The sequence below is a fragment of the Emydura macquarii genome, unplaced genomic scaffold, assembly GCF_026122565.2.
Source record: "Emydura macquarii macquarii isolate MOO-44397 ecotype Brisbane River unplaced genomic scaffold, CSIRO-AGI_Emac_v2 contig_1790, whole genome shotgun sequence".
Lineage (NCBI taxonomy): Eukaryota > Metazoa > Chordata > Testudines > Chelidae > Emydura > Emydura macquarii.
Window position 1 is genome coordinate 22,160,040 of NW_027131927.1, and position 534,139 is coordinate 22,694,178.

The 534,139-nt window shown below is 41.8% G+C and overlaps 2 protein-coding genes across 11 annotated transcripts; one reads left to right on the forward strand and one right to left on the reverse strand.

The window, feature by feature from the left end:
• Positions 1-84,484: 84,484 nt before the first annotated feature.
• Positions 84,485-158,538, forward strand: CDS1 (CDP-diacylglycerol synthase 1). Its single transcript, XM_067557108.1, has 13 exons — positions 84,485-84,787; positions 103,788-103,915; positions 106,664-106,760; positions 113,010-113,107; positions 116,145-116,284; positions 131,337-131,395; positions 133,774-133,856; positions 136,352-136,439; positions 140,758-140,826; positions 141,730-141,882; positions 152,068-152,187; positions 153,357-153,460; positions 155,503-158,538. Exons 1-13 carry the CDS (start codon positions 84,722-84,724, stop codon positions 155,630-155,632), a joined length of 1,335 nt encoding a protein of 444 aa, XP_067413209.1. The 5' UTR covers positions 84,485-84,721; the 3' UTR covers positions 155,633-158,538.
• Positions 158,539-161,928: 3,390 nt separating this feature from the next.
• WDFY3 (WD repeat and FYVE domain containing 3) lies at positions 161,929-487,308 on the reverse strand. 10 transcript variants are annotated; one of them, XM_067557105.1, is made up of 67 exons: positions 487,072-487,308; positions 436,317-436,408; positions 402,429-402,639; positions 389,715-389,838; positions 366,886-366,995; positions 358,191-358,352; positions 355,077-355,269; positions 352,743-352,929; positions 345,255-345,421; positions 344,363-344,830; positions 342,390-342,488; positions 329,536-329,729; positions 317,872-318,329; positions 316,488-316,571; positions 305,946-306,123; positions 304,099-304,313; positions 302,056-302,168; positions 299,732-299,963; positions 295,594-295,694; positions 293,634-293,852; positions 288,158-288,339; positions 285,300-285,531; positions 282,103-282,263; positions 279,287-279,398; positions 278,679-278,869; positions 276,386-276,538; positions 274,119-274,192; positions 273,854-274,015; positions 272,579-272,673; positions 266,223-266,343; positions 264,391-264,608; positions 257,871-258,106; positions 254,425-254,559; positions 250,948-251,127; positions 248,420-248,653; positions 247,094-247,193; positions 243,927-244,087; positions 242,143-242,372; positions 240,799-240,908; positions 234,414-234,596; positions 228,894-229,051; positions 227,400-227,477; positions 225,566-225,793; positions 220,819-220,872; positions 218,262-218,430; positions 217,355-217,518; positions 204,583-204,731; positions 203,975-204,095; positions 203,447-203,532; positions 198,616-198,696; positions 197,116-197,170; positions 196,647-196,766; positions 195,687-195,804; positions 190,772-190,878; positions 189,750-189,903; positions 187,172-187,263; positions 186,646-186,858; positions 175,532-175,679; positions 173,996-174,150; positions 172,555-172,713; positions 171,189-171,368; positions 169,836-170,018; positions 169,049-169,145; positions 167,125-167,457; positions 166,473-166,584; positions 165,926-166,123; positions 161,929-165,234 (listed from the first exon to the last, which is right to left on the reverse strand). In XM_067557105.1, the coding sequence occupies exons 3-67, from the start codon at positions 402,606-402,608 to the stop codon at positions 165,114-165,116; spliced, it is 10,587 nt and encodes a 3,528-aa protein (XP_067413206.1). In that variant the 5' UTR covers positions 402,609-402,639; positions 436,317-436,408; positions 487,072-487,308; the 3' UTR covers positions 161,929-165,113. The 10 variants fall into 10 exon arrangements, with proteins under 10 accessions (XP_067413206.1, XP_067413201.1, XP_067413200.1 ...); XM_067557100.1 differs by lacking the exon at positions 436,317-436,408 and having other exon boundaries at positions 257,916-258,106; positions 486,749-487,308; XM_067557099.1 differs by lacking the exon at positions 436,317-436,408 and having other exon boundaries at positions 240,799-240,905; positions 486,749-487,308.
• Between the last annotated feature and the right edge of the window lie 46,831 nt (positions 487,309-534,139).

The following is a 534,139-nucleotide window of genomic DNA, read 5'->3' on the forward strand; positions in this document are numbered from 1 at the left end:
TAGCCCAGTATCCTGTCTTCCAACAGTGACCAATGCCAGGTGCTTCAGAGGGAATGAACAGAACAGGCAATCAAGTGATCCATCCCGTCGGCCATTCCCAGCCTCTGGCAAAACAGCAATCCCTGCCTCTCCTGGCTAATAGCCATTGATGGACCTATCCTCCATGAATTTATCTAGTTCTTTTTTGAACCCCATTATAGTCTGGCCTTCATAACATCCTCTGGTAAGAAATTCCACAGGTTAATACTTCCTTTTGTTCCTTTTAAACCTGCTGCCTATTAATTTCATTTGGTGACCCCTTGTTTGTGTGTTATGAGAAAGAGTAAACACTATCACTTTCTCCACATCAGTCATGATTTTATAGACCTCTGTCACATTCCCCCTTAGTTGTCTTTTTTCCAAGCTGAAAAGCCCCAGTCTTATTAATATCTTCTCATATGGAAGCTTTTCCATATCCCTAATAATTTTTGTTGCCCTTTCCTGTATCTTTTCTAATTCCAGTATATCTTTTTTGAAATGGGGCAACCAGATCTGCATGCAGTATTCAAGATGCATGGATTTATAAAGAGGCAAGATGATATTTTCTGTTTTATATGCCTTTCTTAATGATTTCCAACTTTCTGCTGGCTTTTTTGACAGCTGCTGCACATTGAGTAGATGTTTTCAGAGAACTATCCACAATGATTCCAAGATCTCTTTCTTGTGTGGTAACAGCTACCCATCATATATGTATGTATGTATATCATAGATCCCATCATTTTATATGTATAGTTGGGATTATGTTTTCCAATGGGCATTACTTTGCATTTATCAACATTGAATTTCATCTGCCATTTTGTTGCCAGTCACCCAGTTTTGTGAGATCCTTTTGTAACTCTTTGCAGTCTGCTTTGGACTGAACTATCTTAAGTAGTTTTGTATCATCTGCAAATGTTGCCACCTCACTGTTTACCCCTTTTTCCAGATCATTATGATATGCTGAACAGTACTGGTCCCACAAGAGGGAATAAGAACCTCCTGAACTCCCTTACTCAAGCCACCTGAATCCTGAGTCCAAGCACATAGGAGTAAGTGAGGTTACTCACCCACTTCTTCCTGAAGCAGGTGGGCAAGGAGGGGTGCAAAAGGAGAGGGAACTTGGCTCTACTGTCCCTACTCACAAAGTGAGCACAAGGGAGATGTGATCTACTGCTAGTATGGGTCAGCAACAAATTACTACTCTCCAGGAGCAAGAAGGAAGCAAGGGAGGAAAAGCAGCACATAGGTGAGCAGGGAATAGGTGGGGCTTTGGTTACAACTCCCTACTCACTGTGCAGCACAGCTGGGCCAGGGCAGGAGTTTACTGCTAGTGTCGAAGGCTACTTTACTGCTGAAGAAGGGGAACGCAAAGGGAACTGTAACTGAGCCCTGATCTATGTTACAACTTATGACAGTATAACTACTCCAAGGTGTGGAAAAGCTATACCTGAGTGATGCAGTTATACCATCCCAACTCCCAGTGTAGACAGCACTATGACAATAGGAAGGCTTCACCTGTTAACATAACTACTGACTCTCGGAGAGGTGGAGTACCTGCATCAACAGAAGAAGCGTCTTCAATAAGCACTACAGTGCTGCTGCAGCAATAAGTGTAGACAAGCCCTCAATGTCACAATGCCTTAAGGAGTAGTGCCTCTCCTTCTCAGAGCTGGACCCAAAGTCAGACTCAAGCCCATAAGCAAGGTGGTATGTGCTTATTAACAAAGAAGCCCATTCCTGAAACCAAGAATATCACTGATCAGTTCAAAGACTGAGATTTACTTCTCTTTACATAAGATTTAAGTTCCTATACACTTTCCCCATCCACATTTTAGGTGTAGCTGAAATTTACAATGATTTGTGTTTTCAGCTCTCTCCAATGAAGCCATGTAAGACACAAAAAAGGGGTTACACCATATAGATGTTATCCCAGGGAGAAAATGGAAGAACATGGCATCAGTATGGGAAGCGGGAAACTCAGCATCTTTGCCCTGGAAGGGTCTCAATGTATTTCACAACCATGGATCCCATTGAAATCAAATGCATTCCTACAAGTGGGACACAGGACATGACTAACTCATAAATGCTTAAAATTCATTCCACAGGAGTCATCCAGTAGCCACATAATACAGATGGGAAGAACTGAGGCCCAGAAACATTAAGAGCAACTCCAAGTCAGAACCAGATTTATGGATCTCACTGCCCCTCCTCCCCACACAGCCTTTATTGCTTTGCTGTTACCACAAGACTGTACTCCCTCTTATACCCCGTAAAATAGAGCAGCTTACTCCCTTGAAAGATACTGTTCAGAACCATGCTTCCACCAAGTTTCTAGGCAGGAACTATGCTTGCTCTAAAATTTGCACCCACCAGGAGAATCTTGTTCACTTTTACTTAGATCCTAGGCTTCCCCGAGCCCCTTTTAAAACAAGTAAAAATGCTCCCAAATCCAACACCAATTAGAACAAGTACCAAATGTTTCAGGACCCTCAGCTCTGTGAAAAGCAGAGCAAGGAAGTGACAATCCACACTACTTTTCTCCAGAGATAATCTCATTAAAAGTCCCATTCCTGAGACTAATAAACTGAAGGAATGGTTCTAAGATTAACTAACAGATGTTGCAACAGGCAGCAATGTTAGGGAAAAACAAAACTAACCTGACATTAATAGCAAGTGCACAAAGTTAATCTTCTAAAACATGTGCATGCATGCACAGGGAAGAGAGAAAATACAGGCAGGATGACGGTTTTATTAGTATGAGTTCGGGATGGACACTTTACTTACAAGTGACAAGGCTGCGGGTTAATGGTGCTCAAACTCATGTAGGCAAAACCTTTATGCCAAACCATGTGTTCTCCACTGTGTGACAGGTTACAGAAAAATTAGGAACAATTTAGAGAGTTTTATATATTTTTTGTTTTGGAACTACATTCTTACCCTTCCCTCCTCCTCCCCCCCTCTGTAGATCCAGGTGGCTTAGTTAAGCTTGCATGCAGAGCTCAATGGAAGGCAGGAAAACCATCTTAAAAAGGATCTAAAAATCAATTTAAATTTAAAAACATCATTGCTTTAAAATTCACTCTCAGGCTCTTCCAGAGCTAAAAACACATTCTGGGCCCTGTTGAAGCTGGAAATCTCTCCTCTAAATGGTGATATGAAACACCCCTTCCTAGTCATGACAAATTGATGTCTAGAAAAGCTGCCATTGACCCAGGACTGCATCTTGCTAGCCCTTGGTCTCAGGCAGAAATGACATTGACTATCTTCCTGTGCCAGTTATTTGTGGGAAGGAGAAAAATATGATGCAGTTGTTTTTTTTAAAGTTAGTTATTTGAAAACGCTCAAATATTTGGAATATTGGAACAGGTCTTGGCGAAAATGGATTAGTGGGCAAAGCGCAAGTGAGAAAAATCAGAGGTGTATGATAAATGAATGTTACATGGTTCCAGGATTTGTCATATGGATATCACTTCCACTAGTATGGTTTATATATAGATGCAGATGCAAACAAAGCCAAAGCTTGATGCTCTTGAAGCATCCAAAAGGTCCACACCGCCCAGCTGGGTGGGACAGAATTATCAGGGCTCGTCTCAGGTTTCAGTTAAGTAAAGTAACTTTCTAGCCCTTTTGGAAGATATAAGTTGACCACTTGGGCTGCAAGTTTAATGACTGATCTTTCCTACATCTATAGGTTATTCAGAGTTCACCCTCCATGACCAGGGATGGCCTTTGGAGTCTATGCAAACCACACCCACGGGTTCCTTCCTTTTTGGAAGATACCAGATCCAGTGCTGCTACTGGTACTAAGGCCGCTGTGAGCTCCCTCTCATACGGCTACCTGCAGCTAAGCCAGCTGTTCTGCTGAACAGCCAGTATTCCCTCAGGCCTCCAAGGGGATCAGCATGGTAGGCAACATGGCCAGGAGAATAAGCACAGTACTGAGAACAAGGAACACTTGTATTCTAATCCCAGCTCTGATACAGCTCCCTCTGTAGACTTAGCCAGTCACCTAACTGTTCTGCCTTACTTTCCTAATAGGGACAATAAGACCTACAGAAGTGTTTTTATCTAGGTAGGTTTATGTAATGCTCCCAAGGTGGAGGTGGGAAGCGGAGTATACCTTACACTAGCCTTTACAAAGCAAAATAGGCAAGTCCCAATACGAGTCTAGAATACAGAGACTGCAAAGGTGCCTTAAAGCCACTTTTGTCCCCTCCCATCTATCCTCATCCCACCCATGGGAACAGACTGAGAATTAAGCTTCTTCCCACTGCTGTTTAACCTTGGGCAAATCACTTAATCTGAGCCTCTGTTCCCCATCTATGCAATGAGGACACTAGCATTTCCTTTTAGTTCCCAGAAGTGCTGCAAGGTTAAATATGTTAAAGCTTGTGAGGCTCTCAGACACTATGATAACGCTGGGCTATAGACATACCTAAAATAGATGCGCTTTGCAGAGCTATCTTATCTAGTACATGCTACTTTCACTATGAAAGCAATAATATGTTAATTCCTAAAGCTCCATAATTATTATGCAGGATCAACTGAGTAGCATTTTGTACATGGAAGAAAAATAGGAAAATAAATGTTTGCCAGACAGAAAAAGACAAGAGATTTAGGAAACTTAAAGCAAATGTTGCAAATAATGGTAAGTGGACAGAAATGTTACAATTTAAGCTATTAGGCAAATGCCACTTTAATTTAAAAATAAAACCAAACTGAAAACTCAAATGAAATAAAGATTTTCTAAAGAGCTCTCACCAAATGTTCTAGATATTTTTGTGGCACTATCATCTCTATGCTGTAGGAATCAGACTCTTCCAGGGGAGCTGGCTAAATTTAGCTCCAGCTGGGAGCCGATCTGCTATGTGTTTTTATGGCACTTTTTAACTCTTGAGTTTACAGGGCCTTGTAATGTCAGGGCAGCTTCTTGGGCTCTTAATTTCTCCCAACAGTCTATGGGTGAGATTTTCAAAAGAGAGTTTTATCATTGACTTCAACGGGAGAAAAGTTAAGCCAGTAATGAACATTTGAAAATTCCACTGTATGTTTTATTTGCCTTGGATCAGGGATTCCCACAGTGAGCAGTCTGGATGCAGAACGGTGCTAAGTGCAAAGACAGTGTATGAATATGAGACTTATGTATACCAGCTGGAGGCAGATTCTCATCTTGCCTGGGATAACTACATACCCTCTCACACAAATCCAGAGCATCTGCAGCATCCATTGTGAAGTGAATGGGAGAGAAGAGTGTAGTTCCCCCTCATGGAAGAGAAAAGCAAGACCAATTTGTTAATAGAAAAGGGATTCTTTACTGGGGCTGATGGACACAGACAGGCCCTGAGCTAAGCTCTCAAAGCCCCTAAATAGTGCAATGAGATCCACATGGGCAGATCCTTATGCCTATTCAGCATCCTGTTGACTCCAGTGAAACTCCACATGGGTTTAAAAATTCACCTAAGTGGATCCCTTTGCAGAATGAGAGCCAGAGAAGAAACTTTTGACTCCACTAAAGGATGTTTGGCATTTCTCAGTAACCTCACCAATATGTTCAGTGAATACTCTCTCTTGCTTGTGGTTACATTGTTTGTGGAAAGTACAGAGCACAAGTACTTCTTGAATTAACACTTATTAAGGTAAGGAGCCAAATCCTGAAGTCCTTACTAAAAGAATCTGATGCCCAGAGGGGGAATGGTAGATTCTGTTCTCAAGCACAGCTTCCAAATATGCTGTAAATGGTACTGCAGCCCTTAGAAGAGAAACCACTACATTTTTCCCAACAACTAAAGTCAGTCTCTTTGCCTGAGGGAAGGCAATGTCTACACTACACACAGTTTGTTATCTAGGGCAGGGTGAACAGTTGAAGATTTTCCTGTGAACTTTCATTCTAGTTCAAAAAAATAAAATAGATTGGACTGCTCATTCCCCTTTCACATTCCCTTTCTGCAAACATTCAAGTGGCAGAGCCTACTAGCACAGATATTTGCAAAGTTAAGTTTGAACGTCCACTGAAAATGAACTGCAGATTGTCTATTTGAAATTTGTACGGCAATGGTTGGTTACATCATCTAATCACAAGACTGAAAGTGCAATTTATGTAACACTAACACAGCATGAATTTTGAAATCCATGTATCGAATATTTGTGAGCTCTTTGTGGGTGAGAGGGAGAAGACTGCTAAGAAATTCATATATAAATCGCAAGATTCTCAGTGTATTTTGTCTGAAGTCTGCTTATATGCATTTGCTAAACTGAGCAAGATTAAGTTTGACAAATAGCAAATAATAATTTAAGCCATAGTTACACCCATGCCTTGTCCAATTTATCCTGATGACTGGTTATTAAATGATCTGAAAATAAATGGAAGAGATCCTTTTGGAAGAGATCCTGGGAGAATGACTACTGGAGTAGAGGACAACTACACCCAAAGGGTCACTTTAGGTTAAATATAGCACCCCAATAAAAAGTAAACAGTTAAAATCTTCCAGCTAATCACATTCAGATACCATTACTTCTGTCCTGTGCACTCTTCATTAAGGGCCTGATCCAAGGCCCATTGAAGTCAATGGAGAGACTCCCATTGACTATAGTGGGCTTTGGTCCGGGCCTTGAATTATAAGAATCCTGCTTTGCAGAGCAAGACCTTTCTTAGGCAAAACTGCCATTGAAAGCATGGGGAGTTTGTCTGTGTAGTGAGTGCGGAGGAAACATCTTTCTTATGCTCCAGTTCTGCTACAGTTGATTAAGCTTAATCTTCTGAACCTTATCTTTCCATTCCATGTTAAGATTGTGACTTTAGTTCAACTGATTGCTATTTTTCTTTACAAGAATGAAAAAGGATTCACTTCGAAATACTTGCCACTTCCTGTATTGTCACCAGGTAAATTGTCTGGTCTCCTTTTGTTATGGGATGCAGTTAACTAGAGAAGCAGGAGGAGGAATGTTCATTTTAGAAACCATTCGCTTCTTGGACAAGTGGGAAATGGCACTAGTGTGCAAATAAACTCCTGCTCACTGACAGCTAACACACTAATCTGTCAACTGGAAAGCAACCCTACTGAGGTTTGCCACAACACAAAAAGGGGAATGCAAACACCAGTTTCCTGCCACCCTGGTTCCCCACATGGCACTGCAAGGTGGGTAACAAACATAAGCTGAGATCAAACCTGCAGCATCTTTGAGACACCTTGGAAAAAAAGACAATCAAAGCAAGAGGTCAGACAGCACCTTTGCACATACAAGCACCTACCTCAAACATGGGAGAGGTGCCCTTGTCCGGCAACGTGCAGCCCAGGAGCTCTGCAAGAAACTTTGCCATATACAAGCAGGGAGAAAGGAGTCTAACAGATCTTGTCAGAGCACCAGGTAAGTATCCTTTGACAATAGGAGCTCATAGAAATTCTTCCCCCACAGCAAAGCCTTTGCCATTCTTTCCAGGTGTTATCCAAGCTGTTTACTTGCATCTTCCTGGTCCAGCATTTTGAAGATGCTGTATAGATTTGCCAGACTATAGCCTAGGTGCTTTAAAAAACAAATAGACAAATGGAATAAATAACCAGCACTGTGCCTGGGCTTTGATGTTTGCTTCTAGCCTTTCCCGCTGAATGTCACTATTACCATAGTAAAGGAAAGGGGCCCCAACAAGGGGGTGGCAAGAGGGACAACATTGCTGAAGTGAAGGCAGGCAGATGGAGAAAGGCAGAAAGCCTCTGTTTTCTTGTGACAGAGGATTTTACCCCACTCAGACAGATAGGAGCACAGCATCCCAATAAAGACAAATTCTTGCTTCTGCTACACCAGGGGATTTGCACGTTATTCTCCTTTTCTGTCGCAGACCTTGAATAAAGTTACCATTCCCCTCTTCTTCCCCTCCCCCCAGATATAATATCCCCTGGACAGTGCCTTTGGCTAAGCTCAGCTCAGTGTCACCAACTGGAGGGGCTTTCAGCACCTATCATGCACGAAACAGATAACCCTCAGTGGGGGCTACTTCAGGGAGTGTTTTTGAAAGGATGAGGATAGGGTGTGGTCACTCTTGGGCAGGGTTCAGAAGGGTGTCTCTGAATTTAGCTGAGTTGCTGCAATAGGGCCAGGAAGCTTCTGATCAGCTTGGAGGGTCTGAATGGGCATAAGGAAACTGAATTAAATGAATGTCCCACTAATGAAACAAAAGCTGCCCAGTCTTGCACAGTCACCCTGACCCACACATTTCTCAGCAGTTATAACAGTGGTTTTTCTTTTAGCAGAGAGAATAAGTTATCCTACAAACCTTCTCTTTCCAGAGAAGATTACATGCCATATCAAGTTACAGCTAATAGTTCAACGATATCAGCTTTTCATGCACCAAATGCTCACTGTTTTTGATGCACCAAATGGCTCAACCCAAGAGGGCCCGATCTTACTTCTAATGAAATCAATGACAACTCCCACCAATTTCACCAGGTGATGAGTCGTTAGCATGCTAACAGGAAACACACCATGGAACAAGAAGTTTGGTTTATGTTTGCAGTTAATTTACTATTTCAGAATAGTAATACCCGATTTTGTTTAAAATAAAGTAGCAAAGATTTTTGTTCTGTTTGTACAGCACCTATCACAATGGGGTACTGGTCCATAACTGGGGCTTCTAGGAACTACCACAATACAAATAAATAAAATAGTAGTCTCATAAGTAGTGAGGTTCCATTTGTATGGCAAAGATTTTCAAAGCTGCCTGAAGGAATTAAAGTTATTGTCAATTGGGCATGCAGCTCTTTGGCTGAAATTTCCCTAAACTGATTACTGATGGAATTTCATTGATTGGTCAAGACAGTTCATTACACTACACACCTGAAGGGAAAAAAGTAGCATCCATTGTCCAAACATCTGACCAACTCCCTTACTAGTAGGCTGCTAATTGATCTTGCAATTGGAGCCTCCTGGACTCTTGCACCCATGCAAGCCACCACAGACTTTAAGGGTTTCTCTGCACACATCCAACTGTAAAAACTGGGCATAAATTATTTGTTCAGTTTACTGTTGCACTAGAAAATGTTTAAAGTCCTTTCCTTAATATTATACATCTTGACACGTCAGCAGTTAAGAGATCAGTGCATTCTTTGGGTATTTAAATCCTGATAGATGCAGGGTAACCCAGGTAGGATTAGAAGCTGCTTTTTAAGCAATAAAGCCCTAGCAAAATACAATATACCAATGCTGTACTAAAGAGATGCAAACATATGCAGATTGACCTAACATGTGAATGAATGAAATAATGTCCACGGCACCTGGAATTTTACAAGTAACTTTTCTTCTTCCTCTGCATGGCAGGTTCAAGAGAAAGGCAAACATGATGATTGGCCTGAGCATCTTTTTTTCAGGGGGCACCGCTCTGATTGGTCAGCCATTTTAACTTAATTGATTGCAATGCGGGAGGTTGCATTCCACTGATTGGCCGGCTGTGGGATTTGGTTTTTTGGTGGTGAGTGGGGAGGGCACCAAAAACATTTGCCATTCTAGCTGGCAAAACTGCTAAGGCCAGTCCTGAGCAAAAATGCATTGTCGTCAATGAAGTTACGTCAGTTTAAACCAGTTGGTCTCACAGCTTTGAGCTTATAGCATATTTGACCTTAACTGGAAATAGAATCACTCAAATGCTCCCCTCTGCTTCATGATATGGTGTGAACATGTAAGTAAGGCAGCAAAATCCCAAATAAAGGGAGAAAGCGATGTAGATGACCACAAATGCCTTTGCATGCATGATTCTCATGTAGAATCACAACTCTACAGTTTTAGGACCAACAGGTCAGAGATGGTAGATGCCACAGGCAAGGAGCAGCCATTGTCTTTGGCATGGCCCCTTCTGTTCAGAATGGAAGTCCTCATGGACTGCTAGTTGCATGAACTCCAGGAGCAAATCCCCTCCAGGCCTGTAACTTCTCTGAAAAAGGGTAGGGTCTTATGCAAGTATGTGAGAGGAGAGATCACAAAGGTGGTGGGTGCTGCTGGGAGAAATATGCAGCTTCTGGTGGCAATATTTCAAGAGCCTGTAACAATACTGACATCTATATATTAAAAAAAAGAAAGAGTTTCCCAGAATCCCAATAGAAACTATAATGAACCAAGCCCAAAGAGTATTTTGAAAAACGTCCCTTCAGAAAAATCAAGTTAGACTCCCAGGGTAGTGGCTGAAATGGTGTATTAGATACCACTGCCCAAGCCCCAATCTTGTAAATGTTAAGCAGCTTTATATCACAGCAATTATAGCTCTCTTCCCTACCAATCTTCTAATGAAATCTGTATTTTCATCCAGTCTCATCCTGTTTCATTCAACAGGCCAGCTTGGCTGAAGTATCTAATCCGCTTTTACTGGTGAAGATAATGTTGCCACACAAAATGAAGTACTGTGCAATTATCATGAAGACAGAACCTCAAGTGGATTAAAAGGAGGAGGGAAGATGGAAGAGTGAACTAATCATGCTAATAAAACCTCTTATTTGTAAATAACAGAATTGTTTTTCTGCCCAATGCAAATTTGTTCTGCAATTAAGTAAATTAGAGCTTCACTTTATGCATATGAGTTTTAATAATAGTGATAGTTAACATTGCAAATCTTAGAATCTAGTAGGAAATGGCATACATTGCAAATATTGACGTATTTTCATATCAGCTTCTATGCAAACAACTGCAATATCAATAAAGCTATTTAAAATGATACATAAAAATCTTCTTAATTTCCTCTAACTTTATAATACTTAACATCTGTAGAGTGCTATATAAGTAACTAATTAATCAACACCTGTGAATAGAAAATGTGATTTATCTTGACACATTGATGGGTTCTAAATTAATAGCTACTCAGGAAAGAGACATAGGCATTATTGTGGACAGCTCAATGAAAACTTATGCTCAAAATCCAGCAGTGAGTGAAGAGGGGAAACAAAATATTAGGTATTAAGGAAGAGAGAGAGACACTGAAAATGTCAGGGTGCTATTATATAAAAATCAATGGTACTACCTCACCTCCAATATCCATCTCAGTTCCAGTCACCTCATACCAAAATACAGCAAAGTCAGGAGGGCCTGGAGAGTACAATCATGGAAAGACCTTCATAGAAGGAGAAATTAAAAAGATACAGAGAGAAGAGGGGAGAATAAGAGGCAACATGGGAAATAGGTATCAAATAATGATTGGTACAGAGAAGGTTAGTCAGGTGCTTCTATGTATGCTTTTTTTATACTAGAAGAGCAAGGGGATGCCCAATACAATTTTAGGTCAATTCATTTTGACTGATAAAAAATGATTTTTTAAAAACAGTGCATGTACCTGTGGAAATCCCTACTACAAAGCATCAGAGACAAAGAGCTTGGTTGGATACAAAAATTTCAAGACAAGATAGTCTGTCATTTATCTGCAGTTTCCTTAGATAGGATAAACCTTTAGAAAGGATGCAAATCCTTATGCTTCCAGGACATAAGCCAGCTGCATACTGCCTGAGGGTAGGAAGAATCTTCTGCTATGGATGAGCATGTTATGTCATCACTATCTATTCTGGAGGAAGGGAATTACACCTTCTTCTGAAGCTATCTGGTACCGGTCACTGTCAGAGACAACAAACAGGATCAGATGGACCATGGGCCTCCCTCAGTATGACTGTTCCTATGAGACCAACTGCACAGAGCAAATCAGGAAGAGAATCACAACTAGATCTCAGGCGTTCCTGGCTCCATCTCCCATACTCAGTATGGTAGAACAAATATTTTGTTGAAGCACTAGTACCACTGTAGTTAAGGTTCAGATTAGAAAAAAAATCTGCTATTAAAAAGGTAATGAAGTGCTATCATATACACATGCAGATCAGATTGTTCTGAAAACTGCTATGCCTCATGGGAATCTGGGGTTAATGGCTCAAATTTGAGGTTGTTTGAGCAACAGAGTCCTGAGATACAACCTGTTTGCACATATTATGGCTCTGATCCTCTGCAAACTGGTTATTGGGGGAAGTTCTACATCTTGTGTGTCGTATACAAGGTCAGACTAGACTAGGGTAGTCAATAGGTAGACTGTGGGCCAAATCTGAACCAGACACTTTTGAATAGACCACAAAATATTTTTGTTTATTTATCATCATTTTTATTATTTTCACTGGAGTCTGGACCTTGACTGTACCTTGACCAAAAAATGTGGACCTTAAAACAAAAATAATTGACAACCACAGGACTCAATGATTCTAGTAGTCCCTTCTGACATTGGAATTCATGAATCTCAACTAATGTCTTGCATCCAGGGCCCCTTTGGGGAAGCAATATTTTAGAAGTTATTCAGGATAAAAGTTGGATCCACAACATGATTTAAGACAAGTTAACATTAATTAATCCTCATAGTATCCCTTTGAAGTAGGTACTGCTATGTCCACTTCACAGGTGAGTAAGATGAAACACCCAGGATAAGTGACTTTTCCAAAGCTACAAAGCAAGTTCATCAGAGAGTTGGAAACAAAATCCAGGAGTCTGGTTTTCTAATTCTAATTTCTATACACTAGTTTAAATTCATCCCTGGTGTAATTACACTGAAGTCCTATCCTGAAATCTAGTTTTGAACCCTACACTTTCAGATGGTGAGAATCCAGAGGAGGGCAGCAAAAGTGATAAGAGGATGAAAGAACTAGGCGTGTTTAGTCTACGAAAGAGAAGACTGAGGGGGGAGGACATGATAAGTCAAAGACATAAAAAGGAGGATAGTGATTAATTGTTCTCCAGGTCCACCAAAGGGAAGACAAGTAATAAGTGGCTTAGTTTGCTTCCAGGAAGATTTAGTTTGAATATTAGGAAGACGTCTGAAATTTCACCTTCTGTAAATGGCAGTTTTAACCAGAGAAAGTAGTGGGGGAAAACCTCCCAACAAGATTTAACACTAAAAAGCAACGATTACAGTAAAATTTCTAAAATTCTAGAAAAAATGGGTGAGGTTTCTCATTGAAAGTTCTCCTGAAGTCAGTCATGTCCCTTATGGGAAAGTCTTGTGAAATTTAATAGGAACAGAACCAACAAGGTTCTGCAGAAATTTCTCAAAGGCATAGAGGATCAGATTGCGTCTGGACCTTACTAAGATGTTAAGGGGGCATTAAAAGGACTTTCTCTCCTTGCAGAACTTACATAAACATTAGGCAGAATTTCAGTCCCTATACTCATGGGAACATAAAGGGGGCTAGGCTCTGGAACTGCCCTGCTTCACCACATGCAAGGTGGAGCAGGCCATGGGACAAGATAATTCCTTTCCAGAGCTTCTGAAACTTCTTGGGGTAGTGTGGCTCTGCATTCCCCCTCATGACAAGCTGTGCCTAAATGGCACAATCTAGCTCACAGAATTTAAATAGAGAATGATCAACTTTCTATTGTTTTCCCCTTATTCTAATAAAAGGTACTTGTTCAGCATTAGAAGGAAGTGATATGGAGAAAACTGAAGTACTCAATGCCTTTTTTACTTCTGTCTTCACAGACAAGGTCAGCTCCCAGACTACTGCACTGGGCAGCACAGAATGGGGAGGAGGTGAACATCCCTCAGTGCTGAAGGAACAGGTTCAGGACTATTTAGAAAGATTGGACATATAAAAGTCCACGGGGCCAGATGCAATGCATCTGAAGGTGCTGAGGGAGTTGGCTGATGTAATTTCAGAGCCATTGGCTATTATCTTTGAAAGCGCGTGGCAGTTTGGAGAGGTCCCTGATGACTGGAAAAAAGGCAAGCATAGTGCCCATCTTCAAGAAAGGGAACAAAGAGGATCAAGGAAGCTACAGATCAGACAGCCTCACCTAAATCCTTGGAAAAATCATGGAGCGGGTCCTCAAGGATTCCATTTTAAGGCACTTGGAAGAGAGAAAGGTGATCAGGAACAGGCAACATGGATTCACCAAGGGCAAGTCATGCCTGACCAACCTGATTTCCTTCTATGAAGAGGTGACTGGCTCTGTGGATGTGGGGAAAGTGGTGGATGTGATATACCTTGACTTTAGCAAAGCTTTTGATACAGTATCCCACAGTATTCTTATCAGCAAGTTAAAGAAGCATGAGCTGGATGAATGGACTATAAAATGGATAGAGACCTGGCTAGATCAGGCTCAATGGGTAGTGATTAATGGCTCCATGTCTAGCTGGCAGCTGGTAACAAGCAGAGTGCTCCAGGGGTCAGTCCTTGGGCCAGTTTTGTTCAACATCTTCATTAATGATCTGAAGGATGGGGTAGATTGCACCTTCAGCAGTTTTGCAGATGACACTAAGCTAGAGGGAGTGGTAGATACCCTGGAAGGTAGGGATAGGATACAGAGTGACCTAGACAAATTCGAGGATGGGGCCAAAAGAAATCTGATGAGGTTCAACAACGATAAGTGCAGAGTCCTGCACTTAGGACGGAAGAATCCCATGTACAACTATAGGACTAGGCAGCTGTTCTGCAGAAAAGGACCTGGGGTAACAGTGGATAAGAAGCTGGATATGAGTCAGCAGTGTGCCCTGGTTGCCAAGAAGGCTAATAGCATATTGGGCTGCATTAGTAGGAGCATTGCCTGCAGATCGAGGGAAGTGATTATTCCCTTCTATTCGGCATTGGTGAGGCTGCATTTGGAGTATTGTGTCCAGTTTTGGGCCCCCCACTACAAAAAGGATGTGTAGAAGTTGGAGAGAGTCCAGTGGAGGGCAACAAAAATGATTAGGGGGCTGGAGCACAAGATTTATGAGGAGAGGCTGAGGGAACTAGGCTTGTTTAGTCTGCAAAAGAGAAGAATGGGGGGGGGGGGATTTGATAGCAGCCTTCAACTACCTGAAAGGGGGTTCCAGGAAGGATGGAACTAGGCTATTCTCAATGGTAGTAGATGGCAGAACAAGGAGCAATGGTCTCAAGTTGCAGTGGGGGAGGTCTAGGTTGGATATTAGGAAAAGGTTTTTCACTAGGAGGGTGGTGAAGCACTAGAATGGATTCCCTAGGGAGGTGGTGAAATCTTCATCCTTAGAGGTTTTTAAGCTGCAGCTTGACAAAGCCCTGGCCAAGATGATTTAGCTGAGGTTAGTCCTGCTTTGAGCAAGGGGTTGGACTAGATGACCTCCTCAGGTCCCTTCCAAAGCTAATCTATGATTCTATGTCTTGTGATGCTAAAGAATCACAGCAAATGACAAGGTGGCAGAAGCCAACTCATTTTGAAATGCTAACGTTCAACCCTTGACAAGTCTTTCAGTTTCATAAGTCCAGAGAATGGCCTGAGTGGAAGGAGACATGGAACAAGAGCAGCAGAACACAGGTCAACTAGTTAAGGGGCAGATCCATCTCTCGCTGAAGTCAATGGAAAGATTCCCATAAACCTCACTGGGGGTTGAATGAGGATCTCATGTTTGCAGTGAGGAGAGAAGCTGAATGGGTTTATAAATAATTTGGCTTTGCTGAGGAAGGAGATTATGGTCATTATAACACTAAAAAGATTGATGAATTTAAACCCCAGGGAAGCTTCTGGTAGTGGCTGATGCTTTACTGAGGAGTCCTGCTGACCACCCAAATTCCCCAATGGGGGCTGTTTTGCAGCTTGTCAGCCTCATACAGAAACCAGAGCAGATTAAAAGCAACTGCTGGGGTTGATACATAGCTGCAAAAGGGATCTAAATGTGCCAGGATGTACAAACACCACGCTCAGGTGCCCCACCCCAATGCACCTGAGAGACATGCCAGTCTTGGAGAAGGAGCCTTAAAGGGAGCAGCTGAGTTCAAGGTCCCAAGACCTCTTACCCTCAGCTCCCAGACAGGAGCAGCACAGAGTATCAAGCTACCTTTACCAGACTGAGCACACAGCAGTAGGGCAGATAACTGAAGTCACTCTTTACTTCTATTAATTTAGTTTGTTTTCATTTGCTATCTTGAGGGCAGAGACAAAGGCTGGGCTCTGGGGCTGACCCCGGTCTAATAGGAGTCCCCTGAGAAGTTGGATGAATTGTCCAGGAACTAAGCAAGAAGTCTGACCAGACAGACCTTCACTACTTGCTACAGGGTTCCTGGGCTGGAACCCAGGGTAGAGGGATGGACTTGGTTGCCATACAGCCTCACCTGGAGAATGAGCCAGAAGACCGCTGGGCCTGGGAATACTGGGTGAAAACCCTAGTTTACCCCAAAAGGGCATCCTGGCCAGAGATCAGGATCAAGCTCAGAACGGTTTTCAAGCAAAGCTTATGTTAAGGCAAATTAGCTGCACTAGACAGGTTGTGTTGTCAAAGATGGTTTGTCAATGATTATCAAAGATCATTGATGTTAATAATGGCAATTGTCTGCATGGATATAGGTCAATGTATGGCCTTACTTTGAGGAACTTTAGCATCAAGGTGCTTTGTACACTCCAATTCAATTGCAATTCAAAAACACCATTAAAAGTTGGATATCGTAAAACGAGAAAGCCATCTCAGAAAGACTGTATTGAAATAGCAAAGACACGTTAGAAAGTTCTCTTTGTGAGCTAAATGGAAGGTAAACTTTTCTAATTAGCATGCAAGAGAAAAGCACGTGCTCTGTCCAGAAGGCAATCAGAATAAGCAATTTGACATCTTAACATTTTTCCTTTGCCATCCTCTCCCCTCCAAAACATCGCAGGCTGTTTGAAAGCAAGCCTGTTCTAACTAGCACTGGAGAAATTAGTAATAGGCCCTGAGACCACAGAAAGCTAAAAAAGAATAGGGGAGAAAACCTATAGAATGCTTTGTACACTTAATTTATTGAAAATATTTCATTGGAGGGGAAATCAACCTGTTTGGATGACTTACCTTTACAAGGAGTGTCACAGAAGACAAAAATTATAGATGATACACTGTTATTCAATCTGATTGTCTTTGAAACCCCTTAAATAATGTAGCGGGAGATGGGGGGGGGGGGGGGGGCGCTTTGGTTTATAATCAAGTACAGGCAGCCTAACAAAGAAACCTTGACAAGCAGGCCCATAATAATAATAATAATCATAATCATATTGCCTTCCCAAATGATGAGAACATGTGGTCTAAACAGAGTGACCTTCCTGGACACTCAGATGAAACTAGAAATAGCATTTGCCCATGGTGGGGAAAACAGTCAGACGTCTTTGATATCAAGGTGTAAGAATACTCAAGTGAGTGTTTGATGCAAAATCCATGGGTATCACCCACCTGATCTAAAATTCTTTCAGATCTGATCCTTCTACATTTCTATGTGACTCAGATGTAGGATCGCCACATTATTTTTCATGAAACATTAAAAAAATGCCTAGATGGAAAATATTAGAAAAAGAAAAAAGCGGGGGAGGGAGAATATACCAAAAATAGACAATTTAAAGTTTTTAAAATAGGATCAGAGGTTCTTCCTTAAGCCTGTTGGAATATACATAGCTAGTGTCAAGAACCTCTTGAAGAAGACTTATGATTTATGGCAAGAGCTGTTAGACACTGTCATCTTTAGGAGATCACAGCATCACCTTTAGGAACTGTGCTGTTGACTGTACTCATTCACTCGGGGAAAAAAAGTAAGATATTAAATAGTTGTCTCCCCCTGCATTTCATGCAGAGGATATCAAATCACAGGCACTTGAATTTCATTTAATGCAAACTGCCATTTAGTAGGGGAAATAGTGAAGAGTCTTGTTACAAGTTCCTTTCCAACTGAAACCAGCAGAAACCCATGCCTGCCCTGTACACAACAAAAGGAGGCTATAAATGTAAACTGTTTGCGTAATGGATTGCTGCCAACAACAGCCCATGGGGAGGTAGCAAAGTTGGTGGGGACAAGAGGAAGGGTAAGAAATACCCATCCGATTACAAGCTCACTTGTGAAGGTCTAAGGTGAAGCTGTTTCTCTCGTGTGTGTGTGTGTGTGTGTGTGTGTGTGTGTGTGTGTGTGTGTGTGTGTGTGTGTGTGTGTGTGTGTGTGTGTGTGTGAGAGAGAGAGAGAGAGAGAGAGAGAGAGAGAGAGAGAGAGACACTGAGTGTATTTGGACTTTTCTGGATGGATACAGTTGACAATGCAAAAAACTCATAGGAATCAATTATCTTAAACCAGAGTGTAGGGTTATTAGGCAAAGTCACCAGGACCAAATTCAGGCCTAGATATCAGGGGATACTTGACCCAATGGTGCCAGGGCTAAATCTGGTCCTCCTATTCCAATTAGACAATGTCCTTTCCTTCTTGTTGCTTCCAATACTGTCAGTCATGAAGTGGAACAACCCAGAACCATCTATGCTGGGAAAATTTGTTTCACAGCAGTTTATATCTTCAGCTGGCATAAACTGGTGTAGCTCTACTAACTTTAGAGAAGCTAAACTGACGTACACCAGCTGAGAATCTGGTCCACAAAAAACTAGGAAGTATTGATCACCTGCCGTTGTGGATTCACTTAATCAGTTATGTAGAAAACAACATTCTGGCTCAACAAACTCCCTCACAAACTTTTCACCTGACTGATAAAGTCTTTATGTGGGAATAGCCATCATTTTTCATTTATTTGGCTTTGTTGGCGGGCCGCCCCAAATCGGCCCCGTTGCTGCGGCCCTTCCTCAGGTCCTGTCTCCGGAGGAGGCCACAACGCCGTAAAACAGAAGGGGAATAGTTCGCTCTCAAGCAGTCTCTCGCCCCGGCCTCAGCAGGGCAGGCGAGCGAGCGAGCAGCCTATCGCTCCGGCCCTTAGGCAGGGCGAGCGAGTAAACAGTTAAGGGCTCCGGCCCTTAGGCAGGACGAGCGAGTAAACAGTCTATCGCCCGGCCCTCAGCAGGGCAGGCGAGCAGCAGTTCCGTTCTTGGGAGCGGTGTGGAGGGTGAGGCTCTCCCAGGGGCTAGGGAAGCGGGGAGGGGGATGCAGGCCCACCCGTCTCCATGGTGTCCCAGCCCAGGGCCCTAGAAGTGGCAAAGGCGTTTGCCACTGTGTTGGCGGGGCTCCTGCCGCAACACGCCGACAGCGTTGCCCCAGACGCAGCCACTGCCTATGGCTGTCCCTGGGATACTTCCTCCCTGTACCCCCAGGTACCTGAGTCTCCATGGTCGCCGGGGTACTCCATCCAGATTAGGCCCGCCAGTCCCTCCTCGTCCACAGGTAGTAGGGCGGGTAGCTCCTCGGCGAGGGGCAGCTCCTCTAAGTCGCAGAGTTCCGGAAAGAGTGCAGCCTCTGGCAGCTCGTCCAGGTCTGGTCCTGACTCCGGGGGCTCGGCAGCTGGCAGTTCCTCCAGATCCCGTCCGGCCTCACGGGACATTACCCACCCGGGTTGTGTCGGGCCCTCGGTCCAGTCCCTCTGGCCCGGTTGTATGGTCCAGCTATGGGATGGCCCTACCCAGTCTCTAGGGCCGGCTTGGCCCGGTGTTGGCTGGAGTCTCAGCTCCGGCCTAGTCCTTGGCCCGCGGGGCAGCACATCTGCCTCCGGCGGCTGTCTGCCCCAGACTGAGCTCCTGGGCATGCCTCTTATACTGTGGGCTGCTTGGGAGGCTCCGCCCTGCCTTGTCTGATTGGGCAGCTCCGGCAGCCCGATCACGGCCCGGCTCTTGGGTTGCCGGGTAGATTGGCCTTCTGCGGGGTCCTGTCTTGTCCAACCCTGTCACTGCAGCCCTTCCTCGGGTCCTGTCCCTGGAGGAGGCCACAGTGCCTTCCTTCAGGCTTTTACATTTTCCTAACATTCTATCATTTAGATTGTCTGCTACCTGGCATCCTCTATTATGAATAGTTTGCCTTGGTACTATTTTCTGAAGATACTGCAAAAATAAAAATAATCCTATATTGTAGCTTCTAATGGATTATAATTCATGTCACTTGGATTGGGGAGGTTGCCAGATTCCATAAACAATCAATGTCAGTGCTGCATAGATTGAGGTAGCATTTAGTTACTGTTTCCAACTAAAATCTGATATACCTGCATAAATCTGGAGTCCCTCCACTGAAGACCTAAAAACAAACTACCTAATCCATTTATCTAGATATCTGTCTATCTCCCATCACCACAGTATCTTAACTCCTGTCTGTACAAGGGTCTAAGTCCTTCTATAGAAGTGTGTCCCTCAGCTGCCACTTGAAATATATAAGAAAACCTAAAAGGAGAAATAAAGACTTCCTGCCAAAGAAGGCAACAGTTTTTCTGGCAATATGCACAGATGTCTAATGAGAGGTAAAGAATGGTTCCAGGAAAAGGTTTTACTTTTAAACTCTCTTCCTAGAAGTAGAATCCTGGGGTCAAGTGAAATGCTGATGTGGAGAACATTTCAGATCTAAGTCTTGAGGTGTATAGTTATATTTTTTTTAAAAGCTGTAAAAGGCAGGAGGAATCACTCATAACACTTGAAGTGCATACCGAGAACAGAATGATACTAATAAAAGCATTCATTCTCAGCGCCTTCCTGGTCAGGCTCATTTTAGTGGCATGATCTAGGACATCACCCCCCTATTAATTTTTCATGAAATGAGCCACTCACTGGTTGCTGTAATCAGGATGCCAGAATTTGTCACCATGCCACTGACACTGACTGCACAACACTCATCTCTGCGTACCAAGCACTGGAAGGGGGAGCCGGGAGCAGCTATCAAACATTTCTGAAGCCCAGATGTACAGACCAAATTGCACAGCACATGCACACAGATGTCCTGGGTGCTCACTAGATGTTACATAAGGGATGACTTGGGTATATGGCCTGATGCAGTGAAGTCATGGGGAGTCTTTCCATTCATTTCAATAGACATTGACGCAGCCCAGAAAGAATGGCTATTTTTGTCAAGGCAGGGCCCAACAAACCTCTCTCTTCTCCTACCCAACACATAACAATGTCCTTCAGGATCCTGGGTACCATTTAAAGAGTCTCCCTTTACCTTTTTACTGGGAGGGGAGATATTTCCTATACTTCTAGATGCTTTAAGCTTCACTGTCCTTAGGCATAGGCTTAAGTGCTTTGCTGAACTGGAGTCATAAGAGAATAGCTAGAATCTCACTGTATCATTCTATCTATTGTAAAAAGGTACAAGGGGGGAAAATTTTTGAACTCTCTGGCATATAAGCCTGTCCCCATAGACCTACCACTCAGATTGTGTTTTATTTAAATCGTTCTACCTAAACTCTAAGCTGCGGACAGAAGGGTCAAGCTATCCCGATGCTCAATTGCACTCAGAAATGGTGCACTGACGTCTTTCCTTCTGCTCATGCTGGTTGAATTACAATAGCTGCTACTGTCTTCTTGGTCCCTTTTGAACTCCGTAATGTTCCAGGAACTGAGAGATGTTTTCTGTTCTGCCCTTGAAACATGCACACCCATCAATGCTTCCTGATGGCATTTACTTAGGAGCCAGGCAGGGCAGAGATGTCAGACAGAAAGATTAACTGTGAGGAGACAAATATAGTTCTAGTCATTTGACCACAGGCTCATGCTATCTGTGATGGTGTCAGTCCAAAATACAGATTTCCCCTCCTTCCACCATGACTCTTAAGGCACTTTGATTACCATAATGCAAAATTATACAGTTTAGAATTGCAAATTGTTATTAACAGGGAAAGCCTCGACCTCTGTTGTAAAAATAAGGGGGGGGGGCTTTCAGAAGTGCTTAACCCTCTGCTTCTAAAGTCAGCAGTAAAAGTCTTTGACTTCAGTGAGAGCAGAGTCAGTACATCACTGTGCATTCTGAAAATCCTACCTGGTCCCTAAGGCTACATCTACACTGCCCTGCAATTTGGACTGCAAGGGTGTGAAAAGCAATGGACAAAGTGCTGCACTGTAGCTCCCCTGCATGTATGCTGCGGGTGTGAATGAATAGGTTCCTAGTTCGCTGTTTGAAGAGAACTATGTTAATGTGAACTAAGAACCTTTTTGCTCGCACCCACAGTGGAAATTTAAAGTACAGCACTTTGTGCACTGTTATTCATACTCTCGTAGTCTGAACTGTGGGGCAGCATAGACAAGCTGTTAGCTCAAAATATTCAAGGTGATGAGCACGTTACACAGCCACTGGGTCTGACCCAAAAATACCCTGTAATGGCAGTAGGAGACTCCCTATTGTACTCTTTGACAAGGTGAGAGTTGCTGAAGCTTCCACCAGAGTGCAAAAGGCCAAGGGCATAGAGCTGGGCAGGAATGTTTCAGCACAATGCCCTTACCCTCAAAAAAATGCAGATACTTTGAAGCTGAAACTTTCACAGAAACATTTCTGTATTGACAAAATTTTCTTTAGGAAAGTTTCTCAAGTCCAAGATGGAATTTCTGGTCAGAGAGTGACCTCAGAATAGCCTATCACTCACTGGTTAGGGGATTTTTCTGTCATGTAGGAAATCTAAGTTCAAGTCCTTGCTCTACCTGACTCAGAGCAGGGACTTAACTGGGCATCCCACATCCCAGGTCAATATCCTTGCTTTTGGACATTCTGGGACAGTGAACTTTTTTAAGAGGTCTTAATTTTGTTCCTATATGGACTGAAACAAAATTTTAAACCTGGAAATTTCTACAGCATAATTCTTTGTCTTCCAGCCAGCCCTAAATGAGAGAGTCATTTAGGCACCTTTAGTACCTACCCTCAGGCACCATTTAATTAGCTGCTCTTCTCTCCCTGGCCTTCCAGTTGAAGTTGAATCTATTTTTGTCATGGGGTCAAGATGAAAGGTGGTTACATTTGGTCACTAGTGGGGGAGCATGTTGACTTAGGCACATGGACAGAGGATAGCTTGGACAATTAGGAGGATGGTTTGGGAAGTATCACAGGGCCCCACTCGTAAACAAGCCAGGGCCCTGATCCTCCATTCAGACGTGTAGGCAAGCCTCTGTGCCCATATGGAGCCCCACTGATGTCAATGCACCACTATGTGGGCAAAGAAGTCATGTGCGAATTTCATTGTGGTATCAGGGCTAAAATATTTTGTTTTCATGTTGTTTGTCTATCACTGATGGTAACTCCTGCCTAAATAGCTGGGCATGAATAAAACTGCTACATGACTACACCCATTAAAGTCAATGGGACTACTCACAAGCATAAAATTAAAACGTGCAAAAGTGCTTACACGATATGGCCCTTAAAGCGTAGGCTCTTTGGGGCAGGGACCATGGCTTCCTACAAGTTTACACAGCTCCTAACACAATGGGGTTCCAATCCCAACCGGGGTTTTTAGGAGCCATCCTACATTAATACAAATGGCAGTTTAGTCTTAGCTCTTGGTGATACTTGAATTAAACGCTATGGTCCAGAGAGCAGTGTGCTTGTATTCACTCATTTTGCTAATGGGAGAGGTGGAGGTGGGGGAGGTGGAGCTCAGTTTTAATTTCACTAAATTTTCAAATTGAAAAACTGGTCTCATTTAACTGTGATGTGCTTGATAAGAACATGTTAAATTTTTCCATGACAAAATGAAGTCACTAATACTATTAGCCTTTCTAGCTAATACTTAATACCCAGGGCACTTTGAGAATATGGCAATGAGCTTATTTTTGTTATTGTTTATTATTGCCTTGACAATTTGTTAAGGGTGCTTGTCAAATTTGTCAGTTGTTGCTTTACTGAGCTAAAATCTTGACCTACATTTTAAGAAGTTTAAAATCTCTTATCCAGCAATATTTCTAAGAGTGATTATAGAATTGTTTGCAGTGGTGGTATAGCCATGTTGGGCCCAGGATATTAGAGAGAAGGTGTGGGGAGGTAAGATCTCTTATTGGACCAACTACTGTTGTTTAAAGAGACAAGCTTTTGAGCCACAAGAAGAGCTCTGTGTAGCTCAAAACCTTGTCTTTTACTAACAGAAGTTGGTCTAGTAAAAGATATAACTTCCCCTGCATTGTCCCCCTTACAGAATTACTTAACATTTATAAGGCTTAATTCTGCAAGGTGCTAGGACTCTAGCCCCACTCCAACAAAGCACTTCAGCACATGCTTAAGTTGAAGTCAGCTGGAACCACTCAACTGCTTAAACTGGACTACCCATGGACTGAAATTTAAGCCTGCATTTAGGCAGTTTGCTAGATGAGATCCAAGAACACTCAGCACTTTGCAGGCTGCAGTCCAAACTGTAGTAGTATCCAAAGGCCCCATCACCTCATGAAACCAAGTGTCTAGGATGCTTCCAATTATAGAAGCAAAAAATATTTGGGCCCTGTCTACACTAGCAACCAAACAGCTTTCAAACCTGGTGGAGAGTAGGCTGGGGAACCCACCATTGACACGAGCTGCCAACAATAGATCATTTGCCTAGTGTAGGCAATACCTTATTTTCTAAACAACAGTCAAGCCAATTTCAGTAGCAGTGGAGGGAAGGCATGGCCAATGCTGAACACACCCATTGGCTGGGGTCATTTCCATTGCAGGGGTGGATGGCTTGGAAATGAAACATGCTGCTAGGTTGTTTCAAGGCTGTTCTTACGTTGGAGAGTACCTGGATAGAATCAGAGCAGGATGAAGGGAGGGAGCAGTAGGGGGGCATTACCACAAGAGATAGGTAAATTATGGGGTTTTCTGGCCTTCCTCCAAAGCCACTGTTGTAGGCAGGTTATAGATCAACGAGTGGTCTGAACTAGTTTGGCAAGTCTATGTGCCTGTTTCATTGTCATGACTGACTATTATTCTGGAGATTTAGCTAGGGTTTGATTTTTCACAGTGTTAAATACATAGTTCAGCAGTATTAACTATTTAAGTGGGGCCTCGATTGGCACACATCTCACTCTGTTCCTAGACTACCGGCTAGCAGCCATCACTGTCAGCCCTGCAAGTTTGTCCTTTCTGAAGCCACCTGTTGAATCTTATCTTCCATTTTCTTTTGAACCTGTGCACCTATTGTTCCAAGAGACAAATGGCCAATGGAGCATATTCATATCTGGCTCCCCTTTAAGCTCCTTTTCCTCCTCACTAGGTTCACAATATTGATTTAAAATGTTTGCAATTAATTTTGAGACAGACTATGTTAATTTCAGAGGCATCCTTATGGGATAGGAATGAATGAGACTTTACAAAACACTCAAAGATTTTGCACAAGTCAAATATTAGACAGGTGTTCCAGGAATCAATTTGACAGAGATTAGACATTTTTAGGAACCCTGTAGGGAATTATAATATTTGACTTTTGCTGTTTGAATGAAAATTAGTACAATGCAAACATGAAATAGCAACCAGGTGTTTAATCTCTCAATGATATTTCCCAGACTCCAAAACAAAGTCCAGCGGGTAAGAACATACAAACATGCAAGGTCCTTTGCAATATCTGTACATCAGAACCCGTTTAAAGCCTGAGGTAAAGAGGAGAAGTTGATGATTGAATTGCATATAATAATGCTTGGCATTTTACAGTCTCAATTTGCAAATATTGGCCAATCACTCACACCGACACTATTATAAATATTATCTCCATTTCACATAAGGAAATGGAGGCAAAAAAGTTAAGCAGCTTACCAGGATTTTAGAATTCAGGAGTTCCTAGCTCCTACTCTTGTGTCTAATTTATTAGATCATGCACTTTGTGGAAAATATACAAAACCTCAGTAATGGTCGACATCAAAGATGGATGTTTGGTATGACTAAGGTCTGAAAAGCTTAGATGGCCGGGGAAAAATTCTCATGAGAATGGGATTTCAGGCAATATTTCCAGGCTTTCCTGGTTTTAAATGATTCAGAAATAGTACAAGAATAGCCCCATCATGTCATTTCAACTTCCAGGCCTAGTCAAAATTAAGGAGCATAGACACAATTTTTCTTTGCTTGTTTATGTGTTTTGTTAAAATTTAAAAGACGACATTTTGATTAACAAATGGTTGGAATCAGCAATAGTTTGAACTGGTTTGTTTCATTTAAGCCAGTTCATCCATCTTTAATCATGATAAACTGTAGTAGGACACATTTGCAGAGGACTATTTTCAAACATTGCAAACATTCTGAAAATTTATCTGTAAGGTTTGGAGTGCATCTATTTACACATGGAAAGACCTGTCTTTGGAAACATAAAATAGGTAAATGCCCTCATAATTACCAATTGTACACATACAACCTATGTTTTTGTAGCTGCAAAGAGGGGCACCCCAAAATATTGTGCTTTTTCAGAGTCTTGCTTTGGGCCCTGAGTCAGTAAGATAAAGTTGCTTACATGGTAAAGTAAGCACCTAAACAATCCCAGTGAAGTCTAAGACACTACTTGGGTGCTTAACGTCTCCCCCACCACCACACACACATCCTATCCATTTACCTTAGGTACTTATACAGCCGCCATTAGTATAGTACTGTATCACAATCTAATGTATTTATCCTCACAACACACCTGTGAAGTAGGGAAATTATCCTCATTATATTATAAGTTATCTCTATATACATATAGGGAACTGAGGCAGAGGCTCAAAGAGGCTAAATGAGTTGCCCAAGGTCACAAAGGAAATCTATGGTAGAGCAGGGACTTGAATCCAGGTTTCCTCTGCACTCAGGTAATGTCCTCACCTTTGGAACAGCCTTCCTCTCTGTGCTTAAGTACCTTGCTGAGTCAGGGCCTTAAAGGTTAGTCCTATAATTATGGTGTGTATTGGAGTAACAGCAAGTGACTTCTCTGTTAAGATTATTCAAGACATGTATTGAATATGAATATGTATAGCTTGTTGAACAGATTAAGGCATTCTGGGGAATACTGTATGATAAGGATTAAAGACCCAGATAAATATTTAATTCTGTCTAAAAAGCACATACTCAGTATGTCATATGCATAGATCAGAATATGTCTGAAATGAAACAATACAAAACAATCACTGCAGAACAGATCATGAGAATGCAACATTACACAAAACTCAGAAGGCCTTTTTCTTTAAGAAACTGAATCTGCATTATCATAGAATCATAGAATCATAGAATATTAGAGTTGGAGTTGACCTCAGGAGGTCATCTAGTCCAACCCCATGCTCATAGCGCCATATGTTCAGGTAGCTTTCAATTGTACCTCATGCAGCTGTGTCATTGAATGCCCAAACATTAATGAATAAACTAATTATAGTCAGAGCTGAACTCTTCTAAACTAGCTACCTCCTACCGTAGACAACACTGAGCTTTATTCTCACAACTGTTTGTTAATTTATGTTAGCAATCGGGTGGAGAAAAAACACTTCCAGAACTATTTGACTGTATAGCAGATGTTACACTATTAGTGTAAAGCACCAGTAGTGTCTATGCAATCACTATTAGTAATTTACAATTAGAGATTAAATTTAAACTGTAGCAAATGTCATTGCCACAATAAGGGAAAGAGCCTCCATGGGGCTAGCCTTGTAATGGGGGCATCAACTGACCCCTCAGTCAGGTAGAGAGTTAGATGCAAATGGACCAAACCAATGGTTGTTGAGCTCTAGAATGGGAGCTGCCTTTGGTCAGCTACCACCACTAATTATGGGGAGGGTGAGAATCAGGCTCCTAGCCCCTGCATAATAGATGTAGCAAAATATGGCTGTATGTGGTGTTCCATTACTGATATCTGTCACAGTTTCAGGGAAACTGCACCTGTATTTCCCTCTCTGTGGTCCATTTCAGGAGTGCCCAGTCCAGTCTCAGGACTCCAGCTATCACCTGTCTCTGGGTCCTGTCCCACTCCCTTCTGACCATGGGTTTAAGGCTGCACAGCCTCCTGCCTAACACTGCAATATCCCCAGAAAGCTGGTCAGCCTAAAGGCCAGTGCCTGCACTTTGCTTTCTCTTTGAGGGCTATGAACAGTGTGGTGCCAGCAGTTACAAGTTACCACCCAGCTTTTTCTAAGCAAGCATCTATATTGTAAAGTAAAAGCATTACAGAGAAAACCAAACAATAAGCAGATTTACACACACACGAAACATAGCAGGAGTCACCCATCAGTTGTATGGGGCTTAATAGGCCAAAGTCTTTCCAACATTTCCACAAGTGTTGCACCCCTGCCCTTGGCCCTGTTCTTTAGTTGTATCAAAAAGAAGGCCTGTGTCTGTTTCAAAACAGCCTCTATACCAAAATCACTTTTCTTTGTTAGAAAACCAAGTTTGAACCAGTCTACACAAAACTCTCCAAGGGCTGACACCTGTCTAGATCGGGTTAGTCTCAGGTGACATGCCTTAATCACCCCCACCACAGTTTTTAGTTCCTGGAGGAGCAGAAGTAACCCTCCCCCATGAAGAAGAACACAATCATCCATAAACCATTCATAAGTTTAATGCAATAGTCCCTAAAAATACTGGCTGGGTTGCAATATCTGTCGTAGTATCTGTCCTAACTATTTCAATGGCAGCTGTCACCTCGATACCTAAGTACCCTGTGTTCATTCTCAATAAATTTACTTCTGGTTTGAAGTGTGAATTTAACAGACTGACAAACTATTTTTTCTGCAGACCTCACTCAAAGATATCAGGGCGCCAAAGAGCTCACTAAAACATTTTTAGGTTTAAAAAAAAAAATTACCTCACTCAAATGACCATCTACTCTGTCACTTCTATTAATCTTGCTTTGGAGAGTTATGGTTAAGAAGTCAAAGCCATCAAAGAAGGTCCATCCAGTCCAAGATAAAGATATAGCTATTTGTATCTGTTCTAGGAATATAGAGTAGTATAGGACCACGAGTGATCTGAGTTAATAATTTTTCTGAACACAAGTAAAACCCATATGATCAAAATCACCACTACTTTCTTTAAGAATAAGCAAGCATAAATCAACAGGGAACTGATGTAAAGCCCACTAAAGTGGAGTCTTACCATTAACTTCAATGGGCTTTGGATCAGGTCCTTAATGACCACCACCACAAGTGAGCAGAGATCTTAGCTACAATTAAAAATTAATTTTGGACCTTCAGCATTGGAAGGACTCCCCTAAATATATCACTGCTTTCTGAAAGCATATTGCATGATGTTGGGTGTCCTATTTCTAAATCCAGGGAAAAAATACATCAAATAACTATTTGAGCACAAGCCATTGGTTTCTTTTGGGGGTGGGGAACGATTTTCTCTTTGCTACTGATGAAAGTCCAGCTGGGCCACATCCCAAAGCATACAATGAATTATTTGCATTCCAGTAGGGCCTGGAAGCTCCAAACAAGATACATTGTGCTGGGCACTGTACAAACACACAACAAGAGACAAACCTAAACAAGCCAGGCAAAGGGTGGGATAGGATACAGAGGGGTGAACTGACATAGGAGACTTTAGTCTACCACTGCCATGCTGACTCCCAATCCAGGGCCCTATCCACTAGCTCATTTTGCCCTTCCTGTACAGAGTAGTTCTCCATAATGCTGCTTACATCCTTTATCCACATCTCAGCAGAATACTACTGTATTGGACAAGAGAACACTTGTCATATCCTGGGACCAACACAGCAATATGTATAGGACACTCACTATAGGACAACCTGAAAATACTACATCCTGGATTGAATTGAGATCACCATAGTAACATTTTCTCCTGCTTTCACTTGCCAGAATACAGCATGTTACACTAAAGGAGATAAATGGTTCCTAAGGGAACTAAGTCTAGCACAGAAGGAAAAACCCCAATCACCTATAAAGGTATACAAAGCTCCCTGAGCTGGATTCTCCTCTCTGTTACACTGCTGTAAGTGAGGAGTAATCCCACTGGAGTTGAGGAATTTACCACAGGAGTTCTCAAACCTTGCCATAACATGGGCCACAAGTTAATATAGCAAATGTCTTGGATCCCTCTCCTCCTATTTATGATTGTATAACAGCCTTGTGGCTGACAGGGGACAGTAATAGAGAAGTACTGTAGAACCTCGGGAATGGTTGTTCGTAACCGTACAAAATGTTAGGGTTGTTCTCAAAAGTTTACAACTGAACACTGACTTAATACAGATTTGAAAATACTATGAAGAAAAATGCTACTTTTAACCATCTTATTTTAAATGAAGCAAGCACAGAAAGTTTCCTTACCTTATTACTTCTTAAAAAAAAATTCCCCCTTTTTTTAAAAAAGTTTCTTTAACACACTACTGTACTTTACTTGCTTCTTTTATCTCTGCTGCTGTCTGAATGCATACTTCCGGTTCAAAATGAGGTGTGTGGTTGACTGGTCAGTTCATAACTCTGGTGTTCGTATCTGAGGTTCTATTGTACATGTGTATTTTAAGATCGCTGTAATGTTATTTAGCATCTATAAGTGAGGAGAGAGACCAACATGTGACCCATCAGTTCCCTACAGGCCACAGTTTGAGAATGACTGAATTACATCTTTGTAAGTGAGATCTGAAGCACGCCACCTAGTGGATTTCCACTGTTATTATGACTTTGTGACTGATTTCCTGATGCAAAAATCCAGAAGGCCAAATCTGGATTAGATGAGAAATAATCAGGATCCTATTTTAATAACGTGAGCCATGGCAGAGACAATGTGTAAAACTCATCACACAGTGCAAGACAGAAGCAGACAAGTCTCCCCCATTAGCTGTTCTAATCTGTTTTTACCAGCACAGAGTACAATGGGATGTCTTTCACAAGGAAGGGATGATATGTAGAAATACTACTGAGCATCTGAAAAACTTTCAGGATTCTTTGTGCGCTAGACTGTGGCTCTACTATGCTTTGTGAGGACAGCAACAGACTCCAGATTTAAAAACAAAAAAAAATTGAAACCCATAACAGGATAATTTCCTGAGTTTAAATCTTACAATGTAACAGTTTTCCTGGTTGAACTTCAAAGGCTGATAAAAATCTAATTAGACAACACTGATGTGAAGATGCTAAATTATTATCAGTAGGCAAGTGTCAAATTCCCTCATCACTGCAGCTAAATATTTTGGAACAATATTACTAATTAAAAGATGGCATTAATAGAGACAGTAAAAAAAGCCATTCAGCTCCATTTTAGTCATTGTTTTTTCCCCTAAATGATCTCATGTTTTTTCCCCCCACAGTGCAGGTTTCAACCTATTTGCTCTCTCTCATGTTCTTATGCCCATGCACAGAGGCAGGTTCTCCTTAAAAAGGACAAGAAAGGAAATATTTGACTGAAAACAAATTAAGTGCTTTGATGCCTTTGAATGGATGTAAGCATGTGGTTAACGTTAAGTACATGTTTAGTGCTGGGATTTTCAAAGTAGCCCAAACAAGATAGGTTCCCAAATCCCATTGTAGTTGGGCTCTAACTCCCTTAGAAATCCCAGCCAAAAGCCTTGACTCAGGACAGCACCTCTGTTCAGCATAGCACTTCAGTGCATGCTCAAAGTTAAACGTTTGCTGAAGTCAGTGTTTCATGCTTCGGTGGGATGAATTTAATCATGTGCTCATACGCTTTGCTGAATTAAGAACTCAGAAGATGGCTGCACACATCACAAGAGAAACAAAAAACAAGCTTTACAGATGCTTCCATACAGCTTTTTTTCCATTTGAAACACCCATTGAAATAGTGTTCAGGCTCTAGCAGCCAGTGCATATAGAACGTTATACCTCTCTCACCCACACATGCAATTTGGTTTAACAGGCACCAGTGATGAGCCCAAACTGAGTTCTGGATCCAGATTCCTTCTCAGATCTGTCGCTCAGCCTCCTACTTTGTTATCAGGGAAGGGAAAGTTAGCAACTGTACTGCCAAACACATGAGTGTTGTTTCCATACTGGAATTTACAGTGTCTAGGTAAAGATTGAATAGGGTTTGTGAGGGTCCAACCTAATCAGCAGTAAATGGTATTCAATGGTTTGGAAAACAAGATTTCAAATCACTTCCCGTAACCTAAGTAAGTAGGGTGGGATTTGCAAAAGCCCTCAGCCTCTTCTCCCTATGAGGCCAATGGGAATTTTACCACTGGCTGCACTGGGAGGAGATTTCAGCACCTTGGAAAACTCCACTCTGACTTGTTCAGTTTAATTAACTTACACTGCAATATAATCAACTCAGCTTTCATATCTTCACATATGGAGGGCCAAATTGTGCCTGGGCCTCACCTGTGAGTGGAAGATGCCTTTACTTTTTGAATGGCCTGTTTAAGATTCTGTCTCCCAAGCAGACACACAGAGCACTCCCAAGACTGTACCTGAAAGGCACAATTGTGCCCTGAGAAAGCCATGATTTGCTATATACTGATGGGCAGATCACACAGATTTAAAATGTAGTTCAGAAAATATTGTGGTATTTACTTTATAGTATGTGTATAGAGAAATGTGAATATATTGCCACGGGCAGGCATGCATAATGTAAACTTCACGTTTAACACAGTGAAATATTCAGTGATTCCTTTGTGGGGAGTACAAATTGGTAACCTCAATCTTTCCTTTTAATTGTACAGTTATTTTTCTTTCCCTTATAAAACAATCCATGCTGCTCCATGAATCACAAGGGACCTATTGCTTTAGGGGAGTTAAGTTTTAATTTCCATAGAAAAAATTCTGTGCCTGTGTGTATGCATGCCAAGAGTTCCTTTTACACACACACACACACACACACACACACACACACACACACACACACACACACACACACACACACACACACACACACACACACACACACACACACACACACAATTGGACTGTAGCTTTTAATCAAACATAGGGAACAGATCCAGCCACAGTTTAGTTCTCAAATCTGTTATTTGTTCATTATTTTCTTCAAGACAATGCCAGGTTCCAGTCTCGCAAAGTTTTGCACTATTTCCATTTAGAAGCAAGGATCAGTTGAGCAAATCAGTATGCACACAAGAAGGAATCATTCTTTGCACAAAGGAATATTTATCACTCTCCCCATGTAAGAGTTGTATTCTACTCCTAGAGCTGGTAGAAATTTTTAATACTGGGAAAAAACAGCAGTAAATACTGGAAATTTAAGTGTCAAGTCTCACTCTCAAATCAAATAATGGGTACCTCTATTCAAATTATTCAATGAAAAAAGTTCACACACTCCCAAAAAATCCCCATTGTTGACAAACCATTCTGCTACCCATTTTCATTGTGAATGTGGAAGGGCATGGGCATGGGCAATAGCATGGGACTGTTTCCAGTTCAGAATGGAGTAGGTATTAACCCATTTTATTTCATTTGGCATTTTCAACAGTAAATATGCAAATCCTTTTTATGTTTAATTTGGATCCCTATTAATCTTCCTGCAGACTTTGGATAAAAGAACTGTTTATTATTATTATCCTTGCAACATGGAAAAATAAAGTGAGTGGATTAAAAAAACCAAACATTTGTAATTCCTAACACTCAGTAATGTTCGAAGTGAAAGAAAGACTGCCTGGTTTAATGTTTTCTGACTTTCCTTTTTATAGGTGTTTCAAAGGAGAATGAAAAATGGATACACCAGTTGGATGGCAAGGCCCTAGATGGGGTCATATCCTGTTTTATCTCTTAACACATAATATAGCATCCAGCTGCTTTTAAATATATGGAGTCAGAGCCTCAGTTAGTGAGAGTCAGCACAGGCCCACTGACTTAGACCTACAACAGTTTACATAAGCTGAGGATCTGGCCTGTGATGCTTTAGATTACACACTCAGTTTTCTGATTTAGGTACATAAATGACTTTCCATACGGTCTCTCTCTCTCACTCTCTCTCTCTCTCTCTCTCTCACACACACACACACACACACACACACTTATTTTTAGTATTCATTTATCAGGGCCAAGTGTTTTAGTCAAATTTTTCCAGGCCTTCATCCCTTGAGACTGAACGGGGCCGTCTGCCATGGGAACCAGGACAAGCGCTGCAGGAGGTGTGGGTACGTCAACGAGACCCTGCCCACATCCTCTGTGGCTGCAAGCCCCACTCCCGAGCCTGGCAGCTGAGGCACAACGCCATCCAGGACCATCTGGTGAAGGCCATCCCGGCCCACCGAGGCACGGTGACCGTCAACTCCGCCATCCCCGGGACAGACAGCCAACTGAGGCCTGACGTCGTCATCAACGACGAGGACCACAAGAAGATCATCATGGTGCACGTCACGGTCCCCTTTGAGAACCGCAGCCCAGCCTTCCACACCGCCCGAGCCCGCAAGGAGGAGAAATACTCCCCCTTGGCTGACACCCTGAGGGCTCAGGGCTACGAGGTCCAGATCCACGCCTTGATCGTCGGGGCCCTGGGCGCCTGGGACCCCCACAACGAGCCCGTGCTCTGGGCCTGCGGTGTGGGTTGGCGCTACGCCAAGCTCATGCATCGCCTCATGGTCTCGGACTCCATCCAGTGGTCTCGGGACATCTACATCGAGCACATCACTGGCCACCGGTAGTACCACGAGGAGAGGGCCAGAGCGTCTCCACAGGACTCTTCTTCCGGACTCACCCCACCACCACGATGGACGCGATGGGGGACACACCAACGGACGCGACGGGGGACACACCACTTTGTATGGACCTATTTACTCTCTTTGTTAAACACCCCCAACATAACGCATACACATACTTAGTAACGTTCCCCCATTTCCATATATCCCCTGGTATCTCTTAGCATCTGCACCATCAACCCCCATGCAGGATCCCGCATCTTATCCCTTTGTTGTTCCCCCCTGACTTCCAATCACTCCCCTTGTCCCCCCATAATCTGCATATTATCCCTGGATGTTCTATAACTTTGCACCTTTAACTTTATGGGTTACCTGTTTGTTATTTTTTGAAACATTTACTTTAATAAAAAACTTTAATTCCTTATTGCCACATACCCATTGTGCACATCTTCCCTTTCCTCAGAGGACGGATCTGGCTGAATGATTTAGAAGTTGGTGATTTAAGAGCACAATCCTCCCTCAGCGCTACCAGGAGTATTTTCCACATATGGGGGAAAAAAGATCAAAGTGATTATTCCTGGGTGATAGGTCTTTCGTCACATGTGGCACAAAAGGCTGAATGATTTAATAAACCCATGTGACTAAATTAAAAAAATGCATTAGGAACTTTAGAATGCCTGAATGCCTGACAGATCCATCAAAAAGTTATTTTTCAACCACACTATGCAAATGTCAAAGAGGACATACAGCCACCAAGAAAAAAAAATGTAAAAACCTCATAGCTCATTCAGCATGTGGTGAAGGAAAATATGTTATAATTTATTTACCCTCAGCCTTCCTTTAAAAAACAAAAAGGTTTGGTCAATGAAGAAATTAGGCTGCTGATCAGAAGTCTCAGCAGGAGATGAGATTTAAGTACCACCAAAGAAATAGTTTACTCCTGACCTCTTTAGAACCCTCTCAGCATTAAGCACTATTGAGGATTGGAATTGATGCTTCCAGGGGTTTTTCTTTAAGTCCTGTCTCAGCTCCTTAAAGATTAATGTGATGAACATTGGGATAAGACCATGTTTTGCATGTTTAAAAAAAATGCAGATGTGTCAAGAATTTTTTTTTTTTTAAACAGTAAATGCTTCAAAATGGAAACCTGTTCACTGATAGGGCTCACAGAATCATTTAATCTAATTTATTCTTAATAAATGATTAATGATTATTTAATTAGGGAATAGATGGGGGGGGGGCGAATGCCCCAGTGGAAACCTTGGTGAGCTGAAATATAAACAGCAAAACAGTGGCCATGCTTAGGATCTTCAGTATCCTTCATCTGGCTGCAAGTGACATTTCCATTTTTATATTTAGATATAAACTTAAAAAACAGGTACAAAATTGCTGCCATTTAAGAAGATTTGTTAAAAGAATCTCTTGTGTGTTGCTGCATCTGGATACTTTATAAGGAGATTGATTGTAGAAAATGCAACTACTTCTGCATATTGTTCATAGTTTAAGCTGCAGGTTAGTAGGGGAATTACTAACACACACTAGCACAGCTATTTCAAATAGGCAATTCTCCCCCCTACCCCGTCCCTAAATAGATTGAGACAAATTCTGCCACCAGCTAAACCCAATGCAGTCCCAGGTTTAGGCATGAGAGCAGAATTTAACCCAATGTTTTAAGAAGCTAGAAATTAGTTGGATGTATTTCTCCTGATGACAAATGGCTCAAAATATTTTTATTCAGAATTCTACTTCAGCCATGGGCCTGAATATTACTGAACTTGTAAAATCACAATTACAGGAGAAGTACAATCTGAACAGGACAGAATACAGGAGAACACCAAAATTCTCCATAATTTTGCCCTAACCAGAGAGCTAGGTTAAAAAAAATCACAAAGAAGTTTCAAATATTGGTTCATTCCATTTCTGGTTTTTTTCTAAATTTTCCACGGTGATTTTTTTTCTTCTGAAAATCAACTCTGCTACAAAAAGCAACTCTGTATACTTTCAGTGAGAGTAGAGTTAGGATTTAGTGATTTTAGACTTAGGAAAACAACAAAGAATTAATTCAAGTAAAGTCTCCAGGGGAGAGCACAATGTGCATCTCTTCTGTAACAGGCTGCAGCAACTCAGAACAAAATGGCTGCTGCCCCCCATACACACTGTTTTAAGAAATGAGAAAATGGAAAGACATGACAGTTTCACCATTACATACACACCACCCATTCAAGAGGATGAAAAGAATCGATATTTAGACCATCCTCCCACCCAAGTAAAGTTAAACCCTGGATTGAGTTTAGCTTGTGTTTCAAATATTTGTCTCCAAAGACACTTGAAAAGAGAACACTATTACTACATAAGGTCTAAATTACCAGTTCTACCACTGGTCCACAAGTATAAAAGTAACTCTGATGCACCAGACCTAATACCTGGCCTTGCAGATGTGCTTCAAGGAGCCACACAAATTTGGGAAAGTTAAGCATCATGCATTACCACTCTCCTGAAAAGTGCTTGTAAACATTCTCCAGCATGGGTGGGGGTGGTGGCCCTCCCTTGCTGTCAATCTCTGAGGGAGGCCACACCGCCCAGCCCCTATGTCTTGTTGTGAGTTCAAGGGGGATGTTAGCAGTTCCAGGCCTCTTCAGCCCAGCTGGGCAATCCCACTGTCCTGCATCCCCCAACCCTCAGGCGGGGTGATCCAGTAGTTTGGGGCCCAGACTCACAGTTGGGCCCGAGCAGGCCAGGTAGGAGGCTTCTAGCCCCCACAGGGCAAGCACACAGCTCTCCACCCAGGCACTTAGGCAGGGTTGGCAGGCAAAGGGGGAGCAATCTCTAGCCCTTGGCAGAGCAAGCAAATTGTTCCTGACCCAGGCCCTCAGGTAGAGTGGGGCAGACAAAGGGAAGTAGTCTCTAGCCCTCTGCAGGGCAAGCAAACAGCTCTCCGCCCAAGCTCTCAGGTAGAGCAGGGCAGGCAAAGAGGAGTAGTATCTAACCCATGGCAGGGCAAGGCAGCAGTTCACAGCCCAGGCTCTCAGGTGGGTTGAGGTCTGACCGGGTAAATGAGCAGTAGCCCTAGGAAGGGCAAGCAAATAGTCTAAAGCACAAGCCCTTAGGCAGGGTGGGCAGACAAGGCCAGTAGTCTATAGCCCTTGTCAGAGCACACAAACAGTTTACAGCCCTGGCCCTCAGGAAGGGCAGGCAGTCATGAGTCTCCAGCACTAGGTGGGGTGATCACCCCAAGGTCAGTGTAGAAAGCATGGGAGAGGGGACACAGGCCCACCTGACTCCACTGCATCCCAGCCTAGGACCCTGGCAGTGACATCAGCAGGGCTCCAGCCAAAACGAACTGCAGGGTACTCTGCCAAGGGGAGGTTCCAGAACCCTTCAGCCTCATCAATCAGCAACAGGTCTAGCAGCTCCTTGGGGCCATCCACAGATAGCAGCTCCTCCAGGTCACAAGGGCCAGGTACCACCTCAGGTTGGCACAGGGTAGGCAGCTTGGGCAGCTCCTCTAGGTCACAAGGCCTAAGGGTCTCCTCTGACTCACAGGGCTCAGGTAGCACCAGCAGGGCCCCAGCCAGTTGGCAACCCTAGCAGCCTCCCACCAGCACCAAGAAAGAGACATCCTTCTCCCTAGTGACCTGGAAAGCCTGCCCTTTATATGTCCTCTTCCTGTCCCACCTCGCTGCTTCTGGTCAGGTGTGGGTGGACGTCTGGGTTCCGCCCCCTAGAAGAGGTTTGACTCTCCCTCACCGTCAATCTCCAAGGGAGGCCACACGTCCCAGCCTCTACAGTGTTATATCGGTGTTTTTGTGTTCTCAGATGCCTTTTTCTCCATATCTGATCAGCCCTTTCCAAAGTTACAGAAGCACATCATGCAATCCTTAGTGGATCAGCAGCAGTGGGAACTGAACGCTCTTGATTTTCAATCATGAGCTCTACTGCCTAAGTTAAAGACCTTGCTCCCTTAGCCTTGGGTATAACAGGCTCATCAACCTCTGTACATGTGGCCCAGCCACTACTAGAGAGGGGACAGAGGGCAACACTGAGTGAGTGTGTTACACGTGCCATATACTGGGATAGTTCCAGAGGGATGCTAGCCTTCCTAACAGATTGTTTACTTTTTACCATTAACTGCGAGAAGTCACACAACCTGTTTAGCCCCTGAGATACCTGGAGGCTATTAAAAGTCTCCGGACTCTTAGAAGTCCATCACTTGCTGAGTTAACAGAAAACGCTGGTGTAGTCTCCAATGAGCACTTGAAAGCAGCCAGTGATGATAGCTGGATCTTTTTACACTGGTACACAGAGAGTATGTTGGGAATCTATATAATAAGATTCCAGAATTGTCACTGTGTGTCTCTCTGTAGCCTAGTCTGTCTGTTAAGTCAGTGTGAAGTGATGGAAGCAGCTACGAGCATGGCTGATAGCTCTTTTTGTTCAGAACATCCCCAGGTTCACTGGGCCCTGTGAGAACCAGCTGGAATCCAAAGGTTTCATGGCAGTTGGAACATGACAGTTGATCAGGGACAGTGGGAGTAACAGCTATATGGTGTAACAGAGGTGGTTGTGCCTCCAGCCAGGGGGCATTGCTGGGCATAGACTTTGTTCATTACAATACAGCACCTGGAAACAGCATCTCCCATTTTTGTTTTTAAAAACAAAACAAACATAACTTCATGAATTGCATCCATGCAACAGCACAGGATTTCAGCCACTAGTTTAATATGGAAATGATACGTAAATTACAATTGGTGACTGGCATATTAGCATACATCACCATCCCACAGTGGTGACAGAGCGTGTTGGATGACCCAGGAGAAATGCTCAAAGGGTTGTTTAGAGATAACACAACTCAGTGTATTTTGTGTTGAGGGTAAAGTAAATAAAACTAGTCACAAGGAATAAAGATTCCAATCAGAAAGTTGAAAGTTTGGAGTTTGTTTGTTTTCTACAATTGGCGTTTGTACTACACATGGTACATAAATGGCCAGTCATGTAACACATTGTACTGCTGGTTTGTGTGCTTATCCAGCTGCACTGAAGTGTTTTGATTTAGAGGCAATTTTTAAATTTGCAGCAAGATAGCATATTTTCAGGGCTAGAAGTTCCTGTGTGCGTATTTCTAAAGCAGAACATGCATGGTCAGTATTGCCTCGGGGTCAGGCCAGGGTGTGGCAGGTTGTCCTCTTCCTAGACATTCCTTTTTTTTTTTTTTAAATCCACCATTTGGGGGTCTGTCCTTTTAGCAACTCAGTCTTCTGGCCATGTCACATGTTCAAGGCTGCCCCTTTCAGGGGTGCATAGAAAAAGGCCTAATGACATAAATCTTCAGATGTCAGCAAGGGGCTCCCCCCTTGGATTTGGGTTTTAGTGTCAGGACCTTTGTGTCTATAGGATTATCTCCTACTAGCTTCCCTCATGAGGGATAGACTTCTGTGGTTGTCCCTTCCTAAGGGACTGGTGGGGAACCAGGGCCCAATAATAGATAGCTAAAGCCTGCACCTTCAGGTGCTCCATAGCTGCCTCTTGGCTCACTTCCTACCAGCATCCCATCTTCCCCCAGGGAATAAATGAACACAACATTAATGTTCCTGACCATCAAAAGTCACCAGTCCCTCCTTTGCAGGCTTAGTCAGGTCAGGATCTCTAAACCACAGGCAACTCTCCTGGAGTGCTCTTGCCCAAGAGCATAAAGCTACTTCCTTCCCCTGCCTACTCACTTGCCTGTGAGCTGCTCTGCTTCCCTTTTAAGCTCCGTTTCCAGTCTGAACACGTTTTGCAGGTGTGGCTGGGTGAGGCCAGCTTGACACACAGCTGATTCTTAACCTATTCGTCTCCCATGTGGGGTTTGTGCACAGTATTCAAACCAGCTCTGTGGTTTCAGCATGGACGACTTAGACTTGAACAGGTCAATAGATTTTAAGGCCAGAAGGGACCTTTGTGATTATCTAGTCTGACCTCCTGTGTAACACAGGCCATAACACTTCCCTGAATTAATTCCTCTTTGAACTAGAGCAGATCTTTTAGAAAAACATCCAATCTTAATTTAAACATCTCCAGTGATGGAGAATCCACCTCAACCTTTAGCCAGTTGTTCAAATGATTAATTACCTTCAATGTTAAAAACTTGCACCAAGACCTTTTTCCTAAAAACACCACCTGCAACTGAGGTAAACTGTTATTGTATTAGAATAACCATCAATACTTGTAAAGTTTATATGCTCCAATGGTAGGAACTCACAGCCCGTTTCTATTGGCATCCTGGGGAATTTTAGGATTGCTTAAAGTGGGAAGACAGTGCCTGTATCTCAGAAAGTAGGGTGAGGAGTGCCTGCCTTATTTTCACTAGAGCTATATGCACATTGATTAAAGAAAGCCACTGGTTGGAATAAAGACAGAGCAATGGTTAGTGAGCTGGAATGTCAAGCATTGTCTCAATATTGCTAGATTAAACCTAAACTGTCTTTAATGATTTAGTGGGGAGGCAGTGTGGCCCAGTGCATGGCGTCCTAGACAAAGATTTAGGAGATGTGGGTTCTGTTCCTAGCTGTGACCTTAGGCAAATTACTTTGCCTCTGAGTCTCAGTTTCCCCACTTATAAAGTGGGGATAATCATGCTTACATTCTTTATAAGCATTTTGAAATCTACTGATGAAAAGTTAGGTATTATTGCAATCAGTTTGTTTTTGTTTTTTAATAAATATAGTTATTTAGGTTTATACATACTGAAAAAAGCACACAGAGGCTTAGCTACTGTGGGTGATTGTTGGGGGAGGGAGGGCGGTATGGTACATAGCTGAACTAGTGTTTGCTGAATTTGGATATTTTATCTAGTGCCCAAGTTGTTGCATGTGAACTGTCTATAAACCCTCAACAAGATGGGTCCATTATCCTTTAAGAGTGGGATTTTCAGAAGTGCTCAGTATTGGTCTAACTACTTCCTCTGAAGTCAACAGCAGAACTCCCTATTTGCATCACTGGGTGTGCAGAGTTAGGCCGGAGCTGAGAGTTTCTGAAAATCCCATGTTTAGTAATTTCTGTTCTTTTGATCCATTTATCATCTTTTTGAAGACTAGTGTCCCATTTGCCTTCATCCAATATTCCAGTAGCTCCCCAGTTCTCTCTGACTTAACAAATCATTTCCAATTATTTTTGAAAAGTTCATTAGCCACTTCCTTTAATACCTTAAGATTTCAGAATCTCTGCTTTGTATCTATCCATATTTTCCAAACATTTCCTTTCCGTGGGTAAGTGTGAATGCACATAATGTTTGACTTTAACCACATTTGAGAAACATTTTCTTATAAGGTAGAGTACATTTGAGATGACCTGTGCCTGAAAGGAACCAGTAACGTGGTTTCCAATTTGTGGATTAAGTTCTAGAGTTGCTTCCACAATTCCAGCTAAGGAGTTCACAGTGCAGCTCAGGTAGGGGAGGTGCAAAGGTGGTTTGAAACCATCTTTCCACTCCTTTGATCATGGGCCATCTTCACACCAGGCTGTTAAACCAGCTATCAATGCTCTCAAGGGGTCATTATGGCACTTATGCCCCCTCTACTTGCCACTGGGAGGTGGAGGCATGGAGAAACTATTATGTTCATTGACATTGGGGTGATCCTCCGCTAGCTGGCTACATTACAATTTTGCTGGCTGGGTGCCAGCACAACAGTGCAGAAGGTCCCCTAGGCAGGAGAGAATTGAGACATTACACTCTGGCCCTGGTTTTAGCTTTGCCAGGATAAAGCATATCTAAATTGGACAGTAAAAGCTGGAACAAGTGGAAGTATTGTGAGAAGGAATAGAACTGTTGGTGGGAGCCTTCTACGATGTGAGGATTGGGCCCATTCATAGCAGCAGTGATTTGAACTAGTCTGTGTGCTTAGTGGTAACTGCTCCCCCTTGCAAGATATAATGAGAACCTCTCTTATTGTAAATCAATTGTAGTTGCACCATTACGTTAGTGAAGAACAAACTTCAGAGGAATAAGCTTCATGTCATTCTAGACCACATTAAATCTGCCATGTTCTATATTCAATTCATTATGATGCCCTTCCCTGCACCAGCTGGCAAATGTGTTAAATGTTTATGGAAATCTGCATTAAACAAGAGCATTTATTAGGTAATCATGGCTTCCTCAGAGTTATGAAAGGCTGCTGCTGAAATAATTGTATTTCCCAGAACTGTGTTTGAAGACTGTCTTAATATACCTGAAGAACAAAAAGCCCTCTTTCCTAAGGAATATCATTTTTCCCAAATGGCAACACAATAAAGAGCAATACATATTTATAGATCATCTTTAATGACAGGCATTCTCATTGCACTTTGCAGAAAAGTCAGTAACAGATCCATTACATTGGCTTAAAAGACTTGGAGGACCACAGAAAACCTTCATCCTGCTTTATAAATAGAGTCAGGGACTCACTATTCTAAAGTCAGTAAGCCAAGATTGCTGTAAAGCTTAATGTACAATGCGATTGCTTTAGCTCCAGGTAGCGAAGCCGATGCACACCACCTGTTGGGCAGGCCCTGGTACCATCCCACTGACAAACCAGAAGTGCAGGGGCGGGACAGGAAGTATAAAAGACAGGACTTGCAGCTTAGTTAGAGGGAAACTGTGATGAGAAGAATGCTTTTCCTGCTGTGTTGGGATTTGCACCTGATTCAGGTCCCCTAAAGGTGTGACTGAGAAGCATTGCTGGTGGCCAATGACTGGGAAGGGCTACCTGCAGCCTGCCATTGAGCCTGCTGCCAATGATTTGGAGGAGGTGCCTACTGGCTGTGATTTGCTGGAGCTGCCAGTCAGCCAGCAATGAGTTGGTGGAGCTGCTGGACACTAGTGACCCTGAGGGCCTGCCTCTTGCACTTTACCTCCAGGATGTGGACCACGATGGGGGTTATAGGTACCTGGGTACAGGGATGGAGGAAGTGGCCTAGGGAGAGTTGACCTTAAACTGGCTGTACTCAAGCCTGGCCACTAGCCAGTGAGCTGTGGCTGATGCCCCACCACTGCTAGGGCCTTGGGCTGGGATGCAGTGGAGTTGAGTGGGCCTGTGTCCCCCTCCTCACCCTTTAGCCTGTGAAGTCTCCATAGGCTGTTGCTGGCTCACTCTGCTTCCCCTGCCCTAGTCAAGGGCTATTGACTTTTTACTGCTTTGCTTGCTCTGCCCTGTCTGAAGGGCCAGGGCCTACAGACTCTTTACGTGTTGGTAGTGAAGCAGTGTGGCCTCCCTCTGAGGCTAACACTCTGGGTCTCCCCAACCTGTTAAACTCCAGTTTTAAATTTAGGTAGAGGCAATAAACTAAGACCCAAAGGAGCACAATATTCAAGGTGGAAAACAGCTGGAGACAAATAAGGTTAAAAGTAGAATTTTAAAAGCTATATGATACTGTAAGGGAAGTTAAAGATGCAGAACTACTTCATGTGATCATAACATTTAGATACTATAGATACTCTTTAGAACCCATGCTGGAGTACCCAATAAGACTTTGTGATGGACTCCTATGGGGTATTAAGCTTCCCCAACACTCACTGGTGGTAGTATGGGCTTTCAGTCCCATGCTGAATCGAGACCTAAAGAAGTATAGCAAGCAGAGCAGTAGGTAAAGAAAGCATGAGTGTCTACTGGTAATGAGGGTTTCACTGTCACATTTGGTTGTCTGTGTCATCCAAGCAACAAATCCCTCTCACTCTCAATTAAGAGAGTCCCTTCTTTATTTCCGAGTTCTTACCACAGTAGGTTAATGCTTTACCGCAGGTCACATTCAGTAGCCAAAAAAACTCAAGTAATTGAACATCACATCCAAGCAAGTTCCTAAGAGTTCAAAAGGCCTTTCTGTGAATGAGTTTGGCTAACAATAAATCTCTCCTCTGAAGGAGAGCACCTGAGCTTTGCAGTGGCTCTCGGCACTAAGATTGTGTGTGGTTTTGTTTTTTTTTTTAAATCTAAATATCATTTAGATTAGGGCTCCCCAGGCAGGTGCTGCAGTTGCAACATCATCCTTGGAGACACTTGGGAACAGATATTGGGGAGTCATGGTGCCACAAGCAATCATCTTCATTATTAGTTATGTTTCTGACCTCTGCACAAAACAAAAGATCTCCTGGGTAACCTAGACATTAAAATTCTCAAATTATTGGATTGTGATTATAAAAGCTAAAGAGTTGTAGCAGGCAGAGAGTAGTGTTTGATATTAGACAGTCCTAGGGATGGGATTTTCATAAATCCTAAAGGAGTTAGGTGCCCAATTCCCTTAGGCCCCTTTAGAAGGGCTGCCATGGATGTCAGACAGCAGGGAAGTACAGATTTCACATTGGAACAATTTAACTTATGTGGTTGCCCGTCATCTAGATACAAAGTAAAATAAAAATGTGATAGATTGTACTCACTTGGCATCACACTTCCTGTTAGAAAAGTGTGCAAAATGAGAAAGGAGGAAGGTAGAGCTCTTTGGTGTTGGTTCTAGATGTCTTTATACTATATTGAAATCACAGCAGTTATCTAATTAGTAGTAGTATTACTGTAGTGCTTGGGAGCCCCAATCCTGGACCAGGACCCCACTGTGCTAGGCACTGTACAAAACACAGAACAAACAAGATAGTCCCTGCCCCCAAAGGGTTTACAATCTAATATAGTATCTGAGCACTTCTGATTTTTAATAGGTATTATCCTCACAATGCTACTGCAAGATACAGGACTAGTCATTTTACAGATGGGGAAGTGAGACATGCTAAAGGTGTACAAGAAATCGGTGGCTCAGCTGGGAATTGAACACAGGCTTCCTGAGTCCGAGTCAACTAGACTATCCTCCTTCCCTTGTAACTGTCTCCAGGCAATTCAGCCCCTTAATTCAGAAGTTATGACCTAATAATCTGCTGCAGAAAAATGTTTCCTTGAACAAATGTGGAGAGAGAGGGGAAAAATTGTCTTAATGCCATAAAAAGAAAATAAATCACAATAAATACAACCTTTTGGACATCCAATGGAATCAAAAACTGACACCAAGCTCAATCAGCCCACCTCAGTCCTTCAGAAGACTTTGCATCCCATCTGCTGATAAGGGGATGCTGCTGACATTTCTTTTATCCTTGGGTATTTATGTGGGGAAGGGCATGCTAAGACAGACAATTATATTCAATGCATCTCCTCCCTTCATTCTGATAAGCAGGTGGGCAACCTCAGCACTTTTGTTGTTGCCTTTTTGTTTTGTTTAAAGGCTTGTTTACTGTCTCCTGCTCATCTGGCAAGGAGAAAAGATAATGAGCTCATAGAATTCTGAGAGTGACCTCCCCCAGAGGAAGCCACAACAATCACCACATCAATCTGCAGATGTCACCAGCTGCGCAGTAATGACCATCAGCAAGTCAACAGAAATCAGGGGAGAAATTAATAAACATGCAACACAGGGATCAGTTTGTTTGCTGTCTCTGCCTCCCCATGAGCTATACCATAGGGTACCAATGCTATAGGGAACAGTCAAATCAAATTTATAATCTTTAAGGCTACATATGTTAATGTAATTTTTAATTAAGTTTCCTAAGAGCAGAAGAGAACACACAGTTGGCACAACCATTTGTGTAGGAGAGGCAGATATAGTTAGTAAATGGTGGATCAAACATCAAAGGAGAATAAAGGGAAGTGGTTGATTGGTTGTCTGCATATGCGCTCGTCAGCTTCATCCTACATCATTCATCCTTTTCCTACCTCTACAGAAGCATTACAATTCTACTTTCATCCTCACAGGCATCTCACACACTAAGGAAGCCGTATAGTTATTGTTCTTTTAAAAGACGAGAGGTTAAAATACATAAAACAAACGACAGGCCTCAGTTTGAGGCACAAACGTTGCCAAGTCACATAACACAAATGACTGTGAGGAGTCAGTATCATGCAGATACCCAGCTAGGAAGGATGGATCAAATAAGCTGCTAGTTCTTTGTCTGAATAAATATCAAAGTCAAAATTCATTACTGACATAAGCAAGCACAGCTCATGTGCAGTCAGGGAAGCTATGTCCAGAGCTGAATTTGGCCTCAAATCTTGGGCCCAGGTTTAATCCCCAATGATACCTACAGCTGAGATGCAGAGGCATAAATTACCTGCAATCCCTGCTCTTCCAGGAGTTCAGAACTAGCCAGCACAATCCAAAAGTGTGCAGGAACAGAGCAAGGACACCAAAGAGATGTACTGATTCAGTGCATCTCCCAAACAAACCATCTCTTTTGGAGCCTCCAAGTTTAAATCTGCCCTCCTTACATTTCCCAGGAGGGGGCATAGCTATGCACCACTTCCTATTCCTCCTCTTTCACTGGCAAATATGTCAACATACTGCTTGAGATGTAAAATACTAAACACACAGGATGGGTAATGCAGCCATGCCAAGTTAACAGTTTTGCTGACCTTTAACTACTGCATTTCCTGCCTCTGATTTTAACTATGCAAACTTAGCCCTGAATTTATAGCTTGCATTACTCACTCTGATTTAGGTATGCAAACTGCCAGGGAATTCAAACTATTAGTCACAAAGCAATGCATAGAGAAATTTTGCTGCAAGTCTCTTTGATGCAAAGGGGCCAGATCCCTTTGTAAATTGAACCTATAATTTTATTTTGGTAAACATGCAGAAGAAACAAACTGCCCCATTAATGTTCACCTTTATAGCCAGGGTCCTCTTCATCAACACCATCTTCTGATAAAAGAACAAGGATCGCTAGAGAACAGTGCTCAATAATTCATGACCTACCTCAGCTGGTCATGCTCCAAAAGAGCATCAGAATAGGCTGACTCCAATCATGCAGCAGTCTGTCATCATACCCACGCCTTTGCCCTGGTAAAAGAGGCTGCCTGTGGCATGAGTAGCACCTCCATGTGACTAGAGAGAATAATGACTCTGCACTTGGCAGAAGTCTCTTGCTGGTCAGTGTCCAGTGCTGAGACACTGACCTAGGAAGTCTGTGCCTAAGGTAAAACTGATCATCTGAAAAACAAGTTGCAGGGAAATAGCAATTTCTAGAACTACTGTACTTTCTAGTCTATTTAAGCAGACCAGTTTTAAGCAGTGGGATCTGCAATTTGTTTTGAGATACTCCTGGCAGAAGGGTGAAATAGAAATAGATTTTCAAGTACATTTGATGCATTTTTTCCCAAATAATACTCAAAGTCCTGTTCTCTGAACACAGGAGGAACCAAACAGGAGACAGTTTTCTTGCTCACTGCCTCTTTTAGCTCACACCATACCATGCTTGTTCTAGCTGTGTGTATAGCTTCCCTCTCTGTCTGTTCCTGTCTGTTTGTACTCCACACATACATACCCTTGTCCAAAATACCCATCTAGCAAAGCCCTCTGCCCACACAGTTCTAATTCCTGGGTGGACTCGCATATGCCTTTATTCTACATGAAGGCTGCTACTGTTTCTTACAGCTATCTTAAATAAAAAGCAGCAGTTATACCCACCAGCTTCAGTGACGTTTTGCTCTACCCACAACATTAGTTCAATTTAAGGCCCCACCTACACCAGTATTACCATGCAGGCGAAGAACCCATGACAACTTGGTTCCAACTGTTAAGGGTGAAGGTCCCATCTACAAACTGGAACCATGTTGTAACTGGGCCTCCTATGATTGTAGTGCAGATTTTTTTCCCCCTCTTTTGTGCCATGGATTTTCCCCATCCACATTAGCCAGACAAACTGAAGTGCTGAGTGCCCTCAATTCCCATTAAAGTCAATGTCAGATTAAGGAATAACCCTGTCAGATCCAGCCCAAGGGCCAAAAGTCAGCAGAGAAAAAAAAAATACAGAAGAGGGGAAATCCTTCATTTTAAAAGAGACGATTGGAAACAATTCAACTGAGGTCATAACTATGTAGCACCAGACTCCTTGTACATTTTCTTGTTGCCAGGAGGTAGTCGGGAAACAACAGGTCTCCAAAGTGGTGTCTATTTTAAGGTTTTTGTGACATTTCCCCACCATTGCTATAGCTTCCCAGGCAGTTCCACCAGTGCTAGTAACAGTGAGATCACTGGTGTAGATTGGCCACAGACATTTTTGCCCTGAGAAGGCTTAGACGCTATGAGAGCAGGTCTGGAAGTTTGGGAGCATCATGATAAAATGTGCAATATATGCTATATAAATACAGGAGGCAGAATAGTCAGGAAAAAAATTAGCACAGGGTAAGAAACCAGCCAGGAACTCCTGAGTTCTTATATTGGCTCTGACATTAACTCATCGTCCTAGCAGACATAGCTATGCTGGAAAACCCCCCAGTGTAGATGCAGGTAGGCTGACAAAAAGAGATCTTATGTCAGCACAGACAAAGTCACTCAGGGAGGTTGTGTTGTTATGCTGACAGAGAAACTCCTTCTGTCAACAAACTATGTCTATGTTAGGGGGCTCTGCTAATATAGCTATACTGGCAAAGCACTAGTAGCCTAGACAACTTCTCTGTCCTTCCATTTCCCCCTCTGTAGGACAATCCCACAGTGAAATCTTTCATATACAGTCTCCACGGTATGGACAAAAACTGGGTGCTTAGCAAAGGCATTCATCTGACTAAGATGGAGCAGAATTTTAGTTACAGGGCTTGAATTTTCCCTAGACAGCATCAGATGCACTAGAAGGGAGCAGGTGATCTCTGCAGCAGCTGGAGTTAGCAGGATGGATTCTGTTTGACTCAGCTGGAATCCCTCTTGGGGTTTCCAGGCAGTGTGCATTGGCACCACTATTGGAGAGAGCAGCCACCTCCTCCTCCACTCAGTTCTGGAGAAGGGGAGATCCTTGAACTCTTCTTACCCCTCCCTAAACCAGTCCTAGCACCCATACAAGTGGCGGAAGAAAAAAAGAAGGAAAAAAAAAAAAGGCCTGTGCACTCCTTCGGCATCATGGATATCTCCTGCGCAGGGACATGAGAGAGTGGGAGAAAGCTTTTTCCTATGTTCGCTTTATCCTATTACTCCTAATTCTAACCTAGGATAGAGGTGAGTCACCAAGAGAAGAAAGAAAGGTGGGTTCAGCAGCCAACATAGAGAGGCAGAAGGACTGGCTGGGATAGGCATATGTCAAATGCAGCAGGTGCAAAGTTTGTCATATTTTTACCTCATATCAACTACTGGAAGTACCAAGTAAATAAGATGGTGTTTTAGTCTCCCTGCTTCCTGTCAAAGCTGAAAATGGGGAGGAAAATCTGGGCCTTTTGAAATCCAGGAGAGATTTGCCACCAACTTCAGTGCAGCCAAGATTTCACCCAGAAAGTGCACAGGTGAGCAAAACATGGGGGAGAGAGATACTTAACCAAAACTGAGGGGAAAAATGCAGGCATCAGCTCTTGTTCTATTGGAACTGAGTGCCCCATCTCACTTCACAACATTAACCACAATGCCCCTTTAAAACACATCCTATGCAGTGAAGAACCAGGGACTCCAAAAAGTTCACTAAGGCCTGTGACAGTTTCCAAGCAATTAGTCTCGAAGGCTCACACATGCTATGGGGAGGGATGGGATCTCTTGAAAAGTGAACTGACACTTTACTGGTATGGTGAGAGGGGGGCTTCTGCATAGTCTGTGGTATCCGCAGTGTGAATACCTGCTATCTGCCTGAGCATGCCATGCATTGATGCTCATTCTATGTCACATACAGTAGCAGACATACTAATTTTCTAGATAAATAACATCATGACAGTTCAATTAAAGAGACCTTTCCCAGTGACTTTTTAAAAACCACTTATCACTTCAAATGTATTATAGATGTTGGCTATTACTAAGCTGCATTTCACTTATTAAATGGAATAGTGACCACTAACCCAGAGAAGAACATTAGTTTGACAGATGCTTGCTGCATGTTTTCATGTAGAATACATACAGTCTTATGAGACTATAAATTTAAATAAATCTGCATCTTAATATCTTTCACTTTACACAAACAATCAGTTCCAACTGGGTGCACTGGAATAAAAAGAAAAGGAGGCATGCACTGAAAAGGTTTGCATTGGAGGATTTATCAAGGATTGATCAGAAAAGTCAACATACTAGAAGTGGAATATTTCCCTCAATACCTACTGGCACAGTTTAGGTTGCTGTGTTTTATATTCAGGCTGATATATCAGTATGCTATGATAGTTTCAAAACGGTTTATTTAAAGAGGCATAATTTTAATTAGTTTTTAAAGATTAATATGCTACTTAACATTCCAAGATCTTAGCCATGCAAGCAGCTGGTTTGATATTTTATTGGATTATTTAATTTTTATATTACACTGGTGACAAGAGGGCATCCAGATCAGTGGCCCATCATGCTAGGTGCACAGGTACAAACAGTGTAAATCACCATCCATTCCCCAAGGAGCATACAACCTAAAAGACAAGACATAACAAGTGGATGAGACAAACAAGCAAGCTTGGGTGGGAGGCTGGGTGCATGGGGGTAAAACACACAACATGTGGGCAATTCTTAGCTAATCAAGAGCCACCATGAAATCACCACCCTCCTAACCATTATCAGACCTGCAGGCATGACGGCAGAAGTGAATTTTGAGACGTGTTTGGGAGGAGGATAAAGTTATGGCTTTATGGATTTTGACTGGGAGTCCCCCTCCACCCCATGCCCAAGAGGCAGTACGGGAGAGTACATTAAGTACTTGTGGGAGGAGCAGAGAATGATGTAATTGAGATTAGCATCACTGGCAGAGCATTAGAGTCTCATTTAGGAAAGGAGCAGTTTTGATTGAGGTTTCACATGCAACTTTCATTCCAGACTTTCCTAACTTTTGCGTTCTTGACTTTGAAACCTTCATGTTATTTGTTCCCTTATTGTTATTTTAATGTTGTGTGTGTAATGCCTTATATATGAATATCTGAAATGTCAAAGGAGATCTGAAAATGAGTCCATAAAATTTGTAGGTGCATGCACTTGCATTTTGGGGTGAGAGGAACCTCATTGGCACATAGAAATCTGCATCTGCATATGTAAAGGGAGGGGAGGAGAGGAAGGCTCACATGCTCACAAGGAGATATGCTCTCTTATTGTTCTGGCAGATTTTCTGCATGCATTTAGAGCTAAATCAATGAGTCAGGTTGGCTATTGGGCTGTCAGCCTAGGAGAGGTGAATGGGGGAAAAAATCCTCCATCCTAGGCCACAGTGGAGGCATTCTACAGAGCTTACTTTAACCCAGTGGGGGCAGTAGCCTCCATTTGCTCTTTTGCTGTCCACAGTGGTGGGGAAAAAAATAAAGAGGCTACCTACAAGTAGACCTTCCACCTCTGCCACAACATCACCTGACTTGTCCATGCTTTACCCCCTCAGAAACGTTAAATGCATAACATAGTCTACAAGGCACATATTAGACTGGGATTCAGACTATCTTACACAAGAATGATGCAAGTGACAAAACCAGCTTCCAGATAGTAGGTGATGGGAGCAGATCTATGGGATTCCTTAAAACAAATCTCCCGGTGCTCAGATAAAGGGGTTTTTTTAAATAAAAAAAATCCTACACATTCAAATCATACTACTCTGCCTGAGGGAATGGGAAAAGGAAAAATATTTTTTCAAGCTAGGCTTTTGTATCACTCATTTTGTACACTATTCGGATAGCATGGAGAAAGGAGATACATACAAACTTAAAATAAATTATACAGACATTGCTAGGTGGTTTTCAGCTTTAGCAATAATGCCCTCTATTTTCATTCTGTTGGAGCACAGTTGTAACAAACCTATCAGTGTGATTAAGCTAACTTTGAAAGACAGCACTGCATGTTATAGGTAGAAGCTATTACTATTTCCTCCAAAGCAGAGATTATTCCACTTTTTGGTGCTATCCCTACATGGAGCAGAAATCAGAATCAAGTCCTTTGTCCTGGCGGTAAATTCCTACCAAGAAGAAATGGTATGTCAAAACTGACAAACAAATGCAGCCCAGGTGGAAATGGAGTAAGTGTTGAGAACATTCAGCGAGGGGGAGACTGAGTTTAAATAGAGGTCGTTTCTCCTATAATTGGAAAAAGAAGAATTTTATAGATTTCACTGGAAAGAAGGCAAATGCCTCTGCCTTGCATTATTATTCAGGTGGCAGATTTACTGTCTGATCTGAAAGGAAGAGAGAAATAGAGTTACATGGTTTCCAAAGCTTGTTGACAAGCCTCTGTAACCTGATTTGATAATACTGACTATTACATTTAAAAAGGTATTGTGCGTGCATATGCAGGAGCTTTTTGTTTCTATCATATCCAAACTACATGATACTTTTGGCAAGTTAGGACAGTATGATAAATAAGAGGACAGATGTCTACCCAATCCTCTTCACATTGTAGCTTCATTTATTATATCTATATAGTGGTTGTGGAAAGTGTCCAATGGAAGAGGGTCTGCTGCTCTGTTTGTCTAAAGAACTGGTATAGCAAAGGCAGGGGCAATACCTTCTTCTTCTGACCATACCCACAAGCCAATGTGCTATCCTGGGGGGACCACCTCTATGCATGAGAGGGTAGAGGAGGGCTTTGCCGTGAGTCCAGAGTAAAAAGGAAGCATGTTGTTGTGCTGTTCCAGGAGTTTCCTAGGAGGGAGATTGAGATTGTCACAACTTCCCTCCTGGTTCCTTTACTGTGCCACAAAGGGAGTAAATTGCACCAGATCTGTAGCTGGGGCAGCATACAGTCCCCAGCACAGCAATGCTGACCAGTGGAGCCAGGCTCTGCCACTGTTCCTCCCTCTCCCACAACTTGAACAAAGCAGGGACTTGGTGGCTCTGCTGCCCTTTGCTGGTATCCTTGCAGATAACAAGCACAGAGGCATAAATCCTGCCCTGTCATGCTAGCCAGGCCAAAACCAGATCCTCATTCTTTATGTCCGTTCAGGATTCTACAGGCCTTCTATAGATTTTGTGCTCTCTTGTCTATCCTAGGTCATCTGCAAAGCCTGCTCCAAAACTTATGCCTTAACATGCATTTAATTGCTTATCTTTGTGGACTTTTATGTAAATAGGTTTATATGCTTGACTTCTATGGCCCATAACTTACCCTCCCTCTCATTCTCAGCTCTAAGGTGTGGAGTGGCCTCAGGGTCCTATAAATACAGGGATGTCTGTGTTAAAAACAAGCTCCTGTCCTACAAAGGTCAGCCCCTCCACATGATAGGCTGCAGATAAAGACAGGTGTGTCACTGGGATGGACTTGGAATGCTATTTATCTCCTGCTTGTAGTCACTAAATGCTTGGCACAATGTCAACCACCCCAGTTCATCAGACTCACTATGTTTATCAAGCTCTCTCTTAATTGGATTCTGCCACAGTTTTGATGACTGTGTCAGTAATTGTTAAGGCTTATACAAGAGATGCAAATTCTTGCATGGTTCCCAGTCCCAGCTATCACGGGTCTTGTTTTTGTTACTATTTCTTCATCAGGGAACTGAGTTCATTGCTATTTGTATCATTAGGAACAAAACTTCTTAGAGATAACAAGCAATTATAGGGTTTCTAATTTATCTTTTTGTAGGTATTGCAGCATATAAGGGTTGCCACATAATGATCAGAGGGGACCAGTTAACTGGATTCATCTGCATTGTTTTACATAATGAGCGGCAAGATATTGGAAAATTTTGTTAAGTCTAGAGCCATTTACTTATCTCAGTACCCAGAATGTTTGCTTTAGTGCAGCATCAATGCTTTAAAGATTAATCTTTTGGAATAGGACAATCAGAAGCTTTTGCCAAACTACAAGGAATAAGTTTATTTAAAACCATTTTTAGTGGAATAAGTGTTTACTTTTTATAACAAAATTTCATACCTGTAGGTTTTTTGGTTTTAAATTAGTTCAATAATTACAGCAGTTTTTTTTCAGTAAAGAAAGCCTATGCAAGCGAAAGTAGAAACTCTAATGAATTAAGATTTACTTAATAGCAAAGGGGGGAGGGAGAAGGTAATTAACACATGGAATACACTACCCAAAACAGCCACAAAAGCTGCCCTAGCAGGGTAAATTGCCCTGCACTGAACACCACTGTGTCTCACCTTGTTTTGGAAAGACCACCTTTTTAATCTGAGAGGGTAGTTCACTCTTCTTGGTCTATTGAACCCCTGGCCTCTTTCAGAGACCACCAGTTTTTCCGATGGGAACACCCGTCTCTGGGAACTGGATTAAGACCTTCAATCTTCTTTTATGTATGCCTGTAGCAAGGCGCTGTGGCCTTCTTTGAAGTCTGGGCCTGAGGAAGGGCCACGACGCCACTGCTGGACGGATCAGGACACTGCAGGCCACAGACCCCTGGAGCAGAGGGTCGGGGCCAGGACAGGAAGGGGAAGTAGAAAAGGCCGGCCTAGCAGCTTAGGCAGGAGGAAGCTGCTGCCACAGATGGATGTACCTTCCCCGAGGCTGCAGTATGAGCCTGACCCAGGCCCCGCAGTTGTGCACCGCAAGCCCTCCACTGACCGGAGCCTCAAAGGCCTGCTGGGCCCTAGTGACTGGGAGGGAACCCCTGAGGCCAGCCACGACCTGGAGGAGTTGCCTGGGACCCGCCGGAGCAGCCTGAGTCCTGTGTGCTGGAGAATCTACCGGGATCCTGTGACCTGGAGGAGCTGCCATCCACTGACAGCCCTGAGGAGTTTCTGGACCTGCCGCCAGCTGATTGCGAGGGACTGGTGGGACTCCCTCTACACTACCCTGGAAAATCTGAGGAAGACCCTTGGCTCCAGGTACCTGGGTTTAGGGTGGGAGGAAGTAGCTATGGGGCAGCTGACTACAGTCTGGCTGAGCTTGCACTCACACCAGTCTCAGCACACTGCAGCTGGAGCCCCGCTGACCCAGTGGCAGAACCCCTTGCCAATGGTAGGGCCCTGGGCTGGGATGCAGCGGAGTCAGCTGGGTCTGCATCCTTCCTCCCCCTTTCCCTAGCCACCCTGGGAGTGCTTGTCTCTTCTGGGCCTGCAGCCACAGAGGATACCAAGTGTCGTGACTACAGGCTCCTTGCCAGCCCCGCCCCGCCCGGGAGCCAGGGACTACAGGCTCCTTGCCAGCCCCGCCCCGCCCGGGAGCCAGGGACTACAGGCTCCTTGCCAGCCCCGCCCCGCCCGGGAGCCAAGGACTACAGCAGGGGTGGGGAACCTCCGGCCCGCGGGCTGGATCCGGCCCGCGAAAGAATTTGATCCGGCCCGCGAGAGAATTTGAAGTGCGCGCCGCCGAAAGCTTGCCGCCGAAACCCCGCCGCCATGTGCCCATTTTCGGCGGCGGGGGGAGTTCGGAGGCGGTTACTGGCCCACGGCACCCCGCGGACACTGTAAACCGTGCCGCCGAAAAGGCGGAAACGGCGGCGGCATTTCGGCGGCGGGGGTGGAGTCGGCGGCGGCGCGGTTTCACGGCGGCGGCGGGCAGTGCCCATTTTCGGCAGCGGCGGCGGGATTCGGCGGCATGGCCCGCGAATGACGGTAGGCATACCAAAATGGCCCTTGGCAGGGAAAAGGTTCCCCACCCCTGGACTACAGGCTCCTTGCCAGCCCCGCCCCGCCCGGGAGCAAAGCGCTGTGGCCTTCCTTGGAGCCTGGGCCCAAGGAAGGGTCGCAACACCCTTGCTGGGTGGATTTGCTAGCCTACAATACCATTAAACAGTCAGGATATGGCCAGATATCTTGGTTACAACTTATCTGGACTGGATTTCAGATGGCAAGTGAAAGTTGAAAGCTCTCTAATCCATTACAAATCTCCTGAGCATCCTAGTCTCCTTCTAGGCCAGTGTGTTCCAGAGCATTCCAGGGACATTCCTGATGATTTCTTCCAGGTGAGAACAGAACTTATCTTTTTGCTGTTTAGTCAAGCGTTGATCCGTAGATGGACAGAAAAGTCAGGGTTCCAGAGTTCATATTTACATCCAGCCACATGATCCTCTCATTAATAAATATTGGAGGGGTACATGCACTAAGGACAGAGTTCTTGACAGTAAATCTGACACTGTGTATCTTTGATTCATTTTCAGGTTTCCCAGTAGTAAAATCTACTACAATCTGAACTAAACATGAAGTTGTCAAAGAATAAGTGGAGACAGCTGAACCTAATTTGCTGCTGATGATAGCTGTTATAAAGAGCCTTAGTGCTGTTCCACATCACTGGGATTTAAATAGTCTGTTGCTGTGCGGTCGCATGGTTAAATCTGCATATGGAATCAGAAGATGGGGAAAGGAGTAAAAACCAGGCCCTGAAACAGGAAAGCAGCTACTTCCAATAACCAAATAGGAGTCCACATGAAACAGAATTATAAACACCTTGCACCTGTGCTCCGAGGTCTGTACTGGCTACCAACTGATTTCTACGTGCAATTTATAATATCAGTTTTAATATTTAAGCACAGGAACGGCAGCCAAGGGGTCACAGTCAACACCACAGCCCCATTGTGCTGGGCACAGTATACACTACAGTCCCCCCACTGAAGAGTTTACAACCTCAGAAATGCTAATTTTTTACCTTAAAAGCCCTAGAATGGTTTGGGGTCTGGCTAATTTAGGGCCTGACCCAGTGCCCACTGACTTCACCAGGCATTGGATCAGGTCTTTGAGACGCTGTCTTCTTGTGTAATACTGCTATAGCTTAGCCATTCAGCTAACAGCCCCCTGGCTTCATTGGAAAGAGATGGTGGCAGGGAGTATTTGGGGAAGGTTTTTTGGCTTCAGGATTTCCTCCCTGTCATGGGTCACCAGAATCTGGGTTGTGTGTCCTTGAATAAAAGCTATAAGATTCCCTGCTTCATGCAGCCTTATCCTCAGGGAATGGGGAAGCAGATAAAAGATCAGGGTAAAATGGCAATGGAAGCTGTGCTAACAGTCAGGTATGAAGTCTGGTTTTTTTCACTATCAGATGTGGTTTGTATTCTGATAGTCTGTATTTATCATATACATATGCCTGGAGCTGGAGACAGGCACAGTAAAAAATCTAAACAAAACACCAGTGGAAATGAAAACGGGGAGGCTGGGAGGAGAGTCACTCACATACATGAGGGGAAAAGCATTATTTAAAGACCCTATATCAGGTTAGGGCATAACATATAGCTCTCTTACATAGCCAAAACTCAGGATTCAAACCCCTCTGTCTATGAAGCCTGTTCCCTCCCTATTAGGATGGAGAAATTATCATGTTGCCCTATTGGATCATTCTTTATCTCCTAGTGAGAGCCCTCCCCCAAAAGAAGCTTAAGAAAACTTATTTATAGCTTTGCAGCCCGCCTTGATCATCATCAATTCTGAACTCTGGAAGACCAAGTACAGGAGAGAGAATTTGAGTGTGCAGGATCCCTCAGACAGTTTGCCCAGAACCTCCTCTTGCACAAGAACCTGCAACCTTGAGTACCTAGGCTGATCAGAATTGCCTTGGTAGTACATGAGGCAAAAGGCAATCTGCCCAGAAGCCAGGACCCAGATCTTAAGGCTTTGTACCTCAAAAGCCAAAAAGGCCTCAAACATCATTTGAAAAATCAACCCACAGCCATGGCAGATCACAGAGCATTGGTATAAAATTTCTCCTTGAGAGAAATACTATTTAAGTACAGTATACAGCTGCCTGCTCATTAGCTGAAAGTTCCTAATAAGGCCATGTAAACTGAACAGCAGTCATTCAACATTAAGGTTGGAAAGATATGGAAGACTGGGGTCATCTGCAAGAAAAGGATGCAGTCTTCTTGCTGAGCACAAATGACAGAGTACCCTTGTAAAAATACTCACTATCTCAAAGAGCCCCCGATGGCAAGACCCAGCAATGCAGCTCTCTGCCTCAGTTTCCCCACAATGATTCAGCCTAATCCAGCTACAGAGAAGACCTGTCCTTCTGGCCAAACACCTTAAAGCATCCAGCCCCTTCTGGGGGTAATGCAGTCCCTTAGTCCAACTCCAGTACAAAACAAGAGTCTTTGGCCCCACTGGGATCAGTCTTCAGCCCCCTTCCTTGCTAGCAAACTCCCAGTGGCAACAGCTTGTCTTACGATAAGCTCATGGGCTCCAATGCTTTCAACCATCCAGGTCAGGTCTATCTTCCTACCAACAGCCCCTGGCAATCCTCAGTCAGTTCCTAGTTTGAGTCCAACTTCTCTTCCTCAGCCACTGCTCAACTGCTGGGCTTTCCTCCCCAGCCAGCCTGTCTGCACTGTTCCCTAGCCAGTAGATTCTACCTCCTTCCACAGGGAACTCCTCTTCTTAAATTCAACATTGGGTGCAGGTGTAGAAAGGCAGGGCTGTCTAGCCCCAGGTTTGCTGCGCTTCAAAGGGGCAGGCTATCCTGTTACCTTCCTCTTTCCAGATCCATTTGGAGATCCAGAAGCAGCTGGTGGTTCAACAAGACCCAGAGGCTCAGAAACGGGTGGCCTCTAAGGAACCAATCACCCCTTTAGCCTCTGACAGCCGTCCCAATTTACCTCAACTGCACCTGAGTTGCCTGACAGTGAAGCACAGATTTGGCAGTTTAAAGAGAAGATTGGTCATGTTCACTCAGTCAGAGTTGCTTTAGCAACTGAGGAGAAAAGTGTGTTAGAAGCACAGGAATGGCAGCCAAGAGCTTCTGAGTTCTCATTTCAGCTATGTCACTGACTCTCTGTAGCCTTGGGAAAATCACTTTTTGGGCCTCAGTTGCTGCCTCTTTCAATACTCTTACTTGCCTCACAGCACCTATGTGAGGATTAAACATTTGTAGGGGAGGTTAAAATGGAAAGGACTATGCACAAGCATTTAGTGCTAGTGGTCAGAGTGCTCATCACTATGCTGCATGTGGAAGTGTTTGATAGCTGTGAAAGAGGAATAATGAGGCCAGTTTGGAGAGGCATCCAGGTCAGGAGACTTAAGGGGCTGGGTCCCCGAAATTGTGAGTTCAGGTTCAGCCAGACACAAAACAGCTTTTCAGTTTGGCAAACATGAATTATATTTCAGAAGGCGCAGACATGGCTGATTCATTCTGCTCCAGCATCTTCCTTCCATGTTTGGGGATTTCCCTTGTATGGGATAGATACAGCTACAGTTACAATTCATTTATAAGACTGCTTTCTAATAGTCATGTCAGTGAGATTCAGTCAGACTTTTCCCCAGACAGCCTTCAGCTTTTTTTTGAGCAACAGGATTCTAGCAAGAGTGTCATCTTGCTTGAAGTTCTTAACCAAAAGGTTAAGGTAGACATGGACACTTTGCCTTCAGGCAACCACAACTGCTTCCAGCAATGATCTGCTTCTCCTTCCCTCCTTCTCCCCCATCCCTAAACTCCAAAGTTGTCTGCATGGGATTCCATGATTGTGTTGAAAATGATTGATTGAGCTACAGTTCATTTCATGTGCTACCACTGGTGATATTGTTACAGTAAATTCATCATCCTGACATATTCATAATACTTAGACATGCTACTGTGGTTATTACACTCAATGCTGCTGGATTGTTGGCTTGATAAAGCTTGATATGAAAAACAAACAGTCTCACCTCTTACATCTCTAGCAACTGCCTTCTCTAACTCCAATGTGTTAGAGTGGTCAGACGTGGTGGGCAAGGAGTGGGAAGGTGCTGATATTTTATTTGAATTCAGATTACTAGTGTGAAGAAGGCAGTTTGGGATTTAAAGCCATGTGGACACAGCCTTCATATGCTTTAGCTCAGTGGTTCCCAACCTGTGGCCCATGGGGGCTTTCAAAGTGGCCTGCGACTCCTCTCCTGCTGGCTGCAGAAGAGAGCTGCTGCCTAAGGACCCAGGCGGAACATGTTTCCGCGGGGCTAAAAGACTGGTGCAGGCTCTTTGTTGCAGCTAAGGGGATGGGAGATCAGCACTCCTCTGGCTGTAGGAGGGAGCATGGGAAAGAGCTCTGCCTGGGGCCCTAGGTGTTGAGGTCCCTGCTGCAGCTAGAGGGAGGGGACCACTAATCTTCTGTCCCCCTGCCTGAAGAAGGGAGTCACTGCCTAGGGACCCAGTGGGAGTGCATGGAGCTACAGGACACATGCAGTTTCCCTGCTGCAGCCAGGAGGAGGGGAGACCAGTGAAGAGGCGGTAGCCTCACTGAACTCCTTCTGTCTGGCTGCAGTGGGGGAGGGGGCCTGCTGGTGGAGACTGGTGGCCCTTTATGGTTGTAAAAGTTATATCTTTGGCCCTCGAGCCAAAAAGGTTGGGAACCACTGCGCTAATTAGCTCCTCAATAGATGTCCCAGTCAAAGGATCCATAAATGACTTTGTAAATCTTCTTCCCACATATTATATGATACAAAAGTAAAAACAAGGATTTCCAAGGTGGTAGTTTTGCGTTCTTAATCACATACTAAAAATATACAGTTAATGCATTGAGAGCTAAACAATATTCAATGGTAAGGAATTGTTCTAGGCATAGGCTGTGAATCTGTTCCTTAATGATCACACCGCAAAACTGTGCCACATAAATTCAGTTCAAGCAAGAGGTGGAGACATAGTGAGCACCTCTCCCTTCTCTCCATCCTATGCCTCTTCACCATCCAAGTCATGTCAGCAGCACAGCTGCTCATCTGAAGCAAGGACAGCAGAAGCAGCTGGAAATGTTGGCATCTGGTATTAAAATCTTGTTGACATATTTTTTGTAATTTTTGTGTTCCCCAAAACCGTGTGTGTGCATTTTCAAGCCTTTTATTTCACATCTGTGACTTGTTGCACTTTATTTTAGACATTAGAGCACCCTAATATCTGCCCGGTGTCTGCCCAGCAGAATCTGGTTTAAAACATCTATCTTGCTCTGAGGTCACTGAGTAATCAATTGTGTGGAAAACGTTTTGAGAAAAAATGAAAAATTTTACAAAACATTTTAAGCACAGGCTGTTGGCTGGCAGCCAACGTCAGTGCCTTTCACCGAGGGAGACCTGGCTTCCAATCGAAGAAGTGTAAAATAAGTTGGTTGGTTTCACTTTAATCCTATTGCGGGCACATAGCCTATTCACAAACAATGTGATTGGTTAGGCTGTACTTTTGATGTTGCCATTATCAAAGTCTTGGATTCCAAAGCTTTCAGTTAGCTTTTAAAAAAGGTGCCAGTGACTATTCCTTCTTGCTTTTGCCTTGCCATCTCAGCATACTGAAGATTATACCAATTGGCAGGAATGGCACATGTAACAGTTCTTGTACCAACAACAAGATTGTGCGAAGAGACAGACTATGTGTACACTTGCCATGAAATTCAGCGGCAGTCAACGGGAGATATGGAATCTACGCAGAGTATGTTTGCAGTGTTGTTGTAGCAGTGTCAACAACCTTCTTTCTGCTTTCGCTAATGACAATGTGGCCAGATACTACAATGAACACCATAGAAATACCTATAAAAATAAACATGAAAGAGTGCACTCTGTCCTGCAGCCAGACTGACATCTAGATCAAGATCAAAATCAGCACAGATATCGCTTGTGCAAGTTGATCCAAAAGATGGCAGATTTCAAAGTATTTGTGTCTCTCTCAAGAAAACAAAAGCCTTATGTATTTCTGTAGCGTGTTGCTACTTTTCTATTGAATAACTATCTTGACTTCCAGTTGCAGGATATATCCACAGTACAGTATTTAGACTGTCGACCCCATTTTTGTCTCTGACCTTGAAAGCTAGAATAGCTGGGGTCCATTTGTAAAACTTTCCCATGATGATTAACACTAATGCAAACTGATGGTTCCATGGAATATACGGAGGCAGGCAACAGCCTTATAAAATTGAATTCACTATGAATTTTCCCATTTTTCTAGAGACTTTTCCTTAGAAGCATCTCCAGGAAGGAAATAGAATGATATACTTCAGCCTCCAGTTAATAGGATAGTGATGAAATTCTGCCTTGCTGACCAGAATGGATCTGACTTGCACTTTAGGGTTTAAAGACACCTATTGTGGACTACACAATGGCTCAAGATATTCCTGCCTGGCAATTAATTGTTAAATTATACGGTATCCCAGAGGGTCAAAATTAAAATGAATAAATCATTCGGGCTTCTACAGCGAATGTTTATTTTATAAGTGCTGCATTTGCACTTGGGATTACAAAACTTCCTTCGGGACTTCCAGTATTCTAGGAAATCTGTAATACATTGTGTCTAATTAAACTGAAATCACATATTAGGAATGTGTTAGCCACACCATATTAATCTATAATGGATTTCCTTCATCAACTAAACTTGACGAGTTATTCACTAGTCACTCTTTAGAGCTTTTCTTTCTGAGCAAGTAATGTTACAAACTGAACTGGCTAAGTGCATGCGATCACATGGATTTCTAGGGACTGGCCCAGCAACAGCAGACTGCTCACGTACTACTTGGGCTAAAGTGTTAGATGTCTGGCTTTTTCATGCTCGAGGTCCCAGATTCAATCCCCTTCGAAATCATAGTGCCACTGTAGGTGAGCACAGTTTTGTACATGTGGTAAAAGAACCACCCCCTACAAGCAACTGTACCTAGATGCAGCCATTTTATAGTTCTAGGTCCTTTGCACACCCTCACCAGCCAGCAGGACACATTTTGACATGACACGTGCCCTGTATAGAGAGTTCTGACTTCAGCAGGGGGAAAGCATACAGTGCAGGCCCCTCATTATGGGGAGCCAGTAAAGGACACCACTTCCCTCACCAGGGCTTCCAGGAAAGAACATACTTCATACCTCCTTTCAAAAGGGTGGCCCAGGTACTGATCTTTCTCCAGGGGTAGGGATGTGCACAAGGGGGGTAAGCAGGGGCACAGGCCCTCCCAATAATTAGCAGAAACACAAAACTCCTCCAGCCCCTCACTCGTTCCACAATGCATCTCTGGGGCTAGAGAAGCTCTGTGCCCCTCCAAAAGCAAATTTAAATTCCTGCACATGGCCTTGTGCAGAGGTGCAGCCAGCAGCAATCTCCACTGTCTCTGCTCTATGTAGCTGCCTCCTCCTCACCATTTTGCTGCAGAGGGGAGAGTGGATGAGGAAACATTAAGGAGCATGATCTTCCCCACCAGAAGACATAGCTATGTCATACTATGTGGTGGATGGGGAGGGAAGACACTCACCCTACAAGAGAAAGTCTGGGGTGGGAGCAGAAAGGAGTATGGTCAAGTCCCAAGTGATGGCACATAAAAACATGGGGCTTGAAAGCAGCAGAGATGTGCCCCTCTCTCACAGCTACCACATTGCTCATACGCTCATACTTCTTCCTGGCTGTCAAAGTCTTCTTTCAGATTCTCTTTCTTTCTTTCCTTTGTCAGTCCATACTGTTACCTACCCATCCTGAGGTGAAGATGTGGTCTTACATGGACTTGAGACCTACCACACTTGGTGAGCGTTCTCCCTTCTAATCCACCCTATTTTAATCACTGCTCCCTGTGGGCGTCAGTAGTTTCCGTGGGGGTGGGGGAAAGCATTGCAGTCATTCATGTGCAGAGGTGACATCAACCATCCATTGCATCAAAGAACGAGACCCTCTGGGTTCAGGGAATGCATCTCTTCTCAGCAAGGACCTTCCCCTGAGCCATGTCCTGAGGCTAGCCCAGCTTTACCATTCTGCTGGTGCACAGTATCACTTCTTTTATGGTTGCTTTTGTTTTTGCTATAAGCCTGTCCTAACCAACTAGTCTCTCACAACAAGTTTGTGATCTTGGGATTCTGGGACTTGTGCCAATTCAAGCTAAGTCAGTCTGCGAACTGTCTTCCATCTTACTAGAAGAAACAATAGCTTAGTAACACTTGTTGAGGGTTCCTATACGGGTCTAGGATGAAAGCTAACATCTTCATCCCAGCCCAGGGGCTCAGTGACTAGTGTGACCTGTCCGTGCCTAGGGTAGACCACCTGAAAATGCCAAGGTCAGGGTAAGCTGTAAAAGGAGAGCAGATTCTCCCAGCACTGGTGGATGACACTGAAGTCAGACTTCCCAACCAGCCACAAACAGTGCTTCTGATTCCCAAAACTGGTTATCAAGAAGCTAAAACAAAACATACACAGCCCCCTTTACTGCATTTCAGTCTCTGGCTCCCAATCAGCCACTAGGTCCACTAAAGAGATGTTATTTAAAACTCTATGCTCTTTATCAAAAATGTTCTCCTGACCCCAAAGTGTCAGCCATATTACCAGATAGATATAAGTTTGGATCTTACCCAAAATACTATGCTGCCAGCCAATCCTTTAGTAACTAAAGCTAAAGGTTTATTATAAAAGGAAAGAAACAAACTATCAGAGAAATGTTAAATGATTAAAGCAATCACATGCATACAAATGCTTGGAAAGGCCATATATATCAGGTTTCCACTAGAATTGGGGTATTTGCAGGCTGGTATAGTCCCTCTGGTGTACTTCCAGTACCTGGATAGGTCTCAGTCCTTTGATTCACAGCTTCAGTTGTAGATGAATTGATCCAGAGGAATGAAGACTAAATTGTCCATGTGCAGAGTTTGTTCAAATTCTCCCATGAGAATTAGCAGGGTGATTCCAGGTTGGTGCTAGGATCTCAATTTTGCAATCCAAACTTTCCCTGACAAGCTTAGACAGATTTGAGATAAAAAGGATCAGTCCACTCAAGTCTTATATAGGTCCATGCAGGCTGATCAATATTTTCTTGACAGCAGATATCTCCTTGAACAATTAATAGATGATTACCTGGGAATCTGAAGTACCATCTCCTATGTCCTGAGCCCACTGGTAACTAGTTACATTAGCACAAGATAATTGGCCATTTACAGCCATTCACAGGTATTTACTACTTAAACTTCAAAGATAAATATAAACAATTGTAATGTTACATTCAAAGTTCCATCTAAATGTTCATATGTTCCTTTTGAACTCTTAATCAATAGAACAGTGATAGACAAGAAGGCAGATTATCAGCATTGCTAACTTCTAACAAGAGCTATGTAAATAACATCAAAAAAACTACCAATAATATACTTGCATATCAAAGCTCTAGTCTACTTATTAGGAATGACCCTCACTACCATTGTATTTTCCTAGAATATATCTTGAAAAAGGTCAGAGTTGAGCCATGCAATTTGCAAAGTTGCTTGGCTTTTTCGGGACTGGTGTCACAACTAGCAGCTATGTGCTGCTGGTACCATATTCACAGCTGCAATAATTTTCACTTAAGCTAATTTCCCCCTCTGTCCTTTCTGCACCTCAGGCCCTGCTTCCTCGTTGCTTGGGCCAGACTTCCTTATTCAGGCCCCTGTGCCCAGGGAGTAATTCTGTCCTGCTTAAGCAAGCTTTCCCCCTCCTAGGCCCCGTACCTTCCTCCAAACTGCTCTGCCATACCACACTGCACTTTTTTACCTCTAGCTGGTGCCCTGTTTGGCTGGAGCAGAGGATTTTTAATCAGGCACCTGCTGGGCCTTAACTGGCTCCTAATTGCCCTCTAGTAACTCTGGCTAGTCTGCAGAGAACAGAGCCTTGAGCATTCTGGCCCTTTCCTCCTGTCCTTTGCTACTCTCTAACTGCTGTTGTGGGAGTTGCTGCTAGTGTGGAGGAGCTCCTGCTGCTTCTGGGCCCTGTAAGCCTACCTCCCTTCTTCCCTCCCAGCTGGCTAGGAAGGAGGAAAAGAAGGAAGGAAGGAGTGGCCGGCTGGCCCTACCACCACCTGTGGAGGGGCCTTTCCTGGCTAGCTTCTTGCTCCCACTGCTGCTGTTGAGCGCTCCTTCCCTGCTGCTTTTCCCCTTTGGCCCAAATGCTTGTGGGTATGCCCCCAACTTCCCCTTCTCTGGCCTTGCCCCCCCTTCCCTGTAGCTTTCCCTGTCTACCGGCCCCTCCCCTTTGCTGCCCCCCCCCATGGTTTGTTTGTTGATTTGTTTGCCCCACCCTCCTTGCTTTGGCTCCCTGGGGGATTTTCTGGTCCATTAGTTTGCCCTATCCTAGCCTCTGTGTTAGTTTGTTCCCTGTCCTGCCTGGCCCCAGCCTTAGCAGTTTGCCCTTGAGCTTTCCCAGCCCTGCTCCAGCCCCGCACCTATCCCCCACCCTTCCCTGGCCCACTGCTGCTTCCCCATTGCCTTGTCCCTGCTGAACCCTGTGCTTCTGTCCCCCCAGTGGTCATGGCCCCCCTTTAAGCTAACCCCCCTTTTTTTAGTTACCCCCCTGCACATTGCACTCCCCTACATTGGTTTAGTCCCTGCCTCCCATGCAGCCAGAGGAGTTGGTGTTCTACCTAGGGCTGGTGAGTGTATTGTCCCTGCTTCCCCTCCTAGTTCGGCATCCTCGTATTCCCTTGTGTCAGTGCCCTCCTCCCCTGCTTTCAGCCTAGTGGGGAGGAGCAGTTGCCCTTCCTACCCCTATCACTCTTCTCCCCTTTCCTCTCCATTCCCTCTCCCCATCCTCCTCTGTCCCTTACCCCCCCTCCCCGAACCTGCTCTTACCCTCTCCCAGGATGGCAGGTGTGCCTGGGGCTGGGACCCCCTCCTTCTATGCCCTCACCCCCCTTGAGCTGATCATCCATCCCCGCCCGTGGTGACCGGCTTTGTTGCCGCTGCTGGGCCACCTGGCATGGCTTCCAGGGTTCTGGTGGTGGCAAGCTTGAGTAGGGATTTGGGGGACTCTGCTGCTGCCACAGCTTCTGCTGCCACAGCTTCTGCCCCCCCCCCCCCCCCCCCGGGGGAGGGTGCACCCTCAGCTGGTAAGAAGGGCCGGGTGGGAAAAAAAGAGCAAGAGCTCTGTCCCAGAACCCAAGGCGGGGCCCCCTGTGGGTGGGGACCCCTCCCCTTCCCCACTTTCCCCTCCACCAGCTCTGGGGGTGGCCCTTTCCCACCCCCACCAGGAAGCATAGGGTCTGTTGTCTCCTGGTGCCTGCTATGTGGAAACCTACGTGCGGGTATTGGCGCCCATGGCCCTGATAGCAGCCTCAAAGATGAGGAAGGCTGAGGAAGCTGTGGTTGCAGATGAGGGCCACATCATCTCACTCCTGGAGTGCCTTCTTGAGGAGGCCCCACCGGGAAGCCCTCCCACCCCCCGTCATCTGACCCCCCCACCCCCACTGGTGCCAAAGCGACTGCTGCCTCGCCCACAGGCAGGCGGGACCTCGTGGTGGCGGGAAGGGAATTCTTGTCCATTTTCGACAAGATGGATGCCCTGGGTCTGACCCCAGCTTGCAAGGGGGAGGACGACCCTTGGCCCATGGAAGGCCTCAATCTGGGCAGCGCTCAGCTGCCCCTCCCTCTTCCTTCCCTTCCCAGGCCACTGCCCCTGCTCCCATCCATGGGGCGCCCCTGGGCTCCTCCGCTTGCCCAGCCAACAGCGAACCCCCATCGGGGCTGCTGCAGCCCTTGTGGCGATGGCCGGGGCCGAGTGGCCGGGCTCCGAGCCCCAAGCATTGCTTCCTCTGCTGTGGGGCAGCTGCCCCTCCTACTCCCCAAGGGTGCCGGTCCGGCTGCCCCTCCACCCCTCGCTGAAGCTGTGGGCGATGAGGCCACTGAGGTGCCCAAGCCCAGCCCCATGGAGGACGCCCTCCCTTATTCACCCATCTGGCTCCTGGCCCCGATCAGGAGGCACCACGCCCTGCCAGCCCAGTTGCTAGGGCTGTAGATCCCATCCCCAATCCTGGCCCTAACCCCTTTCCTGCTTCTTGCCCTAACCCTCTCCCTGCCCAAGCTCCCACCCCTCTCCTTGCTCCCGATCCTGCCCCCAGCTCCCCTCCCCATCCCTGACCCATCCCTTCCTCACCTCGCCACCTGTGCTTCTGCTGCCCCTGGTGTTGTCTCTTTTCCAATTGAGGGTTTCCAGGGAGTGATCTTTGTGTCCTCCCCAGCCTGCCTTGGGCTGCTCTCTTCCCTCCGCTGCTGCTCCCAGTGCCCATCCCAGCAGGCTGGGGGGTCGCTGCGGGGCCTGGGCCAGAGGAAACCCCCCCTGAAGTGCTGTGAGACGAGCTGCACTCCTTCCTCCTGGACACAGGTGGCTCCCAGAACCGGGTGCTACTCGCCCTGCAGTGCTGGGAGGACTTCCATCGCGTTCTCCGGGCCGTGAGGGCCACAATGAAGGAGGGAAAAGGGACCGGGCGGCAGGACTCTGCAACCTACCAGCAGGTCCGCGGCTTCCGTGATGCTCTGATGGCCTTCGGGATCGGCCCTGGGCTGCTGCGGTGCCCAAGGGGGACCACTAGCGCTCCTGCCCACAAGAATCCTCCCCACCCCTCCTCATAATGACTGTCACCTTTGCAACCTTAAACACCAGGGGCTATAGGACGGGTCTCCGCAGGAGTCAGGTGTTCTCCTTCCTTCGGGAGGGGGGGGTATTCCATGGTGTTCCTGCAGGAGACCCATACGGATCCAGCCGCCGAGGCCAGCTGGCAGCTGGAGTGGGGGGACAGGGTGTTCATTAGTCACCTCTCCACCCGCGTGGGTAGAGTGGCCACCCTGTTCTCCCCCGACCTGCAGCCTGAGGTGCTGGGGGTTGCCGAAATTGTGCTGGGTCACCTGCTGCACCTCCAGGTCCGCATGGAGGGGCTGAGTTGAACCTCGTCAACGTCTATGCCCCGACTGTGGGCCTGAAGCGGGTGCAGTTTTTCAGCGGGCGTCCGCCTTCCTTGGCACCTTGGATCCTCACGAATGCCTGGCCCTGGGCGGGGACTTTTAACACCACCCTGGAGGAATGAGACTGCACGGGGACCGAGCACTGCCAGGCCGCCACGGACATCCTCCGGCAGATAGTAGACCATCACTCCCTGGTGGACGTCTGGTGCGACCACCACCCAGACGACATCGTCACCTTCACCTTTGTCTGGGTGGGGAAAGACTGGTTGAGCCACTCCCGGTTGGACAGCATCTACCTCTCCCATCATCATCTCTCGAGGGCCCACTCCTCTGGCATACGGCTGCCCCCGTTCTTGGATCACCACCTGGTGACCGTGATGGCCTCTCTCACTGAGGAGAGCCGGGGCCGGCCTACTGGCACTTTAACAGCAGCATGCTGGAGGCCGTGGCTTTGTGGCGTCCTTCTGGGAGTTCTGGCAGGGGCAGAGGTGTGCCTTTCCCTCAGCGCAGCGCTGGTGGGATGTGGGGAAGGTGCGCGTCCGGCTCTTCTGCCGTGACTACACTCAGGGGGCCAGCCGGCGAAGGAATGCAGGGATAGAGTAGCTGGAGCGGGAGGTTTTAGAGCTGGAGAGGCATCTGGCCACCAGCCCCAAGGATCCATCCCTCTGTGGAGCATGCCGGGAGAAGCAGGAGTAGCTCCGGGTCCTCAAAGACCTTCGGGCTCAGGGCACCTTCATTCAATCCTGCATCTGTCTCCTTTGAGAGATGGATCATGGCTTATGCTTCTTCTACACCCTTGAGAAAAGGGGGGGAGGTGCCCAGAAGCACATCACCAGATTTCTGGCAGAGGATGGCGCCCCCCTCATGGATCCAGCAGAGATGTGTGGAAGGGCCAGGGCCTTCTACACTAACCTCTTCTCCCTGGATGTGACCAAAGCCGCCACCTTCAGGGTGCTCTGTAATGAACTTCCTATGGTCAGCGCGAGCGACTGGGACCGGCTGGAGCTACCTCTCACTCTGGCCGAGATCTCGGAAGCCCTCTGCCTCATGCCCATGAACAAATCCCCGGGCATGGACAGGCTGACCGTGGAGTTCTACCGCATGTTCTGGGACGTCCTCGGCCCAGACCTGGCCGCTGTCTGGGCCGACTCCAAGGGCTATGGACTGCTCCCCCTCTCATGCAAGCGAGTCTTGCTTGCCCTGCTGTCTAAGAACGGGGACCTTCACGACCTTTGGAAATGGCGTCCTGCTCCTCAGCATGGACTATAAAATTGTGGCCAAGGCCATTTCAGTAAAGCTGGGGTCCATGTTGCAGGACGTGGTCCATCTTGACCAGACTTATACCGTCCTGGGCCGCACCATCTTCAGTCATCCTTATCTGGTCCAGGACTTCCTGGAGCTCAGGTGTAGGGATGGTCTGTTGTTCACTCTCCTGTCCCTGGACCAGGAGAAGGTGTTTGACAGGATGGACTATGGGTATCTCCTGGGCACTGTGTGGGCGTTTGGCTTTGGGCCCCATTTTGTGGGCTTTCTCCAGGTGCTGTACACCTCCGCAGAGTGCCTGGTCAAGCTCAACTGGACTCTAACCAAACCGGTCAGCTTCAGTCGAGGAGTGCGTCAAGGCTGCCCACTGTCGGGCCGGCTGTATGCTCTGGCCATTGAGCCCTTCCTCTGTCTCCTCTGCCAGAGGCTGACAGGGTTGGTGCTCCATGAGCCAGAGCTGAGGCTGATCCTGTCAGTTTATGCTGATGACTTACTCCTCGCAGTCCAGGACCCAGACAACATGGTGCAGCTGGAGGCCTGCCTGGCAATCTACTCGGCAGCCTCCTCTGCCCGGTCAACTGGGTCAAAAGCTCTGGCCTGATGGTAGGGGCCGGGTGGCTGGCAAGCTCCCTCCCACTTGTGCTTCAAGCCATCCAGTGCAGCATGGGTCTGCTGCTCTATCTAGGCATTTACCTTTCCACCCCCCATCCTTCTGCACCGGAGAACTGACAAGATTTGGAGGGCAGGGTGTCTGAGCAGCTACGGAGATGAACAGGACTGCTCCGGTGCCTCTCCCTTTGGGAGAGGGCATTGGTGCTCAACCAGCTAATCCTGTCCATGCTCTGGCACCGGCTCAACACCCTGGTCCCACCCCCGAGACTCCTGGCCCATTCCTGTGGACAATTCTGAAGTTCTTTTGGCCAGGACTGCACTGGGTCTCTGCGGGGACCCCGAGTATCCCCCTGGAGGAAGGAGGGTAGGGCCTGTGCCAGAGACTCTTTTACAGTGCAGGTAGTCCGACATGGAGCACGCTGGCGCACACCTTCCTCCGCTGCCTCCAAGGGCTCCGATACGACTGGCAGCTCTTTTATCTCCATCCGAGAGGTCTTCCGCAAGGTTTCTCCGAGCTGCCGGTCTTCTTCCAGAACCTCCTCTGGGCCTGGAGGCTGGAAGGAATACCATCATTGCTGCTGCTGCTGGGAGAGCGCTCAGGACTGCACCAGGAATTATGGAGGGGGCTTGTTCATCGCTGGACTGAGTGACGGTGCCATCTCTGCTCTTGTGGTGGTGGGAGCAGGTACTTGTTGCGGTGAGGAGCAGGGGGAGTGGCGCAGAGCCACCCCCAGGTCCTTCCCTAGCTACATTTGGCTGGAGGGCTCCCCCTACCCTCCGCTTTGCCCGCTGGCTGTCCCGAGGCAGCCTGCCCCACCCGTCCCTTGCTGCCTATTTTTGTCCCCCCCCCCATTTTCCCTTGTATTCCCTTTAGTTTGTTTAGTTTCCCTGCCCTGTCCCCGCCCTTCGACATTTTGCTTGTCTCCCTATCCCCGCCCTCCAGTGTTTGCTGCTTTCTCTGTCCCACCACAGCCCCTGGAAGTTCTTTTGTCTTTCCTTGCCCCGCCCTTGCCTTATGTTTGACCCATCTCCCCCCCCTCCTTGCTAGTACCCTCCTCCCCTGCCTACAGCTTAGTGGGGAGGGGTGGTCAGCCCTGACTTACCCCTTTGCTTCCTGGTGGCTGCTTTGCCCCACTTGGAGACCTGTGTGTGGGGGGGGGGTGGCGTAGCGTGGGTGTTGGGGCCTTCAGCCATCATGGCGGCCTGCAAGATGTTCTGAAAGGTTGTCTTCTTCCTGGCACTGGAGGCCGCCACCCAGAAGGCACTAGAGAAGGGCCTGACGGTGGGGAGTGTCTACATCCCCTAAGAACCCCTGGAGGACCTGGGCGTACAGATGATGCTTACCTCCATCTCACCCTTTCTCTCTCATGCTGCTCTCCTCCCCTTCCTCTCCACCCTGGGGAAGCCCATCTCTGTCATCAGCCCTCTCCCCCTGGCCTGCAAGGACACCGCCCTCTGCCACACAGAAAAATCCACTAGCTCTTTCCCTCGAGTGACCTGGTAGCCGGGGAAACTTAACCAAACCTTTACTCCCACGTGATCAACTTGGGGGTAGAAATATTCTCCAGTACCTTTCCCTGCATTGGTCTGCTGGCCGGGGTGAGTTCAAAGTTTACAGTCCCTTTCCCTCAGTTGACCTGTTGGTCATGGGGCCTTAGGAAGCTTCTCAGCCCTTTCTCCAGGATCACCTGGTTGTAGGGGGGGACTGATGAAAATTCTTAGCCCCTTTCCCTGGGATTGAACTGGTGGCCTGTGGGACTCTAAAAAAAAAATTCTCCAGTCCCTTACCCCGCATTAGTCTGGTGGCCTGGGGAGAGTTAGACATTTCCAATCCTTTTCTCCCCATGTTGTCCTGATTGCCAGTGAGACTTAAAAAAGTGCTCCAACACTCTCCTCTGAGTGGCCAGGGGACTTAGAAAACATCTCAGTTCTTCTCCCCCGGGGTTGACCTAAGGACCTGTGGGACTTAGAACTTTTCCACCCATTCCACGGGGTAGACCTAGGAGCCAAGGGACTTAAAAAATTCTCCAGACTTTCCCTGGAGTGATCTGGTGACTGTTGAGACATAGAAAAATCCTCCAGCTCTTTCCAGTGGGTGACCTGGTAGTCGGGGAGACTTAGAATTAACCAAACTTTTCCCCCAAGTTGATCAGGTGGCATGTGGGAGTTAAATATTCTGCAGTCCCTTTCCCCATGTTGGTTTGATGGCTGCGGCCAGTTCGAAGCTTTCAGTCCCTTTCCCCCAGGTTGTTCTTGTTGCCAGTGGGACTTAGGAAAGTGCTCCAACACTTTCCTCCTAGTTACAAGGTGGCCGGAGGGACTTAGAAAACTTCTCAGCCCTTTCCCCTGGGGTTCACCTTCTTGAAGGGGATACTTATGAAACTTCTCTAGCCGTTTCCTGCCATTTGACTTGGTGGCTGGCGGGAGCTAGGACTTTTACTTGTGGGTAGTGGGATTTTTCCTAGAAAAATTTTCCAGCCTTTTCCCGTGGGCTCATCTGATGGCAGGAGACTAAGAAATTTTCCAGCACTTTCACATTGTGGCAGCTTGGTCTTAGGACATTTCCAGGACTTTCCCCTGAGTAGGTGTGTGGCTAGTAAGACTTAGACCGTAACCAGTCCTTTCCCCCAGGTTCACCAGGTTTCCCTGTGCATTTTTGATCTCTTCCCTCTTTACATAGAAGTTGCCTGGTTACCAGTGGGAATTAGAAAAATTATCTAGCCTTTTCTCATGGGGCCACCTGTTGGCAATTAAGTCTTAGAACTATTCCAGCAGTTTCCTAATGGATTCATCTTGTGGAACGTGCCTCTAAGAACTCTTCAACCGCTTTCCCCTGAGTTCACCTTCATACCAGGGTCACGTAGAAAAATTCTCAACCCTTATACCTTGGGTTGACCGGAGGACGTGTGGGATTTAGAAGTTTTCAACTCTGTCCACCCGGTAGACCTAGTGCCAGGGAACTTAAGAAAATTCTCCAGCCCATTCCCCAGGGCTCCTCTGATGGAAAGGTTCTTAGATTCACCAGCCAGCACTTTCTCCTGGATTCATCTGGTGGGAAGTGTGTCTTAGGACTTCTCCAGCACTTTCCTGGGTGTTGTGCTTGTGGCCAGTAGGACTTAGCACTTAACCATTCCTTTCCCCCAGTTTGACTGGGTACCACCAGGATTTTTGATCTCTTCCAACTTTTCTCACTGGTTGTCGTGGTTGCCAGTGGGAATTAGAAAAAGTCGTTAGCCAAACTGTTTGCAAGCAAGTGTTAAATCTAGTCCAGAAATTCCCATCCCTTTTATTGGGTGTCTAAGAACTTTTCCCAATGCTTTCTCCTGGCTTATCATTGTTCCTGGTGTGACAGTAAAATTCTCAGCCCCATTGCCCCAGTGTTGACCAGGGGACTTGTGGGCCTTTGAACCTTTCCACCCATTCCACCAGGAAGCCCTAGTGGCCAGGAGACATGTTCATGAAGGGTAAACAGACAAGCCTAGTCAAGCACAATATAACTGGAAAAAAATGCATGATCACTGTGGTAAAATGGTGATGCATGGAAATAATCAACCACAATCACTTGAGTGTTTTATGTAGGCCTAGTAAGGGATAGAAATAAACATTAAGTGACACATTACTGATTGTAAGTTGAATTTGTTCAGCTAAAGAACACTGAATCTTATTACATTTATTTTGATTTAAAAAATATTAAGACACTTACCTTGTGCCCTGACAAAACCCTAAAGTACAGCAAAACACAACAACCCATAGTCATCCAGCAAAAAGTACAACAAAAGCCCTTTAAACAGCTCCCCAGCATAACCTCCTTGAATACCTATTCAAAAGACTGGCTCCAATGAGTGTCTGCACACAGCTCATTCCAGGATGAAAGTTTTTATATATAGAGAGGACTCGAGCTCTTACTATGTTGGTTATATGATCAAAAACTTCTGAAGAGAAGGTATTCAATTCACAAGCTCTAGAAAGTCCTGAAACTGAACTTCCATGATACTTGTACATGGCACTTGTCTCCAGTACATCTTAGAGCTAGGGTGACCTGATGTCCTGATTTTTATAGGAACAGCACTGGTATTTGGGGCTTTTTCTTACATAGGTGCCCATTACCTGTCATCCCCAGCCTGATTTCACCTTCCGTGGAGCATTTAGTATGTTTTTAGATTGTCATGTAAATAATACATCTGTATCAACTGGTTGTATTGTGCCTAAACAAATACCCAAAATAGTCTGACAACCTTTTTCTGACTAATTTCTGATCCCAATTTTCCATCACCCCATTTTTTTAATATTTTCCTCTACAGACAAACTGATAGTCCAGAAAGAATCTGTATCTAGTGCAATGTTTTATAGCATTGGTCATCTTTAGTACTTTCCGAGAGTACATCAGTATGGTTTACCTTTGCTCAGATGCAGACAAAGCTACATCTCTGCATGTATGATACAGGTGTAATGTGCACTTCAGAAAAATTGTGCAAGGCAGATGAGATCTGCTATTTCCACTCTATGCCAGTAAAAGTCCAAGGACAGGACATGAGCTCAGCTGTTCTTCTAGTCAAGTCCCCTGCACTCAAGGCAGGACTAAGTATTATCTAGGCCATCCCTGACAGGTGATGGTCTAACTTGGTCTTAAAAATCCTCAATGATGGAGATTCCACAACCTCCCAGTTTCCTTTCTGCAGTATTCCTTAGTAGTCATTCCTCATTTTGTATGTATGAATGTTCCTTCCTAAGTGGAGTACTTTGTAGTTGTCCTTATTGCATTTTAGCCTATTTACTTCAGACCATTTCTCCAGATTTCGAATTTTAATCCCTATCCTCCAAAGCATTTTCAACTCTTCCCAGTTTGATATCATCCTCAACTTTATAAGTGTACTCTGCCATTCTCTTATTGATGATGGTATTGAACAGAACTGGGCCATAAGTGATCCCTGTGGGACCCCTCTTGATATGCCTTAAGAAGTTTGGATTTATTCTATATTTAGGTAGTACTTATTTTCAACCAGAGTATGGCCAGCATAGCTGAGACAGATGCCCATATATTATAATTCTGCTTACTAATGGACAGTTCTATCAACCTATAATTAGTTAGCCCAAGCCTTTCTTTGTATTGATTTTACATAATCACTTTGACATAAGGGCTTGAGTTTTGTTGTGCCTGCCTACAGAAAATTAAGGTTTTTTGTTTAGATTTGGGGAAAAGTTATTTTTTGATAGTTATGCTATGGAGCTAGTTTATTATGATGTTTACATACCTGCATTCTACTAAAAGTAGCTGCTTTTTCCAGGGGAGGGACATCACTTATTCAAACTTACCATTTGGGGGGGGGAAGAAATATGCAATTGCTCTATGGTGTTTTGAGCTAGGGGCAAGGGGTAAGGCTACTCCCCTGGATCAACTCACTTACTGCCGTGTGTTTCAGGACATGCACTGTTAAAAATCACGTGGGAATTTAAAGAGGGGGAAAGGCAAGATAGACTATAAAAGTTCTAGCATTCTGCTAGACAATAATGCTGACTTAGCAAGATGAGAGAGGCATGAGCAGTAGCTGAGCTTTTGAGACATTGACCTTACATTTTAAAACTGTCAGACATAATCAACCTGTCTAGGGCTAGATTGTAACTTTGTCATAAACCCTGAGTAAGCTGTTGTGTAACTTTGCCACACAGGAGTGGCACAGGGAAGGACTCCTGACTCTGCGTCACAATTCCCTGCAGCAAATTTTCTGCTGCTGTGTTGGCTCAGGTCTGCTGGCCAGTATATTGTGAGTTGGTAAAGTCAAGGTTCTACCCACTCCCCCCACACTTCTCGCCCTTCTGAAGAAAGGAACAGTAGGTGTGTAGTGCCTTCTTACTGCTTTAGACCAACAGACGAGGTCCAGGGAGATTGGGTAGGAGTGCAAGGGAGGGTTTTACTCTCCTCTATGTGCCTGATGGGTGTGTAGTCTAAGGCACAATCTAGCCCTTAATGTTACTGTAAATATGATCTTTGTACCTTCTGTCTTGTATTTAGCTGAACCTTAAAGCTCTCAGTTCTTTCAGAAGTTAATGGAATGCTAATTAACTTGATGGATAGTCTGCACAAGTGGAGTAACATAGGGTGTTGGCTTGGATTCCTGTCTGACCAGTCTTACAATATATGTTAAGGAAATATGTACAACTTCTGGGATGTACAGTGAGGTTTTCTAGTGCACAGGATGAGCTGCAAAAGCAGCACATCCTCATCTTACATTCTGGTTCACTTACTCTCCCCCTCCCTGCTACTTTACCTCTCAATGTCCTCTTTTCCAACCAACTTTTTTTAGATTTACTCATTGAAATTCCCTAACAAGTTCACTTTAGCTTTTGGTCATAAGTCATAATTTACCCAGTAGGATCACAGAAAGAGGCAGTATATAAACATGGAATGATTGAACTTGGGACAACAGCTACATGAAACAAGCAATAGAGTCTAGGCTGACCTCTCCATTATCTGCTATTCTGACTTGCTGAAGAAAAAACGTACACACAGCCCTTCTCTAGTTCCACCCAACTTTCTGACACACTTGTTCTTTGACTGGCTCTCTCTCTCAACCCCACCAACATTCCTTCACTCGTGTCCTTTCATTTGCCTCACCCTTCACTAGTTTTCCCACCCCCATTCACTTGTTTTTTGTCACACTTCTCATTTTTCTTTTCTCTCCCTTCCACCCACTCACTCACTTGGATTAGAAGCCTCTTTCTCAATGTAGCTTCCTAAGTTCTTTTCCTTGAGCTGAGGAGGACATGAGAGAAATAGGGATTTTTCTCCTTTCTGGAGGCTGTAGATAGCAATCTTCATGCAGGCTTGGAGAAGTGTAATTTCCATATCTTTCTGTACGTAAGCCAGGTCTGAGTGTCTCAGTGGCACTCTCCCTGCTCAAACAACGAGAGTTCTGTAGCACTTTAAAGACTAACAGAGTTAATATTTGCAGACATAAGCTTTCGAGAGACTTCAGCTCGAAAGGGGGGCACTTTATTTGCATCGGCTTTGTATCTGCATGAGTACAACTAAGTATTTAGCATAACTTACCTAGGTGCTGCGCATAATGGGAAATAGTTAGCACGGCTGGTTTTGGGCTACAAACCACTTTGGTGTTAACTGCTGGGGTAATAAAATGTTGTCCTTCAATTGTATGAACAGATGTCAGCAAAACTGTGCTTAGTCTGTTATGATAAAATCTGCACCCTAAACTAAACAAAGCTCCACAAGGGTGGCAGACAGATGTTTCAGCCTGGAAACGGGTTGGAGCAGTCTCCTATTGGGATTGCACTGGCCCTGGCAAAGTGCTGCCCCCAGGCATGGAGAGGCTCTCTCTCCTCCCATTGTTAAAAGGTAGAATTAACGACTCATCTTGGAGTCTTTTTTGTTTCTTGAAAGCAGGGACATTGCCTGTATGTCAACAGAAGGTTTACCTAAGAGATAAAATCACTAAGAGCTGAACCAGTAGAGGATCTGGGAAACCTTGTCTGACAACTAACAGAGCTGAGTGAGCACCAGGCAACTCTGGTGGGAGGCTGGCACAGTCGGTGCCAGTCTGCTGCGGTCAGCAGAGAGGCTGGCACAGTTGGTGCCGGTGCGGTCGGCGGAGAGGCCGGCACAGTTGGTGCCAGCCTGGTGCGGTCAGTGGGAGCCAGGTGTGCTCGGTGCCAGCGGTCTGTGGGAAACAGGCGTGGTTGCTGCCAGCGGTCGGGGACTCAGCGAGGCCCAAAGGTGGTAGGAGACCACAGCAGAGGGGGCCTGGTCAAGCCTGTGTTGGACAGGAGTGGCATAGGGGGTGGAGCCACACCCAAGAGGTGAACATTGCAACTACGATGGTCAGTACAGGGGAAAAAAGAAAGGGAGAGGCGAAGGACACGCCCTGTACTCTGGAATGGGTTGGGCTCATTGAGTTCATGAACTCTGTTTGCATTGTTTTCCCAAACCAGTGCTGTTACCTCTCTTTTGCTATTAAAAGGTTTCTTTCTACACTCAGACTCTGTGCTTGCAAGAGGGAAAGTATTGCCCTTTGGGGGGCGCCCAGGGGATAGTGTGTAATTTCCCAGGTGACTGGGTGGGGGCTCGAGCCAGTTTGATGTTGTATCATTGACAGGGACCCCTAGATATAGAACCCAGCCCTTGCTGCTGCCGACTCGGTCTGGCAGAAGGGTTACAAGTACACAAACAAAAATGTGTTCTTGAAGTTAAGGGGCGGCAGCAGTAGTGGCTAGTCAAACACCCGGTGTTCATGCTCCCTGGACCAAAGATGCCATAAAGGCAAAATTAAACGGTACAGGATAATGTAATTCCTTTGTGATCCAAGGGGATTCACCTGTACAGGAAGGCAAACACTCACCAAGAGATTGATTGAAGAAAGTTGTGCTGTAGAAAATGGCTTCCAGCTGGCCAGAGTCTTTTCTAGGACAAACACCAAGTGCTTGAGTAGATAGTGCATATCATCTTACATTTGGATTGTCATTAGGTGATGACAGTGGCTGAATCCACTGCTTAGGAGTTAATGCCTGCAGGTCCACTTGATTGCAGGCCTTTGGATTCCAACAGGTGGTCCAGAAAGGTCTCACTGAGCTGCGTTACACCAGAGCACCTCTCTGGGAAACAGAGGCAGGTCTTACTACAAAAGCCCAAGATGATAAAGACCAACAATAATGAAGCTTACATCCAAGAGAAAACATTATTTCTATGCACCAAAGTAGGGTTCAGTTTACCAAGCCTTGAGTTCTAGAATCAATCAATAAATGCATGCCAGAAATCTAAATCTAATCTAAAGTGTGAATGTAATTTAATTTATGAAAATGTTTTCAGTATTTTAGATGTTTAGACAAGCTCTATTCAGTTTGCTCTCTCAACAAAGTTCCTGAGTTCTTTGTTGCTGCTGACATGAGCACTTCACTTTCCATTTGCAAGAACCCGCTGAAAGTAATTGGAGAAAATATCTAACTTTTTGTAAGGAGTTGATCCTGTGCCCACGGTCAATTGAAATACAAGCCCTGACGGCGGTGGGAGAAAGGAAAGGTCCTTTGCCCAATGTTTCCTCCACTTAATTTCAATGTCTATTGTAGCATCTGTGCAGCTGCATTTTTAAGGAACTTCTAGCAACAGTCCCTCTAGAATGTTTTTTGCCCAGACCCTCTTAAGCGAAGCAACCAGAACTGCATTGATCTGTAGAATCTATTCCATCTCCTGCTAGTATCTCTTATCAGATACTAATCATACTGCATTTTGCTCCAGCTGCTGATGCTTGGATCCCCAACAGCTTTTAAGAAAGCTGTCACCTCTGTCCCTTGGACTACTTTCCTTTGGGACAGCTCTGTTAGTCACACCTACTTTTCATTACTGTTTTACTCATGTAGTTAAACAGCTGATCCTGCTAGACTGACCTCCCTTCCCTGACTCCTGTAGCTTCACTCTGACCTGGGCCAATTCACAGCCTCTTTTCTCCTGGCCCTGACACCTATGCAAGTGCTCTCTATGGTCTTGCTCAGGCCATCCCAGCTCTCACTGCTTTAGTCTTTGGCCACTTATCAGCCACCTTTGGGCCCCTATCACTTACCACCTACCTCCAGTTCACAATATGTCATCTTTCTTTCACTTCCTGGGAGGTGACACTGCTCTGTGTATCACAGCCACCCCATTGTTCAGAGTACTCACTGGGCTTCCTGTCCTCTTATTCAGTCATGGTCCACCCCTGGCCTTTGTGTTGGGAGAGCTCTGTAATCAGCTGAGCAACTGAGTGCCTAAGGTGGGCACATCTTCATAGGAAAAAAAATAAAAAAATCTGTATTCATGCTTCAGGAAAGTAAAGGACAGGAGGGGTAAGTGGTATCAGCTACTCTCTCCAACTCAAACCAGTTCAGCAGAGTTAGGAAGTGCTCTGAAGCAGTTTTACAAAATCCAGGAAAAATACCATTTTCTGTAAGCTTGACTAGACTGTTGCAGTGATCCTCAGCACAAGTTATTTCCAGTTCTCCAGGACAGCAGACCACCCGGTTTTGCACTCTTTAGAATTCACACACTAGTCCTTTTGCCTTTTTTGTTACAATATTTCTGACATTTAAATTATTTAATAATTTTACAATATACCTGATAATTCACTATACTTTCAGTGAGGGTTCTTTATCATTCTGCCTTTTTTAATGGCTGTAAAGGTCCCCTAGTGTGGGTGGGGGTGGTAGCCCTCCCTCACAGACAATTTCTGAGGGAGGCCATACCTCCCAGCACCTGTGCCCTGTGGGGAGTTCTAGCAAAAAGGTGGGGGGAGAGAGAGAGAGTTGGCCAGGCTGAAGAGACTCAGAACCACTAACTGTCAGGTGGGGTGCTCCAGTATCCTACCATGGAGGCAGGCAGGCCAGGTAGGAGGCTTTGCCCCCTCCTTATGTGAGCACACAGTTCACTGCCCAAGCCCTCAGGCAGGAGAGGCAAAATGGAACAGTGTCTACCCCTCAGTAGGGTGAGCAAACAGTTCCAAGCCCTGATCCTTAGGCAGGGTGGGCCAAGCAAACGGGAACAGTCTCTGGCATGTGGTGGGGTGATCACCCCACGTCAGGGTAGGAAAGGGGGAGGGGACACAGGCCCACCCAACTCCACTGCATCCCAGCCCATGGCCCCTGGCAGTGACAGGGTGTCCCATCACTGAGTCAGCAGGGCTCCAGCTGAAACACGCTGCCTCAATCAGCAGCCATGACACATCCGGACATGTTCTGGCTTCCCTGGGCTCCTTCCTTCTCCCCTGTCCCTTATGTACCTTATCCCCCAAATCACCCTCAGTTCCCCCAGGGTACTCTGCCAGAGGAAGGTTCCAGAACTCTTCAGACATATCAGTCAGGAGCATGTCTGGGAACTCCTCAGAGCCATCCACAGAGAGTAGCTCCTCCAGGTCACAAGATCCAGGAATCTCCTCTGACTTACAGGGCTCAGGTAGCTCCAGCAGGTCCTCAGGGCCCTAGGTAGTTAGTAGCTTTGGCGGTCTCTCCTCAGTGTCAGGGCCCAGCACCAAGGGAGAGATATTCAGTTGCCTTCCCCTCAGTGAGCTGGAAGGGCTGTCCTTTATACCTCCTGTCCCACCTTTCTGCTTCCAGTCAGGTGTGGGGATGCACTTTCAGGTTCTGCCCCCTCAGAGAGGGGTTTGGCTCACCCTCACCATCAATCGCAGAGGGAGGCCACACCTCCCGGCTACAATGGCAATCACATGGTTCAGTGATTCTTATAAAAGTTAACAGTATTCCCCAACTCCTCCAACCAAGAATCAAATGGAAAAGAATCTCCTTCTGTAACAAAAAATGATGTAGTTAAATTTGCTGATATATAGGCAGACTTTATAGGAATGAACTAAATTGGTGTGTTGAGTTTTGATCCTTCTGAAGCCCTCTCTTCCTTTCTTCTTTCCCTGACTCCTTTTTATTGCCTTATGTCACTCGTATTTCATTTGGTGTATAAGTTAATGATAGTTTTATCCTCTCATAACGTCTACTTTGATGGCTAGGTTTTTAATTGTATAATATAAAAGCAAAGATTTTTGCTTTGCAGATGTAGATAGAATGGTAAGAGGAAAGGCTGTGTATGGGAACTTAATGCCAGACTTCCTGATTTTCAAGTAGTTAGTTCTTTAAGTACAATGTTCTAATGAGTCTTCCTGTTTAAAGCTGGAAGTATACATATACTTTTTTTTTGCCTGGGAACATACTGTAAATGTACTGAATATAAGGCATGATTGCAAAACTCAAACATTCAGACCATTAGTTTGCACTATAAAAGGATTACAAAAATTTTGCTTAAGAGTTTCCTGTTAGCACATAAGCAATTGAAGTATTCTTTTCTCTTTTATGTATAAGATGGTTAAAGTAATCTCTCATTGAGGATTGAAAAGAGAGATTCCCCAGCTATTTAAGTACTCCCTCCTTTTTCTTTTTAAAAATATATGGCTGTTCTTTAGGTATAACTAAGATTTTTTTTTCTAGTGTTACATAAGTGTCTTTCCTTTTCTTTGTGTAGTGAAAGAACACATTTGTGTAACATGCTTGAGCAAACATGTGATACATAAAAATGTTTGCTTTCATTTATGCTTGGACACTGCCTTTGTTGTATTGGGTTTCATTAATGCTTCTCAGAGTTGTCTTTGCAGTAAGAAGGCAGGAGGAAAATTTTCTATTTGGCCAGGAAGTAGCAGATGAAAAATCAGATGATAAAACAGAATAGCTAAAGAACATGCATTTGGTTAGAAACAAAGTATTTCTTCCTTCTCCTCATTCCTGGCAAAGCTAGTGAAGTTGCAACAGCATATCAGCACTCCTGCTGTGAAGTAGCTTAGCTTCCTAGAGAGAGGCAAGTGTTCCTGTTTCTTCTGATAAAATTTGTACAATGCATTTTGAATGGGTAAGAGCTGAGTAGTGTTAACCATCTGGAGGGAACTCTATACAGAATGGGAATGGTAGGGTAAGAGTTACTCTTTCCACATTAGGTTTGTTTCACTACTGTAGCATTCCATGAGCCAATGCCAAATAGCTATGGGGGGAGGAATTCTGCTACTAGCTATCCTCTACAAAAGTTTCCATTAAAATTCCAGGGAATCATCAAGGGTTCTGAGCTCAAAACAATCCATTCTTTCAGATCCTCATGTGCTCTTGATTTTTTTTTTTTTTGGGGTAGTCTCTCTCTGGCTTCAGTGACCTCTCTCATATGCATGCACACACATCCATTCCATATAAAATGCAGCTAGTTAGATTATCTGTTTATTGCTCTGATCATATTACTTTCTTGCTCTTTGAATTCCTCTATTTGTCCTATTTCACTTCATCAAGTTTCTTGTCCTTCACCTTGAGGCCCTTCACAACTTTGCCCCTATGTGCCAATTGTCTCTTTGCCACATCCACCTGGGAAATCATGCTAGTCAAATGTCTTTTCTCATCATCACCCACAAAGGTGCTCCTTCTGTGCATACGGAATCAAATAGAACACTGTCCTTGTAGTAACCAAAAAGGCCAATTGCTTCTCCTGCAAGAGGAGAAGGCCAATTATGTCTCACTGTCATTAAGAGATCATCTAATTAACAAAGGCTAGGGTGGGGGCAGATAAGACTCAATGACACTTCAATTTTAAAAGCACCTGAATATTTGATTGAGAAAACAAGTGCCCTAGAACATAGACGGGATACAAAGTGTGAGTCCATTAGGGCATGAACTAGTCTTTGTCTGTATAGCACCTAGCACAAGGGGATGCTAGTGCGGTTAATTTTTTTTTAAAGGGTTAATCCCATCTCTCCTAGGGACAATAGGCAGAATTTCAGTACCCAGGATGGCAGCTCAAACAGAATTCAGCCCTGCAGTAGAAACTTCCATATGTGAATCCCCAACATCTGCATTAGAACACACAGTTGCAGGCAAGCATCCTGTACTTATAAGGTAGACAGAAACTGGAGGCTGAAATAATATTTCAGTCCAAATCTGTGTTTAGGGAATAGTTGCATCATTTTTGCTATGAAAAAGTTAACTATCCTTAACTAATGGGAGTTAAAATTGTAGCGAAGACAAGATAGGTTGTAATTTTCACATGAGCTGGCAGGGTGCATTAAAGACTAGATTTGTCCCCTGCCACAATGTGTTTATTTTATATGAAAACTACAACCTGTGTCCAAGTGAGTCAAGAGCACACTTTTTTGTGAGTGAAAACAGATTGTCATTCAGGGGCTGTTTCAGACACCTTCCATGCCAAGAAACTTACGTGGGGCTGCAGCTGAACAAGCCAGCACTTTCTGTGACTGACATGTGGCCGTGCAGGCATGAACTCTAAACGATGCAGCCCTCTTTCTCTTTGAGCCATGGTCTCTGCAGCTTTGTCCTCCCCACCCTCTGCGGTAGAGCAGGATGGGAATTGTGCCCTTGGATTGCCTGTGGGCGGAGAGCAGGGAAGTCTGCTAGCCCTCAGTTTGTAAGGGGAAGCAGGCGGTGGGTAGCTACCCACGGATGCAGCCTGGGCCCGGACGTGGCTAGCTGCCCCAGCCAGGGCGGAGCTCGGAGTTGGGCGTGACGTGTGACATCACACAAGGGGCGTGGCGGCTCGCGCTGGAAGCAGTCTCGGCTCCAGTAGCGGCAGGTTGGCGGCGCACGTACCGGTTCAGCACCTCGCTGACGGTGGCTCGTGCAGCTCTTGGCGCACCTGGCGTCGCCGCGCCCCTCCACTCCACCTACCTGCGGGAGGGAGGTCGGGCTGCCCCTCAGAATCCGGGACACCCCCCGGCGGCGCTGTCGCGGTCTGGTCTGGTCTGGGGGGCTGGCGGCCCGGCCGAGGAGGCGTGCGCGGGTCCCCGGCCGTTGGAGCTTTCAGCGGCATGGCGGGGCTGAGGAGGCGAGGGGCCGGGCCGGAGGAGGCGAGTGGCGGGGCTGCCGGCGACAAGGTGAGCGTGGGGGCGCGGCCCGGCGGGAAGTTCCCCTCGGCGTGGCCTCTGGCCGGCCAGCTCCGCCGCTCATCGTGCGCTGCTGCGCCGTCCTCGCAGCCACCTCGTCCCCTTCCCCGGCCCGCCCGCGCCTGCTCGCTGTACCGAGGGGTGAGGGGCGGTAGTGAAGGGGAGGTGTCAGGCTGGTGCAGAGAGTGATTCATACGCCCCCCCCCCATTTCCCCACCTCCCCCCATCATCATCTCCTTGTGTGTGCAGGAGGACGGCATTTATCTCCTCCCCCTAACGAAATTGCTGTTCAGTCATGACAGGGTCACTCTGGTTTGGGGAGAGGTGATGCACCTGACGACACTTTTAAGTACGTTCATTGCTGGTGGGGTGGGAAGGGTCCCCTGCTCTGCTCTAACACAGTCTCTGGCCTCTTCTCACACAGGCCTGAGAGGCTGAAATGAGAGAGACTAGATTTCAAATGAGAGCATTCAGCTCCTCTCTGGTTCTGCAGCAAGAGGCAGGTCAGTGGTGCCTCCTCCACCTGCAGTCTTCATTCAGCCTGGCGGATTGTTTCCTGCAGCTAATCACGCCTCCCCCCTCAGTGCATAAAGTAGTCGGAGACACTGCAAATTCAGGGAACTATTGACCTGGTATGTTGGGAAGGAAGCAAAACAGCTACTGGTGAACCTGCCCTAGCTAAAGGTTGTCAGCACTTCCATGGCAACTCTCTGTATTTTATCATTTTATGACTCTGATACACATTTACTTCTGGGCTGTAATGTGACTTACAGTATGACCTTTCTGTTGAGGGGAAAAGTTTTCAAAATAATGAGTGTACAATATCACTTTATTGGCAACTCCCCACCCCCCAATGATGCAGTTTTGTTCACTTCTTTAAAAACAATTCAGAAACAAAATTTTGATTTTTTTTCAATATGACTAAAATTAAAAGGACACTCATTTTGAAAAACAGATGTTATAATTGATAAAAAAATTTACACAGCTTTGGATTTAAACATTCAGTGTTTTCAACCCAAACATAATGGCTTTCATCTAATGCATGTGAACAAGACAGTGAACCTGACTAGCGTTCAAGGTGATTGAAGTGGAAATAAACACTATTAGCAAGCAAATCCTAAAAAAACCCAACTCATTCAAGAAGGGTCAGTGTCAGATAGCGTAAACTGAAGGTTTAGGCCAGGAAGAAAGCTAATTTAAGTAATGACTTTCTTGGGATCTCTAACAGTCTGCCCACAAGGTGCTCTCCTATTTTTCTAAACATGCCCAATTCTTTCAGCCTTTTCTCAAAGATAATTTTTTATAAACTTCTTATTTTTCTTGCTTTCATCTGGACTCCCTCCATTTTGTCCGCCTCTCCCTTAAAGTAAAATGCACAAAACTTGACGAAATATTCCAGGTGAGGCCTCACCAGTGCTAAGCAGAATGGAACAGTTTTACCTCCCATGTCCGACATACAACACTCCTGTTATTACGTCCCAGAAGCATATTTGTCTTTTGCAACAGCAACACTTTGACTCATTTAATTTGATCCACTGTGACCCGCAAATCCTTTTCTGCAGTATTGCTTTGTAGCCAATTATTTCCCATTTTGTATTTATGCATTTGATTTAACTTTGTAAGTGCAGTATTCTGTATTTTGTTCTTTGAATTTACTCTTATTGATTTCAGACCAATTTTCCAATTTTTGAATTCTAATCCTGTCCTCCAAAGTGCGTTCATCTCATTCCATACAGCAAAAGGTGCCGATCCTTGACATCCTGGCTTGTGGGAAGCAATGAAACTATTTATAGTAGTAATCCTAAATCATGCAAGTAAGGGTTTGCAGGCTCTAGAGCCTGTACTCATAATAGAGGAGGGCCTCTGCTGATGCTTTGGATTTGGTCTTTATATTTAAGCTATTAAAAACTTGAAAGAAATGGCAAGCTTTTATACTTTTTGTTTTGATAGTTTTAACATTTTTGAATTCAGAACAAGGTACTATGTATGTCTGGCCAAATGTGCCAGGATATGGCCTGATGTGACTTTTGTGGAATATTAGGAGAAAATAGAAGAGCTAAAGGACACTGGAGTGGAAGACAAGTATTGAAACACTTATGTCTTAATAGTGGTGGGATAGTAATACTTTAATTCCTTTGTCTGCTAAAATTTGTTTTAATCTAAGTAGCTGTAAAATGTCTTGACTTTTTTGGTTTGGTTGAATGATCCTCATTTTCCCTGAAATGATTTTTGTTGCCAGTTCAGGAGCACTTTATTATGCCCTTGAAACATTCCACAAACTTAGCAGAGTGTACAAAGACCATAGCGACTAGAGTAATTCATGTGTGCACTTCAGTTAGCTAAATGTTTAAAGTAGTAGGGAGGAAGCATGGTGTAATAGTTGCACTGCTAGAGTTGTAGGTTTTATCCCTGTATCTGCTACTGAATGTTACCTTGGGCAGGTAACTACCTAAGTATTCCTATTTTTGGAATGAGGACAATACTTAATGTTGAGATTTAAGTAAATGTTCATAAGGTGCTTGATGTCTGCATCTGTGGGCTTGTCTACACTTGAAATGCTACAGCAGCACTTCAGTGTAGACACTAACTATGCTGATGGGAGCATAGGTAATCCACCTCCCCGAGAGGTGGGAGCCAGGTACATGGAAGAACTTTTCTGTCAATCTAGTGCTGTCTACATGGGGACTGAGGTCGTCTTAACTGCATTGCTCACGGTTGTGGATTTTTCACATCCCTGAGTGATGTGGCTGGTCCGTCTCTAATTTTCTAATGTACAGCAGCCCTAAATAAGAGAATGCAGCCCCTAACTTCTGTACTGTTGAGAAGGAACTGAGGTGAACTACAAACCTTGCTGTACAGGCGTCTGCTTAGCAGACCAGTGTAACCCCCTAAATTTTGTTTAGTTTAGGGTTATAGTATTTTATAAAAACAAACTTAATCCATTTTGCCTCAGGACAGCCTAAGAAGAGCTTGAAGGGCTTTCTTCACTTCACAGTAAGCTCCAGTTACTACTCTGTAACTACACTAGCTCAAATAAGAGTGGTTACACTGCCAAACACCACCAAACTAGACAGAGTAACTGGGTTACCAGAGTGATTCAGTTAGCAACTTATGAGTTGTAACTCAAGCTGTTGCATCTTTGCATTACTAGCTCCCCCCTCAGCAGCACTCAGACTTCAATCCACCTACCCTGAGGGGACAGGCAGCTTAAATCAACACTTTATTTGAGCTAGAGATTGGGTGGATAGACGTCTGTGTAAGGGCAAAAGTAGTGCTGTAGTTCAATCTAACAATGCAGTAAAGACAAACATGTCTACTAATATGTGCTTCTGGTCTAGAGTCAGATGTGCAAGTTTGTTACCTGGTGTGCTTAGGTGAGGCTTGGACCCCATCACAACTGTTACTTTTGTCCTTCTGTTATCTGTTTGACCCTCACTTTTAGCGTCACGTCCTTCGCCTGTTCCTGGGGGGCAGGGACTCGGTTTTTTTTGGACTATGTCACACAAAGTCAAAGATTTCTGTTAAGTCTTTTAGAGAGTCAATGTGTTCCCTAATGCAGGTGACAGTGATGGAAGCAGAAGTATGCAATGAAATATATGGCAGCCTGGAGTGGGAAGCAGGAGAAAGAGGAAAGTAAACATCTTTCATGCATGACAGGCGCTATCACCTATCATTTCTGAAATATTCAGAAAAAACAAAGAAAATACTCAGTTAACTCCAGGTTAACATTTTACCTATCATTCACTTTGTTTTAACCCTCCTCCAAACTCTGAGACTGTTGCAATTTCCACATAATTTCTCTTTCTCCTCACCTCCAATAACAAAAAATTGGAAAGCTTGAAAATTCAAAGTTAAGAATCCATCTTAAAAAACATTTCAACCAAAACACTTGAACGTATGGAAATGTATAGGGTCATTCAAACATCCTTATTGTTACTATTCCATCACCATAGCAACATCCAGAAACGTAGACGGTATAAGCCACAAATGGCTGTTGGTCATCGCCTCAGATTAACACAATCTTGTTAGACTACATTATTGTTGATCTAAGAGTGTGTTCAAACTGTCATTGTTTACATTGCAATCTTGTGAGACTTCTGGCTTCTTGGGGCAATAAACAGAAACATTTGCACTTGGCCACACTGAATTTAAAAAAAAAAATCATATGTGGGGGAGGGCGGGAGAATCATTTGACCTGATCTCCTCCTCATTACCACCCTCAAAGATACACACAATTCCCCATCTAATAATTTAAATCAGGGGTTCTCAAACTTCCATAGTACAGATTCAAATTTAATAGAGTATCTAGTTGACTACCTCCTCTCCCACTTGACTGCCAACCAGATTTTCTCCCATTCATATTCATGAAACGTACCTGTAGAAACTATAGCAATCTAATCCTGAGAAAGTATTTAACATATCTTATCTTTTTAATGTAACTTATGAACTTGAATTGACAATACCCAGCACCATTTGACCAGGCAGCTTTCTGTGCATCTCTAGCAACTGCTCTGTGCACCACAGTGGAGAACTGCTGGTTTCAGTATATGGAAAACTGAAGTACTGAGCTTTGCTTCTTCATACTTCAACCATATTGAATAAAAACAAGGTTATTATAGTATAGTTGCTTGTACAAATTGCATCTGTAACTCAAAGGTCTATCTTAGAGACTGCTAGGCAACTACTCAAATAATTGTTGAGCCAGTCCTGCTACAGAATGCCATCACACTAGCAAAAAATACATCTACAAACAAAAGTTAAAACAGAGAACAGAAATCTTTGGAGCTTTTTGGACTCCTGTGGGAGTTTCACCTGAGAGGACGGTGGTGATTTTGTATTTTGAAGGTTGTCATTTCTTCTAGGGGCTTGCTGATATCCCTTAACATGCTGGTAGTGCTGGCCCAGTTTGGCTAGGTTTAAAAGCCAGTCTCTAGGAAACATTGGAGCAATTAACAGCAGAGTTTCTGTAGGGGTTAGGTTTTTTTTTTTCTTCCTCCTTTTTTATTTCTTTTTTTCTAGGAATAAGGTCTAAGAAAAGACAGTGGCTACTGAGGCAGCTCTAGAAGTGATCCAGAGAGGAGAGGCGACAAAGAGGATGGTTGGGTGCAGAAGTTGTGGGATGCATATCATCCTTGACTGACTATCTGATGGAAGCAACTTACACCTGGAAATGCTCATGGCAAAGAAGATCTAAGGATTAAAGCTGCAGTGGAGACGCTGATGGAATTCAGATGGGGAGTTGAAGGTATGACGCAGGAGAGGAGAGCAGAGGTGATACAGGTCTCTCAATATTTGTGGACACATGTCAAACAAAAGGAACTGGAGGGCATTCTGCTAGAAGAAGAGCGGGATCCATTGAAGAAAGACCATGAGGGCAAGGCAGAGGAAGAGATCAGCGAGTGGTCTTGAAATTCTGTTGAGTAACATTTGCTGAATTGAGGAATGAGGAGGAGAAACAGGCAAGGAAGAAAAGAAGGAAGACAGTCCCTGGAGAAGAGAGGAGACAATGGAGATAGCCAGGGACTGGAGTCTAAGGAAAAATTAGGATGATATACAGGGGACTGCAAGAGAGACCGTAAAACCAAAAAGAACTAGTTCTGTGTGATTGGGGACTCCATACTCAGAAGAATCAATAGTACTGCACAACATCCAGAGAACTGAAATGTGTGCTGTCTGGCAAGAGCAAGGATATTAGATGTGGATATGAGGCTGAAAATGATCCTGATGGGAGTGGGGAAAAAAAAATCCACTGATTGTGCTGCATGTCAGGCTGAATGATAGATTCCTACTTGCATAGGGAGATGTGTTTTGAAAACTGGTATTCTGCAAGAAAGACTGAAAGCTTTTGAAGGGGTGGGGGAGAAGAGAACATCCATTGAGATGAATACACAGTTACATCTCTCAGAGGTGTCTAATTTAACCTGAGAACATCCCATTGGGATGAATGAGCCCTCTGTGATTCTCTTAAGTTTTGAAGAGTTGCCTCCAGCTGTTAGATGGGTTCCTTACAACCCATGAATTAACACCTTCCTTTGTCCTCATGGTGATTTCAGCCTTACTGGTGGGCAGAGCTGGTAACATTGCAAGGAAGATACTTCGTTTTTTTTCCCCCCACACACCCCCCACCCCACAAGTGCCTGCTTACTAACACCATTTTCTCAAAAAACAAGGGAAATTCACTGCTTGAAAACTTGGTTAATGCAGCATTAAGGTTGACCAGCAATGCCTTGTACCTGTCCAGAATATCAAATGCACTTGTACTTAAATCTCTGAAAATCAGAAAATAAAGAGTTAAATTAAAACGAACATGCATCTGAAAATTAGGATATATTATATATATATATATAGAGTTAAGGTAATGTGTCTCCTGCCCTTATCAGTCCAGTTGTGACTGAAGATGACAGAAGGCACTGCAAACAAACCAAACCTGACACACTCCTAACAAAATATGCCATTTTCTCTGTGTTAGTATCCAACACAATGTTATACTATCGTTCATCGTCATACACTCTTACTGACCCTCGCTCTGCGTTAGAGATTTTTGGGCAGTGAATAGACTAGTGGAAGCAAAGTGCTGTCATGCTTCCAAATACTGCTGAGAGAAAGACATAGGACCAGGAGGCACAGAAGAGTAGGCTCATTTTAAGAGGATGAGAAGAAAAGGGGCTTTACGCGTCTTAGATTCTGAGATGCTCCAGAGGGTAAAGCATTTCCTAGAGTAAGACCCTGGGAGCTTTAATTTATGGCAGCCTTATCTGGCTCCTAGCATAGAGCTCTGGCCATTTCCTCAAACCCACCAGGCCCCTCTGCTGGGGGTTGTGAGGAAAGGCTGTGTGTGTGTGGGGAGGGGGGGCATGACAGGACCTCGAAATCAGAACTGGACTGGGAGTTAAAATTCCAGATTGCTAATTTAGATTCAGTATCTGCTTCTGGCTTTGAAAATAGAAGTAAAGTGATTTCTTCATTGGTAGAACTGATGTAATACTTATGAGGCTATTGAAGACTAATACTGGCAAATTATTTGAAAATAGAGCCTCATAAAGGGCTAGATAACAGTTTCTGAACTGTAGGTCTGACTCCTGGGAGTGGGGTTGGGGGGATGATGAGAGTTGCAAGAAAGGCGGTTGGAGAAGGAGTCATGAGGCATTGAAAATTGTAATTGTGTTGTAAAGGGCCTAGCAAAGTAGGCTCCTGATCCATGACTAGGAATACTAGATGGTATGATACTACTACTTATAAAAGCAAAGAAAATCTCATTCCCTCACTCCCTGCACCTCCTTACACTTCAAGCTCAAGTATTCTGTCACCTTCTTAAAATACTTATTGTATGGGTTTATCTATATCAGTGATATCACTGTTTTGTGGTTTTTTGTAGTAAATAACCCCCTTCTATCAGAATTTGACTTTGAATAAAATGTAGCCATGCTGAAAAAATTGACAAACACTATCCTACGATATTACAAAGTCACATCTTAGATCTACATCAAGTGGTATGTTCTTGTGACTATTCAGTACTGCTGAAGTTACTGATCTGATCATTACTATAGTCTCCTTCCTGAGAATGTGGAGGCCTTTTTTTTCCTCAATGCTGTTTTCTTGTAAACTATAGCTGAAATTCTAGTGACAGATTTCTTAAGGTTGCTTATTCATTTACCTTTCAATCCCTGTTTCCGTTGTAAATTTAATTTTTCAAGTTGAAACTTTCCAGCACCTGTCTGGTAGGGTTTTTGAAAGTTTGAATTATCTGTAGTTGTTCCCTTCTTGAAAATGAGTTGGAAATTTTTCTCCATTATATTAAAATAAAACAATCTTCCCCCAAACCCCCCCCCCAACAACCCTCAAATATGAGTTCTTGTAACTTTGTGAACAGCTGTTTTGCTGAAATGGCTGGGGCTAGAATTAAAGCAGTGATCAAGGTGAAAATGTTGGCTTTTTCTCATTGGAAAGTCATACTCTGCATGTGTAAAATGCTAGCATTAAGCTCATTCATAAATGAGCAGCCAAGAGTCATATGTGGTTAATTAGCTGTATACTGAAAAATGTACTCAAGGAATGTGTTAAATGAGGCCTGGTTACACAAGAGTCCTTTCGTCAGTCCTTTAAATTTTGTACTTAGATGACACAGTGGATCACTGTTTACCCTGTGTATATGCAGAATACTACACCACTATAAGATCGTACACATGAATCTACTTAAGATTTCTATACTAACCTGTAAACGAAATGCTTTGATTCAACTATTAAAGGAAAAACTAATTTTGAAAGAAAATTAAGGTAAGTCACCACTTATGTGTTTCTCCTAAAGAAGCTTCTACCTCTGTTCTGCAGCCTTTTTATGAAACCCTCATAAGCATGTATCCAAGTTCTATACCTTAGTCTTGAGATCTTTAGACTTCTTCTTAAATGCTTTCTATCTCATGTTGATTGCCCGTGAATATGCTTTTTGAAGCCTGTGTTTGTAACATTCACAAGTGAATGCAGTGCTTTTGCTACATATGCTTGCCTCTATTCAGTTTTGGGCAACGTGAATCCAGAGTTACATTTAAGAGGCTCTAAATGTGATCCCTCACTCATTGCCTTTGGAACTGCCATTATGTATACCACGCTTTTGATGTACCATGTCATACATTCCAAGTTTGTCCATCATACATTGAGATTTGATCCCTAGAACTATTTCCCTGGCTTTGACTTAAGAATGTACAACACTGTCTGCAAGGTTTAAAAAAAAAAAAAAAAAAAAAAAAAAAAAAAAAAAAATTCTAAATCTATTGAGAATAAAAGCCACATTAGAAGCAGCCATGTTCTAACCTACTAAAATCACATCAATTTAACACGGAAGAAGGCTTCTTTAAACATTGGGATGCATATATAAATATACTGGGACTTTAGAATCTAAAGTGGTAATGAATGTAGTTCTCATTTACTAGAGATACAGAATTATGTTTGGCTCAGAATTATGGTTGAGATTTTATTAGATGAATGTGGAGGAAGTTTATGTAAAATGTTTAGTTGCTATGTTGAATGTTTTCAAAAAGACCATAGTAAGCATTCATGTATTGAGTACCTTATAAATGTAGTGTTTTGTTATTTCAGATTCCCATCTACATTTTATTTTTTATTGTACTCTTGATAAGTAGTATGTGTGTGGGAAGGGTACATTAGGGTCTACTCCAGTAAAGAAGCTCTATCAGTCTTCTCCCAGATCATGGACTATTGAAGGGTATGTCAGCACTGCAGATGGGAGGTGTGAAGCTAGTACAATTATTCATATACATGATGCAGTCACACCTTTTGATTGTAGTGCAGACATACACTTAGAGGAGTCATTTTGTAGAGCTAGCAGACCTACTTTTAAGGAGGTCTGGATCCTATAACCGGAATCTACAACTAAAAATCACACACTCAAATGAGAGGAGTGGATAAAAAAATAGAAATAAATGGTCAGTTTTCAGAATGGAGAGAGGTAAATAGTGGTGTCCTGCAGGGGTCTGTACTGGGACCAGTGCTATTCAACATATTAATAAATGATCTGGAAAAAGGGGTAAACAGTGACGTAGCAATATTTGCAGATGATACAAAACTACTCAAGATAGTTAAGTCCAAAACAGACACTGAAGAGTTACAAAGGGATCTCACAAAACCAGGTGACTGGGCAACAAAATGGCAGATGAAATTCAATGTTGATATATGCAAAGTAATGCCCATTGGAAAACATAATCCCAACTATAAATATAAAACGATGGGATCTAAATTAGCTGTTACCAGTCAAGAAAGAGATCTTGATGTCATTATGGACAGTTCTCTGAAAACATCCATTCAATGTGCAGTGGCAGTCTAAAAAGCTAAAAATTTTGGAATCATTAGGAAAGGGATAGATAATAAGACAGAAAATGTCATATTGCCTCTAAATCCCTGGTACACCCACATCTTGAATACTGCATGCAGATCTGGTCGCTCCATCTCAAAAAAGATGTATTGGAATTGGAAAAGGTACAGAAGAGGGCAACAAATTATTAGGGGTATGGAAAAGCATATGAGAAGAGATTAATAAGACTGGGACTTGTCAGCTTGAAAGAGACAACTAAGGGGGAATATGGTAGAGGTCTATAAAATCATGACTGGTGTGGAGAAAGTGAATAAGGAAGTGTTGTTTACTCCATTTCATAACAGAAAAACTAGAGGTCATCAAATGAAATTAATAGGCAGCAGATTTAAAACGAACAAAACGAAGTATTTCTTCTCACAATGCATAGTCAACCTGTGTAACTCTTTGCCAGAGGATGGTATGAAGGCCAAAACTATAACATGGTTCAAAAAAGAACTAGATAAATTCATGGAGGATAGGTCCCTCAATGGCTGTTAGCAATCCCTGCCCATCATGGCTATTTGCCAGAGGCTGGGAATGGCCAACTGTATGGATCACTTGATTACCTATTCTGTTCATTCCCTCTAAAACACGTGGGATTGGCCACTGTTGGAAGACAGGATACTGGGCTAGTTGAACCATTGGGCTGATCCACTATGGCCATTCTTATGTTCTAAATAAAATATTTACAGTCTGTAATCCTGACCAATTCGGGTGACTTCAGACCCTGGTTCTTTTAACTAAAAACTGGCAAATGGCATACCTTACAAACTTAGTTTTTCTACAGCCTTCCTTACCAGGACCCCTTCAATTGCTCTGACTTTCACAAATTTTATTTTACAGCTTTGAACTGCAGTCTCAGCCTTTTAATACATGGATACTGTTAGGAAGTGGATTAACTTTCTATTCAAATCTCAAAGGACATTCTTGATTGTGATCCTTGATATACAAGAGTGTCTCATGGTTGTTCACTTGGTACATAGACCTATGCATAAATTAATTTTAAATGTCTGGAAACCTTCTAATAGCTTGTTAGTGATTATCTTAAGGAACAATGAGATTAGTGGGAGCTTGGGTCTTCAGTGCCTTTGAAAATCAGGTCACTTCTATTGAAGTACCCCTTTAAAAAAAAAAGTGTGTGGGGATGTGGACGTGTCCCTGGAATCGGGGAGCAGCGTCCGGGTCTGGCTCCCTCTCTGGGTCCTCCTCAGAGGGGGACCACCCCTCCTGGCTACCTCTGGTCAGGAGCAGTCTTGCGCCTTTCTCAAGGCAGGCAGTCTACAGCCAGGCCCTCAGGCAGGGCTGGCACGGCAGCAAGCCGCTCTCTGGAACGGCACGGCGGGGAAGGCTTCCTCTCAGAGGATAGGGAAGGGGGGAGGGGGACGCAGGCCCGCCCGTCTCCACTGAGTCCCAGCCCAGGGACCTGGCAGTGGCAACGGCGTTTGCCACCGGGTCGGCGGGGATCCGGCCTCAACACGCCGCCCGGGTTGCCCCTGACTCAGCCACCAACGTGCAGCTATCCCTGGGCTTCTTCCTCCCCGAAACCCCCGGTACCTGCCTCCTCTGGGTCGCTGAGGTTGGGTAGAGCGGCTAGGCCCTCGTCATCCATGGGCAGCAGCTCAGGGAGCTCCATGGGCTCATCCTCGAAGGGTAGCGCCTCCAGGTCCTGCGGTCCCCAGGCCTCGGGCAGGGCCGGTAGGTCCTCGGGGTCCCAGGCTCGGCACTGCTTTGGCAGATCCGCCTCCGGCTCCCAGGCCCCGGGTGTTTCCAGGGGGTTCTCCTCAGGCTCGTAGTCCTCGGGGAGCCCCGACGGGCCTTCTTCCGGCTCCCAGGCCATGGGGGGTCTCTGGTGATCCCTCCAACTCCCAGGCCATAGGGTACCTGGGGGAGGCCTTGGTCGATCCCCAGGCTGGGTTTAAGGCCAGCCACTCCCTCTCAGCCCGGCTCCCCGGCCCAGCCTTGGCTAGGCACTCCAGAGGAAACACATCCTTCCCCCTCAGCCACCTCTCACCAACTGAGCTCGCCGGCCTGGCTCTTAAAGGCCTAGCTCCGCCCCCCTGCTTCCGGCCAGGTGGGGCTACTGGGGCCTTTAAAGGCCTGGACCCGCCCCCTTGCCTCCGGTCAGGTGTTTCCCTGGGACAGGCTTCTGTCAGCCAGGGTGGGTCTGGCTCCCTCTCTGGGTCCTCCTCAGAGGGGGACCACCCCTCCCGGCTACAGGGGAAAATATGAGTAGAGTTCTAGACATGACACACAACTGTAGGCCTGTGAAGAGCATTTTGTTCAGGATGGAAACTCCTAACATCCATGTTGTCTATGAACTTTCCTGTAGAATTTCTAATTTTCATTGATGTGCCAGATGAGTGCCTCCATGTACCAAGTCCTCACTGTTAATAAAACTTTCTCATTCTATCAGAACAGCCATTTCCAGTACAAAATACTCGCTATTCTGCCTTTGTAAGTATCCATATTTTCAGTATCATTGGTCAGGGTATCATCCACTCTAGTTGGAATGCAACACGTGATCTCCAAACACATGGGTTTGTGATAAAGATAGAAAAAGCCTCATTTTCAGCAAGGCATTCCAGTTAACACAGAGCCATGCTTTCAGACATATTCTCAAAGATGCAGGTGACAGCTAGCAAGCTATTAAAGAAAAAATCCTCATATTTATCTCCTAAAATGACTGGGGGATAATAGATTTATGATTGAAGGTTATGCTGGAATAAATTATACATGGAGATATGCCAAAGGTTCTTTCTGCAAGTTTGGAACTGCTCTTGGAAATCTATAGCCAAAGAGTTGTGATCATCACTAAGATGGCTGCAAATGAGAATATTGGGCATGTCATGTAATGTGAAGGGTGCCAGGGCCTGTCTGAAATTACAAACTTGAGCAGATTTGTTTTATACATTTGTGGTCCCATTGTTGAATTGTTTCCAGCTATGAAGGACAGAAAGGCCTCTTTCTCCAAAAGCCTTCAGTTTCTACAAAATACACAATTGACATTAACAACTTTTTAAAAACAGTTGTTGTATGGTCATAGAAGCTATTCCTCCCTAGGAAACTTGTTGTAGAGAAGGTGTCATTTGGCTCAAAGTGCTATTATCATTGTTGATGGAGAAATGGACAGATTTAAGTTTTTGTTTTAAGTGTGCAACTGGGACAAAAGCAACTGATAGAAGGCTCTTCTTCCCCCCCCAAAAAAATTAATCCTTTCCCTGTCTGTTTCCTTAGCCTGAATAGTGAAATAAAAGCATATTATTAGATATCTGTAGTTGTTATACTACCCTAGATAACCTTGTCAGAATTTCCAATTTTGAAAAGCTAAGGAGCTAGATGGATCTATTAATTACTTTAGCATAATTAAATGGATTTGATTTAGGCTTTTTTTCACCATTTGTACTCTACACAATAAAAGTAGTACAGCTTTGAAAAAACTACTCAGAAATGTCGGAGTCAGATAAGCTACAGGCTTGGAATGCAAATTTGTAAACTGCTTGTGCAGCATTTTGACATCTATAGCAGGCTATTGTCACAACAAATATGAATTTGACTAAGATTTAAAAAAATACATCACAGCATTTATTACCTATAGCTAAGTAGCCTGCATCAGGCTTTCTGGAGTGGCTCACAAATGTGAGTGCCAGACACAGGGCAGACTGTCAAGAAGCAGAGCACAGACTTCAAACTAGTTGTGAGTTCTAGAAATAAATTTCACCAACCAAGTATCAAGTGTGAATTCCTCAAGCACTGTTTAGACTTAACATAGTCACAGACAGGCCCCTGGGGCACTTTGGTCTATCTTGCCACTCAGGCAAGCCTGCCTTTGTGATAGATAGTCTCTTACCCTAAAAATCACAATATTCAGGTTCCTCCCAGTCCCAAATGGCCAGTCACTTACCCCAGGTTAATTGTACCTTAGATCTCTCACCAAAGACAGTACTTGTAGCCAATCCTATATTAAACTACTATTAGGTTTATTAACCTAATATTAAACTAAATATTAGGTTAATATTTTACCTATTTAAACTAATATTAAACTATTAAAGGTTTATTAACTAGGAAAATGAAATGAGTTCTTTACAAAGTTAAAGCAGGTAAATTATACATACAGAAATGAACTGCAGTCTTAGCTTTCAAAAAGTAATAGAACAGGGGTGGCCAAACTTATTGACCCTCAGAGCCACATACAACAATTTTCAGAAGTTTGAGAGTCAGGGTGCACCTGCTGGGCCACGGGGCTTAAGCCCTGTGGGGTGGTGGTGGGGCTCAGGGCATGTCAGGCACACCCCCAGGGGCAGAAGCCCTGAGCCCCATCACCACCCTGCCACAGAGTGGAAACCCAAAGGCCCAGCAGGTGTCTCCCACGGGGCAAAAGCCCCTAGCCCCATCACCCCACCATGGGGCTGAAGCCCTGACAACTGTGCCCCCTGGGACTAAAGCCCTGAGACCCCCTTCCTGCTGGGCAGAAACCTCTAGCCTTCACTCCCCCACTGCATGATAGAAGTGTTGAACTCCCCACCCCAGTCTGGTAGGTGGAGAATTGGAGGGGGCATTGGGGCTCCGTGAGCTGCACTTTAACTATAAAAGCCACATGCGGCTCCCGAGCCACGGTTTGGCTACCCTGATAATAGAAGCTGCTGTAATGTGCAAGCTCTGTATGTTACCTAGGCCCAACCCAAGCTAAACAACTTGGGAATCCCTTGCTTATGCTTTGAAATATAGCCCTCTCCATATTCCAAGCTGCATGGTGATAAGTTTTTCTTTTTATCCCTTTCCCAAAGAGCTCGGGATGAGGGTTTGTGTACTCTCCACTTCATGGGTGTGTGTGTGTGTGTGGGGGGGGGGGGGGGGGGGTCAACAAAGTCTTTTGTCCACCAGTGTTCCACAATGGCTGATATCTATAGGCCTTCTTTTGTTGGGCAGATGACACCTTTTTTGGTAAACTAGTATTTCACACCTGGTGATGCTTCTGTCTTAACAGTGGGGATTTACAATTTTAGAACAAACACTTTTATAGTTACAAAGTAAATGCTTTAATATTATCTTATAACATAGGCTACAGAATTTAAAACTGAAAGTAATGCATACAGCAACTCACAAGCATTTCATAAAGTCTAAACACATTCTTATAGCTTAACATCTATTTTAACAATATGAAACACACTGGTAAGTCAGACTGGTTTCCAGTGAGGTGTTTGTCAACGTTCAGTGAGGTCTAGGGGCCTTTGAATGAGCCTCTATGCTTAATATTTCAGAAAACCGTGCTCGCTGTTTCAACTGAACTCAAAATATTGTCAGCTAAACAGTAGGTTTGAGTACTTTTGAAAGAAGAGGCAAGCTAGCGCAAGATCATATCCAAGTTTTGCTTTTAAACAATGGAGGTAAATTGCTACTTTTCTCCTAGTGGTTTCAAATACCTCTAATGCAAACAGACTTTACATTGGGGGAGGGGAAGACCTATATGGAGTTAAGAAACTTGAAGCAATAGAACCGCAGACTACCAGACTATTTCATCACAGTAGCCACTTTCTTGGCTGAACAAAACCCTAGCTACTAGATTTACCAAGAGTAGTGTAATTCTGTTTATAGAAACCTGTAATGTATTGGGTCCAGTATTTGGAAGCGAGTCCTCTAGTTTACTGCAAACAAGAGCATGTTTGATCTAGTAAACTAGGTGTAGGATGCACACTGTATGGTTGACGTTTACTTGTAAAACACAGTGGATACCTGTAGTGCTAGATAACATAGAAGAAATTAACTTTCTGGAAGAGTTAATCTTAGATAAGTTACAAATCTGATAAATGAAATCTAATTTTTATTTCATGCCTGTATTGAAAAATACCTCTTGCTTCCTTTTTATGATGCTGACGTTTCCATATGTTAATTTTATTAATCTTCTTAAATACTGTACTTCTCTCTTGAGGTCTTCATTCACCGTATTAATAGTGTCTTCAGGAGTTTTACTTTCCTCTTCTCATCATTGTGTTAACCTTTTAAAAAATGAATTGAAAAACTCTTTACTTATCAAATGTGAGTTTAGGCTTTTGTGTTTTTCCTGCGGCAGTTAATTGTCTTACTGACGCTTAAATGCTGCAGTGGCCTTAAGAAAACTGGGTCCTTGAAGATCCAGATTCCTTCACTTTTTCACTTAAAATGTTATGTTGCCTGGTTTAAGGAGCTGAAGATAGAGGACATCAAACTTATTAGGGAGACAAGGTGGGTGGGAGAATATCTTTTATTAGACCAACTTCTGTTGGTGAAAGAGACAAGCTTCCCAGCTACACAAAGCTCTTTTTCAGATCATGTAATTTTAGTCTTCACAAATTCTGGCAATACTTGCCTTTATTGGTATTTTGTTGTGAGGGATAGAGTTTGGACACAATTCACAGTCCAATATAGTAATAGGGGATTGTTCCACTGTCTGGTATCAGCACAGAAATCCTTTTACTATTCTTGCCTATTGCATATGGGCATAGCTGGAACATGTATATTAAAGACTAAAAACAGCACTCATGGTTCTATAGCTCATTTAGTGAGACTAAGGGCAAAAATTTTCAAATATGCATCAGACTTAGGCTTTTCACACTTGGAATGCTACAGAAACAGCTGCAGTGCTGCAGCTGGGCCAATGTAGCACTTCAGGGTAGACACTCACTACAGTGACGGGGGTTGTCTGTCGCTGTAGTTAATCCACTTCCTCAAGAGGCAGTATCTAGTTCAACAGAAGAATTTGTTGACCAAACGTTATTTACACAGGGGGTTGTTAGGTCAGCAGTTATCTCTTAAGGGGTGTGGATTTTCACACCCCTGAGGCATATACCTGTGCCAGAGTAAGGTCCCAGTGTAGACCACCCTCAGTCCCTTTTCCAAAAGTGATAGACACTTAGGAGCCTAAATTTAAGTGAAAGTCAGTAGGACTTAGGCTCTTACATGACTTTTGAAAACGAGACTTAGAAAAGTGCCATAGATCAAAGTGCACTACGAACTTCTAATGCATGGTAACAGGGTCCACAAGGATACAGTGTGCAGTGAGGTAGATTTACACCCCATCTTGCCCTGGATTAAGTTTGTTCATTACAAGCCCTATTCCACCTAGGTACTTCTGAAAATGTTAATCTGAGACTAAAACTTTTCCAGTTTTTAAATGCTAACCACGGTTAAAAGTGAACTGCCATGCTTTTGGAAGCTGTAGAGATAGATAACCAAATTGATATTTGATTAAATGCACACAAGCAGTGATCACTGCAGTTGGAATATTGCCTGAAGACAGGCAAGCCTGTTAACCTTCAACATAAATTTTAGGACTGACTTGCTGACCTATTATAGAATACTGTAAAGTGGAGTGCCCCTCAGATGATTTTGAAAGTGTAACCATTTATATATATGGGTTCTTTCTCAGCTACCAGAGAAGTCTTCTAGATTAAAGAGCTTGCTTTGATCAGACTCTTTTTCCACGATAAATCTAGTAACTCCCTATATAAGAACTAATGTTTTTGTATACTACAGGACACAGAAACCTTGTTGACAAACATGAAGTAAAACAAACCAAAACCCTTTCAATAATTATGTATTAGAAAAAGCAAAAAACCCTTAAACGCAACTTGAACAAACAGTTGTCAAACATCACTGTGTTATACTCTCATCTCACCCTTTGTCTAATCTACTTAGATTACTAACTGGTAGGCACTACCAAAGTATAAATAAGAAGCCTAGTGCAGACAAGATGGGTGAGGTAATAACTTTTATTGGACCAACTTGTGTTGGTGAGAGAGAGAAACTTTTGAACTTACACAGAGATCTTTTCCTGGGACTTACTCGGCTACAGTAACACTACATACACACCTAGTGAAGGTTTTAGCAGCTAGTTAGGGCAAATAATATATAATCATAGTTAATATAACATCACTGGTTAGAGTGGCCTGGTAAGAGTGGGCAACACCTACCGAGTTTGCAAAAGATGATGAGGACTGGTCCTTGAGCTAACTACCCCCTGTGTTTATTGGATGGGGAAGGAAAAGGATGGGAAGTTCCTAAACAAGACTGGAGTTAGAACTGAATGGGAAGACCAGATACGGCTTTGAACATCTGTGTAAACTATTCTCTCTCCCTGCAGCTCCTGTTTCTCATCTTTCCTTTTCTTCTGCACCACTGAAAAATCTGTTATTGCCAGTTTGGGATTTTTAAACCCCGTCACAAGTGGAAGAAAGGGATACAGCCTATAATTAAGTGGTCATGTCTTGTTAGTTCGAAGGTGTCTTTAAGAAATATTTTGGGGGAAGATGGGTGGATAGGAAGGTAATGGTACGAAAGGAGGAAGGAAGGTGGATAAGATTGGTGGAGTTATGAGGTGGGAGAGAGAAGGGAAAATGAAAGATGGGAAGGGGAAATGGGAAGGTTGTGACTAGAGTGGAGTTTTTAAAAAGTGTAGCTAAACTGAACTATGAGTATTTGATCCCTCTGTTTATGGCACTGGATGGCAAGATGGAATCAAAACTGTGTGTAGTTCTTGTAAGTAGCTGATGTGAGTGGATGAGGTCAGAAAGATAACAGGTCCTGAGTATGTTATAGGAGGAAATGCTGAGCTAGAGACTGACAGTGTGGCTCTGTTTCTGCTGTTGAAGTGGGACTTGCTCCAGGGAAGCAAGGCACCTTGATCCTCAGACCTTGGATAAACATGGTGTTTTTGTAGTACATAAATAAAAAATAATCAAGCCACTGCTAATACTGATATGTTTTGTGAAGAATATTGTTTGTGCTAGAAAGATACCCTGTCATCTTGTAAGAAACTGATTATTGATCACAGCTGGAAAGTTAGACTGCAAAGTTTGCTCTGTCGATGTGCCTGAGAAATTTATGGATACAGAGAATGAGCCTTGATGGTGAGACTGCTTGAAGGTAGCAGATACCATCACAGTAAGTGAATAATCTACCTTCTTATGAACTGTATAAACACATAGTGAGCTAAACTTCACTCTGCCTAAAAGTCTATAGTTTTACTGATCTGCCATTTACATTTTCTTAGAAGCAGATATTTCCATGTCACCAGCCAAACGAATCTTTGAGACTAAGCATATGCTATCTTCCAGAAGGTTAAACAATACTCTTTTATGTACTTTGTCATAGGATATGGATTTGGGTGATAGATGTGGAGATCTAGATCTCAGAAATAATTCAGATATTCCAGAAGTGCCCCCGTCAACAGACAGTACTCCAGAAATTCTCAAGAGAGCTCTGTCCGGCTTGTCTTCCAGGTATGGTAAAACAAGATTCTTAGTGCATTTAGAATAAGGGTGTTGAGAGAACTGCTGACTAAAAGTAATTACAGATAAAATTGAAACGTCAGTTTTTTGTTTGATGAGGAAACATCTGCCACAAAAATAAATAGTTATTTTTGGATTTAGTATCTTGGCATCTGGGCTATATTCATGCTTGTGTAACAATTTTCATACAGCTAGCGTGCTTTCAAAATATACTACCCAAAGTTCCTCAGCTGCATCCATTTCTAAATAACTAACATAGCTTTTAAATTACAATATTTAACAGTTCTCTCCTGTTGATCACTACCTCTTATCTTGGTACAGCACAAAAGTCAATAGTAATAGGGACTGATGTTGCAGGATCTTTTAATATTGAGAGAGAGAGGAAATTTTTGGTTTAATATGCTGACTTTCTCTCAGCTATTTGACATGCTGCTTACAATGGAAGATTCTAAATTCTGATTACAGGTCACCTTTACACTCAATTTTCTGTCAAGTTTTGCAGCTTTTATTAGGAAATAATACCAAATTTTAGTAAGAGTTGGAGACAGAGGTGCAGAGAGGCCTTCATTCCAAACCATGATGAAATTTCAAGGGTACTTATTCAAAAATTGAGTCCCCACCAGATTTATTGTTTGCCCTCTAACTGTAACTTCATTTTACATTAACCAATTGCCTGGTGTGTCACGTGCTCATACCTTGTTGGCTATTCTGGTAGTTAAGCAGAATTTATTGAAATCCTTCCCTCTGAAACATGGGCACAAACTGAGCACTTCCGAGAGCAGGATGCTAATTTCATTTTACTGCTTTCACAGAACGAACAGGACCAAAACACTATCATTTTCAGGTTCACCAAACTAGATTAAACATCTTGAGGAACAAAGGCCTTTGAATCAGACTTGCCCCATTATCTGAATACCATTTATGACATTAGGACTTCTAACTAATGCCTGGATATAAAATATCCCCTACTCTAGATTCTTGAATCTTTATTCTGAAGGGCATGTCCATCATGAGTACTCTTTGTAGGCAAAATGCAATTCTTGGTGCTTTATGAAGAATGTATTCAAGTTTATTTACTGGGATCATATCTACTCTGATTATTAAATATCTTGAGGCAGTGCCTCTTGTGTCGCATATCAGAACCAGCATTCCAATTGGAATTGGAATGTTTTTACAAACATCTAGATGAGCTATGATATAAGCCCCTAAAATATTTCCCCTATTTTTATATTTGGGCTTTAGAATCTTAGCTATCGGTGCTATCTCCTCTAGTAAAAGTTGATGAGGTAGCACACTTGTCATACGCTAAATGGTAGGCTAGGCTCTGTGCTGTCCCCACCTATTTATCAAAGCTGACTTTATAGCTCTACATTGGTCAAGAAGTACTTTTACTCAGGGTGTGGGGGTTTGTTTATTTTTGGTCTCATCCACTTTCAGAGGGAATTCTTAGGAAAGCCCTTATTTTTTTTTAAAAAGAGAGGCTTTTGGTGGTGATAATGACATACCACTAAGATGAGCAAAGAGTGCGGCATAGGGTACTGAAGTCTCTGTTGCAATGCAGTGGTTCTGCCTTTGTTGAAGTACCCAAGCAAATTCATTTTAGTGGCCTTAGTGGATACTCTTCACTTGCCAATAAATAAAGTTCTTTAAAAGTAAATTACACATGTCTAACAAACTTAAGTTCAAATTAGATTTTTAAAATTGACTAAGTTGCCAGTGTCCCTTTTAAGTTTACTCAGATTTGTCTAGCAATGTTGTTACTTGTGCTACATGGCACATGTAAGATTGTTATGAACAAGAGAGTAGAAAGATTTTTTTTTTTTTAATGTGCCTGCACTGTGTATATATAGTCAGTTTTATGATATAACTTGTGCAGCCAGTTTCCTGTTTTTCCTATGCGGTTTTCATATCATAATGCATTGGAAAATAGGACTATAAAACCACAGTTTTTTACAGGAAAACTTGGGAGTAAGTATAGTACGAGAGATACTTTAACTTACTGTTAAAAATAAACTGTATTTCAGGTTGACAATGGTCCTTTAAAAATTCACATTTTGTTTGTTCTTAAAATAGGCTGCAAATTATTTGTAATGTCCTACAACTAGAGTTAATTTAATGTAATTAATAATCCTACAACTAGAGTTTTAATTTATGTCCTACAACTGGAGTGTTTATTCCAGTTGCTGATCAATTGTATGAAAAGCAATCTTGATTTTTTTTTCTTAGACAAGTCCTTTTGAACCCCCTTTAAAAGAGGAATCTCATGTTTGGAAAAAAATGTTTACATGCTAACAGCAACTTTCCCCCTACGGACCAGATTGTGGCCAGATCCAGCATGGGTGTGCAATTGGAGAAGGGTACAAATAGCCTACCCCATCTCCTCCCACATGCATATATGTCACGGCTGATATTGCAGTTCTCGTGCTCATATGAGCACAGGATTGCTCCCTATGTGCCTCTATGTGTGGTGCTAGCCACTCCACAAAAGGGGCAGGGCTATTACCATGGGCCCGTTCAACATCACCCAGCAAGAGCTGCCTGTCTTCAAAGAGGAGCATATGCTGCACCACTTCAAATGTTGTAGCAGTAAGCATGCTACCCATGTTGCCACGATTTGTAAACTTCCTTATTAATTGTTCAGTTACTAAAGGAAATATTTACTGTAAATGATATCTATTACTATGAAGACACTGTAACTGTACTGTTTTCTTTAATTGTCCTAATGTGTTTTCTTTGTAGATGGAAAAACTGGTGGATTCGTGGAATTTTAACATTAGCTATGATTTCATTATTTTTCCTGATCATATATCTGGGATCATTTATGCTGATGCTTCTTGTAAGTTTGCTAAACACATTTTCCTGTGTCACTTATTTACTTTATATTCATTTTATATATTATGATGAATGAACAAACTATATAGAACGGGTGTCAAACATACGGCCCGCGGGCCGCATTTGGCCCGCGAACCTTTTTGATGTGGCCCGCATGAGTCGTGCTGCCGCCGAAATTTCATTTGTGTATGGCATTGCCTCTTTAAGAGAGGGCCCACTTTAGGCGCGTCTTAAAGCGGGAATACCATCCTCCGCAGAAGTCTCTTAAAGCGGCAACAGGGTCCACTGCGAAATCCCGCAGCCGAAAAGGGCCCATGCTGCGCCGCCGAAAATGGAAGATAGTGCAAATTTTTCGGTGGCGGGTATTGAACGGCCCCTGTGAAGGGCATGTTACGTGAATTTGGCACGCCACCATCAGCGAGTTTGACACCCCTGAATAGATCTTTCAAATTGATAAGCATTTTGTCTTGTATTTAAGTGAATTAGCACTTGTGAAAGCTACTGGATTGACATTCACAGATGGCTCTTGGGGACTGCTGACTTCATTGGTACTTTTATATACCGTAAATTTCAAGATTCCTTAGTTTTAATTTAAAATAAAATAATGAATCACTAGTCCTTTTTGTTATAGAGATCCTTGAATATGGGATTGAAACTTACGGTAGATTTCCACTTCTAAAAATCATAGATTATTCTCAGCCATCCTTTGGCATGACTTCCCATCTCCCCATACAGAGTGGCCTGATTTTCAGCAGTCATTGGATGTCCTATACTAAGCTTGCCAGAGTTGATGTCCCCAAAGAAAACACTAATTTTGAAATCTGACTTTAAACAACTGATTTTTGTTCCTTGACACTGTATTAGCTAGGGTAGTTCAATAAAATATTTATCTGGTTCATTTTTTTCTGTGAAGTGCTAAAATAATTATTTGTGGAAATGTGTTTAATATCTCTTTTTAGGGTATCATAATCAATAAACTGTTTGATTCACTTGAGATTTTCTAGAAAAAGTTCACCTTTGTCTCAGGCATAACATAATAGGTTAGAGGGAGATCAGTATCAGGATTATAACAAACTGACTTGCAACTTTTTACTTTATATTTATACAGAGACCATATTTTAAGGCATTATGTGCAAGCAGGCAGAATTAAGGATGGGTCTTCAACCTAAATCAGATATTTCTGACTTCCGAGTGTTTTGACTTTAACTCCATTACACATTTTTCCTCCTTTATAGAATATATACAATGAATGTAATCCATGGATTGTATTCTTGTGAAGTTTTTAAAATAATTTTATATAGAACCGTATTTTTGGCTTGAATTAAGGCTGAATTTTTGCTGCCTTAGCAGTCAAATGGTCATACAGCCATCCTAAAAGTTGCAGCTGTGGTTACTGTTTCTGGGCTGTGTAAGGGATGTACAGTTGGAGTGGTGGAATGCAAAGTGCTGATCCTGGGGTGTCACAGAAATCTCTGTGGGTAGCTGTGGCTGGTATTGTCTAGAGCAGCGGTTCTCTAAAAAAGTGGGGGGGTCTTGGTGGCAGCGGGGTTTCGTGGTGGGGGGTGGGGGGAATTTCGGCGGTGGCGGGGTTACATGCGGGGAACAATGCCTTCCACCGAAACCCTGCCGCCATTTGCCCCTTTTCGGCGGCAGGGTTTCGCGGGAGTGTGGGGGGGACTTGCGGCGGTGGGGTTTTGCGGCAGCGGCGGTGGGGACTTGCGGCGGCGGATTCGGCGGCGCGGTACGGCTTGCGTACCACCCAACCTTCTTCGAAGTACCACTGGTGGTACGCGTACCGCTGATCTAGAGGATTTAGGTTGTTCTAAATTATGCCAGGGGATATCTTGGCTCCAGGTCAGGGAAGTGGAAAGGTAGATTAAAACCACTTTTCATCTTTGCTCTCTCAACTGCACCAGGTTTGGATTTGGCTCAGTTGAGAGAGAATCCAGCTGATCATGTTTTTCTGGTCTCACATTGTATCATGTTCTCAGTCTGTTGCTCTGTTTTAACTATTCTTCTTGTATTTCTTCATGGCCTTCTTTTCTTTTATAGGCATACAGCTTCTTTTTAATTATTGTGCATAGTATATTTTTAGAGTAGAATTTACATAGTTTTTCATTTTAGAGTGTCTTCTACCCTCCACACCCTTTCATTTATTTTATGTCCGATATTCCAGAAATATACTATGGCTGCAAGAGCTACTGTAAATGCATGTGGATGATACCACTGGCACTTATAAACAGTTGTTACTTTTTGGGGAGGACCTTGCCTCAGCTGTGTATGAGAGGCTAGATATTCAAAGATGTCACCTAAAGCCAAGGTCTGGTTCACCAGCAAGTAATATTTCTTTAATGTTTGAAGTCTAATCTGTTGAGAATCTGGCTCACGGTTAAGTTCTCCTTTCAAAGCTGCCTTATTGTAAGGTCAAGTTCGTTAAGTATTCTTCAGGAAACACGTAACAATGTCCATGGGTCATCTTTGAAGATGTAACCCTGGACATTGGGGTCTAAAAGCCTGGACCTCTACAGCTTGAGCTAAAGGACCAGATCCATTAGCTTGCAGGCAATAGCAGTCTCAAACTTCTGTACATGGTATAGCTACTGGAGATCTGCTAACAGCACTAGCCTGCCAGACTGTTAGCATGGATTACACATATGTCAAGTAAATACCTTTAGAAACTGAAGGAAGCTCTGATATCTCAGTGCAATTTCCATTATTTTCATGTAGAAATTTCTTTTTTATACTCTGGCTTCTCAGGCCTGGTCTACACTAGCATTTTATGTCGGCAAAATTTATCGCTTGGGTGTGTTTTTTCACACCCCCGAGCAACAAAAGATTTGCTGACATAAGTACTAGTGTAGAGCAGGCCTTAGAGTTCTAAAGATTTTTGTATGTCAAGAGAGCATCTGAAACCTTTTTCATAATGAACTGTTTTAGACAAACATGGGATTTTCAGGCTCAGAGTTGGCTTAACTCAGCTTTTACTGAACATTCAGAAATTTACTTGGGATGTCATGTAGGTGACTGTGGTGTAGGGTTGACATACTAGGAGAATGTATAGTATGTATTTGGGCGTCTTTTTGAGGAAGTGTATGAGATGGTGGTGTATGTAGCTTCACATTGTATTTTGGTTTTGTGATTTTTTTAAATTATTGTCCCTTAGCAACCTTAACTGGTGTTCAGTATGTCTGAATATCATTTTACTTGGAAGCTTGCTTTTGTTGTAGTAACTTTTTTCAAACAACTGCTAGTTGCGAACTCTATAAGATGCTGAATACATTGAATGTTTTGAAGGCAAGGATGTTTTGCATACTTGTATGAATCTTTGTTTTCCCCCTTAAGCTAGTTTTTTCATTCATCTCTAACTTCCAGTATCTTTCACCTCTCCATTATCATTCTGGTAAAACTTTGCTCCATGTACTGTTCACATAAATAATTTTTGAAAATAGGTCCTAAAAGATGTACCTTTTTGTTTCATTACACTCTCACCCCTTGTCTATTGCTTCAGGTCATAGAGTTGTCCCTCAAGTAATTTTTTCTCCTTGTGCAGCACTGTACAATTGGTAAGGTGCATTATGGGTTTTAACTTCCTTTTGAAACATCAGGTGTGGCCTCCTGTGAAATTTCTGTATATAGGCATGGCAAACCTGTGTGCCCATTAAGGCAATCACACCTAAAATAAATAAATAAATTTTCACTCTTTATTATGTTCTAGCTCTGACACATGCCTAGTCTTACTCAAAGTTGCATCAATGTCCTATACAAGCTTGCAATAAAGCAGTAGACACTGAGCACTTCTTTCTGTCTTATCCAACTAAAATTTAGGTTGAGCAATCATGCCACCAAACTCTGTGGAAAATATCTTTTTTTTTTTTTTTTTTTTTTTTTAAAGGCTATAGTTTTCTTTTCAACACTTTTTAGAAAGCCTGGAACATAAAAAATAAAGGTTCCATGTATATCAGTAATGAACTGAAATATTCTAATATTTTTTATAAGAAATTTTCCTCTTTACAGCGGAAGAAAAAAAAGTAATGCTCAATGGTTATCTATTAGATTTTTTGAGTGGGTCCATGAAGGTGTTTTTTGGAATGTGTTATAAGGCAGCCTGGATATGCATGCACTCGAAATGTATAGCTATACCATAGACTTTTGAAAAAGTTTAACACGGGTGTTGTCATCATATAGACAATGTTCCAGCAGCTTATGCAGTTAAATCTGCTGCAGTTAAATCTGCTGAAAATCATGTTTAATTTACCTGATAGTAAAAATGGGTCTGGTGTACTGTTGAAGACAAATGTTTAAAAATGATATTTAATAGTTGTATTGACAACTTCCATGTGTAAATATTCAACTTTCAAATTAGCTAGTCTTTAACAGTATATATGTGTTTCAGTTTCTTGTTATGACTCAAGAATTATTCATTAGAAAATATTGGTAAATATAACTTTTCCAACCTTGACAAGTAGTAGACAGGTATGTCATTTTGAAGAATTGAAATGGGGGTAACAGTTGTGCCTGTTAATCCCTTTGAATTTATCCCTAAATAATGTCTCTAGCTGGCAGATACGTTTTTCCCCCCTTGACCTATTGAATGAATTGAATATTGAATTGAATATTGAATGAATTTTGAATTGAATATTGAATGAATTTTCCCCCCTTGACCTATAGAATGAATTTTTTCACACGTTATACCACGCAACTGAAGTTTCAAGGCTCAAATCTTTTGACAATATTATAAAGTATCTAGAGATACTACATTTGATTGGCCACATTCTAGCACCTGTTTTAAAAAGAAAAATGACTCATGTAGGGGAAAGACTGACAATTTTATATCCACTAGAGGAGGGAGAGAAATGTTTAAATTTTCACAGCAGTCATGAGGCAAAAGATTATTTTACCTGCTGTTAGGGCTTAAAATGCATGGTGGGTTTGGAGGAGTAGTATCTAGATATCTAAAAGTTTTTAGAGGGTAAACACTGAGATCCTGCTTATACTGTGAAAAGGCAACATATTAGTTAACATGTTTTAACTAATATGTTTAATATGACGACAAATGTTAGCCATGACCAGCTAATACACTCTTAAACAAGTATTGTCCACACTGAGGCATAACTGTTTAATGTTTGTGTTAGTTAAAATGTCATATTTGTGTTTTGAATTTTATGCTTTTGCCAAGTATTGTATAGACAGAGACTGTGTGAGTGTGTGTGAGTGAGAGTGTGTGAGAGTGTGTGTGAGTGAGAGACAGATGGGCTTCAGAGTTACACCTTAAACAATAACAAGGTGTTCTGTTTCCACATTCAGAAAGATATCTGTTCAGGCTTGTAATGTTCTCTTAGTAGCCTTAAAGTTCTAGAACTTTAGGGTATGTCTGCATTAGGCTCTTTCCCAGATTTTAGCCTTCACCTCTGTGCTGTCTACATAGAGAAAAAACCTCTGACCTGGGTTTGGAAGTGCCTTAAGCTCCGGCTAGCTTATCTAGCAGGGCATAAGGGTTTAACTCTGGTTGGAACTCTCCTATTTTGCAATGAGGATGTAGGCTAAATCACTCAAGTGCTGATAGTCCTCCAGTACCTTCCTATGATTCTTCCTGAAGGACAGAGAAAGTCTTCTGCAACTGATGCAATTGACTGGGGAAAATCAGTGACCCTAGAGTGTCTCTGCACAAAGAACCGTGGGATATGACCCCAGACACGAGTGCATATAGAAACGGTGAAGACACAGTAACACTGGTAGGGCTTTGCAGTGGGGATGTTAGCATTTGAGCTAGGTTAACCCATGTTAACATGGTAGTGTAGACATAAATGTCCAACTTCAGTGGGAAGTGGGCACCTAACTTCTTTTAGCCTTTGGAAAATCTCCATTTTAAGTGCAGAATTAAATTGGGTTTAAAAAAATGGTTGAAAACCCTATTTGTCAAGAAAGGCTTCTTACCTGCTATTTGTGAGTGCATTTGTCAAAACTTTTTCTAAAAAACCCTTTTTCCTAAATATTTTTTATAGCTTCAATAGATTTCATGATAAAACAACTAAAACCAGCCCCCAGTGTTTTATTTTATAGAATGCCTCATATTATGTATTTATTCAAAATAGAAAGTTTTAGTTTCACTCTGAAATACTTTTACCTTTTGAAATTATCCAAACTGCTTATGCAGTGATAGTACAACAGACATTTTTGGTGCAGGTATTAATATCTGTTAGTGATTTTAGAGCATTGTACATCCAGATAATGCTTCTTTCTATATTAATTTCAGGTCTTGAGCATTCAAGTAAAGTGTTTCCATGAAATCATTACTATAGGTTACAGAGTCTATCATTCCTATGAATTACCATGGTTTAGATCCCTAAGCTGGTAAGTAGCAAGCAAGAATTTCTGTCAGTGGAAATTGAGGTTTAGCCTTCCCTCTGTTTTTCCTTTCACATCCTATAACAGAGGAAGTATGGCTTTGTAGCTAAACAATGAGATTGTGTCTTAGGAGATGTAACTTCTGTCCATATCTCTTCTGTGGATTTTCGTTGTGACCTTGGGCAAGTCACTTGGCCTCTCAGTGCTTTGGTTTCTCCCATTTGTAAAACACATTTACTTTTGTTTGATATTTAAAATATCAGAATGAAGCACATGTTTAATAATCTAAAAACTTGCACATTAAATAACTTAACCAATGGACATGGTTGCTCAGCTACTTTGACAGGCACTGTACAAGAATTTGAATAGAACAATATCACTTAAAGGATTTACCATTACCCCCTCTTAAAGGATTTACCATTTACCCCCTCCCCTCCCCCCCACCAAAAAAAAAAAAACAACAACAAAAAAAACCCAACCTCAAAAAACCCCAACAACAAACCCTCAAAACTAAAAAAAAAAACCTGGAATCCTCACATCCACCCATTCAGCCGAAGGTCAGTGTAAATGAGGATGCCTTAAAGGATGTCCTGAAGGTCAGAAAACTTTGGGTTTAATGGACTAGCAGATTTCAGAGCCAAGAGCTTCATTAAAATGTCCTGATACTATTCCCTTCCTAACTAAAATTGGGGGAAATCAGCCCATCTGATAGCTTTCAGGGAAGAGATACAGGCCTTTAAGTGTGGTCTACACCATGGGTCATTTGCAGCCCTTGAGGGTGGTTATGTTAAACTTTGCATCTGATTTATAAGTATGTCCCCTGAGCTGCACCATATAGTTTTTTTAACTGAAGAAACTGAATAGTCCCCTCACTATGCGGAGGTGGATGGGAGGCATTCTTTTCCAGCTGTCACCCACTGCTTCCCCTGTGGCCTTAAAAGCAACTCTGGTATAAAGTACTCTGAGTTGCTGCAGTCTGTCCTCTGATGTAGCTGCTCATCTGCTCCCCAGTGGTTGCCTTATGCATCATAGTGAAGAGAGGGGGAGAGTAGGTCTGGTGGCTCCATTGCCTGCTTCCCTGCTGGGCTCTTGAATCTCCAAAGGGAGCAAAATAGGGACTTAAATAGCTCTGCTTGAGTGTAGAGAAACACTTAACAAAGGATAGCTCCCCTCCCCCGCACAGCTACCCAGAGCAGTCCATGAAAGGGGGGAAAGAGGAGAAACGGAGAACCAAAAATGATTTATGACTGCCCAGTTTTCCGCCCCAGTAAAGATTAGAACAGCCTCAGGGTACTCAGTGAGGAACTTGCAGGTGATTTCTGCTTCCTTTGGCCCAATTGGTGCAAATGGAGGACAGTGGACTGGAGAATCTTTCTAAAGATCAGACCTAAGGTCTGGCTTTTCTGGATCAGACCTAAGGTCTGGCTTGTCCAGTGTCTTGTCTGAGACAGTGGCCATTACCAGACGATTTAGAGGAAGGTACAAGAACCCTGCAGTTGGAAGATAGGGAATAATATTCCCCCCTTGCTCACATCTTGATTATAATTATAGATTGGCATAAATAATCCCTGAAGAATAAAGTTTTTAATGTCTCTTCCAGAATTTGTTATAATTAATTGTGTCTCTGAATTTTCTTGAGCTCATAAAATATCCAGTCCTTTTATGCATCTTGTTAAGTTCTTGACCTCAATGGCTTTCTGTGGCAACAAGTTCCACAGTTTAATTACATATTGTGTGAAAAAGTATTTCCTTTTATTGGTTTTGAATTCCCTACCTTTTAAATTTTAATTGAATACCCCTCTGTTTGCATGTGCATGTCCCAATTATGACTTGACATGGGGAAATGAGTAACTGCCCTCTGTTGGAGTAATGAGACTGATGTAGAGCAGAATATCAGTATACTTAAGATTTTGATTGCTGTGCCATTCTTCTGATGTCCCTACAAAAAAAAACAAAAAAACCAACACCACCCCCCCCGCCCCCCCAAAACTGGAGGAAGTTACAGAAAAGAGCTTTCTATCCCACAGTGGAATCCTAGGGGGAGAAGAGATTGGTTAAATGTTAAACTATTGTGTAGGTGGTATTTTCACAGACTCACATGTGTAGCAACATTCCATTGTCAGAGATGTTAGAGTAAAGTTAAGTTTACACTCCACCTTAACTAGTTTTCGTGAAGCTTCTTTTTCTGTCTGTGTCTCTGACTGGATTGGTTGCTGAGAAAAAAAGGGAAGAGAGGAGGATGACTTGTCTCTGTCATAGGATATGTTTACGTTTTGAGCTGGAAGTGTAAATTCCAGTTTGAAGAAACACAGTAGAGTTTAAGGCCAGAAGGAACCAAAGATCATGAGAGCTAGCCTGGGATGTCTCTTTGAGCTGGACATTGCTCCTCCAGTTCAAAATGTAGAAATACTCATAGTTCAGCTGCTCAGAAATTAACCTTTAATTTTTACATATGGGCAGATATCTCCAGCTTCACCAACCCACGGACTTTTTTTTCATATATTCAAATTGGTTTGTTTTATAGAACTGATCTTACGAGTAACTTCCTTTCTATTTGTCGGTCAGAGCTGACAGACTGTCTTTGTAAAGCTATTTGAAGAATGCTACCAAACTATATCTACTATATAGCATATGGGAGATTTTTTCTTTGCCTTAGTTGCTAAGGAAACAGTGCCAATTATGAATATGGCATTTCTTGACCACAAAATATCATAGTGAGATAGTGTGAGTATGGAGCACTCAGGACCGTACCATACCTCAAAATTAAAATACTTTACTTTTTAGTGTCCTACTCCAAATGCAGTTAAAATCTGTTTAATGACACTGAAGTAAAGGTGAAAAACTATGATGGTTTATTTTGTTTTTCGAATGCTTCCTTCAGGTATTGAAATTTTGTTTGCATTTAATTTGCCCAATAGTGTCCATTTTATTTGCCTTAGTTTACACTTTTTGATCATTTTTCTTTTGTTGAAAGAATCTAACACTACAAAATATATTTTAATAGTCCAGAAAAAATAACCAATACCTTTTGTATATGTTCTAGGTACTTTTTGTTGTGTGTGAACTATTTTTTCTATGGAGAGACAGTGGCAGATTACTTCGCTACATTTGTTCAGAGAAGAGAACAACTTCAATTCCTAATACGCTACCACAGGTTTATATCTTTTACACTCTACTTGACAGGTGAGTTTGGTAAACCATTCCTGATTCCATCAATGGTTAATGAATTCTTAATCAGTGTTGTTGTGCACATTTTTACGTATTTGTTTTCACTTTAAAAATTCACTTAATTTCCTGTAGCTTTCCCTCACCTTCCTTTACTTTCTTTCCCACTTGTTAAAGGAAATCAGGTGTCTGTTTTTGTGTTGCCAAAGAAACATTGAACATAAAGCTTTGCATTCCATCAGATTTCAGGTGGTGATTGCTGCTTAAAAGGGGGTTGCCTAAAAAGCAGAAGGTGGTGGGTGAAAGGGAATAAGGTTTGTCATGAATAAACATATGTTAATTCTCACAGTCAAAGGCTTCATTCCAGCAAAGCACTTACATGTGTACTTAACTGAGAGCATGTGAGTAATCTTTTTACAGTCAATGGGATTACTTACGTGCTCAAATGCTATGCCAGTTTGAGGCTTTACAGCATAAAAAGTGGTTGGAAAATCTACACAAACAGGTTTTACAGTTGCGCTTAAAACCTGTTATACAAGTTACTTGAAGGTTTTTTGGAAAGCACTAAAATAAATTAGAACTACTTCTTCGAGTGATTGCTCATGTCCGTTGCACTATAGGTGAGTGCATGCCTCTGTGCACAGTTCCCAGAACTTTTTTCCCCTTAGCAGACCCCGTAGGGCCGGCTCTGGTGCCCCCTGGAGTCCTGCACGCATTCTGTGGTATATGAGGCACTGCCAGCCCTACGTCCCCTCAGTCCCTTCTTTCCGCCCATGAGGGTTGCTGGAACTAACCTTGCTCTCTGCAAGTACTATTCCCCTTCTTTGAACTCTTTGTTATTCGAAGTGGTTTAGTTAGTGTTAAGTGTAGTTAGATTCTAAGTCCCTAAGGGACTTAGAGCGGCCGGGCCACGCCCCGGTCACCTGGATTTTAGCCGGACACTCCCCTGTGCCGTCGGTACTGGCAGGACGAGGAGTCGGGCACCATGGAGGGACCCTCTATGGGTGCATCCCTTCGGCAGGCAGGGGAGCACCCGCAGGAAGTGCCTCGGCACTCCTCTTCCTCCTCCCCGGACGAGGCAGTGTCCTTGGACCACATGGCGCCACTGGAGGATTTCAGGGTGTACTAGGAGCTGCTCAAGAGGGTGGCCTCTAACTTGGGGCTGGAGATCAAGGAGTTGGTGGAGGCCAATGATGCCCTCTTCAATGTGCTGGTGGCAGCTGCCCCAGCGAGAGTGGCCCTACCAGTCCACGAAGGGGTCCTCAAAATTTTTAAGGCCCTGTAGCAAACCTCTTCCTCGATTGCCCCTAGGTCGAAGGTGGCTGAGAAAAAGTATTATGTCCCGGCCGAAGGGTTTGAGTATCTGTTCACTCACCCGGCCCCGGGAATTCTGGTGGTGGACACAGCCAACCAGTGGGACAGGCAAAGTTAGCCTGGTTCCACTCCCAAGAACAAAGACAACAAAAAATTGAATTTGTTTGGGAGAAAAATGTATTCCACAGCAGCCTTGCAGTTCAGGATTGTCAACCATCTGGCCCTCCTGGGGAGAGAGAATTTTAATTTGTGGGACTCCCTCAGGCAGTTAGCTGAGGCTCTGCCCCAGGACCAGGCTGCAGACTTCACCACCATCCTGGATGAAGGAATCATGGTGGCTAGGGCAGTGCTCCAGACATCCAGTGATGCTGCTGACTCGGCGGGTAGGGCCATAACTCCCGCCATTTTCATGAGGAGGTGCTTGTGGCTGCAATCCTCAGGCCTGTCCCAGAAGGTGCAGCAATCAATCCAGGACCTCCCCTTCGATGGGTCGGCCTTCTTCTCCGATCAGGCCGATACGAAGCTGCACGGTCTGAAGAATTCCAGGGACATACTTTGCTCCCTGGGCCAGTACATGCCCCAGGCTTCTAGGCGGCAGTCACGGCCCCAGGCACAGCAGCAACCAAGGCCTCCGCCTAGGCCCTTTCAACCCTAAAGAAATAGGGACAGAAATAGGGGGTTTAGAAGACTAAATCAGCCCCCCAGCTCGTCCTCAGCCCCCCAGCAGGGGCCCCCCAGGGAGTCGGGCAATTGTAGGAAGCAGTTTTGATGGTGCACCCGAGGATGGTGCCCCTACTGCTCTCCTGGATACGCTCCGCCCCTTCCTAAACAGGTTAAGACACTTCTTCTGTCCTGAATGGGCAAAGATCACTTTGGACCATTGGGTCCTCGGGATAGTCTCTGTGGGCTACGCCATACAATTTACCTCTACACCCCCCCCCCCCCCCCACCAACCCTCTCCCCGTCCCTTCTCAGGGACCCCTCTCACGACCAACTCCTCTTGCAGGAGGTGGACACTCTCTTCAACATAAGAGCGGTGGTTATGGTTCCTCAAGGCAGAAGGATGGAGGGTTCTATTCGAGGTACTTCCTCATCCCCCTGGCGAAGGGGGGGTCCGAGACCCATATTAGACCTGCGTCGTCTAAACAAATATGTTAAACGACTCAGATTTCACATGGTTTCCCTAGCCTCCATAATCCCTTCCCTGGATCCAGGAGACTGGTATGCTGCCGTCGACCTCAAGGACGCATACTTTCACGTGTCCATCCTCCCCAGCTACAGGCGCTTCCTCCGCTTCACGGTGCCTGGCTCCCACTGCCAATTTACAGCCCTGTCCTTTGGCCTATCTTCGGCTCCAAGGGTGTTCACCAAATGCCTGGTGGTAGTGGTGGCCCACCTGATGCGAACAGGTGTGCAAATCTTCCCTTACCTAGACGATTGGCTGATCAGGGCAGGTCCAGTTCCCAAGTGCAGGAGAGAGTGACCCTCACTTGCTCCATTTGCAGCAGGCTGGGACTGCTCATAAATTAGCAGAAGTCCACACTAACCCCAGTGCAATGCATAGAATTCATTGGGGCCACCCTGGACGCTTCCCAGGCCAGAGCCTTCCTGCCTCAGCCATGTTTTAAGGCGATGGTCTCATCTCCCAGCTGTACCAATGCCGCACGACAGCAGCCAGACATTGCCTATAGCTGTTAGGCCACATGGTGGCCTGCATGTATGTAGTGAGACTAACTCGCCTGAGGCTCAGACTGCTTCAGGCATGGTTGTCCTCGGTGTACAGCTGAGCAGACACCTACTGAATTGGGTGGTCACAGTTCCCCTGCCTCTCCTAGTCTCCTTGGACTGGTGGAGGTTTCCTAGGGCAGTGTTGAAAGGCGTTCCGTTCAGGGAACTGGTCCTGTAGGTCACTCTAATCTCAGAAGCCTCGGATGTGGGATAGGGAGCCCACATCAGCGCCAATCTGAGCACTCAGGGGCTCTGGTCAGGGGAGGACAGGCACCTGCACATCAACGTGAAGGAGCTGAGGGCTATTCGCCTAGCCTGCAGGGTGTTCCTCCGATTCCTGACAAGCAGACTGGTGCAGGTGCTGACAGACAACACGGCAGCTATGTTTTATATAAACTGGCAGGGAGGGGCACGCTCATCGGCTCTCTGTGAGGAAGCTACCCTCTGTGGGACTTTGCCGTGAGGCATGACTGCCCTTCACCTCCCAGGAGTGAGGAACAACGAGGCGAATCGCCTCAGCAGGTCAATTCTACCCCGCCATGACTGGTCACTGCACCCGGAGGTAGTGACTACGATCTTCCAAAAGTAGGGTGATCCCCTACTGGACCTATTCGCTTTGGCCTGGAACGCGAAGTGCCAGAGGTTCTGCTTTCTCTGGGGTCATGAAACCAAGTCGATTTCGGACACGTTCTTCATCGACTGGACGGGGACCCTCATGTACACGTTCCCGCCTATTCCGCTCCTGCTCAAGGTCCTACTGAAAATAAAGAGGGACAGGGAGGATGTTATACTCATCTCTCCAGCCTGGCTGAGACAGCACTGGTTCAGCATGCTGCTGGACCTTTCGATTGCCCCGCCCCTGGAGCTCCCGAGATTGCACGACCTTCTCTCCTAGGACCATGGTCGCCTGTTGCACCTGGCTCTGGACTCCCTGCACCTCACGGCCTGGAGGCTTTGTGGCTGATGGAGGGGGAGAGAGCCTGCTCAGTGCAGGTCCAACAAGTCCTACTGGGCAGCAGGAAACCTACACAGGTTGTGTATCGGGCTAAGTGGAAACAGTTTACCTCTTAAGTGGAGTCCTGGAGCATTCCGCTCAGCCTCTCTCCTCTGCAGGTGATCCTGGAGTACCTGCTCCAGCTAAAGCTCCAGGGTCTAGCACTGGCCTCGTTGAAGGTTCACTTAGCAGCCATTTTGGCCTTCCATCAGATCCCTGTTCTCCCATCCTGTGTCAGTCAGGTTCCTCAAGGGGGTAGAGAGGCTGTATCCGCAGGTCCATGACCCAGTGTCTCCTGGGATCTCAACCTGGTTCTCTCAAGACTCACGGGGCCTTCCTTTGAACCAATGGCTTCATGCCCTCTGCTCATGCTTTCATGGAAGGTAGCCTTCCTGGTGTCCATTACTTCAGCTAGGAGGGTCTCAGAGATTAGGGCCTTGACCTCAGAGCCCCCTTATACAGTATTCTATAAGGATAAGGTGCAGTTGAGGCCGCACCCAGCCTTCCTGCCCAAGGTGGTTTCCCAATTTCATTGTAACAGAGATATTTTTCTCCCTGTGTTTTTTCCTAAACCGCACGGTTTGGAGGAGGAGTGGAGATGGCATTTGCTGGACATGAGATGAGCCCTGGCCTTCTACATTGAGCATACAAAGCCGTTCTGGAAATCGATGCAGCTCTTCGTTGCAGTGGCAGACCGGATGAAAGGCTCACCTGTCTCCACCCAGCACGTTGTCTTGTGGATTACATCATGCATCAAGTTCTGCTACGAGCAGGTGAGGGTGCTGCTTCTGAGAACCATCGCAGCGCACTCAACCAGAGCTCAAGCCTTGTCTACAGCCTTCCTGTAGAGAGTGCCCGTGCAGGACATCTGCAAAGCTCCCACCTGGTCGTCGATGCATTTTCACGTCCCACTACGCCATTGTCCAGCAGGCAAGAGAGGATGCGGGATTCGGCAGAGCCGTGCTGAGGGCAGCTCACCGGTAACTCCTACCCACCTCCAAGGTATTGCTTGTTAGTCACTTATAGTGGAAGGGACATGAGCAATCACTTGATGAAGAAAACAAGGTTACTTACCAGTAACTGATGTTCTTTGAGATGTGTTGCTCATGTCCATTCCACAACCCACCCCCCATCCCTGCTGCCAGAGTTGGCAGAAAGAAGGGACTGAAGGGGCGCAGGGCTTGTATTGCCTCATATACCGCGGCATGCACATGGGACTCCAGGGGGCACCAGAGCCAACCTTATGGGGTCTGCTAAGGGGAAAAAAGTTCCGGGAACCATGCACGGTGGTGTGCACTCACTTATTGTGGAAAGGACACGAGCAACACATCTCAAAGAACATCAGTTACTGGTAAGTAACCTTGTTTTTCCTGTTTGCAAGTAGTATATTTGCCTATATAATAAACCTTTTTAAAAACCATGCTGTTCTGGACACTGAAGAAAATGGATTCTCCATTCTCAGAAGAGGAAATTTAGCTAGTTTTGCTACTGGTAACTTTTTATTAACAGATGCTAAGAGCCCATAAAAATATGAAAATATAAAACATATTATTGTGTTTCTTCAACACAATTAAAAATACACTAACCAATGACTTGTTCAGAAAATAGGAGTTGAAGTGGAAGTTGAAGGAGTGAAGTCCATTTAAATAACTATTTCTTGGACGTTGCTGTGGTTTAGCTACTAGGGAGGAATCCCATTTTGGTTTCTCTTTCTTTATAGAACCTGTTTGTGAACTATTGGGGGCCTAAACTATTATTTTCAGAGTGCTTTTATGTATGCCACTGTAGAATAGGTGGCCATCCCTCCCTGTGAGTTTTGGAGGGAGGTCACACCCACTCTCTACCCTGCTCCAGCCGGGGTTGGCCCAGCTCGGGCCAGGGGAACAGTCTCCGGGCTCGGGCTGGGCAGCCCAAAGGCGACAGCCCAAGTTCCAACGGGCGACGAATAGTCCAGTGCCCCAATGGGCAGCAGATCGTTCAGAGGCCCCAGGCGTGGCAGCACACAGTCTAGCACCCCAGATGGGGCAGCACACAGTTCAGAGACCACCACGGCAGTCAAGGAAGGGGAAGGGGGATGCAGGCCCACCCGACTCCACTGCATCTCAGCCCAGGTCCCTAGCTGCCACGGAGTCAGTAGGGTTCCAACCGCAACATGCTGACTCACTGTCCGGTTCTCCAGTCCCTGGACCGGGTGGCCACTCCCCTGGGCTACTTCCTTCCCCCTTTCCCTTGGGTACCTAGTGTGCCACCGTCCAGTCGACCTCGTCGGGGTAGGCGCCCTGGGGCAGGTTGCAGAACCCCTCAATATCGTCGGTAGGGTGGTAAGTCGGGCAGCTCGTTAGGGAGGTCAGCGGGGGGAAGTTCCTCCAGGTCCGGTCCTGTCAGGGCCTGTGCCTCATTGTCTTCTGGCAATTCGAAGGGCAACTCCTCTAAGTCTAGCCCCGGTATGGCCACCTCCTCCTCGTCTGCGTCTGGCAGCTCCTCCAGGTCCTGGCCCCTCTGGATCACCGGGTCTGGTGGGGTGGTCAGATCCGGGGGTACCTCTGGGCCCCAGGCCGCGTGCTGCTCGTTTGCTGGCACCCGGAACCAGGCACTGGCCCGCTTGCCTGGGTACCAAGCCGCAGGCAGCTCTGGAGGGCGGGGAGGGACGTCTTTCCCCTCTGAGAGCTGGCTGCCAACTGAGCTCCTGGACCTCTCTCTTATACTTCCTGTCCCACCCCCTCGCTTCTGGGTGGGTGGACAGGCAGTCTCTGGCTCCGCCCCCACAGTCCTGGCCTGTTTCTCCCTGTCAGTTTCAGAGGGAGGCCACACCCACTCACTACAGCCATTTATTAGAATTGGCTAAATATTTAGAGAATATTTTTTGCTTTGGATGTTCTCTGTATGTTCAAATTATATAGGACTCATGTATTCGGGAACACATGTTTATCTCTGACAATATTATTTTGTTTTTAGTGGCAGGTAGGGGGAAGGCTTTCCTTGAGCTACTTTTTCTCCACACACTACCTTTAGAGAAGGGAAAGTTTACTGCCTGAAGGTATCCTAGGAACATGGGACTGAAAGGGACCTCAAGAGATCATCTAGTGCAGGTCCCCTTGCTGAGGCAGGACCATACCTAGACTATCCCTGACAGGTATTTGTCTAATCTGTTCTTCACATCATCCCTTGTTAACCTGTTCCAGTTAGAATGTTTTTCCTATTATCTAACCTAAATCTCCTTTGCTGCAAATTAAGCTGATTACTTTGTATCTTGCCTTCCCTGGACCTGTAGAACAATTGATCACTGTTGTCTTTATAATAGTCCTTAACATAACAGTCTTGAAAAAATGTTTTCTTTTCTTAAGACTAAGTATACTCACACTTTTTTAACCTTTTCTTGTAGGTCAAGTTTTATGAACTTTTTATCATTTTTGTTCCTCTCCTCTGTATTCTCTCCAATTTGTCCACATCTTTCTTTAAGCGGTACACAGTATTCCAGCTGAGGCCTCACCAATAGAGTAGAGTGGACAATTTCCTCCTGTGTCTTACACACGACACTCCTGTTAGTATACCCCAGAATGATACTAGCCTTTCACAACAGCATCACACTGACTCATTCAATTTGCAATCCACTATAATCCCCAAATCCTTTTCTTCAGTATTACTGCCTAGCCAGTTATTCCCATTTTGTGTTTGCAAATTTGATTTTTTCCCCCTTCCTAACTGTAGTACTTTGCACTGGTCTTTACTGCATTTTATTTTGTTTATTTTAGATCAATTCTCCAATTTGCCGAGGTCATTTGAATTAATCCTGTTCCTCAAAATGCATTCATCCATCCCAGCGTGGTGTCATACACCGATTTTATACTCATACGCTCCACTCCGTTATCCAAGTCATTTAATGGAAGTGTTGACTAGTACTAGCTATGGGACAGACCCCTGAGGGACAACGCTAGATAGGTCATTCCAGTTTGACAGTAAATCATTGATAACTACTTTTTGGTATGGTCTTTCAACTAGTTGTGTGGTCACCTATACTGGTATCATCTAGACCATATTTCCCTACTTTGCTTATGAGAATGTCATGTGGGACTGTGTCAAAAGCCTTACTAAAGTCCAGATCTTTCATGTGCTTTGCTTCCCTCATACCCACTGTGCCATTAACCTGTCAAAGAAGATTAGATTGTTTGGCATGATTTGTTCTTGACAGATCTATGTTGGCTATTACTTATTACCTTACTATCCTCCAGGTACTTACAAACTGATTGTTTAATAATTTGTTCTAATATCTTTGTAGTTAGGCTGACTGGCTATAATTCCCTGGGTCCTCTTTGTTCCCTGTGGCAGATTGCCACGGGCCCCCTGCCCTTCTGGGTCCTTTCGGCAGTCTCCCCCTCCGAAACAAATGGACTTGCAGGCTTCACTTGGTGCAATCACCCGTGCTCGTTTATTTAACAGTGTACAAATGCAAACCCCACTCCCAAACCAGGCCCACTTGGCTGCTCACCCTTCCTTGGCCAGGCAGCAAACTGAGTAGGAGGGTTTCTACCCTCTTCCCTGACCATGCCTCTCCGTTGTTTTCTCTTTACCTAGCTTATATACCCTTCTGGCTAGGGAAACAGCTGTTCCCCCTTGCCTCATTAGGCACGGATGTGGTGTGCTGTCATCAGCACCTTCAGATGTGGCTTCCTTGCTTGCAATCTGGGGCCCCGAAGACCCACCTTAGCCCAGCCCAGGCAGCTGGGGGTGGCAGAGGCACCGAGGGGCTAATCACCAGCTTCTCTGCCATCTTCCCCTTTTTAAAGGAACTATATTTACCCTTCTGCAGTCTTCTAGTACCTCACCTGTCCTCTGAGAGTTCTTGAAGATAGTCGCTAATGGTTCCAAGATTATTTTAGCTAGTTCCTTAAGTAACCTAGAGTGAATTTTGTCAGGAGCTGCTGGCTTACATCTATCGTATCTAAATATTTTTAACCTCTTCTTCCCCATTCTGGCTTGTGTTCCTTCTCTCCTATTAATATTGTGTTAAGCATCTGGTCACAATTAACCTTTTTAGTAAAGACTGAAGCAAAATAAGCATTAAATATCTCAACTTTCTTGATGCCATCTGTTGTTAACTCTCCTTTCATTCTAAGTAGTGGACATACACTTTCGTTCATCTTTCTCATACTTCTAATGTATTTGTAGAACTTCTTCTTACAGCCTTTTGTGTCTCTTGCTAGGTATAACTTATGTTGTGCCTTAGCCTTTTTGATATCCTTATGTTCTCAGTCACCAATCCAAATTACTATGGGAAGTAGGGTTTTGAGTATCCGCCCTAAGAGCAGTTACTTTGCCCATTTCTTCTTTGTATTTTTTTAAAAAATAATTAGAAGTTTAGGGGAGTTCTTGCTTCTCCCTCCTGAAGGGAACTGGCTGAAATATTCTGAGTCATGAGATTCAGCAATGAGAACCCTTCAAATTATTTTTAGAGAAGCAGAATTAAAAGGTAAATATTTTTCTTTACTACTTTTTACGGCATTTATATTACAGATCCAGGACAACTCATTGACTCATTTCTGGCTCAGATATAATCAACAGAACTCACTAATTTTCCCTTTTGAGTGGCAGAATCTTTTACTGATAACGGTACAAGAATGATAATACATCTTGACTTTTAGATTCTAGGTTGAGCTTGCAGAGCTGGCATATAGAAACAAACAGTTTTGCTTATAAATTGAGTAAATTTAATACGGAAATCATTGGTTACTCCTTGAGACAATTTTCAGGGTATAACAGCATTGCAGGCACAGAAGTTCACACAGGATAAAATCAATCTGAAACAGTAAAGTGAGTTTTACAAAAAATGTTTGCCCCAAACTATTGAAAACAAGAAGAACAGCAAACTGTTTCCAAAAAGACTGTTTTAATTCTTCCTCGTCTCTTCTGGATATTGGCAAATTTCTCACTGAAAGAGTGCAAACAACAAAAAGTTGCCAGATGTATATTAATGTAACAGATTTGATTTAAAGCACTGTTTTTAATGAGGAGCAAATCTTCTCTCTGTGGCTCCAGTGGCTTCCCTGGCAATGAAGTCTGTGTAGTTTGCTGCCAAAGGAAGGCAGGATTTGTGGGGAAGGGGCACTACTGTCCTTGAGTGTTCCAACTTTGAATGGCACAGAGCTTGTTTCCAAGTAGGTTAGGGGGCCTGCATTGTAGGGGACCAGGTTGGGGTTTTAGGATCTGCTCTTATGTTCTGCTGTCCCTAACCTACCTGTTCCCTTCTTACCTCACCAAACTCCTATACAGGGCTGGGAAAAAGAGGGGGTCTACAGGGAACAACTTCATTCTCCAGATCTCTGAGGAAGGCCAGGATGCAATATGGACTGAGACAGTAGAGGAGGAAGTTCTTCTCTTCTTAGGACTCCTCTATAGGCCTGGGTGGAAATGAGAAGTTGGAAGGCCTTTGTTATTAATGGTGTTGCTGAAGGGGCTGTAGGAGAAGCCGATAAACAGGGAAGGGTGGAGGTCTGAGCATATTTTATGGTAGTACTATTCATGGATGTTGCTGAAAGGCCCTTAGAAATATGAGCAGGATTTAAAAGCTTTAATAGTTTAATTAAAGCAACTGCAAATAATGGTTCCCAGAACTTTTATCAGATAAACTAATTTTAAAAAATTTAGTTAAATAGAGTTTCCTAGTGGGTAGAGCTCTGGACTGAGACTCAGAAGATCTGGGTTCTAATCTGACCTCTGACCTGTTGGGTGACCTTGGACAATTCACTTCACCTCTCTTCGCTTCAGTTTCCTCATCCATAAAGTGGGGATGATGAAATGACATTGACCTCCTTTGTGAAGTGCTCTGTGATCTATGTGATCTGTGATCTATGTGATCTAGTGCCATCAGCTGGGTTGGCTGTGGTGCCCCCTGGGGTGGCACCTCATGGCATGGTATGTTGACAAGTGCCACCACGCTCTCAGTTCTTTCTTTCCATCTGTGACAGTCGCTGAAACGCTGTGATTTTCCCTAGTGGCTTTTCTGTAAATACTGTTAATAATTGATTAGATCAAGTTAGTTAGAGTCGTTAGAATCCCAGCCCTGTGGGGTTACCTGCATGGCCTGGGGCATGCCTCGGTCCCAAGGCTTTAAACAGTGTGTGACTTGCCTGAGGAAGATACTGGTAAGCAACCTGCACAACTGTTGCCTGAAGTGCCTTGGTGAAGAACATGTGCCAGCGAAGTGCCAAATCTACAAAAACTTTAGACCGAGAAGGATAGTAGACTGATATTCCTCCTAATGGAGGCAGCACTTCGCCCCTCTTTGGAACAGCAACCGGATCTGGCACTGAGTACCTCCTCAGTCAGAAGCACCCTGGCCTCCCTCAGAGAATCTCAATGAAGGCAGGATCTCTGGCACCTCCTGGCATCGGCATGAAGGAAGTTGGCACCGGTGGCGTTGCATTGCTCCCCATCGCTGGTGCTCAAGAAGAAAATAAATAAGTCGGACAGGAGGCGCTGCCTGATGAAAAAGATGGCAGCAGAACTTGAGATCCATGCTGGACCACTCTGATGGTCATTTATTAGCTGACCCCGTTGGATCCGGCCCAAGATGAGGAACCGTTGAATCTGGTGTGCATGAACTCCCCATCAAGTGTGACCCAGGAGGAGACTCAATCCTGGCAGCCCCATCAATGCCAGAGGCATATGAAGCGGTGAGGAGTTTACTAACCATCCCAGTGCCTCCATCTTCCCTGTTTTGTGGCCTGTAGGGGATGACTCGGGTACCGCAGGACCCTTCCACACCGAGACAAGTCCTGATCCTGGGCAAGCCAGCAACAGTGGCGAAGCACTGACCCCCTTCTCACAGAACAAGGGGTTCAACACTATGACAGCAGTGGAGGTCACGGTCCCTGTGCCGCTCCCTTTTGCAGTGCCGAAGAGTACCGCACCCCTGTGGTTGCCCCGGAGTGAGTCTTTGGGCTCTGTTTCACAAGTGGAATCCTATGTGTCCCGAAGAAGTAGACGTTGAGCGGACCAGTTACATACACTTGGTATTCAAGGGGCCTTCCCAATGACAGATGCTACCTCAGTGGCTAGTATGGGCACCGTGGGCAGCTCACGCCCTCCAAAGCTCTTTTGCAGGATGCTCTCCTTCGGTGCCCCCAAAAGTGAGAGCACCACCATCCTCCCTGTCAGAGAGGGGTTTGGTTTTAGGGGCGGGAGACAACCATCAGGCCCTAAGCAAAACTTCTGAAGGCATGCCAGTCCACAGCCTGGATCCTATACCTATTCAATCCAAACCAGGGCCTCCCTTCTGGAGAGTCGTTTCAGAGCCATCAAAGTGCTTGTAAACAGTCTGAGCACCTTTCCTACCACCATAGCAAGAACTTGCCTGGAGTGTCTAAGTCTAATGGTCTCTTGTACGTATGTGGTGGAACATGCTCGTCTCAGAATGAGATCCCTTCAATCATGACTGGCATTGGTATGCATACCAAGCCGTCATACATTAGAAGGTAGTCATAATCCCGCCTACGGTGATTCATTCTTTCCAATGGTGGCTGGACCCAGTCACTGTATGTGTGTGAGACTCAGCCCGTTGATGTCACTGGTCACTGATGCCTCAGACATGTTTTGGGGAGCTCATTTGGGACCCCTCAAAACTCAGGGCCAGTGGTCAGCAGAGGAACTGACCCTACATATCAACGTCAAGGAGTTGAGTGGTATGCCTAGCTCGGCAGGTGTTTCGACCCAAACTCCTGGGAAAATGCATCTCCGTTGTCACTCTCATACAATACTATGGCAATGCCCTACACAAACAAACAAAGGGGGCTTGTTTCTCCCCTTTATGCCAGGAATGCCCAATCCATTCACCTGGAAGCTTTCTACCTACCAGGCGCTCAGAACCAACTGTTAGATCACCGGAGCAGATTCTTTGTCAGTCATTGAATGGTCCATTCACCTGGACGTCTTGAACGTTGTTTTCCAGAAGTGTGGGTTTCCCCAAGTGGACTTGTTTGTGACCAAGCTAACCAGGACATGTCCCCAGTTCTGCTCAGACCTGGGGTACAGCCAGGGCTCCCTCTTGGATGCCTTCCTCCTGTCCTGAGGGGAAGCGGGGGGACTCCTTTATGCCTTTCCCCCCATGGCACTTATTTACAAGTTATTGCTCAAGGTCAGGAAGAACAAAGGCCAGATGATTCTCCATAGCTCTAGCATAGCTGCTCCATCACTGGTTCATAATGCTGCTGAACCTCTCAATGGACAAACCAATCAGCCTCCCATTGCTCCCAGATCTGATCTCTCAGGAGCATGGCTGCTTGCTCCATCCAAACATCATGTCCCTCTATCTGACAGTGTGGAAGCTTCATGGCTGAGTGAGGTGGAGCATGGTTGTTCAGTGAGTGTACAGATTTGTCCTTATTAGTAGCAGGAAACAATCAACCAGAATGGTAGATTTGGTGAAGTGGAAGAGGTTCACGCTTTGGTCAGCATGGAAAGAACTCTCACTAAGTGAGACCTCATTGCCCTTCATTCTGGACTATCTATTCCACTTGAAGAATAAAGGCCTCACATTTGCGTCCATACAGGGTCACCTGATTGCAAGCTCAGCCTCCACCCTCTGGTGAATGGCTGCACAGTATTCTTGAATCTAATTTGCTCATGATTCTTGAAGGGATTTGAGCCAAAGGAAACATGCTCCTTGCTCTACCTATTTTGGAAAGAAGTCATCTTGGTGGCCATCACTTTGGCCAGAAGAGTCGAGATTTGGGCCCTCACCTCCAACCCACCATACACGGTCTTTTTTTAAGGATAAGGTACACCTTCAGCCACATCCATCCTTCCTCTCCAAGGCAGTCTTTCATTTTCACAGTAGCCAGGACATATTTCTCCTGGTTTTCCATCCAAAGCTGCATACTACCAGAAAGGAGCAGAGACTCCATTCTTGAGGTGTCAGACGTGCACTGGCCTTCTACATAGACAGTACCAGCCCTTTTCGGAAGACCACCCAACTTTTCATGGCTATTATGGGTAGAATGAAAGGAGACCCAGTCTCTACTCAGAGGATCTCCTCGTAGATCATACCCTGCATATGGACATAGTATCTTGCTAGCTCATAGCATCTCCTCGATTAACAGCGCACTTCACAAGGTCACAAGCTTCGGCAGTCCCAATTCTGGACATCTGTAAAGAGGCAACCTGGCATCCACCCATACATCTACTGCAGACTATGCCATCATGCAGCAAGTGAGAAATGATGCAGTGGTGCTCCAGTCAGTGTTGCAACAAAACTCTGATCCCACCACCTAACTATTGGCTTGGGAATCACCTGTATTGGAGTGGACGTGAGCGAACAATTTGAAGAAGAAAAGACTGTTGCTAACCTTTCCGAAACTGTTCTTCAAGATGTGTTGCTCATGTCCATTCTAAAACCTGCCCACCTACCCCTCTGTCAGAGTGGCAGCAAGAAGGAAATGGGGGCAGTTGCCTATATACCACGCCATGGGGGCGCCACTCCAGGGGGCACTAGAGCTGACCCTGTCATACCACTAGGGAAAAGACTCTGGCAATGATGCACGTGGCCTGTAGTGGACATATAATAGACATGAGCAACATGTCTCAAAGAACAACAGTTACAGAAAAGTTAGTAACCATTTTTTCATACAAATAGAACACTCAGTCCCTTGGGCAAGGGACCCCAAACTTGGCATTTTCCTTTAAATTAGCTCCAGTGACGCGAACATCAGAATAAGATAGCTAACTTTTTGTTTTGGAGGAGTAGATTTTAAAGATCGTGTGTTCATAATATAAAAATTAATGTATACAGTGACTTCGCTGATAACTGAGAAGGTAACAAAGTGGACATTAAATAACTAATTTTTTTTTATGCCAATGGAATTAAATAAATCTAAGTATATTATTTACTGGATATACTGAAATCCTTTAAACTAAGGACCTGATAGAAGAATAAGCCTCTTCAGAGGAAACTAATCGTTGCATTTCAAGATTCTGTTTATCCAGTGTAATTAGAATATACGATTATACAACATGCACATTTTTTTGTTCTTTGTTGTACAGGTTTCTGCATGTTTGTACTGAGCTTAGTGAAGAGACATTATCGTCTACAGTTTTACATGGTGTGTATTAATCACTTTTCTGTAGTCATTCTTTGTCATAGAAATCATCAGTGTTAAAATGGTTTTTGTTAATATTGCATGAAAGTTTAGAAATATTTTAAAAAAATCTTTGGCTAATACACTCAGAGTAATAGCGTGGAGCAACTATATTTGAGGTGTTGAGTTAAGGACATTCCATCTCTAACTTAATGTTGTATCACAATATATGGCCACAAAGTAATAGAGTGTAATTTCTAGTGCATTGTTGATATAATTAATTAATATAATTAAAAATGGGTTATTCAGTAAAATATGGAAATAGTACATGTTTATCCTTAGCTCCTAAGGCTGCGAGGTATTTGGATTATAATGGAAGGCAATTCCTGCAACTCCAGGAGCCTGTCTGTCCCCCTCTGGTATAGTCAAAGCGTAGTGGTGCAATGAGGGAAGCTTAGCTCAAGTCAGTAGCTAGAAGGTTCTTGCTGTGACAATTAAAGGTGGTAATATGCTCTGCCAGACTAGATTGTCAATCACTTTGAAAAAAAAAAAAATTGAACTAATGTTCTTACTTCCACTTCTGATTTGCCTAAACTGAAAGTGTCTGAGACCTGCACGCAATAAACAATGTAGAAGATAATCAGGAATGTGGATCTTCTATATATCCAAGAGGGTGGTTTTAAAAATAAAACCAAACAACCCCCACAGAGCTGTTAAAGCATTCTTATAAATAATCTGATTTCCTTCTGTCACACAGGGAAGCTTAGAAACAGCCTTTATTTAATTAAAAAAAAAAAAAAAAAAAAAAAAAAAAAAAAAAAAAAAAAAAAAAAGCAAGCCTGTCCTTATCTTCAAGGTGCTCAGTGGTTTGGGCCCAGACTCCCTATACAATTACAAAAAGCTCCAGGACCAGGACTGTGGTCAGCAACTCTGGTCCTCTGGCACAATAGAACTGTCTACTGCAAGGGTAAAGCTCATCTTTACAGGAAATAGAGCTTTCTCTGGAGGCGGTCCCAGAATGGGGAATATATTCCTATAGAATCAAAGAACCATCACAAACCTCATCACTTTTCATTCTAAGTGTACAATGCACTCTTTCAAGAATATATCTAATATATTAATTTCTCACTACTTTCCCCTAGGAAGAGGAAGTAAGAAAAAACTTGTGACAAATGGTAGTCATATCGCGTATGCCCTTCTGGCAAGTGTGCAGATGCTCTGGTGATTGAGGGCTGTATAAGAACCTGAATAGAAGGGAATGAGACATGTATGGAATGAAAGTGTAGCATTTGTCTGTAGGCTGGAGGAATGTTTGCTCTTGGGCTGTATTCTGATAACACAATAGCAGAGTAATAAACATTTTACTGGATACCAAAGGGGAAAGAGATTATAGTTCTTGGGTGTGTTGTTATGTGAGTTTTGTAATTTAGATGTGTGTCTGTCATGCCCACAGATTATATTTTCCAAAGCTTCAAGTCACTTTGAAAGATCCCACCATCATCCACCCCAGCACACACACACACTTGCTCAGTCACACAAAAAATACCTTGAATTTTGAGCCTTTTAAATGGAGGTACATGTTCACTCTCACAGGAAAATGGGAAATAGCATCTGGTAGGGAAACTGGAAAAAATCCCCACAAAAATACCTGTTTTTAAAAGTTAAATAGCTTGAGAGTCCCAGGCATCTATAGTTCGTAACCTTAAAAAGGCTTATTGGCCAACCCTGGCCAATGATCAACTCTGATTAAGTTTTTTCAATAAATTAGATTTTAAAGCAGCTGCTTTTGGTAAACTGTCTTGAAATCTGTGTGGTTAGAGCAAATGTACTGATGCTACAAAATACATGCTAATGTAATATACCAATGGAGATGAATTACAGTGTGCTTAAAAAAATTACATTATACACTAAAAAGTAACACATTTCTCATCCTTATTAGTCCTGTCATTAGAAACTTAGTCTCAATAATATGTAATAAGAAGGCTGACATTTTGTCATGAGACTTCCATATCTATGTAGCATGATACTTCCACTAATTCGTCATTGCCATTATAATGTTGTAATCCTTAATTGTCTATTACATGTATATACAGAATATCACAGGATCATATTCTTTGTTTCATTGATATTAAGATACGTTTTTATAAAAAGTGTTTAAACTACAGGATAGAAAAATTCTAGGTGCATGTTGTAGATAAATTTCAAGAGGTTTTCCATGTTTGTGATTGCTGTGTTGCAGAAATTAATGTAGTTGTGATACACTGTGTGCACGCATTTCTTGCATTGTCACTCAGTCTGGTCTTTTCTTTGTGCTCTTGTGCAGCTCCTTCATCTGAAATTCAGTATTTAACTATGTGTATTGATCTGTGTTCTCACTAACTGTGTTGTTGCACTGTTAACAGTTCGCATGGATTCATGTCACTTTGCTGATCACTGTAACTCAGTCTCATCTTGTCATCCAAAATCTGTTTGAAGGCATGATCTGGTAAGGGGACTGCAATAAACTGATTTGTAATTTTGTTGCATATATATGCATTTCAGTTTGTGTAACTTAGATCTTGTAAAAGCACTAGCAGATGTCTGCATCTACATGCTAGTAGCATTATTAAGTCCATTCTACAGTTTTTGTTGGCAGAAGTTTAGTTAGGACTACTTTTTATAGCATTTTAAAATATCAAAAATGAATAGAGGACCAGACTGTTAAGAATGTAAATTTTTCTTGCAAATCTGATGGCCTCTGTTACACTGTCCAGAAGTAACTCCAGTCAAATTAATAGGTTTTTACTCTGTTTTTACATTTGTGTAACATTGAGCAAATCTTGGTCCAGAGAAAAATATGTCTGCAAGAGGCCAAGGTAAAGATTTTTAAAAAGTGAATACCCTACCCTAATTTAGGTGCCTAAATCCACATTTTGGTGCCTTTGGCCCCATATCAGCAAGGTATTTAGGTACATGAGTAATCCCATATATATTCACCAATGTATTTAAGCATATGATCAAGTCCTATTGAAAACTTGTGCTTAAGCACATGCTTAAACAATTTGTTGACTAGGGATGAGATTATTTGCATGTTAGGCACATGCTTAAGTACCTTGCTGAACTGAGACCTAAAGTAAATACGTGTTCTGAGTTAATTGGAAGTTGCTGGTTGCTTAGTACTACTGTAAACAGGCCACTTATCTAGGAGCCTAACTTCAGGCACCAAATTTTGAAAGTCTTGATCCAAATAATGTGTATAATTCATTTAAATAGACAATCTTCCCAAAGCAATCCTTTATTCTTAATCTTCTTTGACAGTTGTGCCTGAATGATTTTCAATAAAGATACTGAATTCTTACGTGACCAGCAAGAATAACTTTAGCACACAAACCAGCTTATCCTGTATTGCTTGTCAGACTTTGTTTTGCTTGTACGTGAAGTTGAGCTAAAATAACCAAAAAGTAACAGTTAAGTATTTCCATTTTTTTTTTTGATACACAATGGTCATGTGAACAAATCCAAACTTTATAGTAAACGATGCTTTGTACTTTACCATGACAATATCAGTTCTTGTTCTGTTTTTAAATACTTAATTTCATATATAAACAGTACCAATTATCAAGAGTCAAAATACTTCTATTTAAATTTGAATTGAAACTGGTTGGGCCATCTTGATCAAATACATGCTTTTACTCACTTCTGGGCTGGTGTTCAACTATAATGGTGTACTTAACTTTACTACTGCAAAACTGCTTACTAAAGATAGGGAATATCCTTTCACTTTGCTGAACACAGAATTTTTGGCTACATCTTCGGTTATGAAACACTGAACTAGCACACAGGAGCTCATTTGTGGTCTTCAAAGTACACAGCTTTGCATGAATTGTGCTTTACTTTCACAATATACAATATTGCATTAATTGTGGGATTATTACAGATGAAAGATGCAGTTGGGGAAAAAAAACCGTTTTGAACTCACTTGCTTAACATATCCCTTGACAAGTTTTGAAAGTTCCTATATGAACCAATGTTTTGGGGGTATTCCACAGCCTGCCTTGGAAGCCTATTCTGATGATTAACTTCTAAGGGAGATTGTGAAATCCCCATCTTTGGAGGTTTTCAAGAACAGGTTAGACAGACACCTGTTAGAGATCATCTAGTTATACTTGGTCCTGCCTCAGTGCAGGGGACTGGAGTAGATGACCTCTTGAGGTCCCTTCTAGCCCTACATTTCTGTGATCTTTCAGGGTAAGCTTATTACTTTTAATTAAGTGATTGTGTCAGAGTTTAGCCTGATTCCTTCTCTACCGTATTACAGCTTTTGTTGTTGAGTTCCAGCTACTACTGAAATAGTCATGTTTTATGTGCATCTGCGGAAGTGCCCACTATTGTGTCAATGTGTATTTTAACTTTCAAATGGAGAAAAGGAAGACTAATAAAGAAAGCAGGGAGAGAACTCACTTGAGAATGTAGTATCTGCCATAACCCACTACAAGTATTGTATTGTTGTGGAGAGGGAAAGGAGACCTTTCCAAAAAAGAAAAAAAAATTATAGCTGTCCTTAGATTTTTAATCAGGCAGTTGCTTGGCTAGATGTGATCAAGTGTCATTATCTTGTGACTTTGTTCCTGTTTGTTTCTGTTCTTGTTACTTGTAATATTGATATTCAAATCTGTTATGATATAAAAAGTTCTCTTGCTGATGTGCAAATTCAGTGACCAAGTCAAAGGTGTTTAGGTAAAACACTTCGGTAGGTCTTGCTTGCTTTGTTGGATAGAAGCTAAAATCGGTGTAGTTAAACTTCTGGAATTTGCAAAACCAAGTAGGTTGGTTTAACTAGAAATTTACTACATGTTGTCAGTGCTTACTGAATAAAACAAGAGAGTGCTACCATTTTTGGCTTTTACAATGAGTATTTTAGTGGCTTTACACAATGAATATTCTAATGTTTCAGTTTTATGTCAATTTTCCTCCCTGAAATCTTCCTATTTTATTTCTTAGGTTTCTGGTTCCAATCTCAAGTGTTATCTGCAATGATATTACTGCTTACATTTTTGGATTCTTCTTTGGGAGAACTCCCTTAATTAAGGTATTAACATACACAATTCTCTACTGATTGTATCTTTTTCACTTATTGTAAATAAGTAGCTATTACAGTCCTGGAATTACTAGTATGGGAGATGTGCAATAATTTTACCTTGGTTTTCACACAAACATTCCAAGGTGTATTCAAAAACTTACTCATGGGGTACAATTCCTCTAATATTTTGCTGAACTGAATACTCATTTTAACTTACAGATGTTATGCTTTTTTGAAATGTGGTTCAGACTGTGGCCAGATGCAGGCTTTTTTCCATAGATCACAAATGGGAGATTCACGATTCTGTCCTGAATGAGATCTTCACCCTGTGGGGAGTGTCTTGGAACCTCATTATTTCACAGGCAAACAAGAAAACACACCTATACTGCTCCAGAGCAGCTCTGGGCCAGACTCAAAAAGTGATACCCTTCTGCTACCTTGGAGGACCATCTCAGATTTGCCTTTCCTCTCATCCCACTAATACCACAAGTTCTGTGAAAGACTTGCAGGCTTGGATCCTCCTCATTGTGCCCAACTGGCCAAGACTGTTCTGCTCTTTGGACATCTTGAAGATCTCAACCCTTCCTCCCATCAACATCTAACCTTTTCCAGATCTACTGATGCAACACAATGGTGTAACCAGTCATCCTGATCCGGACCCTCTGCTACTCATGGTCAGGTATTTGGATGGGCATCAGTTGTTGAGTGCTCATGTTCAGAGGTGGTCCAAATCATTCTCTCCGAAAGCAGGAAGGATTGTATCAGGAGATACTATTTGTCCAAGTGGAAATGTTTCTTCTCTTGGTCACAACAGCACCAGTTACCTCCAGAATCCGCTGGGATTCCTGTCATTTTAGACATCTACTCACCCTTATGGCATTGGGCTTATCCATCATCTACCTACAGGTCTATCTTGCAGAAATCAGTTGCTTTTATTCTCCAGTTGAGGGCCATACTATCTTCACTCATCCAACAGCAGAAAACCAAGACCACAATGGGATGTTAATCTTGTCCATTCATTCCTTACTAGACCTCCTTTTGAACCAATAGCCACCTGTTTCATGTCCCACCTCTCAATGAAAGCTGCCTTCTTAGTCATCATCACATCAGCCAGAAAGGTGAACAAGCTGGGAGGACTCATGGCAGATTTGCCACATATCACTTTTTATGAAGAGAGTCTCTTTGCCTCTACCTGAAATTCATCTCTAAAGTCATTTCTGAGTTTCACATAAATCAAATCATCCACTTACTGGTATTTTTTCCAAAACAACATTCTTCTGGTGAGGAGAGCAGGCTCCACTTACATGTCTGATGGGTACTGGTGTTCTATTTGGAAAGAATGAAAGCAATTAAGAAAATACCTAGGTTATATATCACTTTAGTAGAGAAATCAAAGGGTCAAGCATGATTCACACAGAGACTCTCTCTAAATGGATCTCAGGCCGCTTCATCCTTTGTTACCAATTAGCACATATCTCTCTCTCTCTGTGGCACCGCTCCCTTCCCAGGGATTCAGAACCTACTCCACTAGCGCACAAGCAGCCTTTACAGCATCGCTACAAAACTTCCCTCTACTAGATATGATTAGGGTGATTACCTGGAGATTTATCTATACCTTTGTAAAACTTCATGCATTGGTTCAGATCTCTACTGCAAATACAATCGTGGGAACAACAGTACAACAGACGTCCATACCATCTACATCCTCACATTTGCCTCTTGCTTGACTACTGTTTACTAATCTCTCATATTTGGAATGGGAATGGTCAAAGAACTGGATGTTATTTGTAACTGATGGTTCTTCAAGATATATGGTTCCTATCTGTATTCCCCTACCCATCCTTTGTCTCTTCTGCTGTGGATCATGACTGGATTTGTGGTAAAAGAAAAAAATGGAGAGGCATTGGTCCATACTGCTCCTTTTATCTTCAGTTTGGAGCATGTACAGACTAATGGCTGCTGCTTATTAAAAAAATCTCAATTCAGGTACACGGTACATATGGAATACAGATAGGGACTGTACTTCTTTAGGAACCGCCAATTACAGGTAAGTAACCTCCACTTTATTATTGGTTCTCATATTTGGTATGTTCCAAATATAGTTCTTTAAAGAAACTAAACTACAGTTTCATTGAATTTAAACTTGATTGCGTATATATACCTATTCTTCATATGGTTTCTGCTTTGTAGCATTAGGAGGGGTTCAGAGCCCTATTTCAAGGACCTCCTGCTTATGATGTTTCTTGCAAGATCCTAGAGGAAGTATTGATCTGTTTTTCATTGGTTGTAGTGATTGTGCAATGTTAACAGCTTGAAAAGCTACTGGGTCTATGCAGCTATCATGCCACTTCAGAATTATGAACATAATAAATTTTGTAAGCTACTTAGTACAGTAAGAAAGAAAGAAAGTTTATTCAAATTAATGGCAATGTGGGAAAAATCAAACTTCGTGCTTTGTGGAAAAGTTACTGCTTATTGAAGTCAGACAGGGATGGATGGGTTTCCCGGTACATTTTTGAAAAATAAGCTTTTATGACTCTTTGGACTTTCCTAAATCGTCAGATATAGGTCACTGACAAGGGCATTGTAGAGTATATTGGATAATTTGTCTACTTCAGCATGGTAAATCCTATGTCCCTACATTTCCATAGTCTGTGTTACAAGTAACATGATGAGAGATTTCTGCCATTAGCAGTCCAGAAAATCTTAATATTTATGCCTCCGAAACCAACTGAAGCCTTCACTGATGTTATTTCTAATCATATTACTTTCTTTTCCTGCAAGCCACTCATTACAACAGTTACTGGATAAAATTAAGCCATGCCATTTTTTTTCCCATGGTCCACTTCTCCAATATTTGGTAGCGGTGGAAAATAAATAGCAGTTTATTCAAGTCTTCACAAACATAACCACTTTTTTTTTCTCTTGGTTAATCTTTCCTTATTTCAGACATGTTGGTATTTTATTCATTTGTAAGAAAAGCTTTTGCTGTTATCTAATTCTTTATTCTTCGGGGTCGTTTTTTTAAAATGAATAGTGAGATTCCCCAAAATGTGCTTGGAGCTGAGTTTGCAGGAACTCTTTTATTTAGGGAAGCAGTGATTTAATTAGATTAAACCATTGCTTTTTTAATATAACATTTTTCATATAGCAATCTTAGCTAAACCTCAAGAGCTTCGGTTTTATAATTAAGCCTGTACAGTTAGAGCTTAGAGAAAGGAACTGATAGAAAATGACAGAGCTTATCAGCTGGCCTTCCTAAAGGTTTCTCCTTGTGTTAAGGAGCTGAGATGTTAAATCTCTATAGAGCTTTATGTAACTGTCTTGATGCTATGTATTTGAGGGATCGTGTATTTGAATCACATGACCAAATGTGTATTTTTAGGTCATAATTCTACAGGTGCAGGGCAGATAGATAGTTCCCTCATATTCCAGTTAGCGGGGATAGCAGTCAATGAGAAGCTTTCTGCTGTCTTTCCAGCTGATTTTTCTGCCCTTTGGGTAGCAGTTGTTTGAGGTTTTCTCTTGTTGGCCTTATTTTCTTTGGCTTGCACTCTAGTTTCATGGAAACAGTAACTGTTCACAGTGAAAAAGAAGGGGCAGAATGTGAACTGGTTGTGCCAGCACTGTTTAGCCTGTAGTGGCTGGTTTCCTTTGTGTAATGGCCACTGCTGCAGCCCCAATATGGGATCATGCTCAGTCAGTCTGTGAGGGGATGGTGTTACCCAGGGTTTTCAGCACCCAAAGCAGTGGTAAGTTAACTGTTTTACTCATGTCAGGAATAAATCAGTGGGAACACAAGGCTTCCAGCTGATGAAGATTAATGCAAGCGTACTCTTTTTTCTAAAACTGCTACTTACTACATTTTAAACACACACAGATATAAGCAATAGGCTTAGAACATCGCAAATAAGTATAGTGTCAGGAAAGGTCTTGGAAATAGCTGAACCATTTTAGCTGAAGCTTACCAAAAAAGAAGAAAATTCATCCTGAGGCAAATATCTGGCATGGAAAATTTCAGCCCAAATGGTTTAATTTTTGTCAAAATTGTATGTGACTGAAAACAGGGTCTTACAGTGCTGGTCAGCCTTACCTATAGGAGTCACTCTGTGATGTGCTTGTTCAAATCGGGCATTTGCATATATGCACTTGACTCTCTACATGGGCATACATATCAGGTATTTGCATGGAAATGTCTGTACTCAGTAATGCATGTATACATTGAAAACCAAACGCTGAGTGTTAATTCTCGCAGATGTGCAACAAAAGTAAATGATTTAATTGATTTTTCATTGATTATATCAACTCCTTCTCTTTTTGTGATTAGCTGTCTCCTAAAAAGACCTGGGAAGGGTTCATTGGAGGTTTCTTTTCCACGGTTGCATTTGGATTTATTGTAAGTAGCCGCAAGATTTTCCTTTTCTAGTTTCATCCTTTAACTTGTGATTCTTAAAATTTGACAGCAGCATTGTTTCAGTTGTCTGTCTGCTACTATGGTCTAAAAAGTGGTGATCTGTTATCATCTAGAGTATTCTTTCCACTGATAGCTAATCACAAAGCATATAACTTTTTCTAACTACAGTAAATGGTTGAGAAAAGCTAAAACTGTTTTGTATTAACCATATCTGTCACATTGCATATTGTTTCCTATTCTTTTTAGCAGTTGTATCCATATACATTTTATAGTTCAGTTGAGAATAAGTATACATTTATTTTGTGACTGAAACCTATTGATGGCCTTATTCACACTCAATAAAACTATAGTGATTTACATTTGTTTGATTTTAAAAATGCCATTTTCTTACAATACAATATCCATGAGTTTAGACAGCTAGCTTAAATGTATGGTATGCATGAAATAAAATAACTGTAGACTGCAGTTAATGTATGTAACTTATCACAGAGGCTTGTGAAGATCCAAAGCTCAAAAAATTGTAGATATTATGTGTTGTTTCTTCTTTAAAACTCAAAGATGAACTGTAAGGAAACCACAAGTAGTTATTAATCAGTGTTTCCTGATACATTCTTGGTTGTAGTAAGGAAACAATCAGCTGATGTCCTCTGGGGATATAAAAAGTATAACAAAAGTTAGTGATATTTTAATAATGTGCTGAGTGTCCATCTGAGCCTGGTTAGTAAGGAGTCATTTATCTTAGAGGGAATGTTCTGTCCGCCTTAGAACCATTTTGTAACAAAAACATTATTTTTGTCTACCATACAGCAACCTAATGAAAGCAATACTATCAAGTGTGACTTCAGCAAGAAATAAATGCATCATAACTCTTATTTTGCTTTTCAGTTTGCCTGCCTTTTGGCTCAACATCAGTATTTTGTATGTCCAGTGGAATACAATAGTGAAACAAATAGATTTGTTACAGAGTGTGAACCTTCAGAGCTCTTCCAGCTACAGAACTACTCCGTACCACCACTGCTGAAGGTTGTGTTGGGAAGGGTAAGGAAAAATAAAAGTTCAGTTGAAATTGAAAATTCGTTTGCCAACTTTTGTACATTAAATATTGTTGTTAAAGGTGACAGTTCATGCCTCAAAGGCCAGGGATTGAATGAATATGTAGGATGTTAGTGTTGCCCGTGGGTGGGTGGAGGGTATCACTCCAGAACAGAATTGAGGCTTATTTGGTGGAGTTGTGGGGGGAATCTTGCACTCACTTCCCTATGCTGTATGGAAATAGAAAAAACAGGGTTACTTACCAGTAACTGTTGTTCTTCGAGATGTGTTGCTCATATCCATTCCAGTATAGGTGAGTGTGCGCCTCGTGCACAAGTCCCCAGAACCTTTTTTGCCCCTAGAAACCCCTGTAGGGCCGGCCTCGGCGCCCCCAGGAGTGTCGCGCTCATGTCGCGGTACATAGGGCGCTGCCGACCCTGTGGGCCCTCAGTCCTGTCTTTCTGCCGACTCCAACAGCGGGGACGGAGGGCGGGTTTGGAATGGATATGAGCAACACATCTCGAAGAACAACAGTTACTGGTAAGTAACCCTGTTTTCTCTCTTCGAGTGATTTGCTCATATCCATTCCAGTATAGGTGATTAAATAGCCATACCTTGGAGGTGGGTAGGAGTCACTGGAGAGCAGCCCTTCTCAGCATGGCTCTGCCGACGCCTGCGTCCTCTCTCGCCTGCTGCACGATGGCATAGTGGGATGTAAAGGTGTGGACCGAAGACCAGATCGCTGCTCTGCAGATGTCCTGCAGGGGCACTCTTTCCAAGAAGGCCGCAGATGAGGCCTGGGCTCTGATCAAGTGCGCAGTCACAGGTCCTGGAAGCATCACCTTCGCCTGCTCGTAGCAGGTCTTGATGCAGGCTTTGATCCAGGTGGAGATGTGCTGGGTGGAGACAGGTGAGCCCTTCATCCAGTCCGCCACTGCCACGAACAGTTGTGTTGACTTCCGGAACGGTCTCGTGTGCTCGATGTAGTAGGCCAGGGCCTGTCTCACGTCCCGCGAGTGCCATCTCCGCTCCTCTGCCGAACCGTGTAGTTTAGGAAAGAACACGAGGAGAAGATGTCCTGGTTATAGTGGAACTGAGACACCACCTTTGGCAGGGAGGCCGGGTGGGGTCTCAGTCGGACCATATCTTTATAAAAGACCGTGTAGGGGGGCTCTGAGGTCAAAGCTCTTATCTTGGAGACCCTCCTAGCTGATGTAATGGCCACCAGGAAGGCTACCATCCACGAGAGGATGAGCAGCGGGCATGTAGCCATAGGCTCGAAGGGGGGTCCTGTCAGCATGGACCTGCGGATATAGCCTCTCCACCCCCTTGAGGAACCTAAGGGACATAGGGTGCGAAAAGAGCGACCTCCCTTCCATCAGCTGGTGGAAGGCCAAGATGGCCGCTAGGTGTTCCCTCAGGGAGGCCAATCCCAGGCCCTGCATCTTTAGGTGGAGTAGGTACTCCAGTATCGCCTGTATGGGCGAACAGCTCGGCAGGATACCCCGGGACTCCGCCCAACAAGTGAAGCGCTTCCATTTAACCCTGTACACCACCTGGGTGGACGGCTTCCTGATTCCCAGCAGGAGCTGCTGGACCTGCGCCGAACAGGCCCTCTCCCTCTCTGTCCACCGCAAAGCCTCCATGCTGTCAGGTGGAGGGAGTCCAGGTCCGGGTGCAGCAGGCGACCCTGGTCCTGGGAGAGCAGGTCATAGCGCTTTGGAAGCGGTATTGGCGTGGTTATGGACAGGTCCAGCAGCATACTGAACCAGTGCTGTCTCAGCCAGGCCGGTGCGATCAGGATGACGTCTGTTTGTCTCTCTCGATTTTCAAGAGTACTTTGGGCAGCATTGGAACAGGGGGAAACGCATACATTAGGGACCCCATACATTCTGTGAGGAACGCGTCGGAGAGGGAGCCCGGCTCGCGATCTCGGAGCGAGCAAAAACTCGGGCACTTCTTGTTCCAGGCCGATGCGAAGAGGTCCAGTTGGTGAATGCCCCACTTGCAGAAAAGAGAAGTTGCTACCTCCCAGTGTAGTGACCAGTCGTGGCGGGGTAAGAACGACCTGTTGAGGCGGTCCGCCTCGTCGTTCCTGACCCCAGGGAGGTGAGAGGCAGATAAGTGGAAGTCATGCCTCACCGCAAGGTCCCAAAGTTGTATCGCCTCCTGGCAAAGGGCCGAGGAGCGTGCTCCCCCTTGCCTGTTTATATAAAACTTGGCTGCCGTATTGTCCATCAGGACCTGAACCACCTTGCCCCTCAGGAACCTGAGGAACACCTTGCACGCCAGACGGACTGCCCGGAGCTCCCAAACATTGATATGGAGGCGTTGCTCCTGTGTCGACCACAGCCCTTGTGTGCTGAGGTTGCTGCTCATGTGGGCCCCCAACCCACATCTGAAGCGTCCATGATCAGGGTTATGGAGGGTGTCAAGTCTGCAAAGGGGACACCCTTCAGTATCTCCCTTGGGTCTGTCCACCAGTTCAGAGACTCTAGTACGTGGGCCGGGACAGTGACCATCCTGCTCAGCAAGTGCTTGGCCGGGGCATATACCGAGGCCAACCAACCTTGGAGGGGCCTGAGTTTGAGGCGAGCCAGCCTCATCACGTGTGTACATGCCGCCATGTGTCCCAACAGCTGAAGGAAATGCCTTGGCTGTCGTCGTGGGGGACCTTTGCAGATCGGCGATAATGGCGGCCATGGTCTTGAATCGGGGCTGTGGGAGGAAGGCTCTGGCCTGAACAGCATCCAGGGTGGCCCCGAAGAAGTCTATGCGCTGCACTGGTGTTAGGGTGGACTTCTGCTTGTCGATGAGTAGCCCCAGTCTGGTGCATGTTGCGCAAGTCAGGACCAGGCTGTTCCGAACACAATCCCTGGACCTGCCCCGGATTAGCCAGTCGTCCAGTTAGGGGAAGATCTGAACCCCTCTGCGGCGGAGGTGGGCAGCCACCACCGCCATGCATTTTGTGAAAACCCTGGGCACTGAGGAAAGGCCAAAGGGTAGGGCCGAAAACTGGCAGTGGCCACCAGCTACCATAAATCGTAGAAACCGTCTGTGGCCTGGGAGGATAGAAATGTGGAAATATGCGTCCTTGAGGTCGAGGGCGGTGTACCAATCCCCTGGATCCAGAGCGGGAATGATGGAGGCTAGGGAGACCATACGGAACTTGAGGCGCCTGATAAACTTGTTTATACGACAAAGGTCCACAATAGGCCTCAGGCCTCCCTTTGCCTTGGGGATAAGGAAGTACCGGGAATAGATCCCCTGGCCCTTTTCCAGAGTAGGAACCTCTTCCACTGCCCCGAGGAGGAGGAGGAGAGTTTGTACCTCCTGGACGAGGAGCAGCTCGTGAGACAGGTCCCTGAAGAGGGACGGGGTAGGGAGAGAGTCCGGTGGGAAGGCAGAGAGTTGCAGGGCATAACCTGTTTGCACTACACTCAGCACCCATCGGTCTGAGGTTATGCTCTGCCACTGCGGAAGGAACGGCCGCAGTCTGTGTGAGAAAGGTAAGGTGAGATCCAGGGGGATGGGGGAGGTGCCACCCTCGAGTGCACCATCAAAATGGCCGTTCGTTTTTCTGCAGCCCTTGTTGGGGGCCCCCGGCAGAGCCTTGGCAGTTCCGACGGTTGGATTGTCGGAACCTGTCCCGACCCCTCCTGGGCTGAGCGGGTTGGGTGGGTGGTCTGGGTGCTGGCTGCTGTTGCCTCTGGGTGCGCTGTCTGCTCTGTCGCCTTGTGGTGGCCCTGGAGTCCTTTAATGCATGTAACTTCTTGTCCGTTTTATTGGAGAAGAGGCCAACTCCGTTGAAGGGCAGATCTTGAATGGCCTGCTGAACCTCAGTTGACAGGCCGGACGATTGCAGCCAGGCAGACTGTCTCATTATTATGCCGGATGCCATGGCCCTTCCTGCTGCATCTGGTGCATCACTGGCCGATTGGAGAGCTGCCCCAGCCACCGTAGTGCCCTCCTGGACTATGGTGTTAAAGTCCGTTGCCAGGTCCTGGGGTAATGCCTGGGCAAACCTCTGGAGGGAGGACCACAGGTTCAAATTATAGCGACCGAGGAGCGCCTGGTGGTTGGCGATATGGAGCTGTAAAGTTGCGGTCGAATAGACCTTCCTCCCAAAAAGGTCGAGTCTTTTATGCTCCTTGGATTTGGGAGTATTGGCCTGGCCCCCCTGCCTGTCCCTCTGGTTGGCCACGTCCACCACCAATATTCCTGGGGCGGGATAATTATACAAATATTCAAACCCTTGAGGAGGGACATATTTGCGTTCCGCTGTCTTAGAGGTGGGGGCCACCGAGGCAGGGGCCTCCCAGAGAGGCTTAACCAATTTGAGGACCCTGTCATGTACCGGGAGAGCGACCCTGGACGGCCCCACGGATCCTGAAACGCTGAAGAGGGGGTCCTCCTCTTCCGAGAGCTCCTTAAGGTCTAGCTTGAGATTGTCCTCTAGTCTCTTTAGGAGCTCTTGATGGGCCTTAAAATCTGGGAGGGGGGTTCTCTGGTCCCTGGCAGTTGTCTCAGCAGGGGACGAGGAGGACGACTGTGGGAGGGGACCCGTAGAGGGGCCCTCCATGGGGTCAGAGTCTTCCTCAGAAGAGTGACCCTTGTCTAGCTGGCTTGGCGGGGGTGGCAGTGGACGGGCCCCCACAGAGGGCGCTGACCCCGTGTCCTGAGTCGTTTGCTGAGGCCAAGGTCCCCAATATGGCCATTGCCATGGCCCTTGCGGCCCTGTCGGTACTGGTCCCGGTGCCGAGTACTGGACACCTCCCTGGGGGGCAGTACTGCTGGATCTGTGACACCTGGCCTTGCGATCCCTCCCCCTCTCTGCTGGAGATCTGCTCCTAGGTGATGTGGAGCGATCTCAGTGATGTTTCCGGTGCCGGCGAGGGGGCGAGCGGCTGGAGGAGGTGGACGACCATCTCCTGGGTGCTGCGGACTTGTGGTGGCGTTTGTCTGCCGGAGATCTGGAATGGCGCCGCTCAAGACTATGCCCCCTACTAACGTCTCTGGAGCGGTCACAGTGGCGCGATGCTGAAGGCTCGCTCGGTGCCGAGCGCTTTGGTGCCGGAGCCGCACCGGGCTGCGCGTCGGGGACGTGGAGCGGTAACTATCCCGGCTATGTCCCCTGGGTGCCGAGGAGTGAGATTGGAGACGCAGTGCCGTGGCCTTTGGTGTCGTGGCTTGTACCCAGCTGGGCTTCCTTGAGCGAGACCAATGCCTGCGGCTCTCGGCACCATAGGATACATAATGGTGCCAGCGGTCCTCTGGCGCCGTGGCGGCTTCCTGGCGAGCCAGGGATTTGGGTCTCACAGTGCCCAGGTCCCTGGGGCATGGGATTGGGAGCGGTGCTGTGTCTGCAGGGAGTCATGCGGGGCTTGCGCCGGGCTATAGGTCGGGGATCTGGACCAGTGCCGAGAGGCCTGGGACTTCTCGGCCACTGGGATCCGCGCCGGGCTATGCACTGGGGACTGGGAGCGGCATTTGCGTCTCAGTGCCGGTTGCCGCGGCACCGGGGTCGAGAGTCGTGACTGGTGCTGGGTGTCGCCTTCCCCGGACAACGAGGGGGATCAGTGCCGGGAGTGGTAGTCTCGAGACTGTGCTGGACTGTGCACCGGTGATCGGGAGTGGCGCTGAGACTCTCCCGTCTGCATGGGTGCCGGGGTCTGCGCCGGTGAATGCCAGGAAGGCGAGCGGTGCCGGGATCCAGACGACCGGCCACCGTGTGAGGCGGAACTGCCGCGACTCCACCTGGGTTCTCGAGACCGCCCTCGGTGCTGCGGTGTTGAGGAGCTCTGACTCTTGGTCAGAGCTAGGAGGGGACCTCTCACTCTCCACCCTCCTCGACCCGTCTGGGGGGGAGACGTCGACTCCTGTCTCCTCCACCCAGCGTGGGCTTGCCCTGAGACACCGGTCCCAGGACCCTCAGCAGAGGGGGGTCGGAGGCAAGGGCATGCCCATCAGGTGTCAGAATGGACTCGACGGCACGTGGCTGGGACATCTCCTGTGTCACCCCCTGCTATACCAGTTGCAGGGGAGAGTCCATAGCTGCGGTCTCAGTGCCAATGGGGTCGCTTTCAGTGCCAATGGGGTGCTCCTCACCGAGGAGACGCTCGGTGCTGCTGGGGATCTGGAAGGCTTGGAGTCTGGCCAGAGCGCGGACTCCATTGCCATAGCCTTCAGCCGGGCGTCCCGCTCCTTCATCGTCCGCGGCTTGAAGGCCTTGCAAATTTTACATCGGTTCTTCCGATGTTCCTCCCCAAGGCATCGGAGGCAGCGGTCATGTGGGTCGCTGACCGGGAAAGCCTTTGAGCAGGCGGCACAGGATTTGAATCCGGTGGAGACAGGCCTGGCTCCAAGTGAGCCCCTAAAGGCTAACTATCTTACATAGAGTAGTACTCTAACTATCTACTACTTAACAACTATTAACTGTAAAAACAACAAAGAACTATTGAAATGGAGATTGCTACTTGCTCAAGCGAAGCAAGGGGCTAACGTTCCAGTACCATCACAGGCGGAAAGAAGGAACTGAGGGCCCGCAGGGTCGGCAGCGCCCTATGTACTGCGGCATGAGCGCGGCACTCCAGGGGGCGCCAAGGCCGGTCCTATGGGGTTGCTAGGGGCAAAAAAGGTTCCGGGGACTCGTGCACGAGGTGCACACTCACCTATACTGGAATGGATATGAGCAATCACTCGAAGAGAAAACTTTGATTTTATAACCAAAATATAATGTTTGAGAGCAATCTGCTATCATTAACAAAGTTTTTATTTCTGCAAATCAATTGTTTGGTCTTGTGATGAATTGTATACAAAGTTTTACTCAGAGTTAAGGCCTGATTCTTAAGCCCATTAGAACTTGAGATACAACTCCAAAAAGTTTGACATATTTTGTTGTGGAAAGAGATTGAAAAGGAAACAGTTACAACCGTTGTTCAACTGGGCTCTCCATGTGTTTGGTTGGATGTCTCCCTCTTCTCTAAGTCAAGCACACACAAGATATTTGAAATCCTTAATGGTATGTAGAATAAGGGAAAATTACTGTCTGGTAACTTTGTGTGACTTAGTGATCTCCTTCCCTCACACCCATCCTACAGATTCTTTGGAGTGAGCTTTTGTACCTACACCTATATGGAAACAGCAGATTATCAATGAATCCAGTATAAAAAACCCAGCTCCATTTCTTTCTCTTAAGTCAGAAAATTCCAGAGCAACCAAACAGGAACAAAATAGAACAGTCCCCTCCTTCGAGGGGAAGAGGAGAAGACTATGACAAACAGAATTACTGGTAAGTAATTTTCTCTTGTTGTACGTCACCTCCTCTTCCCCCTCCTCGAATTACTTATACTGAGCTGGTAAAACTCTAAAAGGCACTGAACTTAGCTATACGTTGTTGTATACACACTTACCTGTCAAATGGAGCATTATAAACAGAGAACAGGTTCAACGTATACTACAAGATGGAATGTGTGAAGAATAGCGAAGTTGCTGCCTTTAACACACATTTCTGCCAGGAAAGCAGTAGTTTTTCTCGTGGAATGTCCTTGCATTGGTAATAATCCCTCACCCTTGATATTTTCTTCTTTTGTACAGTCCTTGGAACATAAATCATACTCTTCAGGGTTTTTTTTAATGCAAATTGGACTTCTGTAATCCTGGCCTTGTAAGAATTTAAAAGTTCCTTAACATCTAACAAAGTAAAACACTGTGGCAACAAGATGGGATTTTACTATAAACCACAAGTTGTTTCAGATGAGAGTATTAACTTTTGGATGAATGTCCAATCACCTTCCAAAAACTGAAGACAGAGAGGAATTGATAGCTGAAGCTGCAATGGTAGTTCTCAGATCACTTAAACCGTGATTTTTAAAAAACAAAGCTTAAGGGAGTAAATGGCACCCATTTCAATAGACTCCAAAGTGGGGAAATCTATCATCACTTTGAGGACTAGAGTATATCTCCTTGCAGGACTACTGAATGAATCGCAAACCTTCATAAAATAAAAGTCTGGCTCTTTAGAACAATATAAGGGTGAAATTTAACCTTTGTGTGCAAGTTGAGGCCCTTGACCAGAGAGATGGCTAAGGGAATTTTTTTCAGTTTCTTGAGAAACCCTTAAAGGAAGAAGCCAGCTTCTGCACAGTGCCATCCATGGGAATCTGGCATGTCACAGAAGCACTTTGTTGAACAGTCTACCTCCAGAGAACATCACTTACATTAGCTAGTCTATTATACTCTGTCTAAAGAGTTACAGAATTCATAAAGGAGAATCTGCCCTCTATGAAGGGGTGTAGCCTTAGATTGCCTTTGCTGCCCAATTCTGTAAGTTCATGGAAGGAAGCCAGAATGGCTTCTGCCCAGTTCATTTTATCTTTCAGTAAAGGAAGAGGAAGGAATGTAACCCAACTCTCCAGTAGTCCAACAGGAAGGTATATGTTTGCATTGACAAGAGGCTATAGCTCCATACATGGTACTAAGTCAGTTTTGTCAAAGTTCTTGCAAGCCAGTTGATGAAGAGGGCTTTAACATATCACGTCTTGTTGAAAACAGTCATAAAGTCACAAACTCCATTTATCTGGTTTTAAAATTGTGTTTGTGCCCAATTGTCCTCTGCAGCCAGACTGCCAGTGTCAAAGCAGATGGCGTTTTGCTCAGAAACTAATCTGGATGTCCTCTCATCACTGTTGAGGTCTTCCTGGTTATTAATACTCAACACCAACACTAGCACAGTTGTTTATTGCATACTTCCCCAACAGAATGGACTTCCAAAAAATTCAAAATCCGGAGGAATTTCTATCATTCAGTCAGATTGGTGTTTAGATATTGTTTTGTCCTGACCAAAAACCTCCGCATTGAAGCAGTCTCCTGCGAGCCCCCAAACAAGGAAACTGGTGGCTGTGATGCAAACTGGGAATATGAAATTTAGAGTTTCTAGGCCATAAATCCATATTGACACAGATTAGGAGGTCAGGAATTCTCTGGTATTTGAAGGATCTCTTAATGACCTATTTAGAGAAGAGAGTTGGTGCCATGACTCAGTGTGTTCATAGAGGACTGCAGGAGGGAAACACATTTAGGATATTAAGTTGCTACGGAGCACCCCAGCAGTCTCTTAATCTTGAGGTCAGGGTGGAAGCAGGTAGAGTAGGAATCTGTGCTCCTTGCTGATAATAGGAAACCTTTCCTGTCTGACATATCTAACAGAGCAAGAGCTCAGTGAACAAAGTGCTCATGAAATCAATCAGATAATTGAGCACAATATAACGTGTTTGAGTGCAAAATATAAGAGGGAAGAATACATTTTTTTCCCCCTGATGGAATTCATGACTGATGAGGGTGGAAATCTCATCAGCTAGGAGAGCTCCTAAAGTAGCTGCTTTTGTAATTTTCTAGAGCTATCGAAAGACTAGGGGCTAAAGTACATGGCTGCTTTGGGGACCTGCAGATTAGGGAGGTAATCATTCCCGTCCTGCAGTGTTGAAATGCTGGAATGATTATTGCATGAATCTGCCATACTGTCACCATCAAGGCATTTGAGAGGCATAAATATGATAGTGAATTACCTGGAAGGGAGATTCTGGTTACTACTAGAGGGCTTCCAAACACTGGCCGGAGTTACTCTTTCCAAAAGTCTAAAGGCTAGTGGGCAAGATCTTTTTTTACTTTCCTGTAAGAGGAAGATAAATTAGGAAAAAAGGAAACTGGAAATAGCTGAGATTGAGAAGGTAGTGGAACTGCATCTTGTATACTAAGGTGAAAAACAGCACATTTCTTTCTTTCTGATAAATGGAGAGACAACTCAGTTTAAAGAATCTGTAGAATTGGGGCGAAAAGGGAAAAAGAAATGTTATATTTGACAAATCCCTTGTTATGTCTAAAATAAATATTAAAATACTTCAGTAATAGTGAATAGGGAATTCTCTTCACATTAAATAAAATATGTAGTGGTGTGTTCTATAACATGTCTATACTTTTTCCCTATATAATGAGGTAAGTACATTTTTATAATAGAGAAGGTGGAAATTTTCTGTGAATCATGTTTGCTTTGAAACAAAATGTATTTTCTCTCTTAGTAAAATAATGTTAAGGTTTTTATGTCAAAATGTATTGACTTTGGCCTTGTATCTGGAATAATTGTAAATAATTTTAAATCAATGTATAGTATTTCTAATGGTTATTTTCTTGCAGGAAACAGTGACTATGTACCCATTCCAGATGCACAGCATTGCTTTGTCAACATTTGCATCCTTAATTGGGCCATTTGGAGGCTTTTTTGCTAGTGGATTCAAAAGGGCTTTCAAAATCAAGGTGTGTTCAGATTTTTGTGGAATTTAAAAAAAAACAAAAAAAAAAACCTAAGAAGACTTTGAATAGAGCCACTTCCTAGAATTGTAATTAGCTGATTTCAGATTATAATAATCCAACCACACTTGTTTTCTACTAAACCAAGATGATGTGATCCTGAAGCATCTGAAGCAGTATTCTTCTTAATCAGAAATACAGAATGTGTTGGTAAATAATGTTCTTAAACTTTATATGTTATCAAGATGCATTGCAATTTCCATGCTGGCAAATCTTAGCATTTTCTGGTTTCATTGTACACATACTTTAGTAACTGTTTACCTTTTGCTAGTTACCTCTTTATACTTGTTTATATAATGAGGTAAGCAATTGTGTTATACATAATATCTATATGGATTGTAATATACATGAATACATGCTGACAATTTGCTAGAATATATCCTTTAGATTATATTTCCAGTACAGTTAGCATGCCCTTTTGAGCACTGCTTGCATTTCAGATTTTCTTTTATAAAACGAAAAACAGTGTTTGAATACAATACTTACACAGAGAGTGATTGCTTATACAACATGAATTTATAAAGAAAGACAGAACATTCTTTTTAATTAGGGACATTAGGAAGCCAATGAAACATATGGGGGATTTGTAAAGATGAAGCATAATAAACAGAAGTAGGGACCTTTAGGTCTCAGGATACTTTTTCCACTTTAACATTCAGGGAGCATCCTGTGCAAATGTTTTTATGCTAAATAAATGCTTCAGCAGCTGCCATTCTAAATGAAAAGGGGGATAAAAGTATCCAACTGCGGGAGGAATTTGAAGCTATAGAGAGAAGGTGCTAGAGGATGATACTTAGCGAGTAGAAGGCTTGACACAAAATAGAACGATGCCCACTGGGCTAGTAGTTCAGTGCCTAAACTATTCTCATTTCTGCCACTAACATCTTGTGTGAACTTGGACATGTCACTTCACCTCTTTATGCCCCTCCTTTTCCTCCTACTCTTTGTCTGTCTGACCTGTTTGAATGGTAAATTCTTAAGGACAGAGACTGTCGCAAGGTTTTGGTACAGTGCCTAGCCTATAATTTCGATTAGGCACTGCTTTAATACAAATAATAGATTAGTTGAGGTATTGTATGTGAATATTTACATTCCTGCATTTTTTTTCTTTAAAGGATTTTGCAGACACTATTCCTGGCCATGGTGGAATAATGGATCGTTTTGATTGTCAGTACTTGATGGCTACTTTTGTTCATGTCTATATCACCAGTTTCATAAGGTATTTTTTTGTATATATAAATATATATAGCCAGCATAGGGATCTAGTTTTGTTCTGCTGGTACAGTAAAGATTAGCTTTAAACTTAACTTATGCAATTACATTTGATAAGAAGGATCTCTTGAATACTGGAACCATTGTTAAATCTCATGGAATTTCTTCTGAGATCTTGTGACAGGCTATGTTGTGTCTGACTTTTACTACTAGTTATGGGAAAAATTATTAATTAGAACATTCTGCTTATTAGAAACCGTGCCAAATTATCTCTGAGCCATAGTCACTTTGAAGGAGATGCTTTTAGAATAACAACCGTATTACATGGTCAAAATGGTAGCTTCTTTCACTGTAGTTCTTAAAATGATTAGGGATAGACTTTCCAATTTATGGGCATTTAGTTGTATGCACCTCACTTATACTCACAATTAATTCCACACATTGGCCTATTCTTAATTTATAAACAAATGCCCAATGTACACTTGCATAATAGGTATTGTATGTGGCGGATACATGCATGCCACTCTTTGTAATAAATACATTTAAATATTTTAAATTACACTTGAAATTTCCTGAAAATAGTTATGGAATAGGGACTTGGAATAGTTATATCATTGCAAGAAGTAATTGTCACTGTTCACACATTCTCACCTTCTAATCAACGGTTGTGAATAGGCCTCATCTATTCTAACTGAATGGACTTTGCTAACACCTACCCTCCCCATTGTTGTTCCTTACCCTTGGATGTATATATATATACCCACTATCTGATTTCTATTTCTTGCATCTGATGAAGTGGGTTGCAGCCCACAAAAGCTTATGCCTGCAGAAATTAAATTTGTTAATCTTTAAAGTGCTACAGGACTCCCCCCCCCCCCCGTTATGGATTGATTGTCCATTTTAAATTCTAGAATTGAAAAGTGTCCTAATAAGCAAACTTTATGAATACCTAGCCTCGTGCCCATTTATTTGAGTAGTATATAGTTTATCCAACAACAAGTACAGAGCAGAAAATGGTTTTATCAAAACAGTCCACAAAAAGCAACCGCTCCCTAGCAAGAACTTAATGTTGGTAGCAAGTAATGAGAAGGTAGACGTCAGGTTTTGTTACAAAGGATTAGGCATTACACCATGACAAATGCTTTTTCTCTGCATGTTTTTCCTGTGCTGTTTGACTGCTAAGACTTATGCTTATGAAAAAGGAACATCTTACGAATCATGTCAACTATCAACAAGCACAGCCGACTATAATTGTGATTTGTTTCTTGAAGGTCACTGAAACATGACCTAACTGTATGTTTAGGAAAAAGTCACAAGAGACATGCCCTACCAAACACCTTTTAGGAGGGCCATAATCAGAAATGTCTGTTTTCCTGTAGTGGATGTACAAAAGCACCATTGAAAGCTTTTGTAACGTGTTTACGCTGAGACTTGCAGCAGAAAGTTCCTCTCGGCCCTTGGATTTCTTTTTGCAAGATTCTTTCACAGTGGTCAAAAGACATGCAACAGGATAACTCGGACACTCATTCTCGGACTTATTCTTTGGCGCACAGCTCGTTAGCATGAATATCTTGGGAGATGCATACTTAGGGTGAGGAAGTCAAAACAAGGAAGTATGTCAACGGTCATGTTCTCATTGTGACCAGCAGTAGCCTTGATTTGTGACTTGCCCAGTTAAAATATCTTAGAATCATCTTAGAATCATAGCAGATTAGGGTTGGAAGGGACCTCAGGTCCAACCCCCTGCTCAAAGCAGGACCAACTAAATCATCCCAGCCAGCGCTGTGTCAAGCCACACCTTTAAAACCTTTAAGAATTCCACTATTGTTACATCTTCTACAACAGCTGCAGTCAGAGAAAGCAGGCTTCTTAATTATGCTTACCAGACAACATGCAAGTTCTGGAGAGAGCGTTACACTAGAAAAATCTCTCTTAAAAAAAACACACTATATTTGTACAGTAGGGAGAAAAAGGAAAGATGTCACTTCTGTACGTTAGGCTTAGAGCTTTTATTGAATTAAAAACTTTTCCCTTAAATTTCATTGGCAGGGGTCCAAATCCCAGCAAATTACTGAAACAACTGTTGGTACTTCAGCCAGAACAGCAACTAAATGTGTACAAAACACTGAAATCTCATCTCATCGAAAAAGGGATCCTTCAGCCATCACTGAGGGGATAATTGGACTGACTGGTGGACTACAAAAAAAATAAAAAGCCAGAAAAGCACTGATAAAAACAACTGTGCACAATAATAGTGGTTGAACAAGAAGTAGATTGTAGCTATGAAGACATTAATATTTCTTTCCTGAAACTACTGTGAATATTTAATAGGACATATAAGATTTAAGTTACTTATTCCAGAACACTCAGATTGCTTGCAAAATAACTGTATATTGAATGTGTATTTTAGTTTCTGAAGTTGCTGATGTAAGGCTTCCTTCGGTATCCAGCCTGACAGGTTACATAGTTTTTAAAGTAACTATTCATTTTCAACAGTTATACATCACAATAACTAAACTGAGGAAATGATAAGGCTGTACTGGCACTTAAGCTACATTGAAAGTTGTTTTATAATCAGTGCAGCTCTTGCTTTTAATTCGGTTTTATAGTACTAAATATTTTAGCAATAATTCTGTCATACTTAGTCTCAAATGGTTACTGAAGAGCAACTAAACTTTTAGTAAGAGATGCTGTTTTATCCAGTGTGCAATTGATTATATCAGAAAATAGTCTGCCTTGAGAGTTGCTCAGAAAATTGGGACTGGAATTTAGAATCTAATGTATCAGGGTTACTGCTGGATTTGTACCATTACTGTTTTGCTGAAAGTGACTAAGATTAGCTCAGTTTCTAGTTAATTGCATTGAAAAAAAATTCTCTAATGAAATCAGTGAGTCCTTACAAGAGAAAAGCACCTTTACTGTTGAGCTACCTGGGCAGGTAACTTTTGGAAGAATCCTTCTGGATTATAAAAACAAATACATGCATTTAGTAGTAGAGTAGAGAGAAACCAACAAAACAGGGTTCTTCAGTCCAGCAAATGGATATCAAATAATTCTAGATTTTAGGCCTTCACATCCCAAGGATTGGTCACGTTCGGAAGTGAGTTCATTCTAGCCTTATTCCTTGTGCCTCGATTTCTTCATCTGCAAAATGAGAGTGATATATCCCTCCTTTTTATAAAGCGCTTTGAGATCCTTGGCTGATCCTTACTTATTAATATTTTTATTATTATTCTCCTGAAAACAGTCACTGTTATCTAACTGACCCGATGCACAAAGTTCCAGGTGGAGATAGTGTACATATCTTCTGCCATCTGTTATCAGTTGAATAAATCTAGCTTCTCAAGTAAGTTCGGGTAACAATGTAAGGATTCAGTTGAGAAATATATACTTAGTTGGTTTTCAGTAGACTTTACGTATGTGTGAAAACAGTTGACACTGTAAAATGGTTCTTAATATTAGCTATTTTCTATTCTCATTTTACATAATGCTCTTTTTATCATGTGATAAAAATTTTAGTGAAAATGAAAACATCTTTCTTTTCATTTGTTCACCAAAAAAAAAGAAAAGAGAACTATTCTCTTCCCATAATGTATAAAAGCACATGAATGCCAAAAAGTTTCTTTTGGTGTACTAGAGATTGTAACTGGATAAGATTTAATTTCCCCAATCCTAATGTAAATAAGCTTCTGCACTCTGGGTGCACTCTGATTATATTTATTTTTGTGAGAGGTTAAAGATGAAAATCTTAAAGTTGCTTGGTGCTACTTGAAAAAACAACATAGAAAGCAAATAGCGATTTTAACAAGCTTTATGCTTGTAGAGTTTTTGTTTACATCAGAATAGAATCTGAGACCACTGTACATTCTGTTTCAGGACTATATACTGATAGCATTTAGGCCAGGGTAAACTGTAAATAATCTGTAAATAGTAAAATAGTCATATATGCTGTTATAAAAAGGATATGTTTGTTCTAATTCCAAAATAGTTTCCATTCAGTGGTAAAGTCAACACTAAATAGCTGAGGGAACAAGTTAGTGTTGTATTTGTATATTCTACTGTAAAACTACAGTACTTGTCAAAAAAAAAATCTTCTATAGCAAGAAATGAGCTTTAAAACCACAGTGCTAGCAGGTTGTCTTCCAGTAGTGCTTCCTGATTCTCAACTTAATTATTATTAAAACAAACAAAATAATAATAATAGTGAAACCAAGCACATGTAGAGGACTCTTTAACTTGAAAACAAAATGCACACAACCTGACTGTTAAACGGTAGCACAGCCAGAATTATGAACCATGGAAAGATGCTAGTAAGCAATTCTAAAATTTATTGAAAGGAAGTAGCATTTGTTGAAGTTTGACAAAAAGTTGTTTGACAAAAAAATAATCCATAAACATTTAAATAAGGCTTTAGTTAGGTAATGGGATTTTGGTAGATTCTTCCGAAAAAAACAAACAAACCCAGCCTTACTAGAGTTGGGTGTAAATTTATCATATAGGTAAGAGATTTTAATTTTAACATAAACTGTTTGAACTCTTTTTAGTGTAATTTTTATAGGATGTATATTAAGTAGCATTGAATACAGCAGATCACCTGAAGTCAATGGATCTTTATTTGCACTGTAAAAAGGACAAAGTTAAAAAGTTACACAAGCTAAAGTTAGATCAAAAATCATTTTCAGATGCATAATAATAGTCGTAGTTAACCAACTACTGTTTTGAAATTGTTATAGCTTATTGGGATAGGCCCTGATGTAAGTATTTGCAGAACTGGGTCCTTAATTTTTAACTTGTGAAATGCCAGAAGTATTTCCTCTATGTCCCACCACCCACCCTCAGGTTTCTTATGTATTACTTCCATTAATATAGGCATACAGCTTGAATTGGAAAGTCCTAAGTTTTACACCAGTGATTTGTCTTCATTTTGCACTTCTGTTGGGCAAGCCTGCTGTAATTACCTTGTTGAGCAAAACAAATGTAGAAACAATGTATATACTGTAAATGATATCACATTATGTATATTTTAATTGGTTATGTCAATCTTTTCTTGAAGGTGGAACTGGGAAAATAAAACTGGGCCAGAAATCTTGTATGATCTGATGTTTGTCCTTCCCTCCCCCTCCTCTATAGCAAACATATTGTGTACTGACAGTCTTGGGGGGGAAAGCACCTTTCTATTAAAAGTTGATGTTGCAGTCTTCTCACTGAAGCAGCTATTAATTTGCTACCTATTTACTAAAATCTGAGCCTGTTATTTAGTGTCTTATTCATCCTGGACTGGGACTGCCAATAACGTATATAAATCTTTCACATCAAACAACTTTACAAACTGAAATACATATTATGCATAGAAATTCCACCAACCACTGCAGTGCAGCCACCTTGGTCATCATAGACCAGCATTGAACAGCAGCTTCAATGGCTTTCGTAATTGAAAGACAAATATATGCATTATTTCAAACTTGTGTTCAGGCCAATTAACCTGGTCCCTTGAATTTTTCTTTTTCTTTTTCTTTTTTTTTTTTGGGTGGAGGGGCCACAGGAGGGCATTCTTACAGTGGCAACTACTTTCTGGCCAGGCCAGTGAGGATGGAAGCATCTGCTGAAGTGCTGCCATGTGGTCTTCCCCACATCCACTCAAGCACTACCAGCTGAGCCATTTATCTGCACAGGCATCTTTTATGGGAGCCCTGTTAAGGTGAGCCTTCATTGATGGGCATTAGTTGCTACAACTGCCAGTTTTTTTCCCCCACAGTATAGGCGAAAAGTGCAAGTGCAGAATTACTTACCAGTAATTGTCTATTATAGTCTTCCATCTTACACAGCAGCTGAGGATGGGAGCCACTGTCTTGGAAATATTCAACTGAAAAGGGAAGGGAATGACTGGGCCTTATATAGGGAGCGTAATCTCAAATTCTTCGGCATCCTGGATCCCTCCTTTGTTGTAAGCAAGGAGACAGTTGTCCCTACTGTCTTATGGGGAGGTGGGAGAAGACAACGGGAACTACCACTGAGTCTTTGCGGCAGAGGGAGGTGTAATGATTTGGGCTGTAGCTTATTACAGACAGATTGTGTTTTAAAAGAAAAAAGCAAACACCCAAAGTGGATTTCTGCAGCAATGTAACGGGATTCAAAGTGGTTTAGTCAGTCACTCACGCTGTAGCTGTTGAAATTAGTGGTTGCGTAATAAGGAATATGTTTTCTACAAGGCTTACCTCTGTGCTCTTGAGCCAACCGGCTGACTCACTATTTAACATAGAAGTTGTGTACATTCTTAGTGATTGACAAGAGGAGTTGCTTTAAAAAATACTAGTTTAGTAGCAAGTTGGCCTGACAATGTAAGTAGTATATTTTGTGTGTGCAGTTCAAGTGGCATATTTACCAGTTGATTGAATTGCCGTAAACAACTATTAGATTAGATGTGCTCCAGCCAACAGTTACTGCCTATGGTGAAGGTAGAGTAGTTATGCCAATGGAAGAACGCACACCTGGTGGCATAGTGTCTTTACCTGATGTGCTACAGCAGCACAGCTGTGCTGAGGTAGTGCTGCTGGTGTAGACCTGCCCATGTAAAATTGATACTCTAAACCTACACGCTTGAGGCTAATCTCCCTCCTATGGCAGATGTGTCCTTCTGAATGTTAACTTCAGAACCTCATTGCAATTCACATGAGACTTAGGGATGCTGCACTGCTAAGCTTACGTTTAAAGTATATAGCTAGCAAACCATTGTGCAGTGCAGATCTTAGTTTTTCCCCATGGTAACACACCACACTATTCAATTAAAAACATGTGGTCTTACTAGCTCCTAACGCTTGGTTTTGGCTAGCTGCTAAAAAAGCCTTTTGAAAAGGTAACCATCTCCACCATAAACAGAATGTAGATGTGAAAGGAAAACCAACTTCAAAGCTAGTCATGTTAAAAGTGTCATGTGAAAAGCATCTCAAATATACCACCACCTGTCCTTGAGCCAGCTGTGAGAAATCAGTTTTATAATCACATTTTCTTTAATTGCAGCTTTCTACCCTGTGGATTTGTGCAAGACTTGAGGTAATCTCATTTATTAGAACGTTGTCTGTTGGTGAGGGAGACAAGCTTTTGAGTTTACACAGAGCGCTTCCTCAGGTCTGGGAATATAATCAAGTTAACATTGTCTCCATAATCCTAGTTTAATGTAAAAACCATCACAGGCAAAGCTATTAAAAGGTGTTTATGCCATTAAGGGACTACATGGTATTTACACCATTCACGAAGGGCAAAAGGAGCACCTCGGTCTGAAGGCCAATCTATGTTTGCACTTACTGGTGAAGGGTGAGCGTATCTGGATTTTGCAGCAACCTAATGGATGGAATGAGCACAGGCATCCCTGTGGAAAAGTTGCAAAGCTGCTACTCAGGCTCCAGTTAAACACCTTTATTATGCACAAGAAGCCTCCTTTGGCCAGGTACATACTGCCCCAGAAATAATCTAGCCTTTTGTGCAAGTGCATAAAGGGGGCTCTTCCCTACTACATTTTTTTCTTCATAATCCTCCACCTATTCAGTGGATGCTACTTTCCAGAGGTCCAGAAATGGGGGAGAGGCTGGGCTGCAAAATAGATAATTCCTACTGCTAACTTCCTTGCCCCCATGGCTCATGAGCCAAAGATCAGATATTGACATGGGATTGTTACTATCTAATATATATATATTTTTGTTTTCTCTGGAATGTTTGTTAATAATGTTACACGAGTTTTCTATCTTTGGAATAACTCATCTGGGGCAAGCAGGAGCAATGGCCACAGCATGTGGTGCCAGAACACAGATTCATTTCCAAAGCTGAGGCGAGCAGCCCGGAGTGCAGAACTGTGGGAAGAGAATTATTGGTAAACAATGTTCTGTTCTCTACAAGATTGATTATTCACTGACTAATGCTGGAAATGCAGTACCAGTCCTGGGGCTAGGGCACGTGTGTTGGAGTCAGCCAGCTCTTTGGCAATATTGGAACACGTCATCCTGCAAGCAAGTTTAGTGAGTCTTGAGGGATAGCATATGGCTAGAAATAAGTTGGTCATTTTCTTAAAAAATAAATTAAGGTTGGTGAAACAGGAGATCACTCTTCAGCAAAGTGTTACTGATAATTGTTGAGTGAGGGGGAAATGTTAGAATTCTAAGTCTCACAAGGTTGGATTTTGCAGAATATAGAACAAGGGGAAAATACTAAATTTTAACTTTATCAAATGACTAAGCCATGTTCCTTATGTAGGAAAAATGAGAAGAGAGATACTATTGTTCCTATGCTGATACTTATAAAACAAAATGCTAGAACATAAAATCCTTGTATTTGTGAATTACAGTACTCACCTTTGGGGGAAAAAATTCAAATAGGTAGTAGTAACTGCCTCCTCATTAGGAACACCAATTCCTATTTTTAAAAAATACTCAACTGCTGACATTGCTTCCTTATTCAATGCTTTTAAGAGAAATGCAAAACAGCTTTTTGGTGGTAAATAGCAGGTATTTATTTGAAATGAAAAAAATACTTAAGTACCTGAACTATTGCATTTAATCATGTATTGTAATGGTGTTACTCTACCTTTTTTTTGCATTGGAGACAAATATACAATGAACATTCAGATATCACCGATTGCACACTAGATAGTAATTCTTCAGGCCTTTTACATAACCACCAAAAAAACAGATACTGGATTCTGCAATATAGTACAAAATTCCACACTCCAGTCTTAGTCCGTTATCTTCAATTTACCCCTGTTGCTGTACAAATAAGTGGCCATTTACTAGGGCTTACAAGTTAATAACAGGACAAAAAAAATATACATTGCACTGACACAAAAAGTCAGCTGTGTTAAGTCATGCAACAAGTAACCAAACTTGCTGAAATTAAAAATACTTTCTAAAAACAGTTTAACTGCATAAATATTTTGTACACAGTTCATTTACTGAAACAAAGAGTCTTTAAATGATACAAAGCAAAAATAAGTTTCTACCAATTTTATACATAAGAAAGTGCAAAATAACTTATCTAAAGTGTTTTGCTATTGAATGTGGGCTGCAGGCAGTGAAACTCACCTTCATAAGCATGACATTACAGTTGCACACTACATACAAATGTTAGAGTACATGAATGAATAAGTACACTGAGAGTGTAAGACAGTGAACAAGGCCAGAGAAGACAATGTGAGGTACTTGCAGAGAATGTAGACTGCTAGGGTTAGTGTACTTCTGTGTTTTTGCTCCAATAAATTTTAATATGGAAAACAAAGCTGCTCGGAGAAACCGGAGGAAATTTGTGCATTAAAACCTAAAAAGAAGAGACTACCTCCATTGAACAAAACAGTTGCCCACAGCACCAGAAGAAATATGATGCAAGAACTTGTTTTGGAAGAGTTTCTATATGGTGCAGGAGAGGACTTAAGCCCAAGGAGCGGGTTTTATTGATTTACTAAATGCAAATTAATATTAATACTACAGGATGCATCAGGGGAGGAGGGTAAATGATCTTGCTTTTTAGTGCAGTGCCAACTGTAAAAAGTATAGAATAACACTGGTACAATATATCTACAGTTGAACACAGTTCACTGAAAGTCCTGCAATCTTCACCCAGCATTAGTTCTATATACATCTTTTATTTTAGTGGCAGTTAGTATTTTCATTTTCTAGGAGATGCCCTGTTTCTCCAAGTGTTTGTGTTGGCTATGAAAATTAATGAACTAAAATGGTGAGGTCTCAGCCCATATACAAATAAGTTTTGATAATGTGGCCTAGATTTGGAAGTTGGAAACAAGGGGAAAAGATTTCAGTTCCTCATGTGCATTTAATGGTTTTAAAACTGACACGGTACAGGTCATTAATCCATAATCTGGATTATAGCACCACAGCAGCAATAGAGATAAGTGTTTAAAAAAAAAAAACCCACTTGTTCGTATAGAGCCTACGTTTCTGTCAAGCTTGCCATGCAAGGCAGTGTCTAGCTCAACTAATCTAAATAAACCTGCTTTACTCAAGAATGTGGATGAGCTCGAAAAAAAGTCTTCTCTTAGGGACCTAGTCTACATACCAAAACAAGAATTTTATCTAATTGTTACAGTGCATCACATACCTAACAAACAAATATGTATCTCAATAGTTAGTGCATAAACGTGCTACCAGGGTAAATAGTAAAATAACACAAATGAACAAAAGGCAGGAGATTGAGTTAGCACTTGACTCTCTTTTGGAAAGTCATGACAGAGATTCTAATATTTTCAGTGATGCAATTGCAGGATTGCTTTTGCTTTAGCTATAAATAGTCTGGGCTGTCGCACTAAGTAATTCCAATGATGCACGTTTGGCCTGTTTCTTGTTGATTTGGGTCACATTCTCACCGTTATTTAAAAGTATTAGCTGCTTGGTCTTCAGTTATTCACAAATCAGTTTTGTCACCCATTTACAAAATATATATACACATTTAAAAACTGGGAAGTATGACCATGGGCCTGTCTTCTGCAACTGTTCTAGTCACTATATGCCAGTGTCTGTACGCTGTCCCATAAGTGGTGCAAACTAAATTACTGATTAAAAAATACTCTAATTAAATTCATATTAAAACTTCATGTTAATGGAAATCTATTAATCACTGTCTTGTCACTGAATGGTGAAAACAAATGCAGTTCTGATATTCTGATATTATCCAATTATTGACTAAGGATTATGTTCAGTAGAACAATGGTGCCAAAGACAGACACACAATAAGATTTATGCAAGATAAGTTAATTTTGAGTTACATGCAAGCCAATTTCAATTAATTTAAGAAGGTAAAAGCTGGTTCTTGCACTGCATGAATCAGCTGCTAACTACAGTAGGTACTGAACAAAGCAGCAGCTGTAATGTGTAAAAGAGGCCTTATTAATACGAACAATAGCGAAGTGATAAATAGCTAGGTATAAAATGCAACTATAGCGTGTGTAATTTAGGTCCTAGTTATTTTAAAATTATATTGCAAGTCCGATTCTCCCCAAAAGTTTTCCTTTGAAAAAATCCATGTCATTTCTATGAATAGCCTTGTTTAAATTACGATACTGTGGGCAACTGAAAACAACATGCACAGACTGAATTTTAAACAAAAATACATATAATGCCATTTGAGTTTCTTAAACATTCATATTTAAGTTGATAGATGAGATAGAGATGCCACACAAAGTATAGTGGTTAGTTTGAAGTCCCATGTAACAGGCAGTTAAGTTTATATTTAGATAAAAAGGCCATTATACCTATTTACACTATACACAGTTGCTTGCGAAGAAGGTAGATTTACAACTAGCTTCTAAAAAGCCTCTCCTCACCCCCTAAATAAGGATGTCTAGCGCTACAAAAACAAGACAAAAACAGAGGGTTAGTAAGTGAGGGTTTTCTCTCAATAGCCATGTTAATAGAGAGAATTGGGTACTGAAAGTTTTACTGTATTTCTGGTGCTTGCTATTCCTTTGAATGTTTGTTAGCCTTATAACTTCAATCAATACAAATGAAATCAATTATCCCTTTTACTCTCAGTGCTTAACAGTACAAAGATAAGTGTAAACGGACAATATTCTAATCCAAAATTCACTGCACGATTCTGTAATTAATCCAGTGAGTTACTGGGGGGCTGAATTGGGATCCTGCAGAGCTTGGTCTTTAGCCTCATTAATTTCTAGGTCCCTCCTCAGAACCTCTCTCATGTTGCAAGTTGTAGTAACAGTTCTGACAGACTCTCACTGGTGATGAGATTTTCAAACGCTTGATTTCAGACTGAAATCGACTGCATCTGAAAGAAAAACAAAGTGTTAATAGTGTTCTATGCCTAACCCCACCCTCTTATTTATAGTCCTACAATATCTTGCAGTTAGACTCAAAGATAAGCAGAGGGTAAGGGAACTAGCAAAAAAAATCTGAATGTGATGGGAAATATAGCACAATTGCATTGGGAATAGAACAGCTGGAACTTTATGTAGGGACTATACAAAACAACTGCAAAAATAATTTTAATAAGGACCAGCCCAAACAGTTTTTGAATAGATATAATCTGTGTCCACCTTAAAGGGTTGCATCACTTTGTGACTGTTTTATAAACATATTGTTAATCATATTCCAATGCCTTAAGTGCTCCATGTATGGCGTTAATATAGTAATTCTAGTTGAAGAAAATGTAGTTTGTTTGCTTTTTCATGAAACAAGCACAATGGTAGTGTATGGCTAGAAGCTCCTCACTTAAAGATTCTGCCACATCTGATGGATAAACATGCTAGTTCCATTTTTAATCAAGATGCTGCTGCTGTATTAATGGTTTTAAAAAGATGGATGGGCCCTGTTTTTTCCCAACTATTGCCTGTAAATTGTGACAGTGGTAGTGTTTTCATTAAAATTTTTATTAAGAAACCTACATTTTCACTTTTCTAAAACTCTCCTGCTAAGGTTCTTTGTACAAAGAAAAGCCCAAGGAAAACTGACTGCCTTACTTCTGACAGAAAAGTTGTCCACAATTCCTGCAATGGTGACGTCGTTCAGTGAGAGAAAATCGGACAGAACAGCCCGAACAGCTGTCTCCTCCCTCATCTTTCACCCAATGATCAGCTGCAGACCGGCCAGGTTGGTCACTAACAGACCAGCTGAACACTCTGCCTCGACCGTCACCTACTAGAATCCTGCTGTGATCCCTGCAAAGAAACATGAGCCAACATTCCAGCCACAGCCCACCACATTTGATCATCCCCAAATCAGCCAAACACTGGTGATGAGAATGTAAGGGTGAACAGCGTGTTGCATGTGTGCTGTACATGTCAATGACTTGTTCATACCAAACCAACTCCAAATGGAGATGGTAAACACAAATTAGCCTGGTCTTATTGCAGAATATAATTATGACAGTGCATAACTAAAAGCTGTAGTAGTTACAATTAACCAGGTTTTCAGCCATGTGCTTGTGATTCCAGTACTGGAATAAAAAGAGTAACAGAATGTAGTCTCTCCCCCATCCACCCAAACTCAAATATTTGGGCTACTCACTTTGAGATGCCTAGTGCTGTGATCTCTGCTGGATGTGCGTTGTCTTTGCGATCAAATGCTGTGTGCATAGTTAGTTTGCTTCTAAATACTAACTGACGTTCCCATCTGTATCCTAGAAATGGGCAGGAAAAAAGAAAGACTAAATCCTCTTGCTATTGCTTTGTCATCACACACCAGATTGTGTCCTATCCCCATGAGAGTTCATGGATAGGGAGAAGGAACTATTTTCCTGGAGTCCAGGGTTTCCCAAAGAGGGAGAGGAGAGATGCAAACATGTAGCCAAAGAAAGGACAGTGCCACAAAGGAGATATGAATTAAGGTACACAGGCATGCCTTTAGCTTCACATACAGGGCTGCAGAGCCATGACTAATTTCATTTTCTGTAAGAGGGACTCAGCCTTTAAAAATTAGGGAAACACTGCTTTGCATGAACAGCTGAGACAAGATGCACCTTAATATACTACAAGTGATGCCCTTTACTGTCAAATTTTGGATTATAACTAACTAACCAGAAAAGAAAATTAAGGGCATCTATCTGCAAAACTTTCATATTTTAATTCAACACAGTGCCTAACGCAACAGGACGAGTACGATTCTTAAGGCTCATTGTTTACAGTGCAGAGTTACTTAAGGGGGAGAAAATGTGCTGTACCTGGTTTAAGTTTGCTGTAGTGCCGTGCTTCTACATGGTTTGGATGTGGGTGGTTAACCTGAGCATGGGGATGCACTTTAGTTTGCCCCTCAGAATAGTTCACAAAGATAAAGCCATCTTTCTCATCCAAGCTGAGCTGGTCTGACCAACGTCTTGAGTCGTCGGAGCCACTGTCTGCTGACCATGCTGCTGCTGCTGCCCGGCTCGATGATGATACGGGCCTGTGGCTGGTACTGTCTGGTTGACCCTGACTCTCCTGCAGTTTAGTGTCCTGACTGATACACTGATCATCTGCTTCAGAGTCACTACTGTCCTCATCCTGGGCGTCCTGCCCTGTTTTATGTAGCACAAAAGAAATACTTTTATTTTGCTAACAATCTCATTCTCTTTCCTTTTACACAGTTGCACTGCTGCAGCATCTATGGAAGAACCTAGTTGGTGTAGCTGGAGTCATTCCTGTAACCATGGACAGGTATATTGTCAAAGCAGTGCCGGAATTAGCTATGTGACCCATATGAATATCACAGTGGCTATCACACAACTAATCTGTGTCCCACTGAATATTCACCCCATAACACTACTTACATTCTTAATTTCCTGGAAATACCACTTCTCATTCTGCTGGGGGCAGCTACTCTAGAAATACTGGGTAGGATTTTCAAAAATGCCTAATTGACTTCCATGGTATTTGTGCTCCTAATTTTGGGATTTTGAAAATCCCACTCATCTCTTTCCCTGGATATCTACAACAAGATCTGAAACTTTGTTACACTCTTGCAAACCTACTTCTCATTCCATTCCAAACTGCGACTACAATGCTGCAAGCTGTGTCAGGGAAGATGTTGCTCTTTCAGCATCTTCCTCCTTTTTTACATTTTTTGTGAGTTTCCTGTGTGAGAGACAGGAATTTATTTTCCCATCATATCATTGTAGCATAAAAGTAGCAACCACTTTGTACCAGAAAGTGCCACCCTAACTTGTAATTTTACATTGTTTTAAATCCTGTATTAAAAATAGTTCATTATTTTACATACAACATAATGCTTGATGGAAAAAGAAACAGGAGGAATAACTTCAGTAGTTTACATCTGGAGTGATACAGACCTACAGAGAGATTAGACTGACCATTACAGATGAACTAAAAAGTTTTAAAATCAGTATAAAAACCATGCCTAAGTTCTCAGCTGCCTACTCTTATTTCAATGGGCTATGTTTGTAGCATTTTTTAATAATCACAGTGAATGCTTTGCACTGTTCAATAGTTAGGGTGAGGTGTTAATGGAAAATATATGTGGATATGATAAAGTCCTGGCAGGTGAAAAGTTCAGTTTAATAAACAATTCTAATAATTACTTTAAATTTAAATTTATTCAGAAGTCCCTTAGATAACCTAGAGTTAGGCACAGGGGGGTATTTACCTTTGATCTCACAAGACATCTTAATCTAATATTTATTTTGCATATGGAGAGGAAAAGATAGTTACCAAGAAAATGGCCCTATTTAGTGTGTACTGAATTCTTCCTGAAAACAAGAACAGTCGTCTGTTCCCAAGGACATAAGTAATGCTGTTAGCAGTGTGACACTGCTTTCTTAAAAATCTTATTATGCTCTATGAATAGAGTTGGCTTGGGTATCTTTTCCTGTTTAAAAGGAAGGAAATGATTAACTATTTGATATTGGTTTGGTTTTTTTAAAATCTATTCACAATGGAAACTGCACAAAGGGATCAGATAATATGGACTGGATTTTTCATATTAACATGTATAAAATAGGAGTACCACTGAAGTCAATTGAATTAGACAGGTGTGAAAGGAGAATCAAGTCGTCTCTCAAAGTGTGTGCTGTGTCATGGTCTAAAATGGGTATCATTATTCCTGCATTTTACATAGGTACTGAGAAAATTAAATTAAACAAAGCAAAACACCTATTTGTGCTTCTGGACAATCCTCTTGCATTTCCAGGATCTCCACAGGCTCTGGAGCTGGTGTTTCTGGTACTTGCAAAAACTCCATCCGCCAGAACTTTGAGGGTGGGGTCGGGGGAGAGGGACAGAGGAAGAGAAGCAGAATATATACATTTATATCCATTAGATTTTTATAGGCTGCCTGTAAAATACTTTTATCAACTAAGCCAGGCTATTAGAGTAGTATATCCACACTTCCCACCACCATTTCCAGTATAAATCCCTTGAGGGGGTAGGTACCACAGTGGGTGAAAAATACTAGATTCTCGTCTCTGGAAATCAAACCCAGATCACAAATGAATGAATGTTCTGCAGTGTCAGCCCAGTCCTCCTGAGCCCTCACGAAAAGGCAACACACATACAGCAATTTGACATGAGCAGGTTTCTGCTTATGGCAGGGCCAGGATTGTAACAGAACAGGAATGTTGCAAGTGGAGAAACAGATATGCTACTAGCCCCTTCCTTGTCTTCTGCAAGAAAAACTAAGCCCACTAAAGGCTTGCAAATTAAAATTGGAATGAGCTCAACAGTGTTCAGGCAGAAAAGTAGTTCAGCAATAAAAGTAACCACATCACTACACATGTGCATCAAAAAGCAGAAGAAAAAAATCAGTCCTCTATAGACTCAGTCCGGAAAGGGCTATGTGTCTCTGCAGTTTACATCTACACGTTCTCTGCAACTTTGATGTTATTTTAATCCCTGGACAACCCCTACTGTGAGTACCTAAGTGGAGACTCCTGCTACTTACTCGGACCACTCCGTCTGAATGCCCTGTCACTATGACGTTCTGAGTATCCCACTCGTTCATCTCAGACACACAGCAGCAAAGAATTTGCTGGCTCCGTCCAGTGAAAGTGTTCACGCTCACTATCGGGTTTCCATTAATACTCCACACATGGATATAAGTGCCAGCGCATGACACAATATCGCCCTGACAAAGGAAACAAAACCCAAACCCTTTACATTTCAGTCTGGATCTTGGGTATTTACAAAAATACTTCATTGGAACAGAAACATAGGACAAGATTTTTTTTTTAAATGGGTGCTTAAAGTTTAGGCTCCTAAATCCATATTTAGACATCTAAAGAGGTACCCTGATTTTCAAAAGTGTTGAACACCTAGCAGGCCACTGATTTAGGTACTTAAATACAGGCTTAGGGAACCTACCTTTATGCACCCATTTTTGAAAACTTGGTCATAGAGGTACAAACTTAACAGAGACCTACGATATGTAGGTAATCTAGTGAGCAGATTCATGCTTGAGCCCATCCTCTTCCCTGGCGGAGTATCCAAAACAGTACATGTTCAGTACTTTTTCCTATCTAGTTTTACATTTCCCAAGCTTCCATTCCTGGCTCGCAGCTTTACACTACATTAGCCCTCACTTATTACCTTGCTTTAAAAGGAGTCCAGGCTTGTTTTTCACTGCAAGTTACCTTGCACTATTTAACTCGAACTGAAGATTTTTGTGTGTGGCAGGAATCAGGTTAGGAGCAACACCTGCGTTATACCCCACGCTAATGCTGCAGTGAAGACAGGCCCTTAGTATCACAGGGTTGATGCAACACAGAGCAATTCTTCACTACTATATCATGACCAGGGATCGGTCACGGTAGTTGCTATTTCAATAGCTATAGAATTTTATAATAGATTAACCTTTCTTTATGGTTGTATAGGCTCCCTTCGCTACATGTGAGTATTCCGTTTTGGATGACACTGCTCAACAGGCATGTCAGTGGGGTCCAAATTTCATGAGGCAGTTTGGAAGCAGCCAGTTGTTACATGGCTTTTGGGGATAAGTTGTACAAATATCCAAAAGCCACTGAAGAGTTTGAAGCTTTCCTTTTGTTTGAATAATATCTGGTTCTGCTTAAAATATAAAAAGTATAAAAAGGACTTAAATCAATAATGTTGTAGATATTTATGTGCTTTGGAACTCGTGTGCACATTTAAATAAAATCTATTAAAAAAAGAAATTGGATTGACTTTCATGAAAAAAGCCTTATCTTTTTAGAAAACTGTCTAGGAAAACCTCTGGAAAGTCTTATGTTATGAATGGTTAAGTTTCTGAACATAAATCATGCAGGATATTGGCTCTTACCGTTAATTCATTTATACAAAGTGCTGAAACTGGAGCCCTGTGACCTCGGAGCTGTGTTAGAAATGATAGTTTGTTCAAATCCCATATGATGCAGGTACGGTCACGTGATCCACTCACAATTATGTGATAAGCTAGTGATGCCGTTGAGCATGTGACAGTATCAGTATGACCAAGCAGTGCCTGAGAACAAACCAAACACAAAAATCACTGACCATTTTAAAATCAAGATTGGATGTTTTTCTATAAAAATATGCTCGAGGGATTATTTTGGGGAACTTCTATGGCCTGTGTTAAAAAGAAAGTAGATGATCGGTGTGGTCCTTCTTGACTTGGAATCTATGAGGAGGAGCACACCGTATTATTGCAAGTAGAGGAATTTATTACAGTACATCAATTTATCTAAATAGAATGGAGACAGAATTTATTTAAACTGGGACCTTCAAAATGAAAATGATATATGTCTAAGATATAAACAGATTTCAGATAACAGGAATATTTAAAAAAGAGGGGTTTGTATAAACAAGGTTTTACAGTAAACTGTCAACCATAACACAACCATCTTATTCAGTTTCTTGCATAACTGCCTTTAATACAGATTCATAACAAGACACATTATTAGGCTACTAGCACATACCTTGAGGGTAATCTAGTAAGACTCAACAGGGGGTGACTTATTGCACATACACAGTATGAGCTCATTCATTTAAAAAAAACAAACCAAAACCACCACCCTATTCAGTTTATAGAGATTTTGTAAAATAACCCTCCACAATGAAACAAAGTTCTGACAGACACAAGAGAAAACTTTAGGGAAAGGTTATAAACATCTTTCTCCTTTTATTTTATACTGCACTACAAGCACTGGCAGGTTTTTGGCCTGAAAACTCTTATTTTCAGTTAAAATGTCAACTTTTGAAGAGAAGGGGTGAAAGATCTCAGTAAAATTAAATTCAAATGGGAGTGGAGAGTCTGTGAATTTTGCAAGTTGGTGGATGCTATAGTATATGTGCAAGTAGATTAAAAAATTGGTGCTTACAAACTATGCAATATTTCAGAAAAGTGTGATTTTTTGTTCTCTCCCTGCCCCCAGGAACACGTTTCAGTGACAAAATACCTTCAGATATTCACACACCCCTTAAAAACACTTTGCTCTTTCGGTTCTTTTAAAAGCAAGTCACTGTTTCAGCTCCAGAGTAGTTCTGAGATGCTGTCAAAGGCAAAATCCTCCATCAGCTTTAATCAGTGCCTCTAGAATGGTAATCTGTTCAGTCACAAATTCTACTGCATTGTGAAGCCATTGAATCCCCTCCCTTCCTCCTCTCCCTTTGGAACATTATTTTCTGAATTATTTATTTATTTATTTTACCTGTTTCAGAGTGAGTGTTTTAGCCTTTTCTTTGGAGGTGCCCATCTCCCACACACATACCACTGTGCTTATTCCTCCAGTGATGACCAGTTTGGGATTTGGACATATTGCACATAAAATCTGTCCCCATTCTGACAAACATTCATAAACAATCACTGCCTACGAAATAAAAATTGAAGTCAGACAGTGAAGGCATACATCCTAGTCTTGCAAGTTTGTTGTTATAGCGTTCAAGAAAACTTCAGCACAGTCACCGTCAATTAACTGAACTGTTCTCCACTGATAAACGAACTCAAAAGTTGGCTCAGAACAAATATATGAAACTCACTTCAGTCAAAAAACCACATTTACATAATTTGAATGCAAAGAAACAAAAACAAAGGCACAATTTATAACTGTTTAGGATTTGAGATTAAATCCATACCAACTGTTCAGCATGTACTTAAACTGGAAACAATGCTAAAGCATGTAGTGAGAACATTACATATTTGTTCCCGATGGGCACTGGCACTTACAGTTAAAACAACTGTTTTCCTTCTCTGAAACTCCCCTCCTGCCCTGCAGCAATTCCCAGACTAGTAGCCACTACTAGGCAATATTGACCACTTGTCCAGTAGTACATGAAAGGGTTTGTTTAGTTGTTTTTGGCAGAAACAGGCCTGCACAAGTACCAATCAGACATGCCTGAAGGCTGGGAAATTTGGATCCTGACCTGGATTTTAGGGATCAGATTCCTTGCTAGGGCCAAATCCTGCATCTTTATTATTTAACAGGCCAGGCCACCAGGTTGAGCCTATTATGCTAGGTACTCACTAATTATAGGAAATAACAGTTCTTGCCCCAGTGAGCTAACAATTTAGAAGAAAAGATAAGACAAAACAGGTGTATGAAACAAACACGTGGACCAAGGAATAAACAAACAGGATGTGTGCAATTCTTAAGCCAATCAGGAACATCAGTTGCATCTCACCACCTGCCTACCCATTAACAGTTTGCAGTTTTCTCCAGAGAGTGCTACATTACTCTTCTTCAAGTAAATGGGAATTTGCCTGAGTAAGAATTTCATAAAAAGCAAGCATGATTTTCAATTTTTGGCCTCTAGTTTACTCAGGAAAAAGTGTTTATCACTTCTTTGGGTTTTAGCTTCTGCACCAATCTCTGCCACAAGATGGTGCCACACCAGAGACTGTAGATTCAGTGTAGAAACCCTGACGTTCATTCTTATTCATTATATTATGGAAATTAACTTTTTAGTAGCAATAGGTTAACTTGATTGATTCTGCTATCATTCATCAGGTGAAGACTTCAGCATAAATACTAATAAAGGAGACACAGTACAGACAAATTCTTTTCCTTGTATGCACAATATATTTTCAAAGTTAGGTTTCAGTAGAGAACACAAACCAGAACATCAGTAAAACTTAAAATTCAGATCACAAACCTTGTCCGACTCATACGTTCCCAGTCTACAGCTGAGGTCTGCGTAGCCCCAGGCAAAAGTTTTATTCCAGGTAGGTGGAATAAGAACCTTATTCTGTTCTACTGCCAGAATTCCTTTATCTGTGCACACTATCTGTCCCACAGGCTCCTTGAGTTCTGAACAAACAACAATGCGTTTATGTTACAGCAAACACACACAAGCACAACTATTGCATAAACCTTAATGTATAATATTGTTTGTGATTATGTGACAGCCCCCTCTGATGACAGTACAAATACCATAATGCACCACAGAAACTGAAATCGTACACTGCTTATACTACACAAATCTCAGTTTAAACTGTAATGTTGCCACCTTGTGTGGTAACCCTATCAGCTCTCACAGCTAAGCACTATCAGTATTTGGACAGGAGATCTCCTACGGATACCAAGGTACTGGCACTTCCATAGGTGGACATTTTCCCTCTGAAGCAGTAAGGGACACGGTGTTGCTGAACATGCTATCTTTCAGGCAAAACGTAGAAGATCCTGAACACTTGTGGTCATTAAAGATGACATGATGTTTTTGCTGTACAAAAACACAGGATTCCAAAATCCCAGCCAAATAATTTTATATGCCACATTTCCAATTTGATAATTATATTCAGCCTGCCTAGTTTGCCCTTGCATTTTCAAATAGAGATGGGTATTTTTCATTTCCTCTTTTAGGTGACAGTGTAGTATTGCTGTGCCCTGTTAAACAGCTGCTCCTTTCTACCCCAGATGCATTTCAAATGGATGCATTTCAATCGTGAATGAAGCAATCATTATAGTATCCCTTACTTAAGTCACAGGGAGTTAATGTTTCAGTTGGAAAATGTAAGTGCTAAATATTATTTATTAAATGAATATTTTAGAATGTGTTGTCAGTAGGAACCCACAAGTTTAAACATGAGCTATTAACTATTTTGATAATTTTACTATCTTCTTGTGTTTGAAAAAAATTGAAGCCAGACAAACTAGACATGACACTATTGCTTCTGTATGGCTATTGACTGTACCATTTCTTGCCCGTATTGGAAATGTTCTTTGGAGGTCTTTTCTCCCATAACAACACACAAAAACTGAGGTTACATGAGGTATTCAAACTAGATTTAAACATCTTAGGTTGGGGACAAGGCAGCCTCAGTAGGAGGTTCTCAGCTCTGGAATTTGCTGCTGGTTTCAAACAGAGTTTGTTGAAATTAAACACAAGGAGTTAAAGTTTAAGGAGTAGCTTAAGGCTCATTCTTCCCCTTCCCCCCCCCCCCCCCAGGCCTTGTCCATGAAACAGTTAAATTTAATTAAAATTGGTACAACTTTCTTGCAAAGACAAGGCATAACTCAACTGGAGTTCAGGGCTCTCAGAATCTTAGAGGATTGGGGTGTTAAATCTGGAGCTCTCTAGTGGAGTATAAAACTCAGCAGGTAAGAAAAATCAGAAAAAGAAACATCTATTCAGCTAGAACTATGAACACACTGGCAAAAGACCAGGAGTAAGTACTGTGATGAGTTTTACCTTTTACAGGTGCAAGGGATGGCCGCAAGTTGTCTAAATGATGGAAAAAAATCTTGTCACTTGTGGAACCTGGTGGGACAGACATTCCAGCTGCCTCTCCATTGATTCTGCTTCTAACTCTCTTTGGTGGATGTGGTTTTTTAAATAGCTGTAGTATGTGAGATAGGAAATCAAACATTATTTAGTGACATGATTATAGATTTCCAGCAGCAAAGACTTTTAAATCTGATACTGTTGGCAGATTTACTTACACAATTTTACGAATTTGCATATGTACATAAAGTTCCTCTTATATAAATGTTTTTGTTAAATTTTCAAGAAAAATACAAACCCAAACTAGAATGCAATGAGAGATGCATTTTTCATCTGGATTTTACTTTTTAGAAGACAATCAAAATAGCCAAGGATGCTATTTAAAGTGATTTTACCTTCTTATTTCAGACAAACAGAACATCTTTTGGCTTTGTAACAATCTGCTAATGTAGGAGTATCATATATCATATTATCACTATCTGTCTGATAAATATACAAGTAACAAATATTAAAGAACGCTTCTAATCTTCAGAAGTCTCTGTTGACAAATCCAGGGCAAAAAATAAGTTACTCTCCAACCTTTCACTTACTGCTATTATTGGATTTTTACATTTAAAAGTATGCAAAAGGAACAAGCAAAACTTCTCTGTTGTTGAGGTTATTAAAAACAGCTCCCTCTGTAGTGCAGTCTGCATTCTGGAACACATGAGCCTTCTCTGCAGGGCAGTTCCAAGTCTTACTAAAAAGATTGAGCTTTTGAACCCTGTTGGCCAAGGTCTATCCAGTTTACCAGCACGTTTCATGGGAGTAGGAAAAATGTAGTATTAGATTAAAAACAACGAGAGTCCTGTAGCACCTGAAAGACTAACAAATTTCTGCGGGCATAAGCTTTCGTGGGCTGCAACTGACATCTGATGCGTCTGACGAAGTGGGTTGCAGCCCACAAAAGCTTATGCCCACAGAAATTTGTTAGTCTTTAAGGTGCTACAGGACTCTCATTGTTTTTGCTGTATACCGACTAACACGGCTACCCCTCTAGAACTTTTCATTATTGGATTAAGGAGCTCTAAAATGCTAGCTGACAGCAGAGGGCAATTTTGTGAAGGAAAGACATTCAAAGATCAAAATTAATTTCTCTATTACTACATTTGTTATAATCTGAACTACAAACTGGTACAATTTCAAAGTTAAACTACATAAATATATCCCACAAACACCAGGCCACACTGCTGGAGTAAGACAGACAATCAAAGAGTAGAAAAAAGTCTTAGGGCAGGGAGGAGTGTGATTATACATGACAGTTACAGAGAAGAATCACATCCTGCCTCATGCTTGTTCTCAGCCAATCATGTGACAATGAGTCAGTAATTTTCCAGTGTTTACCATCTTCTGTGTCAACACTGATGTCTTGAGCAATGTTAAGCAATCAAACTGTGGTTGGAAATGGCCCCTCAGAGATGAAGACATAAATGCTCGTGTTCACCAAAATATAAAGTCAATATAAATATGCCATTTCTCTGATGGTAAGTACTATATATATGCTAAGTGTTGTATGTACTCTTACATAATGAACATTTTATTTAGAAACATCTTGTAATCTCCCTTATGGCCATAATTTATTAATTTCTTTAAAAATGATGCTGAAAAGGGAAGAGAAATTCAAACATTGAGAGTAAACTACCATTAATTTTCATACTGACTTCACTTCATTTCAGTCATTACATAACCACCACCAGTTCGGAAATACTTTCCAGGACAATTTCTGGGGGTTGTCAGACCTCGCAACACATTAGTGTGTGCTTTCTTGTAAATTTTATATATTGTTATATAAACATCTAACCATCAGGTCCTCAAACCCAATACAATGTTAAGGCTCTTCTTAAAGATCCTGAAAGATCTCTCCTTAAAGATCTAGACAAACTAAATCTATTATATCTTTCTTTTTCGTTCCCACATATTTTAAAGTACCTGACCAATACAGTCACTCCATTTTATTCCTCTACTGTGAATGAGGTCCCTGAACGCCTCCCCAAGACTATTCCTAGTCCTAGTACAGTTGCAATGGGCATTATGGGTTGGAATACCGGTTGCCCTATGTTTTCTGCCACTACAATTCATTCACGGTGTCCTCTAATCTGTTTTGCCCACCACCTACCAAACCGGTCTTTGGCATGTTACAGGGGATCCCTCTCCTTGCTCAAGTGTGGATTTTAGTGCTAATGAAGCCGTTCTATAACAGATGGAAGGGCCCCTTGCTTACCATGTCTGTAATGCCAGTCCGACCCTTTCAAGATGTACAGAATGGAATGCGGGTCTGGCTTAGCCTTGTGAACATGAAGGGGAGTACTTTTACATTGTAACATTTCCTTTACTACTTTGGATCAGCTAACAATGGCAACTTTGTGCTTTACCTAACTTACAGTAAACACCTCGGCCTTTGGCCCCCTTGCTGAACTCTAGCTGAAAGACTTTCCCAGATTAGGAAGTGGAAAAAAAAACATGGGATGACATGTTCAGTGAACTAATAAACGCTTCTGCGGCTGCTGACACAGAGCTCAGAGCCTGGAGGATGTCCTTGTCTGAAAAACTAGACCTGGACATGGAACACAGAAGATCTGCACAGGAGCGTGATACACAACAGGAGATGTTGCGTATTATGAGGGATCAGTTTGACATGCTGAGGTGTCTGGTAGAGCTCCAGGAGGAGCAGCAGCAGAACCACTGTCTACAGCTTTGTTATCAGCCCCCACCTCCAAGCTGTCTAGGAGGACACTGAGCAGGGTGCACCGGTGGAGGGAGCAGAAGGATGCAATGGCCCCTTTAAAAACTGCACGCAACCAAAGTCGCTTGCACAGTGATGTTTTACAATGTTAAGTTATCCTCCATTCCCCCCATTAAAATGGGTCACAAATAAAACTTTGTAGCATTAAAAAACATCTGTCTTTATTCATTCATTGCTTAGGTGGGGAGAGAAAGGAAGGGGGCCCCTGGAGTGAGGGTGAGGGATGGGAAATAAAGGCACAGCACAGACATACATTACTGCAGTTCATTGAAAAAAAGGTTTTTCAGTGCTTCCTGAAGTGCTCTGCGGTTGGCTCTGAGTATAGCGCTGCAATCTGGCTGCTCAAAATTTGCAGCCAGCCTATCAGCCTCCACAGCCCAACCCTGGGGGAACTTTTCCCCCTTCGTTTCATGCAAATTATGGAGCACACAGCACGCAGATATAGCTGATAGAATGTTCTCTTCACCGATGTCAAGCCTAGTAAACAGACATCTTCATCTGGCTTTTAAATGGCCACGTGCGCATTTCACCACCATTCTGCACTTGCTGAGCCTGTTATTGAAATGCTCCTTCTCACTGTCCAAGTGCCCGATGTAGGGCTTCATTAGCCAAGGGAACAAGGAATAGGCAGGATCCCCCAGGATAGCTATTGGCATTTCCACATCCCCAATGTTTATTTTTTGGTCAGGAAGAAAGTGCCCACCTGCATCTTATTGAACAGACCCTAATTCCTAAAGATGTGCACATCATCCACCTTTCCAGACCACCCCACACTGATGTCGGTAAAACGTCCCGTGATCCACAAGGGTCTGCAACACCATTGAGATGTATCCCTTATGGTCTATGTACTTTGTGGCAAGGTGGTCAGGTGCTAGGATAGAGATGTGTGTGTCAACTATTGCTCCACCACAGTTTGGGAACCCCACTGCGGCAAACCCATCCTCTATGTCCTGCATGTTTCCCAAAGTCACTACCCTTCTTAGCAGAAGCCTATTGATGGCCCTACACACTTGCATCACAGCAGCTCCAAGGGTGGATTTACCAACTTTGAATTGATTCCCAACTGACTGGTAGCAGTCTGGGGTTGCCAGCTTCCACAGAGCGATGGCCACTCGCTTCTCCACCGTCAGAGCTGTCAAGTGAGTATTCACGTGCTTCAGGGCTGGGGACAGCTCTGTGCAAAGTTAAAAGAAAGTGGTCTTTTGCATACGAAAGTTCTGCAACCACTGCTCATCATCCCACACCTTCATAACAATGCGATCCCACCAGTCACTGCTTTTTTCCTGGGACCAGAACTGGTGCTCCACAGACTGAAGATGATGTGTGAGCCAGCAGCAAATGGGAATTGTTCCACTCTATGGATTGTAGCAGGGTGGCCTCAGTAACATCGCTATTTTCTGTGCTGCGGCTCCTCTCTCTGCTTTGAAAATACTATGGGATAAGCCGTGAGATATTTGTGATGCTCACAATGATAATGCAGAGCTGAGCGGGCTCCGTGTCTCTCCGGCAACAATGCGTGCCCGGCATAGAAAAACGGCACGAAAAAGCGTTTGCAGTTTGTTTGGGACAAGAAGGGAGGGGGAGGGAGCACATTGCATCGTGGGAGCACGACAAACTTCCCAAAAGCCTCTGCAGCTAGTTGCACTGTGGGATAAGCTACCCATGGTGCACTGCTTTGAATGTTGACCCAAGCACGGTGTGTGGGGACGCAAGAGCCTGGCGCAAAGTGCATGGCGTGATCACTCTCCTGCGACTTCTGAAAGTTGGTGGGTGAAAGTTGATTTAAAGGAAATTCTCTTCTCCAGACTAAAAAACACTATTTTTTTCAATCTTCCTTCATAAGTCATGTTTTCTATATCTTTAATCATTTTTGTTGCTCTTCTCTGGATTTTCTCCAATTTGTTCCTGAAATGTGGCACCCAGAACTGGACACAATACTCCAGATGACACCTAACCAGCACAGAGTACAGCAGAAGAATTACTTCTCGTGTCTTGCTTACAACACTCCTGCTAATATATCTCTTTTCCTTTTTTTTTTTGCAACATTGTGACACTGTTGATTCATATTTAGGTTGTGATCCGCTCTGACCCCGAGATCCCTTTCTGCAGTACTCTTTCCTAGAAAGTCATTTCTCATTTTGTATGTGTGCAACTGATTGTTCCTTCTTATGTGGAGTACTTTGCATTTGTCCTTATTGATTTTCATCCTATTTGCTTCAGACCATTTCTCCAGTTTGTCCAGATATTTTCAATTTTAATCCTATCCTCCAAAGCACTTGCCACCCCCACCTAGCTTGGTATCAGCTGCAAACTCTTTAAGTGTATTCTCTATGTCATTATCTAAATCACTGATGAAGATACTGAACAGGACTGGACCAGAAATAATCCCTGCGGGACCCCACTTGTTATGCCCTACAACTTGACTGTGAACCACTGATAACTACTCTCTGGGAACTGTTTTCCAACCAGTTATGCACCTACCTTATAGTAGCTCCATCTAGATTGTACTTCCCTCATTTCTTTATGAGATGTTCATGCGAAACAGTATCAAAAACTTTACTAAATGATATACCACATTTACTGCTTCCCCCCACAAGGCTTGTTACCCTGTCAAAAAAGCTATCAGGTTGGTTTGATGTGATTTGTTCTTGACAAATCCATGCTGACTGTTACTTATTATCTTATTATCATCTACATGTTTGCAAATTGTTTGCTTAATTATTTGCTCTATTATTTTTCCAGGTACCAAAGTTAAGCTGACTGGTCTGTAATTACTGGGTTGTCCTTATTTCCTTTTTTATAGACTGGCACTATATTTGCCCTTTTCCAGTCCTCTGGAATCTCTCTTGTCTTCCATGACTTTTTGAAGATAATCACTAATGGCTCAGATATCTCCTCAATCAGCTCCTTGAGTATTCTAGGATGTGTTTCATCAGGCCCTGGTGACTTGAAGACATCTAACTTGTCTAAGTAATTTTTAATGGTTTTCCCCCCTATTTCAGCCTCATATCCAACGTCATTTTCACTGGCATTCACTACGTTAGATGTCCAATCGCTACTAATCTTTTCAGTGAAAACAAACAAAAAAGTCCTTTAGCACTTCTGCCACTTCCACATTTTCTGTTATTGTTCCCCCCGCCTTCATTGAGTAATGGGCCTACCCAGTCCTTGGTCTTCCTCTTGCTTTTAATGTATTTGTAGAATGTTTTCTTGTTACCCTTTATGTCTCTAGGTACTTTAAATCTCATTTTGTGCATTCGTCTTTTTAATTTTGTCCCCACATACTTGTGTTATTTCTTTATATTCATCCTTTGTATTTTGGCCTAGTTTCCACTTTTTATAGGACTCTTTTTTTTGAGTTTTAGATAATTGAAGATCTCCTGGCTAAGCCACGGTGGTCTTTTGCCATACTTCCTGTCTTTCTTATGCAGTGGGTTCTTATGATGGTAAACATAAGAGAAGAAAGCCCCACTGTCAGTACAGCAAAAATACATATAAAACCAACAAAGAGAGCTAGGTGAGGGAGAGATGTCCCAGGAAGATTCAAGAATAAAGCGTGGGTTAGCAGATCATTAGGCTTTTTTTGCAAGAAAAAAGAAGGTAGGGTAAAACTGGGTTACTTACCAGTAACTGTTGTTCTTCGAGATGTGTTGCTCATATCCATTCCAATATACGTGATTAAATAGCCATACCTTGGAGGTGGTTAGGAGTTACCGGTGAGCTGCCCTCAGCACGGCTCTGCCGAATCCCGCATCCTCTCTCGCCTGTTGAACGATGGCATAGTGGGACGTGAAGGTGTGGACAGACAACCAGGTGGCGGCTTTGCAGATGTCCTGCAGGGGCACTCTCTCCAGAAAAGCCGCAGGTGAGGCCTTAGCTCTGGTTGAATGTGCTGTGATGACACCCGGGAGCGGCACATTCGCCTGCTCATAGTAGCACTTGATGCAGGATGTGATCCACGTGGAGATGTGCTGGGTGGAGACCGGTGATCCGTTCATCCGGGTCCCCGCCCCGTGGCGAGGAGCTGCGCCGATTTCTGGAACAGCCATGTCTTCGATGTAGCAGGCCAGGGCCCGTCTTGCTGTTGTTGTGGGGCATCGGTGCAGCTGGGAGATGATAGAGACCATCATCTTAAAACGTGGCTGAGGCAGGAAGGCTCTGGCCTGGGAAGCGTCCTGGGTGGCTCCAATGAATTGTCTGTGTTGCACCGGGGTTAGTGTGGACTCCTGCTTGTTTATGAGCAGTCCCAGCCTGCTGCACGTGGAGCAAGTGAGAGTCACGCTCTCCTGCACTTGGAACCTGGACCTACCCTGTATCAGCCAATCGTTCAGGTAAGGGAAGATTTGCACACCCTTTCGCCTCAGGCGGGCCGCCATTACCGCCATGCATTTGGTGAACACCCTTGGAGCCGAAGATAGGCCAAAGGGCAGGCTGTAAATTGGTAGTGAGAGCCAGCCACCGTGAAGCAGAGGAAGCGCCTGTGGCTCCGGAGGCCCCATGAAAGTATGAGTCCATGTAGGACAAGGGCGGCATACTAGTCTACTGGATCTAGGCAGGGATTATGGAGGCTACGGAGACCATGTGAAACCTGAGTCTTCGATATATTTGTTCAAACGACGCAGGTCTAGTACGGGTCTCAGACCCTTGGGGGCGCCCCTTCAGGATAGAAGGGCCTTAACTTGTTCAGGACAGGGCGGGGCGGGTCAGGAGGGCAGTAGGGGCGCTACCCTTGGGCACACCATCGAACTGTCTCCTACGATTGCCCGACCCCCTCGGGGGTCCCTGCTGGGGCTGAGGACGAGTTGGGGGGGGGCTAAGTCCATCTTTTAAACCCCCTATTTCTGTCCCTATTTCTGTAGGGTTGAAAAGGGCCTATGCGGAGGGTTCTGGTCACCGCTGCACCTGGGCCGTGACTGCTGCCTGGAAGCCTGGGGCGTGTACAGGTCCAGGGAGCCAAGCGTGGCCCTGGAGTCCTTCGGGCCGTGCAGCTTCGCATCGGTCCGATTGGCGAAGAGGGCTGACCTATGAAAGGGAAGGTCCTGGATTGATTGCTGCACCTCCTGGACAGGCCTGAGGGTAACAGCCCTGAGTACTTCCTCATGGAACTGGCGGGGGCTATGGCCTTACCCCATGATTCCTCCATGCAGGATGGCGGAATCCAACCTCAAGGTAGGGGCCCCTCTCTTGAGCAGCTCCTGGTGCGCCCTGAAATCTTCCAGTGGCGCCATGTGATCCCCAGAGACTGCCTCGTCTGGGGAGGAGAAAGAGGACTGCCGAGGCAAGTCTTGCGGGTGCTCCCTTGCCGAAGGGATGCACCCGTAGAGAGTCCCTCCACAGGGTCCGACTCCTCAGCCGAGGAGTGGTGTTTATGGGCCTTAGACTGTGCCAGGGCACGAGCTGTACCCCTGCTAGCAGAATGGATTGGGGCCCTGGTCCCATCTGGGGTCCCATGGGGCCCAATAAGGCCCTTGACCCCAGGGCCCAACTGGGGCTGACTGTGCCACCTGCTTGGACACCTTGTGGGGGTGTTGGTTGTCCCGATGACTGCCCCCCCGTGGGACCCGAGCCGCTACACAGGTGGCCGTCCTTGGTCCCGGGTGCTGTGCCCACACTGGGGACCGTGTTTTTGCTGCCTCCGCCATGGAGGACAACGAGGACCACCTGTGTGGGGTGTGGGGGGCGAGGGGAACCGCTGAGGGGCAGCTCTGACGAGCCCTCGGACCGCATGGAGCTGCGGTGCTGCTGAGAAGTCCGGCACCATGCTGCGAGCTCCGGCACCGCGTGGAGCTGCGGCACCGTGAGAGCCCCGCTAATGCCGGGAGCCTCGGTACCACATGAAGCCCCGGCACCGCGTGGAGTCTCGGTACCGCCCTGGGGAAAGAGCCTCGGCACCCAGGACTTGCAGTGCTGCCGACCTGCTGGGGGAGCGTCCTCGCTCTACCCCTGGTGGCTGTCTGGCGGGAGATCTTCCTCCCCGTGCCAGGGATCTCCACCACCCTTCGGGGGGACCCACGCAGGCTTGCCCCAGGACCCCAGCCCCTTCTCCCTTGGCGGGGGCGGGGGGCGGAGGTAGAGTAGGCAAGCCAACAAGGCTCTTGCCGCCTGAAACCTCCGCGTTGGCAGGGGCACTCTCCCACTCCTAGGAGTTGGGGGTGGCTCCCTGCTCAGAGATGCAGACCTGGAGAGGACTCAACGGGCCGTGGCTGGTGCATCTCTGTACTCGACCCTGCCCATACCACGGCATAGGGGAGTGTCGACACTCCACGCGCTTTCCTCGTCGTCGGCACCGTGGATGCTGCTCCGTGCCGAGTCGAATCTGGTGCCAATGGTCCTGGGACCCTGGCCCCTTCTCCCTCGGCTGGGGGGGTGGCGGGGGGGTGGGAGGGCAGAGGTGGCATAGGCAAGCCAACAAGGCTCTTGCCACCAGAAACCTCCGCGTTGGCAGGGGCACTCTCCCACTCCCAGGAGTCAGGGGTGGCTCCCTGCTCAGAGATGCAGACCTGTAGAGGACTCGACCGGCCATGGCCAGTGCATCTCTGTACTTGAACCTGCCCGTACCCACGGCGCAGGGGAGCATCCACGCTCCACACGCTCTCCTCGTTGTCGGCACTGGGGATGTTGCTCCGTGCCGAGTCGAATCCGGTGTGGACAGTGCACTCCGCACAAAGGTGACATTCGGTGCCAAGGGGGAGCAGGACGGCCCAGACACAGAGCGGAGCGCTGCAATAAGAACAAGGCTTTAAGCCTGATCTCTCTGTCCCTCTGGGCTCACTGTTTAAAAGCTTTCCATATCTTACTCTTGTCTTTCCTGTTTGCTCTCCCCCCAGGCACTTAAGGTACTGAGCAGGGGAGGGGGGAAGGAGAAGGGCTTAAGACCAGGTGGCTGGGACATAGCCCGGCCACCTTAAGTCCGTCATGGACTTCTTACTAAACTACAGTACTTAACAACTACTTAAAACTAACTAGGTACTTCGACTAACAAAGAGTTCAAAGAAGGGGAATGGCACTTGCAGAGAGCAAGTGCTAATTCTTCGGGCGGAAAGAAGAGACTGAGGGGGCATGGGGCCGGCAGTGCCTCATGTGCTGTGACATGCGCAGGGCACTCCAGGCGGCACCAGAGCCGGCCCTACGGGGTCTGCTAAGGGGAAAAATGTTCCGGGAATCGTGCACTGTGGCGTGCACACACCTATATTGGAATGGACATGAGCAATCACTCGAAGTAGAACTAGGAGCTATCTGATGTGAGGCAATTATGTGAGGGATGGTCACAGGGTTTAGTTGCAGATTAGGATCCATATTTTAGGATGATTATCAAAAGTCTAAATATTTGGGAATTTCCCCTTATTGGTTTTCTATGTATTTTTGCTATACTGACAGTGGGGTTTGTTGAACTTCTGATTTTCAGATATCACAACCTACAGTATTCCTCTGCCACCTTTGGGAAGGTATTAAAAATACTTGTAGTATTCCCCAGTCCAAACAGGGGAAATAACTGCTCATACCAGTAATACCTCACCTAATGGTAAAAAGGCAAAAGGAAACTTTTTAGGAGGCACCTACTAAACATATGGCAAACCCAAACTCCTTTATGCAAGGGAAATATAATAAACTTTTCCTTAAGTATTTAATAATTTACAATGATCTTTCATAGAGATTGCCTCCAAATTCTACCAGTTCATTTCTAGCTAGTGACTTATGCCAGCCCTGCCAGAACCAATGTTTTTAAAGCAATTATTTAAGTTTAGAATTTTTTCAGCAGCTACAGTACAAATAAATGAGAAGGTGCCAAAGAAAACAAAGCAACCAGGTTAAAAGGAAAAAGGCAAATGATGTATCCCTAACTACTTTTGCTACAAGACAACTTGTAAAATTAACATCTTCTGCACTACCTTGCAACTGTATTGTATCACATAGCAAAAAGCCAGGGAAGAATTTATATAGCACTAACTTTTGCAGGAACACACTGGCTCTCTGATGATTTGTTTTTTTAAGTTCCACCGTAAGATCTCACCTCTACTTTTGGAGCATGAGGAGCAAGGGAGAAATCTCAAGAATTCTTACTGATAGAACCCAAAGTTTATGTTAAATGAACTCATGGCTTGAGAATGGATTCACTGCACTTCTGCAACTGTATTTACAATCGCAAAACTTGCACTCAAGTTCCAGACAAAGAACAGAAATGCATGTTAGAAACTTAAATACCATATAGGTTTTGACTGGAATTGCCTTTTTATATGAAAGCATTTGGATTTGAATTTTTTTTGGTATATAATTACAGTAGGTTAAAGAACATCTTTACCTGTTTGGGTATCTGCCCAAAGTTATTAATGAATCCTATGGTAGCTGTCTCTTTTAATGGGTCATTTATGTTGTATATATCCACTTGGCCCTCATAAAAGAGGTGATGGAAGACATTTACAGCTTCTACTGCAGCAGGGCCTTGCTGTTTATAGCCAAAGATTAAGTCAATCCATTCATGCAGATGTGCGCTCACAAAATCACATTCCAAAGCCTGTAATTCAAAATGTATGCATTAAACTGAGCAGATAGTCACTGACTAAGTCTATTATCTGACTGTGGTGGATGAAATTACACAAGTATTAGATGTGTTTAAATGAAAAACATTATAAATGCACCTTATTAGCTGCTTCAGCCAACACTGATACCAACAGCAAATGGAGGACCATTCTGTAGTCCATCAGCATAACAGAGTATCTCCCCAAAGATGCACATCAAATAGAAAAGTCACTAAAACTGAGCTCCCTAGATTGGGAATTAAGTCCAAATAAACTTTCTGTGTTTTTTATTATTAAAATGTCTATTACCTCCCGATGAACTCTGATAAATTCACGAGGATCTCCCTTTGCCCATAGGGGAAGTATAACATCTCCAAGCTTAGTGCCATTCTGTTTGCAACCTACAAAATAAATTGAAGTTTTAAAAGCAAAAGACAGTGATGCATCTCAATACCAGCAGCAACAAAAATTGTATCACAGTTACAATGGCACATGCTTTATAAGGTTAATGCTACAAGCAACTTCTAAGGGGCTATTAGAAACAACATTTTAAAAATGCAGAGAAGCCTGAAAGCTGTCTCCTTACTGAAAATATTTTTCTCTACCGTATATATTTGTTTATGTAGGGATGCTTCCCGTGAGAGTGCTGAACTATTTAATTTTTTTTTTTTTTTTTTTAATATAAAGAGAAAAGCAGTTGATGTTATTTCAGGGAACAGGGCGGAGAGTTCCATGCACATATATATATAAAAATAGATCATTTCAGTTTCCCATACTTAGAGTTCCTTTAAAGTAAATTTGTTTTTTTAAGCTATGGAGGATTTATATGATGGTTATCTAACCTTCTGAGACTTTTGAATAACAGTCCAGTTACCTTAATGATTTTCACTAAGGAGAAGCCAAACAAAACTAATAAAAGTCTTTAGCTTTGTATATTTTGTATTTAAATGGTTCTCTGCCACAGGGTAGATACTTTGTAGGGTATGATATCTTCGCAGAATAATGGAAACAGCCGATGCAACAGCCTGTTGCAGCCATACCACAACCAGGATCCTTTTTGCAGATTTAGCTTGTACTGAAATAATGACTGATTTTTTGAAAAACAACTTCAGAAAGCTCTACTCAGACTCACAAACTCTAAGGTCAGAAGGGACCAATATGATCATCTAATCTGACCTCCTGCACAACGCAGGCCACAGAACCTAATCCATCCATCCTGTAATAGACCCCTTAGCTGTGACTGAGTTATTAAAAGTCCTCAAATCATGGTTTAAAGCCTTTAAAGGTGCAGAGAATCAACTAGCAAGTGATTCTCCATCCTTCCAAAACCCCATACACAATTTTTAAAAATACAAAATGAGAAATAATAGAACATGAAGATAAATTCCTCAGTTGAGTCACATTTTGGATGTTCACGTCAGTAGAATTTTTCTTTAGGGTCACTTTTTGAAAGTTTTACATATTTCTGATTTTAAGTAAGAGAGGACTAGAAGGTGTCACATTACCAATTATTGAATTCAGTGCATTTTCAGTCATGAATATGCCCATAGGATGTATAATGGAGGAAAACAATCCTGAGATGAAATGGTATAACAACAAACAGTAAAAAGACATCCCACTGGTACAATCAGATCATGATTCATTTTCTCCATACAAGGAACACTTCTTAAACTACCAGAATATATTCATATAGTGTGTCCTCTGCTGTAAACCTTGAAGGACTGGTTCGTCAACTTTTATTCACATTAAGAAATACTACAAAAGTCCCACTCTGAGTTCAGAGGTTTATGTTTGAAAATACTGTTCAATATAAATAAGGCTTGCACAACTGGGCCCTGAATCTTTTCCTCACAGAATTTTCAATTTTGTTGAAAAACAAATTGAAAAGGGATAGAAATGCGAGTTTCAGAATATAAAATAGCCTATGATAGAGGTTAAGACGAAACTTTTCCTAGGATCATGTCTAAACAGATATAGTATAGTAACTGCTATGTTCCTGTGCATGAATGTGTCAAACTAGAGATCCGAGGTTCAGTCTTCTAAACTCTTAGGAAGTATTTTGCACCAATGATTTTGATTTTTAAAAAATACAGATGGTTAGTAATCCCTGCTATTGCTACTGAATTTGCAGCATAGAGCTCGGAAAAACTAAAGAGTTAATCTCATACAAAATATGCAGCTATTGCAACACTAATAGTTATCTCATATCAGTTTTTTATCTTCCAGTGGCATGATCTGCCAACAGTTCAGTGAAATTTCACTGCAGTTAAATAAATAAAAGAACAGGTGATGTGATCTATCAAACTTCAAACATGTTTCAGCTGCTTTTTCTTAAAGAACCTCCAAAAGTCTAAATATCATAATTGACAAACACATTATGTGAGCCTGATAAAAACAGGATGTTATGTCTGTCCTTTAGATACATTTGGCTTTAGTACTGAAAAACTACTTGGAGGCTGGTAGGTTATATGGAAGAAATATATAATCATCAGAAATTCTATCAAAGCAGGATTTGCTGAATGCATAAGTTCTAATAAAAATGCTTCCCTTGGAAATGTAAATTTATTATTCAATTTAATTTCTAAAATGTGGTTTTATGAGTTATTAAAAGGAATATTTCGTGTTTGAGAATATATCTTCACTCATCTAAAAGAAAAAGTCAAGAATTACAAATGAAAAGTCCAGATTTCCCTATATAATTACACATAAATACATAGCATTTGGAATACAGATTCCCAAAATCAAAAGATAATTAAGGAGCAGTACCAGTAAGCCATATGCTGTTTACTTATGCTGTTACATTCATTTTACTGAACTTGGTTTATGTCTGATCAGTTTGCACTGTTTTTACACCCCTAACATGATGCGATCATCAGCTTTTGCCTACCTAAATCAAAGTTATTGGAATTGAGCAGAAACTCCGGGAGGTAAAAGAATTCTGGGATGAGTTCCTTTACATCTGCCATGTTGTGCTTTGATGCTGAATACCAGGCTTCACGCACACTGTGAAACATTCTGTCAGCCAGGTCAAAGTGGCCACCCTGTAGAATAAAATGAGAAGCATCTTTATATCAGAACATTTCTCAGCACAGCAGACATAGCCAAGGTCTATAATACTGTAAAGTAAAACAGTTTGGTAAAGTTTTATCTTAGTCAAATAAATACAATAATGAAAAAAGAAAAAACCCACTAAAACTACGTTTTCCTTTATCAGTTGCTATAATTTTTCTTTGCAATTATGCTAAATATGAAGCATAAAAGTATAAATCTACACAATTTTTTTTAAAAAAAAGATCTAGTCCTATTCCAAATATTAGTCTTTTTGGCTAAAATGTTGGCCCAAAGAAAATAAATGTTCTTGCCTGATGGTTTCCAGCTAAGAAAATATTTAAAAGGTGATCCCAAATAATTCTTGCACTGTCAGAAAATTCTAATGCTAGTACTAATGTTTGGTTAATTCTAGTGCTAATGTTTGGTTACTTTTACTCTTAATACTAAATTAGCTCTTTATTAGACTGACACACCAGTTTAATAAATTAGTCTTTCTACACTTGAGAACAGAATGAGAGAAACTACTGCGTGAGTTCTTTTAACAATAGATGAACAAAGTAGGAACTGAAGTATTACTTTATTAAATAAAAAGCTGCTTTTCCTCTGAGTTTTGGTGCAGCGTACATTTTTCAATATGTTCACAGACTTCCATCTGAAGGATCATATACACTGCCCACAAAACCTCTTTTCTTTTCCAAAGAGATTAACAATCATCAAGAAGAAAACAGTGCAGTTATAGAACTTTCTTTCTTCTACCATGCTCAGTCAGAATCAAATTACTAGATTATTCACATTTTTACCCATTTTCAAATTTAAACACAGTAGAAACAGAGAAAAATGAAATCTCACACAATTTACCTGTAACCTTAAGAATATTTGGGTAAAGGGCTCCATTCGGACAAGATACGAGGCCACTATCATGGCAGATGAATAGTGAGTACCATAATGATAAGCTGGTGTTTCCCCTGATGAAGAACAATTAAAAGTCACAAATGAAGAGGAAATAAAGAGGAAATGTTCATGACAAAATCAGCAGTAAATTAAGAAATTAATAGGTTTAAGAAGTGCTAGACTGTGTGAACAGTATGGCCCCAAACACATTAAAAATTGGTATTTGCAGCTTTCATATTTGCAGAAATAAGACTCTTTAAACTTTATGATTTGACACTGAAACCACTTACTTGAATTTTGGCAGTAATCCACTAGCCATAATTCAACAGTTTTTGCCCAGCGACACTTCACATTTAGCAGTTTTATATTTTGAATAATTAAAACATTCCAAGACAGATACCCTAACTTCTTCTAAAGGAGAATTTTTACTTTTAGCCTTTTCTATGATGCAGAATTAAAGGCTCAGTGCTCAAATATTTCTCAAAATTGCTGATTACAGATTTTGTAGTTTTTTTTTAATTCATTTGCTGGCAACAAACAGCCATCTGTACAAATGTCTTCACACAATTCTGCCCATCTGCTGGTATTGGACAGCACAGTAACTTTAGAATAATGGTCCTCAAACTTCAAGTAATGACCTATTAAAGTTGCAATTAAACTAAGGGATGGGGGAAAGCCAACAGGTGTTGAGGGGCACAAGGTTTGGACGGAGGCATCCCTTAGAGGAGGATTTATTAATGGGAATTCTCTATATCCTCGTAAAGAAGAGATGATACAAGTTGATAAAGTACAGGTAGGAGCTGAAAAGAAATACAATAGTCAAAAGAAAGAATCCCATTCAATTACATCACATGAAGGCAGACAACTAAATATTGACAAATTTTGTAAATGCTTGTATACAAATTCTAGATGTCTAAATACTAAAATGGGTGAACTTGAGTGTAAAATGAGAATGTCAACTTAATAGGAATCACAGAAACCTGGCAGAACAATGATAATCAATGGACAAGGTAATATGAGGGTATAAAATATATAGGAATGACAGAGTATGTCGCACTGGTGTGGGACAGGCATTATATGTGACAGACAACGGTCAAATAGAGTAAAAATCTTAAATGAATCACGCTGTACCAAGCTAAATCTCTATGGATAGAAATTCCATGGTTTAATAAGAATATAGCAGTAGGAATATGCTACTGACCACCTGACCGTGATGGTGAAATGGTCTAGGAGATTAGAGTGACTACAAAAATTGAAAACTCAATAATAATGGGGGATTTCAACTATCCTCCTATTGACAGGGTACATGTCACTTTAGAATGGGATGAAGAAATAAAATTTCTAGACACCATGACAGATTCTTGGAGCAGTTAGTCCTGGAACCCACAAGGGGAGAGGCAATTCTTGATTTAGTACTAAAGTGGTGCACAGGATCTTGCCCAACAGATGAATATAGTTAAACCACTCAGAATAGAGACCATAATGTAATTCAATTTAAACATCCTTGTGAGTGGGAGAGGGGGATATGAAAGAAGCCCACCACAGTCACATTTAACTTCAAAAGGGGAACTACACAAAAATGAGGAAGCTAGTTAAATAGAAATTTATAGGAACAGTCACAAGAGTGAAATACCTGCAAGCTGCATGAAAACTTAAAAAAACCTACCATAATAGAAGCTCAAATTAAATGTATACCCCAAATAAAAAAAAGTAAGAGGACCCAACAAATGCCACTATCGCTAAATAACAGAGTAAAAGAGGCAAAAAGGCATCTTTTAAAAATTGGAAGTCAAATCCTACTGAAGAAAATAGAAAGGAATAAACTCTGGCAAGTCAAGTGTAAAAATATAATTAGGCAAGCTAAAAAAGAATTTGAAGAGCAACCAGCAAAAGATTTTAAAAAAAAATGCTGTTAGTTTTTGTAGCTACATCAGAAGCAGCAAGCCAGCCAAACAATCAATGGGGCCACTGGATGACAGATGCTAAAGGAGCACTCAAGGAAGATAAGGCCATTATGGAGAAGCTAAATGAATTCTTTGCATCGGTCTTCACTGTAGAGGATATGGTGTAGATTCTCACACCTGAGCCGTTCTTTTTAGGTAACAAATCTGAGGAACTGTCTCAGATTGAGGTGTCAATAGAGGCGGTTTTGGAACAAACTGAGAAATTAAACAGCAATAAGTCACCAGGACCAAGTTCACCCAATAGTTTTGAAGGAACTCAAATGTGAAATTGCCAAGCTACTAACTGGTATGTAACCTATTGCTTACATCATCCTCTGTACCAGATGACTGGAGGATAGCTAATGTAATGCCGATTTTTAAAAAAGGCTACAGGGATGATTCTGACTATTACAGACTGGTAAGCCTAACTTCAGTACCAGGCAAACTGGTTGAAACTATAGTAAAGAGGAGAATTATCAGATACATAGGTGAACACAGTATGTTGGGGAAGACTCAAAACAGTTTTGGTAGAGGGAAATCAAGCCTCAGCAATTTATTAGAATTCTTTGAGGGGGTCAGCAAACATGTGGACAAGAATGATCTAGTGGATATAGTGTACTTGGATTTTCAGAAAGCCTTTGACAAGGTCCCTCAACAAAGGCTTTTAAGCAAAGTAAGCAGTCATGGGATAAGAGAGAAGGTCCTTTCATACATCAGTAACTGCTTAAAAGATAGGAAACAAGGTAGGAATATATGGTCAGTTTTCACAGTGGAAAGAGGTAAATAGTGGGGTCCCCCAAGGATCTGTACTGAGACCAGTACTGTTCAACATATTCATAAATGATCTGGAAAAAGGGGCAAACAGTGAGGTGACAAAGTTTGTAGACAATCACTCAAGATAGCTAAGTCCAAAGCAGACTGCGAAGAGTTACAAAGGAATCTTACAAAACTGGGTGACTGAATAACAAAATGGCAGATGAAAGTCAATGTTGATAAATGCAAAGTAATGTATATTGGAAAACGCAATCCCAACTATACATACAAAATGATGGGGTCTAAATTAGCTGTTACTACTCAAGAAAGACATCTTGGAGTAATTACGGACAGTTCTCCGAAAATATCCACTCAATGTGTAGCAGCACTCAAAAAAAATTAACCAAATGTTAAGAGCTATTAAGAAAGGGATAGATAATAAAATAATAAATGCCATTGTAGAAATCCATGGTACGCCCACACCTTGAATCATGCATGCTGTTCTGGTTGCCCCATCTTACAAAATATATATTAGAATAGTTAAAGGTACAGAAAAGAGCAACAAAAATTATTAGGGGTTAGGAACAGCTTCCATATGAGGAGAGATACTGAGACTGTTCAGCTTGGAAAAGGGATGACTAAGGGGGGGATATGATAGAGGTCTATAAAATCATGAATGGTGTGGAGAAAGTGAATAAGAAAGTCTTATTTATCCCTTCACATAACACAAGAACCAGGGATCACCTGATGAAATGAATAGGCAGCAGGTTTAAAACAAACAAAAGTATTTCTTCACACAACGCACAGTCAACATGTAGAACTAGTTGCAAGGGGATGTTCGAAGACAAAAAGGTTAAAAAAAACCTATTAGATAAATTCATAGAGGATAGGTCTATCAATGGCTATTAGCCAACATGGTCAGAGATGCAACCACATGCTCTGGATGACTCTAAACCTCTGACTGCCAGAAGCTGGGACTGGTTGACGGGATGGATCACTGAAAAAATCACCCTGTTCTGTTAATTCCCTCTGAAGCATTTGGCTCTGGCCACTGCCAGAAGACAGTATACTGGGTTAGATAGACATTGGTCTGATCTAGTATGACCATTCTTATGCTCTTGAATCATCAAACTCTGATTATCTGAAAAAAAGAGTATAATAGAAGGGAGTGCAGTATAACAATAATGGTGTGGACACATTCACAGACCATATTTTATTATTTAAGGGAATTGTTTTAAAATGAAGAAGAAAGTAGATGAATGATTATTTAAGTAAATACAAGCACTGGGAACTGAATGAAAAAGCTGTAGAAAATCTATGCAAAAAGATTCCTATTTCTTTGCCTTGTTTATTTTACTTCAGCAGTTCTCAGGCTGTGATCTGTGAAGAGCTGCCTGATCGTATGATAGTAGTTTTATTTATTTCTAGCCGCTAGACTCATTAAAAACTGCTCAAAATATATTACGTTCCTCATATTACTTTTTCATGTAAACAACTAGCTCCTGTGGATTGCTACGTGATCATAATCAGGACGGTAAGCGGTCCATGAGATACTCTCAATATTAACGTGCTCTGTGGCATGAAAGAGTTTGAAAACTCTACCTCTATTTTATAATTTTTTCGGCAGCAATTAGGATTTCTTAATATAATATTCTGCATATCCTTAATGGACCAATTCATGTCTCTCCTTAAAAGTGCCACCTTTTTTGCACTGGCACAGGCAGAAACGCCATACAAACCTAATAATAGGGAATTCATCCCTGTGCTGGTGCTCAGCTTGGTCTAGCACCAAATGGTGAGGACACATACATTCCCTAGACCAGGTCAGAGCAGCTTTGAGGGCTGCCCTAACTTGGGCCATTGCAATTACCAGAGAATAGATGGGCATAGAAATAATCAAATCTTTAGCAGCTACCCACACCAGTGACACATGTGTGGGAAGAGTAGACCTCTATGTCAGGGGGTATTCCCAAGTGGGATCCTCGGAGTTGCTTTGTGGCCATGTTTAAAAAGGACACTGGCATAAAGTGGCCATACAACAACCCTTTGCGCCCTCCCACAATATCTGGTATGCACATAGACAAAAGGTTTTTAGGGGGTTTTTGGAGGAAGACAACAAGCACACTGATTAACTTAAAATCTGCCCATCTCTGCTCTTCAAAATCTGCATTTGCACAATCACTTACCATTAGGATCTTCCCAATCTTTGTATCGCTTTTTGTACTGAGCTAATCTTTCATCTGTCTGTGCTCCCATCGGTTTGGCCAGGTTTCTGAATGTCTTGGGATTGGTAAGATCCAGTTCCTTTTAAAATAAACAAATACTGCTAGATTCTTAAAAGCACTTTGCACTGGTTGATCAGTGTGAGCAGTCTTATGAGCTACATGATATTTATCTTTTGTTTCTAGAGCCTCATATTGTAAGCAGCAGCAATTATTTAGCTCATCTAGTTACTTCTGCTTTTCTAAAGAATTTTTCAGCCTAATTTAAGAAGATATCTTTACTACATTCTAGTAGTGGGTGTGCTTTTGTGTCCCGCTTTCCCCACTCCAAAAAGCTACACTCAGCAGCATGTCTTCATCACAGCACCTTATCTCCACTCATACTGTCCAAACTAACACTAATAAGCCTTTTCCCCTTTTCCAAAACTAGGTTCATCACTTTCATAAAGTTGGAACTAAACTTCTTACAAGCCTTTGCAATGTCTCCCAAACAGGAATGCTTCCTTTATGTCACAAAAGCCACTGGGGAAACAGCTGAGAGAACTACTGTAGAGATTTACAAGAAACAAATTTATGACACACAGCATCCCTGCATTTGTGTCCATGCCAATCACTAGGCCATCATGCAAAAAACAGGCCATGGTCCTGCAAAGAGCTCTTTTGTAGACAGTCCTCTGTCTGCGCAGAGCTGCATTAACTTCAACAGGACTCTGCACAGGTGCAGGGGTCACAGACTGCATGGAGCTCATTGTAGGACTGGGACCTTACTCTACAGATTGAATGTGTGTAGTGGCATAAGAAAGTAAACTGAAATTAAAGATTTGGAAAACCGGATAGGTCCCTGCTCCATTGAGGTAATGTGAACCAACTATAACATTATCAAATCTTAAAAATAGCATGACACAGATAAGTTTTCATATTTACCACCGAATCATAGTCTGCAAGGATCCAGGGAAAGACAGGGTACTGCATGAGATCATTATAGGATCTGCCAGCCAGAGTGTTCAAGTGCATCAGGTACTGGAAATTACTGATTTCTCCTCTCTTAAAAAGAATAAATAATAGCATTTTAGTTCATTTTAGAATAATCAAACACTTACATTGACGGATCTTCACTGTGGTCAGCTTTCTGACACGATGCAAACTATAGCATAAAAGATTTCTGGAAACACTCTCTAGTACTGCATTTGTGTTGTCTCACATTTCTAATGGTGCAACAGTCTTGTTTCTTCCAAAATATTGCAAAGCAATTTGCTGTGGAGATGAGTGTTCTAGGGTAGTATATTTTCCAATCTACTGAACATGAGCAAATTTTATTCAACTCTTTCATTGCACATGACTATAAATTTTGGTTCTTCCTATAATATACGTACAGCAGAATCCTCATACTTACCTCCCATCTTTGTGTCACAGATTTCTCTCCCACTAGAGTGCTAAGCAAGCCAGACCTAATCGGAATAAGGTTGCGTCAGTATTGTTCTATTTAGCAATGATATTTTGGCTGCATCTTTGTAACATGGTACAAAACTTAAAGCATTAGAATTTGAATAGCTACATTTTAACCTGTAGAATTATAACTTAAAGCACTAATGATTTGCTACTGCTATGCCTTGCCAATGTTGTACAATGCCTATCTAACTGACATCCACATAAATCAGTGCACAAGTGTTAACTGATCTCTGAACAAAGGTAATTAAAATATTTAACCATGCATTTCTGTACAAGCACAAATTAACTTTATAAGACCCATATTATGAACAGCTTTTTAATACCTTGTAGCAAGTTCTTTTCATTCTCTTTCACAGTAAATAAACTAATTTGTTAATAATGTTAATTCACATAGTATACATAATTTTTGTGGGAAAATACTGGTGCCAACAGGATTTGTAAGTTAAAGGCAACTGCAGTGTAAAATTAAAAATTTTATGTGAATTCCCCTTTTCTTCTTCTCACTAACAACTTTCTGATGATCAGCATTTTCACAGCTAGCATCTCCAATCATTCATGTCAGTCTGGCTCAAGAAAGTGCAGTTTAGCACTGAAGATATATATTTCTCCAGAAGATCCGTAACTTTAGATAATGTAAGTCTCTTTACGTAGAGAAGCAAAGTGGGTGACCTAATACCTTATACTGGAGCAGCTTCTGTTGGTGAAAAAGACAACCTTTTGAGCTACACAGAGCCCTTCTTCAGGGCTGGAAAGGTACTCAGAGTGTCACAGCTAAATACAAGCTGGAACAGATTGTTTAGCGTAAGGAGTTAAAATATTGTAAGAGACCATTCAAGGTGAAGTGACCAGTTAACACCTCTGCAGTCATAGGACAAAAGAGGGGGTCAGTGGGTTACAAATGGTTGTAACAAACCATAAATCCAGTGTCTTTATTAAGACCATGGTTTTTAGTGTCTAGCAAAGTTATGAATTTAAGCTCCCGGGTTTGTCTTTTGAAGCTGTGTAGATTTCCTCTGAGGACAAGAACTGATAAGTCAGATATAGACTGATCTCTCTGTGAAAAGCGTTCTCCCACAGGTGATGTGGTGTTTTTGTCTTTTATCATTTTTCTGTGTGAGTTCATTCAAGAGCATAGTGGTTGTCTGGTTTCACCCCCATAGTTATGTCAGACCCATGGGTATTGAAAGGTGTGTTGTGGGGGGTACTGATCATTATAGTTGAGGAGATATGTCTGCAGGCATCTGTGGTTACAGCAGGGTCTGGTGCTGCTTTGAGCTGGTGAGTCCTGGTCTATAGGGAGCTTGCTTCCGATGAAGAGCTTAGATTACTTCACCCATCTTGCCTCTCTCTAATACCCTGGAACCAACATGGCTAGAACACTGCAAACAATAGTCTATTCACTTGACATTCTAAGCAATGGATTTTTAGGAAGAGAACCACATACCCTTGTTCTACACTGGTGTTAGGTCTCTGTCCAGATACAGACTCTGAACTGTCAGTTAAAGATGGAACCACAGCCAAAAACCTGCATTAGTTAAAAGAATAATTATTAATTATATTTATGTTCCATGTGTATCTTTTATTTAAGAGAGTGCAACCACCAAAACTCAGTCCAAATGACTTGATTCCAAGCAGCCATGTACATTCTTTGAGAAAAATTAAACTACTTGCTCTCGCTCTCCCACCCTGAAAACGTGCTGGATATTTAAATCTCATATTTAACACATGTAGCAAATTTAGTCTACATGCAATAATATGTCTACATGCAGAACGGAAAGTTTGTTACTTGATTATTTCCTTTCTAAAACTAATCCAATCTGAGATTTAGGTTTATCTGTGTGTGCGCCTGAAGCATGGAGAGGGCCTTCTGGGTTGCTGCCTGCAAGATTCCTGGGGATGATGCTCTGATAAGCATATTACCTAGAGACTGGCAGAGATGAGTTCCCAGACCCCTCAACTGGACTACTATCACTATTAACATCTTTGTACTCCAGGGGAGGACAACAGGCTCAAGTGTAACATTTTGTGATTTCTATAGATCAACTGGAGAAATTGCCAACAGCAGCACTTCACTGGAACATACAGATAAATTTCTGCCATATCCGCCAACATCTGAAGGTCTTCTGGAGAGATCTCAGTGAATGGAAGCTGGATTTTCCACCCTTAATTTTTTTTTCACTGACCTGTAAAGCCCCTTGAGGTTAGCTCAGCCTCCTTCTGATCTTTTTTTTACTATGGGGTTGAGCTCTGAGCACTCATTGTCTTGAATGACAGGTTCTAATGACCTGAGCTCTAAATAGTATAAAAAAATCATTCAGATGTGGGTTTTTTTTTTGTTTTTAAACATCTCTTGCCATGGGAGAGAAGATTAAGATGTGAAGAAGCCTGAAATCCTCAAGTATCTTTGTTGCACTATTTCCAATACACATCTGCGTGAAGCTGGTTGGTGTGTTGATGGTCACAACCTTATCAAACTTTTCCTTAAATAGGAATACTCCTGAATATTTTTAGGCACAGAGGATTTACTTTGAATGTACTTTCCCAGAGATTAAATTAAGTTCATGCCAGGTCACTGAGTTTTCTGCCATGGTTCTCGCACCAACCTCCAAGGATCTTTCTGATAAGAATGCTATAGCCAGGGATAACTTCTTTAACACCTTGAACTGCTCATGGCTCAGGGATGGTCTAAGATTTTAGGCTCTCACTCCATGAAATTGTGGTCTTGGTGAAACAGCTGAAGAAGTCTCAAAGTCCCTTCTGAGGATGGCTGTTACTTCCTGTCTACTGGGCCTTTTGGGAAAATTCCCCTCAGTGTAAACTGCCAGGACCTTTGTCAGGGATTATACTGCTGCATCAACCACAGGAAGGATGAAGAGAGAAACTTTGGGTACTAGAATCTCAGTTTATCAACTGTGGATTATCAGGAGCTTCTCACTCTTCCAGAATTATTTCCTGAAAGCAAGGATGCAGGTGTATACTAAATTGTGCCTTGGTTTTGAATGGGAGATATTTGCTTCTTCTGTTTCTCTGGCTGGATCTCAATAGCAGAAACTACCTTCCTCCCTAGGGTCTCAATTATGTCAGGAGGAATTGTGTCTCTCTACTTTTGATTGAGATTAACATGATCCAAAGGAGAGAGTTTCCCTTCTTCACAAGAGAATCTGGAGCTCATGAAAGAGGACCATCTGGGGTTTTTTTTGGTGTTTTTGTTTTCAGGCATTCTGAGGGAGGATTCTCACCCTTGGTGATGCACCAGTCTCTTTTCTTATTTGGAGCTCATGTGTGTGTTCCCCTATGCTCTTTGGTCTCTACTATGTAACTGAAGAGATGATACAGGAGATCACCATCATTCTACACCAACAGGCAAGGCGCCAAGTAATGGTCATCCACTTAAATATGGACAGGAACTTTGAGCTTTAACCTTTGGATTGGACTGGGGTGGGAGGGGTGAGGGAATTTTTTAATTTAACCTCAAAGAATCTGTGATTGGTGAAGAGAGTCTGGCTTTCTGAGTCCCAGGCTGTTGTGCGGGGGAGGCAAAGGCCTCAGTATGACATTCAGACTCTGTGCTCCTTTCTCTGGCAGGCCTCAGGTTTGTGGCCTAGGAGCAGTTGAGCCAGAAGTCTCATTTTGTGGCTCCCATGATGGTTTCCTCACAGATGAAGCACCACTTGCCCTTCTACATGCCTCAAATGGCAGCTCCACAATAATCAGAAGACAGAGAAGTTCTGCAGGGGATCCTTTTCAGGGCATAACTAGCTGAACATCTGAAGGATTTTGCTTGCTGCTGCTCCAAAATATGCTTTTAAAAAGGGACTGCTGAACTGTTGCTCTGTTTGTGCTGCCAACAGGTAGAGAATACGACACAAGGGTGATGCAGTATGGTCAAGCCACAGGGCCCCACCCATAAGTCTGGACTGTCTCCTGTATTTGCATAAAGAGGAGCAGCTTAAATGCGTCAATTAGGGGAGTGGTCAAAACCCAGGAAAGAAAACTGGTAGTCCCTTAGTGTGGGAGAGCCATTCTACCCAACTCCTCTGTCAATTGCAACACAATGTCAAACTAATTACAATGTTACCCCTTAGCTGAATATCTGTTAGTACTGCAAAAAGCTGTGGGTTGGTCTGTGTGGAGAAAGGTAATCCATTTTGTGAAGAACTCAGATATTTCAAAATTTGATTCTGAACAAAACCCACAAAATTTCAAAAATCCCTGTGAATGGAAATGGAGCCCTGACGCTCCATTCAGGGTGTGCCGGGCAGGCTGCCCCAAAGCCATGGACCCCAGAAGCCCTGAGGTCCCTGACTCTGTGGCAATCCATACGGCACGCTGTTCTGGTGCTGCAGACCCTGGAAGCCCCAGGCTGCTGAAGATCCATGTACTCTGGAAGTCTTTGGGTCCCTGGCTCCAAGGCAATCAGTTAGGTGGGTTGCCACAAAGTGGCAGACCCTGGAAGCTTGAGCTGATGAGGAGTTGTGGACCCTGGAAGACCTGGGGTTCCTGCCACCTTAGCTGCCTCAGACTCGGGAAGGCTGGCAGGGTTCCACAGGGCCCTCATCAAAATCAAAGCATTTTGGTGGAAAGTTTCAATTTTGATGAAATGATAAGTTCTGATGAAAAAATGTTTTGTCAAAATTTTCTAACCATCTCTATTGTCTACACTAGAACAGAGGTTGAGGTAAGATTGGAGTGTGTTAGCTAACCACAAACCTTATCTCTAGAATAGACATGGATTAACCGTTTTAACCTTGATTCAGCTGGCTGAGTCTATAGGTCTACCCTCTGTCTGAAGAAGGATCTAATATCAACCTCTTTTCCAACATTCTTTTCTTTTTCAAACAGTGAGATTTTATAAGTATGAAGGGGGGGGGGGCGTGGCTCATTTTCTCATCCAATCTTGAACTTCATTCCCTCAGAAACAGATATAAGATGTCTAGTTATCCTAGTGGCTTTCATTTGTTCTTCAGATCTCACTGTTGTCTGAAATCCACAAGCAAACTTATTTTATTTGTACTGTGGCGAGGGAGGCCTGTTCTGCCCCTCCGCAGGTCCTGTACCCTTTTTGGCTACGCTGGTGGTATGGGCTGGGTTGGAGCGGGGTGTGTGGGGGGGTGGACCAGTCCCACTCTCTACCCGGGCCCCAACCCAGGGACCCTGTGAGGAGTAGCCTCAAACTGCTTAGTCTGTGAGCTACTACCTTCCCTGGGTCACCTGTCCTTGGCCCCACTGCTCAGGGTCCGCTTCCTGGAAGCGGGGCGAGGGTTTTTTCCCCCTCCCCTCCTTGCCATGGGTCTCTCTGTCCCTATGATCCCGCCATTTGGGTGAGGTCACCCCACCTCAACTCTGTTACTTAGTTGTCTGGGCGGCCGGGTCCTCCTTCAGGCCTCTGTGCCTATGACCCTTGACCCTGCTTGGACAGGCTTCTCCTGAACCTTGTGTTGCGGTAGCAACAGCAATCGCTCCAAGTTCTGTAGCTGCTCCATTCCTCCTCTCAACTCCCTTTCAGCTGCCCCTATCTGCCTGACAGGGAGGCTTTTAACTGCTGGGGGCAAGCCCCTTAATTGGTCTCAGCTGGCCTAATTGCCCTGGAGTAACCTCAGCTGAATCACCCAGGGAACAAGGATTTATTGATCCTGGGGCTAATATATATGCCCTCCAACACTCTCCTGTAGCCATCAGGTCTGGCCCTGTTACAGTACATACAACCCTCTCCTCCATGTGTCTGGAGGAGTTCTCTTGGGCAATAGCAAAATCTCTTTTCCCCATCCCAAAATTTTAAAATATGATTTATGCAATATACCTGGACCACCAGAGACTAATCCAAACCCAGGTTTTTCCAAGTATAAAGACAATATATTCAGCCAACACTCAGGGACAAGGCAGGTTAGTCATTACAGGTATATCTATGCTATATGCATCATGTATAAATGATGTAGAAAACTCAAATGTTTCTAGGTATTTCTAATGTGTCTTCCCTGTGGTACCTGGGTGTTCTATACAATACAGTATCTATAGATCATGGGTTAACTGACTGGTACAGTTTCTTTGCAATGCCTACAATATGGTGTTATATGGTATGATATATCTTGCAAAGAAATTGATTACATCTGTATGGTGGTGTGGTCTGCCTTTTCCTGGGGCTTATGCGCATTCTAATGTATCTATCAGAAAATAATTTCAAATAATTTCAAATTTCAGACCCTTTTTTTTTTAAACAGCAACACTACTACTAATGTTCAGTTTAAATCACTGTAATTTAACTCATTTTGGAATACCTTTGATAGACTTTATTTCTAACTCCTTTCTGGAAAGCTAGAAGATAGTTCCGTCCATCTCCCGAGAAAACTTCAACAGCAATTGGCTGGAAAGAAAGATAGAAGAAAAATATGGATATCAAAGGATGTTACAAACAACAGGACTAATGCACTACTGTGTCACCTCTTAGAATCAGCTGTCTTAGCTCACAAGTGAAATAAATTTGGTTAGCCATAGTAAATGATTGACAATGATGACACCAACTTAAAAACTGCCCTAGTCAGTGCTGTCAATCAGTCTATTTCCAGAACATTAAAACACACTCTGTCCTCTAGTAAAAAATATATGTGCCAACATTTTCAAACATGGATGCCTAATTTTAGGCACCTCAATCCATATTTTGGGACTCCAAATGGCCTCATTTTCAAGTTGCTGAACACGCCCAGAAATTAAAGTTTTTTGTTTTTTTTTAAATGACACTTTCAGTAAACTACAATGCTGGCTAATTTCTCTCCACCCCCATCCAACCCAAACAAAACAAGTGTCACCTGTAATAGATATCTCCTTTTATGTACTTCCTTGATATCTTCATATGCAAAAATACTGCATGTTCTTTTGAGCTGACTCGGACCTTGCCTTGCTCCTCTAGGTATAATTGGCTCGTGCATACTGTAGGTAACAAGAGGAAGGAAACATAAAAATAGTGACGACCAATATGTATAAAAAACTATTTTTCAATAGTATGGAGTTTATTAAGCAAGGCAGACTGCAACTATAAAACTTATTATTTTCAAAGTATTCACAGAGGAAAAACTACTATTGTAAATTAGTAAACAAAAGTTTAAAATGATTCCTCAATGGTTAACTTAATTATCTTTATTCTGAACTACAATTGTCTATGATATTTTATTAGTATAAGTAATAATTAAACCAATAATAATAGAGCCAAAATAACATCAATGATCTGAAAAAGTAAATTTCACAGCTAAATACATGATTTATACCTAATTCTCTGCATATTAATGATGATTGTGGAAGCACATGCAGTTCACATGACCTTCCTAAGTTTGATATTACAGACTTTTGGTCTTCAATCTTTCACAAAGTATTCTTGTCTATTTACTAAACAAGCTAAACTGACTATTAATCCACTCACTTTGGAGGCAGTGTCTCAATATCCCGTATTTCCCTGGTGACTGTCATTGTAAATCCATCGATTACATAGAAGTGTTCTTTACCAAACAGAAGAAGCCCCTCACTGGTGTCTAAACCTTGAACTCGAGCACAGCGGTACATGTGCTGAATCTGTAATGAAATCCATAGGATTAACAAAAGCAATTTTATTAATTTAGCTCAAGTTCAGTCTGTTACCTTGTTGGATGTCATGGCTTGTTCTACCAGACATTTTCTTATTTGTAGGCACAGCAATTTTGTGCTACTTATTTTATTAATTAAAAATACATGATAAAGATGCATCGGACAAATGAACTAAAAACGGACTGTAATAAAATTGTCGGTGTATAATTCAGAACAAACGATATATATACATCAACATCTACATACACTCAACCATTTTTTTTCTTTTCTTTTTACTGTATTCTGTATCCATAAAAAGGATAAAAGTAGGGATTCAATAAAAGAAGGAGAATTGACTACGGCCCAGAGTCTGTTAATAATATTACCTAAAACAGCTATATTTGCTTTGTTTAAAAGATAACCAAAAAATGTAGATTAAAATAGAAGACTATTTTTCTCTATTATCCCACAGAAGAAACACCTAAACAAATTGTGGTCATCTGTTAGAAGAACCAGCAGGCATGGAATTTAACTAGGAAATGGGAAGACAGACACTGACAAAGGATTAATAGAAACACAGCAAGGCACTGCAAGAGATCTTTTAAAAACATGTTTTAATCTGAGATTCAGACACTGTATATGAAAACTGAAGACTTTTCCCAGCTTAGTTAGATATACAAATTAATTTTAATTCTAACTTATCTACAAGCCAAGTGGTACTAGACTATGACCTTCAGTTGAGAGGTATTCTAACTATAATAATAATAATAGATTACATAGGATTATTGAAGAACTTCAATTATTTTCTGCTTGTTTTCTCATACACCTAAAAATGAACAATGTAGATTGGATAGCAGGTGTATCGAAATAGTGTAGATTGTTTTTCTGCAATACTTCAGGCTAAGATTTTTTTTCACTCGTTTAAGAAAGTTGTTTGCTCACATAGTGAGCAAGTCCGCTTCAACAGTGAGCGCAGCATTCCCGTAACTACACAATGAGGACTGGACACAATGCTTGTGTGGTAATGTAACCTCCTGCTCCAATTAGTTACAATTTTATAACCTAATTTTGTCAAACCACCAGATCTTCAGGAGATGGATCGCAGCTCCCGCTTCTTCTATGCCCTGGAGAAAAGGAGGGGGGCCAAGAAGCACGTCACCTGCCTTTTGGCAGATGACGACGCCCCCCTCGCGGAATCGGTGGAGATGCATGGAAAGGCCAGGGCCTTCTATGCTGACCTCTTCTCCCCGGATCCGACCGAAGCCACCGCCTGCAGGGTGCTCTGGAATGAACTCCCCATGGTCAGCGCAGGCAACCAGGACTGGCTGGAGCTACCTCTCACTCTGGCCAAGTTCTCAGAAGCCCTCCGTCTCATGCCCACCAATAAATCTCTGGGCATGGACGGGCTGACTGTGGAGTTCTACCATGCGTTCTGGGACATACTCGGCCCAGACCTTGCCACCGTCTCGGCTGGGTCTGAAGGCAGAGAAGTACGCCCCCTCTCGTGCAGGCGGGCGGTGCTTGCCTTGCTACCCAAGAAGGGGGACCTCAGTGACCTTTGGAATTGGCATCCTGTATTGCTCCTCAGCATGGACTATAAAATCATAGCCAAGGCCACCTCTCTGAGGCTGGGATCCGTGCTGCAGGACGTGGTCCATCCCGACCAGACCTACACCATCCCAGGCTGTACCATTTTTCATAACCTTTATCTAGTTCAGGACCTCCTGGAGCTTGTGTGTAGGGATGATCTGTCGTTTGCCTTCCTGTCCTTGGACCGGGAGAAGGAGTTCAACTGGATGGACCACGAGTATCTCCTGGGCACCCTGCAGGCGTTCGGCTTCGGGACCCATTTTGTGGGTTTTTTCCAGGTGCTGTATGCCTCCGCAGAGTGTCTGGTCAAGCTCAACTGGACCCTGACCGAACTGGTCAGCTTTGGGTGAGGAGTGCATGAAGGCTGTCTGCTGTCAGGCCAGCTGTACGCTCTGGCAATTGAGCCCTTCCTCTGTCTCCTCTGCTGGAGGTTGATGGGGTTGGTGCTCCGTGAGCCAGAGCTGAGGTTGGTCCTGTCAGCATACGCCAACGACGTACACCTTGCGGTCCAGGACCCGGGCGACCTGGCGCAGCTGGAGGCCTGCGGGACTGTCTACTCAGCAGCCTCCTCCGCCCAGGTCAACTGGGTCAAGAACTCTGGCCTGATGGTAAGAGCCTGGTGGCGGGCGAGCTCCCTCCCACCCGCGCTTCAAGCCATCTGGTGGAGCGTGTGTCTGTAGCTCTATCTGGGCATTTACCTTTCTGCCACCCATCCCTCACCAGTGGAGAACTGGCTAGATTTGGAGGGCAGGGTGTCTGAGCAGCTGCGGAGATGGACAGGACTGCCTCTCCTTTCAGGGGAGGGCACTGGTGCTCAATCAGCTAGTCCTGTCCATGCTCTGGCACCGGCTCAACACCCTGGTCCTGACCCCAAGCTTCCTGGCCCACCTCCAGAAGACTGTTCTGGAGTTCTTTTGGCCAGGACTGCACTAGATCTCTGCGGGGATCCTGAGTCTTCTCCTGGAGGAGGGAGGGCAGGGCCTGTGCTGTCTCCACAGCCAGGTCCACACCTTCCACCTCCAGGCCCTGCAGAGACTCCTTTATAGTGCAGGTAGTCCGGCGTGAAGCCACTTGGCGCATACCTTCCTCCGCTACCTCCAAGGGCTCCGATACGACCGGCAGCTCTTTTATCTCCATCCGAGAGGTCTTCCACGAGATCTCTCCAAGCTGCCGGTCTTCTACCAGGACCTCCCTCCAGGCCTGGAGGCCTGTCTTGGCCTTCAGGCACCTTGCAGCCACTAAGGGGGAGGACCTCCTTGCAGAGTCCCTGCTACACAACCCCAACTTTGTGTGCACGTGGTGGAGACCTCCTTGGTGTGACGGAGATTGGTCCTGGCAGGATCACCAAGATCGGAGACCTCCTGCACTACGACCGGGGAGACTGGGTGGATACCCAGGTGCTGTCTTGGTGCATGGGGCTCTCCACCCTTCAAACCCCCTGGCGCATAATCCAGGTGAGGGTAGCCTTGCCCCCCCCCCACTGCTCAGATTTATCTCGAGTGGGTCCTGCGAGAGAGCGCTCCCCGCTCCTCCTTCAGTCCTAGCCCTCCGGAGCATCTTATCGGGCTCTGGCCCTGTGAGGCCCCCCTGGTCAGTCCCTTCCCTCGCACCAAGCCGGCTGCACAATTTGCAGCCGGTCCATTTTCTAACTGTGCTGAGGGACCTTCTCTACACGCTCGTGCTCCACACCCTTCATTTCCTTGCCCTCGTGTCCCGCCCAGACACCAAATGGCGGGACCTACTACCACCTGTAGAGGGCAAGGACCCCCAGTGGGCCAGCCTCTATTCCACCCTGACCCCACAGCCCGCCAGGGACATCAGTTGGCAGCTCCTTCACAGAGCTGTGAGCACGGGTGTGTACTTGGCGCTGTTCACCCCCCACCCCGACACCTGCCCCTTCTGCGGCACGAGGGAGACTCTGGCGCATATTTATCTGGAGTGCGCCAGGTTGCAGCCCCTCTTCTGGCTCCTCCAGAACCTGCTGCTCTTTTCCCCACACTTGCTTTTATATACATACCCCATCCGAGGCCCCACAAAGTCGTGGGAACCTCCTCATCAACCTTCTCATAGCCCGGCCAAAGTGGCCATCTGTAACACCAGGGAGAGGAGGTTGGCTGAGGGGCTGTCTTGCGAGTGTGGGGCCTATTTCCGTTCCTCCATCTGTTCACACATCCAGGCAGAGTTCCTCTGGGTGGTGTCCGCTGGCTCCCTAGATACCTTTCGGGAGCAGTGGGCGCTGTCCGGGGTTCTCTTCTCGGTGTCCCTTTCCGGTACCCTCTGTTTCACCCTTTGACCCTCATGCCCCATCCTGTTTTTTCATTAGTTGTCCCCCCTAATCAGTTGTATCCTGGGTTCAGTGAATCCTCCCCTTAGGCTGGGGAGGGACCTTTAGCAGTGAGCACTCCATGGATTACAAATAGGATCACTCTCCTGCTGCCCTCTGACTCTACTGTATCATAAAATATATTAGGAACAATAAGAATCCTGACAATGGGATTGATCCATTAGATGGCAATGGAAAATTATCAGTAGTAACACAGAAAAAGTGGAAGTATTCAATAAATATTTCTGGTGTATATTTGGAGAAAAATCATGGTGTATTCTCATTGTATAGTGATAACATTTTTTCCATTCCATTAGTATCCCTGGAGAATGTTCAACAGCAGCTACTAATGTTAGACATTTTAAAATCAGAACGTCCAGAAAACTTTGCATCAAAGATTTTTAAAAGAACTGGCTGAGGAGCTCACTGAACTATTAACGATGATTTTCAATAAGTCTTTCTTGGAGTGTGGTGGAAGTTTCAGAAGAAAGCTAATGTTGCGCCAATTTCTAAAATGGGTAAATGGGATGACCTAGGTAATTATGGGCCTGTAAGTGTGATATTGATCCAAAGCAAGATAACGGAGTGGCTGATATGGGACTTCATTAATAGAGAATTAAAGGAGGGTAATGTAATTAATGCCATTCAACATGGGTTTATGGAAAACAGATCCTGTCCAATTAACTTGATTTTTTTTATGAGATTACAATAGTAGTCTGGGGGTCTTGGTACTGAGAGATGCTGTGTACCATTGAGGAGCAGGGACTCTGATTCATCCATTATTGAGAGGTCCTTAGTATATTGTGGTAGCAAACAGGGGATCAGTACCGATGCAGGGATGCAGTAGTTGAAGCCGAAAGTACCGTCAATGAGGGGCGCACCAAAGCAGAAACTAGTGGTGGTTGATGTCATTGCTTGCTCAGTGCCGAGGGTGCTGCATGCATGGGTACTGACAGCTGGGCTGAATGCACAGTTAAAGATGGCTGGGCTGAACTTGATGGTGCCAGTCCCAAGGCTCTATATTTACCCTCCTTGCCCCCCCAGTCTCTTCTTTCTGCCAACTCCGGCAGCATGGATGGGGGGTGGGTTGTGGAATGGACATGAGCAACACATCTTGAAGAACAGCAGTTAGTGGTAAGTAACCTTGTTTTCTTCTTTGAGTACTTGCTCATGTCCATTCCACTATAGGTGACTAACAAGCAATACCTTTGGAGGTGGGTTGAAGTTACTGGTGAACTGCCCTCAGCACTGCTCTGCCAAATCCCACGTCCTCTCTCACCTGCTGGACAATGGGGTAGTGGGACGTGAAGGTATGCACCGACGACCAGGTGGCAGCTTTGCAGATGTCCTGCACAGTCACTCTCTACAGAAAGGCTGTAGACGAGGCTTGAGCTCTGGTTGAGTGCACTGTGATGGTTCCCGGGAGTGGCACCTTCGCCTGCTCGTAGCAGAACTTGATGATGCATGATGTAATCCACGAGGAGATGTGCTGGGTGGAGACAGGTGAGCCTTTCATCCGGTCAGCAACTGTGACGAAGAGCTGTGTCGATTTCCGGAACAGCTTTGTATGCTTGATGTAAAAGGCCAGGACTCATCTAATGTCCAGCAAATGCCATCTTCTTTCCTCCTCCGAACCATGAGGTTTGGGAGAAAACACGGGGAGAAAAATATCCTGATTACAATTAAATTGGGAAATCATCTTGGTCAGGAATGCCGGACGCGGCCTCAATTGAACCTTGTCCTTATAGAATACTTTATGAGGGGACTCAGAGGTCAAGGCCCTAATCTTGGAGACCCTCCTGGCTGAGGTAATGGCCACCAGGAAGGCTACCTTCCATGAAAGCAGGAGCAGAGGGCATGAAGCCATGAGTTCGAAGGGGGGCCCCATGAGTCTCAAGAAGACCAGGTTGAGATCCCTGGGAGGCACCAAGTCACGGACCTGAGGATAAAGCCTCTCCACCTCCTTGAGGAACCTGACCGACATGGGATGGGAGGAACAGTGATCTCCCCTCTAGTGGCTGATGGAAGGCCAAAATGGCCGCCAGGTGAACCTTCAACGAGGCCAGCGCCAGACCCTGGAGCTTTAGCTGGAGCAGGTACTCCAGGATTGCCTGTATAAGCGAGAGGCTGGGCGGGATACCCTGGGACTCTGCCCAACAGGTAAACTGCCTCCACTTAACCCAATACACGACTTGTGTAGAAGGCTTCCTGCTGCCACGCAGGACTCGCTGGACCTGCACCGAGCAGGCTCTCTCTGCCTGTGTCAGCCACAGAGCCTCCAGGCCATGAGGTGCAGGGAGTCCAGGTCCGGGTGCAACAGGCAACCATGGTCCTGGGATAAAAGGTCGTGCCACCTTGAGAGCTCCAGGGGCTGGACGATCAAAAGGTCCAGCAGAATAATGAACCAGTGCTGCCTCGGCCAGGGTGGAGTGATCAGTATAATGTCTGCTCTGTCCCTTTTGATTTTCAGCAGGACCTAGAGCAGAAGCGGAATGGGTGAGAACGCGTACATGAAGTTCCCCATCCAGTCCATGAAGAATGTCGGAAATCGACCCAGACTCTCAACCCTGGAGAAAGCAGAACCTCGGACACTTCTTGTTCCAGGCCAACGCCAATAGGTCCACTTGGGGAACGCCCACTTCCAGAAGACCATAGACGCCCCCTCTGGGTGTAGCGACCTGTCGTGGCGGAGTAGAAACGACCTGTTGACGTGATCCGCCTTGTCGTTCTTCACTCTCGGAAGGTAAGAGACTGTCAAGTGGCAAACGTGCCTCATGGCAAAGTCCCACAGACGGAGAGCTTCCTCGCAGAGGGCTGAGACGCGTGCTTCCCTTGCCTGTTTATGTAGAACACGGCCGCGGTGCTGTCCGTCAGCACCTGCACCACCCTGCCTGTCAGGAATTGGAGGAACACCCTGAACGCTAGGCGGATGGCCCTCAGCTCCTTCACATTGATGTACAGGTGCCTCTTCTCCCTCGACCAGACCCCGAGTGCCTAGGTTGGTGCTGATGTGGAACCCCCCAACCTACGTCTGAAGCGTCGGAAATTAGGGTGACTGACGGGACCAGTTCCTCGAATGGAACGCCCTTCAGCACTGTCCTGGGAGTCCGCCAATAGTCTAGGGAGGCTAGGACAGGCGGGGGAACTGTGACCACCCAGTCCAGTGGGTGTCTGATCGGAGCATATACCGAGGCTAACCATGCCTGAAGAGGTCTGAGTTTCAGGTGAGCGAGTCTCACTACATATGTGCAGGCTGCCATGTGGCCTAACAGCTGCAGGCAGCACCTGGCTGTTGTCGTGGGGCATCAGTGCAGGTGGGAGATGATAGAGACCATCACCTCGAAACGTCACTGAGGCAGGAAGGCTCTGTCCTGGGAAGCGTCCAGGGTAGCCCCAATGAACTCTATTCGTTGCACTGGGGTTAATGTGGACTTTTGTTTGTTTATGAGTAGTCCCAGCCTGCGACACATGGAGCAAGTGAGGGTCATGCTGTCCTGCACTTGGGACCTGGACCTGCCCCATATCAACCAATCGTCCAGGTAAGGAAAAATCTGCACACCCTTCCGTCTCAGGTGGGCAGCCACTACCGCCATGCACTTGGTAAACACCCCTGGGGCCGAAGAGAGGCCAAAGGGCAAGGCTGTGAACTGGTAGTGGGAGCCAGCCCCCATGAAGCGAAGAAAGCGCCTGTGGCTGGGGAGGATAGCTATACGAAAGTATGCGTCCTTGAGATCGAGGAAGGCATACCAGTCTCCTGGATCCAGGGTAGAGATTGTGGAAGCTAGGGAGACTATGTGAAATATGAGTCTTTTGACATTTGTTTAGATGACACAGGTCTAATATGTATCTCAGAACTCTCTTCGCCTTGAAGATGAGGAAGTACCTCGAATAGAACCCTTTCCCCCTTCTGCATTGAGGGACCATTTCCACTGCTCCCAGGTTCAGGAGGGTGTTCACCTCCGCTCAGAGGAGCTGCTCGTGAGAGGGGTCTCTGAAGAGGGACGGAGGGGGAGGGTTGCTGGGGGGGTAGGTGTAAACTGCAGGGCATAGCCCCCCAACACTATCCCAAGGACCCAATGGTCCGAAGGGATTTTAGCCCATTCAGAGTAGAAGGGTCTTAGCCTGTTTAGGAAGGGGCAGGATGGATCCAGGAGAGCAGTCGGGGCACCACCCTTGGGCACACCATCAAAATTGCCTAATCTGGTTGCCCGACCCCCTAGGGGACCATTGTTGGGGAGCTAAGGATGATCTAAGGGGCTGATTCCTTCTTCTAAACCCCCTATTTCTATCCTGTTGTCTATAGAGTTGGAAAGGTTTGGGCTGGAAACTTGGCTGCTGCTGCGCCTGGGGGCGTGACTGACGCCTAGAAAACTGGGGCATGTAAAGGCCCAGGGAGCGAAACTTGGCCCTGGAGTCCTTCAGACCGTGCAACTTTGCATCACTCTGGTCTGAAAATAAGGCCGACCCATCGAAGAGGAGGTCCTAGATGGACTGCTGCACCTCTTGGGACAGCCCCGAGGACTGCAGCCACAAGCACCTTCGCATACAAATTGCGGAGGCTATAGCTCTGCCCGCCGAGTCAGCAGCATCCCAGAACATCTGGAGCGCTGCTCTAGCTACTGCAGTCCCCTCCTCCATGATAGTATTAAAGTCTGCAGCCTGGTCCTGGGGCAGGGCCTCAGAGAACCGTCTGAGGGAGTCCCACAGGTTGAAATTATACCTGCCCAGGAGAGCCTGCTGGTTGGCAATTCTAAACTGAAGTCTTGCCGTTGAATAAATCTTTCTCCCAAACAAGTCCAGCTTCTTATTGTCCTTGTCTTTGGGAATCGACCCTGCCTAGTCCGCTGGTTCGCAGTGTCTACTACCAGGGTTCCCGGGGTGGGGTGGGTAAACAAACACTTAAACCCCTTGGCTGGGACGTAATATTTCTTCTTGGCCACCTCTGACATTGGGGCAACCGAGGAAGGGGTTTGCCACAGGGCCTGCACAATCTTAAGGACCCCTTCGTGAACTGGGAGGGCCACTCGAGCTGGGGCAGCCGCCGCCAGCACATTAAAGAGGCTATCCACAGCCTCTTTTAGCTCCTCCACCTCCAGCCCCAAGTTGGAGGCAATCCTCTTGAGCAGCTCCTGGTGCACCCCGAAATTGTCCAGTGGCGCAGAGTGGTCCTTGGAGATTGCCTCATCAGGTGAGGAGGAGGAGGATTGCAGTGGTGCAGCCTGCGGGTGTGCCACCTCCTGGCGAAAGGTTGTACCTGCTAAGGTTCCCTCCTGGGGGTCCGACTCCTCATCCGAGGATGCCGATAGGCCTTCTCCTGTACAGGAGGCACAAACTGCACCCTGACGATTTAATGGATTGGGGCCCAAGTCCCACCTGGAGACCCCATGGGGCCCAATAAGGCCATTGGGGCAGCTACTGTCCTTGGGGCCAGCCTGGGACTAACTGCGCCATGGGCTTTGGCACTTTATGGTGGAATCCACTTGCCCGACAACTGCCCCCCTGGGAGACCTCAAGCATCATTGGAGTCAGCAGCCCTGGACCTGCAGTACCGTGTTCGTACCATGTCACGGGCACCCCTCCGTGCCGGGGAACACCCCCTTGATGCCTCTGACTTGGACGATGATAGGACTGCCTCCGTCACCAGGAGTGGTGCTGACAAGCGGGGGTCACGCTCCGAAGAGCTAGAAGTACCAGAGCATCATCTCGGTACCAACGATTTCCGCCGCCACTTGCCTTGCGGCTCTGCAGCAGCCTTCGGTGACCGAAGTCGGCACCGTTCCGAACTCCTCGGTACCGAGCCAGACTCCAACAACCGGGTTCTGCCCTGCCTCCACACGGATGAAGTCTGCGGTGCTAGATCTTCCTCCGACGACCGGGTTCTGCACCGCCTGGGTGCGGGCGAAGTCATCAGTGCTGGAGAGCAGGAACGGGAGCTGTCCGAACGCTGCCTGGCAGACTTTGACTGGTGCCGCCTCCTGGCTTGTGCTGCCTCTGGTGCCAGGGATCAACGTTGGCACCAAGAGGGAGACTCCACGTCCCGTGTTGGAGCGGGTCGGCTTGATGACACCGACCTGGAGCAACTACTAGGTGAGCGGTTCTGCTCTACCCTAGTGACTGTCAGGAAGATCTTCCTCCGCCATTCAGGGGGACACAACACGGGTTTCCCCCGTGACACTGGCCCCTTCTCCTTCGGCAGAGGTGGGGGGGCGTAGGTGGCGTAGCCAAGGCCAACAAGGCTCTTGCCATCTGAAAAGCCTCTGGTGTCGACAGTGTCAGCAGGGGCACTCTCCCACTCCCAGGAGTCGGGGGAGGCTCCCTAACCAGAGATGCAGGAACCGGAGAAAGTCTCGATGGGCCAAGTCCAGTGCATCTCCATACTCGACCCCACCCGTACCAATGGCGCAGGGGAGTTTCCTTGCTCTGCACACTGCTTCCTCTTTTTCTTTGGTACCGGTGATGTTGCATGGTGCTGAGTTGGGGGTGGTGCCAACGGCACGCTCGGTACCAAAGCCACACTCGGTACTGAGGCGGAGTGGGTCAGCTCGGACGCCGGGCAGAGTGCTGCCTCCATCATCAGGGCTTTCAACCGGATTTCTTGGTCCTTTTGAATCCTCGGTTTGAAAGCCCTGCAGATTTTGCACTTGTCCTTTCTGTGGGCTTTCCCCAGGCACTTAAGATAGCTGTCGTGGGGGTCGCTGAACAGGAAGGCCTTCCCGCAGGAGGCACATGGCTTGAAGCCTGGCAACCAGGGCATGGCCCAGCCGTGTGAAGTCCCAGCAGGGACTACCTTATCTCTAACTACGTTTAACAACTACTTAACTAACTAAAACTAAATACAGAATACAAAACAAGTCCAAACAAGGGGAATAGAACTTGCTGTGAGCACGGCTAGTTCCAGCAACTGTCACGGGCAGAAAGAAGGAACTGAGGGGGCATAGGGCCGGCAGCGCCTTATATACCGTGGCATGTCCACAGGGCTCCAGGGGTGCCAGAGCCAGCCCTATGGGATCTGCCTAAGGGGAAAAAAGTTCTGGGTAACCATGCACGGAGGCGTGCAGACACTTATAGTATAATGGACATGAGCAAGCACTCGAAGAAGAATGTGTTTTAGGAAAACTAATGCAATAAGTATGCTCCTTCTGTAGGGAATAAGGACAAATTGTCAGATTCCAGTATCCCTTTTTTATGGCACTCGTGATGGTTTGTTCATTCATATTTATAACAATCACTTGGATATAATGTCACAAAATTAAACAAGATTTATGCTACCAGACTGCTGTAACAGACAGATTCGAGAAGTCATTAGTGATTCTCCATATTTTGAAGGTAGGAGGAGCAGAGACAGTGTATATATTCATGTGTACTCTCACATATGCTGGGAGCCACTACAAAGATTCAATTCATCTCCCCCAAGCTCAGCAAGAGTACAGGAGGAAGGTTGCTGGAAGGCAGCTGATGGCACAACCTCATATAATCCCCAATACACACTAGTGAAGAGGCATAATGTAGCTTACATTTTGTTGCCCTGTTGGTACGCAGGTACGAGTCAAACATATTGTACAAGCACTATTTTCTTGCAAAGGTTTGCAGCTGGACAGCATAAAAACATCTCATGCTTTAAGTAACATTCAACAACAGACAAGAAAAATCCAACAGAACGCAAAGTGAAACAAGCCCAATGTCAGGCCTTGAATATATTTTTTCAGTATTAAAACAAATTAACCACTATGAAAAAAACACTAATGAAGTTTAAAGTGTTCACTTTATAGGAAAATATATTTCTGTGCAATCAAAAAAGATAAATTTGTACTTTCCCATTTTGAGTACCATAAATGAATTACTGCAATAAAACCGATTTAAACAAAATAACTAGATATTCTGTGATCACAGATTGCAAGCTAAAAATATTTTTGTTTTTAAAATATTGGGGGTATTTACACATGTCCGCAATGAACTAATCAGTTCTCATATTTCTTGGGTATCATTTTCAAGCTGTAGTCCATCAATGCATCACTCATCCTTGATTACATACTTATTCAGAGGTTCTCATCAGACAGACAAAGCTTAGAACCAAAAGCAATCATAGAACAGTCTTTTAATATTCTGAAGAATAAAATATATATGTTTTTAATGATTTAACATTTTAGGCTGGCAGAAGATGAAGGGAGATGAATCTGAGTGTAAATCAAGATTGTTATATTAATATTTTCATATATATTGTATGTAGTTTTCTGTGAGAAATATTTATTTGGCCCATTAATTGATATTTAAATATTCTAGTCATGAGATGGTTTACATTTTTGGTTCTCTGACAGGTACCTCTCCTTGTGTAATATGGCAGGTACAAACACCCGGGAGCCTTAAGCTAACAACTCCCTGGTTTAACAGGAAGGGGGCTGGTGGCAGAATTATCCATTCTCAGCTAAGAAGGTACTTTTCCTTTGCCCACCAGAGCTTATATTTGGTGATTGTCTGACACAGTATAGGACCTGCTTGTTCTCCAGGACTGACATTGGGAGGAGGGGTTTAATGGAGATATGTGGTGGATGAAAGGGTGGAAATAGGGAGGTCTTTTTAGGATTTTTTTTTTAATTCTTCTTTTGTTGACATGTATGATCAGTGCTTGTGTTTTTAAATATTCACATCTGGAGAAATCAGAGAAAGGCAAAAAATAGAAATTTAGATGAAGTAAATGATCAGTATTTCCGAAGAACTATACCTTCTCTCCTTCTTCGAGCAGTCGAAGCAAAGTTGTATTATCAGTCTTTTCTTCTTCATCCATAGAACTACCTTCAACTATTTGATCTTGCAGTTGCTCCTGATTTTCCTCATCTCCTCCATCAGGTGCAGAGCGAGACCGCTTCAGTGGAGGCTTTACCAAACCTGCATAGTAATCAGAGACGCACTCAACGTACTGACAACGCTGCAGGGTTTTGGGTTATATGTGTTGTCCAATAATTGGGAATGTGATCAGATTGGCATAAGCCAATAGCAATGGCTAGTCAATACAGTGAAAGTTTTCCCTTACCATTTGCCAATACACCTCAATCCTGATCACCAATACTACTGCCTTCCCACTCCTGGAGCATCTCCCGAACACACACTTCCCTTTTTATGCACTCTGTTCTAGCTTATTTTTAATTTTATTTATTTGATCCTGAACACACTGGCATCCCTGCTGTCTCAGATGACCATAGAGCTGTGTGTGTGCATGGAGAGGGGATGTTAAACCTTAAAATCCAGATTATTGAGCTTTCTGTGTCAACTGAAAGGAGTTTTTTTATTTTTTCATGTTTTTCTGTTCTGTTGTGGTTGTGTGCTCTCTTAACATCTCTAATTTTCTGTGATTTCAAACAAATTAGTCAGGAATTTTAGATCAAGAAGGGACATGACAGTGACAAACTAAAGTCTCCTACAACTCTTAACAATTTCTATGAATGTAAAGGAAAAGGATTTTGTTCTAAGAACAACTGTTTATCTAATTCTTCTCCAGACTTTTATATTTAATTTATACAGCACTGATAATCTGAAGAAATCCAGACTCTTTCAGGTAGAAGTAAACTTTAGAAAGTTTAACTTAACATCAAATAGGTTATTTCAAAACACAGACAGAATGATGAACTTACCTTTAACTCTTGCAATAGTGTCCTCGCCATGTTCTGGCTCCTGTTGAGTGGCTTCACCTTCTGAACTCTCTTCTATAGTATCTTGGAAAACAGCAGGATTTCCAGAAGCCAGGCGCATGTAATATTCTTTGCTGTCATAGCTTATAGCTCTTCGATAACGAGTAGGTTTCTTAGAAGTAAATGAATGAAATATTTAGTAAGCCAACTCTCTAATAATTTAAATGAAAAATTTCTAAGACTACTGCGTACACAGTACATACTCAACAATATCACGTACTTATCTGTGGTCAATCATAAGCCAGTTAAAACCTATATATAAAATGTAAGATTTAATTCCTAAATGAATTTACAAGGAAGCTATTCAGTCAGGGAAACGATGATCAAACTGGGAAATGACTACCAAACTTGAAATATAGTTTTTTTTAAATGTGGCCTGTGTGATGAATTGCCACAGAAGGACAAATTTGCATTTAAGATTTATCTATCTATTTCAATATTCCCTACAGTGTATGCATGTTATTCTCTAACAAGTTTATTTCTTCCCTAGGCATTAGTTTAAATAATATTCTACAGCAAACAGAGAAAGATGTGTACATATGGATGTGCATTAAACCACACAATAGCCAGGGAGCTGGTTTTAAGACTAGAAACCTTTAACTAAGGAAACTAAGGATTAACTAATATTCTGCAAACTTCTGGTGGCAGGAGAGTGGCCTAACTAATGGTTATTTACACTAGTGGTGTAACTAATTTGCAGCCTATGTCCTTAGGAGAACTATTGCAAGTTGTCTCCGTAACTTCAGCTCCTAAACAGAGATTCTGGCTACATATGTATGTTACACATGTTTCTTTTGGAAGTTAATTCTTCTGTTATACACAAACACACAACAAAATCAGGACAGTAAACATGCCAGGATGATCACAGAAGTAAAGTTGGAGACAAAAAGAGGTAAGGAAGAAATGATCGGTATGCCTCTTTCCCATGTGAAAAAATGAACCAATTTATGTGGATGGGGAAAAATTAAAAAAAAAAAAAAAAAAAAAAAAAAAAAAAAAAAAAAAAAAAAAAAAAAAAAAAAAAAAAAAGCTAGGAAGCCAAGCTCTTATGTGAGTTAAGCTCTGGAACTTTAAAAAAAATCTTCATTTGGTAGCACTTTTTCCATGAAAACAAATAATTGTTCCTGTCCATTCTAGAACTATTAGCATAAACCCAGTGTGGTGCCATGCATTACTATCTGCCAATCTAATGAGTGTAGATATTTCTTCAAGTGCTCTTGTAATAATTATTGGAAATACAAAAAATGTGGTTTTCAGTTAGTCTTCATGTAATTCACCTGTTGATACTAGGCAACACAACAACCCATGTCGACAAACTGGTACAGCTATGAATAGATGTGCTAAAATATTATAAGATGCAGACTACAGATATGATACTTCCCAATTAATACTATCTGCTCCAAAATAGAGAGATGTAAGTTATTTGTTAAGAGCTGCTGACTCATGTAGGAGAAGAGTGACAAATCATGTGTCATACTGTTTTAGCAACAGATGAATACTGTCATTGTTACAGCCATAATCCAGTTATTGTCCTAATATTTGTCAAAATAATCACTGAACAACCTACCAGGGGGAAACCCACCCCCAACTACCAAAACATTAAAATGACAGAAAAGACAATTGTAACTATATAAATTCATTACATTTAACATCTCAAATAACTGCTTTTATTTTATATATTTGAGTTTAACAACATGTCTAATTCAAAAGGAGTAAATGCATACCACATACCATACTTAGTGACGGGCAAGACTGAACACAGTTGCACAAGAAAGTTATAATTATATTTACACTTTCATGCAGAATGGCCAGTAATGTGTAAGTTTTTGGTATGTTGGATATTTTGAAACTACACCAATTCATTATATTATACACCTTATTTTCTAATGACAAAGCTACAGGAGAAGGAGAGGATTTGAGGAAAAAGGGGAAATCAAAATTATGATCTCGGTTCCAACAATAAAAAAAAAAAAAAAAGGTTACAGCTCCTCTCCTCAAAAAATATTATTTCTTTTCTGTGGGGAATACTTTCTAGACCCTGTACTAGCACAAGACACTATTGAAATACAGTTGGGAAAGGCATGCTTCAAATGTCAAATATAATCAATGTGCAAATAAAAAGAAAATATTTAATAGTAGTGTTAATTTTCTAAGGGACACAAAATTACCACATTGCCCATTACTAAACATGTTTCATAGTCCATTAGTTCAGATCCCAAGCCAATACACCTATATAAAGACAACGACAGTACAGCCCAACACAGCTTGTTAGTGTGCAACAAAGACAGTAAGAGCTACAGAATGTTATAAGAAGTGAAGACTGAAGAAAACACAGCAACATCTTCTAGGTGTGAATATTGGAAACCTTTAATCCTGAAAATATTTACTGAAAGAACAATGTTGAAAGCCAATCGTAGAAGCCTTGTTAAGTTTGCCTAGCATGCAGGAAAACATTTGTATTTGTTTGACATTCTTTCAGTGGGGAATTTTGTTTCTTTACCTTTTGAGGAATGGTATCATCAGGTGTCTCAGGAGGTTTACTTGAGAAGTCAGACTGAAAACAGGGCATTAAGTATAAACATATCAGAAAAAATCACTTTTGGGAAGAATGCATGATGGTATGTTATCCTCTTTGCGCAAATAGATATTAAAAAACTGAGTATGTGTAATTCCAACTAAGAGTGAAATATACTCAATATCTAAACTAGTCAAGTGTGGTCAGAACTTTGCATCATTAGGTTATTTAAAATCATTCATGATTCTTAAAAAAACCCTAAATACTCATTTCTATATGATTGGGATATTCTCAAGAAAATAAGAGACTTCCAAAATGAATATGGGGAACACATACCTTCTTTGGAACCAATTGTCAGTATTTCAGAAGGGCACATGTCCTTTTGCACATGGTCCTCATGTGGATACAAACACTCTGATGCATGTGTGCATGTCAGATGTGCACACTAATTTAGGTCAGTAGGCCTAGAGTTTGATCTATATTAATGGAATATGGTATCCATTTTGCTCAGAATTACTGAAGTGGATGAGATAAATGACACTCCTCACCAAAATCTCAATAATTGACAGTGGTATAACAAGGTACTAGGGGCCTGCTGCAATAAAAAATTAGGGATCCCCTTCCCAGATTCTGAAATCTAAAATTTTTATTACATCCAACATCATGGTCATCCCCACAAGTTCCCAGCACTCCCCACTCAGCCCATAGCCCACCAACAACTCAGTCTCCAGACACTCACCCACTGCCCTGGTACCTTCCTGGCCTCCCCAAACTCAGTGCTTTACTACCATCCTGGGCTAGAATGGCCCCTCCCAATCCGGCTGCCCAGCAACTCTCTTGCTCTCATCACCCATCCCACACACACACAGTGAGAGCCAAATTCGAGTGATGAGTGGCGTTGCAACCTGGGGCATGAGGTTGCAGTGCCACTCGGATTTGGCCTGGCCGTGTTGCAACACCACTAAAAAATTGGTTCAGCTGTCCCCCTGTCATGATGGAGAGGTGGTTGGGCGAAACCTGAATGGCATTGCAACCCTTGCAATGCCCTATCACAATACCACTCAAATTTGGCCTGACTGCCCCTTGGTCTTAAGGAGTAGTGGTGAGGCCAAATTTGAGTGAGTGGCACTGCGACCCCATGCACAGGTGAAGTGTTGGAGCGCTGCTCCATTTGTTGAGCCCCAGTGTGATCGCACCACTTGCACCTCTGCTGCTGTGCCATTGATACTTTAACATTCATGAAAACTGTAAGGGCTAATCCCTCATGAACTGCTTTGAAAATGTATCACTATATGAAATTAACACAGCAGTATGTCATACAGATGGCTTGGCCCCCGTCCGCACCCTCTCCCTCCCGTCCTCTCCAAAGAACATATTTTGTACAACTTTTACTCTGGCACAGTCTGCATCCTAGCAGAAAAAAGTGTCAGGTCTGGCTTTGGATAGACATTTCAGTCTTGCTCAGTAGTTCATTCCAATGCCTCAATGAGTTTAATGCTGTAATTTTTTTCCTAAATAGAATATTTAATTTAAGACTGTCTTACTGCATCTTAAACTCATTCTTATTCTGTCCTCATTGTTAAATGAAAACTATTGCTCTTCTCCCCTCTTTAAAACTTTCCTTTGTTTAGCAGATATTTATGTTCCCCCCACACTCTTCTTATTTGTCTTTTCCCAAGAGTGAACACGCCCACTTCTCAAATACATTAATAGTATTAGTCCTTTTTTTTTATTTTTATTTTTTTACTTTGCCCCATATAGTTTATCATTTTTAGTTTAAGTCAGTAAAACAAGTTTTTATGAATCTGCTGCCCTACAACCATTTGTATCATCTTGATACCAACTGATATATTTTCATTCAAATGAACAATAAGCCAAAAATGTTATAGAAAGGAGCAATTACATTGCACGTCCTTGGTAACTATGTATAACAATTTTATTGGATTTTTTTTCTCCACAGATCCATAGATTTTAAGGCCAGTAAGAATAATTGTGATAATTTAGTTTGACCTTTTGCATAATACAGGCCACAGGACATTTCTGAATTAATTCCTGCTTCAAGTCCAATAGTTGTGGTTGAACTAGAACAGTCTTTTTAGAAAAAACCTAAAATCTTGATTAAAACATTTCCTGTGATGGAAAATGCACCACAATCCTTGGTAAATAGTTAATTACTCTGCTAAAAATTTGCATCTTATTTCTAGTCTGAATTTGTCTAGCTTCAACTTCCAACCACTGGATCTTGTTATCCCCTTTGTCTGCTACATTGCTGAGCCCTTTATTACCAAATTTCTATTCCCTTTTCCAATACTTATAGACTAGGATCAAGTCACCTCTTAACTTTCTCTTGGATTAGTTAAATAGATGGAATTCCTTTAGTCTATCACTATAAGCCATGCTTTCCAATCCTTTAATCATTCTCACAGGTCTTTTCTGAACCCTCTCCAATTTTTTTTTTTTTTTAGCATCCTTCTGGAATTGTGGACACCAGAACGGTCACAGAATTCCAGTAGAAACTGTACCAGTACCAGACAGAGAGGTAAAATAACCTCCCTACTCCTGCTCAATAGTCCCGTTTATACATCCATGTATCATATTAGCTATTTTGGCCACAGAATCGCACTGGGAGCTCATACTCAACTCAATCATCCACCATGACCACCAAGTCTTTTCAGAGCCACTGCTTTCCAAGTTAGAGTTCCCCATCCTGTAAGCATGGCCCACATTCTTTGTTCCCAGATGAATGACCCTACATTTGTCCATACTGAAATGCATATTGTTTGACTGCATCCTTCTTACTAAGTGATTGATCTAAGTCACTCTGTAACAGTAACTTATTCTCTTCATTATTTACAACTCCCCCAATCATGTCATATGCAAACTTTCTCAGTGCTAATAATATGTTCTCTTTGAGGTCACTGAAAAATATTAAATAGTGTGGGGTCAAGAACACTAGAAACACACTAGCTCAAGAATGACTCCTCATTTACAATTACATTTTGAGACAATTACATTTTTAGCCAGTTTTTAATCCATTTAATGTGCGTCACGTTGAATCATTCTGGTTTGGATCATTCTGGTTTCTTAAGCAAAATGTCCCACAGGTACTAACAGCCAGTGTTGTTGTAGCCAAATTAATCCCAGAATATTAGACACACAATGTGGGTGAAGTAATATCTTTTATTGGACCAACTTCTGTTAGTGAGAGAGACAAGCTTTCAAGCTTATACTGAGCTCTTCTTCATGTGTACTAAGTCACATGCCTTGTATACTCCTTTTATCAACCAAACTTGTAATCATAAAAAATAGTTAGTTTGAGAGGATCTATATTTCATAAACCTATGCTTATTGGCATTAATTAAATTACTCTCCTTTCATTCTTTATTAATTGAGTTCTTCATCAGCAATTCCATTATTTTATCCAGGATCAACACCAGGCTGACAGGTCTATAATTATCTGGGTCGTCCCATTTATTCTTTACAATACTGGCACAACATTAGCTTTCTTCCAGTTTTCTGGAACTTCCCCACTTATTAAGACTTATTAAAAATCAACATTAATGGTCAAGAGTGCTCCTTGCCATCTCTTTTAAAAATCTTGGATGCAAGTTATCTGACCCGATTTTAAAATGCTCAACTTTAGTAGCTGCTTTTTATAATCCTCTTTATTAATTACTGTTGCAATGGAGAGGATTTCATCATCATATGCTGTGAAAACATCTGCCTTTTCTCAAATACCTTCCCTTATCAATTTTCCATAATTCTTAGCTTCTAATTTGTTTTCATTGCTATCAACTTCCCCTTTTTCCTACGTTTTGTATATTATTATTTAAAATTGATTCTTTCACTTACCCACTAAATCTTACTGGATTTTTAACAAGCATAGCCTTCTTTTTTAACTGTGAAATTGTGGCTTTTTAAGCATCTAATAAAATGTTTCTAAACAGGTTACAATTATAATTGACTTTTTTTGTTTACAGTCTTAACTAATTTGGTACAATTGCATTCAGTTTGTGAAACTGGCCCTTTTAAAGCACCAAGTGGGTATATATATTGCTGGTTGGGACTTTACATTTATGATGTGTAAACAGAATAATGAAGTCATGATGACTTGCCCCTAAGTAACCACCAATTTTTATTTCTGTTATCAATTCCTCTGTCTGTCAAGAGGTCTAATATAGAATTCGCCCATGGTGGGTGCAACATTTTTTGAGTTAGAAATTTGTCATCTTTAATTTTTAGAAATTCCAAAGATGTCTTAATACTGGCAGCATGAGACCGCCAGCATACATCACTCATATTGAAGTCCCTATGATAAAAACATTTTCCACTACACAATATAAACAGATGATTAATGAGCCTGTCATCCTGTTCTCTGCAATGATTGGTGGTCCGTAACAGACTCTTAATAGTACCCTCTCTTGTGCTTTATCTGTTCAAACATCAATCCATAAGCATTGAAGATCGTTTGCTTCTGAACTGTTAATAACCCTGATAAACAGCTAATATTTTTGACACAGAGTGCCCTTCCCCTCCATTTTTGTCCATTTGATCTCTCCCACAGATTATAGGCAGCATTTTTAACATTCCAATCATGCGACTCTTCCCACCAATTTCAGTCATACCAACTAGATTTAATTTATGCATTGTGATGAGTATTTTTTAAACAACAAACACTTCAGAATAATAAGGCTTAAAAACTATTACAAACACTCAAATACTGTACACTTACCAGCAGATTTGTCTCTTGTTCAGTTTCTGGCATGTAAGGATATTGAATATAAAACATGTCATTGCGCACCATCTTCTTCCTCATTCTACAGGGCCCCTCTGTCATCTCCAACATACATTTATCCAGATGAGAGCCAATGGGAGGACCCCACAAACCTCGCTCCCTTAATAGTTCATACTCAATTTGAGACCACTCTTCTGTCACATATTTTAATGCATTCTGCTGACGCTGTAAATACAAAGGTCTACGGTTTAACAGCCAAAGCAAAATAACATTTCAAAAGAGCCTCTGATTTCAAAGGAACAATGTAATTAAACTGCACTACACTATATAGTTAATAGAGTTTGATTTGAAGTTATAGTAGCATCTCAATGCTATATTAATTACATTTCCAGCAACAATTTATTATGGCCAAGGTTTATAGTGCAATTTTTATCAGTGACAAGTGGCCTTGCTTCTTTTTTTCTAAAATTAAAGCTCCCTGTAAATGACAAACACCCAAGATACATTAATGCAACTACTTTGGAAAAGACTTTGGTGAATGAAGAAATTAATTCTATTTTGGATACCTTCTCTCACTGTGCATACTTTAACATTACATACAGATATTACACACATAACATTAAATACAGATATTAAATAAACTACTAGTGCTATATTAGTAATTGGTTCTGAGTGGCTGTTCCTCTGGGAAGCTGATTTCTCAAATTTAAAGCATGCTGCTCAGCAAGTGAACTTAACCATCAACGTGATTTGCTGGATGCCTGGAAGAATTTGCTAGGTTCTTTGATTTCATTTCAGGAGGAACAGATCTGGCAAAGAACTCCTACTTTCTACTGATACCATTATTAGAAACAACTGCTTTAAAATCTTGTTTCTGTTATAAAAACGAGTACTGTACGTGTGGAATACAACTACTACTACAAGTTTGCAAGAATGTGAGGAAGGAATATTTTGTCCTTAGTGTCATAAGAATACTTCTAATATTGGGAAAAAAATATTTTGAAATCTTCTCTAAATCATGTATGATTTCCTCTGGATCACATTACTTTTCTGGTGGGACTGCCACACAGCAAATACTACAAAGATAATTAAAAGCAACCTTCTAGCTGTAGTATGATGGAATATTGCTTACACTTACCAATGAAGGAATTGTCTGGCTGGTTCACGGATGTTTAAGTACTGCAAACATTCTTACTATGGATTATTTCAATTTTTAAAGCATCTATATATAATTTATTATTTCAACTTCCCATCTTATGCTTTGAGTATTATTATAAATATGAAAGCAAAAACTGTTAAGCATTAATATAATCAATATGTAATAAACACCTTATCCATGACAGAAATATTAACCCTTAGCTACAATCACAAAAGCGGTCTCATGTCCAACTAATCACTCTTTACACATTGCCACGTTTGCCATACATAGGTAAGGTGGATTATATAAATAAGTCAATGGCTAAAAAACTATTTTCAAAATATGCCTTCTGTTTATTGAATTATGTGAAAAGGTCAGTGACTGCTACACCAAAGAGGTTTTCCTCATTTATGTACTGAAAGACTCATTCATCTTTTTTTAATCTGATGTACAAAACCAAACTAGTAAATGGCAGTGGTTCAGAGGATAGGACACCAGATTGGGAGTGAAGAGGCCTGGGTTCTAGTTTCAGCTCTGCCACTGACCCGTGGATGACATTGGGCAAGTTGGTTCAGCTCTCTGTGCCTCCATTCTCTCTCCTTCACATTGTCTGTCTTATCAGGGACTCTCTTACTATATGTTTTTGCAGTGTCTTAGGAAGATAGTACATGCAGTTTAATAAGCCCATCTTACCTCTTGATACTCTTTGTACTGCATGTCTACCAAGTCCCGAACCACTGCAATGTGAGTAAACATCCACTGGGAAATCTCCTAATACAAATATGAGACAAGACATATAGAAAGCAATTTTACAAAGGTAGGTTTTTATTAAAAAATATATGGATAAGATGCCTTATTAACTCATAAACAGAAACATTTCTTCTTAAAAATATATTAGATTGATTTCAAACCATTTAACACAACCATATTCTTTTAGTTTAGTTTAAAAAATGGATCATAAATACATACGCTAGTATCATTTAAAGGTGACCTGAAAATACTTTGAAAATATTCCCGATATACCCCAAATAGCAAAGGGCAGGGGGCATTCAAATAAGTGACTTAAAACTTCAATTAATTTAAAAAGAAAAAAAGTTCTCTCTTAGGATCGGTGCCTGGTTTGCAGACTGAAGACATCCATGCTCCATGGCTTCCTGCCAACGTATAACTCTTCACCGTCATTCAGTTCTTGGCCCCTCCTCTGATCTGGCAGTCAAGGATTCCAGTTAGAACAACTGTGATTTTTTTTCTGGAATAGACACCTGTCCACCAGAAAATGGACTAGACCACCAATTCTTTTCACACAGGCCACTAAATACTCATCAAATGATAACATGAACTGACAACCTAGGGTCCTATTCTTCCATCCCTACAGAACACTAAGGAAGTCAGTGGGAGTTACTTATATCCGAGGAAGAAAGAACCTATTATCAACCTGTTGAAACACCCAGACCCATTTTTCTTCTTTTCTAACATCCAGATTCATTCATGCTCATTGAAGAGATACCATAGCACACACTACATTGGTGATAGCACACAATCATAGAACAAAAATGGCACTTTTGGCTATCGTTGGGCTGAGTTGGGGGGGGGTTGGTTTGTTTTTTTAAGCCATGTTGTGCTGTTTTATAATTTTTTTTTTATATACATTCTATGATTGAGGTGCTTCAGAAGTCAACAATTTTACTGTGATGTATATCTTTTATTGAATTCTATTCTGCAGTAAAGCAAAAATACTGCACAACAATGTGAGGTTTTTAAAAGCAAACCTGTCTATAAGAATATTAAAGACTTTCTTAAACCATACAACACTGTTAAAAGCTCAAGCACCTATCTTGCTTCTATGGGTTGACTCCAATTTAGTAGCTGGATTTTGCAAATTGGGGTGACATAACATTACCAGTTTGGGACCCAATCTATCAAAGCACTCAAGCACAGGTGTAATTTAAAGAATGTAAGCAATCCCACTGACTACACTGGAATAATTTACTGTTTGAAGTACTTAGTAGCGTGCCTTATGGAGAAAGAGTGAACCAAGTCTGGACGTTAGGAAAGTGGAGGGAAGGTACTTTTTGCTCCCCTATGCCTCGCTATTTCAGGCATTCACCACATACAATAAACTGTGAAGTTGCTGGATTTTTCTCCCAAGTATTTGTAGGTCACCTTTAACAAAGCAATACAAATTACCTGTGTCGAGAGATTATGTTTGTTGAGCCCACTCTCCTTTCGGTTTCTCCTTGATCCAGTTAGCTTGGAAAGGCCAAACCCACTGCTGACTCGTGAAAGCTTCGACTGAGTAGTTGGAACTAAAGATTCCCCTCTACTGATGCATTTCTTCTCATGGGCTATAATATCAAAGAGAGTGCTAAGATTATTTTTCTGATAGTGCTTAGTTATATAAGATAATTCTATTTTTCCCCCCTTTTTTTTTTGATTAAAGAAAGGGCCAACAATTTTCATATACGATTAGAAAATACTAACCCTAAGTCAATGAGGTTCTTAAATGAGTGGAACTACAGGTTTAAAGCATGATGGATCCAGACAGCCTGCTGAACTTTTGGGTAGATATTGCTCTATGCATTTATGTTCACTGTACCTATGGACCTTTCCCAATTTGTGTTTGGTAAACATTTACACCATGACAGAAAAATTCGTATGACACTATTCTACCTCTCCCCCCACAAAAAAATCTGATAAAATCTGACTTTCCTGTTGCCATTCCATTCTGTCCTGAAACATGATATGAGTTCCCCAATACCTGTTTCTATTTAGGACAGATATGGTTATTTTTTCTCTTCTTTCAGAAATTTATCATTCAGGAGATGGCAAAAGTAGAATAATTAGTTGGGTATTCAGTACCCATTTGAAGACTTCTGGGTAAAAATAACGGAGGAGGTAGGACAAATTATTTTTCCACCACATTTTCCTTATGCTGATTTTCATCTCTCTCAAAGGAGCAAAGGGCCTTTCAAAGAAGGCTAACCTTGTCTGGGAGTCAGTAATCAAATATATAGATTTTTCCAAAATAAAGGATAGTTACAGAGCTGACAAGGTGCTTCCACATTATAAACAATAGAAATAAGTAATAAGGAATGCTTGTAATGGATTTTGGATAGGGTGGGGCTACCAGAATATAAACAATAGCATATATATTTATATTGTGGCAATCCCGATAAGGTGCTTTCCAGACACAGTAGAAAATGCACAACCACAAAAGAAAACGTACAGCCCCCTGCCCTGAAAAGCCTACATCTAAGACACACAGGTTTTGATTTTCAGAAAGGAAACTGACAGCTCAGCTGCAGTTTTCAAACATTTTCCTCATGCTTATCTTGTTATTTATTTATTTATTTATTTTAATATATGAAACCTAAATCAATTCACAATAATTTTCAATGTGTGTAGATCTGGTGTGATTGTTACACACATAACATACCTGACATACAACCACAAAAGCAAGGAAATGGAAGTTAAGTAATTTAACAGTACACAGTATTCTACCCACAGGCCCCTTACAGCTACCGTACAAAACAGTCCACACCTTTAACCATGCTCCCCTAAGAGTGCCAGCCATCCAACACCCCTTTTACCAAACTATCCCTCTGAACACACCAAGTAACGAGTTGTGATACAGTGGGGTAGCATGTTGGAGGGGATATATAGTAGAAGGTGGTAGTCTGATGCTGGAAGGTTGGTATCCACAGGGGCCAGGGTTGGACAATGGAAATCTGGTGCCTAGACATAACATGACACTGAAGCCGCACAACTGTACTATGGCTCCTGCTACGCCACACCTGAAATGGAGATGACAGTTACCTCCCTCTCTTCAGAGGGTCAGGGGCCAGCATCGGGCCACCTTATTCCTCCCGCTCAAAAGGAGCAACAGGGACCCTCTTCCCTTGGGAATAGCAGCAGGGATCCCCTCTATCTCCCCCGAAGAGGGAGGAGTGGCAGCAGGCTGGGTCCCAGTATTCACTTCAGCAGCCAAGGCACATTTGCTTGGATGGGTTGGCATTTGTAGAGTTCCCTAGACTAGTGGGTCTTGGTGTTAAAACCCCATTGAGATGCACACCTCTAAGAATCATTGTTCCAGGTTGTCTGCAGACTCAGGCAGACCACACTGTATCAGTTATGCTTGACTTGTGTTTTCAAGCTTTTCCTGAAACTAAAAACTTATTTTTATTTTATATAAATGAAAGCCTAGATTCTGGTGTAATTATGTCTGCAAGAGTTGGACCCTAGGTACAAGCCTATAGTGTCTGCGCCTTAACTGAGTCTTGCTATGCAGGTTGAGTTCAGGCTGTGGTATATCGTCTGTAGTGTATAGTAATTGTAATAGTGATGTCTATGCATGGGGGAACAGATAACAGACACTGTTAAGTAGCTTATATTTTAATTTCATGGTTTTGTATCAGATATGTTATGCGCATTGCAACCTGAACCATGGAAAGTCTGTCCTACCCAGGGCAGGCTCAGTAACAGAGCTTTGATTGCCTGTCCCCTTCTTACTGCTGTAGCTTTTAGGGGTTGGAACATGGTGGAAAAAACAGAAGTAGGGATTGTGGCAGGGGAACAAGGAAGAGTGAAAGAAGCAGTATTGCCAAATTCAAACATTAAAAAATCATGTATCAGATCCCCTGAGATCATGAGACTGGAAAAAAAAACCATCTTTAAAAATACTATTACTAATACCAATGTGCTTTTTTGTTTGCTGATTGATTTTTGAGCCACTGGGGGAAGCAACCCATATGTGATCATTTCAGATTCAATAGTCAACCTGAAATTCACAAACAAATATGTGATTCTTCCTGTAAGCTTCTTGAAGGGATCTCCACTTATCCTCTTCTGACACCGAGATTGGGGGAGCTGCCATTTTATTCCTCTCTACCACCTGCCTCCCTCCTAATCTTCCCTGCCCCTCCTTTGTACGTCCCATTCTTCCTGAAGGCTTCTACATGCAGCCTCTTGTCTACCCTGTTTTCTTTTAAAAAACTACCTTCTGTAGGAGACCTACTGAAGATTCACCTGACAATTTTTGTCTCAACACTCAATTTCCACAATGAGAGCCCAGACAGATGTAGAAAACCAAGAATTTTAAGCTTACTTCAGAATGCCACTTTAACTATGGAGTCACAATCAGCCACTCCATAACTAGTTTTTAACGCCTCCCATTTATCTTTTTAAAAATTAAAAAGATAGCATGGACTAATCAAGACAAAATATTAAAGTTTTGGCTTGTCTACAAAGCATTTGGGATGCAAGGTGTGACAGAAGTGTTAGGAAAAGAACCATTCAAATCGTTTTTACACCATGCCCATCGTCAAGGCCAGATTACACTATACTGTCTCACTAAATGAAGAACATTTCTCCATCTTAGCTGCTTTCGCAACCATATTTAATACTCCTTGTATCAAAAAGACCTAACTTAAATGTGGAAAACTTAGTACTGAAATGAATGAGTGGGAGCTCAGAATTCACACTGTCCTTTCTGCACAAAGCAATGCAAGCCTTTGATGCTGACAGGAAACTACTGTTAATGTGGATTGTTGCCCTGAAATTCTAAAATTCCACTGGTCGCTCATTTCTTTTCAAATGTGAGTAAACAATAGCCCACAGAGAGAGAGACTAATCTTGTCCAATAAAACAAGTATGTGAAACCAGCAAACAGCTCAGTGCTATGAACAGCAGATGCCTCTTTCAGTCTGTGGTTATAGCACCATGATACTTTGCTGAAGGTATTTTAAGTCCAATTAATACCCCATCCTTTGTTTAATTCCCCATCCTTATTTAGTGAACAGCCAACACAAGAACAATAATGTCAGAGCTACTGACAATATGATTTACTTGATGTTTAGGTCCGCAACTTGCATGGAATACTGTTTTTGCAACAAATTTAACAATTTGGGACAAATTTAACAAAAACAATTCTGAAGATAAGTTATAACTAATCAGACTGGCATGCACAGAATAATACCCATTGCTCTAGTTCTATGATGTGAATGACCTTATAAGATAAGTAGTGCTAAAAGATAGGAATATAATTAATACCAGTCAACATGGTTTAATGGAAAACAGGCCTTCTCAAACAGACTTGATTTCAGTATTTCAGGAGAACACAAGTTTTGTTGATAAAGGTAATTGTGTAAATGTAACATACTTAAGACTTGTATAGGCTGTTTGATTTAAAGCAAAGGCTAAGCGGATTAAGAACTTGCCAATTGCCAGATCTAAAAGCAGTCATCAATGCGAATCATCATCAAAAGGGGGTGTTTCTAATGGAGCTCTGCCGGGATCAGTATTAGGCTTGCACTTTTTAATATTTTCACCAATGATTTGGAAGTAGAAAATCACTGCTGATAAAATTTGAGGATGACAAATGTTGGCAGAAAATAACCACAAGGTCAGAGCACTCACACAAAGAGATCTGAATCACTTGGTAAGCTGGGCCCATTCGAACAAAATGTGTTTTAATACAGCTAAATGAAGTTATACATCAAGGAATGCAGTCCATGTCTACAGAATAGGGGACTTTTTCAGAGTCACTACTTTCCATGATACTGACTTAGGGGTCATAGCGGACAAGCAATTCAACATGAGTTCCCAGTGTGATGTTGTGACAAAAAGGGCAACTGCAATCCTTGGAAGCATAAACAGGGAAGTAATGAGTAGGAATGGGGAGGTGATTTTACCTCTGTATCTGGTATTGATGAGACTGATAATGGAATGTTACATATAGTTCTGATGTCCACATTTTAAGAAGGATGTTGAAAAATTGGAGAGAGTGCAGAAGAGAACTACAAAAATGATTCGAGGGCTGGAGAAAATGCCTTACTGTGAGATTTAAAGAGCTCAGAGTTTAGCTTATCAGAAGAAAGGTTGAGAGGTGACTTGATTAAAAGGGAAGAAAGTTTCCTTAAGGGGAGAAAATACTAGATACTAAAGGGCTCTAATCCAGTGGAGAAAGGCATAACAAAAACCAGTAGCTGAAAGCTGCACCCTGACATATTCAAACAGGAAATAAAGCATCACTTTTTAACAGTGAGGATGATTAATCATTGGAAGAAATTACCAAGGGAAGTGATGGATTCTTCATCTTTTGATGTTTTCAATGTGAGATCGGATGCCTTTATGGAAAATACACTTTAACTAAGCACAAGTTATGCACTGGTCAAACAAAAGTTATGGGGGTCAGTACAGGGATAAATTTAGGTGAAATGTAATGGCCTGTGGTCAGATTAGATAAACTCATGGTTCCTGCTGACTGTAAACTCCACAAATGTATGGATTTAGGATGTAACACAAGTTTTTGCTGCCATAAGTACAGAATGAGTGCATTATTCACAAGAAATAGAATCAGGAATGTGAGTCGTACAAGTCATCCCAAACAAGAGAGAATAATTTTTTTACCCCATGCCATCACATTTCATTTATGCCACACGTGCATCTTATTTTGTTTGTCTTTTATTGCTAAATACCTGTTTGTGTAATGGTTTGTATCCTGGTTTGAGAAACATATGCCAGTTTGTGAGGCAGAGGTTTTGGTGTGATTTATCTACCAATAAGTGCTATAAGTTTATATGCAGAATACACACATCTGAAGTTTGTTATTAAGGGTACAAAACACACAAGACTGAATAACTTGTGTAGAAGGTAACAGATCAATTTTTCCAATATTTTTTAATAATATATCTTCACATTTATTCTTACCCAAGTGATTTTGCCAGCATTTTAAACTTGCTTCTTCAATAAAAGGCCTTGCTACAACTATATCCACATGGCCACGGTCATTGACAGGTAGTGTCACTTTGAATACCTCTTCTAAAACCTGTTTCTTACTGTGAATCAGCTCTGTCCATACTCTGTTGATGGCTTTTAAAAGAAGCTGCCGACCTAAACAGATAAAAATATCATAAATAGTTAATTTTCCACTATATTTTGGCAGTAAGAATTAATGAACTGAGTGAATAATTCATACAAAAAATGTCTGACAAAGAAAGCTTTGTTTTCCCCAGATGTGGCATATCTGTGACCAGACAGCCTTTTCCTCAAATTCTTTGAAAGCATTTTTGACAAGTTTTCTCCTTCCATGGATTGATCATGTCCAAGTAGTATCATTCCAGTTGTGTTGATTTAGTTGTGTTTTTTCAGATAAATCACACGGCAATGCTTTTGTTTCCTTATTGAATGAGTGAGCCAACAAGTCCACTGCAAATACACTGACGTGTTTATTCAAAAATTGGTTCCCAAAAATTCTTGCACATGCAAATTTGACATTCACATTCATTTGCTAACCTTGAGCTCATAAATGTTTCTGAGAAGCATACACAAATAGAGCACAAACACAGCCAAAGAAAATTCATGTAAAAACTCAGAAAATTATTTACAATATTTGTTCAGAGCATTCAATGCCTATAATCAATCTGGGGTTAGTCTTGCTTTCTGAATTGTCTTCCTCACCACGGTAACTATTCTACTTAATTTTATACTTTTATCTACTCCTCAAACTGGCACCCAAGTAAGTGAGTTAGCTTATATTTTCAGACTGTAGCAGTAGAACCCCAGTTTTATTAGTAATGATACAATGTTCTAGCTGAAGGCCCCGTCTGTATTTTGCCTATGAAAGCTACCAATGAAGAATACTGAGCTGCTATATCAATAGTAGTGAGACTGGAATTAGATGAGCTCCCAGGCTTTCTTCATTGGTATTACATCTCACCACCATTATTCTGTGTTATTGAGCATTTTGTGCCCTGGAGATATTCCAGGGCATAAGAAAGATGAAAAAGAAGAATCATTAAGGACTTAAACGCCTCCCATTTTAAAATAATGCCTTGAGTGATATGGACCCAAGAATATCTGGAAAGGGTTTGGTTAACTGGGAAGAGACAGGACAGGGATGGGTTGGAGGGGACAGGGCAGAAGTGGTCACTCCCCTTTGGAATATGGAATGGAGCCCAAGATTCCAGAGTCTCACCATTCCTTTGCTGTCAGCAAAGAACTATGAAACCCACTGGCAAACCCATTACTGTTATCAGCTACTCCAATAGCTCAAGTGGCACAGGTCTATGTGGTGGATATAAATGTTCCAACACTGCTGAAGAAGCATGTGGATGTCATTGTGATGCCACTTGACTGAATTTGTATTTTCAGTTTTTGCTTTTTAAAAAAGATAGCAAATTACACAAAAAACCTCTAGATTAAAAGAACTTTATTAAGTTTGCAACACCAAGCACCCAAATGTTAGGAAATGCCATAATTAAAAGTGCCTGTGCAACCTTAATTCAACCCCTTTGTGCATAAGCACTTTGATATAGTCTTTGATTACATGATCATGTACTATTTTTTCCATAGAACCCCAGCCTCTTTCAATGCACAGTATGGACTTGCTCTAGAGAGGAATGAGGATTGTGTAGTAAAGGAGGATATTGTCTATAGGTCCCCTACCTCATTTGTTGCAGAAGTTGAAAGATGTGTAGAGGAGGCGGCAAGGGATTGCAGAAAGAAAAAGAATAACCTCCGGGGCAAGGCAGCTGAATACTGCTCTGGACAACTAGATTCTATCCCTGCTTCTGACACTGAGTTCCAATGTGATACTATACAAGCAACTTGCACCAAACTTTTCACAGATGATCACTAATTGTGTTTCTCATTTTCTCAATGCCTGACTTGAGACCTTGGGGTCTGATGTGCTGAGCACTCAAAACGGCAATGGAAGCTGTGTTTTGAACATATGGAAGTCAGGTTCTAGGTGTGTTAAAAGGAGCATCAAAATTAATGGCTACTTCTGACCTTTGTCTCTCTGTGCCTCAGCTCCCGATCCTGTAAAAGAGGGATAAAACCTCTTAGACTCATAAGGGTGTTGTGAAAAAGAAAGGTTACTTACCTTATGGTAACTGAAGTTCTTCGAGTTTTGTGATTCCTATGGGATTCAATGTGGGTGTGCATATGCTCCTGCACTCAGAATAGGAAACTCTTCAATATCAGCGCCCATTGATCCATACCTGTCGCTCCTCATGCTTTCAGCCGAGGACATAGAAAGTGGTGCAGACTGACCACCTTTCCAGTTCTGACTATACTGTGAATCATGTGATGACCTGAGCGGAGGGCAAGGAGCATGGGTCATGAATACTCATAGGGACCATAGCGCTTGAAGAATTCCAGTTACTGTAAGGTAAGCAACTTTTCTTTTTTTTGATTGCTGGTCCCACAGGGAGTCACTGTGGGTAACTCTCAAGCAGTAATTGTTGAGAAGCAAGGTGCAAGGAAGTATGCTGTACCACAGAATGGGGGCTCACTGTGATGAAGGAGACACCCCCAGCCAAAGCTTGGACTAGAGCATAATGTCTGGTGAAGGTGCATACGGAGCCCCAACTAGCTGCTCTGCATATCTCTGAGAGGGGGATTTCCTGTAAGGAGGCTATTGATGATGCTTTGTCTCTCACAGAATGGGCCTTTACAATTTGAGGAGGAAGGGCTTTCATAAGATCATAGCAAAGGATGATGCAGGAGCTAGTTCACTTAGATATCCTTTGGGAAGAGAGAGTTTTCAAACAGCAACAAACAAGCTTGGGGACTTCTGAAAGGGAGCCATTCTATGTAGTTAGAAGACTAGTGCCCTGAACACATTCAGGGAATGGAGCCTTGATTCTTCCATGTTGTGGTGATACAGTGAAACTCAGAAGCCACTTTAGGTAGGAACTTTGGATGTAGTAAGAAAGCAAGCTTGTCCTTATGAAAAACTGCAAAAGATAAGTCTACCATAAGGGTCCCAAGCTCTCCAACCTTTCTAGCAGAGGTAACTGCTGTCAAGAAGGCAATTTTCAAAGAAGGGTGAAGGAGGGAGCAGGAGTCCAAGGGTTCAAATGATGGTCTCATAAGAGCAGAGAGGATGCGATTCAGATCCCAGACAGGGACTGGTTTTGCAACTGGAGGGAATGTCCTTATGATGCCCTTCAGAAACTCTGCAGTAGTAGGGCAAGTAAAGACTGAGTAGCCCTCCACCGAGGGATGGGAAGTGCTGATGGCTGCCAAATGTATATGTGAGAAGCTGATTGATAAGCCGGTCATCTTGAGTGGGAGAAGACACTCCAGAATGACAGGAATGCCCAGTGCCGCTGCGTGAAAGCGATGCTACTCATCCCACTTTGCAGAGTAGCATTTCCACATAAAGGGTTTCCTGCTATTATTGAAGATGAACTGAATTCCCTGATAACATGCGCTCTCTATCTTGTAGTCCATCAACAATGATGCTGTCAGATGTAGGGATGTTCAGTTGTGACGTTCCCTCATTCTGGGAAAGCAGGCTCCAGAATGATGGTAGGTAGATACATAGGTGAGAGGCTAGCTATAATACAGTGGTGAACCAGATTTGCCTCAGCCACCACGACTCTATAAGGGTCACTGTCTAGTGTGCTCTTCCTGAGTACACAAGGAAGCGAAGGTATAGGAGGGAAGGCACACATCAGTGGTTCTGACCATTACACCAAGAAGGTATCCCCTCTGGAAATCAGGCTGTGGGTTTCCCAGAAGCAGTACACCAGGTGCCTTTTGTTGTCTTGGGTTGCAAGAAATCCCAAGATGGGACCATTCATTGCTGGAAGATGTTCTGTGCTATTGATGGATGATGTTCCCACTTGTGGTCTGTGTGTAAAAGCTGCTAAGGCTGTCTGCAAGTGAACTCATCATCCCTGAGATGTTTACTGCTTAGAGGGTGAGTTCATGCATGATGCAGCAATTCCAGAGGTGAACCACTTCTCTGCATGAAAGTGAAAAGGATGAGGCTGTTCCTCCTCTCCCTGGTACCAGCATTGCCAGGGTGAGGACCTTCTCCAGCAGGATTGATTCCAAGAGAATCAGAGATTCCAGGTGTACATATATAGGTAAGTCCTCCAGAAAAGAATAGCAAGGACTTCTCTTGGTGAGCTGCCTGTTGTCTGGACCTTTGATACCATCTTGGAGGTGGCAGATCTGTGTGTGGGCAGTACTGTCAGAACAGGAGGAGAATGATCCCTTCTGATCTTACCAGAGTTCTTAACAGTCCTTCACTATGTGGTTTCAGGGTATTAGAAGCTCTCAACACCATTGACACCACCTTTTGTCTACAAGAGCTGGACACGCCCATTCTAGGGCACAGAGTCTTGGGCAGTGTCAGAGAAAAGGGCGAGGCAGACCTCTTTTTCGAGGATCCATCAGTGGATTTGTCCCTCTTCTTGCATTTGGCCTTATACTCCACATGCTTCTGCACATCTTCTGCTGGAAACCTTATGCTTGGTGGAAGACCCCAAACTACTGGTACAGGACATTACTCAGAGGCTCCGGATTGGTGGAAGGGAAGAGGGAGGGCCCAGGATCCATGCAAGATCTTATGGAGAGCTCCATAAAGCATTTTCAAAGCTTAAGTTCACAAAACTGCTTGGTACGTGGAGAGAAGTGTGGTAGATGCCACCTCAAGAGGATGAGACACTCCCTGAGGCAATACAGGCCAGTACTGCATGGGTTCTCACTGGGAAGACCTGGGGGGTGGAGCAGGTGAGGCCAGGCTTAAAGCCTGGTACTTAGGGCACAATAGGTACCCAAAAACAAATGGGAGATAAGGGGAGGTAGCACTAGAACTAAACTAAACTAACAACCCAAGCTAAACTATTATTTATCATATTTACACATTCTCTGCAGGAGTAATGAAGAAGAAAAGAACAGACACAGGAGGTTCCAACCAGACCGTGAGCCATAGGAAAGGAAGTGGAGAGGTGGCTGGTCCATGCCATCCTTTATGCCTTGGGCTGAAAGCATGAGGAGGAGCAAAGTGTAGGCATAGACCAACGGACACTGCTTTTGAAGAGTTTCTGGTCCTAGGCACACACAAACCCACAGTGAATCCCATAGGGACCAGTACTTATACAAGAATTAATGTTTGTGAAACACTCAGATGCTATGCAATTAGCACCTTAGAAAAAAGCCCGTGAGGAAATCAATAATTTTGTCTTCTGAGAAAGGTTTGAATAATGTGCAGTAAATAAGGCCTAGGGCCGCACACTGAACAATGAGGAAAAACAAAATAGTGAATAGCTGCTCATTCACTGAGCACTGTCCATTCTGTTCACTGAATTAGGCTGGGGTCCTGTGGAAAAAGTAGTATGGGGTCATGTAATCAAAGGCTACCATAATGCATATGCAAAAGGGGACGGAATTTAGGTTGCACATGAAACTTTAAATTCTGGCATTTCCCAACGTTTAAGTGTTTGACTTTGAAATAATGTTCTTTTAACATAGTTTTTGTGTATCTTTATATAACCTTTGTGAAACTAGAAATGCTCACCTCACTGAATCTTTTCCTCTAAGGGTTGATTCTGACAAACTGATCCAGGTGAACACTAAGGAGGGTGCAGAACAAGAATGTGGTGGCCTCTCTCTGACTTAGCTAAGGATTGACTGTGAACTTAACTTTTATATTGATATTCTTGATTACTATAACTGCTACTTTCATATCTTCCTATTTTGCCTGTTTCTTTTCTTCATGCATCATTAGGGGCTTTTTATTCTTTTCTCCTTCATGCTTCTATTGCATCCTAGCTACTCTCTTTAGTGCTTTTCAATATCCATCAGTGATAGTCCCAGTTTCCCTCTCTAGACCAAGTTGGTAGCTAATTTCCAGTGAGTGACAGATCCTGCTGTTTTCATGAATTATATGCTTAATCCTAGTTATTTCTTACCTCTGTTTACCAAGAGCTATCTGACATACTCAAAACTATCTGTTCATATTGGACTCAGTGTATAGAAACAAATTATGCTTCGAATTAGTACTGTTAACATTTTTAACGCCCTTTATACCTGTATCAGAAAGGGACTGAAATGTTCTTACTGTTTTGATAAACAGATAACTGACCCTGGATGCTTCCCAATATTGTTGTGAAGTATGCTCTGTTTTTGATATATTTAGCATCTCAGATCACAACCTTCCCTTCCCACCAACATCCCCCACCAAAAAAGGGAAAAAGATTGGTGGTGAGAAAGGGAAGGAGAAAAATGAGAACATTTTAAGAAGCTAGTGATATTAACATAAATCTAAGATTTAGCTGCCTTTTTTTTTTATTACCTTCACTAGCATCTTGATTGTAGACTCCATCTGGTTCTATGTCAGAGGGGATCATAATGTGCCAAGTGGTCATCCTGGCTTCCGCTTCCAGTCCAAACCCATCAACACTGCTACAATGAATTTAGAATGAATAGAAGCAGACAGGGTTTAAGAACTGAAGTGGTTAATCTTTCTGTGGTATCATCAACCCAAATTAACGCGTACTGTTACAGGAGCAAAGACATGCTTTTGGTCCTTTTTGTTTTGGTGGTGTACAGCCTCACTTGGAGCTGCGATTTTGTGAAGAAGGGCAGGTATTTCTACTAAAGTTAATGGGTAAAAATAGGACAGAACTTGTACAATTCAAATTAACGACAGTGTCATAAATGGGAAGCATTAGATTTCCAATGGTATTAACACACAAGAGACTTTGGATAAAATACAAAGAACAAACCAGGGAAAAAAATTCACTGGAAGAATATGAAAATCCAGGAAATTCAGGTTGGTGCTCCTGACCTTTACAAGACAGTGCATGACACATTATTTGGTCAAGCATTTGCCAGACTATGGATCATCATTTATTTATGACTGTTTGGGGAGGAGGGGGAGAGAAGGTGATACAGGAAAGAGGCTATTTATGCTGCCTGGTCTAGAGAACTGATTTAATGCCTGATTATATTTAATTGACGTATACCCAGATGACTCCTCCGCAGTCATCATTGAGTACAACGGATAGCCAAATATGCCCAGATGCTAAGGCAATGAGTGCACAATAAATAATTAAATTACAAAATAATTCTAGTCCTTTTTTCCTTGTAACTCACATCCCGCTTTGATTATCAACCACACTTATTATTACAACTATTTCACTATTATTGTTTTCTGACATTTGCTAGCAATATCTTGCAGATATTTTACACTATTAAAGTGTAATAAAGCTGATGAACAAGGTATATTCATGTACCAATAGCTTAATATAGCTGTGCAAAAGGAGATAGGATTATACCCCTCAGATCCCCAAACCATGATTTGGGGACTTCACTAACTCAGTCATAGATTACGGGTCAATTACAGGAGTGGGTGGGTGAGGTTCTAAAGTCTCCATTGTGCAGGAGGTCAGACTAGATGATCATAATGGTCCCTTCTGACCTTAAAGTCTATAAGTCTACTACTCAACTGTAATTTTGTTTCAAGATGAACCATTTCAGTAAGCTTGCATTTTACTGGCATCAAACATGATATAAAGAGATCCACAATTTTGCCAACTGTTGGTGATTCATCAGACACAGCCATAGCTGAGAGAGGAAGAAGAAACACTGTTCAAGACTGACTCCAGTATGATGAATTTAAGTGTGAGGCACTTACTTTCCCATATGCAGATTAATCAAGCAGTGAGCTAGACAGCAGATGAACTCCTGATCATGGTTCCCGGGTCCCAGAATTAGGTTTCTGTTTATTGTAAGGACCCTTAGAGAATCAAGGAGAGCTACTTGCTGAGGGACAGTTTTCTGTGCCCTTGAGAACTGATACAAGATGGTCCTATTCAGGCAGTGATAAACAGCATCCAGTGATAATCCCTGAGATCGTCTTTTTGACTGATGGAAAGTACAAAACAATTAGTATCATATCAGACAGTGAAATCTCCACACAAACAAACTCACCTACGCTGATTTTTTTCAAAAAACTTTCATTTTACTAAAATACTCTTTGTACTGATTAATTCTCCTGCTCAACGCCAATATATATTAATATATTTCACCTGCCTTGAAATGAGAACTGAAATCATAAAGGTAAAGGGACTAATGAGAGTTTTGTTTTATGGTAACTTCTATAAATACTTTTCTCTTTTACTGAAATGCTGTCTTCTAATTTCCACAGCAAAGCTTTTCAACAAGATTCAGTGGAAGAGGAGGAATCTTTGAACTCATTTTACTATAGAAATCCTCCCGCAAATTCATACCAGTTTTAAATCTAGTTAATCTAAAAGCAGGTTTAATTAATCCAGTTATAAAAATGGTGCCTATCATAAGAGCGGTATTTATGCTACAGCAATGGTTTTAAGTTTGAATTACTGGGAAAATATCCCCAGAATAGACAAGATCACTCTTCATCAGGCACTCAGACACCAGACAGATGAGTACAGTATAAATACTTAGACAGATACATAAGTCAGCACCACTATCAAAATATTGTATCACATCAGAACACTGACCCATTTCATGCAAACACCAATAGGTCATGCTATGAAGGGGCAGACTCAAAAAGGAAAAAAAGAAAAAGGCTGAGGAAAAAAAGATCCCTATATATTTCTAAAGACAGAGTACTAACATGAAAACTTACAATGCACGTTTAGTCTTCTCTACTTATTTGGTGTGAAAATGTCTAAGTACTATGTACGCAAACCTGCAAATGCTTTGGTATGTCAAAGTCTAATACATTTCTCTGGAATTTTCACACACTAAGGGCTTGCAAAATGGCACTCTAAGATTGTGCAGTTCTTCAGTGATATGACTACACAGTCTGCTAAATAATCTGTGGAAGGCCCAAGCTGTTGGGGATGAAGGGGGAAATCTTGTCCTGGGTTGTTTCCATTCATTTAGGCATTTATAGCATAATCATGTTTATCATCATCACACTGCTAAAGAGAAAGATAAGGTGGACAGCTGTCTCTTTGTCCATGCTTGCTGGTAAACTACGCTAGTCTGTGAGTTGCAAGACTGAACGAGGCTCACTAAGAAGGAAAACTAAAAACTGGACCTTCCTGCTTATGTTATATTAGCTAAAAAAGCTCTGCAGGCTGAGGAACTTCAAGTTTCCTCCAAAATATTAATCTAACTTCCATTGTAAAATGTGCATACTATTTAAAAACAGCTCTCTTACAAAAAACACTACACCTTGGAATCTCCAGTAGATGAAATTATTAAAAAAACCCATGTAAAGGTAACGGTTTATTTAGATATTTACAAGCTATAATTGCATGTCCAGCCAATGCTCTGGGTGACCTCATTAATTAAACAAATATGCTATCTTTGGGGTTGGGACCACTCTTTTGTTCTGTGTTTGTACAGCACCTATCACAGTGGAGTCCTGGACTATGAATAGGGCTCCTAAGCCACGTAGTTATTCTACTACTACAAAAAACCTGTTACCTGTGCAATGAGCCGAATTATGAAGTCTACAAGAAGTTTGGATTCCTTGTTGAACATGCCCTGCCAAAGCTTATCCACCACACGCTGTGTGAAATAAAACACATTATTCACCAGCACCTGGTAACTGCCTCCACTTGTAATAGGCAGAGATGCATCTTCACCTAAATTATAAAAGAAAACAAAATTATTTAAACAGCAGAAACACCCTTGTCCAACCACCCACTTGTGTCCCACATGTCCAATAACTTTCTAAAGACTAATTTCTTTATTCAGCTACGTGGACAAAGTCTTACTGTCATCTGAATGAAACGTTATCTGAAATTGTTAGTCAAACAAAAGGAGCTAAATGAAAGGTATTTTATTAGCCTAAAATGAATTGTAACAGTTACAATTTGAAGTGGGCACCTAAGGTATATTTTTAATCACTGGCCAAAACAAGGAAGGAAAAAAACCAATGCCATATGCGCTTATTAAAAGATGTGTTAATATTTCTTAGGTAGCAAGACAGGCAAGGACATTTGATTTGTGTATATTTGAACGTATTTTCAGTGGCTTTAGTCCACGACTGGGATCTCTCTAAGAGGACAGAATAGAGCCACACAAATACAATTCCCCATGCTTGTGCCTCAGTTCATGAAGTAAGTCAATAGCATTATCTTTTGTATCAAAGTTATGCGTCAGATACAAGAGAACAGTCATGGACAGTTGGTTTTTGTTCACCTTCTGAAGCACATTGGCCAATGAGATCAGCACAGTATCCATGCCATACCCAAGTCTAAAACTAGACTAAAAAGAGTCAAGGAAATCTGAGGCCTCCAGACAATTGCCTCACCACAACCTCCCCAATAACATTTTTCCAGAGAAGGAAATTTAGGTAGGACAATAGTTGGTGAGATAGAAGGTCTCCATGCTTAAGGAACTATCTATCATTTGAGAATTCCTGCATATTCATCTCCCATGGGAAGGCACTAAATCTCCATGAATGATGCACCTCTATATTCCTCTGCTAATTTTCTCTCTCACACATACACAGCACCTAGCACTGGGGACCCATAATTAGTACTGTAATACTAACCACCACCAAGTTAATTTGATACATCAAGTTTGTAATAGGAAGATGTATCTATATTTTGTCTAATGCCCTATGGTGTGTATATTCATCTGTTAACATGAATCTCTGTACTGAGGCCACACTTCATTTGCACATAAACTAACAAACTGATAAAAAATAAAGAACATCTACATCCATAATACATGCTTGTATGAGTTTCTTCCTCAGGACAGGAATAGCAATTCCATGTCCGAGTTCATCAGCAACAAAAAGCTAGAGTGAATTAGCTTTCTCAGCAGGATGTACATCTGCTGACACAGTTTCTGACAAGGAATAAAATTCAGAGATGAATGTATGTAAGGAGCTGGGGACTTTCAGATGGAGTGTGCTATTTACTAGAAACTGTTGTAGATTATAATATAGGTATTGTTCATATTAAACCAGTGCTAAACAGAACCATTTCTAAACAAATAACAGATCTTAGTTTACAACAATGGTCCAAGTCCCCACTGTCTCTCATGCATTCAGATGCTAAGCATGGCCCTTGTCACAAGCTCTGCTAGCAGCCAGCCAAGATGGCAGATTCTTGTTTCCTTAGGACTAGTTAGAAGCTAGATCTTATGCTGCTGCTTAGTGGAGTAGAAGGAAACAAGGATTCCCCCCTGCTTCTGCAACTGCACGAGGCTGGCTGTAACTGCTGTTCTGACAAGTAGGGGAATATAGTGGCAGTGCCTCAAACTGTTTCCCCCCAGAAGCAACTGAGTGTGAAGTAGATGAAGCCATGGCTCTGATCTCCACCCCAATGGAGATGTTCAGGTACACTGGATGGGGAGAGGAGCATGCTACTCCCTTCAAATGGGTTTGGTAAATTACTTCCCCCGAAAAGCAAGTGTGAGCCCTGAAGGGATGGTGCTTGTCTGAGTCACAGTCCGTTCCAGTGCATGCCCACAGCAGCAGGTTTGTGCACTGTTCCTTACTGTGGGCTCTGTGCGCATAGCACAATCTAGTCCTTTGTAAATACACAGTGATTTTTAAAAACACAGATGGTATCTTGATCCCCACTGGCCCTCAAATGGTAAAAACTGAGGGTCAGTAGGAGTTTGATGCCAGTTGTCTTTATTTATTTTAATACAGAACTTATTCTGAGACGCTGTAACAAGCTGACAGTGTTTGCCTCCAACTCTCCACCACTAACAGGCATTGATCTTGCTGGGAAGCATTAAGTATGTTGTGTTCGCTCACTAGTGCAGTTGACTTGTTATCCTCCCATTTATAAAGGAAATGAGAATATTCCTCAAGCAGACAGCTAGAATTTAGAACAGACAAGTCTTGAAGAAAGGACTCTTGGGGCAACCAAGCCTGGGGAGAAGGTTTCAACTGAAGTAACAAAAATTCTGGCCATGGAGGAGGGACTGGGGAATAGGGCAAGGTGAGCATTCCTATGGAATTCAACTGACAAGCATGAAGCCAAACGTTCCCTCCTTGCAGAGCCATCTCACTGATCATCTGACATTCCTTGGTCAGCCCTTCATACTGCCATACAGATTACAAGCTTTTCAGAGAAAGAACAGTGTCTTATTGTGTTTGCTCAGCACCCTTCACAATAAGTCTCTAATCACAAAGGGTACTCTTGTCTGCTGCAGTAACAAACAAAATAATAATAGATGGGGAAGGAAAGAGGGCTTACTCTTAGGAATCCAAGCCCCATCCACCACTAAAACTGGGGAGGAAGGGCCAAGTCCTCTGTTGACGAGAAAAGGGGCATGAATGATGGTGCAGTACAGGGATGACAAAATTCAGTCCCATTTCCTCTAGCCTCCTTTCTCAGACAAATTTATTTTGGTTCATAATTGTAAAACATGCTTCACATGTATAACACTCCTTGAACTCCTAACGGTTCACAGATTGCGCATGATAGAGATTTGCTGTCACGAGTGTAGGGAAAATAATATATCCCCTTACACATCAAAGGATCAAAAGATACAGAAGAAGAACCTATCTTAAGGAAAGGGGGCAGAAGAAATTAAAAACAAAATCACCAAAAACTGACATAGGATCCTTTCTCTATTGCCAAAGCCTATGTGCATTAATAAGTTTAAATGAAATAATAAATTACCCAATAAAACATCAGCTGCAAGTAAGTGGTCCATCACACTGTCCAAAATGTAAGTCTGAAACTCTTTCTGCTGTGTCCTTGTTGATCTCTCAGGGGAAGCCTTCAAAACATAATCATCAGTCAGAGATAGTTGCTTTAAGAAAACAGCCATGGTACAGAAAGTGATCCCATATGCTGACAACTCTGGTTACTCCATGTGAATTTTCACCTTGTTATGTACATGAAATCTCAGCAAGTTATCCATTATTTATTTTGTTATAAATACAAACATCTAATGTTCTGGAACACATACGATTGGGACCAGTACTGCATTGGCTAGAGAGGGACTGGATGACCTTTCCCCCATTTTTGACTTCTTAGCCTCTTGGAGCACATTTAACCAACTGCAACCTTCCTTACAGCTACAGCAGTGGCTTTAATTTAATCTTAAGGTTGCAGTTCATTGCAGGGGTTGCACAGTATAATTTCATACTACAAACAGTAAGTGTTATTTTAATTTCCATAAGGCAGATTTCTGTTTTGCCAACTTATTTTTTCTGTAATAGAAAATACTAAAATATTAACAAATTTGTTAACATATTTTTAATGGAAAAAAACAGTTAGGCTATTATTTCCTTAGCTCACACTGGCACCCACTAATGTACATCACACTTAAAGTAACTATTTGAATGAATGTATAAATGCACAAGACTTTTTTTAAAATTTCAGTTAGCAGCTTTGGAATAGCTACACAAAGACAAACTTCTGAAGCCCACACAGAGATACCATGAAGGTTATGGAAAGTGATACTGTGTGCAAGGCATCCTTTTTCTATCTGCTCTTCAAGAAGAAACAGTTTTATTACAGTACATTGTTAATCCTACCTAGCTCAATGTTCTCTTCAGTGTTCTCTTCCTTCTCTCTCTGTTGGTGGACCCCAACAGGGGTAACATCAATACCCCTTCTTCTTCCCCTCCTCCCCCCACTCTGCACTTCTGAGTGAGCTCATCATCTTAAATAATCCATTAGCACCTACATATTGATGCCTTTTAAATATACCTCTCCATGCTTGACTGGGACTGTATCTCTCTCAAGTTCTTTCATGTTATTTTTAAGCTTCAAGGTATTAAACAATGGAAAGCCAAATTTTTTTTTAAAAAAAAATATGAGCACATAAGTGTCTCTAAACTCCATTCGTTGATGTTAAATGACAATTTAAAACCATGATAGAAATCAACAGTCGAAACATTTATACAACCTCCAAAAGCAGCCAGGTGACAGCATACAAAAAAAAAAAGTTTCATATGAAGTTTATACTGTAATAAGAGCAGGAAAAAAAAGTCCTACCTCTAGCAGAAGGTCTATTAGAGGAGTCTGCTTGCTAGCTGGTGTAAGACAGAGGTTATCGATTATCAGCACACGCATGAAGTCAAACACAAACTTCTTGGCAGGATGGTTGGTTAGGTAGGTCTTGGAGCCAACATTGCAGTACTCTGATTGGCTCCTGTTCATGCCAGTGTCAGCTGCAAACACTCTGAATTCTTCAGCTGGGGATCCAACTTCATCATCAAGATCGGTGACCTATGGAAAAAAAGAAATCAATGTGTTAAAACTCTATAGCTTTGCCATTATTTCCTTAACTGCTATTGGTTTTGTTCCATATTATTTTATGTTAGAGTTAATTATTTACTCTGTAATTCTGTTGCTCTGAAGATACCTTTTAGAAAGACAGCCATTCCTAGGTGTGAAACAGGATGAATTCCCTAGTTCTCATTTAAAAAATACACTGTTATGCACAATTATACCAAAACTATATGAGCAATATAAGGAGATTCCTAATAATTAATTTTAAATTCAATCTAAAAGAGGCATTACAGTTTAGAAGAATTTTTTCCCCCATCAAATTCATTAATGGATACAAAATTGTCTTCTTTTGACAACTGTTGAGATTTACCAAAAGTGAGCAAATTACAAACTCTTGCTAAGTATCATACACATATATAAAGTACAATACATTCCCTTTAAAGTAACAAATATGTAAGTTTTGAAAGACTGACAGGAACTGTTTCTCTACTATCCACACATAGTACTTAGGTTTCTCAAGTTATCTTAAGATGACAATGGAGTTGGGCAGAGATATTTTCCTAGTATCCCAACATTTCCCCACATTATACACCAAATCACTCCTCTTAACGTAAACAGCATTATAGATATTTAATTCCAATCATCCCTTCAGTGGGAAAAAAAGTAAGGGAGCTGTAATTTCATAATTAGCGCTCTGTCCTATACAATATATTTTCAGCTCATGTTAACTAAACAAATCAGTTGGAGTGAATGAATGATGAGTACACAGACTTCAAATGCAAGTTAAATTTAAAAATGAAAAAGAAAATCTGTACCAAAGACTCATTAGTATGTACATTTCCAACTCTGCGCCTATACATGGTATGGAGACATTATGTCAACAGCTGCATTTACTAGAAGTAGTTTGTGAAGGGATATTATTTTCCATTAAACTTCTTCACATCACTGGTTACAGTTTTGTCAATATTTAGCCTGACCATCCTCCATTTCAATTAATAAAACTGTGTTACAATGTCAGCTATGGATAATCACTCTTTTCCTTTCCCTTATCACTCTGCAAGTATGATGGTGTGATCTCTAACGTGACATTCAAAGTGAAGCAGCCAGCAAGAAGGAATTTCCAGCAAGAGGCATGTAAAGAAGGCAAAACAAACAACATAACCCCTGCCTCCTCTTTGGGTTTCAATGCAACATGTATGGGTACATCTACACTTCACACTCTTTATGGCAGCATGTAGAGTACATACACAGCACGTCCTCTTTGCATGGATATAAACAGTAGCATAGACAGTGAGGAACTGTTAGGGGAGAAATACGTGCCCAAACCCGTAAAGTATGTATCCTACACAGCTCTCTACACACCCAAGCAGTGCCTTACCTGTCCACATTGCCTTTTATAACAACATAGTGTCCCACTATCAGAGTCTTTCCTCATCAACTTGGAAGGGAGGAGGCAGCAGGGAAATGTTCTGGCAGCTCCCTCGTGTGGAGCCTTTTCCCATTGCCTCCCCACTCTCAGAGTCTTTCACAGACATGTGTAGCCATACACTGTATTTTCACTGCAGCATGGAGCTACATGTACCTTACTACCCGCCACCACCAGTGGAGTGCAGTGTAGTCATAGCCTTTGAGTAACTGAGGAAACTGTGGTTGTAGTTTCAGGCTTTACAACATGCTTCTTCTATGACCCTGGGCAAGTAAATTAAGCTATTTGTGTCAGTTTCCCTAATATTGCCCCCCACCTAACCCTGTAGGAGTGCTGAAAAGGGTACATTCATTAATATCTATGAGGTGCTCAGACACAATGCACCGAAGAAAAATTTTCAATAAATGTGTAAATCTCCCCCAAAGCAAGAGCTTAAAATTTCATATCGGATTGTACAGTCACTGATCTTCAGTTTAGCCTTAAGACTTTTTTAGACATGAGTTCATATTATAGATCAAGGCCTGATTAATTTCAGCATCTAATTAGACATCAAAATATTTTCTTTAAATGGTGAAATATAACACACTCTTGGTCTAAGAATCTGCATACAAAATTCCAGCTCAGATCTCAGATTGGCAACAATCCCTTTAAAAAATGGAATTTGTAAAAGAAATGCTGAGAGGACCTCAAAGAAGCATCATGTGACCCTGCTGTAACAACCACCACATGCCTACTTCTATTTTATGAAGAAGTCTTTAACTTATAGCCAATTCACTGTGTCTATGCTGTCAAGTGGCTAACATTTGAGGAAAGTGACCGGCAATCCTAGCCTAGCTAGAGTGTATTCTATTTTTTAATTACCTACCATCTCAGAGTAAGGTCGGATGTTGAAAGGAAACACGGTTGCTGCCAATGCACACAGGAACTCTGGGCTCATCCACATGGAAGTCAGGTCTGGAACATTGTGATACAAATATCGAAAGAACTGCATCAAGGTGACTGGATATTCTCGAAGCCAAGAGCCTTCTTCCTCTGACTGCCAAGGCTATGTTGAAAAGAAATTGCAAAAATTACTGTAGATGACAACAGTTAAAAAAGAATTCTCTTTCCAAAGTAGTGCACTTTCTTAATAGACATAGCAATAGCTGTGTCTCAGTGCAATCACAAATACCACTTGACAACTACTGGTATGCATAACCTATTTCATGTTATAAAAGAGAGCAAATAACTTTCCCCATATAAATGTAACAATTTTCTATCTTTTAATATTTAATGCCTATCAGTATGAAAAGCATATCATATGGATTTATATGTGACATTAGGATATTATATCAATCTATGCTGCCTACTCATACAATTATTCATAGTGGTTTTAGCATGCAATTTTGCAGCCTCAAAATTGTTCTCTGTTGGTGCTGTTGCACCACATTGAAAAGAATACCAATAAAAAGGGAGTAACATGAACACAGGCTGACAAACAAGAGAGAGAGTAGAAGTCTTAACATAACCCCTCCCAAATAATATTACACTTCTCAAGGCAACTCAAGATGAAACTCAGTCTCTTGGGTGGTGGTGGTGAGGGAAGTACATTTCTTACTGATGAAGAAATCAAAGACTTGGTCCAGGAAGTCTGCTGGGAGATGCTTTGTAAGGGGGAGAGAAAATAGCAAATGCAGATGGAAGCAGAATGCCATCACCCAAAAGGGATCCAGCTGCCAAAAGCCTCCCACGCTCTTGGAAGGGTACATTCTCTGCCAGCAGCAGCCCCATCCCACTCAGCTTTCTGTTGTCAGAAGGGTGAGTGGAAAGCTAATAACTTCCTTTACCCGCATCCAGCTAAGCAGAATCTGATGGCTCTCACACTACTTAATATGTGACTTGTTTCTTGAATATGAGGTTTTCAAGAGTACTCTACTGCACTGAAAAAAATAACATTTATTATCCAGATAGAGTAAGATATAAATTTAAGGGGGGGAGCATAATACATTTTATTCTGTTTTCAGAAAAGGATTATATTGTACACTGAAGGCACTGGAGTAATAAAAATATGCCCTTTATACTTATATATAGTCAATCAAAAGTCTTCAGGATAAACTGCAGTACAGCTGCCCTTTGGCTGTTAAGTAAATTAACTGCAAATTAAGGTCCAAGCCAATGCTGAAAGGATATTAGGTCTCTGCCTAAGAAACATCAACAGTAACAAATAACAAAGCTAAAACCTTCACTCATATTACTTCCTCTAACTTGCACAGCTTTTAATTTCTATTAATCAGAAACTAACTACAATAAGAAGGGTATTTCCAATTTACTAATTTCTTCTGTTCAATAACAACATTTGTAATGGATGGGTGAATTCTCCATACGCACTTTTTCCACATTCACACCTGGTTTATCATTAAGATTCAGACCCATAGGTAAACAAAAGCATACTAGGTATTTCACAGACATGAAATCCTGTACTGAGAACCACATGGACAGACCTCTGTGCTTGTGCAGAGCCGCACTCAAGTCTATGGGCTGCACATGGACAGAATATTGGGGCCTGAGTAGATATACAAAGGAGAAGATGGATGAAGAAGGAAAACTATTTCATTTTTGTAATGTTATTATAACCTTAGCTTATTTGCTCTTTTTTTGTGATGTTGATTCCTGTCTATTTCACCCCTTCTCCTCCTGTTTTATCTGTCTCTTCTGATGTAATTATGGCATCTTTACCTTCCATCAAGTACCGCCCCTTCATCTGCCCACCAACTTCCACTGACCTCTCCTTCTCATCCATCTGTGATTATGTCAAGAGGATCAAAATTAGATCAAAACATGTCAAAAGTTAGTAGACTACTGCTGGGCCTACAGAAGTGTGTTCTCCCAACCAGGGAGTCTCTCCTTGCAGCTCTTGCAACCAGAATCCCCTGGTGGAGTAGCAGAAGTAAGGTGTATCCATTTAAACAATTCTCTCTAAAATGCAGACTTGAATAATTTCTGCACAAGTGAAAGACTATTTCATGGGAGATCATTTGAACAGATAAACACACAAACTCCAAGTAAATACGGGAATGTCAAATTTTCTCTGCTGATGAGTTTAGAATCAGCATTTTTTTAAAAAAATGCAACACAGTGGATTTCTTCCAGCATGAAGCTATTAATAGTCAGTGGACTTGACTTGCCGGTATGTGGATGCTTCTTTAGGCACAAATCTTTAACTCACATAGCTCCCAGCAGATGGCATTGAAGTCTTAAAATATTTCCCAATGATACCAATCACAAAAGAAATTTACTAATCTTAGCCAAGAGCATTTTATCATCTCTACTTTTTTAAGTACAAAAAAAAAAAAAAAATCCAATGCCTAACATGCTTGATCAAAAGTACTATTAATCTTACAGCCACTAGCATAAATGAATGAACTGTAGGCCAAAGACAATTTAAGATGAGTAACAGAAGACTTGGCAGGATTCGATTTAAATAATAATTTCGATTTAAATAATAAGCAGACTTGGCAGGATTTGATTTAAATCTTTAGTCATCAGTACATGTCAATTTCTCATGACACGCAAATCAATGACTCTGCAGGAAACACAGCTGCTTCGCTCTGCTATCATGGCCCCTCTTGCTCATGGACGGGAGTTTGGGGGCCATCCTTGGGCAGGAGATGGTCAGCAGCAGGATGGTCTCCCTCGTAGCGAGGGACTCATCCCTCCTCCTTGAGGCCCTGGCTGAAGTTTTCTGCTCTGCCCCACCAGATCCACAGCTTCCCCCACACCTTGAGCTTGCAGAGATCCAGTGTCACTGGCCATGCTGCTGTGCAGGAAGCCCTCTGCAGCTCCAGAGTCATGACCTGCTCATTCACTCACCAGCTGGGAGCATAGCCATCTCTGGGCAGGAGTCCTTCAGCAGCAGAGTGGCCTCCCCTGCAGCAGGGAGCTCGTCCTCTTCCTCAAGGAGCCTGGGTGGGTAATTATGCCATTGGATCAGGACCATAGGCCCTCCCCACACCTTGTGCCTGGGTATTTCAGGCCCCTAGAGCTCCACTGTCAGTTTTGGGAGACCATTACAGCCACTGTCAGCACTGCCCTAAGCCCAACCCAAACACCCTTAATTTCCAACAACTGTGAAAATTAAAGTAGTTAAAAATTTTTTAAAAAATGCTTAAAATAAAAACTGATATTGTCAGATTACAAAAAATAATTGAATTCTGCCAAGTCAAACTATGAGACGGATTTCTAATTCTGGTTTGCACCATTGTTCAAAGAAAAACTGACCTTTCTAATCTGTCTTTTGTATTTAGAAGTTCAGTAGAGATGAAGAGATCTGTATAAATGGGCCCCAACAGGACTTTATACTTACTGAATTCAGCATACTCCTGAGCATTCCCAATAATAAAAAGGCAGCTTCTGTGCAAACATTGTGAATTGAAGACACCACAGTACCACTGGAAGCAGGAACTCCAAATATAAATGTCCAGATAGAATCTAAATCGAACTATTAGAGGGGTGGGAAAAGAAAGAAAAAACAAAATTAACCTTTGTTCCTATGCTTTGATTGATTTTCTGCTTTTCCCTATTACCAGTGATTTGTTCACTTATTTTGACATGATATATCTACTTAAGTACACTAAAACATGTTCCCTCCAAACTTCAGCCTCAAAGAACTGCATGAAAAGATCATGGATGTCACAAGGAATCATATGAAAATACCTCCTTTTCCCAATGACCTGACAGAACTAAACATGGTTTTTTTTGTTTTTGTTTTTTTAAGTCTTTCACAACACTGTTCCAAATCTCAAGCAAACCTATCAACAGAATGTTGCATTAATGTGGTCAACTCAACTTACTTGACCACAGTTTTCAAAACAAAATTCACAATTTAAAAAACAAAAACATGATTTCCATCAAGTTTCAGAGAATGCTATTACAGAAAAAGGAACAAAGAAAAAAATTAAACTGAAAACCCAAAACATAAGGTTGTTTATAAACACTGATCAACCTCTGATTTTAAATTAAAATGTAAAAAACGTGACTGTGCAACTTTCAATTTAACGCTGTTGTACTCCTTCAACTAAATTCAAATGAATATAAATTCATTGATATTTATGTAAATCCAGATGATCAAAAGAACATATTCATTTACAAATACTGCTCAAATTTTTTTCATGTTTTTCCTGCTTGTAAAAGGATTTAAGTGCTAAGAGTCCATTCTAAAGTGCAGTCTGTCAGTTGGGAGCAGGAATTTTCCCTCAGGAGCACAAACACTAGTCCTAGTTTTTATGGTTTTTAAAAAAAATATACATACATATACTGTAGCAACCGGCAATTGAAAAGCAACCGGCAAAAAACACAAAAAAATAAGTTTTTCCTAAGTACAACAGAACCAGGAAGCTTGCCACACCGTCAGTGGGGCCACTGAATGATAGAGGTGCTAAAGGAGCACTTAAGAAAGACAAGGAGAACCTAAATGAATTCTCTGCATCAGTCTTCACTGCAGAGGATGTGAGGGAGATTCTCACACCTGAGCCATTCTTTTTAGGTGACAAATCTGAGGAATTATTCCAGATTAAGGTGTCAATAGATGAAGCTTTGGAACAAACTGAGAAATTAAACAGTAATAAATCAGCAGGACCAGGTGATATTTACCCAAGAATTCTGAAGGAATTCAAACATGACATTGCGGAACTACTAACTGTGGTATATAACCTATCACTTAAATTAGCCTCTGTACCAGATGATTGGCGGATAGCAAATGCAATGCCAATTTTTAAAAAAGGCCCCAGAGGCAATCCCAGCAATTACAGGATGTTCAGCCTAACTTCAGTAGCAAGCAAATTGGCTGAAACTATAGTAAAGAACAGAATTAGAAGAAACATAGATGAACACAATATGTTGGAGAAGAATCAACACAACTTTTGTAAAGGGAAATCATGCCTCACCAATCTATTAGAACTCTTTGAGAGGGGGTGATCAACAAACACATGGATATAGGTGATCCAGTCGATATAATGTACTTGGACTTTCAAAAAGCCTTTGACAAGCCTCACTAAAGGCTCTAAAGAAAAGTAAGAAGTCATGGGATAAGAGGGAAGGTCCTCCTTATATCAGTAACACCATAAAAGATAGTGAACAAAGGAGGAACAAATGGTCAGTTTTCACAACAGAGAGAGGCAAGTAGCAGAGTGCCCCAAGGACCCACACTGAGATTAATGCTGTTCAACATATTCATAAATGATCTGGAAAAAGGAGTGAACAGTGAGATGACAAACTTTGCCAATGATACAAAATCACTCAAGACAGTTAAATCCACAGCTCACTGTGAACAGTTATAAAGGTATCTCACAAAACTGGGTGACTGAGTAACAAGATGGCAGATGAAATTCCAGGTTGATAAATGCAAAGTAATGCATATTGGAAAACAATCTCAACTATATACAAAATGATGGCGTCTAAATCAGCTGTTACATAATCCCCACTATACACAAAATGATGGGGTCTAAATTAGCTGTCAGGAAAGATCTTGGAGTCATAGTTCTCTGAAAAAAAACCTGCTCAACACGCAGCAGCAGTCAAAAAAGTTAACCAAATGTTAGGAACCATTAGGAATGGGATAGATAATAAAACAGTAAATATCATAATCCCACTATATAAATCCATGATATGCCCACACACTGAATACCACATGCAGTTCTAGTTCCCCCATCTCAAAAAAAGATACATTACAATTGGAAAAATATAGAGATGGGCAACAAATATGATTAGAGGGCATAGAATAATCAATCCTCATACAGAAGCTAAAGACTGGGACTGTTCAACTTGGAAAAGAGATGACTAAAGGGGGATTAGACAGAGGTCTATACAAACATGAATGGTGTGGAGAAAGTGAATAAGGAAGTATTATTTACCCCTTCACATAATACAAGAACCAGGGGTCATCTGATGAAATTAATAGGCAGTAGGTTTAAAACAAGCAAAAGGAAGTAGTTCTTCATACAGCACTCGTTGCCAGGGGATGTTGTGAAGCCAAAAGCAAACTTGGTTAAGAAGAGAATTAGATGAGTTCGTGGAGGATAAGTCTATCAATTGCTATTAGTCATGATGGTCAGGGACAGAATCTCAATCCCATGCTTCATATAAATGCACTTACATGTAATTTAAAAGAAGATCAAAATCATTCTGCTCACCAAAATGACATTGTTTTCTACATGAACTTAGATGCCCTTTTAGGAAAAAGATTTAAAAATTTTCTACCTTTTTCTAATAAAAACCCAACACTGTATGTAACCTAGGAGGCCACTGCCTCTCTTCCTCCTTCGGTAATGTACCCCCAGTAACATCTATTGCAAAAGAAAAAAAAACATTTTTCTAGAAAATAAAGCGATGATTTCTAACAGAGTTTCCAAAGCCATAGTCAAATGTCATCATCCCTTTGACTCCGTTCTTACAACTGCATCTTTGCAGGCATGCCCTTAGGACCAACATTAAGTCAACAGGACTAACAGGACTCAACACAGGCGCCAGGGTCAGTCCACATGGATCTGATCACAGAATCTGGGTCTCTGTTGCTATTTCTTATAAAATTCCCTCCCGATATTGTTTCTTTTATAAGAAATCTATTCAATATAGAATAGCAGCAGCTGTGATGAGTTTTTGTCATACGGCAGAGCATTTAATCACAAACTGAGTCCCAAACATCTAAATGTAAAGCTGATAACCTGATTACAGAATCAGTTTGTGGGTGATTAACCTATTACTCTCTTTGGTGTTATACAGAATTATATTGATATCTTTCTAGATAATCCCTACCTGGCAACCCTGATTACATCGGCTGCTGATGACAGGTGCACTGACCTGCAGGTTTTCAGGCAGCTCAGTGACTGGCTGCTGCAGGAAAAGTGCCATGAGGAGGAAATAGAGTGCAGGTACATTAGTATGCTTAGGGAGAAATGACTGAAGAACTGGAAAGCCCGGAAAATGACAAGCATCCCGGTTAATTTCCCTGACAGTTGATCTGCCACCAGCACTCCTGCCAACATTGAACCCTAAGAGAAAAGGAAATAAAAAAGAGCCAAAGTATTAACATGCAAATACTTGTTTATAACATCACTTTTTACTAAATTATTCAAGAATAGAAGGGAGCACTTTAGAAGTAAAAATGAATTTATACATATACATCACATTCATATTAATACCAACTTGTTGTGTTTTTCAATTGTTAAATCACTGTCAAAAACTTAGTCATAAAATCCTCCCAGTATCAGATGGATGTTATAATATGAATTTCTCAGTGAACACAGGAATCATAACACTACTTCAAATGAGCAGTCCACCTAGGCTCTAAGAACAGCCAGTAGTGACTCTTCAGAGGAAGGTTTAAAATCCCTATGAAGGACAACCATATAATTACGTTCCAGTGGTGAGAGAGGGGAAAGTTTCATTGTAACCATAAGTAGTAGGCTTATGTCACAAAGCATGAGTCTGACTGCCAATGTGAGTAGATGGAATTTAAAGCATTTTTCAAGATATATATGACTAGTATTAATTTTTACTAATTAAATCAATTTGGTATGAAGAAAATACTCTTAATTTACCTTTATTTCCTACCAGAAAATGGTGCCACAATTAAGTAAATGCTACCAAAAGACACAAGAGTGAATTAATATAGCTCCTTTAATACCAGTTCCTCCCAGTGCCAAAAACTGTTTAGTGATTAGGAAAAGTGCTGAATGGACAGCACTGGTAAATAACATACTCTGAAGGGTACAAGTATAGCAAACAACAGCGACATGCTAGTTCAGTCTCCATGACTACTCAGATACTTGGCCTTTCTGCCGACAGCGAGGCCAGTTAGATACAAATATAATGTTTTTGTGATGTAAACTATAGTTCACTAGAAACCAATTCGTTTTACTTAGCCTATCAAAGAGCCATCAAATGGTAATGAAATGTTCACTTCTAAATCGTGTGAAATTCACAAATGTGACCCTTAAAGTGAATGGTTTCATATCTTATTTCATTAGGAATCTTTGAACAAGCCATTTTAATTAAAAATATAAAAATTATAGACAGATTCAGACAAGATAATCAGATACATCACCACCACTAGTTTTAAAAGTTTTGGACGAGTGATAATCTTAAATATCTCTGTATCTATAGTCTGGTTGGGTACCAACTTTGATATAATTTCAAAAACAAAACAAAAAAAAACAACTTCTTTTTAAGTTTAGTCTCTATTTGTGATGTCCCCAGAACTTCTGATTAAATAAAAACGTTTTACTACAATAGTTGGCTTTCTATTATATTTAGAGTGAATACTAAATGAACAATTATCAGCACTCTAAAACATCAACAGTTCTCAAATCTTAAGAAAAGAAATGCAAATAGGAATGTTAGACATAATTTGTATCTTAGAAATACAACAAATTATTATTAAAGATTACCTAAACAAATGGTATGCATGAATACTAACAAAAATGCTCACTCTCACGATATAGGTTCAGATAAATTCTATTTTTCATAATTTTCTCCTACTTCATTAATCTTTTATTGATAAATGAAAATTTAGTTAGATTTTTCCAGTTTAATATCCTGAGGGAAATGTTATGGGAAATAACTGTAAACAAAAAGCCTTCCTAGTTTTATTTATGCAAGGAATAGCAATGTAACATAAAACAGTTAGAGCTTCTGAAGAGGAATGAACCTGGGTTTTAAATTTTGCTGTTAAAGTACAAAATTTATATTCCGTTTTGTAGCTATAAAAAAAAGCATTATAAAGAAAAATTAATAAACAAAGTATGCTTTCAATAAAACTTTATACCTTTCTTCATTAAAAAAATCATGAGAATAAGTGCAGAATGAGGTATTTTATTATATAGTGAAATGACTGCAAAATGTAGAAGTGGTTCCTTTAGCAGACAAACATAAAAGGTACTGCCTACAACTCTGTTAGGACTGACAAAGTAAGGACCTGATCCAAAACTCATTAAAGTTAGTGGAAAGAGTCCCATTTCACTTCAACGTGCTTTTGATCAGACCTTTAACTGACTTCATAATTATTTGCAGACATACATTACGGATACATACTCTATATCTCTACCAAAAGATGTGCATGTCTGCACTTCAAGCTGGAGGTGTGATTCTTAGTTTAAGGAAAAATACTTGTGGTATCTCTGATCAAGCTAGCGAACTAAATACAGAATGTAGCGGCAGCAGCATGAGCAGTGGGATGGTCTAGCTGCCCCAAGTATTTACATATCCAAGATCCTAGGTGTGTATTTGAGATGACTAGCCCCTCCCTCTGCATCTGTTGCTTCAATTACACTCCATTTATAGTGTGCTAGCTCGACCAGAGATACCATGAATATTTCTCCTCAAGCTGTGAGTCACATCTCCAGCTCGACGTGGAGAAATACCCGTAGACTTTCCTAAATTCCTAGTAACTATTTATTTATAATGCCTGGTATATAAAAAAATAAATATGAAATAACAGTGATTTCCCAATCCAAATTCTCAAAAGCACCTCTCCTCTCATTCAAATCTCTCCTAAACCCCGCATCTTTCCACAATGCTCATAAGTGAGTTTAGCATAGTTAAAATTATAAAAACAACTTTTCTCTTTCCTGTATTTCTCTGTGCATCCTGTCTTCTCTGTGTCTAAGATTTTAAGCTCTTTAGGGCAGATTTTGTCATCTCTGTATTGTTCAATTCCTAACATGTTGCCAGCATTAAACAAATAATATTAAAGCAGGAGGAAGCCATATTTTCAGAAAGAGACTACAAATCAAAGACAGAAAGACCAGAGCTGCAGACAGAGACATGTAGAACAGTTTAAATGGGACTGCAGGTTCTCAGCACCTATGGAAATCAGGTCACGATTATGAAGGTGCTAACTATGATCAATGAAGTTTGAAAATGTGAGCCAAAAATTATTTTTCATCTGTGTAATAGATCTTATTTTCTATTTTTGGTTGATACTTAATAAAAAATATAGAAATGGCTCTGAGACATGACATTCAGATCCAGATGCAATTTTTCCCCAAGTATGGAATTCCAATTTGAGGCTATCTAAAAATCACAGATGGAGTTTGCCATTTCTCATTCAATAGCAAAGTTCAGACCTCTGAGTTCACATTAGTATTATTAGGAAAGGCTGAGTACAGTTCAGCTCAAAATAAGAGAGGAAAGACTCAGATAATCTTTCATAAAATTCAAACACTTTAAAAGAGTTTTACTGGTCTGTCAAAGATGAACTTGGAAGCATGATTTAAAACAAAAAGCTTGTGTTCATATTCTCTGTGTCAACAGTGACTGCCTTTGTGAGACCTGTACACAACAATGAACTAGGGTTTAAAAAACTTTCAATGTTAGCATATCAGATGCAGTAAACCTAATGTACTCACATTACTTGAAACCCACTGTGTATTCCACCTAAATTTTAACTCATTCTCCAAATTATTCTTTGTAATAGGTTTTATTTTCATTGAATTTTTTCTTTATGCTTTTTTACATGCCATCATTGCTGAACAGAGGTTCACTTGAACCTTCACTTAGTTATGTTAAAGCTGATCTGCTGATAACCAGTCTTCAATGTCAACCATCTCTAAATCAAACTCAGGCTATGTCTACGCTACCACTTATGTTGGTATAACTTATGTTGCTCAGGGATATGAATAAGCCAGTCCCCCTAGACAACATAAGTTACACTGACCAAAGCACTAGTGTGGCTAGTAGTCATATTGGTGCAGCTGCGCCACTGTAAGCTCTCTAGTGTAGCCATAGCCTTAGTTTTCAAGGACAGTACTGAAGCTGTTAATGAGATATAAGTTTTAGCCCAGATTTTGCATAAATAATGGACCATGGACCAGCTGTGCAATGTTCTCTATGTTATACAGGCCACAGAAACAGTCTGAAAATGCAAGTCTGTCCACTAGGAATGAGTCAACTTGATAAGCAGGCAAGTCATCCTGTAGCTACCCAGTCATCTTGTGCTCTGCCTCTTACTTACAGAGTGCCATAGGTATACATAGCTTCCGTGCCTAAGGAAGAGCAGAAAGAGGCATCCCCAGCAACTTGGTGCTGAATACTTCCCTAACACTTTTGGTAGTGAGAAGTGAATTTTGTCATGATCTCCCTCTTCGATGGGAAGAAGAGAGGGGCAAAACTCTCACCTGAGTATCCAGGAAGGAAGTAAAGAAGGAAGAATACTAGCCTCTTAACTATAAAATAAACCGGAAAGTACAAGACATAATTCAGAACTGTAGGAGTCTTTCCTTACCATTCCTACAAGCGTGTCTGTATTGCAAAAGACTTGTTAACTCCAAAGCTTCCCATGTAAAATTCCATATTGCTTATCTGGGCAAATGTTACGGATACTACTAGATGTCTGTAAATAGACTGGGCTTTATGAAAACTCAGCCCTGGTCTACACTGACCTGGCGATTCGGAGACAGTCGACAGGAGTTACGCAAACTACACAGAGTAGCTTGGGTAACTCCCGTCGACTGCTGTGCTTCCTTTCTGCACAGTGTCTTCACTGCACTGCGCCACTTGAAGGGGTGGTTTACCAGCGTCGACTTCTGGATTGATTGAGCAGGTCTTCACTGACCGCTCAATCGATCCAGATAGGTCGATCTGACAGCGGCGACTTTGCCGCCTTCAGTGTAGACATACCCTCAGTGGACCAAATCTTAGAATAAAACTTACACAGTAAGTGACTCCACAACAATGGAAAAACCGTGACTGAGTCAGAGGATAGCACTAAATACTCATCAATTGTACTGCTTTTAATATTTTGAAATATCTGAGAATTAGTCACTTAAACTTATTACTAAAACTTCTCTCTGAAAACCAGGCTGATTAATTAAACATTTTTACGTATTTACTGGCATAGTATATAATAATCAGACACTTTAGAAGGATTATATAACAGTTGCTTTAAAAAAAAGGAGGAAAACAGAATGAATGTTCTTAATCTACTAAATGAAATTAAGAAATTATCTTTACTGTTTTTGATACAATACTTTTAATAATTATATCAGACAAAGACAGAGAAATTACATATTGCTTTTCATTTTTTGATTACCTAGTACTTTGTACAAGTCAGGTGAACTTTATCAAATATATTTTATGCATGAAGTAACAGACAGGTTTCAGTGACTTACTCATGGTCACACAGTGATTTAGTTACAGAGTCTGAAATCCAATTTCGGTTGTTTACCAGCCTCATAAATAGAACACTGCTATCCCTTGAAGGGATGCCACTAAAGATCCCATTGTAAAATGAGTTCAACTGCCATTGACTTCAAGAGGAGCAGTTACACCAACACTGACTGCTTTTGAAAATCCTACCCTTAAATTAAATTGTAAGACAACATTACTCTTAAAAAATCATAAGCAGTTAGTATTAGGCATGTAGCTTTCTCCTTTCATCTTGATTCAAAACCACTTTAACAAGTTAAAAGAGTTAGGCTTCTCAACACACAAAAGTTGCAAATTTAATTAAGTGATGCAAACCCCCATGTGGATACATTTGTCTGGTTTAAAAATGAGCTTCAGTTTAGTTTAAACTTGCTCTTAATTAACTAAACTAAACCAAAACAAGCCCCATTTGAACCAAAATATGACTGTCCATACAGCCTTTTGGTCTAGTTCTACTAAATCAGTTTAAAATCACACCTTAAGTTAAACCAGTGCAATTTTCTCATCCACACAAGCTTTAAGGTGGTCTTTGTCCTCCTCCTCCGCTGAGATGATTTACACTGCACAACTAGCACTCTTTATCTATAAAGAATCAAATTTGTAATGAAAGGAAATGCTATATGCTGGCATTTAGGTTGAAATTCCCCCAAAAGCTGAAAGCCTGCAAAACAACACAAACAGAGCAGTAACACTAGGGAGAGGGCAATAATCAGATTGAGTAATCAAACATCCTCTGCTGTAAACCACTGAAAGCAGGAGGTGTTCAAAATTGATCCAGTTGCCCACAAACCTTAGAAAAATCTAGTTATCTGGGCATTGTGCAGACTGGTGAGGGGGCAATTTCATCCTAAGAGAAAAAATTGTACTGAAACTTGCATCATGTGGTGGCCATACCACTTTAATAGTAGTTTGTAAAATATCTCCCTTTCACTTAAGAAAACCAAAATTCATTAGCCTGAACAAATTATGGGATGGAGCAACCAAGGAAAATCCAGAAGACAAACCTTGTAATACTGAAAACTAACACACTCTGTTTGCTATAACAAATTTTGTAATAGTAACATACAATTCTTAGAAGATAAAAATATCAAAAAGACATCCTTAAATCATCATCATTGGAAGTTCATACCTAGCACAGTGCCGATCTTATTGGTCAGCACAGAATCTGTCTGATCCAACCAGCCGCCACCACTGAGACCTTCTTTAAACTTGATGAGAACAGGCTGATTACTCAGCAGGACCACAAGAATTCTCATGGCTGCAGTGACCGTGGTAGAGTGCAGATGTTCTTCCATAAACATCATTATCCAATCAAAACCAAGGGTCCTGACAAGTTCTTCACATGCCCTAATTTAAAAAAAAAAAAAAAAAAAAGGGTAAAATATTTAAAGATTTCTTACAATGGATAGTCTGGTAAGAACCAAAAGTTCCAAAATCAGACAAATGCAGACAAGAACATCAGAGAAAATTCAAGTTTGTCAAAGCATGGACTGGTTTCTCAAATAAGTGCTATCTGCTACAGAAGAAGGAATTGTTAATCATATTTCTTTAGCAGTAACTACTACAGAGTTGTCAGTATTTGGTTCAGTGGGATGGGAGGAATGAGAATATAGTCATTGGAACTATTACAGTTGGCTTTAAGATTACTCTAAAATTTGTGTGATGTTAATTTGGGAAGTTAAACTTTCTTATGTGAGTCACTTACAGGTTATGAAGTTATACAGATATTATGCAAAAAGAAGTGGAAAGCACCAAATTTTTGTGCCATGCACAGGCAAAAGGAAAGTGTTAAGCAGAAACTTCTGGGGAAAAAATGTAGAATATATTATTTACGTATTTGGGACATACTTGAACAACCTAAATTGATGAATACCCAGATTATGTTTGGATTTTAAGATTTATTGTCTAAAAGCCATGGCAGAATTTAAATATGCTACATAATCCACAAAAATACATCAAGCTGGTTTGGTGCAGCCAGACAGTGATGGTTAGAATCCTCTAAAATAGAAGAGCCAAACTCGACCCAGGGTACAAGCCCCTTTCTGTCTCCTCTATGGCACTAATGTTTCATTAACTATAAATTAACAGGTCCTCATCTGAAATTTTAAGTATATTTTTATATTTTAGAATTAATGAAGTTACTGAGAACCTTTTTACACTAAGACTGGTATTTAAAATTGTATGTTTTTTTGGAACTTCATTGCCCTCTCACTCTGAATGTGGATGGCTTGTCTTTTTATATTTTTTATTTTCTTTATGATTGCATATGAAGTTGTTTTATAAAGTTTTAAATAAAGCATTAAAGAGAGCATTAGGAAAGCCCAAACCTGGTTTTGTCCAGATAAAAGGTTTATTTAAAAAATAAATCTATGTAGCCACATAGCTGAACACCTCCCTATCTCCTTCCCTACTACTTTTAAAAACGAACAGATGGAATCACTGCAATTGTTAATTGATGAAATAAAAATTAAAACTTTTGTTTCTCTTAGGCAGAGTCCACATAATTCTGCTCCAGTGCAGCTCCAACCTGTGGTAGCAATAATAGTGGACTTCACAGCTGAGGCAGGGTATGGGTGTTTTTACCACAATATTGTTTAAACATTGTTTAAAGATGATGTTTTTTGGAAGTCTCAGAGCAAAATTGGATAACACAATAGTAAATAATACCGGTATGCTGTGTCTACCACCATTTTTGTTACCACAGAGTGGAACACATGGCTGAAGAATTACAGATCTGAATTTTTCTAGTGTAGCCAAAGCCAAATCCAGCTTTCAGTGACACCAGTGTAAATTATGAATAATTTCACTCAGGTACATGGCGTTCCTCTGGATTTATACCAGTATAACTAGTGAGCAAAGTAGAGCTCAGCAGACTTTCTTCCTCTTTACCTGTTATCATAAATCAAACCCACTGTTACAGTCACTTTCTTCTTCTCCATCAGATGAGTTATTTGTACTTACTGCAAGTTAACACTTGTCTTTTCTTTAGATGTGTATACAAGTTTGAGAAGTATATCTAAAAGTCTGTTTCGCAGAAGAATAAGATTAGCAGAAACAAGGCCTCCAAAATCATCCTCTGTTCCTAAACATAAAAATACAGGAATGAAGTGAAATATGAAGCAGATAACTTTTAATATTTCTAAACAAGAGCAATAAATAAATAATGAAATCAGCCATTAGAACACGTTGAAGAAAAAAACAAAATATGGTCACATTTTGGATCTATGCTCCTTTTTATGCAACCTGGAAAACAAACTGCTATTGCAAAATAAGCAAGGGGTAAAATTAATTTTATTTTCCTTTAGGCACAGATTCCGAAGTATACCACCGTAACCACTTCCATATCACAGTTGCACACTGTAGATACGGGATGTATCAGAGTTGCAAAACGCCACCACTAAGAAAAAAAGTTCCATTATCGTGCATGGAGTAGACAGAGCTATTCCAAGTATAAAATTCTTAACTGATTACTAGTCCTACAGAGCCATAAACATGCATGGTGCTCTACAGACAAAATTAAGATCACCCAAGGACCTTACAATCTAAAGTGACAAGAACCCATATAAGGGAAGATGTAAGGATAGAAGGGCTAAAGTAATAAGTTGACAGATTAATCTTAAGGGTCACTTTTTTGTTAGTGTTTGTTACTTTTTTCTACTGTACCTTCCTTTATTCTAGCCTTTGTGCGTGCACACAGAGAAAATTGAGGTGTTTACATTCTGCAGAAAAACTTAACAGTAGGGAAGAAATTTTTTAAAATAGAGCATGGGTGCATAGATATCCAGAGATAGGTGTCTGCAGAGAATGAAGAGTGGGAGTGATCTACTGCAAACAGGAATTTCTCAAGCATTTTGTTTGCATGGACCAAACTTTAATAATGGACCTTAAGATCCACTTGCCCACCGATTCATGGTCTCCAAAATCACCTCCCTGACTCACTGAATTGTATAATATCCCTATGACAACTATAGCAAACACTTACTTTAAAAATAATGCTAGGAAGACATTTACTTATTTACTTCTCTTTTAATGCAATTTAGCAGCTGGAAATAAGGAAGAAAAACATGCCCAGCACCTTCTCACCCAACACATAAAACATTCTTGTAATGCTAAACAAAGGATTTCCATAAACACTAAAGGCAAATTCCTTTAAATAAGAGGAAAGAAAGAGGAAGTTACTCATCTTGTGCAGTAACAATGGGTCTTCGAGATGTGTCCCCCTATGGGTGCTCCACTCTAGGTGTGTCTGCACCCCCACGCTGCTGATTGGAGAATTTTGGTAAGCAGTCCGTCCCGCCTGCGCATGCACTGCTCCTAGCCTGCCAAGAGGCTAGCCATCATACATAGATATCCCTCCTCAGTTCCTCCTCTACCGCACAGTCAACTACTAAAACTCCAAAGTAGAGGGGAGAGGGCAGGTCATGGAGCCTCCATAGGGACGCACATCTTGAAGAACCATTGTTACTGCACAAGGTAACTTATTCTTCTTTGAATAGTGTCCCTTTTGGTGCTCCACTGTAGGTAACTCCTGAGTAGTACCCATCAATGAAGGCCAGGGCTTCGGAGTACAATTTGATACAGATGATAATACTGTGGCACCAAATTTGGTGTCTGTCGCCATATCCCCCAGGATGGCATAGTGTTCTGCAAAGGTATGTACAGATGCCCAGGTATCCGCTCTGCAGATTTCTTATATACGGATACCCTTGGAGAAGGTGGCGGACAAGGAATGCATAGATATTGAGGACGGGGGGGCTACCTTACATAATTGGTAACACAGCTTAATACAGCCAGAAACCCACTTAACAGAGTCTCTGATCTGAGATCTCTGTACCTTTTGACCTATCTGCAACAGAGAGGAAAAGTCTCGGTGATTTCTTGTCCTGTCCAAATAGAAGGCCAAGGTTCTTCTCACATCAAACATACAGAGGATTATCATGAGGTTTCGGATAAAAGACTGGAAGCTGAATAAGCTATTTCATGTGAAATGCAGAAGTCACCTTGGGAACAAACTTTGGATGTAGTCTAAGTGTGACCTTGTCTGGGAAGAACACAGTAAAAGGGGGATGCACCATCAAAGCCACTATCTCCCCTCTCTTTCTGGCAGAGGTGGTGGTGATGATGAGGAATGAAATCTCCATGGAAAGGTGAGTTAGTGAACAAGTGGCCATGGGTGCAAATGGTAGTCTAGTCAGTCCTTTTAACACTAAGTTGAGATCCCATTGGTGAGTGTGGAGCCTTGGTTGTGAGAAGACGTTTGCTATGCCCTTAAGAAACCTCTTCTTAGTTGGGTGGGAGAAGATTGAATATCCTTCTATCCGTTGGTGGAAGGTTGCAATTGCTGTCAGACGAACCTTCAGAGAACTAATAGAGTCCCAATTTCTTTAAAGTCAACGGCAGTCTCGGACAACTGGTGGGGGGGGGGGGGGGAGGCTGCATTAGGGGTGACACTCTTGGGGTGGCACCAGATCTGGAACCTCTTCTATTTCTGAAGGTAGGTATGATGAGTAGTTTCCTTTCTACTATGTAACAGCACCTTCTGTACCTCCACAGAGCAAGATGTCTCTATGTGCTGGAACCATGAAGGAGCCATGCTTTGAATCGCAGAATCTGGAAATTGGGATGGAGAGTGTGCCTCTCATTCTGACATAGAAGGTAAAGATTGATCGAGAGAGTCATCGTTGGACATAATGCCAGCTGTGATATTTGTCTCGGCCGGATGGGAGCAATCAGTATGATGTTTGCTTTCTTTTTTATTTTCAACAGGACCTTCTGTAATAGAGGGAGTGGGAGAAGGCCCTTGTCCCAAGGAAAGAGGCGAGCTTCTCCCATAGACTGCTGAGTGATCCCTGCTCTGGAGAAGTACAGTGAACATTCTTATTCTAGTAAATAGTGAACAGGTCTATTACTGGTGCCTCCCATTGTTGGAATATATCGTGTAGTATCACCAACTCTATTTCCCATTCATGGTCATGTGGGAAATTGCAGCTGAGACTGTTGGCCATCGTGTTGTATATTCCCAGTAGGTAGGCTGCTGATACTAGGACGTTGAGGGAGATGCACCAGTTCCATAATTTTAGTGACTCTACACAGAGGGGATGAGACCTGGCACCTCCCTGTTGGTTTATATAATACATGCAGGCCATGTTTTCTGTCATGACCCTGTGTCGTGTGACCACTGAGATACGCATCCCATCCTATGAGGGATGCATCAATGGTCAGGAGTAGAGATGGGGAAGACTGAGCAAATGGGAGTCCTGTACAGACATTTGCCAGGTCCTTCCACCAGTCCAAGGATTGCTTGTCCCTGCTGGGCATCGACAAAAGTTTGTTTACGTTGTCTCTGTTTGGCCTGCAAACCAAATTTAACCATCTTAAAGGCATCTCATGGGTAATCTGGCATGAGCAATAACTGATGTGCTGGAGGCAACATTTGGCCAAAATTTCTGGATTGGATTGTACTGTCTCTATCAATGAGGAGAGACTGAAAAATATGTGATGTGATAGGAGCACCTGTATGAATTCCAGTCTCTGTATCGGTGTTAAGCTCAATTTTTATTCATCAATCTGTAGGCCCAGATTGAGAAACAGGTTCCATGTGGCCTGAGTGACTTGTTGGGACTCTGTGAAGGACCATGCACTGAGAAAGCAAACATTCACGTAAGAATAAATCATAATGCTTTGAGAGCCTAAGTGAGCTGCCACTACTGAAAGGGGCTTGGAGAATACCCTGGGGGCCGATGAGAGGGCAAAAGGGAGTACTCTGTACTGGTAGTGGTCCTGGCCCAGCATGAATCTGAGGTAACACCTGTGACTCAGTATGATGGAAGTGTGGAATTCTGCATCTTGAAGGTCAAGTGCTGAGAACCAATCTCCTTCCTCTAATGCTTGAATGATCGCTGATAGGGTGACTATCTTGAATTTCTGCGCTCTGATGTATCTGTTGAGAGCTCTGAGGTCCGGTATGGATCTCCAATCTCCTTTTTTCTTTGGTATCAGGGAAGTAGTGAGAGTAGAAGTCTTTGCTTTTGAGATGTACAGCACAGGTTCTATAGCTCCTACGCTGATGAGATGGTTTCTCTCTTGAGGTAGCAGACTCTTGTGAGAAAGGTCCCTGAAGTGGGATGGGGAAAGGTGTTTGGGGGGTGGCGGGGGGAAGAGAGGAGAAATGGATGGCATATCCATTCTGAATAATTTTCAGTATCCACTTATCAGAGGTTCCCAGGTGCTGCAGAATGGGGTAAAGCAGTCTCTGAAAGGACAGGTGAGGTCTTCCAGTATGAGGATAAAAGGAGTGTTCTACTGTCACCTTGATCACGCTATTGAAACTATGCTTTGAGGTGGAGGATTGAGATGCAGTCGGTTGGGGTCCCAATTACTTTCGCCTAGAGAACCTCGGTTTCCTCCTCTTCAGCTTGTAAGCTCTTTGTGATGAGTAGTGAGATGTGTATTGTGATGACTGGGGCTTAAACAGTGACTGAGAACTATATTTTCTCTTGTAGGCCAGCGTGTATATCCCTATTGATTGAAGAGTCACCAGTAAATCCTTCAACATGTAAAGAGACGCATCAGTCTTCTCAGCAAATAACTTCATCCCTTCAAAAGGAACATCCTCCACTTGGCTTGGACCTCTTTAAGGAAGCCAGATGAATGCAGCCATGAAGCCTGTCTCATAACAGTTGCTGTGGAAATCGAGCATGTTGCCATGTCAGCCACATCTAATACAGACTGAAGAGATGTTTTAGCCACCAACTGGCCCTCATTAATTATGGCCTTGAATTGGTTTTTATGGGAGTCCAGAAGCTGTTCAATAAAGGAACCAAGTTTCATATAATTCTGGTAGTTGTATTTTGCTAGCAAGGTTTGGTAATTTGCTAGGTGGAACTGGAGGGCGGTTGATTAATATGCCTTTCTGCCAAACAGGTCCAGACCTTCCCCGTCTTGGTCATACGGGGTGGATTTAAACTGGTGTTGGCAGCCCCTAGAATTAACCACTTCCACAATGGTTTTATGAGGCAGGTGGGAAAATAGAAATTCCGCGCCCTTTACAGGCACATAATACTTTTTGTCCGCCCGCTTGCATGTTGATGGGATGGACACAGGAGTCTGCCATTTGACTTCGGTGCGGTCCAGGAGTGCCTCATTAACTGGGAGGGCCATTCTGACAGAGGTGGAAGAGTGTAAAATGTCCACCAATTTGTGGTGAGGCTCAGTCACTTCCTGCAACAGTATCTGCAGGGCTTTCTGCCACTCCCTGAGCTAGGACCTAGAATAATTTAAAATTATCAGCGATGGATGGTAGAGGGGGCATCACCACCTTGTCTGGTGAGGATGATGAGAAATGAGCTTGAGGAGTGTCTTCCTTCTCTGCCTCCACCTCCACGAATGGACAGCTCTTAGCTCTGTCTCCAGACAGGGGCAGTTGAGAAGGCATTGAGGAAGGAATGCCTTCACACACTGGCTAGCTTCATTGAAGGCAAGGAGCAGCGCGTGCACGGATGGGACATACTGCTACCAAAGTTCTTCGACCGGCAGCATGGGGGCGCAGACACACCTACAGTGGCGCACCTATAGGGACACTATTTGAAAAAGAAAAAGTTCAGAGGTGGAAGTATAATACATATTCTCTAATACCTTCTCAACTGAACCATCAATATTACTCCAACTGTACTGTTGTAATAGCACCTTTTAATTATAATTACTAATTATGTTTTGATAAGATCTTGGAAATTGCAGGACAGAAGGAAGTTTAAGATGCCAGGACTACACAGTGGCTTCATTTTCCTGCCTCAACCTGTTGACTGCAGTTTCACTGGAATTTCTTATGTCTGTAGCTTTAAATGAAAAATGTTTTAAAAGTACTTAAAGTGTTCATTTGCAGAGGAGACATAGGCAATTATTTTTTCTGCATGAAAAAATATCAGACCGTACTAACTGATGTTTTCACTTCCTTTTATTGAGTGAAAGAGATGCTACATTTGAAGGACAGATGAAACCAGTCATCTGTCTTTCATTTAAGATGTGGAGATGCCCAACTGTTTTGAAGAAATGAGTGGGAAGAAACAGAAAGAAAATATAGTGTTAAGTGAAGGAAAACAAAATGAGAGCCGATACAAACAGGTTTTATATTTGCACTGCTTGTTTTGCACACAACATTTAAAACTAAAGCACCATAGCTACTTAAGCTGGAGCCAGGTACACTGGAATTAAAATATAGAGAATACCAACAACAACAATTTAAGAGCATTTAAGCACACAAAATGTTCCCAGATGATTATTTCTCTTCAGCTATTTCTCGAGCACTGGAAGCTACTTACCACTGTCAAGCTTTTCTTCATTGTTTATCTCCATGACTACAAACTTCTCACATACTGCAAATGTAGGCAAAGTAGAAGAGATGACCTGTCCAAACCTTTATGGATAGAGAATTACAATGTGTACTTATGTGACAGATAAACTTAAATATGTCAATAATTTACATCCAATAGAGTAAAAATATTAGAAAGAGGAAAATATAACAAAAATGTTAATCCTATCACTTGTAAAGACTCACAAAGTTTGCCTCAATCTAACATTGTTGGACAATTGATATGCTAATCAGAATGCAGTCACTTTAACCCATTCAGTTTGCTAGCGTACTTGCTTACTTAACAGGTAAAAAAACATTTAAGATGCTAGGTTTTAAGAGAGGAAATTTGGAAATACCTCCAGATCCAAACCAAAGGAATGTTAGATAGTAATAGGGCACAATCATTGTTCAGAGACTATTATACATTCCTTGAGATGGTGTATCTGGATCTCTCAATTGTGACAACATTCTAGGAAATGCCACCCAGATTCTGGCTGCTGTCAGAGGTACAAAGAAAGTCGGAGGGCGATGAGGAGTGGTAGAAACAGGGAACCAAATATTACAACTTGTTCATTTAGTAGTAAAATTAAAACTATGCCCTATATTATCTGAATAAATTCTGTCCTGCATAGTAAAAATGGAGCCACGCAAGATGTTTGATCCTACTGACATCTTTGGTTTTACTGAGCAGAAGAAGCAAAATCAGCCTCCATGCCGCAAAATACTCAAAACACTGCAACTTTCTACCCATATGCAATATCATAACACACAAGTGGCAAACTTTATCTTATCACACAATTGATCTTGTTATCTAGAAGTACGTCTCTCAGATAAGAGTGAGAAATACTGGTAAATACTGCATTTTAATGGTGAGCAGTAGGACAACTCTATGGGTTGAAAAAACACCTCAATTTGAGTAGAAATGACACACAGACTAGATATCCAGGAAATTTTCATAATCTCTCATAGTAACTGTGGAATTAGAACACTGTGTTTCTCCATTACTACCCAATATAACACTTTAAGGCATATCAATATTTAGTCATTTCTGTTTTGACTTAGACTTAAGATGTAAGTCAATGCAGTGGCTTTAAACTATTTTCTATGTTTGGTGCTGCCATTTCTACTGGAACTCTTCCATTCATAAATTCTTTACTTTAGTCACCCTAAAAGAATTACTATCAGCAGGTTTATTGCAGAAGCACCAGCATCTTTAAAATAAGTTAGTAAACATTCATGCTACCTGAGCAGGTCATTGCTGCTGGGGAAGCCTTGAAGCAAAAAGCTCAGTACATTACTAATTGCAGCAATAGTGGGCTGGGACAAAGACATATCTCGAAGAGTCAGCAACAGTTTGGGGATTAGCTGGAACTCCCTCATTAATTTAGCATTCTTTGAGGCTTCACTGAAAGAGAGAAAAGATTTAATGAACAAAGAGAACATCTTCTGTCTATTTGTGTAATTTGTTATCCCGTAGGCCTTCCTACGACGCCAGTGTCAACTAATACCTGGACTCTGTGAGAAGTTCAATGAAGTGCTCAAATAATGAAAGATGCAGCTCATATGGTGCATGAAGCCAGACCTGAAATACAGAATACACAGGGTACATTTTGTATATAAATCTATTTTCTTGTTTAAGTTAAACAAAAAGTCAATATCCCACTAAATATACCAAGAGTTATACAAATCCTGGCTTACTGCTTTAGGGGGGAAAAAAATTAAGGCTGGCCTACCAATGAACAAAAAACAAGGATGCCCTTTTTGGCTTCCTTGTGATGAATTTAAAAAAAGTTTGAAAGGTTTTTTTCAGTTCTGGTATATGGGTTTTCTTGCCCTTTGCATTTTTTAACTTTGGAAGTATCGGGAAGAGAAAGTCTTCTTTTCCCTGTTTAGCTGGAGATCTCCCTTGGAGAACCTAAAGCAGACTATGTTTTTTCAATTCTAAATGAAGTAGTCAGGCTGTTAAATCTTAAAGACATTGTCTCCCTACTGCTTGTTCAATAGGGCTTAAAAACAAAAACAAGGCTGTATACAGTCTACAGTCTAATCAAAACTACTTCTCTTATTTAATTAGGTTTCCCTTTTTTTTTGGATCTTTAATATCAAACTTATTAGCTCTCAAGTGGTCCTCAGAGTCTTTCATGAAAAACAAAGCAGAGGTGACAAACTGAGCAGTTTCATGGAGCACAAAATCTTTGACACCATAGCTGTTACTTTGTTGAATATATTATTTCGGTGAAACTGTTTAGAGGGTTCTTTTTATGAACACAGCAGGATCTTCAAAAAATACTCATTATTTTGATGAAGATCTTATTCTTTGTGAAAGGAGACATTTCTCTGCTGAAGATTCTACTCTATGTTAATCTGTTCAACTGGTTCAATAAATCTACTATTGAAGCAGCAGAAGAATAACACTTGTTGAAATTTTTTTGAATAAACGCTTTTTTTTGGTTAAAAAATACTATTTTACAAAAACAATACAAAGTTGCAAAGAGCTCTATAAAATTTTTTCATTTTCTGGAAAATAAAGACAATTTGCCAAAAAAAATTTTGCACCAAAAATTTCAAACAGTTTTATTGTTTCTCTGATTCAGAAGTGGAGGCCTGTGGTAGGGGTATTTCAATCTGTTGATATCTTTGCTTTTTTTGGTTTAGGTTAGATATAATATAAAGAGCAACCTTAAAAGGTACACAATACTTGTATTACCATATTTTAAATGAGCAAAAATGGGGAACAAACTCATTTTTCCTTTTCTGTGGATCACCTGTGAAAGGTTGAAGTCAAAGCTTCTACTTTATATTTCCTGGTTACTTATTCATAATTTTAATATATTGATGCATGATAATATATCTTAATGGAATCTCAAAGCACCTCACTGGTACTAATGAGAGGGCGGTAAGAATTCCATGAAAGTTAATTAAAAGGAAATGCTACAGGAACAAATAAGCTTGATTTTCACACAGAGTCTCCTTAATATGTTTCCAAATGAGTATTTAAACACCTACATTGACACATACGGATGAAAAGTGGGCACTTCCATGCCTTAAGAGCTGATCTGATCAAGATAGAACATTCTATTAAGGAGCTAACATTTGAAAATTGGGCTTCCCAATTAAGATGAAAACAAAATGCTACAGAAATAAGATTTTTAGCTTAGCTCGTGTTTCGCATAGATAAAATGCAGAGAGGACTCAGTGCATGATCAAATTCCTATGTATTATCTTGCATAACTTGTGTTGCAATTCTTCTTACAATAGCATAAAATAAGGGTAGAATAATAGCATTTAACTCTGAATTACTTTACTTTTATTGGTTTAAAACTGCAAGCTTGGGGTTCTTTTTGTATGAAATGCATATGGAAGTTTAAGGGGGACCTGATACATAAATTCTGACAGCTGTGCTGGAATTTTACCCCTATTATTTTTAAAATATCTTTTGTGTCTCAATATATTTACTAAAGTAAAACATACAGGTGAGCAGAAACTGCTGTTCAACAGTTAACTGCAAACCTCATCCTCTTGTAAAATGAAAAAGAACACCTTTTGTATCCAGTAATAATTTTATTAGCAGTGAAGCAATTGCAGCAGGATGAGATATCATGAAACTCAAACTACTGGTAGATCAGAGGCTCTCCACAGTTTGTTTGCTGTACTGAACTATGTATGAAGTATAATGTTCTCAGGATAATCATCTTTCCTGTTGTGATTTAATGCTTCAGGTATTATATTAGCACCATCCAAATATGTCTCTAGTTTTCAGGGATGCTATACGTACTTCAAAATCACATAGCAGATCCTGGAAGGCAGTTGAATTTGGAATAATGGAGGTTTCATGCCCACTATCCACAGTTCCCACCAAGGAAAAGGTCAAATGTAGTATGTGGCTGTTCAAAAGGGAGCGTTTCTTCTTTAGCAACATTGCCAGCAACTAAAAAATAAATAAATAAATAAATACACACACACACACACACACACACGTACACACACACACACACACACAGAGCAGCAGCACATGAACTTTCATTCATTTAAGTCATTGTCCCTGTCAATAATCTGTACTTCAACATTTTACAGACAAAGAAAATATTAACTCTATTAAAGCACAATGGAACCACCAGAAGAATGTGGATACAGTTAAACCACTTTAAACAAAAGGAGGCTTTTATAAAACATAGGACCAGTAAACTTCCTTTAACCTTGTAAGCTTGAGGGGTGCAATGAAAACAAGGAAGATGGAATTAGGATCAACTGGAGAAAGGCAAGCATGTTGAACTGGAGAGATATTTTCCTGCTCCTAAAATATCTTATGTTCTTTGCCACTGGCTGGGGCACACATCTAGTGCTGCACTGAATTTGCACTGCTGTAAACAGTACCACCTCAAACAAAAGGTCTCCAAAAACACTGATTCAATATGGCAAGTGAAAAGCCACTTAATGGCAAAAGCTAGAAGAGCTTTTCAAATTTGGAGTGTGAGTATTAGGAAGGGAATATCAGGGGATTCAAAGACAGGTTGTAGAAGTGCTTTATATCCAAAATCAGAATGGTTCTGAATCCTAGATTTTAGTGGCCTAGTAATTCCATAAAATGGATAATATGCTTTTCTGGGGTCCTAGAATTGCCACTTAAAAAAACATGTATCTATGAATTATGGTTCTTTATTAATCTGCAGCAAAACACTAGGTCAGGACACCAGTAGAGTATTCATATTCTTGAAGTTTTTGAAAAAACAACAGCAGATTTGGTAATTAATATGCAACATACAGCTCTAAAATGCCAATATTCTGGTGTTATGCCCAGTGAGCAGAAATGGTCTACTGAGCTGAATCATATTAAATATGCAAGCCTATTACAACATTTCAAAGCAAACTAGAAAGTACAATACTGAAACAGCAGTCTTTTTTCAGGGTGGCATTTTCAAAGAGGCTGCCCCAAGAAAAAAAAAGTGTTAAAATAATGTTAAATGTCTTTTTTAATCCCATCAAAACTGAAGATAATTTGAATGAACATTCTCACTTTGCCCTCAGCTTACCAACTGAGGCTAAGTATTAGAAGGGTTTTGTATTATGTGATCAAATAGTTTCTATCAGAGCAACAGGACACCATGATTTAAAGATGGGGTGAATACCTTAATAAAATATCTGGGAATTATTTCTAATTCAACAACACCGAAGGACTTCAATGATGGCTTTGAAATGGGCTTGTACAAGGTACTATGATGTTCTACCACTAACACAAGCTGCCATCTTGTGCTCCAGAACTTCTAGTTACTATACAGTAAGCAACTCTCTCCTTCTTCAAGTGCTGGTCCCTTTGTATATTCCACTGTTGGTGACTGACAAGCAGTACTCAAATATGAGACGAGTGTGAGGTTGTATATGGCAGAGCTGAATGCTGTTTCAAAAGATGCACCAGTAGAGGAGTCCTGTACAAAGGCATAGTGTTTTGCAAATGCATAGACTGAGCTCCATGTAGCTGCCTTATAAATATCAAGTAAAGGCATCTCTCGAAGCAACATCACAGATGCTGCTTGCCCTCAAAATCCAGTCCAAGATCATTTTGAGATTCTTTGAGAGGATGCTTTGGACACTGGTGGTTCTGATTCATTCCATGTGGTGGTGGGAAGGAAATGGAGAGGTGGTCGGTCAGTCCTGCTCTTTATCCCCTCAGTCTGAGGCATGAAGTGAACCAGGACACATATGCAGACCAAAGGACACTGCTTTCAAAATTTTCCAGCTCCAAGCATAGAGCACATATGGACCCCACAGTGGAATACACAGAGGGACCAACACTGAAGAAGAAACTCATTTTTCTGTTTAATACATTCTCAGCTTCAACATAGCAGCTGAAATCACATAACTGATTTAAAACCATTTGCCCTTTCTCTTTCAAACCACAACATTCAAAGTAACTTATTTATATTATTCAACTGGTAGTAAGGCAAGCTTAAAACAGCTATTGACACTACATATAATAAATAAAAAGCAATTTTTAAGCACCTTGAAGTGTAAATGTTGAGTTGCACAGAAATTCAATCTACCAGATCTGCTATGTCTGACTTCTTACCTACCTGATAACCTTTGATTCTTTCCATTTCTTTGCTGGCTAGTGGGTTGCTCTTTACAACACATACCAAGGCCTTCACAGCTGCATATAGTCCTTCTACATCTGATGCCATGGCTACCAGACCCAGAATAGCAGCAGCTCCACCAATGTACTGTAATGTAGTGGCAACAGGCTTCGGAACAAATGTTCTTACTCCTGAGCGTAAGGTAGTAAAAATAAAACAATGAAAACCTACCTCACTTTTTGTGCAGGAACCATATAAATTACAAGTAAGCCATATTTTACTATTAGTTTAATTAAAACAAAAGCAAAGTTGATGAATTATATTAAGCTTATAAAAGGGAGGCAGAAGAATTGTGTTTAAGTTATTTAATAAGCTTGATGAAAGTATAGGTACTGTGGAAACTCATTGTGATGTCTATAATTTTTTTAATGGCAGACAAAGAAAACACGTTAATAATAGAAATGCCATGTATTAATACAATAAAAATGATAGACAATCTTTACTTGATGAATACTTAATCATATCTACCTTTTAGTTCTTTGTCGTTATATACTGTAAAACAAAAATATTTAATGTGGTAACCATAACTTAACGGTAAATTATCTCACCCAAATATCCTATCAGAGCTGCACCAATCATGCGTGCAGGTCCATTCAGATGTCCTGCTGAGTTGTGCAGCAGCTTCACTGGTGTGGCATTCTCATGGGAAGAAACAGCTAGCTGAATAAAATACCACAGAAAAGAGTGATTGAGTAAGAAGATTTTTGTTATTGTTGAAAATGATGTGCCACTACAACAGTATCCTGCAGAATCCTGGGCAAACCTTATGGAATTAAGTTAAACCTTATTGAATTATATTTAATATATCTGGGGATCCACTGTATTGAAAATGCAAATGTTTGCATACTATTGTGGATTGTATGGAATTTATTTAGGAGGAAGAAGGATTAATGTAATCCTCTGGGAGATATTAGGTATTTCAAAGGATTTTTGAGGACCCTATGCATTAACTGGATTTCCTAGGAAATGCTTAGGTGTGAGGGAATGCAACTAATTCACTTCAAACACATCCATTTGAAGCCATGACCTGGGGAGAAAAAAATACTGTCTACTGATTACCTGCTATTGGGAACTCCAGATTAAACACCTCTCAACTATATAAAGGTTGGACTACAAACTTTCCGTGTGTGCGAGTTCTCAGCTGAGGCTGTTCTGAACTTGTGAACACAAAACAGACCCCTTTGAGAGAGTCTGAAGGACTCATCTGCCAGAGACCACATTGGAGACCATGGAGCATCTCTGGTATACTCAGTAACATGTATGTAGGGTTTTTTTTATTGTTTTTAACAAGTTTTTTCAGTAATGTTTATACCCCAAGAATAAATGTGTACACAGGAAATGCTGTGTGATAACTTATAACTAGGATCAATTATATTCCATCCCCGAAGGTAGAGCAAGCAGGCCTGTTTAGACAGACGGTCTTTTGCTGTGAGTAACACAGTGAAGTCAGGGAACTGTGCAGCCTGGAAATATTCCAATCCGATTGGAGACACACAGAGATCTCTTTCCAAGAAAGGTAATGGGTGGGGACCTGGGAGCCTAAGAGTGGATGCCCTTTGCTGGACTACTGAGGGGCAATACAGATGCAGTTGCCCTGAACTGTGACAGATGTGACAATTTTTCTCTCTCTCTCTCTCTCTCATAGCTAAGAATAGATAAGGTTTAAAAATAAAATTAACTTTCAGATAGGGCTGTCTATTAATTGCAGTTAATGCATGAAATTAACACAAAACAAATGAAGTAGATTTTTAAAAAATCATCATGATTAATCGCAGATTTAATCTCACAATTTAACAATAACAGAATACCAATTTAAATGTATTATAAATAATTTGGATGTTTTTCCACATTTTCATATATATTGATTTTAATTACAACACAAAATACAAAGTGTATGGTGCTCACTTTGCATTATTTTTATTACAAATATTTGCATTTTAAAACCCCCCAGAAGAAACAGTATATCATACAAGTCCACTCAGTCCTACTTCTTGTTCAGCCAATCACTAAGACAAACAAGTTTATTTATATCTATGGGAGATAGTGCTGCCTGCTTCTTATTTACAATGTTACCTGAAAGTGAGAACAGGAGTTCTACTATTGTAGCCGGCATTTCAAGGTTTTACGTGTCAGATATGCTAAACATTCATATGCCCCTTCATGCTTCGACTTGTAGGCTCTAAAGTTTTACATTGTTTTGTTTTTGAGTGCAGTTACAATGTAAAATTTTTTTTAACATAAGTTGCACTTTCATGATAAAGAGATTGCACTACAGTACTTGTATTAGATGAATTGAAAAATACTATTTCTTTTGTTTGTCTTTTTACAGTGCAAATATTTGTAATAAAAATATAAAGTGAGCACTGTACACTTTGTATTCTGTAATGCAATCAAAATCAATACATTTGAAAATGTAAAAAAAGTATTTATAAAAACATTTAAATTGGTATTCTATTATTGTTTAACGACGCAATTAAAACTATGATTAATTGCAACTATTTTTTTAATTTCATGATTAATTATGATTTTTTTTAATCATTTGACAGCCCTACTTTCAAATAACCCAAACAGGCCACTGAGATAATTTCTAAGCACAAAAGTTGGATATGATCTAGGATTTCCACTCACCCTAATTTCTATTAAACAAATTACAACACTTAGAAATGGTGGTCCCATAAGTAAACAATTCAGTGACAGGTTAAAAAAAATTAAATTACCTGAGAACATTATTTGTTAGACTGATTTTCAGCTTTACAAATATTTTTGTAAAGCTTTCACAAGAGTAAAAATTAGATATATCATATTGCTCCAAGTAAAGGAAATCAGCCAAAACTGCAGCTGCCTCTAAAAAATTAAGTTAGAACCTGCAAACATTTATACATATGAGGGTTAGTGGAACAACACACAATTGCACACTCAGAAGACTGGGCCATTAGTAATGTTTACTTCCATTACAATCAACTTTGTTGTTCTACAGTATAGCCTTAAAACTTTTCATTGGGAATTACAATGAGCATCTGCAACGAAGAGCCAAAAAACTATATCAGAAGGGAAAAAAGAAATAATCCTAATGGAGAGGATCATCTCAGAGCATCATCCCATAAAATGGTTTAATGCAGTTTAAAGACTTACCAAAGTGGAAAATGAACACAAAAAATACTTTTAATAAGTAGGACCCAGATTCACAAAGGTATTTGTGAATCTGGACTTAGGTGATCACTATCACAACATACAGCATCTTAGAGTGCAAACGTCAGAAAGAATTCAAAAAGAAAATTAACTGTGAAAGTATATAGACTATAGGCCTGAGAGCATTTTTAATCTAGCAAATTTTTGAAGTTACTACATGTATATTTTAACGTACCTGTTTGGCAATAGCTTTACTATCCACTTTGTTGTAAACTTTCCTTATTCTTGCCACTGTAAGTAAAGAAACTGAAAGTGCATATAAACCAAAAGAGACTTTCTCCTCTGGTACCAAAGATACTGGAGATGAGCTGACTCCTTCTGATTTAGAATCTTTACCTTTAAGATAAGAAAAACTTATTTTAAAAGCAGAACTATTTTTCTTTAGAATAAATTTTAAAAGTAAAATTGTAGTACATTTTACACTGGAGAAAGGCCTAAAAATAAATTCAGTGGCTATGAATAACCCTGCTAAAGATATTGCTGTTTGGTGTTGCTTCTATGTATAGTATGAGCCTATATACCAGAAGGCATAGAACTTGTGTAACAGCAAGACGTTTATTTTCCTTTTTATTCAAAGGTAAATTGTATTGCTCCTTACAGTTTGTTTTTTGTGATCAAAGTGTAAATTTGCAGTTCCCCCTCCTCATTCATTCAAGATGGGTATCCAAGTCAGGTTGTTTTCCCCTGACCACTGTTAAGACCACTCCATTTCCCTTGTTAAGAAGGAGAGTTTGTTATCAAAGCCTGTCTTAGAAAACTTATTCGGATGGCATTATGCACTGCTGTGATCAAGCCATGGAAAGCAAATTAGCCACTAAACAGCAATATGGTTTGCTTATCTGTGGCTTGGTTTCTGATAATATGATAATAAGCTCTGCTAAGAGAAACACCCTAGGAAACGAGAATGGAATCAAATGCTGAATTAGAAGAGAGAGTCGAAGGAGAATGAGATGCAAGGCTGAATTAGAAAGAGAGAGCTGAAGGCCCGGGGAAAGAGAACCTATGACCCATTCATAGGTTTCTGCCCTGGAAGAGGGTGCTTTTCACAAAGCTCTGCTCCACTTGTGTGGTAGAGCTGCATCCACAGTGCCTAGTGAAAAGTGCAGCGCAAATCGTGTTCACTTAATGTCTCCTCTTTCTGGGTCAGCAAGTGTTTAGAGCTCCAGTGCAGCAGGTTCTAAAACTCACTTGACAGGGAACTTCTGTGGGCTCATAAGCCTCCTGGATACCAGATTTGATCCTTTGTTCATGACATATCTTGATGCCTTGAAGTCTTTCCTTTAACTTACCAAGGCAATGAATAGAAAAAACTCTATACCTTGAGGACCCTTCTGCGATCCAGAGTGCACTAGGCTTTTCTCTTTATGGCTTAAGATTGGGACAGAAACTTAGAAAGGAGGCATCCTGATTAACTGAAAGAGGGACAGGACTTTTGGCAAAATATATGACAGGGGCAAATGACCTAGACAGACCACTTTGTTGAAAAAAAAACAACACAGAGGATTGCAGGAAAGCACAGAAAAAACTCTCCTATCCTCACAGGTAAGGGATTGGTCTCCAAAACTACCCTCGGGGTGAGAAAATGCAAATCTGGCAGGGAGGCTCGAAGGCAGTTTCATACAGGTTTAGACTACCCTGAGGCACTGGGAAGCTAACTAGACCGAAGGCAGAAAAAGGCACCTACTTTCAGGAAATCTGACACCAAGGAAGAGGGCCCCAAAGTTGTGCCATCTACCAAATCCCTTAAAGTCCTTAGCACAGCACACAGTAGGGGAACAAGTGGCAAGGCCTTTGACAAAACCATTCTAGCCTGCCTACCTAGAAAGAAATTTTTTTTTTGCCTTCCATCACATGGGAAAAATCAGCTTATCTAGGAAGAAAATGAAAGTAGTAGCCACTTTTTCGTGGGAGAAGTATGACCTAAGACACCCTCATGGAGGAAGCTCAGCTTCTGTTGTGAATCAGGAGAAGAAACTCAGGAGTCCTGGGTCATCATTGGGCTCTACTGAAGAAAGTCTTTGCAAAAGGGCATGGAAATCTTCTTGCATCAACAGGTCTATGTACCAATCCTGCCTTGGCCACTTTTGGCAATTAGCTTTTAAGAAATCTTGTGATGAGAGTTTTCTTTAAGACCCACCACGTGAACAGGATAAGGACAGAATGTGTAATTTAGGGGAAAGATTAATGGAATAGCAAACAGGTCCAGAGCCAGAATTATTAGGTCTGGGTACCAGCTGCCAGAAAAGGGAGCACTTGACACTGAATTCTGCTGTGAACAAGTCTATAACAGGGATTCCTCAAATATTGGACGTCAGCTGGAAGGCCTCTAAGATGAGCTTCTTTCCTCTTTGTGAGTGATAGTTTTGTCTTTCACAGCCCCAGACACCACCTCAAATGCTGTCTCTTTCTGCTGCAGCTTTCAGGATAGTCTTTGACATCACGGGTGAAATTCTTTCATCCTTCAGGCAAGCTCTGTGGTTAGTTTTGTCTGTCACAGTTCATTTCACCCACTGCCTCATTCCTCTAAGGTAATGGAGGTTCTTCTCAGTGACAGCAGAAAAATGTTACAGTCTTTGTGGGAAAAAGCTACTGTAAGGAGCAATACACTTGATTTTTTTGCAGTTGTTGGTTTTTCTTTTTTTCTTTAGCCTTTTGTATTTGAGAGTTCTGTGACTATCAGATATAGCCATGGAAATTTCCTTCCTGCATGTTGCTTTCAGTGAGGTAGGAATCTAAATGCAGAAGCAAAAGAAGGAGCTCTGCAAAGTAGGAAAAATCTGGATGACTGTTCAGAATCCTGCCAGAGCAAATGAGGAGGAACCCACTGTCTGAAGCGTTCGAGACAGAGCTATTAAACATGTTTCTAAAATCAAGTGACCCTTTCTCCCAATCACACAAGTATCACCACATTCTATTTCCAAAAAAGAACTCTAAAAATAAATGACAGTACCAATGTAACCATTACTCTCCCTTGTTTGCAATATAGCTTTAATAAATTGTATGCACTACATTTTGACCTATGTCATTTTATTCTCAGTTGAGCTATGTTCAGGCAGCATAAACAATTTCATTTCAATATAGCTCTGTTTAAATCAGTGGATCAATGAAAAAAATTGCAATATTATACATTGATGCTGGAGATCAAGAATTTACTGACAGTCCATATGTTAACAGTAATTCTGAAGTAATTCTGTGCTCTTAAGGCTTTGATTCATAGTAACGTCTTTTCCTACAAGTTGCTGGGTTCTCACCTTTCTTAAACAGTAAATACATGGGGGTTTCCATTGTTTACAGGATACATTCATAATTATAAATGATCCAAAAAAGATAATCTTCCCTAAAATCATTTACAACGATTTTATTTGTACTTACATGGGATGTATACTGCTTGAAAGCTTCCAACATAATTTGGTCCCAGCTCATAAATGGTGCTAACACTTGAAAGAGGCAAGACTTCCTCTAAGAAATGTGTTGGTCCCAGACGCCACACCAATGAAGAGAGTTGGCGTTGGGCAGGCGGTGTGCCAATATAGGCATAAACTGTGCTGACTACTGGTGGATTAGCAGAACCGGACCCACCAGGACTACTGTGAACATAGTGAAGCTGTAAAAGAGAAATGTGTGATAAAGTTGTTGAGAGAAGTACCAAGCTATCATGAAAAGAAAGTAAATAATTTGGAATACTACATGTAGATCTGGTCGTCCCATCTCAAAAAATATATATTGGATTTGGAAAAGGTACAGAAAAGGGCAACAAAAATGATCCGGGGTATTGAAAAACTTCCATATGAGAAGAGATTAATAAGACTGGGACTTTTCAGCTTGGAAAAGAGACGACTAAGGGGGGATATGATAGAGGTCTATAAAATCATGACTGGTGTGGAGAAAGTAAATAAGGAAGTGTAATTTAGTCCTCATAACACAAAAACTAGGGGTCATCAAATGAAATTAATAGACAGCAGGTTTAAAACAAATAATAGGAAGTATTTCTTCACATAACGCATAGTCAACTGTGGAACTCCTCGACAGAGGATGTTGTGAAGGCCAAGACTATAAAGGTGTTTAAAAAAAAACAACTAGATAAGTTCATGGAGGATAGGTCCATCAATGGGTATGAGCCAGGATAGGCAGGGATTAAAAGTTTGTCAGAGGCTGGGAATGGCTGACGGGATGGATCATTTGATGATTAGCTTTCTATTCATTCCCTCTGAAGCACCTGGGATTGGCCACTGTTGGAAGACAGGATAATGGGCAAGATGGACCGTTGGTCTGACCCAGTATGGCCATTCTTCTGTAAATTTAGAAAGTACTTTACGTATTCAAAGTGATATATAAAACGTCAACGATTTAATCCTGGCAACATTCCAAGTGAGATAATTGTGCCTATTCTGCTGATAGGAAATTGAAACACAGAAGCTAAGTAACCTGCACAGGATTACAGAGCCATGCTGGGTCCCAAAACTAGGCTCATTCTTACAGAATTTTTAAGAACACAAATAACTTCTAAAATTTGGCTTATTTTGAAGTTGTTACAAACTGGTGCAGAAGGTACTCTAGATTCATTGTTTTATATAATGGCTTTTTTATAGTTCTCATTGCCATTTTATCTTTGTGCCTAAATTCTACAAAACAGAAAAACAACAACAAAAACACAACACAGCAGACTACAGCACTAGAACACAAAATTGCAAGCTACATTCAATATTGCTGAGACAGTCAAATTATTTTATAGTCTAGTGATCCCCCAGGTTCTGTAACAATTAAAGAGAACAGCAATGGTAGTTCACACCACTGATCATGTCGATGAACAAATAAGTAAGTTTATTTAATTCCACTGATAGGGAAACAGAACCAAGTTTTACCTTTCTGATCTGAGGAACAGAGTCTTATATACACCAAGTGAAACATCTAAATAGGTACTTCCCAATATATGGTGCAAAGTTGTTGGTTTTTTTAAATATATGGGATGAAATCTGAAGCAATGGCCGGCATACACAAACTTGTATACTAAATGAAATTTAACACTACAATTTGCTGTGGACTCTTGAAGTCTTTGCATTAAATTCTTAAAGTAAGGACTGCCACTATTAACCAATTTCCTGCTCAAATTCATCATTGCAACTTCATGCAAAAATCTGGCATTTACATTTAAGGAAAACAAAACAGCTTAGAAGATAAATAGATTCTGTGGCACACAAACATACATCTGGAAGTTCCAACAGACTTTGGGAAAGAAAAACATTTTTGGAAGACTGCCCTTTCACAGTGTTTCCAAAGCTTTTTTTGCACATTTGATTTTTTCAGTGACTTATATAGACTTTTTCAATTGCTGCTTCTTCCAAGTTTCATATCAGGAGTATTTTGCTTCACACCATTATAGTATTCATATATAAATGCAATCTGGAAGACTTAAAGAGGCTGAAATGTTGATCTCTCACTTTACAGAAGAATCCAAACAAGAAAGTTTGTTCTAGTGCTGTACAGCTAAGCTCTCCCTTACTAAAACAAAACACAAAAACAAAAACTGCAATCTTTTATTTTACATACTACATCCATACAGCTAGAAAAAAATATCCTAAAAGAGAAGGCATGCTCATTGCAATGCCTCTATTTAGGTTGCCTAATGCTTTCCATTATAAATGGGAGGAGAAACAGACCAGGCTCCACTTGACTACATCATACCCAGAACCCAACATATGGCCCCACTGGGTCATTCTCACCTCTGAAGATACCACATGGGCAAAATCTCCCAGAGGGAAGGGAGAGGGCCAAGTTCTCCAACTAAACTTCAGACCCAGCACACAACCTCATCAACCCACACCCTCCCTGGGTTAACAGCCTTCTGCTCTCTAATGTAGTTAGTCCAATAGTCCAATAAACTGTGCTGCAGTTCTGAAGGTTCAGGATTAAATCCTATCAATAATGCATGATGCCCCCTTGTTGTTTCAAAGCACATAACAGATTTTGTTTTTTTACCTCTTCCCTTTTAATAGTAGTTGGACTGAATCAAGGTTGTATAATGAATGAGGCTGTTTGTAGGACCCTGCCTCATTTGTTATCAGATGATGTGTGCAGAGAATGATGCAGGGAATTGAGAATTTAGAAAAAGTCTTCTCTGCTTGGAAGTCATGATGCTCCATCACCATGGGCTCAAGTAAAATACATCAGTATGATGTAAAAGAAAATATATTAAGCTCAATACAAATTAAAATTTAAAGTTTTTACTCCACCTTCACAGTATTAACAAGCTGTCCATCAATGTAAAGTGCAGCTGTACTGTTTTTCAGCATGCCTTTACTCATCACCAGAACGAGATGATGCCACTGGCCTTCCACTATGAGGTCACCACAGCGAAAGCGAGCACAACAAGGAAGAATTTCATAGAAGGATGATTCTTCACTGAAGTCATCAACTAAAAAGAAAGCCACCAGTTCTCATTAATGTTCCTATCATAGCAATCTACTACTCTGTTTCCTTAGTCTTTACATTAAAATACTATAAATCAATTAATTAAGATTTACATTTCAGAAAGCAAATACATTTCAGTAAATCGTCAAATATTGCTGTATTTTCAATTAAAATGGAAAGAGTCAACACAGAATTTTTCAAGTTTACTTTATCGAACTGTATCTTCAAAATCTGGTAGTATGAATTCCCTTACACAGCTGCAAAAAGAGAAAATGGTATAATATTAGTTTTAACAGTTTCTGCATTTATGTTTCTTTATTTTTTATCCAAGAAAATCCTAAGGACACTGATTAATTTTCTTGACTCCATTTCCTTTATTGTTCCCACCTGCTTTGACAAATAACTTGAAGCTCTTGAATAAATAGAATGACAGACTATATGGTTCACTATAGCTTTTAAAAATACCTCTGTTTCATCTGTAGAATTTTTTTGGGGGGTCTTTTCTACAGTAATATTCATCAGGGCATTACAAAAACATCTCTACACCTCCCTACAACAATATTTTTCTTCACTCTCATTGTGGAAGTACACAAGTGACATACTATGAAGACTCTAGTATTTCTGTATAGGTATTAAGGGTTGAGTTTTTAAAATTGCTCAGCGTTGTCCTGACTGAACTCCCAATGAAGTCAACGGGAGTTTTACCATTGACTTCAGTGGGAAGAGATGTAGGACAACAATTTTGAAAATCCGACTCGAAATAAGCTTACAAAACTTTATTAAGAATGCCCATCATTAAAATCTTTATAAGACATAGATTAACTAGTGATCAAGTTCACACAGAGGTGGGACACAGACAAGGAGTTTTCATAAAGTCTTAGGGGAACTTTGATCTGTGATATTGGCCCTTTCAGATACGTCCATAATGTTTTGGTGAGTTTTTTTCTTTTTCAACTACAATACAGAGGAAAAAGGAGCTGCCAAATTACAATAAATTTAATTTTGATATATCTTGAAATAATCACTTCATTAATCTTTCATGGGAGTAAGAAAGGAAATAATATAAATCCGAACAATATTAATCAGAACAATCAGAATAAGGCCACTGGAAAAGAACAGGAAATTATGCCAAATTTTGAAGGCAAAGTTTTTGCCTCAATCTGGAAATTGTCAGAAAATCTGAGACTTCTTTCAAAGCAAATTTACCAAGTATATATAAAAACAATGTTGTATAAGTTAGTCGTATCAATTTCATTTAAAACTGTTAAATAATGTCTTTTAAAACGCCATACAAATATTATGTAATCTATCTTCAAAATATCTGTGTAACATTGGTGAGACTTATTATCCCCAATTTATAGCTGGAGAGTCAGTGAGGTTAAAGTAATTTGCCAAAATTAACACTGCAATTTAGTTTTTTTAGCAAGACCAGAACTATACTGTGCTCTTTCCTAGTTCTTAACTCTGCAAAAAGAACTGCTGATTTCATTCTCAAAACATTTAATGTGCTTTATTTTAACTGAAACATTGCTCGTTTTGTGTAACAAGCATTAATTTAATTCAATTTTGGAAGGCCTGAACAATTCCCAAGACCCAATTACACTAGCTTCTTAGGCACTCCTTGCCTCAAGCTCTATTGGGGGGAAGGGAGAGAGGGAGAGGGGAAAAGAGACGACCTTGAAGATCCATCCACTAGGGAACAACCTAATAGAAACTGAATTCTCTCAGCCCTCCTTTCATATTTGTCTATTCAGGCAAAAGAACCCACTCACTTCCACCTTAGTGACAGCAACTGTGGAAAACTCTGATTTCCTTATAGATTTCAAGAAAAAGGAGGACAAAACCCAGGTGGATCCAGAACTAACTTATAAATACAAACCATCCTTTTCAGACTTGTTTCTCAGGAGCCAAACACTTCAGGGGTACAATTATTTATAACAAAAAGAATCTTCAAGCTAACAGTTTGATCCAACAATAGACCATTATCACTTTCAAAACTGGAACTGCTGGCAGGTTTGTTACATCAGTTCTTAGATACTTATTTCCTTCATACTTTATAACAAAAACTAGTCAGTCATCAGAAACTGGTCAGGTGGCACTTTATCAGAGCATATTTTCCAAGTCAATTCAGAAACAGTGTTTGTAAGCTGTCAGAAAGCTTCAGGTCTTTTCTGGTAACGCCTCTTCAAACCTAGTCCCTCTTTCAAGAGTTGGAAACTTGAAATGTTCATGTTTGGTTTACATGTAGGCAAAAGAAATTATTAAGACAAATTTATTAAGATATAATTCTCTTCCAAGAAGAAGAGTCTATGGTCTCACATACAGAGGTAAAGCAATTCTTGTGTGATTGACGAATTTAGAACTCACTGTGTTAGAATCATAGAATCACAGAGTTGGAAGGGACCTCAGGAGGTCATCTAGTCCAACCCCCTGTTCAAAGCAGGACTAACTAGGACTAACCTCAGATAAATAATCCCAGCCAGGGCTTTGTCAAGCTGCATCTTAAAAATCTCCGAAGATGGAGATTCCACCACCTCCCTAGGTAACCGATTCCAGTGCTTCACCACCCTCCTAGTGAAAAACTTTTTCCTAATGTCCAACCTAGACCTCCCCCACTGCAACTTGAGACCGTTGCTCCTTGTTCTGTCATCTGTCACCACTGAGAACAGCCTAGCTCTATTCTCCCTGGAAACCCCTTTCAGGTAGTTAAAGGCTGCTATCAAATTCCCCCTCATTCTTCTCTTCTGCAGACTAAACAAGCCTAGTTCCCTCAGTCTCTCCTCATAAGTCTTGTGCTCCAGCCCCCTAAACATTTTTGTTGCCCTCCGCTGGACTCTCTCCAACTTATCCACATCCTTTTTCTAGTGGGGGGACCAAAACTGGACACAATACTCCAAATGCGGCCTCACCAATGCCGAATAAAGGGAAATAATCACTTCCCGCGATCTGCCGGCAATGCTCCTATCAATGCAGCCCAATATGCTATTAGCCTTCTTGGTAACCAGGGCACACTGCTGACTCATATCCAGCTTCTTATCCACTGTTACCCCCAGGTCCTTTTCTGCAGAACTGCTGCCTAGCTCGTCGGTCCCCAGTCTGTGCATGGGATTCTTCCATCCTAAATGCAGGACTCTACACTTGTCCTTGTTGAACCTCATCAGATTTCTTTTGGCCCAATCCTCCAGTTTGTTTAGGTCCTTTTGTATCCTATCCCTACCTTCCAGGGTATCTACCACTCCCCTTAGCTTAATGTCATCTGCAAACTTGCTGAGGGTGTAATCTACCCCATCCTCCAGATTATTAATGAAGATGTTGAACAAAACTGGCCCCAGGACCGACCCCCCTGGGGCACTCCGCTTGTGACCGGCTGCCAGCTTGACATGGAGCCATTGATCACTACTATGTTCTAGCCAGTTTTCTATCCATTTTATAGTGTTATGGCTATTAAGTTTTTCATTTTTATTTCTTGAACTTCTGACACATTTGTAACAGGAACGATTGTACTTAACAATATGAATAGGAAATTAATGTAAAAAAGAGGAACACTATGAAGTACGATCTGCTCAACTTTCTGCAAATAATTCAGATCATAGAAGTTCTTAATGCATGCAGCTCAAAAGGGAATAATACAGGTTTTTAGTATCTAGCTGAATTTACTTTGTATCCAGTATCTGGATTAACTGTTCATATTGTTTCAAGCCCATTTAAAAGACAGTAACATTATTAGAACTACCTAAAAATAATCAACCCTTTCATAGCATCTGAGTTCAGTGCTAAAAGGGTACCTTTTAACCTACTTTTGGACCATTAGCCTCTACTACATATTTGCAACTTGAAAATTGTCCCTTTTTACTTTAATCACCTCTTCTAGAAGACTAGGAATTTACAAGCAAGAAATTAACTCTTTAAATTATTCAGAGAAAATAATTCTTGTTGCTCTTTCTCCTGTAACAGAGCTACAAGGAAAATTCTCATTACTTTCCCGGTATAACATGGCTTGCAAATTTGTATGCACCATTCCACCAGCCTGCATTAGCAAGAAGAAACCATTGTTTCCACTGGAAATCATGTCAACTGGTTTCTTTTTCCAGAAGAACCCCAATCAAATGGGCATGAGGCTCATTGTTGGCCCAGTGCCCAGATCAGACCCAGAGGCAGTTTTTTTGTCATGCTGATGAGGCAGGTCAAGAACAGGTCTTGTAGTAACATTCTTGACTCACCAGCAGCTAACACTCTCCTCTGCTGCTGTTCACCTGCAATGGTGGGAAGACAAAAGTGAGAGGCAGGGAGAAGGGAGAGTTTGAGCTGCAGGAGAATTAGGAACAGAGCTACAATAATCACTTTCGACCAGTATTTTCAGTCTGACAAAGCAGAAGCTCTGGGGTAGACAGGATGCAGCTCTGGCATAGAGTGTCACATCTGTCAGATCGCAACAGCTTCCTCTCAATGATGGCAGTATGAATGGGAATATTATGGGGGATCATGAAGATGATCATTCTATTTGGGGAACGTGATTTAGGACAATGTGGGAGAGAATACCACAACTAAGCTCTAGGGCAGGAGTAGTCAATTATTTTTGTCAAGGTTCAAATTTCTTAGTCGAGGTCCAGACTCCAGAGAAAATAATTTAAAAAATAATGATAATAATAAGTAAATAAAAAGATTTTGGGGTCTTTTCAAAAGCGTCTGGCGGTCTCGATTTGGTGTGCCTATTAACTATCCCTGCTTGAGAGCCCCTCCCCTGTCACTGAATACTGGCTCATTCCCCGAGCCTCAGCACTGTCCTCCTCCTCCCTCTCACATCCGTAATTATGGCAGCACTATTGTAACGTTGACTAGAAGTAAATAGTTGATCTCTTCTAAATGTCCAGCAAGCACTGGCATAGCCAGACTGAGCTAGATGAATAACTTATTTCTTATTTGTTAATTTTTTTTACAGTTATGGTAGTAAGGTTTGCATTTCTGACCCCAATCATGAAGTCTAAAGTGAACATGGCAGTGAATATAGGAGCAGAAAGACTATGAAAAATGGTGAGGTACACCTCCCTGAAATCTGTAGCACTCAGGTTGTGGTAATTTTATTTACATGCACCCACTAACTTCTCAAAGATACCCCTAAAAATTCACAGAGATACAAAAGTGTGCTTTGCATTTCATTTGTTGCAAAAGTCATTTAGAGCCAGAAATACTTCAGTGAAAATTCCATCAACTGCAATACCTAGACATCAACTTAACTATGAAGATATTCCCCAACCTCCATAATACTACCAAAATATGAGAATACAGCACACCTCTTACCATAGTTTTGAAGCAATTCTTCTTTAGTTGAAACAATTAGTGATCGGTCTTTTGCTGAAAGGATAATGGCAAGGCACACATAGTGCTGCTCAGAAGAGTTTGCTCGTCGCACTACAGTAAATAATCTGACTGTGTGGTTATTAGGAGGTGTACTAAAATGCTCAATGCAAAACCAAATTGAATAGCTTAAGCCAGATGGTGGAGGAAAAAACCTTTCCCCTAAAACAAAAAACAAAATGTTATTATAGTTGTAGCAGCAATAGTAAACGTTGTCTAAGCATTTCCATTCTGAAATTCCTTTTGGCAGTTGCTTATAGCTTTTGCTTTCTAGGCTGAAATTTTAGGAGTCTGCTCTGTGACTGAGGCTATGTCTACACTGACGGTGGCAAATTCACTACCGTCAGATTGACTTATCTGGATCAACTGAACGGTCAGTGAAGACCCGCTCAATCGATCCAGAAGTCGACGTACTAAAACCACCTCCTCAAGTGGTGTAGCGCTGCGTCGACGGGAACGCAGTTCCCATCAGCCCAGTGAAGTGGAGACGGTGTGCAGAAGAGAAGCACAGAAGTCTACGAGAGTTACGCAAGTTCTTTGCATACTTTGCATAACTTCCGTCGACTGCTGCCGAATCGCCAAGGTAAGAGTAGACCAAGCCTGAGTGTAATTAACACACACACACTTTGTAAAGACAACATAGCTGTTTTTGAGAACAAGGAAAGTGAAAATAGCCCACTTTTCCAATTTAGAAAAAAACCTTTTCACCTCAACACTCAGCATCAGTTCTTTGGAAAAGAAAATTGAAATTTGATAGGGTCATAGCCCTTAGGCGCCATTCATGAGATTGTTGTATAAAAACATTCTAAAAGGTAAAAGGCTGTAGTGTGCTTGAATGTGTGTGGAATTTGGTGACTCATGCCTCAAAGTGCCTACCTGTATGAGCTTTACCTCGTTTCATTTATCTCTTAAAGTTCAAAGCAAGTCCTTTAATCACAGAATTCAAGAGAATTTGAGTGCTGTGTGCTAAACAGTTCTATATTATATATGTGCATCCTTAACTTTGTCAGATATAGTTATCTCCACAGGATTCTTCACTCATTCAGGTTGGACAGTGTTTTGTCTGTGAATGTTAGGGGTACCTAATGACTGAGACAGGAGTCCTACAGATCTGTTTCCCATTCTGGGCTAATCCTGCTTGTAATTACAATAGTTGTACATTATAGTATATCTAGTGAAACTAAGTCAATGAACTAAGTGAATTTAAGAAATGCAGCACAGCAGAATTGAATTGTAAGTGTGCCGACTGTATGGTGTACAGTGAAGGCGTGCTAACTGCCACTGAAGTCAATTTGAGTCTTTCCACTGACTTTAATAAAAATTGGATCAAGGCTCACATGCGACAGAGGTCCACTCCTTAGAAACAGAAAATCAAAATAATATGTTTTAACATTGTTTCATGTGAGTATCATCCATTCTATACATTGAGTGAGGCTGAGATCCTGCATAAACAACAGTATGGTGACCATTCAACAATGACTATTATAGAAAACAATTAGATTGTATACATGGCGTAAATTATGGCACTTCCTGAGTTTTAGATGCTTAACACAGCAAACTCAATGTTCTATTAACATGTGTCTTCTGAAGGACTGAATTTTACTGTATCATGGACATATATACACCTAACAATATAAGTGCATCATACATTTCTTTCACAGTTCAACCTGAAGCTGAAAAATCTTAGATTGTAAAACATTTCTGCATTTTATATTTCTTTTAGCTGATGCAGTGAAAAGCAATAGAAAGGAATATACAAACATGTAAGAAGAACTCTAAACTATTTGAGAGGGGCACATACAATACTGCTATCCTTTTGCAGCTAACAGAATAATACAGCAGTACTAAATAGTAGAGTCATTAAATATATAATCACGTAAACAGCTGTACAAAAAGTACTTACCAGTTCCAATTCCACTGACTACAGCACCATCAACAAGGCCTGTTGTGACAGCATTGTTTGTAGGTGCATTGTGGGGAGCCAAACTTGGCAAGAACAGACAGCTGTTAAAACAAATAAAAGACCTTTATATTAGCATTGTGACAGCCAGATATCATCAATGCAACTTCCCAATTTCGATTTTATTAGTCAACAAAATCCAGCCTGGAAAAAGGTGCTGTAACATGCCCACACCTTACTTGAATTTACTTGCTTACACAGAGAATGAAAAAATGTATTACCAGGTAAATTTCTTTCCAGGACTGAACTCTCCTCATCCCCATCCAAGACATTTTGTCAGTGCCTGCCTTCTTATTAATACCAGAGGCAGTGGGACTTGTCCATGAGGCTCTAGGGGCTCTATTCAATGGCCCCTGGATGATGCCGCAGTCTAACTCACTGCAGCCTTTACAACTGGTGTAATTTGTGTTGGGGCTGTGTCAGCTAAAGAATCAGAGGTATTCAAGGTCTCACCCTAAATTCTTATCAAATTGAATATAAACATCTTCAATATCCTTATCTTATTTTGTTATATTCCACTATATCCTCCTAAACAACTTATAATGTGTGTGGCAGACACCTGGGGCAACTTTGTGCCAAAGCATACTTCTGCAGGGAAGTGAAAATCAAGTCTGTAGTGCTTTTAAAAAAATAAATCAAGTGTTAGTGGATGAAGAGATGGCAGCTTTCTGTGGTGGCTGTCGACAATTCTGCTCAGGATGCCACTGTGGAATGTGAGGAGTGGTCTCTGATCCTTTAAAGAAATCAGTTTATCTACAAATAAGTATGCTTTAGAGGTGCATCTATCTAACTAGCTGTGGAGGATTCAAATATTTATGATGGTAAGAAAGGAACTGGACTGACTAATTGTGCCAAGATGCATTTTCACTGCTCTTCCCACATCTAGCATGTGCTATGCTGCTTCTTTCAAGTGTTGAGGCATTGGACAAACCAAGGGAAAACTGAATTCCTGTGAAATAAGGAAGAGTTTACACTTTGGTGACAAATAACTCTGGAGTCCAAATAGCTACTGTGTCCCCATGTGAAACAGAGTAAGAGCATAAAGTTATGAAACTCTTCTTGCTGGTGTGATTATTACCAGGAAGCACATCTTTATGGAGAGGAAATCCAGGGAATTAGATGCCATTGGTTGAAAAGGATTGTATGTATGTGACAGCATGTGGGCAGATCCCAGGAAGGGAAGACAGAACTACCTGCTGGTTGGAATGGTTGTGTTGCCTTAAGAAACTCTCAATATAATGAGGTCACTTAGGATAGACACAGACATGCCTGCATTTATGACACTGCTTATCTTAAAGACCAGCAAGATGATGATAGGTGGGCGGCAGTCTTAAGCCAGGTCTAAGCAATCTGGTGAAGAATACAGAAAAGCTGGGATACTTGGTTGCTTGTGGTGGTGATCATTTTGATATTTGTAAGAGAATTGTAACAGAACAGTTGCATATGTTGAGACAATATAAAGTTTATGCAAGGCCAGGAAAGATGCTATGTAGTTTTGTTCAAAACTTGACATCCAGTAGCCAAGCTTTTCAGTTCACATAATCTATGTCTGGAGGCAAAAGCAAGGTCTGGGATAAGAGATCCTGCCTGCTGGGATGGTGAACAAAGACTTCTGCAATAGTTGCACTTGGTCTGAGTAGCATCGTCTCCTTGGCAAATTCTTGGTGGATGAGAATGACCAACAGACATTCCCCTCTTTTCTAACCTTCTGAATCACTCTTCCTAGTGGTGGGGAGTGAAAGTGCAGGCCATCTGTTCCCGGTAATCTCAATTCTGCTTCCCTGACCTGGGGAAAAGTAGCTTCATGTTTGGGTTTGGACTTGATGCAAATAGGTCTAACTGGGCTAGCTCTCTGGATATCCATTGGTTCAGAAACAAGTTTAAGTTATCCACCTGCTGATTACATAGCAAATCTGCTTTTGTGTTCTGGTTTCCTTTAATATGGATTGCCCTGGTGCAAATTAGGGGACCTTCTGCCTGCAAGAGAATCTTCATCATGCAGACATTTACACTTGAACCTCTGGTGACCCCTTGTTGGTTTACGTATGTTATGGTTGTATTTTCTGATTGAATCAGGATGTGCTTCCTTCTCAGGTGAGCCTGGAAACCCTGAAGAAGCAACCTGACCACTCATGTCTAAAATTCCAGTAATCAACATTTTCTTTGCATTGTGTTCCAAGAGGACTCCCCATATGAAAAATAGCCCTTGGGTCTGATGAGGCCCCTTCAGAAGACGAATGTCTAATGAATGTATTGTCTAGACTCCTTTACCTGGCTCTTATCAGTATTAACTTTATAAGCATTCTCAGATAGAGAGCAGACCAATAGTAATATTTTATACTGCTTGTGATTTCAAAGATGAACCAAAGAGACTGACGACAAGATGTGACTGGACTATGCAGACACCTCTTGACAGAACCACTGAAACCTGAAAGCGCTGCTGGAGAAATCACAGTGATAGTAAAAGCTAGTCTCCATCTTGATTTTGTCATCTTTTTTCATCTATGTAACCTCTTGAGGTCTAACATGACCTGGAACCCTCTTGATCTTTTTTCTTATTATGAAGAACATAGAGTAGGGCTTTGGGCCCCTTCATCTTGAAGGACAAGGTCTACTAGCTATAGAAACTGCAAGATTACATCCAGGATAGTTTCATTATGCTTCCCTTGTGAGGTTGGAGTGGGGATGTAAAAGGGAAGTGGAGCAGTCAGACTCCGGAATATTCATGATAGATGCTCAATCCAACCTGTCTTAAATAAATTGGAACCAGGCACTTGATAATATTAATGGGATATTCTGTCCTCTAGGCTTATTTCAAGATGAGACCTGGTTGCAGCAGTGATATAAATTATTAGGGCTAGAAGGAGGAATTGAACCCATTCCCCAATCTGAGCTTCCCTCTGGCTTTCTGGATTCAAATATTACCTCTAAAATAATAAGGCTCTCCTTCTTTAGTACTTTTTTTGTTTTGTTTTGTTTTTGTTTTAATAAAAAGAGCTTCTCCTCTTGTCTGAAAGCCTTTAGTCGTTTTTGAGAGTGGCTTGTCCATGAAACTAGAAACCTTCTTCGCAAGCTTCTGCCCAAACAGAATTCCACTTGAGAAATTTGAGACGATGGATTTGCTTTGAATAATTATCAAGACAGGGTTTCATTCAGAGTTGTCTGATTTGAGATTACCTGGCCAGTATTTTTAAGCCTGAGTTAGCTGACACGGATCTCACTGCCAGCAAAGTGGAGTATGCCACAAATGCAGAAGTAAGAGATATTTTCTTTACAAATTACTTGAATTCATTCATACTGGCTCTGGACAAATATGAAAAATGATTTTAAAAGTTTCTTCTATCTTTAAAAAAAAAAAAAAAAACAACCCAGGAGAAATGTTTTTATTAGAAAATTGCTGAGTATTATAGCAATCTTAATCTTAAAACTTAATCTTAATCTTAAAACACATCTTAATCTTCCAAGCACTTATATGAACATTAGCTGATTCTCACTAACAGCCCCATTACTAGGTGAGAAAACTGAGCCAAGGAGGTCAAGTGGCTCACCAAAGAGTACAGTGTTCCACTCGGATCACAGTTCTAATTACTGTGATTAAATTGTTCTACAATGATTTGCACTTATTCATTCAATTTCCTTTTAAAAGTTGTTGCTTCAAAACAATTTTAGTTCTATTTCTACTTTGCCTATAATTCTCTATTATACAACGCTCAATCAAATCTTTCTGGGTTTCAGGGTAGTTTACGATAATTTTAGGGACCCAATGCTTCATTTGAATCCTGGCAGCTGGTGTCTCTGTGCTAGTATATGCTTGTGTTTCTTCTTTATTTGAAAAGATCCCATCATGCACATGTAACTAAAAAGTGTTATCAATAGCATCCACACTTCTACAAATAACAAAAAGTGCTTCAAATTCATCAGTTGAATTCAATATCCTTTGTCTGAAGGCATTAAGTATGCAGTTCTTTCTGGAGATCAATTATTTGTTTTTGTTTTTTAAAGGGTTCATTAAAAATTACATAAAAAGGAATAAGATATTATTCTTTTCAATACACTATTTGAAAGCATGGCAAGACCGTACCCAAATCCTTCAAGAGATGTGTCAAATTCAATAAATGCTGGAGTAACTGATGATCCGTGAAGTCTGATATCATGTGGGGTTGTCATGGAAACCAAACACTTCACCCTTGTCAGGGGTACTGTGCTTCCTTCTGCTGGCTTTAGCAGGCTCCTGCTTATTCGGTAGTGGTTATCTTCATGCAGGCTGAATACACTGTCAGAGCCCAGACCCTCCACTGATGTGACCATACTACCTACAGTAGAAGCCAAGAAAAAACAAATATATTGGCAGAAGCAAGCATTTTTTCATTTATTTATACACCTTCCATGCTCCTTTAAATGTAGTATGGGTGTTTAATATTCATCAACACCTCTGTGAAGTGGGCTAATATTATCCTCATTTTAAAGATGATAAACTAAGACAAAGAGATTAAATATCTTGCCCAAGGTCACCAAAATGTTTGTGGCAGAGATGAGCACTGAACCCAGATCACACAAGGCCCTGTCCAGTGCTTCAGCCACAAGTGCACCTTTCTTCCTCTCAGATTTTCTGTTGAAACAGACTTCCTGACGCTTATGTTTTAATACACTCTGGTTTCTTTTGGGTACTGAAAACAAAATAAAATTGTATTTTAAGACAGAATGAATGAAAAAGATACTATTTTCAAAGCTTCTTGAAGTCTTTCCTGAATATATAAGTAACATACTGCTAAAGTAAGTCACAAATACATTTTCTCACTGTATATTGAACAATAATTACTACTGACCTGTAGTTTTTCAAATTATACCAAGATAACAAACTGTGATTCTTACTCCTACTCGTTACTTATTTTAGTCTCTTGAAAATGTTTAGATTATGTATGTGCCAGTCATCCAACAATGCCTAGCACATGCTACCCAAGATAAATTTAAAGCATACCAACGATGTAGACTACACTGAGAATGAATGATGCAGAATAACATTCTCTATTACTTGTCATGTATCATTTAGGATGTGTTGGATGAGTTATTTACAGAAGACATAAGAAAGTATTAATGCCATTGTACAAAACACGGTGAAACCTCATCTGGAATACAGTGTATAATTCTGGTCACCCATGTTCAAGAAAGATGAATTCAAACTGGAACCAGTACAGAGGAAGAACATTAGGATGACCAGGGGAATGGAAAGCTTCTCTTTTGAGAGAAGGATAAAAGAGTTTGGCTTGTTTTGCCTACCAAAATGAATGCTGGGAGGGGATATGTTGCTTCTTATAAATACAATAAAGAGCTATTTCAGATAAAGGACAATGTTGGCAGAAGAACAAATGGGTATAAATTGACCATGAATAAATTTAAACTGAAAATTAGAAGAAGGTCTCTAACCATCAGAAGAGTGGGCTCTGGAACAATTCCCTGAGGAAAATTGGGGGTAGACTACCTAACTAGATTTAAAATGGAGCTTTATATATTTATGAATGGGATTATATGACATGGTGACCTGAAATGGGGGAGAGGGAGTAGACTCGATGACCCAGAATGTTCCTCTAGTCCTATGCCAAAGACAATGAATTGTAAACAATTTATGTTCCTGCACTTCCAATCCATTAAAAAGATACACCACCAATCTTAAAACTGAATTGTAATTAATTTGAGGTACCCTGCCAATTTTTGTGGATTTTCAAATCACACTTTTTAAAAAACAAATTGTTCTTAATGTTGCCCCCCTCCCTTTTGCCATTTGAAAGACCTGCAAGCAGAGAGAAGCTGACAATGGCTTTTATCCTGCAGTTATACTAGTATACATCTTTATAATTGTACAGAGTCCCACTGAAGCAATGGGACCTGTTCCAGGGATCTGAGTTAGTGCACCAATTGTGTGGCTGGAGCCCAAGCAGTTAGGCAGCAGAAATGGTGAAAGGTGATGATACACATAGGTCTGTCACAAATGCACAAAGTATGCACTGATAATATCTTTCTCTTAACTTTGAGCTATTGTAATCTTACTCGCTATTTGTAAAGATAAAATTAAAAATTGGAGACAAGTGATCGTTAAGTAGATAGTGTCCCTTTAAAGTTATATAGTCCTTGCTAGGTTTATTTATTTATTTAGGTTAAGTGGCAACAGGCCACATTGTTGCTAAGAAATGTTGTGAAGATAATGCTTTTTTCTTACAACTGAATTGCTAGTTTTCCCTTTAGATTTTTTTTTTATTTACTAGCAAATCGTTTACATTATTTATTTCATTTTCTTTCAAAATATGTCTTAATGTCTCTCTGGAAGTATATCTAATCAAAATTTATAGGTAAAAATCAGATTTGCTGAGGTACACCCATTACATATATTTCTGATGTTTGAACACTTACTTCTCATCTCTGGTTCATAGCTTAATGAGCTGGGTTTGTGCACTCGATACTGTTTCAACAGCTTTTTGTCCCAAGCTCCACAATTCAAAGGATTTGCCAAACGTAAAAATTCCCTAGTTAAGAAAGACAAAGAAATTATACAAAGCAAGTTGCTTACTTGTTTTCATTTTAAAAGTCTGCAACCAAACACAAAACAGAAAACATTAAATTTTAATTTAAACATTTAAATAAAGTATGAATTTCAAAAGGATAGGAACCAAAAATATTTTGATTCAAAACTATTTTTATTTTTAATTAACTATTGCATACACAACATATATATACATATATGTGGTGGTAAATTCATTCATTAGCACAAAAAGTTATAATTTCTGGTTATCTGTGATACGGTATTTTGTCATAAGCCATTAAATATTGTTGGATAATCAGACTGCTAGAAAATACAGTAGTATATACATATATTGTAGTCTTTAAAGTAAGTAGACTAGGGAATATTTCCCTCTGATTTCTTTTTTTCTTTGTTTAGTGAAATTATAGCTCATTATACCCCGAAGATTGAAGTCACTTGTTCCTTTTCCAGAACAGTACAGTATGGACTGCACATTTTATCACCAATGTGCCTCAGTGTTGACAAAGGACCACCTCAAGCAGATGAGAGTGTAGTTCAGTTTGCAGGCCAATTTACATCCTCCGTCCCTCTGTTGAGGCTACCAACAAATGTACCAATTGAACTGATGGTTTCTTATGTAGATACGCATCACTAAAAACTGGACTGACATTACCTATCTCCTCTTACAGCCAATTAACTATCAGGTTGTAAACCAGTTAATCTGGGTGAGATCTGAATAGGCAATCCAGCAGGAAAAAGTTCCATATGTCATTTCGAGCAATCTAGTTAACTGTGTAATTTACTGTTTCAATACCGCAGGCACTACTCAATCTATCCAAGATACTGTTCATGCCCTGCTTCGTAATAAAAGTATCAAACTCTTTTCTATTGATGGTTTAGCCCTACTCCACACTACAAATTTATGCCTGTATAACTATGTCACTCAGGAATGTGGAAAATCCACACCCTGAGCAACACAGTTATATCAACCCAACTCCCAGTGTGGACAGTGCCATGGGAGGGCTTCTCCCGTCAACATAGCTATTTCTTCTCAGGGAGGTGGAATACTTACATGGTGACACTCTCCTGTCAGCACAGGCAGTGTCTTCACTAAGTGCTACTGCTCTGTAAGTGTAGACAAGCCCTAAGAAAGGTATACTAGTGCCCCTGCATTAATATGAAGGAGGAATAAAACTAACTTTAAATTGTAGCAATCAGAGTGCATTCTGTTAAAAACAAGAAATGTCAATGACCAAAGTGAGGTCATCAGCCTTTCAATGTGTTTTATTTTTCTCTCAGAAACTGTGTAATTACTGTATAGCAAATCTATTTTCACTAAGACCATAAAATGTCAATACACTATAGTAGTAAACCAGCATAAAAAAACCCACAGATGAGGTGTGTTTTCAACATTTCTCCTTTTAGGTGCCTTCCCCCCCCGTACATAAACTGAAATAAAGAGCTAAAGAAAAGGGAAGGTCTTAGTCTTGTCTAGCTTAAGTTACTTCTTATTATTTAGAAAGTCTATAAAGAATCTTCTGTAGCAGTGCTACTTCTTTTTGGTTCTTTTTACATTTTAACTGAGTTCCTCTTCCCTGCCAGCCAAACAAAAAGCTGCAGAGACATGTATTTTGATAGTATAATTTAAAAATATCAGGAAGGCAGCTTTAAGTCAAATCTGAACATAAAAAAAAATATTTCCAAGGTAACATTTTTATTAACAGCAGCAAGACAAACTATATTAAAAAATTGTTATGCAAAGTAAGACTATATCCAATAGGTCATCTAGATCAAACACAGTCAGCTATTTTTCTAAGACTTTACTAAGAAATAAAAGTTGTTGAAACTGACCAGCCAATTACACACCAAACTTTTTGATAGATCTGACCCACCCAATGTGAAAATCAGTGACCTGAAAAAAATCTCATTCTGACCTCAACACCATTGGCTCCAATGCCTGAGAGGCCAGTCTTTCAAACATTCTCTGGAGTGGGGGGTGCAATGAATGGTCCTCATCAGCAAGAGCTGCACTACATCTCTGTAGAAGTCGTGCATGGAGTCCAGCTTCACACATGACTTGCTGGTTTCTTTCTGTATGCACCAGAGATTGCAATATGTTGGCCACTGCAAGCTGAAGATCCAGTGCATGCTGCAAAATACAAATAAAGTAATAAATAAATGAAAATACACATACAACAGAAAGGAAATCATAAGTACAGGATGTTCTGTAATGAAGTTTTAAAAATGAGAAAAAAAAATAATCTAATTTAAGCATTGTTTGCTTTCTCTTTGAAACAGTACAAATAAATTGAACTGTGGATTCATTTGAACGCTGACAAGGAAATTTGGTAGGGTACACCTGATAAAAATAATCTCTACTTTAAATGGAAGTGAGCAGACTTGGAAATATGTTCAACTTGCTTAAAAGTTGCATCCTGATCAGCTCTAAGCTATTGCCAAAACCATCTTCCCCACATCATCCTCTGTAATAATCTTTGTGATGTATGCAGCACATATGTCACTACAACCATGAACAGAAAAAACTTCCAAGCTCATCATTTATAAAGAGAAAAAGCAGCAAAATGTTGTTATAGCTTTGTATGCCTGAAAGTTTTTGGAGCTTAATTTTGATAAACAAGGATCCACGGGGAAGATACCTGAACTGAAATCTGTTTCAAATAGTTAGCAAAAATATAAAATAAATCCTGTTTAGTCAGATGAGGAATATATACAAGTATAAAATATTTTGTTTTAATACTTTCCCTGCTAAACTTAAAGATACCCATAGCTGTTTCTAATGGAACATGACAAAAAAGTTGCCATACTGGCTTAGGTGACTAGTCTAGCCAGCCTAGAGTACCAGCCCTGCCTCCAGCAGTATACAGTATCTGATGCTTCAGAGAGGAAAGCAAAAAATTCATAACACTTGCCACACTTTTATTTTATGAGATTGAATAAAAAAGAAGTAAAAGAGGTCTAGAACCCAAAATGCTTTATCCTGGAGAGGGGCCTTTTTTATGTAAGCAATTATTTATGATGCTCCTTCTACTCCACTGTATTGATTACTTGAGTTTTATAAATGCAAGTATAATAAAAGGACAAATAAAACTCTTAAAATACCATAAGCTTTTGCTATATTAACAAAACAACATGTATTTGGTCTATTATCTGAATCGTACTACACCAAAAGCATGAGTAAAATAATCTTTCTAACAAACAGCCATATATTACTTTTACTAATAAGGATTTTTTTTCACCGTTTTTAGAAATAAAAAGCTTGAAAAAGTGCTAGGTTAACAGGTTTGGAGATAGAAGTCCTCTTACATAACCACTAGAATGTGGACAGCAATGGCAGCAGCTGTGCAAGCTTCCTCACACTGCCCTTCCAAAGTCCTTCATTCACCCTGACCTGAAGAAACCACTTCTAGGGATAAGTCAGAGAGGAGGAGGGTAAAAACATTGTACAGTGTCTATGCACATTTTCTTGAACTCTCTGCTAGTTCTTCCAGTAAGGATGACAATTAGTGTTACTTATGCTAGTCTAATTAGTTAGTCTAATGATGTAGTCACTACCCTTTGCAACCTACTCTACAACTAGCACATCTTATGGGGCACTAACCCACCTCCAGATATTAACTTAGATTTAACAATATCTTCCTTTAATTCACTAAAATCTAAAGTAGATTTCAGCTAGCAACATACAGATAGGAGACACTGTATACCTTTACTATCCATTCCCCTACTCAGATTCAATATTAAGGACTACAGCTTTTTTGCTTACTTCTGAGTGTGCAGTTGACCCAACAGAAGCTAGAAGATCGAGCATGGCAAGCATAGCCCCAGGGTGGATGATGACAGCATCAGAGCTTTGCAGCAACGTGGGTCCTGTGTGGAGCTTCAAATCAGCTATGTTTCTGGGAGGGTACACAGGAGGAGTTGAAACAGAATGATATACATGCCTACAGGGACAAGAGGAAACAGATCTTTGATTATATCCATTAACTATTAGCTCTGTACTTTTCTATGAACTATTATAACATTGAACTTGTACATAGAAAATTCCGATTAAGCATGCCAGATGCTTTCCTCTTCTCAAATCACAAGTACATATTCTTCCAGGACTAGTGGGGAGAATTGCACTTCCATAATATGCTCCAGCTCAGTAATGCCACTTCCCATTAAAAACGAGATAATACATCTCTGGGAAAATGTATTTCCTCAAAAAAAATTTGATTTCCTTTAACATATCAGAGTAGAATACAATGCACACAATAGTATAAACAATCCCTATATAGTGTTTAGACAAATGTTTGGGGAAAATTCAATTTTCATCATCCCTTGCCCAATTTCTCCTCTGTAATGGCTGCTTTGAAAACTCATTATTAAGAAATTGGAGGCTCTCTAAACAATTAACTGCCAAGATTAGGAAGTTTGTTCCACTGTATACTCAGACCAGTAACCCCTATGTTCTCACTCTCCCAATGAGTTCCTCTCAGCAACATTAACATTACATGGAGTTTTGTAATCCAAGAGTAGGTTCAGCATGTCAACAATAGAGAACAGATGCTTTGAAAGCACTGATTTAGAAGCAACTACTTGTATCTATAACCCCATACACACATTGCATTCCAATGAGATTCTCAGCAGTATCAGTCTGATGCCATACTTCTGTCGCCAAGACTATTGCAGATTCAGCAGTATGAGCACTAGGGCAGTTTAGAGAACAGATGCTCTGAACGCAATAATTTAGATACTAATATTGTTCATGTGGGGCTTGTTTTCTTGAAAAGACTGATATTAGAAAAAATATGCAGCATATTTGTAGTATATGTTCATCTTCAGGTAGAATGTGTGCACAAAGCATAAATATTAGGTAACAATCTCTTTGCAGGTCACATATTCCCTAGTGCTTTACAGATATCTAAGAAGCCCATGAAAAAAGGATTCTTAGATATTTTCAATACTACGTAACATTATCTGAGGAGATGTGTTCTTGCTCCCTCCTTTCTGGGAGACTATCTATATATGTTCTAAAAGCTTGATTCTTAATATGTAGACTTGAGCCAGCAACAAAGAAAACAAGGTTACTTACCAGTAAGTGCTGTTCTTCGAGATGTGTTGCTCATGTCCATTCCACTATAGGTGCACACCTCTGTGCATGATGACCCTGAACTTTTTTCCCCCTCAGCAGAGCCCGTAGGGCTGGCTCCAGCATCCCCTGGAGCCCCACGCATATGCTATGGTATATGAGGCGCTGCCGGCCCTACGCCCCCTCAGTCTCTTCTTTCTGCCAACTCCGGCAGCGGGGACGGGGGATGGGTTGTGGAATTGACCAGAGCAACACATCTCGAAGAACAGCAGTTACTGGTAAGTAACCTTGTTTTCTTCTTCGAGTGCTTGCTCATGTCCATTCCACTATAGGTGACTAACAAGCAATACCTTTGGAGGTGGGCCAGAGTTACCAGTGAGCTGCCCTCAGTACTGCTCTGCCAAATCCCGCGACCTCTCTCGCCTACTGGACAATGGCATTGTGGGACATGAAGATATGCACCGATGACCAGATGGCGGCTTTGCAGATGTCCTGCATGTGCACTCTCTACAGGAAGGCTGCAGATGAGGCTTGAGATCTGGTTGAGTGCGCTGTGATGGTTCCCGGGAGCAGCACCCTTGCCTGCTCGTAGCAGAACTTGATGATGCATGATGTAATCCACGAGGAGATGAGCTGGGTGAAGACAGGTAACCCTTTCATCCGGTCAGCCACTGTGAGGAAAAGCTGCGTCGATTTCCAGAATGGCTTTGTACGCTCAATGTAGAAGGCCAGGACTTGTCTCACATCCATAGTGCCATCTCCTCTCCTCCTCTGAACCATGAGACTTGGGAAAAAACGTGGGGAGAAAAATATCCTGAATACAATGAAATTGGGAAATCATCTTGGGCAGGAATGCCGGACGCGGCCTCAATTGAACCTTGTCCTTATAGAATACTTTATGAGGGGACTCAGAGGTCAAGGCCCTAATATTGGAGACCCTCCTGGCTGAGGAAATGGCCACCAGGAAGGCTACCTTCCATGAAAGCATGAGCAGAGGGCATGAAGGCATGGGTTCCAAGGGGGGCCCCGTGAGTCTCGAGAGGACCAGGTTGAGATCCCAGGGAGGCACCAGGTCACGGACCTGCAGATAAAACCTCTCCACCCCCTTGAGGAACCTGACCGACATGGGATGGGAGGAACAGTGTTCTCCCCTCTAGCGGCTGATGGAAGGCCAAAATGGCCACCAGGTGAACCTTCAACGAGGCCAGGGCCAGACCCTGGAGCTTGAGCAGGTACTCCAGGATCGCCTGTATAAGCGAGAGACTGGGTGGGATACCCCGAGACTCTGCCCAACAGGTAAACTACCTCCACTTAGCTCGATACATGACCTGTGTATAAGGCTTCCAGCTGCTGAACAGGACTCGCTGGGCCTGCACCAAACAGGCTCTCTCCCTCCGTCAGCCACAGAGCCTCCAAGCCATGAAGTGCAGGTAAGGGTGCAACAGGCAACCATGGTCCTGGGATAAAAAGGTCGTGCTGCCTTGGGAGCTCCAGGGGCAGGGCAATCGAAAGGTCCAGCAGCATGATGAACCAGTGCTGCCTCGGCCAAGCTGGAGCGATCAGTATAATGTTTGCTCTGTTCCTCTTGATTTGCAGCAGGACCTTGGGCAGGAGCGGAATGGGCAGGAATGCGTACATGAGGTTCCCCGTCCAATCCATGAGGAACATGTCAGAAATCGACCCGGTCTCTCGACCCTGGAGAGAGCAGAACCTCGGACACTTCTTGTTCCAGGCCGACATGAATAGGTCCACTTGAGGAAAGCCCCACTTCCGGAAAATCATAGATGCCACCTCTGAGTGTAGCGACCAGTCGTGGGGGGGTAGAAACAACCTGCTGAGGCGATCCGCCTCGTCGTGCCTCACTCCCGGAAGGTGAGAAGAGGTCAAGTGTAGATCGTGCCCCAAGGCAAAGTCCCACAGACTTTGCTTCCTTGCAGAGGGCTGAAGAGCGCACTCTCCCCCCTGCCTGTTTATGTAAAACATGGCTGCAGTGTTGTCCATCATCACCTGCACCACCCTGCCTGTCAGGAATCGGAGGAACGCCCTGCACACTAGAAGAATAGCCTCAGAAGAACACCCTTCAGCAATGCCCGGGGAGTCCGCCACCAGTCTTGGGAGACTAAGACAGGCGGGGGAACTGTGACCACCTGGTCTAGTGAGTGTCTGCTCAGAACATATACTGAGACTAACCCTGCCTGACATGGTCTGAGTCTCAGGCGAGCAAGTCTCACTACATACATGCAGGACGCCATGTGATCTAACACCTGCAGGCAGTGCCTGCCTGTTGTCATGGGGCGTCGGTGCAGCTGGGAGATGATAGAAACAATCGCCTCGAAGTGTGGCTGAGGCAGGAAGCTCTGGCCTGGGAAGCGTCCAGGGTAGCCCCAATGAACTCTATTCGTTGCACTGGGGTTAATGTGGACTTCTGTTCGTTTATGACTAACCCCAGCCTACGACACATGGAGCAACTGATGGTCATGCTGTCCTGCACTTGGGATCTGGACCTGCCTCTCAACAACCAATTGTCCAGGTTAAAAAGAATTTGCCACCCTTTCAGCTCAGGTTGGCAGCTACTACTGCTATGTACTTGGTGAACACCCTCAGAGCCGAAGATAGGCCAAAGGGCAGGGCTGTAAACTGGTAGTGGGAGCCAGCCACCATGAAGCCAAGAAAGCGCCTGTGGCTGGGGAAGATAGATATATGAAAATATGATTCCTTGAGATCGAGGACAGCGTACCAGTCTCCTGGATCCAGGGAAGGGATTATGGCATATTTGATTAGATGACACAGGCCTTCACCTTGGGGATGAGGAAGTACCTGAAATAGAACCCTTTCCCCCTTCTGCCTTGAGGGACCGTTTCAACCACTCCCAGATTGAGGAGGGTGCCCACCTCCTGTAAGAGGAGTTGCTCGTGACAGGGGTCCCTGAAGAGGGAGGAAGGGGGAGGGTTGCTGGGGGGGTAGATGTAAATTGCAGGGAATAGCCCCACGAGGCTAGCCCAAGGACCCAACAGACCAAAGTGAATTTGGTCCCTTCGGGGTAGAGGAGCCTTAGCCTCTTTAGGAATGGGAGGGATGGATCCAGGAGAACAGTCAGAACACCACCCTTGGGCACACCATAAAAATTGTCTCCTTTGGTTGCCCGACCTCCTGGGGGGGCCCTTGCTGGGGAGCGGAGGACGAGCTAGGGGGCTGATTCCCTGTTCCAAACCCCCTATTTCTGACCCATTGTCCGTAGGATTGGAAAGGTCGGGGCTGAAACGTTAGCTGCTGCTGCACCTGGGGGCATGACTGACGCCTAGAAAACTGGGGCATATAAAGTCCCAGGGAGCAAAGAGTGGCCCTGGAGTCATTCAGACCGTGTAACTTCACATCAGTCTGGTCCGAAAATAAGGCCGACCCATCAAAGTGGAGGTCCTGGATGAACTGTTGCACCTCCTGGGACAGCCCCGAGGACTGCAACCACGAGCACCTTCGCATACAAATGGCGGAAGCTATAGCCCTGCCCGCCGTGTAAGCAGCATCCTAGGACGTCTGGAGCGCTGCTCTAGCTACCACGGTTCCCTCCTCCACGATGGTGTTGAAGTCTGCAGCCTGGTCCTGGGGCAGGACCTTAGCGAACCGTCTGAGGGAGTCCCACAGGTTGAAGTTATACCTGCCCAGGAGAGCCTGCTGGTTGGCAATCCTAAACTGAAGGCTTGCTGATGAATAAATCTTTCTCCCAAACAAATCCAGCTTCTTATTGTCCTTGTTCTTGGGGGTCAACCCTGGCTGATTCTGCCTATCCTGCTGGTTCGCAGAGTCTACCACCAGGGTTCCTAGGGTGGGGTGGGTGAACAAATACTCAAACCCCTTGGCTTGGATGTAATATTTCTTCTCGGCCGCCTTTGACATCGGCGTGACTGAGGAAGGGGTTTACCACAGGGCCTGCACAATCTTAAGGACCCCTTCATGGACTAGGAGGGCCACTCTAGTTGGGGCAGCCACCACCAGCACATTAAAAAGGCTATCTGCAGCCTCTTTTAGCTCCTCCATCTCCAGCCCCAAGTTGGAGGCAATGCTTTTGAGCAGCTCCTGGTGCGCCCTGAAATTGTCCAGTGGCGCAGAGTGGTCCTGCGAGACTGCCTCATCAGGTGAGGAGGAGGAGGACTGCAGTGGTGCAGTCTGCAGGTGTGCCACTGCCTGGCGAATGGTTATACCCGGTGAAGTTCTCTCCTGGGGTCCAACTCCTCATCTGAGGAATGATGCTGATGGGCCTTCTCCTGTACAGAAGGCACGAACTGCACCCCGATGATTTAATGGATTGGGGCCCAAGTCCCACCTGGATATCCCATGGTACCTAATAAGACCACTGTTGCAGCCACTGTCCCTGGGGCCAGCCTGGGGCTAACTGCACCATGGGCTCTGGCACTTTATGGAGGTCTCGACTTGCCCGATGACTGTCCCCTCTGGGAGATCCCGAAGCATCATCGGAGTTAGAAGTCCTGGACCTGCGATACTGTGTCTGTCCCAGGTCACGGGCACCTTTCCATGCCGGGGACCTCCCGCTTGACGCCTTCAACCTCGAGGACAATGAGGGCTGCCTCCGTTGCCACGAGCAGTGTCACACTCCGAAGAGCTAGAAGTACCAGAGCATCATCTCAGTACCAACGATTTCCAACGCCACTTGCCTTGCGGCTCTGTAGAAAACTTTGGTGATCGAGGTCGACATCATCCCGAACTCCTTGGTACCGAACCAGACCGGGTTATGCACCGCCTTGGTGTGGGTGAACTCTGCAGTGCCGGGTCTTCCTCCGATGACTGGGTTCCACGCTGCCTCGGTACAGGTGAACTCATCGGTGCCCGGTCCTCCGACGATGAGGACCGGGTCTTGCGCTTCCTGGGTGTGGGTGAACTCATCGGTGTGGGAACAGGTGGACTGGATAATCCAATAGGTGGTGTTTTCCAACTCTATTTTATGCTTCAATACAAGCCTTCCTGTTAAGGATATAACAGGAATATAAGGATATAATTTTGCTGCCTCCACTTAAATTTTGTCTTCAGAACAGTCTTCAAAAAGAGCTTTTTGTCATTTTTTTCTTGAAATGTGAGCCTTTAAAATTGCTAGCACTTTGACTCCTTAGTCCCTATTTATGAAAGCTATGATATATTTCTTTGTATTTTACAAATTAATCCAGTAATTTTACGGGAAGGTTAAAAATTAGTTCAAACATGAATCCCTCCCAAGAAGTTTTGAATGCTGTCCAAAGCACTCTTGAAAATGTTTTCACAAATTGTGCTCGACTCCAACCACCATTTTTTGAAAACATGGATTTTTGGTATGGCCAAGACCCAAAATACGTTATTTCAGGGTATTTTCTTATTAGATTATGTTTAAAATGGCTGGCAGTTTTATCATGCGAAAGTTATTAACCTAATACTTTTCTCCCTGGTTTAGTACATGTCTCAAAACATGGATGATTTTTTGAGGTTAGATATATGGATAATTTCTTAGCAGACAACTTTTTTCTGCTTAGTAAAAAAAGTCCTGCTTCTTTAAAGCAAACACTTGTAAATCTCAAGTGTCAGAGTTTACAGGCATTTAATTTTTTAATGACTAGAAGTCCACATATTTAATGGGGTTATGTTAAGACTTTTTGACAAGTATTTCAGAAGGATCCACAACTAACCTCCAACAACAGAGTAACTTAAAAAAATAATTTTCCAGAGTTTCAACTTGCCTTGAAATTGTTCCTTACAACTTTTTCATATTCTCTGCCTGTCAAGACCATTCTTTTATTGTTGCTGTTGTCGTCATTTATATTACAATAACGCCTGGAGGAGCTAGTCAGGATCAGACCCATCATGCTAGGTAATGTATAAACACAAAGATATGACCTCTGCCTCCAAGAGCTTACTGTCTAAGATGACATTCAAGTTTATAGAGAAAGGGACACAAACAAACACATACAATTTTATTCTTTGTATTACAGAGAGCATGAACTATCCCCATCTGACCCCAAACTAGCCATTATTAAAGCCATTTCCAAGTTCAGGTCTGGTTAACATATTCAGATGTTTCTTTTCAGTTCTCTCTACAATGTATTCCTGTTTCCAGAAGGCTACCAACTTCCAGTTTAAGAATACTTATTAGAATAGAAAGACAAGTTAGATCTCAGAAAAAACGCTACCAAGGTATTCACTAAATGTAGTGGCTCCCTCCCCTATTTCACCTCCAGAATCTTCGGTACATTACATCTACCTATGCCTAGTACATATTTTTTTATACTGGCCCTTCCAGAGAGAAGAAAAGAAAAAGACAATTAGAAAAGATAAGGTAAACAAAGAAAATCCACAGGTCTTTCTAGAGAGAGACACGACTGAATAAAGTCCAACTCAAACTTCGTTATAATTAAACCCAGTAGCTTGTGTGTCAATGGAGATAACCATAGAATGATAGAAATGCAGGCCTGAAAGGGACCTCAAGTGGTCATGCAGACCAGTTGCTTGCTCTGATGCAGGACCACGTATACCTAGACCATTTCTGACAGGTGTTTGTCTAATCTGTTCTTAAAAGCCTCCAATGAGGGGGGAATGCCACAACCTTCTTTGGAAGCCTAATCCAGTGTTTAACAATCTTATAGTTAGAAAGTTTTTCTCAACAGATTTACCTAAATTGAGTAGCATTTGCTGGTGATATACACTGTAGAATTCTGTATCAGAATGATTGTTATCCAAAAGTTTTCTAAGTTAATGGATAAAAACTATTTTTAATGAAAGGTACGCTCCCTTTTCTATTTGTTTTTGGATCAGGGTGGTAAGTCAGAAAGTACTGCATAGATCTAGCATCTTCTTGAATGAGATGACAGCTCAGATAATGTCCAGTCAGCTCTCTTACTTCTTCTGAAATTTCCAGAAATCAAACTAGCATTAAAGCAATAATGGATGATCTAATCATACAGATGGCTGAAAGCACAGTACTTCTATGGTACATAAAAACAACTGTGTATTGTAACAAAACGTTGACTAGACAAGTTATCTGTATTCCGTTTATACAAACAACAGTATTTAGATGGCAACATCTTTCAGGTAAACAGAAGGCTGAAAATTAGTGCACTGAATGTTTGTATATTAGAGATCTTAAAATCTGTATATACATATAACTTTTAGATATTTTTGTACATAGATTGCAAATAATACATTTCTTTTGTTCATATAACACGATACTGTGTGCTTGTTAGCTTGCTAACATAGGAGATAAGTTATCTAAATTAGATAGCAGAATAACAAATTATGGCAGGTGGGAGATCAGTGCAGGAAAAAGGAAATATAACAAAAGAAAACAAGAGGAGAGAGAATACTGCTTTTGGAAAAGCATTTTGGCTGATATTTTCAACAAACAGAAGTCTAAATTTAGGCTCCTAATTAAAGAATTTGATTTTAAAAAATGGTGAGATCTCATCAGCCGACATTGAAGTCAATCAGAGTGAGGTGCTTGGGAAAAATTGGGCAGATGCCTAAATAGACTTTTTGAGAAACTTGGCTTTTATGTTTAATTATTTGTACCTATGTTTTATATAAGTTGTTTTGTAAATTCTATAAATTAACTCAAGATTATATTAATACTCTATGTGAAACTTTTCTTAACTTGTTTGTCAGAATATACATAACAACAGAAAGACATAATTTGTTTACAATTCAAGCAGCTATAGAAAATGCATTTAGTTCCTCTTAACAAGTATCTTTAATATTAATAGTCAGCCAAACAGAATGATCTGATAGATTGAATAGCCTATCCTGATGCTTCTATTTTGTAAAACCAACAACTAACAATTATGTAGTCTTGTACAATGAAACATGCAAAGAACTGCTGCACTTTCACATTTGGAAGATTTAAAAAGCTTAACATATTTTTAAAAATTAATATTTTGTGCCAACTACCAAGCTTGTACCGCCTTAGTCATCATTCTCTGGTGTCAGCTGCTCTTAAAAGCTTATGTTTGGCAGGCACTAAATGCATTCTATTGGCAAGATTGTGTCTTTTGCATATCTATGTATTTCAAAAAATCAGTTTATATGAGCAAGTAATGCTATTTACACATAAGATAATATAATGATATAGTCAAGGAAAGTACAATCCAAAGGTATAGGTCAATTTTATGGGCAAAACACTGGAAGATCTCCACAGGAAAGGTCTTTCTTTCAACATGTGCGAGAGGGAAATGAATCTGGCAGCAAACATCAAACATTTCTCTCATCAGCAACAGCTGAGTTTGCTCCTAAATGCTTTAGAATCAGAAACGGAAAGAAATAACAGTTTGAGAGGTGCTAAATTATTTGAGAGGTGCTGGATTATTAGACAAATTCCCTTCCAAACCGATCCCAGAAGAATACCAATGTGTGACTGTGTTACTTCACTTAGCAAGGTGAAAAAAGGGATTTCTGTGGTAATCTCCTTTACTGCAAATATTTCCTTGAAAAGCAGGTTTTAAATGCAGATTTGCTAATTTGTCCATTGCTAAATACTTCAAATTCTGCACATCAGAAAAGACTAAGCATTTTTAAAATAAAAGTATTAGGAAAGAATTAGCTGAGAAAAAGAAAAACAGTGAGGATTTCAAAAACAGACATTCACAGAAATTTGGTAGATTTTGTACTCACCTTTCCAAGCCATTTAACATTCATATGTCAAAACAGTTGTCAGTAGTACATATTCAGACAGGTTTATTATTTTTATTAGTCAGTAATTGTACGTTATAGGAACATCATAACAGTATTGATAACAAAAACAAAAAACAAAAACGAGTCAACTACTTCTTGAGAAATTAGGGGAAACATTATTATTTTGTTTTATTAATTTATCTACTACTGTATTCTCCTTAGAATTAATCCCAGGGAGCTGTGTCTGTACCTCCTACACCATTTCTTATAAAAAGATTTGATTTGTTTTGAAGAGGTGAAAATTAACTGCTTTCAGATCTTAGTCTTCCCTATCTCTGATCCCACATACTTTAGTATTATGCACTAGCAGCATTTTTTAAAAATACTGGTATAAATTTATTTTATTTTACACAGAAGTGTCTATTAGCCACCTTGCTAATTCTTTTAAAACTTGACCACAAGTTGTTTTCCTCAAAGAACAAAGAAAGACAGACAGTACACACCCCTGCACGAAAAGCAGCTTGAGAAAACAGCAACAAGAACACTGGCAAGAGAAACCAGAAGAGAGATCAACTTCTCTTAAAGGATCAGTACCTTTTCCTGGACAAAGCTGGTGTACCCCAAGGAGAGGGGAGAGAAGTCTCATTTGTCAGGCAAGGAGGGACCTGTTCTGCACGACTACAGACAAAACAGACAGGAGTGGGATATAGAGGTTAGAAAAGAAAAGGAGAGGCCAGAAGCTTGTTAGTTTTACAATATCACCAACCAGTAAAAACCTTTAGAGGATTCATCCTCCAGAATCCGCAAGGACAACAAAGAATGCTACTGAGTAACATGCATCAGGTAAAACAAACAGACATGCAAAATATTTTATAGCACCACTCTACAATAACTAGGGGAAACAAATTGTTTTGCTCATTACTCAGCAGGTATGCTAATCTACACAGTCAAACTAGCACATTAAAACATCCTTTAAGGATAATTAGAGCAGGAATTGACAATAGAAGGTCATCTCTGAGCAAGTAAAAATGTTTAATTTGCATTAGATGGCATTACAATAATATCATGAGAATAAACTCTGCAAAAACCTGACCATCAGATGGTTTAAGGAAGAAGGAAAAAGAAGTCTTGATTAAACAGTAATGGAAAAGAAAAGATCATTCGAAAGAAATGCTTTTGCAATGACACTACAGATTTAGTTACCCATCTTTGATTCATTAGATTTCACAACCAGCCAGCATTATAGCATATATTGTATGCATCACCAATTGGTTAATTCAAAAATGTTTCAACTGAATGTTTCAAAGTGATTTGGAGATGAAGTAACTACGTTTTTTTAAGGTAATTTCTTTCCAGATGAAGGGATACAGATTTGTTTTTGCAACATTCAAGGGATGAAGGCATACAGATTTGCACTTTTACAACATTAAAGGCAGTAGGCAAATTTTTCAAAATGGAGAGCTTAAAGTTAGGCTCTTAAAACCATATTTAGACACCTAAAGAATTGCTCTTAATTAAAAAAAATCTGAGCACTTTGCAGCTCCCCACTGACTGTCTGAAATAAATTTGTAATGTAATGATCCAATGACTTATTTTCAGTGTATCCCATCTTGATGACAATCAGAAATTGGTGTGTACTGCAGAGTAGCATATTTATAATTTTATGATATAATGGACAAAGATCAAGTACTTCTGGATAATAAAAACAGTGGATAAACCAACTACCTGTTGATAGGCAGTTTAAACCCATCAAATTCAGTCTTAAACTAAATGTCTCTTTCTTGCTTCATGTTATGACCTAACTCATTCAACATCAGAGGTCATGTTGCACATTGTTGAAAATAGCAATTAGTGAAGATTGCATCTGAGTAGAGGGAAATGTCTTCTCCCACTTTATGCATAGAAAAAAAGACGGAAGTATCAAATCTTGCAAACAACAAATTTATAAACAACTATTTTTAGGGAAAACAAATCATACCTGTCAAAAGAATCTGTGGCTACTTTGTAGAGATAAATGAAGAGTTTACTGCAATGCCTTAGTGTGGGTGCCACAGAGTCCATGGAGATTAGGTCATCCTCCAATAGCCTTTGAAATGGTTGTGTATTTGAAGGGAAGACATTCAAGGGGCTTATTTTTCGTGAGTCTGAGAAGCAGCCAAGCAATCGAACTGCATCTGCCAGCTTTTCATACTGGATCTCTGTTTTGAAGAAATGCGTGTTGGCTGGCTCATAGCGCATTGCTGCAGTCAATGTGCGGAACACAGTATGAAGCAGTTCAAACACTTGATTCTGGTTTACTTTCTCCCAACCATTCTTAGGTGGAGAGCACAAGGATCTTTCCATAGCAACAAGTAAAGATGTGACATACACAAATCCACCGACTTTTCTAAAAACAGTTCTTGAGCGATGACTCTCTCTCAATACTGAGAGCAGGGCCTATGGATATTCAAAAAAGAAAAAAACATTGTTACTAATACCTTATAGCAAAGCATGAGCATTTATTTTCTGATATGCTAGCACAATTATTTATTTGTATTATGGTACTATCTAAAGGCCCCCCAAAAAGATCGACATTTTACGCATCGCACAGACAACTACAACATAAAGTCCCTGCCCAAAGTAGTTTACAAACTAAATAGACAAGATAGACAAAGAATAGAAGAAAGGAAGCATTATCCACCCTCTTTTACAGTTGGGAAATTAAGAGCCAGGATCACACCTGAAGCCTGAGACAGAGTCAGCAATTGAAACAAGAATCCCAGTCCAATGCCTTAATCATAAGATATATGTATCTAAAGCATAAGCTATTGCCTTTGGTATACAGAGACAAAGACAGAAAACACACCCCTTTCATGCTAAGGCATTGTAATTTATTTATCTACAAATAAAACAAACTGGTTGCCAAACTCTGCAGTCATATGTCAACAAAAGATCAGAATGACTTGTCAACTGATGTTATATAATAGTGAGATCTAGATATTTTTACCTTAGAGTTCCCCCATGTGTGTCTCATTGAAGTGTTATGCATAAAGTTGATGACTGAGTGCTGTCAACTATATAACCATATCATTGCCATTAACCACTGTATTTCAATTGTAAAATATTTCACTCAAACTCAAAAAACTCAAATACCAATGTACTCTTCAAACCATCAGTACAATGTCCTAGAGCCCAGGAGATGAACTATTTGCTCTTTATATAGTTTCCCTCAAATTGGTCCAACATTCAGCATAAAACAACTTGGAAAATTTAACCACAGAAACTAAAAGGTAGGAGGGAACACAAACTATAAAATCAAACAGAAAAACTCGAAAATAAAACTGGATAGAAAAATGGAGGGAAATGTGCAATTTGCATCACAAATTATAAAACCCCAGACAGTACAGGGCAATAGTGAGAAGCCTTGTGCAAGAGAATAATATAAATATCCCAGGAATACCTGAAGAAGGCATTAGACCTGCCTTCACGGGCAGTTTCTGACCCAAGTGTGGAATATTTGGGAAGAAAAAAAATCTCTCTATACTGAATGTTACATAATACCAACAAGAAAATTCCCTATACTAAGAAGGGAGATGTGTGCTCCAGCTGCCTAATCATTTTTGTTGCCCTCCATTGTACTCTCTCCAACTTGTCTACATCCTTTTTGTAGTGGGGGGCCCAAAATTGGACACAATACGGCCTCACCAACGCCGAATGTACGGCCCCTAGTTGGTTGCTCCAGCACTTGCACCAGGAAATTGTATGAGACACTCTCCAAAAACTTCCTGCATTGTTTGTGCTCTGCTGTATTGCTCTTCCAGCAGATGTCAGGGTGATTGAAATCCCCCATGAGAATCAGGTCCTGTGAACTGGAAACTTTCCCTAGTTGAGTAAAGAAAGCCTCATCTACCGCATCCTCCTGGTCTGGTGGTCTATAACAGACACCCACCACGACATCACCCTTATTGTTCTTGCTTCTAAGCTTAACCCAGAAACTCTCAACTGGCTTATCTCCAGTTTCATACTGGAGCTCAGAGCAATCATAGTGCTCTCTTACATATCGTGCAACTCCTCCACCCCTTCGCCCCTGCCTGTCCTTCCTGAACAGTTTATACCCATCCATGACAGTGCTCCAGTCGTGTGAGTTACTCCACCAAGTCTCAGTTATTCCAATCATGTCGTAGTTTCTTGACTGTGCCAGGACTTCCAGTTCCTCCTGCTTGTTTCCCAGGCTCCTTACATTTGTGTACAGGCACTTGAGATAAGTAGCCGATTGGCCTACTTTCACAGTATGAATCTGGAGGCCTCCCGTGCTGCACCCTCCTCCTTCTGCTTCCTTGTGGTGTCCCCCTCTTCCCCACTTACCTTCGGGCTTAGGTCTCCGTCCCCCGTCGAACCTAGTTTAAAGCCCTCCTCACTAGGTTAGCCAGCCTGTCCGCAAAGATACTCTTCCCTCTCTTCGTTAGGTGAATCCCGTCTCTTCCTAGTAATCCTTCTTCCTGGAACAACATCCCATGATGGAAGAATCCAAAGCCCTCTCTTCGACACCACCTGCGTAACCACGCATTTACTTCCGCAATGCGACGGTCCCTACCTGGGCCTTTTCCCTGAACAGGGAGGATGGATGAGAACACCACTTGCGCTTCAAACTCCTTTATCTCTTTTCCCAGAACCACATAGTCCGCAGTGATCCGCTCAAGATCGTTCTTAGCAGTGTCATTGGTGCCCACGTGGAGAAGTAGGAAGGGGTAGCGGTCTGAGGACTTGATATGTTTTGGCAGTCTCTCTGTCACATCCCTAATCCTAGCTCCAGGCAAGCAGCACATTTCTCTAGTTTCCCAGTCTGGACGGCAGATGGATGACTCCGTCCCCCTTAGGAGGGAGTCCCCGACCACCATCACCCTTCTCTTCCTTTTGGGAATGGTGGTCGTGGAACCCTTCTGATCAAACAGGTCTCCTTCTGATCCATTCCCTCCGAAGGGTCCTCCAAATCGTTCTCCGCCATAGTACTTGTGCAGAGAGGATGAAAATGATTCCTTACTTCTATCTGCATGGTGGGCACATAGGTTCTCTTTCTTCGGGAGGTCACATGCTGCCAATTTTCTTCCCCATTCTTCAGTTTCGCCTTCCCGGCCTTCTCTGAATCTTCCTTACACTGTGCCTGATGGAGAAAGACATTGTTTTCTTTAATGCAACACAGGGTTGATATTTGGGCCTCTAGTCCTTTAACCTTCTCTTCCAATAAGGAAACCAGCCTGTACTTGGTACAGATGAAGTCATCTCTATCCTGTGGGAGGAAGACAAACATAGCACATCCAGTGCAGGTGACAACAGATCGCTCCCTCTGAGAGCCTCCTCAGATGCTGTATTTCGTGCTCAGCAACGTCTGAGAGGAAAAAACCCGCTGTGGGCTCCCTCCTCAGGCGAACTCCCAGGCAAACTCCCTCCTTCTGTTAGCCGCCCCTTGGTTTGCCGCTCAGCTGGTTCACAGCTGGCTGTTTTTTATAAGGCTGGGGCAGTTGCCCTGCCCCTGCAATTAACCCCTCAAAGCCCACCTGGATCAAAGCACTCCCAAATCAATCAATCAGTCAGACAACCCTCAACTGCCAAGCGGTCCCTGTAACTGCACCAGCGCACGTGCGCGCACGCACACATACGCACACACACACAGTCAGCTGTAACTTGCACCAGTCACACAACTGGTCTCTCAGATACTCTCCCCTCTAGCACAGCACACACACAACACAGATCCCCTCACACAGCACTCACCTGGGCTCCTCTCGGACAGATCCCAGGCAAACTCCCTCCTTCTGTTAGTCGCCCACCTGTGTCCTAGATGTCCTCATGCCCCCCCATCTGAGTGAGTGGAGGGTGGAGAGACCCCAATTGTCCCTCAGCACCTTCATCAGTACAGAATCTCAGAAGAGTAGGACTTGAGGGACATATCTCAAAGAACCAGTTACTGTAAGGTTAGTAACCATTCTTTGAGTGATCACCCACATGAATTTCACTCTTGCTGACTAACAAACATTTTACCGTTTGCTTGGGGTGCTGGTATGAATCCTGCTTAAAAATAACTGCAGGTCAGCCCTACCACAATACCAGCATCTATCTGCTCTGGAAGCCACCACTGTAGAAGTGTGTCTTGTAAATCATAGAAACATGGCCTGGAAGAGACCTCAAGAAGTCCATCTAGTCCATCCTTCCACGCTGACAGAAGATTACATATACATCTTGACAGGTGTTTGTCTAACCTATTCTTAAAAACCTGAAGTGATGGATATTCCACAACCATCTTAGGTAAATTGTTCCAGTGCTTCACTATCCTTACAGTTAGAAAGTTTTTCCTAATATCTAACCTAAATCTCTCCTGCTGCAGATTTAGCTGATTACTTGTCCTACCCATCAAGGGACATGGAGAACAACTGATCACTGTCCTTTTGAAACAGCCCTTTACCTATTTGAAGACTCAGACCCATATACTTTAAGGTTAGAAGGGACTTTTATGATCAACTAGTTTGACCTCCTGCACAACACAGGCCACAGAACTCACCCATCCATTCCTATAAGACTTCTTTCCCCATTCTTCCTCTTCTTCTCTAGACAAAACATAGTTAGTTCTTTCACCCTTTCCCCATAGGTCATATTTTCTAAACCTTGTATCTTTTTTTTTTTGCTCTCCACTGGTCTCTCTCCAATTTGTCCACCTCTCAAAGTGTGGCACCCCAAACTGGACACAATACTCCAGCTGAGGCCTCACTAAGGCTAACCAGTGCAGATCAATTATCTCCAGTGTCTTCCATACAACACTTCCGTTAATACAGCCCAGAATGATGTTAGGGCTTTTGTACACAGTGGGGTAATGCACTCTACGGGGCGTGATTTCTCATGTGTACTAACATGCTGGTTATTAATTGGTCCGTGTAGACCCTGCTGGTGCACACGAAAGGTTCCCTAGTGTGCTTTAACATACTGGTTTCAAAAAGCACACCAGCATGGGCTACATGGACCAAACATGCAACACACTGCTGCACTTTAAAAATCTGCCTTTGTATAGCACATTACCCCCATTGTGCAGTCATCCCCTTAGCATACTGTTGACTGATATTCATTTTTGATCCACTGCAATCCTCAGAACCTCTTTTACAGTACTGCTATCTAGCCAGTTATTTCTCATTTTGTATCTGTGTATTTAATTTTTCTTCCCAAGTGCAGTACTTTGCACATCTTATTGAATTTCACCTTATTGACTTCAGATCAATTCTCCAAATTTACCAAGACCATTCTAGATTCTAGTGTGAAACTCAAAACTAGATGAATGGATGGCATACAAAATGATCTGATTATCTGTCCAATTTCTGAGGAAGAAGGATTGAAAAGATGACCCATATAGATGGGACTAAGACTAGAAGATGATGATAATTCTGGATTCTAATTCTGTCCTCCATGGTGCTTACAACACCTCCCAGCTTGGTGTCATCCCCAAATTTGAGCACACTCTCCACTCCATCATCTAAGTCATTAACAAAAATATTGAATAGTACCAGCCCCAGGACAGACCCCTGCAGGACCTTACTCGATTTGCTTAGGAGAATGTCCTGTGGGATTGCGTCAAAAACTTCATTAAAGGTCAAATATAGCACATATATTGCTTCCTTCCCAGGCACTAAGCCAGACACCCTATCAAAGAAGGAAATTAGATTTGCATAATAATCTTGAGAAATCTCTAATCTAAATCTAAATCTATCTATCACAAACTGATTACATGTGAATTAACCATGATAATAATATGAATAATAAATAACGTGAACTAATTGACTACAAAGCTAAAGAGACAGTTGCCAAAGGAATCCTCAAGAGATTCTGTCAGCCTCTCAACACTGGTGTTAAATCTGCTGCCTGGCAGAAGAATGAAGCGTTGCAGCAGACTTCCTACATTCAGGGGGGATGAATGGAAGGAGTACACCTTCTCCAAAACTGGGTTCTTCATATCAGGAGTGCCTCATGTCTGCTGTAACTTCCCTAACTGAGTAGGAGATGAAGTCACTGAAGATACCTTCTTCATCTGTTGTACTGATGACTCTAACCAGTGGCTCAGCTATCACTATCTTCAATCTTTCAAACATAGCTGACTCCAGTACTGGATCCACAGTTAAATCACTAAATACCAGTGCCTAGGCACTGAAGAACAAGACTGTGAAGTTACCAGTTATCAAGAATGCCAGGTACCAAGAGAAATGCAGTCTGCAGGTTTGGTGGATACTTCCAGGACACCAAATGGATTCTTTTCAGGCCATTGTCCCGTTGACTATTGATTCCGAGAGGAGAAAGATATCTGCTGATTCTTGGGTCTTGGCTTGATAGGCATTAGATATGCCTCAGCTCATCACTGGAATAGTGCTCTTTCCTATCACAGATGCCAGAATGGAGGCAGACAACAATGTCTCTGGGTCAATGTAGCACAGGGGTTCAGGGTGGAATCTTGGCTCACCAGGGGACTGACTGGAGGGACTGAGATCTAACTACATCCTTCCATTCAGAAGTTTGTGTGAAATGCTCTAGGAAGAACAATTTTAGAGGGGTCCCTCTAATTTTTTTAATCCATTTATAGGAGCAGCGACATATGGAATGTTGCTCAGGAATACATCCTCTCCTAAACAAAAGAGGCACTTGGAGTGCCCATCATTAAGTAGCATTGAAGCATCACAGGAGAGTCAGGATTTTGAACCCTGGGGATTTTGCTTCTGCCATATTACTAGAATCTCTTGAGGATTCCTTTGGCAACTATTGCTTTGTATGGGGTGGTGGTGGCTTAGCTTATAAACTGAATATTTAATTTAAAAGGCTTGTTTTGTGCCAAGGATAAAAAAAGACTAACACTGTCAACAACTAATAAATTAACAATACAAATAACTAACATACAGTTTTTAGAGAAGCAGGCATACACTTTAGGGATTCCATCTCACTGCCACAGGTGCTAAGAAGGACCTGAGGCACTGTGGTACCCACTCTGCCCTTTGATCCCTGAGGCAGGGACTGCATGAGTGCCCACGGCACTGCTGGCCAAAAAACCCCAATCTCACATCCCTAAGGCACATGTGCACCAAGAGTGAAATCCATGTGGACAACCACTCTAAGAAAGTGGCTTGATTTCTCTCTACCTATGAGGTAACAATGAGTTTGGCTGAGTAAATCCTGAGATGCCCTATTAAACAGGCTTACTGAAGAAAATGTAAGTTTCCTTAGTAAGTCTGAATCTTCAGCAAACAGTGTCATTCAAGATTATATTTTCCTTTTTTAAAGGCCTCCACAGAAGATAAAAAAATTATGTATTTGTAAAACTAGGTAGTTCTCTGAACGTAGTACTCTGTGGCTACTCTGAAGGATTAGTTTTTATTATGAACACATTGTGGAAAGAATGAAGATTCTGAATGACATAAAAAAAAGTATTAGTTTTTGGAATTAAAAGGAGAGGTTGAACAAAGAGTTATTCTGTCATGACGACACTGGAAGTTAAGCTTTATATGGAAATAATTTACAACTCACTTTCCCTCCTGGCAAAGTGGTGGCAATAAGAAAGGGGTATGTCACTGACAGAAAGCATAAGTGACACCTTGGAGCTGAAAAGGAGTTTGCATTATTGTTTGCAAAACTACAGAATACCCCATTTAGGAATAGACTCTGATTTGAAGTCTAAATCTTGAGTTGGTATAAATGAAATGAGAGACATGATAGCAAGTCATAAAAACGGCCACACTGGGTCAGACCAACGGTCCATCTAGCCCAGTATCCTGTCTTCTGACAGTGGCCAATGCCAGGTGCTTCAGAGGGAATGAACAGAACTGGTAATCATCAAGTGATCCATCCTCTGTCTCCCATTCCCAGCTTCTGGCAAACAGAGGCTAGGGACACTTCAAAGCATGGTTTTCCATCCCTGCCCATCCTGGCTAATTGCCATTGATGGACCTATCCTCATAAACTTATCTAGTTCTTTTTTTAACCCTATTATAGTCTTGGCCTTCACATCATCTTTCAAAGAATTCCACAGGTTGACTGTGTTGTGTGAAGAAATACTTCCTTTTGTTTGTTTTAAACACTGGTTCTTGTGTAATGAGAAGAAGTAAATAACACTTCCTTATTTACTTTCTCCACACGTGTCATGATTTTATATATCTCTATCATCTCTCTCCTTAGTCGTCTCTTTTCCAAGATGACAAGTCCCAGTCTTATTAATCTCTCCTCATATGGAAGCTGTTCCATACCTCTCATCATTTTTGTTTCCCTTTTGTGTTCCTTCTCCAGTTCATATATATCTTTTTTGAGATGGGGCAACCAGATCACACTCAGTATTCAAGATATGGGCATACCATGGATTTATAAAGAGAGGATGTGTTATTTTCTGTCTTATTTTCTACCCCTTTCCTTATGATTCCCAACGTTCTGTTAGCTTTTTTGACCACTGCTGCACATTGAGTGGATGTTTTCAGAGAACTATCCACAATCACACCAAGATCACTTTCTTAAGTAGTAATAGCTAATTTAGTCCATCATTTTGTACGTTTAGTTGGGATTATGTTTTTCAATTAACATTACTTTGCATTTATCAACAAATGAATTTTATCTGCCATTTTGTTGCTCAGTCACCAAGATTTGTGAGATCCCTTTGTAATTCTTCACAGTCTGCTTTGAACTTAACTATCTTGAGTAGTTTTGTATCATCTGCAAATTTTGTCACCTCCCTGTTTACCCTTTTTTCTAGATCATTTATGAATGTGCTGAACAGTACTGGTCACAGTACAGAACACTGGGGGACACCACTATTTACCTCTCTCCATTCTGAAAGCTGACAGTTTATTACTACCCTTTGTTTTCTATCGTTTAATCAAGATCCAAGAGAGAACCTTCCCCCTTATCCCATGACAGCTTACTTTGCTTAACGGCCTTTGGTGAGGGACCTTGTCAAAGGTTTTTTGAAAGTCTAAAAACACTATATTCACTGGATCATCCTTGTCCACATGCTTGCTGACCCCCTCAAATAATTCTAGTGGATTGGTGAGGCATGATTTCCCTTTACAAAAACCATGTTGACTCTTCCCCAACAAATCACGTTCATCTGTGTGTCTGATAATTCTGTTCTTTACTATAGTTTCAACCAATTTGCCTGGTACTGAAGTTAGGCTTACTGGCCTGTAATTGCTGGGATCGCCTCTGGAGCTTTTTAAAAAAATCGGTATCATCTTAGCTGTCCTCCAGTCATCTTTTACAGAAGCCAATTTGAAGGATAGGTTACATACCATAGTTAGTTCTACAATTTCACATTTGAGCTCCTTTAGTGTGGTCCTGGTGACTTATTACTGTTTAATTTATCAATTTGTTCCAGAACATCTCATGAGGATGCCTTGTTTCATAAAGAAGTCAAGAGCTTCCAAAGCAGCTACCTAAACTCTGAGATAGCTTCAATTTGGGTCCCAGTTTATGCTATTGTACAGAAATTCTAAGGTTTATATGAAATAAAGATACACAATGCTCCAAACACTGTAGCAGCCAAAGGGTTCCTGGACATTTTGAAGCCTCTAAATATAGAATCCAGCTCCCAGAGCTAAAAAAACAAATGTTAAAAGTGTTAAAAATCTTATTTCTGAAACTTAACTGAGCAGACACAGCTTTGAATACTCACAGAAAGCAGGATGGTTGATTAAAGTGGTGTCATTTTATATAGACAGCTTTTAAATCCAGTCACATTAAGGTTTTTCTTCACTCATTTATCCCTGGACTTTGTTTCAAGAGTGGAAGGAAATCTGACCCAGTGCTGAGCAGAGAACTCATTGATCTCTGAAGCCACTGGGATCATAAAATCAGGTTCATGGTCCCTTTTAAGAGCATTGTTAACACACTTGTCAACAGGTTCCTTAAAGAACAGTTACATGCTCAGCTAGGATGGCTTATGTTGAAATCACTTAGAAATGGAAGCATCTACTCTGGGGACTGAAACTGAATATTATATCAAGCAAGTTCTAATGTAAGAGCCAAAGACAGCAAATTACACATGGATCAGTCTGCAAATTACTTATTGGAAATGCTCTTTTTTTAAAAAAACCCCCCAAAGTTATCAAAACTAATGTTCTGCAACATAATTCACTAACTTAATTAGTTCTCTGTCTTTTGATGAATTTCTTTCACTTGACGTGCCAATTGATTGGTAGAGCAAGACACATTAGTGCTAATGTGAAAGCTTTCAGTCAGACTAACACCAAGGGGAGAATTTACAAGTTTTTCATTTCTACATGCTCTATTTAAAATTGAAGCTTGTGAAGTCAGTGTACTAGCTCTCAGTTCTCTACAGGGCTAATATTCAACATTTGACTTCAGAAAAAAGGGTTAAAAATATTTAATCAAATCCTTGTACGTGGTTAATTTCTCTTAAATTCTAGCAAAAAATGAAAAAAAAATCTATTGAGGTTAGTTGAAATTTACAAGACAAATCATATACTACTATACCAAAAAAATGTAAGCCATGACCCTGGACTGTAAGCTTTACTATAGTAAAGTCTGAGTTATATATACATCAATACACAATTTCACCATTTTTCTCTATGTTTAGTCTTTTATAACTCTAAGATGACTATGTATTGCCTAATCTCTATATAAAAAGACCTTTAAATTTTATGAGGCTAAATTAATATTCACCTCACCTAATCAGCAATCAATCAGCTCTCAAAATCTAAGGAATACTTGTATGTAAAACTAGTAGTGAAAGATGAATTCTCGATATACGAGTTCCCCTCATGTGCCCCTTAAAAAAATACCAATAGTTCACTGTGTATGAGAATCTTCTAACAAGTCAAATGTTATTTTATACTTACTGGACAAATTTTCACCATGATCAAGGCTTGTGGTAAACAGAGTTGGGCTGAGAAAACAGTGTTCAGATCCGTATCAGGTTTCAGTTAGAATTTGAGCCTCCAGGCTGAATCAGGACTGGGGTTTACGTTAAATGGCAATAAAATGCTGCTAACTGTTGGGATTAAATGAAGGCCAGTGCTAACTGAACACGCTTGTGTGTATCTGTTCTTACGAGATTCCAGTTGCATTTGGTCTGGAATATAAGCCCTGTCTAATATCGAATCCGAAACAGGCCAGCTTGAGATCAGAGGAAGCAATCAAAATCAGGGTTTTTTTCCTCCATCATCTGGTTTTGGCCCAGATCTAGTTATAAAGATGTTTGTTTATTAACAACTCTGGCTATGTTTACAAAAATGAGATTTTGTGGAGGGAAAATTCAAGCATGGCACTAAAAATATGCTTCAGTTTGTGAGAGTGGTTGGGGAATGTTTTGTTGTTTTTTAATTATACCTAAATAATTTCTTAAAGCCAGGTGGAGACACACTGGTTTTAGAACTTTATTTCCCATTCAAAAGTAATTATTACACATAATAATAAATGTGATATATACTGGTATTCATGCCGGTTATGAAACAACTTGTTAAAAATTTGAGATCTGATTTGTATATGAAAAACATTTATTTTAATTCTAAAGTCATTGTTTTCAATATCAGAATACCGCCAGCATAAAAGTAGTTCTACAGTGTATATTTAACATTTTTAAAATGAAAATTTTGTAAATAGTTTAGGACTGAAGTGTATTAAGTTTGATTGCACTTACCCATAATATATCTGTCTTCAGTTGTAGTTCTGTAGGTGGAGCTGAGTGCATCAGCCCTAACAAAGTACCCATATCATCATCCCCACTAGGTGATAACACCAATTGCTGGATAATCATCAGTGCATGCTGTCGGCATTGTGGATACTTCACTATATTGTGTACACACCTTGCACCACCAAACTCCCTGAAAATACCTACAGTATAAGAAAAGAAGGGGGGAGAAAAAACATACGGTGTTCCTAAGGCACTGTGTCAAAACCTTGTATTTATTCAAGTACACTATAAGAGTATAACTAAACATAAAATGCTTCATTTTTCAACAGTACAGATTCAGTGACCATTTTCATCAGTCATATAGCAGCTTACAATACCTTTTTATATGAACATGAGTTGATCACAGCTAAACTGGAAATCTAATTATATTGTCCCCTGGAGTATTTTAATATATAAGAATTACTGTTGAAGTAATTTTATAGGCCAATTCTAAGAATTTCTATGTTATTCTTATAGAAAGCTTCAATTCTGGTTATTCACTTCTTTCATGTTACAGTTCAAAGAGTGGTGGGATTGACACCATACCATTTTCTTTAAGGCCAATGGCTTTTAGCATAGAGATGGTAAACTGTTAGCAGGGATTGTTATAATATGCTTGTATGTTGCTTAACACAATAGGGCCCCAATTCTAATTAGGCCTCTGGGTACTATTGAAACACAAATAATTAGTACTAATAATTGAAGAGGGACTCATTCTTTTTCACAGCCTAATTACCTGAACATATACAAATCTATTGGTAATCATTCAGGAAGGACGTCGACACTATAAATAATAATACTTTAAATAATATATCATTTAAATAAAAAAAGTTATTTTGATTTATTACCTAACCCCTGCTTCTTTTTTTTCTTTTAAAGTAATAGTTAACAAAAATTCAGCATTTTGTTTTCTTTAAGGGGGGGGGGGGGCGGTGTGTGTGTGTGTGTGTGTTTCCTCCTTTCATTTTCCCAATCATTAAACTACAGTGTCTTTAATCCTTTGATTCGACTTATAATACATATATTTACAGAATGCCACCTTCATAAGGCAGGCCAGAGTGGGGTAATACAGTAACCTCACCAAATCTCCACATCATTTTGGATTGCCTGTAAGTAGGGAATCCCAGTAGTTGCTTTTTGTATTTTAAAATCTCTCTTTTTACTTTTGGGATGGACCATACTCCCCATGACTGCTGAAAGATGGTGCAAATGTATGCTGATCCATTGTTTTATCCTAGAAACAAACTGTCTCCTTCAACAAGCAACAGCCTGTATCAACCTGGTATAATGCCACCAGCTGAGAAATTGCTTTCTTAAGCTTTGGTTCTCCAAAAAACTGGCTATTAAACCCAAGAAAAAAAATGCAGTGTATGTAATATTAAGCTTGAGATGATGTTAGGAACGTAGCAGGGGCCATACTGAAACTTATTCTATTACCTCCGATGATGGCCTATACCAGATGCCTAAGGTAAAACTCCCATAATGCATATGAACAACCATGCACTGCCATCTTAAGAGGGACAGTTTTCTTCCTGACCCTCAACAATGACTAGTTTAAGTACTGAAGCCTGAGGATTAATAATTTTTGTACCTAGGATAACAATTAACTCCAAATTACTTTCTTATTCATGTAAAAGAGTATAAACCTTCTTCTTTCTATCTATTTCCAATTTGTTCCCTTCAGCTCTATCTTATGTCTCTTCGATCTGATATTAATATTAATGGACATGTAAAATGAGAGGCCGATTGGCCTTTGACGCATCTCTTTCCCCCCTGTGGTCTCTCTGGATATGTCTGCACTGCAATTAAAAAGCAGCAGCTGGTCCATGCCAGCTGACTTGGGGCTGTTTCACTACAGTGTAGATTTCCAGGCTGCAGCCTGAGCTTTGGGACCTCCTACCTCACAAGGTCCTAGAGCCTGAGCACCAGCTTGAGTTCAGAAGTCTAGTCTGCAATGAAACAGCCACACAGCCCGAGCCCCACAAGTCCAAGTCTGCTGGCATGGGTCAGCCATGGATTTTTAATTGCAGTGTAGACATACCCTCTGAGCACACTCCCTCAGGTGTCAGGCCTCATGCCTTTACATATCCTGGGGTGGAATTTTGAAATTTTCCTACTTCTAGACTGGACCCTGGAATACAGCACCCTGTCTCTACCATTCTTATCCTGCAGTTCCAACTGAGATCAGGCAACTGAGGGTCTTCCCTTCCGGAGTTTGTGACTAGGCAGCCTGCTTAAAATAATAGTAGTATGTTAGCAGTAAGAACAGAGGTTTGAGAGAAAAAAGTTTTTAAAAACAAACAGTCTACACATGTCATCTTACCTAAAGCAATGGTAATCTACCTTTTTGAGACACCACTAACTGGCGCTGTATCTCAGTCTGGTTCCCCTGAACAACTACCACACTGAGAGACAGAGAGGAGGAGGAGTATGCTTTTCAAATCCTGCTATAGTTCTTTTGTTCTTCTGTGTTCGGTGACTTTGACCTTTGTTGTCAAAAGCAGACCATGTAGGGTCTCCAGGAAATCAAACCAGAGCCAACAGCTTCAGTTTTGTCCTTTAGCAACTCTAAAGGTGAGAGGTTTGGTGAGGGGTAGCTTACTGAGACAATTATTCCATCCTCCTCATTTTCCAAGACTCATTCTTCTTCATTCCCAGTATAGTCGCATAGAAAACACCCCATAACAAGCCCAACATAATATTCAGAAATTATTATAGACCAGCTCAAAATCCATCAGACACACTATTCATTATTATATACTTATATTAATTTATGTCTCCTCAATCTTCCTTATAAATGAAGTAATCTTGATTCTGTAAATCTCTCCTTGCATGGAAGCTCCCTATGCCATGTATTTTTATCACCCTTCTCTGGTTCTTTTCCATTTCTGCTATGCTTTTTGTGAGATGAAGCAATCAAAGCTGAACTCAGCATTCAAGGTGAAAGCATATAATTGATCCATATAATACAATTGTAATATATCTTGTATTACTCTCTCTAACCTCCTTAATATAACCTAATTTGCTTCTTTCATCCATCACTGAACAGATATCCTCACTGAGCTGCCCAGAATGATTTCCCCCTCCCCCCAAAGAGGTTACAACTTACTAAGAACTCATCAGTATGCTTGAGCAATATCATTTTCTTTTCCAAAATGCATTGAGTTGCACTTATCTGCTTTGAATTGCACCTGCTATTATTTTTTCTAATTACATAGTGTAGTTCTACTAGTTTCTGATGGAGTTTCTCACAATCTAGTCTTGTCACACTTACTTAATGTTAACAAACAGCAACTTTGGGCACCATATTAGGCACCCTCTCTTCCATATAACTGGACACCATAAAAAACCTACAACAGGCACTGGGATTTTCCAGTACTACCCTCTTTTACTACAAAATTTCCTGTGTCTTGATTTTATGTTCCACCCTATACTTAACTTTTTTCTTCACAGCCTCCTAAATTCACCTAAGCTACTATTCTAAAGCCATTTTCAATGGATTCAAATAGGTTACTTAGAAGACCCATTTTACCCTTACAGAACAACACTATCTCGATGGAACAAAAGTCAGGAATTCAAAGATATAGTAACTGCATTTCAGACACCTTGCTGATGCATCACACATTATTCACATGCACGTGTGCAAATGTTAGCAGGATTAATAAGGAAAAAATATCTGCTACACATACACAATATAATATTTTCAAATGCTTCTTAGTGTTCTTAATTGCCAATACATTTTCATATAGATTGTTTGACATTAGTTCTGATGCCTAAGTCCATAACAGTTTTAAAGTTCCCCTTTTCCACCTTAAAGAAACAATCTCAGTCACCCAAATGTAAAAAAGTACTTGAAACAACTTCCAAGTAGTAACCACCACCTCTTCTTTTTTGCATAGCTCCAAAATGGAAAAACAAAATTTTATTAAATCTTTCCAAAACCATAAATTTATTTCTATACTCAGACTAAGCAATGCAAAAGGCTCAGCCCAATACAGTAACTTTTACAGAAAGTTAAACACCTCAAAATACGGGCTCGTAATGGAAATACTTTCTTAATAATAATTAGCGTAAATCTGATTTGTAATCTGTAGAAAAACTGGTAGCCTCCCCACACAACTCTGCCAAGATTTATAGCAAGGTATTACTAAAGATTTCTATTACTTCTACAAAGTGAACTTTAACACACTTGAGTATATCGTGAAATACTATCACACTGAAATTGAATTATCAAAATAAATTAACAGTAAACGTTCTGATGCATTATCATTGCTTCTTTAATTATCTGTTTACTTGCTAATTTGCCACATTCAGTAATTCACAATATGTCTTCCAGTCATGGTAATTAGCAAGGTTCTGCTTTAAGAGCACTAGTGCTACCATATCAACTAAGGGGAAATGGGATTTTTGTTTTGCACTACACAGTTTATGAAAGAATTTAAATCTTATATTCTTTTTTTCAGAAAACCATAATATAAGTAATATCCAGTGTACTGAATTTAACTTTATATTCCATAAGTTAGGGATAAATATATAAATGTATGAATGGTAAAACCACAGTTTACTTATCTAAGTTATCTGACATGAAATCAAAGACATATTTCATTCTGTATTTTGTCATTAACAAAATAATGTACTCCAACTACAAATTGTTCTATGTTGCTAAGTATTTTAAGCTTTCATTTTATGGTCCATTTTACTAGCAACGAGTTGCAGGAGTAAGACAGCCTGATAGATGGTTACTATGAAAAAGGTAATTAGTGGGTGACTATTAGGAATGTTGTTGACAGGCTGCCAAGCGGAATTATGTCAGTTTGCATTTGGTGCAGGTGTGAAATGATCTTCACTATGGAAACACTGTATGGCAGGTAACCTATTTTATCCAAAGAATACAGAACATTAATACAGCATCAAAAGAGATACTCTTACCCTAAAACTGGAAAAGAGATAAATTCACTATGTTCAGGAAAACGGTATTTTTTTACACTATTTCAGACATTTATCACCTATACTCATAAAATTTATTGAGCAATTGAAATATTTCCTATTTTAAATAAGATACCACAAACCACATTAAAGGTAAATAATATGGTGCAGTAATCATCTGTTTGTTGGCGGGGAGGGGGTGACGATGGTTTCTTTTTTAAATGGCACCTATTGTAGCAAGATTCATATCAGAAGTTACAGAAGTAATATTTTTAAATACACAAACAACATGCTTCAAGGTAAAATCCATGGAAGCTTCCACTTTCCAGCTTGTAGGCTAGAAGTAAGAAATCAAGTCAGGAAAAAATTAATTCTGCTTGAAAATCACTATGACAAGAACTGGAATTTGCATCCATTTTTAGATAAGTTTCAATAGGTTTTTACAAATTATTTCCTTATAAATGTAGTTAAGTTGTAACTTTTTATTTTATTGCTACTCAGCGTCCAATAGTTTCAGATGAAAATAGATACGCCCCACAGCCCACTGAGAAATGATGCCCCTTTGATCTCTGCCCCCCCTTCCTTGCTTGTACTAAGAATATATCATTCCATCAACAATCATTCTTCCCACTCTATGGCCTAACATCAACTTTACCCCTCAGGTAGATTTCCAATCCAAAGCTTATTGAAGTTAACAGAGAAAGTTCCACTGATTTAAATGGGTTTTGTATCACAGCCTCTATACGCTTAAGGAGTGGTCCTGTCTAAAAGAACTGGATTAAAGAAACACAGTGGGGTAACAGAAATTAAATACACATTTCAAAGGGGAGGTGGTATAGGTTACTTAAAACAGAAAGCATGGCACACACAAGCACACAAAGTTAAAATACACAAAATACTCATTGAATATTAAATATCACTGCAATTTCCAGGCTGTTCCCATTGACTTGCGATTCATTCCTCTCCCCTTTCCCTCAGGTAAATTACAGGTTAGCAGATGACTCTTTAAAAGCATAATTTCATCACAACAAGCACATGCCAAGCCACTAAGCCGAACAATGTTTTATGAGTAACTGGGCTGTTTTCAAGTTTGTTTGTATTCAGAAAACCTAAATCAGAGACTGATCAACACACTCAACTAAACTTTTTATACACAAAACAATCCAGAAAACAACCCAGCAAAAGGCTGCTGAACAAAGTACCATGACTGAAGGATTAACATGATGCTTTCATCTGACTGCAAACTGTTAAAAACAGGATTACTTACCAGTAACAGTTGTTCTTCGAGATGTGTTGCTCATATTCATTCCAACATAGGTGAGTGCGCACCCTGTGCACTGGTTCCTGGAACTTTTTTCCGTTTAGCAAGCCCCGTAGGGTCGGATTAGGCATCCCCTGGAGTACCGTGCTCATGCCGTGGCACATAGGGGACCGCCGACCCTGCTGGCCCCTCAGTCCCTTCTTTCTGCTGACTCCAACAGTGGAGTGGTTATGGAATGGATCTGAGCAACACATCTCGAAGAACAACAGTTACTAGTAAGTAACCCTGTTTTCTACTTCGAGTGATTGCTCATATACATTCTAATATAGGTGATTAAATGGCCATTCCTTGGAGGTGGGTAGGAGTCAACGGCGAGCTCTCTCATCAGTACAGACCTGCCAAAGCCCGCGTCCTCTCTCGCCTGCTGCACGATGGTGTAGTGGGACGTGAAGGTGTGGACCGATGACCAGGTAGCTGCTTTGCAGATGTCCTGCAGGGGTACTTGTTCCAGGAAGGCCGCCGACGAGGCCTGGGCTCTGGTTGAGCGTGCCGAAACAGCTCCTGGAAGTGGCACCTTTGCCTGCTCTTAGCAGGTTCTGATGCAGGCGGTGATCCAGGCGGAGATGTGCTGGGTGGAGACAGGTGAGCCCTGCATCCGATCCACCACCGCCACGAACGGCTGCGTTTGCTCGATGTAGTAGGTGAGGGCTCATCTCACGTCCAGCGAGTGCCATCTCCGCTCCTCCTCTGACCCGAGCGGTTTTGGAAAGAACACGGGAAGGAAGATATTCTGGTTATAATGAAACTGGGACACCACCTTAGGCAGGAAGGCTGGGTGGGGTCTCAGTAGCACCTTGTCCTTATAAAAGACAGTATAGTGGGGCTCCGAGGTCAAAGCCCTTATCTCGGAGACCCTTCTAGCCGATGTGATGGCTACCAGGAAGGCTACCTTCCATGACAGGACGAGCAGCGGGCATGTAGCTATGGGCTCGAAGGAGAGTCCTATCAGCATGACGAGGACCAGGTTCAGGTCCCAGGAAGGCATCAGGTCAAGGACCTGCGGGTATAGCCTCTCCACCCCTTTAAGGAACCGGACTGACATAGGGTGGGAAAACAAAGACCTCTCTTCCATCGGCTGGTGGAAGGCCGAGATGGCCGCCAAGTGCACCTTCAGGGAGGCCAGTGCTAGGTCCTGGAGCTTCAAATGGAGCAGGTACTCCAAAATCACCTGTATGAGCGAGCACCTCGGTGGGATACCCCGGGACTCGGCCCAACAGGTAAACCACTTCCATTTGGCCTGGTACACCACCTGAGTGGAAGGTTTTCTGCTGCCCAGCAGAACCTGTTGGACCTGCACCGAGCAGGCTCTCTCTCCCTCCATCAGCCAGAGTCTCCATGCTGTCAGCTGGAGGGAGTCCAGGCCTGGGTGCAGCAGGCGACCCTGGTCCTGGGAGAGCAGGTCGTAGCACCTCGGGAGCGGCAGTGGCGGGACGATCGACATATCCAGCAGCATGCTGAACCAGCGCTGTCTCGGCCAGGCTGGGGCAATCAGTATGATGTCCGCTTTGTCCCTCTTCATCTTCAAGAGGAATTTGGGCAGTAGCGGAATGGGGGGAAACGCATACATGAGGATCCCCATCCAGTCTATAAGGAACGCGTCGGAAATGAAGCCTGGCTCACGACCCTGGAGCGAGCAGAAACCTGGGCACTTCCTGTTCCAGGACGACGCGAACAGGTCCAGTTGGGGAACACCCCACTTGCGGAAGATAAAACTTATCACCACCCGGTATAGTGACCAGTCCTGTCGGGGTAAAAACTACCTGCTGAGGCGGTCCGCCTCGTTGTTCCTGACCCCCGGGAGGTGAGAGGCAGATATGTGGAAGTTGTGCCTCACCGCAAAGTCCCAAAGTCAGATGGCCTCCTGGCAAAGGGCCGAGGAGCGCACCCCCCCTCCCACCTGTTCATATAAAACATGGCTGCTGTGTTGTCCGTGAGGACCTGCACCATCCTGCCCCTCAGGAATCTGAGGAACACCTTGCAGGCCAGGCGGACTGCCCTGAGCTTCCCGACATTGATATGGAGACACTTCTCCTCCTCCGACCAGAACCCCTGGGTGCTCAGGTCGGAGCTGATGTGGGCTCCCCAACCCACATCCGAAGCGTCCGTGATCAGGGTTACTGATGGTGCCAAGTCTCTGAAGAGGACTCCCTTAAACACCTCCCCTGGGTCCCTCCACCAGACCAGGGAGGTCAGTACCTGCGTGGGAACCGTGACTACTCTGTTCAGGGAGTGCCTGGCTGGTGCATACACCGAGACCAACCACGCCTGGAGAGGTCTGAGCTTGAGGTGAGCCAGCCTCTCCACATATGTACAGGCCGCCACGTGTCCCAACAGCTGAAGGCAGTGCCTTGCTGTCGTCGTGGGGGACCTGTGGGGATCATCGATTATGGCAGCCATCACCTCAAAGTGAGGCTGTGGGAGGAAGGCTCTGGCCTGGATGGTGTCCAGGGTGGCCCCGATAAAGTCTATGCGCTGCACCAGGGTGAGAATGGACTTCTGCTCGTTGATGAGCAGCCCCAGTTTGGTGCATGTTGCGCAAGTGAGTCCCAGGCTGTTCCTCACATGGGCTCTGGACTTGCCCCGGATCAGCCAGTTGTCTAGGTAGGGGAAGATCTGGACCCCTCTGTGGCGCAGGTAGGCCGCCACCACTGCCATACACTTCGTGAACACCCTGTGGGCGGACAAGAGGCCAAAGGGTACGGCCGAGAACTGGTAGTGGTAGGCTGCTACCACAAACCGCAGAAACCTTCTGTGACCGGGAAGGATAGTAATATGAAAGTAAGCATCCTTCAAATCAAGGGCAACGTACCAATCCCCTGGATCCAGAGCGTGAATGATGGAAGCTAGGGAAACCATACGGAACCTGAAGCGCCTGATGAATTTGTTCAGATGACGGAGGTCTAAAATGGGCCTCAGGCCCCCCTTCGCTTTGGGCCGAAAAGATCCAGTTTTTTGCAATCCTTTTTCTTAGGGGTATTGCCCTGGTACCCCTGCCTATCTTCTGGTTTACAGCATCAACAACGAGAGTTCCCGGAGCGGGATGGGTGTACAAATACTCTAACCCCACCGCAGGAACATAGTACTTCCTTTCGGTGCCCTTGGACATAGGGGCAACTGATGCAGGGGTTTGTCAGAGGGCCTTGGCCAGCTTCAAGACCCTCTCATGTAATAGCCGGGCTACTTTGGGGCGCCCTGCTGATCCCGACACACCAAAGAGGGGGTCGTCCTCCTCAGACAGCTCCTTGAGCTCAAGGTTCAAATTACTAGCCACCCTCTTAAGCAGTTCCTGGTATGCCTTAAAGTCAGAAACTGGTGCCCTACGGTCCCTGGCGGCCGCATCGTCAGAGGAGGAGGAGGAGGATTGTGGGAGGGGCCCCGTGGAGGGACCCTCCCCAGGGTCCAATTCCTCTTTTGAGAAATGGCCTTTGTCTTTCTGGCTCGGGGGGGGGAAGGGGGGGAGGGAGGGAGAGGGGGGGTGTGCTGGTTGGGCCACTGAGGAGTGGACTGACACCGTACCCTGGCCCACCTGGGTCCCCCCAAAGCCCCCAGTATGGCCACTGCCAAGGTCCATGTGGCCACACCCGTGCCGGCATCGGTGCCGACTAGGATGTCTCCCGATGGTGGGCATGGGACCCCGAGCCACTAGATCGCTTGTATCTATGGCCTTTGCCTGCCTTGGATGACGACCGACCCTGAGACGATGATGAAAAGGAGGATCGTGTGGCGGCGGGGGAGTGAGCGGCTGGAGGAACCGGACGACGACCGCTGCCTCCGCGCTGAGGTCTTGTGACGGCGCTTCCCCTTTGGGGACTGGGAGCGGTGCCGTGTCTGTGCCAGCTCCGACTCCGAAGACCATGATTGGTGGTGCAGTGCCATTGCCGCCATCGGTGCTGAGTCCTTCGGCACCAGGATCCTCGCCAGACTACGGTCCGGGAATCGGGACCGGTGCCGTTGTGTCTGTTCCAGTGCCAGACTCCCCGCCGATGCCAGGTATCTGGACCGGTGGCCAAACGCATTGGGACTTGGGCATCGGCATCCGTGCCAGGGATCTGGACCGGTGCCGAGCGCGTTCGGTCTCTTCGGGTGCTGGGATCCGCACCGGGCTGTGTGCCAGGGATCTGGACCAGTGCCGAACTGGACTCGGTGCTGGGGTGCTAGAACTGGAACTGTGTCCCCCATGCGAGGCGGAACTGTATCGGCGTCGCCTCATGCTTGACCCTCTCAACCGCCCTCGGTGCCGCGGTGTCGAGGAGCTCGATGACTCAGTGTCGGAGCTGGGAGGGGAGCCCACACACTCTACCCTCTGTGACCATCTGGGGGGAGACTTCGACTCCTGTCTCTGCCACCCACCGGGGCCACCCAGCACGGGTTTACCCGGAGACGCTGGCCCCTGCGCCTTCGGCCGAGGGGGGGACAGAGGCATGGGCATGCCCATGAGGACGCGTGCCGCTGCAAACGCCTTCAGCATCGACAGCCCTTGCAGGTACGCTCCCCCACCCCCAGGAGTCGGGGGAGGCTCCCTGTGAGGAGATGCAGGTGCTGGAGTAATCTCCATGGCACGTGGCTGGTGCATCTCCTGACTTCCCCCAGGCCGGGCGGGCAGTGTGGGGGAGTCCTGGCGCATTGTGTCCTGCCGCTTCTTCCTTTTCGGCACCGGGTGGGTCGAAATCGGTGCCGGTGGAGCGCTCCACACCGAGGAGACGCTCGGTGCCGCAGGGGGAACGCACCAGTTCAGAGTCTGGCCGAAGCGCAGACTCCATAAGTATGGCCTTTAAACGCGTGTCCCTCTCCTTTTGGGTGCGTGGCTTGACGGCCTTACAGATTTTGCATCTGTCCTTTCTATGCTCCTCTCCGAGGCAGCAGTCATGAGGGTCACTCACGGGGAATGCCTTGCTGCAAACTGCGCAGGCTTTGAAGCTGGTTGAGCCAGGCATGGCCCAACCTTAAGCCCATGAGGGCTATCTATCTATCTATCTAAACACTTAATGCTAACAACTATGCTACTTAACTACGAAGGGGATGCTACTTGCTAGTTAGCAAGAGGCAGACATTCCAGGGTCCGTCACAGGCGAAAGAAGGAACTGAGGGCCCGCAGGGTCGGTTGTGCCCTATGAACTGCGGCATAAGCGCAGTACTCCAGGGGGCGCCTAAGCCGACCCTACGGGGCTTGCTAAGGGGAAAAAAGTTCCGGGAACCAGCGCACAGGGCGCGCGCTCACCTATATTGGAATGGATATGAGCAATCACTCGAAGTAGAACACAGACTGCATTTCAGAAAGAAAAAGGAAACAAGTAAAAAGTTACATTCTACCAGTCCAGACACTGTGTACAACAGTGCTTTGCCAACACAAATAGGTTGTTCTCAAGCTTACTTTCATTTAAGAAAGTCAAATTCTGACCATTTAAACAACTTCTACTTTCTCTTTGCTAAGTAAAATAAAAGTAAAAAAGCTCTAGTTTATTTGAAACACAGGTCAGGGTTGAGGAAAAGAAATGGGCAGGACTAAAGGCATTTTAAAGAGCTTTAGGCCAGTAGCTGCTAATTTCTATAGTTTTTTTTTTTTTTTTTCTTTTCAACAGATCAGCAACAGACAGGATTTAAAGGAGTTATCTTCCTCTCCCTTTATTTACATAGAGGGGCACATAGATGTAAATTAATCCATACTGAGGATGAAATGGACAGTAAATTAACCTACATCATAATATGACTTTGGATATGGCCTGGTTTTCACAAACACACATGTAACCAAGCACATAACTGGTACATAAAAATTGGGAATTCGTTCAAGTAAATGGCAAGGTGTTTTTAGCTAGACATTTGTACATGCAGTTACTCGATTTATCTGAACATCCACAGTGATTTCAGGAGCAGGTAAGATATTCATCAACCTGCTCCTATTTTTGAAAATAGGACCAGTGTGAGAAGCCATATTATAAACTTTAAGTACAGTTTATTTTTAGTAAAAAGTTGAATAGGTAAACCTAACCTTATAACTAAATGAACTGAAATTGTCCACAGTCATTTGATTGTTGTTTTAACTATATTATATAAATTTAATTACAAAAGGAAACGAGGTCACGAAGTATATTTTCAATTTCTGCAGCAGATGACAGTCAAAAACATGACTCGGACAAAGATCATCAACAGACTTTTATCATACAAATTGAAATGAAATAATTAAGTGCTATGCTATTAATATGTTGTATTTCAAGGTCAAAAGCCTTGTTTGATGCAGACAATCGTACATTTAAGCCCAATCAGTCAATACCACTCTTCTGTCTTTAAGCATGCACTTCAGAGTTCACCATTATCATAATCGATGTAACTTCATACACTTTACCAGTATGAAAAGTTCCAGAGGGGTAGCCATGTTAGTCTGGATACAGCAAAAACAACAACAGTCCTGTAGCACTTTAAAGACTAATAAATTAAATTTCTGTAGGCACAAGCTTTCATGGGCTGCAACCCTGACGAAGCCCACGAAAGCTTATGCCTACAGAAATTTAATTTGTTAGTCTTTAAAGTGCTACAGGACTCTCGTACTTTTTACTTTACCAGTAGTTTCTCAAATTACCTGCATTTGTGTTTGATCCTTGTAGTAGTACAGTCAAGGTCTCCATAACCAATAAAGCTAGCTGCTTTTGGTCCTCAAAAGAACTGTTTCTTGAATCCTCTAAAAAATAAATTTCAAAAGTTGATTGCATTGAAAACAACAAAGCTGATTTTTTTTTTTTTTTTTTAAAAGATTAAAACAGTTTTGTTCCTTTCACCAATCCTCATTTTTTTAGCTTCCACATAGAAATCACCCTTTAGCAAACTTTTAAACTAGTGTTTCTCAACCTTTTAAGTAGCAAGTACACCCTAACTTATTAACATTTTAATAAGTACCCCAACACTGGGGAATATAAAGTGCCGTGCCAAATTTTTTGCCATAGATTTGAGAGGAGGAAGGGGTGAGAGAGAGACAGGGAAGGAGGGCGAGAGACAGGAAAAGAGGGTAACTGGTAAAATCCGGGGCAGCTAGAGCAGTGAAATTGACAAGTTTTCTGGGCACTGGGCCTTGAGCCAGGGAGGGGGGGGGGGGCTGCCACCTGAGTAAGTTGCAGGCTGCTGCTGCCTGGCTGCCAGCCTGGGAGGTGGGCAACTGCCACCCAATCCGAGCTGGGGCAGAGGAGACTTTGCGCTGGCTGGGGCCCAGGGATCTGGGCAGGTGACTGCTGCCCGTCTTCAAGCTGGGGAGCTGGGACCCGGCGGGAAGCAGGGGGCTGCTGTCCACCTCCCAGCTCAGAGCTTGGACCTGACAGGAAGCAGGCAGCTGCCGCCTGTCCCTCCCAAGAGTCGGCGGCTGCCGCTTGCTTCCCAGCTGGGACCCGGCGGGAAGCAGGGTGCTGCTGCCTGCCTCCCCCAAAATCAGCAGCTGCCGCCCACCTCCCCTTCACTCTGTTTTTCCCCAGGTACCTCCTGCCTGTGTCTCGCGTACCCCCTCAGATATACGTACCACAGGTTGAGAAACTGTGTTTTAAACCACATTGAGGGTTTGTCCACACAGAAACACTCAGGAAAGTTAAGATGAATTAACTTAAGGTGTGAAGTTAAAGCACATTAAACCCATTTGTGGATACTCTCATTCAGAGGTAAAGTTGACTTAGGCTATGTCTACATTACAAATTACTTCAGTATAATTTACATCACTCAGGGGTATGAATAATCCACATCCCTGAGCGATGTAAATTACACGAACCTAAGCACTAGTGTAAACAGCACTATGTTAGCAGGAGAGCTTCTCCCACTAACATAGCTACCACATCTCATGGAGACTGGAGTTATTAAGCCAATGGGAGTGCTCTCTCCCATCAGTTTAGAGCATCTTCACCAGAAACAGCTGTAAATGATGTCCTATAGACATAGCCTTAGTTTGCTTTGGCTTAATCCTCCAGAGAGCATCCACACAGGATTTTAATGTGCTTTAACTTAACCTTTAGATAAGTCATCTCAAACTTTCCTGAGCGGTTGTCCACACAAACGTTTAGTTCATGGCAACATGGAGTGTCAATGTGCTCAGCACACATGCAGGTAGGTTAGGGGGACGCACATGTGCACATACACACACACACACAGGAAACTATTGTGATATCTGAGATGAAAGCCAATATATAATCAATATAGTTATACAGGTGATATTCCCCACTTGCTCATTTTTGCCCTGTACTAAAATAACCTAAGTATAATATTGCATTATAAAGTTTTTTGTTTTTGTTTTTTTTAAAAGGGGGAAAACTCCAGCTACTATATATTTTTATTAAATATTTTGCATTTACATAGTACCTTTCATTGGAGGACCTCGAAGCACAGGTGGATAAACATTATAATAATTTTACATAAGAAAACTGAAGCACAGAGAATTTAAATGAGCTTGGCAAGTAACTGGCAATGCTGAGAACAAAAACAAGGTGTCCTGACTAACCAGAACTACTCTCAGCTAACTAGCACTAGTTTCTCTGCAAGCCTAAAACATGTAGATAAATAAAAACAAAGAAAACACTCTACCTTGATCATTCAGAGCCTGAGTGGGATCTTTCAAAAGGGCTGCATATTTGTGCAAAAGGTTTACCATCACCTCCAGAAGCCCCACCTCCCTGAAGACATCCTTAAAGATGTAGTCATGACGGGTGAACTTAAGAAGGGTCTTCATTGCAACGATGCTACACTGGTAAGATGTGCTGGATTTTAAGAGGATGCTGACACTAATCAGTTCTTTACAAGGAATATAATTCAAGCTAAATACGACAAACTCCAGCATCTCAAAGTATTTGGTCTGCACTTCTGGAAGCTTAGAAATTTTCTCTGCAAACTGGGACAAGGTGTGCTGTGATTCCAAGATGAAGTAGTTGGCATTGTCTGCCATGTAAATATTTGTAATGGCATCCAGAATAATTTGTGCAAGATAGTTAGTTTTTGCTTTCAAAAATGCATTTTGAAGGACGGAGAAAGCTTGAATATTCCTCACACTATGACCTACAACAGGAAACAAAGGGGGGAAAAAACAATTTTACATCCATTTGCTTGACCATATTAAGGAAAAAGTTTGAATTAAACAAACAAACAATTTGTTCTCTGTAGCACAATAAACAAAAAGAAATACTACTAAAATGGATTTTTCAAAAAGCAAGCAAGAAATTCTTCTTCAAAATTCAAATTCAAAAATTCTTCTTCAAAATTCAAAAAGCACTAAGAAATTCTTTAAAGGATGTCCTCCCACTCATCTGGACACTAGCAATGAAACAAAATTACCTTTTAAAGTCAATATTGTAAACTATTTAACTGCTGATTTTAGAAGAAACAACCACCTACACTTGAACTGTAAATGATTTCTGTAGTGTACCAGAATTTTTTCCCTCAAAAAGACTTCTACTCTGTGTGATAAAAACAGTAAACTCACCTTTGCCTGCAGGTTGTGGGACTGCAAATCCAGGCAACAGAAAAGGTGCTCCGGTGGTAACACCAGCTGGTTTTAATTCATTGACACCATATGTTGTTAGGGAAGTTATCAGATTAACCAAATCCTTCAAAGCATCTTTGGATTCTGTCTCTTTTGCCTGTTCTAATCTAAAGAATATACAGTACAACAGCTCATATTAGTACATATTCACTTTAACAAACCATTCAAACTCATCTGAGGTTTTTTCCTTTCTTTCTTTTCTTTTTTTCCTTAAATTAAGGAGAGAGGTTAATTTTAGAGGCACAGATTTAGTAACCTAGGATTCTGAAGCCAAAGGCTAGGGTGCACTACATTTCTATATTTTACACTCTCTTCCAAGTTGTATAGTATTAAATTGATTAAACATTATTATTTGTATTATAGTAGCGTCTGAAAAAACTAATTGAGATCAGGGCATCAATAATGCTAAACACATAGTAAGAGACTATTCCTGACTCAAAAAATATTAACTAGACAAGTCAAAAGGGGGCATGAAAGTAAAGGAAGTATTATCATTTTACAGAAGTGGAACTGAGACACAAAGTAAATATATAAAAGGAGTACTTCAAAGATAGCTAGCAGACATACAAAGCTTCATGAGTACTACAATTAGATGAAGGGAACTTCAGAAGTCTTTATATGAGACTCTTTGAAATGTAGTCCTTTGTAAAAAACAAAAAAAAAAATGACTATACCAAGAATATATTAAATGCTATCACTACTAACAACATTAGTACATACAGGTATTTTATTATATTCAGGCCTGGTCTACACTGGCAATGGATGTCGACATAATGCTGCTTATGTCGACCCCCTAAAGTATGCATCTCCACTGGCACGTAAGTTCCGCTGATCTAAATCATGGTAAAAGTCGACCTAATAAAACCACCTCTGCAAGTGGCATAGCACGGAAGTCTAACTCCATGGGTCACATTTGCGTCAGTGTAGGTAGAGTGCAATGTAAATCGATGCCATTGGCCTCTGGGAGGTATCCCATAATGCTCTGCTGTGATCGCTCTGGACATTTGCACTCTGCTGTAACATGGCCACATAAACAGGAAATAGCTCCTCCCCTCAAGCCCCGGGAAATTTTGAATGACCATTTCCAGTTTGAACAGCATGGAGAGAGCTTTGTAGTTCAACCACTCATGACGGCTGCATGGCCCAAACGTGCTCCAGCATGGAGTTGACCAGAGGTCCTGGATCTCATTGGTCTGTGGGGCAAAGAGTCTCTTCTGGCTCAGCTAAATAAATGTAGATATATATGAGAAGCTATTTCGCAACATGTTGGAGAAGGGACATGCAGCAGTGCCACGTTAAGATCAAAGAGCTGAGGCAGGCTTATCAGAAAACTAGGGAAGCTAACAGCCATTCTGGTTCCTCGCCCAAAGCATGCCACTTTTACAAGGAGCTGCATGTGATTCTCGATGGTGACTCCACCACCATGCCACCGCGTAGCGTCGATACCTCCACAGAATCCCAGTCCAGAACGAATGAGGAGGACTCTGTGGACAAGGAGGATGAGGAGAGCAGGGGGCAGGAGAGCAGGATATCCATTCTACCTGAGAGCAAGAACCTGTTCGTTACCTCAGAGCAGCCCTGTCACACACAGGACAGAAGGACTGATCGAGATGCCGGGGAAGGCACATCTGGTGAGTGTGTGGGGCAAATCTAATTTTTGCAGTTGTGTCCCCAGTTCAGCTTCAGTTCAGTTTGTGTTCTTGGGGACAGCAGCCTTATGTCTTCCGCCACAGTAGGAGACTTTACCCCTCCACTCTGCTATTAAATGAGCAGGCATCATCACAGAACACAACATAGCAGCAAATCTTCCCTTTCTGCCTGCCTTAACCTCAAGGGACTGATATCACACATGGTCACCTAGGGAAGATGGTGCAAGTTTAAAATACCCGACCAATACAGTCACTCTGTGTTATTCTTCTGCCATAGCCAGTGTCCCTGGGTGCCTCCCCAAGACAATTCCTAGCACTGGTATTGCTATGGGTGTTGAGTCGGGACACTGGTTGCCCTATGTTTTCTAATGCTACACCTCACTCACAGCGTCCTCTAATCTGTTCTGCCCACCTTCTCACAAACTGGTCCTTGGGATGTTACAGGGGAGCCCAGTGATCTCTCTCCTTGATCAAGTGTGGATTGTGGATTTTAGTGCTAATTAAACCTCTCTATAATGAATGCAAGGGCCCCTTGATTACCGTGTCTGGAACACAACTCTGACCTGTCTGCTACTTATAGATTGGAATGCGAGTCTGGCTTAGCCTTGCAAACATGAAGGGGAGTTCCTTTTTACATTGTAACATTTCTTTTACTACTTTGATCAGCTAACAAGGCTTCCCTCCCTTACCCCCCCCCCCCCCAGTCAACACTTCGGCCTTCAGCCCACCTTGCAGAACTCCTGCTGAAAGACTTTCCCAGATTAGGAAGTGGGGGGAAAAAATGCAGGATGATATGTTTAGTGAACTAATGGATGCCTCTGTAGCTGCTGACACACAGCTCAGAGCCTGGACGATGTCCTTGTTTGAAAAACTAGACATGGACATGGAACACAGAAGATCTGCATAGGAGCGTGATACTCAACAGGAGATGATGTGTATTATGAGGGATCAGTCGGAGATGCTGAGGCATCTGGTAGAGCTCCAGGAAGAGCATCGGCAGGACAGACTCCCTATGCAGCCCCTCCAAAGCGCTCCACCGCCTACCATTTTATCATCAGCCCCCACTCCCTAACACTCTAGGAGGAGGCTGAGCAGGGTGCAGTATGTGTTGCACTCCACACCAGTAGAGGCGAGCAGAAAGATGCTTTAAGAACAGCATGCAACCACAGTTATTTGCACAGTGACACTTTACAATGTTAACTTATCCTCCTTTCCCCCCAATGAAAGTGGTCACAAATAAAACTTTGCAGCTTTAAAAAAAATCTGTCTTTATTCATTCATAGCTTGGGTGGCGAAAGAAGGGGAGGGGGCCGCTGGTTGAGGGATGGGAAAGAGCAAGGCACAGAAGAGACAATACATTACTGCGGTTCATTGCAAAATCAATTTTTCAATGCTTCCTGTAAGCGAAGCACTCTGCGGTTGGCTCTGAAAGTAACACTGGAATCTGGCTGCTCAAAATTTGCAGCCAGCCTATCAGCCTCCATGGTCCAGCTCTGGGGGAATTTTTCATCCTTAGTTGCACACAAATTATGGAGTACACAGCATGCAAATATAACTGATGGGATGTTCTTTTCACTGATGTCTACTCACTAAGCTTGACATCTCCATCTGGCCTTTAAACGCCCAAATGCACATTCCACCACCATTCTGCACTTGCTGAGCCTGTTATTGAAACGCTCCTTTTCACTGTCCAGATGCCCGATGTAGGGCTTCATTAGCCAAGGGAGCAAGGAGTAGACAGGATTCCCCCAGGATCACTATTGGCATTTCCATATCCCCAATATTTACTTTTTGGTCAAGGAAGAAAGTGTCCTCCTGCATCTTATTGAACAGACCAGAGTTCCCAAAGATGTGCATGTCCTGCATCTTTCCTGACCACCCCACACTGATGTTGGTGAAGTGTCCCCTGTGATCCACAAGGGCCTGCAACACCATTGAGAAGTTTTCCTTTTGATTTATGTACTTTGTGGCAAGGTGGTCAGGTGCTAGGATACAGATATGCGTGCCATCTATTGCCTCCCCAGTTTGGGAACCCCATTGCAGCAAACCCATCCACTAAGTCCTGCACTTTTCACTTTGTAGCAGAAGTCTATTAATGGCCCTGCACATTTGCATCACAGCAGCTCCAAGGGTGGATTTACCGACTCTGAATTGTTTCCCAACTGACTGGTAGCAGTCTAGGGTTGCCAGCTTCCACAAAGTGATGGCCGCTCGCTTCTCCACTGTCTCAGCTGGTCTCAAGCAAGTATTCACACACTTCAGGGCTGGAGACAGCTCCGCACAAAGTTCAAAGAAAGTGGCGTTTTGGATACGAAAGTTCAGCAGCCCCTGCTCATCATCCCACACCTTCATAACGATGCAATCCCACCAGTCTGTGCTTGTTTCCTAGGACCAGAACAGACACCACACAGACTGAAGATGATGCGTGACAGCCTGAAGCAAATGGGTATTGATTCGCTCTCTGGCTTGTAGCAGCGCGGCCTCCGTAACATCGCTATTTTCTGTGCTGCGGCTTTTGTCTCGCCTTTGAAAATACTGCAGGATAAGCTGTGAGGCATTTGTGATGCTCCCAATGATAGTGCAGAGCTGAGAGGGCTCCATGCCTCTCCAGCAACGGCGTACGCGTGGCATAGAAAAATGGTGCAAAAAAGCATTTGCAGTTTGTTTGGGACAAGAAGGGAGGAGGAGGGAGCACATTGCATCGTGGGAGGATGACAAGCTTCCCAAAAGCCTCTGCGGCTAGATGCACTGTGGGATACCTATCCACGGTGCACTCCTTTGAAGGTCAACCCAAGCATGGCAATTGGGGATGTAAGAGCCTGGCGCAAGGTGTGTGGTGTGATCATGCTCCTGCAACTTCTACAATTCAGCAGGTGAAAGTCAATTTAAAGTAAATCGACATCATTCTTCAGTGTAGACCTACCCAAAGTTACTGTCCAAAAAAAAACAAAAAAAAAACGAATCTCCACAGAGTGGAAAAGGCTCAGCCTAACTGGGGGGCCAAAGAACAGAAGACAGCTTTAGGAGGAAAACAAAATAATTTATCCTAAAAATAATAAATCACAATATAGTGCTATGTAAACTTTCATTTCAACTTGTTCAAACCAAAATGACCTGTCTCTTTTTCACTTGTTTGCAACAATGCCAAAAATACTAGGCATCATCCTTTCAATACGTTTTGTCCGTTACATTGCTTCTAAATAAAAAATAATCATAGAAAGATGTAAGACTGGAAAAGACCTCAAGAGGTCATTTAGTCCAGTCCCCTGCACTGAGGCAGGACTGAACATTATAGACCATATTTGAAAGGTGTTTGTCTAACCTGATCTTAAAACCCACCAATAACAGAGATTCCACAATCTCTCTAGTGATTTGTTCCAGTGCTTAACTACTCTTACAGTTAGGAAGCTTTTTCTAATGTCTAACCTATATTTCCCTTGCTGCAATTTAAGCCTGTTACTTCTTGTCCTGTCCTCAGTGGATAAGGAGAACAATTTATCACCCCTCCCCTTTATAAACAATTTATTACTTACTTGAAAACTGTTATCATGCCCCCCCTCAGTCTTTTCTTCTCAATCTTTCTTTGTAGGTCATGTTTTCTAGAACGCTAATCATTTTTGTAGCTCTCCTCTAGACCGGGGAGGATAAGAATGGAGGGGAAAGTGAAATTTACAAGCTGCCGCTGAAGATGAGGGATCAGCGCAAATTGTCGGCGGAGGGTAAGGAAAATGTGGCTCTTAGCATTATCAACAGCTATTTTTTGGCTCTTTGTCTCTGACTGGTTGGCCACCCCTGCTCTAGACTTTCTCCAATTTCTCCACATCTTTCCCAAAGTGTGGTGTCCAGAACTGGACACTGCACTCCAGTTGCGGTTTTATCAGTGCTGAGTAGAGTGGAAGAATTACTTGCATATAGCACTTGCATATAGCACTTCTGCTACAACATCTCAGAATGATGTTTGCCTTTTTTTTTTTTTTTTGTGCAAGCGTTACATTGTTGACTCATTTAGTTTGTAATCCACTATCTAGATCCTTTTCCATAATACTTCTTCCTACGCAGTCATTTTCCATTTTGTATTTGTTCAGCTAAGTATTCCTTCCTAAGCACACTATTTTGCATTTGTTATTGAATGTCATCCTATTTATTTCAGACTATTTCTCCAACTATGTCAAGGTAATTTTTAATTCTAATCCTGTCCTCCAAAGCACTTGCAACTCCTCCCAGCTTGGTATCATCAGCAAACTTTATAAGTGCACTCTCTATGACATTATCCAAATCATTTATGAAGATATTAATAGAACGTACTCAGGACACATCCCTGAGGGACTTCACTCGATATGCCCTTCCACCTTGACTGTGAGCCATTTATAACTACTCGCTGAATACGGTTTTCCAGCCAGCTGTGAATTCACCTTATAGTAGGTTCATCTAGGCCAGCAGCTCTCAACCTTTCCAGACTACTGTATCCCTTTCAGGAGTCTGATTTATCTTGCGTATCCCCAAGTTTCATCTCACTTAAAAACTATTTGTTTATGACTGACAACCTACTAAAAAGGATTCATTTTATGTTACTGATAACATGGGGGTTAAAAGGAAGAGATCAGCCATTTTCAAAAGCAATGTTCATGTTAGAAGAACAATCATAAGTACTTGAAAGGCTAATAATGCAGGATAGACAGCTTTTTTATTCTCTTTCACTGGGCTTAACAAATGTCACAAACAAGGTTACACCTTCTGCATGATGCCCAACTTCATGCAGCAGAAATAGCCAATGTAACTGAAAACTTCAATCAAATTTTTTATTTTGGGTGCCTGAAGTTTGGGAACTATATCTCCGTGTAAGTACCTAAAATAAATGGGCCTGATTTAGGAAGGTGCTGGCCTCTACAGCTTTTAATGAAATCAATTGGAGCTTGGCTACTTTGCATCTTTGAACATCAGGTTCACATATATAGATTTTAGTACCTAACTTCAGGCACCAAGTTTGAAAACTGTAGCCTTCATTTACAAATAGATTTGGCTTTTTTATGACAATACATGCTTCTTACAAAATGAACTTCCACTTAGACTGGCAAAACAAGTGGAGCTTGCCTTCAAAACAAAGTATAGAATCTGCAACTGAGGGAATTATTAATTTTGTTCATGTAGACAATTTTAGTTTTATGTACTAGTAAAATTACTTTTTTTTTTTTTTTAAACAAAATAAACTAAAGTGAAATCTTAATACAAGAACCCTCCCAACAGCACTTTGTTATTAAAGCTTTGTTTCCTGCAAGGATCTACTCTATATATTCACTGTGCATTAAGTGGAATGTAACATACAGAAAAGGAAACAGAAGACTATTTTATGTATTATTTGTTTACTTTTTTGTTTACCCTCATTTATTCACTTAGCTAATTTGCACAAGCCATAATGTGCATCCCAAAACTTGGCTTGTCCAAACTTCTTGGCAAAGATTTTAACATATACATAACAACAGCTTATAATTAAAGGCTTGTCTACATGGGATGTTAGTGTGTGCCAAGCCACAGGGTGCATCTACAGCACAGTAGCTTGTTGTGTAGTAATGTCCCGTGTGAGCATTGTGACAGAACACTAAAAATTCTGTAGTGCACTCTGACATTCTCCCATCAGGGTGTCAGTATCATTATCCCCATTCTGAATATCCTGATCATTAACAATATCCCCACTGTATTTTGTTTGATTTAAAAATGTGTTCAGGTATATTAACATACTCACCACCTGTTACACAATCTGTTGATAAAAATATTTGCTTACCTGAGCAAGAGATCACAGAGGAAGTTATATCCTTGCCATATCCTAAAATCATCCAACAGTGTTTGTGATACATCACTGGAATCTTTAAGAAAGCAAGAAAGTCCAGCAAACATCTCAACTATTTCTAAGGGAGACAGGTCATCAGATTGTTGCATGTTCTGAACACAGGTGGACAAACATTCTTTTTCTGCAAGAACACAATTAAGAAACATTTTTTCTCCATCATTATACATATTTAAAAGCATCATTTCTGATTATTAAAATATACTCAGGAATCAAGAAGAAGTTACAATATTGTGTGGTAATAAATAATTACAGTAAGGGACACTGAGCTTGAAATCTAGTCAATTTCAGAAGTGGCTTCAGCGTACACCTAAACTCCAGTTCTGTTCACTCTCCCCTTCTGCCAACCCGCTGTCCCTGCACACTTTTGTCTTACCATCACATTTTATTTTTTTTTTTTAAATGTAAATATTTTTCTCCCTCCTGTTGTTGTATGAAAGACCTAACTGACAGACTCTACAGAAGAAAAAGTGAAATTGCCTATACACTACACTGTCAAATGCATAAATGTAAATTGATTGAAAATAGAGCAGTTGATTTTTCACTGGAATCTCTTTTGGTTATAATAATTTTAGGTATTACAACACAGAAGATAATTTCAAAGAGAAGTCTGACTTTTAATGAAGTCCCTTTAAAATGTTTAATAGCTGCATATAGTGTTTATCAAAGCTGTCAAAATGTCCAAGAAAGCAGTCTCTTTATAGAGTAAAAGTCTAATAATCAGGAGGTTCAATATTGAACATGTTGATAACCATTACACACTTAATCCCAGTAGCTAATTCCAGAAGGGGCCCAGCATACATTTAATTTATTTGCGCTTTAATTTTTAAAATAATGAAAATAAAGGAAAGATTAAATTTACTATTCTGGGAGTTAAAAAAAATCAAAGGAAAAATCCCTGACAAATTAAAACAAATCAATTGTAAAATATCTTTCTGCCTCTAGGTTGTTAAAACACCATTGTCTAATATTTTACTGACTTCAGAGAAAACCCTTTGTGTGGTCTCTTGCAATATGCTTAGATATAGTACCCTGTGTCTTCTTTCATATCCCTATTCTGGTAAAGAAATAGTGTGGCTGCATCTTCTACGTGGTCCTTGGCCACAAACAAGGCAGTAAATCTTATTTCAGCTCCTATCCTGCAATGACATAGATTTAGCTATTATGGATCCATATTCACTTGTCATGTGGACAAAATTCGAACACCACCTGCCCCAGATCTGTGGGTAGATTTATGCATGCATTCTTGATTCAAAGAGCTTTTCATCAATTAGCCCAGGCTGTATTTCTTAGCTCCACATCACCTGGGAAATTCAGAATATCTTCCTAGGAGGGTATGTCTACACTGCAGCTGTGATGAATGTTATTCCAGTTACAGGGTAAAGCATTTTTATGGCTAGGTCTGGCAAATTCTTTATCTGTTTGTGATGGCCTACAAACACTGTCTTTTGAAGATCCATTAGGGATACTGTGAAAATGGTGTGCAAACTGTGGAAATCACTACTTGGGCAATTGAGCCATCTGCAGAAGTCATACTTCCATGTGCAACCGAGTTATTATTTGTGAAGCTTATCTCACACAATGCTAAAAAGACAGGATGGAACAATTTTGCCTGATTAACTGGATGTATCTGAATATTCCATGTTTGTTGGTTGGTTGTTTTAAAATAGTGCACTGTTACCCTACAGAAACAGCTTTCATGGATCTCTGATGGTTTAGACAGGGCCTGTGGTTCCAATTCCTTGTGTCCAGCTGCTTTCACAAATGTTCAGGGACTTTATTGAAAAGCAGAGTGCCTGTACACGCAGGTGGAAATGAGGAACAGCTAGCCTGCCTGCCTCCACAAGGGGCTACTGCTACCTCAAAGAGCAGGAGAGAAATAGGAGCCACTCTTCAGAAATTATTGCCACAAGCACAAGTTACAATCATCATAAATGGCGTCTTAATATTACTTTTCAATGTCAACAGTTAGTATAGTTGCCCCAGGCATGTTATGTAAATAGGAAGATGTCCATGAGACACCTTCTTTACTAACATGTTCCACACTGTGAAAACATTTGAGAACCTATGCTCCAGCTCTACATTAAACTGAAGCGTGGAAAAACAAATTTACAGCAGAACAATTCTGATTACATTATTTTACAAATACTCTTAAACCTCCCAAAGTACTTTAGTTTTTGTTACACTGTATATAAGAAAACTACAGGATGAAGACAGTAATACAGAAACTGGAACAAAGGAGTAAAAACATTATCTGTATAAGGTACACACCATGAATGTATTTCACTACATTGACACTAAGGCCATGACGCGATATGGTCATTAGCACTTCCCCTGCACTCTTCCTCCAAGGCAGATTATAGGGAGGGCACCATGAGGTTATTGCACTGAATAAAAGCTGGAGATCATCCTTCTGAGCCAGTTCTTCTGCAGGAGACACAAAACTGCACAATTTTCCTAGGATCTGAAACAATAAGGCATTCAAATAATTAAAATAGCACAGGAACAGTTAAATATTTAACATCAGAACTCTGCTCATTGGTACTTTTGCACAGACTGATAACACACACACACAAAAAAATTCAATTAGAACTGTTACTCATTAGGAAAGTAATGTGCAGTTTTTCCCTTGCATATTGTGTCCTGAATAGACCGGATTACCTTAATCCATGTTAAATTACAGTAAAATTAGGTCTTTAAATGTTCATGGTTATTCCACCCCTCGGGCTCATTAAAATTTAATGAAAAGGGCTATACTAGTAGACTACTTGTGTATTATGCTGCCACATGAGAATCAGAATTTGAGTACTAAATTTGCTCCATTTATACGCTGTCTACCAGAGACTACATGTTCAACTCTTGCAACAGGGGTACACGTATTAACAAGCAGACCACTCTAATGCATGAAGAGCACTGATTGGCTGGGAAGGAAGCAACATCCATACCTCTTTGGCCAAATGAAAAGCAGACAAAACACTGGGGCAGGGAAGGTCATTTACTATAGTTATGTCTTCAATGCAGAGTTTGCCTGGGTAATCAGGACCCAGAGCTGAGCACTTGAGTTAGCCTTGCCCAGGAGTGAGCAGCCCCATTGCAAAGCCCTACCCAAGTTGCTATGCTGCCTTGTGTGTGTTACTAGGACTTCTGGGAGCATATCCCATGGTTCTTTAGTGCTGCAGTAAACTGAACTGCTCTACAGTTCTTTCCCAGTAAACTGTGAGAGAACGTGTCTGTTCTTCTGGGCACATAGGGTGAATTATGGGAAGGCATTGGAGGATTATCAGCACTTGAGTGATGTAAGCCTGCGTTCTCACTGCAAAGTGGATAGATTACCAGCTCAAGTGAACACAGAACCCAGGCTCGAACCCATACCCCAGTCCTGCCAGCTAGTCTGGACTGAAAGTACCACTTCAATTCAGGAAAGAGCTTTTTAATTATGGACTGGAGAGAGGTTGGGCAACACCCAAATAAGATCCCAGGCTAACTCTGCATTGAAGACATACCTATGTTTGTACAGTGCCTAGTACAATGGGGTCCTGAGTTGGCTGACACCTCTAGGCAGTGCAACAATATAAATGTTGAATAATTATATCAACATCTAGCTTTGACAGAATGGTGAAGAAATCTCAGGGAAAAAAAAAAAGTACAACATGCAAATAGTACCTTGGGTGTGCATTTTGCTTAGAAGCATACAGGTTATTTTGGTCAAATGAATGGTTTATTAAATTTTCTTACCAACATAAGATACATGGACTGATCAAAGTGAAAGAAAAAGAAGCCAAAAGAAAATGAACTCAAAACAGTAAGTCTACAGACAAGTAAGGTACATTCTTTTTTGGAGGAAGAATAAATCTAAATTCAATCAACATATTGATTTTTAGTAATGAGTACCACACTCAAAGAACCTTCACTTGTTTTTAATTGTAGTCTCTTGAGTAAGGAATAGGAATTGCTCTGAGTTTCCAGGATTCATGAAACACACAAGACTTTAGTTTTGTCAAGTGTAAACTCTCAATTACAGCATGGTGTTAAACACATGGGTATAATGTCCACTATGCTCAAACAAAGATAGGCGCTGGCAGAATGATGTTACACATAAGTCTATAATAACCAAAGCCTACCAGATGAAAGAATAAGAATGATCTATTATTAAAGAAAAGGACATTATTCTGTCAAAAGATATAACACTCCTGAGATGCTGTCTCCCACCACAATGGTTTACTATATCTCAAAGATATTTATGTATTTACAGACTGACAAAGGCTAAGATTTGAAAAGATCTGTCAGTTTTCTCTTTCATACTTCCATAGGTACAGAACTCTGCCTCTCTAGGATTTCTTCCTTTAATTCAAAGTGTCATACAGAAAGAACAGCACACCAAAAAGTTGATATTCCAGGAACATTATGTGTCATTAAGTGCAACTCTACAGCATTTTAAATTATTCAAATGTATTACCAGTAAAGATGTACTGTGTTTAATGTATCTAGTAAGATCTTTAAACCCATAATAGACCCAATCCTAAATGGCACTGTGTGCCAAAAAGAGTTGAGGGAGCACAGCACCTTGCACAAAAGAACACTGGAACTAGCATAAATAGGTTTATATCAACTGACATATAATTGTCTATTCAGCATCTGATTATAAACTATCAATTACAATCCTTTCTAAGGTAAAAAATATTCTGTCTGCACTCTTTTTTCCACTGAGAAACAGAGTAAAGATAATTGTAACATCCATATTTATTTATTTATTCTTATGATTTAATTTATTCAGTTATTCAAGTGGTGAAGTTAAATTCCAGGTCAAGTACATAGACTAAACTACAATACATTTATGGATTCATTCTGTTCTGTTGAAAAGGTCTTAAATTAATTCCTTCAGGGAAGCCACAATAATGACTTTTCCCTTTCCTGTCACATGAAGGTGATTTATTTCCCTATTTGAAATAAAGGTGTCATGTTTTTAATTCGTCCACTAATTAATAACCAGTGCTGCTGATTTTTACCATACTTACTCAAATCACTGTCACGATGACTAAAGACATCAAAGGTGGCAAAGAATTGGGGGAAAGAATAAAGTGGTCTGCATGTCATCGCTCTTAAGAAACCCCGTATAACTGGTAAACTTATTTATGAGGACAAAATATTTTCTGAGAAAAAAAGTACTCAATCTCAACTCTGCTGGTAGAGAAATTCATCTTGGTAACAAACACTTGTCTCTGTTAAGAAACAGAGAAAAAAAAATCTTCAAAGGGCCACTGGCCCAGAAAAACAGCAATTTCTGGAGATCCTCATCTAATAAATTCTCCCCTCTCCACTTTTTCTAATTTTTTTAAAGAGAAAAATCTGTATCTACAACTTCAATACCTGTATTGTCTTTCTTACCTGTACAAAGACTTTCTGTAGTAATGCTCGGCGCTCTGCTAGAGGTAGCTCATTCTGCGCTCCTCCAACTACCTCAGGCACATGTGGAAGGTCAAAAAACAGATATAGACATTTAACAAGCGTGGAAGGCACTGACATTGTAGTCATGCAGTCCACTGTTTTCTGAAAAAGAAGAAAAGCCATTAACATTTCACCATATTGTAACAGTGAATTTTCAAAATACAGCATAGTTTTCTTTGAAAGAATGATTTAGTTATATAAATTATTGCTTTTAATTAAAGTCACACAGACAGAAACTTGCATAAAACATTTACCTTTTCCTTCCTATAAATTTAACAAGTGTCCAAACTGCAGTATTGATGAATCATGTGTTCTTTAACACTTACAAAACAGGGGTAAAAAGAGAGAAAAACAAGACTACACTCAGAGAAAGGTCTAAATATATCAACAGTAATAAAAAACAAGATTATTTACCAGTAACTGCTGTTCTTCGAGATGTGTTGCTCATGTCCATTCCATTATAGGGGTGTGCACACCTCCGTGCGTGATTCCTAGAACTTTTTCCCCCTTAGCTGATCCCGTACGGCCAGCTCCAGTACCCCTGGAGCCCCATGCACATGCCGGCCCTACGTCCCCTCAGTCCCTTCTTTCTGCCAACTCCAGCAGTGGGGATGGGGGATGGGTTGTGGAATGGACATGAGCAACACATCTCAAAGAACAGCAGTTACTGGTAAGTAACCTTGTTTTCTTCTTCGAGTGCTTGCTCATGTCCATTCCACTATAGGTGACTAACAAGCAATACCTTTGGAGGTGGGTCAGAGTGGGGGGTGGAGGAGGCAATGCAGAGAGCTAAGAGTAAAGAAGCTTCAAGCAGGAATAGATGACGATCGCCCCAAATAGCACGATCTTTCCATTCTTATACTCTGAGAATATGGGTCCTCCTTCTAAGTCCATACTTAGATTCCTACCCCCAGAATAGTGGAGTACCCACATGTCATAGGCTGGCAGGTTCATGTATATTAATGAGATATCCTCATCACTTATCAGAAGTTTCCATGATCTCACCTTTGCCCTTTTGACCCTCTGTGGGTTTTGTGGTATATTTGTTTTTCTGACAGGGAAAGGGTCCCGAGTCTTATGATGTATTGGTTAATACCTGACATCACCCCTTTCAACATCTAGGTCAAAGGTCCTGAGGAAATCTACTTATCTTGCTTAATTATTTATACCATATATGTCTTGTTTATACTATATTTTGAACACTTATTCCCGAATGTGTGTATGATGATTACGTAGCTGTTACACAGGATATGGCCTGTATGTTACCTTGCGTTACAACACAAATAAAATATATCACTCTATTATAATCACACAATCATACTTAAATCTTATAAGAAAAGATATATCCCTATAGAATGCAAGCAAGCAGGATAGTTTTATAGGCTACAGCCAGGACTCGTCTCACGTCCAGCGAGTGCCATCTCCTCTCCTCCTCCGAACCATGAGGTTTGGGAAAAAACGTGGGGAGAAAAATATCCTGATTACAATGAAATTGGGAAACCACCTTGGGCAGGAAGGCCAGATGCGGCCTCAATTGAACCTTATCCTTAAAGAACACTGTATAAGGGGGCTCAGAGGTCAATGCCCTAATCTCTGAGACCCTCCTAACTGATGTAATGGCCACCAGGAAGGCTACCTTCCATAAAAGCACGAGCAGGGGGCATGAAGCCATGGGCACAAAGGGGGGGCCCTGTGTGTCTCGAGAGGACCAGGTTGAGATCCCTGGGAGGCACCAGGTCACAGACCTGTGGACAAAGCCTGTCCACCCCCTTGAGGAACCTGATCGACATGGGATGGGAGAACAGTGATCTGCCCTCTAGTGGCTGATGGAAGGCCAGAATGGCTGCCAGGTGAACTTTCAATGAGGCCAGTGGCAGACCCTGGAGCTTTAGCTGGAGCAGGTACTCCAGGATCGCCTGCAGAGGCGGGAGGTTGGGTAGAATGTCCCGGGACTCCGCCCAAGAGGTAAACCATTTCCACTTAGCCTGATACACAACCTGTGTAGAAGGCTTCCTGCTGCCAAGCAGGATTTGCTGCACCTGCATGGAGCTGGCTTTCTCTCCCTCCATCAGCCAGAGAGCCTCCAGGCCGTGAAGTGCAGGGAGTCCAGGTACGGGTGCAACAGGCAATCATGGTCCTGGGATAAAGGGTTGTGTCACCTCGGGAGCTCCAGAGGTGGGGCGATCGAAAGGTCCAACAGCATGCTGAACCAGTGCTGCCTTGGCTAGGCTGGAGCGATCAGTATAACATCTGCTCTGTCCCCCGTGATTTTCAGCAGGACCTTGAGCAGGAGCGGAATGGGTGGGAACATGTACACGAGATTTCCCGTCCAGTCTATGAAGAACGTGTCAGAAATTGATGCGGCCTCTTGACCCTGGAGAGAGCAGGACACTTCATGTTCCAGGCTGACGCCAATAGGTCCACTTGGGGAATGCCCAGCTTCTGGAAGATCATAGACGCCACCTCTGAGCGTAGCGACCTGTCATGGCGGGATAGAAACCACCTGCTGAGGCGATTCACTTCATCGTTCATCGCGATGAGAGGCCATCAAGTGGAAATCGTGCCTCATGGCAAAGCCCCACAGACAGAGAGCTTTGATCGTAGAGGGCTGAGGAGCACGCTCCCCCCTGCCTGTTTATGTAGAACATGGATGCGGTGTTGTCCGTCAGCACCTGCACCAACCTGCCTGTCAGGAATCAGAGGAACACCTTGCATGCTAGGCGAATGGCCCTCAGCTTCTTCACACTGATGTGCAGGTGCCACTCCTCCCTCGACCAGACCCCGAGAGCCTAGGTTGGTGCTGATGTGGAACCCCCCAACCTACGTCCGAAGTGTGGGAAATTAGGGTGACTGACGGGATCAATTCCTCGAATGGAATGCCTTTCAGCATTGCCCAGGGACTCCACCACCAGTCTAGGGAGGCTAGAACGGGCAGGGGAACTGTGACCACACGGTCCAGTGCGTGTGTGATCAGAGCATATACTGTGGCTAACCATGCCTGAAGTGGTCTGAGTCTCAGGGAAGCGAGTCTCACTACATACATGCAGGCGGCCATGGCAGTGACTGGCTGTTCTCGTGGGGCATTGGTGCAGCTGGGAGCTGAGAGAGACCATTGCCTTGAAACGCGGCTGAGACAGGAAGGCTCTGGCCTGGGAAGTGTCCAGGGTAGCTCCAATGAACCTCTATTCTTTGCACTGGGGTTAATGTGGACTTCTGTTCGTTTATGATTAGCCCCAGCCTGCGGTACATGGAGAAAGTGAGGGTCACGCTGTCCTGCATTTGGGACCTGAACCTTCCCCATATCAACCAATCGTCCAGGTAAGGAAAAATCTGCACACCCTTTCGTCTCAGGTGGGCAGCCACTACCGCCATGCACTTAGTGAACACCCTCGGAGCCAACAATAGGCCAAAGGGCAGGGCTGTAAACTGGTAGTGGGAGCCAGTCACCATTAAGTGGCCTGTGGCTGGGGAGGATAGATACATGAAAGTATGCATCCCTGAGATCGAGGGCAGCATATCAGTCTCCTTGATCCAGGGAAGGGATTGTGGAAGCTAGGGAGTCCATGTGAAAAAATTTGAGTCTTTTGACATATTTGTTTAGATGACGCAGGTCTAATATGGGTCTCAGACCCCCTTTCGCCTTGGGGATGAGGAAGTACCTCAAATAGAAACCTTTCCCCCTTCTGCATTGAGGAACTGTTTCCACTACTCTGAGACTGAGGAGGGTGTCCACCTCCCGTAAGAGGAATTGCTCGTGAGAGAGGTCCCTGTAGAGGGACGGAGGAGGATGGATGTTGGGGGATGTAGACGTAAACTGCAGGGGATAGCCCCCCAACACTATCCCCAAGACCCAAAGGTTTGAAGTGATTTTGGCCCATTCAGGGTAGAAGGATCTTAGCCTGTTTAGGAAGGGGCAGGATGGATCCAGAAGAGCAGTCGGGATGCCACCCTCGGACGCACCGTCAAAATTGCCCCCCCTCCTAGGGGTCACTTGCTGGGGAGCTGAGGATGAGCTAGGGAGCTGATTCCCTGTTTCAAACCCCCTACTTCTGTCCCATTGTCTATAGGGCTGGAAAGGTCTGGGCTGAGGCCCAGAGGAATGACTGATACCTAGAAAACTGGGGCATGTAAAGACCCAGGGAGCGAAATGTGGCCCGGGAGTCCTTCAGACCGTGCAACTTTGCATCAATGTGGTCTGAAAATGAAGCCGACCCATCAAAGGGGAAGTCCTGAATGGACTTCTGCACCTCCTGGGACAGCCCTGAGTACTGCAGTCACAAGTACCTTCGCATACAAATGGAGACTATAGCCCTGTCTCCCGAGTCAGCAGCATCCCAGGACGTCTGGAGCACTGCTCTAGCTACCGCGGTCCCATCCTCCACGATAGTGTGAAAGTCTGCGGCCTGGTCCTGGGGCAAGACCTAATCAAACTATCTGAGGGAGTCCCACAGGTTGAAATTATACATGCCCAGAAGAGCCTGATGGTTGGCAATCCTAAACTGAAGGCTTGCCGATGAATAAATCTTTGTCCCAAACAAGTCCAGCTTCTTATTGTCCTTGTTCTTGGGAGTCGACCCTGGTTGACCCTGCCTTCGCAGCATCTACCACCAGGGTTCCCGGGGCAGAGTGCGTGAATACTCAAATCCTTTGGCCGGGACATAATATTTCTTCTCAGCCGCCTTTGACATCGGGGCAACCGAGGAAGGGGTTTGCCACAGGGCCTGCATGATCTTAACAACCCCTCCGTGGACTGGGAGGGCCACTCGAGCTGAGGCAGCCGCTGTCAGCACATTAAAGAGGCTATCTGCGGCCTCTTTTAGCTCCTCCACCTCCAGTCCCAAATTGGAGGTAACCCTCTTCAGCAGCTCCTGGTGCGCCCTGAAATCGTCCAGTAGTGCAGAGTGGTCCTGGGAGATTGCCTCGTCAAGTGAGGAGGAGGAGGATTGCAGTGGTACAGCCTGCACGTGTAACACCTCCTGGCAAAAGGTTGTACCCACGGAGGTTCCCTCCTGGGAGTCCGACTCCTTGTCCGAGGAATGATGCTGATGGGCCTTCTCCTGTACAGAAGACACGGACTCCACCCCGATGATTTAATGGATTGGGGCCCAGGTCCATAATAAGGCCATTGGGGTGGCCACTGTCCTTGTGGCCAGCCTAGGGCTAACTGCACCATGGGCTTTGGCACCTTAATAGGGGGTGTCAACTCGCCCAACAACTGTGGGGAGTGGTTCTGCTCTACCTTAAGTGACCGTCTGACGGGAGATCTTCCTCCCCATACAGGAGATCTCCTCCACCATTCAGGGGCACCCAACGCACATTTCCCGTGACACTGGCCCCTTCTCCCTCGGCAGAGGGAGGTCGGGGGGGCGTAGGCAAGGTCAACAAGGCTCTTGCCGCCTGAAAAGCCTCCAGTGTCGACAGCATTGGCAGGGGCACTCTCCCACTCCTAGGAGTTGGGGAGGCTCCCTGACTGGGGATTCAGGCACTGGAGAAAGGATCTTGAGCGGTCGAGTTCGGTGCATCTTCGCACTTGACCCCACCCGTACCGACGGCGCAGGGGACTGTCCGCGCTCCGCGTGCTGCTGCCTCTTCTTCTTCGGTACCAATGAAGTTGTACGGTGCCGAGTCACAGATGGTGCCAATAGTGCACTCTGTATCAATGCCACACTCGGTACAGAGGCGGAGCGGGTTGGCTTGAACACCGGGCGGAGTGCTGCCTCCATCAGCAGGGCTTTCAACTGGATTTACTGATCCTTTTGAGTCTTTGGTTTGAAAGCCTTGCAGATTTTACACTTATCCTTCCTGTGGGCTTCCCCCAAGCACTTAAGACAACTGTCGTGGAGGTCGCTGAGTAGGAAGGCCTTCTCACAGGAGGCACACAGCTTGAAGCCTGGCGACTGGGGCATGGCCCAGCTGCTCAAAGTCCCAGCAGGGACTGCCTTATCTCTCATTACGCTTAACAACTACTTAACTAACTAAAACTAAACACAAAGTACAAAACAAGTCCAAACAAGGGGAACAGTACTTGCTGTGAGGAAGGCTAGTTCCAGCAATGGTCACGGGCGGAAAGAAGGAACTGAGGGGGATGTAGGGCTGGCAGCGCCTCATACTCTGTGGTATGTGCGCGGGGCTCCAGGGAGTGCTGGAGCCAGCCCTATGGGATCAGCTAGGGGGAAAAAAGTTCCAGGAACCGTGCACGGAGGTGTGCACACACCTATAGTGGAATGGACATGAACAAGCACTCGAAGAAGAAGTATCATTCATTATTCATATGACAATAGCACCAATTAGGATTAGAGCCATTGCACTATGCAGAGTAGAAACACAGAGGAGGAGACAATCGCTACCACAAGTAGTTTACAATCTAATTTAATACAAGAGAACAATGTAACAAACAATAAGAGGGAATGGGTGACAAAAAAGGATAAAAACATGCATTTATATTGGCTTGATGGATCTTAGTGATTTCAAATTATAAAGCTTTTAAAAATAATGTAAAAATCAGCAATTCCCTTACGCCCTCAACCTAGATCTCACCCAGTTGGGTATTTCTTGCAGTCATCACAGAAGTGGGATAGGATTGGAAGGCTTTATGGATTAGTTTGGTGAGGGCATTTCATGAATACAGAACAGCATGGAAGAAAACTTGAAAACATTTGGGAGAGAGTGGACAAGTTGGGAGGTGAAGTCGGGTATTATTAACAGAGTAGATGGGGTGATTTGGTAAGATACATGAACAGATAACCAGGGAGCAGAGAGAAAACTGCATCCAGTTGTTCAATGTGTTAGAAGGACAGTCAGTAGAGCTGTCTCAATAATACAGCTCATGGTTGCCTTTGGCTTCACCATCTCTTTACATAGCTGTGGCCTCCAATAAATGGGGTACTATTTATTTCCAAATTCTGTGTCTTGTAAGATGCTCCAAGTAGCCTACAAAGATATCTATTTGGGACAAAATCAAATTCCACATGCTCTGCAGGAACCAGCATACCTAAAGCAGATAGCCCTTAAATATCCTGACTTAGAAATAACAAATTTAATGATCATACATAATTCAAGAGTATGGAAGGATATAGAAGAATAAGGGGGAAGGGCATTTGGTCAAGGTGCCATCAGCATCTCAAAGACTAATATCTGCTATGGATATCTTAGGTTCCTGCATGTCCATGCAGACTTTCCTTTCATCCTCACAGTAAGATCATACTTTGGTATCAAAGGTTACTATATTCTTTTCAAATATTCCTATTATCGCTAATATTTTTCCAAAATATTTTTCAAAATACACTTTCCCTATTATATAGCTGATTAAATAACAAAAGATTTGCAAATATTTTTCCTAGTAAGCACAGGGAGTTCACTACACTGTTATTCATGGGGCCAAATTATTCATTGCTTCTGAGTGTTCAGACTGTTGATTTATTAGTGAAAATATTCCCAAATTCCAAAGGTTTCAAAAGATGTTTTTTTCCAAACTAATCTTACCATAAATGTATTTTCTCTTGTTTTAATGGTCTCAGGGCAGGTCTACACTACAAACACTGCATGCAGCTGTGCCACTGTAGCACTTTGATGAAGACGCGCTAAGCTGACGGGAGAAAGCTCTCTCCCGTCAGCTTAACTACTCCACCTCCTGAAGAGAAGCTCTCCCACGACATAGCATTGTCTAAATAGGGGGTTACAGTCATAGAGAATAAACACCACCATATGACTTAGGGCTTGATTAGAGGGTGAGTTAGTGCATGGCAAGCTGGGGTGTAAATCCTCAGAATATTAGTGTGCCACTCACTAACTGTCCATATGGACCCCGTTGCTGCACACTAGAAGTTACTGCTCTTTGACCTACTCCCATTTGAAACAATGAGCAAGTTCAAGCATGAGAGTGCTTTTAGTGTGCGGCAGCAGTATCCACATGGACAGTTATTGTGCTATAGACTTATACTCCACTTGCAGCAAGTTAACTGTCTAAACAGACCTCTAGAGGATTATTCGTGCACGACCACAAAGAATTATCAGAAAAACGAACACTTCATGAGCACCTTATTGGTTGAAATTTGTTCATAATCTATTCAGTAACTATTGGAAAATTTTCACAGTAAGAAAGATTAATTTTAAAATGATGCATAAACAGAAAATAAAAAATGGTATTTCACGGTTATTTTTATCTTTAACCTGGTCTACTTCCCAAAGAGAACAATATTAAGACCTGGTTTCAAGGGTTTGTTCTGTTTTTATTTCTAAAGTAAAACCTTTTTGAGTTAACCCAATTTTTAAATTATTTTAAGATGCAGAAAGCACCTTTTTAGCCTCTATGAAATTTCTCTTAAGCAATTTTTGTTTTATTACTTTAACTGTGAGCTAAGAAAAAGCATAAAAAATTTCAGCCCCAGAGGACTCTCTTTCATGCAACTTCACTCATAACTACAGCATCACTATAGAGACACTATAATAAAATTAAACCACAGCATAGGAAGGAGATAACAAGGACTTTCTGAGCTGTAAGCTTTGGAAATAGGGCATTGTAGGATGTTCCCATGGCCCTTTGTCACATGTGCTACTTAACAAAAAACACTGCAACCCTGAAAACTTTATTTTGGTATTCCTGCCTTGGTTTTCATTATATTAATGAAGAACTAACCTGTCCAGATGAAGCTAGTAAATTAATTGTAGTGAGCAGCATCCAACCTCTACTGGCTTCTTCACTCTGATTGATCTCCAGGAATTGGACTATCGCACGACTTGCAGCCTCTATGGAAAAAAAAGCAAGGGCAACTATGTAAACAAATGCAGCACGGAAAGTGGATATTCTTCAAATACCACAGTGGATTTAAGTTAAAATCTGCATTTTCCTGTGAGAGTTCATTCAAGACCATAGTGATTGTCGGTTGCATCCACATAGCTGCTATTAGGGCATTTAATGCACTGGATGAGGTACACCACAAATGCATCACAAAACCAATGACACATAGATAATATTTTCATTCTATGGACAGACAATAAAAACGATAAGAGATAAAAAACACCACATCACAAATTTTTCACAAAGAAGTCACTCAATATCTGACCTATCAGTCCTCATCTTCAGAGGAAACCTGCACAACACTTTCAAAAGACAAGCCTGGGAGCTTAAATTCTACTAGATACTAAAAATCACAGGCTGAATAGAGACACTGGATTTACGGCTTATTACAACAATCTATAACCCACTAACAACCCCGCCACTGCTGTTTTGTCCCCTCCCCACCCATCTTCCTTTCCTCCCATTGATTGGAGAGATGTTAATGGGACACTATCTCAAATGGTCCCTTGAAATATGTTAATTACTTATGCTCAACAATCTGTTCCACCTTGTATTTAGCTGTGACACTCTGATTTACATCAGTATCACTATGTTGCTCAGGAGTGACACACCCAACCGATGTAGTTATGCCAACCTTAACCCTTCCTTCAGCACTATGCTGATGGGACAACTTCTCGCGTTGACATTCCTCTCTCAGGGAGGTGGATTTAGGCCATTACTATTCTACCACTTATGTTGGCAAAGCTTATGTCGCTCAGGGTTGTGAAAAAACACCCCCCTAAACAACGTAAGTTTCATCAGCATAAGTGGCAGTGTGCACAGCGCTGTGTTGGCAGGAGAGCTTCTCCTGCTGACATAGCTACCGCCACTCATGGATGTGGTTTTATTATGCTGACAGGAGAACACTCTCCTGCTGGCAGAGTGGCTACACAAGCAATGTTACAGCGGCACAGGTGCATCAGTACAACTGTGCTGCAGTAAGATCACTAGTGGAGACATGATCTAACTATGCTGACAGGAAAGCTCTTTCCCATTGGCCTAGGAGCATCTTCACTTTCACTTAAGTGCTGCAGCTGCACTGATGCGGTGTTTTAAGTGTAGACCTGCCCTGAGTAGAAGTGTCCCAGACCCGAAGAGCTCTGTATAAGCTCAAAAGCTTGTCTCTCTCACCAACATAAATTGGTCCAATAAAAGACACTCCCTCACCCACCTTGTCTCACTTTCAAAAAATAACTCCATTATTTCACATTCTGATCATAGTCAGATCATCACAGCAGAAATTACCACAATAAACATCCAATGCTATCCTTCATTATATTTGCTGGAGAAGCTACAAAATAACAGTGTGAAATTCTATTAATTAAATAAATTAAATTGAATTAAAAGAAATTATATTAATTTTTCTTCTGTATTCATTATAATTTGCTACTATCCTCCCACTCTCATTGGTTATCATGGATGCCCTTTTTTTTTTTTTTTTTTTTGGTGGTTAAGGTTTTGGTTTTGTTTATCATTTTTTCAGAAGTGCACTCCTGAAAAACATACAAAGGTCCCAAGCAGACAAATTCAGATATGGATATGAACTCTTCCAAAAGTAGAGGGTATTTGGATCTGTCATTTTGGTTCAGCCCACCTCTAATAAAGAGGACTAAAACTAAAACAGCAACAAAACAATAAGTAATACAATGATACATGAGTAAGTGCATAAAACCATAAAATGTTTGCCTTAATAAAATGTTAAACTCCAACATGTAATAGGGCATTATAAAGGTAAGATGTAAAATACTTTCAAATTGGATAGTTTATTTAGTCTTTTATAAACCACTCTCTCCAGATTTCCAACACTCCACTGTCAGCTTTCTCCACACTTAGTGCACAGAGAAGCCATCTTTCCTGCAAGTGTGACAAACCCAATTTAATATTCACCTCCCCAATTAAAATAAACAAAGAGACATGGTGAATTTAAAAAGGTAATAGAAGAATTAAGTGCCCACATTTGTTCTGCTACTGCATTCTATTAGTCCAGTTGTTGGCTCACAGCCTTCCTGTAATTTCTGTACACACACTACTAGAAGCAACTGCTTCCTTTGACAGAAAGAGGAATCAACAGGCCAAATTCTGGGGTGAGATTCATCAGCACAAAGCAAGGCTTAAAGAATAAGTTAAAAGGGAAAATGACTTACAATGTGCCTTTATACTCTGCAATTCTGCTCTATGTATGTTCAATCTCCATGCTCTGAATTATAACAGCTTGAGGGTCCTCCTGAGTCCCTCAAAACTGTGGACCCAAAGTCAGTTGAGCAGACACATGAGGGTAATTAGGCTAACAATTTTAGAAGGCACAATACAGATTTCAGAGCAACCTATCTTACATTTGAAAAACAGGGTTACTTACCAGTAACTGTTGTTCTTCGAGATGTGTTGCTCAAATCCATTCTAATATAGGTGAGTGCACTGGTTCCCGGAACTTTTTTCCCCTTAGCACACCCCGTAGGGCCGGCTCAGGCGCCCCCTGGAGTGCCGTGCTCATGCCACGGTATATGAGGCACGGCCGGCCATACAGGACCTCAATCCCTTCTTTCTGCCGACTCAGACAACGGGGACGGAGGGTGGGTGTGGAATGGATCTGAGCAACACATCTCGAAAAAACAACAGTTACTGGTAAGTAACCCTGTTTTCTACTTCGAGTGATTGCTCATATCCATTCCAATATAAGTGATTAAATAGCCATACCTTGGAGGTGGGTAGGAGTCAGTGTTGAGCTGCTCTCATCAGCACGGCCCTGCTGAAGCCCGCGTCCTCTCTCGCCTGCTGCATGATGGCATAGTGGACCGATGACAAGGTAGCTGCTTTGCAGATGTCCTGCAGGGCACTCCTCCCAGGAAGGCCGCAGATGAGGCCTGGCTCTGGTTGAGTGCGCTGACACAGCTCCTGGAAGTGGCACCTTCGTCTGCTCGTAGCAGGTCCTAATGCAGACGGTGATCCATGCGGAGATGCGTTGGGTGGAGACAGGGGAGCCCTTCATCCGGTTCGCCACTGCCACGAACAGCTGTGTCGACTTCCGGAACGGCTGCGTCCACTCCACGTAGTAGAGCGGGGCTCGTCTCACGTCCAGTGAGTGCCATCTCCGCTCCTCCTCCAAACTGTGTGATTTAGGAAAGAACACGGGGAGGAAGATATCCTGGTTATAATGAAACTGGGGCACCACCTGAGGCAGGAAGGCCAGGTGGGGTCTCAGCCGCATCTTGTCTTTATAAAAGACGGTATAGGGAGGCTCCGAGGTCAAAGCTCTTATCTCGCAGACCCTCCTAGCCGATGTGATGGCCACCAGGAAAGCTACCTTCCAGTAGAGGACGAGCAGCGGGCATGTAGCCATGGGCTTGAAAGGGGGTCCCGTCAGAGCAGCAAGGACTAGGTTCAAATCCCAGGGAGGCACCGGGTCGTGGACCTGCGAGTACAGCCTCTCCACCCCTTTAAGGAACCGGACTGACATAGGGTGGGAAAATAAAGACTTCTCTTCCATCGGCTGATGGAAGACCGAGATGGCCACCAGGTGCACCTTCAGGGAGGCCAATGTTAGACCCTGGAGCTTCAGATGAAGCAGGTACTCCAAAATCACCTGTATGGGCGAACAATTCGGCAGGATACCCCGGAACTCCACCCAACAGCTAAAGCGCTTCCACTTGGCCCGGTACACCACCTGAGTGGAAGGTTTTCTGTTACCTAGCAGAACCTGTTGGACCTGCACTGAGCAGGCTCTCTCTCCCTCCTTCAGCCACAGAGTCTCCATGCCGTCAGGTGGAGGAAGTCTAGCTCCGGATGCAGAAGGCGACCCCGGTCCTGGGAGAGCTGGTCGTAATGCCTCGGGAGCGGCAGCGGTGTGGCGATGGACAGGTCCAGCAACATGCTGAACCAATGCTGTCTCGGCCAGGCTGGGGCGATCAGAATGATGTCCATTTTGTCCCTTTTGATCTTCAAGAGGACCTTGGGCAGCAGCGGAAGTGGGGGAAACGTGTACATCAGGGTCCCTGTCCAGTCTATGAGGAACGCGTCGGAGATGGAGCCCAGTTCGTGATGCCGGAGCGAGCAAAAACTGTTCCAGGACGACGCGAACAGGTGAAGTTGGGAAACACCACACTTGCGGAAAATGGAAGTCACCATCTCTGGGTGCAGTGACCAGTCGTGGCGGTCAGGCGGTCCGCCTCATCGTTCCTGACCCCTGGGAGGTGAGAGACAGATATGTGGAAGTCGTGCCTCACCGCAAAGTTCCAAAGTCGAATGGCCTCCTGGCAAAGGGCAGAGGAGCGCGCCCCCCCTTACCTGTTCATGTAAAACATGGCTGCTGTGCTGTTCATGAGGACCTGCACCATCCTGCCCCTCAGGAATCTGAGGAACACCTTGCAGGCCAGGCGGACTGCCCTGAGCTCCCTGACGTTGATGTGGCGCTCTCTCACCTCTGTCGACCAGAGCCCCTGGGTGCCAAGGTCGCTGCTGATATGGGCCCCCCAGCCCACATCCGAGGCATCCGTAACCAGGGTTACTGATGGACCCAAGTCTCTGAAGGGGACTCCCCTCAGTACTCCCCTGGGTCCCTCCACCAGTCTAGGGAGGTCAGTACCTGAGTGGGAACCATGACTACTCTGTTCAAAGAGTGCCTGGCTGGTGCATACACCGAGGCCAACCACGCCTGGAGAGGTCTGAGCTTGAGGTGAGCCAGCCTCATCACATATGTACAGGCCGCCATGTGTCCCAACAGCTGAAGACAGTGCCTGGCTGTCGTCGTGGGGGACCTGTGGAGATTGTCGATTAAGGCAGCCATTGCCTCAAAGCGAGGCTGTGGGAGGAAGGCTCTGGCCTGGGTGGCGTCCAGGGTGGCCCGATAAATTCTATGCGCTGCACCGGGGTGAGAGTGGACTTCTGCTCGTTGATGAGCAGCCCCAGTCTGATGCATGTCACGCAGGTGAGTTCCAGGCTGTTCTTTACGTGGGCACTGGACTTGCCCCGGATCAGTCAGTCGTCCACGTAGGGAAAGATCTGAATGCCTCTGCGGTGCAGGTGTGCCGCCACCGCTGCCATACACTTTGTGAACACCCTGGGGGCGGACGAGAGGCTAAAGGGTAGGGCCGAGAACTGGTAGTGGCAGCCAGCTATCACAAACCGGAGGAAATGTCTGTGACCGGGAAGGATGGTAATTTGGAAATATGTGTCCTTTAAGTCGAGGACAGTGTACCAGTCCCCTGGATCCAGAGCGGGAATGTGGAGGCTAGGGAAACCATATGGAACCTGAGGCGTCTGATGAATTTGTTCAGACGGCGGAGGCCCCCCTTTGCCTTGGGAATCAGGAAATATCGTGAGAAGAGCTCCTTTCCCCTTTCCTGTGGAGGAACCGCTTCCACAGCCCCAAGGATGAGGAGAGAGTTCACCTCCTGTATGAGGAGTTGCCCGTGAGAGGGGTCCCTGAAGAGGGATGGGGTAGGAGGGGAGTCCGGGGGAAAGGCCGTGACTTGAAGGACGTAGCCCCTGAGGACTACACCGAGGACCCAGTGGTCTGAGGTGATGTTTTGTCACGCGATGTAGTAAGGCCTGAGTCTGTGAGTGAATGGTAGGGTCAGATCCAGGGGAACAGTAAAAGTGCCATCCTCAGGAGCACCATCCTTTGGCTGGGCCTTGTTGGGGGCCTGCCAAGGACCTCGAGCGGTCGCGTCGGTTAGGCGCCCTGTACCTATCCCGACCCTCCTGGGCTGAGTGGGTGTGGGAGGCAGCCTAGAGGCGGGCTGGGGCTGGTGTTGGGCTTGAGGCCGAGACTGATGCCTTGAGGCCTGTGGGGTGTACAACCCTAATGATTTCAGTGCAGCCCTTGAGTTCTTTAGGGCGTGCAGTTTGTCATTGGTCTTGTCCGAAAAGAGACCAGAGCCATCGAAAGGCAGGTCCTGGATGGACTGCTAGACCTCTTGAGATAATCCCGATGACTGCAGCCACGAACACCGCCACACCACGATAGCTGAAGCCATGGCCCTGCTGGCGGCGTCTGCTGCATCACTGGCCGTTTGTAAGGCTGCCCCTGCCACCGTAGCACCTTCGTCCTGGACCGCCGCGATGTCCGCTCCTTGGTCCTTTGGCAATGCCTGCGCGAACCTCTGTAAGGAGAACCAGAGGTTCAAATTATATTGGCCGAGGAGCGCCTGATGGCTAGCGATCCTCAGTTGCAGGGCCCCCGTATAATAGACCTTGCGGCCGAAAAGGTCTAGTTTCTTGTTGTCTTTATTTTTGGGGATATTGCCCTGGACCCCCTGCCTGTCTCGTTGGTTGGTGGCATTGACCACAAGAGTCCCCGGAGCAGGGTGGGTGTATAAAAATTCGAACCCCTCCGCGGGAACATGGCACTTCCTTTCGGCGCCCTTCGACATAGGGGCAACCGAGGCAGGGGTTTGCCAGAGGGCCTTGGCCAGCTTCAAAATCCACTCGTGTACAGGCAGGTCGACTCTAGATGGCCCTGCTGACACTGACACACAAAAGACGGGGTCCTCCTCCTCAGAGAGCTCCTTGAGCTCCAAATTTAAATTGCTGGCCACCCTCTTGAGAAGTTCCTGGTGTGTCTTGGAGTCTGGCAGGGTTGCCCTATGGTCCCTGGCAGCTGCATCGTCAGGGGAAGATGAGGATTGTGGGAGGGGCCCCGTGGAGGGACCCTTCTCAGGGTCCGATTCCTCCTCCGAGGAATGGCCCTTGTCCGGCTGGCTCAGAGGGGGGGAGGGTGCTGGTTGGGCCACTGAGGAGTGGACCGAGACCGTACCCTGGCCCGCCTGAGTCCCCCAAAGCCCCCAGTACAGCCACTGCCAAGGCCCTTGTGGCCACGCCGGTGCCGGCATCGGTGCCAACTGGGCAGCCTCCTGATGCTGGGCATGGGATTCCGAGCCGCTGGATTGATGCCTGTGATGCTTATGGTCCTGGCCAGCCCTTGTTGACGACCTGCTCCGAGACGATGTCGATGAGGAGGATTCTCGGTGCAGACACCTGAGGTGGCAGCGGGGGAGCGAGCGGCTGGAGAAGGTGGAATACGACCTCCGCCTCCACGCTGAAGTCTTGCGATGATGCTTGCCCCTCAGGGACTGGGAGCAGTGCCGGCCATGACGTCTCCGCGCCGGCTCCGACTCCGAGGACCTTGATCGGCAGGTGGTGCGGTGCCGGAGTCGCCGTCGGTGCCAAGTCCTTTGGCACCGGGATCCATGCTAGACTACGGCCTGGGGATCGGGACCAGTGCCGTTGAGTCTCTGCCAGTGCCGGGAGTCGCCCCAGGCTACGTGCAGGGGATCTGGACTGGTGCCAAGCACGTCTGGTCTCAGGCGCTGGGATCCACATCGGGCTGCGTGCCGGGGATATGGATCGGTGCCGAGCATGGCGGGTCTCGTCAGGCACCGGGATGCATGCCAGGCTGCGTGCCGGGGATCTGGACCGGTGCCAAGCATGGTGGGTCTCGGCAGGCGCCGGGATCCGCGCCAGGCTGCATGCCAGGGATTGGGACCGGTGCCGCACTGGCCTCAGTGGTGGGGTGCGAGATCCCGAACTACGACCCCAGCACAAGGTGGAACTGTAGCAACGTCGCCTCATGCGTGAAACTCTAGACCGCCCTCGGTGCCACGGCACCGAGAAGCTCGACGATTCAGTGGGAGGGGAGCCCTCACTCTCTACCCTCCGCGCCCGTCTGGGGGGAGACCTGGACTCCTGTCTCAACCATCCACTGGGGCCACCCAACGAGGGTTTACCCCGAGACACCAGTCCCTGAGCTCTCAGTCGAGGGGAGGACAGAGGTGTGGGCATGCCCATGAGGGCACATGCCGCAGCAAACACCTCCAGCATCGACGGCCCTTGCAGGGGTGCTCCCCCACCCCCAGGAGTCAGAGAGATGCCGGTGACGGAGTATTCTCCGCGACACATGGCTGGGGGCATCTCCTGACTGACCCCCGGCTGGACAGGCGGTACGAGGGAGTCCTTGTGGGCGGCATCCTGCTGCTGCTTCTTTTTCGGCACCGAAGGTTGTTGATGCGTTGACTGCGGTGCCGGTGGGGCGCTCTGCACCGAGGAGACGCTTGGGCATCTCGCCAGTTCAGAGTCCAACTGGAGCGCAGACTCCATCAGGATGGCCTTCAAGCGCGTGTCTCTCTCCTTCTGCGTACGTGGCTTGAAGGCCTTGCATATCTTACATTTGTCTTTATGGTGCTGCTCCCTGAGACAACGGAGGCAGTGGCCGTGAGGGTCACTCACTGGAAATGCCTTGCCTCAAGTGGCACAGGACTTGAAACCGGTTGAACCAAGCATAGCCCGACCTTAAGCCCCTGAGGGCTATCTATCTAATCTAACTATCTTAACACTATTCAAACTTAACCACTATACTTAACAACTATTTAACTAATAAACAATGGTAGAACAACAGGGAAGCTACTTGCTGAGCAAGAGGCAGACGTTCCAGCAACCGTCAACGAGCGGAAAGAAGGAACTGAGGGCCCGTAGGGCCGGTGGCGCCTCATATACCACGGCATGAGTGCGGCACTCCAGGGGGCACCTGAGCCGGCCCTACAGGGTCTGCTAAGGGGAAAAAAGATCTGGGAACCAGTGCACGGTGGCGCACAATCACCTATATTGGAAGGGATATGAGCAATCACTCGAAGTAGAACAGAATGTTACAGCAAAACCAACAATAGCTGCTTCTCCAAATCCTCATTTACAATGTTCAGGATATTTAAAACATCAACTACCTTTTATAAACTTCCACATTAATGTTTGCTTAAGTCAAATATTTGATTGACTTTGCCAAAGAGGAAGTTTTTTTGGTGGGTTAAAATGTTTTTGTTTTTTTTTTTAAACAAAACAAAAGAAGATCACAAGAAAACATAATACATTCTTAATCTTGTTTTTCTACACTTCTACTGAAGTCTTCCTTACAACTATTGTAATAAGTAATGCATTGCCTTACATAACGCTGCATCTCACTGAAAATCATATCTAGTCTTTGCCTCTCTCCAGTCCAGTAAGTCAGTCTCAATGCCCCATTTATACAATTCTTCCAAAACATCTCTGTTGCATCCCTTATGTATGGAATGTCTTCCCTTGTTCTGCTCTATCCTTTCTTCATTTAATATTTTTCTGAAAAATTAATATCCACATGAGTAAAAATAATCACTTTTTAGATAGTCATATACAAATGTTATGGTGTACATGTGTAAGATGTGCACTCAACTGAAGTGAGCAGATGTTTTATTGCACCCGCTCAGCCATTTGCTTCTCTTCTTTTTGTTGTCATCATTCATGTACATTTTAGATGTGACATTGGTGGGGCAGAAACTGTCTTTCTAGGTCTGTGAAGTGCCAAGGTCATTTGGGGGAACTCTATAATATATATAATGAAGATCTCCAATGCAGTTAAACACAGAGGGTGAGATCTCTCATAAGACTATCACTGATCACAGATGGAAGGAATGGATTTAAAATACAGTGCTATCAAATTGCTTAGAGCAGATGACAAGAGAAGCACTTTCTGCGCTCCATGTATTAAATGTGAAATGTATTTTAAAATAATTTTTTAAATTAAATGGGTTGCTCTGAGACAATCACTTATGGTATCCATCTGCTGAACAGTTACATTATTTGCGACACCAACAGTATTTAGAAATTAGGGTAAAATTTTCAGAAGTACCTAAGAGACTTGAAGTCAGGTACTTTTGAAAATTTTACTACTCTTAGTGATGACATTGAGAAAAGTATCATCTGCCTAGACACTATCAACGTGAATTTTGAGACTGAGTTCTTACTTCAGTAACTCTGAATCCTTAAACATTATTATTGACACAGCAAACAAAATACATGAAACAGCTGATGTAATCTCTAGGTACCGAGGGGCAACATGGAAGCATTACTTGTGAGAAGATAAGCAACTGTGGTTTATATATTTACTGACATTTGCAGCAACTTTAACAAAACATCCACAGTAAAAACAAAACAACCCCCAAAAAAAAAAATTAAAAGCACAGACATCCACAAGAATGTTCAAAACAAACACCAATAAAAAGGAAATAAAAATAAAAAGGATTTACACAATCGCCATGACAGTAATATTTCTATTTTAGCTTTTTATCCTGAAGTGAACAAGAAATTGCTTATCTGACTAATACAACCAAAGATAATAATGATAGTATCCTCTGTCATTGAGAATCCTTAGGAGTTTCACATCCCTTGACTTCTCAAATAGCTGAAGGAAACCAACACATTACTATCTGAAAACCTAAAGGTTAGTTATAGGCAAGATTTAAAAAATCCATTTGTCCAGAGTAACTAGAACAGATTTCCTAGGCCACCGTCATTAAATCATCCAGAATCTAAGCTTTCACTTAAAACAGAATTAAGTCTTCAAATCTCATAGTTGCAATAAAGTTCACTGATAAGAATGACACAGCTATCCAACACAAATGAAAAACAACCACCAGGATATGAAGGGATGTAGGATTTAAGTTTAAAAAAAAAAAACAACGAATCTGAAGAAGAGCTCTGTGTAAACTCAAAAGCTTGTCTCTCTCACCAACAGAAGCTGGTCCAATGAAAGGTATTACCTCACCCACCTTATCTCTCTAAACAAAACACTGGCAGATACAGCATCTATGTATCAAAAGCATTGATACTGTTTCTGTACAAGGCACTGATTAGACATCATAATGAAGAAGAATATCTACCATTTTGGTCATCTTTCTCTTCAAGAGTTACCATCTCTCAAAGTGGATATAATTTAAGAAAATAATGGTAAATTTAGACTTTCAGAGTATTTGTTAGAAGCAATGCCTGAAGAGGTTAAGTATATCCTCATTGGAATAGAGGTTTTCAAGTGACTCAATCGAATTAATACAATTAAAAAGGAACAACAACAAAAATTAATCCTGGGGAGGGCTAGTTTAAAAGCCTGAAGGTACAGAAAAAACATTAACAAGTTAAGCACCAAACTGAGAAGTTTGGCAAACTATTTAAAAAATAATGTTACACAAAATGAACTGCCAAGTGAGACCACTCAACTGAAACAAAGTCAAATTGAATTTAAAAGGCAGCTGAACAATGAGTTACACAGAGATATGTCCATTATATACATAATTCAATTTCAGTGCACCTATTACACACTACACTTATTTAAAAACACTTTAAATGAAACATAACAAAATATCTCACAAAACTAGCCTTTAAAAAAAAAAAAAAAAAAAAATGCTTCCCAGCTCTATTAAGAACCTCCTTTCCTCCCCATGTCCCAAGCAATTACTTCACCCTCCTACCCAACTCTCACAGCATGTGCTGAAGGTCACCAAATCCAGAATCTGGTACATGTTGGAGTGGGAAGTACACTCCAGCCAAATATTCCCATTCACCAAGAACCCCCTGTTAATAGACCCTTCATGTTTTAAGCAAGGGGTTGTACACCTAAACATGTCAGATGATTGCGGCAATCACAGCACCATTTCTGAAAAGCCAGGATCCAAAACATGTAGCACTTCACTGATTAAAATAATTGTAGGAGCCATCACATTTAAGGGTGTTATACAACTACCACCACCACCAAATACCAACTTATGTAACAACCAGTAATCAAACTCTGTAACTCAATTCCCCACCTGTAAAATGGGATTTATAATACTACTTCTCTCTCACACACACTCATCTTCCTAAATTGTAAATTCTTCAGGGCAAAGATTGCCTCTTACCAGGTGTTTGTATAGTGCCTAGCACAATACAACTCCTGATAATGATTGGTAACTGCAGGCACTATTATAACAATAACAGCAGATCTCTGAAAACAGGTGTTATGTGTGAAACATTACTTCATAAGAGGTCCACCTCATTCTGCACTAGCTACAATTTCAACAATTGGCACCCCCATCAGTAGAAGAAACTGATACAATTTCCAACAATTTTTTTTTCCGTACTGTTGCATCCATCCCAGAATCATTAACTCCATCTTGCCCACTTTGATTCGGGCCAGCTAGCCTTCATCCATACAAAAATCCATAATATCAAATAGACAAGTCATTCAACTGCAACAGCAGAATTAGAAGAGAGAGAAATATAGTGCTGGCATCTGCATACACTAAAGACACTATCACAAAATCACAGAATATTAGGATTGGAAGGGACCTCAGGAGGTCATCTTGTCCAACCCCCTGCTCAAAGCAGAACAAACTCCAACTAAATCATCCCAGCCAAGGCTTTGTCAAGACGCACCTTACAAACCTCTAAGGATGGAGATTCCACCACCTCCCTAGGTAACCCATTCCAGTGCTTCACCATCCTCCTACTGAAAAAGTTTTTCCTAACATCCAAGCTAGACCTCCCCCACTGCAACTTGAGACCATTGTTCCTTGTCCTGTCATCTGTCACCACTGAGAACAGCCTAGCTCCAATGGAGCTCCTCCATCCTCTCTGGAACCCCCCTTCAGGTAGTTGAAGGCCACTATCAAATCCCTCCTCACTCTTTTCTTCACTATAATCCATTCTCTCTCTCACTATCCACCCCAATCCACCCGCTGGCTCCATATATATGTTCATCAATGGGGGGTATATAACCCCAAGGAACTATATATGAGTCCAACTGTCCAAATTACTCTGTAAAATCTCTCAGGAAGAAATGCATGGAGCCATTCTAAAGCACACTACTTACCCTGGATAAGTTCTGCAGTCATTCCTGAAGTATTAAAGACAGCTCATACATTATTTTGAAAATCTCAGCCTATACCTCTGATCACTTACTAGGAAGAGATCACTTAACCAGCACTATCAGTGAAGTTTCTGTACTAAACCCACACCTACAACTAAAGTGGCTGGAAAAAACAGGGTTACTTACCAGTAACTGTTGTTCTTCGAGATGTGTTGCTCATATGCTCATTCCATTATAGGTGTGTGCGCGCCCCGTGCACAGATTCCCGGAACTTTTTTCCCTTACCTAGCTCTGTAGGTTCGGCTCCGGCCCCCCCTGGAGTACCGCGTTCATGCCGTGGTACATAGGGCACTGCCGACCCTGCAGGCCCTCAGTCCCTTCTTTCTGCCGACTCTGACAGTGGGGACGGAAGGTGGGTTTGGAATGGATATGAGCAACACATCTCGAAGAACAACAGTTACTGGTAAGTAACCCTGTTTTCTCTCTTCAAGTGATTGCTCATACCCATTCCATTATAGGTGATTAAACAGCCATACCTTGGAGGTGGGTAGGTGTCAATGGTGAGTTGCTCTCATCAGGACGGCCCTGCCAAGGAGGGCCTGATGGGTAGCGACCCTCAGCTGTAAGGCCGCCATAGAATACATTTTACACCCAAAGAGGTCCAGCTTTTTGCTGTCCTTGTCTTTTGGGGTATTGCCTTGGCCCCTCTGGCAATCCCGCTGGTTTACTGCATCCACCACTAGGGAACCCGGGGCAGGATGCATGTACAGGAACTCAAATCCCTCCTTGGGAACATAGTATTTGCGCTCCGCACCTTTCAAGGTGGGAGCTACCGAGGAGGGGGTCTGCCAGAGGGTCTTAGCAATCTTCATCACCCTCTCATGAACGGAGAGGGCCAACCTAAATGGACCTGCCGTGTCCGAGACCCCAAAGAGGGTGTCCTCCTCCTCCGAGAGCTCCTTAATCTCCAGGCCCAGACTGTCTGCCACTCTCCTCAGGAGGTCCTGGTGGGCCCGGAAGTCAAAGAGGGGGGCCTTGTGGTCCCTGGCCGCCGCCACATCAGGGGAGGAGGAGGAGGATTGAGGAAGGACCCCTGTAGAAGGACCTCCCTCTGGGTCAGACCCTTCCTCCACAGGGTTACCCTCCTGTGCCCCGACAGGAGGGGGCAGTGGTTGGGCCACCGAGGACTGAACCGAGGTGGTCCCTTGACCCATCTGAGCGCCCCAAGGCCCCCAATATGGCCATTGCCAGGGGCCTTGAGGCCATGCAGGTGCCGACGTGGGAACCTGCTGGGTCATCTCCAGGCGTCCCCCCTTGGACCCAGAGCCACCTGAACAGTGCTTATGGGCTCTGGGAGGGGAGCGGCTCCAGGACAATGAAGACCTCCAGTGTCGGCGCCTATGGTGTCCATGAGGGGAAGAGCTGCTGGAGGAGCTGTAGCTGGAACGACCCCTCTGTCAAGAAGACTTGCGGCAACACTTCCCAGATCTGGAATGGGAGCGGTGTCGCCTGCACCATCGCGACGCTGATCAGGAGCGCAACAAGTCCCTCGGTGCCGAGGCGCTCGGTGCTGGAGCAGGCGGTGCTGCGATGCATGGTGCCGATGTACTTGGTGCCAAGGTAGTCGGTGGCGCCGAGACAGGCAGCGCTGGGGATCGGTACCGAGCTGGGCTCCGCACCGGAGTACCGGAGCCCATGCTAAGGTCCCCACTCAAGGCGGAACTGTAGTGCCTTCGCCTTGAGCGTTTGCCCCTGGACCGCCCTTGGTGCCGGGGAGCTCAATGACCCAGAGTCAGAGCTAGGAGGGGAGCCCACACTCTCTACCCTCCTTGACCGTCTGGGGGAGACCTCGACTCCCGTCTCCTCCACCCACCGGGGCCACCCAACGCGGGTTTACCCCGAGACACCGGTCCCCGAGCCCTCAGCCGAGGGGGAAGAAGGCGTAGGCAGACGCATGAGGGCGCGTGCCGCAGCGAAAGCCTCCGGTGTTGACGGCCCTTGCAGAGGCACTCCCCCACCCCACGAGTCGGGGGAGGCTCTCTGCGAGGAGATGCCAGTGCCAGAGTACTGCACGTACTGCAGAGTACGGCACGTGGCTGGGGCATCTCCTGCTGCACCCCCTGCTTTCCCGGTAGCAGGGGAGAGTCCATGGGAGCAGCTTCCTGCCGCTTCTTCTTCTTCGGCACCACAAGCGGTGCTGGTGCCGGCGCCAAGGACGGTGCCGGTGGGGTGCTCCGCACTGACGAGACACTCGGTGCCGCAGGTGAACGCGAAGGCTCAGAGTCTGGCCATAGCGCGGAGTCCATCAGGATCGCCTTCAGCCTTGCGTCCCTTTCTTTTGGGTCCTTGGCTTGAAGGACCTGCAGATCCTGCACTTCTCCTTTCTGTGTTGCTCCCCGAGGCATCGGAGGCAACGGTCATGAGGGTCACCCACTGGAAAGGACTTTGCACACAGGGTGCAGGCTTTAAAGCCCGTAGAGCCAGGCATGGCTCAATTCTAGCCCCTAAGGGCACTATCTACTTAACTACTTGCTAACTACCGTTTAACAATAAACTAGAACTCAAACAATAACAGCTAACACTAAGGGATGCTACTTGCGTTTGCATGCAAGAGGCAGATGTTCCGGTAACCATCACAGGCGGTAAGAAGGAACTGAGGGCCCACAGGGTCGGCAGCACCCTATGTACCACAGCATGAGCACGGTACTCCAGGGGGCGCCGGAGCCAACCCTACAGAGCTAGCTAAGGGAAAAAAGTTCCGGGAATCTGTGCACGGGGCGCGCACACACCTATAATGGAATTGATATGAGCAATCATTCGAAGAGAGAACCTGAGGTCTCCAGATATTGCTGGACTTGCTTCTTTCTAACTTTTCAAAATATATAAACTCCTATGAACATGGGAAGACGAAGTAATGATTAGTACAGATTTTATCTAAAAAGCTCTTTACCAAAACACCTCCCTTTTAAGGCATCAAATTTCTCTTAAAAGTTCTTCTTCCCATACCTCAAAACGTCTAGATTTGTATAAAACATACTTATGACAATATACGGCTAACAGATTTAATCTATCTAATAATATGTTTACAACCAAATTCTCTCAAGATAAACATACATAATGTCCTCTGAAGTACCAGACTCATCAAAACACACAGAATCTTAGAAATGTAGGCCTGGAAGGGACCTCAAATCCAGCCCCTGCATACTGAGGCAGAACCAAGCAAACCTCTAACATCTGTGGCAGATGTTTGTCCAACCTGTTCTTAAAAACCTGCAGTGATAGGGATTCCACAACATCCCTAGGTCATCTATTTCAATACTTAACTACCCTTACAGTTAGAAATATTTTCCTAATATCTAACCTAAATTTGCCTTGCTGCAGATTAATTCTTGTTCTACCTACAGTGGACATGAAGAACAGATCACCATCCTCTTTATAACAGCCCTTAACATATTTGAAGACTACTAGCAGGTCCACATTCAGTCGTCTTTTCCTGAGACTATACATGCCCAGTTTTTTTTTAAACCTTATTATTTTCAATGCTCTTCTCTGACCTCTCTCTCTAATTTGTCCTTATTTTTCTTGAAGTGTGGTGCCCAAAACGGGGCACAACACTCCAACTGAGGGCTCACCAGTGCCAAGCAGAACAATTATTCCCATGTCTTTTATAAGACACCCCGGTTAATAGTCCCCAGAATATTAGGAGTTTTTTTTGCAACTACATCATGCTGTTGTCTCATGTTCAATTTGTGCTTCACTATAACCCCCAGACTCTTTTCAGCCGTACTATAGCCTAGCTTGCTATTCTCCATTTTCTATCTGTGCATTTGAGTTTTCCTGCCTAAGTGGAGTACTTTGCACTTGTCTTTACTGCATTGCATCTTGTGATTTCAGACCAATTATCAAAATCATTTTGAATTCTAAAACTATCCTTTAAAGTGCTTGGAAATGCCTCGCAGTTTGGTGTCATATGCAAATTTTATAAGCATACTTTCCACTCAATTATCCAAGTAAATTAGTGAAAATATTGAATAGTGCTGACCCGAGAAAGACCCCTTCACGACCTCAGTAGAAATATCCTCCCAGTTTGATAGTGAACCACTGATAATTATTCTTTCAGTAAGTATAGTTTTTAATCAAGTTGAGGTCTACATTAAACTACTGTAAGATGGGTGCATATTTCCCTAGTTTGCTTAAGAAAATACAGTGGACCATGCCAAAAGCCTTACTAAAAATCAAGATATATCACTAAGCTAGTATCCCTGTTAAAGAAGGAAATAAGGTGGTCTAACATGTCTGTTCTTCTGGTATTACTTCACACTTAAAGGATAATAGGGTGGTGATAAATGGATCTTTTAGTCATTTGTTCCAGTATCTTTCCAGGTATCAAAGTTAGGTTGAGTGGTCTATAATTCCCCAGAGGTTTTTGTTTTTGTTTTTTTTTAAAAAGATCGGTACTACGTTTGCAATTTTCCAGTCTTTTGAGACCACACCCATCTTCCATGAGCTCTCAAATATAATTGCTAATGGTTCCGAGATCATTTCAGCTTGTTCCTTGAATACTCAAAGGTGAATTTTGTCAGGCCCTGCCATCTAAATATTTTTTAACCTATTCTTTCTCTATTCTGTCTTGTGTTCTTTCCCCCTTGATAATATTAATTGCAGTATAGAACTAATCACAATTAACCATTCTAGTGAAGACTGACGCAAAATAGGCAAATGCTTCAGCCATGCAGAGTATTTCAGTAACAAATAAACCTGGGATCTCATTCTTGTTATTAAGTATATGATCCTGTAACTAAAAATTAAAATTACCATAATACATATGCATAAGGTGGCAGAATTAAGGCTGTTTAGGCAATCTTAATTCTGGTATTTCCTTACTCAGTGCTTGACTTTGCAAGATTTCCCACATTCTTTTAAAGTATTTTTTAAAAGTTATTTTTATTTAGTAGTAGTAGCTACAATTCTCTTTCTATGTATCCTAGATTCCCTTCTCCACATAATCCTCTTCCCCTTGCACTGCATTACTGCCAGCTCTTCTCCCTCCCTATTTTATCCCACAGTGCACCCTCAGTGTGGGAATGAGTATCCTGGGGCAACACATGAGTAGGAATTGCTACACTATTAGGTCCTCCTATTTCTCCTGCATGCTCCATCAACTCCTCTATAGTATATCCAACATCAGCAGTAGACAGGATAGGTGGGGACAGAAGAGAGAGGAAATGGTTTGGTCAAGAGGATATTAAATAGAAATTAGCAGGAGCAGCAAGGGATATTTTAAGGGAAGAAGCAGCCTTTTTATTTTTTAGCTGCCCAAATATGTTGCAGGAAAGGTTGGGGGAGGCATATTTTCCCATTTTCATCTTGTGGCCGTTTTAGCATGATGCACCTAGATGGTGGGGAGTATCTTCAGTGCACACTGATTCTGTCAGGATGCTCATTGAGATTGGAGACCATGTCCAGTGCTGAGGGAATGTGAGCATTGTTTAGCAACAAGTTTCTAAACAGCTCTACACAGCGTAACCCAGACTGCTAATGGTGACTTTGGACAATTTATTACTTGGCCATTTAGGGATAACAAATTGCATCTCTCTGACTCCAACAAGTTTCACATACCTTCTGCAAACCATAAGAGACATTACAACTCTATAAAGAGACAGGGAAATGTTTGTATTGGGAAATGTTAGATATTCTAATCACAGCAGCCACTTCTGATCCCCTTTAATAAATCTGATTTGTAATGAGACAATATAAGTCTTTGACTGTTGAAGGAAAAGGCCCAGGTAAGGACCGCTGCATTGCAGAAGTAAATGTGTGGTTAGGCAGGTGGTGTTGGAGAAAGGGCTTTGGATCCTTCAACCATGGGATGTTGTTCCAGGAAGAAAGATTACTAGGAAGAGAAGAGATTCACCTAACGAAGAGAAAAAAGAGTATCTTCGCAGACAGGCTGGCTAACCTAGTGAGGAGGGCTTTAAACTAGGTTCGATAGGGGACAGGGACCTAAGACAGGTAAGTGGGGAAGTGGGACACCAGGAGGAATTAGAAGGAGGAGGGTGCAACAGGGGAGGCCTCCTGAATTGCTCTGAGAAAGTAGGGCAATCGGCCAGTTATCTCAAGTGCCTATACACAAATGCAAGACACCTGGGAAGCAAGCAGGAGAAACTGGCACAGTCAAGGAACCATGATATGATTGGAATAACCGAGACTTGATGGGGTAACTCATACAACTGGAGTACTGTCATGGATGGGTATAAACTGTTCAGGAAAGACATGCAGGGGCGAAAGGGTGGAGGAGTTGGACTGTATGTAAGAGAGCACTATGATTCCTCTGAGCTCCAGTATGAAACTGGAGGTAAGCCAGTTGAGAGTCTCTGGGTTAAGCTTAGAAGAAAGAACAATAAGGGTGATGTCGTGGTGGGTGTCTGTTATAGACCACCAGACCAGGAGGATGAGGTAAATGAGGCTTTCGTCAGTCAACTAGGGAAAGTTTCCAGTTCATAGGACCTGATTCTCACGTGGGACTTCAATCACTCTGACATCTACTGGAAGAGCAATACAGCAGAGCATAGACAATCCAGGACGTTTTTGGAGACCGTTGCGGACAACTTCCTGGAGCAAGTGCTAAAGCAACCAACTAGGTGCTGTGCTCCTCTTGACCTGCTGCTCACAAACAGAAAAGATTTGGTAGGGGAAGTAAAAGTGGGTGGCAACCTAGGCAGCAGTGACCATGAGATGGTCGAGTTCAGGATCCTGACAAAAGGAAGAAAGGAGAACAGCAGGATACGGACCATGGACTTCAGAAAAGCAGACTTTGACTCCCTCAGGGAGCTGATGGGCAGGATCCCCTGGGAGGCTCATATGAGGGGGAAAGGAATCCAAGAGAGCTGGCTGTATTTTAAAGAAACCTTATTGAGGGTGCAGGAACAAACCGTCCCTATGTGCAGAAAGAATAGCAAATATGGTAGGCGTCCAGCTTGGCTTAACAAAGAAGTCTTTGGTGAGCTTAAACACAAGAAAGAAGCTTACAAGAAGTGGAAGCTTGGTCAGATGACTAGGGAGGATTATAAAAATACTGCTCGAACATGTAGGAATGAAATCAGGAAGGCCAAAAGCGCAACTGGAGTTGCAGCTAGCAAGGGACGTGAAGGGGAACAAGAAGGGTTTCTACAGGTATGTTACCAATAAGAGGAAGATTAGGGAAAGAGTGGGCCCCTTACAGAATGGGGGAGGCAACCTAGTGACAGAGGATGTGGATAAAGCTGAGCTACTCAATGCCTTTTTTGCCTCTGTCTTCACAGACAAGGTCAGCTCCCAGACTACTGCACTGGGCAGCACAGAACGGGGAGGAGGTGAACATCCCGCAGTGCTGAAGGAACAGGGTCAGGACTATTTAGAAAGATTGGACATACACAAGTCCTTGGGGCCAGAAGCAATGTATCCGAGGGTGCTGAGGGAGTTGGCTGATGTGATTTCAGAACCATTGGCTATTATCTTTGAAAGCAAGTAGCAATTGGGATAGGTCCCTGATGATTGGAAAAAGGCAAACATACTGCTCATCTTCAAGAAAGGGAAGAGAGAGGATCCAGGGAACTACAGATGAGTCAGCCTCAGCTCAATCCCTGGAAAAATCATGGAGTAGGTCCTCAAGGAATCCATTTTAATGCACTTGGAAGAGAGGAAGGTGATCAGGAACAGTCAACATGGATTCACCAAGGGCAAGTCATGCCTGACCAACCTGATTGCCTTCTATGAAGAAGTGATTGGCTCTGGATGTGGGGAAAGTGGTGGACGTGATATACCTTGACTTTAGCAAAGCTTTTGATACAGTCTTCCACAGTATTCTTAAAAGTTAAAGTAGTATGGATTGGATGAATGAACTATAAAATGGACAGAGCTGGCTAGATCATCGGGCTCAATGGGTAGTGATCAATGGCTCCATGTCTAGCTGGCAGCTGCTCACAAGCGGAGTGCCCCAGGGGTCGGTCCTGGGGCTGGTTTTGTTCAACATCTTCATTAGTGATCTGGAGGATGTGGTAGATTGCACCCTCAGCAAGTTTGCAGACGACACTAAGCTAGGGAGAGTGGTAGATACAGAGTGACCTAGACAAATTGGAGGATTGGGCCAAAAGAAATCTGATGAGGTTCAACAAGGACAAGTGCAGAGTCTTGCACTTAAGACGGAAGAATCCCGTGCACAGCTACAGACTGGGGACCGATGGGCTAGGCAGCAGTTCTGCAGAAAAGGACCTGGAGGTTACAGTGGATAAGAAGCTGGATATGAGTCAGCAGTGTGCCCTGGTTGCCAAGAAGGCTAATAGCATATTGTGCTGCATTAGTAGAAGCATTGCCAGCAGATCGAGGGAAGTGATTATTCCCCTCTATTCGGCATTGGTGAAGCCACATTTGGAGTATTGTGTCCAGTTTTCGGCCCCCTGCTACAAAAAGGATGTAGACAAGTTGGAGAGAGTCCAGCAGAGGGCAACAAAAATGATTAGGGGGACTGGAGCACAAGACTTATGAGGAGAGGCTGAGGGAACTAGGCATGTTTAGTCTGCAAAAGAGAAGAACGAGGGGGTATTTGATAGCAGCTTTTAACTACCTGAAAGGGGGTTCCAGAGAGGATGGAGCTAGGCTGTTCTCAATGGTAGTGGATGACAGAACAAGAAGCAATGGCCTCAATTAGCAGAGGGGGAGGTCTAGGTTGGATATTAGGAAAAAGCTTTTCACTAGGAGGGTGGTGAAGCACTGGAATGGGTTATCTATGGAGGTGGTGGAATCTCCATCTTTAGAGGTTTTTAAGCTGCGGCTTGACAAAGCCCTGGCTGGGATGATTTAGCTGAGGTTAGTCCTGCTTTGAGCAGGGGGTTGGACTAGATGACCTCCTGAGGTCCCTTCCAACTCTAATCTTTTATGATTCTATGAACTATTTTAAAGCACATCGTTTTAATAGAAAACAACTTTCTGAAGTCCTATGAGAAAAAGTTTAGAATGAAACTATACCCCTGGAGCAACTGACATCCAGTCTCCTGGAGAAACTAACCAAATCAATACCTTAAGATACTCCAAAAATGACTATGATCAGCAAGGGTTCAGGGAAATCCATCTGACCTCAGTGAGTGACAAGAATAGGGAGCAAATAGGTTACAATGGCCACTAACAGTCAATACACAACCTGGGAAACCTGTGGGACTCTCACTTCTTCTGTACCCACAAAGGCAAAATTTGCCAAAGCAGTCTTTGCATGGAACAGCAGCTTCATCCATTCTTTTAATAGATTTTACTATTTGGAGTGGATTACTGTAACTCAGTGTACCTGAGAAACAGAAGGAAACTGCAGTGGGTCCAACTCGCAGCACCCCACATCATACATGGAACAGACCATAAAGAGCATTTAACGCCAGCACTCTGCAATCTGCATGTCTCCTCATTCACCACCAGACCCAAACCGAGATACTGGTCCTTATCTTTAAAACATTTAATGGACAAGATCTTGACCTTCTGTGCTACTTCATACTGCCAGAAATATAAATGAGCCTTAGCAGACAACACGTGGTTACGCTATCAGAAGACTGAAGCAGAATCTTTTCAGCTGTAAGTCACATGTTAGGCAACTCCTAAGGGAAAGCAAGAAGAGCTCAAGAGTTGCCATATTCAGGGTACAATATAAGACTCATCTCCATGCAAAGATATTTATTAAATAGAGCACAAGAGGAGCATGACAACATTATTCTAGGTCTGAGGATTTTTGTCTTACTTTGGTCGAACTTGCTAACAGTTTATCTTGTGATAATAATTAGCTAGGGTGCTTTAGAAATACTTTTAGAGAGTACACATCTGAGGATAAAAAAGAATTAATAATGCTGCATCCTTTCAATAACCATTTCATTTTATAAGCGTCCATACAGAGGAGGACTCATTGGTACATTACCGATTTCTCTGAAATGCGTACACCCCACAAGGCCCAGTTTGTCACCCCACGCACTACCTGTGGACTTATTTGATGCTCTCCGTCGAATTTCAGTCACCATCAATCGTGACACTTGTGTGGTAAACTGTAGGAGGTCAGAGAATTTTTCTGTCATTGTACTTGGAGGAGCATTTCCAAACACCTAAAAGACAAAAGAAAACAGATTTTGTAATGTGGTAGTTCTTTGTTGTAGTTTTTCATTTGCAATCAAAATCTCTTTTACCATTAGGAATTTAGTACACAATTGCATAGAAGTTTTTAATTCAACTCATTGTGTCAGATCAGGGTGCCTGTCCCAGTGAATAAGCAGACCAACTTTGTCAACTTATGCAGAATGCAAGCTTTCTTTTTTTTTTTTTTTTTTTAAAGTTAAGTTTCTACCCCTTACGGCTGCAAAGTTAGCTTTCTAAATGTGAGTGAAGCCAATGCAGTGTTGTCTTCCTGAGTCTATTAACAGACTGCTCCTGAGCCTTTAACACTGCTCATAACTTTCACTCTGTCACAGTTTTCTATCTTGCCAGCACTCTTTTCTTTTTCTCTTTGGCTATTCAGAATGCTAGGCAGCAATAAAATGGAAGTATCACATTGGTTTCATGATGCAGCACTTTGGGCAGAGGCAGGCACTATATTTATTCATGAGAGAGGAGTACCCAAGAAAAATGGAAACTAGCAAAGAAGGGGTAGACAACTTCTTCTCTCGGATTCTCTTTGCATCATTCAGGAGGTCTGAGAGAGGACAGAATAGGCATCCTTCTTACTTGCAGCAGTTTGTAAGCTCTGCAAAACAAAAACTAGAAATGTCAAAATTTCTGAGTTTTGATACCTAGAGTTAAGATACTTATGGCCTGATTACTCAAAGTTCCTAAGCACCAACACCTCCTGCACTACACATCTGAAAATCAGGCCATTACATCTATATTTAGGTATCTAAATAACCATGCTCTGATTTTCTCCTTGACTTCATGGAGTATACTGGATGTTCAGCACTTTTGAAAATGAATAAAACTTGAAGTTTTATTCAGATGCCAAAAACAAGGGTTATTTATCTGGCACTGGAGTTCTTTGAGATGGACTCTTCATATTTGCAGTCTTGGGATATGTACTGACCAGTGTAGCAGAACAGTATAACCTTCTGTAAGCAGTGTCTGTTAGAGTGCTCGCGTACCCCCTTACCCCTCCCCTCCACGTTCAAGCATGTTCTGAAGATGAGGCTACAAAAAGGGGAAGCAGCAGCAGTTGCCACCTCAGTTCTTTACACTGCTAATACAGAGAATAGATTAATTAACTCCACAGATGGAAGGAAAGAAGGGAGGGAGTGTGAATATGAAGAGTTCACCTCAAACAACTCCAATTACAGGTAAGTAACCTTTATTTCTTCTTCATAGGTCCTCTGTATATACCCACTCTGGGGATAGTTTGGTCAGCAGTATACGAAAACAAGATAGTGGGACAAAGTGTCCTAATTAAATGAAGACTGGAGGACTGCCCTGCCCAACTGGGCATCAGACCTAACAGCTGTGTCTTCCATGTGGCCGTTTTACAAATCCCAGTTACAGCAACATGTCTAAAACATGCTGTAGAAGTAGCAACTGCTCTTGTAGCATGTGTTCCAAGACCAGCAGGAGGACACTGTGAAACATTTCTATAACTCTCTTCTATACATTCCCAGACCCATCTAGATAGAATTTGAGCAGAAATAGCTCTAACTGTGCAGTTACTCACATAAGAAGCAAATCATTTATATGAAGTCCTATAAAAATGACTCTGTTCAGCTCTCCTTGAGCCTTCACAAGAGAGTCATCTACATATGGGAAAACAAAACCATCATCTTCTCAGAAAAGCTACTTTGATGGAAAGACGTTTTGTAAAAACTGTGGGGGCAGTAGAAAGATCAAAGGCCAGGCCCTGTATTGAAAATCTTCTTTAACTAAGGAAAATCTAAAGTATGTTCTAAGAGTTAGTTGTATAAAAATAAGCATTCTGAGACCTAGATTGGAAAACCAATCCAGATAGGAGAGTAAAGGTATAATCATCACAATGGTCAATATCCTGAACTGGAACTTTCTGATGTACTTGTTTAATTTTTACCAATCAAGAATTGGACAGAGACCATCATTCTTCTTTGCAATCAGGATTAATAGTAACAGAAGACCTGATTCCTGAGACTTTATAGAACTGCCTCTATTGCTCCGTAAATTAATAGAGAATGAACGTCTGTTCTTAAAACCCTCTCATGAGAGGTTTCTCTGAAAAGGGAAGAGGTGGGGGTGGGTATGGAGGTAGGGTCTCAAACTGGACCATGTAATGCTTTTATTATAGCCAAAACTCATCTGTCCATAAAGATGTTCTGCCGTCCGCTGTAAAGTGGGACAGACTGTTTCCAAAAGGTAGAGGAGAAGTGTCCAGTGTTGGTTTGCAGCTCTCACTCCATGTCAAACAAGAGGTCTAACAGTAGGTAAGGAATACGTGGCAGAATTGTTCTTGGGTCTCATTTTAGATTTGGCTGATTGTTTTCTATATTGAGGTTGCAGTGAAAGATACTGCTGCTATCTCTGTTAGTGATACTGATCTCTTCTTTGAGCGTAGTAAGATGATGATGATGAAAAAGGAAGATAGCATGGTCTCTGGAACCTAAACATAGAAGTAGGACTTCTCTTTTTAAAAGGCTATGAAAGTTCCAAAGATCTTGCTGCTGATGTGTCTTTCATTTCCTCGAAAATTTTATTTTAGAACAGAAAAAAGTCTGTCTCCCTCAAGTGAAAGATCCTCAGTTTTTCATTTTGCCTCAAAGGGAAGAAGAAGGATGTAACCACATGCATCTTCAAGGAGTTACAGAAGAGGCTACTAATCATGAAGCAGTATCCAAGACATCGAAGGACGCTCTAAGAGCATGTTTAATCCCACTTTGTCCCTCTTTAATAAGAGCATTATCTAACTTCTGATGCTCTTCAGGAAAATTCTTTATAAAAAGTGAAATTTTATGCTGAAGATGAAATTGGTACCTAGCCATGCCCACTCGAGAGTTAGCAATCCTCATACTCAAAGAAGTTTAAAAACAAAAAACAAAAAACCACCACAACAGCTTCCATCTCAAGGAATCTAATTTTTTCTCTTCTCTGTCATTAGAAGTGTAGCATAGATATCCAGATCTTGCAGAAGCAGCAGCAGTGCAAAGAACAAAGAAATTAGGAGGTGCATACACATGAAAACAGAAGAAATCCTCAAAAGGAATTTGATATAATTTCTCTGCTTTTTTTTAAATGAGTTTATTCCATACTGATTTCATAGGCTGCCAGAGACTTTCCAGGATTGGTAAGAATACTTCGTTGATAGAAACAGTACCAAGAATATCAAAGATTGGATGAGGTGCTTCCTCCGATGTGACAGGTGGTAAATTTTATTTTGTTACCATTCTGCTGACAAGCTCATGAAATTGAATAATGTCTTCTGAGGGAGATGAAGAAAGTGGTCAGAATTACAATTTATGTACTGAAGCAATGTTTATTGGTCGAAACCTTTTCACACTACAACATCCACATTATGTGTAGTCTTTAAAAAAAAATATCCTGGTGTTTTAAGTTCTGTGAAAATGCCAGATAGTAAATGCAAGGCACAAACAAAACAAAAACATCTAGGGTTCTCTGTATGTCTGAGGTCATTTCAAGTCACTACCTCAGAAAGCAGGCACTCAGGGCATTAGGATATTCACCTCTACAATTTTTCTACCTACTGCTGGAAGGGTAGAGAATTGGATGACAAACTGAAGTCACTCACCTTTGATCCCACCCAAAATGGGAAAGAAAGAAGAGAGTGATATCCCCTCCCTACTGTCAAAAAGCTTCAGCACACCACGACCCCTAAACTTTTGGGTGCAAAAAGTCCCAACTATCCCCAGTCATGCTGTCAAAGCTGCCAACCTCTCTCACACACCCCCGCGCACGCACGCACGCACGCACACCAGTAAAAGAATAGTCACCTATTTGTATTATTGATGAGCACATTAGTAAGCACTTACTGGTGATTACTTAAAATTGCTTTGAATTAGAATTAACTAAAAGGTTAGAAATTACTTGAATTTACTTGCAAGTATTTATAATTACCTTTTTTGGGGGGTTGGAAATTATTTACGACCAGATTATCCTTCCGACGGAAATGCTTACATGAGGGAATAGTGAATTCTGAGCCCCTTACCATAAAAATTGGCAGAGGATACATGCACCACAACCTAGTGATCACTGAAATTCACTGAAGGCTGCTATGACACAAGCGCAGGAATCCATGTGGTCTAGATGTCTGAGGCATGCTTTTACAGATGTCTGTGGAGGACTTTGCAGGTGGTTGGAGGAGGCCTACCATAGTTCTGGAACCACTTCTGTGGTAGTTTTGAGAACAGCAAGAACCTATCTATCTAACACAGTTCCTATGAATTCTATTCTTTGAGCAGTGTGGAGTTTTCTGTTGATCATAAGGCTCAATATGGGAAAAAGTTCTAGTGTCATGTAAATGGAATCATCCACCTGCTGGTGATCTTCCTCAAATGAGCCAATCATTGAAGTATGGATCTACCTGAGTCTCAACTTCCTAGGTGAGCTACCACAACTGCTAAGCACTTGGTGAATACCCTCAGTGATGCTGAAAGACCAAAGGACAAGAATCTGTATTGGTAGTGGAACTATGTAAGTAGTTCCTGCACACTGGATAAACTGATATGTGAAAGTAGACTTCCTATTGGTCAATAGCTGCAAACCAGTCTTAGAGGACAGGAACTAGAGCAAAGCTTCCTAAGTAAGCAATCTGCAGGACCCAAGGAGTCACATATATTGTAAGGGGCTGCGGCCACAGGGATGAATACCAAAGTGTCTGCTCCCCACAAGAACCCCAGTGTCAGTGTTTATCAAAGTAACTCACAAGTCAAAGTAAGGCCCATGAGTGTGAGAACAAGTGAATGGACACCCTCTCTGTTGTGTTCAGAAGAGGAGGAAGAAAATAAGTGTTCTTCTAAAAGGGTCGAAGGGGAAGGGCTACTTTGATTAATATCCCAGGGTTCTCTCGAATCTCCTCCACCATCTGAGCATGAGAGCTCATTGGTGGTACCATGTCAGTCCTACCAATCAGTACTGAGGCAGAAGGAGGACAAGGATGAATCTGGCTGGGCAGTCACCATAAGATTACTCATTAATGAGAATGACTTTGGTGCCAGAAGAGTCTTCACTAGGTGGATTGGAGCCACAGAAACCAGAGTCTCAGCACTGAGTGCATTAATATCACTACCAGGGAAAATGTAGAATATGGCTTCTGGCAGTACCTTGGGCACCTTGGGGGTTGGTCTGGGCCATGGTGCCACAGGACCGATTTGGGTCGTGAACTGCCTTTTTGCCAAGCAGCCTGAGAAGACAGCAATGCATGGTGAAATTTTTGTCTTATTTTACTAGGCACCAGGGAGGGTGACCCTGGCTTGCTCTCACTGTTGAAAAAATGTTCCTTCCTATCCGTTTTTGGATGAATGGGTGAAAGTGATCTTGGATACTCTGCTGGATTCTGCAATTGATGAGTTTGGTCTCCTGGAGTATGAGTGAGTCCAGAAGTTTGAAGTAGAGCCACAGCTCATATGAACACTAGCTGAAGAAGCTTGTTCAGTCTTGGCAGGCCCTTTTGTCTCAGGTTCTGGGGAAGCTCTCATCAAATGCTCCAGAGGAAGGGTTTGAGATGAGCCAGTTTTACTTTCTGTACCCTCTTGGAGAAGGAGAGGCAGATCAAGAAGCTATCAGGGATGAGCCCCTCTCCGCGGTGAGTGAGCAAAACAAAGAAAGGTCACCTAGTATGTCCACCACTGAATGAAATAGCTGCTTCACATGAGGGACAATTTTGAATGCTGGAACCTCAGTTTACCACAGCAACTAAATCTTGGTATCAGGGAGTTGTCCCTAAATCTAGTAGAAAAGCTTTTGTTTTGTTAACAGCTTGCAAACAAATAAGCAAAATTATACTAACTACCATAAACAGGATGAGAAACCAAATTGCACAGAATACAGAGTAGGCCGATGCTGAAGGGGTTATGTCTCACTGTCAAGGGCAATAAGAAGGAACTGGGGGACAACTAGCCTATTCTGCCCTTTGGTGGGGAAGCATGAAGGCATCTAAGGTGCAGGCATAACCCTAATGGACACTGCTGGTGGTCACAAAAATCCAGTTTTACACATATGGGGCATGCACACACCGGAAGTGGAATCCATACAAACAATCACTCAAAGTAGTAACAAATTCTGCAGGAAAAAAAAAAAAAAAAAAAAAATCAACCTATGTGAACCCATCAATACTGGAATTGCTGAGATGGAGGAGTATAAATAAATATTTTTATTTCACCTAGGACATTTTCTGAACAGCTACAGACGGTTACAGTAAAAGTAACTTACTGGTTCTAAAATGCTACCCATAATTCAATTTTTAATATTTTGTGTTCTTATTAGAGTTTTGCACCACTTTCAGCAAACGCACTGAAAATCAGTAAGACTGTTGCTTCAATGGTAATCTAGTTACTGTCAATCTTATCAAGATCTCCTGGCTTCTACATATACAAGGCTGAAGAGAATTCCTAGCTCTTTTGTGTTGTAGATTTTGTTTTCCTGATGTGCTTACTGACATATTAGAAAGTAAATTTTATGTTTGCTTAAAGCAAACCTATAACCTGAATTACCTAGGACAAAACCATTTTAAATATTTAATAGGATTTTTTTCAGCACAGCAAATGTATTTGTAAATTCTACAAGTTATTTGCCACAATGTTAGTAATTCACATGAAATACTGAACAAGAACATAACATTAGTAACTGATTTCATCATAATTAAATAGTAATTCAATTACCAGAACCGATTTTCTCATTTAAATATCAGTTAGCTACAAGAAATTGTGAATTCTAAGTAAAACAAATTACTTACAAAATGAGCATTCTTTTACTTCTTCCAAGAAATTAATATTGAAATAACCATAAGTCATTTGCTTCAAATGCAGTCTTCTTGCAAAAGAAGACAATTCACATAGCTAACATATTTGCTTTCATTCAAGCAATTCCAATAAAATAGTTATCAAATTTCATAATGTCATTTCCAAACAAGTAAGGTGTATGTCATACAAATTCTGTTTTCAGAAATCAGTGTTTTTTAATGCTTCTATGTCAATACTTAACAAAATGTTGTTAAACACAGTTTAAACTGCATGATCTCAGTAATCTTTTCTGGCTCAATTAGCTTTACTTCTATGGAAAATTTAATACCTATAAGGCATTTTACTAAAAAGCCAGTATGAATAACTGAATACAATAATTACCTTTCTAATAAAACACATTTGAGGATGATGAGGTTACATTCTAGATGAAATGCAAACCTAAATAAAACTTTTGGCTTTGATTGGACCTCTGTTGTTTTACCAATAAGTAGAGAGTATTGTGGCCATACTACCGTCTCATGCTCAAATTGAGTTGGGGTCAAAATCTCAAAATTAAACTCAGTTGGCCAGGTAAGGGGCTTCTAGCATATCAAGTGTCATAGCAAGTAATTAGAACTGCTCAGTGTGTTCTGATGACAAGTAAAACAGTACTGTTGATTACATGTAATCACTGAAAATCTCAAGACACTTTTCACAAGAATAGGGATATTATCCCAAATATCCTGACCAAATACTAGAACTTTCTGCTTATCTATATTCTACTTACTATTTAAAACGGATTCTTTACTCCCTGGCCTACCTGTTAAGGCCAAAAGTCCAAAAATCTAGATGTTTATGCAAATGAGCAATTTATCTATTTGCATATTTGATAAATATACATCTTTTCTATTAAAAATAAAGACAAAGTACACATTTTTTTAAATTTTCAGTTCCTGCTCCTTTCCTACAGTATCAATTATGCTATATAATACAGTCAAAATAAATAATTTTCCTAGCCATTTTGGTGCCTAAGTTATAGTGAAATGGGAAGAATGAGTAAACACTGAAGCTGAATGCTTAAATTTCTCATTTTTTAAATATTGTTCACAGACAACCTGATGGTAGCAGTCTCACATCAGTAGTTTCAGCAGACTCTAACAGAGGGGAAAGTCAATAGCCTACACATAAATGGGCAAGGAAAGAGCGAAGAAGGGAGAACACTGTGTCACCTTAACCAAGGAAAATACTATGTTAATTCTATGAATTATTGTTACACATCGCACACAAGCCCCAAGCAAGAGAAGGCCTTAGTTTCTTTTGTGAAATATGTACTGATTTTTGCTGTTATTACTCTATTATGATGACATTCTTTCGCAAGCCTTTGAGTAAAGGTGAAATAAAATCCTTTAAAAATACAAATTGTCTGCAATTGTATATTAAAAGAATAACCAGGAAGACTTAATAACACTTCCAAGATTAACTATGGTTAATCTGACAAGAGCTAAATTAAGATTTTATGTTGCTCTGACAGAATTTATATTATTACTAACACTAGAAAGAAAGCAGCAGGAGCATTTCTGATGAAGCTTTAGGTCTGAATGTGGCTGACATCAAATGGAGAAGATCAAAACAACTAAAAGAGCAGCAGGGTCCTGTTTTAGGCATTGGCAGGTAAGTGGAAAAATTATGGAACTAATTTTGAATTATTTTATCTGTAATCCAGATGTATCTACAATATACTGTTAATCACTTGGGATAGTAAATGAGGTTTTAATTCTTAAAATATAAACAATTGCAGAATAATCTTAAACAAAAGAAGCATAGACCAATATTCACTGTATAGTTTTCCGTAATACAAATCCATCTGCACAGTTCCATACCATAGGTCTATAGTATTTGTCTTTTCACAAACGTGCCTTTTCTTGTTTCTGAAAATTTCAACTACTCAGACGGCCAAAATTTTAAGTATAGGTCTCCAAGCGCACAAGCATCCAGCTTTCCCAATAGAAGTCAAAGTTTGAAAGTTGTGAAACAAATAATTTTTCTCTTTTAAATCTGGTGAATTTACCCAGTTAGTTTTAAACAGTTCTGTTCTTTTCTGAGCACCAATAATGTACATAGCACTCCACAAGAGAGACAGTCACTTCCCTGGGGAACGTACAATTTAGAAAATATTTTTTAAAAGATGGACTAGGAAAGCCACAAGAGGGATTTTTCATGTGAGGGCCTCACAGAGAAAGTGGGTCCTTAGGAGGTGTGGAATCAAAGAATTAATCATAAAATTGATTAATAGAATGCCTGGTCTGAAACTGGTCATAGAAGGCCTGGCCTGAATTTGTAGCCTGAAAGTGAAATAGAAGCCCCAGGCTAAACCATAAACAGAATGCCTCAACTGAAATTAGGATAAAGATGTTAAAATCCCACAAGAAGTCTCTGAACCACATCCGAGAGGCAAGTTCTCTGTTATGAGCCTTAAGCCTTATTGAAGTCTGAACAGACTTCACCTGTTTCAATAAGTACCAGTACCTGCCCCCCTTTGTCTTACCGGCCCCATAGAAAACTCACTCCATACAAATTAGCATTTGAACAAGTATTGTGTCATCACCCATCTTCCAGAGTTAACCAGGGTCCCTAAAAACTACATTGTATACTCAAGTGACTCATTGGGCGTTCCTGTGAAGGCATCTGGTGTGCCCCACTGTGCACTGTGATTGTCTTTCCTGTTAAGTATAAACTGTTAATCAAATTCCACTATACGATCAACATGTAAATGAACCTAAGCAACCCCTATATAAGTCTTTTGTATCTGGTAGCCAGGTCAAGTACATTTGCCCAGCATCCAGACATGCTGCTTGACTTCCCTATAGGCACCTGGGTTTTCCCTATGGCTATAGTATTCCCCATAGCTATGGTTATGTGATTGTGTGTGTCACAATTAAAGCTGCACCCGATCCAACTCTAAAACGTAGCAGTGTGATTCTTTTCCACAACAGAGGAAAATAAATAAAGGGAGGGTGGGGACTTGGCAGATTGTGGGAGAAACAGCAGCCTTGTGGGAAGGGAAAAACATGATAGCAGACAGATTTGAGCTGTAGGCCAGCCTGGAGGTGTGCAGGCTTTTAAAGGCAAGGGAAAAACTAGTGGAGTGATTACAGAAAATGGAATGACATCATCTGATTTAACTACAAGAATGAATTTTTGCTGTGGCATTCTGGTGGTATGGATAATTGTTATCAACAATTCCAGAGACAGGAAATCAAGGAGCATGGACAGGTGTTATATTCATCAAGACAGAGGAAGATTCAGATTTTAGAGAGATTGTAAATAAAAGGTGACAACATTTGGCAATAGTTTAGATTTCTGCTGGGAGAGAGGATTCCAAGGAGGACAGATTAAAAATGTCTAAGACAAAGAATGGATGGTGATGTCAAAAGCAAATAGTGAAATGAGGAAAAAAGAAGGGCTTAAAAAAATAGGGAGATTAGTTATGACTGGGTTGAGTTTACAAAATAGTATGCCATACAATATGACACACTGAAAACTCAGATACATGAGACCAATAAGTTTATGAGACAGAAGAAAATTAATGAGTCTTCAGAACAGAATAAACAAAATGTGTATGCAGATGGGGTCATCAAAGGAAAAAAAGAAGGGAACACAGACAAAGCTCTGAGGCTTACACAAAGAGGAAAGGAGAGGAGCTATATCAAAGACAAGGGTTGAGCAGTCAAAAAAAATTAATGGAGAACCATGAGAGGGGAGCCCATGAAAACCAAAGGAAAAGAGATGCCCCAGGAGAAGGAAGTGACTGACATTATCTAAGAAAGACCAAGGAGGATGAAGGTGGAGTTAAGGACTAGAGAGTTAGCCAGGGAGAACCATTTAAGATATTAGTGAGAACAGTTCTACAGAAAGGAGAGGGCAGCAGCATGTTCTTTTCAAAGAGCTTGGAGCCAGTGACTGGTGTAAAGGAGACATAGTTACAGGGAGAGATGAGGAAACAAAGGGGCAAGAAGGGGAAGGACCTAATTATGGATCTTGTTAATTTTCTCTTTGAAGTCTGCAAGGTCCTGTACAGACACACTGAAGACAACTTGCTGTCTGTGCCTACACACAATTATTGCAGTTAGTTTCTTTTAAAACTAACAGTTACTTTCATCAGCAATACAATTTCTAGATAAAAAGGGTAAAATCACAGTAATCATATCTAATTATTGTAGGGATCAGGAAAGAACTTTTTCCCCCTCAAGATTACAAGTAAGTGGTTGATCAAGTGTATAAAGATATAATTTACTTTTCAAAGTATCAGCTACTGACAGATCCCAGACTTATTAGTATCACAGTAGCACCTACAAGCCCAAACCAAGATCAAGGCTCCATTATGCTGGGCACTGTACACATACAGTCCATGCCCTAAAAGGGCTTATAACCTAAATGAACACAATAAAAGGTGGGTTGGGAAATGGAGGCAAAGAGGGAACTTGGCCGAGGTCACAAAGCAGGTCAGTGATAGAGCTGGGAATAGAACCCAGAGAACTAGACTGGGACTCAGGACACCTATCCACTTGATCACGCTACTTAATAGGTTCATTAAATATAATAAATCGTCTGTTCCTGAAACAAGAGTGTGTTGCATGTCTGTAAATTGTGGTGCAAATGTATGAACTGCCTAGAAAACTACATTAACAACATATTTTGATATTGATTGGTCATTCTAAACAGCATGTAACCAGTTTAATACATTGCCCTACGAAAATGAAAACCTTCCACAAGTACATTTCAGGTTATTTTGTCTTTTTGAGCTTGATAAACAAACCAGAAAAGAAAATTTATTTATTGAAATGTTTGACCTTAAATGTACTGATGCTTTCAGTCTTTCCTAACAGTATTTGCAAGCACATATCTATCAATGAAGACATGCACCAAAACCAAACAAACATTTAGAGATTTCTTAACCTTACATTATTTTTAACATCAAAAAGGGAAATGTTGGCAACAAAAAACTTAATTTCTGTGGCGTTGCCACTATATGTTCCTGTGGCAGCCGTCAGCTCCCCTCTAGTGGGTTCCACGCTTCTATTGCCTCTAGTGGGCCAGGGCACGTCCAGTCAAAGGAGGGAGGTAGGGAACCCGCTCCTCCGGGTCCCAGCCCAGGGGCCCTATGAGAGGCAGCTATGTGCTGCTGGCACTGTTTTCCCAGCTGCACTGGCTTCCCTGGGCTGATTTCCCCCCTCCTTCTGGCTCCTTGAGCCGGATACCTTCAATTGTCCACAGGCCTCTGTACTCTGTTCTCCTCCACTTTCAATCAGCGCTCCGCTCCGCTCCACAGCACAGCACAGCACAGCACAGCACAGCACAGCACAGCACACCTACTCCTCCTGCTTGTGCCCTGACTGTTTGGGGTGGGGAGCTTTTATGAAGCACCTGGCTGGTCCTTCATTGGCCCCAGCTGCCTCTAATTGCCCCCCTGATGGTATTTAGTCAGTCCGCAGGGAACAGAGCCCTGAGCATTCTCAGGCTCACATACCTTCCTTCCACCACTCTCCTGCCGTCCCCTGCCCTCGCTATCTCACAGTTCCCAATCCCTTCAATTCAAAGGAAAACAATCGCCACCAAATGTAGATTACAAGTACTCTTATGACTTGTCTACACAGGGAAATTAGTATGGTGTAATCTAGGGTGTGAATTTGTCTATGCAGTGAATTAGTGCAGAGTAATTAGTGCACACTAACTACTCCAGGCTTTTTCCCCCATGTAGACAAGACCTTAGCTAGCAGCAGAAAAGTCTCTCATCAGATCAGCTGGCTTACCCTGTTAAACACTGGCAGCATCATGTAAAGTTTTTCTTCCTGTTCTTTCTGGGTCATGTGCCGAGGAGGATGACAAAGTTCAGTGAAGAGTCGGCGCAGGTGCATCAACCCTAGTGCATTATCCTGAGGGCTACACTCCTCCTGCCGTGGCCGGCCCATGATTCTCTTTACCATATTCATCTTTGCTGAGTTCTGGAAATCTCTTTCTATCCTGTTCAGAAAGGAAAATGAACTCATTGAGTAAAACACAGACAATAATGACATGAAAATATTTTTCACAATTTTTTCTGAAAAAATAAAGCAAGTTCAAAAATGCACTTCCCCAACTTAATCATAAATACTGTAGCTAGATTTTTTATTTTTTTAAAAAAAGACCTAGATAATTTTATGTACTGTAACAACTGGCGTACATGTGCCAGGATGGGGAAAACTGGACCTTATGTTTCAGGCTTCAAGTTGATAGCATTTCAGTAGTGCTCTTTGTAAAGCACAAGATCTTTAGGAGTGAAGATGTTACAAGTTTAAAATGCTACTGAACACTTCAATACTTCGAAAAATAGAAGATTAGGGTTGGAAGGGATCTCAGGAAGTCATCTAGTCTAAACCCCTGCTCAAAGCAGGACTAACCTCAGCTAAATCATCCCAGCCAGGGCTTTGTCAAGCCGCAGTTTAAAAACCTCTAAAGATGGAGATTCCACCACCTCCATAGATAACCCATTTCAGTGCTTCACCACCCTCCTAGTGAAAAGCTTTTTCCTAATATCCAACCTAGACCTCCCCCTCTGCTACTTGAGACTATTGCTTCTTATTCTGTCATCCACTACCATTGAAAACAGCCTAGCTCCATCCTCTCTGGAACCCCCTTTCAGTTAGTTAAAGGCTGCTATCAAATACCCCCTCGTTCTTCTCTTTTGCAGACTAAAAAAGCCTAGTTCCCTCAGCCTCTCCTCATAAGTCTTGTGCTCCAGCCCCCTAATCATTTTTGTTGCCCTCTGCTGGACTCTCTCCAACTTGTCTACATCCTTTTTGTAGCGGGGGGCCGAAAACTGGACACAGTACTCCAAATGTGGCTTCACCAATGCCGAATAGAGGAGAATAATCACTTCCCTCGATCTGCTGGCAATGCTCCTACTAATGCAGCACAATATGCTATTAGCCTTCTTGGCAACCAGGGCACACTGCTGACTCATATCCAGCTTCTTATCCACTGTAACCTCCAGGTCCTTTTCTGCAGAACTGCTGCCTAGCCCGTCGGTCCCCAGTCTGTAGCTGTGCACGGGATTCTTCCGTCTTAAGTGCAAGACTCTGCACTTGTCCTTGTTGAACCTCATCAGATTTCTTTTGGCCCAATCCTCCAGTTTGTTTAGGTCACTCTGTATCTACCACTCTCCCTAGCTTAGTGTCGTCTGCAAACTTGCTGAGGGTGCAATCTACCACATCCTCCAGATCACTAATGAAGATGTTGAACAAAACCAGCCCCAGGACCGACCCCTGGGGCACTCCGCTTGTGAGCAGCTGCCAGCTAGACATGGAGCCATTGATCACTACCCATTGAGCCCGATGATCTAGCCAGCTCTCTGTCCATTTTATAGTTCATTCATCCAACCATACTACTTTAACTTGCTAAAGACAAGGTATATCACGTCCACCACTTTCCCCACATCCACAGAGCCAGTCTTCATAGAAAGCAATCAGGTTGGTAAGGCATGACTTGCCCTTGGTGAATCCATGTTGACTGTTCCTGACCACCTTCCTCTCTTCCAAGTGCCTTAAAATGGATTCCTTGAGGACCTACTCCATGATTTTTCCAGGGATTGAGCTGAGGCTCACCCATCTGTAGTTCCCTGGATCCTCTTTCCTCCCTTTCTTGAAGATGAGCAGCATGTTTGCCTTTTTCCAATCATCAGGGACCTCCCGCAACTGCCACATGCTTTCAAAGATAATAGCCAATGGTTCTGAAATCACATCAGCCAACTCCCTCAGCACCCTCGGATGCATTGCATCTGGCCCCAAGGACTTGTGTATGTCCAATCTTTCTAAATAGTCCTGACCCTGTTCCTTCAGCACTGAGTGATGTTCACCTCCTCCCCGTTCTGTGCTGCCCAGTGCAGTAGTCTGGGAGCTGACCTTGTCTGTGAAGACAGAGGCAAAAAAGGCATTGAGTAGCTCAGCTTTATCCACATCCTCTGTCACTAGGTTGCCTCCCCCATTCTGTAAGGGGCCCACACTTTCCCTAATCTTCCTCTTAATGGTAACATACCTGTAGAAACCCTTCTTGTTCCCCTTCACGTCCCTTGCTAGCTGCAACTCCAATTGTGCTTTGGCCTTCTTGATTTCATTTCTACATGTTCGAGCAGTATTTTTATAATCCTCCCTAGTCATCTGATCAAGCTTCCACTTCTTGTAAGCTTCTTTCTTGTGTTTAAGCTCACCAAAGACTTCTTTGTTAAGCCAAGCTGGGCGCCTACCATATTTGCTATTCTTTCTGCACATAGGGATGGTTTGTTCCTGCACCCTCAATAAGGTTTCTTTAAAATACAGCCTGCTTTCTTGGATTCCTTTCCCCTTCATATTAGCCTCCCAGGGGATCCTGCCCATCAGCTCCCTCAGGGAGTCAAGGTCAGCTTTTCTGAAGTCCATGGTCCGTATCCTGCTGTTCTCCTTTCGTCCTTTTGTCAGGATCCTGAAGTCTACCATCTCATGGTCACTGCTGCGTAGGTATACTTGACCCCTACAAGTCCACTGCTTGACTTGTAGGATTTGACTCCTACAAGTCCATTCCTACAGGTTCACTGCTGCCTAGGTATACTTGACTCCTATAAGTATATGGTATTCTAGGTGTCCATTTTAACTTGAGATTTTATTCTAGAAAATAAATGCTCACATCAAATTACTAATGAGAACTGATTAATTACTATATGAAAATAATTCTAATGGAATGTATTAGTATTTAACTTCTTAAAAGATAATGATAATAGATTCAGAATCCAGAAAAGAAAAGGTAATATATTCTTCTGATAAGCAGGACCTTAATATTTCATATATACTTAATCTACGATCTAGTCAGACACTTTGAAAAATGGTACAGTTCTATTACATGTCAAGCCAGGCCTACACCAAATCCTGCCAAGCTCCAAGAGACCAAAAATTAGGTATGGATCAAGACTGATGCTAGGAAATAATTTTGCACAGGCACAGAATTCTAAAAATGTAGGGCTGGAAGGGACCTCAAGATATCATCTAATCCAATCCCCTGTGCTGAGATAAGACCAAGCAAACCCAGACCATCACTGACAGGAGTTTGTCTAGCCTGTTTGTAAAAACTTCCAGTGATGAGGATTCCACAACCTCCCTTGGAAGCCTACTCCAGTACTTAACTATCCTTATAGTTAGAAGGTTTTTCCTAATATCTAACCTAAATCTCCCTTGCTTTAGATTAGGTCAATTATTTGTTGTCCTACCTTCAGTGAACACAGAGAACTATAGATAATATGAAAAACATTTACAGAAACAAGGAGTCAAATTTTAAAAGTCAGCCTTTTCTTTTAAATCTTCAAGTCAGAAGTTGTAAGCCCAGGCTGGAGCATTTCATTGGCCCTTTTTATGTGAAAAGATGTGATACGACAAAACTCCAGAAGTGAAAAATCCATGTATTAATTGAGCATATTATTTTTTTAAAAGGACCACATTTAAAGCTTAAATCAAAGTGATTCATACATTGTATTGTTCAAACAGAAACAGAATTAGTGCTCATTTTGGAAAAGGCCCAGAGCTATTCCGAAGCTCTTGAATGTGATTTAATTATGTTACTGTCGTTAGTAGAGTAACGTGCAAAGTCAACAAACATCAAAATAGAGTATCCTTCCTCAAACTGAAAAGGGAACTTTTAAAGACCCAAAAATGTTCACAGTTGAACAGAAAAACTCATTTATTTCATTTTAATAAAACCATCAAAAATTCTTTGCTTTAAATGAAGTCAGAAAACACTAAGTACGCTAAACAAAGTAATAAATCAATTGCAAGCTGTCAAGCCTGATGGATAACAGCAGAGCAAAATAGTGTCATGGGAGAGACAGATTTGGATGCAACCTTGGTCCTTTTGCCTATTGACTTGTGAACAGCAGTGTCTTTCACATCCTTAAGCATACCCCAACAGAAAGCCATCTAAACTGCCTTGTTAAACCTAGCCAAAGAGCATGCTATGCAAAAAAGAAAGATCTGCATCTTCCTATATACCTCACTCACAGGAAAAGAAAAAGCATTGCAAATCGAAGACTTGATTACGATTAGATACCGGAGTGAAGAAATCAAAAAGCTATCAGACCGTGGATATGCTGAAAACAACCATGCACAGGACCTCTGCAGTTAGATTTCAGTTTAAGGTGATAGGGAAGGGATTCATGAGATCTGGATTCCAATCCCATCTCTATCCTAGAATTCCTGTGTGACTCGGGTAACTCAAGTTCTCTGGACCTCAGCTCTCTATCCAGAAAATGGAAATAATAAAAAGTCGCCTACTTCACAGGGGTGTTCTGAAAATAAATTCAGTAGTGTTTTGAGTGACAGAAGCCATATAAACATCTACACAGCTAGACCAGAAAGACTAGGTTTTCCTTCCCCAACTTCCATTATTCTATTAAACATCTGTCAGTCACTCAATCTGTGATACATATTGTCAGAATATAGACCCCACATTAAATCAGGGTGAACTATGGTTTTAAACTGAGTTTGGATGTTAGCATTAGTGGTAGGCCCAAAGCATGTATTCAAAAAGAATCAGAAAGAGTTGTTTGTGTTAACATTGGTATTTCAAGGGTCACTACAAGTGTATCTTATATAAGGTTTGGACTTAGGTAACAGAAAACATGATTTTACCAGATGCTCTAAATAATTGGCTATATAGGTTTGTTTAACATATTATAAAGAAATGCCTCATTGAGCCTTAGCTAAGGTCCGATAACCAGCAATGACATCACTTGTTTATTATAGTATATACAAAGGAAAGGCTTTTGGGGGTTTCTTTGTCTGAGCTTTTCCTTACCTCTCTGGAGTCATGCCATGATGGGAAGATATCTCCCGACCCCTGATCCTGTTGTGAGTATTTGGGCCAATACTTTTAAATATATTGTTACGAGGATAGAGTAGTGTGTACACTGTATTTTGGATGTATTCACCACCAAGTGGCCTTTGGACTAATAAAGGAATGTTTGTGTGGAAACTGAGTAATGATAAACCTTAGTAAACTTATTAAGGAAATTATTTCCAACACATGCAGCACCCCATATATCTTACAATTCCACAGCCATTACTCTTAACAGTTTTGTGTGGACAGTTTACTAGGCTTTAAAAAAACTGAAAACAAATTCTATCACGTGGGATCACATGACACCCACACTGATCACCAGCAGGGTTGTAACCTTTAAATTCCCCTCACAGATCGCTTGTGCTAATAAAGTAACTGATAGAAATAATAGGTTGTCATCCTTTCAGGGGAAGAAACGTACTTTGCCATTGGGTTTCACACATATTTGCTGACAGCAGAGGAATGGTGAGAATCAGGAATCTTGCCTTCCATTGCAGGCTCTGATCACTGAAGGTATGTCTACACAGGGATAAAAACCCATGGCTGACCCAGGTCAGCTGATGGGGGCTTGTGGACCTCAGGCTCCAAAGCTGAAAAAATTGCTGTGTCGATGTTCGGGCTCAGGTAGAAGGCCAAGCTCTAGGATCCTGTGAGGATGGAGGGTCCCAGAGGTCAGGCTCCAGCCCAAACATCTCAGAATTTTTTAGTCCCAGAGCCCAAAACCCAAGTCAGTTGACCTGGGCCAGCATATGTCTGTGATGAAGAGAACAGGGAAAGGAATGGTCTACACTCAGAGAAGTTTACTTGAAATTTTCAGCAGCAGAGAAACTGATGAATTAAGGACTTAGGTTTTTGTGTGGATGGGGTACGTTACATTCAAGAATCAAATGTCAAAGACCAAGCAGTTTATGACTTAACATTTAGATATCTTTTAGTTGTTCCTCAGAAGAAAGGGGAAGTGGCAGGTAGGGATAGAATTAACTTTTTTTTTTTTTTTTTTTTTTAATATAAGTATTCCTATATTTATAACAAGTTTAGTTAATCATGAAATTTAAGAAGACTCTTCCTTTAAGAACCCAGTTTTGACTGAAAAAAAAAAATAATGACAACTAGGGCTCCAATTAAGTGACAATCAATACTAATTTTCCCCTGAAGCTTGACAGCAATGTACTTTCCCTTTCTATATCTACTGTAGACACTATCTACTTAGCTAGTAGAGTCTTGCAAAACAAAGGACTTTAATGCTAGGTCAGGGGTTCTCAAACTTTTTTTTGCTGGGACCTCCTCCCCCCCCCTTTGAAAATATTTCAGGCTGTGAAGACCCCCTCCAAAAAAGTGACAACCCCCCCACGCCATGCCACACCCACTCCCCATGTCAGGCCACCCTTACTTCTGCACTGCTGCTGAGGGTGGCAATGCTTTCAGAGCACCTGGACAACAGCTGCTGTTCTCTGGCTGTCAGCCATGCGCAGAGCTGACAGCCACAGCCCAGGCATGCATGCGGGTTGACAGCTCACGACCTTCCCATAATGACCCCCCGTTTGAGAACCCCTGTGGCTAGGTAGACTTGAGAAGGAAGTAAGTGTTCAGTTCTCCTTTGCATGCTCCACCAACATGGCTTCACTGGGGGGCCTGCTCTTAATGGATAACTGCTGGAGCAAACTTGTAGGGAGAAGAACAATGTGCTGATTCAGCAGTACATAGACAAAAACATTTCTTCTCTGTACTGGGTCTTCCTCCTGTTGGTGAACATTCAGAGGTTTGGTGAAAATGGAAGCTATTTTAATGGAATATCTCTTTGACGGTAAAGTTGTCTTATTGTTTTCCTCTTTGGGTTGTAAAGTATTTGTAAGCTGGAAAGTGTTCAAAGGGGCAGGTGAGAGTTGCCAAAGACAATGTGCCTGGAGGAGGTCCTAGAAGGAAGCAGAAGGTGGTTCTCCTGGGAGAAGGCTGAGGGCAGAAGAGCAGCAAAAGGGGTTTGCTGGCTGGTGTCCCCAAGCCAGAATAGATGAATGCAGGAGGAGCAGCAGAGGGAATTGCTCTCTGGTTTAGAGCTAATGGGCAAAAACTAAGGGCCAGACAGGGATGAAAGCAGGGGAGCAGCGGAGGAGCTTAACCGCTGACATTTCCAGGGCTGGAAAGCTAGATCCAGAGAAACTGTCAGAGGAACAGGAGTGAGAGATGCTCTCCTGGGAAGAATGCTCCCAGCAGAGAGAGACTGTTGTAGGGATACCCAATGGGAAGAGGTTTAGACTCCAGCTGGAAGGGCTGAGGTGGCTGTCCTGGAACAAGGATAGGAAAAGACAGCACTGGAGAGACAGGACATGGTAAGGGACACTGGAGCTGCACTTGAGGACCGGGACGTGGTTGAAGGCTCTAGGTTGCAATATGTGAACTGTCGCGTGGGCAAGACATCAGGACATCTTCATGACTGTTTGCACTGTGGTGAGAAATGACCTATTTGTTTAGGATTTTTATTATGGACTATGTGAACTATGTCCTGATAATAAACCTTCTTTAGAGAATGATAAGAATTATCTTCTTTATCTTCTTTAGAAGATAAGCAATTATGGAGTTACCTGAGAGGGAAAACTGAGGCAGGCATGCCTGTCATGTTATGTCCTGCCATAGGACGGCATGTGGGGCTGTCCTCTCACAATATGATTTTAAATTTGTTTTAAAAATGACTACATAAAAACAAGGAAGCTAGTTAAATGGAAATTAAAAGGAACTGTCAAGCTGGATGGAAACTGTTTTAAAACACCAAAATAGAGGCTCAAGTTAAATGTATACCCCAAATAAAAAAAACAGTAAGGACCAAAAAAAAAAAATGCCACCATCGCTGAACAAAGGACTAAAAGAGGTGGTTAGAGGCAAAAAGTGATTCTCCAAAAATTGGAAATCAAATTCTACTGAGCAAAAACAGAAAGAAACAAACTCTGGCAAATCAAGAGTAAATACTTAATTTGCCAGGCCAAAAAAGATTTTGACAGCAACTAGCAAACGACACAAAAACTAACAGCAAAAAAAGCTATAAGTACAGAAGAAGCAGGAAGCCGGCCAAAAATTCAGTGCGACCACTGGATGATTGAGGTGCTAAATGATCACTAAAAAGAAGACAAAACCATTGTGGAGAAGCTAAATGAATTCTTTGCATCAGTCTTCACTGCATACAATACAAGGGAAATTCCCACACCTAAGTCATTCTTTTTAGGAAACAAATCTGAAGAACTGTGCCTTCAGGAGGTGGTTTTTGAACAAATTGATAAATGAAACAGTAATAAGTCATCAGGACCATATGATATTCACCCAAGGGTTCTGAAGAGACTCAAATAGCAAGTTGCAAAATTACTAACTGTGGTATGTAACCTAAAGCTTAAATCAGCCTCTGTACCAGATGACTGGAGGATAACTAATGTAACGCTAATTTTTAAAAAAAGGTAGGAGGTAATCCTAGCAACTACAGGCCAGTAAACTTAATTTCAGTACCAGGGAAATTGGCTGAAACTATAGTAAATAACAGAATTATCAGACACACAGATGAACACGATTTCTGGGGAAGAATCAGCACAACTTCTGTAAAGAGAAAGCATGCCTCACCTATTAGAATTCTTTTAATTCTTTGAAGGGTGTCAACAAATGTGGACAAGAGTGATTCAGTGGATATCATGTACTTGGACTTTCAAAAAGCCTTTGATCAAAGGTTCACGTCATAGGAAAAGAGGGAAGGTCCTCTCATGAATCAGTAACTGGTTAAAAGACAGGAAACAAATAAATGGTCAGTTTTCAGAATGGAGAGAGATGAACAGCAGGGTCCCCCAAGAAACTGTACTTGGATCAGTGCTTTTCAACATATTCATAATTGATCTGGAAAAAGGGGTAAACAGTCAAGTGGTGAAGTTTGCAGATGATACAAAATCACTCAAGATAGTTAAGTCCAAAGCTGACTGCCAAGAGTTACAAAGGGGTCTCACAAAACTGGGTGTTTGGGCAAAAAAATGGAGATGGAACTCAATGTTGATAAATGCAAAGTAATGCATATTGGAAAACAATCTCAACTATATATACTGGGGTGGCCAAACTTACTGATCCTCTGATATGCGTACAACAATCTTCAGAAGTCTGAGAGTCGGGATACGCCTGTCAGGCCTCGGGGCTTCAGAAATCTATAAAATCATGAATGGTGTGGAGAACGCCCGGGAATGCTGTGAAGGCCAAAACTATTACAAAATTCAAAAAAGAATTTTAATCTAAATTCATGGAGGAAAGGTCCATCAATGGCTATTAACCAAGATGGTTAGGGATACAACCCCAGGCTCTGGGTGCCCCTAAACCTTGGACTGTCAGAAGCTTGGAGTGGATGACAGGCGATAGATTGATTAATAATTGCCCTGTTCTGGTCATTCCCTCTTAAACATCTGGCACCCACCACTGTCAGAAGACAGTGGCTAGATGGACCATTGATCTGATGGCCAATTGACAGAAGACTGGGCAGAGAAGAGAAGCTTTCATAAACCATTTCCTCACTATTAAGGCCAAACATCTTTTGTAATAAATAAGGTCCAGAAGAGAATCATATCAAATTATGACAGAAAGAATGAAAAAGATGTGGGAAACTTCATTTATGGTTTGTAAATAAGGCCATATACTGACCATCTGCGTACAGTTTAAAGACAATAACATGGTTCAACAATAAACCTACCTCAAATCTGCATAACTAGCAAGTTTTAGGCCATTCCATTATTTAATAAACTAATTTGCACATAATAATCTTCACCTAAAAAAAAAAACTTGTGTGTGAATTTAGTGGTGCTGAAAGGCATCCGCTTCACAGCACTGTAAATTTAGTCTCCTGTTAACCTGCAGGGCTGCACCAGGTCAAGATTCCCAAACATGTCATGCCAATATACCTCACTCATGGTAGTTGGCTGAGACACTTCAGTCTCTATGACTCAAGCTGTTCTTTCTAGTGAGTCTGTCAATTAGCAAAAAAACTAATTCTGACTGAAAGTTGGTACACAATTTGTCAAACAAATTTTTCTGGGAAAGGCTCAAGAACACTGAATTCTCAGAGATGGAGCAAAATCTCTCATTTAATAGAATTTTGGATGATATCTATAGCTTGATAACTACAAATTTAATTTTAAATTTTGCATTTTAATAATTGAGTAAGAACCATATGCAGTTCAAATACCATAGAGGTGAATTGTTATGCATTTTGGAACAATGCATGCAATATTTGTATTGCCCCTATTTAGTTCAAAGTATAGGCTTTCTGTACAAATGACCCCAAAAAAGTGTGTTTGTGGTAATACATTCAACATCTTCATTCAGATTAATGGAAATATTAATCATTGTGTGATGAATTGTCAAGTCTGGTGTAATCACACCAATATGGCAGCTTTTCTCTTTAATATTTTAAGATAAAGCCCTGGGGTGAAATCTTGGTCTTGGTTTCAATGAAGCTCAGATTTCACCCTGACCACATAGAACTTCTCCTGCCCTCCAGGAGAGTGGCTTTTATTTTAAACAGGAACTGAGTGTTACTGAATGGAGTTCATCATATTGGGCAGACACTCCCCCACAGGCAAGAGGCCCAAAGTGTAGAGACAAATAATGAAGATAAAGAGAGACTGTTTTTGTTCTGAAAGTTTTTCCTGAAATCATCTTTTCTTTCATTATAAAACAATTAAACCTGAAAAGGTTAAAAGTATTGATTTAAAGAGCAAAATGTTTTATTTCCAATGCATCCAGTTTAGAACTATAATTAGCACGTCAAACCATGTTACATTTGTTAAAGTAAGTTTACCAAATGAGTATTAGTCTGCAACATATATTTATTGACTACTAGTGGGATAAATGGTCAGCATTTGCAAAAATAGGGTGGCAAGACACTGTACAACAACAACGCCTCCAAATTACCAAAAAGTACTAAAGTCTAACAAACATTCATACACATTATAGCAAAGCAGAGCGACTGAAGGAAATATCTGGTTTTAAGTATGTGCTCTAACCAAAGTCACTTAAAATGGAAGCATAAACTGATGTCATTATTGCTTATATACTAGTATGTTAAAGTTAATGTTATATTTTAAAAAGCATGTGAAAACAAAAATTAAACCTGTTAAATTAACAATGTATTCCAGCTTTTTTTTTTTTTAAACAAAGAAATCCGAATTATTTTCAGGATAAAGGCCTGAAAATACTGACTCATTTTTGTTCATATCTAAAAATGAACGGGTCACAAGACTTAATACTGCATGTGTTCTTTTAGATCTCAATAAGGATTCAGCTTACTCAGGCCTCAAAACATTTCTTACACAGTCAGTTGAAGCTTCCACAGTTACAAGAGTAGGATAAAAATATTTCCTTCTAACTTAGTAAAAAATTGGGCATGTGTTTTCCCATTCATAGAAAGCAGGCTTGAATCAGCTAATTTGCACTAAAAGGAGTAACAGAATGCTACTCTGGTTACAGTTTATTTTGCCAACCTGAACTGCATTGCACTGACTCTAAATCAATGGTACTCAAGACGCACAGACACACACACTTCTTTTCAAAACCATTTACTCCTACACATCCATTTTTTTCCTAGGATAGCAACATCAGTTTAAATTCCCCCAAAAGGAGTGCACACTTCTCAGTTTCAAATTGTTCCTACATAAATTTTGACCAATGGCAGAAACACCAGTGGAAAGTCATACCACCTGCAATGAAAAGAACAAAGATAAAAATTCTACTGCCACGACTGGCTGCTGTATAAATTTCCACTCACTGCTACAATTCAATAGCTTTTCATAACAGAAAACACCAGGGGATGGGAAAATCCCAGATAAAAATTAAATTAAATCCCTGGTCATAAAGGAATTTTTAGATGGTGCCAAGCCACAACAAGACCACTAAGCCAAGGTGGTGAACCATGGTGGTTTGCTCAGAGACTAAGCCCTTTTTAAAATGTTGCAAATTCAGATTCCCCTTAAATTTAGTAAGATAACAATGCAGAATAATTTAAAGGTGGAAAATTAGCTAAAATAACATTATAAAATACCAATAGTTTTCAGTCATCAGCTTGTTTAGCTACCCCAACATTCCATCAATGGTTACAACAAAAAGAAAAAAATTGCCTAATATTATATCATCACACCTCAAAGACCGCAGGGCATTTTGAGGCACCTCTAAGTAGCATGAAGAATGTTATTAACATATGCCATGGTATTTAATATAATATCTTTAAACATCTTTTCTAGACAAGTGGAGCCCACTAAACTTCTAGGGAATCATGGGATTTATTCCTTCTTGCTTCAAGTTTCTAAAATACAACTATTGCAAGCCACCACCACCACACAATAAAGGATTGCCCAAAGATATATTTATATCTACTTCAAACCCAGCATGTCAAGCATCCTGGAAAAGTTTAAGGGATCCCTGCCTATCACATGGCTAGGCAGGTGATATAAGGAAAAGGAAGTTAGGGACAGAAAATGTGGTACTTGCTGCCCTCGTGGTGGAAGCAAAAGAAGAAAGCCTCTGGGGACTGTAGCCAGCATTCCTGGGCTGAGCTTTATATTGTGTTATTTATGTACTTTGTTTTCAAATAATAAATTGTGCCCTGAGGCCAAAACCACTAAAGGATGTGGGTGTATATTATGCTTCCCTTCCTGGTCTGGTAGAACAGCTCACCAGCATACACTCAACCAACTTCTTATCAGCCTTAGGAAAGAGAAAAAAAGTAATGGGTATTGAGTCATGCAACAAGAACCTTTTCCCTCTACAGAGCAAAAGGATTACTAACAAATCCAGCCCAGGATTATTAGCGACCAGAAGCTGTAGCCAGAAAGCTGTCTCGTGGCCTATTTATTATTATTACTTTTGTATCTAAGAGCCTCAGGAACAGACAAGGATCATACTGTGCTAGTCACTGTACACACAGAGCTAAAAGACAGTCCCTGCTCCAAACAGCATACAATCTAAGTATAAAAGACCAGAGACAAACAGGTGGATACAGAAAAACTGATGGGGGTGCACATGACAGTGAGACAATACTGGTCAGCATGAGAAGCAGTGGTTTTGGCAGCCCAGCTGCCCAAAAAGTTTTTTTGCAAGCATCACAGAAAAGGAGAGTTCTAAGGAGCCATTTGAAGGAGCTGAAAGAGATAGTTTACAGGGAGCTCTTTCCAAGCCTGAGGGGCAGCATAGAAGAATGCATAAAGGGGCTTGGGCGAGGGAAGCTAGCACCATTGGCCAATCGGAGACAGGTGTCAACACTTCAACAGCATGAGAAATTAGCCTAGTGAAATTAACTGGTAGTTTCAGTCCTGTTCATAACAGGCAGTGTCCACATTATAAAAGCTACCACTACTAAAAGTATTAACTGATATTCTTATTGGCAATCTCTGAGACACCGAAGACTGAACATCTCTGTCCTGTCTCAACCATGCCCCACCTAGATTAGGGTTAAAGAACATTCACACAGCACTGCTGAAAATCTTATATTCCTCCGACCCATCTGCTGTTCTAAGAAAAAAATAAAAATAAATTTGTAGTACTTAGCCTTCTGACAATTTCCAAGTGTTTTACAGACAATGAATTTTAGCCTGAGACATATTCTTGTGAGGTAGGTGCTATGATCCCCAATATCAAATGGATGAACTACCATACAGAGAGATTTTGTTTTGTAGGTTATACGGAATGTTTGGGCCAAAACTGACACTAGATCAAAAGGTCTTCGGATTCAGAGTCCTGAACCTTAACTACTAGATGTCAGTCCTTAAGACAGTCAGTTTCAGAAAAAAAAATTACATTTTTTATAAAGTATTTTTTATAAAGTCTGAAAGGTAGATGTAAACCTGTACAACTTTTATATTGATATTGATTGCCTGTAGTAAAAGTATTATTTAATGCAGAGTATGTGACCAATTACAGCAACTTGACATTCCATCCCTTACTCATCAATGATTCCTTCTGAGTGCAAAATATTCAAAATAAATTAAAATTGGTGATTTTCATATTGAAAACATCATTGCCTTCATATGCTTAATAAGAAAACTATTTATCTCACTTTTTATTTTTAATAATTTAATTTAATTTGGCACATGGGCTATATTTACCACAGCTACTAATTTTTAAAATTAGGAGTAGTTGTCTAATGCCCATTTTCTCCTCAAAGTAGTCAAAATAGAAATTATGTTCCATAGCAAAGGGCTGTGACATCAAACAAAAGTTTACAGAGTTCATTGCAGGATCAAACAGGAGAAATTTGTGATGGAGATATCTTATTCAAACAAAACTGAAATCTGTAGCATCACGAAGCAGGCACCGGAAAAAATTAATAGCCAATGTGTGTGTGTACATAAGTGGTCGCTTTTCAGCAGTGCTTTTCTTTAAAAGAATAATTTCTTAATATTATGCATTGAGGCGCATTTTAGTACCAGAGTAATAATACGTAGGAAACTGAATTGTTTTTGCTGTAGTTTAGTGCTAATCCATACGAGAAACTAAAAAATATAAAATTCCCTTGGATTTTGAGCATCAGTGCAAAAATCTAGTTTACTTATAATCTTTCCCCATGTTTCTATAAATATGCATAAAAAGCTAAGTGGTAATATATTTCATCTCAGTTTGTTGTTTTTCTGCTCATTATTATGATTTCTCCATAACAGCAGAGACAGCTCCAAAAGATTTACCTAACCACCACAAAACAATATATGTTTATGAAAAGCCATTCATGTATTAAATGTCAAGTTCCAGGAAAATATCATGCAAAGAAAAAAAGAATGATCTGCATTTATTTACATCTTATCCTATCTAGTATTTTTCAAATTCACTGCAAGCATCTTAAGTTTCAAATCCTCTCTTTATAAAGACATTAATAACAGTAGACTATTATTTCCTCTGTAAAAGCATTACATAGATGTTCTGTGCCTACAAGTCACTGCTATACCCTCATTAAGTAAACACCCTTCTGGCAAGTCAGGCAAAATTCAGAGCTTTGCACTGTGATCCCCAGGAGCCTGTTGTACCAGCGTGCAGGCTGGTTTGATTAGAGAGAGACAGCTGATCTATCCATCACAAGCACAGGATTTGTCAACCACATGACAAGAAAGAAGGAAGAACCATCTGTGCAGCAGGCAAGGGGTTCCTTTTTCTACTGATTAACAGTTGAGGGTTTTTTTGTTTATTCTTTAAATCAAAGCAAGAGTAGGAGGAGGAAAAAACAGTAGGGATACGTCTACACTGCAGAATGAAATCGATCTATTTTAAATCAACTTTTTGCCACCGAAATTTAGAAGTCAGAGGAGCGTAATCACACCATGCTCATTGCGTCGGGGAATTGTGTCCCCATTAGCCGCTCTTGGGTCGACAATCAAAGCAGTGCACGTTGGGTAGCTATCCCTCAGTGTAAGTAGCCACAGAGGCTTTTGGGAAGCTTGTCATCCTCCCATGATGCAACATACTCCCTCCACCACTCCCTTCTTGTCCCAGTTCAAACAAACAGATGATCACCTTTTCATGCCATTTTTTCCAAACCCTTCATTCTCTGATGCACGCATGCCATTGCCTGAGAGGAATGGAGCTCTCTCAGCTCTCCACTATTATTGTGAGCATCACAAATACCTCATGACTTATTCTGCAGCATTTTTAGAGGCGAGACAGGAACCACAGTGCTGAAAATTGTGATGTTACAGAGGCCGCCTTGCTAAAAGCCATAGAACAAAACAATTCCAATTTGCTGCAGGCTGACACACACCATCTGCAGTCAGTGAAGAGCTGCTTCTGGTCCCGGGAAACAAATAGTGACTAGTGTCATCACATCGTTATGAAGGTGTAGGATGATGAGCAGTGGCTGCAGACCATTTGAATGCAAAAGGCCACTTTCTTTGAACTTTGTGGAGAGTTCTCCCCAGCACTGAAACGCATGACTACTCACTTGAGACCAGCTCTGACAGTGGAGAGGAAAGCGGCCATCACTCTGTGGAAGCTAGCAATGCCAAACTGCTACTGGTCAGTTGGAAATCAATTCGGAGTCGGTAAATCCATTGTGGGAGCTGCTGTGATACAAGTGTGCAAGGCCATTAATAGACTTCTGCTAAAGAAGGGTAGTGACTTTGGGAAACGTGGAGGACGTAGTGGAAGGCTTTTCCGCAATGGGGTGCCCAAACTGTGGGGGGCCATAGATGGAATGCACATCCCTATCTTAGCACCGGACCACCTTGCCATAGAGCACATAAATTGAAAGGAATACTTCTCAATGGTGTTGCAGGCCCTTGCGGATCACAGGAGACACTTTACCAACATCAATGTTGGGTGGTCTGGAAAGGTGCATGACGCGTGCATCTTTAGGAATTCAGGTCTGTTCAAGAAGATGCAGGCAGGCACTTTCTTCCCTGACCAAAAAATAAATATTGGTGATGCTGAAATGCCAACTGTGATCCTGAGGGATCCTGCCTACCCCTTGCTCTCCTGGCTAATGAAGCCCTACACCGGGCACCTGCACAGTGACAAGGAGCGTTTTAATAATAGGCTCAGCAAGTGCAGAATGGTGGTGGAACATGCATTTGGACGTTTAAAGGTGAGCTGGCGCAGTCTGCTCACTAGGTTAGACCTCAGTGAAAAACACATCCCAATAGTTATCTCTGCCTCCTGTGTGCTCCATAATGTCTGTGAGACAAAGGGGGAGAAGTTCCCATTGGCTTGGGTTGTGGAGGCAGATAGGCTGGCCGCAAATTCTGAGCAGCCAGATGCCACTGCCACACAGAGCCAATCGCAGAGTGCTGTGCCTCAGGGAAGCATTGCAAAAATGCTTTTGCAATGAGACACAACAGTAATGTGCTTTGCTTATCTGTGCTGTGCTTTCACTTCGCATCCCCTATCCATTCCCTACCGATCCAGTTCCCCCCATTCCTCCTCACCCACCATTCCATTCCCGCCCCCTTTATTCCTTTGTTATCAATAAACAAAACACTATTGAATTGTAAAACAGTATTTTTTTTTTTATTAGTGATCCTTCACAGAGGGGGGAAATGAAGATAATTGAATGTTCTGCATGCATTGTTTGGGGCCAGAGAGCGAGCCCATTTTGGCTGTGCACAGATGAAAGACCCACACATTCCCACTCCTTAAAGAGGCCATCGCCTCTTTCTGCTCCCCTCAATTGGCGAGGAGTGCAGCATGTACTGCACCCTGCTCAACCTCCTCCTAGACCGCTTTGGGGTGGGGACTAGGAAAGAATGCATTAGCTCAGAGTTTTGCAGGGGCTGCAGAGGAGGTCTGTTTTGCCGCTGAGCTTCCTTGAGCTCAATCAGACGCCTCAACACATCTGACTGATCACATATTATACACAGCATCTCTTCTTGTGTTGAACACTCATACTCGTGTGCTGCCTTCCTGTTGTCCACGTCCATGTCCAGTTTGTCAGGTAATGAAATCCTCCACACTCTTAGCTATGTGTCAGCAACCGCAGATGCATTCATTAAACATGTCATGCCAGGGTTTTTTTTTTCGCCTTCTTATCTGCAATAGGTGTTCTGCAGGAGTATGAGACGGTGGTGTGTTGAAGGCCACGCTGTCCATTTTGAGGGAAGCAAAGCACAAGGTACCCATTGTTAACTCATTCCATGGATGAAAAGCAATGTTACAATGTAAAAATAACTCCCCTGAACATTCCCAAGGGAAGGCTACAACCTCATACCATTGTCTGCCTATTGCAGGGGTCGGAATGCCTTTCCAGCCATGTTAAGTAAGGGGCTAGTGCATCTATGTTAGGGAAATCACCAGTGCCCATGCTGCACAAGTCCATACTCCCTAGAGCAGTATAACTGTCGGGCTCCCAACTGATCAGGCTTTCAACAGGCGGTAGAAAAGGTGAAGGGTGGGTACAGGTGAACCGTCTATGGAGGAAAAAAATGGGAACCCATTTGCAGATACCCAAGGCCCATAAGCAACAACGTCCTGCTTGGGAACTTGTAGTGCGCTGAACCAAGAAACCATCCCCAGCTGTGCAACAACACACACTTTAAAAAACTTTCTTGGTCAGCTACTGTAAATGTGCGCCATCTTCCCTAGGTAACCATGAGTGATATCAGACTGCTGAGGGTCAAATAGGCAGAAAGGGAGGATTTGCTGCAAGCATCTGGCTACAGACCTGGCCCTTATGCTGCTATGCTGTGTTCTGCAATGATGCCTGCACAATTAATAACAGAGTGGCGGGGGAAAGTGTCCTATCGGGGTGGAAGAAATAAGGCTGCCCTCCCAAGAAACCTTCTGCAAAGGATTGCAGAGCACCTCCATGAAAGCTTCCTGGAGATATGCATGGAGGATTCTCAAAGCATCCCTGTGCACATAATCAATCTTTTCCAGGGTGAACCCAAAGCTTAAGCACAGAGTACGAGGAAGTACAGCCCCACCGCCACACACACCACTTTTTCCCACTGGTACAAGATTCTGGACTGGGGATATAACTAAAGACATGCAATTTGCAGTACATACTCACCAGATGTGCCTTCCCCAGCATCCCAGTCAATCACAGTTTGTTGTGTCTGGGTGGGCTGCTCCTGTGTTGCAAACAGCTCCTGGCTTTCAGGGAGAAGGGATACCCCACTTGCCTGTCCCATGTTCTCCTCCTCCTCCTCCTCATACAGACTTATCCTCATTCATTCTGGCCTCGGATTCCCCCAAGGTATCAGCTCTGCATGGTGCATAATGGTGGGGTCTCCGCCGAGAATCGCATGCAGCTCCTCATAGAAGCGGCATGTTTTGTGTGAGGAACAGAACTGTTAGCTTCCCTATTTTCTGATAAGCCTGCCTCAACTCTTTGATCTTAATGCGACACTGCTGCACGTCCCTGTTGTGCCCCTTCTCCAACATGCCACAAGATATCTTCTCATAGATATCCATGTTTATTTTGCTTGCTTGGAGCTGAGCCAGAACAGACACTTGACCCCACAGATCGATGAGATTCAAGATCTCAGGTCGACTCCAGGTTGGAGTGCATTTGGGGTGTGCAGTTGCCATGATCATTTATGCTGGCAAACTCTCCACACTGACCAAACAGGAAATAGGAATTCAAAATTTCCCAGGGCTTGCGGGGAGGAGCTATTTCCTGTTTACGTGGCCACAGTGGAGCAGACTGCAAATGTGCAGAACGGTCACAACAAAGCATTATGGGATACCTCCCAGAGGCCAATGACATCGATTTCTGTTGTGCTCTGCCTACATTGGCCCTCATTTGACCCACAGAATTCGACTTCAGTGCTAGCAACTTGCGGAGGTGGTTTTATTAAGTCGAATTTTACCACGATTTAGGTTGCCGGAACTGACATGCCAGTGGAGACGCATACTTTATATGATCCTCATAAGCCGCATTACGTCAACCTACATTTTCAGCGTAGACCAGACCTAAGCAACTATAATAGTATAAAAAGACATTACAACTATTCTCTGTAGTTGAGATTTACAAGATAAACTTTATTTCTAGGCCGTAAAACCTTCCCTCACCCCCTAAAAACCAGAAATCCTTTCATAGGAGAAGTTAAGGATTTTTTTTATAAACAAATTGCTATGAAAAGTATACAAAAGAAGGAATCAATCCATGCAGGTGTTCCAAATAGGTTTGGTGAGAGTTTTTGATGTAGCTAAGGAAAAGATTTATTTCATCTTAAATTTGAAATATCAATTTCATGTACTAAACTGCTGACTAAGATCAACTTGTGTATGCACTGCAAGAGAAGAACTCAAAAAAAGTTTCGATGTCCTAAAAGGGTTACTTTTCAATAACCATAGTTACTGAAGTATATTGCCTCCACAATGCCAATTTCTCCTACCCTATTTCTCCTGTTAGTATCCATTAAAGGGATATAAAAGAAATTAGGAGGACTGGGGATTCTTGGACAAACTTTCCATTCCACAGAAGGTGTTCAAACTAGCCCAATGGCCACTGATTTTCAATTGGTCTTAACCCAGCAGGCACCTGGCTCTACCGAAGTCAATGGCAAACCTCCATTGACTTCAGTGGGTCTTGAATCCAACTGATGGGCACATTCATACCCAAAGTGAGGATTTGCAGAGGCAACACTGTCTCTCTCACACTCCCACACTCCTCCCCCCACCACACACACAGGATTTTGCTAGAAAAAATGTTCGCTATTATGAATTTCTATGTAAGCAAAGCCTTTTCCTGAAAATATAACCCTGAACTATTCGGCTTCTTATGCAATAGTGTACAATATTTAAAAAACAATGGCACAACAAAAATGTTAATTACACTGCAAATGTAGAAATACACCCTGGAATGACTACATTATGAGGCTTGTTAATGCATTAATACTTGAAAAAGGATGTCAGTTTGTTTAAAACAAAAACGTTCAACAGGGAGTCGAGCCACCTTTGGATGCAAAGGTCCTCCAGACAATACCTGAGGGAATGGATTCCTCACAAATAAGAAAATACTTCATTTGCTGTTTAATTAATTGGTTTCATTCTTGTGACTTATATTATGTCCCCCTCAGGTTTTGCAATTAAGCATTCTTGTGAGAATGTGCTTTTGCAAAAGCTGTTTTATTATTGAAGTTAATTATTGCTCATTAAAATATTGTATGTGATATAAAACAAATGAGCAAGTTAAAAAGAAAGGTTGCTAAACTAGTACAGTGAAATCTGAAAATGAATGGTAAAATATTTAAATGTCCTACGGTAGGATTCTAGAGTGGTGTTAGTTAAGTAGCAAAATTGGAGACAAGATTATTCTTAATCCCATCTCTCTACAGTCCCTTCTTCAGTTTTCTTTGCACAAAGTTTTGTGATTTGCAGATGCTTCCTACGTAAGGTATCTGCATCCTGGGACAGAGAAACTATGGGAAAGAAGGTCCAGAGACTTTTGTTTACTATATTCTGTGATACCAATTTAACAAAGGATAGTCTTATTTTTAGCACAAAATTCTTTTTATTCTCTCACCTCTGTGCTGTTTAGCTCTATAAACCCTTCACAACACACACTCAATTCCCCACCCATATGCCCAGACCAAAACTGGCCATTTCATTAATTCTATCCAATTCCCCTGATATTCCAATTCCAAATATTCCAACAGTCTTCAATGCTCATCTCCCTTCCTGTTATTCATTTCCCCTTAAGGAAGATTTAGCCCAATTACTAGCCTATCCCAAAGAGTAATTCCTTTTTAAAATTAAATTATTTAATACTGGGGGTTATTCAATGGGACAAAACAGTGTGAAAGGGGTCAGAAATTGAGGCAGTTGTATTTGTGGCGAGTACATTGATGAAGAGTTCTGAGGGCAGTAGAAAATTGGAGCAGAAGGATTTATAGTATCTAAGGTAAAGAGATTTGCATAATCATTTTAAGTTACCTAAAAATAACCTTGCATATATTATACAAATACCTGCAATCTGACTGGATAATAATGGGCTTCAGCCAGAGTACACAGATTTACATTTTGTATGGTTGAAAAATAACTGTACAGTCATAATGCAAACTTGATTTTCATAACCAGAGTTCAAGGAACCACATAATTCAAAAGTAACTGCATAACTGTGGGTCATATACTGTACAAAAGACAACTCAATTTCAGTGTAGGGTCCACACTCCTCTTTCAGAATTCTAAGCTTTCTTTTTTAAAGAAAGTGTTAACATAATGCATTTGATTTAAAAATAATTAGAAAGTGTACTCGTGGTTACAAAATGGAATCTGTTGATAGCAACCTCTGTCATAGGAAAGGGGTATTAAATTTTATAATCCTGACCCATACCAGGTGACATGGGAAAAGAAAATGAAGAGCAGCTTCTTACTAACTTTCCTGCGTATCATATATGTATTCCATAGATGACTTCTAAAACTATGCTATATTAATAATGAGATGCAAAATATAAAATTTAATAAAATTCAGTTCCAATGAAGTCAAACGTGGGCAACAGCATGGACATCTGCTGTTATTCTTTGCTCTTCCATAAACTGCAGTATAGAACACTTGAAGTTCCAGCACTTAAAGCAGCTATAACAACATGCACTTGATTACCTCAAGACAGTCCTTCAAGAAATAATTCTGAGTCAACATAACAAGCTGTAGACTAGCTTCACTGCTTCTAGTCCATTTTAAATGGTGCTGCAAATGGAGGCATAGGAAAAGTTTCCATTCATTTCCAGATGATTGCCTGGTTGTTGAACCTGCTTTATATGGATGTGTCAGTCAGTAGCAGACCAGATTTTTTCTATTTGAAAAACAAGATGTGGCATGAAATATTCAGAGAATCTATTTTTGCCTAGGTCATATAACCTGCACACAAGTTTCTGTGCTGCCATTGTCTCCCTTCAGAAAGAGCTCCTAAACAATTTAGTTTGTTATTTTTCTAAAATTTAAGTGAAACATTGAACTTCTTGCGCTCTTGAATAATTGCACTGTATTGCGTGTGGGAAAGTTTGTTTACAGAAAAGAATCTGGCAAGATCTGCTTTAATCTTAGTTAAACCTAAAATTTAACCAGTTGTAGAGCAGATGACTATACCATCAACAATAGTCTGAATTAGTTAGTGGCTCTAGTGCACTTCTATGTCATGAATACTCTTGTTAAACTCCTTCGTCTTAAACACAGGCAGTCAATTATAACTCTCTAACATAGGTTGTCATGGTTTTTGATAGAAGGAACTATCTGTAAAGGATGATATCTACTTTGGAGAACAATGGTGCAGCTTGCAGCACCAAAGCAGTGAAGCAGATAAATAGATTATCTAATGTCTTTAAATTAGCAGGTTTGCCTGTAGTAATGGAGCACTACAGTTGACAGACAATGTCTGCAGTCAGCATATCTATGCCCTTCATTTCAATTAATGAGGTGGACAATGTCATCAGTTCATGCTCTGAAACATACCTGAAGTTTTCTTGCCAAAAAGGCTTCTTGCCAGCAAGAAAATGTTTGTGTTTTCAAATTTTTTTTTTTTTTAAAACTGACAACTTCATTAAACGTTTCCAACAACGGAACATGAGACGATCACTAGGCAGCACTATTTAATCTTGTACAACTGTTTATCTTCTGCTCTACAGGAATCTCATAACATAGGGTCCATACATAGCAGCAGCTGCCACCACTTTCCTCATCCTAAATCCAGCGGACAGCCTGTCTTCACGATGGCTCAAAAGAGTATCATCAAGATCCCTAGTTACTGTTTTCTTAGATACAAAATGACCTATCCTTGTTGAAAGCCTTCTTTCCTTAAGAACCATGGCTGTTTTTCCTGACTGGGGTATTAAGAAAAACCACCACCTGAGTAGTCCATAACAAGGAGAGAAGAGGTTCTTTGCCTCTGCAAAAGCCTGCTGAATTTTCTGGAGCTCTGATCCAAAAATGTGATATCCCCTTTAGAAGGAGAGACTGAAAAGTTTGTCTGCTCTGTTGACCATCACTGGAAGCATAACCTTCTGGTTGCTATTAAGCCTTTCCTAGAGCTAGATGTGGATCTAGTTATATCAAAAGTGAAGTCCCATTTGAATGACAGTTCTGAATCATGGCAAATTTTCACTGCTTGCCCTTTGGCATTAGGGAGTTTGGCAAGCTTGTGTAATCATCTGATGACTGCTCTGGGGTTGTACACGGCACAGATGGAAGCTTAATGTGTGGCAGCTTAAACCCCCCACTAAACTTAAATTCAACTACTTTAGCACATTAAGGCACTGTGTCTTGCCTATGCTAGACTTTTAAAATGTTTGTACATTAGGTAATGTCACACTTCAAATCCAAGCCTCAACAAGGCCTCCATGAGTAACTGTCTCTTTGCCTCTCTGGGAAGTCTGTCAGCAATTCCTCTGTGAGAGAATGGAGGAGATAACTCTGCCTCCTGGGCACTAAGATCCAAAACATGGTGCAGAGAGGAATGTTTCCTGAGTCGGGGAAATGTGGCTGCTGCATAGCAAGTGAGGAAGGGGACACAACACCGCCACTTTCTCTCAAATGTGTCTCTAAGCAGGCACAGAAGAAATCACATGGCAAAGCCTGTAAATGAAGGATTTATTTTTGTTTTGTTTAAACTAAAACAACAGCCACTTAGAAAGATGAGCAGGTTCTATTCTGTGAAAATGGAAATGCAAGAGGAAAAGCACTAGCAGCAATATGCTCTGGTCTTTTGGGACAGAGGCAGTGTTGCTGTAGTAGTTGCTTAAGGAAAGGAGATTAGACACAACTGCTTAATGAGATGTGCCTGCAGTACCAGATGAGAGATGGAGGCCAGCTCCACCAGCGTGTTGGTAATTTACTGTTTTCTTTTTGCAAATAAGCAAAAAGACTACTTTCAAGAGAAACTAGCCACCTGGAAAGTTTCTGTATATGAAATTCAATATATACAAACAGCGAGAGTTCTGTGGCACCTTAAAGACTAACAAATGTTTTTGGGCATAAACTTTCGTGGGCAGAAACCCACTTCGTCAGATGCACGAAAGCTTATGCCTAAATAAATTTGTTAGTCTTTAAGGTGCCACAGAACTCTCGCTGTTTTGCTAAAAACAGACTAACACAGCTACCCCTCTGGAACATATACAAAGTTCATTTGAATAATTTTAGCCTTTTTTTAAACACTGCAGAAAAGTATTTATTTCACCCTCACATAACTAAAACACAAGTTGCATTTTGTTTTTCAAAAATGTAAGAGACTTTTTGGGCTGAGACAACAAAAGACTTTTGCCCAACAGGCTTACAATTTACTGAAGGACGTGAGGAAGACATAATGAACGTAACAACATAACATTAAACAAAGCATTTGCTACCATGAAATGTTTCTTTAATTTTTTTTTTAAATAAACAATTCATGTTCTGAACACCTGAGTCCAGTTCATTTTGTTCCAATTCAGGAAAGATGGTAAGAATGTATAAATACTTTTTAAATTTTTTTAATGTACCATAAAAAAGACTGAGACAGTAACAAAAGTAGTTCTTTTAGGCTGGTGTACTCTTGTAGGAGCTGCAAACTTGGACTAAATTGGCATTTTCCCCACTGTTTGTGAGGTAAAAAAGTGTCACATACTGTAGCATATTATAGAATCCATGTGATAAAGGCTTTTTTCTTCTGATCCTCAAAAGAAGAGGTTATTCACCTCACGCAGTAACTGAGGTTTTCTGAGATGTGTCCCCCCATAGGTGCTCCACTGTAGGTGTGGCAGCGCCTTTGCATCTGGAATCGAATATCTTCAATACCAGTGCCTATCCAACCGCACATGCGCACCTTCCCTGCCTCTGGAAAGTATATATAGCGCTGTGCAGTCTGACTTACCTCAGTTCCTTCTCTACAGTAGAGCCCACATGCTACACTCTGAAGCAGAGGGGAGGAGGGCAGGTAGTAGAGCATCTATGGAGACACATATCTCAAAGAACTTCAGTTACTGCACAAGAGGAGTAACTTTCTCTTCTTCTTTGAGTGATGTCTCCTTGGGTGCTCCACTGTAGGTGACTACAAAGTAGTGCCCCTTGCTGGAAGACTGGGGCTTGTGAGCGGCTTGTATAGCCCAGGATAGGACTGTACATCTAAAGCTGGTGTCTACAGAGGAATCCTGTATAATGGCATAGTGTTCGGTGAATGTATCTGAGGACGCCCATGTGACCGCCTTGCATATGTGAATAATTGGAACATTGTTAAGAAATACAATGGAGGTTGACAGTGCTTGTGTGGAGTGCGTTCTTATTGGGGTAAGAGCCTGTTCATTATGGAGTTCATATGAAAGGCGTATGAAATGTGAAATCCACTTAAAGAGGTGTTGTTTCAAAATAGCATCGCCCTTGGACCTCTTGGATATGAACAGACGTGGTGAGTTTCTAAATGATCTAGCTTTATCCAAGTAAAATTATCATGCCCGCCTTACATCCAGTGCATGGAGAGCTGAGTCTCGTTGGTTACTATGTGGTTTGGGAAAAAAAGTGGAGAGGTATATAGGTTGGTTCAAATGAAAAGATGTTACAACTTTGGGTAGAAATTTAGAATGTGGACAAGTACTTATGAAACCCAGTTTATGGCAGATGTGCCATAAAGGGCCAAGATTTCTACCGCCCATCAGGCCAAGGTGATGGCAATGAGAAAAGCAGTTTTCATAGCTAGATGTAAATGTGAGCATGCTGCCAATGGTTCAAACAGGGGTTTTATCAAAGATTGTAACACTAGGAGGTTTGGGTCTCAGGTAGGGGTGTGGGCTCAGATCTGTGATTTTGAATGCCCTCTATGAAATACTTAAAGGGAGTGTGTGTGAATACCAAGTATCCTTCAATAGGATGGTGAAAAGTAGTGATAGCAGCCAGGATGTACTTTAACCAAGCTGTTGGCTAGTCCACCCTGTTTGAGTTGGAAGAGATAGTCCAGAATGAGTGGTAACGGGGCATGAGCTGCCTTGATGTGCCTAGGGACGCACCAATGTTGGAATCTAGTCCATTTGTGTGTGTATGTGCGTGGTGTCACATCTGCTACATAAGAAGATGTGTTTTACTGTGTCAGAGCAGGCTACTTCCAGACCCCTGAACCAAGAAGGAGCCACGCTTTCAGATGGAGTGTTTGTGGGTTGGGGTGACGAACACATCCAGTGTCCGGTGAAAGGCGCCATGATGCCGGAGGAAGATTGATAGGCCAGCATAGCATCATACAAAGTAGATAGATGTACCATACTTGTCGAGGCTATGTTGGGGCTGCTAGCATGATGTGAGATCGGTCTTCCTGTAGTTTGCATAAGACTTGGAACAGGAGGAGAAAAGGAATGAATGCATACAGTAGTTGTACATTCCAAGTCATGATATAAGTGTCCCCCATTGATCCTTGTCCCAGACCTGCTCTTGAGCAAAACTGGGGGCAACAGGTGTTCTGTTGGATGGCAAACAGGTCTATGGTAGGATGGCCCCATTGACGGAACATGGGTTTGAGTGCTCTCGTGTTTAGTTCCCATTTGTGTTCATGAGAAAGGTCCTACTCAAAGTGTCCACCATGATGTTCTGATGTCTAGAGAGGTATGCAGCTGAAAGGAAGATGTTGTTTTGGATACAAAATTTCCATAACTTGATTGCTTCCAAACAGAGAATGGGATCTCGCTCCTCCCTGTCTGTTGATATAGTACATGCAGGCCAGATTGTCTGTCATCACTCAAATTGTCTGATGTTTGAGGAGTGGTAAGAAATGTCAACCGCTCTTAGTTTTAAGAGGTTGATGCGAAGAGTGGATTCAGTGGGAGTCCATCTGTCCTGTATCTTGTGTTCGAGCATGTGTGCTTCCCAGCCAATGAGGGAGGCATCTGTGATTAAAATCATGGCAGGTGAGGAAGGGACCCTGGCACAAATGTTGTTGAGATGTGTCCACCAGAGCAGCGAGTCCTTGACTTGTCTCGGCATAGACAATAGTTTCTCATGCTGTGTTTTTGAGGAAGGTACACAGTGCAGAGCCAGCCTGGAGACTTCGCATATGTAACACTGCATGTCTGACAACACAAGTGGCTGCTACCATATGTCCCAGGAGCTGGAGACATGTGTATACTGTAATCTGGGGAGACACTCATGAGTTTGTGATCAGGTCTGTTATGGCTATGTGAACCTGTGAGGTGGCAGAAATGCTCTTGTTTATATGGCATCAAGTTGAGCGCCAATGAATTCCAATGTTTGCACCAGTCTCAAGATGGATTTTTCAAGGTTGATAAGGAGATTTAAGCTTTTGAAAACATTCATCGATGGGTGAACCTTCAGAGTGCTTCGGCCTCGGATGGAGCTTTGAGGAGGCAATCATCCAAGTTTGGGAAGATCTTTCTCAACTGAGTTGAAACTACTTTGGAGAAAACTCACGGTGCCATTGATAGGCTGAAAGGTGTTACTTTGTACTGAAAGTGATTCTCACCACTGTGAATCATAGGAAGAGTCTGTGAGTGGGATATATGGTGATATGGGAATACTCATCCTGTAGGTCCAGGGCCGAGAACCAGTCCCCCTGTTCCAGAGCTGGTATGATGGTGGAGAAGGTGACCATGGTGAATCGTTGCAGTTTGACCAACTTGTTTAAGTTGCGAAGATCCAAAATGGGACACCAATTGCCAGACTTTTTCTGAACCAGGAAGTAGTGGGGATTGAATCCTCATCCTTTATTGTATAGGGGCTGGCTCTATGGCTCCCAGTTGCAGAAGATGGTTTACTTCCTTCCTGAGGATGGGCTCATGAGGGTCCCTGAAGGAGGACTAGGAGGAGGGGTGACAGGATGGCATAGTTAGGAAGGGGATTGAATATCCTTCCTTGATTATTTCCAGGACACATTTGTCCGAAGTGATAAGCATTCAAGATGACAGGAATGGAGCTAAACAGTTGCCAAACTGGTCGTCTGCTTTTGATGTCACAGATGGTGGGGAAAGGTGGAACAGAGGGGATGTTCCTGGGCCCTCGACCACACCTTCAAAATTGTTGTTTGTTGGAAGGTGCATGAGACGTTGCCCCTTGTGCAGCAGGCTGTCTGCAATTAGTGGGAGGGCATTGATGGAGGTGTTGGTTGTTGAACTACCAATGCAGATAATAAGGTTGAGGCTGGGATCTTGAGAGAAGTTGGTATTTCTCTGATCTCCTCTTTGGCTAAGGAGTGTGTATACCCAGAGAGTAGCTTGGGAATCCATTAGCGAGGGTTGTGCATTATCGGTACGCTCCTTCAAATGGTAGGTCTTCAACCGTTGTTTGTACCTCTCCTTAGGGAATCTTGAGAGATGTAATCAGGAGGCTTTACTACCACGATAGCAATGGATCAGGCTGCTGTGTTCTTTTGCTTTTACACAGTATTTTCTGTCTGCACATTTGCATGTAGATGGGACGGGGTCTGCCATAAAAGATTGCTGCTGAGGAGATATGGAGAATGTCAGTCAGCTCATGCTGCTGTTTTTTAACCTCCTCTAACTGGACATGCAAAGTGTCTGCCACTGCAGAACAAGTCCTGAAAACGTCTAACATCACTGACCGCAGTAGGAGGCAGTGACATGATGACTTTATCAGGTGAGGATGATGAGAAGTGCAGGGCCGGTGGTGCCTCTTCCTCTTGATCGTCCTCATGTTCCTCTTCATGCTCCTGTACTGGTTATTCCTGTTGCGCTTGTGGAGGCTGTACATCTGGAGGTCGTGAGTTTGTTGAGGATGGAATAGATGGAGGATATTGTATCTGCTGTGCTGGTGGGTTACCAAATTGAGCCCTATACATGGCCTAAGGATCTCAGTATAGCCTGTTAGGTAGAAGAGGAATGTGCGGTTGCATCCAGGGAGGATTGGGTATCCTGTGGTGCTGAAGGGTAAATTTGCAAAGCCAGTGCTATTTGCCCCTATGTTGATGGGGCAATAGATTCAGCATACTCCTCCTCTTCCTCTGCATCACTTGGGAAGGGGGGGGGGGGGGAGCCAATGCTATCACAGAGAGTGAAGTGACTCAGGTGACTGTAAGACTTGAGGTAAGTCTCATTTAAATGGAGACTCCAGAGTATCAGATGGTCTTACCTCTGATATGTATCTGAACTCCTGTGGTGCATGTGGCATCAACAGTGCTGCTGTCATACACAGTGCCGTGGTGTTATTCAGCACAGCCAGCAGATGGCGCCAGATATTTTTTTCAGAGGCAATGGCATATCAATGGTTGAGGTCAGTGCCAACGTCTTCATCAGTGCCGAGGTCTTAGCCAGTGCCGACATCAGTGCCGTCTGCTGTTTTGGAGCCATGAAGGGTCTTGGAGTTACAGATGAGGTCCAGGGCTCACTCTGATCACTGCAAATAGAAGGTGGTGCAGATAGCTGGTGATGTGCCCTATGGTCTTTTGACCTTGTCTTAGAGGCTGAGGAACTCAGTTTCTTTGCAGCACCCTGCCCTTTGTCAGAAACCACCGACGCCATCGATCTAGCCAGGGATGGCATTCTTGGGATTTGTGCCTCAGGGATTAAAGAGGGGGCCGTTCTCCTCTTACCCTCAGCCTGGTCAGAGGATCTTTTTCCATTTACTCAGGCATGGAGAGTGAGGGTCTGTAGTCGATCTTGATGATTGTGAGGGCCTCTTCAGGGAGCAGTGTGAGCTGGGATCGGAGGCTAGAGGAAGGGACTTCTCCATCAGGAGCCATTTGATGTCTGATGTCCCTGTCCTTCCTTGCTCTGGGTTTCAAATCAAGGCAGTGGGAGCATTTCTGAGGAATGTGTTCCTCTCCCAAATAACAAATGCACTCTGCATGGCCATCCCCCATTGGGAAGGTGGCCATGCAGGAGATGCACTTTATGAACTGGGCATAAGGGTGAGGTAATAGCTTCCCAAGTGGGATGGAAGGGAAGCGGGAAAACGGAAATCTATACTATACTAAAGACTGCAGGGTTCTACAAATTAAAACAAAGTAGTAGGAAAAATTAATACTAATAAAAAAATATTGAAGGAAGGAGGAGGAAAAAAAATGAAGAATTAATGCCCTAAGGGAGAAACTACTACAGAACTATCTAAGGAGAAGACAAAACATCAGCACTGCTAAGGGTTCTGTTCCACACAACAGGCAGTAGAGGTGGAACTGAGGGCAGTCGGACTGCAAAGCACTATACATACTTCCCACGCACTGCGCAAGGCAGGGGAGATGCACATGTGCAGTCTGACAGGCACTACTATTGAAGATCTTTGTCTCCAGACACAAAGGTGCTGCCGTACCTACAGTGCACTCGAAGAAGAATCTAGTCTTTTTTGCTGTTAGATACACCATAAACCTCTTATCTCTCTTGTCGCTCTCCTATGGAGTCTAATTTGTTCATGTCTTTCATAAAGTGTGGTCACTGTAATTCTGCTGAGGCCTCATCAGTGCAGAGTATAGCGGAACAATTACCTCCTATGTCTTATGTGTGACACTCCTGTTAATAGACCCCAGAATGACATTTGCCTTTTTCTCAGAAGCATCACACTCGCTCTCAATAATAGAATACCATTTAGTTAAATATTTGTGGATGTTTTCTACATTTTCAAATATATTCATTTCAGTTACAACACAGAATACAAAGTGCATAGCGGTCACTTTAGACTATTTTTATTACAAATATTTGCACTGTAAAAAAGATAAAATAGTATTTTTCAATTCACCTCATACAAGTACTATAGTGCAATATCTTTATCATGAAAGTGAAACTTACAAACGTGGATTTTTTTGTTACATAACTGCATTCAAAAATAAAACTGTGTGAAACTTTAGAACCCACAAGTCCACTCAGTTCTACTCTTGTTCAGCCAACCGCTAAGATAAACAAGTTAGTTTACATTTATGGGAGGTAATGCTGCCCACTTCTTGTTTACACTATTGCCTGAAAGTGAGAACAGGCGTTTGCATGGCACTTTTGTAGCCAACATTGCATGGTATTTATGTGCCAGATATGATAACATGCATATGCCCCTTCATGCTTCGGCCACCATTTCAGAGGACATTCTTCCATGATAATGACATTTGTTAAAAAAATAAAGTTGATTAAATTTGTGATTGAACTCCTTGGGGGAGAACTGTATGTCTCCCGCTCTGTGATTTTACGTGCATTCTGCCATATATTTCATGTTATGGCAATCTTGGACTACGACCCAGTACATATTGTTCAATTTAAGAACACTTTCACTGCAGATTTAACAAAACGCAAAGAAGGTACCTGTGGGAACAGAATTATAAAATGGCGTTTGCCACGCCACTATATCCATGCCACCCTAGAAGCAGCATGGGGAGGGTTGACTCAGCAGTACAACCGCACGTCCCACACATACCTGGTCAGCCTCTGCCCGGGAAAATCATGAACACCTGGTTGGCTAAACACTGAGCCATGACCTTAAAAGGTCATGCAGCAAATAGTGACCAATGGAGCTTAACCCTGTTGACCACAGGAAACTATAAAAGTTTAAACCCAGGTAGCAGAAGGCGGAGAGAAACTGAATCTCACCTGGCACCCTGTGTATCTCCTGGGCGTGTCGGTTTGGCGGGCTGATGCATCTTCCCTAGCTCGCTTCGCTGTGAACTGATCATCCACAGCGGCTCTCCCCCGCTTGCAGAATTTAAAGCAAACGTGAACTGAAACTGGCCAATGTAATGTATCCTTGCTTAATCTTTGTAAGTATAATCTCTTTGTAGTTTGTTACTTATTAACTGAACACTGTTGTTTGATACTTGTGAGTTGCTACTTGTTACTTGTTGCTTGTCAATCAGATATCCTTACTTGTTAGCTGCTGGTTCTCAGCTGTTAGCTGTTGATTGTAAGTTTCACAGACCCCCTGTAATTGGTGCATTTTATACCTTTTGAGCAAGGGGGGTTCTTTTCCACCTTTCCTATCTTTTGGTTAAAATAAAATCTTTTAGTTAATAAAAGTAAGCCTCATCACTGCCTCATTGACCTCTTGTATCCTACAAACGGACCTTTCCCCTGCACTGTTTATTTCTGATTTCTCAGTACCTATGTAAGATTTTTAAAGATAGCTACAGCACTCAACCCAAGGTTTAAGAATCTGAAGTGCCTTCCAAAATCTGAGAAGGACAACATGTGGAACATACTGTTAGAAGTCTTAAAAGAACAAAACTCCAAGGCAGATTCTTCTTCAAGCAAGTCCCAGAGCTTGGTCAACTGGCTCAGGCTCGCACCACAGGCTTAAAACCAGCAGTGTAAACATTCAGGCTCAGCTGCAAGACCCTCACCCCCCCCCCCCCACCTTCCCGTGCTGGGTTTCAGAGCCCAGGCTCCAGCCCAAGCATCTACACTGCCATTTTTAGACCCGCAGCATGAGTCCCATGAGCTCAAGTCAGCTGACTCTGAGATTCACTGTTGAGGGTTTTTCTTTTTGCTGTGTAGACATACCCTTAAAAACTGATCTATGGAGATAGATTGAAAGAACTGGGCATGTTTAATATAGAGAGGAGGCAACTGAGGGGGGAAATGATAACAGTCTTCAAATCTGTAAAAAGATTAATATAAAAAGGACAACGATCAATTGTTCTTTGTGTCTACTTAGGGTATGACAAGAAGCAACGGGCTTAATTTACAGCAAGAGAGGTTTAGGTTATATATTAAGAAAAAAAATTCCAACTCTAAGGATAAATCCTGGAATAAATTACCTAGGAAGGTTGTGGAGTCCCTATCATTGGAGGTTTTTAAGTACAGATTCAACAATCACCTGTCATGGAAGGTCTAGTTATACTTAATCCTGTCTCAGCATGGATAGATAGACTAGATGACCTTGAGGTCCCTTCCAGCCCTATGTTTCTATGATTTTAAATAAAAAAACAAGCTACTTTGATATATCTTCTCTTTGGCTCAAGTAATATTAAACTTCCCACAGTATGGGCATTTCCTGTCTTCTCTTTTCTTTATAGATTATTATAAACAGAAGAAGATGATACTTCTCAAAATGAGAAGTACAACTTGGCAGGCTGAGAAAACATTAACGTGTCCAGAGGGTATTCCATTAGCATTGCTGCCTGTCAATTAAGAACTTCAGAGTCTAGTCCAACTGTCCTGGATCAGTGGCTTTGAGCACATGGAAGTTTAAATGCCAGTGTAATATGTTAATTGAATAACTGCAGACTTAACTATATTTCTAATGCTTTTGTAGGATTAAGTCAGCACCTTAACCTTACTTAAATGTTTTGGTAGGCTAATTTTAGATTTGCTTTTGTTTGAAGTTTATACACTTTTCCCTTCTCTCTGATGGGGAAAAAGCCCTTGCAGCTGCCAGGCTGCATGCAAAAATCAAATCTCAAACAACTGCATGTGGCAATTACAAATCCAAAGCAATTCTAGAAAAAACTCTTAAACATACACAGCTCCCCTTCCCTATCCCAATCACTGACCTCTATAGCATTCCCGGATCACAGGTATTAACTTCATGAGAACATGGTCCATTCCATTCCTAGTATTTTTTCCAAGACCAGTCGTGCTCCCACTAGTTAATACAAAAATAAAATGGAAAAAGGTTAGCATTAAAACCACCAGCACCACACTAGTGTTTTGCCATTTTACTAGCAGCATTTCCCAGCACTGCTTGGGAGGTCACAAACTCAGGTCTTTACTTGGTCTCTTTCACAAGAATTGTAATCATTACCTTTAATGAACAGCAAGACCTCACTAAAAAAATAAAAATGATTGCGAACACCTCAGTAGCAGAGTTACGTTGCTTGGCAAGCCCAAATTTCTGTTTTAATTAGTACAGTAGTAATCTCTGACCAGCAAGAATATTTCACATAGGGAGTAAATGAGGTTTGGTAGTTATAGCAGAGGAATGGGAACCAGGAGACATGGGTCCTATTCCCAACTCTGCCACTGATTCGTTGTGACCCTCAAGATGCTGCCTACCTTTTACACCTCAATTTATCCAACTGCAAAATGGGTATCAGATTCCCTCCTAAGATTTCAGAGACAGATGGAAGCAAGCCAACACATGATATCAATGGTCACCCAAAACTAAGATAGTTGGAAAAAATTAAAAATACAATTAAAAGATTTGTTTTTCCTTTACACACAGGTTAAAGCTTAAAGGAATAGGAAAACTTTCAGGGAACTAAATGCATGGAGGTAAAAAATTACAGCATAACAGTTGCACTACCCTTTAAGGCTTTGAGAGTGTTCTGGCATTAATAAAGCTTAGCTAGCTCAGAGGGATGTTTGAAGCTAAATATTTGTTAGTCACATAGTTTTAAGTATTACTGTATGTACTCCGACACAGTCACAGTCACCTGTCTGATTAAAGCTACAGTTCAGTGTTAATGGCTGCATAAACACATTCTCTCCCAATATCATTCTACATGACCATAAATTTCTTCACTGTAGACGTGGGTAGAGTGAGTAACAAACTGATTCAATCAGGAGCTTGCTGGGATTTTTTAGTTAAGTTAGACATAACATACAAATTTCTATATAAAACTTCGAGCCCTCACTTCTAGTTCAATCACCACTCTAAAAAGAACAGTTGTGTTGTTAGCATAACAATTGGGAACTCTGATAAATAGTAAAGAAATAGCATTTAAGCAACAAACCTACAAAATGTGCACAACACACATGGCCTCCATTGCCTACTGTTTGTCAGACAGGAGCTACACTCCAATGAGCCATCTGAGATTTGGTGAAGCAAGTCTCAAATACAAGCTATACCCTCTGTTAAATGTCCAAAAACTTAATTAAGGCAGAGTTAAGATTGACAAGTGGTGCTGCCTGCCCTTTCAAAACTATTTGCAGCAACACTCAAACTTCCAAAAATGTAGAGGAAATGAAGAGTTACCGCCCCTGCAACACAACCTTAACTTAGTGACCATTGAGCAATATCAGCATATGGATTATAGAGCATTCTAATTATCATTCTTTTAAACCAGAAATTTTGGTCTCAGGAGAAAACTTTCAAAAGGGCCCCTGCAAAGTGCAGACATACAGCAAGGAACGTGCACAGCACATGTTCTTTGAAAGTTGCCAAGGGTAGGGCTCCAAACCACAGTGCATGGGTGTAGTTCAAGTTCATTGACCACACTGTGTCTCCTTGAGACATTCTGTTAATGTGACAGACTACGCGGAACCCTTTCGCTGTTAAAGGACCCTTCCGGCTTGTCTACAATATCCCACAGTATGGACTACGGGGTTGTGAATAGCAGTGTGCAACCATGTGCTGCAGTGTAACTCTCCTGCATGGATGTTGTGGATACAAATTAAAAGGTTCCTAATTTGCATTAATGTAATCCCGTTTGAAGAAAACACGAAAAAGAACCTCCACCATCCTAACTGCAAGGCATTGTAGAGATCACCTGAGTCTTGGCTGCACATGTACATTTCATTCTTTTTGGCCAAACTACTGATGCTCTGACCTGGAGTACTCAAGTTAACCCTGAATAACTTCTTCAATATAACACACACATGCCCAAAAGGGCAGTGGATGCTGTGCTCTACCCAAAATAAATCCCAAGCAGCCATAGTCTGGGCGCTGATATGTGCAAAAAAGCATTACAAAAGTCACCTGATTCTTCCAAACACATGATTTATTTTAGGGGAGTATCTCAGGAACTTCTTGCTCAAATCACTCCAAATTTGGACCACTAACAGTACACTGCACACACCCACCACAGCAAATTTCAAGACCATCTGAGTCAGCATATGGATTTCAGAGAACTAAATATTTATATTTTGAACAATAAGAAACCTGCATCCTCAGATACAGTATACCTGCAGCTTCACTATGATCTCCCACTTCACATCCCCACGAGCATAATCTCCACTCCCTCCATGCTCTTCTCTCACCCTCAATTCCTGACATCCTTCCTCACTTTTTAATGTCCTCTCTACACTGCCAGCTCCTCATGGTGCACTGGAGAAACCTTACATCCTATGGTCACTGTAAGGAGTAGAGCTGGTAAATGAGCAAGGCAACCCTGGAAAAGGGAAGCAGCTGACAGAACTTAAGAGAGTTCCACTAGATACATTTGGTGAAGATTAGTTAAGTGATCTTGAATAAGTGTTTGACTTTAAAAATAATCAGAAATGGACTATGTCTGAGATGTTATCAGAATGTGTGAGATTGCTTGTGGGAGTAATTGGGAGTTTATGGTCTGTGTCAGAGATTTTATCAAAATGTGTGTTCATATGCCAACACAGTCTGAAGTTTGTGGGAACTTTGGGTTCAGAGACAGGAACTCAAAGAAATGAGAAAAAAATGTTTCCTCTGTAAAAGTTAACAAATATTTTACTAAAAACTCTAATAGTCTTAGGAAGTTATTTGAATAAAATTTGGAGACTACATTCAGTTATGGTAATGTGAAACAGAGGACTTTTAGTCAAGCTCTATGTTTAAACAATCTTTCATGTTTTCAGGGGGAAGGATTTGCCTTCTGTAGCAAGGCGCGGTTGCCTTTCTCAGAGCCTAGGCCCGAGGAAGGGTCGCAACGACCTCACTGGGCAGATCAGGACCCTGCAGGCCAACTACCCCAGGAGAAGAGAGGCAGGAAGGGGAAGTATAAAAGGCCAGCCTAGCAGCTCAGTCGGGTAGGAAGCTGCTGCTAGAGAAAGACGTGCCTTTCCCGATGCTGCAGTCTGGGCCTGACCCAGACTTCACAGCTGTGAAGAACAAACACTCCACTAACCGGAGCCTCCAAGACCTGCCTGAGCCACTGGGCCCTAGTGACTGGGGAGGGCCGCCAAAGGCCGCTGACTGGGGAAAAACGCCCCTGAGGCTCACCCTGACCTAGAGGAACTGCCCATCGCCGGGGACCCACTGGAGCTACCTTAGCCCGGTGTGCCAGAGGACCCACTGGGACCCGGAGGAGCTGCCATCCACTGACAGCCCTGCGGAGTTCCTGGACCTGCCGCCGGCTGCTGGTGAGGAACTCGTGGGACTCCCGATGGCTGTCTACCCCAGAGACTTGGAGGAAGACCCCTGGCTGCAGATACTCAGGTGCAGGGTGGGAGAAAGTAGCCCAGGGACAGCCGACTATAGTTTGGCTGAGTCTGTGGTTGAACCAGTCAGCATGTTGCGGCTGGAGCCCCGCTGACTCAGTGGCAAGCCTCTCTGCCACTGACAGGCCTTGGGCTGAGAAGCAGTGGAGTCGGGTGGGCCTGCATTCCCCTCCCTACTTCTCTAGCCACCCCAGGAGTGCTTGGCTCCTCTGAACCTGCCTGCCAGAGGATACTGAGCGTTAACAGCCTGTCCTGCCTGAGGGCTGGAGGCTAGAGACTACTTTGCCTGCCCCACCCTGACTGAGGGCCAGGGGCAACAGACTGCCTTCATAGCTCCGCCTTGCCTGAGGGCCGGGGACTATAGACTACTTTGCTTGCCCTGCCCACTTGAGGGCCGGGGGCTACAGACACCACAGATAGCCCGCCCCACCTGGGGACCAGGGCTAAAGACTTGTATCCCGCTAGCTTTTCTACATAGAGCAAGGCGCTGTGGCCTTCCTTGGAGTCTGGGCCCGAGGAAGGGTCGTGATGCTTCTGCCAGGCCATGTCGCCAGTTTACACCTTCCTAATAAACCCAATCAAGCACTCAAAGACTTTATAATCTAACTGTGATGGTTTCTTTCAAATAGTGGGGGACATGTCCTTAACTCAAATTTCCGTAGGAAATGAGGCCTCTCTTTCTTTATCCATCTGCAAGAATCATTCTTAAGGTCTGCATCTCTATCTTATCAAATGCCTCTCTAGTGCAGTCCTGTTTACATATGTACACTGTGCGCCAACTCTGAATCTGGTTATTACTCCTGTAATGGTTTTCATGGTGTTTTTTCCCTTCACCTGTTCTGTAATTTCCAATAACAGTCATCCTTCATTCTACCAGCAATTTTATTCTCTCATTCCCTTTTCAAACTATTTTGCTAGCTGATTTCCATTGTAACTATGTGCTACATTTAAGATCATACTCTGAACTTATGTAGTATTAGTTCTTACTGTTTTCTAAGAAAACCAAGTAGCTAGTACATTATGAAAAAGTAAATACAACAAATGCCAAACAAACATAATGATGCTTCCACTAAAGGAATTTATACTCTAATTCAGTCTAAAAACCTATGCAATGCATGAAGTGGCAATTTCTAAAGAACAACCAACCTTAAAGAGAATTACAAAAAAAAAAAAAACTAACAAAAGACTAAAAAACAGCAAAAAAATTTTTTTAATTAATCAGAAGCAGGAAGCCTATCAAATAATCAGTGGAATTTTCAAGGTGCTAATGGTGCACTCGAGGAAGACTGGAGAAACTAAATCAATTCTTTGCATCAGTCTTCACTGCAGAGGATGTGAGGGATATTCTCATATCTGAGCCATTCTTTTTAGGTGACAAATGGGAGAAACTGTTCCAGATTGGTATGTAAATAGGAGGTTTTGGAACAAGTTGATTAATTAAACAGAGATAAGTCACCAGGACCAAATGGTTTTCACCCAAGATTTCTGAAAGAACTCAACTATGAAATTGCAGCACTAACGATTGGTTACATACCACAGTTAATCATTTAAACCAGCTTCTACACCAGATGACTGGAGAAAGGGAACGTGATACAAATTTTTTAAAAAAAGACTCCAAAGGCGATCCTGGCAACTGCAGGCCAGTAAGCCCAACTTCTGTACCAGGCAAATTGGTTGAAACTATAGTAAAGAACAGAAATATGAGACACATCAATGAACATGATTTGTTGGGGGAAGAATCTACACAGCTTTTTTATAAATGGAAATTATGCCTCCCCAATCAATTAGACTTCTTTGAGAGGGTCAAAGACAACTGAACAAGGGTAATCCAGTAGTTATAGTGTACTTGGACTTTCAGACAGCTTTTAACAACATCCCTCATCAAAGTCTTAAGCAAAGTAATCAGTCATAGGATGAGAGGGAAGGTCCTCTCATGGATCAGTAATTGATTAAAAGACAGGTATCAAAGTGTAAGAATAAATTGATAGTTTTCACAATAGAGAGAGGTAAATAGTGGTGCCCTCCAGGGATCTGTACCGGGACCAATGCTATTCAAAATATTCATAAATGATCTGGCAAAAGGGGGTAACCAGTCAGATGGCAATCTGCAGATGATAACTATCTTGAGTGATTTTTTAAGTCCAAAGCTGACTGAAGAGTTAACAAAGGGATCTCACAAAACTGGATGACTGGGCAACAAAAAATACTAGATGAAATTCAATGCTGATAAATCCAAGGTAATGAACATTGAAAAACATAATCCCAATTATACATACAAAATGATGGCATCTAAATTAGCTGTTATCACTCAAGAAAGATCTTGGAGTCACTGTGGATAAGTTTCTGAAAATACTTGTTCGACGTGCAGCAGCAGTCAAAAAAGCTAACAGTGCTAGGAACCATTAGAAAAGGGATAGATAAAAAGACAGAAAATATCATAATGCCACTATATAAATCCCTGGTACACCAACACCTTGAATACTACATGCCGTTCTGGTCACACCATCTCAAAAAAGATATATTACAATTGGAAAAGGTACAGAGAAGGGCAACAGAAATGAGTATGGGTATGGAACAGCTTCTCTATGAGGAGAGATCAGAAAAGACTGGGATTGTTTGGTTTAAAAAGGAGACAATTAAGAGGGGATATTATAGAGGTCTATAAAATCATGAATGATATGAAGAAAGAGGATAAGTGTTATTAACACCTTCACATAACACAAGAACTAGGGATCACCAGATGAAATTAATAGGCTGCAGGTTTAAAACAAACAAAAGGAAGTACTACTTCACACAACAGAAAGTCAACTTGTGGAACTCATTGCCAGGGATGCTGTGAAGGCCAAAACTATAACTGGGTTCAAAATACATTTAGGTAAGTTAATGGAGGATAGGTCCATCAATGGCTATTAGCCAAGATGGTCAGGGATGCAAGCCCATGCTCTGGCTGTCCCTAAACCTTAGACTGCCAGAAGCTGGGAGTGGATGACAGGGGAATCTATCACTCAATGACTGCCTGTTCTGTTCATTCCCTCAATAGCGTAGCATTGGCCTCTGTCGGAAGACAGGATACTGGGTTAGATGGACCATTAGTCTGATCCAGTACGGCTGTTGTGCTCTTATTAAATTTTTCATTCACAAATGTTCATATCAAAATATAGATGTGCAATCAACATGCAATTTTTAATAGTGCAGTTAGCGCTATCTAGAAACTGCCAGTGCAAAAAAGAGCCATTAATGTTCTCCAACTCTGTCATTTTGTTTTCATTGCTGGTTATAGAACTTTTACAAAATTCACATTACTCTTTTATCAGAAAATATTAAAATGAAATCTCATTTTTTCTGAAATTAGAAAACAACCTGATTGCTCACAAAGTAAGTTTCCGCTCCTCAATAAGGTTCCCTGTTGCAGTAACTTGCTCCTCTTGTGCCACAAAGGACTAAAAGAGAATTTTCAGCTTTATCTTTTCAAAGCATAATATCAGACTGACCAGTTTCTAACACTGTGAACCTATCTGATAAGTGTAACCGACATTTCACTGCATTTTCCATTCTGCTTCAACTCGCATTTTCTCCTTCAGCAGAACAGCCTTAATCAATCTACAGTAATTCCTTGCTTGAGTTCATTTATATAGTTTCTTTAAGCAATTACATATGATATTTTCTCCACCAAAAAAAATAAAAGCACGATTCATTAAAAAGATAGACTCTGTTTTGCAAGTGTAATGAGCAGCATGGTCATATATTTAAAAATAAGAAATATTATTTTAAGAATGTGTTCAAACTTTACCTTAAAGCCAAAAGCAGAAAGCAAATTTAGAATTAAGCTGAGAAGATGAGCCATATCTACCTCAGTGAGGGGCATAGCCTAGTATATCTTGCCAACTGTTTGTCCACAAAATTATTCTGCCTCAAGACATATTTCTGTTCTGACACGCCCCTTAAAAACTTGCTTATTCACAGTCAACTTTTCAAAAATAGCAAGCTATATTCTGACAGAGGACTAACTATTGATTTGCGTATAATTGCCATTTGCCACCACTGTATTTTCCCCTGCTAATTTCACCATATACATTATGCTGTAACTTAACATACAAGGTACAGAACATGAAGCCAATGTATATATTTTAATTTCCAGTAGGTTACTATTCAGGAAAAAAAATTAATAAGCTACGTTAAATCTCTGATGTACCTCTTGGGCTTAAGCACTTTATTTATAAAGCCTCAGAACACCAAAAATATTGCTTACATACTTCAGGACAGAGAAATACTCCATAAATGCTACAACAATTCACAAGTAGCAAGGTACACTGACAAATTCCACTCATTTCTTAGGAAAAACCAAAACCAGTACTATCTGGTATTGGTCTGTCATCCTGGCTATTTAAATACAGTATTTGGGACTAGTGAAATGAGAAACAAAATTTAAGTAAGGGAAAGAAAACACTAAGCAGATCTACTGCTTATTGACATTTCCCGCTCCAATATGAAGTACTTGAAACTACTTTTCCACAGTTTTTCTGAAGATGGATTATTTTTTAATAAATCATGTTGCTATTACTACTTATATTACATTAATATCCCCAATTAGGCATCAGATTTCTATTGTACACGAGTATCTAATAGAGACCATACCTTCCCTAAAAAGCTATTGACAGATATTTTGTAGATTGCTAGCTTACTCTTCTACTCAGTGTTATGTCAGTAAGTTACAGAGCAGAACTACATATTAAGCTTAGGAGAAGCTGCCAACTACTTTGCAGCCCTCTGAATTACAATTAAAAATGGAGCACAAATCAAAGCCAGAACTGAATAAGACTTCTGGGCTCTAATTTAAATATTACTTCATCACTGAGAATGAAAAAACAACTAACATGCCAGAACATAACCAACACCAGGTGGAGAGAAAATCCTGTGTGTATCTGGATCACAAAGAAAGCTAAGTTTGTGTAATGTTATGAAACAAACTTCTACTTGGCTCATTATAGCAATAAGCTACTATAAGGTGCATACCTCAGGTGCATTGCAAGGAACATAGCCAAAGGTTTGTGTCTTCGACCACTTAAGTGCACTAAAGGCCTATTAATGGGTTCCCTACCATTAATTGATATAGACTATGCTGCATAATTTGAAATTTCATGTTATCAAAAACAATAAGGGAATTTATATAGAAATATTGTTTCACAATTAACAGAATTTGATAGAAGCAAGATGATAAAGTATGGGTAATACCTTTCCTGTATATTTTTGGCAATATTTATTGTAAATACTAAACAGACAGATTAAAAGGATATCTTTTGTAATAGAAAGTGGAACCTCAAGAGTGACATGTCAAAGCAGCCCAGACACTTTTCTAGTGCTGCTCCAGATTGGGGGATGAAATGGTGGTTTTTCTTGTAAATCTTACTACTAGAATACCTGTCGCTCAAAGATTTCTAAATGAGAACAACTTCACCTCCTAATGCTGGGCAGCACTAATACACCTGGGCCTATCTGCAGTGGTCGCTTGACTGAAGAAAGCTCTAAAGGATACAGTTCCATTTCTTGACCTGGCAGACCTAGTTTATATGGTGGCAGGAGAAAAGATCTGCATAGGGAGAAGATTATAGACTTGGGCTACATTTGCAACTACAAAGTCTGTCATTTTAAAAATATATTTAAATTCCTGATACAATACTCCACGTTGAATTCCTCTTCATGAGTAAAATACTTCTTTAAAAAAGTAACAAGTCTACAGAGTTCTTGGGTTGCAATACTATATATTTTAAATGTGGGCAACACTAGAAAAACTGCATCATGCAAAAAAACTAAATACCATTCACCACCACCACACATGTATCACATTAGGCAAAAAGCAAGGGAAACAGATGAATCTTTTACACTGGCCACCTGAGAGACAGAGTACTCTAATACTAGCTAACTATGAGTGAAATCATATTCCATAGCAGAAAACCCAACACAGATAATGCCTTGCCTCCAACCTCTAGCAGTATAAATCTAGGAATAACAGAGGTATATCCCTAAAGGATGACAATTTGACTGTGCAGGCCTCAAACTATAATAGGGCCAATTCAACGGTATCACCTTGATATACATCCAAACCAAATGAGTATCTTCAGAGGACTGGTGCATATTCTGCAAAGCTAAAACTCCCAAGCAGCCTAACTCTGAACTATTCCTCAAGTTGTCACCACAATTAGTCCCATTCAAGTTGGTCACAAAAGGTATGGATGCCTACTGAAAGGCCCAAAAAGACAAATCACCTTCTTAGACGTAATTGAAAAAAAATTGCTTCTTCCCATCAGAGAACCTGAGAGCCAAAAGCACCCACAAATTACAAATCTCTTAGATGGAGAGTAGAAGAAACTTATCAGTGGGGACAGAGTGACAATCACAAAATTCTGGGAATTCTGCATTAAGCAGACCTTGGGACAGAAGAACAAATGCTCAATATCAACTACTGGGATTTTTCTACGGCAAAAGAATGGACTAAAGAAGAGTGATCCCATTTACCCCAGTCAGGATTTGCAGGTGAGACAAAATATTGGGGCTGATATTATTACAGGCCTCTGATAAACCTAAGAAGAATCAGCACGGACACCTGACCTCTATCCAATGTAGGAGGAAACCAACGAATGAGACTAGTGAAATCTATGTAGAGAACTAAGTCAAAAGTTGATCATGAAAAGCTATCAAGGAAATCCAGTATTTACTCAGCACTCTCCTGCCCAAATTAAATTTGCATATAAGAACTAGATTTGTAAAATGAGATTTTGATTACCCCATAGTATTAAATATCTAAAAGTAACTCTTCCAAAATAAACAATATTAAACTCTGTTCATTTAAAAAATAGTACAATTTATTACAAGTTTTCTGAAGAATATTTTGTACGTATTATTTTTTATCCCGGATTTGCAAAAATCATTGTCTATAATGTATTACTCTACAGTCATCCATGAAAGGTCCTCTATTTCTACGAGGCAAGAAGCGCTTGTAGTTGGAACAGACTAATATCTTTCAATTATATAATCATGTCAAAATGTTTTTTGTAAACCAGTCTAACCCAAATTTAGGTAACTTCACAGCATTGCAAGGAAACAATGATTGACAGCACCAAGTTTATAAACAGACACACAATGCACTATCAGTTTGTTTTTTAATGGAAGAATCGGATTTTAATTTTGCAATGGTGTTTTTCTGGTGGATCAAAAGAACATAGGATAATATAAACAAGAGGATCCCAAATTCTTAAAGTGGGTGTCTATTCCCCAAATAAAGATAGATATTCAAATTAGGCATGTAAATTTTATGAGGATTAAATATCCAAAGGCAGGGTTTTGACAGATAATTAAGATGCCTTTGTTCAAATTGTAGGTCCACAACATGCACACCACTATTCTTATTTAAAATTTCTGTGGGTTCCCTCCCCCCGCCAAACAGGCTTTACATTTCTACTTTTATGACTATAGTTCACTTAATAAAGTGAACCTCCCTGAAAATGCATTTTGTTTGGATAAATCAAAAAACAAAATAAAAAACAAGAGAAGATTTCTGCTTATTTCATGCCATGTTCATACTTTAGCAGTCCTTATGAATGAGTACTAGGCTCTAGGGCATAGTCAAACCTTGATTACCTGAACAGTGATTAACAGAATCTATGTTATCCAAGAGTCAGATAATTCCCTGGAGGTTTTACTGATATTCTAGTTTTTAAGCACTGGAGCACCACTCCTGTAGATTTATGCAAGGATTTTAACTATTGTATTTGAATTTAAGTGGTTTTAAAAAAATTATTATTTATTTACATTTTAATGCGAGTTACCACAAAATAAGGAAAAGTTTGTCCCTTCTAGACTGTTGCTACATAATACTTTGCTAAAAGTAGCTATATCTGCTATGTTCTTACATAATGATATAATCAATATATCACTGCGCTAGCTAACCACTAATTCCAACTGCAACCCTGAACTATTTTTATTTTAATTTAATTACCAAGTTACAATTTCCTAACAGGGACTGAAAGCTGACCTATACTGGGGTGCCACAGGCTACTGACAGATTGATCTCTTAGGATGTTGTTTTCATTGCCATTTATGATCCCTGCACTGGCTAAAGTCTTAATCCCATACAGAGCTCAGAGCACAAATTCACTGACTTCACCACTCCCTTTTACCAAAGAAGGAAGCCTGAAGTGTGTAGATTCTCCCTCTTACCTCCCATTTTGTTCAGCACTTTCAGTCCCCCACCTGTCTCTAGCTCCCTTTTCTGCTCAAGTCACCTGAAGGCTTTTACATTTAGATGCACCAAAACTTATTTTCCAGTACTGTAAATGGAATGAAGTGCCCAGAACAAAAGGTTTCTGGGTAATGTCTGCAACTGAGTTGATAAGACTCTATAGGAATCAGACGGGTAAGGGGGTCAAGAAGGCTGATCATCAGAAGAAAAGGCAATGAAATGTAAGCGTTTAGGCAGAAGCTGGAAGAGCACAAGTTCTATTCTACACAAGTTCACAGCAATAACTGTGCACAGACTGATACTAAACAAGATCCATGTATTATTGTGTATAAATAGGAACCTTCATCACTACAGCTACTCATCTTTCAAGAATCAAAAACTGTCCCAACAATTATGTTCTTTGTTAAAAGTATACATACAGTGATAATCAAGTGTCATTGTAACAGTTATAGACCTAACTGCATCTCTGCCCACTTCATGATCTCTAAGGGCACTTCATGATCCCTTCAGTTGTCAGTTTTCATGCCTTTCTTGGAATAGAATTCCACAGTTCTCCCCCATTTTTAGACTGTACCCTAGGCTACAGTCCCTGTTTATCAACTGTGCTTACCCAGCAGTTCCAACTGAATTCTGGCACCAGTGGTTCTTCCCTTCAGGTGTATGTGACCAGTGAACAGACAGCCTTCTTAAAATCGAAGTATTTTTATTTTAGCAGCAGAAACAAAGCACGTAGAGGAAAAAAATTTAAACAAACAGTCTACTCATGTCTATCCTAACTAAGTGCTTACCAGCTCGTGATGGTAATCTTGGCAAGCCTAACTTTCTCCAGGTACCCCAGAGGGGGCCGACGTATTAGTCGGGTTCCCCTTGAATACCCCCCAACCTCTCTTGGGAGAAAGTCCCTTTTTAAATTGCCAGAGTTCGTTTATTCGTAGTTTTTGCAAGATGGCTGGAGAGGAAGTATAATCTTCAGAGTTAACAGTTTATTGGGTCTTAACAACCTTCTAGTGTTTGCACACAAACATCTTATCTTGCATCTCTTTTTTCCATCCCACTTGTTTTTCCTTAAAGCCTTCAATTAAACCAAAACCAATATACTAAACAGTAATCAGCACAATAACCAAATCGACATACAGTATTAATAAATTACAACATCCATCCAAATCCATCAGTCATCTTTCCACTTATGTAAACTATGAACAAAATGTAATGACGACTCTCCTCTCCACCACCATGCCTCCTTTGGCATGGCTTTGTGGTCTATCGATGATGATCATCAGTGTTATGCAAGATACTGAGTCAATTCTTTGACTCTCTTTTTGATCCAAGGAAAAAACCAGACAAAGTATTGTAGTGCAAGTCCTAAGTGGTGAGGGAGGAAGTATCTTACATTACTCAGATACAACTTCCATAGCCAACAAAATTTACCTACCAATGAGAATTCCAAGCACATGCTGCTGCTCCTTCAGAAATTAGCAGTCACAACACTTAAATGAGATCAGGGAACCAGAGAAGAGAGATTTTCAGACATCTGTAGTTTACGGTAAGCACAACTCCAACAAAATAGTGGAGAAACTACCATCTTTTACACTGTACTGTAGCTTGGCCATTAAGAACCCTTCTCAGACTTACTGCTAGTAATTCTTGATATTGCTACTTAGTTTCTCAAACACAGAAAAACCCTTTATCACTTTTAAGTGCACTGATCTATTTTACATCTTGCCAAAAAAGAGTTCAAAAGCTATTAGCAAGGGCAATTGCATGGAAACTGAACAGACTGTTTTCCAAAACAGGGCCTCCAAACCTGAGATCCAAGGTCTCCAAGAGTACACCATAGTGATGACAGAGACAGACTCCTGACATAGCAGGCTTATGTGAGAACTTTTAAAAAAACCAAAACATGAATCATTTTTTAAAAATATTTGAAATGACAAGAACTCTAAACAGTGGATTACACATTCAACAGACCTTTTTCATATCAAACCACTAGGCTAATCTCAGTTTTGAACAGTACTAACGACTGCATAACACAAGCAGGTCTGACACTGCAGCTACAAAACAGAAAGAAAGCATAGTTAAAACCAAAAACTGCAACATATACATTTACACAGAATGAAGTGTCTATATATACACACATTCACATATACATGGAATCATTATGGTAATGATATGTACATACAATTATCTAGTCTACAATTTTACTAAGCATGTGGATTTTACTTTGGAGCTCAGCCAAAACAAAAATCTGCTTTAAAAGCAGATTTCAAACAAAGCTGATACAAATCAGTATGGTATTCTGGCACATTTCTCCAACAGTCATAGCACTATTACTTATTTTCTTTCTAAGTTGCCTCTCTTCTCTTTCTAGATTAGTGCTACTGTCACTGTAGTTCTGGCCCAGGGATGTAAAAGACAGGTGCTTCATTAAAAAGGTAATAAAGGTAATAAATAAAAAAAATCAACACTTAACCAGCCCTTTTGCTTTCAGAACACACACCTTAGCAATCACTGCTGTTGGCCACAAGAACTCATGTTCTGAAGCATGATCTGCCCAAAAGTGCAAGCAGCTTAACATGCAGTATGGGTACATGAGGCCCAGGCATGAAGAGAGACTAAAGGACAGACTGAGGAAAGAAATTACAGAGAAAAAGCTGAGAAAATGATGACAAAAGGAGGAAAAAAAGGTAATATGGAGATTAAAAAATATCATGAATATGGGAGAAGGAGGAGAGTTAGAACAAAGAAAGAATCTGAGTTAGTACATTCTTATTTCAAAGTATTCTGTCTCAAATTGTATTGCTGTTCCCTGGCAGAAAAGGAGCCAAATTCTGGCCAGCACAGGGCTAGGCAAAGGAGAATTTTTGTGTATCTTTTTTTTTTTTTTTTGCATTCAAACACCATGTAAACAGAGGACAAAACCCAACTATTTAAATTACTTTTTCCCCTTCACTGAGTAAGAGTACACAAGCTCTCAAGAAGAAATACAAAAGCACTAGTTTCAGCTAAATACAGCCTTCCTTTTACACATTTTTAAGTGAAAAAAGAGAAGCACAATTTCTACTTTTGTTTGCACTAATAAAGCCAATTGTTACATCTTTCAAGATACAATGTTAGTGCTAATAAAAAGGGCCCAATACTGATAGCACTAGAAATTTAAGTTCCCCACTTTCCCTTGTCCAATTTTAGTAATTTCACCCTCCTGACTTGAAGCAAGCAAGCTTTCACTTCTTCTTCCCCATACCTCCTGAAGAGGGGAGGCAGATTAAGGAGGAAAGATCCAACCTCTAGTCTCCTGTGATATTTGAGGCATCTACCGGTACAACTTACAAATTCTGGGTCATGTTTACACACTTATGATGAAATGCTGTATTTTTTGATGCCTCTATGCAAAAAGTAGAATACACCATTTGCTGACAAGACCTCTAGCATGCACCCATCAGACTAAGAACACAGAGAGGCATTAAACTTGAGACTATGCTCTGCACCAAACAGTGGATATGCTGAGAAATGTGCCTAGTTGGGAAGTCAGTTTGAACAAGTGTCTCTGCAGGAGATGGTGAAGTGGAATGAATGGATATTTCCCACACATGCCAAAGAGATAAAAGTGACAAAGCCAGGGTTTTTAAAGGACTCACACTGGGAAGATTTTTAGGACCGACAAGAAGCCCTGGGCAAAAGGGAAGAGACTGGCATGTTTTCATAGCAGAAGGGCAGAGTTTAGCTATAGGACCAACCAAGGTCAAAGCAAGCTGATGGGGAGAGGCTCCATAATTCAGAAGACAAGCCACGTGCACCAGGAGAAGGATCCTGAATGCTCTTAGAGAACCTGACAGCAATCCATAGAATGTGCCAAAAGGTTTGAGGGAACTGAGGCAGGGAAATGCATGTATGGTTTATTATTTTTGTCTAGATTGGTGTATTTCTCATGTTACTAAGTAAAGAGCAATGGTGTTTCAGAAGTCTAAGTATCTGTTGTGTTACACTTAATGTGCCCCTGAAAGGGGCCCAGTCAGCCGAAGCTCTAGGAGAGGATATGTTTAAGTTATGGGAGAGTCTCAGGGGTCAGCACTAGGACTGCTGGCTAATGAAAGAGTTAAGAGTCTAAAAGAAATAAAATAGTTGTAGTAATAAAAAAGGAATTCATGGCTTCAATATTAGGAAATTAGCTTAGGGAAGCAATGGGTTAATCCTCTGCTGAAGAAAGGGAGCCCTTATCTAATCCTCTGCTGGAGAAAGGGAGCCCTTCTCTAACCCTCTGCTGAAGGGAGGGAGTCCTTATCTAATTGTAAACCCTGAACACAAAAATTCCGTTAGAGAAGGGCAAAAGGTAAAGTAGATGGGCGCATGCTTAAAAAGGTAATAGAATATTAACACACACCTTGCATAGAAAATTAGCTTATTAGCATGAACATGGGATGTATATGTTGTATGTAGAGGAAAATGTATGTAATAGGCGGTCGCGAAAGTTGTAAACCTTTTACTACCCAGCCAATGGGGAACGAAGGGAGGGACTTTTTCGGCCGGGATAGGGAATATAAACTGTTGAAAAATGTAAAGAAGGCGCGCTCCTTGCAGAATACATTTTTTTTTCTCTTGAGTTGCGCCCAGCTTTGCAAAACTGTTTAAGAAATAAAAGTAGTTTGTTTTCTTACTCTTTACCCGTTTATGTCCGACGTTCTTTATTGGACCTTTTTGGTCCTAAGTAGAAAAACTAAGAAAGTGTTTCTAACACTAAGAAGTTGGAACACAGGGATGCTAGATGGAGGATCTTCACCCTGAGAGCATACCTAGAGACCCCAAGCCAGGAGCAGTGCCTGGACTAAATTAAAACTCTGGAGGCTTAACGCACACTTGGATTCACACACACACTTGCAAATGACACTAAGCTAGGGGGAGTGGTAGATACCCTGGAAGGTAGGGATAGGATACAGAGGGACCTAAACAAAGTGGAGGACTGGGCCAAAAGAAATCTGATGAGGTTCAATAAGGACAGAGCCCTCCACTTAAGATGGAAGAATCCCATGCACAGCTACAGACTGGGGACTGACGAGCTAGGCAGTAGTTCTACAGAAAAGGACCTGGGGGTTACAGTGGATAAGAAGCTGGATACGAGTCAGCAGTGTGCCCTGGTTGCCAAGAAGGCTAACAGCATATTGGGCTGCATTAGTAGGAGCACTGCCAGCAGATTGAGGGAAGTGATTATTCTCCTCTAGTCGGCATTGGTGAGGTGGCATTTGGAGTATTGTGTCCAGTTTTGCGCCCGCCCCCCCCCCGGCTACAAAAAGGATGTGGACAAGTTAGAGAGTCCAGCGGAGAGCAACAAAAATGATTAGGGGGCTGGAGCACAAGACTTATGAGGAGAGGCTGAGGGAACTAGGCTTGTTCAGTCTACAGAAGAGAAGAATGAGGGGAGATTTGATAGCAGCCTTTACCTGAAAGGGGGTTCCAGGGAGGATGGAGCTAGGCTGTTCTCAGGGGTATTAGATGACAGAACAAGGAGCAATGGTCTCAAGTTGCAGTGGGGGAGGTCTAGGTTGGACATTAGGAAAAAGTTTTTCACTAGGAGAGTGGTGACGCGCTGGAATGGGTTACCTAGGGAGGTGGTGGAATCTCCATCTTTAGAGGTTTTGAAGCTGTGGCTTGACAAAGCCCTGGCTGAGACGATTTAGCTGAGGTTAGTCCTGCTTTGAGCAGGGGGTTGGACCAGATGACATCCTGAGGTCTCTTCCAACTCTAATATTCTATGATTCAGCATTTGGGTTCCCTCACAACAATGTGATTAGTGTTCAAGAGAGGGAGGTCAACTAGATCTGTAATACCTCCTCTGACCAGTTGCTAGAAGACTGAGGGTGGATACAGAAGAGCGGTTCTCACTCTCCCCATTCTTTTTTCATGGGAACAAAGAGGAAAGTAGAAAGAAAATCCGTCTGTGGCAATGGGGAGAGCCACACTCCAACTGGTTGCTTTGGGAGAGAGGCTTCCATACGTCACATACATCCTATGTCTCTGGCTACTAGGATGGATGGGGGGGGGGGGGGAAGAGGAATCTCCCCCTCAAAATCTGACTGTTCAGAACAGGTAGCTCCACTCCCTTTCTCCCTCTCACAAGAGGATCCCGCGATCAAATTCTTAGTGGAAGAGATGCTATTCTTCAGCACCTGAGCAGGTGCGTCAACCAGAAAAATGGAGTGGAATACCTGAATGCCAGGTATGCTGTACTGCCTAATCAAATAACTCACATATGGTTTGTGAATTTTAAAGTATAGTCAAAAGAACAGGTACAGTTGTCAGCAGCACAGACTCCTCCCACTCACTCTGCCAATGAGCTTCACTGTTTTTCTGGAGGACTCTAATGTGAGAGAGTAGGCTGAGCCTCCAAACCCATTCATTCAACTCCTTGGCCTATCTGCTAAGAATGCTAGCTATAGTAGGGATCCTAGTACAATGAACAGTTTTCAGATAGTACAAATTTTTGATCATTACAACTTGGATCAGATTCAGATCAGTGACCAATATCCCCATAAGCACTTCCATTGCCACCTTTTTATTGTTAATGTAACTTTCTACACTGCCAATGTTACAGGAAATTATTATTACACCATGCTCTGAATGTCCCTATCTTATGTTTGCCAGAAGCTAGGAGTGGATGATAACATATGGATTGCTTGATTGCCTGTTCTAGTCATTCCCTCAAACACCTGGCATTGGCCACTGTCAGAAGACAGGATACTGAGCTTAATGGACCACTAGTCTGACCCACTATGGCCGTTTTTATGTTCCTAAAAGTTGCAAAAAGAAGAGAATATAAATAATACATTTACTTTGACATTCTTTACTTTTACCAGAAGATAGATCACATTGGACTTCCAGCTGCATGAGAAGGAAGCTTGCAGTGGAAGGATTTCAACCCAGATATATTGCATCTAATACAAAGATCAATTAGTCCATTTTAACATTCATGTTTTATTTTATACAAGTTATTTTGGTGTTTTTAACAATACTACAGATAACTTTTTTTTTTTATAAAGGGAGGAAAAATTCTTCATAATAGACAAAAATCTTTGGGGTTGCTGTGAATAAACAAATGCAACACTATAATCTATATGAAATGCAAGGTACCTGAATAATTACATTTGCAAACTGCATTTTATACAAACAGAGGATTATGAAAATCAGAGAACAATACAAAAAAAGCAGTAAGTTATCTTCTTAATCTATGTTCATTTTATACTCAGTTTTAGAAAAACCTTACAAAGATGATTTATAGCTGTATGCTGTCCACTTGGAAACCTGTTAACATTTTTTTCTATTGTAATTCATGTTTGTTAGGTCTTTCGTTTAGTCAGGCCCTTTAAATCAGAAACATGTCAGTCTTGATCACTTGAACAGCAATGTTTTCCTTTCTCTATAAAGGAACATTTAAAAAAAAAAAAATCAACTGTCTGATGGAACACACTTTAAATAGTATATCCTGACTATTCTAAATTCTCTTTTAGAAAAAACTTACAAGGTTTTTCTGCTCTCAGTTTCTGTTTAGGAGAACTGGCAGGGAGGGGGCTGGTGGATGTGAAAGTAACATTGAACACACCCATAGACTAAGATCAGAAGGGACCATCATGTTCATCTAATCTGACCTCCTGCACATAGCAGGCCACATAACCTCGCCCACCCACTCCTGTAATTGACCCATAACCTCTGGCTGAGTTACTGAAGTCCTCAAATCACGATTTAAAGAATTCAACTTACAAAGAATCCACCATTTACACAGGTTTAAACCTACAACTGACCTGTGCCCCTTGCTGCAGAGGAAGGCAAAACACACCCAGGGTGTCTGCCTATCTGACCCGGGGAAAATTCCTTCCCAAACCCAAATATAGTGATCAGTTAGACACTGAGAACATGGGCAAGACCCACCAGCAAGATACCTAGGAAAAAATTCTCTGTAGTAAGTCAGAGCCCTCCCATCACCAGCCATTGGAGATATTTGCTGTTAGCAGTCGCAGATCAGCTACATGCCATTGTAGGCAGTCTCATCAGACCATCCCCTCCATAAATTTATGAAGCTCAGTGTTGAAGCCAGTTAAGCTTTTTGCCCCCACTGCTTCGCTTGGAAGGCCATTCCAGAACTTCACACCTCTGATGGTTAGAAACCTTAGTCTAATTTCAAGCCTAAACTTGTTCATGGCCAGTTTATATCCATTTTTCTTGCGTCCACATTGGCACTTAAATTAAATAACTCCTCTCTCTCCCTGGCATTTATAGAGATCAATCATATCTCCCCTCATCTTTCTTTTGGTTACACTAAACAAGCTCTTTGAGTCTCATCTTATTCCTCTGATCACCCTAGTAGCCCATCTCCGCACGTGTTCCAGTTTGAATTCATCTTTCTTAAGCGTGGGAGACCCCAGAATTGCACACAGTAATCCAGATGAGGTCTCACCACTCTTATATAACAGTACTAACACTTAACAGTATATTCTTGTATAACAGTACTAACGCACAAGAAATAGCCTGCCTGATGCATCCTAGGACTGCATTAGCCTTTTTTACAGTCTCATCACATTGGTAGTTCACAGTCATCCTGTGATCCTCCTCCTGTCACTCCCAACTAATAAATCCCCAGCTTATTCTGTAGCAACAATTCTTGTTGTTAGTCCCTAAGTGCATTTCTATTGCTCCAGTTTTCAAGGTCGTTCAGATCATCTTGTATAATATTCCCGTCCTCCTCCATATTGGCAATACCTCCCAACTTTGCATCATCTGCAAATTTTATTAGCATACCTCCACTTTTTTTTTTTTTCCAAGTTCACGAATATAAATGTTAAACACTGATCCCAAGACTGATCCCTGAGAGACTCCACAAAAATCTCTCTCCAGCCTGACAATTCACCTTTCATTATGACCCATTGTAGTCTCCCCTTTAACTAGTTCCTTATCCACTTTTCCATTCTTATATTCATCCCCATCCTCTCCAATTTAACTAAAAATTTCCCATGTGGAACCTCCTTTTTTTTTTTTTTTTTTTTTTTGCGCACACTGCTGCCTGGAAAAGAGCATGTATCATCAACTAAACTTAAACTTGATTGATTTTTTTCCTTAACCTCTTTCATTTTTAGCAATATTTTGGATTATTTTTACAATAGTAGAAAACAACATTTTCAAAGGAAAATGTGAGTTTCAAATTGATGGCATCTCTTTAAGATCTCAGCCTCTGGCGTGAAGTTATAACCATGACTTCCAATTTGGAGCTGCTGATTCTCATCTCAGCTGCTTCACAGCGGAGTGTTTGAGTGTGCATCAGAGATCATAGTCTGAAGAAGCAAGGACATCATCATCTGCAAACAGCAAAGATGCCACCTCCAAGTTTCCATATCAGATATGAAGATCATGAACAGGACAGAGGACAGGATGCACCCTTTGCAGAGTCCAACATCCACTTTGAATGAACTTGACTTAATGCCAACTCTCACTCAGGAAGTAGAGGGACCAGATAGCATGCAGCAGCGGCACCAGCACCTCACATTCCTGCAGCACTTCCCAAAAGACATATTGGGAAACGTGGTCATATTCTCCAAGTCTACAAAACCATGGGTTAGCAAACTCCAACATCCCCTTGATATCTGTAAGACAGCAAACAGCTGGTCTGTTGTTCCACGTCTGGGACGGAAACTGCATCGTTCCTCCTGAATCCAAGGTTCAGTAAGGGGCATAACCTCTTCTCCAACATACTGGCATACGCTTCGCTGGAGAGGCTGAGAAGTGAGAGCCTAGCTCAACCTGAAAAAGCAACATGGATCCTCTTTATGGGCCCACCACCCACAAAACAAAGGGTGAGGGCTGGGGGCAATGCCAGAATGTCAGCAGGAGAAATGGACCTGTAAATGCTTGGTCACTGAATTATTTCCAGACGTGGGTCACAAAGCATAAAGCAACTAGAGCCCATTTATGGCTTAGTTTAATCACATTTATGTGGAAACACTCAAAAGGTGACAAAGACCTTAAAAATAATAAATGTATTTTGACTATTTTTAATACAGTATATTGTGTATGCTATAGTGCATCTATCTGTACATGAGGAGTACTGCTGCAGTATTATCATGGACCTCATTCACTTCTCTAGTATCATACAGGAAGATGGCTTAGATGAGATATCAAAAGAGTGTGCTTGCACTGGTTTTAAAATGCATTGGAAGCAGTATGATGTAAAGTTGTTGAATAGCATTGCATAGAACAGGAAATTGAAAATACATCATATCTAAGATTAAATTAACAGTTTCTACTGTACACTGACTACCTTTACTACAACAGAGTGCATAAGATCATTCATATATGACAGCATTAGATTCACAATCGCTGCATCTTACATAACGTAGTACTGTACTTTCATTTGGCTTCTAGCTATTACAACTGTTTTTAGTAAAGCACATTCCAACTCAATGTTAGTTAGTTCTCACACTGTGTGGACAGCATAGTAGCCACTGAATAGGATATGCACCTCCACAACATTCTATATCTCCATCCTGAATCAAATCTTGAACATTATGAAGAAGAATGCCCATAAGGGACAGGTGTCTGTTGATGTTGTGCAGCCGTTATGTTTCGGTCTGCCAAGGGGTCTTCTCCATCCTGCTTTCACTGGGTCAAATCAAAGTAAAAAAAGATGATTGTAGCAGGGAATTCAATAGACATTCAGAGCAAATGACCATGCCACCTTAGAGAGCTTGGGCAACCATTTGAGAGAGCAGGACCTGTTCAGTTAGAGGACAGATCTCTTAATTCGACTTAAATTCAAACCATGAGAGTGAATTTAACATGAGAGAAAAATCTAAGGCTATTCCACTCCAATGCTTAAACAGGAAGAAGGTGTTTAACTTTTTACATTGCTCAGCTCTTTTTAATACAATAATAAAAGCATGAATGTAAATGGGTTTACCTTCACATGTGATGGTTGGATCCAAACAAGAACCTTCCCAAAGTTAATGTGGGTGGGCAGCAGTAAAGGCACCACATCCAACTAACAATTTTGTTTAGACTGCAAGCTCTTCAGGACAGATAGCTGCTCTTAAATATCTCTGAAGCATCTGGTCATCTTTTACCATAATTTACCTACCATTTTTTTCTAGAATGTGAAATCCAGGAATATTAGAAAGTTTAATTTTGCAGCACAACAGAAGTGAGGCTAGTGAAGATATGGTGGAAAAAGAACAAAGGGAAAGAAGCAACAACAAACAAATGGACTTCTATTTTTACAGACAAAAGCAACCAGGAAATATAGGCAGTTAGTGGATAGGATAGGAGACGACTTCACACCACAAGAACAGGACCAGTTACATAACCACTGCTCAATTCTCAATTGAGATTACCAACCCACAATGGCCTTCACTAGGAAAAAAGCTAATGCATGTTAACATCCTAGCGTAGACAAGGCAAATTGTAGTTTTAACATGTTACCTGGTGGAATAAACCTTTGGCCTCCCCCTGAGGATTTATGTTGACCACCTAACACATTAATACTACAATTTGCCTGGTCTACACTAGAATGTGAACAAATGTTCAAGACCTATCTCAGTGCCTCCACCACTATCAGGTGGCACTACAGCAGCTTCTTTGCTACTCTGCCTCCAGCTAGATCAAAACTGCAAGGGAGTATCAGAGAGTCCATTTGCTACAGTACACAGCTGAGTCACTCAAGAGCCAAAAGGATTCTAAGACTATGCCTTCACTGACACAAAAAAAGAAGTGTGTTTTACTGCAAGATTACTAACTCACACTTGTTATCCCACTGTAAAAACACTGGAGACAAGCCACTTGTGTTTACTGCAACATAAACTAGGTGAAGTCAACTACAGGTGGGGAACATAGCTGGGGGAAGTCATCACTATCTCATAATAAACATTAAGAGTGCCTTGTCTCCACTCTGGATTTTACAGTGATGAAATAGCTATTGTGTGTTGGCTATCTTGATGTTTGGAAAAAAGCAAGATGTGTCAGTGAAAACAAAGCCTAAGGCTGACCACAGACAAACCAAAGGAAAGGAGGAAGGAGACAGGACTCAAGAGATGGAAAAGGAGAATAAGGGAACATTGGTGGAAATAAAAAGATGGCAAGAGTGGGAAAAAAAAATTCATTCCCAAATAAGTTTTGAGTATCAAGACAAAAGCCTGAAAAAACAGGCATATATTTCCAAATACTAAAATTTTCTAACAGAAAGTATATATAAAAATGTATGTTTAATACAACCATAAAAATTGAAACCCAGTTTGCTAAAGCAACAAAGTATATTTAGTTCCTTGCAAAGCATCTTTACATGCCAATTTTTAGGGGTATATTTGGATGATAAAGCTCTTTCCTTTACCTTAATTTCTAAAGCCAGGTTACTTGAACCATTGTGTCTCTATTGCTGCAGCAACAGAGCTCAGTTCATTTTATCATTAAGACCGATAGACAGAAATCAAACTATACCATCTTCAAACTTACAAAATTTAACTCTACCATAATTCACACCAAATTTAGAGGTTTACAGTATAAGTGAAAAAATAATGCTCATGAAACAAAGCAGAAATAGAAATAAAAAAACATATCACGAATTAAGCATGCTTTCAGATTACCCAGTTTGCAGCAGAAAGAATGCACGTTGTATAATCCTTTAAACCTTGTATAGTAGGGGTGATGGGGCGCAAACAAGGTTTGAACAACCATGAAAGGTCATAAATACATCATATGTAGAATATTACAAGGGCAGTTCACATTTGATGTGCAAGTGCTAAATCAATAAGAATAATTCTGGCCTAATTAGTCCTCTCAAAGAAATAGGACACTGGCTAGTATAAAGAGGTAGGGCAGAAACCAAGGGTTGTAATCATTAAACTAAAAGCACCAACACAATCATTTTTTCTTGATTGCCTCTCTTTCTTTTCTGTTGAGAGTCTGGTTCAGATGGCTCTTCTTAGCTCTGGGTCAGAAGGTTAAGCTCATGTTCTGATACCAGGACTTGGGCTCCTAGCCCATTGCTGATTCTGTAGTGCAACACTACTGATATGCTGCAGCATTAGTTGTGCAGTCCTTTAGAAGAGATGTGAAAGCAGATGCCAGTTCTGCCAGTTTCTGCAAGGAATCCAGGTAGACATTAAAAGACCCGCTGGCACTTTTTTAAAAGATATCCTGTGGGTCCTGGCCAAAATTTCCTTTTTTATTAATATAACATTGTTGGTGTACAGCACGCTGTACACCAGATGGACTGTGCAAAGCAAGTAACAGTCTCCTTCTCCCTCATCCCTGGTAACCCAAAATACTAGCCAAACATGATCATCAGTAAAGATCAATGACAGTACAGTTCTAGCAAGCAACAGAGCCTGCCTAAAGAGGAAACTATGAAAACATCAGGAGCTGTATTCTAAATGGGATATTTAGGGGTAGAGAGTGGCAAGGGGGCTGATGAGAGAGGACTCCTAACCCCCCGCCTTAGCCCCAGCGCGCATGCACCTCCACACCCCACCCCCACCCCACACACACACAATCTTGCAGTGTGAAAAGGGCAGGAAGAAGCCATGAGGTAAAAGAGAACCAATCATGGTAGAAAGACAGGCTGAGAGAGAACTGGACCAAGAAGCTGGCATCTTGGGGAGGAGCATACCCCACTCAAAGACAGGCAAGCTGGTCACAATATAAGTTTATTGTGCACATTCAAGGAGTTCAGGAGGCCAGCGAAGCCCCCAGTGTTCTCATTCCCTCACGCTTGAGCCACCAGCACTGAGCTCCCCATATTTCTGCCATGAGAGAGGGATTTGCACAAACACTCTCCGTAAAGACAGTGCTGCTTAGCTCCACCCCATAGCCAGCTCTCTCTCTGCCTCTGGACACTTCTCCCCACCTGCCAACTGGCAAGTTCCTGAACCAGCTTCAGCTTCTCTCCCACTTCTTTTTGCCCACCATCCAAATGCCCAATTCATTTGAAGCAGAAACAACTTGCTGTTTACACCTTTTGATGATCTAAGATTCACTCTGCAGAGGCAGAGCTCTCTACAGCCAGGATGGGATTCATGGTACCCTAAAATGATGACATTATCCCCATTAGTATGGATGGTTACTTTTGCACCTTTAAACCAGATTTTATTAAGACAAAGGATATAAGTGGTTCCAGTTATCCATTTCAAGACACGGTGGGTACAAAGATAATACAAGACAGAACTCTATCTGGCCATTATAATTGGAACACCAGAGAATAGGTGGTTTATTTAGAGGCATTATTGACGTTTGAGGGAGGGAGCTTGGAGTACATTATTCAGGAAGCTGTTTTTATACATGGAGCAGTGTGACAGGAAGGTCTAATATCCAAGGCAGTTGAGCTATTGATGAGGGTTTAATGGTTTTCACTGTTTGCTTATGCTGTCAATGCAATACCAGAAGCTAATTCATTGTTTATAGGTCACAGGAGAACATTCTAAATGGGAAATATATAAAACCAAGGTCTAGTCGAAGTGAACACTAAGATACAATTCAGCATTAGCTTCATAAAGAAACTGGGAACAAATCTTGTTCATTTTAAAGACCGGGAACAACAATGTATGAGCTTTTATGAATTACTGGATACATGCCAATGCAAATTAAAATTAAAATGAGCTTGCTTCTCACAATGAACAATTGAAGCTCTAGCATCCATTTCAAATTTTTCTCAACACAGTAAATCTTAACATTTGAATTGAAATGTAGCATTTTGTCCTCTATTCATCTTTACCCCATGATTTGATTTTTAATTTAAAAATTGTTTGTAAACATAGTTCTTATGAAAGCAAGGAGCTCACCTGCTTCAGACAAGCCCTGTTCAGACTTCCCTATACAGCTTTACTAATATTCTTTAAAATTGAAAGGAAATATCTCCTTGTCTTTTTTAATCTTAATCTTTCACTAATCTCTCTGTTTTGAGATGCGCACAAATGACAACATAATACCAAACAACTCATTTTCTTTTTTGACCAGAATAGAACTGGAACTGAATTAAGGCCATGTCTACATTACAAAATTAAGTCAACATGACTTATGTCTGCATAGAGCTGTCACATTTACCCTAATGCATGTCTACCCATTGCTCCTTGTGTCCGCAGTGCGTGTCCTCACCAGGAGCACTTCTATCGATTGCACTGTCAGTGTGGGACATTGTGAGAGGGCTCCTGAAAGCCAGTAAATTGATATAAGCAATGCAATGTCTACACTGTCTTGTATCAAGCTAACTCTGTGGTGCAGACCAAGTCTCAGAGGCTGTTAATTCATTTTGATAGTTACATTCTGAATCTTTGTTACATAAGGCAACTTTAATCTGGATGAAATTATGGTAAGCGTGTATTTAAATCTTTGTAATAAAAATGAGGACTCAAATACAATTCTAAAACAGCAAAATTAGATGTATTTGTTTAGTTGTTTCTGAATAAGCTTCAACTGTTTCTGTAATAGCCAAAGTCTAAGTATCAGTTTATTTTGAGACATTCGATACTCCTACGCTGAAAGGCAACCAGTTTTGCTGGAAGATAAATGCACACTATATTAAAATTAGTTGTAACTAATACCCAGCACTGGATTACGGCAATCCAGAGCACTAGGCACACTATGACAAAGGGCCACCTGTGGTGGTGGCAGACTTCCCCTCACTACCATCCACCCATCCAGAGATTCAAGGACAACAGCACGGGCCCCAGTTGTGCCAGCAACAACCTCTTCCTCCTGGGAGCACCAGAGGTTGCAGTATGACTCCTTTTTCCCCATCCCTGAATCTCTCAAAGAGGCATGGTAGAAACAGGAACCCTTGACCTCATAGTTAGTCCAGTAACTGGAATATAACTGCTTGAGTATGGATGGACTGGGCCTACTGCATTCTTCTTCTCCTGGCATACACAATCCTTCAGAGAGGTGGTGTTGGCAGACACCTCCCCCCCAAAAAATGGGTCTTTGGGTCAACTCCCCTACTGAATTGCATGGGGTAGAATAAACCTCACCAAACTTAAGTTTACGTTTTCTACAGACTCAGACAGACATCACTGCATTAGTTACACTTTGGTCATGTTTTCAGGCTTTTCTTTTCAACCATGGGGGCTAAACACTTACTTTAAATAATTAATTAATTGATTAAAAGTTGACATTCTAATGTAGTCCTATGACTCCAAAGGCCAGGGCCCTAGGGACCAGTCAATAGCGCATAAGCCATTATCCAGTGCTCAGCGCCAAAAGCCACGTAAGAAGCTTGGCAGCAGATGTAGCCAAATTGCAAATTTAACTTTAGACTTGAACTTCAAAAAAGTTTTAGACCCACAGATGCTAAAGCTCTGCAGCAAGGTCGTTTTTCCATTCTACCTACCTGTGGGAGAGGAAAAAAATAGAGCTGGTATTCTCTTCAGCAGGAGTCGACTGCCCCCTGAACAAATAACTGGAAGAAGTATTTATAGTCAAACAAATTTGTAAACAGACTCAAGATCCATTGCTGAAGGATCTTAGGACCTTACAATGCTGAAGAAAGCCAGATACTAGTTTAAAAAAAAAAAAAGGGGGGGGGAGGGAAATTTGTTGGCTTATAAAAAAAGGTAGATATTGTCAACATGATGGCTCCTCTTTAAAAAACAAAAGATCCTACTTGCTTGTCTTAGTTGCACAGCTATGAAGTTCCCATAAAACTTATTTGGTGGGGGAAAAGTTATTTTCTGGTATAGATTCTACAATCTGCATGTGAAGGTGATAAATGCTCAACAAAAACAGGGTTTTGTTGTTCAAATAAATCTGCCAGAGTGTAATTAGTGCATGGGTTGAGGCCCCTTTAAAAATTTGGCTATCAAAACACAAAAGGCACCAATGCATCTTATCAATTGTACCAGGTTTGCCTCAACTTCAGTTAGCTGCTTCAGGTGAGTCACAATCATATTATGACAAAGGTACATGGCAGAACTGCCCTGATATTGCTTCACCTACTGTTCAATGAAGGAATTTGTTCCCTTCCCCCCTACCTCTGCCTTTGATTAAGCTGGTATAAAGGGACCCATTCCCAATCTCAGGAGCTTGTTGCTCTTGTATCAACTCTGACCTTCAAAGTGTAGTTTTGAATATGCACACACAGAACAACTAACAAATATCAATTACAAGAGGCTCTTCAGTAATGAACTCAGTAACAAAATAGTACAGTACTTTCAGGCTTCTTGCCCATAGCCAAATTTTTCTATACAAGAAACTTCCAATCACTCTTCTGTCCCTCCAGATTTAGTATTTTTTCATACTGCGTCCATGTCACATCACCTGTCACATAGCCCACTCAAACTGTAAATAACATCAACATGAGTTTTGAGAGGTGTGCATCATCTCAATGGGGAGTTGACCCATAAACCCATTTATTTTGGGGTGTGCCTGCCCACACCACCCTACTGAAGGACTGTGTGTGGCAGGAGAAGAAGAATGCAGTGGTCCCAGTCCATCCACACTCAAAACAATAGTTTTATAGTAGCAGCAGCACAGTACTGGCAACATTATAATATCATTGGAAATCACAAGAGATCCACATGTTTTCATGTTAAAGTTTGTTGCAGAATAGCAACAATCTAGTCTCTAATGCCCTTACTGTGAATATACCACAAAGGAATACAGATCAACCCTTAAATTCTCAGCACTCAATTCAATAAGACACTTACTTACCTAATGCTAGAACAACTCTGAATTTTGATAGTCAGCGTAAAGGAGACTGTCAATCTCCTGCCCCAACTTCTTCTGCACCCTGTTTCTTCCAGCCCCCTGATAAGTATAGCACAAGGATCTTAATTATAGAGATAAAAAAAAAAAGGGGGGGGGGGCGACTAGCAAGTACTGGACAAAGGTCTACAGATCTTTCACTCGCCAAATAAATACTAAAAGATTCTTGCGCATACTCAAATCCTAGTGGTATCTGAGACAACAACCTGGTGGTTAACTGTGAATACACAGCTGGGAGCATAGGGGAAGCAGTGCTGTTCTTCCACTTCATGGCTGCCGGAGGGGAGGTATTCCACTCATTCTTCATTCTTTGTGTTGGACTATGATGGAAAATACTCTCTAACTCAAAATGTTTTTAAAAAGTGTCAACAGAATGTTATAATAAAAAAACAGAAAACTAAATGCTAAAACCTAAACAAGTCAGAAAACGACACTTGATAAATATAGCAGGGGCCCACTCTCCATCTCAAAGAGCTTACAACCGTCCTAAATGAAAGGACATTGAGCAACAGATCAGGAGGGGAAGAGGAAAGAAATTATTAGTGACAAGGGAGGGAGGGCAGCTTGAGTAGGCGAGTTTTATAGAGATATCTGAAGGAGAGCACACAACAGATGAGCATGGGAGATTGCTCCACATTTAGGAGGTAGCAAGATAGAAGGCACAAGGCAAAGGCTTTATCTACAAAACATAAGTTGCATCAGTTTAATTTGAACCATTTTAAAAATCTATTTAGTGAAACTCTTGCAAACTCATATGCAGACACACATCTGTTTACTGCTGGTTTATATCCATTTAGCTTAATTCAATAAATGACCAAAAGGAGAATTAAAGTGACAATACCAAGAAACATATAGGGCAGTGGAAAATTAGAATTTTTCCTCTAAGTAGCTAATATGCCTTTGCCAAACTTAATAGTACTATGTCCTTTTTGTACTATGGTTTTACTTCTGGACTATAATATCAGTGTGGTTGCTGTGTTTGGTCTTTTTATTTATTTTTAATGTAATAAGTTAAAGTCTGGAGATTCATTCTCCATCACCATCAAACAGCAATGTCTAACACTAAGTTAGATCTCGGTCTCAGAAACCATGCTACTACAGCTAATTTAAGGGAGTAAGACAAAAAAGTAGCCAAACTTAGTGTTTCAATTACTTATATAACATCTTAATGCCTTGATTTCCTGTTCACCAGACCCTATTGAGGAAAAGGAATGCAACACAGGAAATCATGCTGTATTCCTTTAATCATAAGCAACAGATTGTGCAGAAACCACAGTATATTCAACTCTACAAAGCTGAAACAGAGGTAAGTGCTAAGTCAGGCAACTATATGCAACTACTAAAATACAAATATATCAAAAAGATGAGCAATATACAATTTTCAACTTCAAAGACACTTCTTAATTTCAATGCCATTAAAATGTAGAATCTCATACATCAGAAACAATTCGAATGATAGAAAAATCTATTTTTAATCATCAACAGAAAGTAGCTCTGAGCTTCAATGGTGCATGCTAAGACTAATATTTCCCTTCCAATAAACAAGATTCAGTAATGGTGTGGGTTTAATGTTAAACAACTTCTCATTCTTTCATGGCTTTCGAATATCTAAAGAAAAAGTAAAATTGATGGTATTTTGTTAAGTAGGCTCTTTCAAAGAAACTTTCTGACACAAACTCCATTTAGTTATTTTAAGCATGAAACAGAATAGAACATATCAACATTCCTCTAGTGTGTCAAGAAACAATTATGAGAAGAAGATTTCTTTCCTTTTCTAAGAGCAGATCAAAGATGCAGCACACCCTTAAGGCTGTGACAAAACAAATAGCAACAAAAAAACCCAAAGTAAAGTTAGATAAATAAATTGATATACAGGGTACTGCTTCGTAAAAACGTAAGATTTTAAAAGTGTGGGATTTCAGAAGGCAAAGGGGAAAGGGGAGTGAAATAACCAATTTAAAGCACTTCTTGTAGCAATGGTAGCATAGGTACTATACTTGCAATTGTAATGGAGAGTGGAAGAGAGGGCTGTAACTACAGTGCAACTATGAACCATAACAGAGAGCCAAAGTGTAACCCAGCAATAAGATAGGTTATCTTACTAGTGGCAAGCAGATACATTCCTTCTGCAGTTGCCAACCCTCCAGGATTGTCCTGGACTCTCCAGGAATTAAAGATTATGTCATGTGATGAACCCCCCAGTAATACATCCAGCCAAAACTGGCAATCCTAATTCCTTCCTGTTCTGATATGCTGGCATGACAAACAGAAACAGCTGACCTCAACTCTGAAGCATTCAGATAAGCAGTGCCATGGAGTCAAACAGAAACATTTCCTCCTCTACCACAAGAAAGGCTGCAACCCAAAAAAGCAGAAGACACACAAGCAAAGCATACAGAAAATGATCATGAAGTCCCACAAAATGACTATAAAAAGAAAAATAACTGGGAAGAAGAAAAGGAAAGAATGACAAGTGAAAGGAGAAAAGAGAGACAGGATAGTAAGCATACACCCAAGGGGTGACTGTGGAAAAAAATAAGGAGGAAAGGGAGGCAAAAAAGACCAAGTCTTGCACCTAAAAATAAAACATTATACACATCTCAGTGCCCCTTCCTGAATTATGTAAAAACAAATCAGTTGCAAAGACCTACTGTGCATGACTGCATGCAATTTTCACAAGGTGATAGGTCAAGTTATTTTTTACATAATAGCAATGGCACATCTCTTCAGAAAAGTACTTCTAGGCACATTTTAATGATTTACCTTCAGCTTTTTTTCCGTGGCAGAGCTATTTTGAGGCAAGGGAGAAATTGCACAATTTTTTTCTTGTAGTGGGAACAATACTTTTATTCTATATCCACAAGTAATTATTTTTATCAAAATTTCAAGAACAGAAAAAATCCTCACTTTTGGGCAGAGATTCTTAAAATTCATCCTGAGAAGTGAAAGTTTATGAAAACAGAGGTCTAGAATGAAAATATATGTGCAACCATAACTATGACTTTCACAGTTACTTTTGCTAAAATATATACATTGATTTGAGTTTTCCAAATTGTTCTATCTGCATTCACAAGACAAACACAAAAGTCCTAACATTAACACACTCATAACCAAAGCTGATTTGTCTTGTTTAACCACATTAAATTGACACCTTAAGCTTACCAAGCTGCTTTGATCATATTAAAGGTACACCAACTCAACAAACCACACAGTCAATAAACTAAACACAGTTTAAAAAAAACCAAAATTGCTCTAAGCTACTTACTTGGGGTGTGACTAAATGACTAAGATGGATCACTGGTACAATGTGATCTGGATCACATGTGGAACTGGGTGCATTTCAACATCACACTTTTTTAAAAAAAATACAGAAAAGTGCAAGGTTAGATCTTTAATAGTCACCCCTCTAACTACCACAAGAGCTTATAATAAAGGAACAATTATTTTAAACAATTTTTCAGAACATCTAGCAATCCTTTCCCATATAGCAGTTTTTAATTTTCAGATGTATACCAGAGAAATCAAACAAGAATCAACAATATCAGTCATTATCTACCTTCTCCACACTGGGACCTCTGTGGGACTCCAGGTATGTGCACTGATGGCTAATCCATGGTGCCACAGCCTCACTGCTATTGAGCTAGATTAAAGCTAGCTCAGGTATGTTTACACATGCTGCAATGATACTTCTGACTGCATTCTCTTAGTCTCTCATTGTAAGGCAAGTTTTAATGACCATGAATTATTCTTGTACTTCTTTCCTGTAAAAAAGATGTTGAAGACTTCAGAAAAGGACAGAGTATTCCAGTAGTGATCTGACCAATGTCATATACGGAAGTAATATTTCCTAACTACTCCATATCAACTTCTTGTATATTCAAGAATCACATTAAATCTTTATGCCACAGCATAGCATAGGAAACAATTTTAGTGTCACGTACCATGTAGAATATTGGGTTCCAGAATGATGGAGGTAAAACATGTCACCGGAGACTCAATCAACAATGAGAACAACTGACATTCGTCCACCCAGCCCTGCCCTGCGCTTATACTCTGGAAGACACAGGCTTGCACACTGACAAAGACAAAAGTCTGTGACTTTATAAAAACAGAAAAAATAAACACAAAATATTATCCATTATGGAGGAGACACTCGGCCACGAGTGCCTTGTGAAAAGCGGATCCCAGCTCTCTTGACGAGAGCCGTATGGACTGAGCACTGGGAGAGAAACTTAGACAGAAAAGTAACAAGAAGTGTAGGCTATAGATTGTGTGTTATTTTTCTTTTATCTGTAACCTTGTTTCCAAATCCTTTCACTTGCTTTTATCTGAATCTTTAATTCAAGCTGTGTTAAATATATTTCTATTTGGTTTTACTCCAGACACATGTAAGTGCCTTGTGCTAAGGAGAGTGCTGAACTTGGGTGAAGCCAGTAAACTGAAATGTACTTCCTCCACAGAGGCAATGGATGGGTATATACTGCGGGTGTAAAGTATAACAAAATGTGGTGTGCTAATTACTAATCTGCAGAGGGAAAGAGCTGGACTCACAGAACTCAGAGTGGAGCGAGGCTCAGAACTCAGCAAAGTTGGAAGGAATTACCTCAGTGGGCACAGACAAGGCTCCCTCACGCTGTAAGCAAGTGGTAGTGGTTGACCCCAGACACTTTGGTGAACCCCTGAAAGTGTCATGCCCCCCTTTCCTGTAAGCACATCCTACATGCTTTGTTCCTAGATGTATAAGCTTACTTTTGACGAGGAGGTAAGTTTCTCTTACTACAAATCTTTATACTTCCTAAAGGAAATGCACTGATAAACTAATATAATCTTGGTAATGGCAGTAAATTAAAGTAAAACTATTGACTGTTTTCGTTGGCTAGGAAGACATAAGGGAGACATGAACTGACGTCTTTAAATCCCAAAATAATATTATATTTGTCATATATCATTTTGTAATTTCAGTATTACGCAATTACTGTTTATGGGTCTCATCCTGTGAGGTTCCTTGCTCCATGGACTCCCAACAATTCCACAACTTATTTAAAGTTTCATAATTCTCCTGTTAATGTAGCCAAAGACATGAAGCTACAGCTCTGAAAAGCAATTAAGTTCTCCTGCCAATAATTGAGGACAGAGTGGAAGTTTGAAATTAACCCTACTGTCACTGTTCTTTTTATTACCTATCTGTTTTATGGTAGTGCCTAGGAGTCAACTGAGTATAAGAACCCATTGTACTATTTGTAACCTGAGAAGTGGGCGGGCACAAGCCCACCCACTGCTAAAGGCCCCTCCCCCAGCCTAAGGGGAGGAGTCATTGAGCCTGGGATACAACTGATTACGGGGGACAACTAATGAAAAAACCCAGGAAGGGGTGTGGGGGTCACAGGTTTAAATGAAGGGAACCAGAAAGGACACAGAGCAGGGAACTCCGGACAGCGCCCACTGCCCCCAGAAGGTGTCAAGGGAGCCAGCGGACGCTGCCCAGAGGAACTCTGCCTGAATGCGTGAGTGCACAAGGGAACGGAAGTAGGCTCCACAGTCGCAGAGCACCCCCCGAGCCAACCTCCTCTCCCTGGTCTTGTAGATGGCCATTTTGGCCAGGGCTAGTGCTAGGCAGGGTGGGGAAGAGAGATAACACATATGCACAGTGAACAAACATGATACTTTGCAAACTATGATTATTTTCAAATTCATCTGGTGGGGTTTTAGTTAGTAGATCAGCTAAACAATGAGAACAGAAGAGAAGGGGGACCTAAGGCAGAGGAGGAAACGGGTAACATGCTGAACAAGGAATTGGAATAGGACTGAGGTGAAGAGACTGAGTGATAAAGAGAGTTGGAGAAATAGCCAATCAACAGGAGATAATTTCCAGAAACACAACTGTAGAAAGACATGTCCAATGGTATGCTGCAAAACTTCCCGGAGCTGCCTTTTGTGATTGTCCCTGCCAGCTAAAACTTCTCTAGTCCCAGAGCCGGCTCCACTCTGGATCTTCTGTCCTCTCCAAATTCTCATCTTATGGCAGAGTGGGAGGGGGAAGCACCGTATGGGCCCAAGAGCCCCTAAAGGGAGTGGAGTGGGGAGTGTCACTCCTACACAGTTCTGGGTCCAACAGTGCTGGGGGAAGATATGGCTGTGGCTGGGCCCCATCTCTTCCCCTGCCCCAGCCAAGCCAGCAATAACTGCTGAGGTTGCTCCCAATGTTGCTATGGACAGTGGTAGAAATAGTTTTTAAAAAATCCCAACTTCTAATTCTAATGAGTCCGGTTGGAGAAAAGTTCACTCACATTTAAAAATATCTAAACTTAATGGAAAAGCTCTATACATAGAAAATACAAATTTAGGATTAAACTATCTGATACTATATTTGGAGGGGGAAAGCACTTTTTAAAAAAAGGTAGTTAAATGCATACATTTTCAGATATTATCATCAGTAAAATTGTCACATGGAAATACATTATGAAGCTACATTTGTCTTAATCGGGATGTTGTGTAGATACTTACTCCATATTTACTTTTCCATTTACTGGGTTCTAAATCATCTGGACATAGCATTATTGTAGATACACATTGAGCCAGAGGGCTTGACTGGGCTAAGAGTGGTCCCAACAAAACCCCAAAACACAAAAAGTATTAGGCCACACAAGGAATGTGAAGGAGAATACTGACAGAAATATTATAATACCATGATACAAATCCATGCAATATTATATTCATTTCTAGTAACGCGATCTCAAAAAATATGCATCAGAAGTAGAAAAGATATAAAGAAGGGTGACAAAAAAATATCACAGACATGGAAAGATTTAAATATGAAAACCAGGCCTGCCGACGGAAGAGGGGGGGACAAAGAGGGCAGTTGGCCAGGGGCCCAGTGATTTAAAAGGGTCCCAGGTGGATGGGAGGATAGATACATATCCTCCTCCTCCACACCATCTCATCCCCTGAGGTCCCCACCGCTCACATTCTCTGCCACTCCCCTGAGCCAAGCTTATTTATTATGCGCCATGTAGGTTCCAAGGAGCCTCAGGTGGTGGTATCTGCTACTCAGCTTCCCATGTTCATCAGTAATCTCTCTGGGGAGTCCAAAGGACCCAGGAAGCTAGGTAGCAGATACCGCCTCCTCAGCCACACGCAAACCTGCATGGCACATAGTAAATAAGTAAAAACTTCCAGTGGAAACCCAGGTGAACCTCAGCCATCCCTTTGCAAGGGGGAGGGGAGTGGGAGTCCGGGGGGAGAGAGAGACATGCACATTGACTGTTCTGCCGTAGGACCCAGAATTGCTGTCGGTGGGCCTGATGAAAACATAGGAAAATGACTATTTTAGGAAGGATGACTAAAAACGGGCATGACAAGTATTTGGAATAATGATTGACATAGAACAGGTAAATAGAGTGCTGCCACTTACTCTCATAATAAATAAAAGGATCACTAAATGAAACTGAAAGGCAGAAATTTGAAAACTAATCAAAGAAAAGAATAAAATATCTAACTAAAATATCTCCATGATATCTAGCCACTAGATATCATAGAGACCAAGAGCTAGGTGGGATTCAAAAAAAGGATTAGCCGTTTATGTGCATAATGAAAACATCCATAGTTACAATGAATAGGAATTTTTTTAAAAAGTAGGGATATAAACCAGTCTTACTACATGGTACTGAGGCTCGGAATCTTATGACCTTACTCTCTAAACTCCAAGTTTTTATAAACTTCTGCCTTAGACAAATCCTCGATATCAGATGGTCAGGGGAAAAAAAAAAAAAAAAAAAAAAAATCACCAACGAAGAACTCTGAAGGAGGACAAAACAGAAATCAATAGGACAGGAAGTTACAGAATGAAAATAGAAATAGGTAGGACACACATGGAAGAAAGACCCGAATAATAGGAATTATACTGGAACCAGTGCCAGGGATGATGAGGCAGACCAAAGGTAACATGGAAATACACATAGAAGCAGAACTGACAGCTATCAAAAAGACATGGGAAGAAGCTACAATACCAACAGGAGACCAACAAAGATGGAAAGCAGTGGTGAAGGTCCTATACTTTGCATGAAAAAGAGAGACATACAAGGGAAACCCTCATAGTTTCAAGGTATAAACCAGTCACTGAGAAAGACAACATTTAGAAAGCACCTTCCCCTATGGGCAGGTGATTTCATAAGTTGTTCACAATGGCATTTCTTACACCTTCTTCCTAAACACTTGGTACTGGCCACTGTCGGAGTTGTGAAGGCCAAAATTATAACTGGGTTAAAAAAAGAATTAGATAAATTCATGGAGAATAGGCCTATCAATGGCTATTAGCAAGGTGGTCAGGGATACAACCCCATCCTCTGGGAGTCCCTAACCCTTAGACTGCCAGAAGCTGAGAGTGGACAACAGGGGATGGAACACTTAATAAGTTTTCTCTGTTTTATTCATCCCCCCTGAAACATCTGGCACCGGCCACTGTCAGAAGATCAGGCTAAATGAACCACTGGTCTGATCCAGTAGAGCCATTCTTACGTTCTTAGTCAACAAAAAGTCTTACTCATAAGGATTGAATTGGTGTACTATTCTATGTTTAGTTCCCTAAATTGCTCTTTCATTGAATTTACACTAACAAAAACTCATTGTTGTAAAACTAGGCAAATTAGATTCTCATATATTCAACTTAAATGAAATTGAATTAATCTTACCTCTCAAATTGCCAATCAGGGAAAAAAGATCTCCATTCTGTCAGAGTTATACTGTCTATTATGTCAGAATCTAGTTGTTAATGTTCTTTTGGCTTTTTTTAATGAAAATTGTTCCTTACAAATCTGTTTTATAAAACTGATTAGAGTAATTTGATTTTTTAAGTGTGAAAATATGGACAATATTTTTTTCTGGGGGTCGGAGGGTATAGTTGCATGTATGAGACAAAACCCCTAATATCAGGGCATCTGGTCACCCCAAGTTAGCCCTGTTGGCCATTATAGTAAGTGGAGAAAAGAATAGTAAAATGTGTTTTCAAAAAATACAAGGGGAAAGGAAGTGTTAAATATAAATCAGGCTTTCACTCTGCATTTGGACAGACAAGGTTATCTTTTTCTACTATAATAATGAAAGTTGCTTAAGTAAATGAATAAGAAATTATATATTTAGATGTACATTCACCATTTCTAAGACCACAACCCTTCCTGATTTTGGATAACAAAATTAAGCTTGTCTACTAATTCCTGACTATAATTTCTCCTAGTAAACTTCAGAGGTTCTTTACTATAATTCAGTTTCTCAAAAGCCTTATCTTATTTAATTCTCTCTTACAAAATATTAATGTTAATTCAATATTAATTCCCTGCTAATACTTTTCCAACTCTATTCAAAGTTAGTATTGACTCATAGCAATGTCATAATTTTTTGCTTCCACTAGATTTCACTGGAGCCATGCACAATAGTTATATTCCCTCCTCCCCCTTGTTACCTGTCAGCTCTGTGTTCTTGGGGAACCAGGGCGCAAAACCCCTACTCTCTCTGACTCACCTGAATTCCCCCCGCCACCCCCCAGCCTCTGCTTGAAACAGAAACCAAAAGCAATGAAAAGGCAGTGGGAGACGCACCTAAACCCCTCCAAACAGGGTGACAGGATTAAGGCAACACCCCTAGCCTCATCTACATAAAAAATGTAAAAAGGAGACATCTCGATTAGCACCTCGAATGGAAAACAGAAAGCCTCATCTACATTGAAGATGGAACAAGAATCAGCATACCAAATAGAGAACCAAGCTCCAAAGCAGGAACTGCACGGAACTCTGGGATTGGCAAAGCAGGGACGCACTGCATGATGAGAGATCTCTGCTCCTGATGTTAATGAACCCACACCTGCACACACCCAACTCCGCAGTTATCAGACTATTTTAGTTACTGATATCCAAACACTGAATCTGCCTGATTGCATTGTGAGCTCCCTTGGAAGGAACATTGCCCATAGCAGGAATGATCAGCTCCTATTGTCCAGCATAAACAAAACCACTCTGGTATACTCCCTTGAGTCATTGTTTACCCATAAACAAACCTAATGTTCTCCCTTGAACCACTGTTTCTTCCCTACAAAAACCCCTACCCAAGTTCAAACCTCTGTTCTCATGCCTGGATCCAAATGCTGCATCAGTTCCACTGGGACTTCACCTTTTCCTGACTGATCATGTTGGGGGCTCTGCTTGTCTCAAGCACACCGGACCCTAAGCTGAACAGCCTGTCTCCTGGGAACCTTTCAGACACCGACATCCCCATCCCCTCCCAACACTTTTTCACACTCTCTCTGGTTAAGCCTACTTCTTCCCCTTAGACCTAAATTTACTCTCTCTCTCTCTCTCAGTCCAGGTATAACTTTCTACACATGACTTTTGTAATCAAACCTGGGCTAGCTTTCTCCAGTATCCCAACTGAAATTGTGTAACATTGTAACTGTTTGATTGTTTGTCTCTCCTTGTATGGTTATTACTATTAGTATCATAAGTTTGATATGCCTGGCAGTAAAATAACTATTAGAATCACACTGGTTGCCAGTCTCTCTCTCCAAACTTCATTTACTCCTTTGTGTTCTTGGCTTCCATATCTTGCTCTGCAGCAACGCTTCTTTACCTAAGCCAAAGATCCCTGGAGTGCCCAAAAATCCTATGGGGTTTGCTCATCAAGGGGGTTACTACTAGAACAACTGTAGAGTGAGAGTGGGAATAGCGACGTGCTGAACCTGTGGCATATGTGGAGGGGGGGAGAGGGGCGCAGCTGAGAAGTGCTGTTCTGCCTAGCCTGCGGAGTCCAGGGACATACAAGGGTGGCAGCTGAAAGTGCTGTTTGACCCAGCTTGCTCAGAAGTGTGCTCTGTTCTGGTGCAGTGCAAAGGAGCATATAAAGGTGGCCGCTGAAAGTGCTGTGTCACCCAGCCTGCTGAGTTCAGGGACATATAAGGGGTCAGCTGAGAGTGCTGATAGCTCAGTCCACTCAGACGCACTCTGTGAATCTGGAGAGAGAGAGAGAGAGAGAGAGAGGGGGGGGGGGGGGGAAGGAATTTGAATCGGGGGGGGCTGGAAAAACCCAGCCCTGAAAACCTTAGGTCCTGCAGGATAGCTCCACTGGGAGGGGACTTGTAGCCATATGAACACGCCAGTAACACAAGCAGTACATTAATAGAATCACATACACCCCTTTCCAGGAAAGTAACCCTAATAAATGAGCGTACCCACAAGGTGAAAGGAAAATCTGGTAACACCCTCCACCCCTAAACTACAGGCAAACTTCCATGAACATGTGCTTCAAGTGAGGAAAAGAAAAGTGAAAGGGCATACGTGGTTCATTTGATTTGTATTAATTTATTAACATTATCTACCTCTCACCAACAGAGAAAAAGAATGTTTCTCTTACTGCACTGAATTTGCAACACATTGTTAAGTTTAGTTATCATGACCTGAGGGCCTATGTCATGAATCAGTCTGTCACAGAAAACTACTACAAGTATTCAGAGCAGATTTTGTTTGCAAATGACACCTTAATTAAGCTTCCTCCTCCCCTTCCATATATTATTTTCAACTTTATCAGAAGTTACAACACTAACTCTAATTTTAAAACACAGTTACAGTCAAATATTTTACAGTCAGATACAGCCAGTGGAGGATTTCACCATCTCCAATATCACATGCTTTCAGGAAAAACTGGAAGCACTGAAACCACTTCCTCCAGCTCTGTGCCAGGACCCCTTACAGGCAGTTTGACGAATTCAGGGGGCTTCAAATTGCTTTTATTTGTTTGTAAACCAACTTTATATTACTTCTGACACCATATACAAAGGCATGATACACTGGCATCTTGGTAAAAGACTAGTCTTCCTCTCTCCCTCCCCCCCATGATCCCAGTCATCTGACATGGGTCAGGTTTGTAGAAGAGGTTAATACCCCTGTCACTTAACAGGGGTCGACATCCACTCTCTCCAGCAGCTGCTATTATTGATAGTCAAATTTGGCCCCAATTCTGCATAAGAACTTGCTACCCTGAATCCTCTGGAGTTGCACTGAAGAAGTACTTAGGACTTGAGGATGCATCTCACAGCAACAGAGAGAAAATCATTTTAAATAAGAAACAAATTGTAAAAACTATACTGTTAGAGGGATTCAGGGTTAAGTCTAATATCAAACTATTTTAACTATTTTTTTCAACTAGCTAAATTTCAAGTTGGTGGTGTTGCTTTAAGTGTCCTAAGTCAGAGGTCACAGAACTAAGCAGGGAGAGTCAGGAATAGAACTAAAATCTAACATAAAAACCCTATGTTTTAAGCACTAAGTTACATTCACATGAGCAGCTACAAAAACACTTTATTTAAAGGGGAAAAAAAAAGCTTAAAAGTGGAGTTTACTGTTTTCCAAAATAGAAAAAAAAAGTGTAAACATTTTTGTTGTATACCCTTTTTTAAAGCTAAACAATAAATAGAAGAGAGAGAAGGAAATTATTTTTGCAAATGGCTAAGCATGCTCTTGATTAGTTAATTTACAGTTAGCTCTGTTTGGAGAAGTTAAGTAGTTATCAAGACAATATTCAATGATAGCTAGATTTTTTTGTTTGTTTGTTTCTTTTTAAAAAGTTGGGATAGTGGAGAATTCTATTACAAGCTAGTTGTTGGGTTTTTGTTTGTTTTTTGAGGATATGGAGCAGGGAAGTAGATGCTATAGCTGAACTCTGTGCTTCTCTGACCTAGTCACTGGATTCATGCCAAGAGAAAAAAAAACATCTTGGCTACACGTTCTGCAATACCAGCAATTAATAATGAAAATACAACAATGTAGTTTTTAAAAACAATTCAAACTCAAATTAGTATATTTGTATGTATTACAGTTAATAAATTGTGTTCTCATTTGAAATCTTAACACTTATGTAAAGCATGATACACAATGATTTCTAATAGAAATGAGAACTGCAAGTTGTTTCATTTCCCCTCCCCTTCCTGCTACTACGATTAAAACAGTCACAGTAGAAAAATAAAATAGAAACTACATTTTTTATTTATTCTGCCTCTGCCAGAAGATGTTGACACCAATCTTCCTAATACACCATGTATTAAATAATACTATTTTAAACTTGATATAATTAACTAGCTTCTCCTAAAAATTAACCTGTCTTGAAAGAAAAATTACATGGTCAGCGATGTTTTCCAGAGTTTATAAACTTTTATTTAACACACACATATTGCTGAGCGAGAACTGAAAACAAACAAGTACAGTATACCACAATTCTGGTTCATTACACAAATATTGATTGTGTGCACTTGCCCCATGTCTTCTCTTGTCACAGAAGCAATTTTTTGATGCATATATAGATAGGTGCCTTTAAGTCAACAGTTGGCCAGAGCTTCAGCTGCTTTAACCAGTCAGTGAAGATATTCTAACTTTTATGCCAGCCAGCTGAGGATCTAGCCAGTTTCCTAGTACTATATGCATAGATTCCCAGAGCTCTATACATTCATTCTAGCATTATAAATTGTAAGGATAGTACAGGAAAAAGATCCATTTTTTCTGATGCAATACTTAAAAAAACCCACTAAATTAAATGTGAGAAATTGAAAGCAAAATATTTAAGTTACCAAAATGCATCACATTAAAAGTAAAACAGACTTAAAAGAAAATGTTCTGGTGCTGTACCTTTAACTCTCCATAAAAATGAAAAGCTTGAAGAAATATTCCCTTGTTGCTTATTACTCCACTCAAAACCTAAATTAAAAATGAATCTAATACTTGATCCTCGTTGCTTCAAATTTTGAACAAAAAAAACTTTCACAAACCTTAACAGGCTTACTAACATCCTCTTAGATGAGATTCACAGAGACTGAGTTTTTATATTTGCATTGTAGTTTATTGCTAAAAAAGTTGCTGACTACAGAGCATCAGCACTTAAATTGTGATGGCATACCAAAAATACATCAGTTCCAGTATCACATGACTATTTCAGAGAAAAACATTGTCTACTTTTATCTCAGAAATTCTTTTTAGAAGACTCATTTTTGCCTCCACAAATCTAACTAAATTCTAGAATAATCTGAACTTAAATAGTTTCACTCATTATTAATGGTGGGACGGGTAATAAGCAGCTGTGTTGCCAACTCCCGGCAATTTTATCATATATCTCAATATATTTGGTGTTTTTCTTAAAACCCCAGAGCTCCTAGAGTCATGTTAGGTGAGAATCTCTGATTTTATTTAAAAATCAAGTACATTTCTAGCCCTTGTGGTTGTGGAGAAAAGCTTGACAATATGACCCGAGTCGAGCCTAAATGCTCAAAAACAAGAAGGCAAACTAAAAGTTCATAATGTATTACTTTTTTGAAAGGGCACAAACAGTAGGAACAATAGGGAAAGAAAAAGGGGGAGGTTCTTAGTGCAAGAATTTATTTATTTGGCACTCTCAGTATTGCCAACCTCAGGCACTCCAAAATCATGGGTGAGGCCCCAAAAAAATCATGCAATCTTTTTGCCACTCAAACTCCCATTTGAGTTTGAGGCAAAGGTCCATGACAGTGGATCCAGGTGCACAGAGAACAATCATCTCTCATGCATTTTTCTATCAATAACATTAGTTTGAAATAAAAATATTAATTTTTTTTGTTCCAAGGTCAGCCCTCTCAGATAACTATTTTTCCTCAGTGAAAATTCCACAGTGTCTAGTATTTAAACAACAGATTAGAGAGGAAAGAGATCTATAAAGCCAACTACTTTAGCTCCATGGCAGCACAGGATTGTTCGAGTACAGCATCCAGTGCTTTTTTCTGTCTAGTTTATAACAACCTGAGTAATGGTTTCCACTTCCCCAATCTAACAAACCTTAGTTAGGAAACTATTTACAATGCTGTCTACACTTTCATTTGTTTAAAGTCATCCCATTACTCCTGGTTTATATCCATAATCCATTTTAAAACAATACTTTTCCCTCTTTTGTACATTACACCATCCAGCTATATCCATCTGCCTAGAAAAGTTGTCATTAAAATTTACCAGCCCAAGAATAAATTCCTCTCATCCACATTTTGGAACATTTATGATGAAAACTGCACATATGATCCAAAAAAATTGGTGAAGGGAATAGTAAAAGTGCTGTACACTGTTTTCATATCTCCTTTAGATATCTTCTGGACAAGCAAGGCATATTTAATTCCCGTAATATGTCTCTCAAAGCTTCCATCCCCTATCCCACAGTTCAGGGCAAATGCACTTGTATTTCCACCCCCCTCTATGATCCCTGGTTATTGCAAATCCACTGTGCTTTCTGGAAGCATAAGTAAACCCAAGCATCTTGGACAAATTCCAACTGAGGTAACTACATTCTCCCTATCTAAGTATTACCCATGTAATTCCAATTCAGTAGTCATCTTCACTATACTGCTGAATATGTAATAGTATGCTACACTGCACTCCTGATGTGGCTGCATTTCACCTTTCGGTAAACTTATCCAAGTAGTTAAAAGCATTTTGGGTTCCTCAATAAAATGGTCTGAGCCTCTTCTGGTTCTCTGACCCTCACTAATGGATAATTATGACTGCTTGGGCGACCAAAGTGACGAATTTCCTTGCTCACAAGTGTTTATACTTGAAGACTAATATTGCAAAAATCCCAAACATTAAAAAACATTATTTTAGGGTTTGTAACTTGGGAGTCATGGACAGGTACTTTTAACTTAAATTACTTGAAGGTTGTCTGGAAATCATTAAGTGCTGTATGTCTTATTGCCAACACTTTGTGCATTCTAGCATGCAACTCTTGATACCATGATACTCTTCCTTGCATCTCAGGAATAAATTGCTGAAGATACAAGCGATTATTTACTGTAAAACAAAAACAATGAAGCCCAAAGAGACTCCTACCACCACTATTTAAGGATTAAACCAAATTTAAAAAAAAAAAAGGAAATTATAGACAACTTTCAATTGCAAAAATCAAATAACTACTTAGTAAATTCATTAATTACCACCAATTATTATGATATTAAAATTTACAGAGACTAGTTGAAGGCAACAATTATTTAAATGTTGTTGTTTTTTTAAAAATACACCGAAGTATGTTCTAAAGACTAAAATAGGAAATAACCTAACGATACTGAAAATGAAAATCTGTGAAGAATTATACTATGCAGCAATATCTTTTACACTAAAGAAGTGAAAGATCTGATCATATTTTTCAAACTGTAGGTTCTGAAATGATTAAAATCGCTCAGTTTCAGAGGCTGCTGAAAAACTATTATGACATGGCAAATTGTCAATAGATTTTCCTACAGTTTTAAGTATCTCCAAACCAAGTGTGATTATAAAATATTTTGGTAAATTATAACTAGGGCTTGTTTATCATAGTAAATCATTTGAAAATAATCACTGCCTGGTCATGGAAAAAAAGAGGAAGAGTCACATGCTTACAGCAAGAGGTGCCAAGAGTCAAAGATGGGTTGTTTTTTCTTGTTAAAAAAAAAAAAAAAAAAAAAAAAAGTCCTTTATTTTGCAATAGAAACCAATAAAAATCATTTACAAAAATCCCTACCCCAGTGCCTGGAGGTTCACTACAGCAGCAGTCAGCAGCACCAGGCAAGAGACCTGCTACTGCCTCCTTCTTCAGTGCCGTTTGCCTGCATAGTTGATCTGCAGAAGCCTATGTGAACTCCATAACTTCTCTTTAAAAGCATATACACACAAGCAATGAAAATTCAGGTCAACCCCATGAGAAACCACTAGCCATGGCTAACTGGTTTCTAACACAACTACAAAATAAAGAGCTAAGGGAGAGGAGGAGGGAAGGAAATAAGTTGTGGGGATTTTTCCTCTGTGCCCAACATGTACAAGATTCCAATTTGATCAAACATCCTGTCTCTAGCAGTACCAATACTCAATGCTTCAGAAGAGGTGTCCACACCTGAAGACAGAGTCTATAATGCATCTAATCAGTTGAATGATATTTGCTATATCATTTTCCACAAATATTTACAAGCCTGGGCAAGGTTATGATGAGGAAGTGTCTTCCAAAAATGCAAAAAAACTGGCAAGACTCAAATTTTAATAAACAGGGTGTCCATTTTAGGAGTTAGAAGCCTGTGCATATTATAAATCCAAAGATCAAGGCACATCTGGTGCACTAAGTTTAGGATGAACATATAGCACTTAGCACAATGGGATAACCCAATACTGACTGGGCCTCAAAGGACCACTCTAAAACAAAATTTAAAGCACTACTACGTGAAAATAAAAGTTTATCATGGGTTTTCTCTTAGAGTAGAGGCCTCACCAAACAAGACCGAAATCAACTACAGCCAAATCAACAAGAAAGATCCCTACTGACTTCAGCGAGAGTTGAATCAAGCCTGGTTTCTACTTCTACACATTGCCTTTTCTGAAGACATCTCCCCATCTCTGCCTTAGCCTATGCAAAGTAACTGGAGTAACTGAATTTGCATTTTTCCCCAAGATATGTAAGATTTTGTTTTTTATCTTCTACACTGAAACCATTAAACTCTTATTTTCCTACAACTTTTTTGTCCACTCTTAGAACGAAGTGTAAAGTGGCATTTCCATGAACTTACATTTACACTAAAATAGTCCTAACCTGTCTTATATTGACCCAAATTAAATTACATTTTCTGTCTATCAAAGTAGTTGACCTCTAACCCAGCTATCAACTAAAATCAGACAAACCTGAGTTGAAGGCTACTTAGCTCACCAACCACTCCTAGCTAGATACCACTGAATTTTAAGCAAATCTTAAGATTAAATCCAAAAAAAGAAAGAAAGAAAGAAAGAAAAGAAAAAAAAAGACACCCACAAATCAACATTTCAATGCTAAAACTCATTACTGATAAACAGCATGGATTTGATCTGTCAACCAAACATTACATTAACTATAATGTACATATAATTACTTACAATCAATACAATACATTAGGTATTAGCAATCCTAAAGGATTTTTATATCTAGTAAGATTTGTCAGTCTACTCCAACTAGTATTAAATCATTTAGTAAAATTACAAAGAAGTATTAGCTTGCATCACGGTTTTAACATTTGTTCAATAACATGCAACCTGATTTAAAAACAAAAATATTTACAAGTTAGTCTGTTCTTGATGCATAGCCTAAGAAACTACGTATCAAGCATATCAGTGAGACCAACATCTTGGATTTTAAAAGTTCTGTTAACTTAGAAGTTTAAAAAAAATAAAACAGATTCAAGACTCCAGAAGAACATCATTTTTCTGATATCCAGTAGTCTGGACTCTGGGTTCCTTGCTGTTCGTGAAAACTGAGGGCCAAAAGGTGACTTCAAGTGTGTTAATCACCAGTCCCATTGTGATTCAGCAGGAATGAATTATTCAGTGAGCCAGAGAAACAATTGAGCTATTAGCAAAACAGGAGAGTTCTGTGGCACCTTAAAGACTAAATTTGTTAGTCTTTAAGGTGCCACAGAATTTTTGCTGTTTTGCTAAAAACAGACTAACACAGCTACCCCTCTGGAACTAATCAAGGTATTATATGTTGGGAAATAGATTGCTTCTTGGAATACATTCCATCAAGTGTAAGAATTTTTAGGGGACATCAAAAAGTAACCTCTGAAGGACACTGGATTGGATGCTACTCTTCTTGCTGACTGTGTATTTCCTATGATGGATGGACACACTTACTTCTTTTCAGAAGGAGAGAAGGCAGAGGAGGCCTGATGTTTGGCAGACGAATGTGTAGAAAACACTCGCGGGAACACAGAAGGCTCTGGAATTATGACTCAAGTGTTGTGCTGTATGCTAGGAATTTTTAAAAGTAATAATCTTAACTGAGACATATACTCAATGAAATTTTATGAACTATAGCTGTAGTATACAAATGGAGTCTCAGTATTGCTTTCTACTCACTTTATATGCTCCTTCAATCTAGCTTAAATGATAACACATATTTGTTTTGTCTTTGTGTGTGTAAGTGTACACCTACACATTCTGAGGGAGAAAATGAAACCACCACCACTCTTTCTGGTAAATGGTATACACTGTATTAGGGGTTAGATGGATTTGCAGGATATTTTCACTGGAGGATGTAACATAACTAAGTCTTAAATTGTGACAGGTTCTGGGTTTCTCCTAGACTGAAAGATCCTTAGGATATGTGTTTAATAGTACTGTAAGTTTGAAAGTGAAGAAAGTTACATATAATTGTATTATTACTAATTTGATTTGTTTTTACTAGGATAACTCTCTCAGAGCTCTCCATAATTATGTTTTGAAGGCTTCTAACTATAGGAGATAGTAATGCTTATTTGAAACTATTCTTCCTATGCAATCTAGTTAGAATAGTCCTACACACACTACAAGAAGTGGGTTTGGTTCATTTACAGTATTTATGCCACCATTCTGGATGTTTTTACTTCCTGTGCTTAATGTACATTACTTTTGTTTATTGAAGAGCTTAAATAAAATGAGATGTTTGCAAATTATGCTGGATCTAAAACATTGAACAATGGTCTTATATTTTTAAACAGCTAAAAATCAAAATTAAAACAAAAAAGTTATTACACAATTATCTTTTACTGTTAACACTAACCACATGTCTGCTAAGGCTTCCTGGGTCTTTCATGTACCGAAAAGCTTAAAAATTATAATCCATCAAACACCTGAAGACAACTCTGCCTCAACTGTCAATCAATTCTCTCCATCATTTTACTATTAATAGAAACAAATAAAGGTGTCATTTAGGCCCTGATTCAGCAACACACTTTAGCACATGCTTAAGTCCCATTCGCTTAAACATAAATGCAAAAAAACAGTTTTAAAAAAGCAGACAACTTAAAACCACAAATTAAGTTGCAACGCAGATGAACCTGTCCAATTCCTACAAAATATATACTACATTTCAAAATACCATTCATGGTGCTCTACTGCTTTTATCTTAACTGCATCATGCCACAGAAGATACATGAAGAACATTTTAAGTAATAGCTGTATGCTTTTTTTTTTTTTTTTTTTTTTTAAATGAAAAATTTGCTTCTTGCTATCATCACATAACATCTCTCAAAATTTTACAGGGACCCAATCTGGAACTAATCCACAAAGACAAAAACATTATGCACAAGTCTACATTAAAGTATTTGACCACCACACTGTCCATTGAAACATTTCAACTAAATTAGTTATGAAACATATAGAGCAAAAGGAAGATCTTTTTCCTTCTGTATACTGCTATCTTTCTGCTTTTTTAGGACATTTCCCACACAACCATTCCCAACACTCCCATGCAGCCATCAAGGCTGCAAACTAAGCCCCTGATCCTTCAAGGCAATCCAGGTGTGTGAACCCAACACCCACACTGAAGCTATCAGGGCTCTAGGCAGGTGCAGGGGTCTACCTCTGCAGATCAGTTTATAGGAGTGTGGCCTACAACAATTTAAATTTCTCTGGAATGAGAAATAAATCTAATTTATGCTCGAACTGCAACTCGGGATAACAACCATGAAGGACCCCTCCAAACGACTCTTCTCTCATCCCCTGTACAGTAGGGACATTAAGAAAACTCCTCCTTGCTTTTTAATCCAGGTTCCACTCCTTCCTCCCCCTACAGGGCAACCAAGCCGACGAGCACACTCCTGCGACGAACGAATAAAACAAACAAACAAACAAAGTACACACCCGTTCCTTTCCCACAGACCAAAGACTAAAGCCAAAGGTGCTGCCTTTCAGGCTGCGTGGGGGGAGGAGGGACCGTGATTATCCGCTCCTTCCCCACAACCCTACGGGGCGGAACAATCACTGGGGAACAACAAAGGGCGGCAGACAGAGGGTTAATGAAATCACTGCAGGCAGGGCCGCGGCTCTACTCCGCCGGCGCTCGCGTCCCAGCTCTCTCCCCGCCGCCAACAGAGCCGGGCTTTACCTGCCCACCTCTAGGCCGGAGGCATCGACATCGGCATCATCCCCCGAGCGAGGCCCCGCTCCCCAGTGCCGCCACCTGTCGCAACAGCCCCCCACCTTCTCCCGCCGGCGCGGTGTCCCTGAGACACCCTCGCCCTGGCGGGTGCAGGGCGCTGACTGAGGCGGCGGCTCCCGGCGCAGCATCGCCGGGAATGAGGAGCGGAGCCGCCGCCGAGGCCTGACCGCGGGGGGGAGGGGCGGCTACCGAGACCGACAAAGCGCAGCCAGCAACTGCCGGCCGGGGGAGCCGCACGGGGACGGGACGGGACGGGCGACGGCACTCACCGGGGGGTCCGAGCTCCGCCCGCACGCGCGGGGGTTTATTATATTTTTTAATCCCCGAGGCTGCCGCTCCTGCAGGAAATTCCCTGGCCGGCTCCCCCGCTGCGGCCAAGCGGCTGCTGCTGCTGCTGCTTCCAGGCCCCGTTGGCCTCTCTCCCCCATCAGGGCAAGGCCGGGCCGAGCGGACGCGCCAGGAGCAGCCGGGACCGCTCCCCGGAGCAGCCGGTGGCCATTTTAATCCACCTCCGCTTCCCGAGTGCCCGGCTCCCAGCGCTGCCGCCTCCTCCCGCCGCTCCGCCTCCCGCCTGGCTCCCTGTCCCTCCCTCCCTCCTTCCGCCTCTCCTTCCCCCGCCTGAGACAGTCCTCCGTGACCCCGCTCCAGCCCTCCCCCCTCGTGCCGGCTGCGCGCGGGACACCCCCACACCTCTCGCTTCTCTGTCCTTCCCCCCAGTGCCTACCCTCGCGCTCTCAGGATAGCCCGGGAGCCGCCTGCTGCAGCGAGGAGACCCCCACCGCTCTGAGGGCTCGGCCCCCCCCCCATTGTGCTGGGTTTTGTCCAGGCTGGGTGGTTCTGAGATACCTTCCCACCCAGGCTACTTACTGCTCCTTGTAGCATCTAACTGCCTGGGAGCCCCTTCTCCACCCTGCCCTTGGCCACACGCCTGGCACGGAGGCAGCCCCGGGAGCGTCTCCACAGACAGCGCGAGCGTGGCCCAGCAACAGAAGAAGCAGCTAGGTCGGGTGACAGCAAAATGGTTGTTGCCCGTCCTGGGGAAGTGACTGTGGGAGGCGCAGATGTTGTTGCCCTGTGCCACCAGCAGCCAAAATCGCCCCTGCTAGCCCTTACAGGGCTCCCGGAGCTGTCACGTTGAAAAAGACCGCATCACATTGCTGCATCAAGAAGGAGTACAGTAAACAGATCGCTTTCCAGCAGCTCCAAACTACAGAATAGGCTCGTTTTCCTGGAGGAAAATGCGCCCTCTTACTGTCGGTACTTCAGCTGTAGCTCCGTTTGGCGTTTTATTTTTCTCCTGTATGATCCTCAAGGAGCAGGTTCTACAACTCTAGCACATGCACGTGAGCACTCCAGCTGCAACACCTCGCAGCTCTTGAGGAACGGATGTAACCAAAAGAGAGAGGAGGTCCTCCCCCTGGAGCAGAAATACCCTTACTACAAAGCGTAAAGCTTCCTGGACACTGCCTTCTCCTTAATAAGAAAGAGAGAAATGAAAATAAGGGCTTCCCTTAAACGTACCATATTTCATATCAAATTGACAAGAACTGTATTTGACACACCAAGTAGAGAAAATAATTAGCTGAATATTTTTAGATTTGATCTTTACATATGACAGGGTTAGAAATGCACCTACTATGCTTCTTCCGACATACAGATGGATGAAATTTTAATGCGCCAATTTTTATTTTGTTAAAAGTATGAAAACACAGGAAAATTGGTTTCTGATAGGACTTTTTTCCTTGGTCAGCAACTTTAGTTAATTTCATAGTGAAAGTGCTTGACAGTACTTAAGAGAAATAGACAACTGAAACTGACCTGAAATTAGTAACCTAAGTCACTTGTAAAGCACAGACAGTCCCTCTTACTTAAGAGTTATTGTTCAACGAGGAAAGTTTAAATCAAGTCTGAGACATTTCTTTGCCAAGTGAAAGGGAGAGAAGAAATAAAAGCAACACAGATACCTATAAAACAGAAACAATGGAGGAGGAAGCCACCCTTTAACTTTGATTTAAAATACTCCACCAAAAAAAGGTGAAGCTTTTGACTTTTCTGTGAAAGCAAGTGCACCTTAATTCTATCAGCTGAACATGACTAATGTTACATACAAAAAAGGAACATACTATTTCTACATTGTATGGCTGGGAGAAAATATTATGCCTGAGAAACTCCCATTAATCATACTTCAATGTTATTTAATGTGTTCATAATTAAGGGTTAGGTCCTGCCAGGTTCCCTACAGGAAAGTGACACCTTAAATTGGAACAAGGTAGAATCTTTTTTTAGTGCTCAGCTACCTCTCAGCATCCAACTGCTCAGTTTTCCTCAGTGGAAGCTCTTTTAAAAGGCAGATGTTATTTAGACTATTAAATAGGAACAGGGCTCTTTAGAAAATGGCCCTGTCTGTTCAGGGTGCCCTGAACAGCATGCACTATGCAACTGTAAATCTTGCTGCTATCCAGCCAAATCCTGCTTCCCTTTAAAGGCAGAGGTAAAATTCCAAAAAGCAGGAACAGGTTCTTGAGCATCAGCGAAGTGATCCTCACTACATATCCTCTAGATCTACCTCATGGAAGCCTGCCTTTCCTGGAAGACTGTTTCTAACAGAAAATTTATCTGCCAGAATCCCTGCTCTCAGTGTACTGGCAGGAGCAACCTTTGGCTCTAAATCAGGAGAATGGACTGGCCAATGATTTAGTCTCCTATGCAGAATACAAGTCACTCATTGATCTCTTAGAATGCTTGCATCTCTCCTCATTTAGGAGCAATAGGCATGCTAATAAATAAAAGTTGCACAGTATGTTTATCATATTTACCTGATGGCAATTTAAATATAAGCCGTGACAAAAAGCACTGTATGAAATTAGACACTTGATATTTTCTTTTTCCACTGAGAAAACCTTACTCCCACTTCCTCAACACCTCCCCATTGCAAACTACTTGTCTTAAACTTGACTAGAGAGCAGATCTCTGTAATAGCTACATCTCTTCACTCCTTAGATGTTAAAAATAAAAAGCATTTCATTTTGTAGAGAGAACAAGATGGGATTTAGCCACTGACCTCAAAGGATGGATGATCAAGCACATGTATAATTGACGTAATTGTGAAATGTTATAAAACGGAATGCACAGAAAAAGTAGAAAAAAAAACAAGGGAGCAAAAACAGGAAGAGTTAATTTTTTTGTTTGTTTGTCTGATGCAACAGTGTGGGGTTATAGGCCAGTTTCTGGCTATTTCAGGGGATGGGTTTATACTGCTATCTCCTAAGTGGCGCATGTACAAATGGCAAACGTTGGTGTTAATATGCAGCTACATCCGATGCACAATCACACTGAAGACAGTTCTCCTCAATTATATGCCTGATCAGAAAAGGCAGAAAGTCTCTTCTTATTAAAGAAATCAGAACTGCTACTGATTTCATTGGAAACAAGCCCATAATTTGAGGAAGAGAGCTTTGTGAAGGTCTGCACATGTATGCTACTCTTGTTACACATGTTGTGTACAAGCAAGAATTTGTACAGCTATTTCCCCTACTGTATATCCCCACTGTGCAGCTTGTTGTCTAGGTTTATTAACAAAAGGGTATTCAGATTACCAGCCAGAAGTCAGTGTTTTTTGGAATAAAAATATTCAAAGTAGGTTTAGGAAAAACCAGTTTATGCCTAATCTGATCAAAGTGCAAGTTGGTCGGTATATTACATTGCAGCTGAAGTTTATGAAATAAACAAGTCCTAGTTCCATCATTGGTGTGCTTAAAGACATAAATGAATATCAGTTTATTTCCCAGCCAACTTCAGGGTAGAGAAATCAAGTATACTACCACCAACTATCTGAAATACTCTTGTCTGATTAGGTCAGATACAAAGAAAGCTGAACAAGCACACAAAACTCTCCAGAGAGCAGTGGGAGTTGCATGGACAGTTTATACACTAGCTATAACAGTGTTATGCATTCATGATGTGTTGCTTTACTCTCCTTCCTGTGTCCTGTTCTATCAATAATATTCCTATTTATAGTTCTGATATTTTGGTGAATTGTCACAACTCTAAAATAGTAAGTGAAAGGGTCCTATTGAGTGGTACCAGACAATTTCGTTCCCATCTCCTCTCCTCTTAGTGAGCTCATTATGACTAACTGCTTATCTTTCTTAGAGAAGGTGCTATTTAGAGTAATTACAGTACTATAATTAGAGAAAAAAAGGTATATCCAATAACATTTTTTTTCCTCTTTACAAAGCAACTGTGCACAAGAGATTGCATTAATCTTTTTTTAAATACCATCGTAATGTAATTTAAAAATTCTTTGCCCATTTACTACCACTACCTTAGATTATTAAAGTTTAAGAAGGAACCTGTCCTACAGTCTAATCAGGTGAAATTCCTATCAGTGTTAGTGGGAATTTTGCCTTTTAAGTCACATTTATGTCTGCACACTGTTTACTTGCAGTGCTTCATGTGGTTTAGTCTGCACACATTAGCTATATTGCTATGTTGGCATTTCCAAAACTGCAGGAAAATTATATTTGGAAAAAATGTAAAGTTTTTTAAAAGTCAGAGTACTTATGCTAGAAGGAACAGCAGTGACTCCTAAAAGTAAGTTGTTCAACACTTTCGGTTATAAAGGATCTTTCCTTTATGAAGCCCTCATACTATAATTGTTTATGGACTTTTTTTGATATTCAGCAGGGGAAGATCTGACTTTGCCCCATGAAATCCCAATCAGATTTGGCTGAAATATGAAGTATTAAAATCATTTCCCTTCTCACTTTTGTGCCTCAGAAAAGCCTTGGCAGCCTGCCACAATCACTCTACATTCTGAGGCCAAACTCATGCCTTTACCCAAGCAAGAGCAGGACCACTACACTGGGAACATCCAGGAACTGTTAGTTAAAGCAGCAGGGGTGAGGGGAAAATAAACAGGGAGATCTAGGACTACTCCAACCCAACCCCACTTTGGGTAAATAGTCTTATGCTGCCAGCTAATGTCAATCCTGTAGCTCAAGTAGTACTTGCTGAAGGGTCAGAGTTCACACCCTGCTAGTGATGATTCATGTCTGAAGGTTATTACAGTTCCACATGAAAGAAAAAAAGCTACAACATTCTGTTAGTGACTCTAGGAAAATGATAAACAAAAAGGTTATTTGGGTTACAAAGTCAAGCAGTCAAAACTTAGAAAAGACCAAATTTGCAGTTGTCCATGCAACTTTTATTCCGCCTCTGTCAGTAAACAAAATGGATGCACAAAGAAGCAAAATAAATGTTGTACTGGCAACTGCAAACCTTGCCTTTCCTAACTTTCATATGCTTGACTTTGCAACCTAAACAACTCTTAATATCCTGTGTGCGTAATATTCTTATAGAGCAAAATTGTGCCCTTACTGACATCAATGCAAACCTACCTAAGTCAATACCTATAGGATTTTAGAATCAATAGGCTCATTTACGTAAAGAAATAATTAAAGCTGTAAGAGTTTGTAACAAAGGAAAAGAAAATCTTAATTTTGGATTTAAATGGTACTCCACAATAACAACATCTATCAATGGCATATTCTCTTTAAATTGTGGACAAGTAACCATAGAAAAGATACCCCTCCCTCTCTTCCCAAAAAAGACTAAAATTCTTTATACTGCACAAAATTCTGATGACCTTTACTATGGAAATTCCTACTCAACTAAAGTCTAATGGAGAATAATTTAAAAAATTGAAATAATTAATTGTTGATAGAAACCAAGAAATTGTAAAGAGATTCTTTACATCAGTTTTGTTTCTTTTGGAGGACACTTATTGTTACTCAACAGGCAAGAGCAAGTAGGAGTAAAAAAAACCCAAAACAATATGTGATAATGAAGTTAGATGACAGTGCTGAAAAGACTAGATATACATACAGTATGAGCATTAGAAACTACACACTGAAGCAGATGTTCCATTTAGGCCTCAATCCTGTATTTTGTACACAAGCATTATTCCCATTGCCTCCAAAGGGAAATTACACCTTAGATTAGAAGAAGAGCTCAAGCTCTGAATGAGATCGAATACTGCCATCTGCTGCCTAGACAGAAAATGTGTTGTCTTCATGAGTTTGGTATACATCCATGCTCAATTTTAAAAGCCAGTGATTTGCTATATGCAGTGTAATTGTAGCTGTGTCAGTCCCTAGATATAGAGAAGAAAAGCTCTGTGTGGCTCAAAAGCTTGTCTCTCTCACCAGATGAAGTTGGTCCAATAAAAGATATTACTTCACCCACCTTGTCTCTCTACTAATTTGCAAAGACATTCCATAAAACAATTTTCCTAAAAACAACTTGACTATAGCATCCAGAATTCATAAGATGCACTGACAGACTTCATAAATCAGTCACCTAAATGTTAGTTTTGACTCCTTAAGTTGTGATCCTGTTAGCTCTTAAAACTAAAACAAGGCTGGGTAGAGCTCCAGAGGAAACCCATGGTGTTGCAGGAAATTTTTGAATGTCACTCTAACAGTACTAAACCAATGGCTCAGTAGGGTGAGCCAAATTCTGAGGTCCTTAATTGAGAGCAAGTTCCCATTGATGTCAACAGCAGCTTTGCTCGGTGACAGTAAAGAACACAGTGTTTGGCTCAGTGTTAGATAGGGAAATTGTGTTTTTTGGAGGATATCCAACCAAAGTCCTGACCATTTGTAGTCAAAAACCTCATTGTGCTTTTCACGACAATAAGTATTATCTTGTGTTTAATTTGCAGAATCCTATACCATTTTTTAAAAATCTGCATTAACTTGATAATGTGTCTTTCACTCTGTCTACAACTATTGTTTAGCATATTGTGAAACAGCTGTTATGTTCCTCCATTTTAGTGGTGGGTGAAGTGATCCCTCTATAGGGATACAGTAAACTGTAATTAAGGTGGTATTTCAATTTATTATAAGACCACATTTGGTCCAAATCTTGAGAAGTTTCTCTTCTCTAAAAGTTTCTCTGTTTTGCTTTTATGACTTGTATGAAGTTGAGGAAGTTCTGTTCAGCTGCTTTTACCATTATGTGAGCAAGAATAGAAGTTTCTAGAGCAGAAAAAGTATTGGAGACTTGTGAGCACAAATAAATGAAAAAGTAGAAGAACATCATACAGCCAATCACATCCAAGGATATGGAAAGTGAAGTACTTACATTACCAGATTTGCCTGTTACCTTGGGGTGCACTCATTTATTTGGGGGGGGGGGGTTGTAATTCTATCAATGTACTGCTTGTGTCACTTGTGTTTTCATATAGAGCTTTACTTCTCCCTTCTGCAAGTCCCCTCCCAATGGAGCTACTCGGCAGGGCCTAAATTTCCCAGGGCTGGGTTCCTCCAGCCCCAGACTCAGATAAACACCCACATATGCGCACACACACACACATTCACAGATTAACAGAGAACATCTGAGTGGACCAGGTCAAACAGCACTTCCAAGCTGCCACCCTTATATACCACAGGTTCAGCACATTCACATTACAATTGTTCTGGCAGTAACCCCCTTGATGAGCAAACCCCACAGGATTTTTGGGCATTACAGGGATCTTTGGCTTAGGTAAGAGAAGCGTTGCAGAGCAAAACAGAGAAACCGAGAACACGCAAGAGTAAACGAAATTTGGAGAGAGTCTGGCAACTGGCTTGATTATAAAAGTTATTTTATTGCCGGGTATATAAAACTTATGATACTAATAGTAATAGCCATACAAGAAGAGAAAAACAACCAAACAGATACAATATTACACGATTTCAATTGGGGTATTGGGGAAATCTAGCCCAAGTTTGATTACAAGTCAGGTTTAGAAAGTTATACCTGGAGTGAGAGAGAGAGAAAGAGTTCAAATTAGATCTGAGGGGGAAAAGTGGGCTTAACCAGATAAGAGAGAGAGAGAGAGATAGTGTCAGGGTCTCACCACTCAGCACAGCTTGAACCAATCAAAAGTTCCTCGGAGACAGGCTGTTCAGCTTAGGGTCCGGAGTGCTTGAGACAGGCAGAGCCCGCAACATGATCAGTCAGGAAAAGGTGAAATCCCAGTGGAACTGATGCAGCTTTTTGGATCCAGGCATCAGAACAGAGTTTTGAACTTAGGTAGAGTTTTTTGTAGGGAAGGAACAATGGTTCAAGGGAGAACATTAGATTTGTTTATGGGTTAACGATGACTCAAGGGAGTATACCAGAGTTGTTTTGTTTGGGCTGGATGATAGGAACTGATCATTTCTGGCTATGGGCAACGTTACTTTGAGGGAGCTCACAATGCAATCATGCAGATTCAGTATTTTGGATATCAATAAAGGATCTATGATTAGAATTGGTCTGATAACTCCTGAGCTGGGTGTGTGTAGGCATGGGTTTATTAACATCTGGAGCATAAATCTCCCATCATGCCATGCTTCTCTGCTTTGCTGATCCCAGAGTTCAGTGCGGTCCGTGCCTTAGAATTTCTGGACTCATTCTGTATGCTAATAGAGATGTCTCCTTGTCACATCTTTGATGCAAATGAGGCTAGGGGAGTTACCTAAATCCTGTCACCCTTGTCCAGATGGGTTTAGGTGTGTCTCCCACTGCCTTTTCATTGTTTTTTGTAAGTCTTTCTTCTGATTAGTTCTGGTTCAAGTAGAGGATGGGGGAGGTGTCCTTCGTCAGTCAGACAAGGTGGGTACTATGCCCTGGTTCACCAACAACACAGAGCTGACAGGTAATATCTACAAGCTAACTTTTCTACTAATCTAAATCTTGTCCTCTCCTCTAGGATGCTCCTTTGCACCTGAATGCAGTATTACAGGGCACTTTGCCTCTGCACTCCGATCTAGTGGTCAGTTCCTTAGTCTGCAATGGCTTTCTCAGCCTTCATCTATAAAAGTCTAACCCCCTTCCAAGGTTAGTACAAACAAGTCCAAAAATAAAGATTCAAACAAGTCTTCAAGTTAACAAACCTTCCACCTTCTCAGATTTCACTATAAATTCCGTGTGGTATGACTACAAGGCCCTTGCCCAGGGCTTGTCTACATCAAAGAGTCTTTCCTGCAGCATCTTTCCAACTGAGCTCCCCCTCAGTCTGCTTATATGACATAGCTTTGCTTCCTCTGTCCAGGAGGCTATTAGTCACTCATTCCCCCAGGGGCAGAGTATGACTAATTGTGTCCTTTCTCTGGCCAAGCAAGTGATGAGAGGGTTAAGCCCCCTCACACAGGTAAAGTAAAAGGTTGAACCAGAAACATAGAGTCAAAGGCAAGAAGAGAAAGGCACCATGGTGTAGTTCAAACCACCAATTTCATTGTCACTGGAACACCTTGCCTACTTGAGGCCTTACATCTGATATTTGTGTTATCAGGCTTTACATGAGGGCTGAATATGTTCCTTCGCTATTCCGGTGTAATAGACTCACTGAGGTCTCAATTACTGGGACAACATTGCTTAATCAAGTAATGACAACAGAAGTTTGTTAGGAAATTAGCCATAACATTCTTTATGGCTAATTGTCATGAAGAAAAATTGACAAGGATTAGCAATGCCTACTAGCACACTTCTGTAAACTTGAGATTTTGGGATCAGAGTTTATTTTGGGTTTTTTTAAAAGTTCCTTTTTCATGAAAGTACCATACAATTACAGAGAGTAGAGAAAAAGTTACAGTAAGCATTATATAAATGGTATCTTCATCTTAGAAATGATAGTTAAAGTTTTCAAACTTCACTGTCTAAAGTTAGGGATCTAAAGATAGGTTTAGGAGTCCAACTAAAAAGTGGCCTGATTTCCAAAGGTGCTGTGCACTATCCACCCCAATTGACTTCAGTGAGATTTTTCAAAAATAGACAGTGGAAAGGAAAAAAGGAAATAAAATGGGAGTTGGGAGACTCGAGTTCTCTTTTGTCCTCCACCACTGATTCATTGTATGACCTTGGACAAATAAATCCCTTAGTCAATGCGCCAGGGTCCCCATCGGTAAAATAGGGGTCACACTTCTCTTCATCTGTAAGTTTGGTGCTTTTAGAGCTACAATTTTTGAGTACAGTAAACGAAGACCATTCTATAAGTGAGCAAACACCCCACAATGTGCCAGTCTGCACCAATGATTAAAGAGATGCTCTTGCGAAAGGTAGTAAGAAAGTAGAATGCTATAACTTCTGACTTATGCAACATAAAACATTTTATACAATCACCATCATATATAACAATAGCACTCTCTAATCATGTATTATTACATATTGCTAAATGTACAGAACAGTTTCCACAGCTACATGAACTATTGCCTTGGCACATAACTAAGATTCCTTTAGAACAGTGATTCTCACCCTTTTTGTGCTAGCATCCTACTTCGGATTTAAAAAAAAACTCATGACCCCTTCCCATAGAAAAAATTGCAACCCCTTCCGTAAACTCAGGGTTTCAGGAGCCTTGTATGATGTGAAGCTAAGGGCTTCAGCCCAGTGTGGGACTGAATCATATAAATTAGCTTTGTGAGGTCCCCTGTGGCATGGGACCCCAAGCAGTTGCCCTACTTCCTACCCCTTAACTTCAATCTTGCTTGTGACCCCGCTAAACCCATCCTGCGAATCGTGACCTCCAGGTTGAGAAATACTGCTTTATAAATTACACCTGGAAATCTATGCTTAGTTTCTTTTTAGGTGAAGAATGGTTGGGCTTTGAAAGTCTGGTTGGCCTTGTAAAATGCTCTAGAACTTTTTAGAATCAAAGATGATAAAATAGATATGCGGGAAGGAGGTAGAGTTTAATTACACAAACTTGATATGCAAAGTCAAAATCAAAGAGTTTGTATAAAGCTCCTCCTATACCAGAGCAGGTGTTCCTTATTTGGCCAATTAAGAGGGTTGGGCAGCACCTGGGCCTGTATGAGGTCTGGGTACAAAGGACAGGTGTGAGCTTTCTGAGAGTATAGATTGAAGGAGTAAGGAAAGGTAAGATTAGCTTGGGAAGTCTGTAGTGAGTAGAAAACTTGAGAGTCTTGCTTTAGAAAGAATGAGGAATTGCTTAGGCGGTCAGTAGAGGGGCTAGTTTTCTGATTGTTCTGAGCTAGTGGTGGGAAGCTGAAAAGGGTTAAGAGCTAGGAAACCCCTGGAGGGTTAACCTGTGGTCAGTCAGTGCTGGGAGGTTGGAAAAAAGGCAAAGCTGATGGATTGTGTTTTAGGCAGAATAGTCATCCAGTTACTTTAAGGGGAATAGCCTGGAGAATGGGGACCCAGGGGTAAAGGCAGAAAAGACCTGGGAACTGCATGCTGGTGGACTCACAGGTGAAGAGCTTGGAAAACTGTTCTAAGTGTTTGAGGGAATGGCTTTATCATGTGGTGTCTAAGTACTATTGTATGTGTACCAGGATAAATTGTGTCCAAAGATAGAATTTTGAGTGAATGCTGTGAAAGGAATTTTCTTTTTATGGCTGGACTGAGGGGAAACTGAGGTATACTCACTTGTCATGCTGTGGGCCTGCTGCAGGATGGGCACCCCATTCCGGGCTGGCTTCTGATAGGGGGAAGGGTGCTAAGTTAAGCCCTACATGATTGGAACTCCCTGTAACTTTGAAGATCTGGACATGGCACTAGTCCACTGTAATCATCTTCACTGGTTGTTTCATTGCCACTGATATCTTCTAGTTTCTAATATCGTAACAGTGGAGAGCCTTTTGGTAGCAGCAGTGTCTCTTTATTAATTATTCAGTCTTTTCTCCCATGAACGTGAGGGGAAAAGTTCACTTCCAAGCTTCAGCAAGGGCAGGTAAGCAAGTATAGTGGTTGGATTCTGCCAACCTTACTCACATTGAGTAGAATAGTACCTTACTCCATTAGTGGTGCTGTGGAGAGGTGGTAAAATCTGGGTCATGAATATAGTAAAAAGTTAGTGCGTACCAGTCACTGTAGTGGAACTATATTTTTGTTTAGAAAACATCTTACATTTACAACCAAGGCAGCTCATTTCTCTAAACAATGCTCTAGTTCTTTTCTGAACCTTTCAGAAGAGAAGATAAGGCTGCTCTTTTTGTGAGGTCAGTGTTTGACATGTAAGAATTTTCATTGTTCCTAGTCCATAATTGTATATTATTTGGGGGATAGGAATGCTATTTTTTGTACACCATAAGGGGGCCCTGATCCCTGACTAAGGCTTCTAAGTGCTACTGCAATAAAAAAAACCAACCACAAACATGTGTTTGAAGCTAGTGCTTGAGTGTCAGTGGGAGTTGCACTTAAAGAAATCCTTGGTTACTATAAAACTAGAGTATATATGAAGTATATGAATGAAGCTAGTCTTCATGCTAAGCTCCTCTAGACCTCTTGTGTATGCAAGTTTCCCCATCCCATGTAAAAACAGCACCTACCTTGTTGCACCTATCCGAGATTTAGAGCCTTAATATTTAGAGCCTTAATTTTCTCTGTCAGGACACGTCCTTTGGGAATAGGTAAAGGCATTCATTAACCTACTACTTGTGAATCTTTGTGTAAGAAGAATTTATAAACTAGAAGAACACAATAGATAAGTTTTGTTCTATCATATCACTTCTAACATTTTAGATTTATTTAATTTTTATATGGCAGTAGAACCTAGAGGCCTCAAGCATATATGGCCCCCATGTGCTAAGCACTATTCAGAGCCCCATAGACCTTTCAGTCTAGAAGTGAAGATGTAAACAGGCAGACAAACTAAATAGGTGGCAAGAATAGGGGTAGCCTCCATATGCTTTCACAGCAGATGATTGGATCACTGCAGCCTGGTCTGCATCAGAGAGAAACTGGTACAGCCACTGGGTGGATTCTGTAAATTGCTTGCTTTGGCAAGGAACTAGATTGTGAATAGGTAGAGACCTTTCTGGGACAGATTCTGGTGCCACATTTGGCTACTTGGGTAGTAGTCAGTTCCTAACTCCCACCTGTGGCCTTGGGGTGGGGCTGCCTCTCATGGTCTTTGAAGAGGCAGGAATTGACCCAGAAGTCATTTCACCATCTTTGTCTCTTATCCATAAAGCAGTCCAAGTGCCCCTTCAACATCAGTCCCTAAATCACATGTCAGAGCAGCTCCTCTTTGAGCTCTGGCTAGTTCTCCTGTGCAGCACAGTGCAAGCAGCTCCCCGAGCCTGTCCAAGACCTAGCATAGACTCTTTATCCTGCTGTGTCCTTGCAGCAGTAGCACATGCCCTGTCCTTCAGCCTGCCTAGTACTTTATCAAAGGGCAGCCTCATTCTCCAATGGAAGGTGAGCTGGCAACAGGAAATGGTGGGATTATCTGCCTGCTCCCTAGCCAGACAGGGCTGTAGACTGGAGGACTGGCCCTTTCAGAGTGTTGATATGTGCAGTGGGAGCTTCATGGTGAGGTTCTTGCTGGCCATCGTCGAAGGCATACCAGATGCTTCAGAGAGAAAAGATTCTGAATTCGATAGACTCTGGATCTGACTGATTAAGGAAGTTCTCCTGATATTATGCATAAGTGATATATATATAGCACCTGGCTTGTCAAGATCCTAGAATCCTCCTCCTCCCCCCACATCCCTGTTTGAAGGAGGAAAAAAACCCTCAGTTTTAAACCTACACAAAGAACTCTACAAATATTCTTAGTGAAAAGGATTTCTTTTATAAGCACTAAAGTCTTCAGTCATTCAACTTTAGCAAGATGTGTGTAGCTGGGAAGTTTTTGTTACGTCTACCCTCACTTTTCCGCTTAAAAGTGAAAACCTTTGTTTGTTCTTTAAATGCTTAAGTTGCTAGAAGCTTCTTTTGTGATGTTTATTTGCAAATGTTTTGTGTGTAAATGCAACCATCTAGGGTGATGGATACTGTTACTCTGTGGCTAGTAGAATGTATGGTGACGTTGCCATAATTCATTAATAAGCCACTTCAGTAGAAATATAACTGTATTCTATTAATCAGGAAATTAGTTATATGGTAATGGTTAAACCACTTCCTCAAAGTCAGGGCAACAAGAAGAACCTATCCAAGGATTGCTAAGAAGGAAAAACCATCTTATTTCACTCATTCAGTTTAAAAAGACTTACTGGTAATACAGATACTAGAATACTGCATACAGTTCTGGCATCCACAATATTAGCATTGTCATTTGAGATGTGCTGATTAAGTCCTTCACAGCATCTGAGAATGTAGATCTTAACCACTTTGCACCAATTCAGTACCAATTGAAGTTAGGTATATTTGCAACACTCCCACCTATGTTAGATGTTATATGCTTTCTACAGCCGCTGTTCTCTAAACTTGAATACTGAAGTGGCTCTCCTAAATGGGAGATGGATCTCTGTAGATCAGATGATGGCAAACTGTGACCTTCACTTTCAACATGTCTGAATCATTCTTCCTTTCCTAACTCAAGTCTGAAAGTGCATCGTCTTCAGTGGGTATTAGAGTCAAATTCATTCACTTAGGTACAACTGGGCACAATTCTACTAAAATCAGAGCTGCATCTGCTTATACCAGCAGCAACTTATGATGTCTGAAGCTCTCCTTTGTTGGGGCTCTTTTTACTGCTAAGCTTCCTCTTTCAGTGTTGCTCCTGAAGCTCTTTAGTAGTTGCCCTTTGTCATAGTGCTCCGACGTGCATCCACTTCATAGCTTCCTTTACAGATATACAACCTCCACGTCTGCTGTGGTAATGATGTGTCCATGAACATATGCTCTTGTCATTTCAAATTCTATCACTGACATAACAGCTATAATTTTTTTATTAGAAGGGATAGTGGAAGGTTAAATTTGAATACCAGATTTTTTTTTTTAAGTAATCTTGGCAATGTAAGACACTAAGAGGATATAAGCTGAAAAACGGATTTTTTTCCCCCATTTGCTTCATTGACTGTCTTTCCCCTCATTTTTATAGTTAAAGCCATAACGTTAATTGCCTTAAAGCTCCATCTTAAATGTAGTCATTACTTTGAAAAATATTTGTCATTTAATTGCTGAATCACTTCCTTCATGCTGAGCTGGAAGTTGTGCAATAATCAGTTATTAGATCATCATGACAGCCAAAACAAAAAGGCTACATTTATCCTTTCACTTGAAGCAAGCTCTACTTTAATCAGCCCTCCACACTGAAGTCCTATCTAACTTAATATTAGCTTCATGACTGCATAGCAATAATTAGGTTTTTCCCTAATAATTGGGAGACCATAAACACAGTCAACAGAAATCCATTAATACATGCTGAGGTCTACAGATCTACATGCTACTTATTAAGCTTACCCAAGTTGGGTTCCACACTCAAGATGCAGCTGAGAGTTAACAACCTCTACTGTAAGAGTTCAGAAGACTATGCACAACCCATGTCTAGGGATTTTATTCAGGGGGCTCAATAGGCTGCACTCATTTTGTCCAAACAGCTCCCACTGAAGTCAAGCGGAGATTTATTTGTGCCTAAGGACATCTATGCCTGTAACTGTTGTACACAAACTGCTTAGCTTCACCCACACATCTATCAGCCTATAGTGTTTCAGAGGTTAACAGACCAACAAACTAAAGGGTTATGAAGGCCACTGCCATTGGAGCATGAGCCACTCTTTCCCTGCTCCCTTATGCACCTTTATTCTCCTCAGGCACAGCAGCTTTCCATTAACTTGACATATGGACCTTTTACATTCGTATCCCCTTCTCCTCTATGGTGTTGTGGGTCTGTGTGCCAAATTCTAAAATAGGTTGGTTAGGGAGTAACAGGGGACCAGAACTATGAAAGTTGCAACTATAAAGCTCATAGTCCTTTGAAGTATGTCCAAGATAATGACAAGAGAATGGAAGAGAAGGGGGAAATGCATCTGCATTGTTACAGCATGCAGACTTTCCATACATAATATTCTCATAAGTACAAATGTTCTTTTTGTTGAAAAATGTTTAACAAGCATCGTGGAGATGAAACTACACTTCTGTAACACCTGACTGGAACAATTTTAGCAGAGTTTGATATTGTGCTTAAGCACCTGCAGTGGAAAACAAACTCCTTTAATCTGCATTCACTACTGAAAAGCTTTTGACTACTTGAAGCCAGAAATCATCCCCAAAGGAACAGCACATTTTGCAAGAATGTTTGACAGATGGAGAACGTGCATAACTGAATGTGTGAAGCATGAAACACACAACCAAAAGATAAGAGTCCTATTGCAAAGAGACATGTTATAATAGGCCCAATCCTGCATTCCCTTCATAGTCAAAGTTTTCATTGTCTTCAGGGGAAGGAATACAAAATGAATGTAACTTAAAAAAAAACCTCCTTAAATCCCCAGAGGCTCTAATAGTGCTCTTTGCTGACAAGCCAGCCCAAAAAAAAAAAAAAAAAGGGGGGGGGGGGGGTTAACAACGGTTTAAAGATGACAGCATTGTTATATAGTACTGCTATATTATTCATTCCACACATGTTTTCTTGGATAGTTTAATGTCTCCAAGCTCATGTCAAAAACTGAGTGAATAATCTTTCCTTCCTAACAGTCTTGTCACAGTTCAGGACAAACATGACCATGCACTAAATTTGTGCCAGCGGGTTCAAATGGAGTCAAAAGCCACATTTGACGGTCCTATCACCTGTAGGTACTTCTGTTGTATAGTTTAAGATTCTGGGGCTAGACTTATAGCAGCAGATGAGACAGTTCATGTCAATCAAGAGCAAAAGGCAAGGCACATTCTTGCAGCCAGGAAGATAACAGCCCTCACACCAAGACAGTGAAAATAAATTTAAAAAACCCAATATATATACTGAGGGACAGGGTACATCATAGCCCAACTTAGTTCTGTTGATTTTTGAAGTGCAGGGCAGTAGGGGGAAAACAAATGCAGCTCAAGTACATCTTGTGAAATGTAATGTAGTAACTAAGTGTTCATAGCCTACTGCAAGGAAGAAAACTCTCTCCTGGCCCCTAGAGAGTAAAACACCCTCCTTCCTCTATGCCAAACCACCCTCCACATACACAGAATAGCTGTGTGGTTCTGTTTTTTAGCATAGGAATATTTTTTGCTCTCTTTTTGTTCAGAGTTTTCTGATGTTTGGGCAGTCTTAGCCCATTTTAAAAGTTATGGGGTACAAGATAAGTATGCTACACTGTCACCTAATTTTGTCATGGACTCTTTGGGGGTGGGGAACAAGGGCATGTCACAGGGTGTATTGGGAGGCTATGACCCCACACTGCTCACCTGGATTTTTCAGGCTTTCAGAACAAGGACAGGCATGCTGATGACTTATACAGATAGACATGGAACTCAACTTTCTAAGTTCAGGGAGGGACAGGCTTGTAATATGCTATTCAGCTGGACTTCTTGAGGATGGAAACTGCAGTGGAGATGACTGAAGCATTGAAGAAAAACTAAGTTACTCTGGTATCTTAGCTTTTCCTTTTCAATTTTGACAGTAATTCCTTACTGCTATCCACACCTTTCAATGTTTTTTACCAGTTGATGAATAGCTAAATTTTCATTTATCCAAGACAACCACCTATACAATTGTCTCCATTTTCAAGATATGGTTGAGGTGTATGAAAAATTATACATTAAACTCAAGAATCAAATCTTTTAGGTCACCTGAATTAGGAGGTGGTTAAATTATGCGTAATAGTTTTGTGCTCAAAGTGCTCCAACATGTAATTCACTAATGCTATCTATAATTTCCTGAACAGATTTACTGTAGGTAGCAAGTAGTCCAAATTGAATTTACCTCCTTTGTTCTACACAAATTACTGCTCTCTAGAAATTGAATTTACATCTGGGCAAGTTTGCTCTGAATAAGCAAATATCAGAAGAATAATTGTGTACGTCAACCTTTTTTGTCTATTGGATTCTCCTTCAAGTTAAATGACAGTAAATAAATGCTCCTCTAAGAACATAACAGCCGTAGTGGATTAGATCAATGGTCCATCTAGCCCAGTATTCTGTCTTCCGACAGTGGCCAGTGCCAGGTCCTTCAGAGAGAATGACTAGAACAGGTTATCATCAAGCGATCCATCCCATCAGCCACTCCCAACCTCTGGCAAACAGCAAACCCTGCCCATTCTGGCTATAGTGGTTGATGGACCTATCCTCCATGAACTTATCTAGTTCTTTTTTTAAACCCTGTTATAGTCTTCACCCTCACAACATCCTCTGGCAAGGAGTTCCACAGGTTGACTGTGCATTACATGAAGAAATACTTCCTTTTGTTCATTTTAAACCTGCTGCCTATTCATTTCATTTGGTGACCCCTAGTTTTTGTGTTATGAGAAGGAGTAAATAACATTTCCTTATTTTCTCCACACCAGTGATGATTTTATAGATCTCTATCATATCCCTCCTTATTAGTCTCTTTTGCAAGCTGAAAAGTCCCACTCTTATCAATCTCTCCTCCTATGGAAGCTGTTCCTTACCCCTAATCATTTTTATTGCCCTTTTATTACTGTTTCCAATTCCAATATACCTTTTTTTGAGATGGGGCGACCAGATCTGCACGTAGTATTCAGGATATGGGTGTACCATGGATTTATAAAAATGCAATATGATATTTTCTGTCTTATCTATCCCTTTCCTAATGATTCCCAACATTCTGTTTTGCTTTTTTGATTGCTGCGGAATATTGGGTGAATGTTCTCAGAGAACTATCCACAACGACTCCAAGTTATCTCTTGAATGATAAATTAATTTAAACCCATCATTTTATATGTATAGTTGGGATTATGTTTTTCGCTGTGCATTACTTTGCATTTATCAACATTGAATTTCATCTGACATTTAGTTGCCCAGTCATCTGGTTTTGTGAGATTTCATTTGACTAGACCAGCCTGTGTTTAGTCCTCTGAAGAGGAAGACTATTATGAGAGCTTTGACATTCAATATAATCAATTTAGCAATTTTATATGTAAATTTATACCACTTCTATTACAATGCAAAGGATTCCTCATGATTATTCACATTGAACCTCATCCAACAAGACAATTTCTGTGAGACAGATGAAGCTACCTGGCATGCATTCCAAATTGGCAATACAAGTGTATTATGCATAGTACATTAAAATTGGTATTGTTTTCCTTATAATCTTCAGTTTTGATTGTCAATCAGCAATTGACATTGTTTTAGCAGTGTTTGAAATACAACTAACTGGCATTTTAGCTTAAGATTGAAGTAACTGAAATAAATTCCATTGAACAAAAACTAATGATGCATTCAGTGGAAAGAGACCAGAAGACATCACTCTGATCAGTCCCACAGGTCTTCAGAAAAGGCAAGGACAGCTCATGGCACTGCCCATAAACTGAAAACAAAATAATTACTTAAAATTGATCTTTATTGTATGGGGATGAGGTAGCATGTAGCATGATAACAGCTGGAGACTCAGTGGTAGAGCTGGGTAAAACTTTGCAAATGAAATTTTTTCATCAAAAATACAATTTTTGGGTCACCCAAAACATTTTGCGAAGTTGTGTTCTCAGAAAATTGTTTCTGTTGAACCAAAAAAAAAAAAAAGGACTTTTTTTAATATTATCAAAAACTAACTGTTTAGATTCTTCTGGGCTAGATTCTCAAGGATTTAGGCACCATTCACAAAGCCAGCAGTCTTGGTATGTCTCCCTGTTATAATCTTTAGCCCAGCAGTTAGGCACTCATGTGGGATGCTGGAGATGCATGTTCAAATACCTGCTCTGGAGCAGGGTCTTAAACCCTGTTCTCCCCACTCCAATGGAAATGCCCTAAGCACTAGGCTATGGGGTTTTCTGGGATGAGTTTCCATCTCTCCTATAGTGTGGTAGCTAGGGCACCCATGAAAGTCCTGGGTTCAAGTCACTGCTCTGAAGTGGGGATTTAAATGTGGGTCTTCTTCATGAAGTGCTTTAACCACTGGGCTAGAAGTTAAGGGGCGTGCACCACCACCTCTGGCTTTGTCAATGTAGCCCATCATTTTTTCCCTTTTATCTGTTGTGTGTGTGTGGGGGAGGGGGGGTTAGTGGTTTTTTGTTTTTTTTTTATAGATTGAAATGCCTGCAAATGAGAAAAGACAAAAACACGATATTACCTTCAGATGAACACTTTCCATGGAGCGATAACTCTCTTTCTGCCCTATTAATCTCATCTTCAAAGGAAACCTGCACAAAACTTTCAAAAGATGAGCCTGGGAACTTAAATTCATAACTGTGCTAGACACTAAAAATCTTTGCCTGAATAGACACAGTGAATTTATAGTTTATTACAATAATCTATAACCCACTAGCAACCCCACCTCTGCTACCTCCCCCTCCCCTGCCCCCGGTGACTGGAGGGGTGTTAACAGGCCACTTGATCTTGAATGGTCCCTTGAAATATGTGTTAACTACGTGTGCTACAAAATCTGTTCCATCTTGTATTTAACTGTGATGTTCTAATTTTTCCAGATCTTAAGAAGATCTCTGTGTAAGCACGAAAGTTTGTGTCTCTCACCAACAGAAGTTGTTCCAATAAAAGATACTCTCACTCACCTTGTCTCAGACAACAAATATGTCAAACAAAATCTTTCCTGAACCAAAATATATTTTGCAACTGCCAACAAACTGGAAAATAAAATCAGTTATTCACACAGCTGTACAGTAGTTTAAAAAATTGACTGCATTGATCCACTCAGAAAAGTACATGTAGAAAAGAAAATAATGTACGTTTAATCATCTGAGTGGCTACTACGTTCTAATGTGCCCAGTTGGAAAAAAGTATTTTCCTTATACTTGCTAGCTTTGCAAGTTTACTCTGGGATATGAACATAACTGCTAAAAATACAGACTTCTGCCAGTGAAGATGGCAGATGACACAATTTTACCAACATTACTAAGGGGAGAATTTCTTCCAGAGATGTTCTCCCCTCAGCACAATCTTACCAACATTACTATCCGCAAATTAAACCCATCATTCAATCAGTTCACCTGACATCATAAGGTTAATGAGGATTGGACAAAAATAACAATTAGTATGAAGACTATAGGGGTTGCATAGGTGTAACCCAAGGCTGAATTTGGAATGCAGAATTTGTTAATTGCAATGATGTACAAGACTGAAAGAACTGAACTCAGATTGACTTTCAGATCTCAGAATGAATTTGTGAGGCTAATAGATAGAAAAACTCTATTCGTGAACTGAGCAAACTGGAGCTCACAGCCAGTGAAAGACGAGTCACATGAAACCTAGTGCTGTCCTTTTTAAAGAGGGTAGAAGTATGGGTTAGCTCCAAGGAAAGTGTGCTTTGTGTTCTCATTCAGTGAGGGTTTAGCCTTAAATGGTTCCATTCATATAAGCATCTGAATATTTTCATCACTGGTCACAAAGACTGCACTATTTGAAAGCCTGTGCTGAGGAGATGCCCAAGACTATCACATAGTACGGGATGTTGCCAGTCAGATGAGTTGTAGTAGTAGTAGATCTGTGTGTTAACTCAAAATGGCTGCCCTGCTGGTTCTAACCAGGGCTATTTTTATCTGACTTTCATGAATACTAAAGCCACTATTCACAAGCTAAAAAGATATATGAAAATTTATATTACTTCATAAGCAGCTGCATCCAGTCCTGGAAATATACTCAAAGTAAAAAACCGTCTTCTGGTTCCATGGTTTGGAAAGAGCTGCTACACTTGTTTCAAGTGCATTCATCCTTTTGAAATGTAGATTGTCAAGTTAAGGAAGATCGCCAAGTTCCAAAGGCTGCAGTAGCTGCTGCTTAGGGATCAGCTCTCAGGTGCAAGAAATGCAACTCTTGAATAAGCAGAGCTAGTGTTTCAAAACCTTCTGCTTTAATAGAAGTGACATTTGGGAAACAAAAGAAATATACTCTTCCCTTCTAGGGCCCCACAAAGGTGGCTCATTCCCCTCCCTCCCATAAGTCTCCTATAATTAAGCATTCAGCTTAAGTCAGAAGGAAAGGAAGATCATGCTTATCAAATGGACCTCTTTATCTAAAGTGCATTGCTGAATTAAAGGCAAAAGTTATTGAATTTCTAGAAAAGCTTTTATTTCAGCAAAGTTAATAAAAGAGATGACCCATTTAAATGAGTGAAGGGGTGCTAGGGATGAGAAAGGGGGAGCATTGCAGGAAGAAAGTAGCTCAAGGTGAAGGGGACTAACACATTGGACAAGTCACCAGATCGTGTTTACTAGCTATGTACTATTATTCTGAAAACAGAATATGCCCATTGGCTGATAGTTTTGTTTTGGGACCATAAATCTGGCAGAATAGAGCAAACACTCAAGCCAGTTTAGATGAGTTAGGCCCATGGAGAGTGTAATGTGAGGACATAAACAGAAAGAGCCATGCTTTAAACAGCATCTAGAAAATTCCTTAACCAGGAAGTTCCTATGTTTATTAACCTCCCTAGTACAACACTCTGGGTCCCTTCAGCTAACTGTGGAGGACCACAAAATCTATAACCATTGCACAGACAAATGTGGTTCAAGCATTTAACTGTATGTTTAAAAAAAAAAAAAAAAAAAAAAACACCACACACTCCTCTCCTCCTCCCCTTTCCCCAGATTTGTACTGAAAGTTATATTGGATTTCAAGCAGCAGAATAAGGAAAAAGTGTGGTCAATACAGTCTGCCTAATCTTTTGCAGCAGTGAAAGTGCCAAAAAGGGGTTGTTGAAGCATCAGTTGTGACTTTGCAGATAAACTCTCTTCCAAATGTGATTTTTTTTTTCTTGTTTTATGAGGAACGCTGCTAGATGAGACTATGAATCAAATTTGTCTCAAGCTGCAGACAAAAATATGCAGAGGCAGAGCACTTAAGTGGCTGATGGTTATTAGTCACTCTTTTCAGTGAATTTCCATCACTGAATTGGCACATATTGGGCTGCTCTACAAAGCTACCATGTGCTGAAAAGTTGTGAGTACAAAGTTCAGCTTTGTTCCTTTTCCTCATTGCTTCATCCTTTTTGTTTTGATCTCAGACAAGCCAGTAGGAAGGGGCTACTGTCCGGTTCCAGTGAACTAACTTGCCTCTTCCATTTGATGCACATAATTTTCTACCCCTTCCTGTGTTTGCAATTTCAGCATAGGATACTGAACTAGGCAAACTATTAGTCTGGTCCATTATGGAAAGTCCTATCTTACAGGTGCCAATACCAGCTGTTTCATAGGCAGAAATCCAGCAGTTGGTAGTTATTGAATGATCTGACATCAGGGAAAGTTTTTCTAACCCCTAATAATTACCGGTTTGCTAATGCCATTTCCAGAGTTTGTTTTTGTCTCTGGATAGTCTTGCTCTCTTTGTGACTGTCTAATTCTCTTTGACTCCTGATAACTGAATGACTTGCTGAAGCATATTCCACCTTAAGTTAACTGGAGACTCACCCACACCTTCCATATTAAATTAATGAAAAGTGAGGAGGAAAAACCCTTCACAGCTTCACTGTGCACACAGTCTTAGCTTAGTCATAGCTTAGTCTATTGCACACAATAGGGTGTGCAATCCTAGGATTCAAGGGACTCAGTGGGGCATCACTCAAAAAGGGCAGAGTTCAGTTTGTGTGCTGATGACATTACTTTCATCTCATATTGCCTTGTTTTCAGATTTTAAACTTAGCTATCCTTCATGTTCTGGAAGGGCATGAGGCAGTAGAAGGCAACTTCAACCTTAGTTTAAACTGTGTGTGGACAATGAATAGTTAATTTGTGCCCTCCTGAATTCTGAGATGCCTAAAAACTTGCACAACTAAGATTGCCTATTTGCAAACTTGAGGGCAAGAGGAAAGAGTTTAGTGTCTCTCAAATGTTGTTGTAGTGAGCTCCTTGGATACTGTAAGCTTCACAAAAGGAAGGCTGTTAAAGTTCACCATGCAGTCTTGACAGCAGGATTAGTTTAGATTCTTAGTACCAGTAGTATTGTTCTTAGCTGGTGTCACATGCAGGCATTGTGGGGAGTAAAGCTGCTAGGAAAGGAAAAAGAAGTTGATACCGGAATGTCTGTCGTCATGTACCCACAAAGCTGCTAATATACAAAACTTTTCAATATGGTCCCCTTTTAGAGGTGACAGTAACAGAAACTAAATTAATGTAATATTCAAACCTATTAAACAGTCTTCACTCTTTTATTTTGGACTGAAACAAGGTTTCTAAACGTCTTACATTTTAGAACATGCCTTCATTATAGGCACTTCTTCTGAATCCTTGAAGCCAGAACAGGTGTTGAACTAGCAGGAAAATTAGAAATCAATTAAGGGTAACAAGTCAGAAAACTTGAATTCAACTAAAAATGTGATCCTAAGAGCATCCCATTCCCACAAGGCAAGGGCTCCCTGGTATCAGGTAATAAGTTTCTGCTGACCCCTTACTCACTATAGTTATAATCTATCTACAAGGTGTCTTGTAAGATATTGTTGTAAAACTGATCATTAATATTCTTGCATGATGTAAGCACAGTGTGTGCAAAAAAAGGCATGAATATGTGCTAGAATTATATTTGTAAAATATGTTTGGCAAGAAATGCAGAAACTCAATCTGCCTTACACAAAGGAATGTGTATTTGCTTCTCTGTCAAGCCCAGACTTCAGGAAGAGACCAGAAAGTCCATTTTTATATATTAAATAGAGAAAGCCATCAAGCTAACAAGTGGGGGAGGAGACAGAGTGGCATATATGCCTTGACAGGAGAGAGAAGCTTGGTCTGGGTTTTACTTCTCAAAGAATACATTGCAAAGGTTTCCTGGTCTATAAAGACAGGGGAGGTGAACCTTAAGTGATAAGCAATTGAAGCAACTGATTGTATATAAAAATATAGAGAGAGTGAGGTCTCTTCTGAAAGCTAGAAATGTCTATATTAACAGTATGTGAGGCAATATGAATAATTAATGATATTCTGCCTTAAAGTCTATGGCCAAACAGGGAGAAACAGGTTCCTTCCCAGAAAGATGTAGTTTGGCTGCTGCTTTTATTTATTTATTTTTATCAGTGAGTTAACTAAACTGCATAATTCCCAAATGTGAAGTGGATAAACTCAATTTACCTGTGTTTACCCTTGACTACATTACTGATCCTCTTCAAGCCATTGCTCCTGCCCCTGCCAGTTCCATACCTTTGATGATTGAGCACAGGGTGAGGTTTTAACCTACAAAAGGAAGGCCAAGGGGGTCTTATTCAGGCGCTCCTTTATCTGTAGATATATTTAAGGAAGAATGACATGCATGATTAGAACTGCACTTTTAAATGGTTCTCATTGCAGGGGCTATACTAACTCTGTGGTTGTCTGACAGCTCTGGTATGCGTGTGTTGTCTTTTGTTGGTGGTTTTTTGTTCAGATGAAGTTACTTTGAAAGTTACTAGTAGAATCTTCAGCCCAACAACTCAGTCATGTGAACCTGATCTGGCTCATTAAGTTATGAGCATCTCAAACTCCTATTGATCTCCTGGCTCAGTGTAATATAGCCTCAGCTTTGGGTGTCAGGATTCTGTAGGCAAGACTGTGGAAATGTGTGTATGGAGTCCAGCTATTCTCCCTCATGTTCTTGGTCAGAGTTGTCCTCTAATTCCATTCAGCTCAGGTAAAACAGGAAATACACAAATAAACATATCAAAGTATTAGAATTGCTGTGTGGTATTCTGTGGTATGTTTGTCAGTTTCCAGGGAAGATTTTTTATGGGAGATTTTTTTTTCCTTTTAATGCTTGAATATTGTACTTCATGTTCTGCGAGTGCTAGAAAGTTGACTCCTGAAGCAGGTCATGTTCTCACAATTGAGCCGTGGCCAATGATTAAGGGGCGGGCAAAAAGAGCACTACAAAGACACTCCCAAAGCCTACATGAAGAAATGCAATATTGACACAAACTCATGGGAAACCTGAATCCTTGATCAACCAAAATGGAAATGAACTTTGTGGCAAGGATGCCAGTACTTTGAGATCCAATGGAAACAACAGGAAACAGAGAAACAGAAAAGATGGAAAGAATGTGCCGCAGCACGAACCAGATCTCCCCTTCCATTGGGAAATGTCTGCTCCAACTGTGACAAGGTCTGTGGATCCTGGATAGGTCTCATTAATCACCTGGTGATCCATCAGTAATAATTGGCTATCATTTTACTGGAAGACCATCATCCTCAAACTCTGAGGGATTGTTGACAAATTGTACTCCATAACTTCCTCCAGATGTCAGTCCAATGTGGGAGGCCATTCTGTGTGTCTTAACCTAGTTTAATCCCTTAATAATCTTGTGGACCAAGTAAGAGACATTAGTTATGGTTGACATCTGATCACCCAACTGACCAATCACATGCAAAATCCAGTCAGCCAATCTTATATTTTACAGTAATAGTGTTCTTTGACTTATAAAAAGTAGCTTCCCTCAGAGAAAAGCCTATCCCAGTGTCTTGGCCAGGTGGAAACTTTAGGCTCATCCAGTTGACCTATAAAACCACAAGAATCCAGGCACAACTTCCCTTCAAGATTGCATCAACATGTGGGGAATACCAAAGCATCTGTGATCTGGATAGGTCAGATGGAATTATTGCTTATCTTCTGATTTCTGGTGAAGTTAGCCAATATCAAAATGAAAAGCGTCTCATGTTCTTCTACATATGTACCAAAGAAAATTACCTAAATCCAACAAGTATGTCAAATCAGCCTGATTGATGCTAGGTCTGTAGGACACTTTGTGACAAAGGCATTCCTCTGAACTCAGAATTGAAGCCTCATATACAAATGGAGACCCCAGAACAAGGACACCTTAAACATTCATGGGCATAAAATGAGCAAAATCATCCCTAAGTTGTCAACTGAAGGATCTACTCAATTCTCCTCCAGGACAGATGGAGACAGATTGATACTTAGCAAGAGAAGAGCTTTTAGTAATTTTAAGAGAGTCAAACAAGCACCGCTACTAAAATATTGTAAAACTGTCTGAAATCTCTGTTAACACAAGCTCACGTGGCATGTGCAGTGAAAGCAAGATGACTGCCTACTAGTATTTGCTTCCAAAGCACTCACTACCACAACACAAGTAGGCCCAGACTGAAAGAGTAATATTACTAATACAGTTTAGTTATAATTGGTTTCCTGAGGATACTTATAAGAAAAAAATAAATCACTAGTACAAAGCACTACCTAACTTCACAATGATGAATTTTCATGAGTACTTGTGCAGTGCTGGCAATAACTATTTTCTTAAGGCAGACATGCTTTCAAGCTCCTATAGCAAAGAACTGCAGAAAGGGGAGTTTGAAGTGAGTATGACTCAGTGTTTCCCTTTTAATAAAAGGATACAAGCGTTTGATATACAGACACAGTAACCCAATTTTGCAACAGCTGGAGAATGTAGTTTTAAATTGCCCAGGCACTTTCAAGCATACCTTAACTACAGAGATGAAATTACTGCCTGTGACTTGATTCTGCACAAAGAACCCTATATCATAACTGCACACAGCATAAGGTCAAAAGGCTAGATATGATCCACAGTACCATTTGGGTATGGAGACGTGAAGAACATGCTGGGCTCTGTTTTTGAGGTCAGGCTTGAATGCTGCTATTGAAGATAATGCATCCAAATGTGATCTCTGCAGAAGTACAAGAAAAAATGCTAGATTGCCACATGGAATTCTTGATTGCCCTTGCTGCAGATCAAGTTAATTGGGAGAGGCTACATCTTATTAGTGGACTAAGTTTTGTACTCTTGGGGAACATATCAGTCATTTTCCTCAGACTACAATATCTGGTGAGTTAAAGGGCTAGAGCCCCCTCCCACAGCATATGAATTAGACTTCAGCAATTCTTTGAATCTTGATTTCAGCCACAATATTTATAACCCTTATGAGGTCAAATGGATTACCAGAGAAGTTAGCACAAATAAGTACACTTCATTTTTAAGTCACCCATGGCAGAATCAAGAAAGCCATACGTAACACGGTTAGGGTATTGGAACACAGCCCAAAGCTTTGTTAGTAGCAGTTCAGAGACTTTGGGCTGAAGACTTACTACCAACAGCTAAATTACTAATTTCAAGATAGTTTTTGTTACATCTACTTCAGGATTAACTATGTGCTAGATAACAAGCAGAGATACAACTACAGTACCTGATTTTAAATAGGAGACTAAGTAAGATTCCAAACAGAAGTGGGTGGAAAGTTGTCAAGGAAATAGCTATACCATCCACGTCAAGCTCTTAAATCATAACCACCCCTGTGGGTCAGTCCAATGGTAGGGGAGAAAAACTTCTAAATAAACTTGTAGGGGGCACTGTTTCCCAAGGAAACTACTACTTCTTGTGCTCCTGTCCTAACAGTAACACGTACTAGTAGCAGCAATCAGGCTCCAGGTGGCAGATCTGCCTTAGTAGTCTAATAAGCAACAGGAAATTAGTGTGAGTGATCAGAGAGTTAGTAAATGTCAGAAGTTCCTTTCAGACGTCCAGTAAGAGGCAGAATTAGGGTGACCAGGCATCCTGATTATTATCAGCTTTGGAGATAGGCTAAAGCCACAAGTTCAGATCCAGATTTCAAGCCCCAGAAGTTTGTATCTTGGGTTTGGATTTCTCCTGTTATAAAGACAGGATCTAGCATGAAATAAAGAACCAGATCCAGATTTAAAGTTCCAATTGCCACCCTCTTCCCCTTGCCCTCAAGTTTAAGGTTGGTTGGATCTAGGATTTAGATTCAGACCCATCTCTACTGTGGAGTTTAAAAAAAAAATTATACTCTTCAGCTACCAGTTGTTTATGATCAAACTCATGTACCACCATTTAAAATCTTATTTACATTGCCAGTCTGGTTATTGTATAATACAAGCCTCGGATCAGTAACTTAATCAGTTAACAAGTCCGAGGTTCAGGTGCAAAGATCTTTTACAATATGTGCGCTGTCTCACTTTCACACACAAATATTCATTTGAATTTGTACAGTAAAATGATATGTATGTCCAGATGTGGGTGTGTTTAAGATGGGCGGAGACTGGAGAACTTGGTCCATTGTGAGTATTCAAATGTTCACAGCTGTGATACTGGAGCATGAAAAAACTTTTAGAAAGCGAGTTGTTTTTCTTCCCACAAGGTGACCTTTACTTCCATTATCTCAGTTTTATTTTGAATTAAATTTAATTCAAAGGCATAGAGAAGGAAGAACGTTATCTTTCAGGATCTTGACAATGTGTATTAATCTGTGGTATGTCTTTAAAGTTTATTTAAATTATAATTTCCCCAAACATTTTTTTAATGTAGCCTAGATGATGTTTTTCCTTTTAAAGGAAAACTGTCCTCTTTGTTCAGAGGATTGTGACTGGGGCATAATTATTTAATATTTGTAAAGCTCTTTGTCCTGAAAACATGCCTTTCCTGGAAGGACACCAAAGAAATGTATAATGTGTTACTTATTCCTAGCATTGTTGTAATGTTAACTGCTGATCCTCCACTCAATTAGCTGTACTGTGAAGAATGTCTATTGAACACTACAACGTTCCAGTGGAATCACAATGGAACACTGTGACATCTGGCACACAGCGGACAGTATTGGAAATGCATTTTGCCCTATGTATATTGCACATTAAAAAGAAAAGTGAGCCAGGTTGGTATAGGAGACTGAGCGAGGGACAATCTTGCTTCAAAACCTAGCTTTACTTTGTTTACAAAAGGAATGATGTAGTTGGATATTGGGTGGGGGAAGATCAAAGCTCACCCCTGTGTACCTCCAATGAGTACAAAAGAGTTACACCAAGAAGTAATTTGGATGTGTTGTGAGGCCAGTGGGAAGATGTGCTGCTTAATCATACATCTTCTAGTGAGCCGTAGCTACTCTCCTATACCTATGGTGATTTAATTGCTGTTCCTTATTGCTTTTAAGAATGAATTTAAAACTAAATAGATCACGAACATTTGTTTAAATAGTTACTTTTTTTTAATGTAATCCTCAAATTCCACAACATTTTGCAATATGGCTGCTGTCCCAAACAGAGCTCTGTTACAGTTATCTTCCCTTTTAAACTTAGGGACCCTTGCTGGGCCTTTTTTTGGTGTGAAACATCCCCATGTAAACTGCTTCTCACACTACCTACCCTTCTGTATCAAAGGTATTTCACTGGTTAAAAATAAAATGATCCCTTTGACTACCAATTTAATACCAGTCTGACACTTCCAAGAAGGTTATCTACACAGCCCTTTACTTCTTTTTCATCAGAGTTTGTTATGAATTTGATTCAAGAGTACGTTGATCTTCCCTAAACACTGATTATTGTATATCAAAATAAGAGGCAGAGCCCACTAATTTTGATGGCTGTCAACACAGGTCTTGATGTTCTCGGATCAAATGTTGCATCTCCATTGGAACAATTTACCCAGGACAGAGGTGGCAATTTCCAGCATTGGCAATTTTAAAATCAAGATTGGATGTTTTTCTTAAAAGATATGCTCTTGGAATTATTTCGGGACGTTTTATGGCCTGTCTTATGCAGAGGGTCAGACTAGATGATCATAATGGTCCTTTCTGCCCTTTGACTCTATGAATCTTGGGGTGACTGCATGTGGTAAGGAGAATAGAATGGAGATTATATCTAATCTGTTTCCCTGCTTGGTTTATCTCCACAGTAACGAGAGAGAGAAAGAATCTTAAAGGAACTCCTACCCCCAAAATAGGCCTAGGGTCAGCCAAGCAACAGTGAGACTAATTGTGTAGAATTCCCAGCCTCCTTTTATAAATGTCATGCTAAAGAATTTGTATTAATGGCAAAGAAATCAATGGGGGATGTGGGACGTTGTCCCAGGAGCTAACATGTTGTGTAGTGACAGGGTATTGAGGCCTGGTCTACACTGATAAGGTAGGTCGACAGAATGCAGCTTCCACTGGCAGGTCAGTTCTGCCAACCTAAATCATGGGAAAATTCGACTTAATAAAACCACCTCCACAAAAAGCATAGTGCTAAATTCGAATTGTTTGGGTCGAATGAGCGGCAGTGTAGGCAGAGTGCAACGTAAATCGACGTCATTGGCCTCCAGGAGGTATCCCATAATGCTCTGCTGTAACTGTTCTGGACATTCGAACTCTGCTGTATCGTGGCCATGTACACAGGAAACAGCTTCTGCCCTCAAACCCTGGGAAATTTTGAATTCCCATTTCCTGTAAGGTCAGCGTAGAGAGCTTGCCAGCAGAACTGATCATGGTGACTGCATGCCCCAAACACGCTCCAGCCTGGAGTCGACCTGAGGTCTTAGATCTCATCGGTTTGTGGGGCAAAGAGTCTGTTCTGGCTCAGCTCCAAGCCAGCAAAAGAAATTTAGATATCTACAAGAAAATATCGCATGGCATGTTAGTGAAGGGGCACAACAGGGATGCGAAGCAGTGCCAGGTTAAAAATCAAAGAACTGAGGCAGGCATATCGGGAAAACTAGGGAGGCTAACAATTGTTCTGGCTCGTCACCAAAGACATGCTGCTTTTACAAGGAGCTGCATGTGATTGTTGGCAGTGACACCACCAATATACCACCACCCAGTGTAGATACCTCAGGGGAATCCTGAATGAGGATGAGTCTGTGGACAAGGAGGAGGCGGAGGATGAGGAGAACAGGGGGCAGGCGAGTGGGGTATCCCTTCTTTCTGAAAGCCAGGAGCTGTTTGCTACACAGGAGCTGCCCAGACTGACACAGGAAAGTGTGACTGACTGAGATGCTACGGAAGGCACAACTGGTGAGTATGTACTGCAAATCTCATTTTTGTGGTTATATCCTCAGTCCAGCTTCTTGTAACAGCGAAAAAAATAGTGTGTGTAGCGGTGGGGATGGGCTTCCATGTAGTTGTTGTGCTTAAGCATAGAGTTCACCCGGAAAAGATTATTTATGTGCACAAGGATGCTCCAAGGAAACTTTCATGTAGGTACTCTGCAATCTTTTGCAGAAGGTTTCTTGGGCGGGCAGCCTTATTTCTTCCACCACAATAGGACACTTTCCCCCGCCACTCTATTATTAATTGTGCAGGCCTCATTGTGGAACACAGCATAGCAGCGTAAGAGCCAGGCCTGCACCCAGATGCTTGCAACTGTTAAGCAAAAGGAATTTTTCTTCAGAGAATCCAGTCACACCGATAATACTAAGCAGTCTGGTAGCAGTCTGGTGTTGCTTCCAGAGAGCAATGGCTACTCGCTTCTCCACTGTCAGAGCAGGTCTCAAGCGAGTATTCATGCGTTTCAGGGCTAGGGACAGCTCTGTGCAAAGTTCCAAGGAAGTGGCCTTTCGCATACAAAAGTTCAGTAGCCACTGCTCATTATCCTACACCTTCATAATAATGCAATCCCAATAGTCCCTGCTTGTTTCCTGGCACCAAAAGTGGCGCTCCACCTACTGCAGATGGTGCATGACAGCCTGCAGCAGGCAGCTTGAGTAACATCATAATTTTCAGTGCGGCAGCTCCTGTCCCTGCCCTGAAAATACTGCAGAATAAGTCATGAGGTGTTTGTGTTGCTCACAATGATAGTGCAGAGCTGAGTGGGCTCCATTCCTCTCAGGTAATGGCGTGTGCGTGGCAGAGACTGCAGGGTTTCGAAAAATAGCGCAAAAAGGTGTTCGTCTGTTTGGGACAAGAATGGAGAGGAAGGGAGGACATTGCATCATGGGAAGACGACAACCTTTCCAAAAGCTACTGTGGGTAGTTGCACTGTGGAATAGCTGCCCATGGTGCACTGCATTGATTGTCGACACAAGCACGATTGGTGGGGACACAATCCCCTGACATAAGTGTGGTGTGATCATGCTCTTCTGACTTCTGCAGCTCAGTGGGTGAAGGTTGATTTAAATTAAATTGAATTCACTCGCAGTGTAGACATACCCTCAGAAAAATTATAAAATATCCAATTGGTCACAGAAAAGATTTTACACATATTGTGTATACTTAGCTGTGTGGGAGAAATAGCCTATATGACCAAGTAGACTTGGTATAAACTTTAATTTTCATTATATGGGGTGGAATTTGCACTGACAACACGTGAAGAAGCTCTCTCCTTTGAAATGAAAAGTTAAGAGGGAGTAAGCCGCAACCTTTACACAGTTGAGCTATGATAGCTATTTTTTGATTTGTGGCTCTTGTCCCAAAACATCTATTTATTTTAAGAAATGGGGACAAGATGTATGAAGATGTGAGGGTGAGTGACAATGGCTGTTGGCTAGGCCATTAGTTATACTCATGAACATATTAAGGCTGTCTATTGGAGGCTGGTGCCATCTTATATCTTCTAGCCATTACCCTGAAGGGGGAGGCTAGGGTGTGGGTCATCCATGCCTAGGGTAGACCGCCTGAAAATGTCAAGGTCAGGGCAGGCTTTAAAAGGAGTGCAGATTCTTCCAACACTGGTGGGTGACACTTTCCATCTATTAACCATAGATAATAATAGTCGCCCTCCATTTTACAACCCTTTAAAACACAGAAATAAAAACTAAATGTTAAAATTCCTGACGTTTAATTGAAACAAATAGCATAGAGGCTTTTCTTTAAACCACTTTCCTGGTGAACATCGTCTTTCTCTCCTTATGCTTGATGGTGAAACCTATTAAATCTAAAACCGCCACTTACTATATTCATCAGACCAGTGGCGTGCCGAGAGGGGAGTGGGGGGAGCGCCAGGCCCCCGTGAGCCGGCCTGCAGGGGGGCACCAGGCCGGCCCTTCATGACACGCAGGGGGCGGGGGGCACAGAAGGCTCTGAGGGGTGCAGGAAGATGTGCACCCTCCACCCGTAGTGAAGGGCTGGCCCAGTACGCACTTACCCGCCACTCCAGCCCCGCAGCCCGACGCTGGCTCAGATGGGGTGGCCTCACCCCAGGGCCGGAGAGGCCCTTCAAAATTCTGTAGCATGTAATGGTATTACAAGGTTCCTATCCTCTGATTTTCATCATGAGCTCTTTCAATGGATTGAGGGAGAGCACCCTCTCCCCTTGCCACTTGTGTCCCCTGGCACAGGTGCTACCATCTCTAGTTATGTCCATTTTCTTTCTTTCCTGTTTTTTACTCTACTTTCTCTTTCTGTGCATTTTTCTTGACTTTCTGTCCCTACAGGCTAGAAAGCTTTGTGCTTCTTGGAGCGTGGTGGAGCCATGGGTGGCTTTGTGCTCTTGGGGCTGAGCTGAGTGCCATAGGAATAGAGGAGGAAACTTGGGCCTACTCTGTTAGCTCTGTCATGCTCCTACTCTGTTAGCTGCACAGGAATAGGGAGAACAGGTGGATGGATTTCAAGCATTTTGTTTTCAGTAGGGTGTGGGAACAGAAGGTTTCCTCACTCACATTGCTCCTCTTCTGTGTCTTAGGCCCCCATAAAATAGTCTGTCCCCCAAGTGGACCCCACACTCCAGTATAGGGAACACAGTATACCAGGAACTACTGTCAATTTCTGTGTAAAATTAATTTGACTTCTTCTGGGATCAGTCTTAAAATAATGCCATTAGGGGGTGCTGCTCTCCTAGGAAAACAAGGATATCACACAGAAGCATTCTGCGGCACAGATGTCTGTTGTCAGAGGATAGAACAGGGATCTCTGCAGTAAGTATCTGGATACCATTTTCTTTATTTGCTGTTTGGTAGGTGGTTGTATAAAATAAACAGTGCCAGTTCCTTTCCAAAAGTTATTTCAAATATATCCAGTCTTTTAATCCACCACGGTGGGGTTGAGTGAATAAAAAAACCCTTTTTCCAAAAGAATGGAAATATATTTTCTGGGCCAAGAGTGATGCTGAGGAGAACCATGAATTTTTTTGGAAGAAGGCTGTTTTTGATGATAGTCTGTTTTCATCAGTGTGTTTACTGATGGGATTTTTTGTTTTTCTTTTGACCTGAAAGTTACATTAGAATTGTTGGTAAAAATTAATATTTTCTCTATCTTCTGGAAAGATAATTTAAGTGATCGATGGATGAGCAGAAACCTATATAAAGAGCTTAGGTATTCGTAAGTGTGTCAATATATATATTTAGTGATTTTAAGTTTCTGACTAAATCTCCACATGCATTGCTGATGGCATGAATTAAGCTTCTGTTCCCTCTTTGCATACATGGACTTTGCTATAGCTGTATACAGGTGCTAGGCCCATAACTGGGCAGTGTGACTGAAAGCACCCCTTAATCTTTGTACAAAACATGCCTTGAGAGATATCCTTTGAAAATTAATAGTTCACTAATATAGTAAAAAATAATAAAAGCAGAAACATCTTATGTGAAATTAAATTCCCCCTTATGATGATGATAGCACATGTTCAAAACCACACAGCCCTGCCTAGGCAAAAGTTATTAAAACAGGCCTAACCTAAACAAAGGAATGTGTGTGTTTTACCTCAATTTACATATAGGAAGTAAACAGGATTCTTGAGACAGCAGGGGGAGGAGATGCCAGGGAACAGAACAATTTGGATTTCAGCAAACACAAATGGGGAAGAGAGACCATAGAGCCTCCTTCATCACCAGACACTTTGTTGCTTTCTTTATTGCTTGAATAAACTTTACTTTAAAGGGTAACACTCAGAAGAATCCACTTCAAATGTTCACTGGGCTATAAAAGAAAGGCACAGAGAACCCCATGTTATCTCTTTCACCTAAGAAGACAAAGACACCAGCACCTTTAGGCCTCTGGAAGAAATCCTGACTAAGAAAAGGGTCAGTCACTCTCTTGCTGGAAAACTGCAGTTGAGAAAGGCCATCTTGAAGAAATCTTTGAACCAAAACTTGCTAGATCAAGTTTTAGAGTTTGAGATGTGTGTTTTATTTGCTGGTAATCATTTCTGACTTTCTCTCTTATACTTGACTTCTTTTAAAATCTTATCTTCTTTTGTTAATAAACTTGTTTGATCTTTCATCTAAACCAATCCAGTGCTGTGTTTAAACTGAACTGTTTGGTAACTCTAGTTAAAGTAGCATACTGTTGAATATTGACTGCTTACAGGGGCAACACATCTTAATATCTGAATGGTCCAGGAGAGGGTGGACCTGCGCAGAATACACGTTTTAGCAAAATTCAAGACTGGGGATGCGTTGGTGTCACCCTGCAAGTAGTAACCAAGACTAGTGGAAGCCAGAGTGTGTCTGGAATGTAGCTGTCGAGCTGCTGGAGTAGGGCTGCAGCTATACACACACTCAGGGTGTGACCTGCATGCTGCTAGGCTGTTTGTGAGCAGCCCAGGCTGAGAGCTACTGTAGCAAAGTATTGTGAGACACCCAATGTTGCAGGGCATGTGGTGACCCAGCCGCTCACTGGTCTGAATTGCTAACTGGAATGTTGGCATTATGCTGGTCAGGAAATATCTACAACAGCAATGTTGACTCACCCTGAACTAAAAGTGGTTGTGATCGGGGGGAAAGATTGTTGTCAATTGGACTGACAGCAGGAGACATCTAACTTGATGGGGAAGGATAATGCCTCTCAAAATGAAAATAGAATCAACAGGTTGTCTTGTTTAGAAGATTCTCTTATCACCCGATCTTTAATATCTGAAATGAGGAAAGAGGAATTTCAGGAGTCTTGAAAGACCATATTGCTTAGATTATCCTATTTCTCAGCTGCAGAGAAACAAGGACAAAAAAAGTGCTATAAATCAATATTTGCTCAGAATGGGAGGTGTGCCAGTGATTGGGACCTCTTACCGAAGGGTTATTGCCTTGATAGAAACCACAAACCCACCCACACAGATCTGAGGTTGGCATGAACAAGGAGTGCTCCGTTCTCACACAGAGATAGGTAGTGGCAGTATTAAGTGTACATGTGAAAGGCCACCTACTCCATCTAACACCTGTTGAAGAAATGGGGGTAAATTAGTTTTTATAGCACTTGAGTATACACTCATCTACAGGTAGTCTTTTTGGGATCAGTAACTTGGTGGCTTTTCTTATCTCTTCCTCTGAGATGGGGGAACCTCAGCTCATTTCAGTTCTCATTTGAAACTCTGAAAGTTTCTGGTCTGCTTCAGAGATTCTATTTAAGTTATATATATCTATATGTATCTATATATTTCCCTTACTCCTTTGCCAAAGACTGAAGTGAAGAAGGGCCTATCATTCTCAAAGAAAGCTTGTCTATTTTCCGGTGGTTTTACGTTCCCATTTAGAGAGTCTGAGGGAGGACAGCATGTTGTGGCTGCTCTTTTACTTAGCTGGACTGCCAGTAGGTCTGTTGTCTTCCTACTTCCCTTCTGCTTTGCTCATAATGGCTTGGACATGGATAAAATAAAATGCTTTGCTTTCTTTGGTTAAAGATGGTACTGAGGAATACCTGTGCTTTAGTAAGATTCTATAGCATCGCGCTTAATGGCAACTCCTGCTGTTCATCTTGGACATCTTTGATCTTTTCCAAAGTGTCTGTACTGCTGCCCTATTAGCCTCTTCCTTTCAAAGAACACGTGAGATCAATGCCAATAAAACTCTTGGAAAGAAAAGCTTTTCCACTCAAGGATGTCTAGCGTCTCATCCTTTGTCTTTGCCACAGTGGGGTTCCGCATATTTCAGATATTAGTCACATAACAGATCCATGGAAAATGTACAACTTAACCCTTTTTAACCAAATGATGGTATGGACAGCCAAAACATTTTGGTAAATATGGGAAGAATCCATTGTGTCTGCTGTTGATTGTTGTTGCTTCTCACAATGTGATTAACTGTGGATTTTGATTAAACAGGGTTATTTGTTTTGTAAGGCATATATAGTCTAGTAGTTTATAGGCTATACATAAACTCTCTCCCACTTTTTGGTCATTTATTTGGTTTAGTACACTCTGTGGTTAGACTCTGCCAGGCCTTAGACTAGCAGGTGAAGATAGGATGCTGTTGACATTCACTATATAATCACAGCAATAATTAATTCATGTAAATGCCATTAGGAATGATTAAGAAAGAAATTGGTTCCTTTTCAAGGATCTTCAAACATCACTACAAGCATTTGTCACAAACTGAGATTTACCTTTGTTTATAGCCAAATGCTAGCATCGGTTATTTGGCTCTATATCTAATGATGGCAGACTTCCCATCAGTAAAGCATGAGATCTGCTGGCATAATTAATCTGCTGTATCTTTATGCTAACTGACACCTGGCAATGAGACCCTCCCACATCAATTATTCTCTTCTTCTGAAAACGGTTCTTCTGGCCAATGAGGAAAAGCTGCACGAACGTATGGATGTGGACTAGTATTCAGATTTAGTAACAAACATGGATGTTTTCACTTTTTATAAAGCTATATTTTCTTCAGCTTTATTGATTTAGACTGCTTTCAAGATATTGTTTTGTTCTTCCTCCTTTCAAACCACATGGTTCTTGCTCAAGATAATGCCTCCTTTCTCTTTATATTTTTGCTTTATTTTCTACCTGCTGGGACTGTAATGAAGTATTGAGCCAGATAAAAATTAACTTGGTAGGAAACAAAACAGAAAAATGAAAACACTATGAAGGACCTAAATCACAAAATATATGGCAAGAAATTCAAAAGTAACTAATATGTGTTTTGTTTGGTTGGGGTTTTTTTTTTAGTTCCTCAGTTTTTGTGGTCCATTTGGGAAGCATTGAGGGAGTTTCAGAACATTCTCAGCATTGACTTTCTGAAAATCAATCTCCTTTAAAGTGTCAAGATGGGCATCTAACAATGGAAGCACCTAAAATCTGGTCTTTGCCTATGTACATATGCATATATATAGAGAAGACCCCAATGACGACAAAGCAGGTGCTGTTAAGACGCTTGGGTGTGTGTCCTAACCATTTAAAAAAACAAAACCCCACAAGAAAACTCCTTATTTCTGCATGCTGTAGACCTCTGCTTTGTGTCAGATCTAGCCATGTCATTGTACACGGGGCATGGTAGGAGTGATAATGCTAGAGATGCTAGATAATGCTAGTGATAATGCTAGAGTTTCCCTTACCAGGAAAAACTCCTGATCTGTCTGTTTACAGTGCCCAGGAATTAGGCAGTTAGTGCAGCCCTCTCTGAAACATAGTTGGAACATTATCCTTCATGCCTGTTGATCCTTATGGCCTCTGCTGTTAGGAAACTAGGGCTGCAGGTAGGTGGCAATTAGTGTATGTCTTGTGCCAAGAGAAACTGCAAATCATTGATTCCTGCAAATCTTTTGCTTTTTGTTCCCAAGAAAAATAAAAAATGTCTCTGGATTTGGCTAAAAGAAAAAAAAAAAGGTCTTTAATCCCAACTTCAGTTATACTTTTGCTGTGCTACATAAAATAGAAATTGTAATATTTCAGACATAGGCCTGTAGTCCAGGTTTGGTGAAGAGGGATTGTCTCAGAGAAAAGGGGGGATTGATTTCTTTCTGCTGAATGAAGTGTGAGATGCATATTGTGGCTTACTCCTGGATAGTGTTGAACACAATCTGCAAGGATGATGAATGTCCTTGACTCCCATTGACCCTGGAAGTGTCTACCATACCTCACACCATCCATTCCATTATATCAGGGAATTCAGAATGATCAAAGTATGATAAACATCAGTCTCTGATAGGTTTTAAAAATGTTTTTTAATGATGAAGACTGCAGCCCCAATTTTTATTTGGTTGTGTTTGCAATTGTAGACACACCCCAGATGACTACAAATTGTTTTAGTAGTCCATGCATATAATCTACTCATATGGCTTGAAGAATATTTCTGTGTGATGTTGAGTATTGAAGTTTAGCGCACGATGTATGTTAAACTGTTAGGCTTATGCCTGTAATATGTTTTAGAAAAGACTATCACCTTTTTTGGGGGGAATATATATTAAAAGAGTGGGATGAGCTGTGGCTAGTTATGGTGGCTGTTGCTATATACATATCTACATACACATTTAACATGCTACAGAAAAGGAGCAAAGGGATGTGGGGTGGGGAAAGGGAAACAGTGATTTGAGATATCAAGATTTATATTCCTATTTATCACTGTCTAAGGTTTAGCTTTGATACTCATGTTTACACAAAGGCCTCTCCCTCACCGTGGCAGTTGTTGCATTCTTTACACTCTGGACAATGCAGGAATTGATCACTCCTGGCCCCTTGGAGGACAAGCAGTTTATAAAGGGTTAGAAAGTCATGGTACTTGCCCCTTTTCTGCATTGACCCCCAGGATACCAGGGGTACAGACTGTTCAATCATTGTGTGGAAGGGGAAGTCCTGTGAGAAATTGTCCTTGCCTGATGTGCAATCTCTCTAGTGTTGCTCCTACAGCTGTGCAGTTCTGCCTTGCTCCCTATATGCAGTAGTATAAATACGAGGATCTAGCCCTATATGGCTAGGGCAAGGGGTTAATGGCTATTTGTACACAAGATAGATATGACTTCTGCTGAGTAGTATCATAAACCATAGCATACGCAGGACAATTGACTGTACTGTTGCACACACCTCATTGTCTTTCTGCAATCTTTAACACCCAAACGCTATGGTAAAATGTGCTCTGACACCTCATTTCCAACCTTAAATGTTGAAAAATTGTGAGTCAGGCCCAAAAATCATGAGATTTAAAAAAAAAAAAAAAAAAAAAAAGTATTTTGGGCCCTTTCTCCTTGCCCGCTACTTTCTGAGCCTTTAGAGAGCACTCAGGTAACATTTTCAAGCTTTTCTCCCCAATCATGGGTTCTACACTTTTCATGTAAAAGAAAAAAGTTAGATTCTCTCTTAATTATATGATTACAGTACCTGGGGCTTCAAGAAAAACACCAAGTATTGTGAGACCTGTGCTAAACTCACTAGAGTGGGGAACAGTGCCCGATCTCCCAGTAGCCCCAGGTTTTGCAGAACTGTCACACCCTGATCTCTCCTGCAAGCTGTCTATCCCTGTTGAAGTGACCATTTTCTGCATTGAAGTTTGCCCAGGGAGAAGGAGGAAGGGGCAATTTGTCCTGAGCCACCTGCTTGAGACAGCCCCCAAAGCAAGTGGCATTGCAAACTGGCACTCAGATCACAGTGGCAATCAAATGTGGCCCATCCACCTTTCATCCATAGAGAGGCAGATGGGCCAAACCTGAGTGGCACTGCTTCCTGCTTGAGCCACTTGAAATGTCAGGAGGTATGCTGAGAGCTGCTGATTGGATAGATAATATGCATGCATATCTCCCTGTTTCATAGCTTTTAAAAAGAGCTGAGATTTTTTGTTGTATACAGGAGGATGCAGTATTTCCCTTCAGACTTGCGAATCTTTATTATTTTGTGCAGCTTCACTTTTATGCTGTTCATTGTGTGAGAAACTTCAGAAAAAAGTTAAAGAACTTCCTAGCTAAAATGTGGCCAATCAGCCTTGATTTACTTTCAGTGAGGTGAACACCCATGAGCACTTCATCTATGAAGAAGAAATTTATCTCCACATGGTCTCCCTCCCTGAGAAGATAGGAACAAATATTTGAAGAATGTGACTTTACGATGGCATATTCACAAAATGTAGAAGACCACTGGAACAGCAGGTCAAATACATACATTCCTTGTCTCTTCCTCCATTTGGTAAAATGTTCGCTGACTAGTAGCCCATGGCTATAAGCCAGATGGGTTTTGCCCTTCTACAACTCTTGGCTTCTTTTTAATTTTTGTGGTTGTAAAGTAGAATGGAAATGTGCACAGGGGAGATAGGTGTAAACTCTTTGTGCTTTTAGAATGTCATGTTCTCTGCTCTCATCATAGCAACGTTTGTGCAAAAGGGAAAAAAGCTTATTGCTGTCATGACAGGGCCATGGCATCGTTATTCCTCATTCTGTACTGGAAAAACAAGTTGTCAGAATATTTAGTGTGAGCTGCAATCAGGAAATATTTCCTCATAGGTTTCACTGCTGCAAATTCAGTGACTGACAAAGATATTGCTATCCTCAGCCAGCACAGACTGAGGGAGGAAGGTTATGTGGGAATGAGGTGAGGAAAATGTATATATTTTGTAGATCATAGCAGCCATAGAACTTTCAGCAGATTGTGAAAGGAATTTTGAGGCTGTAAGTTCTTATTCTGCTTTCAAATACTACAACTACACTAATTATCATTTCTACATGTTTTGGCGCACATGCTTTATTTTTAAATAAATAAATAAACCCCTTACATGTGAAGGGGTAACCAACTCCATGCTGGTCAGGAAGGAGTGGGCCAGCTGCCATGATCCAGATAGTCCCACCCTGCTACACCTGTGTTAGGTGTCAGGCCTGGAAGGAGCTCAGCTCATTTGGGAGCTGACTGAGAAGGAGAGCAGGTGGGCTGCTCCCTCAGGGTGTGAGAAGTCTGGTTAGCCAGGAGTGGATTGAAGACTGCAATTTGTCAGCATCTCCCTGTGGGAGGGCAGGCTTGGCACAGGATGTTAGTTTGACTGGTTACCAGGAACCCACTGTTCAGCGTTAAGGTTGCAGTTGGGTTCCTGAAAGGAAGGGGGTGAAAACTGAGCCCAATGCGTCTAAAGAGACTATGGTTTGTGTTTTATGGGGACTCTGCTAATGTGGAAGGGGTTGAACTTTCTGTGAGTGGGCTAAGTCACATCCATAACAGAAATGTGCTGAAGACTCCATTTGGGAAACTGAGGCAATGTGCCATGAGGGGACGGGCAGGGATGGCACCTCTGCCACACACTAGTAGAAGTTAGCATTCCTGTGTTTATAGATATAACCTGATGTAAACAGGTTAATATTGTTGTGATATTAATTTTAAAATTTCCTGTGTTGCAATATAACTGATCTTGATTAGGACATAATTTTGCAATATCAATTTGAGTGTTTTCAAGGAAACTGACAAATTGGGAACAAAATGCAAAAATCTGACTTTGCAGTTTTCACAGGTGTGAACGTTTTCACCCAGCCCTAATCATACTCCTCCGCCTGGACAGGGTGGCTAGATTTAACAACTGGAAGTTGGGATTCTCCAGGGCACTGTTCTTGATGTTGCCACTGAGTTAGCTTGTGGAGGGGTAATGATACTTGCCAATCAAACAGGACACCTCCTGTTGTGAGTCTCAAATATTTGTTAAAGTGCTTTGACATCATTGGATGAAAACTATAATATGTGCTGTAAATTCAATGTGATGATGTTACGCAATAGTTCTACTTTTCATTAATGAGAAGAAGCAGAGAAAGGCTTGACAAAACTTGCAGCTAGTCTCAAAGTTCCAGAAATTTTGAAAAGTATTTAGCTTTTTTTTTTTAATGGGGTGTTTAAAAGCCAAAGCCCTTCTTCCCACCTCCATCTTCTGGATTCTTCTATCTCTTCTATGTAAAATGTAGGAAGCCAGTACTAGTAATATATCAGGGTGAACCATTTTTCCTCTAACCCTCCACACTCATTAATCATTAGAAGCATGCAGATTTGCAGATGTTAGGGTGGCCAGACATTAAGTAAGGAGAAAACCACCAAAACGGAAGACGAGAGGCAGGGAGTGGGATGGGTAGAGAGGAAGAGGGCTCACTCTAGTACCACCTGTACTCTGTACAATTCACACCAGTGATAAAGAATTACAGGAGTTGCCAAGAAGTTCACAAGAAAAAAGTTATAATGTGATGATTGATTCTAGTTTTAGGTGGGTAATAGGTACATACATAAAGAGGATGAGAGAACACCAAAAGCAATAAGCTGCATTGATGTGTCTGTGTGTATTAGGCATGGAAATCCAACATTACATAACTACCCTGATATAATCTGTAGTTTTGTTTTGTACTTTTACAGTATGAGCTGACATAAGCTTTCATCAGCTGTGGCTTTCAACAGATATGGTCTAGACCGATCTTTCACCCAAGGTGAATCTGTCCCCCTGTCCTCCATCCAGTTTGTTCTGATCGATCAATCATTTTGGAAGTAAAAGGGTTGGTGCTTGAGTGGTTTTATGCAGAGACAAAGGATTTGCTTGAGTTTACAAGAAACAAATGAAATAGTTCAAGGTCAAATAAGTCCCTTGAGGAAGATAGCAGTCAGTCAAATGCTACCAAAGGTTAAATGGATTTGCTCTCATAAATATTTTCTTTTATAAAATACCTATTATTCCTGGGCTGCTACTGCAAGCAATTTAGAAAATATTGATGAATAGGACAATTAAATATATGGATTTCATCAAACTAGGGGCCAGCTCCTTTTTCTATTATTTGTTTCATCAACCAAAGTAATATTGGTGTAAAGGATGCATGTGATACATAAATATTGTAAAAAAACCCCAAACCCTATGAATTCTAGTGCTTGAGTCCACATAATGTATGAAGAATACACTCTTAACTTGACACAAGTTGTGTTATTCTGCTTAAAACAATGCTTAAAGATGAAAATCTAGATCTACCTTCCTATAACCTGATTTACATGCTCTATCGAATGAGATCTACCTATGATGATTTGTTAATGCATCTTGATAATTATTCCTCCAACTTTAGTACATTTTAAATAAACTAGAGGCATTTTCCCACCATGCAGAATATAGATTGAACAGGAAAGGATTAAAAGATGGTTTTTATAATCCAGGAATATGGTGAATAAAGCAAAAGCAGTTAAGAATAGGCATTCTATAATTCCATTCAAATATATTTAATATATGTTGGTGAATATCCATTTCTTAAAATTTTGGAGGTCATTTAGTGCTCATGAAAGGTGCTTGAATGACAGCCCTGGAGGCTAATGTTCTACCCTTTATCCTTAGGGTAGGCGGAGCGTGGGTAGCAATACAGGAAGCATCCCGATGTCGTAATACTAATGCACCTAACCTGACATGCTGGGGTCATGATTATTTGTGTTCCGATAGAACCAGTCTCCCCCAAAAGGATCAGATACCATTGTGCTGGCCTAAGTACAAACAGTTACAGTCCCTGCTGCAAAATAACTTACACCTATGGATAGTTTTGGGGAAACTCTGTCACCTTAAAAATTACATTTCTTGTGTGATTATCATTTGAGATCATTCTCTGTATGGTGGACTAGAAACTTCCATTTTGTATTTGACTCTAAGTTGTGTCCTGTGTTGAGAGCAAACTGAAAATGGTAAGTGCATAGTTCAGTTGTAATGCATAGCCTGAGAAGGAGGACATTTTTGTTACCTTGGGGAGAGCTAGGACAGGAAGGGTCATCTAGCCAGCTCCCAAGGACCACTGAGTTGCTAAGGACTCTTCTCAGCTGAATCACCCATTTTGAAACAAAAGGGGTTGTGCCTATGAATGTATCACAGCTGTAGCATGGGACCTCACGTTGGGACTTACAATCAAAACTGTGTTTATAAGCAGGAGGGTTTCTGTGTCTTGGAGACCGTCACCAGTGAAAAAAGACTGAGTACGAGGAGTCAGAGTGCAGAAGGGCTGTGACCATTCTGAAGGATACTAAGATTCAGAGGGCTGTCAGGACGCATAGGGAAACTGAGGGTGGCTCTTGCATGCAGGTGTTCATTTTTTGCCTAGATCTGTATTTCTTGTACTTTTTTTTTAAATGATAAAATGTCTAGTTTAGAAGTTCTCTTGCAAAGTCTGTACCTTGCTTGCTTTAACTATTCATAGTCTGTGAAGAGAGAAACTGTAAGCAGAGTACACATGAGCACACAGATCAGGTGAGGTTGTGGTAAAGCTATTGGGGAGATGTGTGGGGAGGCTAGCACCGGTCTTGGGTTCTGGGGCTATTGGGATGTGGAACTCCATAGCCTGAGAGGGCTACTGGACAGGGAGACTGTATCCTGACAGCATGCCTGGGGAGGCAGAACAACAGACACCAGACACTGCTTAAAACCCAGGAGGCTTGGAAGCATGCAGCATCCAAATGTTGGGTCCAACGCGGAAGTCTTGTGCCTGATCACAAGGAGGGAGCACAGCCAGGGCTGTAACAGGTGTAAATATAGCTAATGCAGTTTACACATCTACTGAGACTTCAACCTCTCTGCTGAGAGTTGCCAGTTGGGGCTTTTATGACGTGGATATTTGTGACATATGACCGCCAGCTTTACACTAAACAGCCATTAGTTGGTAGTAACTTTAGATCTTTATTACAGAGGCAAGCTTGATTTGAACAAATGACTAGAAGCTAAGATGATTTTTATCCATTACCAATCACAGTGAAGCAACCAATTGCCTTGTTGTAAATCTTAATTTTTTTGCCATGCCTGTGTTTGACAGGCTAAGTGGCATCTATAGTCCAACAAACAAGTAATCAAACCCAGCACATAAATATGTACTTTTTAAATTCACATCTTGAGTTTGAGTGAAATGAGAAGAGTCATATACTTCCCTGGAGTAACTTGCTGAAATGTTAATTACATCAGAGATGAATTTGTCTGAATACTTCAAATTCACTCTCAGAAGTAGAAAAGGATAATTGAAATTGCTTATCTAGCGAAGGAGCCCCTGTTCTTAAGCATGAGACAGTTGCTTTTTCATTTGTGTGTGTTTATTTCAATAGCCTTTCGTTACAAATTAGATCTAGGCAAGAATAATTCTTCCAACCTCTTTGGCTTGTTGAATGTCAGGAGACTTCCCTGGCTTGATGTGTTCATTTTCTGGCCTTTCAGTATTTGAAGAGAGTCTGCAGTTACAGCACAGTGGTGCAGAGGCAGGTACCTGTTTCCCCAAATGGGTTCTCAAACCTGAAGGAAATAACTCACCCTCTTTAGTCAGAAGAAAAGCTTCAGCCTGAAGGCCAAGATGCTTGGCAGACATGACTTAGTGTTGAGTGATGTACAGTAACAGACCCCTGAGGAGCTTTTTGTGGTACTCTTAGCATCACCAAGAACAGTCTGAATTCTCAAGCATCAGAATCTCAAGTGCACAAATCAGCACTGAAAAAACACGAAATCCTAAAGTAAGCTGTGATACAAAAAGCTGATACTTAAGAAGGGATGAATGATACAGGGAAAATAAATCTGGCTGGAAAAATAGAAGTGTTGCATTAGTTCAGATATAGGCTCATGGAACAGATGCCTAACTAGGCTGATACAGGAGAGAGAAATAATCTTTTATTAAAGGAAAGCTCAGCAGCCTGCGGAACCCTCTTATCTCCTCCAGGGATTATGCTCCCTCCACCACTTGGAAACAGCAGCATTCCCTGAGAAGCAGGAGTTTGCACCAGGGGAGTGGCACAGTACTTACCCTAGCAGCCAGGTGGATCAAGGTGGGTGGGCTGGATCACCATACAGAGTCTTGTGTTAGGGTGGTGGGTTGGGGGTCCTGTCTCAGGGAGACTGGCCCTTTAAGTGGGGGATAGAGGTTCCAGTGTACCTGTGACTCCAGTCAGTCAGTCAGGAAACGGGTGAGTGAGAGCTGCCTGAGAAGGTCCCTAAAGGGAGTTGCAGGTGTTACCTGGAAGGAGACTCCCAGGCTGGAAGCCGCCTGGGAGCAGGCTGCTGACTACTAGGAGAGTGGCAGAGGAGCTAACCTGCTGACCTTTCGCAGGCAGTGGCTTGGAAGCTAGGAAGAAGCCTGGAAAGAACTCCAGCTGGAAGGGCGGGGGAGGCTGTTGTGAGCAGGCAGGCACCTAAGGGCGGGTGTGACAGAAGATTCCAGAACTGGGGTATGATGTGTGGACTGCGTTTTGGGCTTTCAAGGACTATTTCACACTGTGTGGAGCAACAAACCACCT

Coding starts and splice junctions, on each gene's coding strand:
- CDS1 (XM_067557108.1), top strand. CDS start 84,722: ATGGCGGGGCTGAGGAGGCGAGGGGCCGGGCCGGAGGAGGCGAGTGGC. Junction 136,440..140,757: donor GGAGAACTCCCTTAATTAAG/GTATTAACATAC, acceptor TTTTGTGATTAG/CTGTCTCCTAAAAAGACCTG. Junction 141,883..152,067: donor TGAAGGTTGTGTTGGGAAGG/GTAAGGAAAAAT, acceptor ATTTTCTTGCAG/GAAACAGTGACTATGTACCC.
- WDFY3 (XM_067557098.1), bottom strand. CDS start 486,930: ATGCTGCGCCGGGAGCCGCCGCCTCAGTCAGCGCCCTGCACCCGCCAG. Junction 244,088..247,093: donor TGCAGCTGATGTTTTATTGG/GTAATTTATTAT, acceptor TTTATAATTTAG/GTGAAGATGCATCTCTGCCT. Junction 196,767..197,115: donor CTGTGACACAAAGATGGGAG/GTAAGTATGAGG, acceptor ATTCTTTTTAAG/AGAGGAGAAATCAGTAATTT.